At 50.3% G+C, this 551,083-nt stretch overlaps 30 protein-coding genes and 1 long non-coding RNA gene across 83 annotated transcripts; 17 read left to right on the plus strand and 14 right to left on the minus strand.

Annotated features, from left to right (window-relative positions):
* Positions 1-22,004: 22,004 nt before the first annotated feature.
* On the minus strand, positions 22,005-35,905 carry ETV5 (ETS variant transcription factor 5). Its single transcript, XM_074833345.1, has 13 exons — positions 35,770-35,905; positions 35,114-35,250; positions 34,887-34,974; positions 34,692-34,739; positions 34,543-34,593; positions 29,203-29,332; positions 28,836-29,087; positions 26,798-27,057; positions 26,041-26,100; positions 25,465-25,533; positions 24,936-25,105; positions 23,999-24,100; positions 22,005-23,816 (listed from the first exon to the last, which is right to left on the minus strand). The coding sequence occupies exons 2-13, from the start codon at positions 35,156-35,158 to the stop codon at positions 23,595-23,597; spliced, it is 1,497 nt and encodes a 498-aa protein (XP_074689446.1). The 5' UTR covers positions 35,159-35,250; positions 35,770-35,905; the 3' UTR covers positions 22,005-23,594.
* A 946-nt stretch (positions 35,906-36,851) lies between these two features.
* Positions 36,852-76,111, minus strand: LOC141926908 (diacylglycerol kinase gamma-like). Of its 5 annotated transcripts, none has more exons than XM_074833347.1 (27): positions 75,903-76,111; positions 69,378-69,627; positions 67,230-67,306; positions 65,702-65,867; positions 64,640-64,879; positions 63,636-63,806; positions 62,791-62,840; positions 62,133-62,207; positions 61,901-62,020; positions 60,865-60,982; positions 60,600-60,688; positions 60,034-60,171; positions 59,807-59,905; positions 59,550-59,663; positions 59,378-59,451; positions 59,174-59,248; positions 59,000-59,085; positions 58,689-58,778; positions 58,114-58,274; positions 56,581-56,645; positions 55,627-55,717; positions 52,655-52,856; positions 51,005-51,125; positions 50,855-50,915; positions 45,887-50,284; positions 44,794-45,751; positions 36,852-39,605 (listed from the first exon to the last, which is right to left on the minus strand). In XM_074833347.1, the coding sequence occupies exons 2-25, from the start codon at positions 69,442-69,444 to the stop codon at positions 50,186-50,188; spliced, it is 2,649 nt and encodes an 882-aa protein (XP_074689448.1). In that variant the 5' UTR covers positions 69,445-69,627; positions 75,903-76,111; the 3' UTR covers positions 36,852-39,605; positions 44,794-45,751; positions 45,887-50,185. The 5 variants fall into 5 exon arrangements, with proteins under 5 accessions (XP_074689448.1, XP_074689452.1, XP_074689449.1 ...); XM_074833351.1 differs by adding an exon at positions 65,368-65,430 and having other exon boundaries at positions 44,794-50,284; positions 60,034-60,150; XM_074833348.1 differs by having other exon boundaries at positions 44,794-50,284; positions 60,034-60,150.
* A 14,300-nt stretch (positions 76,112-90,411) lies between these two features.
* Positions 90,412-100,599, plus strand: PTTG1IP (PTTG1 interacting protein). Its single transcript, XM_074834509.1, has 7 exons — positions 90,412-90,560; positions 93,594-93,646; positions 94,576-94,684; positions 97,491-97,593; positions 97,694-97,759; positions 98,171-98,217; positions 99,800-100,599. Exons 1-7 carry the CDS (start codon positions 90,482-90,484, stop codon positions 99,841-99,843), a joined length of 501 nt encoding a protein of 166 aa, XP_074690610.1. The 5' UTR covers positions 90,412-90,481; the 3' UTR covers positions 99,844-100,599.
* A 3,630-nt stretch (positions 100,600-104,229) lies between these two features.
* LOC141926909 (small ubiquitin-related modifier 3) lies at positions 104,230-108,670 on the plus strand. Its single transcript, XM_074833352.1, has 4 exons — positions 104,230-104,376; positions 104,776-104,904; positions 106,465-106,536; positions 107,197-108,670. The coding sequence occupies exons 1-4, from the start codon at positions 104,356-104,358 to the stop codon at positions 107,257-107,259; spliced, it is 285 nt and encodes a 94-aa protein (XP_074689453.1). The 5' UTR covers positions 104,230-104,355; the 3' UTR covers positions 107,260-108,670.
* Positions 108,671-109,110: 440 nt separating this feature from the next.
* On the plus strand, positions 109,111-129,610 carry UBE2G2 (ubiquitin conjugating enzyme E2 G2). 2 transcript variants are annotated; one of them, XM_074833353.1, is made up of 6 exons: positions 109,111-109,205; positions 116,622-116,657; positions 116,747-116,792; positions 122,315-122,451; positions 125,527-125,667; positions 127,581-129,610. In XM_074833353.1, exons 1-6 carry the CDS (start codon positions 109,163-109,165, stop codon positions 127,691-127,693), a joined length of 516 nt encoding a protein of 171 aa, XP_074689454.1. In that variant the 5' UTR covers positions 109,111-109,162; the 3' UTR covers positions 127,694-129,610. The 2 variants fall into 2 exon arrangements, with proteins under 2 accessions (XP_074689454.1, XP_074689455.1); XM_074833354.1 differs by having other exon boundaries at positions 122,333-122,451.
* A 10,283-nt stretch (positions 129,611-139,893) lies between these two features.
* TSPEAR (thrombospondin type laminin G domain and EAR repeats) lies at positions 139,894-153,923 on the plus strand. Its single transcript, XM_074833355.1, has 12 exons — positions 139,894-140,245; positions 142,934-143,154; positions 143,241-143,479; positions 143,627-143,717; positions 144,311-144,467; positions 144,879-145,010; positions 146,545-146,777; positions 149,549-149,735; positions 151,441-151,670; positions 151,964-152,151; positions 152,511-152,612; positions 152,900-153,923. Exons 1-12 carry the CDS (start codon positions 140,152-140,154, stop codon positions 153,051-153,053), a joined length of 2,028 nt encoding a protein of 675 aa, XP_074689456.1. The 5' UTR covers positions 139,894-140,151; the 3' UTR covers positions 153,054-153,923.
* Positions 153,924-154,703: 780 nt separating this feature from the next.
* LRRC3 (leucine rich repeat containing 3) lies at positions 154,704-157,779 on the minus strand. Its single transcript, XM_074834510.1, has 2 exons — positions 157,598-157,779; positions 154,704-156,126 (listed from the first exon to the last, which is right to left on the minus strand). The coding sequence occupies exon 2, from the start codon at positions 156,122-156,124 to the stop codon at positions 155,261-155,263; it is 864 nt and encodes a 287-aa protein (XP_074690611.1). The 5' UTR covers positions 156,125-156,126; positions 157,598-157,779; the 3' UTR covers positions 154,704-155,260.
* Positions 157,780-158,423: 644 nt separating this feature from the next.
* On the minus strand, positions 158,424-177,700 carry TRPM2 (transient receptor potential cation channel subfamily M member 2). The gene is made up of 33 exons (XM_074833356.1): positions 177,410-177,700; positions 175,727-175,993; positions 175,296-175,381; positions 174,628-174,796; positions 173,952-174,132; positions 173,398-173,564; positions 172,786-172,966; positions 172,186-172,247; positions 171,759-171,959; positions 171,370-171,472; positions 171,021-171,142; positions 169,470-169,820; positions 168,899-169,036; positions 168,063-168,192; positions 167,669-167,814; positions 167,411-167,523; positions 167,092-167,305; positions 166,400-166,518; positions 165,973-166,105; positions 165,700-165,871; positions 165,063-165,246; positions 164,594-164,775; positions 164,311-164,443; positions 164,105-164,192; positions 163,380-163,467; positions 162,808-162,959; positions 162,221-162,297; positions 162,028-162,129; positions 161,583-161,669; positions 161,277-161,382; positions 160,622-160,723; positions 160,026-160,142; positions 158,424-159,754 (listed from the first exon to the last, which is right to left on the minus strand). The coding sequence occupies exons 2-33, from the start codon at positions 175,919-175,921 to the stop codon at positions 159,629-159,631; spliced, it is 4,527 nt and encodes a 1,508-aa protein (XP_074689457.1). The 5' UTR covers positions 175,922-175,993; positions 177,410-177,700; the 3' UTR covers positions 158,424-159,628.
* A 7,657-nt stretch (positions 177,701-185,357) lies between these two features.
* On the minus strand, positions 185,358-204,952 carry THAP4 (THAP domain containing 4). Of its 5 annotated transcripts, none has more exons than XR_012624246.1 (7): positions 204,292-204,714; positions 202,243-203,399; positions 193,284-193,443; positions 190,293-190,402; positions 188,862-188,965; positions 187,435-188,782; positions 185,358-185,689 (listed from the first exon to the last, which is right to left on the minus strand). XR_012624246.1 is itself a non-coding variant. In XM_074833358.1 (6 exons), the coding sequence occupies exons 1-6, from the start codon at positions 204,932-204,934 to the stop codon at positions 185,570-185,572; spliced, it is 1,755 nt and encodes a 584-aa protein (XP_074689459.1). In that variant the 5' UTR covers positions 204,935-204,952; the 3' UTR covers positions 185,358-185,569. The 5 variants fall into 5 exon arrangements, 3 of the variants coding, with proteins under 3 accessions (XP_074689459.1, XP_074689458.1, XP_074689460.1); XR_012624245.1 differs by having other exon boundaries at positions 185,568-185,689; positions 186,482-188,782; XM_074833358.1 differs by lacking the exons at positions 187,435-188,782; positions 204,292-204,714 and adding an exon at positions 204,831-204,952.
* Positions 204,953-204,967: 15 nt separating this feature from the next.
* ATG4B (autophagy related 4B cysteine peptidase) lies at positions 204,968-227,078 on the plus strand. Its single transcript, XM_074833360.1, has 13 exons — positions 204,968-205,184; positions 211,259-211,357; positions 211,876-211,947; positions 213,962-214,060; positions 214,893-214,994; positions 215,779-215,851; positions 216,896-216,975; positions 220,169-220,365; positions 221,371-221,449; positions 222,152-222,297; positions 222,952-223,008; positions 223,301-223,394; positions 225,258-227,078. Exons 1-13 carry the CDS (start codon positions 204,968-204,970, stop codon positions 225,329-225,331), a joined length of 1,389 nt encoding a protein of 462 aa, XP_074689461.1. The 3' UTR covers positions 225,332-227,078.
* A 1,621-nt stretch (positions 227,079-228,699) lies between these two features.
* Positions 228,700-236,062, minus strand: DTYMK (deoxythymidylate kinase). Of its 4 annotated transcripts, none has more exons than XR_012624248.1 (6): positions 235,439-235,759; positions 234,787-234,895; positions 233,683-233,773; positions 231,422-231,619; positions 230,777-230,919; positions 228,700-229,277 (listed from the first exon to the last, which is right to left on the minus strand). XR_012624248.1 is itself a non-coding variant. In XM_074833363.1 (6 exons), exons 1-6 carry the CDS (start codon positions 236,060-236,062, stop codon positions 229,253-229,255), a joined length of 681 nt encoding a protein of 226 aa, XP_074689464.1. In that variant the 3' UTR covers positions 228,700-229,252. The 4 variants fall into 4 exon arrangements, 3 of the variants coding, with proteins under 3 accessions (XP_074689464.1, XP_074689462.1, XP_074689463.1); XM_074833363.1 differs by lacking the exons at positions 230,777-230,919; positions 235,439-235,759 and adding exons at positions 230,654-230,745; positions 235,897-236,062; XM_074833361.1 differs by lacking the exon at positions 230,777-230,919 and adding an exon at positions 230,654-230,745.
* On the plus strand, positions 235,775-245,607 carry ING5 (inhibitor of growth family member 5). Of its 3 annotated transcripts, XM_074833365.1 has the most exons (9): positions 235,775-235,903; positions 236,368-236,439; positions 237,154-237,320; positions 238,783-238,894; positions 239,874-239,967; positions 240,963-241,098; positions 241,255-241,316; positions 242,220-242,289; positions 244,114-245,607. In XM_074833365.1, exons 1-8 carry the CDS (start codon positions 235,867-235,869, stop codon positions 242,260-242,262), a joined length of 723 nt encoding a protein of 240 aa, XP_074689466.1. In that variant the 5' UTR covers positions 235,775-235,866; the 3' UTR covers positions 242,263-242,289; positions 244,114-245,607. The 3 variants fall into 3 exon arrangements, with proteins under 3 accessions (XP_074689466.1, XP_074689465.1, XP_074689467.1); XM_074833364.1 differs by lacking the exon at positions 244,114-245,607 and having other exon boundaries at positions 242,220-243,714; XM_074833366.1 differs by lacking the exons at positions 235,775-235,903; positions 244,114-245,607 and adding an exon at positions 236,111-236,219 and having other exon boundaries at positions 242,220-243,714.
* Positions 245,608-246,452: 845 nt separating this feature from the next.
* Positions 246,453-257,690, plus strand: D2HGDH (D-2-hydroxyglutarate dehydrogenase). 3 transcript variants are annotated; one of them, XM_074833370.1, is made up of 9 exons: positions 246,453-247,204; positions 247,779-247,836; positions 249,384-249,523; positions 250,506-250,699; positions 251,755-251,923; positions 252,944-253,087; positions 253,515-253,657; positions 254,470-254,635; positions 255,889-257,690. In XM_074833370.1, the coding sequence occupies exons 1-9, from the start codon at positions 246,826-246,828 to the stop codon at positions 256,146-256,148; spliced, it is 1,653 nt and encodes a 550-aa protein (XP_074689471.1). In that variant the 5' UTR covers positions 246,453-246,825; the 3' UTR covers positions 256,149-257,690. The 3 variants fall into 3 exon arrangements, with proteins under 3 accessions (XP_074689471.1, XP_074689472.1, XP_074689473.1); XM_074833371.1 differs by having other exon boundaries at positions 247,131-247,204; positions 247,738-247,836; XM_074833372.1 differs by lacking the exons at positions 246,453-247,204; positions 247,779-247,836 and having other exon boundaries at positions 249,442-249,516.
* A 4,171-nt stretch (positions 257,691-261,861) lies between these two features.
* Positions 261,862-269,242, plus strand: GAL3ST2 (galactose-3-O-sulfotransferase 2). Of its 3 annotated transcripts, none has more exons than XM_074833381.1 (4): positions 261,862-262,907; positions 267,249-267,326; positions 267,750-268,029; positions 268,121-269,242. In XM_074833381.1, the coding sequence occupies exons 1-4, from the start codon at positions 262,882-262,884 to the stop codon at positions 268,979-268,981; spliced, it is 1,245 nt and encodes a 414-aa protein (XP_074689482.1). In that variant the 5' UTR covers positions 261,862-262,881; the 3' UTR covers positions 268,982-269,242. The 3 variants fall into 3 exon arrangements, with proteins under 3 accessions (XP_074689482.1, XP_074689483.1, XP_074689481.1); XM_074833382.1 differs by lacking the exon at positions 261,862-262,907 and adding an exon at positions 262,919-263,262; XM_074833380.1 differs by lacking the exon at positions 261,862-262,907 and adding an exon at positions 263,270-265,549.
* A 180-nt stretch (positions 269,243-269,422) lies between these two features.
* Positions 269,423-274,943, plus strand: NEU4 (neuraminidase 4). The gene is made up of 4 exons (XM_074833367.1): positions 269,423-271,061; positions 271,836-272,067; positions 272,266-272,521; positions 272,928-274,943. Exons 1-4 carry the CDS (start codon positions 270,757-270,759, stop codon positions 273,977-273,979), a joined length of 1,845 nt encoding a protein of 614 aa, XP_074689468.1. The 5' UTR covers positions 269,423-270,756; the 3' UTR covers positions 273,980-274,943.
* A 137-nt stretch (positions 274,944-275,080) lies between these two features.
* On the minus strand, positions 275,081-288,935 carry TM4SF19 (transmembrane 4 L six family member 19). The gene is given in 8 exon segments (XM_074833383.1): positions 275,081-276,119; positions 276,417-276,601; positions 276,992-277,069; positions 277,200-277,383; positions 279,256-279,306; positions 279,308-279,340; positions 279,342-282,996; positions 288,849-288,935. Coding segments are annotated over 7 exon segments (852 nt in total). The 5' UTR covers positions 279,476-282,996; positions 288,849-288,935; the 3' UTR covers positions 275,081-275,932.
* On the minus strand, positions 283,769-314,753 carry UBXN7 (UBX domain protein 7). 5 transcript variants are annotated; one of them, XR_012624250.1, is made up of 12 exons: positions 314,645-314,753; positions 311,330-311,477; positions 309,250-309,317; positions 306,311-306,376; positions 304,586-304,698; positions 298,274-298,420; positions 297,783-297,873; positions 296,524-296,651; positions 295,786-296,179; positions 294,949-295,028; positions 289,484-290,403; positions 283,769-289,017 (listed from the first exon to the last, which is right to left on the minus strand). XR_012624250.1 is itself a non-coding variant. In XM_074833375.1 (11 exons), exons 1-11 carry the CDS (start codon positions 314,715-314,717, stop codon positions 290,242-290,244), a joined length of 1,383 nt encoding a protein of 460 aa, XP_074689476.1. In that variant the 5' UTR covers positions 314,718-314,753; the 3' UTR covers positions 283,769-290,241. The 5 variants fall into 5 exon arrangements, 4 of the variants coding, with proteins under 4 accessions (XP_074689476.1, XP_074689474.1, XP_074689477.1 ...); XM_074833375.1 differs by having other exon boundaries at positions 283,769-290,403; positions 295,786-296,092; XM_074833373.1 differs by having other exon boundaries at positions 283,769-290,403.
* Positions 314,754-318,685: 3,932 nt separating this feature from the next.
* On the minus strand, positions 318,686-331,279 carry RNF168 (ring finger protein 168). Its single transcript, XM_074833368.1, has 7 exons — positions 331,168-331,279; positions 329,321-329,664; positions 328,350-328,426; positions 324,471-324,647; positions 323,650-323,774; positions 323,270-323,354; positions 318,686-321,479 (listed from the first exon to the last, which is right to left on the minus strand). The coding sequence occupies exons 2-7, from the start codon at positions 329,619-329,621 to the stop codon at positions 320,418-320,420; spliced, it is 1,827 nt and encodes a 608-aa protein (XP_074689469.1). The 5' UTR covers positions 329,622-329,664; positions 331,168-331,279; the 3' UTR covers positions 318,686-320,417.
* Positions 331,280-335,978: 4,699 nt separating this feature from the next.
* Positions 335,979-344,551, plus strand: LOC141926923 (uncharacterized). Of its 2 annotated transcripts, none has more exons than XM_074833379.1 (2): positions 335,979-336,605; positions 342,174-344,551. In XM_074833379.1, exon 2 carries the CDS (start codon positions 342,878-342,880, stop codon positions 344,315-344,317), a length of 1,440 nt encoding a protein of 479 aa, XP_074689480.1. In that variant the 5' UTR covers positions 335,979-336,605; positions 342,174-342,877; the 3' UTR covers positions 344,318-344,551. The 2 variants fall into 2 exon arrangements, with proteins under 2 accessions (XP_074689480.1, XP_074689479.1); XM_074833378.1 differs by having other exon boundaries at positions 342,301-344,551.
* Positions 344,546-345,855, minus strand: LOC141926927 (uncharacterized). The gene is made up of 2 exons (XR_012624251.1): positions 345,721-345,855; positions 344,546-344,692 (listed from the first exon to the last, which is right to left on the minus strand). It is a non-coding gene; the product is annotated as an uncharacterized LOC141926927 (long non-coding RNA).
* Positions 345,856-346,507: 652 nt separating this feature from the next.
* On the minus strand, positions 346,508-352,960 carry WDR53 (WD repeat domain 53). 5 transcript variants are annotated; one of them, XM_074833385.1, is made up of 3 exons: positions 352,932-352,960; positions 350,919-351,410; positions 346,508-348,104 (listed from the first exon to the last, which is right to left on the minus strand). In XM_074833385.1, exons 2-3 carry the CDS (start codon positions 351,393-351,395, stop codon positions 347,517-347,519), a joined length of 1,065 nt encoding a protein of 354 aa, XP_074689486.1. In that variant the 5' UTR covers positions 351,396-351,410; positions 352,932-352,960; the 3' UTR covers positions 346,508-347,516. The 5 variants fall into 5 exon arrangements, with proteins under 5 accessions (XP_074689486.1, XP_074689487.1, XP_074689485.1 ...); XM_074833386.1 differs by lacking the exon at positions 352,932-352,960 and adding an exon at positions 352,615-352,678; XM_074833384.1 differs by lacking the exon at positions 352,932-352,960 and adding an exon at positions 351,543-352,592.
* Positions 352,961-353,120: 160 nt separating this feature from the next.
* On the plus strand, positions 353,121-358,576 carry FBXO45 (F-box protein 45). The gene is made up of 3 exons (XM_074833414.1): positions 353,121-353,445; positions 353,655-354,011; positions 355,990-358,576. Exons 1-3 carry the CDS (start codon positions 353,182-353,184, stop codon positions 356,173-356,175), a joined length of 807 nt encoding a protein of 268 aa, XP_074689515.1. The 5' UTR covers positions 353,121-353,181; the 3' UTR covers positions 356,176-358,576.
* Positions 358,577-358,678: 102 nt separating this feature from the next.
* NRROS (negative regulator of reactive oxygen species) lies at positions 358,679-374,466 on the plus strand. 12 transcript variants are annotated; one of them, XM_074833401.1, is made up of 7 exons: positions 358,679-364,945; positions 366,089-366,270; positions 366,378-367,168; positions 367,964-368,099; positions 370,611-370,786; positions 371,360-371,483; positions 371,734-374,466. In XM_074833401.1, exons 6-7 carry the CDS (start codon positions 371,376-371,378, stop codon positions 373,699-373,701), a joined length of 2,076 nt encoding a protein of 691 aa, XP_074689502.1. In that variant the 5' UTR covers positions 358,679-364,945; positions 366,089-366,270; positions 366,378-367,168; positions 367,964-368,099; positions 370,611-370,786; positions 371,360-371,375; the 3' UTR covers positions 373,702-374,466. The 12 variants fall into 12 exon arrangements, with proteins under 12 accessions (XP_074689502.1, XP_074689492.1, XP_074689495.1 ...); XM_074833391.1 differs by lacking the exon at positions 370,611-370,786 and having other exon boundaries at positions 366,378-366,692; positions 366,993-367,168; XM_074833394.1 differs by lacking the exon at positions 370,611-370,786 and having other exon boundaries at positions 366,378-366,463; positions 366,598-367,168.
* Positions 374,467-377,615: 3,149 nt separating this feature from the next.
* On the minus strand, positions 377,616-381,683 carry CEP19 (centrosomal protein 19). Of its 9 annotated transcripts, none has more exons than XM_074833422.1 (4): positions 381,610-381,683; positions 379,580-379,681; positions 378,911-379,109; positions 377,616-378,602 (listed from the first exon to the last, which is right to left on the minus strand). In XM_074833422.1, exons 3-4 carry the CDS (start codon positions 379,038-379,040, stop codon positions 378,241-378,243), a joined length of 492 nt encoding a protein of 163 aa, XP_074689523.1. In that variant the 5' UTR covers positions 379,041-379,109; positions 379,580-379,681; positions 381,610-381,683; the 3' UTR covers positions 377,616-378,240. The 9 variants fall into 9 exon arrangements, with proteins under 9 accessions (XP_074689523.1, XP_074689520.1, XP_074689519.1 ...); XM_074833419.1 differs by having other exon boundaries at positions 379,580-380,917; positions 381,610-381,680; XM_074833418.1 differs by having other exon boundaries at positions 379,580-381,264; positions 381,610-381,647.
* Positions 381,684-381,815: 132 nt separating this feature from the next.
* Positions 381,816-387,466, plus strand: PIGX (phosphatidylinositol glycan anchor biosynthesis class X). Its single transcript, XM_074833416.1, has 6 exons — positions 381,816-382,019; positions 382,653-382,716; positions 383,176-383,317; positions 384,249-384,462; positions 385,715-385,815; positions 386,895-387,466. The coding sequence occupies exons 1-6, from the start codon at positions 381,950-381,952 to the stop codon at positions 387,066-387,068; spliced, it is 765 nt and encodes a 254-aa protein (XP_074689517.1). The 5' UTR covers positions 381,816-381,949; the 3' UTR covers positions 387,069-387,466.
* Positions 387,467-387,598: 132 nt separating this feature from the next.
* LOC141927323 (uncharacterized) lies at positions 387,599-392,298 on the minus strand. Its single transcript, XM_074834490.1, has 3 exons — positions 391,980-392,298; positions 390,676-390,852; positions 387,599-388,280 (listed from the first exon to the last, which is right to left on the minus strand). Exons 1-3 carry the CDS (start codon positions 392,296-392,298, stop codon positions 388,132-388,134), a joined length of 645 nt encoding a protein of 214 aa, XP_074690591.1. The 3' UTR covers positions 387,599-388,131.
* Positions 391,796-439,826, plus strand: PAK2 (p21 (RAC1) activated kinase 2). 7 transcript variants are annotated; one of them, XM_074833406.1, is made up of 17 exons: positions 391,825-391,963; positions 392,364-392,472; positions 401,054-401,120; positions 415,638-415,848; positions 421,545-421,645; positions 422,140-422,290; positions 423,197-423,228; positions 423,587-423,694; positions 424,439-424,571; positions 425,241-425,304; positions 426,092-426,140; positions 428,147-428,259; positions 428,761-428,878; positions 430,778-430,877; positions 433,501-433,697; positions 434,247-434,384; positions 434,908-439,826. In XM_074833406.1, the coding sequence occupies exons 4-17, from the start codon at positions 415,662-415,664 to the stop codon at positions 434,992-434,994; spliced, it is 1,578 nt and encodes a 525-aa protein (XP_074689507.1). In that variant the 5' UTR covers positions 391,825-391,963; positions 392,364-392,472; positions 401,054-401,120; positions 415,638-415,661; the 3' UTR covers positions 434,995-439,826. The 7 variants fall into 7 exon arrangements, with proteins under 7 accessions (XP_074689506.1, XP_074689508.1, XP_074689507.1 ...); XM_074833407.1 differs by lacking the exon at positions 392,364-392,472 and having other exon boundaries at positions 391,817-391,963; XM_074833409.1 differs by lacking the exon at positions 401,054-401,120.
* On the plus strand, positions 439,027-447,608 carry LOC141926934 (aquaporin-12-like). The gene is made up of 4 exons (XM_074833413.1): positions 439,027-439,108; positions 443,841-445,338; positions 445,832-445,948; positions 446,571-447,608. Exons 2-4 carry the CDS (start codon positions 444,732-444,734, stop codon positions 446,750-446,752), a joined length of 906 nt encoding a protein of 301 aa, XP_074689514.1. The 5' UTR covers positions 439,027-439,108; positions 443,841-444,731; the 3' UTR covers positions 446,753-447,608.
* A 34,211-nt stretch (positions 447,609-481,819) lies between these two features.
* Positions 481,820-497,623, plus strand: TF (transferrin). Its single transcript, XM_074833390.1, has 17 exons — positions 481,820-481,959; positions 483,981-484,144; positions 484,353-484,461; positions 485,756-485,947; positions 486,144-486,279; positions 486,714-486,769; positions 488,086-488,255; positions 488,381-488,567; positions 489,621-489,775; positions 490,522-490,615; positions 491,027-491,062; positions 491,748-491,906; positions 492,952-493,096; positions 494,015-494,079; positions 495,351-495,535; positions 496,761-496,947; positions 497,384-497,623. Exons 1-17 carry the CDS (start codon positions 481,917-481,919, stop codon positions 497,419-497,421), a joined length of 2,121 nt encoding a protein of 706 aa, XP_074689491.1. The 5' UTR covers positions 481,820-481,916; the 3' UTR covers positions 497,422-497,623.
* A 4,907-nt stretch (positions 497,624-502,530) lies between these two features.
* SRPRB (SRP receptor subunit beta) lies at positions 502,531-512,804 on the plus strand. The gene is made up of 7 exons (XM_074833415.1): positions 502,531-502,683; positions 502,842-502,936; positions 504,056-504,133; positions 505,887-505,969; positions 506,392-506,528; positions 508,029-508,083; positions 510,412-512,804. The coding sequence occupies exons 1-7, from the start codon at positions 502,572-502,574 to the stop codon at positions 510,626-510,628; spliced, it is 777 nt and encodes a 258-aa protein (XP_074689516.1). The 5' UTR covers positions 502,531-502,571; the 3' UTR covers positions 510,629-512,804.
* Positions 512,805-515,199: 2,395 nt separating this feature from the next.
* On the minus strand, positions 515,200-545,050 carry SLCO2A1 (solute carrier organic anion transporter family member 2A1). Its single transcript, XM_074833404.1, has 14 exons — positions 544,853-545,050; positions 533,317-533,454; positions 531,115-531,277; positions 526,314-526,529; positions 524,127-524,225; positions 522,358-522,491; positions 520,922-521,003; positions 519,626-519,790; positions 519,249-519,438; positions 517,539-517,698; positions 517,010-517,179; positions 516,773-516,837; positions 516,510-516,630; positions 515,200-515,879 (listed from the first exon to the last, which is right to left on the minus strand). Exons 1-14 carry the CDS (start codon positions 544,940-544,942, stop codon positions 515,759-515,761), a joined length of 1,914 nt encoding a protein of 637 aa, XP_074689505.1. The 5' UTR covers positions 544,943-545,050; the 3' UTR covers positions 515,200-515,758.
* Between the last annotated feature and the right edge of the window lie 6,033 nt (positions 545,051-551,083).

The following is a 551,083-nucleotide window of genomic DNA, read 5'->3' on the forward strand; positions in this document are numbered from 1 at the left end:
TTGAAATGTAATACTTGAGGCTATGACTGCTTTTTCAGTAAACCAGTGATATCAGAGGGACTATTAAGGAACATAAAGAGTTAAATGCACCAATTAAGTGGGTTTAACAAAAAGATAATGATAAGCCAAATAAAGCAGCATTGCTGGAAAGGAATGTGTGTGGGTGGGAAGGGGGTTACAAAGGCAGGCAGACAAAGACTCAGTCTGGAAACTGCTGATAATGAAGAGGTGGTGGAGCTGCCCACTAATTCAGACTTCTCTGGCTTTTGCCTGTCTTGGTGCATTTGCTAGTCCCTGCAACGTGTGTACCAGAGCTGAGCAGTGTGCTGCATGTCCTGCACTTCGTGTTAAGCTAGGATGATACTTTTACCCTTCTCACTCCTTAACCACATTGGCACCGGTCTTGCTACCAAAATAAACAGCCATCAGAATTGCACACACCGCCGTGCGTTTGGGAAGCGACAGTTTTGAGCCATATTCAGCCAAGTATTTATGTTGCATTCGGTTATAGCTGTGATATTTCGGCATTTCAGAGTCCTTCCAGAGGTCCTTTACAATCCCAACGGTTCTGTGGCTCTATGATTTTTTCTATTCCTTCCTCTCTTTTGCCCAGTCCTACCTGATGGGAGACATCAGGGTTGGTTGTTTATCACCCCAATAAACATTTTCCTTTCATATGATTGGTGAAGGTCCTAGGAGTGTGTCTAATTTATTTAGCTGTTAAAGAAAAGCAAGAATGTTAAGCACCAAGATTAGTACTATTATGCTTCTTCATATTGAAAGCCTGTCTGTTGTTCCTCTTACAGCATTAAAAACTGAACCCCCCCAAACTAGGCACCTCACCTTTTTTTCCCCAGTGTTTCCAATCATCCGCTTGAGAAAATGGCTTGTAGTGAAAGTTGCCTTCATTTTTTTTTAAGCTGTTTTTTCTCACACTGAACGTTCTCTGTTGAGACATACCTAAGCACAAACTGTCGGGGGGGCTGGGGTGCTGTTGCACACTGTCCCCCATCACCTTCCAGTCCACTGCCCAATTTCCTCCCCTTTTGCTAAAGGGCAGCAGTCACAACAGGGGCAGGGGCAGTGCCAGGAAGCGTGCCTGCCCTTCACCCCCTTAGGCACCAGTTGCTGGGCACATGTAAAACCCAGCCAGGCCCTGGCTGCCTCCTGCCTGGCTGGGGGCACAGAACAGGCTGGGGGCACCGAGGGGAGGGGAGGCTGTGGCAGTGGGGGCCGGGTGGAGGTGCCTAGGGAGTAGCGGGAGGAGGGAGAGAGGGCTGGAGATGGGGAAATGGCATCTTAAATATTTTAGTGGATGTGGAGTATTTTGCAGATGAGAGTGGCCTGTGCGTCGATAGAGCGGGGAATGCCAAGGTCGCAGGGTTGAGCCTGCAGGAACCTGAGCTTCAGCACTCCTTTGTTCACAGATGAACTTGCTCTGGTAAGGATTATCCCACCCTCCCCGGCGCCGTCTTCATTCTGTTTCTTTGTAATAAACCTACATTGAGTCAATGGAAATATTTGCTTTATCACAAAGGTAGGGAACAGAAGAGCCGCCTCGGCCTGGGTATTTCACTGCATTTGAGCAGTGCTTATCGTGTCCTAGACCTGACATTGCTTCAACCACAGCCTTGCTTATACCTCTCCCTTGTCAAACATTTGCAGTAGGTTCACCCTCTTCAAAGCAACTAGAGAAACTGAAGTGGTCTCGGTCTCACAGCAGATGTCACTTGTGTTCCTGCACTGCTTTTTCTCCTGTAAATGGAAAGAAAACAGTCTGTGAAGCCCTTAATTTATCAGACTTGCATCTGTATTATATACCGAAGTATGGAACAATAGCGTCAGGGAGCAACATTGAGGTTTCCTGGAAAACTGCAATACCAAACTTCCTCATTTTCAAATTTGTTGTTTAGACCCCGAGAAAAAGCTCTGCCTATTTTTTTTTTTTTATTCTCTTTTAATATGCAGAGTCTGCAAGTGGGTTTTTTTTGTGCACAATTAAACTGAATATGAAGCAGGTTTCGAGTCCCTTAGATGGCTTTCTGAGAAGATCAAGCCCCTGAGGCATTCCGATGGCTTTGCCAAGAGCCTTCTTGATGCGGCTCTCATCAACGTGTCTCCTTGAATTTCTTTACTGCTGTTGTTTTTTTAAATCTAGTATTTATAATTTTTATAGGCATAAATTTGCCACAGATTAATTATTCTCTTAGGGCAACATGAAAACAATGCATGCTACTAAATTGAAGACAAGAAAACAGTAATTTAATGTACTGCTGGCAGAGTCTATAAATTTCTTCTATGCAAGTGGTTTGACAGATGGAGTTTAAATACTCCCTCAGAAAAGCCTGTAACCTTTTTAACTCTAAACATTTTCACCCACTGGGATTATGAGCCCCTTGCACAGTTAAACAGAGTGATCCTTGGTTGAACTTTACACTGTCACCCAGGACCTGGAAGTGCATTGCACGTTCAAGCAGAGTCTGTGGGAAATAGGGTGGTCCTGGGTCAATCACAGGACATGCAGTCCATGTCCAGGCAAGGTCAGATGAAAAAAAAAAGCTTCCCCTCTCACAGAAGGGAAAAAAAAAATGTTGGGAAGGGAATTTCCAGCTTCTTACAAGCATATTTCAGAGCTTTAGCTCAGAGTAAACTTCATCTCTTTTCCCTGCCCATAGGCCAGCAGACAGCACTAGAGCTTGTCTTCTCCATCACTGCAGGAAGACTTGGTGATACATCTCTACTTCTGTCAAAAACTGAATTGTGAAGCTAAGCTCAGAGAAAAAGGACGGAACAGATCTCATGACCTTCACTCATAATTTTGTTAAGCTCCACGTTTAAGTTAGATAAGGTGTGTTTTCTACCTCCAGAACAACCACATCCCCTGCTGGAACAGGGCGCTGGGCTTGATCTTGAGTCCCTTTCAGTCAACTGAAGGGCAACCGGTTTGGATTTTGGAGGACTACGGGCAATACCAAGGACCTTCATCGTCACTGATCTGATGGGAGCCAAGAGGACCGGCCGCTTGGCAGGATCAGGCCCTGCAGTTGCTCTCTCTGTCCCGCAGCACAAGGCAATCCCTCGCAGTATCTTGCCTGACTTTCGTTAGGCAGGAGCTGGAGGTCCCGCAGCCAGTCCCTGAGATGCAGACCCATTCTCCCGATGCTCTGTGACACTGTCCAGGTTACACAGAGCCACCCAGAAGTTGAACTTGAAGACCTCTCAGCATCACGGCGTCGCCTTTTTACTCCTAACGTGGAGACGTGAGTCAGGGGCTGTGCAGTGGCTGCCACAGGGACAGTTTGTTCCCATTTCCCACCAGAACTGAGTCTGGATTTTCTGGTAATCTAAGAAGGGGATTAAAAAAACCCAAACAAAACCAGCCTTTTATTTTGATCTCCTTGACACTTCAAAAGAGAAATTAAATCGCTGGTAAGCTGCTAGAACATACTTTGCTCTCATTTTCTCAGCTAGAAGATGGCCAGACTGCCCTTTTTAAGCCTGGCAAGCTTCTGCTGGCAAAACCCCTTGCCTGTGCTGTCAGGCTTCCTCCACGCTTGAAGTGTAGGTTTGCTGCCAGAGCTCCTAGGGAAAGGTGTCTGACCCCCATGGCCATCTGACCTAGCAGGTTGTTTTCTCTCCCAGAGAGGGCAGTGCTTTCCAAAATGTGCTATAGCAGATTTGGATGCTATCCTGAACAGCATCATACCCACAACGATGGCCCCATTGCCTGGTATATTTTCCCTTTTATTAGGGCTGACAGTGTGCATTTATACAGGGTGGAAAAGGAGAAAGCATGACGGGTGTTTGAACGGGAACAAACAACCCTAAAAGTGGTGTGTTGTGTTCAAAGCCTCTCCTGCCTCCGAAAGGTTGCTGCCATCAGGGTTTGGGTACGTGCCGTGGCTTCCCGTAGGTATTCACTGGGTTGACACATGCTGTGAGCCTGTAATTTGTGGCTAATGGTAGATTACTTGAAGCTGGGAAAAGATGCTTTGAATAACTGTGCCCTTGGTTTTTATGGCTTAACTGAAGAAGGAGAACAGTACTACTAAAAATACTTAACACGTTCAATATAACATTTTGTCTCTGAGGGAGAGCAATGGATTCACAAAGTTGAGCCAAGGCTGTATGTTATTACAAGCAATAAACCTACTGGAGTCTGTAACTAGCTAGATCTAAATTATGAGACATCCTTCCCAAACCCTGCAGCACATCAGTGGGGAGACTGAAAAAATTGCACAGCAGCTTTGCTTAAATTTAAGCAATTTAATAATAATAATAATAAAAAAGTTAGTAGAATGTCCTGTGTTATTTTGACATTGCATTCACAGCCTTGAGGTTTTCTGTAGGGGTGATGACTGGGCAGAGTGAGGAAGATGTGTGGCATAGCTGAGGGGGATGTCTCACTCCATGTTAAGCACCTTAATTTCTGCTACAATGAGCTGCTGTGAAATAGTTACGTGTCTAGTGCTGTCAAGGCTGTGTAAGGGGAGGTAAAAGTCATGGTAATACTGCTGCTGCAGAGGGTGGGCCAGCGTCCAAGCTGGCCGGGACAGCCTGACCTCCAAGGGGACGGGCTCAGGGCTGGCTGGAGGCTCAGGGAGATGCTCTGTACTAGGTGACATTTTCAAGTCAGGCTCTCTGCAAGCTCCCGAGCTGCGCCGGGGTAAGACACTGTGGTAAGAACATCTGGCAAGAGTGGGCTTGAGCATGCAGTCAGGTGAGGTTCGGCCCTGGGGTGGGAGGGAAGAGTGCTGCCATCCATCGAGAGGGCTCAGCGGGCAACGTCACAGAATCCCAGAATCATCTGGGTTGGAAAAGCCCTTGAAGCTCCTCCAGCCCAACCATGAACCTCACCCTGACCGTTCCCAACTCCACCAGATCCCTCAGCGCTGGGTCAACCCGACTCTTCAACCCCTCCAGGGATGGGGACTCCCCCCCTGCCCTGGGCAGCCCAATCCAACGCCCAACAACCCCTTCTGCAAAGAAATCCTTCCTAAGAGCCAGTCTGACCCTGCCCTGGCGCAGCTTGAGGCCATTCCCTCTTGTCCTGGCGCTGGTTCCTTGGCTCAAGAGACTCATCCCCCCTCTCTGCACCCTCCTTTCAGGGAGTTGCAGAGGGCCATGAGGTCTCCCCTCAGCCTCCTCTTCTCGTCCCCATCCCTCCCTACAGGCAGGCTGGGAGTCTCTCTGTGCTGCACAGGGACTCAGGGTGGCACAAACTTACCCTCTTAGGTTGAAAAATGTTGCATCGGTGTGAGTGAATGCTCAAGTCTAGTTTCTAACAATTTCCAAAGTGGGGGAGAGCTGGGCTGGGATTCATAGTGCCCAGCCTTGAACTTAGCACACTCTTTAAGTCTGCCCTTAGCCTGCCATCAGAGCTGGCAGAAAGGTTGCCCCATTGGTTTTAGGCTTCAGCTCTAGTTTCAGAACTGGAGCTGGAGAATAAGGAGCATACAACCATCCAGGGGATGGGTAAGGGCACAGCTGCTTCCTGAGTGGCTGCTGCTGGGAGAAGGTGGCTTGGCACCCCCCTCGGGGCTTTGGCCCTTTGGACCGTGGCTGCGTCTCATGCCAAAGGGATGTTTATATTCGCTGCCTCCCAGGGCAAACATGGCTCCAGGGCTGAACAGAAACAAAGTCTTGAGGACACCAGCAGCCTGAACTGACAAGGTGCTAAGATTAATTTGCAGTGACTTAAATCAGCCCATTTAGGAGCTCATAAAATGTAAAGCGCTGAAGGAAACCAGCTGTAAGGAGAGCAGCGTGGTCCAGGAGTGTCCCATGGATTCACAATGTACTTTCCAAACCAGTTATCTTGCAAAGATAACTTCTTACTAAGAAGCATTTGTTGACTGCATATATTTATGTCTGCAGACATAAAAATTTCAATCACCCCCTCTTTTGAAGGGAAGAAGAGCAGCTGAGAAAACATTTGCCCTTTTTCAAAGAGCTTTATTTACTTTAGGATCAGAGTGATTCGGCATGGAGGCACCAGTTGGGGCTGGAGGCAACGCTGCGCTTCCCTTGAAGATGGAGTTGAGGATTATATCAAAAGTGGAATTTAATCCTGCTATCTTTCACTTAAAAGATTTAGTGAAGTGCCTCCAATTTACTTCAGCAACTTCTCCAAGGACAGTGATGTCCTCAGGCTTTGAAGGAGTAAAATACTGGGCGGCTTGTCTGGAGGAAACATTTTGAGAGGTAGCTGTGGTCAGCTGGAGGACGGGAAGAGTCTTCCCGTGCTTGCAATCTTTTCCCCAGTCTCCCGGGGAGCTGCGGCTGGCCCCTGGCTCGCGTCTCCGCAGGGCTGCGAGGCAGGGCTCCGCGTGTAGCTGCGGGACTGCCGACACGCCAGCCTGCGGGCACACAGCAGGAGGAGCAGGGCTGCATGCCAGTGCTGTTTTCTGCAGTATTTCCTGGCTTTTGCAGTTACTGGTGATGACTAGCTATGCAGGAAAAGTCACGTTAAAAAGAACACAAAGTGTGTTTACCTTGAACTCTCACGCTGAAATTATTTCACGGTGCCGTGGTTTCTGCATGGCCCACCCTGACCCATTACCACTGGTAGTGCTGAACTGCTCCCATCCCCTGAACAAAACCTGACAGTGAAGGAAGAAAGGAGCAAACAGGATGGTTTAATGTCCTACAACTGAGCTGGAAGAGACCCAACCCTTTGAAGGGGTCCAACGGGACAGCAGGGCTGGCCTCTGCCTTTGCAGGCTGCCTTGCTCCCAGGCTGACTCCATTCTAGAGGGAGGCTCTTCCCCATGGGCTCAGTGCTCAGGGTGCTGGTTTCAGGCCAGGTAGAGGCCTTGGGCAGTGCCAGTGCGCCGGGCTCCTGTGCTGCGGGCAGGCAGCATGCCCCAGCCGCTGCGGTGGCTGGCTGCCCCGCGGATGCCAACAGGGGACAACAGCCTCTAAGCACGGGCCAGCTTTGTCTCCCACCTTATCTGACTTGAAGTTTAACTTACAGAACACAACACTGGCTTTAAACACTTGGGGAAAAGTTACAAATGTCCACTCCAGGCTCTCAGTGCTGGGCTGCGTGGGTCTGTCTGGCTTTGCATGTCCCTTGGGTGACTGGGAGCCCCAGCCTGGGAGGCTGGACCAGGCACGTAGCAAAGCTGCTCAGAGGAGAATGAGAAGATGCTGTTACTTGCTGGTGGCACTGGCAGACAACTGAAAGACAACTGGACCAAAGCTGGCCAAAAAAATCCCAGGAATTTCACAGCAACCAGGGAACAATTTCCAGCAGAGAAACAGTTCTCACCCAACAGTTATGCTGTGTGATGAAGACTAGATGAAGCTGTGGCTGCGGTGAGCTGGTGGCAGGCACAGAGCTGCATGGAGGAGTCAGGGTTCAGCAATGCTGCAGCACATGAGCATGAGCCTTAAAATGCAGGGGAGCATCACACAAGACACCAGTGCAGCAATCCCATACAACAATGAGAGCATGAAACAGCCTCTTGGCTTAATCCTGGCTATAAATGTGGGTTGGCTCTTCCACGCTGATTTACCATCCCTGTCCTCCACAGAAAACCATCTCCCCTGGGTACTTTGAGGGAGCTGCTTGCTCCAGCACCTAGTCCTGTGCAGAAGCGTGGGGCTCACGCGAAGGTGGGACACGGCTGTCTCTGGGTGATGCTGAAAAAACAGCCCTTCTGTCTTCCTCCTGCCCAGCGCCGTGCGCCGGGCTTGCCGAGTGCCTTGAACTTGGAGGCGAGCAAGGACTCTCTGACGAGGGATGGCTACTTTGGGTATAATCACCTGTGCTGTTAAACCAGCAAAATTGGTACTGGGTTTTGAATGTGATGAGACCAAGCAGCCTCTCCCACGATGGGAGGGATTTTTAATCATGTTTTACTTGGCTGACAGCTCCTGAGCGTGGACTTTGCTGGAGCACAAGAGGCTGAGCAGAGCAGGGTTTAACCTGCTCCCTTAAAATGGGCAGGTTTAAAGGGGCAGTGTTACCTGCCTGCCCCTGCCCTAAAAGCCTGGTGTGATAAAGAGCAGCAGCCTCTCCTGGGGAGACTGTGGCAAGACTCCAGTGCCACTTCCCACAGCAGGAGCCAGGGAAGAGCCCGTGTCCATGTCCCTGCAGACCTCTCATGAATGCCACCGTCTCGCCACCATCGCACTGAGGAAGGCAGCGGCATCAGTGTGTGTTGGGGGAGCTCTCAGTCCCCAGCAGAGGTGTATATATACAGCACAGACAAGTGGGATTTACAGTTGCTGGCTTCCTGGCCTTACTTTCCAGGAGCAGCAGCATCAAGAGTGCACAGAAGACTGAGAAAAACAGCTCAAAAACAGTAAAAACTTTTGAAAACGTGCCTGTTCTCCAGGCACTCCTGGGAGAACATAAACAGTGTGGAAAAAGCCCCGACACCTTCCTCTCCTCCTTTAGTAACAGTTCAACCTGCTGAAAATATGTTATTTGACTTAAAAAGCAGTCTGGGAACCTAAACATCACCCTCAGCCGTGCAGGTCCGGTCTCTCGCAGTCAGTCCTAGAGACCACAGGCAGGAAGGCAGGCAGTTGTCTGTCTTGGCCTCCCAGGCAGCAGCAGTGATGCTGAGTAGACCCACCCACAGCAAGATGGTCCGTTTTCTTTTAAAATGTTTGTAATTAAGAGCTCTGGTTCCCTGGTGATGTCCTATAAAAGCCATTAAATAACAGAGACGCCATCGCTGCCCTTGAAAAGCAAAACAAACCATCAAAAAAATTGCGCACCAGAAGGAAGCAGAGTTTGGGCTGCCTTTCCAGGCTCAGTGTGCTGCTTCTGCAGATACAAATATTTATGAGCATGCATTTGTGAATGCAACTGGAGCCGAGTTACCACCTTGATGTTACCTGCACAAACTCAAACCCTCAATTAAATCTGGGGTTTGCGCCCTTCGGACGGCAGCCACCCCACTTTCCCAGCCAACGCGTGCTCAAGAAAGCAAAGCAGATGCAAGAACAGACTCATGTCTGCTTTTGCTAATGCCCCTCAAGCTTTTCTTCCTGCTTTTCTCTGCCACCCCTCAGCCAGCGCAACCTCAGGCCCAGCTGCTGGCACTCCAGCTGTGCCCTCCAGCTCTGCCTCTGCGCGTGCCGGCAGTGGTGTCGCAGCAGCAGACGGCTCTCCTCTGCTTGCCATGAGCAGCCGGGCTGTAGCAAGCCTCCGTGCATAGAGACCATTGGAATTAGGAAAAGGGAATAACAAAATTTAAAATTAACATCCAGTTGCAGTGTGCCTTCAGTAGGTGTGACTCCATGCTGTCCTGAAGAAATGTGTCCAGAACTGCCTGTCTGCTTGCTGCTTACTCTTCCTTAAGTCTCCTGTAAATTTGCCTGGAAAATCCCCGTGGTGGGGCAGCACGGCCAGTCTGCAGCAGAGAAGAGCTTGGGACCCTCTACCCATGACTCTTGCTGTCGGACACCCAGACAGGCTACAAAAACATGCAGCTCTTGCTCCAAAGAAGCTTGATATGACTCATCTCGGTGATTAGATGAGCAAGGGAGAGGAATCCTGAGGGCAGATTTGCTCCTGCTGTGCAGGGTTATGCAAGCTGTAGGAGAGCTGCTCCTCCTGCCTCAGACCCCTCAGTGGCTGCAGTTGGAGAGGAGAGAAGCCACCAGCAGCAAGACCCAGGGCAGCCTTCCCCAAGAAGATGGGCACCTGGCAGTGCAGGCAGAGTCCAGCTGCCTTGAAGGGCCTTGGTGAAGCTCCGTGGTGTGATTCATTTAAAACCAACAGTGCAACCTCAAAGAAACTTTCTCCACAGCAGTTTAGTTCATAAACAAGACACAACTGGCATAGTTTCTTTAATGCGCTTCACCTGTAAAGAACCAAAACCCCGTAATTAAAAGACATAACTTATTTTATTGTCTTTGGCCCTGAGTGGGTTAGAACTTTTCTCAACACACATGATGCAAAGGGAATTTAGGACCCTCAACCCAAAATTAGCAGAGCTTTGAGCCTCAAGGAGCTGTTGATCTTATCAGGCTGGCTCTGCCACTCCTTCTTCACCAGACCTTTCTTCAGATGCACAGACTATTTGAGGCAAAGAAGTGTCTGCAGTGCCTCAAAACTGGCTTTGCTGTGTCACCCCAAGCTGCTATTGCATAAGAATCAACAGGGATGGTCAGCATGGATCAGAGCTGGCAGCAAGATCAGAGCTGCCAGCCCGGACCAGCCACCGCTGGTGGGACTCGGGCCAGGAGCAGCATGTGAATGCCCTGGAGAGTCAACCAGCTCCCAAAGCTTTCAAAGGCTCAGGGACCTCAGGGTGAGGGAAGCAAGCAGGAGGGAAGCACAAGATGATCCCACTGATCAGCTATGGGAACTGCAAGAAAAGGTTGAGAATCTCTGAAATTCTGGAATATTTTTTTTAAGCTCTGCCAGAGTTTTTTCAGTAACAGTTGTGATTGCCTTTGAAGGCCAGATCCAAAGTCCAGTATAAAGGTAAACAAAATTAAAAAATTCATACCACACAATAGAAAGTAAAATACATGCCCATAAAAGTGTGACTACATTCCTGTAGATATGAGATCAGACCAGGAGTTGCAGCTTATTCTTGGACTCGTGTGGCTCCCGTATGTCCTACAGGAAAGCAATCTGCAGGGAATCTTGCTGGTTTTATTTTTCCAGAGACACAATTTATTCAAAAAATAAAACAATAACCCCAAAAATTTGTTTATTAAGTGGAAGGACTTGTTTACAGAGCAGAAGTGGAAGGGCCTGGAGACAGCAGTAACTCCAGTGGAAGAGAGCAACGTCTGGCACAGGGAAGTCTGGGTCTCCTGCCCACAAAGCAGATAAACCTCCCGGCACAGGAGCAGGCAAGCGGCAGCGTGTGCCAGGGAGAGCTGCCACTGGACACCCCCACCCTCCCTGTGTGTGCCCTCAACTTTGAGTCCTTCCAGAAGACCAGCACGGACAAATGCACTCAGCGGCCGTACAAGGGTATTTAAGACAAGGCTTTCCTATTCTGTTCCGTAAGGACCTGCCGCTGGCCGCTCTGGAGATGGGTTCTGAGCTGGGCAGCTCTTTGGCCTGGCCCAGGATGGGAACTGTTGTTTTAATGATCCCTTCTCATCTTGTAATTCATGAAATAGCTTCTGAAGCTATATGGAGAAGATAAGCAAGGATGCTATACAATATTTCTGAGAGCTCCTGAAGGCAATGTGCACTTAGCTCCAAACCTGTGCGTCAGCTGGGTCTCAAAGTTCTTTCACTTGTAGTAACTCATACGAAATCCTTACCCTCATTCAAGGCACCACATCCAGACAGTGGGAGATTCTCCTAGTTTAGGAGCTGAGGAAGAAGACTGCACTGAGATTACTCTCCAAGATTAAGGGAACAGTAGGAGAGAAGCTCCCCTGCTACAGCGCTGCGGAGGCTGTTGGTAGTGCCACAGCCCAGGCAGGGTCTCTAACAGGGAACCTGCCATACGGGTCACACCAAACACTCCTGGGTGGAGAGGCTGCAAGTGGGGGTTAAAACCACCACAGCCCCACCTTGTCAGGACCACAAGCTCTACCCTGCACCGCAGAATCAAATATGGCAAATGTTGACAGGGGCAACAACAGTTTAAGTGGGCTGTTAAGTCTGACCTTGCTTAGGAGAGCAGCTGGCCAGATAAGACACTAGCAATAGGAGGACTCCAGACCCAGGAGCTCATGGACCAAGGCATGCGTCTCTCTGTTCCTACCCCAGGGACAACTGTGGCCAACTCACGGGAGCAGTGGGAAGACACAGAGCTCACTCTGTGCATGTGTCTCCCAGGAAAGCAGAGTAGGGTACCACAAAGGTGATGTGCATGTCACCAACCATCTGCCATCTCAAAGACTCCAACCTCTATTTGTTTGCAATTCCTGCTACACACTGAGTATTTTTTTGCTTTACAAGCTATTTCTGGAAATACCAACCTATCATTTCAGGAGAGGAGACATCGTCTCGTGTCTCTCGGGAGTGGTATTCTGATTTATTGTGACCAGAGGGCTGCTGAGCCAAATGCTCTGGGCAAAGACGTGCACCCACTTCTAGAAACGAGGGGCTTTGGACATGAGGTTGTTAGTGCTGGAAGGGTAATGCTGAACCCACCGATGAGACGTAGGGATGAACCCTTTAGAGCAGTCCAGTAATTTTCCACATCATGTTGGCAACAGCACTAGAGAACAACGATCACATTGCTCCTCCCACAGCACTGCTTTTGCCGCCGCACCGACGGGTCAGGAGGCTGCTGGGCTGCACCCTGGGCACTGGGTGCTGAGGGTGGCCACCTCACTTGTGTCAGATTTGAGGTGGATGAGTCTATGCTTTTGATGCTTGGCTTTGCTGGTGACTGGCTGGATGCATGGAATCAGGTTACAAAAAATGCTGTAGTGCTGCAAAAACCCCCCAGTGCTTAGCCTGGTCTTGTCTCAGAGGAAACGCTATTTTATTTAAACACCTAATCATTCGTAGTACTTAGATAATGAATGCAGGATTAAAAGAAAAGTCTCCATGTCTGGATACACCAGTGCTTTAGGCAACAGGAAAATTATATTTCAAGGTTGGAAGATATAAATGTGCGAAAAGAAGTCCCTTTTTTTGCACAGCTTGTGCTTGTAGCCAGGCTTAGTTATTTATGTTCAGGCTCAAGATATTCCTCAGCTCCTGGGTCTCTTGAGCAGCTGCCTGAGGAGCTCCCTTGGGCAGTCCAGCCTTTCACTGCTGCTGGGGCTGCACTCTGTCCCAAATACTCCCTTTTCTCAATGCCTTATTTACTTTTTTAGCAGCAAGACTGACCTTTTTCATCTGTTGCTTGCTGGAGGCAATAGCAGAACAGATTTAGTTCTTTCCCCTCAAAAACAAAGGCTTTTAGCTGAAATGCTTGACCCCACCCCACCCACCCCAGCCCTTACGCCTGAGTGTTTAGTCACCCATACCATGGCTGATAAATGTTGCATATGAGTAAAAATGACATTACAGTGCTACAACACTGCTGAGTCTGCACAGGTCTCCACTAATGAGGGCGAGGCTTAAGTACACTGATGGGGGCTGGGTGCCTCCATACCCTACTGGCCTGGGCTTACTCCACTACTGCATCGTTATTATTTGCTTATTCAATAATATTTTCGCTTTTTCATCCCATTCCTCTTAACATTTCCATCTCTGCGTCCTTCTGTGGGAAAGGAAGCAGAAGCAACCCTGGAGCTGCTGCTGCTAAATCTGTGCCCAGGACTCCCTCATGTGACAGCAGTTTCTATACGTGTCTCTCATGCAACTGGGATGTGTCTGCTGGAAAGGGCCGACACCGGGTCTCTTGGCCACCGTGACCTGTCCCTGGACTGGGGGTACACCGTATCATCAGCCGCCACCCCAATGGTAAAGGGATAAATGTGCAACAGACCCAAGAAGAGGTTGACCAAGGGGCTTGTCCAGGTGCTGCCACGTGGCAAACTGGGTGAAATTATCTATTACTGAAACGTTCAGAGCTGAAAAGTGGAAAGAATATGTTTCTTATGTGAGCAAAGGTATAATAAACCTGCAAAATCAATGTCTCCTAAAGGCTGACAGCTCAGGTCTGGCACAGAGCATCTCTGCAAGGAATTTGTGCCCTTGGGAAGCTGGAAGCAAGACTGGGGGAGCACAGCAAAGATGCTGTTAAGGAGGAATTTGGGTGCCTGCAGCTGCTGCAGGCTCATCAGGCTCCCGTGGGGGCAAATACCCAAGTTACTCCTCCTGCTTGGCTTTGCCCATACATAAAGGATGTCTCCTCCTAACCATGGCCGCTGGGTTGTAGCAGGGGAGAGGAAGGAGCCGTGCTGGTGGCGCAGGACTGCAGGCACGCAGGGGAGCGTCCGGCCCAGCCCACGAGCTCTGCAGACAGACATCCTGCACCATGGTGAGACTGTCCCGAGGCCAACACGGGATGAACGTCCAGTAAGGCTTCTCCAGCTCGTGGGGTGTTTGAGGGCAGCAGTGCCAGGTGGTCAGGTGGCGGCATCTCCATGACTTTGGGAGGAGAGGGGTTTCTGCCTCTCTCCAGTCACCTGTCTTCCTGACGCTTACAGGTGTTTGATGTTTTGGAGCTGTATCTCCCCAGCAAAAAAAAAAAAAATCTTTAAAAAGTAGCCGCTGTTTAAAAGTTGCAGGAGGGAATTGACAGATGGAGCATGGTTGCTGGAGCTTTGTTTCCTTTGGAAACCAGGCTAAAAATACCCCATTCCTGGCTGACAGCTCTGTCACAACAAGCAGCGCGCAGCGGGAATGCAGGGCATCTCCTCCACAGCCTGTCTTTTGGTTCATCCATGCCACGGAGCACACCAGATTTCAGCTGAAGAATCGCTGATCTTTCAAAGAGTGTTACTGACTGCCATGCTCTGAAACTTGGCTCCTGATTTTTGCACTAAGAAAGTCCAGGTGATGCCACTCTTGGCGGCGATGCCATTCTGGCAGCTTTGGGGTCGCTGTAAGATACGTGTGGTGCCCTCAGACCTCCACTTCTCAGCTCCCTCTGTTGCTTGTCCCATACTACTTTTCACCATGTAACATCCCAGACTTCAAATTATGATCACCTCGCTGATCCTGTCCATTTATGTCTCTTCCACGACAAAGGTATGAATTAATTTTGAAATGCTCAGATACGTGGGCATGCTTTTAGGCTAGTGAGCCTTTGCTGCCTGCAGGGGTGCAGCCTAGGACATGTTTCAACAGTGCTGCAAACAATCGGCAGTTTTAAAGAAAAATGAACTCATCAGGCCAGATCTTGTCAAATCCTCTCACCTGGTGAATGAAATCAATTTACTTTATTGATTTTAAAAAAACCCCAAAACCTGAAGCCAACAAATCTTACTGGAGCCTTACCTGCTCTGATCCAAAAGCTGCTGCCAACACACCTCTGCACTTAGAAGAAGTTGAGCATGGGCTGCCCCATGTGAGAGATGTGCACTTTTAGGTCCTGGAAGGGCTTTGTTGTAGGGAAGGTCTGAGAGCCAAGCGCCCAGCATCCAGGCCAGGGGCTCCATGGCAGGGTTTGGCTGAGGAGTCTCTGCGGAAGGGAGGAAAGAACAAAGAAAGAAAATTCAGGGGTCTGTGCTCTGCAGCTTGCTGTGAGCTGCTTAAAGATGGGTGGAGGTGAACAACAGGCACCTCAGAGATGCTTTTTTTGGGCTATGTCATCTCCAGACTACAAATGGAGATAGGGAACTAAGAGCAGTCGTGGAAAGCAGGTCTAGCTTCACTTGTGTGCTGGACACATGAAACAAGCTTCCAAAAGACCCGTATCTGATTCCTCTCTGGTACTGATTTAAGAAGAAAACCTCATCCATGCTGGGGAGGGGAAGTCCAAAACCTCAAGGTAAGAAACTGAACCCCACATGGCAGTATGATATCTAAATTGTGGCTTGGCTTTTCTCAAGCAGCAAGGGTGCCCCGTTCCCATTGACTCTGCAGACTTGGGACATGAGACATCATCTCAGGGGGAAAAGAAAGTCAGGCTGTATGTAGTACATAACTCTGGTGGCCCTCATAGGTTCAAAAGTTTGGCTGTGATTTTTGTGATGTCTCCCAATAGCTGGTGTGGGTGCAGTGTCGGATGTGAAGATATTGCTGCTCCTTCCTTCCACAGCCTCTCTGCCCTGGTGCCACCAGGGAGTGAGTGATGGATGGAAGAAGCAAGACTGAGTTTGATTTTCTGAATAAAAGGATAAAAGATTTGTTTTGCAGGAGTGCTGGACACAGTGGTAGCTCCCCAAACAAGCGGCTAGCCTGGTACAAAGCACGCCATCACCAAAATGTTACCACACCTACAAGCCTTGAGGACCATTGCATTCCTCAGCCCAACAGCTTCAAGTCCAGTAGCTCACGGAGGCTTTCCCACCACAGACAATGGGACACGTGGAGCTCCTTAGCAGACCCCCCTGATGAACACTCTCTGGGCTTCAAGCCATAAAGACATGCTCCTGGTTGCGCACACAATTAGAGGAATGGAATCAGAGCCAGCTTACAGACATGTGGGGCCTTCACCCTGAAATGGGGTGAAAAGGACTGATCATCCAAAGGGGTGGGAATAATGCAGGAGTTACTCTGTCCAGGCTCTGGCTGGAGGCTGGGTAACAGGCAGGGTGCAGGCAGGTTGAAGCCCAAACAGAGCAGCAAGCTGTTCTCTTGTGTCGTTACATTTAGAGAAGCACCCAGGCTGTGTCTGGCAGAGTGACAAGGCTCCTTCTTTAATGACTCATTTCAGAAGAACAGCTTTGGTAAGCAACAATTTTGCACTTTGCTGTGATTCCAGAGGGTGTGAACTAAAAAAAAAAAAAAAAAAAAAATCAGGAGCATCAATTGAGCCTGACTGAGAACGGAGGCCACATGGCTGCGGGCTCAGCCTTATGCTGCAAGCCAGGAGAGGGACCCAGTGCCACCCATGCGCCACAGGGAAGGCCAACCCATGCAGAAATGGAAGTCCCTGCAGCAAAAGCCAGGTTGGCTCTGCAGCGTGTTGTCAAAGCGGCGGTTAGGATTTCAGTGTGGCTGTGAGGATGTCCTCCTCCCACTCACCTGCTACGTGACTCATCCTGCTGATCTCATTCCGTAGAAGCAGGAGGGTGCTACCGGGCTGGCTGGGCTGAAAGGCAGGGCCACAGCTGCACGAGGAGATGCTGGCCTGAAAAGGTGATGCTGCGAGTGAAAACGTGCAGTGCAAGTTTCATGGTGTTTAGTTGTGAACCTCAGGCCAGGCTGGGAGAAAGCCCGTGTTTGGGGTACCGGGGTGGAGAAGTAGAAGCTTCCCCTGTTTCCAAGCTTCCCTTTCAGGGACAGCATGCTCAGCGAGGGAAAGGCAGCCAGCATGCCTGTGAAACACTACTAATGTCATTTTGTTATCCTGAAGTGCTCAGAGTGAAGCCACAGAGCTTGATCTCATGGGCTTTTAGCACCTCGGCAACAGTGTGAAGTGCACCCCCTGCATGTTGTTGCCTGTGCTTACCTTCCACCTCTACTGGGAACATCCCCAGCATCACCACCTTATGTTCTGATGCTGTAAAAGGCGTCCATACAGTGATCACCGATATCAAAAGAATGGAAGACTGCCATAGGAAGCCCGGGCACTCCAGTTTGTTTTCAAAGACAGACCATTTTCTTTCCCCTTCCACCTTGAAAGCAAACAGTTCTGAGGCCCAAGAGAGTACCGCTAGCCTGCCCACTGCGGTTTTGCTTTCTGCTTGCTCCCTGCATACATTGCTTTTCTTTCTCAGCCTTCTCTGAGCAGCTTAGGAGATGAAGACAAGCTTCGGAAAGGGTAGCTGAGACTTCAGCCTGGGCTGCTGCTGCCCTCTCCTGGGTCCGAGACAGCCAAGAAGCCAAAAGGGGATTTTTTAAAAAGAAATTCCTGCAAGCCTGGGTGCAGGTCACCCTCTGCACATCCTCTTGCAGCCTTGCAGGGGAAGGTGTTGGGACAGCAGGCAGGGAATGGCCTTCAGAGGGTGCCAGGACCAGGGATCCTGCCCAGGCTGGTACCACGTTGGCCTGGCTGTGCCATTTGAAGACCTTCTTTCACTGGATCCCCTCATGACCCCTAGAAAAGTTTATGGCAGGAAGATGGATGGTCAGGTTGGCTAGCCAACAGCTATGCTAGCCCAATATTGTGGGAGCTCAAGCTTTCTGGCCTCAGTTGCTACCCCTTTTCTCCAGGATGGTTTTGTTTATATTAAACTAAAAAGCCTTCAAAATAAGATCATACAGCTGATATTACTTGTATGCCAGACAAGCCCCACCTCTCTCCTCCGGACTCTTGCCCTGACTTCATTGCCAGCTGAAACAAAACCTTCTACTTGCACCTTTTGCTCTGGCTTGCCCACACTGTGGGTGTCACCCACCCAGGACCCAGAGGATGAGCACCCAGCCCGCCAATGCCGGAGGGACCTCGCCCCAGCTTGCTTCTGCTGCAGCGAGGCAAAGGCACCAACCACCACCCCACCTCAGCCCCTGAGAAGCTTCTTGTTGATTGCCTCTCCAAAAAGGGGCCAAGGAATGACGGAGCCTTCCCCATGGCACTGAGAGCATTTAATGCAGCAGTTGGCTAATGGTTTCAAAAGCCACTTAGTGGCTTATGACGGTGTTATTGCCTTGTGAGTGTCTGGAAACTCAGCGCTGGAGGACTCAGCCACTCCGAGGTATTTGTGCAGCCCCTGCTTTCTTTTCAAGGGGAGCACGGGAGAAGGTGGATTCAGTGGTCTCCCTCTACCTACAGCCTGCCCTGGAAGGGGGGGATGTGGAGTGGTTAATCTGGACCCACATATCCCGTGAAAGTCTGCCCGCCTGTAGCCTAAAGCAGAACAAAGCCCCAGGACAAAGGCTGGAGCTGAAGCCCTCCCTGCAGCGTGTGTGCTTCCAGCCTGCAGGTAAAAACACAGCCACAATTTGGATACCAAAGGCCTTTCCAGCTGTGCTACCACGTTGTGCTACAGGGCCACAAAGCACGATGGTGGCCCGGAGCAGAAGATGGCTACCCACGAGGTGGTGCTGGGCTAACGCGAAGGGGGCCACGTGCCCTGCACACCCTGGGAGCCAGCACAGTGCCAGGCGGGTGGATGGGCCTCACCTTTTAATTGCTTGCCAGCCCAAATTTTTGCTTTTTTTTTTTTTTTTTCTTTTGCTGGATGCATATTAAAGTTGGCTTCACACATGCAGCCACTCAAGTCACTCCAGGTATTTAAAAGCCAAATTAACCCACTCATTGAAAAAAATCAAGTGTTTGAAGAGTTAGAGAAGCGAGGCGTTGCTGCGATGTGATCTACCTCCCTGGCTGGGGCAGCCAGCAGCCGCATGCACAAGCCACAAAGCTCAGGCTTGAGGCCACCATGAGGGGCAAAGGGACCTTGGCCAGGGGGGAGCTGCCTCTCGCAAAGCCTCTGGTCTCAGCAGCCACGCCAGGCTTGCTGGTCCTGCCAGCTGCCACAAGAGCAAGCCGCATGGGCAGTAGTTCTTCCCACAAATGCTCTTCCAGTCAGGGATGGAAAACTCCATCATGGGCTATTAAATACGAAGCCCTTGAGCCACAAATCCTGCCCCAGGCGGAAGTGCTAGACTATTTATACACTCCTGTGTAAGAGCCGCTGCAGACCTTTGGCTACCTCGATTGCTTTTTAAATGTTTTCCAGTCCAGCTATATCCTTCTGAGACGGGGAGAGCAGAAATGCACTCGGTGAATTATGGATGCGTAGAGGGCCATAATGATGTTCTCCCTTCTACAGGCTTCTCTTTTCCAAATGATTTTTAACATGTGTCTCTCATTTGAACAGCTTTTGGACTAGCTGGTAAAGCTGAGCTCTTATTCCAGTTAGGGAATAGCTTGGTGCACATTTTAAGACTGTAAAGAGAAGAAAATAGGAAAAACACATTTATCCCCATTCAGTACCAGCTGCCATTTTATTATCTTGTTCACACAGTATCACAGATTGTTGTTCACTCTGAATCACTGATGGTCTTGTTACCACACGACCTGAGTGGGAGGTAGAAGCTGCGATCTGCGGGGTTGGAGAGGCCAATGCCAGCACCAGGATTTTGCGCATCCTGGATGCCTGAATCCTCCCCAAAATGTTGCTTCGTCCTTCCCATCCCCTCTGCTCACTCCTCTTCATCCTTCCCAGCAGCCGGGGGGGAGTGGGAGGTAGGCAGGAGACAGATGGTGTTGGGGTGTGTGAGGAGGGGGCCAAGGTGGTGGGTCCTGGGGATGGAGCAGTGGTGGCCCTGGCTGTTCACTGTCCTGGAGGGACGTGGCAGTGGCCATGGTGGTGCTCCCCGGCCTGGCTCCCCATCCCACTCTGCACCGGCGCGTGGCTGAGGAGGGCTCATCCCTGTGTCCTGGTGCGGCGGTTGAGGGACCAGGAGGTCTGCAGGGAGCAGGGATGCTTTTCCACCTGCTTCATTGCCATCTCCCCAACTCCTGGCAAATGCTAGCCCAGCCTCCGGGCTGCCTGAGGGCAGCTGTCCCCATCCCTGGGGGGCTGCAGGCAGGACATGAAGCAGCGGTGGCTTGTCCCTCGCCCTGGGGAGGGGGTGAGTGGGACTGTGCACCCAAGGCAGCTCCATCCCCTCTTGTGTGCCGCAGAGGTAGGTGGGATGTACAAGCAGGATCAAATGAGGAGCAAATTCTTGATGCCTTGAGTATGTAAAAGCCAGTGTGGTATGAAATCCTCTGGGATTTTTTGCCACACTGATGGGTTGGAATAGAAAAATCACCTTTATTCCTAGCCTCACCCTTTGGCAAGAGTAGTACATGGGATGCTCCTGGGGGCCCCCCAACCCTGCCTGCAGCAGGATTTGCAGGGCCAGTTGGGTTGTGGCGTGACAAGCTGTTTGAGGAAGGCTTTGAAAGGCTTTGCCTTATCTGCTCTTCCTTGCCATCCACAACTGGTCCCACGCACTCACTGTGCTGCCAGGCTAAGGTCCCACCACCCCGGACCATCTGCCTGCCGCCAGCACTGCCGGTGGCCCCGTTTTCCCCTTGCTCCCTCCTGAGCACCAGGACTCAGCCTGCTGAAATCTCCATCGAGATGAGATTACTGGGCACAGTCTGGAGCTCAGATTGCCAGCAAGGTTTTTCACATCCCCTCATTCAGCCTTTTGAAGTCCTAGGCAGGGGACAAAGCTCTGTAGAAGATAAAAATGGGATAGGGGGTGGGGAGGCTGGCATGAGCTATGGGTGTGTGCCCAGGTTGGGGGGAGGTTTCACCGTACCGAGAGCCCTGTGTGGGTGCAGGCAGCACCCAGCCATCCTGCCATGGCCCCAGCTCCACGAGGAGGGCTTGCCCTGCAGCACCTTCCCACCTGAACATGTCCTTGCTGCTGGACAGTCACAGGTTGCCCGCACAGGAGAGCCTACCTGAGCATCAGTTAGAGGCTTGCTTGCCCAAACACCAAGGTCTGGTGCCATGGAGCTCCCTAGGGAGTGTGAGGAGATGTCTTCAGGGGCTGAGCAGCTGATTTAACTCCTGGAAGGCTTCATGCTGGGTGAATTGGTTTTGCTAGGTGTTTGGGACACTGCTTTGCCCTGCTTGGGCTAGGAGACAGCCACTCTTCTCTGCTCAGCCATACTTCAGGCACGAAGGAGGAAGAAGAGCAGCTCAAGGACATATTAGCAACGTGGCTGGTAGCCAGGTATGGATTGAGGTGAGGTGTGGTCTATAAAGAGCATCATGGCACGTAAGGACCTTCCATCTCTCCCCTGCCACACCTAGGGATGGAGTTTGGCCGAGCTGTGAAAACAACCTGCAGGAGAAGGGACGTGTCTCCCACGGCATCACCCCACCACCCTGCACGGGGCTGCGAGCCTGTGGCCACTCCCAGCCCAGCCTGTTTTGATCAACTAAAATAGAGGCCGACACAACTGGGCAGTTCTAGGGTGTTGGAGCTTTTCTCCAGCCTGTCAGGAGAAACACAGACCCATCAACTGAGGCAGGCCCTCATGGAGCAGCCCGTGCTCTCCACCCACCTCCTTCAGCCTTTTGCTGCCCCTGCTGCTCTGTGGGGATTCTCCCCAGCCTAGAAATGGGGCCAGTAAGTGCTGGGGGCCACTGCCAGGAGCTCCTGAAGGGGCTTTCCTCTCTTGCTGGCAACACCGAGAGGTCCTCACCAGCTGACTGATGGCGGAGGGGGTGGGTTTCCAGGGGAGAGCAAAGGGGACAGAAGCAGCAGGACCCACTAGCTGAGAAACCCTCGGGAAGAGGTAACATTAAATTGCACCTCAGCGGGGAGAAGCTGCCCCCATTTCAGACGGCTCCTCTCGCTGGACATGGCTTTGTGAACAAAGAGCAACAGCCCCAGGCTTGGGGAGAGGGCAGGGGGCGGGGAGAGGGCAGCCCTGCCCCAGTGACCTGGACCCATGCCTGGTCCCAGCTCCTACATCCAGACAACACCTGACCCCGCACACCCCAAGCAACAGCCAAGACCCTGGACCACTCCTGCCCCCACAAGCACCTCCAGAGGCTCCCGCCCAGCCCACGGCGCAGGCAAAGCAGGGCCCAGGCAACCGTGGAGGAACAGAAAGCAAGATCCTTTATTGTACACAGTACAGAATGTAATGCAGCTTTGCAGGAGATACATAGCCCTGCTCAAGTAAAGATTATTTCAAATCAGTCCTCAGATTAACCCCTTCTACACTGTAGACCTTGCCCCACCAAGGGAATGGTGAAAACCTTGTCCCCGAGGTGGGGTTCCCGCAAGCGAATGCTCCCCAGGGGTACAGGCCACTGCAGCCACTGTGGGGAGAGCAACCGAGTCTACCCAGAGTTAATCTTCATACTTTCCCGAAAAAGAATGAATCAGTCAAAAAACAACAAAAAAAAAAAAATCCAACCAAAGCTAACTAAGGAAGAGAAAAAATTTCCTATACAGCATTTACAACAAAAACATGTAGCCAGTGGGGGTTGGGGGATAGGCAGGTATGGATATATGAGTGGTGGAGGAGTGTTAGGAGGTGCAGCAGGGAGGGGGGAGCTGGAGGGAAGCGGGGTGGGGGACCCCACTGTCCCTGCCTGCCACAGCCTTACAGCCCAGCTCCGAGGCCATGCCGAGCAGCGGGGGAGCGCAGCAGAGCCGGCACCGGGGTTCAGCCCCAGCTCCCCTGGGAAAGAGGACTCGAGCGGTGAAATGGAGTGGACCAGATACTTCGGCAGCCATCCTGGGGAGCCGCGGGCACCGAGGGCTGCCCCTGCGAGCGTGCCGCCGGGGGGGGGTGGCCCCAGGGGCTCCGGGAACAGCAGCCAGGCTGCAAAAAATAGCTTTGCCTTAAAATACAAAAAATCTACAAAAATCAGTTTAGAAACCCTTTTCTTCTTTTTTTTTTTTTTTTACCTAAAACATCAGAAGAAAAAAAAAAAAAAAAAAAGAGGGAGGGTGAGTGTGTCAGGTTCTCCTCCCTTGAAATGCAACCCTTGGCCCGCAGCCGGAGCTGGGGAGGAGTGAGAGGGGCACAGAGAGGGCCCGGGAGGGGCTGAGAAACCGTTATATCAGGTTATATCACGAGGAGGGGGGGCAGGGAGGGGCAGAAAAAGGCAGAAGGCTCCTCAGGGTTGGGGTAGGATGCTGCGTAATCAGCCCCGGGGTGCTGGCCCAGGGGGCCCCCCCCCGCCCTGCATCCCTCCTCTGTGCAAATCAAAGCCCTTTCCACCACACAAGGCAGCTACGCAGGTCGCGCTCGATGCAAAAGCAGATTGTCGTGACAATTGGCTAGGCAGCCACGCTGGCTCAGGCCAGTCCCGGGGCCGTGCCGCAGCCCTCAGCCCTCGCTGTGCTGATGAGGAACAGGGCCTGGGTCAGAGACCGCATCTTCAGCTCCCAGCACCCCAAAACATCACGCTGAGGCTTGGTGGGAGGCGCTAGCCACGGGCAGTCCTATGCACTAGCCCTTGGACAGTAAGGGTGGGAATTCAGCGGCAACACACAGAGGGCATTTTAGATTCCTCCAATTCGTGTGTGCGCACGCGCGCGGTTTCGTGGTTGGTTTTTTTTTTTTGTTTGTTTTGTTTTTCTCTCCTTACGAACAGCAAAAAAATATTCTTTACAAAACCGTGTTTGCCCAAAGTGGAGGCGCTAGTGCTCGTGGCTCTGCCGGCTGGCCGAGTCAGTAAGCGAAGCCCTCCGCGTAGGGAAGGCTGCCGCAGGGATCCATCTCCAGGAGGTACGCCGGGCTGTCCTCGAAGTGCGTCAGCGGCACCGTCTCCTCCTCGGGCACCGGGCAGTCGGGCTCCGTCTTCAGGAAGGGACGCTGGTTGTCAGGGTAGGCCATGGAGAAGAGGGCGTCGGGGTCACAGACGAACTTATAGACGTACCGCTCGCCAGCCACCTGCGAGGAGGAGGAGGAGGGTATGAGAGGTACCCTGCACCTTCCCCCCGCCCCAGCGAGTAACAAGCACGGCCTGACCAATGCTGGGCCTGGCCCCCCTCCTGCTGCGCCCCCGGTGGGTGACAGTGGGGGACGCTCACACCCTTGACACCCCCCGCCCCGATGGCAGCGGGGTCACTCACCTTCTGCATGATGCCCTTCTCATAGTAGTAGCGCAGGGAGCGGCTGAGCTTGTCGTAGTTCATGGCTGGGCGGTTCTTCTGGATGCCCCAGCGCCGCGCTACCTGGGGGGGAGAGAGGTGGCAGCCGTGAAAGCTCTAGCTGGGGCTTGGACCTGGATCTTCGAAGGAAAATCACAACCGAAATGCAGGGTAGGGGCTCATTTGTGGGGTCGGAGCAGGCAGGGGCGGAAGCAGACCCACAGTCCCGGAGCAGTTCCCCGCCTGCTGTGATAAAAGCTCCAGCTCCAAGTGCCGGCTGCCACAGCACCGCTACCACCAAACCGGGGGCCGAATCAAAAGACGTTTGATTAGGGGAGCCTGCCAAAAAAGCTGCTTCAAAAAACCACAATTTCCATGCACGGCCTAAGAGATATTATGGGTAATTACCCACAATGCGCAGCTCAGCGCTACAGCTGCTTTCAATTACTCCCCAAACAGCTTCTTCCTCTGTGTCACCCTCCTGCAGAGCCACACGGCTCCGGCACGGCACCGCGCCAGCACAGAGCCGCTGCCGGGGACCCAGGGCAAAGGATGGGAGGGAGGGAGCCACGGCCGAGCGGCGGGTCTGGGCAAGGCACGGCACAGAGCCAACGCCGGTGACCACCAGCAGCTCCGGGAGGAGAGCACGTGCCGCGCCGAGAGGCCGCAAAGATTAAAGGCAAATTTCTACGGCTGCTCAGTGCAGACGGGCGGCTGGTTCTTCCCTCTCATCCTCAAAAGCTGCTCGGAGAGTAAAGACACGTGTCTTGTGTCAAGCACAAGCGTGAACCGCTGCGTAGGATCTGACCCCGGCTCCTGCACCCCCGGGCTCACCCCGCAGCGGCTCCTGGGCTGCAGCCCCAGCTCCGGCACAGCGGGCGCTGGGGCAGGACCCCCCCCCCCCCACCCCTCCCCGTACCTCCTCAGGCTCAATCAGCTTGAACTCCATGCCCCGGCCGGTCCAGGCGATGAAGTGGGCATTGGCGGGGTCATCCAGGAGGGTGACCAGGAACTGCCAGAGCTGCAGGGACCCGCGCCGCTGGTAGGGAGGTCCCTCACGGTACAGGGTGGGCTCCTGCTTCACTTTACCTGCCCACACCGAGACACGGCTGGTTAAACACCCCCAGTCCTGCCACCCAACAGGGGACACGCACAGCGACGCTGGCTTGTCCCCGTGCCAGGACCCCCTGTGCAGGATCAGGCCACAGGGTCAGGGAGGGGAGAGGTGCTGGGGACAGCACTGCAGGCAGGCGGGGCACGGGGTGGGTGGCAGGGCCGGGCCACGGCAGTGACGTAGAGCGGCCGCGCGGGAGGAGGCTGGGCAGCTCTCAAGACTGCCATGCCAGCACAGATTGGACTTGAAAGCCGGCTGCTGTGTAGCCCAGCCCCAAATCTCCCTCCGTGAGCCCTGGTCAGCCCCTAGCTCTCCTCTGGGACCTGATTCTTACCCTCCAACCTCTCCGGTACCACGCACGTGTCATCAAAATACAATCGTGTGTCCTTTTCATATGAAAATCCTAGGAGGGAAAAGATCCTCGGTGAGCACAGGGCCCCTCCGCCACCCTGGCCAGACCCCAAAAAACCCCTGGCTTGGCCCAATACAGCATCAAGATCCCGTTCCCCAGCACCGAGAGCAGTCCTGTCCCCAGTTATTTTAGTGGCATCACACCAGCTCACTGGCGGAGCACCACGCAGCTCTGTCTCCCCCGTCACCCCAGGGAGCCGGGGGAACCAAACCCTTTTAAGCAGCTATATCAGGCATGTTATCCCAGATTACACAGCGTGGCACTACTGTGCCCTTGCAGTGCACTCGTGGGGGCTGGCGGCTGCATGGCACAGGACTTATTTTTAGCGGCTGTACGGGTTCTGCTCGCATGTGGGCTCTCGCAGGTGTTTTTGGGGTGCCCGGCAGCTCTGCCGGCCGTGAGGTGCAGCAGGGGGGGTCTGCCTACCCCAAGGAAGAAATGGGATGAGACACACCAGGGATGCCCGGGAGCACGGGAGGGGGCCAGGGATGCACTCACCGTCATGGCTGCTGGGGAAGACGCCCCCCCTCAGGTATGAGGACTGGCAGTTAGGCACTTCTGCGAGGGACATAAAGGTGCCGTTAAGGACATATGCCCCGTGGGTCCCACCGAGCACCTGGCAGCATCTTTCCCCCGGGGCACATCCTGTGGCCCAGCCCAGGCATCTCCCTGCCCTGATGTACCCTGGGCCACTGCACCCACTCCCAGCCCCAACCTCGGGGGAAAACCAGTATGATTTAGGGGGACACACTGGAATGAACACTGGGAGCAAGGCCTAAGTCAGCTCAGGTTTTCACCATGTTATTTGGGCCCCGCAGGAAGGGAGGCATTGCTGCGCCTCCCCTGCCATCTGCTCGGCTGTGCCACCCTCCATCCCGAGGTCAGGGTATTTTTAGGTCCTAAGGCGATTAGAGGATTTTTCCGTGATGCTGGTGGGGTCCAGCAGCCAGAAATCACAGCTGGCCACAGGCCAGGGTGGCAGGGGGACCCGCTGGGTGCCACGGGACACCCCAGCCTGTGGCTATGGCACAGACCACACTGTACGGCCATATCCCCCCGGCTTTAGCAAGGAAAGAGGTGGGGGAGGAAAAAAAAAAAAAATAAGGAAGAAATCATCTACTGCTGCAGGCAGCCTGGCACTGCGGAGCCCCGGCGTGACGCAGCACTCACCACTCAAGGCTGAACCCCACGCCTGCCGTGCTGCCATGGCAGAAATGACCACTGGTGTAACCCACACCCCGCCGACCGCACCCACCTGAGTCGATGCAGTAGTCCCGGGGCTCCTGCTTGATGCCCATGGGGGGCTGGAAGCCATGGCCGGGGGGGCCAGGCAGGCCGGGGCCACTGTGCTCGTAGAGCGGGTCATGGTACTCCTGCTTGAATCCCTGAGGGGGGCGGGGGGTGGTGGGGCCGAGGGGCTCCGACAGCTGCCGGTGGTAGACAGGGCGGCTGTCCCCCGGCACCCCGGGCTGCGGCGGGAAGGGGTGGCAGGGCTCAGACAGCTGCCTCTGAAACCTGGGGGAAGGGAGAGGGCAGCAGCGTTACCAGGGAGCGGCAGGGCCAGCCCTGTGCCACCAGATCCCACCCCAGACCAGGACCCCCATGCAGGCTCAGTGGTGGTTTGGGTGGCATTGTCCCCCATCCACAGCAGGCTGGGACAGCTCCTCAGGAGCATGGCCACCACGAGGGTTTGTCTCCTGGGGGACCCAGTGGGGTGCTGGGGAGCCACATTCCCCTCCAAGCACTGGGGACCCCCCACCAGAGGAGCGGGGTGGCACAGGGGCTGTCGCCACAAAGCACTATGTGCCTTGGGTGACAGCAGCCGTGTGCTGCAGCCCGGGGCTATCTGGGTAGGAGTGGGAAAAGGAACCAAAACAACACCCCACAACAGTTAAAAAACTCCATTAAACCAGTAAAAACTCCCCCTGGGGTGGTGGGGCAGAGCCGCAGGGCCTGGGGGATGCTGCACCCAGGCGGGCGCTTACGCAAAGCCAAATCCACTCCGCAGCTCCAGCCGGCCACTAATCCGCCTGCACAGCTGGGATTAAACCTTGAACTCGGCAGCAGGGAGCACTATTTTCAGCTCCGGGGTGCTGTCACCACCGGCTCGAGCCCCAGCACGGTCTCAGCAGTGGATAAGGGACCATCTCGAGGGGGTGCTGCCGCATCCCCTCGTCCTCCCGCACCTTGAAAGGCGATCTCTGATCTCCGCGCCCGGCTCCTCTTGGCCGGCCGTGTGCCATTTGGCTTTGTAACCGGAGCCCTCCCAGCTGCCGGGCTGGGATTACTCCATTTCCGAGCTGTGTCCCTCTGCCCTTCCTGAGTGAAACCCAAGCCCCACGCTGGCACGGCGCTTCCCGAGGGGTCGTGGCCAGCCCCCCGCATAGCTCGAAGGTCGCCCGGAGCTGAGCCTCGCTTTGCCGGGGAGGGATGCTCGCCCACTGCGGGCACATCTGAAAGGTTTCCGTGGCCCCACTGCGTGGCCTTTGCCAGGTTGTCACATCCAGCCCCATGCCCGAAGGGGACACCCTGCTGCTGGTGACACGGCAGCCGTCACCACAGCAAAGGGCATCCAGGAGGCCACAAACAAAGCTGGAGGTCAACTGTGACCTGCACCATGCGACCTATCAACAGCACAACCTGGGGTGAGGCAGGGGACCAGCAAAGCCTCCGGGGATGCCGAGGTGATGGGGACAAAGCCACAGCTTGAAGAGGGAACAGGCAGCAGGATCTCTCCCTCCACATCCCCAAAATCATGGAGATGCCGTGTTATACACTGGGGAACTAAGGATCGACCCACAGCCTGGAGGTGCTTGGGGGCAGGACGGGGATGCCTGCAGCTCCTCAGCCCCGCAGGGCTCAGCTCGGATGGCAGAGAGCTGCAGCGGGTGGGAGAGGAGAGCAGGAGCCCTGACTCAGCACCATCACCCGCCGCCGCAGGGAGAGATGCAGGCGGCAGCCTCTGCCTCCCTCGCCTCTCCCGATGGGGGAGGCGAAGGGTCTGCCCGGTGTCCCCGGGGCTGGGAGGAGCAGGTCCCCGCTCACAGGGAGCTGTCTCGTGGGGACAAACAGCCACAAGATCCCAGTGGGAAACACCAAGTTTTGCCACACTGGTTTCCACAGGCTCGCAGCATCCAGCCCACGGTCTGCGACCACAAGAGGATGGTCGTCCCTGTTCCCTCCCCACAGCTCGAGGCCACAGATCCATCCCAAGGGAGCCAAGATCCCCAAAAACACCCACAAGATGCCAGCGCTCGCTTGGGCGGGGTGGGGGGGGGGGCGGGAAGCCTTACCTGTGTTCTGTGGGGTATTGGTTTTCAGACATCATCTTTGGCATGTGCATAGGCGGGTGAGGTGGCCTCGGCACGGCGAAGGTCTGCTGCCTCTGCTCCTGCAGCGGGTGCGCGGCCGGGGCCGCCCCATGGGCAGCTGCCTGCACGGGTGGGCCCGGCGGCGGCAGGGCCGATCCCTGGTGCGCGGGGGACACCGGTGTGGTGGGTGGCGTTAATGGCTTGAACCCGGCGGGGGGCTTCCTGTCATAGGCACTGCGGAGGGGAGAGGGGCTGGGGGCTGACGGCCACGCCAATGAGGACACCTCCAAGTCCCCCCACGCTGCGACCCGAGGGGTCTGCAGGCAGCGGCCGCCCCTGCGCTACCTACCAGCAGTTGTAGAGGCACTTGTCCCCGTAGCCGGGGCAGAGAGCCTGCTCGTGGCTGCAGGACGACAGCTCCGAGGAAGGGCTGTGCAGCTCCCGCTTGATCTTTGCTGGAGGTGGGGCATGCAGGACCACTGCAACAAGACAGAGGAGGATACAGGCTCACCGGCGTGGGAGAAGGCGATGGGGGGTGGCACCTCTGGGGAGCATCCCAGGGGTGCTTTTTGCTCGGGAATCAGGTGCTGAATTACCCACCCGGCAACATCAGGCAACTAAACCACGGCAGGATGGTGCCCCAGCAGAGCTCCAGTGTGCCAGTGAACCAAGCTGGGGTGGCAGGGCTGCTGCTGCAGGGGAGGGCAGAGCTCCCAGGGCTGGGACAGCCCCACCGTCCCAGGACACTGCTCATGGAGCGGGAATTGCTCCCCAGGATCCAAGAGGGGGCAGAGCAAGGGCTGAGAGAGGGCAGCAGGCAGCTCGACAACAGCCATGGGTGAGACACACACCTGGGCCGGGCCAAAAGCCGCTCAGCGAGGGGACACGAGCCCTGGCACCGCAGGCAGCGGCTGCCTCCCTGAGCCCTGCGGCAAGGAACAAGGGGGCTTGACAGCCTGGAGCTCTGAGAGCTTGCGAGCAGGACGGTGACCCACTCGCCCTCACAGGGGCACACCCAGCTCCCAATTAGCTGGCCAGAGGGTCAGCAAATGGCCAAAGGGGATCCACCTTCTCCCTGGTCATCCAAGGCAACCCAGTCCTGGGGTCCCCCAATTGTACGAGTTCAAGTAGCAAACATCCCGTTAAACCCAAATCCTTCCCAGCCCTCACAAGCCCACTCGCTATATATAATTTTAAACCAAGTAATATACGCTTAACCTAATTAATTTCTAAAAGCAGGCGCTCTAGGAAAGGGAAAGCGCCTCAGAGATCTTTACCTAAATAGTGCCTGCAGAGGAGAGCCAAGACTAATCGGAAGTGGAGTATTAGCTTCATGTGAAGTCTAAACACAGCCCAGCTACAGTGGAGAGGAGCAAATAGCTCCAGGACAACTGTTCACAGCTTGCCAGGTAATTAGCTGCTCCCCTAATTTGTCAAAACCTTTAAAGAGCTGCTGACTCCCCTCTCTACCCCCCTTTCCCAGAAAGGGCCAGGCACAGCTGGTACCAAGGGCATAAAACCCCCCAAGGAGGATTTGAAACACAAAGCCCAGTGCTGAGCCAGCACAGCCCCCTGCATGTCTTCCACCCGCTCCCAAGCCGGATTTATCCCCGCTCCTCCTTCCCCCCCCCGGTGAGGTTTTGCCACTCTCAGCATTTCTAGCCTTAACGGGGGGCCGGCGTGGCGGCGGCAAAGCCCGGGCGCCCCGCGAGCCGCGGGAAAGCGAAGGGGAGCTGGCTTTGGAAGGGCTCCAGCTGCCTATTGCGGGCATGTTTCTCTCTAACAGGCTCCGTGTTGTTGGAGCGGGTTGTTTTTCCGCCAGCCATACAATGGGGTCTGGTTATTCATTGAGGGAAAAAAAAAAAAAAAAAGTCTCCGAGCGGGCACCACCCTCCATTCACAAACAATTTGGAGCACTCCATTCATGTGGCCCGGGGAAGGGAAAAAAAAAAAAAAAAAAAAAAGAAGAAAAATTTCCCCAGAGCTTAGCGCTGCCATTCAAGAAAAGGGAAACGAGCCTTAAGATCCTAACAGAGACCAGCTGGCCAAGCGCGGACTTTGTGCAACGTTTGGATTCCTTACACAAACACCGCGGGGCCAGCCGGCACTGCTCAGCAAGACACGCTCTGGCCGCCGAGCTCACGGCTGGCCTGCCCGGTGGCAGGAGCCACGGGGGGCACCGGGGCCAGGGGTGCAGCTCTCGGGAGGAAGAAGCTGGTTTTGGGTCCCTGGTAGCGAGCGGGGAAGGCAGCAGGAGGGTGTCCGGGGCAGGAGATGCCCTGCTCCAGCACCCAATGCCTCAAAGGCACGTGGGGCGCGCGAGCGCTTTTAACCTTTCCGGTCCTGCGCTCGGCACTGTAATTAAAAGCTAAAAAAAAAAAAAAAAATACATAAAAATAGGCAGAGGGAGCAGCTCAACTACAGGCAAGGCTGGAGAACACGCCTTGGCACACCCACGCCAGGACCAAGCCACGGGAGTAGCAAGAGCACCCACGGGTGCCCGACAGCCCCTCTCTGGGCAGCTTGAGCCCCCGGGGAGGAAAGGGCCCCAGGGGGGCTGGGCGAGGGGACCAGGCACACGTGCCACCACTGTGCCCGGCCAGCAAGGTGGCACAGCCAGGAGGGCAAGATGGGGGGGGCTCAGGTGAACCCCCTCCCTCAGTGCTGTACCGCCAGCCAAGCTGGAGATGCCTCCAACGTCAACCTTCAGCCAAGAGCTCTCCCGTGGGAAAGGTGACACCCCAAAGCCATTCAGGGCCTTGAATTGCTGGTGAATCCCTTGGTGGGGGACAGGGCAGGTTGTTCCCCACCTCTTAAGAGGCTGAGCCTGTGGAACGCTGGCTTTGCTGGTGGCTCCTGCTGCCCAAGCCATGGGGAAGGCAACCAAACCACCATTTCCAGCCCAGCCACCGGCTGGGGACCTTGGCACCCGCTCAAGCTGTCACCTGGGAGCCGAGCTGCGCGCCAGCCCCTTCATCCCCCTGCGTTACAGGACGCACCCAAGGTCACACCAGGAGAGGAGCCAGAAATAGAAGCCAGACTCCTGCTTTCCTTTGTTTAAACAACCCTTCCTCAGAACCAAACCTCCCGCTTTCATTCTGGTGTGTAAGAAACACCGCTCCGCACCCTGCCCGCGGCTTTGGCCACACGCTGCCCATGCAGGGGGCCACAAGTGCCCTGGGAGCAAAGCCCTGCAAAAGGAAAAGCCTCTCGTGGTGCTTGATCTTCCTGATACGACCCCGTCGCTTCCCACTCGTTTAAACAACCGACTGAGATATAATATTGTACATTATACCCTTCTCCCCAGGACTGTGCTGCCAGCAAACCCGCACCTACGCCTAGCCAGGGATGCAGCGCAATGGCTAGCGTGGTGAGCTCTGTGGAAGTCACCCAGGGCCTCCTTGCCTTCCGGGGAGAATCTGCCGCTTCTCTGGGTAGCTTATAAAGCACCAAATCCGGCCTCTGGCTGCTCAGTCCAGGGCGCCGAGAACAACGCATCCCTTATTCAGAGGAGCCCTGCTTTCCCCGTCCCCACGGCGGGATTTCCTCCCCGGTGCAGCGACCCGCTGCACGTTACAGCACTTTCCTGACAAACCCCAACTTTAAGCCCGCGTCTGCCAGGGACCTTGGCTACAGAATTAGGAACAGCGAGTGGGCAGCAACCGAGCTGTAGGCAGCTGCCGTGCGATGAGGGTTTCTGAGCAAGGCAAGAAGGATGCTGCAGTTCGGAGCATCTCCAAGACTGAACATAGCACACGTGGCCGTGTTCCCCAGGGCAGCAGGTCAGAACACAGCCCGGTTTGTCCCTTTTTGCTGCTGTGCCAGGGAAGTTTGGCCCTGGGAATGCCAGGACCATGGGGCAGGAGATGGAGCTGGTTTGCTCAGGATGAAAGGGAGCAGCAGCCTCCTTGGGGAAAAGGCACAGAGCTACACAACTTCTGGAATCAAGACCAACACATGTCTGCAAACATCCATATGGACTCGGGAAGGATTTATCTTCCCCCAGGCGCTAACAGGCACTGAAGGCCAATGTGACCCCCAGCCCAGGAAAGAAGCACATCCCTGCTAGCAAAAGCTGGGTGCAGGGGGGAGGCTGCACCAGATTCGTCCCTCTCTCTCTTCCTACACCACACACAGTTCCAAACCAGAGTGAAATGAGAAGATGGGGCCAGAAAGCTGTAAGCTAGAGACTCTCTCCTCTTTAAACTCTCTCCAGTGTTGGTAGGGAAGAGCCAGGCTCCCCATCCTCCTCCACCCTGCTCTGAGCACCCCCGACCCCAGCCAGCACAGCCCCTTGCACAGCAGCAAGGGAAACCTTTGCTTTCTCTCTCCAGGAAAATTAAGGAAGGTTATTATAGTAGGGAGTCATGCAGTGAGATCTCCTTTCAAGTGACAAAGTCATTTCAACACTGGGTCTGCAGAGGCCGAGCAGGTCAGGAGAATATTTTAAGAGTCTCGACCAAATGTCTTTTTTTTTTTTTTCTTTTTTCCCCCCTCCTTTCCCTGCATTACCCAGAAAAGTTTGTCTCTTCTCTCCGAGCTCTTCAGGTTACAAGGAAACAAGAGACTGCCAAAAGGCACTGGAAACAGCTTCAGCTCTAAGAGCCACCCTCCCACGCACGCTGCAGTTTCTACCGCTCCAAGCAAGAGCTGCCGGGCTGCGCTAGGATGTCAACAGCCAGTTGCGTTTCTGACTCTGGGCTCGCCTTTTATCTCAGGGGAGACAAGGAAAAAAGCGCATCTGAAACTTGGGCTGTCTGGAACAGTTTAATGGCAAGCTTCCCACTCAGAAGTAATCAAAGAGCAATAATTAACATGCATTTACTGTAGGAGAAGATACCCTGCTGCATGCTGTGACAAAGCTGGAATGAAAAAATCTGTTCGACTGCAGGCTAAATTTGATTTCCTTTAAGTTCTGTGGCTGTCTGGCTCAGCAGCAAAACCCAGTCACCAAAACCAAGCTACTACTTCTGTTTGCCAGGTAACGACTCAAAACATCCTGATCCCCCCCCCCCCGCCCCGGCTTCCCCTCCAACCGAGCCTTCGACGCCAGGAGAGCCAGCGCCCGAGAGTCGTGCAAGCACCACACGCCATTAAGCGGCCCCTGCCCTCGCCGCTAACCCGTTCTGGCAACGAACCACGGCTCCGAACCAACTCTCGCTCTTATGCAATTCAAGAGGGACTGCATTTTCACTGGCCTCCTTTTAAACACGCTTGCTTGCCAGTGATTAATGCTGCTTAAAGCGGCTCAAGTTTCACCGCTCAGGTCCGCTCTTGCCAACAGTGCTGGGCCAGGACTGTAAAAAGCTCCAGAAACTGCAGAGATTGTGGCTAACCAAGGAGCCCAGCACAGGCTCTTGCTTCCACTTGAAAAGGAAAAGGAGCGTTTATAAGCAAATCAACATTACTACGAACAAGCAGTGAGTCTCAGAGGAGCCCAGAGATCAGTCAGAGCTATTTCTATGCGCCTGACTCTGATTTTCCCCATTTACAAAAGACAGGACTTTGCAAGTTTCATCTTGATGAACCCAAACCACACATGCTTTCTCCCAAAAGTCTGTGATTTCATGGTTTCAGCCCCAACAACAACCGCTTTCCCAAAGAAGCGGCTCCAAACACAGCGCGAGGTTTTGCACAGGCACCCAAACAATTCCCCCCCAGAGAATGAAAACCCAGAACAATCACTTACAGTTGTCAGACTGGAAATCTGGGACAAATTGTTCGTCATCAGGGACCTGAGCTAAAAAAACAAACAAAAAAGTGGTTTTATGGCATTTTCAGTCCTCAAAAAGCTCACAGAGAGATTTTACATGGCAAAAGGCGGAGGTGAAAACTTGCCTTCAGCTAGCCAGGCCTCTTGGAGCTGGCTGAGATCCTGGAAGAGCTCTGGAACAGAGTGAAAGACTTATGTGCTCCACAGAAGAATAAAACTGCCATTATTCACAGGATTATTTCTAAACCGACGAGCGCGAGGAGAGCGGTCTTGCGGGGCCGCAACGAGGCCACGGCTGCCTGGGCACCAGCCCTGCCTACCTTCCGAGTCGTGGGCCAGGTCGGTCTCTAAAAACTTCCTTTTCCTATCGGACCCCGGCCGGCCTCGGCCCTCCTCTGCGCAGGACTTCTGCAAGGAGCAGGGTGAGAGCAAGAGCTGCAGTCCCCAAGGTCGGGGGGGTGCTCCCAAGGTCGGGGGGGTGCCCCCAAGGTCGGGGGGGTGCCCAACAGGGAGCAGGGGAAGGGTGGGGGGCACTGGGCAAACTTACCCCGGGGCCCATGAAGGGAACCTGCTGGTCGTAGAAGCCGTCCATGGTGCGGGGGAGGCGGGCAGTGCCCCCGGCCCGCTCAGCATCGACGCCGGCCCGGGAAGGGGGGTCCCGCCCGGGCTCCGGCAGGTGCGCGGCTGGGGGGGTGGAGGGGAGGGAGGAGGTCAGGATCAGGCCCTGGCCCCTGCCGCCCCCGGGGCTGGCTCGCTGCGGGGCCGCCGCGCCTCCCCGGGGAGCCGACCCCGCTTCTGCCGTGGCGGGTCGCAGCCCCCCAGCTCGTGATGTCACCCAATTTCTATAGAAACGGCCGTGACATCACGCGCCGCGGGAGCAGGAGGAGGCAGGCAGGGCCGGCACCGCACACTCCCCTCGCCCGGCCTGGCCCAGCCCGGCCGCCGCCTCCCTCCGCCCCTGCCGGTGCTCGGCGCTGCAGGGCCGGGCCGCGCCGCAGCGGGGCCCGTTCCCACGCCGCCCCGCGCGCCCCATTCATAAACTCCGCCCCCCCCACCCCACCCCCCCCCCGCTCTCCTTCCCTTCCCCCGCGCGCGCGCGCTCGCGCGCGCCCCCCGCCATTCACACCGCGCGGCCCGCGCCATTCATAAACACCGCCCCCGCCCCCCGGGCCGCGCTGCACCCCGCCGCCAGGCCCCGCGTACCCGGCCGGGGCGCCGCGGGCTCAGGCTGGGGCTCGGGCTCGGCCGCAGCGGGACGAGCCGGGAGCGGAGGGGCCGGGGAAGGCGCGGAGGGGCCGGGGAAGGCGCGGCGCCGCTCCGCGCCCGGGCACCGCGCTGCCGCTCTGCGCCGGCCCGCAGCCCCCGAGCCAGCGGCCTCCGCCGCGCCCCGCCCCGCGCCGCTTGTTTACCCTCCGCGCCGGCCAATGGGAAGCCGCCGTCCGGCCGCCCGCGCCGTCTGATTGGCTGCAGCGCCGCTGCGCGCCCGCCCGCGCGCCGCTCCGCCGAGCACCATTGAGGCCGGCTGGGTGGGCGGGGGCGGAGGCAGCCAATGGGAGCGGCTTGATTTGCATGGCTCCGCCCAGAACGTTTTTCATTCATAAAAAAATAGAAGGGGGAAGAGGCGAGCGGGTGGGGCTGGGCAGCGCAGGATTTAAAGGGGCCGCGGCCCTCTCCCAGGAGACACCTGGGGGGCGGGGGGGAGGGTTAACGGGCGGCCTTGGGGGGTTGCTGAGACAGCCCAGCGGCTCGGATCCGGATCCGGAGAGGACCTTGCTCCCTGCACGCCGTGCCCAAGAACCCACCGCACAGCAGGCTCTGCAAGGATGGACCTCGGGCCTCACATGCCGTGGGGCTCCCTCTGCACACGCCATGGGGTCCCCTCTGCCGTTTTGGGAGGCAGTTTCACACCAGCGAGGCATCATCACACGGGTGCCCCTGCGAGCAGGGGGCTAACCCATGCCTGGGTGCTGGCTTTGGCAGCCTTTCCCCTGCAGGCACCAGGTTTGCCTTTGAGAAGGGCTTTTTGGAGGAGGCCATAGGAAAAATAGTTCCCACCTGCAGGGGCTTTGGGGCTGCCCCGGACACGAATCCTCCCGACCGAGTTCGTAGACACAAACCTTTGCAGGACTGCAAAGAGCTCAGAGGATTGGGAATAAGTTTAGGACAAAGCTGTGCTGCTCGGGGCCTGCCAGGCCCCCCACCCCAGCATCACTCTGCCAAGTGCCTCAGTTTCCCCAGCTGTAACTGAAGGTGGTGATGTCACCAAAAGAACTTATCGACACCGATGGGATGTAGATAAGCAGACACTCCTTTACTAACGGCCGGGTGTGCAGGGGAGTCTTCTCACCAACAACACACACCTAACTCGTGTAGCGTGCTGATTACAGAGGATACAGTCATACATATTAATGAAGTTCTCATTCATAAACATGCTAATTCCTGTAATTTATTTTCATATCCCCACCTCTTTCCGGTCATGCACACTTGAGTCCTGAAATGAGTCAGGGGCTGCTTTTGCGACCACCATGACTACTGACTCAAAAGAAAGACCCCCCAGTGTCCCTGACTCAAGGACTTTGGCTCACACTGCAATTTTAACATCCTTCGAGGCCCTTTCACAACACAGCTTTTAAAACACCTGGTCTACAGGGCGATAAATCACTCTTACTAAGCAGCCTAACAATTATACTTTGTTTGACAACATAATTCTCTAGTTAATGATTATTACTGGACTATGCGGCCTATGCAGCCTTGGTCTAGGGCTTTACAAAGGAGTTCATAGCAGCATAACTGATTACATGGTTACACAGTATTTCCATAGTTACTTAAAACAGTACACAATTATTTTTCTAACTATTATAAAACTAATATTCTTACAAAATTCTATTTGATTATTCAATCAAGATCATTTCATATCATAAACCCTAAAATCATCAACTTAAACCAATAACAAATCCATGACAATCAGTAACAACTCCCCACTTTGAAAGTTTTGAAAATCATTTCAATACTTTCACATCAAAATTTATCATGTTTCTGTCTCACCGTATGCTGGTGGTGGAAGTCTGGGGATTTCTCTTATAATCATGCGATTGAATGCAATTTTGCTATTAATTTGTTTCTTTAAGCAAGAAGAAATCAACATTATCATTAGGAAAAGGACCAACAAGATAAATAATGTGCCAATTAGTGACCTTATCCATGAACTCAAATTCCAACCCAGTCCACTAAAAATTTTGCCTATCCAATCTTCTGACATATCTTCTCGGACTTTTTCAGCATCCTCTTTAATTTTTCCTAGTAATTCTAGATCATGTTCCATGTCTTGTGTCACATTTGGGATATGTATGCAGCAGTGATCTACTTTATTTTTAAGGTATCCACGAACTCCACGCTCTTTAAGCAAGAGCATGTCTAGTGCCATTCTATTTTGCAAAGTCATCCTTGAGGTTGCCTGCAATTATAAATTTAATTCCTTGGATCCTTTCCTTGTGTCATTAGCTAGTTTTTCTACTTGTGCAGTTAGTTGATACAACCATTCTTGGTTTCTATACGATGCTATGGGATTCAAAAGGGATTCAAGAGCCCAACCAATTTTTACTCCTGTTGAGGGTTCATTCCACGTGTCATTTATTTCGGATCTTTTAACTCACTCTAATTTTAAATTTTCTAAAGATCCTTTAAATGGAGATTCCTTCCAAATTGGGCACAACGTTGGCATACCTAAAGTAATTTGGTTTACTTTTCCATCCAAGGGTAATTGCGTTGTTCAGGTTCCGTCACTCATTGCCCAAACTAAATGTCCTGGGCTTTGAATTGTAGATCTTCTACAGCTAAATAATGTTCCTTTTCTGGGTATATATGTTTTGGTCAAATTAAGGCTATTTTTAAGACCGTGGCAAAAACACCCATATTTTAAGGCAGCAGCCAAAGGAGGAATTCTTTGAATTATTGGGTCTGCATTACTGCGGTCATAAATCTTTTCACATTTCCACCAAGACACTACATTTTCTTTTTCTCTTAATGTGCTTCCTTTGTCATTTACTGATGGTAAGACTGCAAAAACTTTCCCATCCCAAGTGAAACACCAAGGATTTCTAGCCATATACTGAAACTGAGAAAATATAGACGTATAGAGTCCCACTGCTCTTCCTCCTCTTGCATACTCTGACCGGTTTTGTTACACTTCCATTCCATGATACCTCTGCTCCCATTGTTCCTAACCTGTTCATCATATGAACACCACCCTACAGTCCGATATCTCCCTATCTTTGTGAGATCATCGTTTAACAGTTTCTCACAATCTGCTCTACTGCCTGGCGACTTCCATTGTTTTCTGATGATCTTTGCTTGTTCATACCGTTCAACAACAGGTTTTTGTTCGCAGTGAGTAGTCTCATTTCTGTGTCTTAAATTGGTCAGATTCATGGTTAAGATTCTCCATGGAACAGATTCACCTGCTGCTCTTGGTGTTGGTAAACAAGCAGTAATCTGTGTTACATTCTGCAAATTGGCAAAGCCCTTAAGTAATCCTAACATCAAATTTTCTTCTGGTATTTTCCTTGGGAGGTATATTAACTATTCTGTTTCAATCTGCCTCCTATTCCTTACCTTTGATTCTGACATTTCTTTACAGTTCTCAGTTGCATTTTGTCTTTTGGCTGTTACCTCAGACCAAGATCCCACCAGCATCAGTTTCCAAATTAAAATCAAATGAATAGCAATTCTTAATTGACATATATAGTTAGACGTATTTTAAAGTCAATTTTGAAGTCTCTGGATCTCTGTTAACAACTTTCCATGAACGGGGTGCCTTCTTTGCTCTGGTATAGTGTATCCACGCACCTGATTCTGCAATCTTGATAGCCGTAAATGTGGTCAGCAGTATTTGAAAGGTCCTTTCCAGCGTTCTTGCAAGGGTTCAGAAGTCCGTGTCTTCACGTAGACGTAGTCTCCAGGTTGAAAGTCATGTACTGGATTTTCCAAGGATAGAGGTCTATTCCACACTACTGCATTTTGGATTGCAGTCAGGGTTTTTCCTAAGGAAAGCAGATAATTATACACATCTTGTTTTCCTTTTACATGCATATTTGGATTTGGTTCCAGAGATTCATAAGGTTTTCCATATAGTAATTCATAAGGACTAACTGATGTGCCACTTTTTGGTTGTACCCTGATTCACAACAATGCCAATGGAAGTGCCTGGGGCCATTTTAAATTGGTGTCTTGACATATTTTGCTAATTTGCCTTTTCAGAGTCTGATTCATTCTCTCTACCTTTCCGCTGGATTGTGGCCTCCATGATGTATGTAAATCCCAAGTAATTCCTAAAATTTTACAAACACTTTGTACTATTTCAGCAACAAAGTGTGGGCCTCTATCTGAAGACATTCCAACAGGGACTCCAAATCTCGGGATTATTTCTTGTAGTAACCATTTTACTACTTCCTTTGCCTGAGTGGTACGACAGGGAAAGGCTTCTGGCCATCCTGTAAAGGTATCAACCCCCACCAGAATGTACCGATACCCATTTGGTCTAGGTAACTCTGAAAAGTCTACTTGCCAACAGTCTCCTGGTTCTGTTCCAGATTTGAGTTTACCCATTTGGACCCTTTTCTTTATTACTGGATTATTTTTCAAATGCAGATCACATTTTGCAGTTGCCATTTTAGCTAATCCTAGCATTTTGACTGATACTAACTTGTCTTTTTAGGAAGGTTATTAAGGCCTCTACACCCCAGTGACATTCTTGGTGTTTTGTCTGAATTATCTCTCTCATCAAGAGAGGCGGAACCACCACTTGTCCCTTGGATGTCACCCACCATCCAGCTACATTTTCCTTAGCATTCAGTAATTGCCCTAATTTATCATTTGCTTCTGAATATTTAGGTTTTTCCTTTGGGAGAACTACCGTCTTGGTCGGAATCAGTGCCATTTGTAATGTTATTTCTTTTCCTGCTCTTTTAGCAGCCCTATCTGCTAAATTATTTCCTCCAATTTCTTTTGTATTCCCAACTTGATGTGCTTTACAGTGCATGATTGCCACCTGAGTTGGTTTCTGAACTGCTTGCAATAATTGCACAATTTCATCCTGATGTTTAATATTTGCTCCCTGGGAGGACAATAATCCTCTTTCTTTCCATAAAACTCCATGGACATGTGCTACCCCAAAAACATACTTTGAATCAGTCCAGATATTTACTTTCTTCTTTTCACTTAATTTGAGAGCTCGAGTTAAAGCAATGAGTTCTGCCTTTTGAGCTGAAGTGGTGCTAGATGACGCATTTGCCTCTATGATGGAGGTGTCTGTTGTTCCCACATATCCAGCGTATTAGACTCCCTGTTCCACAAAGCTGCTGCCGTCTGTGTGTAACTCCCAGTCGGAATCTTCCAGTGGTGTGTCCTTCAAATCCTCTCGACTGGAGTACCCATGTTCAATGGTAGTCCTGCTCCAGCTGCCCTTCTTCCTGTGTAGAACTTAAAAAAGACTGCAGGGTTTACCAGGTTAGTTGTTTTTAAAACCACATCATCTTGTTCAGTCAGGACCACCTGGTACTTCGTCATTCTGCTTGGGGATAACCAATGTCTAAACCAGTTATCACCATGTGTGGGACATATATTGTTATTGTTCTTCCCAAAGTCAATTCCTGGGCCTCTTGTATAAGCATCACCGTAGCAGCAACTGCTGGAAGGCAAGTAGGCCATCCTTTACTTACTGTGTCCAACTGTTTGGAAAAGTATCCAACTGGTCTCTTCCATCTTCCCGTTCTCTGGGTCAGCACACCCAGCGCAAGATGTTGTCCTTCATAAACAAACAACTGGTTAAATCTGGAAGTCCCAGGGCAGGTACAGACCTTAGAGCTCATTTTAATTCTTTAAAGGCCTGTTGCTGATGTGGGCCTCATACAAAGGGAAAGTTCTTTTGAGCTTCATACAATGGCTTAGCCATTAGACCGTAATTCATTACCCAAAGGTGACACCACCCAGCCATTCCCAGAAGGGCCCTTAGTTCATGAACATCTTCCAGCCCCGGTATACCACAAATGGCTTCCTTACAGTCTGTTCCCAATTGCCACTGTCCTTCTGAAATCTTAAAGCCCAGATATATTATAGCCTGGCTTGCTGTTTGGGCTTTATTTTTGGATATCTTGTACCCGTTTAGTCCAAGAAAATTTAAAAGTTCTATTGTTACCTTTATGCAGGTGGATCTTTCTTCTGTAGCAATCAGTACGTCAGCCACATATTGCAACAGCAAGTGTCCGGGCTTTGGCTGTGAATCATCCTGTTTCTATACCTCAAGTTCCTTTGCCAGCTGATTTCCAAAAATGGTCAGGCTATTTTTTTTTTTTTAAATCCTTGGGGTAGTCTTGTCCATGTCTGTTGCATTTTTTTTCCTCCCGTTTGTGGATTTTCCTACTCAAAGGCAAACAATTTTCTGCTTCCCTTCTCCAGAGGCATGCAAAAGAAAGCATTCTTTGAATCAAGCACTGTAAACCACTGATGGGTCTTTTAATGCTGTCAACAATATATATGGATTTGCCACTACAAAATAAATGTCCTTAACTATCTGATTCACTGCTCTTAAATCTTGTTACTAACCTATATGCACCCGAAGGTTTCCTAACTGGTAAAACTGGAGTATTATATTTAGATTCACATTCCTCAAGGATTTTATATTCCAAAAGCTTGTCAATCATTTCTTAATACTCCGTCTAATTTCTGGTTTAATTGGGTACTGTTTAATCCTTACTGCTCTTGCACCCTCCTTCAATTCTATTTTCACAGGTTATGCTAATTTTGATTTGCCAGGTTTATCTGTTTCCCATACTATAGGGGTTACTGCTAGATCTACTTGCTGTGGAATTTCTTGTTCTTTTACTCTTTCTTGTATCATCAGGATTTCTCCTGTCTTTGATTCAGGTATTTTTAGGAAGAGTTCCCCTTCCTCAAAAACAATTTGTGCATTTAATTTGGACAAGAAATCCCTTCTTAACAAGGGTATCGGACATTCTGTTACATACAAGAATTTATGTGTAATCATTTTGTTCCCAAATTTTAAATACAGGGCTTGTAGAAATGGCCTGTTTTTTCTTTCCTTGTTGCTTCCCTTATGCGTGCTGTTTTCATTTCCAGTTTCCTTTTACAGGTATTCAATACTGAAAATGTTGCTCCTGTATCTACCAAAACTTTAACCTCTTTTTCTCCCAGCTTGATTACAACCAGAGGTTCAGCTGGGTTCCCCTTCGGTCCCCTTCGTTTGTCCAAAACCATTATTCTTGCTTCCTCTTGCTGCCCACCCGCCTTGTTTGGACAGTCTCGTTTCCAATGCCCTTCTTCTTTACAATATGCACATTGATTTATTCCTAAAGGTGCATTAAGATTTCGGTTTCCAGAATTCACAAATCCTCCTCTTCCAACAGCCCCTTGTCCTCTTCCCCGGCCTCGACCTCTTACTGATGTTCCTGCTATTACAGCCAGCAGTCTATTCTCTCTAATTTTCCTCTCCTCTTTCTCTCGATTGTTATAAACTTTCCATGCCGCCTCCAACATTTTACTTAAATTCCTTGAATCCTCTCCCTCCAGTTTCTGGAGTTTCTTTCTTACATCTGGTGCAGACTGTCTCACAAAAATCAAGGCTAATAGTGTTTGAGCTGCCTCAGTTTCCACTTGCAGGTCAGTATATTTTATAGCAGCTTCTTTCAATCTTCCCAGAAACGCAGCGGGAGATTCATTTTTATCCTGTCTCACCTCGTATAGTTTAGACCAATTCACAGATTTAGGCATGGCATGTTTTAGCCCATATAGAACCCATTTCTGATACCGACTTAATCTTTCTCTATGCTCCACACGATTTGGATCCCACTGCGGATCCCCGGAAGGAAAATTTTGCTCTAAAGTTCCATCAATCGTCCCGCTCATCACTGCCACTTCTGCCTGTGCCTTACCCGTCCTCAATACCATTTGTTTCTCTGTGCCATTCAATAAATTATCCAATATTACTTGTAAATCATTCCAGTCTGGATTCTGTGTTCTAATGATTGTATCTACTATTCTGCCTACTCTCTCAGGATCTTCCCTGTATGTCCCTGCTGCCTGCTTCCAAGCCATCAAATCCATAACTGAAAGAGGCACTTTCACGTACACTGGCCCATCGTTACCAACTCCTTGTCGCAAAGGAGCTATTCCCTGTGCCTGCTGTCTAGTTCTCCTGGATATAGGAGTATGAATGACAACTTCAGCAGGTCCTTCATCCTCATCTTCTCCTCCACTACTTTCTGGCTCCGGTACTTCTACTGCTTGGTCTCTCCCACCTCCATATCCCTGTCTCTGATTTCTCTGTCCTCTTCGTGGAGGGACTATATCTAATTCTGGTCCTTCTTCATCTTCCTTGGGAGCTATATACTTTATGCACCTTTTCCCAATATCACGCGCAGAGCAACATTTCTTTACTTTCTTGTTTTCAGAAGTCAAAGCCATTACCAAATTATCTCTACTAATCAGTTTGCATTCCTTTTGCCAATCAGTTCGTTGTCTCAAATAAAAGAACAAATCTACATATGGGACTTCATTCCATTTCCCTTCCCTTCTACAAAACAACATTAACTGTAATACGGTATTATAACTCAAAGTTCCATTGGTAGGCCACTTTTCCTGATCTTCCAAAATATACAAAGGCCACCAGTAATTACAATACTCTATCATTTGGCTTTTATATAAGTCATCATGTATTTCTTCCCAATGTGTTAACAGACATCCTAATGGGGAACTCTTCAGTACCTTTCCATCAAAAGCCAAATTACCAACACTCTTACTCTCAAACAAATGTGTTAGTTTAGATGTCATTTCAAAATATTTTAAAATTCACACACACACAATCACTCAGTCTTTCACTTCGTTCTCCTCTGGCTGCACCCTCGTGGGGTAACAACTGCGGATCCGAACTCCGCACTCGCTTCGTACTTATTTGTACGTCTCAAACTCACACAAACACCACCAATTTTTTAATATTTTTTTCCCGATTTTTTTTTTAATACCAAAACACAAATACCAATAAAACAGGTTTTTCCAATACCCAAATTTGTCCAACTCTGCAATAGCTTTTGCTTATGTCTTATGGGCAGACACCTCGGCTTCCAAACCAAACAGGTACCCTTTGTCTAACCCTGCACAGCTTTCGCTGCATCTGCCAGGCACAAACCAAACCAAACCAAGTAAGAAGTGTCTTACCAATTCCAGGGGACGTCGCAAAGAGCCTTACGGATCGGGGATCGATGGGTATCCCCGAGAATTCCTCGGTGCCGGCTGGAACCGATCAGGTCCCCGACCCCTCCGGTCTCTTTCAGCGAGGTCCCATCTGGGTCGCCAGAAACTGTCACCAAAACGGGATAAAAGAACTTATCGACACCGATGGGATGTAGATAAGCAGACACTCCTTTATTAACGGCCGGGTGCGCAGGGGAGTTGTCTCACCAACAACGCACACCTAACTCGTGTAACATGCTGATTATAGAGGATACAGTCATACATATTAATGAAGTTCTCATACATAAACATGTCAATTCCTGTAATTCATTTTCATATCCCCACCTCTTTCCGGTCATGCGCACTAAAGCCCTGAAATGAGTCAGGGGCTGCTTTTGCGACCACCACAGACTGTCAACTCTTCAAAAAGACCCCCCAATGTTCTTGACTCAAGGACTTTGGCTCACATTGCAACTTTAACATGCTTCAAGGCTTTCTTATAATATAACTCTTAGTCTATAAGACAATAAATCACTCTTACTAAGCAGCCTAACAATTATACTTTGTTTGACAATATAATTCTCTAGTTAATGATTATTACTGGACTATGCGGCCTATGCAGCCTTGGTCTAGGGCTTTACAAAGGAGTTCATAGCAGCATAACTGATTACATGGTTACACAGTATTTCCATAGTTACTTAAAACAGTACACAATTATTTTTCTAACTATTATAAAACTAATATTCTTATAAAATTCTATTTGATTATTCAATCAAGATGATTTCATATCATAAACCCTAAAATCATCAACTTAAATCAATAACAAATCCATGACAATCAGTGAGACCCGCCGGTGGCCGCTCGTGGAGGACGCAGCACGTTGCACAGGGTGAATGAACTGCGTGGAGGCCTCGCGTGGCAGAGGGAGACTGGGAAATTATTGCTGGAGAAGGGACAAAGGAGGGACAGTGCTCAGTTACATACTGCTCTTCTCAGCGTGGAAGGAGAGGAGCCTTCTGCTTGATCCTGGGAAGATGCCCAGGGGCTAGGAAGCCTGTTGGTACAGGGTTGTCCTCACCATTTTGAAATCCTCAGCCTCAGGTCATGGGCTTGCTGGTGTCCTGGGAGAGCTGCCCAGCATGTCCCTGGGCTGCTGGTGGGCATTTCTCTGTCGATGTTGGGGTACTGATGAGCTTCCAGGGTCCTCCAGGGCCACCACCATCCCCCAGGGAGGACGCTGGTCATGGCAGGTAGCTTGTCTTCCATTGCGTCCTGGGTGAAATGGGGGGGGGGGCTGCCAGCACGTGCCACCCGCTGGGTGCCTGCGGGGGGGAGGGGAGCACACAGAGGGCACAGGGTGTCCTTGCCACCCGGGGACTGCTCCCGAGGGGCTCTGCAGGTGCTGGAGCTCTCACTTCCCCTCAGCACGCAGGCAACCAGGATTAAATCACCGCTGGTAAAATTAGCAGATGACACACGGGCGGGCGGGTGGCAAAACCTGGGCTGGGGAGCAAGGTGCTGGGGACAAGCAGGGTCATTGCAGAGCCAGGCACAACCAGTTACCCAAGGCGGCCGTGGCCCTGCACCAGCCGGGGGGGGCTGCTCAGCACCCCCGGTGCTCTTGCTGGCACAGGGTGAGGCAATTGGGGGCCAAACGCAGCTGTGGGGCAGGCGGGGGGAGGCTACAGGAGTGGCTGGGGAAGAGCCGAAGCCCCTGCAGAGCCACGGCTGGGAGGGAGGATGGCGACCAGCGCCTGCTAAATTTGGAGCCCGCTCAGGGAAAAAAAAAAAACTTAAAAAAAAAACCCCTGCAGGCTCCAAATTTAGCCAGTTGCAGCTCCCACCAAGTGCCGCTCCATCGCGCTGCCGCTGACAACATCCCGTCAGCCCCAGCACCTCCTGTTTGAGTCCCCGAAGGTGGGGACCCTGCGCCTGGCCAGGAATCGGGGAACCCCAGTACACCCCAGGACCAGCCGAGTATTTCATCACCATCTTTATTTGAGGCAAGCCCACAGTAGTCCAGGTGTACACGGCAACACGCGCTACGCTACAGACGCCATTTCCATGCAGGCAACCACGGCTACGCACACAGCAGGAGGACGGGGCCAGCGCTGGGCCGGGGCTCCCAGGGGAATGGGGTTCCCTGGCTCTCAGGGGTCCCCCAGCACGGCACCGGCTCAGGGGGGCACTTGCACACTGGCATCAGCGCCTGGGGCTTGGGGGAGGGGGTGTTTGGGGGGTCCCGCTCCATCCTGTGGCCTCTGGGGGACGAAGGGGGCTGAGCTGGACACCAAGAGGGACGAGGGGGTTTCAGAGCCTCACGTGCCCTCGGCTGCGTGGCGTATTCCTCCCCGGAGCCAGGGACAGCCGGGCAAGCATCCCAGCCCCTGTGTGTCCCCTGCTGGGCTGAAGGCCTCGCCACCTTTGGATTAAGGAGGTCGTTAGCTACCAGGCCCATTGAACCACGGTTTTGGCATGGCGGGAGCGGGCTGAAGCTGCGTCCCCCGGGGGAGATGGCAGGGACCGTCTGACTGATCATCAGAAGGGGATGTCTTACCAGGGCCCAGCACTCTTGGCAGACCAGTGCTGGTGTGCCATCATCCCACTGGCCCAGGGTGGTGGCCCTGAGCTCCCCATGGCTTTAAGCTCAAAGGAACACTCCTTGCCCCCGCTGTGCTGCCAGACCCACGGGTGCAGGCATGGCGTGACACCTGCTTTCTCCCCTCCGGCTCCACCACCACCGATGGCAAACCACAGCAGAGAGACCTGAGTGCTGCTCTTTGCCCGGAACCCAGCAAACCGTGACCAGGTGCAAGGAGCAGGTCTGTGGTGAAAACTGTTGCTCATTCCATGCAGGCACTTTCTAACCACAGCCCTGGGATAAAACCCCGGGTCGAGGCCAAGCAGGCAGGGAAATGGAGCCAAACCCGCTGCTATAAACGCTGCTGACCCCGTGTGTTGTCATCCCACGGATCAAATCCGTCACCCCGCCTGCCAGCAAAGCTCTGGAGATGGTTGAGGTTTTTTTCTTTCACCCTCCCCAAGCGTGGGGGCTGCGAGGCACAGCTGCTGTTGGGGGGGGCTGGGGAAACAGAGGCTGCTAGTCCCCGGGTTTATTTGGCCTAGCTCCCATATGCTTTCACCTGGCTACTCATTAACGGCTGCCCCGGGTGACGAGGAGGAGGAGGGCGGATTTATGCACTGCGGGTGGAGTGTGCCCATGTCCACAGGTCATGGCTCCGGTGAGCTGCGTCGATCTCTGCGCCTGCCGGCTGGGCCGTGCTCGCTCCTGCTCACTTCGTGGCACAGGGCCCCCTCCTCCTGGCTTCTTGGCTGCCTCCGGTGCTTTCCTATCCCTGGGCGTCATGTTGCAGTGAGCTCCTCCCCACCAGCTCGCCCTCGCCCTGCCTAGTGCTGGTGCTGAGGGCAGGAGAAGGAGCTGTGGCAGCCCACCAGAGCCTCCTCCTGCGCCCCGGCTGAGGGGTACTTGTGGGCTGGAGCCCAGGCTGGGGCTCTCCTGGGGCACTGCTGCCTCCTCCCATGTCAGCAGGGCCCTATGGCTGCTGTCAGAAACAGCCTCAAGCTTCAACAGGCGCCTAACAACACTGTCCCTGCCTGGGGAGGGTGATGAACCCTGAAACATAATGATGGCAGCACCCTCTGCACTGCCAGGGTGACGCTATTCAATGGGGACCTGCAGCCTGAGGAGGGACGAGGCGCTGGGCCAGCAGGGAGGACAGGGTGGCCTGTCCCATCGGGGCCTCCCTGCCCTGTGGAGGGGCACAGCGGGGACAAGCAGCGCTTTTCCTATCTGCAGCAACATCCAAGGGGCACGCGTCGCTCCGGGCTTGCTCACAGCAGCACAGGGGCCTCCACCAGATCCAAAGGAGCTGCCTGAGAGTGGGGGCTCATTTGGGAGCCTGGCGTCCCCCCCCCCACAGGGCCACCACAGGGGGCAGTGGGTGCCTGCAGAAGCAACCAGCACCCCTTTCCAAGGGCCAGTCCTGCCAACTTCTGGCTCCTGGGAGTGCCATGAAGTGGGGCACACATCCAGACCACCACCTCCTCCACGCATTCCTCCGTTTTCTGGTCCCCGTCACATCTTGGGGAGAAGCTGCGTCCCTCAGTCTGTCCCCATGCACCTGGTTGGGGACATATGGGTCCGTGGTCCCCCCGGCTGGACTCCAGCGGCCGGTTGGGTGAGGAGACAAGGAGCGGCGGGGTGGCGAGTGGTGGGTGCCCGTGCAGGCGGGGGGCTGGCAGCAGCATCTGCAAAGCTCCTTGGCTTCGGAGTGGGTCAGGGGAGACACGACCATGCGGAAACTGAGGTGTAACAGCTCTTCCTCGCTCCCTGCAGCCATCCAGGAGCATCGGAGACAGCACCGGTTGCCTCCAGGAGAGCATGGGCCTGGCAAAGCACATGAGATGTGTAAAAAAAGTGAGGGGGACACTTCCAAGTGAGAAGTGCTTCTGGATGTTTGTCCCCAGGGTCCCCAGCCCATGGCGCAGGCTGGCAGGCTTTAGGAGAGAGGAAAGTCCATGTGGAAGGAGGTGCCATGGGGGACAGCCCGCAGAGAAGGGATGTGGCGTTCGTGTCCAACCCAGGCTCATAAAAAAAGGTGACCCCCAAGGTCCCCCCAAAGTTTGCTAAATAAATACATAAATATGAACAAGAAGCCCAGAGCCAGGTCGTGGGGCTTTCCCAGGATTGGCAGCTCCTCTCAAATCCATTTTTTTGCCGTTTCCACGTAGAAACAATCTCCTCCCGTCCACCCTGCACTTGTCCCCACGGCCCAGGCACCGTCTGTCCCCAGCCTGTCCCACACCTCACGGCTCCCAGGGCTGGCAGCGAAGACTGTCTTTGCATCTGCTTAAAACCCATTCCAGAAGTGCTAGCCGAAGGCATGGCAGAGACCGTCTCCTCTAGGCTAAGAAAATAAATAACTTCTCCAATGTGCAAGGGTTGGTGGACAGAAAGCCAGTGCAGCAAAACATTGAGTGTCCTTCGAGAGGATTAAAAATAAATAAGTGAAGCTTAGCGTTTTCTTGGGAGCGCGTTCATCTGCAGCTCTGCCAGGGCGGGTGGGGGGTGTTATTTAAATAAAGGGAAAAAAAAAACCAACAGTCCTAGCGCTGCTCTGGTGAACGTGCTCCCCGCGCGTCAGCTTGCCTTCGCCCACCGCTTCCATCCCGGCTGGAGAAGACGCTTGTGGTGGTTGGGAAGGAGCCTCCAAGACCTTCCCAGGACACATGATCCCCACCAGGTTTGAGGGGGTGTGTTCTCTCCCCGCCACAGAGCAGAGATTTGGGAAACCCCCGCAGCGGGCAGGTGTCCGGGACGCCGGGTGTCTCTGGGCCGCGGCTCCTTGCGTGCTGCTTAATCTCGAGTTCGGTTTCTCCTCTTCAGGAAAAAGAAGCTGCTCTTCTGCGGAGGGCCCAGCAGCATCGGCACTTGGCTTTTATGTGTAATTTTGACCTAAAAAGAAGTGAAAAACCCAGCTCAGTAAGGGGTTCCTGGGCTCTCAGCCCTCCCGGGCATGCCCCAGCCCAGGGAGTGAGCCAGGAGCAGCTCAGCACCCAGCGCCAGGGCGAGGAGCCACTGCCACCCCCAAGTCGGGTCGTTAAATGTTTTGCTGCATGGGAGCAACAGCTCCAAAAATCACACCCAGGCAGCGCTGGGACGGGTAGAGGATTTCTCCTGTGGCCAAGCTGCCTGCCACAGGTGAGGGACTGCACTGCAGCCCCCCCCAGAAAGGATGCTGCTGCACCCACCCACCTGGCAAGGGATGAACGTGTCCCTGTCCCCACAGTTCCCATGACTTGCCATGAGTCCAGGGCCAGCATGGGTGCAGACAGAAGTCGCAGGGGGCTGGGCTCTGTGGCCACCCACCAGCCTCCCTCCAACTCCAGAGGCTTTGCCACGCTGCACGGGGAGCTGAGGCTGCCTGCCACGCTGCCAGTCCCTGCCCGCCCCATCCTGCTGTGCTGCCAGGCCCTGCTTGCTCCAGCTGCCCACGGCAGAGCTGTCCCCTCCCCAGGGACTCACAGTGCAGGACGGCTGCATCCAGGGCTCCCCGTCCACCTGCATGGGCAGCAGCTTGGATGTCCTGCAAAACACAAAGAGGGGGGATGCAGGGCAACACAGGCACCAGCTTTCGCTGGCAGTCGGGCGCTCAGCTGGGATGGGGACAAATACCTGATGGTGACAGACGAACACTGGGCCAGTCTCTTCCCAGCACTCTTCAGCCCCGTGTAGATCTGCCCCATCTCCATTGCGCCCTCCAGCCCCACCACCTCCAAGAGGTGGTCACTGAGGTCTGCAAGAGAGAGGGATCTGAGTCGGTCCCCGTGTCCCTGGGGATCCCCTGCCTTCTGCCATCATCCGAAGCATCAGGGCCAGCACACCAGGGCTGCTGGCCACCCTGGAAGGCAGCGGGGCTGGTGGCACTGTGGGGATGTGTCCTGATGTCCCTCATGCTCCAAGATGGGTATTTGCAGAGTTGGGCAATGCTCCTGTCCAAAATCCTTGGTGTAAAAATACTCCTGGTCTGAAACAGCGCCCGGCCCTGCATGGCTGCAGGGTGGCAGCCTGGATCCTCAGCAGCTCTGCAACTGCTTGTCTGCAGTGTTGTACGAAATGGTGGCAGACACTCTCCCTAGGGTGCTCTGGGGCACTGTGGCCCCCCCCTCCAACCCCAGGAGCCGGCATGCACGGCAGAATCCTCACTGGGAGGGCTCTGCTCAAATCCCAGGGCATTGCCCCTTTTCCCAGCTCCTCCTGCTCTGCTGGGCCACCAGCAAAGGCGCCCAACACCGGGGCAACTCGCTCCATCTCTAACTCCCTTCAGGGTCCTTTTTCACCCGTGGTGGAAACCCCCACCGGGAGGAGCCTGCCGAGCCCTGCCATGCCCTCCTGCCCACGGGCAAGAGGGGACGTGCCCAGGGAACTGACCCCGCCACCTCTCACCACCCTTTGGAATTGGCCTTTGCTCTGCCCTGCTCCCTGCTGCCCATTCCCACCGGCTTGCCCAGCCAGGGACAGCCGGTGACAGCCTGGTGACACCGCCATCCTGGCAGCCTCGTGGTAGCGGGGCTGTTTCCCACCCCAGTCCCAGGCTGCCAGAGGTGGTGGGTGGAAAATGCAGGCACCTGGCCTAGAAAACTGGGCTGCTTTCTAACCCACCGCTCTCTGCGGGGGAACCCTGCCAGCACTTTGGGCTGCCTGTGCCCTGCCCGTGCCCGTGGGGATGGCTTTGGTGGCCGCAGCGGTGGGTGCGAGGTGCTGGCCAGGGCACAGCGTGGGTGCTGTGCTGTTCCCAAAAGCCCGCAGCCAGGCTGGCAGTGCTGAGGCGCAGCCTGGGAGGATGCTTATAAAAGCCATCGGTGCCAGCTCTGCAGCTCCGCTGCCGGCTCCTCCTCTGCAGCAGCGGGTGCCCAGCCCCGCAGCGGCTGCCTGCCAGTCCCGCGGGGCGCTGGGGGCTGCCCAGCCTCACGACAGCAGGTGAGGGGTCCTACATGGGCACCCCCTGAGCCATGACCCCCAAAGGGTGAGGGGAGAGGTGGGTGGCAGGGGATGGGAGCCACGTCCTCTCTGGCCACCGTGGCACGGCATAACCAGTCCTGAGAAACGCAGTGCTGGGCCATACACAGGCGGGCGGAGCCACCCTCCTTCACCAGCTTGGACAGACTGTTGTTGGGGGTCACACTGGCACCCCAAAAGCTGACAGCAATCCCTTCAGTGCTGTTGCTCCGGCGCCACGTGCACCGAGACAGAACCAGCGGCCGCCCAGCTCCCTCGCTCTAACCCCACACACCCCACAAATTGCTGCCAGGCCCCGCTGCTCACCCTGCACACAGAACTTGAGCTCCTTGGCGTCGGTGACCACCGTGGCGTGCAGCTTCTCTGGTGCTTTCTTGCCCAGCCGGTTGTAACTGCGCTGCTTCTTGGTCTCACCCCAGAGGTTGGAGCCACCGTACATGCTGGGTATGTTGAGGACGGCGATGCCCTCCAGGGACGCGTTGCTCAGGTCTAGCAGGGTCCCATCGCACTGCCGGGCACGTGGGCAGTGTCAGGCTGTGGGGCTGGGGGGAGTTGGAGCCCAGCAACCGCAGAGCCCGGCCACCTCCTCTCCCCAGCCGCCTGCCGAAGGAGCAGGGCTCCCCGAGCACAGTATGCCGCTGGACAGTCCCCAGAGCAAACCTGCCCCAGGGGGGCACAGGCAGTCCTGGGGCAGCTGGGGCTGGAGGTGCAAACAAATACCCTCTGACTTTCTTTTTCTAGGGCTGACACCCACCCCCTCCCCTTCCTTGTGCTGCTTTCCCCTCTATTTCAATATGAATTTTACTTCACGTCTGGTTTCGAAAACCAAATTCCTGTGAGACACATAAAACCTCGGCCAGGCTCAGTTCCTGCAACCCGAAATAGGATGCAATACCACCTCAGCCCTGGAGCGACCTCCACCCAAGCATCTCCAGCACGTGCTTCCCCACCTCCCCTCGTTCAGATTGACCCCAAAGAATCAGAAAGTTTGGCTGTCCAAAAACTAACAGTTTGTCTTCAAGCACAATTTGGAAACTAGAAATTAGGCTGGAAGGAAATGATAGGAAAGGTGTCAGAGGAAAAAATGTCAGTTTTTGGAGAGAAAACCACAAGGCAGTGCACTTGTGTGTGGCACGGCTTCACTGCGGTACAGCAGGACTGCCCCAGCTGAAAATTTCCTGTAAAAGGTAAAATATCTGTTGCCTGCAGCTTTTCGACAGGACTGGAAGCAGCAGCCATGCAAATGCATTTCTTAACTTTGGGTCTTCTCACTCTCACGCTGCCTGGATGACACTGGATCCCCTTTCTAGATACCCCTGGAGGAAGCAGCCCCTTTCCCATTCAATGGTATTTTCTCTAGAGCATCTGTGGTTTCCTTTCTGCATCTGCTCTCTACCTGCCATGCAAATACCAGCACATTTTTTTTCTTTGCATTTTGGTCATGCAACGGCGTTTCTGCTCCCTCTTGCTTTACCGAGAGGAACGCGAACAGGCTGACGAACCCCCGCTGCTGCTTTGACTCCAGTTGTTTTCCTCTAGCAAAGAGTGAAGGTCTTAAGATTATTTTTAATGCACTGTCGGCAAGCGCTGAGCACGCCCGCCACACGTATGTGGAGCTGGGTGCGCACATGAGCAAGCGTCTCTGTATGTTCAGATCTGTTCTGCCTCCCCTGATGCTCCAAGATCTTATTTTTAGCCTTGCCTTGAAAGCAAAAGGCAGGAATCTTCTGGTTTGGGAATGAAGAGCTGTCTCTCCGAGGCTTGTAAAGGATGTAAATCCTTTCGTTCTCAATACATCTTAATGATATTATGATTTGTAGGAACAGAAAAGACCCTAATGCTGTGAGCAGCGGTACTGAGCGAGACAGCTCCGATTCCTCACAGGATGGACAAAACCTCCCACGCCCGGCCAAAACGAGCGTTGGCCCCGGCCGCAGGCATCTTTCCTGCTGCCCGCAAGGCGGTGGGTACCGACCCGGCCGCGGTGGGATGGGAGCGAGTCAGCTGCCCAGGCTGTGGGATTTCTGGGGATGCTGCCGAAGCCCGTTGCTGCACGGGGGTGTGCGGAGCGGGCAGGACCACAGCTGCCCGCGCCTGCCCACGCACACGCATGCAGGGAGCGATTTCTGCCTGCGTAGCCCTCCGCTGTTAGTGTGCCAGCGAGCTACAATGGGCTCTTTGAGCAGGGGCAGCTGACGGCGCGCTGGCAGCGATGCTGGAAGTAGAAAATTTGCAGCTGGGAAAAAAGCAAATTCATTTCCAGGAGCTGTAGGGGAACGAGTGCCAATTTCCAAAACAAAACTGCCATTTCTCTGCAAGGCTGACAGTTGCCTGGGAGCCTGAGGGAGGACAGGCTGCCGCTTTCAACTTCAAATACTGCAGGATTAACGCTTTCCTGCTGGCATGGCACAGCCGGTGCCGACGCACGCTCGGCGGGCTGCGCACGGAGCCCCTCGCACCTCGCGCCCGCCTCCGGCAGCATCAAACCCCACGGACACGGGCTTTGTCCACCCCAGGACGCTGGTGGCCGGCGGAGGGGGTGAGATGGCTGTGCCTCTGCTCCTGCCCCTTCCCACCAGCTGCTGAGGGCACAGCTACGCCCTTCAGGCTTTGGGAAGAGCCGAAACTCCCCGCCTAGAAACGGGCTTCAAAGTCCCTCTGCCCGCGACTGCGTGACCACATGGTCGGCTCGCAGGGCTCTGCCTGCTCTCTGCCTGCACGCCGCCAGCGACGCTGCGCCCACCGCCTGGTCAGACCCACACCAGCCCTTTGCAGCAAGCGATGTTTTTTTCCCCTCGCCCTTCCAGCCTAAGTTATAAAAGGGTCATTTATCCAGCAATAAGGAGAGGCGGAAGTTTGCAGCAAAGCATGGCCCAAACCCCCCAGCGCGAGCGGAGAAATGACAGCGCTCTTAGCAACCGCGCGCCCTCCTCCCCGCTCTAATTAAAGGCTGTTTCCATGTCATCCAACGAGGGCTGGGAGCAGACGCGGAGTTTACAGAAAGAATATTCCAGGCACGCTCTCAAATACAGCTGGAAAGGGGGAAGAATACAGGGCTATTCTTCTGCCTGCAGCTGGCCGGCTTTGCAGCAAGCGACACGCGGTGGAAGAGCGGGTCCTGCCAGCCACCGCATCCTCCTGCCACCAAAAGGGGCCAAAGCTGCCGCAGCACCCTCTCCCCGGACAGCCAAAAGCCCTGCCTGAGGGACCCAGGGGTGACATCTCCTCAAAAACCTCTGTGCTGCAGCTGGAGCCAGGGACCATCCTGGGAAACCCACCTCCACCTCAACGTAGTCGTGGAGCTTCTTGCAGGTGGCCGCAAAGGTCTCCGACGTCCCGAATTCAAAGTACCACAGCTTGTTCTTCATCCTGGGGGCACACAGATGTGTCAGCATCCCACTCTGAAGCAGCGCCTTGCCCAGCCACCCCCAGCCCAGCCAGGATGGGCCGTCAGAGCCTTTCCAGAGCCATCACAATGGGGACGCAAGCCATCAATGGGGACACAAGCCAACGTGGGGAGGGACTGCTGGCGTCATGGCCCTGGGGAGCTGTGCTGTGGGACAGGGGGTGGCTCTGACACCCTGCGAAGGGCAGGATGCGGGTGCTGGATGGTCCCTCAGCATGGGACAGGGTGTTTCCACCGGCTCTCAGCAGAGCTCAGCGTGGGCCATCATCTCTTGACGGGGCTTCTGGGGATGGATACCCCATGGAGGGGACTTGCCTCACACCCTCCCAGCACCCTGCTAGGAGCCTCTGACCACTGGTCCTCCCCTGCACCAATCGCTGCACCAGGCTTTGAGGAGGAGCTGTAAGCCAAGGGGACCTGAGCCAGATGTTTGGGTCCATTAGGGGATTTTCTAGCAGGTATTTCTGAACATGGGGACAGGGGTTGCAGGCCACGGCTCCTGCTGCCATCACACCATTTCCATGCACCCCAAGCACAGCGGCAGCGAGCTGTGACCTGCTGCTGCCTGCCCTGCCCTCACTGCCTGGCCTGCTCCTGCCGGTCCTGGAATTCAGTGCTAATTATAAAGCATGAATGAACGTAATCGGGTGCGTGGCCAAGTTTGAGCAGTCTGCCACACTGCACGGGGCCCTAGGGAGCACCCCAGGCCCCCACCCCTCCAGCCATGCCTGGTACATCCCCAGCATGTCCCATCGGTGCAGTGTACGGCAATGGTGGGGCATCCCCCCGCACCCAGCTTTTGGGCGGGACCACGGGCAGCCCTTACCTGCTGTTGAATTTCTCGGGGTGCTTTTCTCGCATGACGTGGAAGCGGTGGGCGATGGAGGCGTCCTGCGGGGAGAGGGAGCGCAGAGATGCCGGCGGAGGGAAATAGAAACCCCTCTCTGTGCCCCATGGGTGTGGGCTGGGATATGGGGGCTCAGCTTTTCACCCGCACCGCCGGTCCCTGCGGCACAGGGGCACAGTGCGGGGGCCATGCCGAGGTGACAGAGGCCCCCTCAGCCAGGCTGCTCATGAAGCACTGAACGAGCTTGTTAAGCGAGACATAATTAGTGCATTTGGCTTCCTTCCCTCATCACAGGGGCTCTGCATGGAGGGGATGCTGAGGGAGGGAGAAAGGGCAGGGCAGCGGGGTTCCAGGGACACCCCAGGACCCTGCAACCTGACAGCTGCCCTGGCAGGGTGGCAGCTCTCCTGAAACTCATCACAACCTCTCCTGTGCAGGGTAGGGGGTGTTAAAGCCTCAGAAGGTGTCATCAGATGCCACCTGCAGTGACATCCCCTGGCATTAGCAGGAGCTGATGTGACCCACACCGTGGCGGTACCGCTTGGTCACCCATGGCCCGGGACAAAAATACTGCAAGCCCTCGGGAAGAGAAGTGCTTTCTACTTTGCCATTCCTCCAAAGCCCTGCTGCTCCTGCCTGCAATTGGCCCCAGCGCTGGGGAAAGTCCCTGTGGCACAGGCTGCCGTCCTCCCCGGGCTCTCTAACTGCCCTGGGTTAGGAAAACATGGGGCAACGCAGGTCCAAGCACCAAAGCAGGGCTGTGCTGATGGGTGCCACCTCGGCAAAAGCTTCAGGTGGGGTGTCCAGCAGATCTCAACCTGTCCTTGGGACCTCAAACTTCCCTGAACCTCATTTAAGCTCCTCGCACACTTGCTCTTGCAACATTCCTGGCTGGGAAGAGAGATTCCATGCCTCTTTATGCATTTAAGTGCTGCTTAATTACAATTAAATCAGAAAAAACAACACCAGGAGATGGAGGGAGGTTGGGAACGTGGGCAACGAAGAGCAGGGAGAGTCCCAGCTTGGGAGGCTCAAGCTCAGATGTAGAGTTTCATCAAACACTTAAGACAGGTTTTTATGGTCTCTGAGGAACATCACCAGGAACCAGCCCCTGCTCCTGGGAATTAACTTGGAAGAGGGCTCAGGGTGAGTCTAGGAGGAGACAGGGATGGAAGCCTGGGGGGCTGGTATCCCTCACGTGCACCTGCTGGGCTGGATCACTCCAGCGACTTCACAGCACCACTCCACTGGTGGGAAATGCCCCATGGCATCCACTGATCTGGGTGGGTTTGAGGCTGTGGCTGTGCTGGGGACCCAGGTGACAGATCCCCTGCTCCACTGGTCTCCAGAGCTCTTCCCTCCGCTTTCCCATGGCCGGGGGGGCTCCGGTGGGCATGGCACGGTCTGGGCACCGATCGCTAGCCCTGTGCTGTGCTGCTCTCTCCAGCTAAAAGGCATGTGTGCTGCACTCTGGGCTGCCCTCAGCACCCATCCCCGCCCCGCAGTACTCACCACCCCGATGGAGAAGTAGTTGTTGATGATGGTGGACGGGACAGGGTCTCCGTTGGCCTCTCGGTCGCTGGGAATGACATCTATCTGCCAGCGGTCCAGCAGCACCTCCGTGCTGTGCTCGATGTCTTTCAGGACCTTCATCAGGTTGCCTCCCTCATAGCCTGGAAGGGAAAGAAGGTGGATGTCGGAGGAGGATGAGGGAGGCTGAAGGGGAGTGCAGCCATGGCACGTGTGGTCGGAGGTAGTTGGGTGCTGAGCGCCCAGGGGAGCCTGGGGGTGCTGCTGCAGCACCAGTGAGATGCCCAGCTCATCCCTGCTGTGGTGGCAGAGATTTCAGCTAATGGCATGGCTCTCCCAGATGAAAAAGGTTGTCGGGCAGGACCTGGCTGACGGGTGTTTAGAAGCAGTGGCTGCTTTTTTGGAAGGGATTAGAGGCACCATCAGGAGGCACCAGGGCCAAGACGCAGCCCCGAGCCTCATCCCAAGAGCCCTGGAGCCTTCCCTCCCCCAGGACAGCCACGCTGGATGGTCCCCACGGGCCGGCCATCCCCCAGGTGATGCTTGTCCGGCCTTACCTCCTCCCCAGCGCAGGCACCGGGCCAGGTCATTGCCTGTTCCCAGGGGTAGGACGGCCACCGGCGGGTGCTTCACCAAGTTTGCCTTGTCTGCGATTCAAGGGGAAAGAGAGGTTTGGGGCTGAAAGGGCTCATCCCTGCTCCTCTCCGTGTCCCTCCTCAACTGGCACCCTGGCAGGGGGAGCTGGGGCATGACGCTGTGGGCAGAACCCCTGCCCTGCTCTCGCATGGGGAACATCGGGCACTCGTAGCAGATTGCCAAGGATGCGGGTGGATGATGCTCTGCGGGAGCACGGCTGCTCCTCGCTCACCTATGCAGTCCAGGATCCAGCCCACCGTGCCGTCCCCTCCGCAGGCCAGCACGCGGAAATCCGGAGTGTCCCGAAAGAAGCTCAGCCTGGAGAAAGCCAGGAGAGACAAGGGGTGACATGGGGGAGCAGGGGCCAGCGGCAGGGGCCAGAGGATCGGCCACAGCATCTCCGTACCCTGGCGTGGGCCCGCCGCGGTCCAGGTTGTACACTTGGCGTGGGTTGAGCAGGTAGTGAAATTTCCGGAGGACCCTAAGAAAAGAGAGGAGTGAGGGAGGCCGCGGAGGCGAGTTCCCCTCCAGGAGAGGTGCTGGAGCAACGCGAGGGACCGGCAGCCCCCAACCCCGCGGGGATGCTCTCCATGGGCAGGGCCCCACCTACCGCTCCCCTTGCCTTCCTCCGCTCTTGGGGTTCACAAGCACGAGGAGGGGGTGCGTCCCGGGCCGGGGGCTGATCTGGAGGGCAGAAAGCGTGGCTGCGAATGCCCGGCCGCTGCGGGGCTCGGCACGCGCCCGGGGCAGAGCTTGCTGGCAGCCTGGCCGTGGGAACCTACCTGCAGACCTTGCCCGTCCACCGTGGTGGAGTTGAACTTGAAGCCCTGGTTGTCCTCAGGGCTGGTGCTGGCAGGGGAGTCGCTCTCCGATCTCTGGCAGTGGGACTGCCTGTCCTTTGGGGAACAGAGGTATGGATGCGCCTGCTGCCCCGAGAAGGCGGCGCCAGCAGCCGGGGGTGGCAGATCGGCCGCAGCGATGTCCCGCCGGGTCCCTGCTGCATCCCTGCCGCCCGGCCCCAAGGAGCAGGGGCACTTACCAGGACGACAGGGCAGATGTAGGAAGGCAGCAAGATGTGGTCCCGCAGCGGGCCCCCATCGCACTCCGGCTTGACGTGGGAGGCACATTTGTTGTGGAGCTGGAGGGGCCAGAAGGAAGGGACATTGGGCAGGGGACACCCGGCCATTTGTGAGCCTCTCCCCCAGGGCTGGCTGTGCGGGGAGCACTGCAGGATGCACCCCGGGCCTCCCATTCCCGCGTACTCACGGTGACTTGGCACCAGACACAGTGCAGGCCGGTGATGCCCTGGTAGCACTTGATGCTCTTGTGGCATCTGTCGCACTTGACGGGGGAATTGCCCTCGATCCAGGTGTGCTGCATCACCTGCAAGGCGCGGGGGGGGCACTGCAGGCACAGCATGCACCGACCTGCCAGCATCTCCTCTCCACTAAGGGCTCCCGCCGTGACTGCGGAGGGTGGCTTGTCATGCAGGGGTGCTGACTGATCCAAACCCCTCACCTGGCCACCTTCCCTCCCTGCTGCTTCATGCAGCACACTGGGGACACCTGTTCCCTACCTAAAGCCATGGAAAACCTCAGGGCCAGGGATCCTGTGGGTCCCCAGGGGCTGGAGATGGGGCCCACCCTGCCAGGCTCGGGATGTTGGGAATAGCTGTGAGCTGCTGCCCAGAATCCAAGGGGCAAATCCCAGGGGAAAAAGCCATGGGGGACCAGGACAGGAGACTGAGGGGCCAGCTGCTACTAGTGGTGGTCCCTCAGGGAGAGCTCCACAGGAGACCTAATGGCTCAGAAATGCACCAGCCGCCTACTCACGCTCGTGTTTCTCTTGGATTTCACGTAGGTGCTGATGCAGGAGGCGATATCTTTGGACACACACCTCTCGTGGACGGTGTACTTGCAGACTGGTAGGAGAGAAGAAGGTGCTGAGCATCACTGCCTGGCACAGGCGCTGCCCCCTCCCCGCTCACCCTGCAGCACCCACAGGACTCGGCACCGATGGGGACCAGCCCCCCATTCCTGGGGCACAGGGATGGGGTGGGAGCTGCCAGCCTGGGCATATGGGGGGGCCGGGACTCACAGGAGCAGCAGAGGCCCTGCTTGCGGACCCCCAGCAGCATGGTGCGGCAGAAGTTGCAGTAGGCGGGTTTCTTGAAGTGCTTCAGCCTCCAGGCATGCTGCCCGTCATCCTTCACGTTCTGCAGGGCAGGAGACTGGAGGTGAGGGGGTTACTCCCCGCTGGGGATCCCAGCCCACTCATTCCGCCACTTTTAGCAGCTTTTTGCCCCGTAAAAGCCCCCAGTGCGTCTGTGGGAGTTTGCTCCCAGCAGGACCATGGGCTCCCCTTCTCCCTGGTGTTCCCCCGAGCATCCCTGCTGCCACATCGCCGTGCTCCGCAGGCACGTCTGGCTCCTGGCACTCCTGGCACCGAGCTCCGGCTCCCCACAGCCCTGTGGCACAGCCTAGCCGTGGGGATGCTCTACTGGTCGCCGATGGGAAGGTGACTCTACATCTGGGGCCAGGCACGAGTGCTTTGCAGACACCACTTAAAATTCCCCATTTTCTTGAATCTTCCTGCCAGAAAACCTCCCCCACACCCACTGCCTCTCCATGGGAAGCAAACACCAGAATGGGAGCAAAACCCCAGATTTTCCCTGCAAACTATTACCTGCTGGCCAGGGATGCACCTCAGTGAAATGAAGCCCAAAAGGATGAAAAAACACAGGGAAATAAGGGGGGATTCAAACCACCCCACCTCTGCTCTTTGAAGCTCACCTCAGGAGAGGAGCTGTCATTTTAGGTGCTCATCTTATTTTTTTGATTAAATATTTATTGAACTGGGGTCTGCTACCATGGCAAGGAGCGAGCCCAGCCTGCTTGGGCACAGCAGCTGGCAACAACCGCAGCTCAGAACTGAGCTGGGGGGGGAAGGCTGGTCAGCAGGGTGGGGGTGTCTGCAGGGGCTGGCGGCCGGCAGTGTTGGAGGGGTGCGCAGCTGGTTGCCGTGGGTAGGGTGCCCTCCCGTGGTCCTTGCACACCCTCCACTGCCGCCAGCCCTGGGCTCTCCTCCAGGAGCGGGCAGGGCAGCTGAAGCAGGTCCTGGCACAGGCACTCACCGTCTCCATCCCCAGGAGGACCAGCAAGGGGATGGTGGTCATGCCACCCCGGATCCACTCCTCCAGCGTCACGGTCCCATCATGGTTGTAGTCAATCTCCTCCATCATCGCCTTCAAGATCTGGAGGAGGGAGGAGACACGGTGACACGGCGATGTCACCCAGGAACCGCAGCCACCAGCTCTGGCCCAGAGCCCCCACGGCCCCCCAGCTGCCCCCAGCCCCGGCACTCACGGGCTTCAGCTCGGTGGAATCCCACTCCAGGTACTCGGCCACGTGCACCATCTGGTTGATGATACGATCCAGCTCCTGAGCACAGAAAGACAGTGGTGCCCGGTGCTTAGGGATGGCTTCGGGCACCAAGCGGGGTCGTATCATGTCTGTGTCCTGATACACCCAAGGCTGCGCGGGGCCCCCGCCTGCACAGGGGGCCAGCAACACCCCATTTCTCAGTGCGTGACAAGTGCTGCTTTCTCCTCTGAAAAGCTGCCAGAAAATCTGCAGTGGGTTTTCCCTTGGAAAAACTGCTCTGATAAAACAGATTTTTTATTTGCAACGAGTTTCAAGGGAGATACCCAAAGGACAGAGAGCAAACATCCCGAGTGGGGGGAGTTGTGCACGATTTTTCCTTTTCTGAAACACTGTGACCTGATGTAGAGCTACAATTACTGGTGGGTGGATTTCTTCTAGCTGCTGCTGGATGTTGCAGAGCTGGCATGTGTCCCTCAGCCCCACAGTCCAGCACCACAGAAAACACTGCTGCCTTCCTCCTCCTTTCCCATATATCCCTGGCGAGCTTGGAGTGCCTCACTAGGGAAGGGACACCCCAAAAGGGCCCTGTGGGTCTCCGCCCCTCCCTGCGCAGCTCTTTCTCTCCTGAGGGAAGGCTTACCGAGCTGTCCAGGAGGCCGTTTCCATCAGTATCGTAGAGACGAAACATAACTGGAGGGAGAAGAGAAACCAGCTGCCGGTTAGAGCCCAGCCCTGGACAGCCTGGGCAGCCGGTGCCGGAGCTGCCGGGGCTGTGGGGTGGGAGCTGCATCGCGCCAGCTCAGCCCAGGCGAGACACGGCCCAAGCCTGTACCGGGCTGCAGGGTGCTGGAGCACAGCCACAGCCCCCCTGCTGCCCCTCTGCCAGACACGGGTGCTGGCAGGCAGGAGCAGGGGTGCAATGCTGAGTGGGTTTTCCAAGTGGTTTTAATGTTTTGGCATTAAAAAGTGAGCAGGAGCATCCAGCCCTGCACCCCTCCTGGGATGAACTCCCCAGGCAATTTCTCCAGCCACCGGTCCCCTCTCCACACGGTGTGGAGCGGCTGAGGGAACTGGGGGGGTTTAGTCTGGAGAAGAGGAGGCTGAGGGGAGACCTCATGGCCCTCTACAACTCCCTGAAAGGAGGGTGCAGAGAGGGGGGATGAGTCTCTTGAGCCAAGGAACAAGCGCCAGGCCAAGAGGGAGTGGCCTCAAGCTGCGCCAGGGCAGGGTCAGACTGGCTCTTAGGAAGGATTTCTTTGCAGAAGGGGCTGTTGGGCGTTGGAATGGGCTGCCCAGGGCAGGGGGGGAGTCCCCATCCCTGGAGGGGTTGAAGAGTCGGGTTGACCCAGTGCTGAGGGATCTGGTGGAGTTGGGAACGGTCAGGGTGAGGTTCATGGTTGGACTGGAGGAGCTTCAAGGGCTTTTCCAACCGAAATGATTCTGGGATTCTGTGACCACAGCCCATGACCCCAGAGTCCCACTTACACTCCAGCTTGTCCTCTGCCCGTCCCCTCTCCAGCAGGGACAGGTAACAGACGATGTCCTTCAGGTGAACCACCTGGGCCAGGGGGGTGGGGGGCGGTGGGGGGGCAGCTTTCAGGGAGCTGTGGCTCTTCCTCAGGCTGAAGGGTAACCTCTTCTCCACGCTCCTTGTGCCTGCGGGTGGGGAGAAAAGGATGAAGGCCATGCACAGGGGGACAAGGGGCTGTCCCCAGCCAGGACTTGGGGCTGGCAGCACATGAACTCCAGGTCAGGGCCCCATTCAGTGTGGGGCAAGCAAGGGGTGGAGGATGTAGGGCTGGGGGCCATCACAGGAGCAGGGTCAGGCCCACGAAGGGGACGTGGGGCTGGGGGCCATCGCAGGAGCAGGGTCAGGCACACGAAGGGGACATGGGGCTGGGGGCCATCGCAGGAGCAGGGCTGGGCACTGCCAGTCAGTCCTTGGGGCGCAGAGCCCTGCACCTCTGGCACTGCAGGTGCGGGCAGGATGAGCAGCGGGAGCCCGCAGGGACGTGCCCTGCCAGGAACAAGCACCCAGCCGGAAGGAGCGAGAAGCTCGGTGGGCGGCAGGGTGGCTCACCCGCGTGCCGGGACAGCCCATGCTCACGGCTGCCCGCACCAGAGGCAGCCTTCAGCAGATGGCTGCTGCTCGCAGAGGGGCCGTTGCCAGCGCTCCCCTCGGTGGTGGCTGGCAGGAGCCGGGCTGGAGGCAGCCATGACTCACAGCTCCAATCCCCCCTCGCTAGGAGCTGCTGCCAGGTAATTAAGACGTTGACTGACGGGCACTCTGCGGGGTGGGACCGGCGGCTTAAGTTTGCAAAGTAAAGGTGTCAAGACACCAGGAACCTGCTGAGTTTGGAAGGTCACCACCACCATGCCGGGGACCCAACCAGCTGCACCACCGGGGCAAGGTGCAGCTCCGCAGCTTGGGAAATCGGGGGGGAGCTTGTCACTGCCCATGTCCCCCGTGGAGCCCCAGCCAAGCTCACCTGGTGACTGAGGGCTGAGCAGGGACCCAGAAGAGATCTTTGAAGAGCCTGAGGAGTTGTGAGCAGAAGGGGTGCCAGTGGTGGACTTCTGGGAGGACGACCTGGACCAGCTGGGAGAGGCGTTGGCAATCGATGCTGGGGTGAGGGATGCTGGCTGGGGCTCAGCCGTGTTGCTGTGGCAGCTCTTGGGCTCCGGGGTGTGTCGTCCCAGGGCACTTAGGAGCGTTTTCCCATTGATCCCTGCAAAGTAGACATATGCCTGTGGGCAGTGTGACACTGTGCCCGGCAAGCCCCTTCCTCCAGGAGCCCTGCCTGGGTGCCAGTCACTCTCCTGGGGATCCTCTTTGCTGTCCCCAAAGCAGGCTGGCATCCCAGCCCCACAGCTCTCCGAGGGGCACCATGGGCGGCCCCTCACCCTCCTGCCTGGCCCAGCAGCTCCCAGCAGTGCTCCCCTCCCTGGGTGCTGCCTATCACAGTGCTCGGGACCAGGCGGGGAGGACGTGGTCCCCCACCACTGGCCAGAGCTGCTCCCGAGCCTCGATGCGGCAGCTGAGTGCCCGGGGAGCGGGTGCTCCTTGTTCTTTTGCAGTTTATAGTCCTTTCAACAGATGTCTCCACGCACTGCGAATCCACCCAGGCAGGGGCCAGGGGAGGCAGGAGCTGGGTGCCTGGCACATGTCCCCTGCTCCAGGTGCAGCTGCCTGCTTGGTGGCCGCCCACACCGGTACCTGTGACAGGGGTGCAGGCCACCTCGGTCTGGATGGAGATGCCAGCATCGAGAGACTTGGGCTCTGAACACGCAGAGGAAAAGGAGGAATCAGTGCAACGGTGCCCTGCGGGTCCCCACCATGAGGAAAACCCTCTCCTCCCCAGAGCAGCACAGGGTCCCTGTGACCCTGTCCATCAGCTGGGACAGAGCTGGGCTGTATGCTGGCCCCAATACCACCCACTGTGGGTGCCACCCCCCCAACCTTCATCCCCAAGGGGTGGCATGGGAGTGAGCCCGATGTGCCACTGCGCCTCGGTGCGCCTGGCTGGGTGGCAGGGGCAGGGCTGGCTCACCGAGGGTGTTGAGCTGTGAGATGCCGGGGCTCTGGCGCTGGGTCTCGGGGGAGGCTTGGCATATCTTACGCTTGAAGGAGGTGAAGAGGTGTTTGCAAAGCTCCTCGGGCACGTCTGCCTCCAGGTAGGTCTTCATGAAGAGGCGAAAGCCCTCATAGTCAATGGGCTGAGGAGGGGACAGAAGAGGCTGCCATTGGTGCCCCAGGCACACCGTGGGGGTGCAGAGCTGCTGACGAGGGGGGGTCCATGCCCTGGGCCCTCCTCACTGAGCACATCAGCTGCAGAGCCCTCCACAAAACCACTGGCTTCCCTGATCCCAGCAGTGGGACCTAAGGGGACCCAGAGGTAGGAGGGCCAGAAATCCCCAGTGCCGGCTGGCTGCTGGGGCCCGCACAGCCGAGCCAGGCCAGCAGCATTCAGAGCAGGGGTGGGAGCCTCGGCAGCCAGGGTAGGAGCCAGGGGAGCGGCAGGGAAGGGCAGAGCTGCGGTGGGACTGCACTTGCGGGCAGGGGGGCAGCAGCCAGCTCGCCTGCCTGGGGGGTCTGTGGAGCCCTGCATGGCGGGCAGCTCGCTGGAGGGGCAGGAGGCTCTGATGGAGCCGGGTGCTTGGCTCTTGGCAAATGATTGAGGAACCAAATACAGACCTTCTGGCACAGCCAAAGGCAGCTGGGGGTGTTGGAGGCAGAGGGATGTAACAAGCTGTGCTCTGAAAGCCTCCTGTTCCCCCAGGGCAGGGCACGAAGCAGCGGGACCCTCCAGCCCACCCCCAGACCCTGGGGACCTATCATCCTCCCAATGGCTCCTCGCCTCCCCCTTCCCCGCTGGGCATCCCCATCCCATCGGGACATTGTCTTCCCAACGGCTTTTGTGGCCCCAGCTGGAGTGAGGGTCCTGTGGTGCCCTTGAATAGCTGGGTAGTTTTGTTGCCCCTCCTTGCCATGCTCAGCCCACTGATTTTTTCTCGTTTTGCCTCATTTCTAGTGATTACGGCCTCTGTGAAAAGCTCTGTCCTGCTGGCACACTAATAGGTCTCTCTGAAAGCACCACTTGGAAAAAATAACCCCAGCCTTCCACAAGCGAGAGTGAGAAGGCACAGGGCCTTCCCCTGTCCCCACGCTGGCAACAGCAAAATCGTTTGATTCTGGGGGAAGAGAGAGTAAATCCCTCCTGGCCTCTGCCTAGCAAGGTGATGCTCCAAAACATTCTCAGCAAGGCAGCCTGCAGCCAGCGCGGGACGGCAGCGTGGCCACGGGGCCCTGGCCGCATCGGTGGGATGGGGTGGGATGTCCATGCAGCAAATCCGGGGTGGCCGGAGGGGGACGTGCCTGGGGGCTGGCAAAGATGCTCCCCATCTGTGGGGGCACCTTTCCCAGTCCTGGGAGCACGACGGTGAGGAGAGGTGGGGGGCAGACAGACAGACCTGCCTTCTCCCAGCTGCTTTGAGCTGCCAGAGCTGGGCTGGGGGGGCTGGTGGGGGGCTGGGAGCTGCCAGCAGCACGGGGGGAGACCAGAGGGGACAGGGCCATACCTGTTCGGGGTTGTACCTCGCGAGGACGCCGTCCCCGTGGAACTCCTCCAGGACATCCTTGAGTTTCTTGGTGGAGTCTGAGGAGACAAAGGCATTGCACTGAGCACGGCGCCCCCCTCGCCGTTAGACCACCAACAGGATGGTGGAGACAAGTTTATCTGCTCGATATACAATTTCTGGTTCCTTCCATGCCCAGGAAGGGGCCACCCGTGCCCTGCTTTCTGCCCCCACCTTTGGAGGACAGGGTATATATGTAAAGCTGGCCGGCAGGGACGGGCCTTCTTCCTCCTACCTATATGAAAATAAACGCAGACCCAGAGCGAAGCAGTGGCACTGGGCAAGGAAAGCCCGGACCACCCCCAGTCCTGGTTGCCCCAGGGGTGACACCGAGCACAAAGCCTGGCTGTCCCTGCCCCGGCCCCTCTGCATGGGCTTTGGGGGGCTGCCCCTGTGCTGAGAGCTGGTGCCTGCCAGCACCCCCTCGGCAGTCCGAGCCTTCCCCAGAGCCTGCCCTGGGCTGCCCACCGGCATCTCCAGGAGGTGTCAGGAGGAAGAAATAGAACAGTATTTCTCTGTTATTCTTCCACACAAATAGTAAACGGTCTGTGAGTTTCCCTGGCTGGGCATCCTCAGGGCTGGAGGGACATCGGTCCTTCCAAAATTGAGAAATAAGGGAAAACTGGAAAAAAAAGCTCAAGGGGAAGGAACATTAAGCCCTAACCTGCAGACACATATCTCTGGGCATGTCCATTTAAAAGACGCTCAGACACTCAGCCCTGTGAAATCCTCTGTCTGAGCAGGGGGTTGTGCTGGGTCCTGCTCCCCCCAGCCCTCCGCTGGGACCGGAGCTCGGTGCTGGACCACGGCTGTCCGGGATGCCTGGTGCAGGTCTGGGGGTCGCAGAGCACAACCAGGGGCCAGCATGTGCTCAAGGAGGAGGCTCCTGGCCCCAGGACTGGGGATGAGCTGAGGGAGGACCCCTGAATCCTGCTCCCCAGCCCGGAGCCAGGCCACCCTCCCAGGCAGGAGGCAGCTCCCCGTGCTGGAGCCTTGCTCACCGCACTTTGATTAACGAAACGAAGACGCTGTACGTGTTCCACTCTCAGCATTACAGATGGCATTTTATGGTTTGTGACTCAAGAAAGCAGAGCCTGTTCTCCAGAGAGGCAGGATGAGATGCACTGCGCACACACCTCTGCCTGCAGCCCTGCCTGCCCCTGCCCTGGGATGCCTGGCAGGCAGGCAGGGGACTGGGGGCAGCTTGGCCTGGGCTGTTTGGATTGGGAGGCTGTGCCTCCCCGTGCTATCAGCCTTGACTCCGTTCACCTCACCCCTACGATGCACAGCAGCCCCAAGGACAGACTTGGGGAGCTCATGGGGTTCCCCTTTGCCTCCCAGTCCTCCCGTGTGCAGCCGCAGGAGCCTGCTCACCCCGGGGCCGTGCCACCCCTGCAAAGCAACGCCCCTGAGATTTTACACCCCTTCTTCCTTCATCCCACGGTCACAACTGGGCTTTCCTGCCCACCCTGCCCTGCTCTTAGCACCTCCCCGGGCTGCACCGCTTCTCCATCACCCGCCGCAATGAGCACGCCCTCGCGCCAGCTCTCCAGAAGGCAGGACCTGGTTTCAGACCCCCGGGCTTTGCCCAGGCTCCCTCCCCAGCTTCTCACAGCCCTGGGACCCCACAGCACTACCACCAGGCTCCTCTCCTCGGGCAGGAGCTGCAGGAGAGGGTTACTCTGCAAAAGCACTAAGTAAAATTACCGCAGAGGGTTGGCAACCCAAGGCGAGACGTGGAGCAGCTCCGTGTGTTTATGAAAAGCCAGTCTGCTTTCCTCGCTGGCATTTCGCTTCACTAACGAACGTGGGAGCCGGCCGCCTTCGGAGGGACCGATCCATGCTCACGTGTGCGTCTCCCAAAGCAGGGGGGCTTGTGCTCAGCTCAATCCTCCCATGCACACAGACACAGGGACTCCTCTGCCATCATCATCAGCTGGTGCTGGGGGTCAGGGACCTTCCCAGCCTCCCATCCAAAATCTAGGAAGTCGCCTAGTTCTCCAGGAGACCAAGGACATGTAGGACACCCGGATGGGCACATCCCCCTCTCCCTGTCCCAGGGGGGATGCGGGTGGGGCGCAGGGTACTCACAGTCCGTGTACTGCTGGAGCTGGGCAAACTCGGTGGGGCTGAGCGAGATCCACCCGCCATCACTCATCTTTGGGTGGCAGGCCCCAAAGCGGGGGCCACGAGCCGCTGTGTTCGCCGTGCTGGGCTCGGCACCGCAGTTCCCGGCTGGCCACTTGGTCACATCGGCACCGCGAGGGGTGCGGGGGGCTCACGGCTGGCTGGCATCATTCCACTGAGCCCGTGGGCAGCGAACCCTGGAGCTTTAGAGCACCTAGAGTGGAGATAGAAAGAGGGGGGGGGTCAGCGAGTGGAGACAGAAAGAGGGGGGGGGTCAGCGGTGCCCTGCCCATGGCAGGCAGAGGCCGGCTCCTGCCTGCACAGGCTGCCCTGCTGCGGCTTCTCCCAGGGGGAAGAATTGCCTGCGGTGATGTGGGTCGGTGGGGCTGGCACAGCGGGGGGGTGTGAGGCTGGAAATGGGGTGCAAGAGCACTTTCCCAGCTGGGGAGGGCTCCCCACCACGAACGTGGGGGACCCCTGCTCCAAGCGCCCTGTGAGAATGGAGAGGGGTGCACGTGGGCCGCAGTGGGGGCTGGCAGAAGGGGGGACGAGCACAAGGAGAAACAGGGAGCACCTCGCCGTGTGACCGTCCCCGGGGCTCGGCGTCCCTGGGGGAGCCCCTCTGCCACGGAGCTGGCACCGTGCCACGCGCAACGGCCAGGTGATGTGGCTCGACAGACGCAAGGCAAATGCTGTGGGCAGGGAAAGGAACTTGTCACCTTATTTATCCCCAGCACTTTCCAGGGGAACACAGCATGATAGGAGCAGAAGGAAGGACACAATTAATTAGAGAAGATGCAGCCCCCATGGGCTCGGAGGCAGGGGATCTGAGCGAGTGGAAACTCCCAGGTCGCGCCTCCATCTCCCAAGCTGGTGGTGATTTTTAGCTGGCTCCGCCACTGAAAATCATTGTAAATGAAAATCCACATTCAACATCGGGTGAGAGGGAAAAACCTGTGCCACAGAAGAAGTGTCAGAGGGTCTCCAACCAAGTGCTCCCCCTCCAGCCCATCCATTTGCAGGCTTCAAAACTTAGTAGCTTTTTCGCTTAACTGAACTGGTCACAGGGCAGCATCCCGAAGAGGTGGCTGCTCTTCAAGGAGCAGATGAGAGCAATTTGATCTCAATTTTAGGGTCATCTCCCTACTAAATGTTGGCTTTTTCCACCAGCCTGAGCTGACAGATGGGAGAATGCGGACCACGGGCAAGCTGGAAAGGGCCACACGACTTGGGGCGATGCTCGTGGAGCACCCGCACCCCCTGCAGCTGGCTGGGCTGCCCACGGTGCCTTTCCATTCGTGGGAAAAGGCATTTGATTAAGGCGAGCCGAGTTATTTTTGGGGAGCTGCCGGGTCCCACGTGCCACACTAACTCCAGCCGGCGTCCCTAGGGACATTCACATACGGGGGCAGGCACTTAACCCCTCATCCTCAGGATTTCCCCCCCACAGCCTTCTCCTTCACCCCAGCCACACAGGACAGCCAGGACAGTGACAGTCAGCAAGGAGATGTGAACCACCTTCAGAGGGCTTTTGGGATGCGATCAGGGGAGCATTACTGCTCGCTCCTCAGCAAAACCTATTTTCTTTACTAATGTTATTCTGGCTTTAACTCCAGCTGCTGCAAGTACTCCAGGGCGAGACATGACCCAAGGGCAAAACCCTGTGTTGGCAGAGGAGGGAGCACTACAAACCCCTCCTCGGGGCTATGGGGAGGATGGTGACCCCTGAGTGAGCAGCACAGGGCTGAGCACCCACCTGGATGGCTGCCCAAGGGTTTTCCAGGCATGTGGAGTGACTGCGCATCTGGAGAGAAGCCCACCAAACCCTGGGCACATGTTTGCTGGAGTTAAACGACACAGCTGTGCTTAGTCCTGCTCAGCCCTTTCCTCCCGAGAGCAGCCAGGAGCTGCAACTCAGAGCACACCCCACTTCCCTGCCGGGGAGCTGCTCCATCCCTGGGCCGGGCAGGGATGGCCGGTGGGCAGCAGGTAAATTTTGCTGGGCATGAAGCCGTGTCTTGCCAGGGGTGCTGCTGCCTGAGGATGCTCTCCAAGAGCTGGGCAGATGTTGCTGCCCAGAAAAGCTCCTGCCCCTCTCCCCCACAGCTCTTCTCTCTGCTAGCAGGAGACAGCCCTGGGGTGGGGGGGCACAGCCGCTCGGGCTCCTGTCCTGCTTGGGGCTCTTGTCCTTGGCAGCCCCATCCCACAGCCTGGGGCTTCTTGGCTGCAGCACAACAGCTCTGGGAGTGCAGCGGGGGCTGAGCTAGCAGGGGGTTGGGGATCGCCCCAAGATGCTTCTGCTGCTCCTGCCCGGGGTGGCTGCCCTAGGGCTGGGGGGAATGATGCCATGTGCCCGTACTGCTCTGCCCTTGGGGCACTCCTGTGGGGACAACACACAGCCCCGAGGGAAATGTCACCTCCCCACCCTCGCTAGGGCCCTGCCGGCCCGTGGCAACTTGCCTCCAGCCCACGGCCGTACCAGCTCATCCCGGTGGCTCTTTGTCCCCATGCCACCAACTGGGGACAGGCTGGACACAACAGTTTTAGGGCTAGAAAAAAAACTATGCAACATCTTCCCACACCAGGCATCAGCTTTCTGGGGATCTTCATCTTGGGGAAAGGACAAGCAGGATTATGGTGTTTGCATCTTCCCAGGATGAGGGGTTTGTCCCAGGGTATCTCTGAGCCTGGTCCAGAAGAACTCACTCTGTAAGAAGTCCTCCAGGAGTGCACACAAGCTTTCTGTTTCCTGGAAAATGAGCTGTTTGGTTTGACCAGAACCTTTTTTTTATCCTAAATTTATACAAGGAAAGGCCAAGAAGCCTGCAGAAGAAAAGGCGAAGGGGGAGACCTGGCTGGCTCCAGCTGCCCGAAGGAGTTTGGGTCCATCAAGCCCTCCCACGATGGACGGCAGCAAAACTATCCCTCGCTTCTTTTAACAGCGGTTTGTGGGACGGCACAAAGTGATAGAAGGAAAGCAAAGCAGAGCTAATTGGGCCATCCCAAGGGGCTTTTCCCCAGCAATTGCTGGAATAACAAATGCCACTTCTGGCACGTCAGCCTTGGATTTCAGGAAGGGCAGGAAAAAGCCTCCTTAGGAATCCAGCTGCTGCTCATTTGGCCGCCCTCTGAATTGTCAGCGGCAAATTATGTTCTATTAAATCAAATTTCCCTCTCTCTAAAAATAGCTCCCCTACTAGTGTTACAAATAACACCGGATTACCCTGCTTGAAAGCGCTTACCGGGACGTGGCCCCTCTACCCCTCCTCGCTCTGCGCCCGCCAGCCGTGCACGTGGGCTTTGCCGTTCTGCCGGCACCAGCGGCGCGGCGTGACTCAGGGTGGCTGAAGCAGCCGGGGGAGGATGGAGAGGGGGGAGCTGGGAGGGCTCTGAGCCCTTCCCAAACCCTCCCGGGGGATTAGCCGGTGCCAGGGCCCTCAGGAAGCCCCCGCACAGAGCATCCTGCCAGCCCCAGGGCTGGGTGAGAGAGCTGAGGGCTGGGCGAAGGGTGATGAAGGAGGTGCCGTGGGGAGCATCGCCGGGCGCGGGCAGAGGTGCAGCTCTGTGGGAGCCAGGGCCCGGCCATGTAGGGCCTGAAACACTCACGTCAACAAGGGAGATGCCAGGCTGAAGCTGGCGATGGGCCAGTCCCTGCTGGTGAGCGGGGCCTGGGCAGGCAGCGGCAGGGCCAAGCCATTGGCAACGGGCACGTCTCGATATCCACGAGAAATTGGATATCTCGATACCCACGTCCCCAGTGTCTGGGGCTGGGGGGCTCCCAGGAGCAGCTATAGGAGGGCAGAGAGCTATTTTCCCAGCCCTGCCCCTAAGGCTCCCACCAGTCCCCGGCCACCCAGTGCTGCCAAGGACAAAGGACCCAGCCCTTGGGCTGCTCCCCCAGCACACAGCACAGTGCTGTGGGGCTCGCCACAGGTTGGGGAGGGCTTGTTCCACCAGCCTGTCCTCTCCGTGACCGGAGCTAGTGATGGACACCTCATTCTGCCCAAGCTGGGGCAGGGCAACCACGGGTGGTGGGCCAGCAGCCTCCGGGTGCTGGCAGAAGAGCAGCTGCTCACACAGAGCCTCCAGCCTTTGACTGGCTCCGCAGGGGTGTGCAGGTGGGCTGCAAGTGCGTGTCCTGCCCACAGATTTCTGCTTCCGATGCCCTTTGGGAAGGAGAAACATCGGCTCCTCGAGCTTCAGGAAACGGCACAAGGAGGGAAAGCTCCTGTGGGCATGTGCACAGTGGCACCTGCAGAGGCTGTGGCTCTCCAACAGCCGTGGGGTATGGCACAGCCCAGAGCAGGGCTCTTCCCTGCATCCCCGGCGGGGCCCGCACAGCCACAGTCACACGTAACATCTTTTCCTGGGGCAGAAGCATGGTGGGTCCCTGCAGGAATGGCATTTTCCAGCCTGCCCACCCCATCTTTTGGAAAGATCAGCCTATTTTTGTGTTGGACTGGGGAGAGGCCCCTGAGGCGGTGGGTGGAGTGTAAATCCCTCCTGTCCCACTGCAGCAAACAAACCCCAACCAAGTCACGCTCAAACTATTTTCTGCAATGACAGGAGAACGCACTTTTCTGCATTTTGTCAGCCTGAGAGGACACTTGGGAGCTGCTTTTTCCATTCTCCCTGCCTGTTGCTCTCTACACATTCCCCCAGCCCTTTGCCCACCCACGCAGCGCCAGGCACGCTGCCTGCGTGCCTTCCACCAACTTTGCTTTGGGTGCCGAGCACCCTCACAGCACCAGGACACGTGCTGGCAGGGGTGCCCAGAGCACCTGGGCAGGCAGCTGCCCATGACCCCCCACCTGGGGAGAAGAGGTGCTCCTTCCCACCTGAAGAAGATGCTTTTTGGTGCGTGGTGCTGGCTGCCCGCTCCCCTGCCTTCGGTAGCAGCCCAGCGAATACGGTTGTTGGTGTGCAACCCCAAACCCTGCATGCACACATCTGCCAGGAGCACCTTGCCGGGCCTCTGTGCCCGCTCCTAGCTGCAGGGCATCCTTCCTTGGCAGCTTTTAAGCAAGCAAGCAAGCAGTGTTTCGCTAAGAGATGCTCCTCTCTCCCTGACAGCTGCGTTAGAGCACTGGCAAAGCCGGAGAGAAGAGACACCTGCTGCCACCGTGACCAGCTCTCATGTGGTGGGTGCTCTCTCCCGCACAGCCAGGTAGCAATGCGGGAAGGGGAGGGTGGCCGTGGCTGGCCCTCTGGCCGGGTCGGGCTGTGGACGTACCGACTCTCAACCAGGAGCTGGGGGAGCTCGGCTCAGCCCAGCCACGTGGGGATGAACAGCGGGGACCCGGCACAGCCCCCCTGGAGCTTGCACACCCACCCCCCTCCATCAGCCTGCCTCACACCCTAGGGACACCAACAACTTCCTGACTTACTACTGTTGCCTTTTTAGAGAATAGTTTTGCTGGCTGAGTTCAGAGCAGGCTGGATCTGAGCTAGGGCTCCCCTTGCCACCTCCCCTGCAGGCCCCAGCCAGAGCAGAGTTTGTCTTGTGGAAAAGCCCCTTCCCACTCCAGACGGGGAGGCAGCAGCTGGCCCCGCAGCCTGGGGGCTGGGATCCTCCTCACGCTCCCGGCTCCATCACTCGCACCTACAAACCCAGGGCTTCCCGCTGCCGGCACGGGGAAGCCCCGGCTCTCTCCCCGTGGGAATCCTGCGGCAGCGAGTCCCATGGGTGAACTGCACCTTGCGTGGGACAATGCTGCTTTTCGGTCGCTTTGAAATATCTTCTTCTCCCCTTTCATCCCCCAAAACAACCCGACAAACGAGTTGCAGACAGCCTCTGTCCGCAGGCCAGGCGTGCCGCACACCTCCTCAGTCCTCCTGCCCTCTCAAGCAGACGGCCCTAGTAATTTTTACTTCATGAGAAAGACACTAACGAGCTTTTCTGGCCTGGCAGCGCGGGGGAACGGCTGACTCGGGCTGTTTCTCTGCCCAGCGAAAGGGCGTGCGGTTTTATAGCGCAGCTGAGAACCAACACACGCTGAGACACCAGTGAAGATGGCATAGCCCCCCCGGGTTGCGTTCGAGGCTCGGTGGCAGCCATCTTCTCCACCCTGGGGGACAAGGGGATGCTGCCCTGTCCTTCCCGACCCTTAGGGCAGCTTTTCCCAGGGGCCGATCCCCGCCCCCGGCCACCCGGGCACCCCAACTCCCGCAGCCCGGCGCTGCCCCGCTCCTTCACGCGTGTCCCTGCTCCCTAAGCCCGGCCCAAAGGCCTCGGCAACGGGGTCGGGAGCGGCCCCGGGGGAGCGTCGCGGGCTCCGAGGGCACCGTGCGGGGCGCGGAGGGGCGGCGGGGGGCGAGCACCGCCGAGTCGGTCCCGGCAGGGCAGGAGGTCGCGGGTGGGCGAGCCGCGGTCCCGCGTGGCTCCGGGGGATCTTCCCACGGCTGGAAAGGGGCGAGCCCACGGCGGGTCGCCGGTCCGTCCCCCCTCCCTTGCCTCAGCCCCGCGTCCCCCCACCGCTGTCCCCTTACTTGGAGGCGGCAGCGCGGTGCCATCGGCGGCGGCCAGCGGAGCCCCGGCGGGACGGCGGGGCCGCCCAGGTCGCTCCGGCGGCGGCGGCTCCGGGGCTGCCGGTTACCGGCCTGGCTGGGCAGCCCGGCAGCTCCCCGCTCCCTCGACGAGGCGGAGCCGGGCGGGGGGATGCGGGGGGATGCGAGCGGGCCCAGCCCGCGCCGCGCCGCTCCGCCCGCCTCCGCCGGCACCGGCGGGCGGGCGGCCGGGGGGGAGGAGGAGGAGGAGGAGAAGGAGGAGAAGGAGGAGGAGGAGTTGGAGGGAAGAGCCCGGCGGCCCCGACCGCGCCCCCGCCCCTCCCCGGGCCCGGGGCAGTGCCGGGAAGCGCGGGGGGAGCAGCCGAGCTGTGGGGAGGAGCGGCAGCGCGTGTCCGTGATAAAACTAATTGAGGAGGAATTCCCACCCCTCCATAGCGGCAGGACTTTCCCCATCTCCCACCGTCCCTGCACCGTGCCCCGCAGCCCCGCCGCTCCCCGTCCTCATCCTCATCCCTGTCCCCATCCCCGTCCTGTTCTCTTCCCTGGGGCTTTTTACCCCCCTGCACCTCGGGGTCTCCTGCTTTTGAGTGGTTTCACCCATGGCAAAGGTTGCTCCTTCCTAAGGAACGGAACAAACCACTGAAAACAAACAAAAAAATGCCAAAACAGATAAAAAGCATTTTTATTTTCTTTCCATGACGCGTACGCCTGCCTGCTCGGGGGTGACACTATTTCAGGCATGTCTATTATTTATGTTTCGCTATATTTATATTAATTAGAGATGCCATCTATGTACGTAGTTCTCCAACTTCAAAAAAAGCAGGAGAAGGCAACTGACAGCTGAGACTAAAGTTTCTCGAGAGAAACAGGCAGAGAGGAGCAGAATACACAGCTATAGGTGCACTCTGCGTGCCGGTCCCCATGACATTCCTGCTCTACGTCTAGGATCTCACCAGTCCCAGCCCCACTTTCCCTCCCTCCTTCCTGACAGGGACACCAGAGCGAAGGGTTGGGGCTCCTGGCTGGGATGTGGAGGATGACGGAGTCCCCAGAGTCATGCTAGCTTTAGGAGATGTGGTGGCACTCATGTCATCTGTGCCTGGGCAAGAGAAGCATCCCTTCAGAGCACCCACTGGCCCCTGGTGACAGGCTGTGGCGAAGCACAGAGGATTCTCACCTTGCAGAGCAGTGGAAAGAGGGCCCTGAGCTCCCCCACTCCCATCCATGCTGACCGTCCCCCTCAGGAGATGGAACCCGTGTCAACACACAGCCAAAGCGAGTGGCCTCTCCTCTTCCATAAGATGAGTGTCCCTGCCCTGTCCTCATCCCATCCGATGGCTCTGGATCGCTTGTCCTCCATCCCTGGGATGTCTCTCCGTGGTGAGAGGAGCAGGAGAACAGGGAAGGCTCCTGGCTGGACACATGCTATTGCCTTCACCCTGGTACCCTGGGCTGGTCAGTCAGAGACCCAACCAGAGCTGGTGAAATACCTCCTGCAAAGGCTCAGCTGGCAAACACAGAGTCCTTTTCCCCGAAAGAAACCTTGCACCAGATGAAACCTTGCTCAGCTCAGGGCTGACCCCAGCCCTTGCGGGAGCGATGCACTCAGGATGTGCTATTACCTCCAGCAATGCTCTCTGGCTGGCAGCAGCCTCCCGGGGCTCTCCCGATGTCTGCGAGCTCCCGTAGCTTTGGCCAGGGGTTGGAAGTGGCCCTGCGTGACTGGTGCATGAATATTTTTTTCAGACAGGGAGCCCAGCTCGACCACAAGAAGCCGACGGCCCAGCCGGGATGCGCTACTCCCCCACTCTGCGTTAGGTTTGCTCTGCCAGCCTACTGGTGAAACACTCCCAGCACACCCAGATGAGTGAGTTTCATTCTTTCCTGCATCCAAGTAGGTATTCCTTCCAGGGATTAATTAGTAAATTAAAAATGTAGAAAGACAAAATTATTATGATTAAGCACAAGCCCTGGTGATGATGTCTCTCTCTTGCAGATCTGCATGCTGTGTCCCAGCACATTCCCACCTCTCTTGAAGGCCTGTGGGCAGCAGATTCACCCGCAGAATTGATTCCCTTAATGGGAAAGACACGGGGGTTGGGATTGGGGCAGATGAGAGCTACCTACGGGTGCCTTAAACACTGATCCCCAGGCCTGAAAGCCCTGATCATGAAGCCCGCAGTGCTTTGCACCCACGGGAGAAGGAGGGTCCCTTTGCTGGGGCATCAGCAACCACGACCCAGGGATGCCGGCAGCAGCTGCGAAGCCTCTGTGCGCTGTCTCTGCACACGCTGGAGGTGAAAAACCTGGGTCTGGGGAAGTGGGAAGCAAAATGTGCCAACATGGGGACACTGCTCTGTTTCATAATCTCTCCCCCTGGGGACTCATAACATCTCCCTGGTCCCCATCAGTTCACCAATGCTCTCCCTGCTGTGCCGAGGGCTCCCTGCCGTGGACCAGTGATGACCCACCGTGGCTGCCTGCGCCTCTTCGGCAAAGTGCTCCTGCCAAGCCCTGCGCCTCGAGGCCGGGGCTGGCCGAGCCTCTCTCTCCAGATTAATGCAAGCGATGCACTGAAAGCTGGATTGATTAGAGCCGCAGCCCTGTTTTCTAGCCCTGTCCAAAAAAATCATCACATCTTGCCTGGCAAAAATTGTCCTTCTTAAACCTGAGTCACTTACAATTCCTTGTTCTGATGCTCAATAGTTTCTTTTTTTTTCACTGGTTCCCCCTGGCAGGGCCCAAACCCCAGTGGGGATCAGCAGGCAAAACGGCCGGCAAAGCCTCAGGCAGAAAGCACAGGTCCTGGCAACTTTGGGGGCTGAAATCCCCTCCCTGCCCGTTCCCAAGGAGATGGTTGCTCTGCAGAGCCATCACCCTCCAGGGTGGGCACTGATGGGCAGCCCCCACAGCTCCCGGAGGAGCAGGCAGAGGCACAGAAACAGGGCCAGCCTTATTTTGGGGCCAACCAAAGGGAAGAGGATGCTTTTCTCAAAGCAAAGGAGGGATTAAAAGTGTCTTTTCATCATCTGGGCAGATTTGGGGGATTTTTATCAGCTCTCTTCTTGCTTTAATTCTGGTTAATTTTCTCTTGAAATGCTGACCCAAGGCAACTCTGAGGTTTGCTGCTAACTCAGTTTAGTGCCACTTCCTCTGCCTGGGCTCTGTTACGTAGGGGAGAAAGAATCCCTAGCAATTAGAACTTGATTATTTTACCAAACGTGTGATTACAAATGGGAACCACAGAGCCTGTTAGGGCTCTGAGTAATGAGCACCGCAGTCAAGATACAATTAAAACGAGCCCAGGCTCCCTCAGCCCCAGCTCTTGCTCCAAAGACAAGTGGGCTGCTCAGAAAGCTGTTCACCCGCCCTTCACTCCCCCGCCAGTTATTTCTCAGTGACCAGTGGAAAGATGGTAATTTCAAAGGGAAAAAGAAAAACAAAAAAAACTTGAGAAATTTCCAGGCTGATTTTTTTTTTTTTTTTTTACAGCTTTCATTCGGCTCGGCGGTGGTGCCCTAGGGAGAAGGACGAGCTCTCCTGCTCCCGCCCGCAGGTGGTCGCCAGCGTTATATTAAGTCGCGGTGAGCCTGGGGAGTGGCTGATTAGGCTGGAAATTAGAAAACGCGGCGGGAATGGGATGTCCCCCGAGAGGGACTCGGCCGCAGAGCCAGGAGACACCAGTATGGCCCAACTGGCCCCTTCCCAGCCGCCAGTCATGGTGATGCGGGGTGCCCCGGGGTGTCATGCTGGGGCCCCTGTGCCCAGCGAGCTGTGCCCGCAGCAGGTCAGGACAGCCAGCCCCTTGCTGCTTGGCCGCTTTCATTACTGTGTGTTTTTCCAAACAACTTGGTGTAACCCCAGCGGGCTTTTCCCAGCCTCTTGCCTGGCTTTGCTGCGCATTGGAGGCAGCGGGAAACCAGCATCTCTGCTGCTGGCTGCCAGCTGACTCCATCCCTGCCTCCTGCGCCTGGAGACCACGCTACCCGGCTCTCCCCCAGAGCAGGATTTTTAGGCAGAGTGACATTCTGGAGTGTGAAATGTTTCTGATTTTGGAATCTATGGGGCTGGTGTATCACATGGGGGAGCGTTGGCAGGCGGCAGGCAGGAGCTGCAGCGATGCAGTCAGAGGGAATACACACAGTGGTGCCAGCAGCAGCTCTCAAAGGCTGCACATCTCTTGCCCAAACACGGCTCCTGTGTGGAGCCAGCCTGCTGTCGGGGAAAGATGGTGCGAGTGAGTCAGGGATTTGGGCAAAGCGGTGTTCTCCCCGCAGCTGGAGGAGGACCCCATGCCAAGATAGCGACTGGCAGCACGGAGCCTGCAAGCCACCGGCTCCCTCTGAGCCTGGGAGCTCGGCATGGGCTGGGGAAATCCAGGTGGGAGGGAGCTGGGTGACCGAGAGCCATGCTATCACACAGAATCCCAGAATCATTCAGGTTGGAAAAGACCCTCGGGATCATCGAGTCCAACCCTCAGCCCGACTCTACAAAGTTCTCCCCTACACCACATCCCCCAACAGCTCATCCAAACGACCCTTAAACACACCCAGGGATGGGGACTCCACCCCCTCCCTGGGCAGCCTATTCCACTCTCTGACCACTCTTTCTGGGAAACATTTTTCCCTCATGTCCAGCCTGAACCTCCCCTGTTGCAGTTTAAAGCCGTTCCCTCTTGTTCTGTCACTAATTCCCTGGGAGAAGAGACCAGCACCAACCTCTCTACAACGTCCTTTCAGGGAGCTGCAGAGAGTGATGAGGTCTCCCCTCACCTTCTCCTCCTCACACTGAACAGTCCCAGCTCCTTCAATCTCTCCTCACAGGATTTATTCTCCAGGCCCTTCACCAGCTTCGTTGCCCTCCTCTGCCCTCGCTCCAGCACCTCGAGATCTCTCTCGGATTGAGGTGCCCAAAACTGGACACAACCCTCCAGGTGTGGCCTCACCAGTGCAGAGCACAGGGGGACTGTCACCTCCCTGCTTCTGCTGGTCACACTATTTCTAATCCAAGCCAGGATGCTGTTGGCTTTCTTGGCCACCTGGGCACACTGCTGGCTCATGTTCAGCTGCTTGTCAATTAGAACCCCCAGATCCTTTTCTTCCAAAAGGAAGGACCAAGTCAGAGCACCCATGGGTGCTCTGCTAAACATCAGCCCTGCTCTGTTTCCCCTTGAGTGACCCTGAGCCTGCAGAAGATGATGACCACAGTGACAATGCAATGGCTCAGAAAGGGATGGCATCATAACATCATGGCACTGGACACCGTCAGCAGAGAGCACCAGCAATGGCCACACACCCGAAACACAGGGTGCAATGTCGCACCTTCCCATCCATGTCTCAGCCATGTCGCTCCCCAAAATTACATCTTGGCAGTGTAAATGCAGAGCAAAGACACGAGGAGTGCTTCAGCGAGCCGTGCAGGAGGTGCTCTGCCTGTGTCTGCTAATGTTGGTGTGATAGTGTGTTATTAAAATGTTTAGAAAAGTGTGCTGTAGCCATATCTGTGCTCGCAGTGGTTATTTTAACTCGAGTAAATGGCATAGTGGAAAAATCACCCATTCGACCAAATATATGGAAAAACCCCTTTTGTCTAGAGATACCAGCGTACCATCTGCAACCCCAAGTGACTGATGCTGTGGGTGACGGTTCATTGCACACACCTGGGTGCAGCTGGGTGCCTCCAGCAGGAAAAGGGAGGTGGGAAGAGGAGGGCAGGTGAGGAGCAGGAAGCAAATCTGGGGTGCAGGAGCCCATGCTCCGGCTCCATGCCCTCGGGTCAGGCATGGGAACAGCGGGCTCCTGCCTCCCCTCGGCTCTCGGCTCAGGCTGCTGCCTTGCTCCGAGCACGTGGAGCAGAGCAGAGCAGGGAAGGGAGTCAAAGAGCTGTCAGATGTTGTTAGTGGTGTGACATCTCTTAATAAGGCCCATCTGGTTGGAAGGGAGTGGATCCGGCAGGATTTCTGCAGACCTGATGGTGAATGCTTTTGCCAAGGTTTTACAATCAGCATTAATAAACACGCCGGGGCGGCATTTGGCACTGTGAGCTCAAACTTCCCAGGCTGAGACTGAGAAAAACCAGCAAAAAATTCTCGCTGCGCAGCAGAGCTCCTGGGCAACTCATTCCACCTTCCGGGATGTGCGGATCCCACACAGCCTGCAAACACCCAGCCGGCTGTGGGTCACTTCTGGTGGGGCAACTGGTTCCCCCGCATGCCCCATCTCGCTGGGAGTGTGTGCCCAGATCCTGCATCCTTTATCAAAGGGCTGGCTGGGCTGCCCAGGTTTTCCACCAGCCTTTCATCCACGGAGAGCCACCAGACCTTCATCCGATCTCCATCCGATGCACCACCAGGGACATGGGTGGCTGCGTGGGGTGAAAACCACAGTGTGGAAACCCCTGTCCTCCAGGAAGGGGGAGTGTGGGGAGACTGCGGGGGTCAAACCCGCTGTGACAAACGTGTCTCACCTAAAGGCAGCGTGTGTCACGCAGGCAGCGGGCACTTTTAAAGCAGGATGGCAGTGTATGGAAAGTGTCTGGGAGGGAACAGCTGGACCCGTAGGTGTGTAATAGCAGCAGGAAGATGTCCATGTGATTTAGGGAAATGCCACATTCAGGGATGATGAAAGGGTAGAGCTGAACTGAGTGGCTATCGATGAATCACAAGGCTTTATGGAACACGCTAGCAGGCGTTTAAATTACTCTGTAAAGCTTGGCTCAGTTCCGGCAGACATTTGGGCATTGCAGGAGTGGGCTCTGCCACCCATTCCCAGGCTTCTCCCACCAAAGCCGGGCAAACGGCGCAGGGCAGAGAGGGGAACCGAGCGCTGTGGTGCCTGGGGGGGACCCCCACACACTGCCACCCCCGAGGCAGGGGAAGGGGCCAGCAGTCAGGTGCCTCGGGCTGGAGCACTGAATCAAACCACCTTGAAGGCGCTGATGCTGTGCGTCCCTGGGGATGCTCTTCGTGTTATTGCTGCAGCTGGTCCAGACCGTGTCCCCTCTGTGGCTCCTCTTCCTCAGGGTTGTGTGCTTGGTTGTAGGTCTCTCCCCAAAACCTGCCCCACTGTCCCCCAGGGCTGGTTGGAGCACTTGCTGTGAGTGATAAGAATTGCTTTAAGTATATACTTCCTTAAATCCCTTGAACTCCTGAATTAAAATAAGGATGTGGGATTTAATTTGGAAGCTTTTGAAGCAGATATTTTTGTTATACATCATCATGTATGTCACGAGTCTAAAATATTTGGAAGGGCTGTATAAATAGCCATTTGATCACCTTTTCTCAGCTGGCTCCTGCTTCCCTCTATCTCACAGCTGCCATGGAGCAGAGAAATGCATGTGGCACTCATGAACCTGTGGTTTTACTTTCAGTTACTTTCTGTGTTTCCATGAGAGACGCTGTCACAAGCCTTGTTTCATCCAAAAGAGGAGAGGAGAGGAGAGGAGAGGAGAGGAGAGGAGAGGAGAGGAGAGGAGAGGAGAGGAGAGGAGAGGAGAGGAGAGGAGAGGAGAGGAGAGGAGAGGAGAGGAGAGGAGAGGAGAGGAGAGGAGAGGAGAGGAGAGGAGAGGAGAGGAGAGGAGAGGAGAGGAGAGGAGAGGAGAGGAGAGGAGAGGAGAGGAGAGGAGAGGAGAGGAGAGGAGAGGAGAGGAGAGGAGAGGAGAGGAGAGGAGAGGAGAGGAGAGGAGAGGAGAGGAGAGGAGAGGAGAGGAGAGGAGAGGAGAGGAGAGGAGAGGAGAGGAGAGGAGAGGAGAGGAGAGGAGAGGGAGGACCAGGGCGTGTGAGGATGCTGTTTCCCTGAGCATCACTCAGACACCCGCAGACTGTAAGGACAACGTTGCTGGCACCAAAACACCGTCATGTTACTGCCAACTACACTGTGCTCTGGGCAATTGTTCTGTCAACCACAGCACTCCCGGCATGTGAAAGAGGGGCATTTTCATGACATTTTCAGTGGAGAGAGGGACAAAATAAGCCAGAGGCTGTTTCCCCCCTTGACAGCTGAACCAGCCGGGGAGGCCTGGGGGCATGGTTTGGAGCACCCCACATCTTCCCTCCCATCGCCCTCCTCTCAGGCATCACCCCAGGCCAGCAGCTGGTAGAGATGCCCCAAGGTCTGCACCCCAAAAACACCCACCAGGTGCTGGGGGCTAGGGCAGGGGGCAACTCTGACGATCCCAGGGTTGGTTTTTTTTTTAAAGATACGTCAAGAAGATGTTTCTATTAAAAGACCTTCTGGGTCTAAGATGTGAATCCACAGCTGCAGCCAGCCAGCTTGTCTCGGTTTCAGCTTAAAACTCTCCGCTGCCGGGCTGCCGGGGCCAGTGCTGCAGCCACTGGGAGATGAGAAACATTTGCCATATGCTGAGGGATTACTGTATAAAACTGAGATGCTTGGCTGCATGCCAAGGTACAGGGTTTCCAAATAGAGTCTGAATCCTGGACAGAAAAGTTCCAACTAAATATAGCCATGACAGCCTCGGAGTTAACTTCTTTTTTTTTTTTTTTTTGAGTTCACTTAAAATAGTCTGTTTTGGTTTTTTTTTTGTGCCCTGACAAGGCAGCAGGTAGAGGCATGTTTACAAACAGAGGTACAAACCCAAGGAGATGGCAGGAAAAGGAACTTTGTCCTTCCTCTTTCCCACCCTGGGATGCTCCCAAGGGAGGGAGGGGATGCAGGTGCAGAGCCCCCGGGCTGCCTCCAGCCACTGAGGAGGAACCATGGGAGGCAGCTCTTGCCTCCTATTCCTCATGCTCTGCCCAGAAAAGGGCTATCTGCCTAAAAACCACTGCAGGGAGCCCTAAAAGTTGGGGGGGGGGGTGTGTCATGATAACACGATGGACAAGAGACAAACAAGTGGCCTCATAGAAAGGCTGGCACCCACGGGGACTCGCTCGCACATAGCTCAGCTTTGCCGGGTGGTTCGGCAGAGCCAGTCGTGCTGCCAGGAGCCAGGAGAGATGGGAGGCTGAGAAAAACTCAGCAAGGAGATGGTGCTTTCACTTGGAAAAGGCGATGTGGATTTTCTGGGCTGCCAGCCCTGCTCACACCTTTCTGAAATGTGGGCTGGATTACTCAGCCACAGACCCACTGGCAAATGCAGAAACAAAATCAAAATCGAGCACCGGCACGGAGCAAGGGGCCGGGATTTCAGCTGCACGCCAGCAGAGCCAGCCCTCGGCTTCGGGATGGAGCGGCCCTGGGTGCAGTAAATGAAATACTTTCACCAAATCCCACAGAAAAAGCAACAAAGCCTAAATATCTGGGATGGGAAAGCAGGCGTCGGATGCACTCCTCGGCACAGCGCAGCGCGAGGAAGCGCTGGAGGGAAAGCGGTGCGAACTCATCCTCGGCAACACAGGCAGCATCGCTCCTGCTCACGAGCTGGCCACGGGCACTTGAGGCAGCAGGATGCTGAAAATTCTTTAAAGGTTTGGGGAGAAAACTCCCAGAAAGCCATAAGTCATTGGCTATATAATATCATATATATATATATAATGTAATATATATAATATCATAAAATATTGTTAATAACCTTGATGAGAAAAACGAGGTGAGACAAGCACCTACATGTGCATCAGCTCGCACGTATCTGCAAGAGCTCTCCAACCCCTTTGCACTGCAGGCAGTATTTTATTTAAGGGTCCACAGCTCCTAGGACAGCTGATAGGGCTAAAAATTAAACAGATGACCAAGACAGGCCTTAAATGAGGGCAGCCCTAGAAAACATGGGATGTCTGAGATGGGCAAGTATTGAATAATCAGGAGTTGTCCAAAAGAAACAAACTGGGTTTGTAAATTCTTACAAAAAGGCAGGAAAGAGGCCTGAGGTGTGATCCCACTGCAGCAGAGGAGCTGCTGGGAAGAAGTCTGGTTCTGCAAAATTCATGTTCCTAAACAACAGCTTTGGGGAGGTCGGTGACATGGGGGAGGTACGGCTAATAATAACAAATACTGCCTGAGTTATACCTTACATAGATAAAACCGCTGCTGGAACCAGCTTTCTGAGAGCCCAGAGTAAAGCTTTTGTTTAATTTATGGGGCTCAGGCTATATTTAGCCATCAGATCCTTGGGGTTTTATCACTGCTCTGAGCCAGCAGCTGGAACATTTTAATTGTTTGCTCTGGGTTTGGGTTTTTTTTTTTTTCCAAAGGGAGAAAAAAGAAAGCAGGTGCCGGCGTCTGACCCCACCGGCCTCCCAACACCCTTGGCAGCACCTCATGGGGCAGGGAGGGGAAATGGTCCTTGTGGGGGCTCTCTGCCCTCTTGGGAGACTTTTTGGGGTGGTGCTGGGGAGTTCACAGGGTGAGCTCCTGTCCTCCAGCCCGGTGGGGGCTGCACCCACTGGGACACCACATTCATCCCCAGCCCCTGACAAAAGGCAGTGATCAGCAGGCAAGAGCACAGAGGGGGGACTTCCCCCCCCAGCCGAAGGCACGCCGTGTCTCCCCATCCTCTGGTTGCTACAGTGATTTAAAAATAGCCTGGGCGGTCCAACGAGGCGAGAGCATCCCCTTCTTCCAGGAAAATGAGAAGCACTGCCCCAGGCCTGGGAGCATGCCTGCATTCGTTCGGGGTTTCGTTTGTTAGGAAAGCCCTTTGGTATCTGCCCGGAGTGTGGATGTGAGAGGAGCCATCTGCTCGGGGACAGGCGTTTACACCACCACGCCAGCCCGGGCAGACACGGGCCATCCAGATGCCTCGTCCTCAGCTCCCAGCGCGCTGCCGGCGCCTCCACCCTGCTCAGCCCTGATGATGAATGCAGCCGTCTCTGTTTAGGAAAACACCCGCTCTGCCACGCCGGGATCTCCCACGGCAGCTCAGAAATCCCCCCCTGGCCCGTGGCTGACAAGAGCCAGCGCAGCAGGGTGGCAGTGGGGACAACCGCACGCTGGGGGTCTGCCGGGGTGTCCCTGCTGTGCGGGGCACCTGACACGCTGCCAGCCCCTCTTAGGAGATGTGCCCTGGTGCTGAGCAGAGTGTGGCTGGAGGAGCCTGGGCTGGGGGGTCCATGGGCTGGGGCATCCCACCCAGCACACAGTAGGGGTTTCAGGGGTTTCTGGTCCATCAGCGATGCTCACGACTGCAGGCAGGCACTTTTCCTGGCCCCGAGTGACTGTTGTTGGTGAGTTGATGAGACAGAAAGGAGGCAATTAAAAGCAAAATGGGGCACCTCGGCCATGCACATGCCCCCCGGAGAGGCTGGCTCAGGCTCAGTCGTCTTTGGCCCAGCACCGAGGGTGCTCCAGAACCCCCATCTGCCTGTACTGACTAGAAGGGATGTGGGGTTGGGACTAAAGGGAAAACTTTGAAGAAGGACAAGTGAAAGCAACTGTTTTCAACCTCACTTTTTTTTCCCCCTCTTTTTTTTTTCCTTTTTCTCCCTACAGAGTAAATTTTTTTCATTTGGACCCTGCTGACACAAACAAGCCCAGGTTTTGCACCAAAACGCTGGCAATCACCCCTTTCCATCACTGGCTGGCGTGACGAGCTAATTTTATCCCCCCCAGCTCCCCCCTAGCTCCTGGAGATTGTCCTGTTGCAGCCAGGGAGTGCTAGAAAATAGCACATCGCCCACTCATCCAGCCTCCTTCAAGGGAAATATTTATATTATGCCAAAGAGAGGGTTTCCATGGCAGTGATGACTTTAGCACCGTCGCCTTGGAAACCACTTGAGGCCATCTTGAAGGGTTTGAAATTACCCTTCAGAGACAAATAAGGAGAGGGAGTGGAAAGGCCGGCGGGATTAGAGCAGTGTTTTGGTCTCCCCCGGCTTGCTCTCCAGCACCTTGCCCCCTCTTGCTGCCTGGTTGCCTGCCCACGGGTGCTCACTCCGGGTCCCTGCCTGTGCCGCCGGGATGCTCCATACCCCAAGCGTCGTTTCATGTGTGAACCCAGGAGAAACGACAGAGGCACTTTGAAAACAGAAGTCGTTTGGTGAATGCTTCCTCCAGCCTCCCAAAGCCAGCTGACAGTGGCTATGGTGTCAGGGCATTGCTCAGCAAGTGTGAAAGAGCTGATGCCAGCCCAGGAGGTGGCTTCAGGGAGACTTCCCTGGGCCTGCTAACGCCACAGTGATGCCAGTGCCTGCCCAGCCTTGAGCACCATCTGCTTCCGGAGGAACAAACCCCCAGGTCCCACGGCTTTTCGGCAGCCCCCGAGTCCTCGTTACATGCAAAAAGCCCCGTGTTTCCCCTGAGGAGCTGCCAAAATCTGAACCACCTGCAAGAGGTGGCTGCTGGTGTCAGAGCGCTCGCCTGGGGTGGCAAAATCAAGAGAGGCCCATTCCCTCCTCCACATCACGTGTCTCCCGTGGCTCAGCCCCCACATCCCACAGTTTGGCTGACCTAATGCTATCGGCCGTTTACTCTCCCAGCCTGCAGGAGCTCTGTCACCAGCGGCCAGCCCATCTGGCTCTCAAGGACACCAGGAACACAGAAGGGAGAGCGAAGCTTTCAGAGCAGACGGACGATGAGCTCCACGATGAAGCTGGCGGTGGCAGGGGCAGCCAGCGATGCTGCCTCCTCAAGCTACGGGATCGCTTTCTTCGTGTTTTGTTCTCCATTTTGCTGAAAAACATTGGTTGTCTTTTAATTTAGTTAAGGGCAAGCCAAAATACATTTTCTTCCTTCTCCCCAAGCTGCCTCCACACCAAGGAGTTAGTTATTCGCCAAGCCAGAGCTCTGCCCTCGGCACCCACGCTCAGCTCTGCAGTGCACCTCCTGCCTCCCACCCACAGGCTCCTTCATGCCGCCCCATGCCTGTCCCACAGCCAAAATCACTCAGCCATGAACAACTCAGCCAGCTTGTGTCTCCTCATCCTGCTGCCTGTGCCCGGCTGCCTGCTCCTGCCTGCGCCTCAAGGGGGGCAAGGTGCGTTTCAGGGCCATGAGAGGGATGGGCTGATGGTGCCAGGGAGTGACACCCTCTGGGGATTTGCAGCCATGTGTCTGCCTGAAAAAGCTTGGTCTTATTCTGAATCGGCCTGGCCTGAGCGTGCCTTTACGCTGGAGCCCAGTGCCCACCCAGCTTTGAGGGACGGTGGCTTCAGCCATCGCTGCAGAGCAGGGAAGCAGCGGCCAGTGGGGATACAGCACCCTGTGGTACCCACGGGGGCCCGGGTGCAGGATTGCAGTCCAGGATGGGTGCACCCGTAGGAACAGCAGCTTTGCCCTGCTGCTGCCAAGAAGCCCATGCATGTAGTGATATTCCTACCCCACGGGATCTGGGGTAAAACAGGTCCCAGAGCAGCCCCACACAGGCAGCATCACAACCCTCCTCGCAGTTGACAGTCAGAAATTAATTTCTTTTGGGCTGTCTGCATCGCTGTGCATGAGTCGAGCGGTGTGGAGCTCTTTGGCTCCAGCACAGGAAAGCACTCAGCTGTATTCTTCACCTACAGCATGTGAAAACCCCTGTTTATATCGACGCAGCTTCTCGCATCTTGAACGTTGAACACGTGGGCTTGAGGCCAGCAGGCTTCTTGCTTTGCCCAGGAGGGAGACCCCAGCGCTCTGTGTGTCATAAAAATTTGCACCTATATATTTATTCATGTGCAGAAGGTGTCACAGCCAAATCAGGGCACTCAAATGTGGCTTTACACAGAGTTTTTATGCCCTTCAAGTGTTCAGGTACAACACAACTGGACTAATCACTAACACCCACGCTACCAGCCGCTACCCACGGTAGAACTTTGCAAAGCCACTCTATTTCTGCAGCATTCTTGCCACTTGTCTGTGGATCCAGGCGTCCCTGGAGTCAGTCGTGCTCGAGTTACTCATCTGTGACACCAGGCGATGCTGGGAGGGTTTCAAAGACGTGTCAGAGGAGCCGGGATGCTGGTGTCACCGTGGTTGTCACAGGGATAAAGCTGTCCTTTATCCCTCAGGGACAGCTCTAAGCTTTCCAGAGGCAAAGTCCTTCTTTCCAGGGCTGGGCTGGTTTTGACACTGTTCATATTTAAGTAAAACGAATGAAAAGTCCCCAGTAAAATTCCACTACCTCATCGCATCACAGTGTACCATGTGAGCTAATATAGATATTAACAAAGTTAACGCACTTTTGTGCACTGATGTAGCAGTGAGGGTCGGGGATGCGGGGAGACCTTCGGGGGTCGGTGCGCGCAGGGGGCGGGGGCCGGGTCCCCGTTTCGGGCTGGCACTACCCAAACCCCGAGAGTTTTGCGAGCGGGCAGGTGCCTCCGCAGCCCCCCGCCGCCCTCCCGCGGGGGTCTGGCCCCCTCCTGCGGCCGGGCCCGGGGCTGCGCGGGGGGCGCCGTGTGTGTGTGTGTCCCCCACCGCCCCGGGGGGTTCCGGCAGCCCCGGGATGGGGGGCGGGGGCAGCTCCTCCGGCCCCCGCACCGGCCCGCCTCTGACCCCACGGTTGTTCGTCCTCCTCCTCCTCCTCCGTCAGCCGGTGCTCGGTGCCCGCCGGCTCCGTGCGTTCCGCCGCCCGGGGCCCGCCGGGGAGGGGCCCACCGGGGCCGCCCCCGGCCCGCCCCGCGCTCGGCCCTACTTAGACGACGGCGCCCGCCCCACCGAGCCCCGGCCCCGGCCCGCCCCGCCATGGCCCCGGCGCTCCGGTTCTGCGCCGCCCTGGCCCTGGCGCTGCTGCCCGCCGCCGCCGCGCAGGACGTGGCGGGAGGTAAGCGCGGCCCCGGCCCCGGCTCCGCGGGGGTCCCGTCGCGGCTCCGCGGGTGCCCGTCCCGGCTCCGTGACACCCCCCGGCGCTCCCTTCCGCCGGGCCCGGGGGGGGCTCTGAGTCTTGCGATCGGCTGAGCCCTGCTGGGTGCCCCCCCCCCCCCCCCCAGCCCCGGGGTACAGCGGATGGGGACAGACGTGGGCAGAGCGCCCAAAACTGGGGGCTTTGCAGTTACTTTGGAGCCCGTTTTCGCGGGACGTGTGGTGCGTGAAGCAGCCCGGTGCAGGCTGTCGCCCCGTGGGCTGCGCTCCGGTGTGCGCTGGGCACGGGGTGGCCACTGGCCGGGGTGCTGTGGCCACGCAGGGTGGGCCTGGGCAGGTGCCACCCTTGCTGGGAGCTCTGTGGGGTGCGATCCTGTGCAGCACGGGGCACTAGCATGTCCCCCTGAGGGCTGGAAGATGGGGTGCTGGAAGAGCTGCTGCTGTGATGTGACTGCGTTTAGTGATGCTAATGGCTCGGCTAGGCCTCAGGCAGGAGTTGGGTACCTGTCCTGGCCAGAGGGACTAGCAGGGCAGCCAGGCCCCCACCAGTGGCCCTTCAGAGGAGATCCTCCTTCAGAACAGGGGAGACTGGCCGGAGAGCTTCAGACTAGGAAAAAGATGGGTGCTGTCAGACCTGGGTGGCTGACTGCTTCCACTTGGTGGGTGGAGGATGTAGCATAGTCCCATGGGTGTTGTGCTGGGTAGAGGAAAAGCTCTAGTGGAGTGTGGGGACAGCCCCCTTCAGGGGTGTCCCAAGAAGTTTGCCCACTCTTCTGAGCGAGAGGAGCTGTTCTCCACGGGATGCCCATCCCTCTGATGGCTGCACGGTGGCTCCACTTGGGAGGAGAGGGAGGACCAGCATGAGTTCTGCTGTTTTCCTTCCACCCTGAGCCATTCACTTTCCTTCTTTTGTAGCCAAGTGGCAAAAGCATTATCCAAGCTTCTAGCGCAGCAAGAGCTGCTCTCCCACCCCTGTCCCCGAGGACTGTGGTGCTGCCAGTGCTGTCCTGTGCTGATCCCCTGAGACTGGGCATTTAGACAAAACCCCAATCCTGAAGGGCTGCAAAGATCCCGGGCACAGCCCATTCCCATACAGCTGAAAGAGGGTGGCTTTGACTTAATGGCTCAGAGGATGAACCCCAGCTGGGGGTGCCAGGAGAGGGGACACCTCAGGGGAAAGCAGAGTGTCCGTAGGAAGCCCAGTTAAAACCACAGGCTCTCCTTTTGCCTGCCCATGGCCTCCTGCGGTGCAAGAGGGCTGTTTCTTGACTCCTTGTAAGCAAACAGTCTCAGGGCAGCACAGGCGCTGTGATGCTTTTCCGGCCTCGGTTGGAGAAACAGGGAAGACACAGCTTCCTAGAGTGTTTAAAATCTGCAATCTCGGCCTCTCCAGGCAGTGTGTAAACACCCTTATCTGAGCTATGTTAATAAATTGCCCAGTTGTTTGGAGGGCTGCGCAGAGCATGTGACTGTTGACAGTGGGTCACAGCTGAGGGTTCCTGCCAGCTGGAGAGAGAAAATGCAGCTTTGCTGCTTCTCAGTGTGGAAAACAAGCACCTCTGGGGCTGATTTCTTCCTGATTAAAGTTCTGCAAAGCACTGATCCTTCTTTCGCCAGTTCCTGAGTAGTCAGGCAAATTGGTTTATGATTTTTTTTTTTTTAAAACCACGAACAGGCTGATGCTTAGACTCTTTAGGCAGGGGTGAGGTTTAAATGGCTGATCCTCAAGGGCTGGCAAACCACCCTTGCTGGGGGAACATACCAGTGAAATGGCAGGCGAGTCTCTTGTAGGAAGACTTTCCCAAAGAGGTAGTGCTGCTGCTGGGAGCTGCAGGCAAGCCCAGGAAGGTGCCACCTTGTCCTGTGTTCAGACCTGATATGTTCCCCTGGCTTCGCTGACCAGCATCCCCTGCGGTTGAGGCTGAGGGGAGACCCCATGGCCCTCTACAACTCCCTGAAAGGAGGGTGCAGAGAGGGGGGATGAGTCTCTTGAGCCAAGGAACCAGCGCCAGGACAAGAGGGAGTGGCCTCAAGCTGCGCCAGGGCAGGGTCAGACTGGCTCTTAGGAAGGATTTCTTTGCAGAAGGGGCTGTTGGGTGTTGGAATGGGCTGCCCAGGGCAGGGGGGGAGTCCCCATCCCTGGAGGGGTTGAAGAGTCGGGTTGACCCAGCGCTGAGGGATCTGGTGGAGTTGGAAACTGTCAGTGTTGGATTGATGGTTGGACTGGAGGAGCTTCAAGGTCTTTTCCAACCTAGACAATTCTGTGATTCTGTTCCCGGTGGCACTGGTGCTGAGAGCTGCCCGTGTCTATAGAGCAGGGGTCTTCCTCTGCCAAATGGGGGTGGAAACATGTTTTGAAGGCAGTCACAGATTTCGGCTGCAGCGCTGCTCCCATCACCTGGAGCGTTCCCTGCTGAAGGAGGATTTGGATGAATTGGCTGGGGCAGGGTATGGCCCTCCTGTACCGCCCCCATTGCACAGACCATAGCTGCGTGTCCCCCCTCCTTGTGCTCCTCTGCTTCTGCTTTTCCTGGTAGTAACTTCCTTGTCTGGGGCTTGTTTGCCTGAGCTGCTCCGTCATCCAGCAATACAGGACTGCACCACCTGCTCAGTACTTGTCTTCGTCCTCACAGGGTCCCTCTGGACTGACCCCAGCTCTGTCCCCCAGCTGTCCTGCTGCCTGTCACCCACAGCAGATGTTTGCTCAGGCTTTTAGGGAAATAAGACCGAGGGAGAGGAACTTGCAGCTTGGGGTTATGGGTCAGCGGAGGCAAGGCAGATGACTGCCATTTGCATTTGGGCCTCCCACCGTGACACTGTGTTTCGAAGCCGGCAGCTCTTGCAGCAGCATTAAGCTGCATCGCTGCTGGCCCAGCAGAAGTGACCACCTCCCAGAGTGGGCAAAGCAGTGGGCAGGAGCAGGCTCCAAGGAGCCCAGAGTTTTAAACCACTGTGAAGCTCTTCAAAGTACTGAGGTGTCTTTTCTTTCCTGTAGATTGTCGCCAGTATACGAACAGGAGCTGTGAGGAGTGTCTGAAAAATGTCACCGTAAGTAGCAACAGTAAAACTCCCAACCTCTCATGATGCTTGAAAATGTAGTGTGGGCTTTGCAGGGCTGTTACAGAGCAGTTCCACTCCTGGAAGAGGGGCTGCTCCCCTGCCCTTGTCCTGAGCACGCTGTCGGTGCCACCCACCCATGACGGTGAGAGGGAAAACACCCCTTGGTACTCTGGGAGGAGGTTGCTAGAAACTTCTTGGGTTTTGTTATCTGCTTTTCAAGTTGAGTAATGGAATTACTGATCTCCTCACGGATGGGAAACACTGTTGGGGATGCACATGGTGAAGGAGCTGAGTGGACTGGACTGGCTGGTCAAGCTGCCACCCCGTCGGTCTGTGGGTGCCGTGGCACTGGGTGGGTGGGGGATGTGTACCTGTGTCCTGCCAACCTCTGCTGCCTTATCTCTGATATCAGCAAACTTGAACTTGAGTCAGATCTTGCAGTTGACTTAGCCAGAACCAGTTTGACCAAACCCAACTGAATGCTGGGGTTGGAGGCACCAGGAGAGGAGGGTGCAAAGCTGCTGCAGGTAGCTAGTGAGGGCACACACAAGCCTCTCCTGCTCATCAGCTGTGTTGAGTGGCTGTCTCAAAGGCTTTCTTTTGTTCCAAAAATGCTGCATGGAATAAACACAAAGGATTTGGTGATTACTACTATCATGCAAGCAAGGAGAAGGGTTCTCAGCACCTTTACTTGCTCTAGAAATATGTACTCCCCTTGCCGGCTTTTCCTGGTGCAGGCAAGCCTGATGCAGCCTGTGCTGACCGAATACAGCCATTACTCCCAAGCATCCCACTGCTGCTGGGTGGTCCTTGGGAACAGGCAGCAGTGTCCCTGTTGCTGCGGCTGACAAAGCAGAGTGTGGCTAACTGGCAGTACTGCCGCACACCAGTAATGCTGCCTGGTTCCTGTGTCCCAGTGCCTGTGGTGTGCCAGCAGTGGGAGGTGTGTGGAGTACCCCATCCGAAGAGTCCTCCCCCCCGCCGACCTCTGTGAGCTCCGCTCCGCGCGCTGGGGAGTCTGCTGGGGTAAGTGGATCGTGCTGGGGCCATGACTGCCTTTACTGCTCGCTGCTAAATGGCACCGACTGCCACTCGTGCTAGTGGTGACGGGAGGTTTCCCTTGCTTCCCTTTCTCACTGCTGGTGTAGCAATGACAGGCTGAAGTCAATCAGGGTTCTGCAAACTTCCTGAAGTGTGGGTGAGAAAGCAGAGTCTGAGCAGTCCCTGCCTTCTGGCAAGAAGGACCCGCGGGGCTTTAGCTATTCTAAATACATTCCTCATGCTTTGGTGTGATGGAGGCTTCCAAATGTGGCCAGCGCCTAGGAACAAGAATCAAAGGTGCTTTGCGGGCAGCTGCCTGTGCAACCCTTCCCTGAGCGTGCCCGCCAGCATCTGACTCTTCAGCAGCTCTCTCCTCTGCTCCCCACGCGTGGTTCCTTGCGCTGCTTCTGGTTCTTCGCCTTTAGCAGTATGGCTGCTGTCCCAGGCAGGCTCTTAAAATTCAAGGGGGCTCTTGGATCCAGAAGTGAGATGACTTCTCTGGAGGCTTGTGTGGGCTTCTTCTAGTGCTGAGCGTGCCACAGTCCCTGCTTAGCTCTTACCCACGTGAGAAAATACCCTTTCCCGAAACTAGCTCTGCATCAGCTGTGCTGCAGCTGCCTGCCGGCAGCCAGGTCACCTCCGGGAGCTTTTTCTGGCCAACAGCTGGCTGTTGGCTGCCTTTCCTCCCTGGTGCTCTGTTTCCTGGTGGGTTTCTGGAGGAATTAGTGTCATCTTTAGACCAAGCTTGGTGCATGCTCATGCTCAGACAGGAGCTGTTGGGGGCTGGGGCAGCTAGGAAGCAAGCTGGGGCTTGGTTTTTCTCACCTGTCCCCTTGATGGGGAACTTGGAGTTGAATTGTGGTCGCTTGTCGTCTGTGGTGCTTGAGGCTGGGCTCTCTACTCACAAGAGAGCTAAAACCACTCCCACACCTTGTGGAGGAAGAATCTCCTCTTTGTGAGCACTACAGTATGCTTTTCTGAAACTTGTGTAAGACCTTGAAATACTAGTTTTTATGTGACTAGCTTCACAAAAGGTTTCATTATAGAAGAACGCATTCCTTTGCTTGTAAAACTCGCTTTAAAGGAGATTAGTTCTGTGGGAGATTAGCTCTTAAATGAGTCTGCATTTTTGGTGTGTGTGACTTAAGCCTGTATCATCAGGTGGAGGAGTGCCCGGTGCTCTGCCACAGACCTCTCTGTGGGAAGGGGTGATCTGAACCCCAGGGTCACCCCGAAAGCCAAAGTTTCAAAAGCCCCAATACAGACATGTGCTGGTGGAGAAAAACCCCTGTTGAGCTAAAGAGCCTGTTTGGGTTTGTCTCACCTGCACTGGGCTGACTTCTGGTCCTTGGCTATTGGGCTGTTCCCTACATGACTTGATGGGTCTGTTGCAGTGCAGCCAGCAAAAGCAAGACAGTGCTGTGGACAGTCAGGTCTCCATCTTCCTCAAAGCCTTCCCGGGAACATGGACCTACAGACCTCTGTACTGCTGGAGAGGCTATGTGAGCCCAGCTGTGGGGACAAACACAAGTATCTGCATACTGGTGGCTTGCTGCTTTCTGGTCTCACTGGTGACCTGCTAGGCCATGGCAGCTGTCTGCAGTTGGTATCTGGAACCACATTCCTTGCGTGGTGCTTGACACTGTGGCCTGGGTGGGCATGCAGTATGATTTGACAGTCAGATGGCATGGTTGTTGGCAGCGATGAAGCTCTCCACTGGGAGCAGGAGGCCTTGGAAGTGAGTTCAGTGGTGGAGTCAGCTCAGCGTGGAGTCCCTGTGGCAAGGGGACAGGCAGGCATCTTCTGAAACGCACCACATGCAGCGCACAGACTCACGGTCTGAGCTGCATGGAGAAGAGGGGATCAGAAGTGCTCTGAGCAGGCTGAGGTGCACTAGGATTTCTGTAACTTGGCTGCTCTGTGTGAAGTGGCTCCTAAACAAGTGTTTCCACAGGCCCAAGTCTCTAAACAGTTTGAATCACACTTGGAAGAAACCCCTCTTTGTTGCAAAGGATTTCAGGTGATGCCTAGCTACGTCTGTTTTGGCTGGTGTCTCCACTGCTATTACTGCAGGAGTGGAGTAGGATGACTGTCTCCCGGGGGCCAGGGCTCAAGGCTGCTGCTTCACCACCACATCCCAGTGGGTTTTGCACTGTGTGTGGGCAAGCAGATCCCCCAAACCCTGGGGAGATGTGGTGGGGGGGTGCATGAAGCAGCCCTCTGCCTTCAGCTGCTTCAGCAGCACTGCTGGCCTCAAGCTGATAAATCCCAACAGACAAGAGTCTCACTTTATCTCTCACCCAAGGACTCCAGACACCTCTAAGTGCCCCCAGTCTGCTGTCACCTCATCTCATCTGGCTTCTGAGGCTGGCTCCTGTGGGCAGTAACTCCAGTGCCAGCTGTGGCCTCTCAGTCAGAGGTTGCTCCTCAGCACTGAAGCCTCCAGGTTTTTTTCCCTTGAAGGGTTACTGTTCACCTGGGTTAGTGATTAAGACAGCTTTGCTCCTGTTTCTGCTGGAGGAGTTTGACCTGTGTCTGTTCTTGCCTTTCTGCATAGCCAGTAACTGAGACTATAGTTAGCAGGGACATAGACTCAGTTGGTGTGTACGTGCTGGTGCCAACGCTCGGTATACCTATAGATAATGATGTCCATCTCGCTTTCCCAGGCTATTACACGTATCTCCAGCCCAGTGAGTGAAGCTGCTGGTGACAGTAGCTGTATGCTTGTAAATGTTGTTACTCCAGGCAGCCATGTGTTTGTGTGCTAAATGTGCTTTGTCACATCCTTCAGTGAACTTTGAAGCCCTGATCATCGCGATGTCTGTGGTGGGAGGAACGATCCTTATCATGTTGGGGGTCTGCTGCTGCTGCTGTTGTAAGAAAAAGAGCAAAAAGTAAGTATCAGAGGGGGTTTCTTGGAGTAGCTCACATGTAACCATGTACTGTCGCAGAACTGAGTGCCAAGCACCACTAACGGGCGTTTCTGTCTGTCAGGCCAGACAAGGATGATGAGAGAGAAGCCAGGGAGCGGGAGAAGAGGCGGGTGCGGCAGGAGGAGAGGTGAGGTTACCCCGCAGCCCCTGCTCCCCCATGAGCGAGCCACACTGCAGAAGGATTTGCCTCCTGTCTGTACCATCAAACGCGATGCCAGGAGGTACATGGGGCTCGACACGTGCAGTCAGTGGCTGCTTCAACCCCAGCTCAAACGTAAACCTGATGAGCAACGTCTTTCTGGCGTGACTGGTGGATGCAGCATCACAACAGTGTTGCGTATCTGACTCCCAAGCACTGCTGATGTGTGTGGGCTGTGGTGGTCCCCCAGTGCCTCCAGGAGGTGGGCGGTGGGAGGCTGAGCAAACCTGGCAGCCTGGAGCTCCCTAGGTTGGGAAGAAGCAAGGAGCTGTAGCTGCTCTTGCTTTGTTTTGTATCACCAATCACTGACTCGTGGTTTTTTTTATTTGGTTCTTGCAGGAGAGCAGAGATGAAATCACGGCATGATGAAATCCGAAGAAAATATGGTACAATGCTGATGCAAGCGATTCAAACTAAGCTTTAGATTGAGCAGCCTCAATAGCTGTGTTCCTTGCTATGGTTACAGCTGCAGAGGAGGCCTGGCCAGCAGGGAAAACACAGTCTCCGCTTCCCCTGTCTCAGGGAATTGCTCTCTTGCCCTCTGGGAGCAAGTGTAGAGATGTTTGGGTCATGGCGTGTGACCCCACGCAAGTGCTGCTCCTCTTGGGCAGGGAAGTGGGAGTGCTTAATGCTCCCCAGGACCTGCATCCTCCAAACTCACCATGTGGGAGAAGCTGCTGGGTCTTGATGGGAGGGGAGAAGCAGAAGCTGGTAGACACAGCACCAGCTATAACGCTGCTGCCCTTCAGGGATGGTCCTCCGGCAGCCCTGCAGTCAGCGAGTGGTTGGGGAGGCAGCAGCCCGGGGTGGGGGGCCAGGCGGAAGCACAGAGCAGGCACCACCCCGACCACGGAGCCAGTCCTCTGTGGTGGCAGCGGTTCCCTGGGAGGTGGCTCAGTCCCCGGGTGCTGGGAGCGCACAGCCTGGGGCTGGACTGGCCTTCAGGTGAGTCCTGTGGCCCTAGGGCGGGAGGGGAACAGCAGCCTGGAAGGCAGCGGGGAGCAGCCAGTTGCTCAGAGCTGGCGGAGGGGTCTCTCTGTGCATTGGGGCTGCTGGAGCCTCTCCCGGGGTGGCCATGGAGCAGGGAGCAGTTGGGTTTATGCACACTGAGCATGGTGGTCTCTGGCTTCACACTGAGCATGGTGGTCTCTGGCTTTAGCAGGGGCTGTAGGGAAAGCTGGAGATCTTTCCTCCACCAGCTGGAGATCTTTCCTCCACCTTCAGCCGCTGCCTGCTGCAGGTCCAGGTTGGGCAGCAGATCCAGGGGCCTCTGGCTGGGCTGGCTCCTCTGGGGGATGAAGAGCAGACAAAGCTGTGCCTGAAGGAGCTCTTGCAAGTGCAGATGCTTCTCCTAGCAAGTGGAAGAGCTGTGCTCCAGGACTGTCTCGCTGTGCCAGGGCTCTGTCTTGCTGCAGCCTGACCACAGAGTTTGCAATCTTGTCCTTTCTGGCTGTTCTTCCTCAAAAGTGTTGGGCTGGGGCTGGGAAAGCAGCCAACAAAGTGGCATGGGGGCTTGTCACTGGCCCAGAAGTCAGCCCCATAACTCTGCCTTGCTGTCTCCTAGTCTGTGGATGTAAGAGCGGGGAAGGAAATCTAAGAACAGTTTTGATTTGATTTGAGTCTGGGCTCTCTGCTTCCAAGTCCAGTCCAGCAGAACGGGGGTGCAGAAGGAGTGCTCTGGAAATCGTCAGTCGTGCTGCTTTACCTGGACTTCATGTGGACTGCCTGGGAGAGGAGTTTGCCATCAGGTTGAGCTTCTTAATGGATCTCTCTCCTCTTTTGCAGAGGAGGAGAGTGAAATAGTGCTGACTGCAGGCACAGCTTGAGTTCAGAGCAGGGCTTTTGGAAACTGCAGGACAGGAGGCTGGATGAAGCACCAATGACAGAGTTGTTACCAAGAACTAGATTTCTTGCTTGCTGTGACTGGCAAAGCAGCTGCTGTCTGAATGAATCTATCTTCTCTTCTAGGCCTGTTCAAGGAAGAGAACCCGTATGCAAAATTTGAGAATTAGCATCTCTGGACCTGCCCACCCTGGTGAACAGTGCCTTCCTGCAGTGCTGCAGGACTCCACACTTCCCCTGCCATGAGGAGATCGCTGTGGTGCCACTTCCCACTTCACCTGCCACAGAAGATGAGCCAAATGCTTGATGACACCATTGTCCCCACTCCAGATGCTCAGTTTGCTCCAGAGCTTTGCTCTTGCTCTACTGGTGCAGGAAAACGGTGGTGGCAATACCAGAGGATGACACGTTTCTTCTCACTCACCCCTGGGGTGGTAACACAGGCCAAAGCAATGCAAATAACAGTCCTTGTCCCTGGACAAGGGCAAAGACAACCTTATGTATCTTTCTCACTCCTGCCTCCCCAAATACCCTTCACACACACAGAGCCAGGCTCTTCCGTCCCCTCTTTTCTTTTTCTCTTTTTTTTTTTTTTCTTTTAGTATAAGCAAAAGCCAGCAAGAGTTTCTTGACTCGTTGGCCAGCAGGAGGCCTTGGCTGTTACTCCAGGTGCCTGTACTTGTCCCAGCACAATAGCATTCCTTTCAAAAAGCACATTTCTGGTTATCTTGGGCCTCTAGAATGGAGGTCCCACATGCACGTTCTCACTTGCAACTAATCTGGGGAAATGCCCCAACTCTCCTACCTCTCTGTGCCTTTCTAGAAAACTGGTCTCCTGGGCTTGATGGCCATGGCTGATAGCAATACTGTAGGGGTCAGATGCATTTACAATATGTTGACTATATATTAAACCGATTTGATTACTATCCTAGTCTGAAAGAGTTTAATTCTGCTTCCACACCAGGTACAGGTTGGCAGCAATGGCTGATGGAGTCATCAGCGTTATGGGGCCCTGGCTTGGTAGCTGAGGGAGGCAGAAGCAAGACTGCCTTGAACTCTTGTTGGGCTTCAGAGGAGTCGTCTGTTCATGGAGATGTTCAGTTGTTAGGAAAAGCTGGGTGTTGGAAGTAACACTGCTCTCTAAGAAAGGAGCTGGGTCTTTCTGCAAGAGCTTAGCCTCTGTCCCCTGGCACCCCTGAGAGTCCTTGTCTAAGTGAAGTGACCTGGGAGCTCCTGGCAGCGTTGGGCACAGACTAAACCCTGTGCTGTGCTACCTGCAAAAGAGACCCAGGGGTGGGGAAAGGAGGATGGGAGCTGACTGCTCTTGTGTGGTCCTATACTTGACCAAAACTGGCTTTGCAGTATGAAGGAGCCTTGCGTGCAAGCAACATCTTGATAGTTTTGTCTAAGAAAAGCTGACTGTTGCCTTCTGCCCGGTGGGGTGACTCGCTCTGGTCTGTGGACATTAGCATTTGTGTGGGCTTGCATAAAATGCTCCATTTGCATTGACAGGCTCATGGCCCTTGGACACAAACTGCTCAAGCTGAACTTCAGAAGCTAAACCAGCTGTGAAACCTTGCTGCTGCTGCCTGAGCTGTGTGCTGGCTGCCAGAATCTGACTGGCTTTTGCCAGGATGGTCAGAGATGCAAGACTTGCAGGTGACTTAATCTAGGCTGTCTCTGGCTGCTGCCAGAAGATACTTGGCTTCAGGTGGTAGGAACAAAGTAGGAACAACTCTGCCAGTGCTGAATAAGCACCTGGTCTATAACCTGGGCTCCTGTTAGTGTGAACTAGGCTGCAGTGCTGGCAGGAGAGCTGAAAGAGTAGGGCCAGATTGCCAAGCTCTCATGGGTGCTCTCCCATCTTCTCTCCTGGTCTGTCGGACTGGCTGGGCAGGGGCTGCATCCTGGTGCTGCCAGTCAAGAGCTGTGGGAGGTGGTGACAGCGTCTTTTGTGGCTGTGCGTGGCTGGGAGATGATGCTTTAAAGAAATTCCCAATGCCCTGCGTTTGGACTGTAGCTCCTTGTGCAAACTGCCCTGTGCACATGGAAAATAGAGTGGAGCCCTGTAAGGAGAAGTGAAAATGTTGATAAAGATGCTTGTTGTGCCCTGTGCTTTACTGGGTACGCTGGCCTGGAGGGGCTGTGGCCCTTCTGCCAATCAGAGACCCTGTGGGAGCTTTGTTTAAGAACAAACAATGTATGGGGGCAGCTGGTGCTAAACTGCAAAGCTGTTAGAGCTGCCTTTACCCGTCCTGAGCTGTGATGGGTCCCGGGTCCCATCCTGCCCTGGGCGTTGGGACTGGTATAATTCCTTTGGGCTACTTGGAGCACCTCTACTGGCCCCACTCCCAGCACTAAGGGTTGGAGCCTCCAAAACCATCAGGGGTGGGGAACTCTGTCCTCCACTGCTGAACCAGGGCAGCAGAGGGACCTGCTCCACCTGGGGAAGTGGGTCCCTGCCTGGATGGAGCATAGCTATGCCCTGGGGACATGCAGAGGGCAAAACAAGCTACCAGAGCAGCACCGGTTATTGCAGAGCAGTAGCACTGGGTCCTCTGCTTGCATCCTGGGCTCCAGCATCCCCAGCCTGGGGATGGAGATTCTGCTAATTTTTCTAATGAATCCTGTGAAGGTTGCTGTGTGCAGGTATCATGTGGCTGATGCGCTGCAAAGCTCATCCTTTTGGCTCAGCTTGCCTGTGGCGGGGAGGTGAAGCTGGATCCTTGGGTGGCTGAGATGCCTGTCCAGGTCCAGGAACGTGTCCAATGCTCTGAGAGCTGAGCCTGGCATCTAAAAAGACCCTTTATGAGGATTAATTAGTCCTTTGCGAGGCCACTGCACGGGGAAGGCTGGCCCGCTTGGGGCAGGGGGAGCAGATGGTGATGGGGACAGCATGGCTGAGGGGTGGGACAGCTGCCTCACCACCCACGGGGTGCATGGCTGAGGACAACGGGCACTCAGAGGATGCACAAGGGAACTGGGAAAGAGGGGGTTAACTGGGTGTAACTGGGAGCTTGGCTTTGAGCCACAGGACAGTCACACATAGAGGGGCTGCACAACCTTGCACAAAAAGGCCAAAGCTTGCACTGGGCCAATTCCCAGGGCAGGGCGTGGCCGCCCCTCCATGTAATAGGAAAGGTGGGACAAACAGCCAACACCCCAAGGGGGATGAAATCCCTGGGTAAAGACTGAGCTGTGAGCACGGGCCTCCCGCTCGCAGGTGGAGGGTGACCATGGTGTGGTGGCCCACTGCCACCGCAGCCACTTCCATCCCTGCACATGGTCACGGTGGCAGCAGCAGCTGCAGCGGGGCCCCCGAGGTCCCCGGCACCGGAGACCATCCACTGAGCGTGGGGAGCGCAGCCCCTTCACGCCCCACCACCGTGTCTGGAGCCCGTCCTGGCAGTGGGACAGCGATGGGTGCAGCCAGCTCTGACACCCGCCGAGACCAGCAGAGACCCACCATGGCTGCGGAGGGTCGGGGAGGAAGAGCCGGGCTCAGGGGACCACGTGTGCCACCTCCCCCGGCTCCGCTTCTGAGCGGGGTGGCCGAGCCCCCCGGGGTCCCTCTGAAATAAAAACACGGGGGTGCTGAGAGGGGCCAGGCCTGGCTGCTTCCGTGCTGGTGTGCTCGTTGCTGCAGAACTGGGGGAGTGGGAGGGGTACAGCCCTGGACACTGGGGGAGAGGGAAGGATACGGCCGTGGAACTCGGGGAGAGGGTGGGGTACGGCTCAGGGACTGGTGGAGAGGGAGGAATGTCAGTGTTGGAACTGGAGGAGAGGAGCCATTGCTGGATTCTCCCGTGCTGCTCTGCTCATCGCTGTGGGGATGTGCCCCTGGGGGGGGAAGGGAAAGGGAGAGTCCCCTGGGAATCTTCCAAACAGACCCCTGAAGGGGCCGGTGTCTGCTCTCCTGAAGGCCAGGGCGAGGAAAGAGGCTGAGATGGAGGTTTGGGGGACGCTCTCCCCGCCTCTCCCTCTCCCATACACCCCCGTGCTGCAGAGGCCTGTGATCCTGGGGGGAGGGTCCCCGGGCTGGGGGAGGCAGCCCTGGCACAGCTGCCTGCGCTGCCCGTGGGAGAAGCGACCCCGTATTTAGGGAGTCTCTTCTTCAGGGAAACCCGGAGCCCTTCCCGCTCCTCTCCAGCAGCGCCACCCTCCCGGGCCGCTCAGCACCAGGCCGGGCTGCGCAGGGCCGTGCCGCGAAGCTCCTGGCCAAGGCCCGGATCGGAGACCCCAGCCGGGATGTCGTTTGGGGCTGGCAGGCTTCTGGTCCCCCCCCCGGCACCCTGCCGGTACCCTGCCGGTACCCTGCCGGTACCCTGCCTGCCGCCGCAGAGCCTCCCGCCCCACCCCGGCCGCTCTAGGCGCGGCGGCGCACAGCGCCCCCCTGCGGCTCGGCGGGCCGCCCCCTGCTCTTGGCCCCGCCCCCTCCCGCGCTTCCGCTTCCCGTGACGCACCTTCCCGAGCCGCCAGGGGAGGGGCGCGCGGCGGCTGTCCCCGCCCCCTCACGTGACCGGGCCGGCGCAGCCAATGGGCACGCGGGGCGGCTGGCGCGCGGCGGGGCGGGGCTGAGGCGCGCGCTCTCGCGGGCGGCAGGCAGCGGCGGGAGCTGAGCGTGCGGGCCGCTCCCTCCCCCGGCCCCCCCCTCCCCGTTCCCCCGTCCCGGCCCCGCCGCCATGTCGGAGGAGAAGCCCAAGGTGAGGCGCGGCGGGGCCGGGGCAACCGCGGCATGGCGAGGCCCGGGGAGGGACGGGGTTGCGCGGGGGGGAGAGGCCTCTCCGCCGGGGTTGTGGGGTAGGGCTGCCGGTAGGGCCCCGCCCCGCCCGGCGGCGTGCGGCCGCCAAGATGGCGGAGTGGGCCGGGCCGCGGCGCGGCGGGAGGAGGAGGGAGGCCCTGTGGAGCCTCAGGCCTCCGCTGCCCCGAGGGAGGCCGCCCAGCCCCCGCAGGCCGCAGCGTCCGGCCCGAGCACGACCCCGCCTGGAGGGTGGCAGCGGCGGGGCCGGCACCTCGTCAGGGGACGCGGTGGGGCTCCCCCAGAGCACAGCGTGCCCGGCCGGGCACTGAACCCGCATCTTCCTTCTGTTTTTTTCATCTAGGAAGGCGTGAAAACGGAGAACGATCACATCAACCTGAAAGTGGCGGGGCAGGACGGCTCCGTGGTGCAGTTCAAAATCAAGCGGCACACCCCGCTGAGCAAGCTGATGAAGGCCTACTGCGAGCGGCAGGTAGGCACGGCTCGGCGGGGCTGCTCCCGCCGCTCCCGGCTCGCAGCTGGCCTTGGGATGGTGGAAACTTCGCTGGAACACTGGAAATACCAGTGCTTTGGGGCGCATGTATCTAGGCGTGTGAGAGAGCGAGGACTCGGAATGCTGTCAGCTCTGAAGTGTAAAGAGTTTTCTCTTCAGTTAATGAAAACTGCCTCTTCCTCATCAAGCTCTCCTAGAGCTCTAAAAACGTCCCATGACAGTGTTGCCAAAATTCCTCGAGTTCTGATCCTGGCTCTGAGACCAATTCACTCTGAATTTTTAGCTTCGTAATCCTCTGTTCTGTCATCTCTAAAAACTTTATCAACTTGTGTTTTCTGATTGGAAGATGGCACAAAATAGACTCTCCTATGCTATGACTCTTGTTGCAGGTTTTTTTTTTTCCTCCTCTCTTCATGTGTGTCTCCCATTGCCCGCTGTGCAGTTTGGACCGCTGTATTCTGCAGGTGGCCACTCACTGCTCTGTGTTGGTGGCCGTTCTCAGTGCCACCCTGCGCTAAACAGGAGAGGGATTTCTCCTTGGAGCCCAGCTCCCGAGCATGCAGCCCTCAGTGCCTGTTCTCTGCTGTATTAGGTGGCGCAAAACAGAGGGTGGAGATGCAAATGGCTTTTGGAAGCGGAGTCAGGTTTTGTTTGCAGCATTTCCCCTTGTCTGTAGACCTCTTGAGAGAGGTGCAGGGAGTTTTTGAGCTCATGTGGCTCTGCGTGACTGGAAGTGTGAATCGCACAGGGATTTTGAAGGATTTTGGAGGGCAAAGCAAAGACCTCAATCCCTGAGGCAGGGCATAAAGACTGCCTGGTGTGATTAAATGCTGTCAAAACAGGGATCAGTCCTTAATTCAGCCCGAATTTTAAGGGCAACTTTAACTTGCTAACGTTAGACCCTAGCATTTTTCTAATAAACCTTGTAAGTAAAAATCTACATCAAGTCCTGCAAGTTCTTTTGTCTTCATGGTTCCTTTTTTCATCAGAAGATAAAGAACTAGAACTGGGAGCAGATGCCTGGCATGAGTGAAAACTTGTCTTAACTATGGGTGGTCAGTGCTGATAGCTAGATACACAAAAAAAGTCATTTTTTCAGATTTTTTTTTTTTAAATGTTTTCCTTTGAGTCAACTTAATCTATCGTTACTTCTCTGACTGTGTGAGAAACAATTTCTACTCCTTCCTGACATGTCCTCTGAGGCTTTATAGAATGGTGTATTGATTGCTCTCTACTTAAATTGCCTTTGTAAATTAACTTTTGATATTTGTGCCTCACAGAGCGGGATCAGAACCAGGTGCCAAACCCACACCTGTGGTTCCCTAGAGAGTCCTCGCTGTGACAGCAGGGCAGCGGGACGTTGCTCAAACAGCCCCGCTTCCTCAATTTATATAGCAAGATAGACGTGCTAAGCTTCCTGTCTGATTAAACCTTTCGAGTCTTAATTTTGTTAATATTTATTCTGACAGTAAATCTGTGTTTTGTTTGGATTCTGAAACAAAAGCATGGTTTCTCATATTAATTACTTTAAACTTGCAGGGCTTGTCGATGAGGCAGATTAGATTCAGATTTGACGGACAACCGATTAGCGAAACAGACACACCTGCACAGGTATGGAAAATACTTTTACTGCAAATTGCTATACAAATATTTTGATGTCTGCATGCAGACCAAAGGGATTGGAAATCAAAATGATTCCGAAACGGGGAATTTGTCTAGGGTGGGATTTCCCCCCCCCTCCCCCCCTTGAATGTTTTCACTGCTGGATGTGGGGGGAAATGTGTAGGAGCATCGGTGCTGAACAAGCTGGCACGGGTGTGCTGGTGTGGAAGGGACCCCTGGCAAGTGCTGGCGTTTTCGCCTCTGTCCTACTTCTGCATCGGCTTATTCAGAGCCAGCACTGAAGCTGTAGCTGCCGTCAGCACTGGCAGTGCTGAGGATGTGGGGAATTTCTTGGGCTGGCAAGGCCCGAGGCGAGGAACCGAGGAGATGCTTGGCTGGGGAAATTTGTTGTGGAAGACGTGAAACTGCCGAGTTCGACCTGACTGACAGGCGTGCCTCGGAAAGGCGTTTCGGTGTTGGCAATGCTCTGATCCGAGAGGCGATGGAGTGCCTGCTCTGGAGTGACTGATGGAAAGGGTTTCATGCGTTAATTAAAATGACACCTGGAGTGCGCTATTATTGGTACTGGTTAGGAGTAGAGACCCAAGTGCTTTTGTAACCATGAGGTTGTGTATTTCAAGTCTTGTATTTTCCATATTCCTCTAACAGCTGGAGATGGAAGATGAAGACACCATCGACGTGTTCCAACAGCAGACAGGTGGAGTGTGTTAAGACATGCCGTCCTTCTGAGAAGAGGAGTTTAAGGATCCTCATCACACCTCACTCTCTCATCTGTCCTTGGATTTGCTATTAAATAGTAAACAAATGAACATGCCAATCACACGGGATTCTTCTAAACTTTAGAGGACATTTACCAAAATTGCTTGTTGTCTTTGACGTACTGCGTGTGCAAGTCAAAACAGTATCTGCAGGGATTAATCTGTATCTTAAATTGGGCCAATTTGATTTAAATTCAGATTAAGTAATATGCATTGTCTCTCTGCTGTTATTTTTTATTCTTTTTTTTTTTTTTTCTTTAAACCTGTGGCCTAAATATCCATGTGTTAGGACATGGAAATGTTCATTCCTGGCTCTTGTTGGTCTTGCCCCTCTGTTTAATTCTGATCATGTAAATAATTCAGTATATTTTCATGCCAATTGTGAACATAAAAGTTTCCTTTAAGATATGCCTAAGAGAAGGAAAAGAGATGCTGATTCCAAGTTTTTAGCGTGTGTTACTTCAGAAGCGTTAAGCCTGTGACACAGGGCTGGTACGTGCAGATACAATGCTTAGTATAGAGTTGGAGTTTAAAATATCGCAGATTTACGTGTGCTTTGTCATATTATGATAAAGTCGTCTGAAATATACTTTTTTAATGCAGAAACGAGATTGGTCCTGAATTATTGTCAGAACTGGAGTTAGCAGAGCAGCTGGTCCAAAAACTCGTGATGGAGCGGTGGTATTTTTTTGTTGTGCAGGCTTAGAGAAACCTGTCACTGCAGCTTCAGCCATCTGCTGAGTGCCAGGCAGAACCTGTCACCTTTCTCCCGCTCCCTTTAGTACGTCTCTTTTATTTCTCAGTGGGTACTAAAAGTGTGCGGCCTCAGGTTTCTTTTTAATACTTGCTTTTCGTAGATAAACTTGATAAATGAGGGAAAAAAAGCGCCTTTTAATGTCACCAAGCTGTACGTGCAGAAGAGCTGTCAAAAACCTGGTGAGCGAGGAGATAGACGGGCGTGTGTGTACGTGTGTTCAAAAAAAATAATAATCTGCTCTACTGCCTCCCAAAACTTACTGAATTGTAAATGCATTTGTGTGATGGGTTTGAGCGCCACGCGAAGTGTGGAGTCTCTTCCAGATGAATTTTTACAACGGCCATCTTATTGTCCTTCAGTAGGTTGTCCGCTGCTGCTCCGTGGGATCGTTCTCTTGCCTTTTATATTTACCTGACCCATTTGGCCACGTGTTAGATCATCTCCTGCTTGCTGGAAATCTTGCTGGAAAGGCCCTTGTTTTCTTTTTCATTTTCTTGTATATGGGCTGGGGTGGGACGTCCCGTAGATCTCACTGTTTATTCACCGATTTGTACATTTATTTGTTGTCCTTTACTATTGTATACAGTAAATATAGTTTGGTACTCTGTCTTGTGCCTCACGCTTAATATGGCCGCGCTTCCCTCGCCTTGGCTTCTTCCTGCCCTTCCTGCTGGGGAGGTGGACGCGGCAGCGACGCTTCAGGCATCCACCCTGGAGACTCTTGAGGCAGCAGAAGGACGGGGCCAGGTATAAACCACCGGGCTGTCTGCCCTGGGGCAGCAAAACTCCCCCTCCCTGCGGCATTTTGCCTCACGAGGCAACTTTTCGCACGCTTTCCTCTGTCCTCTGCCGCCGAGCAGCTGCAGTGTCTCCCCGCCTCCCTGCAGCCCGTTTCCTAGAGGGCGGCCGCCAGCCCCGGCTGTTTCCCCCCGCCCCAGAGGTGCTCGGCGCTGCGCACGGCGGCCGCCGCTCTGCGCATGCGCGGCCCCGCCCGGCGCTGGGAGGCCTGGTGGCGGTACCATAGAGGAGGAGGGGCAGAGCGCCGCCTCTGTGCCGTCCTCTCTAGCCGCCCGCCCGGAAGCGGCGGCGGGGCCGCGCCATGGCGGGGACGGCGCTCAAGCGGCTGATGGCCGAGTACAAGCGTGAGTCGGGGGAGCGGCGGGGCCGGGCACTCCTTGGGCTTCCCCTACTCCGCCCCCGCTGCCTCTCCGGACGGAGACCGGAGGGCCGGAGGCCGCGGGCCGGGCAGCGGCGGTGACGGCCGCGGGCCTCCCTGTGCCCCGCCGGCCTCGGTTTCCCAGCCCCCGCCGGCTGCTCCGCTCCGCTCGGCCTGCAGAGACACCCGGGACGGGGGGCTCAGGGGGCACCGGGCGCTTCGAAGTGCAGTTGTGGAAGAGGGGAGTCGTGGCTGCCACGGCTTCCCTCGGCGAGGTGGTTCTCCCTTCGCCCCGGGCCTCGGGGGGAAACCGTCCTGCGCACCGAGCCCGGCTGCCAGCCCCGGCGCTTCGGCGGGGACACCGAGGGGCGGTGTGTGCGCGGTTGACACGTCTGGGAGTCCGTGGCGTGGGGAGCTTAGTCAGAGGGAAGGCCTGTGAATCCAGGGCAAATGGCCAGTTTTTATTTTTTTCCTGGTTAGATTTTCCAGGTGGAACAGAATGCAGCCGCGGAAGCCTGTGTTGCAGAGCTTTGTCACCTCAAAGATAATTAGAGGTGTTTGTCAAGACCTTGGCGGAAGCGCGGTGGTTAGTAACGGCATTTAAACTCGAGTTTAGTCATCCGCAACGCAGACTTTGTTTAAAAATCTGCGTGAGATGTGACTTGCAGGGGGTGGCAAGCGGTGCTCTTCTCTGGCCCCGCCGTAGGGAGCAGGGACCTGCTGCAGGCTGGGTCTCTCTGGGGCATCCCTCTTCTCCTGGAGTCGGTGAGCTGCTCCCTGGTGAGCTTGCGAGGTGTCCAAAGGTGCCTTTTTTTAGCAACTTTTTGTTTGTTTGTTTACCTAGCCACTTTTGGTCTCTGATGTTCTGGCTTTTATTTAAGGCAAGGAAGTAGAATGGAGAAAAAAAAGAAGTGTTTGCTAGGGGAAGGATGGCATTAGACTGTAAGAACTGGCCTCCTGCTCCAGTGATGGTCATTTACAAAGCTCCTGAGCTTGTCCAGGGATGAGTTGTTGTTTCTCACTTAACCATCATTTAGTGAAAGACTCCAGCCTATAGAAAATAAGAGTATTTATAGACACATGTTTCCTGCCAATACCGTGTTTATTCTCAGGCTGCTCTGCAGAGCACAGGTCTCTAAGCTGAACCATCACGCAGGTGTTTGTGAGGGTCAGGGCTGCCCCCCCCCACTGCTCAGGCTTCTGCCGGTAGCTGCTTGGGGCAGTGAGCAAGCCCGCCGGTGCGGTTGTGCGGGTAACGCTTGTGCTGGCAGCGTGTCCTAGAAATCTGCATTTTTCTGTTGTAATCCAGAAGCACTGACCCGAAAGACATCTACAAAAAGACTCTGCTTTTATCTGTTTTCTTGCATAAATCCCCTTAGTCCCAAAAAGCGTTTTTGATCCTTTGTTGTTGAGAAGCTCTGAAATCTTGTTAGAATGTCTTGGATGAATAAATTCTGTAGGAAAAACTGATATTAAATAGCATCGAAAAGAATTTGACTTAATGCTACAGGCAGATATTACGTGAATCTTCTCCACATGGTTTCCCAGGGTAGCACTTAATATGAACTGAAATAACATCTTGTTTGTGATCCTCCTTTATAAATACTTTCCCAACTCTAATAAAACATAGTGTTGTAAGACACGAATGTAGTCTGCAATGACGGAGTGTACAGTGCTTTGACTTCTGGAGACCTGAATTACAGAAGCAGAGTAAGCCAAACCTTTTGGTTTCTGTGGCCGCCGGGATTGTGCTGCGCATTTCCAGGGTTGCTTCTCTCCTTTGATGGGTACTCTCATCAAACTTTGCTGCAAACCCCAGAATCGAGCCTGTAGGATAACCCTTCCCTAGGGTTTCACGAACGACTGGGCAGTTGTAGCTCTTCAGAAGCTGTTTTGCCCTGTAGAAATTTTCAGCAAAAGTTATTCTGAAAAATAATAATAGTTCCAGTTTTAGGTAGCTCTGCTGCCTCTTTCTGCAGGAAGTCCTGTCAGGGCACAGGGCTGTAGTCTCATGTTCAGCTTTGTGTGATCTTTCAGCTCCCTCCTGACAATGCATGTTTCTGATGTATGTTCCCAGTGCTGGCGTAAGCACTGCGTGGCCCTGGGTGGATGGGGATGGGGAGACAACTTTAAATGACCCCTTCCTCCTGGCTGCCCGCCTTGGATGAAACGTTGTATATATCTATGTGTATATTTGTGCGCACAATTTCTTTAATTTACCTCCTCCTTCTATCTTTAGTTACTTCTAGTTGTGACAGCGATGTTTGACAGTCGCTGCCTTGCTGGTGGGTGTGTTTTGTTTACCAGACTTCTAATTCTTTCCTTACTTGATTTTTTTTTTAGTTTTGGTCTTTGATTTTTCTCTCTGTATGTCTGTGTTTAAATCTTTAAATAAAGGTTTATTGTTACCTTATGTGAAAAATGCTTGACGTTGTGAGGAGTTTCTACCTGTTGGAACCCAAGTACATTATTCCATTTTGGGAGAGGCTGGGAAATGGCACTGTTTTCCCTTCCTTGTGGAGAAGGAAGGGAAGGTGACTGTGGATAGCCAGATGAGATGGATTTATTTTTTGTCCTCTTTTAGGTCTTTGTTTGCAGGTTTGGAGTGTCAAGACTTTTTGCTGTCTTATATTTATTGAAGTATTTTTCTACTCTGCCAGAACTAATTTAGATAAAGCTTTCAAAAAAAATCAGATACGAAAAAGGGCATAATTTCTGTTAGAGCATATGTTTGTTGTTAATTCTAGATTTAGAATAGTATTAAAGCCTGAAATTAGTCACTCAATAGCAGCTTAGGTTTATGAGAGTTAAGAGATGGAAACCTTCCTTTTGTATATTTGTTTCCTGGCTGCATGATCTTGAAGATGTCTTGTTGCTGAACTTTTTAAATCTAAAATGGGCTACTTTGAAAGTATTAAGTCAAATCTGTAGAGATGCAAGAATTGTAGGGCCAAGTTGTATGCACTGTATTTCCTTTCTGGTACAAACAGGCAATAGAGCAGTGGATTGTAATGCCAACGGGTATCATTGGGAGTGCTGTCGGGTTAAAAATATGAGATTTACATTAATTCTGAGATTTCAGAATTTGCAGAAAAAAATACACCTTTGTTGCACGGAAAAGAATCTGGCTGTGCTTCCTGTCCATGGAGAGAGTTTGTGTGAAGCTGGAGGAAAACTCCCACTGCGGTGGTGTGGGTTGTGATGAGCTGCTTTCTCCGGGGGGGGGGGGAAAGAAAGAGATGCATGTTTGTGGTAGGCCTCTGCAGCTGTCCCTGTTAAACCCATGTTGAAAAATGCGCTTTCCTAAACATAACACTTAGGAAATATCTCAGACACACACTGTGCCGTGTGTCCGCGTGAGTTCAAACTGCCTTATGCCAATCAGGTGCTCCATCAGAGAAGAGAGAAGAAAATGGAATTTCAGGCAGAGTAGAAAGAAGATTCTGGTTTCAAGCATCTCAGTCCAGATGCTGTCAGATACTGAAGTATGTGCCCTTAATATTTCCTGAGTCTTGTGCATTTAATCACCTTGGAGATATGCTAAATTGATACAGTTTTTAGAAAGCATACTGATGAACTTCTCACTTAAGAATGCGATCAGTCTTTTTATTAACTGCTTTAAAAAGAAGGTGTTTTTTTAGTCCTTCTCCTTTTGGCCAAGGTGTAAATTGGTCTGTAATGACTCCATAATGAGCAGTGAAATGCAAAGGGAGGCATTGATTGTGTGTGCACCCAAATCTGCCCCAAGTTCCTAACAGAAGTATTGCGCTTCACTGGGGTTAGCTCTGTTTCGTTCAGTCTCAGCTTACAAGCAAAGCTTTAAAGTAAGGCTTAGCTATGGTGCTAGACGCTGGGACTTCACTGCGTTTTGATTTGGAAGCAAATCCCCTGACTGTGTGCAGCGAAGCCATCCTGCAAACCAAACAGGATGCCTCGTGGAGGATGGGAAGTTGAGAACTGCTCCAGATGCTTTCCAGTGCTGAAGAGACATTTCTCTGAATCGGGTGATGGGCTGCCCCCAACACACATGCCTGAGTAGAGAGCTCCTCACAACCCCCCAGACCCTGGGGCACCCCGAAGTTGGTTGTGGTGATGTATAGGGTGACCTGGTGCCTATACATCACCACAACCTTCCCTTCCAGCAGCAGCTGCCAGCCTCAGCTTCTCCTCGTGACTCTGCCATGCCTTTGTTTTCCACAGAGACTTTTCTTGACCTTCCCTTTTACCTCTTTCAAAACAGATTCCTTTTCTGGCTTTCTGTTTTATCCTTTTTCCACACCAACTACTTGTCCTTCCACCTCTTGGAATCCCTGATTAGGACATGTTGCTCATGCATTTGTTCCTTATAGGAGCCCTGTGGGCTTGCTTGACCATAGGGTACTCCGTGGACACGTCGGGAGGCTGCTTTATCCCACAGCCTCTGCTGGTGGCAGCTCTGGTAGTTAGCACCACGTAAAATACCAGCGCAGGAAGGTGGCCTGGCTCTGCTTGCCCCAAAGAGGTTGCCTACCCACTGGCAGCGGGGGCAAGTCCGGATGCTCTGCAGAACAGGGGCTGCGCTCCAGTACAGGCGTGGGGTCCCACAGCCCCAGGTGAAGGTGATGGAGCTGTGGTGCCAGCACGGCAGGAGAGCCCCTCTGCATCTGACTGCTCTGCTCCCACCTCGGTTGTCCCACGGATCCCAAGGTTCCACTGCTCAAAGGTTTTTTTTCCTGGGCCCACAATCACCAGTCAGCCATGGGCTGCTGCATTGAGGGCTCCTGCAAAGTCTCGGTGCTGATTTAGCCCCTCGGAGAAAGGAGATCGAGGGAGGTGGCTGTGAATTTGTGCAAGCTGTAGCTTCAGGGTCCATGTTTTGCCCACCAGCGCCTCGCGTTGGATGCTGTCCATGCTCAGCGCGGGCAGAGGGCTCAGCTCCTTGCTGTCGCTGGTGCGTGCAGGAACAGAAACTGCGCATCAGTGTTTGAGGCCGCCAGGTGATGGTGGCTGGGGCGTGCGCTGGCACGCTGCTGTCGTGGGTGACAGGCGAGAGGACGGCATGGCGTGGCACTTGCAGAGGGGGAGAACTCTCCTTGGGAAAGCTTTAAACCGTGCATGTTTAAAGCGGGGGGATGTCTTGCAGGCCAGGAGGCCAAACTCAGTCTAGCAGAAGTTATCCCTGGCTGGATGCCGTGGAGAGCAGAGGGTGGGCTCTTTCATCTGCTGCTGCGTCCTGCCATGCGATTAGCTCGGGAGAACAGCCACGGAGGGACAGGATGGCAGAGGAGAGTGGGGTAGGAGGCTGTTTGGCCTAGCTGACTTGTCAAAGTCGTTCTGCGGTGAAGGGTTAAAACATGCTCTGATCATGTGCTTTTTACTGCTCGCTTAAAAATAATTGGAAAAAAATCCCCCCTGACACTCCATTAAAGTGACCCTGTTTTGGAGGCTCTGGTAAGACTGAAGCATCTGCTGCTATGTCTGCTACTGGCAATTCCTGCAGTGTAGCTCCTGAAAGCTGTGCTCCCGATTTCCCTTTGAATGGCTCTAGAGAAATCACAGGGTAGGATGTGGCCATGCACGTGGAAAAGGGGGGTCTCCTTCCTCAGTGACCAGGTGTAGTAGCAGCCACTTAAAATCAAAGCTCGTGTGCCCCTGCACTGCCCAGTTACCACTTTGCCTGATCCTTAAGGATGGAAACCTCTTTCGCCTATCTCTGAGGGGAGAGCTGAGCAAGGTGAAGGGGAGAATTGAACCTCCATCCTCGCAAAGACAGGGTTTAGCTCTTGCTTCCCGTTGCCCTGGTTGTCCTTGCAGGTGGGGAGCTGCACAGCACACCTCTGCGTGGCTGTCCGCTGCAGGGGACACGCCGATGCTGCCCCCAGGCAGTCACAAAGGCTGCAGGGCTTCTCAAAGGAAGTCATGGAAAATAACAGAGGGATTTTCTTCCTAGAGAGCACCACAAGATGGAGCAAAATGATTCCAAGAGCTCCTGGGTTTGACATCTCCCTCTTTCTGTCTAAAAACATCAACAAGAAAAGCTCTTTAGAGACCCACTATCAAGCTGGAAAAACCTGCTTCTTAACGTCAGGACATTGTGGGAAACCATAACGCTGAGTTTCAGTCTGCTGCTGTGCTTTTGAACTTCAATCAGAGAGGTCTGTGCCAAAGTTAATGGCAATCTGAGTGAACAGAACAGCTTTGTTATCTTTCCTCTTGGAGTATCTCAGCGTGTTTTTTAATCCAGCAGAAACTAAGACAAAAATCCATGTGCTGTTTTATGCAGTTTTCTCACATTTTTCACATATAGCCTAGCAGAAATTAGGTCAAGTGTCTCATTTTTTGGTTTTTGACTTCCCACGTTCCCCAGTTCTGCATTCCTGCTTGTCTTGTGCCACTAGTAGTCCGTGGGCCATTGGTTAGGCAACAGTGCTTCTAGATAAGCAGCTCACAGCCCTTACTTAAGTTGGCCTAATTACTGTCACCTCCTCTGGTCTGACACCTTCAGAGCGTCATCTCCGGCTGCCCCGTGTCTTGCTCGGAGCTGCGGGGCTGGTGTTCAGCCCCCCAGGGTTCACTGGTTGCCCCTGCACGGCTAAACTTTGCCTTGCCAGCTGCTACCACCCTGCAGGACTTCGGAAACTCAGTCATTGCACTAGATAGTAGAAAAACTGGTTATTTTTTTATCAGCGCACAGAGTGCTGGGCTTCTGCAGGCTTGAAACGCGGTACTGATGCTGAGGGTTATTGTACAAATTGGGAATTGTACCAGTTTCCTACAGGAAGTGAGGGTTGATGGATCCAAATTTGCCATGTGCAGGCACGGCTGCTTTATCGCCGCTTCTTTTTTTACTCGCATTTTCCAGGCTGCACAGGGGGAGTTGGATTGAATTCGAGGAACAGAGCTGCTCGTCAAATCTCTCTTGCTTCTGCTTCTCCAGTTTTTTGCGTCGTTTTGGGTTTTGTATTGAGATGCTGTCAAGCAGGAATTGGTGCAGAGAGGTTATGGGAATACAACCCGTTTTCAGGCTGTTGAGTTTGTACCTGCAGATACCACCGTGCTCCAAGAGGAGAGTGTTTCCCATGCTTTGTGGAGTTTTTTTTTGTTCCTTCTCAGTTTTAAATTGTTGCCTCTGGGAAGACTAGTTTTGGGAGCCTGGAAAAGCACAAAATGCCAAATAATCTTGTCTAGAAAACTGTCTTGCATGAAGAAGTTCAATTGTCAGTGGTGAGATACTGGGCCTTCTGGATGTGGAATTTTGCCTAGTAAAGCGTGGCCAGAAGATTCCTCCCATGGTGTTCTCAAGCTTTTCTCCAAGCTCATTTGCTGGTGGGGCCTCTGTGCTAAGCTGTGGCCACCCAAACGTTAGCCGAGATGCTTGGGCTTGCAGGTCACGTTAACTTGCCTTGTATTTTTCTTTTTACAGAGCTGACCCTGAACCCACCAGAAGGGATCGTAGCAGGTGAGGAGCCGAACGGGGTTTGTGTACTGTGAAGTTGTAGCCTTGTGTTCAGGTAGTGCTGAGCATTGTTTTGTTTTTTTTCTTAACAGGTCCCATGAATGAAGAGAACTTCTTTGAATGGGAAGCTCTGATTATGTAAGTTAATACTAATATCTGAAATCAGCACTTGCACACTATGATTAGCTTCTAGGAGAACAAGAATGTAAAAAACCAATATCAATTCTGCATAAGAACCTACCTTTGGCTGGGAACTTCTTTTCTGACCTAAACAGGGAATGATATTTGAAATTTAAACAGTGTGACAGAGGCAGTGTTGGGGCTTAAGTGAACATTTGTTGTACAGGTGTCATTATAATAATCAACACTCAGCATATGTAACTTGCAAATTTGACAGGAATCCACATTTGGGCTCCCTTGGATATATGTTGTATATACAAACACTGTAGGAAACAATGAATTGCTTGTGGATCACACAGACCTCTTTGGAACATTACTCAGCTGCAAATACAGGACAGGTTTTTCTCATGTTTTATGTGGAGCGAAATGCACAGATTATTGGTGATAGGAGAAAAAAAAAAAGGCAATGTGTAAAATTAGTTTACTTACTATTTCATTTTTTTCCAGAAAACTGGATTTATCTGAGAGAATATTCAAATTACAAAAAAAAAATAATCTTTTGAAATTCTTTGCACTTCATGAGTTGGCTGGTGTTGTAAAGGCATTGGGTGCAGTGCTTCCGTGTGAAAAGCTCTTCTGTTGGTGAATAGCTCTGAGCGTGACCTGTTGTGTTTTGGGGAGTGACAAAGACTTCTTTACAAAGCTGTGTCCTCTCCCTTCCACTTCTGAACTGATGGGTCCAGTTGTTTGTAGCAAAACTTGCCATGAAAAGACAAAATCTTCTTGCCCAGCATCTTACAAGTCATCTTCTCTCTTGCTTGTACTCTTACTTATGCTGTACCCTTCTTTGGGAACTTTGGGTGTATGGAATAACTGGTGATTTTTACAAAATAAAGTTCTAAAATGGTAGGGGAGAGAAAAAGAGACCTTTGTCACTCGGGTCTGACAATTTACACAAATGCTACAGAATTAACAGATGAAGAAGCTCCAAACTGCTAAGTCTGTCTTGAAGCGGATGGTCTGTTGTTAGGGTAGATCCAGGCTCCGTATTTCAAGATTCCTTTAGTAAGAGTTGGTGATTTCCTTTCCTTCAGCCGGGGCCAGGGGTTCTGGGAGGACACGAGGGCAGCAGGCAGCGGCCGTGGCCCCGCTTGCAGCGTGCCTGCTGTGCTCTTGGCAGGTTCTCACTGCAACCACCGGTGCTGACTTACGAGATTCTGAACTAGCATGGGTGGCAGAATTTTCCCAGCTCGGTTTGCTTGGAGTGTGTTGTCTAGGGATGAAAAACGAGATTTCTTGGGATCAGGCACGCAACCAATACAAAAGCATCCCGAGCTGTAGCACGTCACCTATTCCACACAAGCTGTCTGCGTGGGTGATCCTACTTTATGGCAAGAGTGAGCCTCCGAGTTATTTTAGGCCTTGGTAAGTGGAGATCTGGATTACCACTGCTTGTTTGCTGATTGATATGAAGAGTTGGCAAATGCCTCTGCTTATGTGCAGCAATTTATCCTGTGATAAACAGGTTGTACCTCCTAGTAGCTCAGTCCCCTGAAAATAAACACTTAGCATGGAAATAGGTAATTTGTTGCCTGACACCAAAGATTTTGGCTTGCGCTGTCTTACACTTTCTGCAAGTGGGATAGTCACCACTTTTCTGAAACATGCATTTTGTAACGTACCAAATTTCAGCCCAGACAGCCGTGTGTTACGTGGAGTGTAGAAATCCCAGAGGATTTAGTGCACTTCTTGAAGTCTTGAAGGAAATTCCTGCCTATCGGTACTTTGTCGTAGCAGAGATTTTGTGGTTGAGCAGAGCTTTCATGGGGGAGAAGTACTTTTGGATTTGATTGATTACCTAGAAAATAGTTTTTCTGATGTTTCCCATAACAAATTCTTAAACAACAGAGGAGCCGCTTGCAGACTTGAAAGCCCTTGAAAGTGCTGAGTGTTGAGCTTCAGGTCTTTGTCAGCGCAAAATGAGAGGCGGAGGTGCTTTAATTTTGGTTTCTGTATTGTGTGTGTGTGTCATAATAAAATTATATTTTAAGATCTGCTAAATTCTGAAGCTGTGGTACAATAGAAACATGTTTACCCTAAACGTGTTTGGTTACTTTCATCTCTTTAGAAAACTCTATTAGTAGAAGTATTTGTGCACGTTTGGAAAGCAAGCTAAATGACTTGTTTATATTTGTCTCTGATAATCTTCTTGAATGTTTTGTAATCTCAAATGTGCTGTGTGAGATTATGGGAATGAAAAGTGCAGGTGAGGAAATTAAAGTTGGCTTCAAATTTTTAGACAGATGACGTGAAAAGGTAAGTAAGCAGTGTAATAATGAAGAAGAGAATAGAATACTTTTTTTTTTTTCCCCCCTTCATCCAGTTTATATGAAGCTAGAGCACATGTAATGGCAAATAAATACAAAAAGTGAGACCTAAGAGAGAAAAGACATCACCTATTTATCAATTCAGAGGTGGGCTGGGTAATGTTACACGTAAGAGCTTGGCTCACAGGTAAAATAATAGTGTAATAGTGGTAATAATTTGTATTTCTGGTGTTCTTGCCTGCAGCAGCTGGATAAATATTAAACATATAGATGTTAAGGTTGTATTGACATGGCTGAATGGTAGAACAGTTCTTATGCTCCCGAGTGAGTGTCATGGATCCAGACCTGAAAATATAACGTGGTAATCTTTCTGAACAGTGGAGCTTTGGAGCCTGATGTAAAATGCACCCTTTTGATGAGACATCAAACAGTAGCTGAATTAGAGCATTTATGAAAGCCAAGTTTTTGCAACAGAGTGACTTATTTGTGATGATAAATAGCCCCAGCACGTTAAGAGAGTTTACCATAATGCCGGTCAATCCCTTAGCGCTGCGTGAGGTCCAGTGGGCTGCGTTGTGTTGTGCAAGTTCATGGATTTATGTTTCAAGACCAAGTTTTGCCCTCTTTGGTTGGCATATGCAAGTGTGTGTTGCTATTAAAGTTTATCCCCAAAAGACACAAAACCACATAATTGTTAAGAACTAAAGATTGCTTGAAAACTAAACAGCATAAATTGAAGTCAACTTATCAAAAACCTGTCTAGAAAGGTAATTAAATCTGTAATTAGGCTTAGGACTTTTGTTTACCGTGGAATTCCCCTTTACAGCATCTGATGACTGTAGGTTTTTGTCTTTTTCCACCATCTTTTTCCAAATAAAAAGCCATTTACAAATGTATGTGAAGCTCTGATTATAGAATTGTCCTTGTCAATGCGTTTTTCCCTCCTATTTTAGCAGGTACCCACCATCCTTTTCTTTCCCTTGCCTAAGTAACAGCCAGCTCATGGAGTGCAGCGTTTCTTATTTTCATGCTATGTCTTACGTCAACAGGGTTGTTCATAACATCTCTCTCACAACTAAGCAGTCTGGTTGTCTAGCAAGTCATTTAACGCCGTATAATGGCCAGAGGAGAACTGATGCCCGCTCCCCAATGCTTTAGGGAAGGCTGTAGAGTAACATCATGTGCGGAAAAAGATGCAGAGACTGTCTGCTTTGCAGGCTGTGAAGAGTATTAGATGGAGCAGGTTTAAGACGAGGTATTTCCTGGAGTTCTGTGCCTGAAGCCTGTGCCTTCTGTGTGCTCACAGGTAGTGATGGCCAGCACTTTGTCTTCCCTGGGGTATGGGAACTGCTTAAGGCAGCTGGCCCGTTGGCTTGATGCTCTTTGCTCAGTGGGACGGGTGTCAGCGCTGGTCTGGGTGTTTCTTGGAGGAACCCTAGATAGTCTGGATGACTCTAACAAGCTTAGCAGCTCGGACGAGATCATAGCATAAAGCACAGAGGCTTTGAATAGGATATACTTTGCAATCATCACCTGCTCTGCAAAGATTTCAAAAGAAGCTGTGCTCTTTACCTCTCTGGCCCTGCCGATGTCCTTTTTTGAACTGAAAGTGATGCTGTCAGGTTTAAATGTTGCAGCCTCCTGAGTGTTTTGTAGTTGCGAATGCTGTCTTGGATTAACTTTAATAATTTCTTTGAAGTTGATCCTGGCAGCACTGAATGGCTACGACATAAGCATTTTGCTCACATAATACAGGGCCTAAAATGGAGCATGTAGGGTTAACGTATTTGACAGAAGAGCCCTTAAGGCAGTGTGTTTGCTCTCAAAACAGAACATAAGACACCCACCAGCTTTTCAATGCATGTATGTACATATTCTTAGAAGTTCAACAATAAGCCTTTAAAATGCAGCTGGAATTAAAATGTTCATGAAAAAATGCGTTCAGTTTACTCTCAGATGTGAATTGAATCCCGACTAAATTTAGGGAAAAGGCCAGAAAGGGAACAAAATGGTTGAGATGGTTTAGCTTTCGTTCTTGAAGTATGTTGCTGCGTTTCTCTAATTCTACCTGCCAGTGTCAATATTCAGGTTTAAATCACTTAGTTCTTGTGTTTATCTACCAGCCAAGTCTTTTGAATTCCAAAGTTAAGAGAGTGAGCCTCCTAGGGCTTTAGGTTTTGCTGGTCTCAGTTTTCTTTTTCTGTAGGTTACCAATTTCAGCTTTAACTTTTAGGAGTCCTTGAACTTTTGTGTTCTTTCCGGCTTGGAGAATGTGGATTGGGAGGAGGAGGCGTGAACATGAACCTTATTTCCCGGGCAGTATAGCCCTTGTTTGAAGAGCTTTTTACTAAATACATGAGGTTTCCTTGGCTAAGATTTTCAGTGATGAAGCTTGTTTCATGGTCTTTCCAATCAAGGGAGATCATGTTTGTGTTATAACTTCCAGATGGTTCATCAAGTTTGAATAAATCATGTCTAATAAACTTTTTTGCTCACCTTCCAAAAATGTTTTATGTAGGGAGAGTAAAATAGTTGTCTTTATATTCTCGACGTGATTGCACTTTGAACTAGATGATGAACACAATGAGGAAATGTTTCTACAAGAATCCTGATGAAGCCATTTGTTTTCCTTGTGCACTTGAGGGGAATGCAAACTAAGTAACTTAAGTCTGCAAAGAAACATTGTTGTCCTACATCTAGCAATTATGGTCCCTGAGCTGTGTTTTTATTTTTACAAAACACTGCCGTGTTTTTTGCATCAGATAGTGATAAGTGTTTATGTGTGGTTATGCTCGATACTGGCAGTTTGACTCTCCATAGGTTTTATCAATTATTTTTGAGCTACAGCATTTGACATCTCTGTCTTGTGCAGCATAACAGTATCTTCAAAGGCACAGGAGTCCCACACCTGCTTCTGCTTTCTCTTGACGTGCAGACGCTCAAATCCTGGAACATGCCTTGGAGCCAGATACTCCAATTATATCCAGACACACCCTGCTAATTAAACAGTGTTGTGACCTTCCTAGTAATTTAGTGTGCAAGCTTTGATTTCCCCCTTCCCTCCCAAACCCCGTATTTGGATTTAAGTTTATGAGGTGTGGGGTGAGAGTGCGTTAACTCTTTGTTTTCTGGAGATGGTATAACCCAAACCTCAAAATGTCTCATTAGACAAGAAATCGGGTGAAAGAACTGTTTTAAAACTCTGGTGAATAGCTTTTTATCTGTTCCTAGGGGTCCTGAAGACACCTGTTTCGAGTACGGGGTTTTCCCTGCTATTCTGAGCTTTCCACTCGACTACCCGTTAAGTCCTCCGAAGATGAGGTTCACCTGCGAGATGTTCCATCCAAACAGTGAGTCTGATGCAGCAGGACGTACAGGGGAGGGGGTTACTTGTGCGCCATAAACCCAGACTTTTGCAGCAGGAGAGCTGGCATCCTTACCAAGGGTGGTTCTCTCCCTTGCCAACCCTGAGCGTGCAGCAGGAGTGTTCAGCTGTCCAGCAATTTTGCTCTGTCTTAGCGTCACTTTATCACGTTATTCCTCATATACCTTTTGGTCATAAACAGTCCAATAAAGAGTCCAACAATTTTCCTGCCTTTCACATCATTCCAGGAATACTTGTAACTAGTGTATAAATAGTTTAAAGATAAATCTTCCGTACGTGATGTGTCATTTAGTGAATTAATACAGACACTTTCCAGTCTTACTCTGTGGCTTGTATTTAAGTAGTTTATTGTTATTTTAATGAGTGAAAATTTGTTCATTTTCACCAAAGTGTGGATACAGCTTTTTAGACAGCATGGCTTTTTCCCCATTAAGACACAGGTTTAGTAATATTTCTGACATGACCTTTCTGAAATACAGAGTGCTCTGTCCAAGCTGACACATTTGCAGGCATTAATATTAAGGCTTTGATGGCCTTTTCTCTGCAAATTCTGATGTTTAAGATATTATTTTAAGACTTTTCAGTGGAGGTAACTGAAGTAACAAGTACAGCTAACAGGTTTGAGCCTTGGACAGGTAAAAACCTTAAAGCACTCTTTTGCAGCCTGGAGCATTACTTTCTGGCATTCTTTGTAAAACTGTTGCTTATGACATCTGCTAAATCAACATGGATTGTGCAAACATTGTTTATCACCACCCAGATTTGATGGGCTGGATCTGTATTCTAGGCTATTAGGTCTCTGCCACTTGAGAGCAATAAAAGGAAAATGCTGTCCTCCTGCCTAGTGTTTCCTCCCCAGCTGATGTTCCTGTGTTGCATAACACAAATCTTAATCTCAGCTGGGAGTTGATTTATTTCATCCTATTCCAAGGAATTTTGCAATTTATTGACGTTCTTCTGTTCTTCCCTTCTCAAAGCACCACTGATGCAGATTCTTGCCCATTTAATCCACATCTTTCTGTTCTCCTATGGAAGACACACCTGCATGTCACAGCGTAGAACTGTGTGGACATGCCCAAGGCAGTGTAGCATCACCTCTGAAGCTCTGGTGTCTGCAGCAATGCAGCGTTTGGCACCTGGAAGCTGTGTGGCCGCGTTGGCACCTTGCTCCAGCTGAACTAATTCACCCAAACTTCTTGCCAGGACTGGTCTCCGTGAGCAAATCCATGTCCGCGCAATACTCTGCAGATCCAATTGTGGCCTTGTCTTGAGGTTCACTGCTCACAGCTGCTTTGCATGCAGCGTAGCCAGGAGGAGTGGGGTGCAGAGAAGCACAAACTGCCTGACTCTCATGTGTTACAGAGTGGCCCTACACGTAGTCACTTCCTCCGTGGGGTTAACAAACATCCTGGATGGTCAGGTCAGCCCTTTAAAGTCCTGTGACTCTGGGTCATGTTAATCTGAAGTTGAGATCACCTAAACTAAACACTTCAATCTTCTCAGGTGGGATTGTGATGGTCTGGTTGTACCCAGAAAGGCTGTAGAAATGGTGGCTGTGCTATGCTTTTTTTGTTCCTTAAGCGCTTACTCCTCCACCTGTGAAGAGTTGAAAGGAAAGTGTTTAAAAAGTCTGCTGTGTTCCCTTATCTTTGAGTTTGTGTAATGTACAGGGCAAATTGGGACACCACAGAACTATCTTTTAAAATAACATGACATTCATGGACAGTCTGGCAAAGATAACTTCAAAGAAGCAACTAATGCCAAGTCTTGGATTAGTACTTAGTGACAAAGCAGGAAGATGCATACTACACCTTCCTGGAATCAGCCTTTGCTGTCTTGACAATGCTGCTCTGTGGTCCAGCTGTTTGAAATGAGGCACTGCATAAAAACACTAGAATAACTTACAAGTGAAATACCTTCTACTGGTGTGCTCCTAACTTGCAAGGAGAAGTGCTGGTTCAGCACACGCTGTTTTCATCTCTTCCAGCTATGGCTAGACCAGCTCCAGTCCCAGCCTGGGGCTGCAGGGGGGGATGGAAATAAAAGTCTGCCAAAGCACTTACGTGTTGTAGGCTTGTGCAGACATTAGCTAGGTGAATGGAAGGAACTGGAAATGAGCACAACTCCTTCCAGCGGTCATTCCCTATTTTTGTTTTGTCTTGTTTTCCTGGCAATGGCACGGGTTTGGTCACTGGAGGAATAGAAGCACTGAAAGTACCGGCCTAAAGTTGTCGTTCCTTAGGGGGCTGCGAAATTAGGCCATGTTGCTAAAGCAGTGTTTCAAACTCCGTTCTCTTTGTGTTGCCTCCTCAACCTTTCTTTGGCCTCCTTTTCAAGTCAAGTGGAGTCACACGTCTGTGAAGATGGCTTGTAGTGTTGCAGATGCTTTGCTTACACTAAAGGTGGGAGGGGAAGATGTCTGTATCCTTAATGGATAGGTTACCTTATTTCTATGTGCTTTAATGCAGCTGAGCTTTAAGCAGAATTTTAAAAAGTAGTGTGAACTCTTCTAGTTGTACTTCAGTAATATTTAAAATAAGATCAATTATACTGTTTATAACATACCACTTTTCCCTCCTGGCTGCAGCAGAGCAAGTTTGCTTAATTCTTTTTATGGTCACAGTCCAGTGGAAGACTCCAACGTACGTTCAGTGCTGTGTGACTGTTACCCTTCGATTTAAGTAGGACTGGTTACCTACCTGGAGCTGTGTCTACGCATAAATACTTGCCTTGTTCCACCAGGCTGCATCTCTTACCTTTTCCATAGAGCCTGTCACTGGTTATTAAACAACACGAGTGCTCCCAGCAGGCTTCTGTTGGGGAAGGATAACCCAAGTTTCTTATGTTTGCTTAAAGGAAATTTTTGGTAGATTTTTGTCTTTCAGATTTTATGTGCTCTTGCCTTTGGAAGAGGAAATTTAAAACTGGGTTTAGCTTCAGTCCTACAAAGGCCAAGTCCAAACATTGATCTGTGCTAAAGATCTGGAGAGCCCAAGTGCTTCCACTGAGTAACAATCAATCCCCTGTACTTCTTGTGCAGTTTACCCAGATGGGAGAGTTTGCATCTCTATTCTTCACGCTCCTGGGGATGATCCCATGGGATATGAGAGCAGCGCTGAGCGGTGGAGTCCCGTGCAGAGTGTGGAAAAGATCCTCCTGTCGGTTGTTAGCATGCTGGCAGGTAAGGACTGCTGTTTTGTTAACAGTACCTTAGATAGCAGTTACTGAGTTAGCTAGAGCTGCTTCCTGCTGTTTGGCTTATTAGTGAGCAAGGGACATTAAAAGCTGCTCAGCAGCAATCACAGTTCTTAAAGCCCTAGTATTTATTTATTAGTAAACCAGTTCTCTGAAAATAATTGAAAAAAATAAGACTGAATTAGTAAACAGGTGTTTCCAGCTTTGCAAGCGACTGCACTGCTTTCCTTCCAGGTCAGCAGCACCGAGCAGATGGTGATGGTCAGGTGGGTCCAGAGGCTCAGCAGGTTCCCTGCTCCTGCACAAAACCTGGGCTCTGTCTTTGTATTTGCTATGATGTCTGTTCAGCTCTTGAAGGTCTTAAAGCTATTGATTACAGCCTGTGTTGGATTTGGCTTTAGCAGCTGAAGGGTTATGAGCCAGATGTAACCAGTATGATAAACTGGAGTCCATGGCCTCTGTGATTCGCAAGCCAGCACCCTCCATTTCTGTTTGTTATTTGCCAGCCTGGGTCTGTACCCCTTTCTGCCATCTCTGGTTCAGAGGAAGGCTTCCTGAGAAGAGAGGTGGGGTGAAAAAAGTGGCCTTTGAAATGGCTTTTCTGAAATCCAGCAGGGGCTGTGGATCAGCTCTGTCACATCCAGCTCCCTGAAAGATGGGTCCTTTTCCACGTAGTGGACAGAGCCACTGAACTGCCTGAAAAGGGCAGAGCCGTGTCCCTTAGAATTGATTTTGAATGATAAAAGATTTTAGACGGTTTAGAGGGGTTAGAAGCAACAAAGCTGATCAAAGAGCAAGCAACAGATTCTTACATGGGACCGTTTTAGCTTCAGAATAGTAACCTACTGTTGGGAAGCTGTGCAGACACACAGCACCTCGCTGGGCTCCCCGTGGCCTCCAAGAACTTGGTTTGTGATGCAGCCTTACCTAGACTGGTTAACGTGGGAGTCACCTGGTCTCTCTTGTTCTCTGCCTGTGCGTCCTGTTTTCCCATGACTTTTGGAGGAATTAGTCTAACTCATCAGTTGGTCAGCTCCTTCCAGGCTGCTGGCAAACAGTCTGGCTCTGGCTCTGCAGACAGTGTAAGCCCAAGCTTACCAAACTGGGTGACCTACACATCTACTGGCTTTTAAGGGCAGACCATCAGCATTGTGTCAAGAAAGACATGAGCCCAAGATGTCTGCCATGAACTGGGCTGGGGTGGATTTGCACTAGTGTGTGAAGCAAAATGGGTAAAGTACATTCTGTTTTAGTGACTTGTGTAATCCCCTGACAGTTGTCCCCCTGTGTGCTGACCACGAACCTGATAAATCCCATGTTTCAAGTGTTGGAGTCATAGGGGCTTAATGTACTTTGTAAAGTGCTCTAAAATCCTCGGATGAAAGATGTTGCAGAAATGAAAGCATTCTATGGGTTTTCTTGGTTTGTTTTGTTGTTTTTTAATAGAACAAGCCATCCCAAAGAGTGACAGAGCCTGTTTGGGTGGCCTGGTCGGGGGAGGGCTTTGTGTCTGTGAAGCCGCAGAACCAGAGCAAACATTTTGCGGGGAGCAGTGTGCAGTTTTAAAAACCCTTGATGGCGCTGGTGGTGCCGCATTGTGTTGTTCCATGTGCATGCTGGGGCTCCACTGCTGAGAGCATAAACAAAAGAAAGTCTTGCTTTTCTGCCACTTGTTTCTTACCTAAACTCGTCCTTGCCGTGATATTCTCTTGTGATCAGTTAATTCGGAACTGTTTGGGAGTCCAGGAGCTTTTCTTTAGTGGTGTTTCTGTAGTCCCAAGTGGGGGAAGTGTGCCAAAGCCACGAGGAAGTGGCAGTACAGAGGCATTATCGAAAGAGCGAGAGGGTCTTGCTCCATTGCCTGCCTGCCCACCTACCTTTCAGTCTTTCTCGTTTCAGAGCCAAATGACGAAAGCGGAGCCAATGTAGACGCCTCCAAGATGTGGCGGGAAGACAGAGAACAATTTAACAAAATTGCCAAGCAGATTGTGCAGAAGTCGCTTGGACTTTAAGCTCACAAAGAGACTGAAGTGTTTTGTATTTCTCTCCACCTGAAAACGAGCAGTGCTCAGTGCTGGTACCAAAAAGGAAAACTTTGCAAAACTAGTTCTTCTTATCATTTGTTATTTATTTACCATCTCTTTTCTTCTTCCACTGCTCCAGAGAAGCCTCTAGTTCACTCACTAAATTGTGTGGAAAAGGGATTTAAAACTAGGGAAAAATATGGAGACAATGCTGTTTCAAAGGCTGCTTCTTGCTACCTCACTTCATGGTATGGAAAGCTTGGAGACTTTGCAATCAGCAGCCCACCTTCACCAATCTGTTGTTTGAGAACAGAGCTGATGCGGATCACCTGCTGGAAGAATTACTTGTATGTTTTTATAGGTAGCATTGCATCTGGAGCACCAGTAGACAGGAAATAATCTATCAGTTTTATGATACTCGCTAAGTTAAGGACAACATTTGCAGACAGAACTGAAGAGTATCGTTAGCAGGAGAGGCTATAAAATAAGGTTATAGTCAGGATGTGTTAGCAAAGAAAGCGATTGTGCAGCACGTAACTTTATGATAAGATCTGGGGAGTTGTTGCCAGTGACTGGCTGGGGGTCTAGAATGGGCTGCTGTTCCCATGTAACACTGTGAGTTTGTGTTGAGCCTTTGAGTCAGTGTTTGCTTGGAAGAAATCCCACGAGCTGCTTTATTACTCTTTGGAGACAATTGTAAATTTTACATTCAATTAGAGACGCAAGATGTAAAGACCGGATTCTTAAACGCTTTGGTAAGGTTCACCATGGGCAAGGTAGTTCGTTGGCAGCCTGAAAATCCAGTGAGGATGTGTCTGCTCCTCTGGGCGTGTAAAATATCTCTGCAATAATGTCAGCTCCTCTTCTGTTGACATTTGGGTGTGCAGAGGATTAGGCACTGCTGGCCTTTGCCGTTACAGCCCAGCTCACCCGTTTTTCAGGTGAACGAGCAAAGAGGGACGTGACGAATTTTGTAAAATTAACTGTAACACTTCTTTATGCTGACTGCTTTCGTGTATTTGAATATAAGTCAGAGAAGATGCTGGCTGTTTTTCTAGAGGATGGTATGACACATGTTTAGAACTGCAGAGTATTGTAGCCGATTGCTGGTGTGGAGGGTGCGGGAAATACCAGCTGTAACAATCAGTTTGCAAAACTCCTTAGGGGCCACTGGTGACCTTTGTGCTTTGCAAGCAAATCTCTTGTGTAGGTCCAAATCTTCTCCAATTTACCACAAGCAATAACATGCCCATTGATAGCACATGGAATCAAATTTTGTTGGCAGCTTTACGGGCTAAATTTGAGAAGGGCTTTTTATTTTTCTGTGAAAAGCGTGTGACGTGGAAGGAGTCGCACCTTGGGGAAAGCTTTACGGGGGTGATTGTGTGCATGCGCGTGTGTACCACTCGTCAGTATTTATGTCTTGCTGTCTGTGCTGCATATTCACGTGCTGCAGATCGCAGTGTGCCATCGTTCTGCACCTCCGAAGAATTTGTATTGCTACAACTTGCTAATTTTACCTCCTTGTAGAAGTAATCTTGCCTTGGTCTAAGGGTGGGAGGGGGACCTGACATAGTTTGGGAGCAGAGATGATGAAATAGTGTTGTACCTAACTAGTATTTCAAGGCGTACAGGAAAATGTAGCACTTCTACGCAAGCTGGGAGCATTTTTTTTGAACTGTAGTAGATGGAGCATTGCTCCTGGGAGTACTGCAGCCACTTTTGGAAACAACGCTGGAGAGCTGTGAGCACCACATAGCAAACAATGGATTCAGCAGACATGGCAAAAGTGGGCTTTTTTTTAAGTGCGGAGTATTTTATTCATGTGTGCTCACTCGTTATCTTTATTTTATGGTGGATCTAGTCTGTATACTGAAAATAAAGTGATTATATTTTCTCCTTTCATAGATGTATGCAAATGTATTGAAGTGGGTGTTTTTATATGGGTAACCAACTGGTCAAGAGAGTCCAATTCTGACTTCTCCAAAGGAGTGGAAGGGTTTATTCTACTGCAGTTAAAACACAAGGGATGATTTAGAGGAGTGGAAGAGTTGATACAGTTGCTTGGGCTTTCCAGGCAAGTGTCTTGTCTCTAATGATAGCAATGACTTGGTAATTCAAAGAAAACTATAAAAATCTGACAGCTGGCAGATGTGATGCAGTTTACTTCTTACAAAGGTCTTGTTATATCCATGTATCTGGCCTAGGATATGTTGTTATGGCAACAGGTGAATTCTGAGTTTTAATATGTCATTCAAAATCTGCTGATACTAGCTCTTGGATTTGAGAAGGATAGTTAGATGTCTTAATTCCTACGGAGAATTTCCATAGTCCCCAAATCTCTGTTGCTTAGAAATAAAGTAATTTCTTTTTAAGTGACTGACGTGCAGCAGGCTTGTGAACTCGGGTGTTTTAAGCCACCCATTGAACATACCAAGCAGTCTTGCAGGTGCCAAAGCGTAAGCAGAAGTCCGCCTCAGAGGACTAAAGCTTGCCTTGTGGAGGTGAGAGGTCTAACACCTGCTCTTTGCTTAGCTGAAACGGGCAGAGAGCATTTGTGTTCATTGAAAGGCATAAACACGGCGCTGCAGTTGGCGTGTTAGATTCCCGGTTTGTTTTACGTGCAGGAAAGAAATAAAAGCTCATCACCATCATTCCGTAACAAACTGAATCCCTGCGCACAGCACAAGGGCTGGTCTCGCACAGCTCCACGCTCGTGTGGAGGCTCCCGATAGGGTTTCACCATGCAGGCAGCTTATTGCAACTGAGAGTTAAAACTTGTAAAGCTGCTGTGTCTGTCCTGTGGTAGACTTCCCTGAAAGGCTTAGTCCTCTCCCTTCGTGAAAGAACACTTGTGTTGGCAGCGTGTGTAACACTGGTCAGTAGCAGTGTTCTTCTGAGCAGTTGCCTTTTTTCAGTCTGAAACAGTTACTGTAAAACATGTTCCTTGGGGAGTGTCGGAGCTCTACAGGTGTTACACATGCAGGTAAAATATTAAAGATTAAAGAAACGCCTTTCTCTGGATTATATTTGCTTTAGGCTTTTATATTAAAAAAACCCAAACAAAACCCTTCACAAAGATGTAGAAATGCAAGCAATGTCCTCTTTAAAGCCTTTGTGTATACATACATACATCCACACACGCACGCTTTTTTTTTCCTTGGCAAATGGGGCTGTGTCAGAACACACACAGTGGGATGCGAGACATTCATTAATTGTGTTTTGTGTGCCTGTGTGCATGCAAGCGGTTCTTTGAAAGTGCGGGCTGCTGGGCGAGAGGCCTTGGAGCCACATGAAACAGCTGCACCTTCGGGGCAGAACCAGCCCCAGGCTGCTTTCCAGCTTTTTTTTTTTTTTTTGACTGGAGCTGTATGATGAATGGAAGGTGGTGTGCTGCCTTCGAGCTGAAAGGGTGAAAGCTCTGCGTCTCTGGAAGATCCTTGCTTTCCTCCTGAAGTTGTGTCTTGGTGAGGGTGCTGTATGTTTTACCCCTAGGAGAACTGAAAGGAAAAACACCCCCTCTGCCAGCACAGACCTGAAATGTCTGTCCCCAGTGCCAGCTGTGCTGCTCATACTGGGGTTGTCTTGGATGTGGGATGAGCGCAGCAGTTGAGGCAGCTCCAAAAAGGGGCTTGAAGCAGCAGCTTCCCCTGCCCCTGTGCGAGGTGCCTGGGCAAGAAGCAGCACTGGTTACCTGCCCCCATGTTCCTTTTCTCTCAGATTTCCCTGACTCGGTGGAAGAATAAAATCACTCTGCACTTCAGCAAGCTCAGGGGCTGGGAGGAGTGTGAGGTGGGGGACTCTGAGGGTCCTGCTGCCAGCCACTGGGATGGTTGGGGTGGCACAGGGAAGGGGAAGGTGCCGGAATCTGGAGAATTCCTCTAGCTCTGAGGGGCTGGTTGGGATGAGCTGCCCTCCCCACGTGCTGCCTGAACTGCAAGGTGGCCGAGCCCTGGGGCCAGCCCCAGAGAGGGCTCCCGGTGTCACCTCTCGCGCAGCCGGGTCCCGCCTGATGTCGTGTGCACCAAAGCATGGTCGGGGTCACGCAGGCAGTGTGCAGGGCTCCCTGGTGCTGCAGGGATGAAACCAAACGCTGGGGAGGGAGTTGCTCAAGCCACTTAACGCTTGGTGGTCCTGCGTAATGTGCTCGGTGCTCAGGGACATTGGTGGCAGCAGGGACATTGGTGCTTTCCAGCCCTGGTGATCTTCCTGCCCATCCCAGCCCTGATCCTTGCAGATCCCAGCACTGCCTCAGCTGCCGGCCCTTCTCCTGGGGTGGGTGGTGTCAGAGCCAAAGGAGAACCAGCCAGGTGGCTTTTGAAAGCGGCTCGCACCCCCTGAGATGGGACTTAGCAGCAGTTAAGATTATGGGGTATGTTAATATATAATTAATGGTAATGATACGGACGGTGGGTTATTACAGAGTAGCTGCTGGTGTTAGCAGCGTGTGCGTGAGCGCTTGGGGAGCGATTTGCAAGTGGGTCTGTCTAGTCATGTCGCTGTCGTTCCTGAAGGGCGTGAGGGGGGATGAGCCGAGTCCTGGACCGAGTCCCCTTCCTCCATGCATGGGGCACCAGCCAGCCCCAGCTTGCCAGGGCAGGGCTCTCCAGGGGCACTTGGATGCGTTTAATGGGGGATGCAGGCAGGGGTCAGGTCTGTGCAGTGGAGGGAGAGGCTGTGACTCTGCGCTGCTGTCAGCTCTGGAAGGAGCTGGGTCACCCTGGCCAGAGGGGCTGTGGGAGGTGGCCAGGAGGGTGGGTGCCCTGGGGCAGGGCTTGTGGGGCTGCGGAGCAAAGGTGAGCCCAGCCGCCCCTCCGGGGACTGCGGGGTGATGGGGGAGGTGGGTTCAAAGCAGCAGGGATGCAGGATGCAACATGCCGGGGGGTGGGGAGTATCCACACGCTTGGATGCTGGGCCCAGCACGGGGAGGCTCTCCGCCCACAGCCGGCTTGGGAGTTTTGCCCCAAAACAGTTTTTCCCACACCAAAACAAATTTGGCAAATTGAACCCAAATTGGGGCTGGCACGATGGTGTTAGGTGAATCAGGGTTTCGTTGCTGAGTCTGCCTGGGACGGGTTCGCGCAGGCCCCTCTCCCGGTGTGCTGCTTCACCAGGATCCTTGTCTTCCTCTGCCGCTCCGGTCAACGTGTCGGTCCCTCTGAGCTTGGTCACCAGCAGCCATCAGGTGCTGGGGGGTTCTCGCTTTGTGGGGCAGGTGTGTTTGAAGGGCAAGAGAGATGCCCACATCTCTGAGCTGATCCCCAGGGCTTTATGTCTTGCATGGCTTCCCCTCGCCACTCATCCCTCTGGGAGGTAGGAACGGTGGAGCGTGGGGCAGTGACCGAGTCGGGGGAGTTTGCTCTGATGCAGTGGCAGAAGCCTCTGGGATTGGAGATCCTTTTGGTTGGTGTCCGTGGGCTTGCTGCAGGGGTGGCTCGGGAGGGGCCTCGCTCAGCCAGAGCTTGGCTTTGCTCACCAGTTCTTGTGATGGAGGAGGGATGCCAGAAGGGCAGGCTGGAGGGCAAGTGTTTCCAAGTCCACTTTGCCCGGAGAGGCAATTAAAAGTTGAGTTTTGTCCTTGGCCAGATCCTGCTTTGACAGAAGATCTTCTGCCTTGGAGCCTAGGCATGGCCTTGGTGGGAGTGCTTGTGTTTGAGGACCTTATTAAGGTCTTAGGGCTCTATATGAAGCTTGGTTTTATGAAAACATCAGTATTGTTGCTGAAGCAGCTTGTACAAACTGTCCCCATGCAGCCTCGCTTTTAGGATTTGATGCTCTTGAGCATCTGCCCTTTTAACACCCAGTCAGTAACCAGGGGGCATCTGATTTATTTTACCAGTTAATTACAATCCCAGTCAAATGAGACTTGTGTTAGGTTGAATTCCTTCTCAGGTGTTTGATACCTTCTTCTGTGGGACCCGTGGAGACCCATCAAGGTCTTTTCCAACCTAGATGATTCTGTGATTCTGTGATCAGCCCAGGGTGATGCCACATGCTGAGCACCCCAGCAGTGGGACCCCAGCCCTGTCTCCTGCAGCAGCCCCTGCTGCCACCCTCGCCTGTCCCCTCCTGGCTCTAATCCCTCCCCGCTCCTGCGAAGTACAATTAGGAGCAGCCTGGAGGTGGTTTCTGAAAGCCTGGACTTCAAAAGGCAGCGATGGCTGGGTGCTGCGGCGCTGGGCTGGGCCGAGGTGGGCTGTAATTAGAGCCCTGCTCAGGGGGCAGTCGGGGGGATGCTCGTCCTGCTTGCGTGGGATCCTGCTGTGAGAGGCCCCGCTGCCAGCAAAGGCTGCTCTCCGCACCGCGTGGACTGTGTGGGACCGGTGAAGGGGAGGGCGAGCCGGCTTCCCTGGGACAGCCTGCTCCATTCTTCTTCCCTACCACTATGAGCCGTGGACCGGGATCGCCCCTTCCCTGCAGCCGGCCTCGCACCTTGGTGGGTTATGAGAAGATGGATGTCTGTGCCTGAGCGTCTTGGGGCTGCCCAAAGTGCAGGGGGACAGCAGAGTGGGACGGGAGCTGCGGTGCGTGGGGTAACCTTGCCCGTCTCTCTCCGTGCTAGTGGGGACCAGGCCCTGATGGCTGGGTGGTAGGCGCCTGGGGACGGGGGCTGTGTCCCTGCCGGCGTCTGCACAGCTGCGAGTGCAGCGGGGCTGTGGTGCCGCAGCCGGAGTGGCTGGGCAGCAGCACCATGCTGGAGGAACTGGCCTGAAGAAAGTCTTGGAAAACAATAGCAATTGTTCTCTGCCTTTGTTCCCTTCCCTCCCCGGATGTCGGAGGAGATGGAGCCGCGCTCGGCTGCCGGCGGGTGGGCAGAGCGAGTGTGGCTGCCTGTGCTCTCGCCTTGGCACCCGGGGATCTCGCCTCACGCGCCGCCCGCACTGCCGCCCGCCGCCCTCCCGGTCCCGCCGGCTCCTCCAGAGCCTGAATCATCGCTAATATAATTATAAAAGCTCTACATTGTCATATGGGCGAGCAATAAAATTGGCCTGTGATTCTCTTTGTCATGGGGCAAGAGGTTTTCATATGGCTGCAGAGCAAAGCGGTGCTAAAGCTGCTTTTCTTTGCTGCAGGGCTCTCAGCCTGCCCGCGTTCCGGGCAGCAAAGCCTGGCAGGAAGGAGGGCCTGGCCCCAGCCCTGAGTGCAGGCAGGAGGTTTGCTGCCTGCGCTGGGAGAGCTCTGGCTGGCAGAGGGGCTTGTGATGCCCACACCTTCCCCTAATGCCCCAGGCGCTCCAAGGTGGGCTTCAGCTGGGAGAGAAGGTGCTGGCTGGGCCCTAGCCGGGCAGCCATGGGATAATTTCTGGTCCAGGCAGTGCTGTGCATCCCCTTTTATATCCCTGCCAGTCCTTGATGGGCCCAGGCATGTGGGGGCAAGTCCCCAGGCTTCCCTGCTGTGGCTTTTTCTTCCATTTACCACCATCCGCCTGCTGCGAGCTGGAGCATGCGGTCACTGCCCGGATCAAGGGGCTACAAGGCAAAGGCAGAGGGTTTCCCACAAGGCTGCCAAGGGAGATTTCTCTCCGCTTGGGGAGCAGCTGTCCCCGTCCCAGAGCCAGCCCCGGCGCTCAGGCATTACCCCAAGGCAGCCTGCACTTAATGTGGCACTTGGCACAGGGTTTGCTCGGCCAAGCTTACAGTTCCCCACGGAGAGCCCTCAGGTTTGCATATTCAGCCTGGTGAACTGCTGCTCCTGATGGAGGAAGACTTAGATGTTTGCAAAACCCTTCCCTTTCTCCCTTCTCCACTTGCAAGCACCTGCGCTGCAAACCCCTGGGGTTTTCAGGCAAGTGCTGTCACTGAAGAAGCACATAACTGGGAGCAGGCTGGGATGGGCATGGATGCCCCGGGGGCTTTCCAGCAGTAAGCGTGAAATGGGAACATCACCTCCTTCCTCTTAGGAGCCCTGTTTATTCCCTGTTTATTCCCTTTTAGCTGAGCTCAAAGTCAAGCAGGGCTTTCACGTTGCAGATGGAGCAGGGAGTCCAGGCGGAGCTCCTGGGTCTCCTCCAACGCTGCCAAGTGACATGTTAACCCCCCTGCTACTCTTTGGCCTCTGTGTAGACCTCCAGAAAATACCAGGAGCACCATTTCCATAGTTTGCATGCTCGTGGTTGCTTGGCTTTGATGCATTCCATCCATATGGAGCCGCCTTGCTGGAAAGTGGTGATTGCAGAGAAAGGTTTGGGGTCCTGTGGCTGTGAGGAGGTGGCTCGGCCTCTTGCAAGAGGTTTGAGCGCACTGCTGGGAGGTGGCAAAAAGAAAACAACACATTGTCACTGAGGGACAGGCAGCAGTAAAGGGCTGTTTGTCACGTGCAGGGGAGAAGTAAGGGGAGATGCGGCTGCTGGGCACTGCCTGGCCCCGTCCCAAGCAGCTCTGGTGCAGAAGCGCAGTCTTAAAGCCTGTCTTTTTGCTCCTGTCTTTTTGCTCCTACTGGCGAAAGTTAAGTGACTGCTTTTTTGGAGCCCTTTCAAAGCCTGCCAGCTCAGCTGCCATGTGTCCTCCAAATGCAGGACAGGATGCTTGGCTCAATCCCAGCTGCCTGGGAAGGGACCTGGGCTGCAGGTTTCCAGCCCTGCCTGCTGCCTGTGGCCCTGCCGGGACGGCGGCTCCCGGCTGCCTCGTTCCGCGGGGCTGTGGGGCTGGCAGCGCCGGGCAGGTGTGTGGGTTTGCACACAGGCAGGCACCGAGGGCTCTGGGATCCAAGCGACGCTGGTGGTTCACCGCCGCCCGGCAGGGATTGCTCCCCAAGGCAGCTCCGCTCTGGGAAGCTGGCAGCAGGACTTGCAGCGTTGGGGCGGCTTTGTGCTTTTTTTGGTGGCTTTCCTAAAAACGGTGCCTTTTGCAATCCTTCGACAAAACTTTTCCTGGCAGAACCTCTCCAAAACTTCTGTGAATTAAGTTTTTGAAAGGCGATGGGGCTAAAGACATTTACGGTTCTCGTACAAGGCTGACAGGGTTCCTGGTGCGGAGATTTCTTGCTGGGACTCCAGTTTATGTCGGTGAGCTGGACTCAGGGAGCTTATGTTGCTCCAGGAAACACGAGGAAGAATTTCAGCCTAGGAGAAAGGGCAGAGGTGGCAAGGGAGAAGCCTCGGAAGCATCTGAGGATGGAGACCCCATCCCTCTTCATCCCACCATCCCAGGGAAGGTATCGTTCCCTGCGTCCAGCCTGAACTGCAATCTGGGGAACTGCGATCTGGAGCATTGCTCTGAGCTCAACATTCCCCCATCCCCTTCGTGACTGACCCCAAAGGGCTGATCCTGACCCTGTAGCTCCCACAGGCGAGACCAGCACCGTGTGCTTACTGCTCGCCTCCAGCTCCATCCCTGTGTGTGTGTGTGGCCACCCCTGCGTGGTGGCCGGCCAGGCTCGGGCAGGGGGATGGTCACAGTGCTGCCTGTGGCCACTGGAGCCTGGCCTGGGGACACCCACGAGATAGTGCTGCATTTTTCTGTGCATTATGTATCGGGTCCCTCAAAGCTTTGCCACGACTGGTGCCTGTATGCACGCTGTGTTTCAAGGGAGAAAGCTCTCGCAGATGTCAGGAATAGAGACTGAAATGAATAGGGCATAACAAGTCCTAAAACATGACTTTGTGTCTGCAAATAATAAGGAATGAGTTACAGTCTTGGAAGAGCAGGAACCCTGTGTGCAGGGTCCAGCCTGTCCCTGGCGTTGATTAGGTGCCCTCCTCACACTGACCATGGAAGCTCTGCCTGAAATATTGTCTACAGATGGGTTTCTCAACCTTTTCTAACCCAGAGATGGCCAAACCTTTTTGGTGGAAATCCAAAGATCATTTTGTTCGGAGCCGCCACATGGTTTTATTTACGACCCATGCGAATTAGGCAAACGTCTTGCTGTTTGTCTCTTTTATTTCATCCTTTTGCGCTTGCTTGTGCACATAGGAATGTGCATGTGTGTGCTTAGGAACAATTTTGCAGACCGCTTCCTACTGTCGTTGGGACACGGAGCAGGTCCTGGACCCAACGTGACAGTGGTCAGCGATGGGCCCCTCCCCTTGTTTCACATCACAGACCCTGGGCAGGTCGTCCTGGGGAGGGAGAAAAGCGCCGGGGACTGCCCAAGCCACTGCACCATCCTGTGCCATGCCAGCGTCCCCAGCCCAAGGATGGAGAAATCCTTGAGGACCATCAACATCCCTGTCCTCACGGGGATCTCATTCATGAACAGCATGTGGCTGAAAAGCAGCCCAAGCCCACAGTGCTCCACCTGGCATGTCCTCCGTGCCTCATCGACAGGGGCTTCATTTCTTCCTACCTGGAAGTCCCCAGATCCCCCCGATCTGGAGGGGACACCCGCGGCTGTGTCCTTGGGTCTGGAGATGTCCCCACCGACTGGCTTTTTGGCTGAGGAAGCGCTCAAAAGCGGCTGCATCCCCTTTGGAAAAAACAGTTGCTCCAGCATCCCCGGCAGGACTTTTCCTCCCTCCCTGTGAGGAGTCGCACGGGCTGCCCGGACCCTCGCAGAGCCGAGGCTGGGTCTCGGCAGGAGACTTCCCAAAATCCGTCTGCTTGTGCGAGTCCCCTGCTCAGGGCAGTGCTGCCAGCTCCCAAAGCCATGCTTAACTTGACACATGTGTGCGGCCCTGGGAAATGGAGTGGCTCTGATTCTCATTTGTGCCGCCTTACCCCGCGCCAACCTGCCGGGAGGCAGGGCCTTGCCAAGCAGCCGCATTCCGCTCCGCGCCGGCCTCCCTTCCAACACACCAACATCTCTGCCCGACCCGCCTGGGATACCGGGCCCCTCTCCTGCCAGCAGACGTGGTGGCGTGAGGTCCTGGTGAGATGGCTGCTCCCGGTGCTGGCGGGCATCCCCGAGGCCGTGGGGAGCAGCACGAGTCAGGCGAGATGGGGAGGTTCACACCTTCTGCATCCGTTGCGGCCGCTGCTGGTGGCTGCTGGTTGGGACCCCCGGGTTTGGGCAGTGGCCGTGCTGGTGGGCACCATCCCCAGTGCGGGAATGAAGGATGGGGAGCCAGCAGTGCCTCACCTCCACGCCTCTCTCCGGAGAGAGATTAAGCTCCGCTTAAGCTCTGCTTCAGTGTGATCCCGGTAGAGCCCTAATTCGGGGGATGCCCAGCGAGAGGCTTTGCGGGGAGGGGGAGCTCTGCACAGCCCTACTTAGCACAGAGCATCCCCAGACGCACGCAGCCACCCTCCAAGCTTCAGGGGCTGTTTGAGGCAGAGTCACCGATGGCGTTTGGGTGTCTCCAGGCTCCGGTAGCAGCTCCTCTCAGGATTTGGGACTAAGGTGCAGGGTGCTCTGCTCCACCACAGGGCTGCACCCCATGGGCTGCACCCTCCCAGTCCCGGTGCGGTGGGTTTTGGGCTGGCAAGGGATGTGGACAGGCTGGCAGTGAGGCACATCCGTGGGTCCGGCTCTGTCTGTTCCTTGCTGACAAAACCCCCAGTTTGCGACACAATTTTTTGGCGTTTCGTCCTGGCCATCCGCTTTCTATTCTAGCGCTCGCCTTGTGGGGAAGGCTTTGGGGACGGGGGGGGTGGGAGCCCGTTTCAATTGTTTGGGGAATGGAAGTAACTCGTTTTGTGGCTGGAGAAACCCAGCGGAGCTTGCTGCGTGCAGGGAGTTTTTCCACTGCTGTCTCTCCCGTTTGAACAACGTAACCTCGAGGGTTTCCGAACCGATGCTGGGCACGTCCTCACAACAGGGCCGGGTCTGGTGGCTGGCCTTTGGACTGGAGCCTTGCCCAAGGCACTGACTGTGCATCACCTGCCCAAGGCTGTTTTCGGAGAGAAATATGCTCCTTGTGGGCTCTGGCTTTTTTTTGGGCAGGGTGGAATGGACTGGAGGGGGCAGAGGATCTCTCTCCAGTACAGGCTGGGACTGTGCTGCCGAAAGCCCAAGGCTTTTAGGGGCAGGAAGGTTCCCAACTTGGTCTCTCTAGGCAGGGATGAATCTCCCACCTACTCCCACGTGACCCTGGAAAAATGAATCACCAAAAATGAAAGGAAGCAAAGAAAAAAAATTTTAAAGAATTATTAAAAAATCCCTCCCCAAAGCCGCCTTCCAGAGGGTTGGGCAAAAGATAAAAGCTCTCCAAGGATCTGGGACTCCTCCTCTCCCACCACCGACTTCTCATTTAAATGTCTGCGTGCAGGCTGCAGCCGGCACTGCCTCTACGGCTGCCCCAGGGGAGCCCCCACCGACCCCCCGCCTGCCATCCCTGCCGTGCCCCCGGCGTCGATGCCCATGCAAGGGGACGGCAGAGCCAGGGCTTAGCACCCCAGAAGCAAGGAAGCAGCAGCCTGGTGTGGCACGTCCCTGAGGAGTTGGTCCCACCGGCAGACTATGCGAGAGCCCCCGGGGGGGGCTGAGCCGAGCAGCACCTGCCTGGGCACCGAGGAGTGGACGGCAGGGGGGTCCCAGTGGATGGACCCCCCGAGGCCAGCCCCCCGATGTCGGCTCCGCTGCTGCTCTGGGTCATCCTCTTCCACTGGGCCACCAGCGGGGGCTTCATCCGGGGGGGCAGGACGTGGCAGCACTGCACAGGTAGGAGCAAAGGCTGGTGGGTGGGCTGCGCCGGGAGGGAGGCATCAAAGCAGGCGTTGGCCGTGCCAGGAACCACGCTGGGACCCGGGTGCTCCCACAGATGGGATGTTCCCCGCGCTGCCGGGGCAGACCCCAGAAAACATGCTCTGTTTTGGGGGGCATGTGGCCGCCGCGGAGTGCCCCACGTGGGTCAACCCAGCCCCGGGGTTGCGGTGCCCAGGTGCCAGCGGACCAGGCCTCAGGGTGGGAGCGTGGCGCGATGCCTCGGGTGCTGGAACTGCCAGCACCCTGCCTGCGCCCGTGGGCAGAGCTTGGTGGGGTCAGCCCAGCGCCCGCAGCCCCCCGGTGTGGCACAGGACCAGGGAGCAGCCAGCCCTTCTCAGTGCCGTGGGGAGAGCTGTGTGCCTGTCCCTGCAGCACAAGCATCGTCCCAAGGTCTGCCGGCCCTGGGGACCAACATGTGGGGAGAGGAAGGGCTGGAGGAGAAGTAGAGGAGAGCCATGAAGTCCCTCTGGAAAGTCCCTCCCACCCTGGACTTTCTGGGGCTCCCCGCGCTCTGCCAGACACAACCTACGCCCTCCTGGCAGCAAAACCTCCGGGAAAGTTTCCGTCCCGCCACCCCCAGCCGAGGAGCTGGCAGCTCCGATGGCTTTTCCTGCAGGGAAGCGCTGAGAGCAGCCTGAGCCAAAGAGGGTCCCCATCCCCTGGCTCTGCCTTCCCGTCACTGTCTCTGTGCCGTGTGGCTCCTGCGTGAACAGTGAAGCTTCAGCCCAAGTTTTGGGGCCACTTGGGCCCAGGCTCTGTGTGTTTGGGTCTTGTCTTGGATTGATGGCAACTGTATTTACATTTTATTCCAGTCCGGCTGGCAGTGAGAAGGAAAGCTGGGAGAGATTGGAGAGTTTCTGCCCGCCACCTCCTCCCCCAGGTGCTCCGGTCTCTCCAGGGTTGTCCCCGCTGTCCCTAAGCAGCCTCAGCCTGAGGGGTCCCTGGGGTGCCGAGGCCCCAGCATCAGCACATTTAACCGCCCCCCACGTTCCTCCTGCCAGCGCCTGGTCCCAGCTCCTGGTGCAGCTCCTGGCACTGTCCGACCTGGGCTGGAACACCCCGGCCGCTCTCCCAGCCGTTAACTGCCGGCTCCGCTCTCATCGTTAGCAGCCAGTGATGCGGGAGGCAGACTGGGATGCACATCTTCGGGTTTAGGGATTTGGTTTTGGTTTTAGGACTTGATCCCTTCCCAGCCCACAGCCTCGGGCACAGCCTGCGGACCTGGCTAAGCTGTCCCCTGGCTCATCCCAGCCTCCCCCAGGGAAGTTGGGGGCTCCTAAACCCCTCTGCATATCCAAGCCTGAATTCATCTTGTGCTTTTTGCTGAGAAAAATAGGAACTGATCATTCCCCCAGTCATGCATTTCTGAAATAAGTCACTGCAGTTAAACCTCCCCCACCAGGGCTTTGCTTTAGGAGCAGCTTAAACCAGCAGAGGGGCAGGCAGGGGGGATGCAGAGGTGGCAGGGTGGGAAGGACCTCGCCAGTCTCCCTGCTCCGGGCTGGATGGAGCCACACGAACAGATTCCTCCTTGCTCTGCCCGTCTGGCTGGCGAGGCGGGGCCCGGGGGGAAATGCTTCCCCTCTCCAGCTGGTTTGGATTCAGACACATGCCCGTCCAGCCTTGCTCACAGCTCCCTCCCTCCTAGCTCTCCTGCTGTGCCCCAGCAGCCGAGATTTATTAGTACAAATAGGAGCTAAAAGCCCGGTCTCACTGGGGATGGGACAGAGTCAGGGATATTTTAGTCTAGCCAAGTGCTGCTTCACCCTCTGGGCATCATCATCGAGCCCCTTTGCTACAGATGACACAATCCTGCCAGGGAAGCATTCAAAAATAAAACCTGCGCGGGTGCTGAGGCGGGGAAGGTCGGGGAAGCACCCACCGTGGGCACAGCCCTTCCCGTGGCTGCAGCACGGGGCTTTGCGAGGCGTTGGACTGACGGCGACCCTGGCACTGTTACGTGGAGACGACTGCGGTGTGGGTGCACAGTGCTGTTCTTCACCTGGGCGATGCCCTGGGGCTGGGCACGTTGTTTTCTTCTCTGGGGAGAGGATAATTATTTAATGAGCAGTTTTGGTGCCTGCCAGGGGAGTACGTGCGTGTGTGCAATTAGGGTTGGGTTGGGAGAGCCGGGACCAGGACTAGAGGGGGGAGTGCTGTGTCCCACCACCCTGGGGACAGGGACAGGCGGCCACCCCACGAGCAAGCCTGTGGGTGCCGGGTCCCTGCTTGATCTCCTGGCTCTGGTTGCTGCTGCTGGTGGATCCTGAGGAAACCGGTGGCAGCCTGGGGCTGCCCAGCCAGCAGGTCCCAGCGCCAGGGTCAGCGTTCGGAGCTGCATCCATGGGATGGTTCGTGCAGGTGAGCCTGCGCGCTTGGTGTTCCCGCTGTGGGGATGGAGGTGTCAGCCTTGATGCCTGCAGGACAAACCTTCCCTGTGTCCCCGAAGCTGGGCACAGACCCGGGAAGGGGACAGCAGGCTGTGGGCCCCGCCGCTGCCGTTGGAGCACTCTGGCAGCGCTGGCTGCCTTGAGCAATCCGGGTGACAGAGCACCACACTGCAAGGTGGGGACCCCATCCCACAGCGGGACAGGGTGGGATGGCTGCCGCCGTCGTGACGTGCTCCGCCGTCTCTCGGCACAGACCTGCGCCCGCTGGACATCCTCTCGGAGGTGGTCCCCACCGGCGGGCTGGCCCGTGGCATGAGGGTGTTTCAAGTAGAGGGGGTGCGTGGTTTCCAGCTCGCCGCCTCGCGGCCCCGCGCCCTGGGCTTCCCCGCCTCCCGGCTCTTCATCCACTGCGACCGCTTCCCCGAGGAGTTCTCCATCATCGTCACCCTGAGGGTCCTCAGTGTCCCCGCCAAGGTAAGCGCTGCCGGCCGGGCACGGAGCCAGCACAGCCCAGCCCTGCGGCTTGCAGCGTGCAGATTTGAGTCCATGCCCTCCCGCAGAGAAACGAGTATGTCTTCACGCTGATGGCGGAGGAGAGTCCCAGTGTGCTGGTGGGGCTGCGCTACGCCCCTGACAAGCTCCACTTCCTCTTCTGGAGCCAGGAGCGTGCCGGCGGCTGGCAGACCCGCGTCACCTTCCCCAACGTCTCCCTCTCTGACAACCAGTGGCACACGCTCATCCTGGCTGTCTCTGGCCAATCCTTCTCCCTGACGGTGGACTGCAGCATCCCCAAGGACGTGTAGGTTGGGGACGGTGGTGGGGGGCTCAGGAGGGCTGCGTCGGGGTGCCAGTTCCCTGGCAGGGCACTGCTGCTCCACCAGCATCTCCTCCAGCCAGCAGCAGGTGCCATGAAATTGTCCCCTGCCTCTTCTCTGCCTGTCTGCAGGGTGGTGGAGACGCCGTTTCCAGCCTCTCTGTCGGTGAAGAGAGCCAGCTTCTACCTAGGCAACAGGAGGAGAAGGAAAGGCGTGTTCACGGTAGGTGAACACCGGTGTGGGGCTGCCTTGGGGTGCTTGTGTCTGGCCCTGGGGTGAGCTGCAGCCCCCTCTCAGCCCCCGACGCTGTCAGGGCTTGGGCCATGGTGCGGGCAGTGGAGGTGGCCGGGGCTCCCGCTGCCGGGCTTGGTCCCTGTCTGGCTGTGGGCATGCAAGGGGCAGTGCTGGCCACTGGCACTTTGTGGGGCAAATGTGGTTTTAAGAGGATGTTGCCAGAGGCGCAGTGACAGAAAGACAGTTGGTGGGACAGCCTCATTGATAAAAAAATTAGGGCAGTGCCTAATCCTGACCGGTAGTGAAAAGCAGAGGTGGTGAAAGCTGCCTGCAGCTAACGAGCCCCTTGCCAATGCTCCCTTTGTACCAGCTGTTAAATTGCCTGGGATAGAGATTTTGGCAGGCTGGGCACGTAACGAGGATCTGGTAAATGTGCGTGAATCCTGTGGAGGCTTCCACGGCCCAGGAGGGAGGGCAATGCGCAGGAGTCAGGAGGGAAATCCAGGGCATGAATCACCTGCGGTTTCCATTTCTTGGTCTTGCTGGACTTGCTCTCCATCCTGCTGCTCCCGATTTCCCAGGGCTTGCTGAGACAGCTCGTCCTGCTGCCAGGAGCCGATGCCACCCCTCGGATATGCACCGCCATGAACTTTAAAGTAGCAACGCTCTCTGTCCCCACTGTCCTCCAGGATCTCCCCATGAAGCCAGCAAGCAACGAAGTGCTAAAATACCCCTACGGTCAGTAACTCCCTGCGCCGGGGGCTTGCTTGGCCACCTTCTGCGTTTGTTGAGGAAGGTTCTTTGCATGGGGTGGGCACAGAGCAGAAGTGAGGGGAAGAGGGTGTCCCCAGCACCCTCTGTTTCTCAACATGTGTGTGGGGTGGGATCCCTGTCTGAAACCCCCTTGGAGAGCCGGGGTGCCTCTGCCCGGGTCCCTTGGCAGCGCTGGGCTCATGCCAGTAGCCCCACGGGTGGCCAACCCCTGGGGTGACTTCCCAGCTCAGGGCTGGGATGCCGTTTCCTCTGTTCCCTCGTACCCATCATCAGGATGGGACCGGGACGTCCAACTGTCCATGGGCACGGGGATGAGCCTCACTGCTCCTCCATCGTGTGCGCTGAGGCACCTGCCTTGCTCCTCTCTGTGCCCAGAGACTGACACAAAGGTGACCCTGGGGTCCCGTCCACCCTGCACCAGGCAGGAGAAGGCGCAGTTCTGGTTCAATGCCTCCCGGCGAGGGCTGTACCTCTGCAACGGCAGCACCTGGATTTCCATGCTGGAAGGTACTGGTGTGCAATGTGCTCTCAGGGACGGAGGGAGGCTCTTGCAGCAGAGGAGGAGCAGGGATTTGCCCTTGACAGCACTTTGGGGTGGGAACAGTGGAATGAGGGGGCTGGGGTGTTCCCCTGCCTCTCCACTGCTTGGCCAGGCTTTGCTTTGCTCTCGGTGCCCACATCGACACTGCCAGTGCAGCTCTGGGTTCAGGTGGCCTCTGTGCCAGCTCCCTGCTCGCTCACACAGTGCCCCTGTTGCCCACCTTATCCATGTTGCCCATCCCTCCTGGGGCTTCTCTGGTCAGGAACAAGTTCCCGGTCTGTCTGAGTGGGACAGCTCACCCCACGGAGAGCTGTGCCTTGGGTGCTGGGGTGCTCTCTGCTGTGGAGTCCCAAAGGTGCAGGTGCTCCTGATGCCAAAGCGCTTGTGGGGCGGATGAGAAGGAGCAGAAAGACTCATCAGCTGCCAGAGATACCAGAGGGAGCAATGGGAGGGTGACGGAGGCAGAACCCTGTGTTGTCCCAACTCTGGTGGCCTTCACACAGAAAATAGCAGGGCAACATTGGAGCAACAAGGTGGCAAAGCAAGGAGAGCCTGGAGGGATGGACATTATTCGATAATGAAATGGATTTCGCCCACTGACAGTCTCCCACTCGCTCCAGGCAGTCTGCCCAGGATCCCTGGTGAGGACGTGGAGTATGGGGCATGCCTGCAACCAAGCCATCCTTCCCCCCTCTCCTGGGGTTTTTCTTATGCTGGTGCTCATGTGGTGGGTTTGGATGAGCCGTTTGCTCCCCACAGAAGCTGGCAGTGGCTGGACTCCCCATCCTTCCCTACGTGTGGAAGTCATCAGGATTGGCACAGTGTCCTTGTTTTGCCAAGGAAACATCATGCTGGGACCTTGCTGACCTGCGCCCCTTGGTGCCACCAACACTGGCCCTTCTAGTAGCCCTTCCCCTGCCGTTTGTCCCTTCCAGTGCCCACCTGTTTGCTGTTGGGACTGCTCTTAGCGTTTCTGTTCTAATTTCTGGCATTAACTCTGTCTAAGTCTTCTCTAACTTCTTCCAGAGCTCATGCTGACTCCAGCCAGAGAAAACATCTGGTGCGGGGCTGCTGCAGGTGGGTGTGGGTTAACCCGGCTGGTCTCAGCAGCCCAGACCCTTTCGCTGTAGGTCTGTTCCTCTCCTCCTCATGCGCTTCAGGATACTTACATCACTTTGTAAGAAGCAATCAAAATCCATTGGCATGTCGTTCTTCCCCCCTCCCAGAGGAGACTGCCTGGCAGAGCGTTTTGCAGCCCTGCGCTCCACCAGAGAACAGGCAGGGCTGGATGGGGCTGGACGTGATGGAGTCAGGCCTTTTACCACCCTCTCAGGTTTTGGTCCTTCACCACCAGCAACACCAGGACCTTCATTTTCCCCCCGTAAAGCTCCATACAGCAGCAAGCGCCACCGAGCCAGCTCTGCTGTGCAACATGGGGCACCTCTCCAGGCAAGGTCATCTGGTTTTAACCTCACCCCTCTTTTTTTTGTGGTCTCCTAGTCAAACAGAGGCTGGACTACGTGGAGGAGTACCAGAACCTGGCGACCAACTCGGAGACAATGGGTGTTGAGGTCTTCACCATCCCAAAGGTGGGACTGTTTGCAGCCACTGCCAACCGGTACACCCCGCCAGGATCAGCCATCTACAAGTGGACTGATGGGAAGTTTGTGCCCTACCAGAACATCCCCACCTACCAAGCTCAGTCCTGGAAGTATTTCACCATAGGAAAGAAGGTAAGTCTGCCTGGAAGGCTATTTCTGTGCCTTCATATTTCAGTGTATTGAACTGCAATTGCCCAACACTGGCTTCACCTCTGAAGCCCTGAGTCTCAGCCATGGTTTAGGAGGTGAATCTTTCTCTCTCCTGTCTTTGATGGGGTCACACTGGTACATATATCCAGCTGGTAAGGGTCTGTCCTAGGGACTGCCAGCTGATCTGTGGGCTGCCCTCTGAGTTTTACTATTTTTGCCGAGACACAACTACATCAACCCAGGCCATTTTCAGCAACTGATGTTAGCAGCATAGGTAATTGCATGTCCAGAGTCTCAGATCTCTTCCCTGGCGACCTCCAGGCTGTCTGCGAGGTCATTCTCCAAAGCCAGCTGTTGGAGCTGAATCCACCCCCATGCGCTGGGGTTCTTTTCTAGCAGGCTCTGCCTGTTCCTGCCTCAGATGTAGTGAGTGCCACGGTCAAAATGACCTTCGTGCATTGTGCAGAGCTGCAGTGAAGCCTAGTCTGGGTGTGCTTACCCTGATGAAAAGGCTGACCCCCCTGGGAAGCAGGGTTTGCTGCAGTTCCCATCTGGCACCGTGAAGCAAGGCAGCTGTCACCCCAGGCAGTGGCTGTGGCATTTGTCTTGGAGATACACAGCTCCTAACGTGGGAGCACAGAGAGCAAAGCCCTCCCTGAGCTCTGACTGTGGCAGGTGTCCTGCCATGCATAAGGTCCACTCTGGTCTCAGAGATATACCTGTGGTCTTGGAGAGCCATCGGAGCCTGTAGCTCCCTCCTGAGATGCACCAAGTCCAGCCTTGTGCATTTTTAAGCCTTATTGCTTTTAAATCATTCCAGGACTTTGGAACCAGAGTATCTGCCTGGTTCCTCTCACTGGGGAGCTACTCAGAACTTTGTGAGGAGCCCCGGGCAAGCCGAACAAACATCTGCTGAGAGCCGGCTCTATGCAGAGCTCCCAGAAGAGTTGGGATCATGCCCCTGCCCCTGGCCATGACCTGTTCTGGCTTTGTCACCAGACCCCATGCAGGGTGGCTGCAGGGCTCCCCCATCACGAGCCACGTGCTCCAGGGTACAAACAGGAGCCCTCCTGTTTGGATACAAATGGGCCACGTCCGCCGTTGCCTGCCTGGTGGTGGTGTCCTGCAGAAAACCTGGTCAAGCCCTGAAAATGCAGCTGTGTTGCAAAGCTGGCTTTGGGCTGGGAACACGCCTGCCAGACCCAGTGCTGCACTTGCCCTGCAAAGCCCCAGCTGCACCCTCACGGGCAGGAGACAGGAACATCCTCGGCTGGGTTTATCTGCTGATGGGAACCACCTTGAGACTCCCCAGTGTTAGTCTGGACCCACGACACCCCCTTGCAGTGACATCTGTGTGGGCAGAGAAGACCACCAGGCTGGGGGGTCCTGACTCCCCGTGGTTCCTACACAGCGAAACACCCATGTTGGTGCTCACCAAGGTGCACACACTCTGAGTTTGCCCTCAGGTTGTCACGGAGAAGAATTTCCTCAGACTTACTAGGCAGGATGACCTCTCTCCTGCACAGCTTGGGGCAGGTTTTCTAGTTGGGGCTAGCCTTCGTGCTTCAGAACAGCTGGGGACAGAGGCCCTGTGTGCAGCTGCTCATGTTTCTGCATGGAGATGATGACCAGATAGGTGTTGCACCAGCAGCGGTATGGATCTCTCCAGTTAGCCCAGATTCCTCGCACACGTTGCAGGTGGGATACACCTCTGTAGGTGTCCACACCTCGTTACCGCACCAGGACTGCTCTGCCAGGATGGGGTGAAGAGCCCCAGTGGGCAGTGTCGGGGTCTCCTGGTGGCCTCTGGCCATGGAGAACAAGGGACCGCAGGCTCCTGAGTCGTGGGGTTGGCTCCAGGCCTTTCTCATCCCTCTGAAGCTGTTACTGAAGATGCCCTGAAAGGACTCCCTGGGCTGGGGCTCGCAGGAAGAGCTGCCCAGCACTGAGGGTGCACCTTCCCAGGAGCAACGTGTGGGCCCAACACAGGCCTCCACTGAGGATGGAGGGTCTCTGTCCTTGGGGGTGGCTGAGCCTTGGCTGGACAAAGTCCCAGGCTGGTGCTGGCAGGGTCCTGCACTGGGCAGGAGGTGGGAGACCGCCCCTACTGACTGTTTTCTGCTTGTGGGCCGTGTCTCTGTGCTGCTTTGTGGCCCAAACGGGGGGATAACCTCTGCCACTCCATAGCAAACGCACAGAGTAGTGAAGCCAGCACGCCACACCGCACACTTCCACGAGCTCGGATGTGCTCCCTGCCTTGTGCAAGGCCATCCCTGCCGCTGCACGCTTGTCCTCGATGCTCACAGCGGGTTTTTCTTGGTCTAGAAAATGTTTTGTCTCAGGTAATCATTATCATCGTTATGATATCTGTGATTTTTTTTCTGAATAACCTTTCCTCATGGGGAAGGTTTGGTAGCTGAGACCCCGCTCCCTCCCCAGCCAGTTTGGCAGCACAGCCGTGCTCTCATCCCTGAGGCTGGCGGGGCGCGGGTGGCTGCAGCACCTGCCCTGGCTCTGTGGGCAGTGGGCACTGCTGCTGCCATGCACAAAGACCCCCATGTCCCACTTTGGGGTGTACTGTGCTGCTTGGAGGCTGCTCAGGGACCACTGCCTGCCAGGGCTGTCTTGCCCCACACCAGCCACCTCGGTCCCTGGCCTCGCATCCCCCACCTGTCCCATCTTCACCCTGCCCATGCTTGTCTGCACCATGTTGAGAGGAGAAAACCAAGATGTCCTGGCTTGTTATTTTTCAGATCTTCCTAGCAGTGGCTAATTTTGAGCAGAATGACAGGGGTCAGGAGTTCTCTGTAATATACAAGTGGAGCCGCAGGAAAGAGAAATTCATCACGTACCAGAGGATCACCACGCACAGCGCTAGGGACTGGGAGGCATTTGTCATTGAGGGAGAGACTTTCCTCGCAGTGGTCAACCACAGAGAAGGTACCCAGCCCTTATATTCCCTACATCCCGGCTCAGACGGGGCAGGCTGCCCTGCGGTGATGCTGGGGACCACGGCGCCCTGCCGCAGGCACCCTGCTCAAGAGCATCCTCCCGTTGCCGTGGAAACACTGCAGCTCCCTGCGCATCCTCTGCTGGAGTGCAGGGCAAAGCCGGGGAGTCAGTGCACACAGCTTGGGGTGCCGTGTCCCTCAGGAAGCCTGAACCCTCGCAGGCCCTCTCATTTTAGGAGAGAAAAGCACTCGGGGAAGTGGCTGACATGTCCCCCCCTGTGGGGGACAAGGAGTGGGGATGGTGTCTTTGCTGAATCTCTGCTTCTTTTAATTTGTTTCCCCAATGCTACCTAACATGGCAGGGTGGTGAGAGCAGCTGCATGGGTTTGCAGGGGCTGAGCCTTTTGAGAAGCCAAAGCTTTGGCCTTGTGGGCACACAGGAGACTGAGGGAAGCTGAGCAGGAGCCTGCTGACGTCCCTCTCTCCCTCCCTGGGCACCCTGCAGACATGATCCAGCCTCATCCCCCTCCCAGGCCATGAGTTGTTCTGGGCTGGGGCGTGCACCCCTCAGCACGGGGGATGAACAGGTCGATACCACAGCCCTGGCTCTCCAGGATGCTCCCACCTGGGTTCAGATGCTGCGCTGGTGGGCTTCTTCCCTGCCATCAGGGCTGGCTCCTGGGCCATCAGCTCCTCTGGCACCAGGCTTAAAGCTGGTGGCAAGTTGCTTGGCCACCCTGTTCTCCCTGCAGCCCTTCTTGCCAAAGCCTCTTCCACTTCCACCCGTTAACACATGGTCCTGCTGCTGCTCAGCCACCAGAAACACCAGTGGGGCCAAGCCAAGTACAGCAGCACTTAGTGAGTGGGGTGGGAAGGGGCTGGTGGTGCTCCCCTCCTGCTAGATGAAGCTACCTCCTTATTAGAAGAACATCTCTGGCTGGAGGGGTCATCCCAGGCTGAAGGTGCAGGAAGGTTTTTAGCTTTAAACCCAGCTGGGTCCCACACAGACATGAGGTCGAGATGCTTGAACCGAGCCTAGGAGCTGGATGGGGTACGTGCTTTGGTGCTGGTGGGCTGAGCCCGAGTGCACGGGGCAGGCTGCAGGCTGTGGCATCCCCTTCCTCTTTCTGGAGTTCATGCCATCATTGGGGATCGTCGGCACATGGAAATTCCTGGCCAGCTCCAGCGCTCAGGAGCCGAGCACGGGGACGTAGCAAAGGAGTGCTAGAAAACATCAGTGCGGTGCCGGTCCAGCTGTGGCCCCCTCCCAGCTCTGCAAGCTTTTGTGCAAAGGGTGATGGCAGCCCCTGATGTCAGTAGCTCGGGGACACAGCTGGGACTGGCCCCACTATGCATAGCTTCCCTGTGGGACAGCCAGCAGGGCTTGGCCACCCTGGGACGCTGGCATGGTGCCTCTGGTGTGCTGCTTGTGTGGGGGCACAGCACCCTCCTGTCCCTTCTCTGCCAGGGGCTGCCATGGAGCTGCCACAGCGCTTGGGAACAAGCTGACAGCGTGTTTGATGGGGGTGGAGGCTCTAAAGTCTCTCTGGCTACTTCTTGAGGAGCAACCAGTCACTAGCAAACAGCCTTGCAACCTGCTGGCAAATATTTGTGTAGCCAAACCTGTTTCTGGGTTTTGCCAGGTATTCCTTTTCCTCACGGAGCACATCTGTCTGTCTGTCTGTCTCCCCCAGGGAATAACCACAACATAGACAGCGTCATATACAGGTGGAACCCCAGGACAGGGTTGTTTGAAACCAACCAGACCATCCCTACCTCTGGAGCCTATGACTGGGAGTTTTTCACCATCGGGCCGTATTCCTTCCTGGCTGTGGCTAACACGTTCAATGGCACATCCACTAAGATCTACTCGCACATCTATATCTGGCTCAGTGGCTCTTTCCAGCTCTTCCAGTCTATCCTGGTAAGGCTTGGCCACTGATTAAACTCTAGTCCTCAGTCCCCCCTCTGGGTTTAGACAAGCCAGAGAATAATTACAGAGACAGATGCTCTTCAGTCCTCTGTAAAGGTAGCGATAGTTTCCCCCTGATTCTCCCACAGGGATTGATGCAGCAAAAATTATTTATCCCTTGGAGGGTTTTAGGAGTGGGTAACTTCCCCGCTGCACCTCCAGCAGGTCCCCCCACACCTCGCAGTATCCATGGCTTGCAAAGGCTTATCCACATCCAGCTTCTCATGTGGCTTCCTTCCTCACAGACATTCGGTGCTGCTGACTGGGAGGTCTTTCGTATCGGGGACAGAGTCTTCCTGGCTGTTGCAAACAGCCACAGCTATGACAGTGGGATGCCAGCACCTTCTAACTTCTACGCCATCAACTCCTCCATCTATGAGCTCAACATCACTGCTCAGATGTTTGTCAAATTCCAGGATGTCCTCACCTACAGGTACCTGTGCAAAGAGTCAGGGTGCTCCCCTCAGTCCACATCCTTCCCCTGCGCAACCCAGAGGTCTCCCATAGGGCTCATGCAGGCTTGAATGCTGCCAGGGACCGAGACTGGCAGGGTGGGCAATGGGTGACAGGTCCTTGGCACTAAATCCCAGTGGGAGCTAGGAGAAGACCCTGAATTCAGGAACAAGGGTGGATTTCCTTTCAGGAACAGTCTGGGAAGAGCAGGGTTCTCTGTGCATCATGAGGGTGGCAGAGATTGGGGTGGGGTGGCCTCAGCCCTGTGGATGCACAGCGCCTTCCTCAGCTGGCCATGGAGAGGCTACCTCACGTGCCCCTCTGCTTCTTCATCCCCAGTGCCCTGGACTGGGAGTTCTTCTCGGTGGGAGATGACTCTTTTCTGGTGGTAGCAAACTCCTTTGATGGCTTCACCTTCTCCGTTAACAGTATTATCTACAGGTACTGCTGTGGGATGACATCAGGGCTGGGGGGGGGTTGGAGGGTTCTTCCCAGCAGGAACGACCCTGCCGGGAGCCCAGCGTGGGTACATCTGCCCAGGGAAGACAGACAGGACTACTCCTTGTTTCTGGAGAGGTTTCCGGGCAGGAATGAGAAGCCCCAGTGAGGGACATCCCACCCTGAACCACAGCGGGGAGCTGGGAGATGCCAGCCCTACGGCTTGGCTTTCCTGCCTCCTTTCAGGTGCCCAGCTTGTGCCCCAAGAGCTAACTGCCCTCCCTGTGCAGGTGGCAAGGCTATGAAGGCTTCGTAGCGGCTCACCACCTCCCCACTGTCGGCTGTAGAGACTGGGAGGCATTTCACACCGCTGAGGGCTCCTACCTCCTCTACTCCAGTGCCAAAGAGCCACTTTCCAAGGTGCTCAAGCTGAAAACCACCTGAAGTGGCTGAGACACGCTCAGCTCATCGCCAGGATCAGGGCAAGCTGGGCATCGAGGTGAAGATGGATCACAGCGCCCAGGGATGGCCACAGCATCAGCCCTGCAGCTGGCTGGCTGCGTGCTCCGCAGGAGCGGGAGGAGGAGGAAGGGAGCTTCAGGGCTCTCTGCAGCCTTGTCCAGGGGCTGGCAAAGGGGCTGCAACCCTGCTTTGGTGCTGTTTCTCCTGGGAAAGGTCTCCTGCCGTGTTCCAGCACCACGTCCTACCCAAGGTGCCTGGTGCCCAGGCACTTCCCTGGGCTCGCCAGGACCCTGGCGCTTGGCAGCCCCCAGCCAGGACGGACCCATTGGTTGTGGCCAGAGCTTGTGCAAAGCCAGGGAAGAAAGAGACCGAGGAAGAGGCAGAGGGAGGAAATGGCATGTGAGACATTGGGGAAAAAGGTGGCTTGGGGCTTGGCCCTGGCTGCCCAGTGCCTGGGGCTGCGATGCTGCTGAGGACCCATCTGGTCCAACATTGCACACCATGTTTCGTGTCCATCTTTGGTGGCCTCACCACCCCATCCCACTGCTGCGGGTGCCTGCCCACCCTCCTGCTCTGCCATGGCCGGCTTTGATCGTCCTCGCCGAGTGACCTGTGTATATTGAACAAATCCCTAGATGTGTACAAGGACCGCCGCTGGTCCTTGCACCCCTTCGCATGAGGTTAGCGACTCCCGAGCAAACCTGCTGTGCACTGGGACCAATCCAGCTACCGTGGGCACGGGAAAGACTCCAAACTGCTCCAGGTGAAACTGTGGCCTCTTCTTTTCCTCGCCTTTGTCTGGGGGACTCTTTTGCTTAACCAGAGCTCTAATAAAGTGTGCACCCAGCCTTCATCCCACGTGCAAGCTGTGGGTATCCGGGCAGCTCTGCCTTTGGCAAAGGCTTCCCTCCACTCAACAAGCCACCCTTGACCGAGACAGAGCCATGTCCATGGCCATAGGTGGCCCACAAGGATGAGGTGGCCCTGAGCACAGCAGCATGCTGGGGTGAGGGTGCCCCTCTGCCTCCCCCCCCACCTGGGACCCTCTGCCTCTCCTGACTGGCCCAGAGCATTGCTCAGCCTTCCCTGGCCCTGGGGTTCCTGTGGGGCTGAGCCACCCACCCTTGTGCTGTGGACCTCGCAGGAGGTGCCAGCCCCCCCAAGAAGGGGCTGGAGGGGTCACAGCCTCAGCCACCCCAGGGTCCAGGCCCAGGAGAGCTGCTACAGGCAGCCCCCGCAGACCCTTCCTCCCCCAGCCCAGCCGTGGCTGCAGCTGGCTCTGCCAGGAAGCACCATTTCTTGCTTGTGAAACAAGGCAGAACTTGATTTGTTTCCATCGTGCTGAGCCACGAGAAGCGTCTCTAATTCGGCCCCAAGGAAGGGTGAGATAAGGCGAGATGTACCAGACAAGATGCAGAGGCACCATTCGGCCAGCTGGCCCCTGCTCAAGGCAGGCTGGGGTGAGGGTAGAGGGGACGTAATCTAATGGGAATCAAGCTGGTACATTGAATTTAGGCTTGTCTGCTTTAGGAGAGATTGAATTAGGACAAGCGCAACCCCCTCGAGCACCACTGCCCTCCCCCGATGCCCAGCTCCCGGTGCAGCACAAACCCTGAGGGCTTTTCCTATGTGTGGGGCTTTATTGAGAAATCAAGGGTTTGGGAGATCACCCCCGGGTTGCTGGCAGCAGGCAGAGGCTGCCGGGACGCTGTGCGCGGGCTGGGGCAGATGTTCTGCTCTCTGCAAGGCCGGTCCCTCACTGGAGCCAGGATGGGGTGACCCCACTGCACAGAGTGACCCATCCTCAGGCTCTGGGGACCTCTTGGCCCTACAAAAGCCCCCACCCTCATCTGTATCCCCCCAGGGGCTTGTTCTCTCCAAACTCTATGGACCCTGAGCACGTGGCTGGGGCTGCTGTCCCTGCGAGCCCAGCTCTGGCAGGGGAAAAGGGGTCTGCGTGGCAGGGGCTCCTCCCTGGGAACCTGGGATCCATCGACAAATCTGCGTGGGGTGTCCCCGGCATCCCTCCCCCATGTCATTTGCTCACGCTCGGTCCAGCATCTCTGGGGAGGGGCAAAATCACTGGCACTTCTTTGCAGGACTGTAGCAAACACTGGAAAATACCACAGAGAAGCTTTGAAGCCCACCAGGCTGCAAAGAAGCTGGGAACAGGGCTCCCCAATCCTGGGCTACAGGGCAGTGCTGGTGGTTTCTGCATGGCCCTGGGTGCTCGGCAGTGACTTCAGGTAATCCACGTGCTTGCAGGTGTCCTCTCGATTGTGCCGGACATAGCAGATCACGTAGACGATGACCATGGCAAACCAGCCGAACATGGTGATGAACATGGCCACGTCCGTGGTCCTCTGACGCACGCTGCAGAAGTTGACGCCGGCATCCAGGACCTGGAGCAGCGGCTTGCCCACATACTCCTGGCGCGGGGCCGTGTGGCAGGTGATGTCCTGGACGGAGTCGGGGTCCAGCCGCGCCTCCCACAGCACCTCCTGCAAGGCACACTCGCAGTGCCAGGGGTTGTTGGCCAGCCGGAGCTTGGCGTTGAGCGCCAGCAAGGCCTCCTTGGGGATGCTGCGGATGCGGTTGCTGGAGAGGTCAAGGGTACGCAGCCCGGCAGCCACCCCCTTGAAAGCCGCCCTGTCGATCTTCTCGATGGCGTTCCTGGAGAGATCAAGTTCCTCCAGGTGGGAGAGGTGCCTGAAGGCATTGCTGGGGATCCTGGTGATGCTGTTAGCGTCCAGCTTGAGGAACACTGCGTCTCTGGGGATGTCCTTGGGGATCTCCTCCAAGTGCCGGGAGCTGCAGAGGACAGCCTTCGCCCCCGCCCGCTCCGTGCACTGGCAGCTCGGGGGGCAGGAGCTGCCCCAGGGGACGCACAGCAGGAGGCAAAAGAAAGCCTGGGCGATGCTGGCTGCTGGCGTGGTCGTGAGGGTCATCTTGCACCCGGCCAGCTCGGCATGGCTGCTGGTGATCCCCCGGAGGCCACAGCAGCTCCCAGGCAGCAGGGCGGCTCCTCTGCGCTCCTGCAAAGGCTCTCCCATGGCTGGAGGAAAGCGGTGGGGAGGGGGGGGGCATAGGACACAACGTTATTTCCTGGAACGCTGCTTACACCTCATGTAATGTGCCCTGGCAAAGCGGTGAGAGACTGGGCTCAGGAGCCCGGAAAACAAGGGCAGAATGATACTGGCTACCATGTTTTCCAGGGCAGCTTAATTTAGTTTAAGATTAATCATACCTGGACATAAAGCTGCAGAGATTAAAACCCCTACTCACCTCCCCCCCCCGGCCCCCATCTCGGCACAGACCACCCAGGCAGACAAAGGGTGATGTCAGATGGGGGTGTCGAGACGGGCACGGCCCGGGAGCCTCTGCCCCAGCCTGCTGCCAATTTCCACGTGGGATGCGGTGATTTGCTGCCGGAGAGCAGCAGCAGTAAATTCCTATCTCACCAACCCCGAGTGTTAAAAAAAAATGATGAGTCAGACTCCCTGGATCATCAGACTGGCTTAATCACCACCAGGTTTTTAAATAACAAGATGTGGAGTTCTTTTGCTTTCCCCATCAGGTCCATGAGCTGGTACAAGTCACGTTTCCAAGGGTTTTGCCAAAGCAGGCGTTTGGAGGTGACTTCGTTTTCTGAAGTAAACAAAGAGTATGGTTGCACAGCCTGACTCCGGGAGCTGGAGCCACTGACTGTCACAGTGAAGGGGGTGATCTGGGAACCCCAAGGGCCACCCCAGCCCTGCTGGGGATAAGGCAGGAGGTGAAGCAGGGTGGGTCTTCTTTCCTCCGGCCTTTGGTGCAACTCACACCTCTCCTGCTGCCTTGGTCAGGCTGGGGGGAAGAGATCCCCATGGAGGGGAAAGTTGGGGGGTGGGATCCTGGCAGACCCAGGGAGCCTTTCACCTGGGAATAAAATTATCCGTGGTGATCTCAGCTGGGCACCGAGCTGTTATCCCTCAGCATCCTTCTGAGAATGAAATCCCCCTGGTAACAGCATCCTTTAAGTACCAGCATCTCTCAGGTCTGAGCCTCCACAGGGCACCCTCCGGGGGATGCTCATACCTGAGGGCTGCTGCCAGCGGACCTGCCCGTGGCCCTGCCCAGGGCTGTGGGACTGCGCGGCGGGTTCTTCCAGGGCAGGTGAAGTCCCACTGCCCGGGAATCCCTCTGGCCTCCAAATACCACCGGGGTCTGCCAGCCCAGTCTCTCCGGGGGAAGCGAGGATGCACTTTGCGATGCCGGTTCCCACCGCCTGCCCGAGCCTGCTCCCGTCCCTGGGAGGGCTCCGAGGGGCCGCAGCCGCCCCCGTCCCGCCTCCCCAGCCGGACCCCGGCGTGTGTGCGGGGGGGTGATGCCCTGCCCCGACCTGCGCTCATGCCCCGGGGGCCGGGGCAGCCGGACCCTCCCGGCCCAGGGGCTTGGGGAACCGGGGCCCCGCCGGGCTCCGCGCAGTGGAACCACCCCCCACCCCTCCCCGCCGCTCCCCGGTGCCGGGGGGGGGGGTCCCTTACCGGCTCGCCCGGGGGCGGCTCCGCTCCGATTCCGCTTCGGTTCCGGCTCCGGTGCGCGGCGGCTCGGCCACGATCGGGCTCCGGCGCGGCCCCGGCGGCGGCAGCGGACGAAGCGCCGGCCCCACCTGTTGCTGCGGCTGCTCTGGCCGGGGCCCCGGGACGGACGGTCCCCGGGACGGGCGGTCCCCGGACGGGCGGTCCCCGCCGCGGCGGCCCCGGGCGCTGCAGGGGCGGGGCAGGGCGGGGGGCGGTGCAGGGGGGGATTGGGGGTGCCCTGTGGCAGCGCGGGGGGGGCGGGCAAGGAGAGCGCGGGCCCGGGGCGGTGGGAACATCCAACAGCTCTGCCCCGGGGCTGTAATACAGCCCTTTAGTGCTGTAATTGAGTGACGGCTAATTAGGTCTCAGCAATTCTCCTGAATTGCGGTTGGGGGCTGCGGGTCTCGAAGCTTTATCAGCCGCTTTATCGCCTCTTCCCTCCCCGGCCATGCCCCGGGCCTGGCCCCCCCTGCGCTGGCTCTCGGCGGAGCATGGGGGGGAGGGGGGGGGGGACCACGAGGAGACGTGTCTGGAGGCCAGGAGCCACGGGAGAAGGTGCCGTTGCCACCGCCTTGGCACGCAACGTGCCTTCCAGCAGCTCCTCACGCTGACTCCAAACGTGTCAAGTCATCTCTGCAGCCACGCTGGGGGGGGCAGTCTGCAAGCAAAGTGAGTTTGTGCGACAAGACTGGGGGTGGGAACGCTCCAACTGGGCTCATGTTGGACGTTCTCTCCAAGCATGGCCTCCAGGAATGGCCCCTGGTTAAACAGCTGTAACAGACCACCAGCCTTTAGTTATTTAATACACAGTTTATTGAGCTGGGTTGACTAAATTGCCAGTCTGACACACACACACACCCCCCCCCGCCTTGCCAAGCCCCAGTGAAACTGCAGCTGTACTGTGGTGGCCGCCAGCGTGGGAAGAACAGCCCTGGCTGGCCAGTGAGAGAGTGGGGGAACTGCAATCCCTCCCTGAGCAGTCCCAGGCATAATAAGCCACCATGGGGTTGTTCTGGGCTATGGAGAAGTGTATCCACTGTGCCTTGTTGTCCCCACGGCAGGCAATGAAAAAGCTGAGTGAAGGACCCCTTAAGAGCAGAGATGTCTGGGATGGGCACACTGCTGTCCTCTTTCCTGTCCCTCCCTGCCCAAGGGACCACGGAGCATGGAGCACCTCGGTCCTGGCAAGCTGCCCCTTCCCATCCACGTGCACGAGGGGATGTGAGCAGGCAGGTGACGTTTAGCTGGTGCCTTGGCTCAGGCAGAGGGAAGGAGTTCAGCCTACAAGATGGTGCTACAGCGTACGCACACACGCAGGATCACACAGCGGTACGGGACAGGGCGGGTGGACCTGTGCGGAGCTATGGAACCGTAGGTATATAAGTGCTCACACCTTCAGAAGTGCTGGCTCACAGCTCAGGACCATGTTGTTGGGTCTGAGGCCACCAGAGACATGGGGACAGCTGCCACGGGAGTGACCTGCAGGGCAGTCAGGGCCTTTAGGTGCAAAAGACCCCAAGCCTTCTCCAGGAGCTGTGGCAGTGAGGCTGCCAGGACTCGGAGCAGGAGCAGGGGAGCAGAGGTGCCTGGTGGATATCCTGGGTGGAGGGGGAGCTGAGGCTGGCAAGTCCCCGGTGCCCACACCAAAGCAAAGAGCCAGTGGGCGCCGAGAGACCTTGCAGGAGCAGCCCTGTGGCTCTGCTTGGCCCAAGCCCTGGGCTAGTGCTGTGGCTGATGTGGAAGCACCATGACACCAGCTGGGGCTGAGCCTGGTGGCTCGGGTGACCGGGATGCTGTGTAGGCACTGCCCAGGCAGCCCCTGCCCCAAGCTAGTGACGAGGGGATAGTTTTCCTCCCAGAGACCTGTACTGTTCATTCACGGAGGCAACCAAAGTACCTAGTCTCCGTGGTCTCACAGGTGAGCTGGGGTAGAGTTGCAGGTCCCAACCAGAACTTAGTCTGGGGCAGCAGGAGCCCTGTCCTGCGCTTGAGGACTCAGTAGTAGGTGCCGAGGAGGGTTGAGACCTTGTGCAGGAGGTCCTTGTGGTTGGCATGCAGGGGGATCCTCTTGTCCAGCACCTGCCAGCGGATGCACAGCTCCGGGTCGCAGCCCTGAAGGAACTGGGAGGGGACCAGAGACATCACGTACGTGCTGCCAGCAAGGGGCTGTGCCAGCCATGCCCAACAGCACCTCTAGTCCCCATAGTCCCCAACCTCCTGCCCTTTCTTTTTGGAGCCCCTCTTGCAGTGCCACCCCATGTTCATCCCCATGTTCTTCCTTCACTGCATGCAGCTGGAGAAGCCCACTCCTGATGAGGGCAAGATCTGGGTCTGGAGATGTGGCTCCCCTGACCTGTGCCCGCTGAGAACTGCAGAGGCGAGAGACCCGTACCGAATTCAGCCGCTTCATCTCCACATCGTTCTGATTGTCGAAGTGCACGCTGACGGCGACTGTCTCGACCCAGGCATTATCAGTGTTGCGGGGGTCATCAAGGTACCCCTTGTGTATCTGTGCACGGTGAGGGAGGGCCATGTTAGCAGAGCCCTCACCACCTCTCTGAGGGTACTGAGAGGCCACGGGGGCAGTGAGGCATCTCCCCACAGCTCCTCTGCCCCACTGGAGACCCTGTTCCCACTGCGGCTGGAGCCATGGAGAGCGATCGCAGCAGGCACAGACACCAGTGTGTGCAGCCCACCCCTGGGGTCCCCGGGCTGCCTCTCAGACCCCTGCACAGTGTGAGGCTCTTAACAGCGTGTCTCCACCTCCCTCAGCTATTCCTCCCTGGTGGGAGCAGAGCCCAGAGGGTGATGCACCCTGCCCCAGTACCCTGGGGACACCCCTGTGCCCCCATGCCACCATGAAGTCCACACGTCTCCGTGCTGTGGTGATGTCCCCGTGTGCCTGTACGGCCATGATGCCTGTGTGCCCTTGTACTGGGGTGATGCCTGCATGCCCCCATACCGCTGGGACACCCGCGTGCCCCCCACCTCAGTGCCTTGTTTCAGCAAGGTCTGGAACTGGGGCCAGAACTCCCGGCGCAGGATCCACTTGAGCTTCAGTGGCAGTGTCTCGCCTGGCTCCAGTGACCCCTGTGCCAAAGCAGTTGTCAGCCGTGGGGCCTGCCATCAGCCCAGCCCAGCCCCACACTTCCACCCGCTTGGCCATTGGGCAGTTGCCACTACTGCAGAAGATGTCACAAGCTCTGGTGGGGGGGAAGCAAGCAGCGGTGGTGTCTCCCTCCCTCCTTCTCCTGCCAGAAGTCCTCAGCTGTGCCCAAGCAGGTGTCTGTGTTCACCTGATTCAACACCTGGATGTCCCCGTCAAAGGACGCTATGCCAACAGCTTAACGTGCTCACATGGAGAACATGTGAGAACTGAAGCTGTGGAGAAGGAGGAGGAGGAGGGAGAAGCAGGAGACAGTGGGTCAGGGTGGGTGGGGGTATGTACCGGGACCACCACTCGCCCAGCACTCCTGGCAGCACAGCCCTGCACGCAGATGCTCTGCGGGAGGGGCAGAGACACGTCCTCCAACAAGGCTGTGACACCCATCTGTGTTTCTCCCTTTTCTGCGGGGCATCCAGCCGCCAGCGGGTCCCCAGCTCTCCAGACCCTCTGTACCAGCTGGTTTCCACCAACTCTTACCCCGGGCAGAGCCCAGACATCCGACAGCGGGTACTGGGCCACTAGGACTTCCAGCATCTTCTTCAGGCTCTTCCTTATGATGGACCCATCCAAATTCCTCCTCCAGCTGTGAGAAAGGCCCCTGTTATGCTGCAGCCGGACGCAGTTCGCCCCTGCCCAGCACACTGGCATGGGTTCCCACGTTGAATGGGCAGCAGTGGGTTTTGACAGGTCCCCGTCTCTCTGAGATGGCTTCATGCCCCCTTTTTCATTCCACCTCCCCGCCCCGCCCTGGAACAGGACACCTCTCTGGCCCCACACGCTCACCGGGTCACGACGGGGTGCAGGGCATGGTTGGGCCCAAAGCAGTGCAGCCTCCCGCGGCCTCGCAGCCCCGTCCTGCCCATGGGGTTCCTGTCAGGGAGAGAACGAGGGGGCTGGGATGGCGCCAGGGTCCCTCTGTGCACCCCTTCACACTGATCAAAGCCTTATACACTGCCCCAAATTTCCCACTGTTGTCCGAAAAGAGGATTCGTGATATCACCACCACTGCACTGCACCACTTCTGGGGTGCTGGGTTTTTTTTTTAGGGGGGACACAGCCCTGAGGACTATGTGTGCCATTATCCCTGCCCCACCACGAGCCACAGGGAAGTGGGAAGGGGCTGGATGCACCCAGGCCCCCCTGGATTCTCCATCTCCCCAGTGCTTTGCCTACAGCCGACCCCCCAGCTCCCACCTCACCCCTCTGCCCCCACGGCGGATGCACTCACAGTGGCAGCCCGTCCTGCACCGTGTAGAGTCCGTGGAAGCTCTGCCGGTCAATCAGCCCGTCCATGGTGTTATAGTTGATCTTCAGGAGAGACTCCAAGGAGCTGGGGGACAGGAGGCAGCCCGGCAGGGAGGGCTGGCTGTGCCACCTGGGGGAAGGGGCAGAGGAGCAGGGAGCCACAGGGGGACACTCACGGGCTGAATGGGTCCTGCACGGCCATGTCCTTGTGGTCAGCCGAGTAGGCAGGAGGGTCGTAGAGCGGGAAGTCCACCTGCAGAGCACATGGCCATGTCAGGCAGGTGGGGACTGGGACCCCCAGGGACACTTTCTGCCCCAGGCCCTCCCTTCACCCAGCTTGTGGCAACACTCGCAGAGGCACATAGGGCTCCAGGCCCTGCCTGGGGGCTGAGCTCAGGGTCTCAGCTGGAGGGTTGGTATCTCTCACTCATGCCCCCATGGAAGCCAATGCCAGATCCTGAGCCAGCCCGGATTCAGGAAATGCAGAGATGGGTGTTTGTTCCCTCTATCTCCTAACTGAGCATCCCTAGGCATCCCTAGCACTACAGATCCCAGCAGGAACAATACCTGCTCGCCCCTCTTTGTCCCTGGATGGGCCTTGGAGCAGCTGCTCCAGGAAGCCACTTGTTCCAGGGCTGGGAAAACCAGGACCTCCCAAGTGTGACACAGGCATGATGATGGCTCTCTTCCTCTTCCTACTGCCATCAGGATCAGCCCTGTGGCCCTCCCTCCCAGCCCCACTGCCCAGGGTCGCAGCTCCTACCTCCCAGGGCACCTTCTCATCCGGCACAGGGAAGCGGAGGGTGTGAGATCCTGGGTACAGGAGGCTTCGGGCAAGCACGTGGTATGGGGGCTGGCTCTCCTCAGGTTTCCCCTCCAGGTCAACCTCCTTCATCTCCAAGGCTTTGCTGGAGCCTGCGAGGCAGACACAGACAGCAAGGCCCCGCAAAGCAGGGTGCTGAGTCCAGTGCTGCCAACTGTCACTCTGCTGAGGGGGCTGGCTGGGTCTTTCCATGGGGATACTGATGTCCCCTGGGGACCTGGTCCCCAGCATCCCTTCTGGCAGGCCCCGGAGGAACCGCCCTGGGGATGCTGCAGTGGAAAGCCCCAGCCATGGGCTCCAGGGAGAGCTCTGGTGCGGAGGGAGGGGAATGGCTGCAGGAGGGGCTGGATGGCCTCACAGAGCCCCCAGACCTCCTTGAGCCAAAGGAGTCTCTGCCTCTGCGTCACTGCTTAACAGAGGGGTGTGAGGGGCTGCTCAGCCCTGGTCCACAGCGGGAGCCAGCGCAGGGGTCCGGGTTTCCCTGTGCTGGGGTGGAGGTGGGCTCTGCTTACCCACAGGTGGAACGTCCTCGCCTGAGCCGAAGCCATTGTCCTGTAGCACCTGCATTATCCACCTCAGGGCCTGGGCATTCTGATGCACCTGCATGGGACAGGAGAGGGTCAGCTCCCCCCAGACCCAAGCTGTCCCCCCAGGCTCCCCTGCTCGAGTGCTGCAGGATGCGGCCCTGGAAGGAGGCACTGCTGCCCTTGGCTCCTGGCTGCTCATCCCCCATCACAACAACCCTTGCCGTGCCCTGGTGCTCAGCTTGGAAAACCAACCTCAGGGAAACATTTTTTCAAAGCAGGCAGAAATGGAAGTGGAAACAGCAGCCGTGCTGCGGCCATCTCAGAGAGGAGATACCAGGGCCTGGTCTGGCTCCCTGAGCACCCCATTACGTGTGCAGGGTGTGGAGCAGCTTCACAGGGACGGGCTGGAGAGTCCCCCATCTCCAGAAGGTCTGGAGGGTCTGGCCAAAGACAAAAGCTGGGGTGCTTGGGGTGACCAGTGGAGGCATAGGCTCATCCCACCACTTCCCACCTTCATCCTGTTCACTTTGGAGTTAAACAGAATGTTTTCCATAAACTTCTTCCTCCTGGATGCTATTGTTTCGGCAAGGAAACTCAAACTGGTTTAAGGGGGATTGATTCAGAGGGTCTTTCTCTTGTGCTCTGGTTCAGTTGACTCAGCCCCTGGAAAAACCCACCTTTCTTAGGTAGTTGCTCAGATTTTGCCTCACCTGGTCTTCCAGAGAGGCCAGTTTCTGCTCCACCATCCCTGTCCTCTTCACCCGGTCCAAGTCCAGTAGCTCTACCAGTACATCAACCCTGGAGGGACAGTGCAGAGACGAACACCCTCAGCAGCCACCTCTGCACTGATCCCAACTCTTCCCTGCTCAGGACACCAGAGAACAGAAGGATGTCCCTGTCCCAGGAGTGCTGGTACCTCTGTGCAATGTCTCGGATCTTCTGCTCTGTGTTCTGCTTCTCCTGGTACTGTTGGTGCTGCAGGTAGTTCTCTTTCAGGTACATCTCCCAAGAGAGGAGGGCAGCTTCTTCATTCTTCTCCAACTTCTTTTCTGCCAGAGGAAGGGGACAGCAGAGCTGTCAGATCCCTGGGCACCCCAAACCCCGGTACCACAGCCCAGATGTCAAGCCTTGTGCCCCAGTGCACGGTGCCATGCCCCGTGGAGGGGGAAAAGGGCAGGGGGGGAGATGCTGGTCCTCACTGAGCTGCTTGTGGCATGTGGCTGGCCTGCGGAGCAAGCCTCGCCGGACCAGGATCTGCAGGTGGTTGAGGAGGATGAAGGGTGGAGGCGCGGGCGGGCGGCCGTGGTACTCCTCGATCAGGTCGTGCCGCTGGAACTTCCAGATCTGGTCTGTGTGCTCCTGGACCTGCTGGAAGGTGTAGCTGGGGCAGAGCCCAGGCGTCAGCCGTGCCGTGGGGATGAGGGAGCACATCATGTCTGTATGGTGCTCCAGCTTCTACCCATCTCCCTGATCAGCCCTGGTCTGCACCTGCTACTTCCACCATATCTATAACTCCCCCAAAGCACCCCTGTGCTCTGGTCAGCATGTACCCCAGGACCCTCCCTGTGCTTTCTCAGCATGTGGTGCCTGGTGCCCTGGCCATGGCCAAGCCTGCAAGCAAAGCCAGCTCAATTCACTGTCAGGACCCTGGAGCCAGGCCAAACTCACTTGAACATGGCGATGAGGAGGTTGAGGAGGAGGATGTTGGTGAAGAGCAGGTACAGGCACAGTAAGATGACCGTCAGCCACTCTGGGAAGATGGGTTTCTTGTTGTCCTCATTTGTCTCTGGACACTTGGGCTTGTAGGGGTCGGTCCCATTGGGGCTGCACTGGTCAATGTTGAAGTTGACCCCTGCAAAAGAGCATGGCACACCTCGCAGTGTCTCGGAGTATGGTGTGCTCTCTGAAAGTGGCCAGCATCAAGGGACCTTAGCACCAGGGAGGGACTTGACCTTCATCTGCGTCATCCCACGTGCTCTGCTCACTGCCACCAGCTTTGCAGCTGTGGCACCGCGCTGGATTGACTCATGCTCCTGTGCCTTTGCTACTGCGCTCTCTTGACCACTTGGGCAGGTGCAGTCCCTGGGTTTGCATTGGTGGCAACACTCCCAACGTGCCAGAGCAGGGCCCCATCCCCACACCCTGTCATTGCTCCCTCCTGGTCTTACGTTGTGCTTGGAGAGGAGCCCCGTGCAGGACTTCCACGGCCCAACATGGCAGGAGCAAGGCAGACAGCGGCGTGAGCTTGGTACCCCTCAGCCTTGTCACAGCCGCCCTGCTCGTGACACAGACTGGTGTCCCTTACCGTCGATGTAGGAGGGAATCTGCCCAAAGATGGTCAGGTAGGAGTGGTAGACCACGCCACGGAAAAGCCACTCTACACGTTCCTCGTTGTGGATCAGGATGGCCTGCTTGGCAACCCCAAAGGACACCACCCACACTGCTAGCAGGAAGAGGAAGAAGAAGACATCCTTCATCTGTAAAGACAGAGAGGAAGCAAAATTGTATCCTGGAGCAAACCCCACTCCAGGATAGGATAACATGGGTGGCACATCCATCCCATGGCTGATCATCTCACCATGCGCTTCACAATGATGATCTTGGGCCCCAGCGTTTTACTGACAGTGAAAATATGCATCAGACGCAGGCAGAAAATGATAAAAGCCAGTGAGAGTATGATGCGCCCGGGATATAAAGTTGACGGGATCAGCCTGGGCACAGAAAAGAGGAAAGGAAACATCTCAGTGCCGCCAGTGTGGGTTTTTTTCTGATCTCACAGCATTTCATTTCTGCAATCTCAGTGAGCTTCCCCAGAGTGCTGGGTGAAAGTTGCGGCCTGAAAAACATTATCGCCTAAAAGCAGCTGAAAGCAGAGGCACATTGGTCAGAATGAATCACGTGACCACAACAATCTTTGTTGGCCTTTGGAAGAAGAAATTGCAATTAAAAAACCCGCACAATTCTCACACTAGTTTTGTAGCCTACAGCTGTGGCTTGAGCCTCACCTGCAAGACAGCCCTGTGATAAAGACTAGGATGGCGCAGATATCCAACTTATTCCAGAAGTCCTTGAAGTACAGGGAAGCCATTTTCACAACCCCAAACCCATCTGGATCATGCAACAGCTGTAGGGAAGAGAAGAGGGGCTGGTGTTTCAGTGAAAATGTTGTAAGATACTCATGTGCCTTGTAGAGGGGAGGGACCACACAGACCTGCTGGGCTTCACTGGACCCTCTTTCTTACCTGAGGTTAACCTGAGCCTACAGAGTTTTCTACGGGGGCATGGAAGGAGCATGGGGAGAGATACCTGAGACATGGGGCTGTTTAGTCTGGTAAAGAAAGGCACTGAGCTGTCGAAGCAAAAGCTGAAAAAAATCAAACGTCAAGCAAAGCCTGGAAATGCTTCTGGGAATAAATGCCCAAGGAAGGAAGTGGTCCCTCCATCTCCTGATGTTTTCAGCTCAAAACAGTGTGTCTTTCTGCAAGTACCCAGGGCCAGGCCAGACGCAGCCACGGAGATTCTCGGGCCTCAGAGGTGGGGGGATCTGGCAGTCCCTTGTGCGGGAACCTCTCCCAATGGATGGTGTCATGAGAAGCAGCATGGCACCGTGAGTTATGCAGGACCTTCCAGGAGCACCCAGAGGGGTGTCTCTCCCTCCTCTCACCTCCTCCTCGCCTCTGCTTTGCCCGCCCCGTACCTGGCGGATCTCCTCGCACACCAGGGAGAAGAGCCAGAAGTAGATGAGGTACTCCCGCCACGACGGCAATGGCTGGAAGTCAACCATCAGGACGTAGGCAAAGAGCAGGAGGAAGGTGAAGTAAGAGAGGATGTTCATGAGGAAGATGACGACAGGTGCCGTGAAGAAGGCTCGGAGGCGTGTCATGCAGCCCATGGGCTGCAGCCTCTTCTCCCTGTGGGGAGCAGGGGTGGAAGCGGGGCTCGGCTGCCCAGGGAGATGCCACAGCAGCTTCTCCCAGCCTGCCTTGGTGTACACATGCCCCAGTTGAAAGAAGTACCTGAAGGTGATGAGGCTGGTGTAGAGAAGTGGGAAGAACAGCATGCACACAATCACCCGCCAGAGCCCATTGTCCACGCACATCTTCCCCCACCAGACTTTGGTTAGAAAGGCCTGTAATGAGGGAGGAAGAGGAGAAGGCCACCCCGTCAGAGCAGGACTGCAGGGCAGAGTCCCACTGCTGCCAACAAGGAACCCTGGATCTGGGTCAGGGGACACCTGGGTGCTTTCCCTCCAAGCACCACTGCTGGGAACCCACCTGGACACCCCCATGGGACACAAAATTCATGTTCTTGGCCTCCAATGCCAACTGCAGACAGGTTGTCTTCCCCCAGGCCTCGGACACACGGGTGAGGAGCTTCTGGGCTCTCTCTTCATCCTTGCGGTAGCAGTCTGTGAACACGCCTGGCCAGACAGGTTCCAGGGAGACAAGGCTGAACTCCAGGGCCAGGCTGGTGCTTAGCAAGGTGCCCACAAAGTCACCCTTTGCAGCAGGATCTGGGCGTTGCATCACACAGTGGCACCCTCTGTGCTCCCACCACCCCCGGACACAGCCCTTACGGCACCATGACCCCCATTTGGCACCACCCAGCCCACCCATCACCCTGTCGGGTGCGAGAGCAGTTCTGGGTTGCTGGTCCCCTCCTGCTCACCGATTGCCTTTTGCTCGTACTGCTCAGCCAGGGCCAGCATCTCATCAGTGGTGTCAGTGTCTTCCTCCTCCTTGGCGAGCTCCTTCAGGATTTTGCTGCAGGCCAGTGCGGCTGCCATGCAGTCCTGGCTCTGGAGCAGAAGAGGCCAGAGAGAGGGCGGGGATGTGCGCCTTATCCTGCAAGTCCTGGCAGTCCTGCTGCGCCCTCCACGGCTCCCACGGGAGGGAAGGAGGGTGTCCTGAGCAGACTGCTGCTCAGGAGGGACAGCTTGCTGTGATGAGGGCTGAGCTGCGCTCCCCTCTGGGTGCAGGAGCAGTAGGTAACCCCCTGCCACAGGGAATCCGGGGACAACCCTGCTCCTCTTGTGGGAAGCCTCATGTGACGGGATGGTGTGACTCCACGGCTCTGCACGGCGTGGTCACCATGCCGCCAGCCGCACTGCCTCTGGCCCTGGGGATGCTGTTTATGGGTGGAAGCCTTCTCCACCACAGCTGCCATGCCCCTGTGTCCTGCCTGCGCTGTGCTGAGCCCTCTCTCAGCCTTTGCAAGGAAGAGCACGCTTCTGGCCCAGCACATCACCTCTGCCCGCAGCGTACGTCTTGGCTGGGAAGGGAGGGATCTGCCATCATGGCGTGTGTCTGGGGATGAGCATCAAGTGTCCACAGGCTCACTAGCTGGCTCCCATTTGACTGGGGGTCAGGCTCAGGCGCTGCCATGGGCCAGCTCGCCTGCTGGCCCAAATGCCAGCAGGTACAATCATCTTTCCTCTTGAGGCTGGGGGGGTTTGGCTCCATCTGAGCCTCTCAGCAGGGATCGATAGCTCTGGGCTGTGATACCTGGGCCCAGATGATTTCTGCCAGCTCCTTGCGGTTCTGGACCACAGCCCAGATAAGCAGGTCGCGGACCGGGTCCATGGTGAAGGTGACTCGGCCAGCTGAGCGCTTGTAGAGGGACCGGAGACTTGACCCCTGAACCTGCAAGGTGTGCGATGGTCAGACCTGTTCCCCTGCCAAGAGGCTGCAGAGAGCAGACAGCCCCTCAGCCCAAAGCCACCCCCAAACCCTGGGTGCCTGCCTCTGCCACCCATGGAAGGGCCTTTGCTGCAGATAGCGGGATGGCCAAGACTGAACTCATCCTGGAAATGTGACTTTTTCTAGGGCCAGGATCATGTGGGGATGTGCCCATCCTGCCTGGTGCACCCAGCCCACTAGAATCAGGGTGTAGGAGGGTGGGAGTCACACCTTGAATGTGGGGCAGATGACTTGGGCAGGACTTTATGGGACTTCAAGTGGGATTCCTGAGCAGGCAAGAGAACAGAGACCCAGCTGCAACCTCCAAGAGAGTTTCCTGAGCCGGCATCCCCCTCCCTAATGCAACTCTACAACCATGTAACCTGGAGATGCGTACATTCAGCTTGATGTGCGGGACGGGGATGGAGAGCCGGGGCCGCTCCGTGTGCTTGGGCTTGGGGTAGAGAGGCTGTGTGGAGCAGCCCAGGAGCTCCCGCAGCACCTGGGAGACATGGTGCAGTTGTACTCTTGGCATTTTGGAGCCAGCTGCGTGCTCTCTCTCCTCCAGCAGGACCTTCTGCAGCTTGCTGTGGAACAGGCAGGATGGGGCCATGTTGTCGTAGAGGTAAACCAGGGTGTCCCAGGTGACAAACTCCTTGAGACGCACTCCCTGCTCCAGGAACAGCTTCACAAACTCTGGCTTGTTGGAGATCAGGGCGGCTGCCATCACAGGGTGGAGATCTGTGGGCTGGCAGGCCAGAGGCAGAGGTGAGGGTCTCCCCCAGAGACACACTTCTAGATTAGTATGCCCTCTCCTCTGCTCCCTTGGCTGCTGAGTGGAGGGAGGGGGTAGGGTAGAGCGTAGACCCTCTTTCCCCCGCTCACGAGGGTGCACCATACAGATGAGCAGGACCTCACAGGCTTGTACTCTGTACACAACTCTTCAGCTGAAGGATCATGGTGCTGCCATCTGGATCTCAGCCATGGGGAGACTGGCTGCTCCCAATGGTCACCCAGTTCAGCCTTTGTGGGGTTTTCCTTTCCAAGGCAACCTTTACAAGTGTTCAGAAGTGAAAACAAAGCCCATGGGTAAGGGGGTATATGTCTGCCCTGGCAGGAAGGTACCTGTTGACCTTCTGCCACAGGTTGGTTTCAGCCTCAGCTTTTCATACCAGCCACATCAGTCCAGGGCTAGAGCACCTTATAAAAGCCCTGGCCTGCATCGGCTAATCTGAGAGCCTGCCTCATCAAAGGTGTAGATCTTGTATAAGCTGTGCATTTTCACACCATCAAAAATTTCCTCTTTGGGATCCTGGTTCCCACCAGCCCTTCCCAGTCCCACAAAAGACATGTGAGCTGGGGCAACCCAAACTGTTGAATGAAATAGGAAAATCCCTTTCAAGTCCCACAGCCCCATCAGAAAGGACACATAACCCTGCTCAGCTTTGACTTCTCAGCATGGGATGGCAGAGCTGGGTTGTGGTGCTCTCTGCCCCACTCTGTAGTAAAGTTTGAGCAGGGAAGCGCCAGGCTGGGAGAGATGAGTTTAGAGACAAGTTGCATCTGACAACATGGCATGAGCAGTGACCACAGGGCAGAGCTGGCAAAAGGTATTTTTGGCTCTAGGTTGGGGAATTGTCTTTAAAAGACTCTGGTTTTGAACAAAATACCAGTTGCCTTTGTAAACAACGGTAAGCCAAATAGGAACTTTACAAGCAATGAATTGCAGGGTGTGCTCAGCTCTGCTTTGGGTGTTTGAGAGCACTTTTGAAAAGCAGGACAGATTGCTCCCGGCAATGTGGTGGGAGTTTAGAGTCCAAAAGAAATGGTCTCGAAAACTCTCCCTAGGCACAGACGAGATGAAACGTACCCTCAGTGTCCATAGTCCTCAGGTGGGACCCAACAAGCTGTAAGCCTAACCAGATAAGCAGCACAGGTACTGCCTTACCTTCCACTCGTGGTCATCCGTGAAGATCTCACTCCGAGCAATGTCCACCCTGTTCCAGGCCACAGCTAACTTCAGCTGGTGGTCCCAGTTCTCATGTCCAAAGTGGTCCTGGTTTCGGGATGCTGCATGCAAAGTACATGTGTTAGAATAGAAGATAATTTACTGAGTGAGAAGATACGACCTGGAAGCCCCCTTGGAGGTCTGGCCCTTTGGGAGAAACATCTCTCCCTGATCAGCTCAGCACCATAAGATTTGGGGATCCCTTAAGTCAAGCAGCTGCAGGAAGCGACTTGTGACCCCCATCCCATCCACCTCTACCCATCCCCCTGAACAGTTCCCCACCCCTCACCTTTGAACAGGGCCTGGAGGATGGCCACATCCACGTCCTGCTGGCCATATTTGCCCTCTCTGAAAATGGTCAGGAGTTGCCGGCTTCGGACTATATCTTGGATCTACAAGGAGAGCCACAGACAAGCAGTCAGCAGCAGCATCTCGTCCCTGCTGTTTCTCACAACGCCGTCTGCCCAAAGGGAGCAGGCAGTGGAGGAGCAGAGCTCAAGCCCTTGGAGTGCCCACCAGGACAATGCAGAGCATGGCTGGGCAGAGATGGATCGTCAGCGGAAGATGAGCCTTAAACTTCACGCTGGTAGCCTTGCTGCTCATGGGCAAGGACCCCTGGGGACCCCTTTCGTCTCCACATGCTCAGCGAGAGGAACTGTCTGCCTGCAAGAGGCTCACCTTCTTGGTCCACTCCACCAGCTTTCCCTCAGTGAAGAGCTCATAGGTGTCATGGAAGAACACACTCAGCTTCTTCCGGATCAAGGCAATGGTTATCTTGGGCACAGGCAGACTGGCCACCTGTGCAATGACATCGGCCACACGCCCAGACCCTTCCACGATCACACAGGGTGTCCCGTTAGTGATGGCGTTGTAGATGGTCTGCAACAGAGCAGAGAGGCCGGTCCTAATCCCACCCAGAGGCCAGCGGTCCCTCTCTGAGCCCGAGATCCCCACCGCTGCTCTGCAGCACTCCCATCCAGCCGCGTTTCAGTGTGGCACCACACTCACACCGACACTGGCGAGCAGCAACCTGGGCAAGGACTTGCCCCCTCCCACCACCCCCACCTCTCAGCTCTGCCAGGAGCGGGCACAAGTGCTTCCTTACATCGAGTGTCCCGGGGCCTCCTTCCAGCACCACGCACACAATGGGGATCTTGATGGCGACACCTGTGGGGAAGCAGAGCCCAGGGTCACCTCCCTGTGGGGCAGCCCCTGCCCCACGCAGCTGAATGCTGTCCCCTCCAAGTGGCGGGGTGTGAAAGGCAAGGTGGGAGCACTGCCCCTGACATGCCAGGCTCCAAGAGAGAGGGGAGATGGTCTCCTGGCAGTCCTGCTGCTGGAGCATGTGTGTGCATATATTAGAACAGATCATTTGCGCAGTGAGAAGATACCACCTGGAAGCCCCCTTGGAAGCCTGGGCCTTTAGGAGAAATGACTATCCTTGATCAGCTCAGCATCACAAGGTTTGGGGACGCCCTTTGGTGAGCCCATAAGTCAAGCAGCTGGCAGAGAAAGGCTCTTTGATTTGTGTCACTGAGGAACCAGGTTCCACATTTATCATGACAATCCTCTCAAACTCCTTGCCAGGATGCTCCAGGGAAGCCACAGCCTCCCATCTCACTGGAGGCCAGCATGGTCACCCCTTACCAATGGATCCCACCCTGTGCCCTCACCTGCCTCAGGCCTGGCTATGTGTTGCCATTACCTCCTTTCACCTTGGTCTGCTCCGAGATGAACTTCTCCAGGCTGGTCCTCAGTGGGATTTCCACCCCATACCTCCCATGGGTCCCATCGTCCACCAGGATGAAGTGGGAGTGGTTGCTGTCCAGGCATGACAGGCTGCCTTGGTTCTCCTCATCCAGTATGTACTCAGCTGGAAAGCCACCCTGCAAGGTGCAGGAGGAGAGACTCTGGCAAAAGAGTGGCAGGGCTGCAGAGGAGCAGCAGATGCCCAAAGCAACCGGCACGTGGGACAGGAACAGGCTAGCACCTGGGGACAGTCTGGCCAAACAGCCATCGCTGCCTGCCCTGCAGTCCTCATGTCAGCCTTGCCCCAGCCTCCTCCTGCCCTCACACCCACAAGGCTCCTCCCAGGAGAAGTGCAGCACCTACGCAAGACACTGGGTGGGATAGAGGGGCTTCGCAGCAAACGTCAGCCCGGGACCATGACTCTTTCTGGTGCAGCTGGGTTCTACCAGGGCTGCCAGGCACAGGCACGTCTTGAAGCACCTGTTCCCACCACGGTCCTTGGCAGAACTTCCCCGGCAGTCCAGGCATAGGCAAAGCAAACGCATCTCCAACTCTCCATGGGGCTCACCATGGGGCAGATGAGGCTCTCCCGGTTGTATACGGTCCCCCAGGTGGCTATGCCAATGGTGACAATCTCGCCCTCCTTGTGGCTGCAGCTCAGGATGAAATCTCGCACTGCCTCTCCCACCTGCTTCATCACACCAGCATGGGACCCTCCCGTGATGATCCAGGCCCCTGTGGGTCAGAGAGGGGCTTGGGAAGGGGGAGGCTCTGCTCACAGTGATCTCCTAGCACTCCCCTTGATGTCTGCAGGAACACCTGTCCTCAGAGATGCTCCATCCCCCAGAAGATGTCCTCCCTGACCACTACATCAAGCCCTGGCAGCACAGGAGATGCCTTCTCCAGCACAGTGTTGCATCTCTTGGTCCAGCTCCCTGTGAGCCTGCCTGCAGCGGCTGAGCAAGAACAGTCCATCCTTGGTGGTGGTAGTCTAGACAGGGACTACAGGCCTCCTGGGCCAGCTCTACGTCTCCACGGCAGCCCAACTCCCTGAACCTGGCACTGCCAGATGACAGCCCCCTCTCCCACTGCAATGGCAGGGAGACCCTCTGCAGCTCTTACCAGTGGTCTGGGCCACTTTGACTAGACCTTGCCGGAAGATGTTCTTCAGCCTTGGCTTCATGATGAAGTTTTTGGCTCCCCCGGTGACTGAGATGAGCAGATTGGGTGCATCGAGGCCCCAGTGCTGTGTCATGAGGTGGTAGATGACCCGTGGAGGGGTATCCGAAGACACACGCACATACTGCAAAAAAAGGGAGCATACACGTGTTTTGGGTGAAAACAACAGGGTTGGGGTAACAGGACACCTCCGACACAATTTATCCTGTCCCAGCAAAGAGCCAGGGGCTTCCCACACCATTTCCCTGCAGACTCTTGTTGCTGCTGCCCCAGGTCTTTGTGCATGACCTTGTTCCCATTTGCTTCCCTGGGACTGAACATTCCTGAGGTGAACCTAAGGACGAGGACAGGGAACAGCCACTCCTTGAAGCATGGGCCTCACAGCAGGAAGGTCACTCTTGTGGTTTCAGAAAGGGACTAGGTACAGGGCTGGGAGAGAGAAGGGATCAGGGGATCCTGTCCCACCCTGCTTCCTTTGCTTGGGTCAGTGTTGTCTTTGGGGCATTTCCACACTTTTCTAACCTCCTCTCATTCAGAAGGGAAATATTCAAATTTCATCTGCCATGGCAAGACCTGAACACTGTCTCCCCGTGCACCACAGATGGGAAAAACAGATCACCTTCCCCATCTTCTGTCCCAGGCCCGTGAAGTGGATATCACCGAAGGCATCTGTTGGCATTTCCTGGATGTGCCTGCTGGGGTCCCATTCCTTCCCCAGGAAGATGGGAGGTTTGGCAGCATCTTCCAGGTGCTGTTCCCTGAGATAGCCGCACTCACACACAATCCTCCTGAAACACGCACCACAAACTTTGCTGAACACAATCTAGACCAAAAAGCAAAGCCCAGCTGGCCCACCTGCCTCGGCCCAGGCAGGAGGTGTTGGTGTTCTCATGAAGAACACCACAGGCACCGGCATCTCCCACCCAGCTCGTCCTCCAGCTCAGAACTTGTGCAGAAACAAAGGCATTATTTGAGGGGAAAATTAGCAAAGATTGGTATTTCCTCCTGCGGAGGCTTAGGATAGAAATATTAAGGTTGGTGTGGATGAAGTACGGATGAAAATGGCTGCATGCAAAAGCATTGGCAAGGTTCCTCACTGGGACACGGGATATCAGTCATGTGGTGACACACAGCAGGGTGAAGAACCAGTCAAAAAGGAATTTGTGAATACCCTTGACACCAGCTCCCCTCTCAGAAAGGTGGGATTTTCTGGTGCTGTAGCTTTGGCACCAAACACCCCTTCTGATTTCCTGGCAGGGAAGAGGAATGAGGCACTGTCTGACTTACCCAGAATCTGACGTCTGGGAGCTTTCAACAAAGTAGGTGCACTCTTTCTTCTGGATGTTTTCAGGAATCCATGAGATGAGATTTTCCTGAGGGAGCAGGAAAAAGCAGCAAGGGGTCAGGGTTTCTGCAAAGGGCCAGAAGTTATGCCAGGAGCCAGACACCCTGGTGCTTGGAGCACATCTGGGTGCTTCTGATGTGAAGGAAGAAAGCTCCATAGCTATCTGCAAGGACAAAGCCAGTGCACTCTAAGGAGAGGTGATATGGATGCTGGACATATATCTATCTCAGATATTTGGGTTTTTTTCTGCCTGTCCCTAAAACTAAAGTGATCTGTTATTAGTGCTCCTGTTAATGAGTCACCAGATAACTCATTAACACTCTTTGGTCGAGTGTGACCAACCACCCCTCCTTCCAGCACCTCCTGAACTTGCCTTTTCGTTGCTGCCGGTGGGGAAATGTGCCTTCCGCCTGCTCTTTGAGACACTGCTACTGCTCTGGTGGAGGTTGGGGACCACCTCGAAGTCACTCATTGTCCTGGGGTGCGTGGCAGGGTTGTCTCCTCTCTCAGGGCACACCTTGTTCAGCTCGGAGGGGAGCACCTTGGTGCGCCGGCCACGCACGGCCATGGCTGCTGTGTCTTGCCCTGCTTGACCTCCTCTCTCCTGTCCTTAGGCTGGGAGGTCTTGAATATCTTCATCCTGAGTGCAGCAGAGAAGAAGAAGAAGGATACCCATGGACTTGAAGCACTGGGGTGTCCTGCCCATCATTCCCCGGGTGGAGAGACATCCCATGAAACCTGCCAAACCCTTGCCATGGTCCTGACACAGGGGCCACGCAGGTGGTGAACCAGCCTCAACATGCACCGCGCTGCCCTAGGCAGCCTGTCAGCCTCCAAAAATTTACCCCGCCACGCTCTGCCTGCCAGCACAGCTGCTGGCCTGCCTGCCCCACTGCTGGCCATCCACCAGCCCGCAGCTCTCCTCACTTGCTCTCCGCTGCAGGCAGCCGGGCTATTTCTGGCAGCAGGGAGAGCAGAAACCAGGTCTCTTGTGTGAGCAGCCCGAGAATGGCTCTGCATGGGAAATCTGTACCAACACGCTGGCTGCAGAGACAGGGCCCTCCTCCGTAAGGGGGGGGATTGTGCCCCCTGCAAAAGTCCCCTGAGAGCCCGGAGCTAAAACCAAGATGCACACAGACATGCTGCACAGCAGGGGCTGCAAAACTCCTGAGCCCCCCGAGAATGCTCACAGCCCCTGCCACTGAGGTCCTGAACTGCTGAGACTGGAGAGCTGCTGGAGCAAGGATGGAAAAGGTCCTGGGTGTCTCTGCAGCCCAAAAGGGAATGGTGTCATCTCAGGGGAGCTGTGATTAGGTACTGGAGGAAGTACAGCACTCAGGTAAGGCACTGGCGAAGCTGTGGGGCCGGTGTTTAAGGAGGATTTTGGCTGCCTTTCTGCAAGCCAAACTCTGTATCACACCCAAGGGTAGGGAGCCCTTAGGGGGGACAAGGAGTAGTGGAGCAAAATCATGGCTACCACTGTATTTTCTTCACATCTCTTTCCCCCAGGGTCAGCACTGCTGCAGGCAGGGAGCGGCGAGAACAAGCCTTTTTGCCAGCCTCCCTCCCCGGCTCCCTCCGGGACGTAGGCAGCCCCACCGACCTTAGGAGACAGACTTTGGCAGACTGTCTCTCTGCATCAGCACAACCCACAGCAGATCTAATTGCTTGGGAAAGAGCTGTCTAAATAAGGTCAAACACACCCTTAATTCTTGTTCCTGACCCCCCAGCTGGGTTTGGGGCATGGCCACAAGCAGTTTATAAACCCGTGCGGGAAGGGCTCTGACACCGGCTCCTCCATGGGCACAACTGTGCTGATAAAACACCCAGCATACCTGTCCTTAAGGGCTCTGGGGTCAAGGGCAGAGCCTCTCCCACAGCACGCTGCCTGCCCCCCCCCGGGCCTGGCAGCCTGCCCCACCGCAGGCAGCATGGGCCCCCTCACCCCGGGCTGCCCAGGGTGATCACAGCACCCGTCGGGACGGGGGTGCAAAGCCCTGAGTGCTGCCTGTGAGCCATGCCCACCCCCCTGCCCCTCCGGCCAGGCTGCCTGTACCTGGCCCACAGCATCCTCCGGCAGCATCACCAGCTCCGCTGCTCCGTGCCTGTCACAGGGATTCAGTCCCACGTCCCTCTCCTCCGGTGGGTCATTTTCTCACTGGAGACGCAGATGATGAGTGGAGAATAGAGCAGAGCTGCCTGCAGAGAGGAGGAGATGGCAGGACAGCTGGCAGTCACCCAGCAAATCAGGCTGTGGAAGCGGTCCCTGCCGAGAAGCCGCAGCGCCCAGGCAAGCTCTGAGTTTGCTCGAGCAGCTGAGTCACGCTCCCCGCTGCCTGCAGCAGCAATTTTCCACCAGCAGCCTCCAAGCGTGGAGCCTCCCGCTGCCCCATGCAGGGCGAGGTGCCGGTGCCCGAGCCCCTCTCGGCAGATGTCACGAGCAGGGGCTGCTCGGGGGGCGGCAGGGCACTGGCACACGGATGCTGCCGGAAAGGAGCGGCAACCTGGGCACACTGATGGAGGCTTGGGTGCATCGCAGGCTTGGCAAGGGTGATGGAAAATCCCTCCCCAAACTATCAGTTTCAATCAGTCTTTATACTATGAAAGTGTATTAACTTTATTTATATATATATATTTTAAATATATCTATATTAGCTATACACTGTGATGTGATGAGGTAGTGGAATTTTACTGGGGACTTTTCATTCGTTTTACTTAAATATGAACAGTATCAAAACCAGCCCAGCCCTGGAAAGAAGGACTTTGCCTCTGGAAAGCTTAGAGCTGTCCCTGAGGGATAAAGGACAGCTTTATCCCTGTGACAACCACGGTGACACCAGCATCCCGGCTCCTCTGACACGTCTTTGAAACCCTCCCAGCATCGCCTGGTGTCACAGATGAGTAACTCGAGCACGACTGACTCCAGGGACGCCTGGATCCACAGACAAGTGGCAAGAATGCTGCAGAAATAGAGTGGCTTTGCAAAGTTCTACCGTGGGTAGCGGCTGGTAGCGTGGGTGTTAGTGATTAGTCCAGTTGTGTTGTACCTGAACACTTGAAGGGCATAAAAACTCTGTGTAAAGTCATATTTGGGTGCCCTGATTGGCTGGGACATTTCACGTGCATGAATAAATATTTACTCCTGTGATTCCATGCTTTGCATCCCAGCCTCTCGCCTCGGTCAGCACGGACGAGGTGCGAATCTTCTTAACACGAGCCCTGGGTGAGGAACCTCACTGTCACACCACAGGCACCTTTCACCTCCCCGTTTCAGACACTCTCCTTCTCCCGTTACGCTCCGTGCCCTAAATGAACTGGCTCCTCCACTGGATTTGCAGCCACTTAACTTGCATTTGCCGCAAAATTCACTTAACAAAACCAGCATTCATCTTCCTCAGGAAATGTGCTGAGCAGCAAAGCCAGGCCAGGAGGGCAGCCAAGGCAGCAGATGCTGCAGCAACAAGCCAGTTGGCCAACTGTGGCTCAGCAACAGGTACACTCAGCAGCCCAGGGGGCTGGGGCTTGGAGCGAGCCGAGGGTCCGGCGATCTCTGATGGCTCTTGTTGGAGAAGACTGTAAAATATAATGGGGCAGTGCTGGGAGACAGCTGGGAAGAGAGATGTGGCTGTTTCTGGAAGAGAAGGATCTGGGGGTTCTCATTGACAAGCAGCTGAACATGAGCCAGCAGTGTGCCCAGGTGGCCAAGAAAGCCAACGGCATCCTGGCTTGGATTAGAAATAGTGTGACCAGCAGAAGCAGGGAGGTGACAGTCCCCCTGTGCTCTGCACTGGTGAGGCCACACCTGGAGGGTTGTGTCCAGTTTTGGGCACCTCAATCTGAGAGAGATCTCGAGGTGCTGGAGCGAGGGCAGAGGAGGGCAACGAGGCTGGGGAAGGGCCTGGAGAATAAATCCTGTGAGGAGAGATTGAAGGAGCTGGGACTGTTCAGTGTGAGGAGGAGAAGGTGAGGGGAGACCTCATCACTCTCTGCAGCTCCCTGAAAGGACGTTGTAGAGAGGTTGGTGCTGGTCTCTGCTCACAGGTGATTAGTGACAGAACAAGAGGGAACGGCTTTAAACTGCAACAGGGGAGGTTCAGGCTGGACATGAGGAAAAAATGTTTCCCAGAAAGAGTGGTCAGAGAGTGGAATAGGCTGCCCAGGGAGGGGGTGGAGTCCCCATCCCTGGGTGTGTTTAAGGGCCGTTTGGATGAGCTGTGGGGGGATGTGGGGTAGGGGAGAACTTTGTAGAGTCGGGCTGAGGGTTGGACTCGATGATCCCGAGGGTCTTTTCCAACCTGAATGATTCTGGGATTCTGTGATTCTGAAATGCAGACACGTCCTTCAGGTGTGGGGCTGAAGCCCTGAGCCCTACTTCATGTTGCGATGGGCTCAGGTGCTAGGGCAATGCATTAAACAAACAAGTAGGGTCCAAAGGAAAAGGCGGTGGTGCGATCACGTCCTTGAGCTCGCTTTCCAGCCAAAGCATGTGAGTTAGCATGGGGCATCTATGCAATGAGTTCTTCTGGTTTTCTTGAACAAGAGCAAACAGCTGAGACATTTCGCTGGGAGAACAGATGTGACTAATAAGGCAGTAAATAAAATCCATGTGCAATGCTTTACAGTTCAGTTGTAATTAACTCTGCACTGCCAAAAGAACTGAAGCCAGAACTGCACATTAATTACACATTAATGTGAACGTTCATCCGCTCTCAGTTGGCTAGCTCTCTGGAGACCAGGGCTTTTATTTCACTTTTGCATATGCCAAAACCACCATGGCCTGGTGGGACCCGCATGGAGCCAGCATGCTGGGGTGGTTCCCGCTGCTTCTCCTAAAAGCCCAGCAAGGCTGAAAGCAAATCCTGGCAAATTAACATCCCTGTGTGACAGCGGGAGGAAGGAGGTAAGAGCATGAAGGACTCTGGCTGCTCTCCCCTGCCTGTGCCCACACACACGTCCCCAGGTCAAATTCAGCCAGATTGATGTTTGTGGACCAGAATGCTTTTTGCTGCCAAAGAGCAGCAAACGTCCTGCCAGCACCATGGAGCCTCCACTGGGATCAGCCCCTTGCTTCGGGTCTCTCCCAGAGGTGACCCCGGCTCTGTGGGAGCCCCCTCTCCTGCCGAGGCTCAGTCCTCCCATCGCGGTGCTACCCTGGTGTGGCCACTGCTGCTGCGGGTTCCAGAGCCTGTCCCGTGCTGGCGAGGAGGAACCTCACTGCAGAGTGGGGAGGATGCTGTCCTCCTCGGGTGGGAAAGCGTTCCAGTGGCCTGGCAAGGGACAACACTTCCCCCCAGGGGAAGGGTGTCCCTCCTGCGTCTTCCCCCCACACCCCAAAGGCATCGTTTGGGCCCGTTTCTTCAAGAAGTTCCCGTGAAGGATATGCCTCCTTCCAAGGGCCTTTCCTGAAGCGATGCCTCTCGCCCAGTGGAGACAGGGGCCAGAACTGGCTGGGAGGGAGGGAGCATCTGTGCTGGAGGCACCGCGGCCACCAGCCATTCCCTGGGCAGGGCCAGGGGCACATCCCCACAGGGCTGAGCAAACAGGCGTGGAAGAAACCAGGTATGGCCCCTCTCAGCAACCCCAGTGCCGGCCCTGGAAATGGAAATTGGCAGCTTGGCTCCAAGCCTCATCCTGCTCCTTTGGCCACTGGAGAATGGCCCCGTTCTCTGCCAAGGCTGGTCACGGCACCTGTCCCCGCCCATGGCCAGGCCCGGCTTTGGGGACAGCGGGAGGGTTTTGCACTGGCACAGAGGGCAGGTACCGACAGCGGGGAATCTTCAGCAGAGGGACCCGCCGCACCGCTGCCCGGACATCTGTTACGATATTCAGCCACGTTTGTGTTCCTTCACTCCACCACCATCCATTATATATGGCCAGGATGGATTAGTGGGGCTCGGTTACACGTGAGAAATTCCATCAAAGGGCTGGAATAGAATCAAGAAGCAGCAGATCAAAGCCTTTAAACACCGATCGCCTGGTGAGGATCCGTTACAGATTCAGCCTCTTAATCCCTCCCCAGCCTCGGCACAGGCTGGCGGCTGGCATAGAGCAGCTCTCGTGGGGGGATGAGCTGACGCCACGCTGCCGCACAGCCGCAGCGCCAGAGCGGTCAGGGGTGGATTTTACCGAAAGCCCTGCAAGGGTTGGATCTTCCTCTAAGTACCAGAAAGCCGCTGGCAAACGTCCTCCCTCCTGCTGCCCTGGAGTGCCAGGGAAGGACAGAAAGGGCCACCTGGATGCCTGGTGTGGCCCGGGGCCTCTGGCTAGAGGATGCTGCTCAGAGGGAGCCTTTGGGAAGTACCAAAGAGCCACCTCCAGCTTGCCAGAGTTTCCCAATCTAAATCTCTGTGAGATTTTCATCTTTGCATCCATCCCCGGGGCCCAGAAGGCACTGAGAGGCTGCGGTCTCCCCTCGCTGGGGCAGACGCGGCCCCCAAAACTCTCCACACCGATGTTTGTGTCTGTTCACTGGGAAGCAAAGTCTGGCGAGGCGGCAGGCAGGTGTGGGCAGCAGCTCAGCCCCAACGCCGGGAGCTCCCCGGCCACCCGGTGCGTGGGAGGGGATGGAGTGGGGCGGCAGCGAGGGCCTGGCACTCTTCGGGGCAGGCTGCCACTTGCCACTGCGCAGCTCTTGGGGACACCCCGGAGCGGGAAGGGCTCTGGGTTTCCCTGAAGAAGAGACTCCCTAAATACGAGGAACGTCGTGGCTGGGGCTGCTTCTCCCATGGGCAGCGCAGGCAGCTGCCCTTCAGCAGGCAGCTGGGAGAGGAGAGGAGAGGAGAGGAGAGGAGAGGAGAGGAGAGGAGAGGAGAGGAGAGGAGAGGAGAGGAGAGGAGAGGAGAGGAGAGGAGAGGAGAGGAGAGGAGAGGAGAGGAGAGGAGAGGAGAGGAGAGGAGAGGAGAGGAGAGGAGAGGAGAGGAGAGGAGAGGAGAGGAGAGGAGAGGAGAGGAGAGGAGAGGAGAGGAGAGGAGAGGAGAGGAGAGGAGAGGAGAGGAGAGGAGAGGAGAGGGGAGGGGAGGAGAGGGGAGGGGAGGGGAGGGGAGGGGAGGGGAGGGGAGGGGAGGGGAGGGGAGGGGAGGGGAGGGGAGGGGAGGAGGAGTGAAGTCTCCCCAAACCTCCATCTCAGCCTCTTTCCTCGCCCTGGCCTTCAGGAGAGCAGACACCGGCCCCTTGGGGGGTCTGTTTGGAAGATTCCCAGGGGACTCTCCCTTTCCCTTCCCCTCCCAGGGGCACATCCCCACAGCGATGAGCAGAGCAGCACGGGAGAATCCAGCAATGGCCCCTCTCCTCCAGTTCCAACACTGACATTCCTCCCTCTCCACCAGTCCCTGAGCCGTACCCCACCCTCTCCCCGAGTTCCATGGCCGTATCCTTCCCTCTCCCCCAGTGTCCAGGGCTGTACCCCTCCCACTCCCCCAGTTCTGCAGCAACGAGCACACCAGCACGGAAGCAGCCAGGCCTGGCCCCTCTCAGCACCCCCGTGTTTTTATTTCAGAGGGACCCCGGGGGGCTCGGCCACCCCGCTCAGAAGCGGAGCCGGGGGAGGTGGCACACGTGGTCCCCTGAGCCCGGCTCTTCCTCCCGGACCCTCCGCAGCCATGATGGGTCTCTGCTGGTCTCTGGGTGGCCGCCCAGCACTGGACGCAGGCATGGGAGAACACACGCCAGCATGGGTCCACACCAGCAGGGTGTTTGAGGGGGACCCAAGCAGATGGGGCAGGTACGCCTCAGCCAGCAGCTCCTGGCAGCCCATGCCTGGATGCCTTCAGTGCTGCTGGGACTTAGTGTCCTTCCAGCTGCTGGCAGGACTTGATGGGTGCTGCTGGACATCATGGGGTGACAGTGACTCTCTGGTGACATCCCAGGGCTCTCGTAGGCACACCCAGGAGCCCCCCCCAGCCTCAGAGACAGACCCCGTGATGCAAAGCCCAGCTGGCAGCATGCTTCACACCTCTGCGTTTGCTCAAGCCCCTTTCAGTCGGTCCCTGTTGCTGGTTGTTGTGGTGCATCTCCTTTGCACCCTCCCTTCAGATATTTATATATATGGAGAAGATCCCCTGAGCCTTCTCTTCTCCAGGCTGAACAGTGCCATGCCTCTCTCAAGGGCACACTGTGCCCCATCATCCCGATCACTACTGAAGAGGATCAGACCCAGTACTGATCCCTGACCACTAACAACCAGCCTCCATCTAGGCTTCACGCCACTGGCCAACACCCTCTACTTCAAGACTTAGAGCAGAAACATTCAAAATCACTTCTTCACAGATCAGCAACTATTTGCAAAGTTCTGCCTGCTGAAAGGGAATGAAAAGGCTCAAACAAATGAATTTCTGACAATTATTAAGACTAAACTGTGATGTGATGTATGAAAGCTTTGCTTGTGTTTTGCTTCATTTCTTTCTCAAGGACTCCTGACTCCTCAACTGTTTCCTGAGGTCCCTTTGTCTGTTTAGGTCAGATGGAAACGCTCGTCAGGCTCCCTACGGAAATCACTGAGAGCAGAGTCAAGGCCTTCAGTGGGCACTTGGGCAACTCCTAGAATGAGATAAGGGGGCTCGAACAAAGAGACACAGAGACCCTGTTATAGGGAGGATGATTCTGCTGATTTAGGAAGGAGGAACCTGGATGTTACTTCACAGGACACGCTCTGGAAAGAGGGTCACTAGCGAACACTGTGAAGAAGACTGCTTACTTCTTCCCTCAACCACCAAAGACCCTCACCCTATTTCCACTACGCGTGCTCAGACTATGTAAATGAATTCCAGGAACTCATTATCATGAGACAGCCCTTCCCAGGAAATCTAATGAATATGTATGATTTGTGTGTGTGTAACTGATGTCCCTTGCTGGTTCTTGGGAGCCCTTATGGTGGAGAATCCCCAGGGCGACCCCAGCGCTGCTGATAAAGAATTCCTGCTTAACAGTAAAAACTTTGTCAATTGCTTTGTTTCACTTCCCCCAAAGCCTTCTGATATCTCCAGAACCATGAGAAGTTTCTGTGCTATCATTTATTGCCCCCATTTAGCATTTTCAACATCAAATACAGGAGCTCAGAAATATAACACAGGATCTGTTGACTTGCCGCCTCCTCCACTTTCCTGAAAAATACCATTGTAGCCGTACATGCTGAAACCACCTATCTGAATTATTTCGTGCTCCCTGCAAATACACTGAGGACGCCACCACGAAGCTCAGGGAGCTGCCAGAGCAGACATCTCCAAAACCACAAAGGTTTTAAATCCCTTTGGCTGAGGTGGGTCTTGGGCCCCAAAGAGAGCTACAGGCACAAACCAGACCCATCGTGCCCTCATAGTTTCTGCACAACAGTTGGGAAGCTTGTGAGAAAGAAATGTCACTGCCAAGGCCTTCCTAGAGCTGCACAACGACCACAGAAAGCCCTTGGTGACCATTGATGGAGAAACGCAGCCAGAACCACCTCTCCTACCTCTGCTGTAGACCAGCAGTGCTAGACCTTTGCCTCCCTCTGCTGAGGGACTCAAGGACAGATTTCACGAAGGTCAAAGGCTGCATCACGACTCCCAAGTTAGAAAAAAGAACTGCTGAGATCAATCCCCACTGTTTGCAGTTTCTCTCGCTGCCCGTTGGCTCACAGCTGTCACCCAAACTCTTGTGATATTCTGCACTGAATAAGCAAGGTCTGGTCCTGACCTCCAGGACTGCCCTGTACTTTCAAGTCAGCAGGACAGCACCATCAGGACCAGGTCCTGCAACAGTTGTCTCTGCCCACAGCAAGGTGTAGGTGCTCCCCCTGAATATTTAAGCCAAGTTTCATTAGGCAGGAGCTGGAGTTCTCAGGGTCTGTCCCTGCAGTGCAAATCCATTCCTGATCCTGCTGCTCCTGTGACGTTATTCAGACTGCAGAGAAGGGCCCAGGAGGTTGGATCTGCAACCTGACACTTACTAATGAACATGCACCAAAAAGCCCTCTGTAACCACTGCCAGAGCAGTGCAAGACTCTGCAATCACGCCCAAAGACACAGCCATAAAAATAAAAGCTTTTTATTTTTTTTTTTAATATACCATTACAGAAACATCTGAGTAACATTCTCAAGAGGACGGGCAGCTCTGCGGCCCTGGGGGCAAGCGCAGGCAGCCAGCTCCGGGGTCTGCCATGCCGTGCTCCCGAGCTGCTGCTGCTCTCGGTGCATGATACCCCGCTCCTCGCCCTCGGCGGGGAGGCCCAGCCCTCCTGGCGTCAGGGCGTCACCTTTTTGTAGGTGATGTGGAGGTGTTGAGTCATGGGCTGCGTAGTGGTTGCCATTGAGACAGTTTGTTCGAGTTTCCCATCGGAATTGAGCCTGAATTTTCTGGTAATCTAAAAAGGGGGTAAGAAAAGAAGTAACAGTCAAGCAAACAGCATTCACAGGCTGATATCCTTACCTGTGCTTCTACCTTCCCTTTGCCATCCTGGTGTTTTGCTGTCAATGCACTACAGATGGACGGAGATGCTCACTACAGCTATGTTAGTAAACAAGGAGTTTTGTCTCCTAAAGCAGGCAGCCCTTTCCAAAATACCAGCTCCAAGTCCCAAAACCATTATCCACAGAGCAATGCCGTGTCCTGACACTACTACTGACATCACCTCAGCACAGACAGGCCAACATCCCTCCACCAGAAGAGTGGCTGCCTCTTGGCAGCTTAGGGAGATGCTCTGCGCTGATAATGTCCCCAAGGCAGCCTTCAGAACCACTCAGGCTCTCTGCAGGCCACCACATCGTGCCAGAGTAAGGCGTTGCTCGTGTTACGTGGGGAGACTGGAGCCTGCCGAGCCTCAGCTTGCGCCTGCAGCCAGGCGGGTGTTCAGCTCCAGGGCAGGAGGGAAGGGCAGTGCTGTCCACTGAGAGGGCTCAGCAGCTGACATTGTCCCTGTCTCTCCACCTGGGCAGGCTGCAAGTCTGTCTGTGCTGCACCAAACCTCCACAGAGGCAATCTGGGGTTGCCCTGTGGAGCTGGACCACTTAGGACCCACGTAAGCAGGTGCCTGAACCCGGGCTTCAGCAGCTTCCAAAGTGGAGGAGGGAGCTGCTGAGCGTCCGCAGTGCTCAGCACAGGTTGTAGGTCTGCTCCTAGGTGTCGCGCTGAAATAAAGGAGAGAAGCGGGACCAGCCTTTATGAACTTCAGCTCCTGTTCCACAAGAACACGCTGGAGGGTGTCACTGGCCCAGCAGGAGAACAGCCACATAACCACGTGGATGACACCTGGGCACGGCAGCGCCCCGAGCGAGTGCGGCTGTAAGGAGGCAGCTTGGCGCGGACCCCGCGCACCCAACACGTCGGCCCTTCGCGTGCTTTCAGCACAGATTCTCTCCACGTCATCCGGAAGAGCTGCTCATACTGCCTGGGGGCCACCCGCTGCTTCCAGTGCTGAACGCCATCCCAGGAGTGAACAGAAACAAAGCCCTGGGGACAGCAGGATAACCTGCAAGTATGATTAATGTGCAGTCACTTAAACCAGCCCCACTTAGAAATTCCTAAAATGCAGAGGCTGTTGTGAATGCATTCGTTTCCAATTAAGGTCACTGAAGGGCATGTCCACGAGCTATCACCAGTCTGCGTGCTCCGAGGCAGTGTCCTCTGTTAACACATCCGTTCCTACGCCCGCAGTGTGCCCTTGGTGCCAACATCCAACACATCCCCCTTCCAGGAGGTTCTTCCCAGCGGAGAGCAAAGCTACGCGGGGCTGTGGAGGATGTGCTGCTGTTCTGACATTCACGGGGCAACAGCAGGAACGGGGTCATACGCAAATTATGTTTTGATTAATATTTGCTGATCAGATAGGACGGGAACAGGTCTTCCTGCCTGAATTATGGCTCGGCCAAGCCACAGCCATCCCACTGTTTCACTTTCCCCCTGGAATGTGACTTTACGGTGAAGCTTTCTCAAAATAAGCAACTAAAGCAGCAACACACGTGCCCTTCTCACAATACTTGTGGTCTCTTCGTTTCCATGGGCAATTAGTGCTGTTCTTGGTGAAGAAGAAAACGCACTGGGAGCTGGTTACCTGCCACACCCTCTCATTCCACATCTTCCTTCACCAGCAAGGGCCTCCCAGATACTCACTGTGACCAGTACGTGGGCCTGAACTGCCCTCAGGTGCCAGGTGAGCACAGACCTTCAGCTCAGGAGGTTTCCTCTTCCAGCCTTCAGCCAAAGCCAGACTTGGAGCCCTCAGCCAGTAAGACATTCGCTGGATTCTGTTGCTCCCCCCTCTGCTCCTGCCAGTCTATCTGTTCACATTTCAGGCAGTGACTCTTGAGAGGGCAGCCCATTTTATTTAAATGTTTGTAATTAAGAGCTCTGCTGCCTCGGTGATAACCATAGTATTTAACAGCTTTATTTCTCCTGCTATAGAAAGGAGGCAATACAGCTCTTCTGGGAAAGGAGAAACCCAACAACTTAAAACTTGCATCTGAAGGCAGGGGAGTTAGGACCAGCCTTTCCAGAGTTAGGACACTGTTTGTGTAGGCACATGCAATTTTTGGCATGTCAGTGAATTTCGGAAGCACATTTATTACACCAGCTGCATCTGCACAAACTTGCGCTCTCAGTTATCTACGGGCTGGCTTTAGAGTGAGTTGCAAAATTAAGCCTTAAAGTCCAGAATAAGACAATAGTGTATTTGCTGCAATCAAAGTAGTGTCTTCTCTCCCAAGAGCCACACCTCACTTGTCACCCTTCAACAACTGCAGTTAGTCACTTGGTTCACATGATATCAGAGAAAACAAAACAGATGCAAGAACCTACTCTTTGTGAGAGCTTGTTCAACTTTCCTGTCTTTCTCTGCTGCTAGTCAGCCAAGACAACTTCATATGTGACAGCCAGGCTTCCAGAGTGACCTCAGTATGCCCCACTGACTCCAGCATCTTACTCACACCTGGCTGTACCCACAACAAACCTAACGCTACACACACACAAAAAAAAAGTCAAAACCAAGAAGCAGTCAGCCAAGACTGGAGCTGACAGCAAGTGCCAGCCATGCCAAGCAGCCAGAGATGGGAAGAGAGCGCACAGCAACTTGTGAATGCACTGAAAAGCAAGCGAGATGTGCAAAGACAAGGTGGAGCTCCAGTGAAAGGCAGGCAGCCCTAAAATATCCTGATGAGGTCCAATACTGGATGTAACTTATGTGTGCGTCCTCATACTGTAATTAAACCAGGAAGCCAGCATTAAGTAACACCGCTGCCATAAGAGGGTATTTAGACAAGACTTTCCTATTCTCTTCCCTAAGGACCTGCTACTGGCCACTGCTGGAGACAGGATTCTGGGTTGGCTGGTCTGATTCGGTGCGTCAGTTCTTATCTTAACGATCCCTCTGGATCTTGTAATGTACAAAATATCTTCTGAAGGCTGTTACAGAAAGGATAATCCAGGATGCCATGCAATATTTCCAAGAACTCTTGATGGCAATCTGTAATTAAAGCATGCTAATTAACCTATCCTCTCAACTAGACACCTTCTGCGGCTAGCAATGCTATGTGTGCACTCACCTGCTCTACGTGGGGCTTCTTGGCAAAGGAGATCCTGGCTATGGAGTGAGAAGCTATAGACAGCTCTTGTCCATTCACCTCCCCTTCCTCCACCTCCACCAGCCCTAGTGAGAAGCAAGGTCATATATATTATTAGGCTACAAAGGTTACTTAACAATGTCACAATTATTAGGCTACGTAATAGACCACTATTCTCCCTAAAGAATGATTTTATTTGACCCAGCACACACAACTGCAAATCCATACAACCTCTGACATGTAATGCTGCTTTGAAAAATCCAGCCAGACTTACTCATACCCTGTGGGATGAGTATCATGCTGCAACTGGCCGTTTTCCCTTCAGCACCTGCTCCGGTGTTTTAGATGGAAATTTAAGCATCAACTGGGTTTAAACACTCTTTCACTTACAATTTAGATGTGGTTCTCTCTCTCATTCAGTCCCTGTAAGGTGTGTAATGAGTACCAAGACACCACATCCAGACAGTGGGAGATTCTCCTAGTTTAGGAGCTGAGGAAGAAGACTGCACTGAGATTACTCTCCAAGATTAAGGGAACAGTAGGAGAGAAGCTCCCCTGCTACAGCGCTGCGGAGGCTGTTGGTAGTGCCACAGCCCGGGCAGGGTCTCTAACAGGGAACCTGCCATACGGGTCACACCAAACACTCCTGGGTGGAGAGGCTGCAAGTGGGGGTTAAAACCACCACAGCCCCACCTTGTCAGGACCACAAGCTCTACCCTGCACCGCAGAATCAAATATGGCAGATGTTGACAGGGGCAACAACAGTTTAAGTGGGCTGTTAAGTCTGACCTTGCTTAGGAGAGCAGCTGGCCAGATAAGACACTAGCAATAGGAGGACTCCAGACCCAGGAGCTCATGAACCAAGGCATGCGTCTCTCTGTTCCTACCCCAGGGACAACTGTGGCCAACTCACGGGAGCAGTGGGAATGCTCTTATCTGTACATGTTCCCCCTGCCTCCCCACAAAAAAAGACCAGGATGCTATGAAGGCATCGAGAACGTGACTGGCCACTCATCACCTGTCATCATTAAGACTCAGAATGCAATTGCAGTCACAGAGGCAGGCGTTCTTTTGGTTTACAAAGCTAAATCTGCAAATACCAACTGATCATTTAAGGAAAGGACACTGCTCAAGTCTCCTGCATGAGCAGTATTTTGACTTGCAGTCCTTTCCTGTCACAGAAAGCTAGAAAGCCACACTGTCTGGGAAAAGCCACATAGCCAGTCCTAGAAACTCAGTGCTTTTGACATAAGCTCATTTATTAATTTGTTTTCACTGTGCCTTCAGTGAACCCACAGTGAAAATAAATTAAAGGAAACTGTGAGATGTGCAATCATTTTCTGGAAAAGCGATGAAATGGCACAGCAGGGTAAGAAGCTCTTCTCTTCCCCAGTGTGGATATCAGCTGTGTACCTGTGTTCTGGGCACTGATGAAGGCCACCTTATTAGTGTCAGGTTTGAGGCGGATGAATCCACATTCTCGGTGCATGGGCTTCCTGGTGTCTGGATGGAAGGCGTTGAACCTGAGGGGAATACAAAAGCTGCTGTTTGTTCCACTGAAAATACAGCGTTTGACCTGGTTTCCTCTCAGAGGAAACAGTATTTTACTTAGCCACATGATTGCCTGCAGTATTCTTTGAAGAGTAAAAGACTGACAACGCTTCACAGTCAGGAGATGTAAGTGTGTAAAAATATGGTTACTTTACAGGCACAGCTATTTTTTAGAGCTGGAGTTAGTTATTTAAGTTCAAGCTTCAGATTTGTCAGAGCTCCTGGATCTTTCTAAGAGCTAGCTCAAACTCTCTCAGGAAGTCAGACATTTCACTGATGCTGAAGCCATACTCTGTCTCAAATACTTCTTCTTCTCAAATAAATATCTGGAATTACAATATCATCTTTATTTAGCTTTTAAACCTGGCAGGCTAGTGTTTTTTGCAAATTACTTGCTGCAGGCAGTTACAGAGCAGACTTATTTCTCCCACTACCCCCTTCAGAAAGAAAAAAATTTCAGCTCAGATTCCTATTTGTTCTTCATGAGGCCTCAAAGTTGTATGCTTGGTCACCCATAATGTGATTATATATCACACATGTTCATATACTGTATTAGTACTACAGCATTCCTGAGTCTATACAGGTAACTGAATTAAACAGCAGCTTAAACACAATAGCAAGCTGGGTATCTATATAATGTAGTGGACTATCCTATTGGTGTTTCTTTAGTCTAGACTAACTTGCTTCTTTTCATACTGTTTTTCATAGAATTTCCCACTCTGCATCCTTCTACAGGAAAGGAGACAAGAGACAACCTCAGAGCTGCTGCTGCTAAATCTGCACCCAGAACTCCCTCACGCGACAGCAGTTTCCACACATGCCTCTGCTGTGCAACTGGGATGTGTCTGCTGGAAACAGCCAACACCAGTCACCTTGGCCATCATGACCTGTCCTGGGACTGGGGATATACTGCATCGTCAGCGGCCACCCCAACAGTAACAGGACAAGTGTGCAGGAAGAGCTTGACCAAGGGGCTTGTCTAGGCACTGGCACGTGGCAAGCTGGAGCAGTTATTTATTAAAGCACTGAGAGCAGAAAAGTCCAGAGCAAGTGTTTCCTATGTGAAGGAAAATATAATGAATCACGCAGAGTCAACATTTCCTAGAAGACCAGCAGCACAAGGTGTAGCACGTGGCACCCCTACACAGTGTACCAGAAACCCCTGGGCTTCGAAGAACTGGAGACAAGGAAGGGGGAGCACAGCCAAGGCATGCAGCTAGGGAGGAGCCTGGGTGCCTTGCAGCTGCTTCTGGCTCTGCAATGTCCCCTAGGTACAAATACACAAATTACTCCTCCTGCTTGGCTTTGTTTCTATATAAAGGATGTCTCCTTTTAACCACGATTATTGGAAGAACCAGGAATGACTTCTATCAACGGTGCAGGGCTGCACCCCTAAGGACTGTCCTAGCAATCTCAGCAGCTAGTGAAGCGGGGTACCCTATGGACTCATGCCTCATGGTGGGATTATCTAGAATCAGAGGAGGAATGAACTTAAATCAGCCCTTTTGCAGTGCTTGGAGTATTCAAGAGACACACAAACTGTTCTCTAACAGTCAAGTGGCACTGCTGCCTATTTTCCTGATGCTTCCCAGAGCTCAACAGCTCCAAGGTGTCTATCTCTTTGGCACAAAAGGGGGGGGGGGGGGAAAAAAAAAAAAGCGACTCAAATCAGCAACTGTTCAAAAGTTGGAGAGGGAGGTGTAGACAGAGCATGATTGCCAGAGGTTTGTTTCTTTTGGAAGCTGGACTAAAAATGTCACATGCTGAGCTGGCAGCTCTGTCACAGTGAACAGGCATGCCAGGAACACAGGGCATCTTTCACACAGCATTGGCACCTTGTAATTATTCTTTTCTCTGGTTTTCAAAGCAACCAACTTTCCAACTCACCCCTCCCAAATGAGTACTGGAGCAGCACTGAACAGTTAGCTAACATGTCACTTCTTTTCCTCCAGATTTCTTTTAATTATTCTTAGAACAATTACTTGCAGCCAAAGCAGTTAAGCTATCTGCCTTCTAATCCACATAGTTTGTTAAATACTAATTTTTCCTCAGATTTTTACGATGGTGAAGGCTGAGGACCACGGTTTAAAATGGACAAACTTGGCAGCCATGTCATACATAGCTCTTTCATTTATTGTATCTGTAAGTGGGAGTTTCACAAAGCAGAATGATAACAGTTGTAATGCTATTACCTGAAGATTCATTTCTAACTAGACAGCTACCGCCAGCAAGAAGAACAGTGGATTTTTTCTGGCCATGAGGACAGTACATCTTTTGGCTAACGTATGCACCCAGTGCACATCACATTAAAGTGGAAGGATCACCAGTCTTTCAAAGGCAGGTAAGGAATTTGCACAAATGGCAATGTCCATGCTGGGGCCATTTTTGGTACCTTAAGTTCCTCTCACTATTTTAACTTACAGTCACATTCACAGCACCCTGAGTTACTTCTCACTATGTAACCCACAAGACTGATGGGGCACAAGAACAGTACACTGCACCATGGCCACAGTCCTGGTCCTGTACGTGTGTGCTTCTGCACAAGTTCACAGGTGTGTGAACTCACTTTTGAAAAGCTCTGTAGAAGCGCACTGTACCCCTGGGCTAGTGAATCTTCAGTGATTGCAGGTGTGCAGCTCTGGGTATGTTGCAACAGCACGCCAATTAATCACAAGTTTTAAAGGAAAACGAAAGGCAGAGCATGCAGTCACGTATCATTACGTCGTCTTATTTGGTAGGTGAAAACTTGTTTACTTTGCCACTGGAAAAGAAACACAACCAACGAATCTCACTGAAGCCATGCCTGCTCTGATCCAAAAGCTGCTGCCAACATAGATAAACCCCTAGACTTACGAGAAGTTGAGCATGGGCTGCCCCACATGAGAGATGTGCACTTCTTCCAGGTACTGGAAGGGCTTCATTGTAGGGAAGGTGCCATCTCCTGGCGGGTCAGACAGCCAGGTGCCCAGCATCCAGGACAGGGGCTCCATCACAGGATTCAGCTGGGGAGTCTCTGTGGAGGAAGAAGAAAGAATGAAGAAAGAAAATTCAGGGATCTGTGATCTGCAGCTTGCTGTGAGCTGCTTACAGCTGGGTGGAGGCGAACACAAAACACCTCAGAAATGGTCCAGTGCAGCAGCAATGCTTTTCTCTAGAGCAGCATCAATGCCAAGGTGCAAGGGTAGACAGGGAACAACAGTCACAGAAAATAGGTCTGTTTTCAAACCTGCTCTTGGCCTTACATAGAGCACTCTTCCACGTGGTCCATTTCTGACTTCTCTCTGTAACTTGATCTGAAGAGAAATCCCCCTCCCATCTACATGCAAGGAAGAACACTGAAATCTCAGCATAAAGAATTACCACTAAATGATAATTAACTCTCTAATGCTCTGGCCTGCTTTTTCCTCAAGCACTCTGTACATATCGTTCCTGTTTATCTCAGAGACAAAGGAAACGAGTCCTCACCTCAGAGGAACATCAGGCTGCATACATATTCAAGATCAAAGTCTGGCTGTAATTTTTTTGAAGATGTTAACAATGACCCACACTTGTACAAAGAGACAGGGATCATTCAGAAGTTGTTCTGTTTAGGCGCTGGACTAAGGCTAAATGAACCATTTTAAGAAGACTAGGGTGCCTGCAAGCTAAAGCATGAATGGAAGAGAAAGCAACTTCTCTTTGTCACTGCATTTATTAAGAAGCAACCAAGGTCTGTTTCACAAAGTTAAAACTTCTTTAAGGAATAATTTTAGAAGAGCTTTAATAAACAACAGTTTTGCACTTTGCTGTGATTTCAAAGGGTGTGACCTGAAAGAAAAAATATATCAGAGAAATGGAGGCAGACAATTTAAAGCTATGTGAACAGCAAAGCAGATCCGTTCCTAAGGTGTAAGCCAGGAAAACAATAGGGCACCCATGTGATCTCAGGAAAGACCAATACCAACAGAAGTGAGGGGCCCACTACTCTAGGTTAGCTATGTTATGACTGAAGTATACTTAAAGCATGTCCTTCTCCCACTCACATGATAAATGACTCATACTGGCAGGGTGGGAGTTGAAGGGGGTTGTTTTCCACACCTAGTGATATTGCCTAATACAAGAACAAGCTACCTGTCCGGCTGGTCTGAGAGGCATGGACTCAGCTGCAGGGAGAAATTATGACCTAAAAAGGCGATGCTGTGGGTAAAAATTTGCTTGATCAGTCTGAGTTTCACTGTGCTCCGTCCCAAACGTCAGGGTAAAAACAATGGGGGAGGAGGAAGAACGGAGAGTCCACACCTGGAATGCCAAAGGAGAGGGAACAGAAACTTTCCCAGGTAGAAGAGAATTATCACTTTAGTTATTTATTCTCCTACTGATAGCAGGTTTAGAAAGCCAGCTGGCACATCAGCAAGATGCTGCTAATTACTCTTCTTTATCCTGAAGTATTTTGCAAGTGAAGTAACATGAGAAAACAGGAGAGCTCACTATGAAATAGGTGATAAAAACCCATGGCATCAGAGCCAGCCTTCGCACAGACCATCCTGCCAGCCTGTGCATTCACCACCAGCTTACCAAGTGTAAGGAGTTCCTACAATCCATACAGTGGTGTTAGTGTACCAGGCAGCACTTCACTGTACTTACCTTCCACCTGTACTGCGAGCAACCAAAACAACAGATTATTTTCTGGTGCAAAGACCTTTACACAGTGATGACCGATAATATAAGTCCAAAATTATTGCTACAAGAAACCCCAAACTTCTACACTGCTTCTTAGGAACAGTTTCCCTTTCGATGTTCATGTTGAGAGAATGCAGTTTTGCGAGCAAGGAGAGTATCGCTACCCCACCCAATTGGTATTTGCCTTTCACTTGCTACTGCAGACACTGCATTTCTTTACAAGCTTTTTGCAGACTCAAACTCCCAGCGCGGAAGGGAAGAGCAAAGCTCTGGAAAGGCTGGAAGAGACTGCAGCCTGGGCTGCTGCTGCCCTCTCCTGGGTCAGGAGGTGGCAACAAAGCCTAGAGAGGGATGCTTTCCGTCACAGACTTCTTGTAATAGAGTACTTCATTTTCTTCTGCTTACCAACCTTGCAGCATTTCAGGAAAAAGCACCAAAACGATACATGAAATAAATGGCTTTAGACATTTCCACTCTTTAGACTCTGTCATAAACCAAGAGAATCATTTCCAGCACCCACAGCTTGACCCCCCATCCAGCCTCGGTGGAGGTGCTTGACCACGCAAGCTAGTCTCACTTCCAAAGAGTGAAAAGTGAAGATGTAACTGTATATCCTGAAGTCTACACCATCTGGGCAAACAACATGCCCAAGCGACCATTACTACTCTTCCAAATTACCTGGATGGCAGTGAAGCCAACATGAGTTTTTTAGTTTTTATGTCACTTGGGAAAGCAGAGAGCAACAGAAGCGCTGGTAGGAATAAGGACCAGAGACTCAGTGAAGTGCAGAAGAGCAAACACATCTTGATCACGTCCTGTACAGTGTTCTTCTTACCTTCGGTACTGATCTCTGACTAGTGGACTAAGTCCTTTTTTCTCCCTGGCAGCTTTCTGTGCCAGAGGGTTGAGCTGAGAGTGCAAAAGCAAGAGTGGGGGAGGCAGACAGGATGGAGGCTGAATGAGTCCATCAGAAGAATAAAAGTGGTGATTTGAAAAGAACTTTGCTTCTTATGTTGTGGTTGGGGTGGGTAGCAATGAAAAGCAGAATTTAAAAAGGAAAATATTTTTGTCTGCTGAAATGTTTTGTTTTAAGCAAAAGGTTTATAGATGCTGTCACTGTCAAGAGGAATTTCACTGACAAAGGAGCGTGTACTTCCCTTTTTAAAGTTCTAAACTCTTGGTGCATCACTTTTACAAACAACTCACTACTATGGCTTAAAAAGTAAGTGTGTGACAATTTCAAGAATACTAACCATGTCTGAGAACTTGCAGTGCAAGAGACACTGACCACCCTTCCGCATGTTTAAAACTTCAGAATCAGATGGGGTCCTCTTAATACTGGTTCTCTTGCATCCATATGCAGAGTTTCTCTTTTATCTAATAAGAGGAAAGCTCACACTACAGCCTCCTTCTTAACAAGGACATTCCTGGAGTCACCTTTCCCTACCAGATGATAGGGACCCAGCACCTCTGAGACCTCCAGCTCCTCTATGAAATGACTGAAATCAGCCACAACACTCACAAGTTGCAACAGCTTGGAAGACAAAAAACACAGGCACATAAGCAACCTGATCACCTAGATCTCTTTCTTCAGGAAGCCACTCAGGCCAAAACTGCCATGCCCAGGTTCCGGGCACACGAGTCAGCTCCATTTCACCATCTGACCCTACTTGATCCCTCTGAACTCGCAGATAGACTGTTTCCACATCTTTCCCATTCACAGAGGGTTTAGAAGTCAAATCCCTCCCCGTGCTGTAACAAGGTCAGCCCTGTAACTGGCTGTCCACGCTTTGTAGCAGGAGAAAGAGTGCTCTCCCTGCCATGAGACAAACCAGACAAAGCGGCTGGACAACCCCCTCGGGCCATGTCTACACAGGCTTCAGCCAGCACGGCTCTCAAGTGGGATGCCTGGCACAGAAAGCTACACCGGAACAAATTCCTACTCAGCTTTATCAGCACAACTGCGGAGTGAGCAGCCATCTGGTTGCTAACAAGGCAGCTAACCTATTTCCCCTAAGCTGGGGAATACTTGCTGCAGGAAACTTAAAAAAAAAAAAACAAAACCCACAACAAAACCACAAACCCCAACAAAAAAAAAACAAAAAATCAAAATCCCAAACAAAATATAAACCAACTCACACAGAACCTTCTCAGTCTCCAAAGTGCAGGGTCTACAGCAACAGCTGGGCTGCCTCCTGCAGTCCTTTCTTCAGCTGAGTCGCTTACTGGATTTAAATCATCATCATCATCAAGGTTCCAGTTCATTTTCTTTCATCTGTCATACTCTTTCCATATTTAAGTACAGAAGGGGCCTTTGTACTCTGCTGCCCTTCCCTGAGTGTTCCACCTCTTTATGCACTTTGCTGATGCTCCCCTCAGTAAACCAGTACAGCATCCTTAGCATTGACATGCTCTAGCTCCATTTCTGCTCTAAAAGCTGGGAATGTGGTTATATTCACCAATTTTCACCTTACAGCCTTAGTAATTAATTTCATGGCCAAGCCCCAATGTGTTCTGTTTCTAACCTCTGTGGTAAAATGCCCCAGTGCCTGTAGTCGCTGTCAGAGTTCTCCTGCGTTACAAAATACAGAGAAAACATTTTTAAAATTATACACTGTTATGAGAAACCTGAACATCCTACCTGAGTTTATCTCAGTATGTTTTACTTTCTCCCGAGTTTTCCTTAGTTTGCATTTTCATCGCTTCCTAGTTGCAAGCTGGTTTTTTGTTGTGAGTCATTGCCAACTCACTGCAGAACTAAATGCTTAATGCACAAGCTGTATAGGCTATTAGAAAAAAAAAAAAAAAACAACACACAACTAGAAAAGACAAGACCATTCCACTGAAAAAAAAAGACAACAGCAGAGCTAAAGGTCTTGTTTCCCCCCTTTCAACCGCCTTTCTCTCTCTCCAAGGGGGCAGTGAAAGAGCCATGTCCCTGCTCAGCCAAGGCCCAAACCTGCTGCGTACCAGGTCGGTGCCTGCTCGAGCACGAGGCAGCCCAGCACCCACCCGTGCAGGGCAGCGCCTGCTCAGGCCATAGGTGCCGTGAAGTCTCACCCAGCCTCTCTCGTGATGCCTTCTGCCACAGATTCAGCCCTGCTCTTAACCTATGCACACATATTCTCACCCTTATCTCACTCTTAGCTTACTTTATAGCTCCCTTGTTCTTTCTAACACCCACTTTATTGACCAGCCTTGTACCCTGGCCGTTCCCATCCCAGACAAGGCAGAAAAAAAAATAAAATAATCACCTGCCATCTTGGAATAAAAGCATTTTTCTTCCAAAATCTAGCTCCAAGTTAACATGCAGCTCCCAGGTTAGCAGTGCCTGCCCTGGTAGAGCCCATTCCACTGACAGCACATCTCTGTGATCCATTGTAAGTGTTTCATTTTCAAGCTAAACTGGACAGGGACCTGTTGCTGTTCAAGTCCTGCTCAGACAGATGAAAGTACAGCATCTCGCATCCTTGCACAACCCCACTTCTCTTCTCACTGCCACTGAGGAACACGATTTTGCTGTTTGTTTTCTGCAACATGAGTGAAAACCTGTTGCCACCTTGATGGGAAACACCACCTCAGGCCCCACAGACCAGGCATCAGGATTCCATCTCTGCACAAAACCACACATTTAATGTTCGAGTCCTTCTGCTTGTCCCCAAAGTTCACCAACTATACTTCATTCACATGTAAAAAGTATTATAAATAACCTCATTTCTATGCTGGCTTTGTACAAATATTTAAGGACAAACCTAAGCTGGAAGGAAATATGATTTCCTGCAGATTCCTAGCAAAATTCTAACCATTTTTCACACGGCCTCACTTTGCAGTCTTCTGCCTTCAATGTGACCTTCGTGAAAGCAGACATGCAGTGTGGAAGAGGCTCCACATATGCTCAAATGGCTGAATTCTAACAGCTTTACCTCTCTGATAAATACAGACACTTCAATCCCATGGAATCATACCTGCGTTTGCTCCACTGCCAGCCATAGTTTGCAGAGTTATTTTTCTACTGCTTGGTCTAGTTCTCTAACCACCTTTGCTCACCAGCAAGTGTTTTGCGCAGGGCTGGTAAGATGGCTATATGGGAAGTGATCTCATCATTAGGTAAGACAGTTATCCCAGTGCCTGCTGGGAGATGTAGTTTTACAAAAAGGACCAAAATTGAGCATGTTAAGACGACCTGATCTTGTGAAAGGAGCATCTCAGATCTCCTGTCTGTGCTAGCACTGGGGGAGTACGATACAGCAGAGCTGCGAAACCTTCAATTAGAACAAGACGGTCAGATAGGACTTGTGTATCAGAGGACAGTGCTGTTAGAATAGTCTCCCCTTCACCCGGACAGTGGATCCACATTTGCTCGCTGGCTCTCCCTAACTTCTCCCAGTGCATGCTGTTGTTCAGAAGATGCATCTAACCTCATTCTGCCTGGTGCACTGTGCCTAACCACGCTCCTCGGCTGGAAGTATTCCTCAAACTTTGGTCCATGGATCTCAGAAGTGGCCCACGAAACAGAAGGAAATATTTTCCTGCTACACAAGCAAGCAAATTCAAAGTTTAGATGGAAAAGGTCATTGTGGCAGCTGTGCAGGAAACAGCGCAGGGCTTCTGCTAAAACCAGTTAGTCAATCCCCCTGTTAAGACAGGCTGGGAAACACCGCTTGAGCGCATTGTGACAGTTCGAGCACGCTGTGAGCCAAACTCATCCAGACTGAGTCACCAATCCTCAAGTGTGGCTGGCAGGGACTGCGTGTGCAGCAGTTCTGCAGAAACCTGCTCTTTCCAGCCGGTTGTAGTTTGGATACAGGCAGCAGATATTTCCTTGTCTCACTGGAGGAAAATACCAGTTTAGAACTAGTATCAAAATGAAGGTCTGCTTCAAGGGCGCGGGCCTAAAGCTCATTTTTCTGCCTGTGATTTTGTGGAAGCGGCTGAACGTCAGGCAGCAGCAAAGAGAGGTCCTGCAGCCCGTGGAGTTGGGATGCAGACATGTAACAGCCTGCACTGTCAGTCCAGTCAGTCACTTTACTCACACTCCCCATCCCCACCACACTGCCTTTAGAAGAAAAAAATATGCAGGCTCAGGTTCACAGCTAATAACATCACCTCAACCACACATCAAATGATTTAGGACAACTGAAATGTAGCTACTAACAAAGACTACAATTATTATTAACTTAATATGTTACCTAACTGTATTCTTATTAATACCAAAAAGCCTTTCTTGAATTCAGTAAAACTTAGTGTCTAGGCATAAACCGGACTCTGCCCAGCAGCAGCACTTAATCAGGTATTTTGACTGCACACAAAAAATAATGCAAGGCAGAAGAACACCAAGATTAAGCTAAAAAAAAAAAAAAACCAAACCAGCCAGCTACCAACAAACCCTTTAAAAAAGTCACCAGCCAAAGGCTTCCACAAGAACTTCCCATCGCACCAAGCTACAATCACCAAAATGGTTCATTTTCACATATTGATGTCCACTTCTGTTGGTAAGGCAGCAGAACACGTAATGAGTTGGTCAATTCATTAAAAAAAATTACATTGGAATACGTAATTCTTATGTTCTTATAGAAGAGATTCTTAATATATAATTCTCACATTCTCAAAGACGTATGTGTAAGAACATACATCTCAGGAAAGACGAAGAAATATCCATAGTGCTTACTAGAACAAAGAAAAACTTACTTCAGGACGCTCTTTTTGCAATTAGTGTCTCATTGAAGGTATTCCAAAGCTAGACACCCTTTTTCCATATATATATATATATATATAAAAGTGACAATTACAGAACCCTAAAATTGTACTATTTTCTTTAGTTTGACACTGAAGCAAAACAAAAATACAGACCAGAAGGTACAAATAAGACTATGTTGATTTCCCACAGGGGAAAAAGATTCTTCTCCCCCCTCTACCCAAAACAAAGTGTGAGTTTTCCCATACTCTGGAAAATTAAAAACATGTTGGAAAAGTACTGTTAGGTATCAACCTTCAAGAATTTTGTCAGGGTTTATTTTCTTGCACTTGAGTGAGGAAGCAGGCCATGCTATAATAGTGTGGAGAATGGGTCTGCCTATGCCAGTATCACGTTTCTGACCACGTCCATGGCTTTAGAAGCAGCCATGAGGTTTCTTCTCCTAAAGAATACGCAAGAATTACCACAGGGGATATCTAGCATCCATGGGTGACTTCCGCTTCAAGAAAGCCCCAAGTCACGCATCCTTCACAAGGCAACCCAACATCTTCTCAGCAGCCACACAAACATCAAACACCATTAGATGCTCCTAAACTCTTCCCCCAAATTGTATCTTGCAACTAGAGTCATTGTGCAGAAGTTTTATCAGCTGTATATTAAAGCACTTTTTCTTGCAAGAGAAAGGGCTATGGCCTGATTCATCTTCTCCACAACCTTTTTACACGACCTCGTCTCTCGCTGAGTTTCCCTACATTTTCAGATGTCTCAATTTATTATTTTTTTTAATTGACAGAGAAGTCATTCTCCATCTCTTCCCACTTTATTATCCATTTCCTGACTTCTTCTGCCTTCCGAGGGAGGAAATGATCAAACCAAACACAGACATTCAGTCACGAAAAGTGATCTCACTGTGTATCATGACATCATCATATTTGATAACTACCACCTCACTTAGATTTTATATATCCCGAGTACTGAATGCAGCATATGAAATCTAAGACCAGAAGTACTTCTTACATCACTGGAGAAGACTACAACAGCTTTCCCAGATACCTGCTGCCCATGACAGCTCATTAACACACACAAAAAATTTACAGGCACATTCCAAAGGAAGGCAAATCCTAAGAGGTGTTATTGAGTCACAAAGAAGTTAAAATAATCCAGGGAAGAAAAAAAAAAAAATCATCAAGACTGTGCAACACCACAACCTAACTTCCCATTCCACACCAGGAATCATCTCGGAAACTTTTGGGTCATAAGAAGTAGCTCGTGTACACAAAAACCTAATTCTTTCACCTCTATCTGTTGGTATAACACAAGCTACTACTTCTCCTTCCAAAAAAGTACCTTTCTCTTATCTTTTTCCATCACATCTTTACAACCTCTAACTTAAACAGCCTCTTATTGCTAAGAAAATGGTGAATTCTGCCTCAGCGCAAAGCCACTGGGAATACTGACCACAGTCCTGGGATAGCAGGCTGTTCAAGTAAGGGAAACTGATCCTCTTCAGCTCATCTAGCTTCTCCTTCAGCTTCCTGACTTGACTGTCAGAGCGACTGATCCTCTGCCTCAAAAGTTTCAACTCCCCGTTCTTCTTTTCCACCTGCTCACGCAAGCAGCACACCTGACTTTTGCTTTGCCTGGAGGAGAAACAGTACGAGTGGAGGGAGTCGATGAGCTTGCACGCTCCCGAGGCCGACATGATGACCTCGTTGATTGACATGGGGTTGGCATCTGTGTCACCCTTCCGCCCCACCACAGCCTCAGCGGCGGGCTGAGGGGTAAGGTCTGCTGGGGATGCTGACAAACCCTGGGAAGGTTTCTGAGGGGTTGCAGTGAGGGATGAAGTAGGGGAGCCTTCCGCTACAGCCTTATCGTGTCCTGTAAGATGGCTGCTGCAGCTTGGCTCCACGTCTCTCTTTGGCCTTTTCCTTTCTAGCTGCTCTTTTGGGAAAGACGGCCTCTCTCTGGCATGCTTCGAGGAAAAGCTGTAAGAATGAAGGGAGCCGATGAACTTGCAGGCACCAGGGGCAGGAGGCGTGAAGTCATCGACCGACACACCACTTCTGTCTGCTACCCAGCTCCCCGTCCAGGTGGCTTTAGGACAGTCCTCTACAGAAGACCTCTCAGGCTTTTTCTGCGGTCCAGGCTTTGCAACCAAATTATCACCTAACGTCCTTCTCCGAGGGCCGTCCAGCTGGCTGTGGAGGTTCTCTTCCTCCTCAGACATTGATCCAATTTCGGCTTGCAAAGTCGCCTCCTCCATCTCTTTCGTCCCTTGCATCACCATGAAGTCCTGGCCAGAAGACGAGGTCCTCTGAACTACCTCACAGCCTCCTTCCCTTGGGTCTTCTCCATCCTGCAGCGGCACTTGGCTTGCTATTTTTCTTCTGCTTCTGACATAATCCAGGTTGTCGTGTTTTTTTTCTACAAGCTGGAAAATAGTAGGGACAGCAGTGGGCTTCAGCAACCGGTGCTGGTCTTCCAACCGCTTCGAAAAACTGTCTTTGGTGAAATGCTCACTGCAAAGAAATGAATACTTCGTGGGAGTCCAGTTGTCTCTCTGAACAGCTTTTAGCCACTGAATCAGACGCTTTGAATCCTTCAGAGGGAATCTAAAAAGAAAAAACAAAAAGACAAAAGCCATGAAAAAAATCAGTTGCATTTTGGAAATGAGAAGGGTTGGTGCTCTTAGGTTTAGGAAATTCTGGTGAAAGCTGTGTTTTAACAGGTTACGCTCATTTGAGGATTATGTCACTTTGGGCCAAAACACTTGCTATTTGTTCCCTCCGTTAACAGCTCCACAAAGAGCACAGAACTAAAAAGCGTCGTTTCCCTTTTCATCAGCAAGCGACCCATTATTCGGCTGCTCATCTACCCTATGACGAACGCAGCAGCCTGTCCGCAAGCAACGAGGATGCAACAAACAGCAAAACACCCCAGCTCGGTCAACACATCGTCCACTCGCTGCCTCCATAACCCTGTTGATGTTTACACCGGGTATATTTAAGAAGGTGTAAAAGTGCCTGGGTTGGAAAAAAGACCCCGAGGAATTGAACGAGGTGCCTTTTCCAAAGGGGCTCGCATCAGTCACCTGAGATAACCACCTTCCCTTAGGGACTCACCTATGGCAGCATCCCCAGCGAGGCCTCTGCGGCGGGGGGACAGGCCGAGGCGGGGCGGGTGTGGGGACAGACACACGGACAGGCCGAGGCGGGAGCCTGGGGCCCAGGCCCTGCGGCGGCGCGGGGGAACTCCCCGCTGCCAAGCCGATTGCGGGAGGCGTGAAGGACCCTGGAGCCGGTCCCCGCACTGACGGAAACAAAGGGCGGCTGCTGCCGCTCGGGGCCCGGAGGTGCCGGGGAGGGACGGGCAGGCACGGCGGGGGACGCCGCCGCCCCCAGCCCGGCGGCCAGGCCGGAACGGAGCCGAGGGATGAGGGAGGCCGCGGCACCTGCGGAGGGCCGGGGGCGGCGGGGCTGAGGCGGGCCGGGCGGCCGCCCTTACCTGTGGAAGGAGACGGCGCCCCGGTGCGCCTTCCCCTGCCGGTTGGAGCAGTTGGCGGCGGCGCAGCAGATCACCATCTCCGGCCGCCGCCGCCGCCGGCCGGGCCCGCCCCGGCCCCCGCCCGCCGGCCCGGGCCGCCGCAGCCGTACAGCAAGATGGCGGAGCCAGGTCACCCCGGCCACCCCTCCGCCGTTGGGGAAGGGGTTTCTGTACGGCATCGCCGTCAACCAAGATGGCGGCCGCCACACGGCCGCCGCCATTTTGGCCGAGGCGCCGCCGTACGGCGCCGATGCTGTGCGGCGGGTGGGGAAGGAGAGGGCATGGCTCCCAGCGCCGCTCGCTTGCCTCCTCGGCGCTGCGGCGCTCCCGCCTCCCGACGAGCCGATCGGTCCGCGGCAGCCGAGCTGTCAAAGGCGTCTCTGAGAGGGGCGGCCGCGGGGGGGGAGGGTGTCACCCTGCCGGGGGCAGAGAGGCGGGGCTCGGCCAGCTCCGTACAACACGATGGCCGCGCCCGTATGTCGGAACTTCCCCGAGCGTACGTGTTACGGGCCGCTCCCACCGACGTCGTGCGAGACAAGAGGAGCCCTGACTCGCCGCCACGCCGCCTTCTCCAGCCCCGGCTCCGGTCCTGGTCTAGCACCATTCCCGTCTCCGCGTTGCCTCTCTGTACGGCAAAATGTCAGCCCCCAGTGCGCGGAGGAAGGCGCGCGGCGCACCGGTCCGTGATGAGCGCCGCCGACAGCCAATCGCCGCCGAGGCCGGCGGCGACCGGCGCTCCCATTGGGCGAGCGCCGCGCTCGCGCCAGCAGCCGCGCAGGGCTGCGCCGGGGCGTATGTGTCGGTGGGGACGGCAGCGGCCGCAGCCCTCGGCGGGGCCGCCGCCATGGACGCAGGTGGGTGGCGGCGGCGGTGGCGGCCCCTTCCCGCACCGCGGCGGGGGGTGGGCGGCTGCTTTGCCGCTCAGGAGCCCGTGGCCTGGCCCGGCGGCCGCTTGAGGCCTGTGGCTTCCCGGGGCGGCTTAGGCCCGGGTGGCCCGGCCTGGCCCGGAGCGGCGCGGCCTGGCCCGGCGCTCTGAGGTGCGGAGATGTCACCGCTCCCCGGCCCGGTTGCCGCCCCAGGGCACGGCTCTGGAACCGGGGTCCCCACCCCTGTGGGGGCCCTGCCCTGCGGGGTGCGGGAGACGGTGGTGGCTCGGGGCGGCCCAGCGATGGCTCCGTTACCGCCGGTGTCGGCCGCTGCAGGCCAGAGCCGAGGGGGAGCCCCCTCGGTAGGGAGGTGAATCCCCCCTCCTGCCCTTCCCAGCCCGCCTTTTGCCGTCGTTCTTAAAAATCACGGAGCTCTCCCGCGGTGTGGCCTGAACGGGGTTGCCTGGGAAGCGAACCAGAGGGCGAGAGCTGTGGCAGGGCAGGTAGCCCTGTGCTCCGCTCTGCTCCAGAGGCGCTGCGGCCGCCTTCTGCCGCGTCGAGGCGTGAGGCGACTCGACCGCTCATCCCGGCCCCTCATCGCCTTTACTGAGAGTGCCGGCAAAGCTGTTTGCAGTAGAGACTTTGTTTTCATACAAGGGGAGGAAAAAAAGACGAGTGTTGGTGCTTGGGTTGGGACTCACTTCCTTCTAGCCTTCGTGTAGTAACAGCTTTCATCCGCCCTCTGCAGAGATAAGTGTTGTTCCATAATAATGAACATTTTCTTGTGTCGCGTGGGCTCCTCCTTCATGTTGGGCAAGCGTGAGTATGGGGAGGGAATCCTTAGCTCTCGTCCCTCCGGACTGCTGTCTTGACTTGGTTTTGTCCTTGGTGCAGGCGCTGCTGTTGTCAGTGTAGTCCAGCCGATAGTGTCCCCACTTCCTGCCTGGCACGTCCTCGCACATCGCTGCATCCAGTCTCTCGCGTCTGAGAACAAAATGCATTCCAGCAAATGAACTTACACAACTTGAGTCGGGAGATATGTTTGTTTTTCCTCTATGTAAGCTTTAGAAGGCTTATCAAGGGAAGGAAAACCTTGCTGTGATAGACAGTAGGGCTGGCTCTCCTCTGTGCAAAGAGGAGGTGGGTCACTGGTCTCTGGAGCGATGAGAGCTCAAGCCCCTTCACATCCAGCCCTGCCCCCGAGACAGTCAGTCGGGTACCTGATGGCTTTGAGCTGTTTGCTCTGGGCCTCCCAAGAAAGTGCCGCTCTCCAGTTGACTGACTTTCCTCCCTGGCTGTGTCTTAACTCCTCGTTGTTGCTTAGATAAGTGAGATTTGTCCTGTTGAAAAAGCTTAGGAGAAAGAAAAGACTTAATCTTTCTTCTGCAAAGCCAGAAGTCAGGGTTCAGGCTGATCGGTTATCTGTTTTCTAGGCCTTTTTCAGCAATGAGCTTTCCAATGAATTTACCTTCTCGACTCTCTTGAAATATTCTGCATCCAATAGTGTTCCTCCACTCCGCTCTGCCTTGGGTGATGTACCTTTATCAGCTGAGGGAGATGATCATCTACTCCATTTCTGATTCTTTTGTGGCAGTGTTAATGGGAGGCTGAAGGACTCAGGGAAGGTGTCTCTAAGCTGTTGCGGGTGCTGCCTGAGGGCTGTTACAGTGTAGGAGAGAGAGGCCTCTCTAGAGGCTGGGGGAAGCCCAGGAAGCAATTTGGGAAGGGAGGTATTGCAAAGCCTCATTTTCCTTCAGTGTAATGCTTGCCATCTCTGCTTCAATATTTTGTATAAAAGGTTTTTTGACAAAACGTCTAAGCTGTGCTGACAAAGTGTAACCAAGATGATTGATGCTGAAGTGAACATCAGCTGTTTTGCTGTGTAAACCACAGGGAAAATCACTTGCCACGTTTCTATTTGAGTCATCAAAGATTTGACTTGTTGTTATTTGTTTCCCAAAGTTGATAGAAAAACAAATAGCTTTGACTTTCGTAAAGCAGATGAAGTTAGTGGCTGTCAAGGACTTGATACTTGCCATAAACATGTATCTTGCCTTCAGCACGTTTTCAAACTGACATCACCAGGCAGGGTCTGCTCCCCAGTGCCTGGCTGTGCTTCAGGGTTTGTTTATGTGGGAGCTTATGACAAGTTGGGATAACGTTTTTAGCTTGGCTTTTTCATTGTGCAGCACAAGAATATAAGAAGGGAGGCAAGATTTCACCCTCTACCCTAATTCTATGTATGGAGACAGTTTTTCTTGGTCTATGTCAAGATGATACGTAGCTTTTCAATAACCTTGCACATACTCCAGTTTAGTAAACTGATGTTGAAAGTCGCTGATACTGCAGGCACGTGCTGGGTGTGTCAAGGGCTGGTTCCTTGTGCTTCATACAAGGCAGGCTTTTGTGATGTGGCCTGTTACCTTGTAACTGAGTAGATCTAACCACGTGCCCAAAAGTGGAAAAGAACTCAAGTGTTCAGGCTTAATGCTTGTATTTAATGCGGTTTTAGTTTGAATGCCTTTACCTAGGCTGTTTAATATGGGTGTTTTCTGTAGCGGCGTGTACAAATCTTTGCCTTTTCTGTTGGGCTTTCTAGAGAGGGTGTGGGATGAGAAGGTTTTCTGGGACACTACTGCAGACCCCGTGGAAGGTGTGCCTGTGGGGCAGAGATCCAGCCAACCTCACATCATTCACAGCATGCCCGAGCTTCCTGGAAAGCAAGGCTGCCTTTCTGAAGGCGTGCTTTGCAGGCCTGAAGCTCTTGGCTTTTTAACTATAAATCCACTGTGCACTGAAAGAAGTTGAGCAATTGTATTTGATTGCACTTGGATTTTCTGCAGAGGCTGCTGCTCTACTGTTCTGGATGCTCAGAGGTCGGTATTTAAAATAGACTGAGGGCTTCTTGAAGGTGAAGTTTTGGAGCGCTGCCCGAGAAATTTGCTGATCTCACCCGACTTCTGCAGCTCTGAAACGAGCATCTTCAGATAGGATTTCTACTCGGTGAATTTCTGGTTTTATTTATTTTCAGACCCGTTGCCTCTAACTATAAGAGGGAGAGAATGGCTCCTGTGCAAACTGTGACACTCTTTGTACCCCTTGCCTGAATTGTTTGAGTCCCACTGGCTCGTATTTAGCTCATCTGGGCAATAGCATAATGGATGTAATTTTGAAAAAGTGCCAGAGCACATGAAGGTAGATGTTTGTAAAGGAAACACTTAGTGGCTTCAAGCCTTGTGGGGAGTTTACTGCTCCCGTTATAACGTCATTGATACTAACTGGGAGCAATCACTTGAATTTCCTCCCTGTGAGGGTGAAACCTTAACTCCTGCATTTAGCAGCTGTGCCTTTTCAGATGGTGGCAAGTATTTTCTTCCAAAAAACCAACATGCTCACTAATGTCTGACCACATCTTTCAGATGCACAGCTCGACACACCGGACCTTTGCACAGAGCCCAGATGTTGGGCATTCAGCTGAAGGACTGCAAGTCTGGGACTGTTCTGCCACATGTTCAGTGTCATGGCACTTGCAGTTTGCAATTTTGTGTTCCCTGAATACACAACTGGTCCAGCAGGCAGCCTGGGGATCCCTTCTGCCCACTGACCCCTTCCTCTCCTAGCTTTGATTGAAGGGGAAAGACTCCAGCAGCCCATTTCCAGCAGATCCTTGCCGTGAAGCTGCCAGTTGCAAATCCTGTGCTTGCTAAGGACCTGGTGCCCTGCAAAATGTGTTGCCACAGAGGATGTGACATTTGAGAACGTGAGGAAATAGTGCTAGGAAGGAGAAAGTGGGATGGTGGGTAGCTTGATAGATTCTGTGTAGCATCCTTGTTTCAGTCCTTTTATTTAAGCTATTTGAGACTCTTCTGACAGAGAGCTGGATTCACAGCAAGCTTGAGAAAATAAACCACAAAATATTCCTTGGAGCTTTAAAACGTATCTGAGAAGTTCAGTTTTTATATTAAGATCGTATCTGGTAACACACTGAATTCTAAAAAAACCTAATGACTACCCTCCCTTTGAGCTCTCAGAATAAACTTGTAATGTCTCATCCCAAAGGGAAACTTCTGAAAATTAAGGGAGAAAGTAGAAAGTGATGCACACTTGAAAACATCTGCAGAAGTCACATCACTTCCTTCCCTGGAAAGAAATCTCCAACACTGAACAAGAAAGGGGGCAAAGCAAGCCAAGCTATTAAGTGAAGATAGGCACAGAAGCATGGACTGCTGGGGATGTGTAAAGTTTGGCTAGTATATGGTAAAGAAATTCTTAATTTCCCTGCTAAAGTTTGTTAGAGGAGAAGACTGCATTAATTTGCCGGAACTTTTCTGTGCAAGCAGAGTTGCTTTGCTTACCTTGCTGTTGAGAAGCTGCATCACAGGATGGGAATGGGAGCCTGTGGCCTGTACTGTCCTAAATGTGCCTGAAAAAAGGCTTTTGACCAATTCACACAAGGAACGCGCTTTAAATCTTTTGGGCTAAGGTTAGGGCCAGAGTCTAATTCAAAATTTAATTTAGGAGCCTGTTTTACATCTCTGTTGCCAGGGATCCTGCTTAAACAGTAGTTGGTCTTAGTGATGGTGTCTTGCTGCTGTTACTTAAGTATTTTCTTTGACATTTGGAATTGGAATTTCAGGTCAAAGAGGCTGGGGCTAGAACACTGATGAGGTACCTACAGGAGGCTCGAATGTCTCGTGTAGCTTGTTTGCCCAAGCACAACGTGGAGTGTCCTAGACGTCTGGAAGGAGGGGGAGCAGAACCTTGTGGTGACTTTCTGGAGCTATCGTTGATGCAAATCAGCCAAGTTGTTATTTACTGGTGTACCAGATGATGCTTTGAAAAGCTAAGCAGGGAATGATTGGGAGAAAAGCTCATCTACAAATGTCTTCTACTTGTGAGAAGGGTGAGGTCTGCTGTGTAGGCAGCACTGAAGAAAAGCAGAAGGGAAGCAAAAAGCAAGGTGTGCACTACAGAGGGTGGTGGCTTTCAGAGAAGCAGGGCTGAGGTGGTGGTTTAGTCCATTGCTCTGTATTAAACTCATGTCATGTTACTGCAGATTTTATTGCATTTGCTGCGAGAGATATTTTCAATAGCCATTTTAACAGCTACAGAGCAGGCTGGTGAGTTCTGCTTTAAATTTTATATAGGTGGTTTGTTAAAGATTTGACACCTACAAAATTAGACGGTTCATTTCCAGCGTTCCCAGACCACTTTAAAGTGCTTTATTTCCAAATACAGACCTAGTGAAGCACAGTTCATCCAACACTCCTCTTTTTCCCCTCCTCGTTGCCTGTGCCTTTTGCACGAAAGCGTAAGCTGCCCTGATCCGAGGGCAGCCTGTGCTGCTGAGTTTTCTGTAGGGGTCATGCAAGAGGGTGGATATCTAGGCACTGATGGATGCCATGCTGTGAAGGAGTTTGTCTGTCTCCTGTGAATGAGTACATCTGTGCACAGCTCTGCGTTCCTCAGATTTTAGTGTGGTATCTGTAAAGGCAGTGCTGCTCCTCAAGCTGCAGGCTGGTTTCAGTGCAGGTGATGACTTCTGCTGGATTCGTTGCCTCTTGAGGAGGGACTGACTTGCAGAGCAAGTTCCCATCTTAATGTAATCTGTGCTTTTTGTGTCACACCACCACAAATTATATTATCTGAAAGAAGGATTTTAATCACTTTGCTCACTTGGAAAGAGGACCTCGATATTGTTGCTGGTGACATGCATGATGGTGCTTGTTCTGCTAAACAGACTGCAGCTGCCAGCTGAAGTCCTAGATGTTTTCTTGACTGTCTTCTGCACCAGGCAGAACCTGGAGCTGACCTAACCTGGAAATCCCTCTGCTTTTCTGCTTGTGGAGCGGCCAGGAGCGAGCCAGGGCTGCATCAGCTCTCTGTGCCTTCTGGAGTTGGTAGTTGCAGGGGCAGCCGTACCGTTTCTTGCCAGCCAGAGCCAGGTGCTCTGGGTGTGTAAGTTACTGGGCCACAGCAGCTCTGATTCTGTAGTTTTGTGTGATTTTTAAAACACAAGGAAAAGCTATGAAAGGTATGTAATTTCTTCTTTCTCTTCCTAGCTACTCTTACCTATGACACTCTCAGGTTCGAATATGAAGACTTCCCTGAGACCAAAGAACCCGTTTGGATCCTTGGCCGGAAATACAGTGTTTTCACAGGTATTTTGCGTGCATGATGCAACACTCCAGAGGACTTTGTTAGTGTTGCACTTTGCTTTCTGAGCAGCAAGGTGACTGCAGACCTTATAAGCACACTGCAGAGTCTGTTTGCTGTCAAAGCACGCAGACCATAACTGCCATGCTGCTGGCTGGCTGGCGATCTCTGCAGACTCTGGAATGTTTTTGTGCAGAAAGTTACCATACAGTAGTTATTGGGACTTGTGTCGTGAGGCCAGGATGGTTAAAGCAAAGGGATAGCTCAGGGGAAAGGCAAGAACACTGTTTACTGCTTCATAATTTGCCTATGGCCATAGTGTCTTTGGGTTGACTGCAGCTATTTTGGGGGAAAAAGAAAGTTTCTTCTGCACAGCGGCACTGTCCTGTTCCTCAGCCACATTTTGCCTTTCTGGTCATGCAGACTCTCTGAGGAGCAGAACACTGTTGTCGCTAGGGATGGTGAGTGGGAGATGGATTTAGCTGTGTTTGGTGCTACCCTCATGATGCTGAAAATTTTTCAGAGAAAGAAGAGATCCTGTTGGATGTGACCTCCCGGCTTTGGTTCACCTACAGAAAGAACTTCCCTGCTATTGGTACGTGCTGTGGACGAGTCTAAGTACCTCCCAGAAATGATGATAATCCGGTTATCTCTACCTGATAAAACAAGCATAACATTAATGCACTCCCATTTATAAGAATCTGAAATGCACTTCATTTAATTGATAGGATAGACTTTCTGTTTATCTGATAATGAGAATTCCTCATCCCCTTTGGTATGAGAGATAACTGATGTTAAAAAGGACACAAGAATGAGTTTGGGAAGCCTACCTAGAAACATCCTTTCTTTGAGCAACATGGTGTAACGTGAGTAAGTCTAACACAAAATATTGTTTAATGATGGTCTTAGGCTTGAAGTGGATTAAAACGATGAAAGCTAGAGATACGATACAGAAATTATCGCCTTTGTGCATCTGCTCTAGACTATGTGTTTTTAAGTGCCTGAAGTGACTGTTACACACAGGAACTGTAGTAATATGGGGACCATTTCCCAGTGAACTCGAAGGTGGATGTCTTTATTCCTTAAGATATTCTGCACAGTCTCTGCTGTGGTTTGATTTTATGTACTGGGTGGAAGGTATATCAAGACCTGAGAGCAGGTAAATGGGATTCCAAGCCCCATCTGTGCCCCCACTGTCAACATCATCCCCAACGATCAATGGGGAAAATGGCTCAGGTTTGGAAAAGAGACTTCTTGGTAACTGGTCCTTCTGGCTTGTTCTGTTCTTTCCCTACTGGGAAACACTTTGCCTAACAAGCTATGAGACGTCTTTGATGCAGTTTAATCCCTTTAAATTCACGTTTGTGAGCCATAGTTAAACATGCGTTTGCAAATGAAGGGTTAACGTGTTTAACTGTGGCTCACAAACACCACTGGGGTTTCTATATGAGTTATTATAGGGCGGGGAGGTGAAAAGAAATCCCATTTTCTGAGTCATTTCCCATTTACAGTAATGATACGATTTGCATGTCTTACAGTAGATCTTTTCCTTTTTCAGTCTTTTTTTCTCCCAGTCACCCCTTTTATTGTTGACTGCTTCTCTGTGCTTGCCCTTCAGAGGGTAAGGAGAATGTCTTCTGCTAGTTTTGTAAAGCATTATCAACTTTGGATGTTGTGTATGTTATTAATTGCTGGCAAAATTATAGAAGATAACTGCTGACTGTCCAGAAGTTGATTGAATAAAGTCCTCTTGGGTGATTTTTCTCTCCCTGTGCTTTTTCCTGCAAAGCAGTTGCATAGGAGCAAAAAAAGAAAGCAGCGTTACAAAGAAACTACTTCTAGCAGCTGTGCTAAGGCGCAGCTGACTGCATGCTTGTAAGACAGCTCACTTGCTGTGGTCACACTAAACATTTTATCTATGAAACTTGTAATAATAGCCAGAGCTTCAGCAGAGGAGCAGCAGCTTCCTTTTGAAGTTCTGTCAGGGAAGTGCTTCCAGCCTTGAGGCCTTTGTCTCAGACTTTCCAGCGTGAGCTAATACCCAGCTTATTCTCCGATATTATGTAGGATGTGGTTTTCTTGTTGCTCGGGTGGGGGGTTTTTTTGGCCTATGTTGTTCACTTTGGAATTTCATCCAGTCATAGCTGCTTATGATGTAGGAATTCCTTAGGACTGGTTTGTTTTGCATGATGAATTGTCTTCTCAAGATGAGGACTACAAGAAGTCGCCTGTAACGAGCACCTCTGTGTAGAAATGTGTCTCTGAATTGGGCTGGGAGTCTGCAACTAGGTTCAAGTGCTGTTGTGTTCCTGAGAAATTCAGCTCTCTTTCTAATTTGAGTTGTTTGGATTTGCCTTTGAAGTTTTTTTCCCCTTTCAGTTAGTGTTAAAGGGTTTTGTTTGTTTGTTTTTAAGGGATTCCATGAAGTTACTCACTGATAACTACACTTTTGTTTCTCAGCCATGGGTACGTGAGCTAAGGTCCTTATTTCCTGTCTGATTTCTTGGGTGAACCTGCTATCTGTGCAGACTTACAGTGCTTTCGTTTCTTCTCCCTCTTGTCACTGTTTTACTGTTCATTACATATTTATTTTCTGTCCTCATTTACAGGAGGAACTGGTCCCACATCTGATACTGGCTGGGGCTGTATGCTGCGGTGTGGCCAGATGATATTTGCTCAGGCCTTGGTCTGCAGGCATTTGGGAAGAGGTAAACCCACGCAAAGCCCATACTGAGTTCCAGGGCCATGTGCTTCCACAAGTGCAGTACTTGTAAGGGCAGCAGGTAACAAGGGCACAGCTAGGAATTTCTGATGGCTCTGTAACTTTTCTTTTAGTCTTCTCAAGTTCAGGGCTGTTGAGAGAACGGTCTACTGGAAACCGTCCAACAGGTTTTTCCCTGCTGTCTACAACTCTACATATAGTTGTACAAGCCTTAAAGCAGAGCCCCGTAATGCATGAGTTAAATCCACTGAAGCCAAGCATGTACTAGATTTTTCATATAGCTGAAGTTTGAAACAACTTAGTAGGTTGATGCTTGTTTATAGTTCAGTTTTGTCACAAAGTCCTCACTTAATTAGTGTAGTCTCCTCTCCCCGTTCTTGTGCTTGACTCATGCTTGGTCTGTAAGCAGCTATACCAGAACATTTTTTTTTGACACTTGTTGATGGCCTTTGAATTTTTGGGGGATGATTTTTGTAGTGAGGTCACCTGTTTTTTCCCGGAATATGTAGCTCACGCCTGTCAATGAGAAATTATAATCCTGTTTCCCATCTGTGGGTTAGAGGTACAATTTGTGTTTTCTGGTATTTTTTTATTTGATTTTCTGTGGGTGATAGTCCTTTATCTTAGCTGTGAGAATGCTTACTTTTCTTTTAAAATTAATCCTTTAGTGTTGGGAATGCCTTGGATGCCTAGTAATAAGATAGCAACATGAAAATCAGGTCAGCTGATTGGTGCACAGGGGAGAGAATTGTAGCTTTCAGCCTCTAGTTGCTAATAAATATCATGTTTTGTTTCCTATATCCCCTTGTCTGTCTTAGACTGGAGGTGGATAAAAGGGAAGAGGCAGATGGATAATTACTTCAATGTTCTTAATGCCTTCATTGACAAAAAAGACAGCTACTACTCCATTCACCAGATAGGTAAGAGTCTGGATGCTGAAGAGTGTGGAGATACTCAGTCTGTGTTTCCCATGAGTGCAGAACATCACTCTGTTCTTTTACTAGCTTAGCCAAAAAAACCCCAACGAGTGGGTCAGGTACCCATACATGATATTATGCTGCCTGTTTTCTGATGTCATGTAAAACTGCCACTCTTTATTGTGGGTTATGATGGATTTTTCTTCTTGTCTCCATTAAGGCTGTCAGGTTTGCCTAATGCTTTATTATTAGTGTTATATTCAGCATCACTTTCCGTATCCTAGTTAAGGTGAGAGGAACACGTGTGGTTGTTGTTCTCACTAGGACCTTGTCATATGAGAATGTTGTTGAGCAAAGAAATTCTCAGAAGTAGCAAGTGGACTAAGGAAGGATCTCACTTTGATATAAATTTCCCTGGCAAATAAAAGAGAAGCAGCCTGTTCCAGTTTTTCCTATAGGGTGTTAAGGCACCTATAGCTTCAGCGAACAGAACTTCAGACTACAGAGGTGGTCTGGTAATCAAAACTCCAAGAAAAATTTCTTTGGTAACACTGCCTTTTGAACTTTTGTGTTATTGCATGCTGGGGAAAGGATTTGCTTTACAGTCCTTCAGAATGTGCTTCCCTCTCCCATCTACACTAAGATATCCCATGAAAGGGTAGATTCTGCTGACTCAAAAACATTCCCAAGTGAGATTTCTTCCCTATTAAATACAAACTGTTTAGGAAGGGACGCAGTGTAGGTGGAATTATTTGCTAAATTATTTTGGTTTTTTCTTGTGATGCAGCCCAGATGGGAGTTGGAGAGGGAAAATCCATAGGTCAGTGGTATGGACCAAACACAGTCGCACAGGTGCTCAAGTAAGTGCTACGTTTTCCCTTTATATCTTTTGAACCACACAGTGGGGTCATTTGGGTTGTAGTACCTCCTAGCACAGGTTTCTGCCCATGGACTGAAGTGCAACTGTATGTTTTAATACTGTTAGCAGGCAACCTGCTTGACCTTATCGACCTGCTCGGGCAGGAACTTGAAGGGAGCCCTTCTGTTGTTTAGATGCTGGCAGGATGTGAGAGAAAACAGATTTCAGGACAACCCCCAAAAACCTCTCTTCACATCCCACAAGCAGTGTGCTTGCCACTAGAACAGAGTGCAGTACTCTGCAGCAGACCAGAAGCAACTGTCAGAGTAGATGATTGTTGCCATCGTTTGGATCTCTGCTAGCCTCTGAGTTGCCTCTGCTGACCTGACAACAGTGTCATCATTATCAAAAAGCTGCCAGTGAGCCATCACTAATGCATTAGCAGAGGAAAGCATTAATATTTGCTGCCTGGGTTCCATGGTGACAGGCAGAGGATCAGAGCGGTGCTGGAGCATGGACTGCCTTTAACTGGGACACACTGTATTTTGAGAAACATTCTCTCTCCTGTCACCCTTCTTCCCTCGCTTTGATTAGATGAGCAGGTAGCTCCCTGGAGTAGCCAGGATTGCCTACAAGCAGCTTTCCTGGGTCAGACCATATGCTGAATTAGCCCAGGATCTGGTATAGGTGATCAGGAGATAAGTACAGAAAGTAAAAGTAATTTTTTTAATTTGTTACTATTTTTTTTATTCTGTCTCACTTTCTAGTAACCAGCAGTTATTGGATTTGAGTTGGAGGTTGTGTCAGCTCTGTTGTACTTAGTAGCTGCTGAGGGACAAATTCCCAAGTGTGGTCCCATTTGTTTATTCTTCCAGCCATAATAACCAGTGACAAGGAAGTATACAACTCTAATACATGTAAAGAGCATGCTTTACAGCATCATTGATGAAAGCCAATCTCTTCTAATCCAGTTACTCCTCTCTGATACACCAGCATCTTTGTCTTGTACTTGCTTACTTTTTTTTTTTTTTTAATTTTCCTATAGAAAACTTGCAACTTTTGATACATGGAGTTCACTGGCAGTACATATAGCCATGGACAACACAGTAGTGATGGAAGAAATCCGTAAGTATCACATGGAGGAGGAATGTGGTACATCCTCCAGCAGCAAGGAGCCAGAAAAAACCTGAAGAGCATATAGTAGTACAACACAACAAGCATGATGTAAATGTTCTGTCTTAAAGCTGTGGCCAAGCATGCTAAAACCAGATGAGAATTGCTGTTCCAGGGCAAGGAAGCCCCTTGTTTGACTTTTGCTTCACGTGATAAAGCCTCTGACTTGGCACTGTGGCCTCTGGATCTGGAGAGAAGGTCTGCTGACCTTCAGATAATAGGTGGGAGCTGCTTGGAAGGTAGTGTCAAACTTGTTTATGGCCACAGGTAGTGAGCAGTAAATGACTGCTTCCTCTCTCGTATAATGGAGTAGGAGTGTCTCTGCTATTAGGCAGAGTAAGAAAACTAGAACAGATTGCTGAAGAGGAAAAGGAACAAAATTGGTGAGGATGGGGGAGGAGAAGAAGGGAATCCATCTCTGGAGTGGATCTCTCATCATTTAAGGAGTGTTCACTGCTTGTTTTAGGGTTTCTTTTGTTTTTCCTCGGTGCATCCTGACAACAGGCTGGCTCTGGAGGCTGAGCAGCTGTGCAACGTTGTTCATCCCCAGCATGCTCGCTCAGGCCATGGTGCCACAGTAACCAAAGCTGAATGCCTGCACTGCTGGTTGCTGCAGTCCTGCATAGGCCTGGCCACACAAGCCTTCCCCTTGCTTGCTTTAGACTAACTCGTGAGGCAGCGAGCTTACACAGCACAAAACCATGCAATGTTTTCTGCCAGCCTGGTGTTCTGAAACAGCATGTAGAACGGTCCAGTGAGCACTGAAGCTGGTGCAGGGCTACAGGTGAGATTGTGGCAGGCATCATTTTAGCTGGCTTCGGCTGCCACGGAGCCAAAATCAATTAACAGGCCTAGAGCGCAGGACAGTCACTTTACAAAGTCACATCTTGTCAGGTAGTCTCAGCTGAGTGGCCAAGAAACAAAGGATCTGATTGAGAAGTGCCTGTCTAACCGTAGGTACACGTAGTCCTGTGAAGGCATGTGCTAATGGCCTTGGCTTAAACAAGGGCCAGCATGAACACAGAAATTGAATTTATCTTTCATCTTTAGCCTGAAAACATTATTTCTAGAACTGAAGCATGCTGGCTGTGAGGCTTGGGTGTGCTGCAGGCTCTTGTCTGTGTGCCACTGACTGTTCAGCACTGACACTGCTTCAAGTAACGTGTCCATACAGCTTGTAAAGTGGAGGGGGTGTTTGTTTATTTTCCTCAAATGTAAATCATAATGTACATGTTCAGGGCCTGAGAATCACTGTATCAGTGGGTCTGATGTGTTGAATGTCTGTAGGTATGTGTTATATATCTTGTGCCCCAAACATCTGTCGATAGTGAAGCATTCAGAAGTTAATGCTGTTTCATACATTCGGTCACTAATACTGTTCAGCCTAAAGTTCATAGGAAATGCCTTTTGCTACAGCAGTGAAGAAACATCCATCTTTATCCCTTTTGAGTCAGTCTGTTGTGTCAGATTAGTTGGGCATTGGAGAATCCTGTGCATCAGTAAGGTGCTGAGAAACCAAGCCAGTAAAGCTAGTACCTGACAGCAGCAGCCACAGCAGGAGAGATGTGTCAAATCTGTTGGAATATGTTTGCAGTAAATGGTTTGGATCCAGCTGGGAAGCTTTCGGCAGGTTCCGCTGCGCTGTGGCACCATAACACTGCAAAGCCTGCCAAAGAAGCAAGGTGAATTTGGTCTGTGCCAAGCTCCCTATTGCTTAAACTTAGGTTAAATACGTTCATATCACAGCGCAGGATTGCCAGTTGATTTGCCTGATGAGGAAACCTGCAGTGACACCCCACTCAGCAACAGCCCTGGCTTGGCAGCTGATTGCAGATCATCAGAACAGGCAGGTGACCACAACAAACCCCACCCCACCCCCCGCCATGGTCTTTACTGTTTTTAACAGGATAAGTCACTGCGAATAACGACTTTCCATTTTCTCAGGACCTCCAGTAACTATGCTATGTCTGTGCATGAGAGACACACACATACACCTTTTCCCTCCTTGAGGGACAGTATAGGGAGCAACTGCAAACTCTTCAGTGCACGTTGTCTCTCATACTGAGGCTTTAGATCAGAGCCCTATTTCTTCTAACCTTGGGTGTAACATTCTCAGTGTTCAGCTGGGTTTGAAGCTTTGAAGTGAGCAAACATCCTGCTGAAATGGCTGGTGATGAAGGTGTTTGTTTACACTGTGTCCTACCTGCTAGAGTGTCCTGGCATTCAGCTTAGGTCTGGAATAAGTTAAATGAACCTCTGGCATTTTGTCTAATTGCCTTGGCTTCCTGATTAAAGTGCTCTGGGTTTCTTTGGGGGTTGGGTTTTTTTCTCCACACGCTCAGCAAGTAATGAAATTGGCTGGTGAGACAGGTAGGCTTGGAGATGTTTCTGGGCCAGAATTTACATAACCTGGTTGCATTACAGCCTGGCTGTATGTTTGTCAAGCCTGTAGAATGAGAATGCATAGTGCTTATGTCATGCTTACACCCTGAGGAGTTTTACTGCCCCATATTTTACAGGCAAAGCTCGTGCTGGAAGTGCAGTGTTTAATGATCATCTGCTTTAGGTCTCTAAAGCAGCTTCTGAAAGATCCCACAATAAAGTTTGTGAAGGCTCTAGTGAACTTCAGGAAAATTACAACTACTCTAGAGAGACACCATGGGTGAATATTTCCTGTGTTAAGCCATAACACTTTCCTAGTTCAGTCTTCATATCCTCCATGGACTCCTCTGGAGTTGAACACTCCTGGTTTTTCTCTTTGTGCCTACACACTTTCTGAATTCAGGACTCTTGCCTGACCTCCTAATCAACTCGTTCAACTTTTTTGGCACAGGGTGTTGCTTAGCTGTTTACCTTCTGGAAGAATTTGCATTTTAACGGCCCACCAGATGGTGGCTGTGAGTACAGCATGCTTTGGCGTAATCTTGATGTAAGCTTAGATGAAATGCTGAGCCCTACCAGAAGCCCTGCAGGGAGTACGTACATCACATGATCCCAGCACTGGACCCCTTTAAGCTTTTCTTTTTATTAAGCGCTGTAGGCTTTTAGTAAATAGCACTTGTGGATCAGAGCTTGAATAGAATTACTCAAGGCCTGGAAACAGAGGTTATTTCTGATGCTTTCTGCTCATGTTCCCTTTCTGTAGGGCGGTTGTGCCAGTCCAACTTCCCGTGTGCTGGAGCTGCAGCATGCCCTGCTGTGGAGTCAGACGTACTCTATAACGGGTACCCAGAGGAAGCGGGGGTTAGAGATAGGCTCTCACTGTGGAAACCATTGGTGCTGCTGATACCTCTCCGCCTTGGGCTCACAGAGATCAATGAAGCCTATATTGAAACACTAAAGGTAGGGGATCTGGAGCTGAATTCCTGGTGTTCTGATGCTTAAGGACCCTGTTGTGAATTAAGTAATTTCTGGAATTTGCTTTCGGGGCAAAAATACTCAGAAGTAACTATCCTATTTGCAAAAGGAAAATATATTTAAAGACAATCCTTGTCAGAGTTCAGGACATGCGTTCTTGCAGGCTATAGTCAGGAAAATGTGGGGGTTTTGGGGAGTTGGGGCTTTTTGGGTTGGTTTCTTTTTTGAGGATCTTACTTCACAACTTAATCTCAGTCCCTCTTTGCGTTTAGATGGTACCAACCTGCTGAAGCATTTGTTCAGCACTGCTGTACTGTGTTTGGTGGCAACCTGAGCATTAATGAATGTAGTGTTGCAAACTCCCTGTGGCTCTGAGGCTGGAGCTCATACTGCAGACTGAGGCTAGAAGCTGGCAGACAGTTGCAGGTTGGAGTACTGGGAGGCTGCAGAATTTAGGGTGTGCAGAGTACATGCACAAGACAGGGTGCACATTGTCTTGTCCTCATGCTAGCAAGCTCTGAGCTGCACAGGTAAGAGCGCTCCAAATTCACGTGAGGTTACTTGCCCTTAACTCAGTAGATGGTGCCTGGATACTGCAGCTGAATAAGGAACTTAAACTGTTTCCTCCCCAGAGCACTATTGCACCCTGATGACAGTTCCGGGGGATCTTGCCACTGTCTGCAGCAGAGCCAGGACTTGCCCCAACTGGGTCCTGGAGTAGTGCTGCTTCTTCCATTTGGTCCACCTGTGTGTTCCTGTCAGCAGTTAAAAGTGTTTTTGAGCTGCTTCTGTGTTCCTTGAAGGCCCTGTGTTGCAGCCTTCAGCCTTCCTGATGGAGCTTCTCTCCAGAAGTGGCTGTTTCTGCTGCTAGAGTTGCTGATTTTCAGTGTCCCCATCTTTCTTTCCCACTGCATTTTTGGATGTTTGCCTTTGTTGCCACCTGCTGTCTCACTGTCTGTCAGCTGTGTGTTTTCTGTATTGCTTTTCCAGCACTGCTTCATGATGCCCCAGTCCCTGGGAGTGATCGGAGGGAAACCAAACAGTGCTCACTACTTCATTGGCTATGTAGGTGAGTGCCCAGAGTACCGCAGAGACTTTCCAAGCATCTACCCCCAGCTAAAAAATGCTTGAGCAGTAGAGCTCTCCTGCTTGGTCTGTCATGCATGCTGCAGGGTGGTTCTTTCCTGCTGGAACTGTGGAAGGCTGCTGTGGACTGAACCTCTTTGCAAAGACCTGAGTGATGTAGCTTTGAGCAGTGGCCATAGTACAGGCTGTAAACTTCCACGGTGTAATGCTAAATGCTGTCTGTAAAGAGATGTGCATAGAGACTTCTTCCTACATCCCAAGCTGACCCTCCCTTTGGGGGCTTGGCTGGATTTAACTGTCCTTTAGTTGTCCCCTTCCTGAAACCCTACAAACTGTTGTCCTTTTACTCTCCTTCTTCCCTCTGATTTTCTCTCTGCCTGAGACCTCAAGCTGGTTGTGCTTTGGATTTCTGCGGCCTACCTGAGCTTACACAGGACCCTGGAAGGCATGTGCAGGAACAGTATCCAAATAGTGCCTGTGCCTTGATCCCAGGGTGTCGCTGCGGAGTGGCCCCTGTGGTTCTGCTGGCAGCTGGCTCTTTGCCTGGATGAGAAGCGTTTGGGCAAGTGGCTGAAAGCGAGTTGTCCCTAGTTGGGTTCCTTTGTGGGGTTACGAGAGCTGGCTCTGTCATCGCTCTTCCTTGGCATGGTTCCTCCTGTTGATGTCTCCTTGCCTGTCTGTCCAGGTGAGGAACTCATTTACCTGGATCCCCACACCACGCAGCCTGCAGTGGAGCCCAATGACAGCAGCTGTCTCCCCGACGAAAGCTTCCACTGCCAGCACCCTCCCTGCAGGATGAGCATTGCCGAGCTCGACCCCTCCATTGCGGTGGTGCGTTCCTGCTGCTTGTTTCCCATCACCCCAAGGAGCAGTGTGGTGGTCCCTCTGTTTTGCAGCTGTCCCTTTCCCCAGGGAACTGGCAAAGGCAGCGGTGATGGGTTGGGTACTCCACAGGCTTGCTGTGCTCTGGGCACCTGCTGCCGTGGGTTCCAGTAATGCTGGTAAAGAAGCTCCTTACGCAGGAAGCGGTTTGGTACAGGGCAATTAAAATGCATGGCAATTAAATGCCATTCCTCGTGGGGCAGCATCCTTCTCTCAGGTTTAGTTTGGGCTTTGATTCCTGCTGTTTGGTGGGTAGATCTGAATCCATTCCTGAAGCCGTATTATGATTCAGTGTGGCTTGTTTTCTGTTGAACCCAAGATGCCTGCCCTTTTATTCCATGCGGGTTATTTCTGCTCAGTTTTCCTTCTGCAGTAAAGCAGAACATTACATTGATGATTCCAGCACTTGGATAGTCTGGTCACATCAAGCATATGGGGGGTGTTCAGTTTAACAGGACAGTGTAAGCCACAGTTTTAAAGCAAGGCAGTTAGGTGGTGTAACTGCTTGCAGTCCTGGTCGTGTTGCTTGGCATTAATACAAGGCCTTAAGACTGAAATGGTCAATCTACAATATATAAAGATAATTTCTTTTTTTTTTTCCAGGGGTTTTTCTGCAACACAGAGGAGGACTTTAGCGATTGGTGCCAGCAAATCAAAAAGGTTTGTGTTTATATCACTGGAAAGGAATATAGGGTATTGTCTAGTTTCCAGACCGCTGCACAGAGACCATGTTCTCTGCAGCATGATCCCTTTTTCAAGCACATGAAAACAGTTTATTAAACTAGCAAAAAGGGCATAGCTCTTGAATTCTATTGATGATGCGAGTCAAAGATTTGAGAAACACTTTTTTCAGCTGCAGGGAAGTCCCAACAGATCGTTATTACCCCTTAAAGACCCAGCGCACCGTGAGTACAGAGTTGTTGGTTCTCATGGCTCCTCTCTTGCTCCGCAGCTGTCCCTGGTAAGAGGAGCGCTGCCAATGTTCGAACTGGTCGAACGCCAGCCGTCACATTTCTCCAACCCCGATGTCCTGAATCTCACACCAGGTGAGGTCATGCAGGGAGGTAGAGCCAAGGGTGAGCTGGTCCCTTTGGTTTTCCAGAAATTGTGTGGAATTGCACGGTGACTTCTGGTACGTTCCTGTTCTGCCTGGAGTTTGATCTGGAGCTCTTAGGTCAATTGATCTAGTCCTTTGGCTTTCAACTAGTGGTTCGCAAGTGTCTCAAGACAATTTTGAGAATGAGTCTGTGAATGATGATGATGACTGAGGGGAGGAAAAAACAAGTTCATGGGCTATCACAGCAGTGTGAATCTGTGATTTGTAAAGGATGCTTGAAGGAATCAAAAGGGTCCATTGAAAAGGCTGAAAAGTCAGTTTCTAGGTAATGAAAATGGTCAAAGACAGGGGTGGTCAAACTTAGTTCCAGTGTAAGGCACTCCTTCCCTGTGCATGTGCCTCTACCAATGCAAAAAGGAACAAGTGCTGGGCAGTATCTTGGCTGTCAGGCTCTGCTTACCGTGTTAATAGCGTGCACAAACATTGCAGGAGGTAAAGGGCCATTGACAGTGTCTGCCAAGAGGAGTGAGTATACGTGGACAAACCTACCCTGTCACCAGGCATTGGGCTGTGTCCTGTCACTTGCATCCTGCACCCTGTGCTTCCTTGCTCTCTCTCTCCCTTAGCATGAACTTTCAAAGCCTTCCTTATCTCACTGTCCTTCTCTGTAAGAATGCTTGATTCCCTTTAAACTGTCAATTGATCCTCGCCTGTATTAAATTGTCCCTAATTGCTGCCTTTCTTCCTCCTAAAAATGTTTTTGTAATGGGCTTCTTGTTCTTTTCCCTCTTCCCTATCTTGTAGAGTTCCCATCAGCTAATGGCTACTCTGTGTCTTAGTCCTACACCTCACTAGGAGGAGTAACTGTACTTTCACGACTGTCCAGCCCCTTATTTTTCTCAGCTGGTTGGGTTCTCTATGTTACTTAAGTGAAAGGGGCCACTCCTCTGAGGAGCACCTCTGGAAGTTGTACTGCCAGCACTCATGGGCACTGCAGTTTGATCAAAAACAGTGACACTAAGCATTTGCACACTCTACACTGTGGGGTTAAAGCTTGTCACAAAATATTCAAGGTGGCTCTGCAGCTTTGCACTTCTCTGTCCCCAGCCATCATTTATTGCAGTTTAGCTTTTGGCTGGCTGGTCTGCCAAGTCCAGCGACTGCTTTTTTGCAGACTGAGTCTCTCCTTTACTTCTCCAGTTTGCCCATATGTTCTCACCTGAATTTCCCCTATGGTAAAGTTGCTTTGCCTTTAGGTATGTGCTCCCTGCTTACCACAGAGTTGGAAGGGTGGACAGGAGGGATCAAGACCATTACCTTTCCTCACAAAATGGACTGTACTAATTGCTTTTGGGAGAGCACATGTTGTGTGATTACATTCCCCAGTAGTTGATCAAAGGCAACTATAGCATTAAACAAGTCTTTAGTACATGGGGGGGGGAAAAAAAATGTTCCCATATCACTTAATTGGGCCAGAAATCTTCATGGATATTAGTCCAGACCTGGCAAGTTTTCCTATTTTGAGCCTCTTGAGGCAGAACGGTCTCCTACAGAGCTGCTGCACAGGAAGGTTGTACAAAACAGTCACAGCACAGTTGCACACTGCACCAGGGCTGTGAAACGTGGCACCATATAATTCTCTCTGCACACCATATAATTCTCTCCAGTGCCTTTTCCATGCTACTGACATGTTCTCATCCCTCCTCAGAGCCTTCCTTCAGGTATGTCACTGAGTCTCTTGGAACATGCAGGCACTTGACTCTCAAATTCTGCTGCCTTCCCACTGCTGGTCTCACTGACGCTGAGCAGTCAGTGCGTCCCACGGAGGTAGCACTTTCTTTTTCTCTTGCAGACTCCTCTGATGCTGACAGATTGGAACGGTTCTTTGACTCGGAAGATGAAGACTTCGAAATTCTGTCCCTTTGAAAACAAATAGGAAAACTGACTCTGCAAATTTGTGTTATGTGTGGGGAGAAGGGGGGGGAGGGAAGCTCCTTCGAGAGCCTGGGGCTACCGGTTTTCATAGGCGCTTGCTGCCATCCCCGCCTCTTGTCCATCCTGGCATTCTGTGCAGCCTCTGAGCGGAGCGTGCATTGTCTGCATTGGGATGAAGAACCGAGTGGGTGTTAGAGCCTTACTGGCTGGAGTCAGAATTTCTCGGCAGAAGACAGTTGCTGGAAGTGGATGCAGTGGTGCTTAGGAGTTCAAAGCCTATCTGTTACATCAGCAGGTCAGCTGGCCTTCTGGGGGAGGCACAGAAATCGTTAGAGCGCTCAATCCTTCCATGGGGACTCCCCTCTGAAGCTTAAATAGAGCCGCCATCGTTTAGCAGGTGAAACGTACAGTTAATTCCTTTAGCAGCTTCTCTTCTCACTGGCCAACTTGGACTGCAGCTCACAACGCAAATGAACAGCAGACATGTCCCCAGAGGACAGCTGTGAAGCCCCGGGAGTGCAGGTGGCCGGGCTTCCTACAGTACAACTCCTGCTCATGCTTTGCAGTACACAGCGCTTCCTCGCAGGTGTAGTACTCCTCTCCTGCTCACATCCTATGAAAAGGAAGTTGAGGGAACTTACAAGTGACTGATAATTCAATAAGCGAAAGGCTGTCTGGGAAAGCGCGGAGCAGGCGCGTGCTGGTGGGGAGGAACATCTCAATCTTGGTTAAAATAAGAGCAGAATGGAAGAACAGAAAATGCGTGTTCTTGCTTGGTGAGTCTATAAAGCATTGTGCTTCTACAATGGATTATCTTCAGGAAATCTGCTTCGAGCAGAGAACTGGATTCTATAGTCCTGAGGGGGGAAGTAGTCCACAGCTGGGAGAGGCGAGACAGGACAACTGAGATCTGCCAGTCTGCCTGTGCCCCAGCATGCTGGCATGGCGTCTAGGGAATTAATCTTGTCGGTACCAAAAATGTGAGCTGGAAAATTCCTTGAGGTATCCTTGGTGGGTTGTTCAGCAGTTCCTCCAACGACTCCTGTTAGACATTCCCTTTCCAAAACAGAAGAGGTGCCTGAAGGCCGAGTAGGCTTCCTCGCTGCGTCGGTACCTTTCCCTTGTGTGTCCTGCCAGCTCCCCGTCCCTTGCAGAGTATGCGCAAAGGTACTGTAGGAGCTAACCTGGAGAAACCCATTTCATGTAAACATCCCAAAGAGGGCAGTAAGGATCAGAACCTCTTGAGAAGGTCCACTTATACTGGAAATTTTAGCTACTTTAAGATGATAGCTCTGCCTGGGGCCCTTCTCCACACAGAATTCAGAGAAAGGTAAACCGTGGAGGAGAGCTGTCTTAATGCAAACTGCAACAGAAGTTGCTGAAGTAGTCTCCTTCAGGCATGCTGCAGATTGCAAACCTGTTTACAAGGCTTTCATTTGTACATTTAGGATTGGAACCTGTCAGTTGATGCTTTTGTGCCCAAAGGGTGGTGACAGCTGCCTAGAAATGACCCATTTCCCCCATGGCTGACCTACTGATGCTCTAACTGTCCCTGTGCTATCCAAAAGCAGAGGTTTGAACTGGGAACCACAATGCTTCTGTCACAAAATTATTATTTGCTGCTTTCTGCCTGCTTCTCTTCTCTCTTGTAGTTAGGGGAAGAGGCAGCAGAGGAAGTGGGGCTGTGCTCCATTCATCTGCTTTCAATTTGTATCTGAATAAACAGATCTAAAATCTTTGCCTGTCCTAATATCCTTCACATCAATTGAAGGTGGTGGCGGGTGGTATCTAGTAACGCTGCAGCACGGTTGGGAATGCTGTCAGAGTGACTGCAGTTTTTACCCTCTTAGGGCAACGAAGGCAGATGGAAGCAAAAGTTGAACTGTGCAGCAGTGACTTTATCTTCCTTTTGGTGTATCTGACAGAACAGGCTGGCTGCTTGGGTCTGCCAGAGGGTGAGCACCTGCAGACGTGTTGGCAGAAAAGGAAAAAACACTTCCATAGCAATTCTGCTACCTGAATTTTAAGCAGCACAGCATCTCTCTGCTTCTAAAACAACACAAGCCCTTCTGTCACAGGACATGCTTTTTTGGTGAGTCTCTATGTGTGCTTTTGAGGTAGAGGGGAAAGAGCCAGGCAGAAGCTCAAAAGTTTTTGCATTGGTAGGTGGAAAGTGAAACTTGTTTCTTTACTGTTTATTTAACTGATAGCTTTTTGTAGCATCAGTTTCCAGCTAGCCTTTGAAGCACCAGCTCTGCAGTAGTAAATGTTACAGAAGTAAGCGTAGTCAATTCAATAATCATTTTTCCTGCAACAGCAGGACACAGTGCTTGAGCAGGAAAGCTGTTGCCATTGGCAGCCCTTTTGTTGAGAGCTAGTCACTCAGGATGCATCTCCCTCTTGATTTGTACACAAGAAGAGTTACTACTTGTTTCATGTTCGTGCTTTTATGGTTAAGGACAGCTCAGCCAGACAAGATTTTACCTGAGTGTTAATGCAGCCCAAATAACAGAGCTAAGCTCAGCTTTATTAGATCTTTAACAGGTGTCTCTGGCTTTAGTCAGAAGCTTAAAGCTAATATGAATTATATTACTTCTCTGTGTGTGATCTTCTTCCAGTGTTGCTGGAAGGGCCTGATTCAGCGTTACAGGTGCTCACCTCCTTCACAAGGAGTGTTTCTGCTACCAGGTGCTGTGCAGCTGTAGAGAGAAGGCAGCGGTTTTTCTATTTCAGCAGATGCTTGCGTTAGTAATTTTGTTTTAAACATTTATCTTCCTCTCCCTGCTAGTGGATCAGTTCAATCTGCCTCTCTCAGAGTTAGAGCAGGATTCAGTCTCTGTATGGCCAGTCCAGTCCACACTGCTAGAAGGCGAGTTAACTGTCCAGCAGATAGAGATGTTAACTCTCCTGGTCATTACTTGATTTAACATTCCAATTTATTGTAGTTTGGTGGTCATGATGATAACTTAGAACTCATAGCTAATCTGGTCTGGCAGCCTGTGCCAGGCTGTTTAAATTGCACTGAGGTCTGTGTAGCAGTCACAGGTGACTGCTCCTCTGATCTTGGCTGCAGGAGTAATTTGACCAGTCTAAAATAATTTATGTGCCACTCACCCTCCAAACTAGCCTTGCTATGAGCTAATAGATCTATTTCAGACTCGTACCTGCTCATACCAGTTCAGTTTCTGTATTGTTGTTACTGAACCTGAGGACCAGACTTGAATTCATCCCTCCCCTCATTCCACAGCTCTAGCAAACTCCTCTCCCTGGATTTAGTGCCTGAACCACACCACCATATATCCTTCTGGGAGATAAATGATCATACTGAAAAAAAAAAAAAAAATCCCCTGCACAAAATGTTTAAAAGAATAATTTATTAGCAAGCCCTCTACAAACTGGTTTCAGCATAGGGGATGCATTTCCTAGAGAGGCAGAAGAAGCAGAAACATGGCAGTTCCCTGAAACTGGGAAGGGTGTTGCCTGCCTGTTGCTGCTGTCTGTGTCCAGGGGCAGCCCTGGGTTTCATACCCACATCTGTGCTACAGGACTGGTGCTAGAACAAGAGCTCCTGCTCAAAGCAGGGAGGTTTTTATAAAGAATTTGTTACATGCTCATCGCATGTTCATTTATAAAATACAGAAGGGACTATGCAGGATGGAGGGGAGGACCAGATAAAAATCACAAGGGCATCAACACCATGCTGGACCCAGAATACATGCCATCAAAGCTGTGGTTACTGGAAGGTGATGTAGGGGAGTCATCCAAGCGAGGAAGATCCAAGAGGTGTTTTCTCCCTTAGGTCTAAAAGAATAACCTGTATGAAGTTTTATTTCCAGAGTTCTCCCAAAGGTTTATTCTGAACCTCCTGCATGGTTTCCTCTGCAATGGACTTGATTTCTCTGTGCAAGTCTTCTATGCTCTTTGAAGCATCCATTGTCTGTTTCCAAGACAAAAAATACAGAAATGTGTTCCTCAATTAACACCACCAAATGAGAAAAACCTTGTTGTTATCTCTGCTTCCCTCTTTACTCAACATTGTTACTATTCATGAGCAGTGAAATGAGCTAATTACACCTCCTCTGCCCTGCTTCTGGAGTGGAATTGGAAAAACCTATTTTATGTAGGAATAGACATTTAAGAAGTAGATGTGGGGCTGGATGAAGGGAAACAAACTGCTGCTGCGGCATGTTGCTTGTTGACAAGTATTTGGGGCATGTAACATAAAGGCAGGTAAACGTTCTTCATCCTGTACTGCCATCTCCCAGAAACATCAGTCCTTCAAAATAAACTCCACCCACAATGGTAGGAACCTCTAAAAATCCATCATATGATGTTCCAGTTTCAGATTTTTTTAAATAGTGCAAGCTGAGGTGGTAGAGCTATACAAAGCTGTGTTCCTCAGGCTGATGTTTAAAGAACAGCAGCATCGCCTCCTTGGGGTTGAGGGCATGACCAAGGCGAGGAAAGGATTTGGTGAGAAGATGTAGAGAGGTGCAGCTTTATCAGAGTGATCTATACAATACTGGCCCACACAACATTGCTTGCTGAGAACGAGCAGGCTGTGAGGATATGCAATAAATAGACTTCACGATTAAATGGTAGCCTTTTCATTTCACAGCACAGCCAGCACCCCACCTTTGTGCTCACACAATATCCTCAAGCAGCTTGCTGATCTCTATTTATTTGGGTAACCAATGGTACTGAGCTGCACTCCAGGCCTTGGACTAAACACTTCTCTGGCAATGTTTGATGTCTGTTATTCTATCTGATACTGAGGGGCAAAGAAACAGGAATGCTAACTACACTTTTAATGTGTACTGAAACTAGATTTTCATCATCATTTCAGAGACACCTCTTCATCATCTATTCTGATATTTATCTGTTTGACAGTTGTGTGCTTTGGGATATTTTAAACAGATGTGTTCCTTTAAGTGAAAACTCCTTTCAAGCAATGGATAGGAAACAAAAGAAATAACAGAAGACATGTAATAAGAGATGTGTGGTCCACTGCTGGAATCTCTGGAAAAATCAGTTTACAGACTATACACAAGTTCCATATTGTCTCATATGACAGCGTGCTTATTTTTGTTTAATGAATTATTTTGGGTTTTGTGCTATGCTACGTGCTTTCTGTCAGCTTATTTTTCCAGTCTTTGTGACGTAGGGAAGGTAATTTGCTAGCATAACATTTACTGGAATAAAAGTCCTAGTTTGGTGATTGTTATACATTTAGGTCCTTCAGGTTCCAATAGTACACAAAAACTCCTAGAGAATCATGTTTACCTGAAACAGGCAGTGAAGAATTACTTTTACCTTACAGTCTGCTCATTTGGAAAATCTGTGTACATCTCCAGCTTCTGGTGACTAGTATCCATAACCTGTGTCCTCCTGTGTCTGCATGAAAGCTACAGAATAAACAGAAGATGCTGCCCATACCTCATGATCGAGCACTGACAGGGTGATGGAGATGGTAAAAAGGATGCCCCCACCAGAAAACCTCAGCCTAGATGATCTACACCCAGGATAAATGGGGAACGCTTCCTCTTCTGGGATAAGGCTGTGCAGTCCTCTGCAAACAGCTCCAAGGGATGAACAAGAAGGAAAAGCGATGCAGCAGCGTGGAACAAAAAAGATCATGTATTTAGAGAGACTTCTGGTAGCATTAAGACAGCAAATGCTGATGGAAACTGGTCCTGTGAGAAGGAAGGTGTCGGAGGGATTCCAGAATCCTTGGCAGGTGCTGCAGGACGCCAAGGAAACAGGCAGGGAAGAGCATAGGTGCGTCCCACTGCTTTTTACCCAGGTTTGTCAGTTTGTCTTTTAAGAAAGAGAATGATTTCCAGAAAGCTCTTTTGGAAAACAAATCAACCAAATGTCTTCCCTCTACCCCAACAGGGCCCCATAGGGTGACCTGGAGCAGGGAATTGCCCTCTCTGCCATAGAGTGGAGTGGCCATGGCTGGTCCCCAGTGTGTCCCCCCAACCAGGAGCAGGAAGGAGGGACGATGGGCACAATTCGGGAGCTCTCACAAGAGATCCCCACGCTCATCTGTGACAGGCCCCTTTAGGGTTATTTCCTCACCTTCCAGTTTAATGTCTTGTCCTTCATCAGATGAGAGAAGGACTGCAGAACCTTCTCTTGGAAGGAGCTGTTCTCATAACGTTCATTTCCAAAGTTTCCTCGTTCCGCTGCTTCTTCCGGGCTTAAATGAAGAAACAGAATCACATCGGGCTTTGGGAGTCCAACGTCAGGCTGTTTGCACCAGTCCAGGCAGAAGTTCTGTCCCAAACAAAGACAACCAAGTTTGAGGTGAAAGAAAGGAATGTGAAGAAGGGAAAGAATCAGGTTATTGGGAGAGGGGGGGTAGGAAAGGAGCAGCCAGAGAAGAGAAGAAATGCAGCTTGAAACACTAAGCACAGGCTACAAACTGAAAAGGCTTATCACGTGGGAATTCAGTCCTGGTAATTTTGGGGGGCCAGGTTTTACTACGTGCTGTGCACCCCTCATGCTCATTTAAGTTGGACAGAGCTAAAGATTTTAACATTTTCTGCAGAGCTAAATACCAAGTCATATTTTGAGCCTCCATACAGCTGTTATCAGTCCAAAACATCATACAGTTTTAGTGTGAATCTTCTGCGAGCCCATGGAGGCTCCTTTTCAGAAAAATGCCCACCCTATTCAGGAATTTCAGCCCAGACACAAAGCTTTCCAACTCTTGGATCTTGTTGTCAGATTTGAAGGCTTCCATCAGGGCACACGGATCCATGATGTTGTGGAGAGACCGCTGAGTCCGCTTACTGCTCATCCACACGGGCACCAGCGATGACCAGGGTGATCTTAAATGTATCAAGAGTGACTGCGGGCTCTGGAGGGGAGGGTGCAGCACATGGGGACCCAGAATCAACTCAGTGCTTCAAGGAAGCGGGGAAGGGCTTGGACAGGAATGAGTGTAGGTCAACTCTCAGCTGCACAGCTGGTGTTGCAGCTTCTGTGACCACAGGACACTCTGAGGATCGGTGGCTACTGAGCAGGAATGGGATGCATCTGATGAAGTGGGACAAGAGTGTCTGTGCAAACAGGCTGGCTAAGCTTTAAATGTCAGGGGAATGTTTGCAATCTGTAGAGAGCTGAAGGTGGGAGGCCAGGAAGAAATGTCTGGGGGATGATACGGTAATGGAAGCTCCCCTGAAAGCAGCAAAACTGGGGCAGAGTAAGACGGGCGATGTTGGGGTGGGGCCTGGTACAGACTGCCTGGTTAGAGAGGAAGTTGATGAACATTCTTTAGGCAGCTGGAAGAAGGATCACAACTGCAGGTCCGGGTACTCATGGAGGATCTCAACCACCTCCCTATCTGCTGGGCACAAGCAATCCAGGTTTCTGGAGTGTGCTGAAGAAATTCTTGACACGGTGATTGATAAGCCCGTGAGGGGAGGTGACAAGAAAGAACTGGTCAAAGATGTGAAGGTCAAGGGCAGCCCTGGCTGCAGAGAACACAAGACAGTGGTTTAAAATCTGGAGAGGAGTCAACAAGACAAACAGAATTGCCAGCATGGACTTCAGGAGGGCAGATTTATTAGGGACCCCTTAGCAGGATGCCCAGGGAAACTCATGTGGAAGGCAAAGAGACACAGGAGAGCTGGCTGATCTTCCAGGACAGCCTCCTCAGAGCACAGCTCGGGAGGATCTTATAGGTGTGTAGAATGACCCAAAGGAAGGCTGAGAGAGCTGACTTGTCTTGAAAGCAGACAAAAACAGGCCAAAAGGCACAAGTGGGAATGTGAGAAATTCAGGAATGAAGAAAATAATGTTTACTATGAAGGTGAGCAAACACTGAAAGAAAAGCCCAGAAAGCTTGTGGATTTACATCCCTGGAGATACTCAAACCTTGGCTGGATGTGGCCCCAAGCAGCCTGCTTGACATTGGACCTACTCTTGAGCAGGAGGCTGGGCTTTGTGACTTCCACAGGTCCCTTCCAACATGCACCATTCTTTTATTCTTTGCAAATTTATGGGCCAGCAGCCAGGGCAAGTGCGGAGAATCTCAAATAAACTCGCAAAATCATTCTCCAGAGTCAAAAAGGCCGGCTTCCCCACAGCCAGCAGTCTGTCCAGATTTATAAAAAGTAACCAAATGAGTTTCTCTGCTCTTTCTGGGGAAGTGGTAGACCTAGGCAAACCGACCACGTCAATACCTGAGCGGGAACTTCCACCCCTCCATTTCAATTCTCATTTCCCCAGAGCAGGAGCCTGGGCCATGCATGCCAACCTCTGTATCAGGCCTCTAACTGGAGCTGCCTTCCCAAATGCAGAGAGGGGCAGGGGCTGCCGTAGTTCTCACTCACCTCTTTGGCGCTTGTGAAGGCCACTCCAGAGAAGGCGTATCTGTCAACCACAAGTGTGATCCCTTGATGTAGTTTCTCTTTCATCAATGGTCTGAAAACCATGTGGGAGAAAAAAAAAAATAAAATTACACTCCTTTATAGCAATACAAATGAAAGGAGTTCATCTAAGATGGCTCATGAGGTCAGTGATTCTCTATTGTTACAGTGATCGTTAGCAGTGTCAGGGTTATCTGCGACGCTGATCGCAGATAAATAGCTATTTGTATTCTGTCCTCTAACAGACATGAAACAAATATCCTTTCAAGACTCCAAAGTTCAGGGTGCCCCAGTGCCTATCCCTGCTCTAGGCAGCTCCATGGCTTACAGGCAAGATCACAGATGAACTATAATCAGACATGAACAGCTTAGTCCTCTTCCTTTTTTAAGCAGTGCAGCAGATTTGTGATACGCTCTGCCTCAGTCAGAGAAAAGCATTCTTTATTCATTACAATGACATTTCTTACTACAGCTCACTCATCTGCCTTATGCTTTCCTAGTTTGCTGGGCACCACCACTACAGCAGAATTGGCAAAGCTTTTTTATTAAAATTAAAACATTTTGCAATATAGATTTCCAGGTAAAAACAACAGCTGACACTGATTTCCCTAGCTCCACACACGAAGACTCAGGGGCCAAAAGCAAGGACAGCCACTTATGGCTGAATGCAGCCTTTGGCTAGAGGGCAAGTTTGGACACGATTCCTTAACCACTCTGTCACTCACACGGATTTCCTTGCAAAGCAAGGTCTCTTCATTCAGGAAAGAAAGTAAACTCGCAGTCTAGGCTGGTACAGTCTCAGCTCCCCAATTCTTGAATCCAGTACAGCACAGGGATTGGAAATATCGTACCTATGATTTAAAAAACCCAAAAAACACCCCAAACCATGGGATTTGATCTAAGATTAAATCCAAAACTGTGAGAGTCCTTGAGACATTGCTTCCAGGCATGTTTCCCTTGCTAAACAGGCTCGTACTCTCGTACCTACTGTATTCACTGCAAGCTAAAACCCGGGAGGATTCAACGCCATGTGTTTTTCTTTTACAACTTAACAAACATTATCTTTACACGTGTTCCCAGCGGTTAGCGGAGAAGAGCAGGTGAATGGTGTGGTCCTCCAGGTTCTTCTCCTTCACCAGGTAGGAGCCGATCAGACGCCCAATCTCCGTTGTTCTCTCTGTACGAAAAAAGGGGAAAAGGAACAAATGCTGCCCCAAGCTGTTCTTGCCAAAGGGGTGTCTGTCCTGGGGGGGGGTGGGGGGCATGTCAGTGTGTCTGTCACGGGTGGGAGGTTGGTCTGTCCAGGGCTGGGGTCTATCTGCCTGTCACGGTTGGGATGAGGTCAGTCTGCCCCTGGTGGGAGGAGGTCGGTCTGTCCAGGGCTGGGGTTTATCCGTCTGTCACGGGCAGGAGGAATTTGGTCTATCTGAGGGGGGGGTGTCCGTCTGTCACGGGTGGGAGGAGGCCGGGCCATGAGAGGATGGGTGCCAATCTGTCACGGGTGAGAAGAGGTCGGTCCGTCCGGGGATGGGGGTCTATCCGCCTGTCACGGGCTAGGAGGAGGTCGGTCTGTCCGAGGGTGGGGGTGAGGGGCCGGGTGTGCCACGAGAGCCCTCGAATGGCGCTCCCGCCCCCGGGGGCACACCGGGCGCCGCGGCCCCGGCCTAGCGGGACTCCCTCCCCCCTCCCCGTTTCCTCCGGGTGTCGGCAGGTCCCGTACCCGGGAAGCGGAGGAGGTCGGCGCGGTGGCCGTCGGCCCGCAGCGCCTCCACCAGCCGGCGGCCCTGCGTGCTCTTCCCGGCGCGGTCCACCCCCTCCAGCACGATCAGCGCCCCGCGCCGGCCCGCCATCGCGCGCGCTGCCGCCGCCCCGCCCCTTCCGCCACTGCCCGGCCAATCCCGGCGAGCGCCCCCGGGCCGCTCTAGGCGTCGGAAGGGCACAGAGGCGCCGAGGTCCTCCCGGGAGGCGGGAAGGGAGGCCCCGCCCCCTCCCGCCCCGCCCCTCATGAATATGCAACAGGAGCGTCCCCGGTGGCCAATGGGCGCCGAGAGGACTATGAATATGGGATGAGGCCGGGGCCACGGCCCTCGTCATGCGGGCCCGGCAGGCGGCGGGAAGCGGCGGCGGCGGCGGGGCGCGGGCCGCAAGATGGCGACCGCCATGTACCTGGAGCACTACCTGGACAGTGAGCGCGGGGCGCGGCTCCGGCGGGGAAGGCGGGGGGGCGGCGGAGCCGGGGGGGGGGAGCGGCGGCGGCCGGGCCGGGGGCGGCGGCGGCGGCGGCGCGGGAATTAGAACTGCGCCACGGGCTGGGTGGAGGGGGGGCGGTGCCGTGCTGCGTCATCAGCCGCCGCTGCCGCTTGCGTCATCGCTGCGCGCCGAGGAGAGAAGGGCTGCGAGGCAATGGCCGGCTGCGAGGCGATGGCCGGCTGCGAGGTCACGGTCGGCTGTGCCGGTCCCGCCGCTCCGTTCCTCGGCGTTGGGCGCACCTCTCCGCCCGGGTACGTTTAGCTGCCCCCGTGAGACGGTGCGGCGTGCGGCTCTGCCGAGGCGGCTCGGTGTTCCCTGTCAAAGGAGGGGTGGGTGCTGTGAGGAGGACAGGCCTGTGTAAACAGGTACATGAGGTATTTCTTGGCCTCTGTGTTCCAGGTATCGAAAACCTGCCCTGCGAGCTGCAAAGGAACTTCCAGCTGATGCGGGAGTTGGATCAGAGAACAGAAGGTGTGTTCAGGTATTTCAATAAGCACAGTCTGGTAGAGAGCCTCGACCTGAAGGATGGGAAGAGTCCTGTGGAAATTGCTGTAGAGGCCGTGTCTCCCTTCTACCACTTGTCCTTTTCTCGACCTGAGTGCTGTGCAGCGTTTGTTTCCTTTCTGTGAGGGCTACAGCTCACGAAACTAGATTTTTTTTTTCAGCAGTCGCGTGTGAATTTGTAGCTGTGTGATTTCTGTACCCGATGGCACCCTGGATGGCCTTAGTTGCACATACTTCCACATCTACTGAGTTGTAGATTGCTGTGTGTCTTGCGAGACCAATTTTTTTTTTCTTTTCTTTTGAGGTTTGTGTTGGAATCTGGTTGCACATTAATGATTTTCAGTTTGTACCATCAGAACAGGAAACAGCTGTGCAGCAAATACAGTCTTCTGTGTGTGGGAAGAGAGGTTGAAGTTTGTGTACCCATGAGTTCAGTTTGTGATCTTAACTGTGAGACCCTCCTCTGAATTAACTGTAAAACACTTGAGAAATCAGAATCACACTGCAAGTGTTGAAGAGTAAATACCTTTAACTTTTTTTTAAGAAAGGTAAATACGTTAAGGAATCAGGGCAAGTCCAAAAACTGTCAGGAGAGGTCTTCTAAATACCATGAAAAGGTAGAAGGAAAAAATACTTGCTTTGCCAGAGAGCTTTCTCACATGTATATACTTTGCTTTTCAGATAAGAAAGCAGAAATTGACAGTCTTGCAGCGGAATACATTGAATCAGTGAAGAACATGTTACCCGAGGAGCGAGTGGAACACCTGAAGAAAATCCAAAGTGCCTACAGCAAATGTAAAGAGTACAGCGATGATAAAGTGCAGCTGGCCATGCAGACGTACGAGATGGTGAGGATCACTACCAGGGAGCCTTGTGTAAAAATGGTCGTGCTCTGGAATGGGGCGGCTGGTGGATGTGGAAGACGCTTCCACAGTGTTCATTTTCCCTGACATATTTATGGTTTTGCTTAAATATCTTACTGAAACAAATTACTAGTCCTCAAGCTTATTTTTCTTACTCTTGCCATCCCCCAAAAGCCTCCTCTTGTGTTACCAGGTTTTGTGTCAAGCAGACTTCTCTTATGGTGAAGAGTTAAATGAGTTTAGCCCACTTGGAGATTGCTTGATTGGTTGTACCTGTCTGCTGTGTAACAATACCAGCTAATTTACCCTTCTCCCTGGCAGCTCCCCTGTCACACGATAATTTATTTAGGGCTGGTCTTAGCTGTAAGCAACATTTTTTTTTAAGTCAACTTCAATACTATATTGTGGAGGAATGGAAGAAAACCTGCTCAATTACCTTGGTTTCCAAGTGACAGAAGAAAGCAGCCCTGTCAGCGCCACCATTCTGGTTGTATATTGGACTCCAGACTTTCCTGGATGGATGTGGTGGGAAAAGTCTCATTTCTTAAGATGCAGCTTACCACTTTTTTCTTCTTCTGCCCCTACACCTGCGTCTGTTTAGCTGTCCCTTGAATAATTCTTATCTCTGTATTTTATAGCCCAGATAAAACTTGAGCGAGGGGAATCCTTTTGGCTGTGCTTAGTGTGTTTTGTCCAGTTTCTAGAGATGCTTTGGGTTCTGCTACCTCTGCAGCTGCAGTACGTTTTATTGGCATCAAATACTGCAGAAAAGGAAATTATTTCACAGGAACTGAAAAGTGGCCTAGATAACTAGGTAACTACTTTGAGAACTAGCTACTGCAGCAACACAGTTTGGTGAGGGGTGGCTTAAAATACCTTTGCTATGTCTCTGTTCTGTCAGCCACATTATTGCAACCAGGGTAGTACAATGTACTTACTTATTGTGTATTGACTTGATATTCGAGATAGTCAACAGAAGACTGTACTTATTACTAAATTTCTTCGAATAGAGTGCTAGTAGAATACCAGAAAAAACAGTTACCTGCTCAACACATTCCATGGACAATAGTTGAATAATGTATTTTGAAAATTGCAGGGAGAAAACAATTATTTTTAATATCTCTCGTTGTCTTCTTTTGTTCTGCAAACCATTAGCCTGAGTTGCTTTGACTCTCCTTTATACCAACTCCTTTTTCCTTCCTTTCTCCTTGTCTGTAGAGGGATTGGGTCCTCTTGCTTTTGCCTGTTTTCTTTTTCTCTCCGCCTTAATTCCCTTTGTGTGTACCATTTCCCTTTTTCCCGTTTGGTACCCCTTTTGTGCCTTGCTCTGAAGTAGTGTACTCCTGTTCATGCTGATAAGAGCCAAGTTATTAGACCTTCCTGTGTTCGTTGGGGGATTTATTTTTTTTTTTTTTAAATTCAGTTTGTGGTTTCCTCTTCTGTGCAGGTGGATAAGCATATCCGCCGGCTGGATGCAGACTTGGCACGATTTGAAGCAGATCTGAAAGATAAACTGGAAGGCAGTGACTTTGAAAACCCTGGATCTCGAAGCCTGAAAAGTGTGTAAATTTTATACAGTTGACAGCCTTTCCAGCACTAACCATATCTAACCAGAAAGGCTAAGATACAAAGCAGTCTGTTAATTCTGGAGGAAGAAAAGTAGAACAATATGGTGTACTTCTCTACTTGTTTTTAATGCTCTTCAAATATTTACAGTGCTCTGGTGGGCAATAAACAGGTGAATCTAATGCTGGGATCTAACTTACTGCCTCTGCTGGCCAGATCATCCTGAGGTGGCCCACAGTTACTGGTTGTAAGGAGGCTACTGGCTGAGGGGGAACTAACTGTGACAAAACCGAACTGATGTTCTTACAGCTCTTGAGTGTAACAGTCTTAGTTTTAGGCTTGATCTGGTACTGAGTAAGTTCTCAGCTCTTCTTGAGTAGAATAGATTTGCCTATTTTCCTCCTTTTACCAGAATTTGAATACTAATCAAACTGAGAACAGCAGGAAAATTTAGGAGTTAAAGGAAGGTACCAGTTTCTGTAATGTGTACCAGAGGTCTCGTATGATTACAGTGAAATTTGAGCATGGTTAACAGCAGCCCAGCTTTATGCCTTTGAACTATGAAATAAGGGGTAAGATCAGGTGTGTGGAGATAAATGTTATGTTAGTTACTGAGTAACCGGTTAACGGGCTGAGTGGTTAAAATATACTGAGATTTAAAAAAAAAAGAATATTACAACATGTCTAATTAAATACGATGCCATTTATATTTTGTGCAACAATATGGGCTAACACTGTATTGTAGTGATTTAATTGCCAAAACTGTGAACGCAAGAGTTTGGTGCCCAGTTGTACTGCTTGCCAGTTTGGTGCGTTTGTGGCATAAAAATGTATTTCAGAAGCAGTATTCATGTTCAGTTACGTATGAAATAGCGTTTTCAAAACAATAAATGCATCAAAAGTTAAACGTGGAGATGTTTCTGGTATTGGAGTATAGGTTGAAATGATGGTATTTGTATTTTTCCTTTATAGAGGGACGAAGTCAGAAAGACAAAAGAGGCTCTCGCGGCCGAGGCAGGCGAACATCTGAAGAAGATACACCAAAGAAAAAGAAACTCAAAGGAGGGTAAGGCATACCCAGTCACAGCTCTGGTGACTTTGGCTTGACACTTCATGAATTTTCCGCAAGCTCATGTTACCCTATTTGTGACTCCTGTCTGGATGGTGAGTGGTGTTAGAGTGTTCTGCTCTCAGTCCATTTCGTTAGTGTCCTGCTTAGGACAAGTCAGATTTGTTAATTAACTCCTTGGTTGGCATGTGGAAGCTCAGCATGCTTGGAATGCCCTCGGACTGGAAGGACAAGATCTGCCTCTCTGTTGCTGTTGGCAAGCTGGGAGGAAATAGCTGTGATTTTTGTCATGCAGCTATTTTTAACGGTTGCTTCTGGTCTTGATTGTAAAAAGTAACACTTGCTCATCAGGACAAAAACTGATGTTGTATTGTTGTTCTAGAGATCTTGGACAATTGGGGGGGGGTGTTTTCAAAGAATGGTGTCCTAAATCTTGAATAATGTGATACAGTTTTGTGAAGCAAGGAAGAAAGCGTGTCTGCTCCCTGGGATATGACTCGTACTAAAGGGGCTCTGATAATTCTGATATTTTCAGTTGGCTAAATGGAGGGGCAGAAAACTAAAAATGGTTTCCATTGACCATTACTGACATGTCAACTTAATACATTCCTGTCAGAGCAAGAGGGTTCTCTCGTACCTGACAACAAGAAAAGTATGTGTATTAAAATAGGTTGGGGGGAAAAAATCAGATTCTTCTGTCCACAGGCAGAAGTGATCTGTACATTATTTTTGTTCCTGTGGTCGTGGCATCTACAAATTGTTCTCTTAGTCCTTTATAGTCAACCTCATGTTTTGTGTTTGATCAAACCTACCTTATCGTTTTAATCATTGGATAATATGTGATAATGTAATCTAAACTCTATAGCAAGGTCCCTGTATTTTAGGGAAGATACTGTTAAAAACCAATTTTCCCAAGTGGGATTTAGATCCTGGAAAAATGGTGTTGCCTGCAACTGAAAAGTGTTTTGTCCTCAATCTGTCCTTGTCCACAGATCTGAGTTTGCTGATACCATCCTGTCGGTGCATCCGTCGGATGTCCTGGACATGCCAGTGGACCCCAACGAGCCTACCTACTGCTTGTGTCACCAGGTGTCCTACGGAGAAATGATTGGCTGTGACAACCCAGATGTAAGCACTGGAGATTATTTATTTTCAGATGTTCACTATATCACAACACTGAAATCTGAGGGTGGGGTACTTGCTGTTTTAGATTATACAAAATGAAAGTAACACTTGTGAGACACAAAGCATCTCCTCTGTGGGTTTTTCCTTTCTGTTTTGCAGTGCCCAATTGAATGGTTCCACTTTGCTTGTGTGGACCTCACCACCAAACCAAAAGGGAAATGGTAAGTATGACAACATACAGCGCTTTGATTTTTATCAGGCTACAATCTGCCTGAAAAATAATCACAATAACAATTAAAACTCCACTGTGACCCTTCCTGACAGAGGAGTTTTGCTCTTGTCAGCAAAGGGTTTGCATCCTCCATGGTTTGGGATTGTGTTTGTGTGAAGGTAGAAGGTACAAGGGGAACCTTCTTCCTAAAGTCTACTTCCACATGAGTCTTAGATTGTGGTGGGAGCAAAACAAGGACCCGGGCATATGTAAAATTGCATTATAATTGCATTTGATCTGAGCCTCTGTAAATGTATTCATCTCGGGCCTGCTGTATTGTGTGGTTGTGGCTGTGGTTAAAACTGAGCAGAGATGTATTTATTTTTTTCACTTCTGGAAGCAAAATTTGAGGACTGCTCTAGCTTTTGCTTATGTATGTGCTCATCTTGAAAAGAATTATAGGCTTGTTCTGTTTAATGGACAGCTCTCATCTAGTAGGATGCTTATCAGAAACGGGCTTAAGTGAAAGTGAACTGCAGTCATTGGAGGGAGAGGAAGGAAGGAATTGGGGGAACGCAGCTTTTTTCTTTTGCCTGTAGAGGAAGCTCGTGTGACAAACTTGAAGAAGTTACTTGGAGTAACTTCTAGGTGAATAAAATAATATGAATAACAGCTGTGAGTGGTTGATGAGCCCTGGAAGCCTTCTAGTGCTGTCACTTCTGCTCACCCAGATTGGTACAGTTTCTTTTCTATTTGCCCAGGCTTCCTGCGTGTCATGAGAATTGTTGCAGTTACTTAAATTGGCTGCTTTTAAACCACCCTCCCACCCACTCGTTCCCAAATAATAAAAAGAGTTCTTGGGCTATGTGTTGTTAATTTCAGGAACTGATTACTGCCTCTTTTTCCCCTGTAGGTTTTGTCCTCGTTGTGTTCAGGAAAGAAAGAAAAAGAAGTAAGGAGTGGAGGGGAATACATCCTCTGAGGCAAGAAGAATTTAATATATTCCTTCCTTCGTGTTGCAATATTATCTTTGATTTTATTTTTATTTTTTTTTAAACTACCCTCCTTCTTTTTCTGGTATGATATTTAATTGTCCAGTGGCCAGTTGTAATTCCTGTTCTTTCATAAGAAAATGGCTGTGGGAGGGAGGGAATTTGCCACGGGGATTTTATTTATGTTACACTTGCACAGCACTGAAATTGGTGTTACTATGAAGTGCTAGGGCAGCCAGTAGCTGTGTAGTCTCTGCTAGTTTATAGGAATCTGTGAAACCATGTAAGGCATTGCAGGAGAATGAAATACCTGTATCTTCAGCATGGTGCATTGCCATCATGGAAACAGTTTAGGCCTAGAGCTTGGTGTGAGGGAGGAGAAGGAATGTGCTCCGGTGTAGCCTGCATGAAAGAAGTAGGCTCCATTGTTTAGGTGTGAAGTCCATTTGTTGTGCAGTTTTGTAGTAGGGAAAGGAACAGGGAAACTGGGTAACTGTTTCCAGGGTTGGCTTCCTCAAAGCCAAGTACTGTGCTTAGTTTTGGCAGGGGTGGAAGAGAGGTAAGATCCAAACCTTCTCTTTTGGGGAGTTTCTTCTGTCTGCCTTTGCACTGCCTTTATTTTACTTGATCTAGCCTCCCATTCACATGAACCTTAACAGAAGCAAACCATTTGGCTTTTCACCTGCTAGGAAAGGTTTGTCTTTTTGGGATAAAACCTTTAAATAGCAAAGGAATTGTCCAGCAGTGTTTCTTAGTGACAGTAATATTGAGAGAGGGCGTTACCTTTCCTGGCTGTTCCCATTTCTCTCAAGATCCTTTAAGTACATTACTGTGAAGATGAAACCTACAGTATTCTTACAGAGATAGAAGGTCTGATTTATTCATAAAATAAGATGAAGGCCTCATTTTTGTTACTTGTGTTTGCCTGGGTTGCACCTGGGTAAATCAGGCAAACAAGCTTTAGGGGAGCGTTCCCTGAGGACGGTGTGTACATTCCCATGTTGCTGTGGGAAAGCATAAAGGAGGCCACTGGGTAGTTTGGTGGGGGGATTTGAATAGCATTTGCTGTGAAGCACTGCTATTGAAGGCCATTCATCAGGAATGTTTTAAAATTACTTAGTGTCTTTTTTTAAGGGGGGGGGGGGCACATTTGCATGTTCTTGACTTCTTTAAGCTGCCTTTCGGATTATGAATGTGAATCCTTGCTGTCGTCACGGTGTCAGTTGCAGCAAGGGAAGAACCAGGAGTAGGAAAATAAAAGTCTTTTTTCCTTCCTCTGAGTTACAGTGGATGCAGAAGTTGAGGGAAGAGCAGGGATAACTCTTGTCCTCACATACATCCCCTGTATTATGGGGCTTACCTGCCTACAATAAAAGGTGTCGTGGGGAAAGGTGGTTCTGCTGGTGGAGGGGGGGGGGGGGGGGGGGAAAAAAGCCGTCCCAAACGAAAACCCCCTGCAGCAGTAGGCACCAGGGTTCATGAACTTTGCTGGCTGTGATCCCTGATGGGTGTTGATGGCAGCTCTGTGCAGGGCTGTGTACTACTTTGCATACCATTGTGCCGAGCTCTTGGTATAGACTGCTGGAAAGGCATTAAGAAACTTCCAGATAAGCTTTTGTTCTGCTGTAAAAGCAATCTGAATGAACAATACAGAAGAAAAAAACCACTTCTAGTCAGATTTTGGCACCTGTTTCCAAAAGAAAAAAGTTTTTTCCCTGTAATACTAACCCTCTTACTTGTGTTTTGTAATGAAAGAAAGTAGAACACAGCTCTTGCCAATTTTCCTTCCCTCCTTTGCTCTGTTGGGCTTTGTAGATGCTGCAGGTATGTCAAGACTGACATGGAAGAAACCTCTTGATACTGAGACAGCTTTTCTGTGAACATTTTGATTTATTGCATCTGCTATGGGAAAAAAAAAAAACAAAAAAACCAAACAAACCCATCTCCGGGGTCCTGTCATTTAAACTGTGATGTTGCACGTGTCTTCGCTCCGTTGCATCACTCCGCACGTTGTGTATGAAATTGCTGCAGTTACGTTTACAAGATGACGCACGTTTGTCATTGTTGCCGTTATAATAGCACCCGCAAAGCAGGCAGACAAACTAAATGCGGAGGGAAGGAGGAGAAAAAGCACAGTCATGCAATCCTGAACTTAGAAATACAGTCAGCCCTCTTTTTTTTTTTTTTTTTTTTTATTTCTGCCTCTTTTTTTTTTGAGAGCAGATTTATTCGTGATACCTCATGAGCCAGCCTGTAATTCAGTAACCAGGGAGTGAGACCTGTACCTCATTGACCTGCTACACTGGATTAACGTAGGGGCGTTACTGCGTCCTGAAGACTAGTGACTAGTGTTGATGCCGTTCCAGGTTTTATTTTCCCCTTCCATTCAATGGTATCATATACAACTTTTTTTTTTTTTTTTTTCCCCTAAGGCTTTATTAGTAGTGGTATCACCATACGTTAAGCATGTGATTTGAAACAATCTCAGAATTCCACTGCGCCTCCCTGGAGGTCGTGCTGGAAACGTGCCCGTACAGAAGTACGGCAGCTACGGATGAGTTGAGCACCCTCAGCTCAGAAAACATGGTCAGGTAGGACAACAAAATTGTTAGCAAGTGCTTGTCGGGGCTCAGAAGAACAGATGTTTTCCATTTTAACCAGCAAAGCAAAAAGAAAAATAAGCTCTAGAAGCTGGCATCAGCCCTCAAAAGGAAAGATAGCTCGCTAGGAATTGTGAACAGTGTGAGGTACAAAATACTCTTCTTTACGACATAACATCTCTCATGTCAGGATATCTGATACCAGCAATAAACTGTCCCACTGGGAACATACCAGCACGGGGGCTTTGGCAGGCTCAGGAGCGTCTCTTGGCCGCATACACCTGCCTTTAGAGATTTTTTTAAAACTCCTTTATAGACAGAAATACCAGTAGCCTTCATTTTTGCTTATGAAAGGATTTAAATCTTTCTCCTGACTTTTGAATGTACAGTGTTAAATATACTTTTCTGGAGTGAACAAGACTGTGATACACGTAAAGGAATGTTCCACTAAGATTGTCAAAGCACCCGAATACCCTGCGGGGTTCAGCTTTATTGCAGTGTCCAAACTGGAGGTGAAACGACTTTAACCCCATTGTTCTATTTTTTAAAGGAATTAGATCTATGTTCCCTTTGTAAATGGAAGAGAATATAAATCTTTTTATTAAGAAAAAAAAAAGGAATGTAAAGTAAAAATGTATATCTGTATTTTTGGATCATGTTATAGATAATGGATATATTGTTATAAATAAAGTATTTTTGGGAACAAAGACGTACAAGAGTGTGTTGCAGCAGCCCGGGAGAGCTTGTGCGGGCGATGAGGGGGGGCTGCACCGTGGGGGTCTGTGCCTCGCGGAGCAGGGGGGCCGTGCCCGAGGACACGGAGGGGGGGCACTTGAGGACACGGGAGCGTGGGGACTGTGGCCCTGAGCCCTGCGAGGACACGGGGCGGGGGGGGGACACCGTGTCCATGAGCCCTGCAAGGACATGGGGGGGGGGGACAGTGTCCGTGAGCCCTGTGAGGAGATTGGGGGGGGGGGGGGGGGGGGTTGTTCGTGAGCCCTGCGAGGACACGGAGGGGGGACGTGTCTGTGAGCCCTGCGAGCACACGGGGGGGACACACACGTGTCTGTGAGTCCTGCGAGGACACAGGGGGTGGGGGGGGTGTCTGTGAGTCCTGTGAGCACACGGTGGGGGGACCGTACCCGTGAGTCCTGCGAGGACACGGAATGGGGGGGAACGTGTCCGTGAGCCCTGCGAGGACACGGGGAGGGGGGGGGGCGTGTCCGTGAGCCCTCGAGGACACGGAGGGGGGGGACACACCGTGTGCGTGAGCCCTGCGAGGACACGGCGGGGGGACCATACCCGTGAGCCCCGCGAGGACACGGGAGGGGGGGAGGGGACACCGTGTCCGTGAGCCCTGCGAGCACAGGGGGCGCGGCTGCCCGGCGCGGAACCGGGACCCACGCGGCGCCGCTGTCCCGCGGGGGGGCGCTGGGGGGTGGTGGCGGCCTCCCGCCGGCAGGTGGCGCTGCCGCCCGCCCTCGCTGCGCGCACGCGCCCTTGTGCGGCGGCGGCGGCGGCCCGCGGCCTGCCCGCGTCAGGGGGGGGGGGGGCCCGACCGCGGCGGCGCCTCCCAGCCGCCATTGCTGCCTGCGGCAGGACAGGCCTGAAGCTGCCAGCCCCAGAAGCAGGGGCGGGCGGGTCGGGTTTGCCCCCATCCCCCCCGCCCCGAGGGGTGCGTGAGGCTGCCGTGTCCCGGCTGGGGTTTGGCGGGCGGTTGGTCTGAGGCTCTACGCGATGGGTGTCCCCCCACCCCCGGGGTGTCGCCTGGGCGGGTGGTTGTCACGCTGATAGGGGCCTGTTTCCAACTCCTCGCGGGCTGGGAGAGTTGCCTGAGCCGCTTCTGCCGGGAGAGGAAACCCCCAGAGCCCGGGCGGCAGCGAGGGGGGCTCGCCCGTGAGCTAGGCCTCTGCTTTTCAGGGTGATCATGAGGATTTCCTCTGCCGGCCCCCACCGCTCTGTGTGGAGTCGCTGGGCTCAGCTAAGATGGCTGACGGGCTTCCACACGAGGACCTTGGCACCACAGGGCGTGACTTCTGCCCCGGGGGTGCTTCAGCAGAGGAAACCACCAGGGATGCCCACGAGTGTGGTTTCCAGGCCGTGGGGCGGGAGAGCGCTCCACGCAGCCTCCTCCAGCTCCCAGGAGGTCATGCTGACTAGTGAGCGGTACAGAGTGCGGCGGCTGCCCTTCTCCCGGGTGTGTGACAGTGATGTGGCTTTCTTTGAGCGCATGATGCCAGGTAGAGTCATCACAAATCCGGAGGAATTGAAACCGTTTAATGTGGACTGGCTTAAATCAGTCCGAGGTATGTGAAGTTGTTTATTTTTTGATTTTGGTAAAACCTCCTCTCTGCCTCTGCTAATGTACCAGAATTAAAAAGTCTGCCAAAGGAAATCTCATATTTATTTATAGCAGACCATGTCTTTTCAGAACAAAATTAGTTTTTCTCATAGTGAATAACTCCTTTGAGAATTACCTAATCTTTCAGGTAATCTTTCAGGCTTTCACTTAAAAATCTAAGCCCTGTTAACTTACTAATTTTTTTCCTGAAACAAATTGATTCAGTTAAGAGTTTTGGCTGAACCTCACAAAACAAGTAGTGTGAATTTTCTGTTGCGTTTGCCAAAGTTTTCATGATAATATAAAACGTTTCCCGTTGCCCTCACTGGCAACCAAGTCTACATATTACATGTAAAAGTTTTTACAGTGCTTTAAGGGAAAGCCTGCTATCGGAGATGTTCGTTTTAGAAGTGGTTAAAATGCCTCTGCCTCACAGTGAGGGAACATTGTTGTTTCAGACATCCTGCTTTACCACCTTTTTCTTTCTGACCTCTGTAGAGCCCACAACTTGCCTTGAGAGTCCCTTGCTTTCATTGCAGGCTGTAGCAAGCTGATGTTGAAGCCACAGACAACAGCAGAGGTGTCTCAGATTCTCAGGTAACGTGCACCTTTTCTGCTGGGGTTTGTGGTGAGGAAACTCAGGTTTGGTCAGGAAGGATCCAGCAGGTGAAGGGAACTTCTGGAGGTTCAGATACTCAATGCTCAAGCATTGGAATTGCTGAAGCTGTTTTCTTCTTGACTGTGGGTCTTATGGCTGAGCTCTGGTGACTTCAGCTCTCTCTTCTGTTCTTTATATCCCCACTGCCCTTGGGCTGCCCACTGTTTCCTGACGTACCTTTTGTTTCAGAGACTCTGCATGCTGTTGCCAGTCTGGGGGTATGCATGTACTGGTGGGTAGGCAGTGTCACTGTAAAAACCTACAGGGTCCTGATTAGGAATGTTTTCACTTAGAAAGCTGGAAGTTTTCAATGGAGAAAGGGACTTCAGCCTGTGCCTTGTATTTCCCAGGCCCAGTGCTCTCTTTGGCTCTCTGCTTTTCTGGGGTGATGGTGTCATGTCAGTATCAGGCAGAAACAAAGGCTGAACTTTCATTTGTTTTGCAAAATAAAATTAATCTTTCCTGGCCAGATGTCCTTGCAAAGGCTAAGTGGGCAGCAGCAGGCTTCTCAAATCAATGTTGATGGCAAGAGTGCTTAGTGTGGAGGAGAGAAACAGAGGCAGGGAGAGCTAAGCAAGTGGATTCAGTATTGATGATGTTTCTACTCTATGAAATTGTCCAAATTAGACATTGTACCAGTGCTCAGGAGGAGCAGTGGTGTTGAAGGATTCAGGAAGGTCTGTCTGAAAAGGTAAAGAAGGTTAGGCCAGAATCAGGCACTTTGAGGAGCTAATGTTTTGTCCACTAAATCAGTAAGAACCCTTCCCTGGTTTGCTGGTGTGAGCACAGCTCCAGTTGGGTGTCAGTATGCAGGATCGACTGCTGCTTCTTTGGCTGAAGAGCTAAAAGCTGCACGAACCTGCTCCCAGCTCTGTTAAAATAGATACATAGAGCCCAGTAAAGTCAGGGCTTCTGAAGTAACTGCTGGTGCAGTGTGGCTTTGTGCCATCCGTTGTGCAAGAACTTCTGTGAGTTTGGCGAGGATGTGATGGGTGGTGCCTTGCTGGGGTGTGGCAGGCTGGAAGGTGAAGCAGCTGAGGCATAGATGCACTTGCTTCATTGCCTACAGGGCAGTAATTTCTCGAGGGGAGGAGGAGGGCAGTTATGTCTTACACCGCTGCTGGAGGCCATCTACCAGAGCCCACTGAGGAAGCCAAGTTGTTAACAGAGACTGCTACATAAATAGCTTACGTATAAATAGAGCGAGCAGTGATTTCCAGGCAGGTGTGGCGTGGCAGATCTGTAGATATGCACGGGGGTAACCCCAAGTGTTCCTTCCTTTGCTCAGTGCTGGGGTGAGTTCAGTAAGGAGTTGTGCTTTCTCACTTTCACAGTTTGTATCGATTTAATCTGCAGGCTAAATGCTGCTTAATTTTAAGCTGAGCACTGTCACAACAGTAGGCATTCATGTAGAGGTGAAACTCTTCTGATAGACTGGATTATGGCCTTAAAATGCATAAGACTTCAGCAACCTTTTTCCTTCCAGGTACTGCTATGAGAGGAACTTGGCAGTGAACCCACAGGGGGGAAACACAGGCCTTGTTGGGGGCAGCGTTCCTGTCTTTGATGAGATCATTCTCTCCACTGTTCTCATGAACCAGATCATCAGCTTTGACAAGGTGTCTGGTAAATATCGTAGAGATGTGAGGCACAGACATCAGCCCCAGGCCCTAAACTAGGAACTGATAACTGCAGGATCAGCAAGGTTCAGCCCAGCAGCATTGTAAGGGGTGTCAGAGGTTGCTTCATCCAGGCTCCTGCTGCTGATGTCATCCTTAGGTTATAATGGTAGCAGGTATAAAAATACATTTGGTGGCAGAAGGAGGAAGAAAGAGAGAAGAGAAACATGGACATCCTATTATCTGTTCATAAATTAAATGAGAAACCCAGCAGGTGGAGCAGAATGACAGTGTTAAAGAAGGCACCTGGTAACTGTTGTAGCAGAGGGATGGGGAAAACTTACACATTGCTTCAATTTGGAGAGTTAGGAATCAGGCTGGTTTGAGTATTTCAGTTCTTAAAACAGAGAGAACAACAGGGAGAGATATACTTAATGTCATCGTATCATTGTAGAGAGGTTGGTGCTGGTCTCTGCTCGCAGGTGATTAGTGACAGAACAAGAGGGAACGGCTTTAAACTGCAACAGGGGAGGTTCAGACTGGACATGAGGAAAAAATGTTTCCCAGAAAGAGTGGTCAGAGAGTGGAATAGGCTGCCCAGGGAGGGGGTGGAGTCCCCATCCCTGGGTGTGTTTAAGGGTCGTTTGGATGAGATGTTGGGGGATGTGGGGTAGGGGAGAACTTTGTAGAGTCGGGCTGAGGGTTGGACTCGATGATCCCAAGGGTCTTTTCCAACCTGAATGATTCTGTGATCGTGTTTTGCCAGTCTGGAGCTGTGTATGGTGAGATATTAAGGCAACAGCAAAGCTCCCCTAGGCTTGAGGAGGGGTAGGACAATGCCCTGTAGCATGCAGACTTTTTGTGCTTTTAAACTGAATCCCAGAAAGTTTTGGAGGAAGAGGTGGTTGCATCTGCTTGTATTTATCCTGCCTCTTGAGGAAGCACCTTCTCCTTAGGCATCAGCTTGTAGCAGGACGTTTATGTTTCAGGAATCCTTGTGTGCCAAGCTGGCTGCGTCTTGGAGAAACTCAACGAGTACTTGGAGGAGCAGGGGTTTATCATGCCGCTTGACTTGGGAGCGAAAGGTAGCTGTCACATCGGTGGCAATGTGGCCACCAATGCTGGAGGCTTACGGCTCTTGAGATACGGCTCTCTGCGAGGGACGGTGCTAGGCCTGGAAGTGGTAAGGCGAGTACATGGCAGTTCTCTTCTGTGTTTAAACCTTTGCTTCTTACCTTTCCCGCTGTTCTAGCCCTTAGCTATCCCTTGAGCAGGCTTCCACTCTTAACTTTTCCTTGCATGGCTCTTTTGAGAAGGGTCAACAAGTGTCTTCATGTGTACAGCATCTGTTATTGCTACTGCAGTTTCCAGCTTTCACCTCTTCCTTACTGACAGAAGTGATATTAGGTGGTTTTCTAATCCAGAGAAGGTAGGGAGAGATTTGGTGATCCCAAGTTTGGTTGGTTCCTCTGTGGAGTGGTGGGTCTCTGGAACGCTCTGCTAAATCGATCCTACAGCACTCTCTTCTAGTGGCTGCTCACTCGACTTTTGATAGAGCCATCTGCTTTGAGTTTGTTTGGCTGCTGGCTTTCTCCTAGAGTCTTTGCTGTTCCTCAGGCTGCTTCTGTCCCACAGGCCTGCACCTCTGTGTGTAAAGACTGGGATTAGTGGGTCTAAAAGATTTTGGGGCTTGGGAGCCAAGAGGTTGTAGGAAATAAATTGGGTAGGTAACAAAAGCCTGGTTTAGTTTTATTGTGTAGGCCCAGAAAGGAGAGCTTTTCTCTCTCAGGTTAGTCCCTCTAGTGTCAAAACAGCCTTTAATAACATGACTTAGAGCCATTCAGCCTTGATTTAAGGCTCAAGTGGTGGAGGCCTTCATTCTGGTGAGCTGTGTTCACTGTTTCAAATAGTGTTCCTTGTGTCTGTTGAATAATGGGAGCTAGGGCTGCAAAGAATGTCTGATCTTCTCCACCACTGATAAGAAAAGCAGTGCGAAGTCGATCTGCTTGTCCTGCTGGAATGTGTGCAGTCACTGTAAAAAAAAAAAAAGCAGAAAGGTTTGAGGGAAGACAGGTAGGATGTAGAGGGGAGGAAGAGCTGGGAATGGAGGAACAGTGACGAGACTGTGGGAGCGGACTGCAGCTGGTGTCCAGTGCTCAAGGCTAGTGGCAGGTTTTCATCAGCTTATGACAGCAGAGTTCTACATGGTGCTTTGACTGGGTCTTCGTATTCCCACAGGTGCTGGGTGATGGCTCAGCTCTGGACTGCTTGGCATCTCTGCGCAAAGATAACACTGGCTATGATTTGAAACAACTTTTCATCGGATCCGAGGGAACCTTGGGAGTTGTCACTGCTGTCTCCATACTCTGTCCTCAGAAACCTAAGGCTGTGAATCTGGCATTCCTAGGTAGGAGCTGATATTAATAATTTCACACCTAAATTCAGAGTCTGGGAAGGGAATAGGAATGGAGAGATGAAAGTATGGTCAGCCTGCTGAGCTCGACCACCAGCATCATCTTATTCCTGAGAAATAGTATGGTGCTGTATGTTAAAATACCCATGCAGTTACTTTATATCTGTGGTGTAAATGTGTAAAATATATGCAAGTGTGGGTTGCTCTGCAAGGGACAGGGACCAGGAGCTTAGCAGGATGAAGAGGCAGACAGGACACTGTCCACTGATGAGGGCCTGGTCTGACAGTACCTGAGCGAGGGGAGCAGGGCAGGTCTGGTGGCACCAGGCAGAGGCAGCTGCAATCCAGCGGTCACCAGGTTGAGTCCATGGTGACAAGGCAAGAATGGGCAGTCAAGTCTGCAGGTCAGGGTCTGGATCAGCAGGGTCCATGGTCAGGCACAGCTGCTTAAAAGCTGCTTCTGAGGGAGCCTCAGCAGGGGTGCTGAGAGCTGTGCAAACAGCAGTTTGTGGGGAGCCTTCACTGAGGTTTTTTTCTCAAAAACCTCCAAGGCCAGCAGGGGCTTCTCAGGCAGCTTGCTCATATCAGCTGTGGCCTTGAGAGCAGAGAGCTAAGCTCCTAGGAGGGGATGAGTAGGCTCCAAGCACTGATGGACTATGTGCACTGGACCCCAGAATGTGCCTGGACTCTCACAATAGCCTTTAAATTTCTCTTGGGTTGCCTTCTTGCTGGTGCTGAGAACTGAGGGTGGGACAGATGTTTTGGTATGAACTGTCTTAGATTGTTCAAGAGGTCCTTGCCACAGCAGACTAGTTGTTATATCCTCCTTCTGTTCTGCTCTGAAACCTTTCCCGTTACAGGACCTCCTGATCTAAACCCATGCAGGGTAGCAGTTTGCATTTTCTGGAGATGGTAAAGATGACTTGAAGCCTGATAGACTGTTTAAAACTTTTTACAAGGTTTTGAGGTGCTGGTTTTTTTTGTTCCTGATTCCTCTCTGTGTCCTGTCTGAAGGGTGTCAGAGTTTTGCCAAGGTTCTGGAAACATTTACAACCTGCAGAGCCATGCTGGGAGAGATCCTGTCTGCCTATGAGTTCATGGATGAGAAGTGCATGGAATTGGTTGAGAGACATCTCAAACTGTCCAGCCCAGTGACAGGTACCAGTGTCATTCATGCAGTAGAAAAAGGCATTGTACTGCTCGGGGGATTTTTAGCCTAGTTTTATATATATATATATATGTCAATGAGCATGTGGGCACCCCTCATAATTTTTCTACCGAGTATTCAATTCCAAACACGTTTGGTGGAAGTCTTTAAAGATAAGACTTTTTACTTCTACTTGTTCCCACCAAACTGCTAATTTTCTGAAAAGGGGTAGCTGGGTACAGGATAGAGCATGTAAGTGAAGTGTCCTACAGATAAAAGATTGCCACTTGAGCTGTCCTTCCACCTGGTACCAGAGAATCTGTGCAGTAGAGCGACCTCATGGAATGTGCCAAGCTTGGGAAAAGCTTCACAACCTGTGCTAAATTCCTGTGCTTTTACCCCAGAGCATCTGCTTATTCTGTTCTCCCTCACTTTCAGGCAGCCCTTTTTATGTTTTAATTGAAACTTCGGGCTCCAACTCAACCCATGATGAAGAAAAGTTGAACAACTTCCTAGAACGGGCCATGACTTCTGGTTTGGTCACTGATGGAACTGTGGCAACAGATGATAAGAAAATAAAGGCAAGTCGTTGTTGCCTCTTGCACAAATGTCTTTGACATGATTCTCTACTTGGATTTGTATTTTTATTAGGGAAGTGTTCAGACTGATGTTTTGTATAAACGTCCCTGAGTGATCTGGTAGTTTATTTGACATACTGAGTAAGAATGCTAAGAGAAAATACTTACCACTGCTGACTCTTCCCAGAAGGCCTGCGTATTTGGGGTTTCAGTGGATGCTTCCCCTTTCGAAAAGATAATAAGGAATTACATCTTTTAGATGCTGGGGTAGGACCCAAACTGCCTGAAAACTACCAAAACCAGAAGCTGAGTTGTCAGCGAGGTCAGGAGTGAGCAAAGCCCTGGAGGCTGACGTGACAGTGTGTTAGAACCAGAGACTGTGGTCCCAGGGAACTAGACGGACACGTAGTGTCTCAGTGAGAAAGACTGATTTGTGTCTGCCCAGTGAACTTTTATGGCTTTTACGCTGACCCGTGTTTCTTCCAGCCCCTGTTCCCACACTGACTCTTGCAGTTCCGTAGAGGAGGCGCATCCTCATTTCTTGGGAAACCCAAAACAGCTTTGAGAGAAAATGCCCATGCCTGTGTTCTTTCTATCTGGGGTGCTGTCAAGCTTGAAGAGTTGGTGTATTACTTTGCTTTCTTAGTAGCGTTGTGCAGTATTATTACTAGCTTCCAAGAGGCAGAGGATGTCGAGGGAAATGAGAAGTTGATATTACACGCAAAGAATCAAGGTTTTTTTTCCCTCCATGCTACAAGCATGGAACCCAAGAGGCACTTGGTTTATTTGGATTTCTTTGATCTTTGGTTCATCAGGCACTGTGGAGCCTGCGGGAGAGAATCACGGAGGCCCTCACTCACGATGGCTATGTCTACAAATACGACATCTCTCTCCCTGTGGGAAAGCTGTATGATCTCGTGACTGACACAAGGGCTCGGCTGGGCCGGAGTGCCAAAAACGTGGTGGGCTACGGCCACTTGGGTAAGTGTGGATGCTGGGAAAGGAGGCGACTGCTCTTCTGTGCTCCCGGTTTTGCTGCGCAACTTCCTAGTGGCTTTAAAGGCTGTTTTTAGATCAGTGAGAGGCATAGACTAAATAGCCGGGAGGTATCAGAAGAGGAGGATGCCTAAGGATCTTCATGTTTGAATTTCATTGCTTTCAGACTGTATTCCATATATCAATGGCAGGTTGCTAGCCAGCCAGCCACTGAACTGGTCATTCGTATCTTCTTGCTCTGTACTTTCTGTTTGAGTATGAAGGTTGTTTAATTGGACCATGAATTTGATTAATGTACTTAGACACATGTGGTAGATAAACACTTTCTTGTCCAAAGTGATTAGTCATGTTGGAAATCAATTTTGTGTGAGCCATTAACCCTCCAAGAGACAGTGATGAAGCACAGAAAGGCTGGTACATTTGTCAGAATACTTTGAAACTAATTTGATTTTACAAGCAGGTAAATTAGTAGCTTAGCAGAGCTGTTCTGATTAAAAAAAAAAACAGGGAAAGTCCAGAGAACAGGACTTTCTTAAGCAGGCTTGATTTGAGATGATTTGAAAGACAAGTCTGCATAACAGAGGCTGCCTCTGGTAGCTCTTGGTATCGAGATTTAAACTGTGTACTGTGAGGGTTTGCTGGGATGCAGGCAGAGGTTCCAGAGTGAGAATGAGTAAGTTGTGTTTATCTTTGTTTTGTCTTCTGAATAGCCAGCAACTACATGCTTAATCAGATACTATCATATGCCAAGTAGCAAAAGGAGAAAATGTTCTGCTTTCTTTGTTTCTGTTGACGCAGTGCCAAAGTGCATTTAGAACGTTGCACAAACATAATAGGGAGAGAGAAAGTGATGGAGGGCCATATTAAAATCTAATGATCATTATGAAATGCCATTGGGGAAGTCTATGGCATGTCATCTCAGTAGTGGGACAATAATTAATGCAGCACAGTTGTTTGAATTTTAAAATCACAACAGTGGGAATTTGAAAGTAGCTTAACTCAGAACACTCTCTCAAATACTGTACTGAAAGCATGGAAAAACAAAGATCCTATTTGAATTATTTGTGCATGGAGAGGCTGGTGTTTGTAGAAGGACAGTGAACTTGTCCTTTCTCGCACATTTTAGAGACTAACAAAGGCGCCGTTGTTTGAGTATGTGGAGGAGGCAGTAGTGAGTCTCCATTGCAGGGCCACTGAAGTTTTTCTTACAGACTCACCTCTGCAATGTTTTCTTGCAGGAGATGGAAACTTGCACTTGAACATCACGGCGGAGTCCTATAGCCATTCACTGCTGGATGCCATCGAGCCGTTTGTGTACGAGTGGACCGCAAGATACAACGGCAGTATCAGTGCAGAGCACGGACTGGGCTTCAAGAAGAAGCAGTTCATTCAGTACAGCAAAGCCAGTGAGGCAGTCTTTCTAATGCAGCGTTTCAAAGCCATGTTAGACCCCAAAGGCATCCTCAATCCCTACAAGATGCTGCCCTCCGGTTCCTGAGAGCAGCGCACACTCAGAACGAGCAGATCCCATCACGCGAGGATGGCGTCTCTAGCTCGGTTACTGCACTTTAGCCATAAACAAACTGATGGATCAAGCAAGCATGTGGAATGCTCCTTGGTTTATTTCTTTAGTATGATGGAACAAGTAAAGGAACATGGTTCCTCTTCTCAGGGGTGCCTGCTCTTTCTGAAGAAACACTCAGTACTGGTTTTGACAGTGCGAGTTTCCTATTTAATCTGAGCCTGAAAGCAAGCACGCAGATATTATGTGTGGATATTCCAGCTCTCTTTCCCCTTAGTTTGCTCTGATTTTTTTTTTAGTGAAGTGACACCAGCCAGAGGAGGCATTTTTGCACCTGGGGTGTGCAAGTGAAACATCAGAGGCACAAAAGAACCCGTTGATGCTACACCACCATCTCCAAGTGAAAACGTTGCTCTTCCTCACTTGTTTTCATCTGATATGCTTGTCCGAAAGCGCATGGCAGCATCAAGTCATGGCCTCTTTAGTGATGCTGCCTGCAGGCTCTCCCTGTGGGCATCAGTGTTGTCCCACAGCATGCAGGTACAGGTTTGCAGTCCTGGAAGGACAGGCCCGAGAAGAGAGGGTTCCCAGAGACCCAACTCCTGGGCAGTATCAACTGGGGAGGAAAAGCCAGCTGCCAGGCTGAGGGAAGGGACATCTGTCTGGCAGGGTCAGGCATTATTTCCTGCTTCCTTGTCTTCCAGTCTGTCCTTGACAGCAAGTCATCATTTGCTCTTGCAGAGGGTGAGAGCTGTTACCTTAATGATTTACAGAGATATGTAAAATCTATATCCCTGCCAACCAGCAAACTGGATTAGGCTGTGTGCAGATGACAGTGATGTTAAAATCACCCAGAGCTTTTTCCGCACTGTGCATGTGCAAAAGGCATTTCTGGGCATACCAGTACTAATTTATTTTCCTGAGGTGCCCCCTTACCCTGGCAAGGGGTGGTTCTGAGGCTCCCTGGCCAGTGGGCAGGCTGGTACCTGCATCCAGCGCCCTGCTCGAGTTGGTGAGGCCACAGAACGGTTCAGGCAGATGTTACCCAAAAGCAGCTTGGAAGATCTGGCAATAGTCAGGAAAATAAAAGAGTAGGAAAATAAAATCAGCTTGTCTGGCATTCAGGAGGATCCCTGATTGCAAAAGATGCATTAAAAAAATAGGCTTACTCAAGCAGGAGGGTGAGAGAAAGAAGATGATGGTGTAGGAAAGTATCAGAAGTCAGTGCAAGACCTAACAGAAGCTTATTTTTAAAGTAGGCTGATTTTAGTCATGTTCATTCTCTGATCACTTCTGCATGCCCTCTAACAGGCATGTGTCACCTGTGCTGCATGTCCAGGGACACTTGTAGGAGGATAAGGAATGTTTGGACACGTCTTTTATACCTCTTAGGAATCACTGATCATTACGGAAGGATCCTTTTGACTCGGGATCTTGCCTGATCCTCCACAAATCCCAGGCAGTGTCTCTGTGCCTCAGTTTGAGTATTTTTTTATTAAAGATTTTAGTAAGGCTTTTGATACTGTCCCTCACAACATCCTTCTGGACAAGTTGTCCAGCTGTGTGCTGAGCAGGTTCATGGTGTGCTGGGTGAAAAACTGGCTGAAGGGCAGAGCTCAAAGGGTTGTGGTGAACAGGGCTACATCTGGCCGGTGACTGGTCACCAGCAGCATGCCTCAGGGCCCAGTGCTGTTCAGTGTTTTTATCAGTGATCTGGGTGCAGGAGTTGAATGCTCCGTTAGCAGTTTTGCTCACGATACCAACTGGGAGGTGCTGTTGACTCTCTGGAGGGACAAGAGGCCTTGCAGAGGGATCTAGACAGGCCGGAGCATCGGGCAATCAATGGTGTGAAATTTAACACGTCCACATGCTGGATTCTGCGCCTGGGACAGAGTGACACTGGGCACAAGGATAAAACGGGAGAGGAGCTGGAGAGCAGCCCTGCAGAGGGGGTCTGGGGGTGCTGGTCGGCAGCAGCTCAGCAGGAGCCAGCAGCGTGCCCTGGCCCCCAGAGCACAAACCGCCTCCCGGGGTGCGTCCGGCACAGCACGGCCACCGGCCAGGAGAGGGGATGGTCCCGCTCGGGTCAGCGCCGGTGCGGCCTCTCCTCGAGCGCTGGGGGCAGCGCTGGGCCCCACCGTTTCAGGAGGATGTGAAGGTCCTTGGATGCACCCAGAGGAGGGCGACCGAGCTGGTGAAGGGCTGGAAGGCCTGTCCTCTGCGGAGTGGCTGAGGACGCTGGGTCTGCCTAGTCTGGGGAAAAGGAGGCTGAGGGGTGACCTCATGGCTCTGCAGCTTCCTGAGGAGGGGACGTGGAGAGGGAGGTGCTGAGCTCTTCCTCCCTGGCATCCAGGGACAGGATGTGTAGGAATGGCTCAAAGCTGCGCCAGGGGAGGTTCAGACTGGGCATTAGGAAGCATTTCTTTACTGAGAGGGTGGTCAAACACTGCAACAGGCTTCCTAGAGAGGTGGTCAGTGCCCCAGGCCTGTCAGTGTTTAAGAGGCGTTTGACTTGGTCCTAATAATATGCTTTAACTTTTGGTCAGCCCTGGAGTGGACAGGTATCAGTTGGGCTAGATGATTGTTGTAGGCCCCCTCCAACCGGACTGTTCTATTCTAAGATAGGGTTTTTTGTTGTTTTGTTTTTTGGGGTTTTTTTTCCTACAGTCTGTCTCTGTTTTGAGATGACAGGAGAGATTGGCATTTACAGTTTGGTGTACAAAGCCACATTGTCCTGCTTCTGTTATCAGAGGGCAGGCCAAGCCATCTGCTAGTGAGTCATCTTCTGGTGTAGGCAGTGTTTGCTAGTCACATCCATATTTGCCAATACATGTCACTCTCTTAACCTAGGCTCTGTCGTGTCCAGGTGAAGCAGATGGTTGGGAAAAGCCCAGGGGGTTGCCAGAGGTAAATCACGTCACTAACCTGACCGCAAGAGGTAAATCACGTCAGTAACCTGACCGCCTTCTGCAACAAAATACCATTTTGTGTCGACGTGGGGAGAGCAGTGGATGTTGATTGCCTGGATGTCAGCAAAGCGTCCCACGCTCCTTCCCACAGCCTCCTCCTGGACAAGCTGGCAAGGCGCAGCCCGAGTGGGGGGTCTGCAAGATGGGCTGGAACCCAGCTCACCGGCTGTGCTCGGAGGGTGGTGATCAGTGGGGTTTACTCGGGTCTCCTGGTTTGGGAGGCCTCACCAGACTCTGTGAGACTAGGAAAGGTGTTTGCTTTACCCACTAGCTGTCTTCTCCATTAGCTGCTTTGCAGTGATTTCTGCTCTTCCAGTGTGCAGTGAAACAGATGTTCCATCCAGAGCCTTTTTCTTGGAAGAAAATCATTTTACAGAGTCTTTTTTTCTTCTGTTTTTAACCAGAACACTGTCTCTACAGGGCTGCAAGCTGTTGAATTGCATTAAGGCTTACGCTCAGCACCGTGTTGCAACACCCTTCACAATACAATTCTAAGGTCACAACTCTCAACTGGGCCACACAGATGCTTTTAACAGAAATACCTCTATAATGCAATCTCCAATGCCAGTATCTAGGCCCGCCCTCCGGTCTCTTCCCTTCAACTCTTTCTCTCTGGTATGGGTGCACTCCCCACCCCTCCCTTCATTTCTCAGGACTGCTCAGGGAGGAGCTGATCAAAGCAGAGTGAACGATGCCATCATTAGCAAAGAGAAGACAGACTGTGAAACGCAGTCAGCCTGTGCTGCTTGTGTATCAGGTGATGCAAAAATATGGAAAGTCCATGATGTTGTTAGAGAAGAAACGTACAGGATTTGCTTTCTGCCAAGTTAAGCTGATGCAGCTCGTTCTTTCCGGATCAGGCTGTTTATATTCTCTGCCTTTTTCCTACGCCATTCTTTCTCTTTTTTTCCCCCAAACCACTGACCGTAATTGTTTAAAATACAGGCTTTACACGTGAATGGTTCTTTTTGGGAAGCGGAACTTTCCATACTGCTTTTTTTCAACTACATATGGAGAGAGTGCTAGGGAGGGAGTCAGGGCTGACAGACAACCTAGTGCTGTGGCCAGGGAAATTCCGGCACAGCTACCTTTAGCCATCTTCTTTACACATGAAGATCCTTAAGCTCAATGTAAGTTTACCGTTCCAGCTAAACAATAGAGCACTTACCCTGAGGGAATAGAAGGGAGGAGTTATCATAGTGTTATTTTACAGTATTTTTCCTAGACCTTAAACACCAGTATTATCCTTCTCTTCCATGTTCTCAATGATGCTTTCAAATATAGGTTCACTGTTGTATATAGGAGGGAGAGCCAGGGTGGGTACCTATATGTGTGGGGGGGTATTTTTGTAAAGCAGCACGGTGGTCGGAATTTCTTGTCTGAAATTCTATTTTTTTCTAGGACAGATGTAAATATTAGAATGATGTGGGTGTGGATGCTCGATGCTTTGAGGCAGTGGTTTTCTGGCACAGTGAGGAAGCATTTGACTCTTTGTACTGGTTTTGGCTGGGATAGAGTTAATTTTCATCATCGTAGCTGGTGTGAAGCTGTGTTTTGGATCTGTGACCGGTGTTGATAGCACAGGGATGTTGTAGCTGTTGCTGAGCAGTGCTTGCACAGCATCAAGGTCTTTTCTGCTTCTCACCCTGCCCCACCAGTTGTGCAAGGGGTTGTGCAAGAAGCTGGGAGGGGACGCAGCTGGGACAACTGCCCCCAACTGACCTAAGGGATATCCCATAGCATAGGACGTGCTCAGCCATAAAAGCTGGGGAGAGAAGGTGGAAGGGGGCGGTTCAGAGTTGCAGCGTCTGTCTTCCCAAGTCACCGTGGTGTGTGATGGAGCCCTGCTTTACTGGGGATGGCTGAACGCCTGCCTGCAGTGGGAAGTACCGGATGGATTCCTTTCGCTTTGCTTGGGCGCACAGCTTTTGCTTTACCTGTTAAACTGCTTTTATCTCAACCTGCAAATTTTTGCACTTACACCCTTTCGATTCTCCTCCCCGTCCTGCTGCTGGGGGGTGAGCGAGTGGCTGCGTGGGGCTGAGCTGCCCACGAGGGCTGCCCCACAACACTCCCCTAAGCAAGCAGGCGTGTGAAGCGGAGGCAGTGTGGAGCTATTAATTCAGCATCCTGCCCCAGCTAACTAATTCTGCATCAGCTGCCTTACCTTCACTGCTTCCAGTCTCAGAGCAGCCCAGCCCCACGTGAAGCCAACTATTTCTGCACAGCACCGTGTTTTTCTGCGTAACCAAACCTGACAATTCATGTACAACACCCCAGGAGAGATCAATGAATCAATTGTAAAAGTGTAAAAAATGGCCTTTTGTGATTTGTGGGCTCTACCAGCTCCTGAGCAAGGAATTGCACAGCTGACGTCTATAATGTAACAGGAGAAAGAAGTCTATTGAACGTGACCCCCCCTGCCAGCAGCAGCTGACACTGTGCCAAGAGTAACCCTAGAAATTCTTCGTTAAACAGCACATTGGCTCATGTTCTGCCAAGAAACTCAAGGAAAGCAACCCTATACCTTGCTAATCTCTGAATCTTGATAAGCACTGGAGTTGGGGCTGGCCTGAGGAAGGTGTGATTTAAAAACAAATGCTGTCTGTTTGGACACTCTGAAGACATAGCAGTGCAGGTGAAGGATGCCGGAATGCTGAGGACTGGGCTCTTGGTGTGGCACCATGGGTGGGGAGGGAAGGGGGACTATGTCAGGAGGTGCCTGGGAAGTAGCACAGCCATAAAAGACCAAAAGCAACAGCTTAATCCCCTGTTCCAGGCTGGGAGATGTGGGTAAACTTTTTGTTGCCAAAATGAGGAGAGCACTGACTTCATCCCCGGCGTGGGGAGTGGGGAGATTACCCCACCTCCAGATTTGCAGGACAAATCCTGCTCTCCTGGGGCAATTTGCAACCATCAAACCCAGTTTGTGAATTGCTAATGTACAGCAGCCTTGGTGGAATCTCAAATTCCTGCGTAATGCAAGTTGTAATAATTGTTACTAACACCAGAAAGTCACTTTGTGGACAAGTAGTAAAATAACACCCGTAGGGGCAGGAGCTGTCTCCACAGCAAAGCCTCTAAGCTCTTAATCTCCAGCTGCAATATTTGCATTTTTACTGGGGAAGAGTTTGAAGTCTAAATGTTTTAAGGGGGATTTCTGGTAGGTGAACACTGTTCCTGTATTTCCTGTTGCCAAATGTGTCTGACAGAGAATTATAGTCCTAAACCACTGAGCAAGAAGAGGAAGGGAATGGCAGGCACTGGCCAGGGCACCAAGCAGTGGCGGTGGGCAGGGAAGGGGCACGGAACGAGCGCTGTGACAGTGTGCAGGGTGACAAAGGGGGTGATGCTGCCCTGCTCCAGCCCCCCGCCACCCTGCCTGGGTCCTGCTATGACTCCCCCCACACCTCCCAGGATGAAGGGGGGGGGTCCCCACGAAGGGGGTCCCTACTAAACCCTTACTTCCCTGCAAAACCTCATCTCCCGAGGCAGCTCTTTGTACCTGTGTTAATGTCATGCCATACCAGCGCTTTTCATGGCTTATTAATTAACTTCCCCCCACCCCTGGGAACACTTAGCCACTCCCTTTGTCCTCACCTGTCCCAGCCATTTATAGCAGCGATGGGATGCTAGAAATAGAGACGTGTACGCTAAGAGCCGCAGGAGCCCGTGGACAAAAGGAGTATTGGAGTCGATTTGCAAAGGAGGTATTTTCTAGCTTGCAGCAGTGAGGCAGCATGAAAAGCCCTGGGTGCGCTTTAAGGTAAGGGGAGAGGGAGGTGAATGCTATGGGTGCAGAATTAAAACACGGTTTGTAGAAAGGTCTGGCTCAGGTAATCCCTCTAAGTTGTTAACAACCTATGGAGTTAGTTACAGTTTGCTCTAGGGTCGAGATTAATTTCGCCGTGAATGTTTCTTTCCTGTATTCCAGGTCTTTTAATTTGAAAGAACCTTGTTAGCTTGACACAGAGATCTGTTATTTTCGGCTTAAGCCAAATGAACAAGAAGGTTGTCTCAAGCCTTAAAGCATCCGTAGTGGCATCTCCAAATTCGACCTGAGAGGTAGTTTTTCCGTGTTTTCTTCCTGGCTGGGAGATGGCACGGCGCGGGTCAGAAAGGTGAGTCAAACCTCTGGTGCCAGCCCTGCTGACAGCTCCGCAAGTTTTTTGGCTTCTTAGAAGGATTTTGTGTCTTAGCAATCAGCTCCCAAGTGTTTCCTCAGAGGGCTCCCAGGCTGGTTGCGTGGCTATCATGCTTAGGTAACTTGTGCGCGAGATTCAAATTGTGGCTTTGTCTCTTTGAACTTTGCTTTGCACAAGACTAAAGGGGCAAAAAAGTAGATGGTGGCTGTGATCGTGCCCTGCAACTCTCAGCTATGTCGGGCCTCACACATCCTTCCTTGTCGTGGGCAGAAAAAAGAAATCGTTGCAGGCATGATCTCATATTGTGCCATACCCTCCGTGCTCCCATCGATACGCCGTGGTTACGAAATCCCTCTGCTGATGGCTGTAGCTGTTCGTATAAAAGATCAGCTCTGTCTTCCCTAACGCCACGTACCTGCCCTTCAGCCTGCGTGTGTGAGAGAGTCAACAGTAAAACATCTCTCAGGCCTGTGGGACTTGACTTTCTCGAAGGGATTAAAGGATGGGCGATATTTTAGCCAACGTTGAATATGACATCTATTGGCCCAACACATACAGATTTAGAAGTGGCTTGGTCAGAGACTCGCAGTCTTGTGACAAAAGGGGGGGGTGTGGCACTAAGGGAACACTCTTTAAGAGCAGTGCTGGCTCTCACAGAGGTGTGCAGGGGCGGTGGGTGCTGAATGAGTGGTGAAACCCCCCGTGCAGGTTTGCAGGACATGCTGACGCTGGTGACAGCCCCTGCGAGTGCAGCTGCGGGTGGCCAAGCTCCGGGGGCTGATGGGGATGGGACTCCCTGCAGTGACTGGGGACAGGACTCAGCTGCACGAGTGCACCGACCAGTGCCCTGCGTACCTGAAACCCTCTCCTCTCACCCTGGGCTCTGTTTTCCTGCACTCCTCCCCGGGGGTCACCTCGATCCCTGCCCTTGGCCCTTTCCCTGAATGCCTCCAGTGCTCGCCTTCGCTGGGCTGAGGTGCAGTGGGGTGGAGGTGGCTGCAGTCTCCTCCCTGTCCCCACTCCCCACTCACTCCCGGAGCTGGAACCTTTCCATTCACACATCCCCAGGTAGGGGAACAAGCACCACGCCACAAGATACCATTGTTTGACACCCTCAGGACAAGCCCATCATTTCCGCGTGGGGACTGGTGCCTCCATGGCCTACGTGCCAAAAGAATCGGTCACTCTTGCTCCTTAAAACTGGCCATTCCAGGAAGCTGCCGTGGTTTTGGCAAGCCCAACGTAGGCTGGGCTGCCACTGCTTGTGGTGACAGCGTGGACATTGCTCGGCTGCAGGTTGCTGTTGTCTTCAGGACAGTGACACAAGAAGCAGGGTGAGATCTGCACGGCCCCTCGGGGCTTGCTGGTGGCACTTGGGTGCCCGTAACTTGCCCACAGGGCATGTTTGGTGCTGCAATACCAGTCCCTTGAGCTGCACCAGCAACACTTTGAGGTTTCACATGCCTAGATAATCCGGACTCTTATCCCTCCCCATGTCTCTATGTGAAAAAGCCAGCTGTTGCTTGGGGCTTTCAAAGCACGTCCAGACAAAACGGATCTGCTGGGAGCATCCAGTTGTGCTGGAGGTGGGCTCGGTGTGCTGCATGTGTTTGCAGATTTGGAGTCAGGACAGCACTATGTAATCTCTTATTAAAGTAAACGACTATTAAAATATAATGGATGCCTTGAGGTGATAAGATGTAGAGGTCTACAGAGCCTGTCTTCTTGCAGCAGAAGGGACTGTTAATCCTTCTGGAGCATATTGTGATCCTGATCTATCTTCAGGGTTGTTGAAGGTGTATGCTGATTTATTTGCCCCACAACACATCAATCTGGGTAGCCGTTGTGGGGACACCACCCAAACAAACACGCGGACCGTTATTGCACGTGTTAAAGTCCACAGAAAAGGTGCAGAAGAAGGACATTGCCAGATGGGCTTAGGCGAGACCTCCAGGCAGGCAGGATGACATGTTTTGGAAAACCATCGCACCAACGTTGGCTTCAGTTTAAATGAAAGACCAAAAAATAGGCAGGGGCTGCATTTGACAGATGTGAGCCTGCTCTCTGCCTGTGGGCCCATCTGCATTTCTTCTCCTGTCTCATCTCTACTTACATAGAGCGATTGAAGAGAAGGGGATTGTCTCACCCCCATCCCCCTAACAGCCCTGGGACCAAAAAATTAAATATTGATGAAAGACTGCCTGCAGCAATGTCTTGAAACTCTTCATGCATGCAGAAACTGTGCTGCAAATTCCTGTCAGAGGTTGGTACCAGCTGTGCCTGAGGGTCTTCCCTGGCTTTGGGAAGGGCTCTTCTGCCTGAGAATTTCCCACTTGGGCTGGGGTGCCCTTGGACAAGGAAAGCACTCTCGTGCAAAGCAAAGCTTGAAGCAAAAGTGGTTTCCGGCAGGTTTGCGTGGTGAGCGAAGTCAAATGCTTTTCTGCAGTGCCATCACGATGTTGCGACATCGCCGCTTGTCTCCGCTCTTCCACTGTGTTTACATTCAGTTTGTGGCTCCCCGCTCAGAGCTAGTGCAGCTGGCTACGGTGGCTGATTTATCTGCAGCTCTCCATGTTCTGTTGGGCTTTTCTCCCACCCTCTCTCCAGTGTTCCACGGCCGGATCCAGGCTGTCACAGCCCAGCTTATACTGTGGCCAGTCAGTGGGAGGCTGTAGACCGGGCCAGATAAAGCTGGTGGTTGCACTCTTGTAAGGCCAACTGGAAGGAGCAATTCAGTGTCTTTCACATGGTACAAGCTGGAGGCTATGGAAGCCACCACCCTGTGTAGCAGGACCATGTGTGAGGACGCCCTGGCCAGAAGGGCGGTAGAAAGGACCACCAGGTCCAGCCCACAGCAAGTCACATACCCCCATTGACCCTCAAACTGGGCAGGCTTGGCGCCTGCCTTGTTCGTTTGGGAGAGTGGGAACTACGAGTGTGACCATCCCATGCTGTAAATGGGACTATATCTTCTCAAAACAACTTAAAGCCCAAGCCAGATCTGCTGCATTTTAGAAATGGTGGCTGGAAACATAGAATTCACACCAAGTTAAAAAAGCTTTTAGGATCGGAGAAGCCAGGTCAAGCTTGGTGATGAAAAGTTTGTTTTTGGTGGGCATCAAACCTTCCTCTACGTGTCCCAGCTGGAATGTACTGACATGGTGGTTGCATAATTAGTGCTGGGAAAGACTCACCCCTCATCATTACCCAGGTAAAGCGGGAGTCGATGAAGTGCTTGGTCCAAAGGGTTGCCTCTCAGCTCAGGCAGTTTAAAGTCTGGCCAAAGTGAGGAGATCTGTTGAAAGGATGAGGCTGAGCATGAAAGCTGACCTGGGAGGAGAAACTGTCACAGCAGGGAAGCAGTCCTCTTGTTTGAAAGCAGGGGGTAATTAGTCCATTACAGGTGCTGTTGGGTTATTAATCGGTTTTCTGTATTGAAAAAAATCTCAGTTACATTGAAAAAAAAAAAAAATCAGTTTAGTGTTCCTTTGAGATCCCCATCTTCTGGAGTGATATGATTACAGCAGCCACTCAGATTTCTTACCAGGGGAATCCTTATACCCCTACAAAGGGCTCATTTTCTAGTGAATAGACTAGAAGTTTGAATAGTGAATAAGATCTAAAGCCACAGAAACCAAAAGAAAAGCAAAACAAAAGGCATCAGAGCAGAGTGGGAGGCTGTCGGAAGATTTAGGCTCTGCCCGAAGTAGACTGTGTCTAGACAGAGGCTGAAGTTCAGGAGAGTGGTAGTGAAAGTGGAATTTCTCACTGTTCTGCCTCTGAGCTGCTGATGGAGCTGGGGGAGCCAAAGGTACCTCGCACCAATGAGACATAAAATTGTGCTCCCGGTGATAAAAATTCCCAAGGGCAATACGCAGAGTTTGGTGGTTCACGTTCAGGAAGGACCATCAGATAAAAATCCACTGAAACTCCTCTTTCTTTCTTTCTTTCTTTGTTTCCAGGCAATGTCTCATTTTCAGCCTTTGCCTGGGACTCATCTTCCTGTCAGGATTCTTCCATATGAAGAATAAAAAGTACATGTAAGTGAAGCAGAAACAAGGTTGCATGACTTTGTCTGCCCAGGGCAGCAAGGATCTGACCTGTGACACTTGATTTAACTCTCACGAGGTTTTGGCTAATACTGGCAGGGCATCAGCCCAAAGTTAGGTCCACATTTGGGCAGGCAAGGGATCAAATTAACCAAAGTGCAGCTCTTTGGGTCAAAATAAGCCATATGGAAAAAGAAAAGGGGATTGATCTGAAGCCTTTGGGTAAGTGAGGACCTGGAGAAGCAGAAAACTGACCTGTACATCTGAAGGATGGGGCTTGTTTGAGTTGGTGCCTTGCACCAGATGCAGGTGTGGTATCAGAAGGAGAACTTGCTCAGGTTTGGCTTTGCCAGGTCTCAGAGATGAGGTACAGCACTGGAGAGGCTTTTCTTCCCATCCCTTGCCTTCCTGCAGAATCTCGAAGAGCTCCAAGGTGCTGCTGATGCCTTCCATGCCTTGCCATGCCAAGACTAACGTCATGTTCCTCAAGACTCACAAGACGGCCAGCAGCACTGTCCTGAACATCATGTTCAGGTTCGTGGAGAGGTACAACCTCACTGTCGCCCTCCCAGCTGACCAGCTCGTCCACCTGGGCTACCCAAAGACCTTCCTGGCCCGCTTTGTGGAGGAATTTCAAGCCATAGGACAAAACTACAACATCATGTGCAACCACCTGCGGTTTAACCCCTCAGAGGTAAGAAAGAGCCGTGACACCTGTGGAGAAACCTGGTTGAATAAGCAGTGCCTCCAAACTAACAGCCTCTCTTCTTCCTCCCTGCAAATAGGTGCAAAAGGTGATGGCAGAAAACACCTTCTACTTCTCCATCCTGAGGAACCCCATTCCTCTGCTGGAGTCTTCCTACATCTACTACAAGGACACTGTTCCTGCCTTCAGGATCTCCGAGAATGTGAATGAGTACCTGGCATCACCACTGGAGTATTACTATCCAGAGAATTACAAGCAAAATATCTACGCCAGGAATATCATGTGGTTTGACTTTGGCTATGACAACAACGCAGTGCCCAACGAAAGGTACATCCAGGCGGTCTTGAAGGATATTGAAAAGAACTTCCATCTGATCTTGATAGCAGACTACTTTGATGAATCCATGATCCTCTTGAAGCACACTTTGTGCTGGGATCTGGATGACGTGATTTACTTTAAGCTCAATTCCAGAAGCCAGGACACCATCCAGACCTTGACTCCAGAAAGCAAGGAGCGGATAAAAACGTGGTGCTCACTGGACTGGAAACTCTACCTGCACTTCAACCAGAGCTTCTGGAGCAGGATTGAGGAGACCATAGGACTCACGTTGCTGGAGAAGGAGGTGAATCACCTGCGAATGAGACAGAAGGAGCTCATGGAGACCTGTCTCTCGGACCAGGAGGCAGTGGGAAAGGATTACATCAAGGACAAAGCTTTCCTGCCTTTCCAGTCAGGGTCTGCAAATATCCTTGGGTACAACCTCAGAGAAGACTTAGACAACAGGACTCTGAGAATCTGCCAGAAGATGGTTATGCCAGAGCTCCAGTACACATCCTACCTTTACAGTCTCCAACACCCGCACAAGAAGAGGAAGCGGTTAGGCTTGCCCTCGCTGTGGAACAGTTCCCAGGAGAAGATGCAGCTCTCAACTCCCAACTAGGACACGCGACAACCTGCTGCGATTTCCCACCACTGTGCATCACCCTACGTCTGGCACGTGACTGGCCCACAGGATTCTTGCGTATGAGGGGGAGGCGGGGGGGGGAACTTTGTTTGGGGCCACCAAGCTGGCGGTGGGTCCCTTTTTGGGGACCTTGAGCCAAACGCTCTGGCTGTCCCCCTGCTGCTGCCGAGCGCTGGGCAGGCTTTCAGCTGGCTTCAACATTCCTGCCTCTTAATCATTAATCACGGGCTTAATCATTTTGTTTGCATTTGACTTTATTTAATAGCCATCATTATGTCCAGGATGGACACAGCTCACTAGAGCAGGTCCTGATTTTCGGTGTTTAGGGGGAAAAAAGGGGAGGGGAGGGAAACAAGGAGGAGAGCATGACAAGGGGACGCAGAGCTTGAAGGTGTAGGAGAGACGTTGGGTCTTCCATCCAGCAGCATCCGTGCTCAGCGACATCCAGCCACCATGCAATGCCAGGGCTGCTTTTCAGTTGGGAGTCCCGAGCACTGTACCCAAAGCCGGGTGGGCTGGTTGGCATCCTTCCCCTCCTGGCACATGAGATGTACCTCTCGTGTGTCGTAAGATGAGGGGGGCCCTCTGCACCACTTGGGAGAGCTTGGCGCTCTCCTGGGAGGGCCCGTTTTGTGGTTTCACCCCTCTCTCTTGGGCGAGGGTCCCTGGGCATGGACGGTCCCTTGGGCTCAGCACCCCTGAAACCCTTTATCAGCAGAGGCTTCGCTGGGCGCCTCCCGTGCTGTGTTGGCCAAACTCTCCAACACTGATTAGGAGAGGGACAGAGGGAGGCACGGCCTTTGCTTGTTTAGGGCATGACCTCGTTATTGAAGGAGGTAATTAAACGTGCCTGGGATGTCTTTGCTCGTTAGCCAGCTCCCTGTTGCCATGCTGGTGCTGAGAAGGTTCGTCAGAAGGACGGCAGCACCAAGCCCAATGGCTTCGTCAGTGCCGTTAATGATTGCCCAGCACACCTGCCATCACCGATGGTGCAATATTTCAGAGCTTGGCCAGCCTCTCCGCTCGCTCGCGCTGATCAGGGCGGCAGCAGGGACCGGGGTGGCGCGATGGGTTGATGGATCCAGGGTTGCTTGGCTCGCAGCGTCGCCTCGGCGGTGAAGCTCAGCCCCGGGAGCAGGAGAGATGCTGTCGGAGGGGAGCAGGGTGAGAAGCAGAGCTGGGCTTTTCCTCCACTGTGTTTAAACCTGGCAGGTAGCCGGGGAAGCCGGCTGAGGCAAGGGTTAACCTCCTCCTGCGCTGCAACCTGCTCCTCTGCAACCCATGTGATGTACAACAGGAGCAACACCAGATTAACAGCACCTTCACAGTTTTCTGCTCCAGCAACCCCAGCTAAAATTAACCCGGCTTAGGAGGCATTTGTAACTGGTGGAGGTGGAGGAGATGGCGGGTGCACGTGTTCAGCCTGGGCAATCCCTGGGGGCCTTTCCCAGCCCTTTCTGCAGCCTGAGCCTGAGCTTTCACCTTGGAGCTTCTGATCTGTGACGTGCCATGTGAATTTTGCTGAGCCCCTTTAGCTAAGCTGATGCTGGAATATAGGCATCAAAATTATCACTTAACAGCTGACCTGCGTGCGGATGGGGGTCGTGGGACCCTCTGGACCACAGCCCCCCAGTCTGGGGAGCTCGCAGCTGGGGTGGACCATGGTGAATGTGGGTTGCAGCACCTGGGCAGGGAGGTCTGGCCTCTCCCAGGGAAACTGAGGCAGGAGATGCAAACACCCCCCACCACCCATGGCTCCCTTTTCATCCCTGCTCAGGGGTTCTGAACAAGGTGGCTCGGCAGCCGCGGGGCCCCCGGCTCTGCCCGGGCTGATAACGGTGCCTTTGTGCCGCCCGGCTGCCGCTGCTGACTCAGGGCTTTTTCCCGGCCACCGCCACTGCGGGAGCCCCGTGACCCATCGGTGGGGGGACCCTGCAAGGGGAGGGTGGCAGCGAAGCAGTGAGGCGACTGCAGAAAGCCAGCGGCTGCGGGAGCCGGCGGTACCCCGCGGTGAGGGCGAGGGACGGAGGGGACACCCCCAGCCGAGCAGGACCCGGTGAGTGCCTTCGCTTTCTCCGTGGGGTGTTCAATCAGCAAAAAGTCATAATTAAAACACGGGTGAAAGTCGCCCTCGGCTGCACCCCAGAGCAGGACACCCATCTCTTCCTGCGGGGATAACCTGGGACATGTAACCCGGGGACAGCTGATGGCAGCGGCTCCTGCTGTCCCCAAAGGCCCTTGGGGACCGCTCGCACCCCACTGCCACAGGGACACCCTGGCCGGGGACCCCGTGATGCGTGTTGTGCACCCCGGGGTTCCCCCACAGGGGAGGAGGAAACAAGGAGCCGGCTGTGTGTGCTGTGCTGGAGGCACCAGAAATGCAGGACAAAAACTCCCTGAGCCCCTCGCGAAGAGCCCGGGTCCGGTCGCGGGGTCTTGGCTGTGCGGAGACGGGCCCTGTCCCCCCAACACACCCGCTTGACGATGGGAGTGGGGAACCGCAGGTCTCACTCTGCTCTTTGCTGACTGGTCTCGATTTATCAGAACCCCCTTTTGAAGAGCATCTTGAAGATCAACTTAATTTTATTTTGGGGTAGCCCAGCTCAGCCTCTTCAGTGTTACCCAAAATCCCGTCCCACCTTTGAGCAGCAGTGACTTGCCACCGCGGCAGCACATGTTCAGCCCCCAACCCTGCCCATAGCGACCTGCCCTCCAGCCTGTGCTCCTGGGGGGTTCCCCAAACCCACCAAATTAAACCCCAAACCCCTCCAAGGACAACACAGCTCTCACCCTCAGCTGGTTCCCCCACCCACCTTCATCACCCACCCAGGGTGGGGCTGCATCTTTCTGCCGTAGACACCATGGGCTCCCGGCACTTCCCCGCCCGCACCGTGCTCTTCGAGAAGGAGTCCAACGGCGTCACGTACCGCGTGCCCGCCCTGCTCTACCTGCCCTGCGTGGCCAAGCTGCTGGCCTTCGCGGAGGAGCGGCTGAGCGCCGACGATGCCCACGCCAACCTGCTGGTGCTGCGCCGTGGCACCATCTACGGGAGCTACGTGGAGGTGGGACGGGGGAGACACCCGAGGCTGGGGTAGAGGGGGGACACGCTGTGCCTGGGACATGAGGACGGCCAGGGAGGGGGGGGGTTGTCCTTCGCTGCTTGTGCGTGGCACAGCCGAGCTCCTGGAGGGGAAGGGAGGCTGGGTTGGGTGGAGTGGAGTGGTCCTCACCCTCTCCATCCTCTCTTCCTCCCCGGGTAGTGGGAGGACATGCGCGTGCTGGAGACAGCGACGCTGCAGCACCACCGGTCGATGAACCCCTGCCCACTCTACGATGAGTTCACCGGCACGCTCTTCCTTTTCTTCATCACGGTGCTGGGCAGGACGCCTGAAGCCTACCAGATCGTCACTGGCCAAAATGTCACCCGCCTCTGTTGTGTCACCAGTGCCGACCAGGGCCTGAGCTGGAGCACAGCCACAGACCTGACGCAGCAGGTCATTGGTGGGGCCATCAAAGGTAGCCCACCGGAGAGGGGCGAGGAGGGCGGGGGAGGACAGCCAGCAAGAGGGCAACCATGGGTTTTGGGCTCCTGGATCCACCCATGATGTGGCTGGAGGTGGCCTCAGGGTAGGGAGCCCACAAGCATCAAAGAGGTGGGGTGGAAGAGGACCTCAAGCAGAGGGGTGAGGGGATGGAGGGAGTATCTGTGTAGCTTGCACAGGGGGAGAGAAGCTGGAGAGGCCCCATAGCTATGGGTAGGACCATGCATGAGGACCACCAGGCTGCACTGGGCTCCGCATCCCACCACCGTGCTTGGCTAGGCTGGGGTGGGGGGGGATGCGCTGGAGACCCTTCCACATTGGGCATGTCAGGGGCACCATGGAGGCCACTCTTCACCCCTCTCCCATCTCCGCTCCCCCAGACTGGGCAACGTTTGCTCTGGGCCCCGGGCACGGGATCCAGCTGCGGTCTGGCCGGCTGCTGGTGCCTGCCTACAGCTACCACATCGACTGCAAGGAGTGCTTCGGGCAGCTCTGCAAGACCACCCCGCACTCCTTCGCCTTCTACAGCGATGACCACGGCCGGGGTTGGCGCTTCGGGGAGTTCATCCCCAACCTGCAGACGGGCGAGTGCCAGCTGGTCTCGGTGGACGAGGAGGACGGCTCCAACGTCCTCTACTGCAACGCCCGCAGTCCCCTGGGCTTCAGGGTCCAGGCGCTCAGCACAGATGATGGGGCCGTCTTCCACGGGGGGCAGCTGGTCCAGCGGCTGGTCGAGCCCCCCCATGGCTGTCACGGCAGTGTCATTGGCTTCCCCGCACCTTTCGTCTATGTCCCCGCCACTCCCCAGGACCCCGTGATGCCCCTCCAGGGCTCAGCTCACCGGCTGCTCCCTGGGATGCTCCCAGGGTTTCGGTACCTGCCCGCTCGACAGGCAGCGGGTGATGAGCTGCCCACCCTGGCCACCAGCAGCCACCAGCAGTCAGCCCAGCCTGAGGAGGGCTGTCCAACCCCAGGGCATCACGGCCATGCCCGTGGCATCACCTCAGTCCAAGGGGACCCTGTGGCAACTCCTAGCCCTGCTGCCTTCTTCCAAGCGCCGACATGGGTCCTCTACTCCCACCCCACCAGCTCCATGTCACGGGTCAACATGGGGGTTCACCTGAGCACCTTCCCCAGGGATGTAGAGAGCTGGACTGAGCCCTGGGTCATCTACGAGGGCCCAAGTGCTTACTCGGACCTGGCTTACATGGAGCTGCCCTACAACGAGGCCTCCATCTCTGGTGGCCCAGCCATCGCTTTCGCCTGCCTCTATGAGAACGGGACACAGTCACCCTACGAGCAGATCTCCTTCAGCATGTTCACACTGCACGATGTGCTCCAGAACATCCCCCTGACAGCCACTGCTTCCCGGCGGGATGGTGGCCCCCCGCGTCGCAGGAAGTGGGGGCGAAGGAGCTGCCTCGTCTCCTAGTGCCCCCCCCCCCCCAGGTCAGCCCCCCACCCTTTGCCCCCCAGTGCCAGACCCCCGGGCACCAATCCAGAGACCAGCACGTCGGGATGCTCCCAGGCCGGGGTCCTGCCACCGGCCAGCATGGCCACATCACACAGAAGGCACGCGCTACCGTCCCAAAACTGGGTTTTATCTCATTTTCATTGTAATTTTTTTAATTATATAGTTAGTTGGGCATGGAGTCTTGTACCACCAGCCCAACCCCATCCTCCTTTCCAACCACATGAGCCACCCCATGGGTGGCAACACAGCGATGTGGGGAGGAGGCAGCCAGGGGCACATCATGTCACCTGCGTGTGCCAGGTGCTGGGTCGGGGACTCGTGATGCTCCAGCTGGTACCACCCTGCTCTGAGGGTTTTCCTCCTAGGGTCATAATTATTTATGTTCCTTTTTTTAATTGCTTCTTTTTAATGATCCCGTTCAAGCCAATTCCTCTTTTTCTCAGCAGCCTCTCAGAAATCGCTGTGCTGGTTTTGGCTGGGATAGAGTTAATTTTCCTCATAATAGCTGGTAGGGGGCTATGGTTTGGATTTGTGCCGAAAACAAGCGTTAATAACCCAGGGATGTTTTAGTTACTGCTGAGCAGTGCTTACACAGAGTCAAGGCCTTTTCTGCCTCTCACCTCACCCCACCAGTGAGAGGCTGGGGGTGCACAAGGAGTTGGGAGGGGACAGAGCTGGGACCCCAACTGACCAAAGGGATATTCCAGACCATATGACATCATGCTCAGCAATAAAAACAGGGGGGAGGCTGGCTGGGATGCACTGCTCAGGGACTGGCTGGGCGTCGGTCGGTTGGTGGTGAGCAATTGTTTTCATTTGCATCACTTGTCTTTCTCGGGTTTTATTTCTCTCTGTTATTTTCTGTTTCATTACAATTGATTTATTTTATTTTATTTCAATTATTAAATTGTCCTTATCTCAACCCACGAGTTTTCTCACTTTTACCCTTCCAATTCTCTTCCCCCATCCAGCTGTGTGGTGCTTCGTTGCTGGCTGATTACTTTTTTTATTAAGCTACCATGGACACGGTGACTTTCCTCTGAACCTTATCAGTTCTGGGGCAAACATCCTCCCCCCACAAGCAGGTTCAGGGTCTGTACCCACACCCGGTCCCTGTAAAGTTTTAGGGAAGGAGGGCACGGGGGTGGGGGATGCACTGAAGCCGGTGACACCCCCTGTGAGGGGGTGGTGGGATGGGGTCCTGGGGTGGTGGGGATGAGCGGCTGCTCCCAACACTTGCTGCACACACACGTGTGTGTGTATGGGTGAACTTTGCGGGGGCTGCACCTCAATTCCAGCACTGTGTCCCCCAGCACGACTCCATCCAAGTCCCCCAGCCCCAGCTGGAGCCCAGCTGGGCTCCTCCACTCTCCTTCACCTCTCCTGCCCCAGGCAGGAGACAAACACCAGCACAAACTGCCCTAAATATAGATTGATTAAAGAAAATAAGTTAGTGTTCCAGCTCTTCTCTCTACTAATACCATCGTGTCACATTTTGCACTCGGGCAGGTGGTGGCTGATGAGGAGGGGTTGGGGAAGCCACTGGGCTTGTGCTGGGATGCCAGGAGCCAGGTCCTCACCTCCATTGCTCTCTGGGCTGGTTTCCAACCCCAGATAGCTGCCAGCCCCAAGGAGCTCCAGGGAGGAAGAAGAGGTATCACCCAGGTGGAGGCCAGAGGCTGCATCGAGGCAGCCCTTTGCACGCTAACCCCACGCACGTTGCTTTGACATCTCATGTGGGCTGGGGTGTCTGTCTGCCACGGGGCTTTCTGTCCATCTTGCACGAGGGTCTTGCACTGGGCTGGTACCACAGTTCCTGCCATATCCCCACCATGGCATGTGCCACTGGCCAAGGGACACCCGGGGATGATACCGCCTCCAAGTCCAGCCTCCTGGCACCATCACAGGTTCCTACTTGCCCTCGCAATAGCCACAGAGGCACCCAAGGCAGCCGTTGAGGACCTGGAGGGAGGCCAGCACCATCTCGGCAGCGCTGATGAGCAGCAGGAGGAAGAAGAGGATGCTGTTCCAAACCACAACGCCCTTCGGCTCCAGGCAGATGCTCCAGATGCGACGATCAAACAGGTAGTTCTCTGCCCTGCACAACGGGGAGAGGAGGAGATGCAAGATGCTGCCCCGTGGCAGGTCAGGAATTGCATTGCTTTCCATCATGGAGTTGTGCCCCAGACTCCCTGTCCTTCATCCTGAGGATGAGCTGGGTCAGCAGGGTGATGGGGATGGGAGCATGACATACAGAAAGCCGTGGAAGGTGAAGACCTCTTGAACTACTGGGGTCTTGCGTCACCACCAGTAAGCCCACCCACCACAAATAACACCAACTTAATTAGCAATAAGCTGATGAGGCAGCACCAGCAACTCGACCCCACTGCCTCACCTGGCGTCAGGCTCCTGGTCACTGGCGTCCCGGAAGGGGTAACCCCAGAGGGTGCCTTGCCCATGGCCATGCTTGGAGGCGTTGTAGAAGCAGAGGGGTCCATCGGTCAAACCCAACCCAGAGAAGACGAAGCAGGCGGCAGCGCCCAGGACCGCCAGCTTGGAGAGCACGGCGGAGATGAAAGCCTGTGGGCAGCGCCCGGGGAGGGCGGTGGGGGGACACCAGAAGTCAGAGAAGCTCCAAAACGTGGCTGCATGTTAATCAGCAGAGTTTGGTAAGGGGGCAAAACTCCCCTCCCCTTCACCACAAGGGCCTCCAGCCTCAGAGAGCCAAAGCTGAGGATGGAGCTGTCACTGGGTTGTTTTGAGCTGGGCAGAAGTGGGCAGGGAGCTGCCCCGCAGGGCCTGGTGGGGCAGAGCCCACACCAGCATGCACGGGAAGCCCTGTCCTCTGGGGAGGTGACACCATGCAGCGTCCCACCTGGGAGAGAGGGCACCCTGCCACGACTCACCCACCACATCCCACCACCCGCCGCTTGCGAGTGCTTTGGCACGGGGGCCCCGGTGCTGCCTTACGTTGTGACGGGTGCCGCAGTCAGAGCAGCCAGTGCATCGCCACCCCACTGCCGTGACGTGGGTCGCTGCCAGCAGCACCTGCGGGAAGGAAAAAGGGGCTGGGGATGAAAGGGAGCCACCCACTCCATCCCTTCATCCCTGCTTCCATGCCTTCATCCCTGCTCCACAGGCACGCGAGGAAGGACGCGGCACAAACCGCGGTACTCACCACGATGCCGCCTCCCCAGACCCCCGGCAGGACCTTGGCGTGTTTGCTGATGTGCCCCTCCACCAGGTACTTCCACGTCCCGCCGGGGAAGAGGAGGAGGATGTTGGCTGCCATGGAGAGTGTGCCCAGCGCCAGCAGGCAGGGACCCACGATCCGGCTGCACTTCCCCACACACATGGCCACTCTGCACAGGGATGGGGAGGAAGAGGAGAGGAAAGGGCTGCCTTCGGCCCCATGATGCCCCACAGCTCCCCCACCCTGAGCCCATCTCACAGCTGTGGGTGGACAAGAGTTTGCTAGTTGATGCTTTTGTGTCCCAGCCTACCCCACTGGCACTGCCCTTACTCAAGAGTGACTTCCAATGGAAATCCTATTTTCCCCACACCATCTAATTAATTAAATATTAAAAATAACTCCATGTTAATACCAGTATACTGCTGCCAAACAGTTTTCTTGAGGTTGAGCTTTTTTATCATAGAAGGAGAAGCCTAACTTTAGACCTGCTAATATTTGCCAAACGGGCAAGAGAGTTTAAGACAACAGCAGGTCCCGCACTCAGCCTTGAAACCTGTGCAAGCCACAGGGTCGGCTCCTCCAAAGCGTTACTGGAGGAAGGAGACCAACCTCCACGGCTTGGTTTGACTTTGAGTGCTTACAACGAGCAGGAGGGAGCCAGGAAAGGGGCGAAATCCTTAGACAAGGACTTATGAAAGCACATCAGTCTCCAATCTAATCCAACAGCAACTCCATCCCCATCACACACTAGTCCTATATATATATATATATATATATGCTGAAACAAATTCAAGTTATTTAAGAAAAGGTTCTGACATGTCCTCAGACAAGCCATCCAGATCCACTGGCATTTTATTAAGTTATCAATTCACCTAGGAAGTGCCTGCCCATCTCCAGGTGATACCCTGTCAAAAATTAGCTCTCCCTTTTCTGTACCTGCAAGATGGGGGATGCCCATCGGTCACTCTGGGACCACCAAAAACAACCTGTTTTGCTGTTGTCCTGGCTTCCCAGGTTTCTTCTACCCTGTGTTCATTTTTGCTTTAGGTTGGTTTTATGAGTTTTTCCCTTTCCCGGTGGCTTCCAACCTGTTTTGCACAAGCTTCCTGCATCGAGCTGCTTCTCACGCTGGCTAATTTATTTCAGGCTTGCTCTGGTTTTGCAGAAGCAGAAGTGAAGAGGCACCACATGGTTATTTCCATGGGAAGAGGTGCCTCAGCCCGCCTCGTGCACAGTGTCAGCGATGGGGAGGAGCAGCTCAGGCTGCACATCCAGCCCCTGCACAGCCCGAGAGGCCGGGGGGCACCAGCCCAAGGGGGTTTTGCATTGCTGTGACCTGCTAGAGACCAGCCACCAGGCTGCTGGGGGCCAGGGAGGGCTGAATGTGGAGGAACAAGGCTGCAAAACCTTTCTTCATGGAGAGGACACAAGACAAGAAACCCAAGGTAGACCATCAGCTCTACCTTATCCTGGGGCTTCACTCCCCCTCTGCTTTCTATCCTCCCTGCCTTTGTCAGAAGGAATTTAGGGCCTCTCGCCCCCACTGTGTTCCAGGGATTGTGCACGGTTGTCCCCCCAGAGCCATGAGCATTCAGTGCTGAGTCCCACCTCCCCAATTTGGAGGATCTTTCAGGAGAGCTCTTGCTCCTCTGGAGCTCAGAGTGTGGGCTGCTCTCATCAGCCAGAGGCTTTTGTGGTCTTCTGCCTGTCTCCCCTTCACCTCTCCAAGGACTCTCCTGCCCCTCCAGCACTGCCCTCTCCCTGTGGAAGGCAGGAGGTCTCCTTCCCGCTTCTCCACAGCTTACTGTCCCCTCAATGCTCTCCTTGAGCAAGAAGCAAGCTTGAATTAGCTGCCGCCTTCTACCTCAGCCATTCAGACAAACTCCTCTGTAAGGGGAGGTAAAGCAAAAGTGCAGCTTAACTAGTCCCTGTTAGGACACTCAAAAGAAAGATTCCCTTCCTGCCGGCATGTCCCCATGGCCAAAAGCAAGGGGTTTTAAGCAAATCCGAGGGAACCTGTCATCCCGCCTTTCTGCCTTACCTGGAAGCGATGCCACGTGGAGCCAGCAGCGTCCGCTCCTCGGATGAGCCGTCCTGGAGGCATCACCCATGGGTGACTATTTATGATGTGCTCCACGTCTTCCTCCTTTGCCCCGAGGTCCACCCACCACATCCTTTCCTCTCCCACACAACTGACAGCTCAAAAGGAAGAATGACTGTCCTGTCTGACTGAGCCTGCCTCTGCCGCCATTGCGGCTCATCCAGCTGCTCGACTGTGCCCCCTTTCACTGGCAGAAGCCACGAGCCCACCAAAACGTTCACAACTTCAGATTTTAAGGCTTCTACCACGTCTGCCCTAAATACCTTGACTATTGCCCAAGTAGCAAACACCATTTCTCCTGGAACAACCCGCGATGACTGTGTAGGGAGAACGTTTTCTTGTCTCCTCTGTGGCCCACTCCAAATGTCACCATGAGTCCACATCCTCTACCAAGGGCTTCTTCCACCATGTTTCACCTTATTTCCCTCATTGTGCGAGAGCTTTTTGTGTGAATGCTGAACAGTTCAGGTTTGCCTCTTCTCATTTTTACCCGCAGGGGGGAGCACACTAATATTTTAGTAAAAGCTTCTAAATAAATATACTCGTGTCTCAGCTGGTTCCCATCTCCTGACCTTTGCTTCCTTGCAGACAGCTCAGCTTTTCCTCCATTGTTGAGTATACCCCCATTACATATATATCTTACACCTTGGTGATAACTTTGAGAGAGAAAGGTTATTTTTGGATATCTTAATTATTGCAAGTCATCAGACACCAGCATTTCAAAGTCCTATCTAGGGTGTCCATGACTGGCAGACAGCGTGCAGTGGGGAAGCTCCTCTTCTGTCCCCAGAGAGGTCTCATAGTAGCAGATCCAAGATGGGAACAGGACTGGAAGAACATGACCTCTGTGAACAGGAGACAGGAAAGCCGTAGGACCAAAAAAAATGCCAAAAACAGGCAGTTTTTCTGGCAGAGGAGTTGCAAGGCAGCACAAGCAAAGAGGAGAATTGCTCATGGGCTGTGCAAGCAAAAGGAAGAATCCTCTCAAAGAAGAATTTGGAGAAGGTTCATATTCCTCGTGCATTCGTCATGAGGACCTGAGGCACATCAGCTGCCTGGAACACGGGCTTCCTCGTCTGCAACAGCCACAGGAGACGAAGCGTAAGTGCAGATATCTTACAGCCCTGATACAGTCTTGCTCCAATACAGTAAATTAAAAAAAGCAACTAGAGTGTCACCTTTTGTTTTAAAACCCAACTTGCTCTGCCTAGGGTAGCACACAGGAGTAGCATTTGCCAATACATTTCAAAGTGGCTTCTCCTGCTGTCAAATCCATGAGTACGGGACTGCTGAGAATATAAAACCTGCTCCAATTACAGCGTGCCACTGTTTGTTGGAAGAAACAGAAAATGGAGTTGGAGCCCTTGAGTGCCACATAGAAAAAGATGAACAGGTGAGGCTGGGTTACATTAGCCAGTTCTGTTTTCCTAGGAAAAATATGCTGAGAGGAACAGATTGTGTGAATAATGATAGCTCCTCTGAAAGGAAAATCAGTTTGCAACAGCACGTAAATCCCCGTTTTATTCTTAAATAAGACAAACTGGTCTCTGAAAAACACAGCAGCAACAGCGAAACACGTAGGACAGCAGACTGTTGAGAATAATCCAATTTTTCCTTCCTTTTTTTTTTTTTTTCTTCACTTAGAGAGGAAGCATTTTTCACTCTGCTGGAAAAATTGTGTTGCAACTTCATCTTGTGCCCTTTTCTACGTCACAGCAATCTGAGCTTCCTACGTTGCCACACACATGATCTGGTCAATCACCTCCCACAGAAAAATCCCATGCCATTCAGGATGAAGCATCACCCACTTCGGCCCAAGTCCGTCATAGAAGAAGAAGAAGAATAAAAGGCTAATTTTAGCCCTGCGCACCTTCCCGAGCACCATGAGTGGCTGCACGCCTCCCTTTCTCACACGACAACTTAGTTAAGAAAGTGCCAGCACAGCAATTACAGGCAAGTAACATTCTGCTGAGTTACCCAGCCACGGCGCTGCCAAACGTGGTCCCACGCAAAGCGATTCTGGCTCAGCAAGGTGCTCCTGCTGACTCCTTCTCTGACACCAGATCGCAGCTGGAGACCCTGGACGCATTTATCCGAGTTGTTTTGTGTCGCTTTATCCCGTCACAGAGGGCTCTGCCTCTCCAGTCCGTGGTCTGCAGGTCACATTCAGCAACAGCTCTGAACTTTAAGGTCAGTGAGCTTTTTCTAACCACTGTGTCCCCACTCTTAACCATGCTCCCCTCCTCTTTGCTTCCCCAAACTCTTCTGGGGCTGTGGAAATTGCACGACAGGTCAGGTTTCAAAAGCAGTTTGGCTTCAAGGAGCATCGAAGAGGCTGAGTCGAGTTTGAATCAGTGAGGTTGAACCATTCTGTGCCAAACCAACCTCCCCCTCGGTCCAGTCCAGAGGATGCTCAGCGCCATTCAGTGGTCTCTCGCTCTCCTCTCCATAGCATCTGCAAATCTATTTCTGCCTCTAGCCAAGACTTCTCCAAACTCAGGTGTGGGCACGTTTGCTGCCAACAGTGATCCCCCCTTAGACAAGCCCCACACAGAGTTTGTGGCTAGAACTCAGACTGAAGAAATACCAACACAATCCTGCTAGACAATAGGGCATTTGCTTTAGTTTCCTTATGAATTTCACCTGATTTAACACATCACAGAATCCCAGAATCATCTCGGTGGGAAAAGCCCTTGAAGCTCCTCCAGTCCAACCATGAACCTCACCCTGACCGTTCCCAACTCCACCAGATCCCTCAGCACTGGGTCAACCCGACTCTTCAACCCCTCCAGGGATGGGGACTCCCCCCCTGCCCTGGGCAGCCCATTCCAACGCCCAACAACCCCTTCTGCAAAGAAATCCTTCCTAAGAGCCAGTCTAAACCTTCCCCGACGCAACGTGAAGCCAGATGAGATAAACCAACCCAGTTAAAAGTTGGAAGGAGTCTGCAGAAAGGAAGAATAAATAAATTAAAAACAAGAGGCATATTGAGTTTATCCTGTAGTTCCTTGACCTGCAGACTGTGATGAAAAAGTGTTTCTTACTCACTCGGAAGGGGAAATACTTTCCTAAGCAGCATGAAGAGATCAGGCTGTTTTCCAGTCTTGAGAGGTGCACAAGCAAGCCTTCCTCACAGAAACTGGGGTTGTCCAGTTAACATAGTGACAAGGAGAGGTGCACGTGCCAAAAACTAAAGAGAGCCACTTCCAGGATACCCCTGGAAAGGTGGCCAGAGCAACAGCCTTCTCCTGGGGTCCTCCAGGTCAGTGCCCCCCAGACCTTGGGCAACCTCCCTTGAGAAAGCTTTGGGGTTGGGTAAGCCAAGCCAAGGGCATTTGCTCTCCTCTCCAAGGCCTGCTGGAAATGAGTCAACGATGAACACTGGTTGAAGGTTTTAGCATGACTGTTGGCACAGTCAGCCACCCTACTCCATAACTTTTTGGAGAGTTGAAACAGCGCAAGACTGGGGCAGTGGCTGCAGTTACTGTTTAAGGGGAGACCTACCGACAGTCAGGAACACGAGGACGACCCGAGATCAGTTTCTTAAGCCTTTGTTTCCCCACTCAGTACTTGTCCAGAAGGGACTCTGCTCATCGACATTTCATGTGAGGCCATTACAGGAACGTCCCAAGGAGCCCAAAAGGCAATTGCAGAAGTTAAGAGGCTCCGTCTTGACAACACCTGTATGAGGACATTGACAGTTCAGAATAGAAAGCCACATCTCTGCTTTTCCATTAGAAGGATGGAAAATTCTAGCCCTACCTCTTTTTATTCATTTTCATATGGGTATTTTTTCTATCAAGGTGCCAAAAGGTTGTCTCGCTTCAAGACTTTGTAACCTCTAGAATGGGCTGAAGCTTTCCTGGGATATGCAAGCAGCTCACTAATCAACAATTCCTTATCAGCAGGAACTGGATGTTTTCTACTGAAGTCAATGACTCGAGTTTATTATTTATTTATTATTATTGTATTTATTATTAGACACCATATTGCAAACAGGCTTCAAATTTAGGTAAGCCCTGTCCTTGCTGGCTGGGCAGACTCAGAGCTGTTATCTGAAATGACACACATTTGGACTTCTTCAGCTGAGCTGCAGCTTCTGCTACTTATTTTGTAAAGAGAGTCAATGCCAACAAAAGCTGCTACAGCCAGGATAGGAAAATCATAAACTTCCTGGAGGTTCAACAGAAGCTGTGGCACCTGGACCTATTCTGCCAATTCACAGACCAGGAGGCAAAGGAAAAAGAAAAGCACACAGTCTGACAATTTTACTAAAAAGTCAGATACACACAGATAGAGAATTTGGCTTGATTTTCTTTCCTTCCCTTCTACTCCAATGACCTTAGGGAAAAACTCAGAAACTCTCTATATAATGCAGAGACAGACTTTCATCAGAACTAAAACCACAAAAGAAAAAACAACCCAAACCCAAAAACCAAGAGATGAAGAAAGCTACTGAAAACAGTTTGTTTTATTTCCAGGATCAAATATTACAATAGGACATTTACATATATTTATAAAAAAATGCAGCAGTTGTGTATATAGATCAGAGGTTTCCTTGAGTTTGGTCCCTCCCAGCACGGTGAGCTGAAAACTTCCAAATGAATCCTCTCCCTCCTCCCACACGAAGTCGCCATCACTGAAGAAGAAAGCGACTACCATAAAAACCAACAGGCAAAATCGTAATTTTGAAACTGTAAGTTCACCAATTAGAGGAAACAGCTTTATTCTTAAAAGTCATCTATCCTATAGTCTGGTGTCTCTGATGAGGCACCATGTCTCTGAGCTGAGTTTTACCCAGATGTTCTTCATATAAATCTGTTCTATAAAATAGCACCTCGTCCCCCTGCTCCATGTACTTTTACTATCTATCCTTCTACACCTTAACGTCCCAGCACCATTTAACGATCAGTTACAAACTTACTTTTCTCCGTACTGCAGACACACACAGTAATTAAAGACAGCGACCAAATCCCAAACTTCTGCAATCACTCATAATACACCCATGTAAAACAACCGACGATAAAACCGAGGCAAGTTGAGGCACTGATGTTAAGTGCCGCGTTCTCCGATTAAAAACACGTGTGTGTGCCTGTGTGTGTATATACATATGGCTATATTTATTGGGAGTGGACAGACACTAAGCACCTCATGGACAAGAGGAGACTGGAGTAAAAGTCATCACAGAAAGGGTATCCATTAACCTCACTGGTTCAGGAGCAGATAGCAGAGTATAACCAAACTGCAGCAAGATCTTGGGCTCGGACAGAGAAAACCTTGGCAAGACTGGCTGCAGAACATCAACCAACAGACCTCAGTTGTCAGAAGAGTTCTATCAACTCCAAACATGCAACTGCAGGGTATTTCCAATAATGTAGATGGCCGATATAGGGCTCAAAACATGACTGCTGGTTTGCCTTTAAAACAGTAGCTGTTCCATTTATAGAAAATAATTTGTTAAAATAAATAAATAGAAAAGGGTGGGGGAGAACAGAGGCTGCATTCACATCTATTACAACAGCTAGACAAGGCACACCCAGTCTTTATGGGACAGGCTTTGCACTTCACCCACCAAAAGCACATGTCTGCTACCCCTTCTCCTCTTGGAATACAGTACTACCTATTTTTTACTAGTTTGACTAAAAAGGGATTAAACAAGAAGAAAGTAGTGACATTTACTAAAAACTAAGAAGGGATAAAGAGTGATAAGTTCCTGAAATGACATGTATCTTCCCACTCACACAGACATTCCCACACAGGTGATCTGTTTCTTCATGTGATTTAGAAAAAAACCACCACAAACAACATTTTATGCATCTCTGCATGACGAAATGCAGCCCAAGCGATGCCTCGCCCCCAAAAGAAAACTGCTTTTAGTTTAGCCCTTGCTCCTCTTCAAGCCCTGTGAATGAGCTCGGTTGCTCTGGCAACAACAGACTCAAAAAGCCAGGATTCAGCATCCCAGCTCCTCCCAGAAGAGAGAAGTGCGTTCTCAGACCTGGCTGTCTAGCTGCCTGAACAAGCTGCAAACTGCACGTCGTGCCCTCTGCTACGGGGCAGCTGTGTTCAATGACATCCTGCACGGAGACCAGACTTTTAATTTTTGAGGATGCTGGCTTTTCTTTCTAGTTCTTTGAAGAAACGTTTCCACTTAGCCATCAAGAACTCAAGTATACTTAATGAAAAAGTTTTCAATAGTTCAAAGGTGTATCAAACAGCAAAGCAGACAATTACATGGAAGTTTGCTAGACAGTGTATTTGAGAATCAGGCCCTTTAGCAGTGAGGTTTATTAAAACACGTACTAAAACCAGTTGCCGGTTTCTGCAAGGGTACAAACCATAGCACCAGTAAAGGTGGAAGCTGGTATAAGCTGGTGCAGATGAGCGTACAAATTCAGTAGTCTTTAAAAAAAATGCATCTGTGAAAGTAGTGGACCACGTGAAACACAAGCTGTTTGCAGCAGCGAACAACAGACGTGCTTTACAGACGAGAGGTGTTATTCTCCCGTAACAGCACGGCAGCAGATCTAGCAAGCTCTGGAAAGTATGCTGATGCAAAATTGCTGTTTAAATCTACTTGGGAACAATGGTACCTTTGGGTGCCTTTTTATAGACAACTATATTTTACAAGGCACATACATGCACATTCTTTTAATACTGATGTTGTCAACTTCGCTGATTTATCAAGAAGGGCAACATACTTCAGTCCACGAACATCAGAAATGTAAAAATCACAGACCTTAATTCAAAGCCTAACGAAAGTACACCCAGAAATGTTCGGCACAGCCTTTATCTGCCCTCTTTATGTCAGCAGGGAATGCTGCGAGGTTGAAGTTGGTCAATAGACTTAAGAGCATGTATCATCGGTAAGACTCAAAATCCTTCTCTGGGCCTCTGAAGGATCACAAGAAGGACCCAAGAGTAAATGTGTCAACAGCAGCTGGCAGGGAAAGCCAGCATTCATTTTGCCTTCTGTTTCTGAATACTGCTTATGACTGTGACTGTTAACTGCAATTAGACATTAAATGTCAAAACAAAGCACTGTCAGATGAAGAGCACATGCAAAGGAAACTTCTCCACAAGCAGAAGCTACAGCTTGAAACATTCTGGCTTTGTTTAGTTCTCTACCCAGAAAGACTTCCACTGTCTACATGCACTTCTGCGCCTCCAAACTCATGGCAGTCCTTGCAACACAACACGCAAATTATGGCCAAGCAACACCCATAGGAAGCCACAAACCACAGCCTTTGAAGCATTTTTTTTTTCTTTGTCCTTCATATTTCAACAACTTATTTTGAAATCTGATTTAAGGCATTTTTTTCCAATCTTGTCAAAAGCAATTTGAACTTCAGATTTAACATCTAAAGCAAATGTGATAAAGGCTCTTTAAAATTAGAGCCCAACTAGCTTACACCGTCACTGCTACAAGCTGTTGCAGGCATCACTTGGTTAATGCTTTCAGCCACGTTCCTCCAAACTCCAAAGGGCTTCAACATGAATGAAGATCTGAAGAGGCTGTATCCTGGTTGGAGCTGTTCCTTAACAGCTTTCAGTCACCACAGCACAGCTGACTGACACATGTGCTGCAGCACTGTTTTCATTTGGGCTGGGAAGAAGGGGGAAAGAGGGGAGAGGAACGAAGCGAGAGAAGAGCCACATGCAGGGACGCTTATTTCTTTAACAAGTTTTTTCTCTGCCTCCTGCTCATAGACCAAAGCAAAAGAAAACCGAAATTAAAAACACATCGTGCCAGAGAAACGAACCAAAACAGACAGGCTCATAATTTCTTGGAACACAACAAACTACTAGGAACTGCGAGATGGAATAAAAATTCCATTTTCAATGTAAAACCTCAATTTCACATTCTTCTTTTGCTGCTAGGTTACAAAAAGATCAGTATTTTTCTAAATGAAACCTCAAGAAAGAAAAAGTTAGGTGAGAGCATAAGCATTCCTGGTTGCACTACACCAGCAGGCAAAACCATGTTTGAGAAGCATGTTTCTTGATGGTTTAAAAATAAGCTTGCAGCAGCCAAGTGCAACGTTTGCTTCCTCACGAGAGAGGTGACTGAGCTGCTCTTGGCATAAGAAAAGCAACGAAAGGCTAACCTAGGGCTCCCAGTTTTGTTTTGGATAGCAAGATGATGAGTGTAAGGTTACTCCTTTCCTTAGAGCTGAGCAGAGAAGAAAGGAAGGAGCTGCCAGCTGCCCGGCAGCTCACAGGCAGAGCTCTGCAAGAGTGGGTAGGAAAGGAAGGTTCACAGCGTGGGACACACAGTGCACAATCTCTCCAGCAGCAGGACTGATGGAAACAGTTCATGCTCTTGCCTGCAATGCAGTTTCCCCTCTTCTCCGCTGCTGATACACCGAGTTATTTTATATCAGATTGCTTCAAGGTATCACAGCCTAGCCCCACAGACATTAGTACAACCAGGGAGGGGCAGGGGGAAAGAGAAGATACCAATAAAACAGACCTGGGGCTGAAAGGGCAGAATCAATTTTCTACGTTTAACTTCACTGTTAGAAAACTTGATGCAGAACAATGTTCCCAGAGCGGATACAAACCCAAGCCTGTCCAAAATGAGTTGGCTCTCCACCAGCAAAAGCAGCCAGCCAGGAACAACTCCGAAGGGGAATCAGTGGAACCACAAAGGCTCTTTGCCTTACGCTAGCAGGAACAGGCAGAAGAGCAGGAAAGATCCACACGCTCCCATCCCAGCCCGCCTGTGGGACACAAAAGGACCATCTACATGCACGTTGGGTACTGCGTCCTGATGGTCACCTGCCTTAATTTTCCTGTGGCCAACCACAGGAGAGGTAATGAGTTTCAAGGCAACAAACATCCAAGTGAGTTATTTCAACTAGACAGCTGAAGCTACTTAGGGAAGCATCAGACCCACACGGAAAGGATTTCCTTCTGTCCCACTCTCGCATACGTCCGAGTCCGAGTTATGAATTTGGATATCCTAGAAATACCACTGCTGCAAACACCAACATCTCCCCCTCTTCTGCTGGCCTTGCAATTCACTTTCCAATGCTGGGAAGCAGCCTCCATGGCAGGGTCTCTTTATAAACCAAAAATGACATCTGATGTCACATCAACCATTGATCAGGAAACTGTAATCAGATTTGGCTTTCCTGATACTGCATCTCGCAGTAGAATGAAAAACAGTTTTTGTGTAGAAGGGAAATCAGTTTATACAATTGTATGACTACATGTAAAACCTCAATTATGAGCAGAAGACAGCTGTGAGCCAATATTATCATGGGGAATGCAAGACATTTTCTGTGATTTCCTACAGATTTAAAGACTCCAAAGTCTGCACGCTAGTATGAAATTACAGGCAAAATATCTTGAAAAGTTTTAGTCTATGGTAAATTTCTGACCACTAAAGTCTTTTTCTTTAAACGAGTATAATCTGACAGTTGCAGAAAAAGTTAGCAGTTATGGTAGGTCTCACACACCTTTTTCCTCACTGATGAAGAGCAGGCTAAACTGAGTTCTTAGTGTAAATACACAAATTTGACACCTACCTTGCGGATGGCTGTGTTAGTCAACTTTTATCCCACTCTTACACCTACTGTAGCACCAACTGATCAACAGCTCAAAGTCTAGAGAAGACACTGGAAAAATAGGGCACTCTGCACGGCCCAGTGTACACACAGGGTATGTTTGCATGGCTTCTGGTGCCAGCTTCCAGAGCTGAAAAGAAAGTATAAATAAAGTGGTAGCTTTTTATAGAAGCCTTCCAGATTTAGAGGTAAGTGATGGTAGATGAACATGAAAATAGAATAAGAAGCAGCCTAGAGAATTCAAGCCACCAGGCTGTGAAGTCTTTTATAAAGCATTAATTCACATGCCACAGTTTGACAAGGCTATGTATGTTTTTAATTCATGAAAGAAAACTGCCTAAGACTTGCTCTCCTGCTCAGTTGCAGCCAGTGCTCTAAAACCCCTGCAAAGCTAGTCACACTCCTGGGGAAAACAAAACAAAACACCATGAAAAAAAAAGCCAACTAACTGTCAAGTTTTTATGACAGGTGTTTTCCAGAGAGTCCAAGATCTTTACAGTATCCTGCCACCTTCTATAATCATTTGCAAAATCCTGAGAGCAAGTACAAAGGAAACACCTGGGGGATGTTGGGAAGATAAAAAATGGAAACCTCACCTACTTCTACCAAGGAGTCAGTTCTGTTGCACCGCTGGACACGCAGCTTTCCCACCAGGTCAAGCAGTCAATCCCATTTATAGTATAGTTGGGTTTTTTATTTTGGTTGGTTGGGGTTTTCACTATGTCCACTGGCAGTATTTAAAGCAGCAGGAAGACATGCATGCAATCTAGAAGCCTTTAAATTAGATGGGGGCCGAGTATCTCACCACAGCTCAAGCCAATTTCTTCCCAAAAAACAAGTTTTTGCAGAGCACTAGATAAGTGAACCCTCGAGAAAGCTGTAAGGTTAATGGAGCCCTTTCGTGTAGAGAATCAAAACAGAGGAAAGACTGTACTGAAGATTACACTCTCTCCTTACAGACAGATGACTCAGTGCCTTATCACACACTATCTTCAAAAATAAATTAAACAAAACAGATTTAAGAATAGCAGCGAGAAGGGTACGTGTATTATGGCCACTCCAAGCCCCAGCATACTGGATACACAGATCATCGTTTTATTTTATTCCATGGAAACAAAGGAAAGATGTTCTTCCCAATGCTCTCCGCAAGGCCCGAGCTGAGGAAGAAAATAAAACTCTGAACACTCTCATTTGGTCACTAGAGCAGGAGAAGGGAAGAAGAGAGAGAAGGGCCAGCCAGCTGCCTGCCTGATTTCCGCACTGCAATCCTATGACCCTCAACTGCGTATTTAATGAGTTGGGGTCCCAGGCAAAGAGGAGAGGGGAGGAAGGCTGGGAGAACTCAGCCACGGTGCTAATTCCTTTCCTGCACAAAGACAGTCTCTTGAGGACACAGGCCTGCCTCCTGTAATGTGATCTCATAGTCCAGGTGGGAGAGTTTCCTTCGAGGGAAGTTGGTGAGAAGTTCGAAGCGTTCATTAGGGTATCCTTTTGACTGGACGTGTTTCACAAGAGCCTGGAGAGAAAGAAAGGCAAAGAAGTGTCACAGAATTCAAAACAACACAAAAGAATGTAAAAAAAAAAAAATAAATCCTGTTTTCCTTTAAAAAAAAGGAAGCTTATAATCACAGGCAAACAAAATTTTGCATGTATCATAAACCGTCTTTTACTTTAATATCTAATTTGGCCTACACGTGGTATGAATAACCATAAAAACTAATTACCAAGTGATCCCTTACCTAACTGATTCTTTAAACAGAAGGAAGACATATATAACAGTACATTAATTCAAGCAAGCTGAATTCCACATCACACATTCAAGTCACGGTAAAATAAGATTTGCAAAAAAAAAAAATAAATCCTTAAGTGCTCCAAAACAGAAGCCCCTCACTTGTTTATCAGGAATTACCCTTACACTAAACCTAAAAGCCACCAAAGAAGCATTTTTGTGAGATAGCATTAACAAAAATAAATGCAGTATTTTCACTATTTTTTTTTTTTTTGCTGCCTTTGAGAAGCATGAGGTTTTGGGGTTGTTTTGGTTTTTAAGGTTCTTGTCAATTCATCGACTTCTCTGCCTGCAACAGCAATCGGGCAGGATACAGAGGGCATTGGGATGAAGGGGCATCAGCCCCACAACCCAACAAGCAGACATATCAGGAAGAGCTGATGTGCATGCTACGATGAGAGAGATTTCCCAAGTTCATCAGGGAACACAACAGATGAGAGCATAAAGTATGAATAAACAGGGACAGAGAAAATGGAGATTGGCAGCAAGGTAGGGGATACTGCACCAGAGCAAGACACAGGCAGAATGAAAAGTCGTAGCCTTTTAAAGAGGGGAAAAAAGACAATTAGTATGTAATAAAACAGAAAGTATGAAAAAATAAGGGGGTCCCAACAATACTGTTCACATAGTTGTGGTGGGCAACTTATGCCAGTAAATTAAGTATAAGAAGGTAAGCTAGCAGTATTAAGCTTCTACTGAAACTAACTATTCCACGAGCTTCCCCTCACTCTCTAGCTGCCACTCCGGGACCACAGTGACTCGGCACACAGAAAAAAGTGGTTGCAAACAAGCACTCGGCAGTTATTGCCACAGCTCACAGGCAATGGGCCTGAGAGATCACTTGGGTGTCTGTTCATTTTGGTGTTTGTGTTCTGGTAGGAAAGCTGTTGGTCATTCGGTGCTGACATGACACAGGATATGGTCTCCTCCCACAACAGCCCGCAGCACTCTTCTAATGTTTCAGGGGCAGCAATGCCGATGGAACACGAGGTCATGGAGCTGCAGGAACAGGCCAGCTTGTTCTGCTGCATCAGGGAAGATGAGCAGGAGATCAGTAGGATGCTTGGCACCAACACTGCAAGGGCAAGAACTGAGACCTTGTGGTGCAGACACAGTGGGATGACCAGAAACAAGACATGAACAGCAACGTGCAAGATAAGGCACCCTGGAGACCTACGGCCGCAAAACAGTAGCTCTCCTCATATTTGGGGGGTGGGGAATCAGTTGAAAAAGCTATATAAAGTCTTGGCAATAAATGGGGAAGACAAACAAGTTCCACTGGAAGACACAACTGGACCCACTGGTCCTACTCAGCAGGTCAAAACCAGCAGGGAGAAGCAGCGCATGCTGGTGGAGGGGACTGAGGCACCCAATTGCTGAACTAACTCTGAGTCTTGGAAGCCTAGAGCCAAGATCCAGGATGTCTCGAACAGATTGTCAAAACTCATCAAGAAAGCTCAACACATGTCTGCAGTGCACCCCTGCAGCAGCACCAGGAAACCTGAACTGCCTCAACAAGAGTACTGCCAGAAGATCAAGGGATGAGATTACGCCACTCTGCTGGGCCACACCTGGAACACCGTGTTCAGTTTTGTGTCTCCACATTCAAGAGGGACAAGGAAAAACTGGAGAGGATCAAGAGCAGGGCCATCAAAATGACTAAAGTATAGGACATGCCTTGGTACATGAATAAAAGTTGAAGGACTTAGATTTGTTCAGCCTAGAAAGGAAAAGGCTTGGTGGGAATATCACCACAGTGTTCCAATATAAAGAAAATAAAGGCATTTCTTTCTCAAAGATGCACGGCGTCAAGAGAAAACACACACAAGTCGCTCCAGGGGAAAATTCATCTGAATATAAGGAAGGAATTCTTTACCATGAGAGAAATTAGACTTTGGAGTAAGTTGCCCAGAGAAGTGCTGGAATGTCCCTGGCTGGAAGTATTCTAGACTCAGCTTGAGAGGGCCCTGGATAACCTCATGTACAGCCCTGCTTTCCACAGAGGGTTAGACTAGATCATCTCCAGGGATCCTTTTCAACCTGGACTTTTCCAAGATTTGATGACTGCAGAACAGCCAGGGAAGTAAGTACCTGCATGGAGATTTCTTCTGATTCCATCAAAATCCACACACAAACCTTTGGTATGAGGAGACTGTCGCCCCAACCTCCTCTTTTACCTGGACTGTTCTCCAACAATCTGCAGATTACAATCCCTGTGTCTGATGAGGAATGCAAGTAAGTGGGTTTGACTTCCTTTTCAGGCAACAAGGATGATCAAAATTCCTTTTACACTGTATTTAAAAATTCAAGTTTACTGAATTTTACTGCCCACATCTCCCCCCCGTCCCATTTAAAGGCCAGCCTTTCCTGCACACCTTACAACACTTGGTAAACAAAAGTTATTCAGGTAACCAGTCAGTGGTGAGATGAAGGGCTGAGCTGTTGACCAGAGTGAAGTCAGCTTAATCGCACACAATGAGCAACTGCTCCTATAAAAAAAAGCAGTAATATTGGAAGCATAAGCATATCCTGGAGATAACAGTGTGTAAAGAAGCCACTCTTGACTGATAACAATGCAATGATTTAAAAAAAAGTTTTAAAAAACAGCCAGTGTTGGTGGGAGAGCAACATCATATCACCAGTTAAAACTTCTGAAGTGCAATTGTCTCCTTAAACAATCTCTTTTTATAGTTCTGGAGAGCTTTAAAATGGAAGCAACTAAGGGCTGAAAAAAAATCAGCATGGAAACGATGCTCACAAAGAAACACCTGAGACTCAATCTTGATCTGACTGAAATGGCTTTAAAAGATCACATGGCATGAACACAAAGGCTGCCTGTCCAGCTCTGCAATAAAAAGATATCTTTACCCACAAACCTTGACTCACCTAAACTCCTCTGCTGACTGTAGAACAGGTGGCAGCAAAGGAAACCACATGCTGAGATTAACTTCCTTTAACTACCACAATCCATAAAATGAGTCAAACCACAAATCAGAATTACCAGGAATATATTAGTATTACACCTACGTACCACCTAAATAAATTAGTTAAGTATTCAAAAGTGCTACACGTTTAATAATACACACACCTTTATTTAACAGACTGCTTTCAAAAAGCAGTTAAGATATAAAAGAGTACTTGGAAAAAGATTATACACCAATGACTGCTATGAAAAAGCAAGAATGAAGGTCTGAAAGTAAAGCTGGTTCCTACAGTAAGAATGATGCTCTGCCAGTGTTCCTCAGTCTTTTTATTTCAGCTCCTGAACTCCACATGTGGCACTGCAGGCAGTCTACATCCTACCCACTTACGCTTGGTTTTGAGGGAGTTGACAGTATAACAAAAGCAACTTTCTTTTCCTTTTATTTTCAAGCAAAAGAGCTAAGGATGAGAATAAGAGCTTGAGACACCGTACATGTCTAGAGTGCCGCAGACTAAGTTATAGTTTCATTTTCTGTAAGAGATGTCACACTTTTCTCCTAAATCTGCACAAGATCCTTCTGAAGAGGTGTGCTTTTGCCTTCCCTAAGACTTCAAGGAAGAGCTTTTAGGTTGATTATACTAAAACAACCTTCACTGGCCACTGTGTCATGAAAACTCACAGCTACCAGGAATACAGTGACCTCTTTACACGTTGTTTCCAGATAAGCATCTGCAAAATTTTGATGGAAATGCCATCCACATTGGCTTCTGCAAGGTAAACAAGCTCAAAGCACAGTTGAGATGCACACCTGAAGCACAGTAATTAAACAATATTGTAATAAATTTGTTCTGGGAGAACTTCCTCCAAAGTATGCTCTGTCATCCACATTCAGAAAGGAGTGTGGAAGTACAATGAGAGATGGAGAACAAGAATGAAGTTTTGCCTTTGATTTTACTGTTGTCTGACCATGGGTAATGACTGAACTCTTCCATTTAGAAAAAAAAAAAACCCACAAATGAGTGAGCAGAGAGTACTTTATGATAACTTAATGATGAATGCAAAAGCCATTTAGAGTCATTTTAGAAAGGAAACTAACAGTTTTGGGAGTAAGACAGACACTGGAGTGTACACCCAACCCAAGCAGCAATGGAAACACACAGAGCCAGCAGAGTCTGTTGATCAGAAGAGAGGAATGACACAGAAGAAACACAACAGAATGACAGTGTAAGCACTCCCTGGATATACCACTTTCACTAGATCCAATTTTAATAGTGCCACTAGTAAAAAAAAAAATTGTCCAGTTTCAGCTCTCCTGTACTCAAACAAGGATTCCAGTTAACTCCACTTACCAGAAGTTTAGCTTGTTCAGGCAGTGAAATTTGTTCCCTCTTTCCATCTGGATACCTTAGCATCAGCTGTGCCTTTGGTCCTAGCATAAAGGAAGTTACTACAAGTTAACAAACAACAACGCAGCTGAACTGAGCTCTTCTGTAGATTTTAGGTGCCATGCTTTACTGCACAGCATAGCAGGGTTAGGGACTGGAGACAAATACAAGGTTCCAGTCTATGAAGATATACTTCTACCACACGTGTTTAAAATACACACATCAAACCCAGGAGTCTGTCAAGAGTTTATAGTAGTGACTGAAACCGGTCAGCGTTCCCAGAGAGAAGCACACTGTGCTACCTCTGCCTTTGAGGCCACCTCACTCTGCTGCATCCCAGCTCAGGCACCGCGGGGAGGAAACAGAGACTCCAGGGGCTCGCTTGTATTAACCAAAGTTGCATTACCAAAACTCAGTCCAGGCCATGGAGGCAGCCAAGCTAACTGAGCACAAGGTGGGGCTGGTGTTATTCTGCTTCTCTCTACCATACCGGTAGAAGCTCTGTCATATGCACGTGCATTACACCAATACACACTTAATTCCTGGGCAAGGTCTCAAACTAAGAAACTCGAGCTCAGTGACTAACATGATTCTGCGGTTTGGGGCATCACTATGCCAAAGTGGTGCTGCTGGCAAGGTGAATTGCCCAAAAGTCTGGTGTCACGGAGGGAGTAAGACAGAAGAAAAGATTTAGCTTTTCAAAACAAGGGATGAAACCATGCTTGGCAGCATATAAAGATTTTCAGGAAAGAAAAAAAAACAAAACACAGGTCACTAAAAAAAGCCAACGTGGCAACTCACCATTCACATCTAGGCCCTGAAACGTACTTTCAGGCTTGTCAGCTGACTCCTCCACTATCCCTGCATCAATGCAGGGCAGTACTCTGTGATTTGATGTTGTCCCAGGCTCAGTCCTTGCAGGAGGCTCAGCCTGAGGCCTCCGGCTCTCCTCTTTTTTATACCCCAAGTCCTTGTGCGGAGACTTCCTCAACTTGGCAGGATTTTCCGATTCTTCCTCCTCCTCAGATCCGCAAACCGAAATAAACTCTTCGCTTCCAGAAAAAAGCTCCGACTCTGACTCCTCATCTGACCGACTCTCCTGCTTGGCCTGTGAGGAATCAAAATGCGTCTCCTGTAACGAGGCTCTGATAGCAGCTTCCAACTGGCTGTCCTCACTGGCATCAATGAGACTCTCCTGTTGAATACACACATAACACAAATACATAAAAATTGCTTTTAAATACGTACTGAAAATCAAGAGGACATCAGTCTTCCTGACAGTTTTCTCTTTGGAACAAGCAGCACGGAAAGCTAGTCATGCCATGACTTCTAAATCCAAAACAAATGCTGAAAACACAAACTGCGCAAGACGTTATCATGGGAGAAGGCATTCCCTGGCGCACCATATTTTTGCATGCTCTTGCACTAACTCATTAAGTCTGTTTATACTACTGAATGGGAAATCAGTATAGCTGGATAAAAACAGGCTAGCATGTTCTTTCAGGTTTCTCCAGTCCTCTGAGAGGGCCTCATACTTACTGAACGAGAGCATTTTTGGGGAGGGCTGGTAGAATGGCCATCCAGCTGTCCATGCTCACTCAGGAACCCAGTCACTTGGTCTAAGAAAGAAGTCACATCTAGCTGGTGCCACTCCACTAGTTTCTGGCCTAAGGACAAAAGGCGTCGTGAAACAATTTGAAATGATTTCAGCGAAAGATTGCAGCTTAGGGGCCAAACACACCAACTCACTGCTGCGCGTACACTCTTCAAAAGGTCACGTTTGTGGAAACTGCAGCTTCCTATAGGCTACCACTTGATAACTATGAAGCTGCCTCTTTCCACTCCCTTGAAAAGATTTCAGTTGTGGAGAGACATAAATACAGACCCTGTTTATTTCCATTCTTTTATCTATAGGAACGTGTGCACAGAATGGTGAATTAGGCTTCAAAATTAAAAAAAGCCAAACCACTAAGTTTATGAAGAAGCATTTCTACATTCTTGTCTGCTTTGATTCTACACCTTGGCAAACAGCATTTGTTTCCATAAGTAAAGTGCTAAGAAGAGTATCCTAACTTCGGTTTCAACATTAAAAAGAGGTTTTGGGTGGTTTAAGTCAAATAGCAAGAAATCTCAGCTCTGATTACAGACACTGTTAATACAGTCCTGAGAAGCAGGAGACCAGACCATTAATATAGTTGCATTATACGATGATAAAAGAAGAAAGGATGTTTGGATACAAAAGAAAAAGTAACAATTTTGAAAGAGCTGGAGGGCGAGGTAGAAGTTTGATTGTTCAGGTAAAAAAAACAAGTGAACAAACAAACAAAAACCCCAAAGCCAAAATGGTATTTCAAAATTAAGATGCAATTTAGTAAATCATTGCTGAGCCTCACAAAGCTACTGTGCAAGAAGCAGGAAGCAGATTCATGTAATGCTTACAAATATTGTAGTTTATTCATCACATGATTTCAGAGGACACTTAAATTAATTTCAGAGTTTTACCACCAGGTGGTACTATTTTCACTTTATAAGCAAAGTACTCGCTAAACTGTATCAAGTACGATAACTAAATACACATAATTTCAGCAAGCCCTGGGAGTTTTATTCCCTTCGTTCCTCCAGCACGTGCTATTTCACTGCTTCAGGGACAACAAGGTCTCTCAGAGAGCAAAACAATGTAACTGAGAGTCCTCAGCTGAATGCAACACGTCCTGTGATAGATGGTATTCTAGCCTACCACTGCCAGCCCTTCTCACGGGATATATACACTGCAGGTAACCAACTGTCACTTATCTTACCTGTCCTGGGATCCAGGATGGAGACATAAGGGAAGTCTGCTAATTTATAAAACTGTATGTACCTCTGTCCTTCCTCACTGTCATGATATACCTACAAAATACCACGTTGGAAGCAAATTACTGGGTGGAGAGGGAACGCAAACAAACTGTACCTTGAAAATGTACAAAGTTTTTCCTCTATTTTACAGTATATGCTACAAATGGTATGTACAGTTCTCAGCAATTCTGACAGACTGAAAATACGCCTCTAACCCTTCATGTATCAGAAGCTACGCAGTAACATCCTGAATGCACAAGGCAGTTTATGCACCCAAATGCATATCCATGAACTACATCTACATCCGTAACTACATCTCTGAACTACTGCATCTTTTCTGCAAGTTCTCCAAGAGAACTGCAACAGTGCCGTTTTATTCAAAGTAGTCCATTTTTTTCACTGCCCCACCTACCAGGACACCACGTTACCCGCAAGGCCCCACTAAATTTCTCACCTGCCAAAAAATGAAATGTTCCCGGATTATGTTCTTGACGGCCTCATTGCTCCAGACGTCGCGGTTGAGACACTGACAGGCAAAATCTTGCACATTCTGAATGTTTATCATGAGCCATTTGTTCTGCATCTGACCACACTCCTTGGCCTGTAAGCAGAGAGAAAAGCTTCGTTAGCCAAAACTGAAGAGCCAGACATAACCAATGCCAGCAATGATCAGTGATGGCTTCTAACACTGTCAAGATTTTTCACCAAAACCCCTTCACAGTGAGAAAGATGGACAGTGCTAGTGAAAAGGCATCCACAAAACAGAAGGCAGGGCTGAAAGACCTGCTTTAAATGAGACTGGTTGAATTACAGAATCACACTGATGAACAGAGCTGCTGGATTTCAACAAGCCAAGCACAGACTGGGAAAAGCAACTTGGGAGGGGGGGGGGGAACGACACGGGGACGCTGAATAAAGTATTTGTTCAGGAAATAGTGTGGTCAGTCACACTGATCTGACAACAGAGGAAAGACCTGCTCATTCTAAAGATAAACCTGTGGATCATCTTCTATTTAAGTAGGTTGCAAAATGGACAGAGGACTTGCATTAATTCAACAGGACCCCCTCTCTGCGTGTTTTCTTTTTTTCTCTCCAAGGTTTGAGTTACTCTATTACTGTGCAACTGCCGAATTAGGCATCCTTTTTTGATGCTCCTTATCCAGACTGCAAGTGGGGAGGAAGACAGGAAGGCGCAGGAAGAAATCTTACTGGTTTGAGTCACAAAGCTGGCACTGTCTGATTGCTTGGTTGCAAGTTAATGGTAGGAGTTTGATCAAGAATGTAATTCTGATCGCTGAACTGTCATACCTGTTGAAAAAAAGAGGGCTATATCAACAGCAGGAATGCTCTTACCGCCTGGAAAGACTGGAACTAGCATATGAACTCCCTTTCCTTTTAAAAAAGAAAAAAGTATTTATTTATTTATAAATGTGTTCACCATCCTGCTGGTAATGCACTTAACAGCAAACTCAAGGAATTAGGATGTTATGCAAGATTTTGCTGTTTTGGGCAGTATTTTGTTCCCCAAACCAAAGTTTTTACTTTTAAAACAAATTTTAGCCAGTGCACTTTCAAGTAGTCAGCCTATCCAATGTGTGATAGACAAACACATGAACCCCACACACTCAGCTTCACAAAGTGAAGAATCTCAGCCTACAAAATTAATCTGCATGGCCAAGTGACCTGCGGAGCCAATTTTTATTTTACTCAAAGGAAAAAAAAAAATATGAATGTAGAAGCATGGAATAGTCCTCCTGTTCTTGCAAGGGACCTCATGCTAACTACTTACCACTAGTATTACAGTGTTAGAATCCAGTATTTGGTCACCAAGAGAGAAAAGTGGGGCAGGTGACACCTAAGTAACTGGCAAGAGTCTTAAAATATAGTCATTATGCTTTTATTTAAAAGACTTGTTTTGAGCTGTGGATTTTGAGAACTAATTCTAGGAAATCAGTTTAAGACAAGGCCTAGAGGTACTGCCCAAGTATAAAAGGAACAAAAATCCTTATGTTATGTGAGTCAATTAGATTGCCTTAGTCTTGTGTTTTAATGTAATCCATATTGGATTAAAAGAACAAACTCAAAAATATATAACTAGAGAGCTGGAAAGTGTCTCTCACTCTTCTCCACTTACTTTCTATATTTTTCAATATTAGTGAAAACCTGGCTCTACCTCTCCTCTCTCCAGCTAAGGTCCTTCCACTAAGGATGCAAAGCAGGAAATTCCACACTGAACATTTGCAAAGATGAGTTTTCACCTGTAGAGCAGGTATAGCTTTCCAAACTACTTTTAACTTCCTTCTGAAAACAACAGGCTTCACATTTAACATTTAAAAGGACACAGTTAAATTGCTACCATCTCACACACACACAACTCTGCTCTTACACAGCTACCGGGTTTTTTCTGAAGGGGTGGAGGTACATGGAAGGAGAAGAGTGGGGGGGGGGTGGGGAAGAAACGCTGCAGGTTTGGAGATTATATCGGTGGGTCATTTTGGTAAGTGACAAAAGAACAAGGAAATGCTGGCTTGCATATCCCAAAAGCTATGTCTGATGGCTCTTGATCCACTGTTTCCAACATCAACTGCCCCCCATTTCTCCCCCTCCGTAGAGGTATAAGGCACTTAAAGAGCAACAGATAGAGTAAGTACAGAACAACCACTGTTTGCAAGCATCTCCGAGCTTTCATCAGCCAGGAGAGTGGGAAATTTTAAAGACAGAGGTAATAAATCTCAGATACAATGGACCAGATGCAAAAACCAAACCAAACCAATCTGTCCTAAGTTCACCTTCACCCCTTCTACCCATTCACATTTTTCATCACTACGACAAATTACAGCAACAAACCAGCAATCTGGTTAGACAATATGTGAAAGAAGTCTTGTTTACACTCAGTAGCGGATCTCGCTGGATAACCTCTACTCTCACATTACTAAAAATAACATCTTTTCCTCTCATTTGACTTTTCTGAACCACATATGGTTTATAAATGTTGTGGTCATTCTTCCTTGCTCAGCTTTGTTGAAATGCACTGCTCCTTTAAGTCAGCAGAGAGAAACAAGGAAGTGGAGTCAGCATCTTGTGACCTTCTGGACATCTGCTAATCAAGCCTGATTCAGTTTGGAAGATAACAGGTGACAAAATTGGAGCATGAGATTATGTAACAAGAAACACCCTCTCAGCAGCACTTACACTTCTTGCCTGGACCAGGGCATACAACCTTTCATCAACCAGCCATTCCTACCCCAAACATGCATCTTCAGGCTATGCTTATGCAAAGATAATTGCACCATTTGGGTACAATGACTAGTTTAGCTTCCAAACTATTGTTGCTTGCTATGTACAAAGAAAAAAAAAAAATCAGTATCAGCTGTAAAGCAGGAAACAGCTAGAAAAGGTTGAACTTGTAAAATGAGGAAACTTCATATAGACAGACTTGAAACTGCAACATTACATACAATCACTTCACGGAAGTATTGAAATCCTAATGAGTGTTAAGCACCACAACTATCTCCTCCCTAAACAAGAAATGCAAACTAAGTCAATTTGGTGTGTACCCACCACAAATTAAATCATATCTGGCATCATATGCACGAAGAGATGAACACCTGCAATTTCTGAAAGCAGTCTTTGAGATAAGAACAAAAGCATGCTGTTCTTTACAAAGCACGTTTGGTGTGCAATTTATTTTTTTATTATACTCCAGTGATTTATTCCTAGCAGATTCTACATTAAGCAGATAACTCTGAAGCTTAATACACATTAAAGCTCAATATTACATTCAGGAAACGACAGTTACAAATCCCTTGTGCAATCTTAACTGACAACAGCCTAATCGTATAACCACACAACACTACTCAAATACTGACTTTTTAGTGACACTGTGTATTTAAGCTCTGACAGTTTCTCTGAAATTTTCTAGTAGGAAGAAAAAGGCAGTTCAGCTCAACACCTTGCTGGCCCACCAGTTGTTTGCCTCTGGTTTATATAGCCCCATTCCACCAGTCATTAGGTAACTAACATCTCATATTCAAAAAGCCTGCAGGATTAAAAGAAAGTATTTTACAGATTTTCTGTATCAAATCTTTTTCACCACACTTCTGTGGTGTAATTTAGTTAATCACACACTTCACTTTACAGGTATAGTGATCCTAAGTTGTTCTGTATGTAAAGCACACTGCTTTTTCACAGATAGCAAGTTCAAAAAAAAAAATCAGTGTCACTCAACACTTGAAAATTTCTCTTCAAGGACAATTAATTCTCATCTACTCATAAAAGCTAGTATTACTGAGTTGAAATGAAATGGCAACTTTTTGCACCTTACTGATAACAAAGTTTCTTTGTAATTGAAGAAAAATTAGGTTTCTTAGGGAAAACCAAAGATAACTAAATCTACTTACTATCAAAATCAACCTTAGTACCCAAAGAGGAGCAACAAACAATGAACCACAAAGATACATGAAAACCTTAGTAAGACCAGATCCCATCATTCTTGCTAAGTTTGAATAAAGTCATAAATCCTAAATGATTCTATGATAAAATGTACATGGCACAACACCAGCAGAATGTTCTTGCACACCCCTCCAGAGGTTAGAATACACCACACACTAATAATAATAATAATAAAACCCCACTTGATTAACACTAAACTACAAGAGTGTCAGAATGACAGTATTTAGTCTTTGGTACTTTGGAATGTGGTAAACATCTCTGATTTATTATACAGTTTATATATGTTTATCTAAGCCTAGAGAGAAGGAAGAAGCTAACAGCAGCTCGCTAGATATTAATTTTGAGAGACTCTGGTCGCTGGATTCACAGGAGGCCTGACACTGTCCCAGGCTGAAGCAGTACAGCAGTCTACAGTCATAAAAGGTAAAATGGAAGGGGTAATGGTCAACAAATTGAGAAGCTGAAGATTTTTATTGCAATGAAGTTGAGAAGCATCAGTTTGAAATGAAGGGTATCCCAGGGGACAAGGAACTGTACAAGAACACAGAAAGGTGAATACCAAGACCAGAAAGCGTACATGTCTAAGTTCAAGTTACTGTAAAGAACAGGACAAGGTGTGTATATACAAACCTTCCCCCCCCCCCCCCCTTTTTTTTTTTTAAACTTACAAGACTGAGTAAGAATGCAGAGACTTTAGGACAATCAAATCTATCAACCAGTTATTTCATGCTCTACTTTTGGCTGTGGCGGATGCCACAATCAACACTGCTGAAGTCCTGATACGTTTTCAGCAAGACACGAGGAAAGACTAGCACACATCTCACATCCCACAGCAGAGGTCAGAGGGCACTCGCCAACTCTGTATGTGCCAGTCTGGAGCAGCACTGGCTGTTTTCATGTGAATTCCCTTCACTGTTGCCTTTAACCACACATTCCCTGGGTTCACAAACAGCCCTGAACCACAGGCCCAGTAGGTATCATCACCTGCAGGACCTGACACACCCTTGTTTGAGGTAAACCCTGGACCATGTACCACAAGGCTGGGATGTCTCAGCACCAGCTACTTCAGTCTGCTCATCTGCTTCCATCACACCAAATTACTTGCTGAGGCAGACACAGCTATTCTCTGCCAGCATCCTTTCAAACCTGGAATTTTGTTACAAGATTAAACATATGGAGGGCACTGTCAGAATACAGGAATTAGTGACAAGACAACTGATCCCTGGTGATTTGGGAAGCATAAAAGGAGAGATGAGGCCAACAGGATGAGAACTGGGGACTCAGTAGAGGCACACAGCATTTCTCAAAAAATTCTCCAGCAGTGTTCTAGTATTTGTGCATGGCAGTAGAGGCAAATGTGAAAAGAATGTAAATAATACTTTTGTTCAGCTCATACAGTCAGGTCTCCAGCACTGTATGCAGCATCTGTATTGCACCATTTAATCCTTAGTTTGCATTCTCATGAAATCATCAAATATAAAATCATCATCAATCTCAGCTACTTCAAGATGACCAGGTGGAAGTTCAGTAGTAACTGCAACTTCTGAAGAATATCTAGAAATTATGGACTCAAAAAATAAAAATCTATACCAATTTGCATATTCTCCAATCATTAGTTAAGTCACTGATTCATATAATAACAACTTATGACTAGATCCACACATGCCTACACAGAGAGGAAAGGTGAGACCTGAAACTATTTAAATCTAACAGTCCCCTTCTCAGGCAGACAATCTCTTGGATACTTTTTCCATCACTACCAGATGCAAAAGACAGCCACTGTGATTTTATACAAGAGCAAGACCGCTACTGAAGATAAAGCTGTGCCTCTGTGACAAAGCCACACTCAAATACTTCTACTAGCTCAGGTATCAGAAACCACTTAGCTGTGTTAACATAACTCCGCCTGAGCCTCTTAGCAGGGCTGTGCTGCAAACTACGTTGCCCCTTGCAAAGTACTTGCTCACCTGTCAAAAGCAATCTTACTTCAGCTTTTTCTGTATCGTGCTCTGCAAAGATACTTCAAGGGATGCAATTTTTCCACTTTGACCAGCTTCCCTTACCCACTAAAGTCTTTCACCGAGTGTGATTTGCCACACTGACATTTAAACATAAACAATGTGGTCTACCATCATTACTTAAGTCCTTCAATAAATCATCAACATTTCCATATGCGGTCCATCAAATATTTATCACTATACAGTTTTTTTAACTTTCTAATCATCCGACAACGGATCCATACATGCCTAACACAAGGCTTGCACACTGTATACAGTCATCGCATAAGGAACTGCACCAAAATTTTAAAACTTACCGTTTCAAAGCTGCCTTTGTGCATCAGATCAATGGGAGGCCTGAAGAGGTCTGCTAGAGTAGTGAGTTTCTTATCTACTGCCCCTCCATTTCGTAGCTCCTGTTCCTGTCGAACTGCACAGCCCCAAGAGGAAAGGAAGCTGAATTAGACAAAATACTCACATGATGGATTTATTACTGGCTATACACAAAACTTTGGCACTAGAGTCATAAGGTTACACCACACTGAACAAGATTAGCTGCTGTGTTAGGTAAGAACTCCGCTTGCCCCAGCTTTCTCAAGCACTGGGCATTTATTTCACCTTAAAAAAAAAAAAATCTTAACAAATGCGAATATCAGCAGAGGGGGTCATATGCCCACATTTGAGAACAAATGAGAAAAAAAAAAAAAAGCTGTGACTTGTCCCTAGTGATGCTTTTAAAAGGGGAAACTGACCTAGATTGTAGCATCATAACTTGTACTTGGAATATTTCTATTCCAGTGTTACTACATCTTGACCGTAAGGCAATCCCACAGGAAAGAAAAAAAAAAAAACCAGACTTAGTTTACATGGAGAAATATCTTTGGATGTTTATATTAAATATCTAGTCTTCCCACAATCGGCTCTAGATACCACTGTCTCTTCCAGGTAAACGCGTTTTCAGCCCTGTTTATCCCCAAGTACCACACTTTGAGCTTGTTTCTTTTAGTGGTATCAATTCCATTCAAAATAATACAGAACACGTTTCCTATATAGACATGACCATACACAGTAAAGGTAAATCACAGCAATTGCTCACCTAAAAATGCAGCGACACAATGTATTTTATGGAACAGAGTCAGCTGAAATGAGCAATAACTATCCCGCAACCAAAAACTTTCAGGAGCTTTAGTATTTGATGAGTTCATTATTACTGGAAAACCCTGACCTAACCTGTCAGGGGAACTAAAGTAATTATGAATACTTATTTTCAGTTTGGCATCCAAGAGCACCTAACTACCTGGGAACCTGCTCCATGGTTAGATCTCTTGAACACTCCAGCAACGTCAGCGACAACAACTGCACAACAGCTGTAACTCAGCTGTGAAATACCTGGTGTTCTGCTGTCAAAGAATCATATTCTATGAAATTTAATGGCTTAAATAACAGCCAGTGCTTTGTCATTTGAAGATTCTGCATATCAACAGGTAAGACAGTGGTAAACAGCGATTAAATTCATGAGAACCTTGTGTGCAGCCAAGGAAGAAGCCTCAGGGCTGCTCAAATCTAATTCAAGTGCCAGAATGACCGCTGGCTAGCCAAGAAAGGTTCAGTGGATTAACTTAATTCCTATATGGGTGTTAGATTCTTTCCCTTTTTCAATTCCTTCTAGAGCAGAAAAAGTATTTTGTTGACAGAATATACTGTCTGCAGGTTTTATTTATGTAACACAGGCAAGTGTTTGGACCAGCACCCTACCTGCTTCATATTCCATTACTCAGGACTCCCCCTCCAGCCACCCCAGAACAATAAACTAACAACCTTAACTGTGCCACAAACATGGAAGAGACATGTCAGCAAACAGTACTGACACTACAACAATGAACAGCACAATAATGTTAATAAAAAACCCTTTTGCTATACTGTAGGCAATTTAAAAACCATTCAACAACTGAAAGCTGTCCTACCTTACAACAGAAACTATTTTTCAATCTTGCATTAAAAAAAAAATAGAACCTCTAGCTTACTGATCTGTAGACACTTACTGGTTTCCGTTTGAAAATCCCGAAAGCCATCAAATATCGAGCGCGCAGGTCTGCGTCTTTTGGGAGCTAAAAAAAAATTATTTCAAGAATTATTTCAAAAGTATACAATCAAAATAATTACATATTAGTACCTTCCATCACATGTGTGGGAAAACAGAATAGGAACCCAAAGCACGAATGACGTGGGAAGGGCTGGAGGAGGATGGGAGGATAGAAATAGGTAGTTTGTAAGACCCATTTCCTAACACATCCTCCCTCCAGCAAATTTTACCCCAGCAACCAAACACGTATCAATAATACACAAAAGTTTAACGTTAGCCCTTCCTGATGGGTTCACCAAGGCTCATCGGTACGTAGTGGCAGCGCTGTCACAGCATCAACATGTCACAATTCCAGTCAAGGTTTTTACCAAAGTAGATTAAAAACTTCAAAAGATTAAATCCTTCCAATGGAAGAGTGTGGCTGTTTCCATTGGATCCAGTATCACTATCTGCAAGGAAACCTTCAGAATAGATTATTTGCAGCTGGACAGAGACAGCAGCCCAGGCAGATAACTGAAAGAGTACCTAAAAGTACCACTGAAGTCCTGTGGTACAGCACAACCACCATACTTGCAATGCAAAACAGAACTAGAACTGCCTGCCACAACTTATTCTAACTATTCAACTGCATTACTATTAACTGAAAACAGAACAATTTTAAGATAGAACTTTCAAAGTCTAAGTGTTACAAGACATAATAAATAAACAATAAACAAATTAAACAGAGTAAGATAAACACAACGTATACTCACGGGAAACCTGTAGTAAAAAAATCCATTCATTTACTGTGAGAAAGCACGACCTACACACAGGTCATAAAGCAAGTACCTCCAAAACTTGATTTTAGAGACCCTTACTGGTTTTGCACCCATAGTGTGTGCAGCATCTTTCACCTTGTGCCACGCCAAGGGCATAAAGTATGGTACACAGTTCCAGTTCCTTGCATTCTTCTCATACAGAGCATGAAGGATAGAATCAGTGTGTCCCAGACAGACAATCATGGAAAAATAAAGTCGGCCTGGATGAGGAACGTGCTTGTGAATAACGCCTAACTCCAGTAAGTAACATCTCTTTCACCTCTAAATGCTGAGGCAGAAGCACAACCCACTAAAGCCAACTTCAGAGCAACTTTAACTGCAGCTAAGAATAGCAACTGAAGCACCACTTCAGCAAAAGCACCATTTCCCTGCCAGGCCTAGCTACAGCCTGGCAGCGCTGGTGAAGATGTTCACAGCAGTCCAGGCAGATGTTTTTCTGATATCCTTTGTACTGCAAGAGGGGATCCATGTACCTGGCAGAGCACAAATAGACAGGGTCATCACTTCAACTGGAAGAAAACCTAAGCTCATACGACCACCTCAATATGACACTGTTAAAAACAGAAACCGGAACGCCCCCCGCTTTGAGGTTAGAGCTGAGAAGACCCAAGTAAGGTTTCGGCTTGCTTGTCAGGCTGCTTCATGTTCTCGACAGAAGGGGCACTAGTGAGCACGTTAGCACTGGTTGGGCCAGACAGTGCCAGGAGGCTGTCACTGCTCCACAGATCACCTCAGCTGGGTGGCCAGTGACAGCGAGTCTGAGATCAGTGTGTGACAGGTGGGTAGAACAGGACCAAGCATTAGGGTCAGCCAGTCTTAATCCCGCACTTCTTAGATTCTCGAACCCACAGGAGTCTACAGACCTCTGACAAATACTCCGTTGGGCCACAGGAACAAGTGCACTGTCTTCAGAGAGCCCTCAGCAGGGCACCTTCCTCTGGAACCACATCTCGGCTTGTGCACCCTGACTAAAGACTTCTCTGATGTTAAAAAAAAAAGGATCAAGAGAAAACCAGTTCCAGAGTAAACATGGAGCCTGGCCTTCTCCTTTCTAGCAAAGGAACTAAACAATAGAAAAGAGCATCTCCTATGGGTATGAGGCCACTTTAAAGATGAGCACCTGCATGCTCTTCCCTGATAAAAAGGGTAAGACTCTCAATCCACTTGACATGGCAAAAGCCATACAGGCAGCCAGAAATGACATGGTCAACATGAGAGGAACAGAGCCTCACAAGACTAGAGGACGTAAGCGTAAAAAGAGAGTGCCTTAGATCTCCCTACAGACATGGACACTATACAAAAGGAGAGGATAATGCACCAGGTAATCCAGTCCTGCTACAGAAGTTCCAGCCCTGTGCTGCTGTAAAAGAACCACTACAGCAGAGGTTTGAGATTGAGGTTTTGAGATTCAGAACACTAGCGTATTACATGAGCACTGAACAGTGTTTTAGATAAGCACCCAGAAGAAAACAGCATTTCTAACACCTGCTTCCTTAGAGCAAAAGAACGTTTCAAAAGCAGAAGTGATAAACAGCTTCAGAAAACAAACAAGAAAACTAGCTGCATGGTGCAGTTTAAAGAGCAAATTAAATTCCTAAATAAGAAATAGAGAAAACAGTGAGTAATCACACAGTTCAGCCCTTTCTGATCTATCATCTCCCTGAGAAGCATGCATTTGTCCTCTTCATTTTCACTCGTCAGTCAAGACTCAATCTTTTATCCCACCACCCTGAACACTTTCACAGCAGTATCTCATGGTTCTGAACCCTCAGAATGCAGATGTATACTTATGATAGCTAATTGGCTGTTGCCTCACAAAGTCTCATGAAACAGGAGTTAGCAAATTAGTACCACTGGGAACGTAGCATCTCTAACGTGCGAGGTTTTCAATAACACTGGTGTTATTTCCAACTATGCAATCATGTTACGTGGCTGCAGAGTTGCAGCAGAGAAAAAAAAAAACCAAGAATAAAAACACATACAATGCTTTCTTCATATTCAGCAAGTTCTGTTTTTCTTTTGTCACTTAGCTCATCTCAAGGTAAAGAAAACAAAAACCAAAATAAGAACACAAGCCTACCTCCAAACAAGGGCTCAGGCTCTACTAAAATTTCCTGTTTTTGAGGAATTGGAGCTCGTACTTCATCCCTATCACAGGGGAAGAAAAAAAAAAATAAAAATCAGACAGATGACAATATTCCAAGTACTATATAAACCACATTGCATTGTGCTCCAAAGGCTCCTGCAACTTGAACCAGCTAAGCATGCTGCTGTACCATTGCACAGAATCCAGAGATTTGGGGTCAAAAGGGACCTCAAGAGACCACCTATTCCCACTCATGGCACTGATGCAGGACTTGGTACACTCTGCATTAAGATCTGGCATGGATGACCTTTGAAAGTCTTGACAGAAGATTACACAAATCCCTGGGTGACTTGATCCCAGGCTTTGCCAATCTCTTATTTAAACATTTTTTTCTTCGTTAGTAACTTTCTTAGAACTCGGAAAAGTTTCTTAAAACTTAGCAAAGTCTACTAATTAATCCACTTGCCACCCTCCTCCCCTGATTATCTAGAGAGAATCCTAGAGAGACAAAAAATACCACCTTCCCTATTACAAGCCTTCTTCTGTTGGAAGACTTTTTGCTTCCACTTGAAACTCACAGCCCTCTCTTTTCCAGAGGAAGGAAAACGTCCATTTCCCCCCATTTCTGAAGCAATTCTCTGCTTACATAGCTGGGCTCCCTCACATATCACCAGCTTAGTTACAGTCGCAGACTGCTAGATATTCTGAAATTATGACCAGGAGAAGAAAGGAAATCACAAGAGCTCTGACACAGTATCACTTACTCAGTGTGGTCACCTGGCCCACGGATCTACGCGAAGGAAGGCATGGGCTCACCCAAGGAAATCCACTGCTATAACCTGCCTATGAACTACTCCTGAAGTGCCCTCTTCCCTCAGCCTCTTCAAAGTTGTAAAGTGTGCAGTTTGTGGCTCTTGGCCATGCAGGTTTCAAAAAGTAACTCATAATGGCAGCAAGACGCACTAACCTTGCTATTAACCTCCACATCTTTGATTGCTGTTGTGAAGCTAGTTATTCTCCATTTTGCATTTGCATATTTATTGTTCTCTCTTCCTAGAAGTAACACTAAGCTGACCAGCACCTGGAGGGTGTCAAGTATAAAAAAGAAAGTATTCCAATAAAAACTTGAATCTTAAGTCACTGATGTGCCAGAAGTTGTCTAGAAATAAGAACTCTAACACCTATACAGAAATACAGAGTTTTAACTTCATTACCTGTCAAAGGTTCAAGCAGGAAGGCACTTGACATCAACTACAAAGGTTAGTACTAAAAGAATTGTATGAATTTATACATGTGCTTCAGAAGTATGAATGGCAAGAATTTTCTTTAAAATTTAGTTGTCTTTTTCCTGAAGTGGAAGATTTTCATAAAGATGAAAGCATGGCTAGGTTTAATTTAGAATGTTTAATGAATGTGACTTACACCAATTAGCTACCACTCAAAATATTCCATTTATCCCAAGCAGACACATTAACAGGCAGCACTGAAAGACTTTCTGTCACGCTCAAGTGGAACAACTCTTCCCTTTATTGGCATCTAATGCGTAAGACACTGATGCAGATTTTGTAGTTGCTTATTCCTCTGCATACTAGTGTACACAATCTAGTCTTTCCAGTGCCAAATCTGGTTACACTTAAAATAACACTGTAAAACCCTTACAAATGGGACTTAAGGTCACTACATGTGTAGGAACCAAAACAATAGAACTCTCTAACTGCCAAATTAACATAGAGCAAGATTGCTGGAGCAGTTTAAAAGAATCTCCTACTACCGGACCCCCACTTTAATGTCTTGAGTTGTCTGCAGAAAGTGGTATGTATGAGCTACAGAAAACTTCTGAAGTACATGCAAGAGAGACTAACTTGTGTTGGTCTACATACCAACTATGTAATGAGAACTTATTTACCCAGAACAATACTGGAGCAATCCATTTAACAAGATCATCAAAGCAGCATGAATTACAGTGACCTGATAGCAGGTTAGAAGTGACAATTACCTTATTTGTTCTGCCTTGCACTATTAAATTCTTAAGACAGACTACTCGTTTGTACAGACATGTTCATCGGGTACCTACTCAGTGTGCGGTTGAACAGCAGACACCCCTGCAGAACTGGTGCTAGGCTCCTCTGCTATGCCTCCACCATCCAGAAACATGGTGACAGCCATCTCCAGGTTATTGTTGCATGCTTCAAGCATATGCTTTCCCACACTTTCACTGGCACCTGTAATGCCAAAAAAAAAAAAAAATTAAAGCATTTGGATTGGAAGTGCTAGAACAGCTGACTGGCAAGCTTTCTCTCTCAAAGCATTAATAATTAGAAAGAACAGTTTATTATCTCTGAAGGACAACTATGAAACGACACAAACATACATATCTCACCAGGAAAGGGAATGTCTGCATATAGGACAGCCAGACTTCTTCCTTCCATCAAGGGAAAACTTAGAGGAAGCCACCTGAGGGGCTTTAGCATGGTTTTTCTTTTATTCTAGAGGTCAGACCTTTACCTGGTACAATTTTATTTTCCAAACACTAGCAGGCATACACAAAAAAAGAAAACCTTACTTAACATTTTAATAGGGAGAATACTAAATCTTAGAGATGGAAGAAAAGATACCCCATTTTACCAACTGCGCTAAGAGGCAAAAACAAACCAGCAGAAGCTCAGTTCACGTAAGAGGAGAGAAAAAAAGCCAAGAGGGAGAAAATAGTACACATCTACACAGTTATTTGCATAATGACTAAAATTTATTAAAATCTCTCCTAAGCACAACTAAATCCGGTGTTATTCTTGCTGCTCAGGATGAAACAGGAGTTCTCAGCATCATTGCAACTCTTGTCATCAGAGGGTCAGCCTCTACCTCCCAACTTCTCCTCAAAAAATATACCATCAACAGAAGCACCCTCATCAATGGAAACTCTCCTACACCGGACCCTTCAAATGTCTTACTACAGCATCTGTCCCTATAGGTGGTGGGCTGCCAAGGAGTTTATTTTCATATGGGAAGGGCTGGTAGAGAGGAAGAGTGGCAAAATGCGGCTGAACCAGTTTGGAAGTAGCTTTTGGATCTGTAGTAATACTAGGTTCACTGCAAGTCACCAAAATGAAGAAAACACTGTCCCCAGCATCATAGTCACAGATAACTTAAGTTTGGGCAAAACACATTTGGACGTTTCTCAGATTTTCTGGGAAAGGCTCAAGAAGCTCTAGTTTGAACAGAGAATACACTTTGAAACTGTTGAGATATATCAGTTCTAAATGACCTGCATCACTACATTAAATCATGGAGAAAAGATAAATTGATTGAGGGAACTGGTTTTCCAAAAAAACCAACCTGCCATGACAAGCGTACTTTGATGGCAGTCAGCTGTATTTTAAGACCTTAACTGAGATGAAAAAAGTGGAAAATAAATCTCAAAAAGTGATGCAAGCCGCGAGAGCATCAAGTTTGCCAAAGAGCACTTCGTTTGAGGAATGCATTTTCAGCTTATTTCAATGTCAACTGTAGCAATTAAACAATACCTGTACAGTTTGGAATACACGTACCACACTACAACCTCACTGAACAGTCATGCCAAGACATTCATTTAGAAGAACTCGAAGAAATATTATATTCAACCCTCTGAAGATACCAACACAGAAAGTGCTTGTACTGATTCTTCATTTTTCTCCACCACTCCTAAGGAAACTGCCATCGTATGAATGTTTTCAGTGCTTGTGCTGGCAAACAGAAAATACTAAATACTTGCTAAGTCTCAAAGCAAATTTCAGAGAGATCCCATCATTTCACCGGTAAAGATACCCAGGAGCTACACTCTCTTAGCAATACTTTTCTGGGTGAGAGCACTAAAGTAAAACACAATTCTGCCATCTGGGTAAGAGAACTACATCAAGGGCTATTTCTCCTCATTCCTCACTATCACCTACGCTAGAATCAAACTGTTGGTACAGTATTCATTCAGCCTTTTCCCTACAGACAGGAATGATCTCGTACACTTACAACTGAAAGTTGAAAGCTGCTAACACAAACCACTAAGGGTGTGTGCGCTTCTGAGCACCTGTCAAATCACACCAGTATTGGCAAGACAAGCTCCGCAACAACACTTTTCGACATAACCTTAAATTCTGCTAAAATGGAAAAACAAAACTTCAAAGCTCTACTTTAATAGTGGGTGGGTGAAGCTCAGCAGGTTCTTTTTTTTTTCCGTGTGAAAGCGTAAGGGGGGTACTCTTATGTTTATCCGTGTAAGCACAAAAAGCTGTCAGGAAGAGCAAACTAGGATGGCTCCACCTGTTCTAGTTTGTTTTTTAGCAAACATCTCAGGCACCACTGAAAAGAAAACACAAGGCACACACGGGCATGTACTATAATGAAAATGTATTTGCTCTAGGTTGTTTTCATTTTGAGGGTTTATTCTAAAAGGCTTCTTTAAGGAGAACTGAGTGATCAATAATTTCCCAGTGTACCCTACTGGCATGTTCACGGTCCTGAACACCCTCGCCATCCCTGGGCAGGATTTGAGTGCATCCAAGCCCGAGTACAGGGATGCAACCTGAAACCGAGCTGGTTAGAATAAACGAAATTAAAAGCAGCTTCACTTTTATCGACTAAAAATCCAAAGTTGTTTTATTAAACACTCCTTCAGTATTTGATATGTAATGCCAGAAGCGGGGGGGAACTATAGTGAAGCAGATTAAACTCAAAGTGGGTCAAGCGCTCAAAGTACAGAAGCTAAAGCAGGAAACTTCAATTTAAAAGCGACTTGCTATCTGCATTAGCAAACTAAATTCTTAGTAAGTCGACCGTACTTTTTCCTTTTTTAAACGCGGAATCGGGGTTCAGCTCCAGTCTCCCTCCCGGCCGTCAGCTTTCTTTGCAGGAGCAGTACGGGGTTCCCGGGGCGGAGCGGAGCGCCGGGAGGGAGCACCCGCACCCCCGAGAAGCTCGGCCGACCGGGGACAACGAGCGGCGTCTCCAAGCCGCCGCTAAAAACGAGGCGGCCCCCACGACGTACAGGGCGGAGGCACCCCGGGTGCCCGGCGCGGGCCTCGGGCACCACCCGCCGCGGCGGGCCGGGCCCCGGAGCGCGCCCACTGACAGGCCCGGCCGTCGCCAGCGCCTCTCGCCTCGAGCGAGGCCGCGGCAGCGGCGGGATGGCCCTCCCGGGAGACCGGAGGGAGCGTGCCCGGGGCCGCCCGCCGGCGCCGCTCCGCCTCGTCCCGCGCAGCGCCTCACACCGCGGCCCGCTCCTCCCGCTCGGCCTCCCGCCCCCCGGGGCGGCCGCCCCCTGCCGCGGCGGCGGTGGCCGGATGGGAGCCGCCCGTTAAGCACGCAGCGGCGGCGGCGGCCTCGGCCGAGCTCGGCGGACCCCGGCTTCCGTGTGCCTCACCCGTGATGGCGGTGAACTGCTGGATTAACCCCTTCAGCGCCGAGGAGGCCGCAGAGCCCCCGTGCGCCGCCATCTTGCCGCCGCCGCACAACAACACGCACGCCGCCGGCCCGCGCGCTCTGCGCAGGCGCGGCGCCCGCCCGCGCCCTTCCTCTGCCCGCCGCCGGGGAGGCGCCTCTGCACGCCGCCGCGGGCGAGGCGGGGCGGGAGTTGCCGTGGCAACGCGGCCAGCCCCGCCCCGTCGCCTCAGCGGCCCGGAGAGGCGGGAGTTGCCGTGGCAACGCGGCCCGCCCCGCCGCCTCAGCGCCCTCCGCGGCTTTTCAAACACTATCGCGGCTGGGAAGCCTTTCCCCCGGCATCTCAGACCCTCCGCCTCCGTTTATGGCAGCACTCGAGGAGCAGAGGCCTTAGCGGCGATGCTGAAACACTTGCAATGCGAGGCCAGAGCTTCCACGCAGACTGACCTCGTCACGGCAAAGCAAGGGCTCTGGCAGGCCTCGGCCCTCGCGCGGAAGCGTGTTCAGGGGCCCCAGGTGCTGCAAGGGAGGAGGTAGGGCCTGAGGCCTGGAGAATAAATCTTATGAGGTGCGATTGAAGGAGCTGGGGCTGTTTAGTGTGAGGAGGAGAAGGCTGAGGGGAGACCTCATCACTTTCTACAGCTCCCTGAAAGGACGTTGTAGAGAGGTTGGTGCTGGTCTCTTCTCACAGGGAATTAGTGACAGAACAAGAGGGAACGGCTTTAAACTGCAACAGGGGAGGTTCAGACTGGACATGAGGAAAAAATGTTGCCCAGAAAGAGTGGTCAGAGAGTGGAATAGGCTGCCCAGGGAGGGGGTGGAGTCACCATCCCTGGGTGTGTTTAAGGGCCGTTTGGATGAGCTGTTGGGGGATGTGGGGTAGGGGAGAACTTTGTAGAGTTGGGCTGAGGGTTGGACTCGATGATCCCGAGGGTCTTTTCCAACCTGAATGATTCTGTGATTCTGTGAGGTAGCCAGGAAACAGTGTGGCTGCTCCTGTCAAGGGAGCCCATTACAGGGCATCCCTTGCTATCAGAATACTTTCACTGTCAGTTCTTCAAAGTCAGAAGAGAAAAACCCTCAACAAGCACGCTGGTTTTGATCCCTGCAGAAAATGCACCCGAAGAAAAGGAACATTTTACTACTTTCAGTTGCTTCAGAACATAGCACGGCATGTGGCTGGCTTGCTGCCAACATTGTCAGCAGGCTGGAGTGCTGCAGAGCGCTTTGTCATTAACAAGAGTCAATCAAAGTGAGTACCACAGAAAGCAGAGGTTTCCTTAGAAGTCTAAGAATTTAAAAACTTGCTGCCATGAGAACAGGTAAATCTGTTCCCTCTCCTGCACCCCTCCCTACCTCCCATGCCCACACCAGCTCTGGCTCTCAGGGAAGCAACCAAGCCTGTCAAAGTATTTGTTTTTTTGGTACTTGCTTTTTTTTCCCAGCAGTTGGATAAGCTGAACTCATTCACAAAGGGGACAAATAAACCGCTAGAGTTAGCTGAAGGCAGAAGGTGAGCTCACCCTTTTGAGCAGCAGTGAACCGTTACATGAGCTCAGGCAGCCCAAGTACACACTCTTGCTTCACAAACACCATTAAACCAGTCAAAGCTGATTTCACCTGCTTAAAAATTCCCAGATCATGGCAATGGAAACAGGGTGTTGGTGCAACCAAAATCCACTCAGCAGCGGCCAAATTCCACCCTCTAACAAGAAAAATCTAAAAGGACGGGCCAAAGAGGTGCCTGGTAAGGATTATTTGCCACGCATGCAGCGAGGAATGTGATCATCTTTGGGACCTGAGGGCTTGCAGTACCCCACCTCGGATGAGGCTGCTGGTATAGATATGTTATAGGTTTTGCATATTTTGCAGTTAAGGTTGGGGTTTAGGTAACGATTGACTTTTTAGTCTTTTTTCTCAGTTCTGCTTAAAAAAAAAAAGGATTCTTAAATGAGGTCATTCTTACACTTGAGGACAAAATCCAGCAAGTTGGAAAAACACAAATAACCCCCAAATACTTTAACATACCCTCCAATATATACACACACCAAAATACACTTCTGTACTATTTAGACCTTTGAAATGGCTAATTTCTGTAATTTTTGTATTTATTTTCAATGGAATCACAGCAGCAGGATTTGCTATTGATGGTGTGGGAATACAGCGGAAGATTGGCAAGAACTGTAAACACACTTGAGTGACTTGCAGCTGGGTTGTCAAAAAACACATATATCACACTAATTGTTGTTTAGCTCTGTGCTCGACGGGTAGAATGTCTGCGTTCAGATAACACAGGCCTGTGAGAGACTCAGAGGCACCTTATCCAACATCCTTGAGATTCCTGTCTTGCTGTGGGAAAGATCAAAGCACAGCGGAAAACCGCGCCCGCAAAAATACAAGTGAAAGCAGCAGGTACAAGATCTTTTCTTTCTCCTCTTTCTGGTAGAAAGCACCAAGCTCTGTTGTTTCTGTGTCCCTGCTTGCGTGCCTCTGCCCAGGTGCTGCTGCGGAGACCCCCCAGGTTGTAGGGTAACGAGAATAAATTTACTCTTTGCATTTCATCCATGGTTTTGTGGTTGTTCCTGTGCCGGCTCACAAAGATGGCAAGGAAGTAAGTCTGTGGAATAAGATGCAAAAAGCTCCCCCTTCCCACCGTCAAACCTCTAACTGGGATTAGTTTAGTGCATTTCATAAACCTTAAGTGGAAGAGACACATCATTGACACATTGAAAGGGAAAAGAAAGAATCCACAGAACAGCTTGTGGAGGAAATGGGAATTGAGCTGACGTTAAATGCAGTAATGCCATATACTGGGACACAGCTTCATGTGCAGCTCAGCTACTTCCACAAGGTGCGTTGCTGCCTGGAAGGGAAATTCTCCCTTGCCCTCTCCCCCCTTGATGCTTCCCCTAGCCCTTTAACATCTGGAATTAGATTGTGGGGAGTCCCTGAATGCCACAGCTGGCACAAGTGAAGGCGCCCTGTTGTTGGCAGGGAGCTGTTGGGGCAGCTCACTGCATGTTGTTGAGGTGTACTCAGCTAGACTGCGTGATCCTGCTGACTCAGTGAGCTCTCACATGTTTTTTAAACAAAATGCCTCCTACCTTACGACTAATGTTATTTAGTGTCAGGGACAGAGCTAGCCCCAGAACAATGACAGCAGTAGATTAAGTTTAACCCTGATGAAGATCAAAGCTGTTATGTGATAGACATTTCATTTCTAGCTTCATTCTGTTCAGCTCTTTAGCGCTTACCTGGCTATTCACCTGTATGATCACACAGGCTTCCCTTTCTTTCTTTTTCACCAAGTATCTCTCAAACATTAGGACCTGGCCGTAAGAGCCACTCCAAAGCCAGCACTGCTGTACTGGAGTATAATGATGGTTAATCTGGGAAAAATGCAGCAATTAAGCAGAGTCAGAATTTGTAGTACATGCAAGATTATTTCTTACATATGAATGGCCAGCAGTTCGAAACACCTGAGATTCAGCCTCTTTCAGTGCTAGACATTAAAGGCAGTGACTGAGAAGAGGGCAGACATTCAAAACCCTTCGAGAGGCACAGCGGGACCGTCAAAGTGTGTCAAACTGCAGAGACAGTTGCATCAGGCACAAACTTCAGGGTTTTGGCTGCAGGGGTGACCTGTGTGGGAAGAGGCCAGGAACTGCCCCGCACCACTCCAAACCATTTCCAGCCTGCTCTGAAATTCTAACCCGTTACACCAAAATGGCAATAAATCAGAGGAGCCTGTGGTGCCTCTGCTCAGACATACTTGAGAACGGGCAGCAGTCGTCTGGAGACGTGATCTGGGAAGGAGAAGCTCCATGCCACAGCAGGGACCATCTTTTGAACAAGTTAAAAATAAGACAGCAGACTTCAGAAATTGATTGTAAAATAAGGCTGAACAGACTTCAAAAATAAACTCTTCCTCTTCATCTGTTTTGAAAATGGAGAGTTTACTTCTTAGGTGCTTATCATGACTGGAAAGGCCGAGTGTCACCAGCATGAAAACAGTCAATATCTCTGCCTTAAAGATCACTTTAATTAATGAAGGATTATATTTGACTGCATGGGGAAGACAAAACAACCCGAACAAAGGTAAGGATTAAACAGAAACAGATCTATATTGAAGGAAGGCTTCCAGCACAACAGTTAGGCAGCAAGAGGAAAAGTGAATGATTTGCAACTGGTCACCTGTTGTAACTTTCTCAAAAAGCATCTTATAACAGATCATTTATTTATGAGAAACCCAGCATTACTAGAGACATGCAGGCAAAGGAAAAAAAAACAATTCACATTTTTGGCTTGGTGTGCTGCTCATGCTTTCGCTAAAATTTGAGGGTTTGTTTTGTTTATTAAAACATCAGAGGATACTGCTTTGAAGTATTTTGTTACAGATTTCCCAGAACTGAGTTAACGTCTAAATCATCAATGAGGTTCAAAAAAAGTACACATTTAAAACATTTGCTAACTTTGGTGACTATCACACATGCTTCAGCAATGTAGATTGGTGCTTTGCTCTCTTTTGAACACGTACAGTGGAAAAGTATCTCCTTACAAGCAAAGAAAGGCCAAAAGATTGTTTCATAACAGCAACGGATAAAACAATCCAGCAAGAGTAATTCCTCTGCTGAGCAGCAGCTGGTTAATTCTTCATCAGCCTCAACTTTCTACAGGCCTCAGCTTCCCCACACGTCTAAATTGTAATTCTTCTGCATGGTGTTAGTTTTAAAACCAACTGGAAGACAGTATTTGATAGTCCCTCTAAAAGGGGGGGAACAGTTACAGCCAGGCATGGTAGTTATGTGAATCTTTAATTATAGTTACATCATGACTGACAACTCCAGTATTCAGTTGCTTTTCCCCCTTTTGGTTTAACTTTCTCCATCGTAACTGCCTTATGGACTAACTATTCTTTTAACACTATGTGTTTTTAATCAGACTCAAACCAATTTGAGTACGAAAATTAAATAGCGCTAAATAAGGCAATATTATCGTACGAGAATGAAGTTGCAGATCACTAGCAATAAGAAAACAAAAGTATCTTTTTCCTAACAACAGTGAGAGTCAGATCTGCAGAAGTGACCTCTATGAACAGAGGTAAATACAAGCCCACAACCACTTATACTGTTGGCACCTAGGAAAGATCCTTGGCTTTGGCAGTGGGAGAACAACCTGTTTTCTTCCTCTTTGTCTAAGAAGGGGTTAGTATACAAGAGGGAGAGAGAAAGCATGTCTGCAAGACTGGTTATCTACGTATACTGGTAACTGTCGTGTGAACAATGCAATTCAACAAATAGCCTAAATCCCAGTAACAGGCTTCAATTCAACAGAACAGTGGTTGTGCCGAGTGAAGCTTCAACCTTGCAGTTGGCAGGCAACTGGAAATACAGACTTATTTTTTGTTTCCCCCACAGACTGTGCATCCTTTCTGTAAAAGGCTCCAAATTATCATTCTAAGATATGACCATCAGTTATTTTTGGTTTTAAACACTAACAGTATTCACATTCAAAATTACGTAAATGCAAGTGGTAGAAAATAAGCTGCAGTCAAGAAAAGACCAATTAAAATTTTTTGAAGTCTGGGGGTGTACGCTATTAAAACTTCTCAGAATACACAACACTTCATGGTTTGAAGTGATCCCCCTCAAAACCAACAATTTTAGAACTGTTTACAGGAAGCTTTGCCTAACACAAGAGAAAGCATTACCATGGTTTTAATTCTCACTCCACCACATTTCTGTGGTTATGTAGATCTACTCCGCAACAGAGCTTTTAAACATCTGAAGGATCGTCTTTTGCTTATTCTTAGGTAGTGAACAAATATCATTTGCATCACTGGTATTAACCACACAATTCAAAACTTTTCCTCCCTTGATGCTGGGTGATTTCACTCGGACTCTGGTAGGGGACTGCCAGTTTTCATTGCAAGAACCTTTCCGAGTCTTGCGGTGATTTGTTTCAGCCTGTTTTTTTGGTACCTTTGAGTCTTTTGCCATCTTAGAACTTCCCTTTCTAGCAGGAGAGTCTTTCACAGGCGGAGGTGGTTTGGTGCGAAGAAGGTACTCATCTGGAGAGCCCTTTTGTCGATTAAGGGTCCTCTCCTCCTTGTCGATCTGTTTTTGTAGCTGCAGAGCCAGAAGCCTGTCCTGCTCCTCTTGCATACGCCTTTCATAGAGCTCCTGCTCAAAGGCTTCCTGCATTTGCAAGTTAAAATAATTTATCTGCTCTCCTTGGTCCTTTAAACTTTCTGAAAAAGTTCTTCTCCTCTTATCAAGCACGCACAAGTCAACCACTGCTGCAGGTGGTGGCTCCAGCAACTTTCTTTTTGGAGTCGCCTTGGTGTCCTGCAGTCTCTCTGGTTTCTCTTCATCTGAGTGTCTAGCCGCCCTCATGAGATCACATATTACACTTCTGCTGTCAGACATCACAGAATTTGTTGCTGACTGAAAGAGGGTAGAAGTTTCAGCAGAGTTTTCAAGGTTTATGCTTTCTACATGCATTAAACTGTCACTGTCTGACTCAATTCCATCCCCTTCGCCTTTGGATCTACGAAGAACTGTTCCAGACCCTTCCCCTTTCGTGACTCCATCTGGAACTTCATCTCCTAGACAATTTGGTCCCGGTGATTTTTCCTGTTTGACAGTGGTGGTTTCTCCTGAAGGCGAGGCACTGAAATAGTTCATGCACGATTCCAAAAACGAATCTTTAGCATTGGAATCTTTAATCACACTGGTCAGCTGCGGAGACAGCGTTGGCATTTCCTCTTGGTCATCTTGCCATGCAGAACTGCTGCCACTTTCATTGCTATTGGTCTCCTGAAGAAAAGAGGGAGACCACTAGTAAAGTGTATTTATCAAAAGCCAATGGGTATGAATAAAACACAAATCCACTTCTCAGAGCTGCGCAGCTCATAACTACTCTGGGATATCAACTTGGATTCTTCACTTTAAAAAAATAGATAATTGTTTAATAATAAGGAAAATATTTAAACAACCTACAGAAGCCTAGCTAAAGGACTGAAAACACAACTGCAGCATTCTCCTCTTATCAATGACTCAAATCAACTGTTCAAGCCTGCTCATCTTTTGAAGCCTAACAGGAAAGATAAGATAGACAGACAGACATATGGAATGATGAAAACTGGAGTGCAACCCCCTCCAGTGAGCTCCAGAACCATCAGTTTAGGTGTTGTACTGGGTTTATGTGGCAAGGTTTTGGTAGCGGGGGGGCTACAGGGGTGGCTTCTGTGAGAAGCTGCCAGAAGCTATGTCTGATAGAGCCAACGCCAGCCGGCTCCACGCTGGACCCACCGCCAAGGCCGAGCCCACCAGCGACGGTGGTAGCACCTCTGTGATAACATCTTTAAGAAAGGGGAAAAAAAACTGTGGGAGACCAATTGCAGCCAGAGAGAGGAGTGAGAATATGTGAGAGCAACAACTCTGCAGACACCAAGGATAGTGAAGAAGGAGCGGGAGGAGGTGCTCCAGGTGCTGGAGCAGAGATTCTCCTGCAGCTGGTGGTCAAGACCATGGTGAGGCAGCTGTGCCCTGCACCCATGGAAGGTAACGGGGGAGCAGATGCCCACCTGCAGCCTGGAGAGGACCCCGTGCCGGAGCAGGGGGATGCCTGAAGGAGGCTGTGACCCTGTGGGAAGCCTGTGCAGGAGCATGCTCCTGGCAGGAGCTGTGGGCCCGTGGAGAGAGCAGCCCATGCTGGAGCAGGTTCCCTGGCAGGACTTGTGACCCCATGGGGAACCCCACGCTGGAGCAGCCTGTGCCTGAAGGGCTGCACCTGTGGGAGGGACCCACGCTGGAGCAGTTCGTGAGGAACTGCAGCCCTGTGGGAAGGACTCACGTGGGAGAAGTTTGTGGAGAACTGTCTCTTGTGGGAGGGAACCCACGCTGGAGCAGGAGAAGAGTGTGAGGAGTCCTCCCTCTGAGGAGGAAGGAGTGGTAGAAACAACGGTAGACCACAACCCCCATCCCCTGCCCCCTGCGCTGCTGCAGGAGGGAGAGAAATCAGTAGTAAAGTTAAGCCTGGGAAGAAGGGAGGGGTAGGGGGAAGGTGTTTTAAGATTTGTTTTATTTCTCATTACCATACTCTGATTCATTGGCAATAAATTAAGTTACTTCTCCCAAGCAGAGTCTGTTTTGCCCGTGACAGTAATTAGTGAGTGATCTCTCTCTGTTCATATCTCCACCCACAAGCCTTTCATTGTATTTTCTCTCCCCTGTCCAGCTGAAGGAGGGGGAGTGATAAACCAGCTTTGGTGGGCACCTGGCATCCAGCAGAGTCAACCCACCACAGTTTTATACACCACCGGCTGCAAGGCAGAGCTCGCTGAAGACATTCAGGTAAGGTGCTTGTAAGGCTGCACAAGGTAACTATTGAAATAAGCCATAGGTGTGTGTCTGCAGACTGTCAAGCATGGTTTCTTCCCTTCCCACTTTGGGGAATCGTGAATACTAAAGGTGGTTCAAAACCAGCAAGATAAACTGCCCAGCGCTGATGTGCAAGAGGATACAGGATTGCCAATCCTATAGGCAAGGTGAAAATAACCCGTAATTACTAACACTGACATTTATAACAAAATAATTCTAGTTACCACAAAGCCAGAGTCACTCCTGCTTCTTTCTGTTCTAGAGAATGATGCTGATCCCAGTGTATGGTGAAGCTTTGGAGACAGATACCTTAAAAGGAAAAAAAGAAGGTATACATTTTAAAACTTTTTTTTCTTGAATTGTCAGTCCTTTGCATGAATCAAGATGTTCAGGTTCATTCTGACAAACAAAAACAAGACAAGGGTGAGTGTTTCCCTTCTCCTCCCTATCCTGTGAGGAGATGTTTTAACATTCAACAGGTTACATTTGCCCCAGATTATCCAGGGAAATTGGACTACAGGATTCCAAGGAAACAAATGGAGCAGAGGGACACTACACCAAGAAACAGACCAATACTTAAAGAAGAAAAACTTGAATTACTTACTTCTGAATGTCTCCAGAGTTACTTGGTTTGGTCTTCGTCTTGCACAAATTAGATGGGGATGTTTCAGATGAGAGACTGCCTGCTGGTGAAGGACTGCTGAGCATATGTCCTTTGGAGCCATCGTTCTTTGAAGATGAGTAAAAACAGCATTATATAAAACAAAGCACAACACAAACTGGACAAAACCCAGGGAACTACTTTGTTTCTGTTGCAAAACTAGTTGCTTTTGTCCAAAGAATTCTAGAACTGCAAGCAATGGATAGTTATGGAATAATAAACATTACATGTTCTGTACACTTTCCTGTATCTGGCATTAAGGGATAAGTGGTTTTGCTCAAGTAAGTGCACAGGTTTCATCATTAGGACGATTATCAGGTAGCAAAAACCAATCAATCAAAACCCCAAAACAAATTAACAAAACAAACAAACCTCAAAACTTAAGGTAAACTTTCTTCGTACATTCCTTTTTTTCAGTACAGGTTACAGACATCAATTTCTTCCAAAGAAGTATTTTTAAAATCATGGGGAAAAGGAATTATTCAGAAGAAAAACAACGTTTTGCAATGTTTCACAATGAAAACATCCAGCACACATTTCAAGTGCATGTTACACAGGTAGAACTGTTCGGGTATTTCACCCTCCTGCCAGTTCTTCAAAAATTAATGGTCAATCAAGGATCTAAAGTACTGGGGGCTGACAACAGCTTCCAACTACAATTAAAATAAATTTAAATTATCCAAAATTTTAACTTTTGCTCTGAAAAGTCTAAGTTGCTTGCACTATACCAACATTTTCTACTGTCCCCCTTGATCCTAACTCACCAGACTGTTACTCAGCTGCCATGCCAACTCTTCATCTTGCTTCAGCTGTTCCTCCATCTCCCTCCGTCTCTCTTCCGCCAATCTGTGTTCCTCCTCCTCTTCCGCTAGCAGCCGTTGGATGTATTCCTCACTTGCCTTGTTCTCCTCTTGTTCATGTGCTCGCCTTTCTGCCTCCACCTAAAAAGGATTTTTTTAAAATGCATCTGGTTACTACTGTAGAACCACACTTTGTGCCAGAACCTCTCAGCTGATGCTCCTTAAATGTGAATGATCCGCTATTCACAAAGACACTCCGCACACTTCACAGCCAGTATTTAATTACATGAGTCTCCAAAGATGTAAGAATCAAACTGATACTGTGTGTAGAGTTGTCAGTTTGATAACCTTTTGGTTTCTGTAAGACTATACCATTAACCTCGCTTGCCTGAAAGGTTAAATTCCATTACTTACCTTTTCAAAATGTTAGTAACAAAAACTAAGATCTTCAAGCACACGGATCTACAAACTCAGATTAAGATTCTTTATAAGGCTGGATGCCAGCTAGACCACAGCGTTTGCTCAACCTGCTTATATATCATCATAATCCCAATATTAGCGCAAGATGCCAGAAGACAGCACATCTCTCTTCCAGAAGAGTCCTTCTGCTCTCCTGAAACACAAAAAACCCAAAGCGGCAGACCAAGAACTTTCAATCTGCCTTCCTTACAGCAGACATCTGCTCTTGATAAATCAGTTATCACTAACTCCACAAGGACAGCAAAGTACTTCAAGAATTAATAAAGCTTTCTTAATCGGGTAACGGAATTTGGAAATTTGCTTTAGAGAAGAGCATCAAGCTGTAATACGCCATCAGCTGTGTTAAGTCTGAGTTTGCTTCAAATCACGTATTGATGTCTTATGATTGGCACCAGACACAATTACTTTTTTCACTGCTTTTGGGCACCATCTCCATTAAGCATCGATATTACTGCTGCCAATCCATCTTATCCCTTAACTGCCATGAAAGAGAATCCCACAGTCCCCTCCTTCCTGTAGTTCCCCTGCTCCTGTAACTGCCAGCAACAGGGCAGTCAGGGAAAGGAGCATTCCGATGCCATTTCCAGCTATAATTCTTACTACTGCCATGTCTGAATTGGCAGAAGGATCCTTAAATAGGCAAACACTAAGATTTCCTAAAAATCTTTTCTGATTTTCAAATGATCACAGATAACACGGGGAGCAAGCAAATAAGAAAGAAAATGCTGTATGTTCATCACTGAAGTTCATCTAATTGTGGTCTGTTACTTAAGGAGGGAAATCAAGAAGGCAAGTACAAGACCAAACAGTCCAAAATTTTTATATTTGCTAGTCCAAAATACTTTATGTGCATCTGAGGACCTATAAAAACCATTTTAGTATGTGTGGGCAGGGGTGCAGATAGTGAAAGGGTGACACTCTAACCCCGAAAGGACTCTTCTGCAGGGTTCTGGGAAATACAAGGTACTGGCTAACAGAGGCCTGTCTGGGCATTCAGCTGTGTCGGTACCTCTGTGTACCTAGAATTTCCTAGAATTTCTGGCTCGCTGGGCCTATGACTCCTCAGACCATCAGGGAAGGGATACAACATATAGATGGGCTTGTGACCGAGGGGTGGACTTAACCATGGACACTACTGCACAGGTAATCCATGAATGTGAGACGTGTGCTGTGATCAAGCAAGACAAACAGTTAAAGCCCCTTTGGTACGGAGGGCAAGGGTTAAAATATAGATATGGGGAGGCCTGGCAGATCGATTATATCACACTCCCACAAACTCAGTGCTATGTGCTCACAATGATGGAAGCAGCCACTGGCTGGAAATGTATGCCGTGCCCCATGCCACCACCCAGAACACTATTCTGGGCCTTGAAAAGCAAATCTTGTGGTGGCATGGTACTCCAGAAAGGATTGAGTCAGATAATGGGACTCATTTCCAAAATAATCTCATAAACACTTGGGCCAAAGAACATGGCATTGAGTGGGTATATCACATCCCCTGTCATGCACCAGCCTCTGGGAAAATTGAGCAGTACAATGGGCTGCTAAAAACACTGAGAGCAATGGGGGGTGGAACTTCCAATCACTGGGACGTACATTTAGCAAAAGCCACCTGGTTAGTCAACACTAGAGGATCTGCCAACCAGGCTGGCCCTGCTCAGTCAAACCTTCTACGTACTGGAGATGGGGATAAAGCCCCCGTAGTGCACATTAAAAATACGCTGGGGAAGACAGTCTGGGTTACTCCTGCCTCGGGTAAAGGTAAACCCATGCGTGGGCTTACTTTTGCCCAGGGACCTGGGTGCACTTAGTGGGTAATGCAGAAGGACAGGGAAGTCCCATGTGTGCCTCAAGGGGATTTGATTTGGGGTGAAAATAGCCAATGAATTGAACTGTACGATATTAATTGCCAAATAACCCTGTTACTGCGTATCGTCATTGCTATAGTTGCTATATATTATACTAATGGCATCACATTAAGAATCACCCAGGTTAATGAAAAATGAACTTTAATGGTTGGACTAGATGATCTTCAAGGTCTTTTCCAACCTTGATGATTCTGTGATTCTGTGATGAAGTCAGGACTAGTTTCAGCAACTGGCACCCAGCAACTTCCTCCAGATCAACATCTTCAACCCGCAGACCACAAAAGCATGGACTGTGCCACCAGCTACAAGCTCCAAATGTAGCAGAGACTACACACCACCCTACTACTGCGTCCAGCGTCACCCACTCCACCAACTGAGCCAACTCTGCATCACCCCTCCTGCTTTGAAAGACTCATCATGACAGGTAGAACCCAAAGTTATGGACCAAATGAATTCACTATATATCCTGGAGGGATGGCCCATTGACTAAGGGAATGGTATCTCTGTGTATATATCAAATCCAGGAAGAGTGATGGTGATTAATTAGAATGTATTGGAAAACAGGGAACCTGAGCATAACCTAAATGGTATGGAATGACGGGTGGATACTCCAAAAAGGACTGTCGTGGTTTAAAACTGGCCAGCAGCTAAACACCGTAAAGCTGCTCGTTCATCCTGGGGGGATGGGAGAGGGAATTGAAGGGGTAAAGGTAAGGAGACTCATAGGTTGAGATAAAACAATTTAACACTGAAATAAAGTAAAATTAAAATAATAATAGTAATATTAGAAAATACAAACAAGTGATGCACAATGCGATTGCTCACCACCCACCGACTGATGCCCACCCTGCTCCCAGGCAGTGATCCCAGAGGGGTGAGAATCCCGAAACCACAATCCTGAAAGCAACAGCGAGCTTCCTGGTCAACCCTCATCTCTATACTGAGCACGATGTTGTATGAGATGGAATATTCCATTGGCCAGGCTGGGTCTGTTGCTCTGGCCATGCTCCCTCCCAGCTTCTTGTGTACCTGCTCACAGGCAGGACATGGCAACTTGGAAAGTCCTTAATTTCTTAGCAACAATTAAAAACCTCATTTTTTTCATACCAAATCCCATACTGAATTCAACACACACCCCTAGCTACTAAGAAGAAAAAATTATCCCAGCTGAAACTAGGATGCCTGCAAAGCACACCTACTCACAGGGACAAGAAGACAGCATATGTTACTGGACGCCTGGGGGGGTGAAGTAGAAGGTATAGATCAACCAGCACAAGACAACTTGAAAAATGTCACCTCATGTCAAACACAAAGAAGTCTCTCCCCTTCCATAAGGGATACAAACTTAATTCATGCTTCAGGAATGACCAGGGTGTTCTTGCAGCAGCAATGCCTTTTATGTATCTCTCTTTGTCATTAAGTAACATTACAGCTGGTTGTGGTAAAATAACTAGATACAAAGCATCGATACTTTTCAATATATTTTCAGACTTACCTTGCTAATCTCTGCTTCATATTCCTGCCTCAGTTCCCCAGGCTTGCTCAGCTGGTGTTGCGGATGGGGGACACAGACTAATTGAGAGGAAGGGGAGAAAAAAAAAAAAAGTGAGGAACAAAGCAAGATCAGGAGAGTCAACAACAAAAGATTTTAACAGAAGTTGACTTCCATACCCTGTCATGGGAATGATTTGACTTAAATCAAGTGCTGTGAAGAAAATCACTTTGTGTTACAAACAAAATAAAAAAGCACAGAGTGGCCAGAACAGTCAGTGTTTTCCAAGCACTGTATATATGGCAAATACGTACGCTGACCATAACTTACATCTTTTGCTTTTTGTGATTACAAAGAGTTCATAGTACTGCAAGTGGAACAAGGTGTCATAGAGCCAACCTACCAATTAGCCTCCCCTAAGGGAGCTTACAGCATAATAAACCCCAAAATCCTTCTTCAAAGAGTTAACCAGATTTCACTTCTTTTCTCTGACACCACAATTTTAGGCTCAGAGACTCTTGCACAGACTGACGCCCTGGCGTTTCTAACCTAACTAATGAACAGCATCTAAGAGTTGAAAAACTTTTAACCACTTCACTTACTTGACAGTGATAAACACACACACACGCAAATACTCCACTGAGAGATTTTACAGCTGAAGTTGTATCGGTGATGAGTTCCTGCCTTCGCAAGGCTAGGCAGCCATACAGCAATGCTCTGGGCAAGGTGCAGGAACCAACACCCACGTCAGTGATCAGGCAACATAACCTACCCTCTGTACTAAAAAAGAGAAAAGGCACAGACGGCCATTTCTCTGCCTTGCAAGAGCCCTTCACAGGAGGGCTCTGGCACTGTGTTTCCTAGCAGTAACAGCCTGTTTACGCAGAGTTTCTTATTTCACAACATCCAAAGTCCACCAACAGCTTTACTTTGGTAAAGCAGAAACATCCCGGGACAAATGACATTTTACTTACTTTCCTCTTCCAAATCCTGTCCGTTAATCCTGCGCTCACACTCCTTTGGGTAGTTCTTCTGAATCTTCTCCCAGAGTTCCCAGTTGATAAGAGTATTTCTGCGGGCGTTGTATCGTGCCCAGGAAGAGACTCGACGCCGACAAAAAGGGCAACAGAGACTGGCCTTCTCAACTGTCAGCTGGAAGCAAGAATTACAGAGGGTATGGTTGCAAGGCAGCGTCACAGGCTCCACAAAGATCTCCATGCAAATTTGGCAGAGGCAGTCAGACAAGGAGAGCGGAGCCTCCAATTTCTTCGACATATTGACTCGAAGTAGAGGAACAAGACTAGCACAACATCAGTACCTGAAAGCAGAAAGAAACATGTATTTTACTTCCTGTAATGACTATAAAAGAAAATAGAAAATGTTCAGTTTTACAGCTACTTTATGAAAATATTAGTGGATTTAAGAAGTTTGCTTAAGTGGTTACTTTTGCTCACGATCCAGGAGATTCTTGACTTTCAGAGGAAGACACAGGTCTTTCCAGAAGTCATAGAGCAACTGTAGCAGGTTTTCCTATCACACTTTCCTGTGAGCTGTATCAGGTGCTTTGGGGCTAACAAGGAGGTGGTAAGGAAAGGAGAGAAAGGTGAGAGTTCTTCCAGCGTGTACTATTAGTGATAAGCTATGCTCACATTTGGTGGATACACCACCAGTTACCTTAACCTTCCATTCAGTCAATTTTTCAGTATATGCACAACCTCCAAAAGCTGCTTCTGGTACAGACTTGCTTCCAGCATGTTCTGAAGGTGAAATACAACATCCCTATGCATCAGAGGAGAGGAGGTTCTTCCTCGTTCATTTACTTAAGCTGGAATCTGCTGGGTTTGTGTGTGGCAGGGTTTTGGTAGCCGGGGAGGGGGTTGCAGCAGTGGCCCCTGTGAGAAGCTTCTCGAAGCTCCCCCAGCTCCAAGTGGGACCCACCTCTGGCCAAAGCCAAGCCAATCAGCGATGGTGGTAGTGCCTCAGTGATAACATATTTAAGGGGAATCTGGGAGGAGGAGTGGGAGTTGTGAAGGAGATACCTACGCAAACACTGAGGTCAGTGAGAGAAATGAGGAGGAGGAAGGGGGGAGGTCTGCTGGAGCAGAGACCCCCCTGCAGCCTGTGTGAGAGGACAGGCTGTGCCCTGCACCCGTGGAGGTCACCGGGGGAGCAGATGCCACCTGCAGCCTGTGGAGGACCCCACACCGGAGCAGGGGGCTGCGCCCAAAGGAGGTTGGGAAGAAACCCCTGCTGTTGTAGTTTGGTGCTGGGAGAACTGCAACACACGGGAGGGACCCACGCTGGAGCAACTCAGGAAGAGTTTGCAACCCATGGGAAGGACTGACGTCAGAGAAAGTTCTCCGTGAGAGAGACCCTACACTGGAGCAGGGGAAGAATGTGAGGAGTCCTGCCCGTGAGGAAGGAGCAGCAGGACTGACCGCACCCCCCCACCCCCTACCTGCCTTGAGGAGGTAATCAGGAGCAAAGCTGAGCCCAGCAAGAAGGGAGGTGTGGGGGGAAGGTGTTTTTAAGATGTTGTAATGCTTTTCACTGTCCTACTCCCTTAAGTGTTGTTGTTGGATGTGTCTGAATTAGTGATGTTCTTTTTCTTCCCCTAACGAGTCTGTCTTTTGCCATGAGTCATCCCTCTCTGTCCTTATCTCGATTCCCAAGTTTTTTTGTTGTATTTTTCTCCTTCCCATTCCTGAGGCAGAAGGATCGAGTGAGCAGGTGTGGGGCACTCAGTTGCCCTCTGGGCTCAAACCACGACACGGGACTAAACAGTCAAAATACTTTTCATTAATATAAGCAAAGAACTAACCAATACGTGCAACACTTCAGCATCTTCTTCTACGACTTAAAATGGTGGGCATCATCCAGCCTTTCTATCACCAACACTCCTCACAGGATTTTTCCACTTGGCCCAGAAAGACTGTAGAACAGAAAATAAAAAGACACGTACAGCAAAATGGATAAAAATACTGTTAAGCTACAGGGATTTAAGAAAGTTCTTAAAAACAGCCAGCTTCACAGAGGCAAGAGGCCCTTCTGAGAGAAGGGCTGCAGTATCAGTCACACAGGAACTCGACATGGAGACAAACAGACTTTAAGTTGGGTTTTATTGTTTCTGCTCTCCCTTTGTGGATCAAACAAACCGTTTAATTTTTTAAAAAAGCATGCTAGATAACACGGAAACACCCCGTTTTACAGGTCGTTTGTTAAAAAGACCCAATAAGTCCATGTAGATGTTCCGGGCCGATTTCAATTTGTAGACAGAAACATTCCCGCGTACCGAGCCCCCAAGGAGCGGGCAGCCCCACACACACCGCCGGCGGGAAGATGCCGGGCCCCGCTCCCGGCAGCCCCCCCCCCGACCCCCTCCCACAGCCCCGCTCCCCCCGAGCAAGGAGTCAGCACCCACCGAGCTGCAGCTCCGCGGCGGGGCCGGCGGCCCTCAGCCCCGGCGGCAGGCAAGGCCGCGGCCTCCCGTCATGGCCGCCGCCGTCGCGCTGCCCGCCCGCCGCCCGCTCCGCCCCGCCCCGTCCCTCGCTGAGGGGACTCTCCCGCCGCCCGGCCTCTCGCTCCTCCTCTTCCTCCGAGCTGAGCCTGCCGGGAGACACAGAGCGGGGGGCCCTCAGGCGGAGCAGCCGAACAGGGCGAGCCCGCCCCGGGGTAGCGGCCTTCCTCCGCCTCACCCGCGCTGCGCTTCCATCCGTTCGTCTCCTCGCGGTGCCGCGGTTTCGTTGTCCGAACAAATATTTCGGCCGTAAATAGTTACCGAGGGATCTCGCTGAAAGGCAGCCTGGCTACAGCCTGTTTTCCCGCGTGTGCGGAAAGCAAGAGCCGCTCCAGAAACTCTCGGGCAGAAGATGGAAAGACTAAATATGTGCATTAACAAAGCTCAGCCTGGGTGCTAAAAATGTGACTCTTCCGGCCTTATTGAATCGGAGAAAGTTAATCAGAGTGTTAATGAGTTGGATTTTTTTTCCCTTCACTTACCGTGGGACAGTTAGGCCAACAGCCTTGATGTCCCCGCTGTCTCAGAAGCAGCATGGCTGTTTTTAAACCACGTAAATATTTCACAGCCTGTGTGGTTGGTTTTGTTTTTTAAAGAAACAACTATCAAAGGGACCCTACTTTCTCCTCATATTGCCCGTTTCTGCTGTAAATAGCAGCCCTGGCTGGGAAAGGTTAAGTGCGTCAGTGTGGGTTGTGCACCAGTGTCACCAGTGTCCCTCCCTGTGCTCACCTCTCCTCTGGCGCCCACGGCCACGGGGCATCCTGGCGCATCTCCTTCTCCAGCATCCCGGCCTGCAGCTCAAACTTCTGCGCCAGTTTCTGCAAGCTTGAGTCCAGGTCTGCGAACTGAGCCTCCACGGCGCGCAGCTTGGTTTCTACTCTGAGGGATGGGAAACAAGGGCGTTTCGTAAGGGCTTGGGCATCGACCGGGGGCGCTTGCTGCCTTGGCAGACGCACTGTGAACAGCTCCAGACCCCCTTCTGAGGCTCCTCCCAAGCTGCGTGAGAACACACACCACTAGACATCAAGGTTTTTTTGACATGACCCTGGTTTTTTTGGCCCTTCCCTGGTGCAGAGATCTTTAGATACACCTGTAGCTCTCAACCATTTGCATTAACATTCGTGGTGCAGCTTTTTCTCTAATACTTTACAGGGTGATTTGTGCTTTCACTTGTAGTGTCATGATCTTTTGAACTGTTTTCATTTGACATTGAGCAGAACTTCTCATTCTTCCTCAGATTAAAAATGATACAAATAATAAACAAGCCCCCTGCAATGTTTCTCTTCTCCTGTCAGCTCGTCCCGCTCTGGTTTTCCCTTTTATATGACTGTCCTTCCACAGAACAACTGTGTGTGATAAGAAGACCTTAGTGAAAACAGCAATAAGAAAGCTGCTTCATAGCTGGTATTTATTAGCTGCTTTTTCATTAGTTAGTATCTGTTGTGTTTTTCCTTATTTAAAAAAAAAAAAAAAAAGGTGCATCTTTGTACTCCCTTAAATTGTAATCCTAAAGGTGGGGTTTTGGGTTTGAGCTACTCCACTTTTGCTTAAGAAAACTGCCCAGTTTAAAAGAACTTACTGTGTTTAGGGACAAAGTATGAGGGAATGCAAGTATTTATGCTTTGTACCCATTTGCCTCTTTACTGGAGGAGTAGGGTACGCTGGGCTTCTCTCCTTCCAGGGGTGGTTTTTGTAAAGACAGTTTTCTTTAAGTTTGCCTCAGCTGATTTACATCGAGGTGTGTTCTGGAGAATCCTGAGGATCTCAAAGCTATCAAAGTATGAATAATTCAAATTTGCTTCCTAAATACCAAACAAATACCTCGGTACTATGTACTTGACAAGTGATTTACTAGGAGAGCATCAGCGACTCCTCATAGACTTTGTAATTTTTCTTTGCATTTTACTGGCAGAACGTCAGGCTGTATCAGTTAAACAAAAACTATGCCACGGTTAAAATTGATTACAGGCAAGACCCTACATTTTTTCCTTTAGCCCCTCTCTTCTTCCCCAGTTTGCTCTACTGCTTCTGTTACTGTTACTGTATTGTTCTAATGTTTAGGGAATTGGATTCTGAACTGTGATCTACCTGTGTTAAAACACTATTAAGGTCTTTACCTTGTTTGTTGTGGCCCTGGTTCGTTTATCTTTGGCTGAACTTTTTTGGAAGGACAAAATACACAGGTGGGGGATGACATTAAAAAAAAAAACCCACACCCACAAAACCCCACCTGCAAACAAACAAAGGTTAGCTTCAGATTGTATGAACAGCAGGTTAAATAACTGACCAATAGTTTTCCCTTCTTTCTTGCACGCTCCACAGCATTTTAAAGCCTGCTGTTTTAAGAGATGGACCAAAAATGCCACTGCTTCACTAACTGTAGCTCCCCCCTCTACCTGCCTTCCTCTTCTCCTGCTTTGGGTTCTGTCTGCAGCTGATCTGAATGAGAAGAAAACAAAAAGGCATCAACAGTGGCATATTTTTCCAAGTCTCCCTGACTTAATTCGTTAGCCGTCTGGCAGCTTGGGCAGATCCTTGTCTAACAATTTTTGGTTGTTTCCTGAGGCTGGGAGACTTCCTTTGCGATCTTGTGAAAGCTGCTTACATCCTGATCTTACTTTGGGAGGACTTCTCTTGCTTCAGCAAGATTTTTATTTCTCAGAGTCTCCTGCTGGGTCACAGCAGAGATTTTGAAACTGAGCACAGTTCTTACTGAGTGTTGGATTTCAACAAATAACCCCTCATGCTGCAACATCATTCCTGGACTTTTGTCAGGGGTTCACCCATTTAAACGTGTGCATGCTTGCCAAGAGAATTTTAGGACTAAAATAGAACTTTAATTGGAGAACTGAACTTGTGTGATACAGAAATGCAGATCAGAATTGGAAGAGTTGGTATGTCGTAACGGGATCGAGAGTGTCAGCACAAAGAAAGCAGGTGTATATATAAGCTGAGGTGAGGTGGGTCAATATTTGCTGTGCCTAAGTTTCACATCCACTTCCTATCTATAGCTGCACAGGCAGAGAATCTAACAGGATAATACCGTGTGATAGCACAGAAACTCCAATAAGGAGAGTTTTAGGAATAACAGGGTGCAAGCACTCTTTGAGAGGGAGGGGGGAATTGTCACAACATGAGTGGATTCTTCGAGGTTTGCTGGGTGGGTAATGAGTGCTGTCCTGGGGGAGATACTTGCCTGTGAATTGCTCTCAGATTTGCAGTTTTTTACAAAGGTAAATAAGCTTCCTAATGGCCCATTCTTGCGAGCTTTCTCCTCTACAAATAGTAGATCAAAGATCATTAATGCTACTGTCAGTGCTGTAGTTGTATTTCAGCAGCCTTTAGTCCAGTGCTTTAGAATTTCACCAGATTTGTCTTTCTAGCACTTTTTTGATATAAGGTATATTGCCCATCTGTAAATTACTTGTGTATTTTTAAGCATTTGTAGCAAACATTTCAGCGTTTGCTGATTCTGGTTCTAAAAATGTGCGGTTACACCATGGTAGGACCGATCTCCGTAACTAATCTCCAGCTTTTCGTAAATTCTGATAGAATCAGTGCTGCTGCCTCTTGATCCGAGTTCTGAATGAAACGAGGAAGAATGGATTAAACCTCGTGCTTTCATTTCAATCACCACCTCTAAACACTTTTTCCTTTAATGTAAGTGAAGTTACCGTTGAGTCGGTGACCTCTAATGTCCGTCTAGTGTAAGCACAAACCACATCCCCACTCTTTACCAGGAAGCTTTTAAAGGTCTTCTCTTCTTGTTAGCGTACAGAACATACTTGGGAGGTTTGCAGTAAAAGCTCCAGCACTCCCACTTTTCTGCGAGTGTGCTTGTTTGCGTAACCTTATTGCCGCTGTTCAGGCATTTACAGAAAATGACATTTTTCATTACTTCAGAGCTGTCGCATTGGTTTTGTTTTCCAGGCCAACGCAGAGCCCCACGCTTCTCCACAGCTCTTCCTGTCCGCTCACTTCATGGTACCAGTTAGACACATACTTCTTCAATCAGATTCCCACAGACTTAACTTTCACTTTTTCTTTCAGGAGTGGTTCCCGTGTTTGTTCCTCTCTCTGGTCAGGTTTCTAGTATCATTTTTTGCGGGTACTGTTGCATGAATCAGAGTCATAAAAGCCATTGGTGAACAATGTTGGTGTGGAATGGCTGGAAAACAACGGACGTATCATGAGCGATCCAGACCGAGGGGCCTCACTGTAACAGCAAGCTGCAGCTGTGTTCAAGGACATAAACAAGGCCGAGACGGCCTGAGAAACTACATTTCTGGCCAAGAGATAAAGAAATTGGAATGTCAAAAACAGGGGGTCTGCCTGGGGGGAGAGCAGCGCGTGGACACCACACCGGGACCAATCATAGGGGGCAGAAGGGCACGTGAACAAGTAGCTTTAGCCTATTAGCAATAAGATAGCGGCGCGTGAAGTTTGAGATAGAGTATAAATTGCTGTGTAGCCTTTAATAAAGTGGCATCGACTCGATCACATTGATCGTCTCAGTTGTGTCCGAAACTTCTGCGTCAGCAACTGGCGCCTGGCCAGGGACCTGCAAGAGCCTCATCGAAGATACGCGGGACTCAAACCCTGGGGAATCGGGACCCTCCCGTCGGTGCTCGCCCGAGCAAGAGAAGACGGTCCGGAGGGGGCAGAAGCAGCCGTAGCAGGCGCTGTCCCGGCGCCTGGGAAGACGCGCGCGCAATCGTCGGGAATCTCGCCCTGATCAGGTGAGCGGCTGGGGAGGAGATGGGGTCCGCGCTAAGCAAAGAAGAAGCGGCAGTGGTTAAGCTCCTCCAACATATACTCTGTAAGACAGGATTATTTTATGATGAGGGGAACCTGAGGAGGGTGCTGTTGTGGGCTCGGCAGCGCGAACTAATCCCCTCAGTGAGCGCAGCCCTTGAATTAACTACTTGGGGAAAGATCGGCGCGGCACTGTGGGACGACATTAGCTCAGGCTCTAAAGACAGTAGGAAACTCTCCACCGTGTGGAGATTGGTCCTAGACGCTCTGACAGAACTGAAAGCAGAACGGCAGACCCCCGCCTCCTGGTCAGCAGAGGCAGAACGCGCTGGCGCTCAGGATTCCGCCACTGCTGGGACGCTCGCGGGATCCCTGTTCCCCAAGGCGGCTCCTAAAAGGAGGGACGGGGACGCTGCACGCGCAGCACCCGTGCGGCAGGGAAGTCAAGAGCAAAAATCAACAGATTTACTACAGCTTGACTCCCCCCCCCTCAAGCCCAAAAGATCAATCACCGGAGCGCACGGCCCCGCCCCGCTCCCACCGCCCCCCGCCCGACCCCGCGCCCGCCGCCTCCTCCTTAGAGGACGGCGCCGACCCAGCCCTGCCCCCGTCCTCGCCCCCGACACCCCGGTCGGTGCAGGAACAATCTCGTTATGGTTTACAAGATCAACACCTGCAAGACCTAACGAGAAAATTAGAGCAACTTGAAATGCGAATGCAGCAAGCGGCTCAGCCCATTCCTACGGCACCGCCGCCTCCCCCTCTTCCTATTAACCCCTTCTTCTGCCACACGGGGGGGGGTGGTCAGAGGGAAACGGGGGCTCTCGGGTCGCTGCCAGCGTCGGCTCAAATGGGAGGGGGGGCACCGGGACGCGCGGGTGGTAACGGTAATCCAGCACACCGATGGCGGGGAGTTACTCGGGATGCAATAATAGAGGGGCAGTTTAACGAGCTGGGACCAATGGTGTTTCTGGTACTAGTAACCCCACACGGCAAGGAGTGGGAGGCCTGAGATTGGAAAATGATCAAGGAGGCCAAATTAGCCGTAACACAATATGGGTTGAAATCACCATATACCAATTCAGTAATTCAGCAGATTTTTACAGCACATTTATTGACTCCCTATGACGTGCACATGATTGTACAAACCTTACTAACAGCTTCCCAACAATTGCAATTTTTCCAACGTTGGCAAGTGGCCTGCGAGGCTGCGGCAGCCGCACCCCGTCAGCGAGGAGACCCTCTATATGGGGTGCAAGCTCAAATGCTGATGGGCGCAGGCCCTTTTGCTAGCCCGGACTGGCAAGTAGGATTTCAACTGGAAGTGTTACGGTTAACCCAAGAATTGGCCCTAAAAACCATTCTAGCTGTACATGATGAAAAAGCGGCGCCAGCATTTACAGGAGTGAGACAGGGGCCCACGGAGCCCTACCCAAAATTCGTTGACAGATTACATGCTGGTATTAACAGCAATCCTGATTTAAGTGATGAAATGAAAGTTAAATTCCTTGATATGCTTGCTTATGATAGTGCTAACAAGAAAACTAAGAAAGCCTTAAGCCTCCCACTGCGAGAATCTACGGCAGGTCAGCTGCTGGAGGCAGCAGAGCGAATGCTTGATCAGGAGAAAGCTGCCTCCGTGGCTGCTGCGGTAGGAGCTGCAGTAACATCAGTTGTCAGAGGCAAACACATCAAAGGCAAGCGAGATAAGAAGTGCTTTAACTGTGGGCAACTGGGTCATTTTAAAGCAGAATGTAATGCTCATGTGTGTCGGAAGAGAGGAAACGGGAGGCAGAGCGCGCCCCGCCCTCGTGCGACGACACAAGTCCAGGGTGCTTGGACCGCTGCTCCGCGGCCACCTCTGGAAGCGCAGGGATGGACGTGACAACAGCAGTAGCTGTTACTCTTACAGATACTACAATATATCTGGTTGATTCTAATCTGGTGGGGCCTCTGGGACATGGTTTAAGTGCCTTATTAATTGGACGTTCTTTGGCATCTACAAGAGGTATTTTTGTCATCCCAGGCCTTATTGATGCTGACGTTGAGGGAACAATTAAAATCATGGTATATACACTTACTCCCCCCCTTGACTATCATGGAGGGATCGAAAATTGCTCAGCTAATTCCATTTGAATCAAAAGTGCCTAATGCAGAACAAAGGAGGAGGGGTGAAAAAGGCTTTGGGTCCATCGGACAACCAGATGTTTTGTTAGCCATGGACATTAGTCGGGGGAAGCCAGAGGAGCAGATGGAAATGAGACACCCTAATGGACAGACGAGTAAATTAATGAATGCTCATTGATACTGGAGCAGATGTCACGATCGTACCCCTTTATCTGTGACCTAGACAGTGGCCTTTAGTGCCAGCGAATACAGGAGTAGGGATCGGAGGATCTCAAGGCACATCCATCAGCAGAGATACAATAGCATTTATGTTTCCAGATGGCAAGGTAGTAACCACAGGTCCCTGTGTGATGGCACTGGTGGGGAGAGATCTGCTCAGTCAGGTGGGAGCTCGATTGATTACTTCGCCTTTTTAGGCACGGCCACGGTAAAGCAGCCAATCCTAAAATTAACTTGGAGAACTGATGATCCCATATGGATCGACCAGTGGCCGCTGAAACTGGATCAGCTGCAAATTATTAATGATTTGGTACAGGAACAGCTAGATGCTGGACATATCCTGCCTTCAACTAGTCCATGGAACACTCCGATTTTTACAATTCAGAAAAAAATCTGGGAAATGGCGTCTGTTACATGATTTTAGAGCAATTAATGCTGTTATGTGTGACATGGGCACCTTACAACCTGGTTTGCCTTCCCCGGTAATGTTGCCTGAAGGCTGGGATCTGGTGGTTATCGATCTAAAAGACTGCTTCTTTACAATCGCCTTACATCCAGAGGATGCTGAAAAGTTTGCCTTTACAGTGCCATCGATTAATAAGGCCGAACCAGCAAAGAGGTACCATTGGGTGGTGCTACCACAAGGGATGAAAAATTCACCCACGATCTGTCAGTCCTTTGTCGCGTGGGCTCTGGAACCCATCTGGAAACAGTATCCTCATTTACTCATTTATCATTACATGGATGATATCTTAGTGGCAGGAAAACAATTGGACTGTGAGACAATATTGCCTCAGCTAACATGCAGTCTCAGGGAGAGGGGATTAGAGATAGCACCAGAGAAAATTCAGAAACAGGGACCATGGCTGTATCTGGGCTGGATTATTACAAATGCAATGATCCGTCCTCAAAAGGTTAAAATCAACACAAAAATAGAAACATTGTCTGATGTGCAGAGATGAATTGGGGATATCCAGTGGGTTCGTAATATCTGTGGAATTACGAAGGATGATCTGAAACCTTTGATGCCACTCCTGGGGATGTCTGTAGTAGCTCAGGAGCGCCATCAACTGGATGAGGATCAACAGCAAGCTTTACAAGTAATTAGCAATAAAATCATGACCACTTATACTCACAGGCGACTGGATGATCTTCAAGGTCCTTTCCAACCTAGTTGATTCTGTGATTCTGTGATGATAAAGCTCTTTCCTTTTTGTTAGTTAACTCTGGGGGTGAATGTGAACACCCATTAGGGCGTATTATTCAGTTGAGTGAAACAAAACCAAATTTACGAATTTTAGAATGGATTTTTCTCCCTTTCCAGCCCAGAAACACAGTTGTTACATGGCCTCAATTATTTTCACAGCTTGTCGTAAAAGGGAGGCAGCGAATTTTAGACATCTCAGGCATCGAACCAGAAGTCATCTACATACCTGTATCTCAGTTCTATTTAATTGGTTATTATCTGCTTCAACTGCCTTTCAAACAGCAATTGCTGATTTCTTAGGTACTATCACCAATAGTTATCCATCGGATAAGCTTTTGTCACTATCATGCCATCAGCGGTTTGTACATTCACCCTTGCGATCAGAGGTTCCAGTAGAAGGGATAACTGTCTTCACTGATGCTGGACGAAAATCTCGAAGGGCTGCAGTCATCTGGAAGGAAGGGGACACCTGGGAACATCAAATACTCCCTGGAGTGCCTGGTGACTCTTTACAGACTTTAGAACTTCGAGCTGTTATTTGGACATTTCAACGCTGGTCTCAAGAACCTCTCAATATAGTGTCAGACTCATTGTATGTTGTAGGTACAGTACAACGTCTGGAAAACAGCATGGTGAAACCTGTGCGAAATCCTGTATTACGTACTTTGTTGTTACAATTGCTGACTCTTTTGAACCAACATCAGAATGAATATTTTATTATGCATATTCGCAGTCATCAGCAATGTGGAGGCCTTGTGCTGGGAAACGCCCGGGCCGATCAGCTTGTCGCTCCAGCCTGGACGGGCCCTGCCGTCAACACCTTTGAACAGGTCAGGCTGTCACAGAATCATCTAGGTTGGAAAGGACCCTGAAGATCATCTAGTCCAACCGTTAACCGAGCACTGACAGTTCCCAACTACACCAGATCCCTCAGTGCTATGTCAACCCTACTCTTAAACACCTCCAGGGATGGGGACTCCCCCCCTGCCCTGGGCAGCCCATTCCAACACCTAACAACCCGTTCTGTAAAGAAATACTTCCTAATATCTAGTCTAAACCTTCCCTGGCGCAACTTGAGGCCATTCCCTCTTGTCTTATCACTCATTACTTGGTTCAAGAGACTCATCCCCAGCTCTCAGCACCCTCCTTTCAGGGAGTTGTAGAGGGCGATGAGTTCTCCCCTCAGCCTCCTCTTCTCCAAACTAAACAACCCCAGTTCCACAGAATCACAGGATCATCTAGGTTGGAAAGGACCTTGAAGATCATCTAGTCCAACCTGTCACACGAGTTTTTTCACCAGTCGGCAAAAATGTTAGCCAGAGAATTTCACATTCCTGTGGCTGATGCTAGAGGAATTGTGCAATCCTGTCCCGACTGCCAGAAGGTAGGAGTCGGCCTTGGCTTGGGGGTGAACCCTCGAGGACTCCAACCTCTACAACTTTGGCAGATGGATGTGACTCATATCCCAGAATTTGGCAGGCTTAAATATGTGCATGTCTCTAGTGATACCTTTTCTCTAGCACTCTGGGCAACAGCACAAACAGGAGAAACAGCACGGCATGTCATTAAACATATGCACTGGGTGTGCCTGCACAGATCAAAACTGATAATGGTCCGGCCTACACTTCTTGAAAATTTACTCATTTTTGTCAACTCTGGGGTATACGTCACATCACAGGAATACCGCATTCCCCCACGGGACAAGCCATCGTGGGAAGAGCGCATCAAACCTTGAAAGCGCTTCTGCAAAAACAAAAAGGGGGAGAAGTCTTGGCTGCTGCAGAGCGACTTGCAAAAGCGGTGTATGTGTTAAATTATTTACGGTTCACAGGTGATAGAGATGAACCACCAGTAATAATACATAGTTTGGGTTTGAAATCTGGTATAAACCAATGTGACAATAATGTTTTTGTTCAATACAGGGCTGTCGTTACAGGAGAATGGAGAGGACCTGCAGAACTAAGAATGACCGGTCGGGGATATGCTTGTGTTGTTACAGATACCGGCGTCAGATGGGTACCGAGCCGATGGGTGCGGCCCTGGAAAGGGGAAGTCAGGAAGAACGACGCAGAGCACTAGGCTCACTCACAGGTCCTAGGCAGGGGTTTATGCTTGTGTCTCTACAGGTAACAATTCGTCTACGTAGGCCCCTGCGAACTGGACGAAGCACCCTGTGTTTTGAGGCACTTCAGAGACGCCAACATCGACTGAACTCGGTTCTGACCTCGTTGCTGACAGCGCTACATCCAGCAAACAGAGAAGCCTTTTGTCTTTTACCGGGCTTGCAGTCATTTTGCACAGCTGTTCGAATACAACCGCTTATCACAGATCAGACAGAGGGACACGACATAGCTTGTAGGGGGCTTGGTTTGATTTGCCGACCCTCGGTTTTAATTAATCTTATACTGAAGCAAGTTGGTTGTCTGACTTGGTAGACTAGCCAACATATCAGCAATCTGCTTTTAATACAGAAAGGCAGGCTTAGTTCTTAGAAAGCAGCAGTAGTTTTTTTAAAGTTTTAGGCTTAATTGAAAAACCTTGGATAAAGGGTTTTAGCAGAAATTAGCTCTGAAGCCTTGTAGACGCTTGGCTTTGCAGTGTGTTAATTAGAACCATAAGATAGTAGATAAGAGTTGTGGTGTTGGGAAAAAACGGTCCTCGAAGCTGGCAGGTGTACCAGGACACCTGAGAAAGGGAGGTGAAATGATGGCTACACGTCAAACGTGGGTCACGTTTGTTTTGACTTGGTTCGTATTAGGCAATGAAGGGATTTATGACATCGAACCCAGAGCAAACATTTGGGTAACGTGGGCAAACACATCTGGGACAAAGGATTTCTGTTTGAGTCTGCAAGAAGCAGATGATCCTTTTAGAACCTGTTTAATTGGCATTCCGTTGCGGGAAAATGAAACCGATTTTGAAGGATATTGGAAAAAACAGAGAGTGAACTTGATTGGCAGACAAGCTGATGATAGTTGTTTCATTTCCAATTGGCCTTCCATGCGTAACGCAGCTTGGCAAAAGACAGTCATTGAGAATCTAAATCAGTTAACTTCTTTACCCTTGCAAGAACTGGATTTGTTGGCCAGTGTTACACCTGTTGAGTATGTTGATGTTACCGGGATGCAGAACTGCCATAATGTGGTTCCCCAGCTGCAGCCAGTGAACGGCACAGGAGTGGTTTGGTTCGGTGACCCATGGCATATTTGGTTGGCGCAGAATGGACGCCAAGATTTGTTTGTAGGCTATCAAAATGTGACAGGGCATTCTCCTTGGAATAATTTGAGAACAGGAGGATTCTCCGTAGAAACCACAGGGGGCTTTAAACTTCCACCCGGAGTGTTTCTGATTTGTGGGGATAGAGCGTGGCCTGGTATCCCTATACGACCTGTCGGTGGCCCTTGCTACCTTGGGCGACTGACATTGTTTGCTCCCCACATGAGAGATTTGCTAAATCCCAGTCAGAGTCAGGGGCGGAGCTCACGCAGATCTATTCGAAACTTTGATGAAACATGCAACGATGAAGTACAGCTGCCATCGCTAGCCACAATTATAGTCACATCCTTTTTCCTCCCAGGAGGAACAGCTGCCGTAAATGCAAAAAATATACAGCGATTGGCTTGTTGGGGTGAGAAACAATCTAATTTGACTTCGCAAATGATAAGCGCGTTACTCACTGATGTTGATAGTGTTAGCCATGCTACTTTACAAAATCGAGCGGCTATAGATTTTTTATTATTGGCACACGGACACAGATGTAAAGACTTCGAAGGGATGTGTTGCTTTAATTTATCTGACCACTCGCAGAGCATACACCAGCAATTAGCAAAACTGCGTGAGAATACGAGACATATTACTGAAGGACATGACCCCTTTTCCGATTGGCTCACTAGACTCGGGATGGGGGGCTGGTTGCAGACCTTGGTCAAAGGAGTATTGATAGTGCTAGTAGTTTTATTAATTTTGATGTTGCTTCTTCCCTGTCTGTTTCAGTGTTTGCGATGGATGTTGAATAGTCTAATTGAACAAAGGTTTAGGAAAGGAGAAGTCTGGATCGCTCAAAAACAGAAAGGGGGATTTGTGGAATGGCTGGAAAACAATGGACATATCATGAGCGATCCAGACCGAGGGGCCTCACTGTAACAGCAAGCTGCAGCTGTGTTCAAGGACATAAACAAGGCCGAGACGGCCTGAGAAACTACATTTCTGGCCAAGAGATAAAGAAATTGGAATGTCAAAAACAGGGGGTCTACCTGGGGGGAGAGCAGCGCGTGGACACCACACCGGGACCAATCATAGGGGGCAGAAGGGCACGTGAACAAGTAGCTTTAGCCTGTTAGCAATAAGATAGCGGCGCGTGAAGTTTGAGATAGAGTATAAATTGCTGTGTAGCCTTTAATAAAGTGGCATCAACTCGATCACATTGATCGTCTCAGTTGTGTCCGAAACTTCTGCGTCAGCATGTTGGTATCTTGACCAGAGGAGCAGTTTCTTACCAAGTCTATCAGCTGGTGTTAGCTATAAACATTAATGTCATAAGCAGAAATACAGCTGTGATACTCTCAAGAGACAGTGATCATTTTTACTGTAGGTAAGCCAGAGTTCTGTGTACGACACCTAAACTGACTTACAGATTTCTTGCTTGATACTATTTGCACAGAGCCTTTCAAGGTAGTATATGAAAATCCCTATGTGAAATTCCACCGAGAGGGTACACTGCCTCGCCTGTCTCTAACTGTGGAGAATTTCAGACCCTTTTTCACCTCTTTTTCCTGAAGAGCCGTGCTCATGGCTTATATTTGATCCCACAATTGTTTGCCCAGCTGGTTAGACACCATCTACCAGCGACTGTGCTGTCGCACTGCAGCTGAACACGTGGACCGGTGCCAGCAGGGGCAGCTTAGGCCAGATTATTTTACATGAAGCTGATGAACCTGTCAGCCAAGCATTCCTCTTCCTGAGTACAGGCTTTGAAAATGGAGAGTGAATCAGCGTCACCTACGTCCCAATTCCTCAGTGACAGTGATTTTTTTCCTTTAAACTTACAAGAAAGTTCTGTTGTTTGGGGTTTTTTTTGTTAATGATAACCACTTACTTCCTATCTTTGAACCCTCCAGACTCTGAGGCATTTACCCAACTTCAGAAATTCATCCCAAATCTCCCATTTACAACAGTAGTGCAGCACGAACCCAAATTTCCCGTTACTCATAATGGCCCGGCCATACCTCGTGCAGCTCCAGCCCTTCGCCGACGGAGCGATTGCACAAATCCTGCGGCAAACAGCCGGGACGAGCAGTTTGCAGGCTGGCCAGGACGGCCTTCACCACAGGGCGCAGCTCGTGGCTCTATCCCCCTTCCCTCCCCAGCGAAGATCGCTCATGAACTACTCCCTTCCCATACACACACAATGTCTATGTACATCCTATTACCCATGAAAATTCCCAAGGGAGCACAGGCGGCCTTGTCTCCTCTCCCCTGCCCCAGTCCTCGACACCCCCGGTCGTCCCCTGGCCCTCGGCGCAGTGCTAGCACAACCCTTTAATCACCTGTTTAACGTCTCGTTCAGGACGCGCAGAGAGATGCTGGCTTTAGCCATCTTCCTGGCGAACACGAAGAGAAGAAATAAAAGCTGGAGTGGGCTTGATCCTTTCTCCTGGAGCAGGCAGCAACAGGGACAGGGGATCTGACTCCTGTGGGAGGTTGTTTGTACCGGGGCTTTTTATAGACTGTGTATCCAAATAGACACAGACACATGCCCATGAACGTATCACACGCTGAACTACACATCTGGGCCGCTTCCTCTGACCCACTGATCCTGCCTGTCCTCGTACGTAAATTAATTCAGAGGTGACACGAAAGGGGGTACCTACACTATTCTGTTTTTTTGCTGTGTTTTGGCTTCATCTTGCTGTAGCACCCACCAGTTTGTGTCTTGGGTCAAAGTCTCCTGCTGTTAAAGGCTGTACAAGCAGATTGCCTTCTTTTTTTTAAAAAAAGAAAAAGGTATGATGGTGAAATCAGATTTGGAAGAGAATGAGTTGTGCTTGGTTACAGGGAGCTGCTTTGGGCAAAACCAAGGCAGTTAGAATCTCTCCCATAAAGGATGGGCAGCCAGCACAACTGGCTAATGATTTTCAGGAGCTGGGTATCCAAGAAAAGAGCTGAACATTCTTCCATCAAAAAGAAAAAACAAAGGTAGCTAGATAATGTGCATCTGGTAACAGCCCAGCTGGTAAAACAAGAGAGCACAAACCCCACATCAGTGAAGCAGGCCTTCAGCCAGTACCAGGCATTCAGTTTTGTGAAAGATCAAGGACAACCTGAGAAAAAAAAGCCTTTTTTCTTATCATTATTTGCCCATTCCATGGGAAATCCAGCACAAACCGAACATGTCAAGAGCTGCAGCATTCCCACTTAGTTACATTCTCTCCACCTTCAACTTGCAAATGAAGAGATGTTTCTAGCAAGCCAAGTTCTGCTCGTTGTGTTTCTAAAGCTTTGGGAAGACAGTGGAAGGATTTGGGTAAGGAGAAGCCGTGCACTCGGCCCTTCGTGTTCCCCCGCTCATGGGGTACGTGATACACTTCTTGACACAATTTTGTGTAAGTTTGGCAATATTAGAGTGAGTATAAGCAGAAGGGAGCAGTGAGAGAAAGCATTTATTAAGACAAGTGTAATAGTTATTTTTCCCTGGGATAAACAACTGAATGCATAAGACAGCTGACCCCTTGGACAGACAATTTTCCCTTGCTCCTTCATTTACTGCAGCATGAAAAAATCCAATTGGCAATGACAGTTAAACTAATTTGATTACTCATTAGTTGATGCTTCTCTAGTCTTACATGCAGCTGCTGACGAACTAATGAAAAATATATTTCCACTAGGGCCAATTCAAGCTAACTGTGACACAGTTTCATGGGGAGAGTACTGTAAAGCACTGCAACAGTTCAAAATGCAAGCAGCTCATGAGATCTCTGTTACTGCTCTGCATCCTCATCTAGCTCTGTGGGTGTCCCCGTTAGTGTGAATTTCTTCCTCCAACCTTAATTATGTCAGCACAGTCATGAACTAATATTACCCCTAAACACATTGAAACCCGTTTCACTTAAGTTCCAGAAGCAAACTGCCAACCCTGCAAGAAACAGCTGCAGTGAATACCAACAGCCCCCAAAAACCAGAGTGTGAGGCCAGTTACATCATGAGTACTTGCGTGAGTACACAGCAAATCCCTTCCCCTTCCGAAGGACGCAGCAGGTTTCACTGTTCAGTTCAGTCAGCAGACTCATTTCAAACGCTCTGAGAAGTGGTTTTCCCCCACAAATTTGTTTAAACATCTCAGTGTTTAAGGTTCTGGCAATGAATACACAGATACAGAACTACTCTGATCAGCGACTAATACTCTCTTGGAGCCTTTGATCTCTGCGCACGAGATCCAGTTCACCTTCTCTCCGTGCTCAATGGTCAGCTTTGGTAAAACCGTAGCAAGTTCATTTGAAGCCACTTTGCTGAGCTTTCCATCTTTTCTGGTGGAAGCGGGTGCTTGGGCCTTCCTTCTCTGCAGAGATTTTGCTGGACTTTTCTGCTGCTTTCCAACGTCACTGCTGACATCCCAGAGCAAGACTTTCCCGTCATTTCCTCCAGTCAACAACCAGTACGCTTCTGGCATAAAGAGGACCTGCGATACCCCCAAGCTGTGACCTTGAAACTCCAGCTCACATTCAAACTTGACACCGGTGACTCTGAATATTCTGACTTTACCGTCTTGAGCTCCGCAGCCAAAGACGTTGCCGCACGATGCGACAGACAGGGAATGTGCAAGTGGCGGGTTAAAGAACTGGCCAGCTGACTCTGCACTGTGTTCCTCCATTTCACACTCCTGCAGGTTTGTGGTCCACAAGGGGCGAGCTTTCTGCAGGTTCCACAGCATAACCTTGAAAAAAAGTATGAATTAATAATTTGTCCATTTTACATAAAATCAGTTCTTTCACTAACAGTAAAAAAAAACTCAAGCACCCTTCTTGCTCTAGCAAAGGCTGTGTGTGAGTGGAAGAGATGCAAGATGTGTTGTGAGGAGCAGTTGACCTTCAGCTAAGTACAGCAGATCTTTACAGCATGCTTTCCAAACCCTCATACTGCCCTACTCAGCAGTCAATGACTCAGACCTTTAGACCACAAAATGGATGAAAAAGCTGTTCTAAATGATTTTCCATTCATCTCGGCAGTAGTAATGATGATATACTGCACATCAATTATTTAAAAGGAGAGACACAGAAACGCTGGCAGTAAATAGAGATCATTATCATTCTGAATTTTTAGTTCTGTCTCTGCTACATACTTGTCCTAAAATAACCACTTCCATGAATGTGTTTGAAAAATGGAGCAGCAAAAGGCCAACAGTAGTTCAGTCCCTCATTTTTAAACAGACATACATGTACTTTTTTGCTTTATGTCCAACGAGTAGATCTGGTTTGTGCTATTACCATACCGAGGTAGGGTGCACTTTTCCTGATGAGCTGGGGGGAGGTTGTGCTTTTAGACTTGCTTTTAAAATGCCACCCCACCTCCAAGCCCGTCATGAAGCAATAACTGTGCCTTTCAAATGAACCTCGCGTCTCTCATACAGCAATTCAAATACTATAGATTTATACTGCACCAGTTAAAAATAATTCAATACTTTTGTAGGATCTGAATTGATGATGAGCATTTTCAAGGCCAACAGATATGAAAGCACAAGTCAGTCTAATGCAGTACTGGTGTGCTGTTTGCTTTTTTAATCAAAGCTTTGTTATTAATAAAAATATTCCTCCACTAGTAATCTCCAGCAGAAAGTGCAGGAGTCTTTAAATCTGGGCCACAAAAGAGCTGTCACACTGGCTCTGCGTTTCTGGAATCCAAATCACACTAAGACATCAAAATATGCTGTTTCCTGTCACTTTTCTGTTTTAGCTGTTGCTGCTACCTTAAAACTACTTTGCTACCGATGAAAAGGAACACTTTCCATGACGACTGTGCAGGGCAGAATAAATCAGAAAGGCTGGGTCCTAATACTTAAAGCAAATAGTCCTGTTTTCATCACAGACAGCACTGCCACAGCTTTACGAATTCATCAAGTGCTAACAAGTTTTCTGCAAACTAAGTATTTTCTGCCCTCATGGCATTTTCCCTGCTTCCATGGAAGTTCTGAAAAAACTCCAGCAACCTACATTTCAGTGCTCATCAGCTACGGCTTCACTGAGGGGTTGACATGCGAGCCCAGAACATGTTTTGATGCTCGTAGAGATGTGTAACTTGTCCAAAGACATGCTGCAGCACAGCATTTCAGAGTATTGCAGCTCAGCTTCTGTTTGTGAAGGGATGTGTCTTAAAGCCAGCCTTGATGTGGAAAGAGGCTCTTTTCATTGTACAAAAACACACTAACAAATCCCTACTATTTTGGGATACTGACTTTCACCTAAGAACCAAGTTGCTGAGCTACAGTAAACAATGCTAACACTAAAAAGTCACAAAAAATAACCAGTTCACTCACACAGAAGTGGTATATAAATGCTTACAATTTTGATAAAATGTTTCCAGCCATAAGCTAGTGGAGTCCCTGCATTTTGGGGACCTGAACTAAGCCAAGGTGCTGAGCATTTATTCTTCTCAGACTGACACTTTGGTACCTCTGAAAAGAAGTTTCTCACAGCACTTCATTTAAAATCCTACAGTCATCTTTTAGTCAACCTAAGAAAAAAAAAAATTTGGAAAATTTCTGAAAATGTGGCAAAGTCTAAACCTGGCAGACTTCCATCAATCAGCCCCCATTTGGATATATATACTTACAGAATGTATACGACCCATAGCTTTAATATGGAAAAATACTGCTTATATATGTATTTCTTCTAATGGGTGTTAGACACACTTCAAGTTTAAGAACATAGGGTGAAACTGCACAATGCTGTCAAAGCTAACTTCACCCTAATACCGCTAGAACCACGGAAACTTTTGTAGAAGTGATAGTTTTAATCTTGGGCTAAACCAGGAACGTAGTCAGATCTCAATCACTGGAAGGAAATTACTGAAAAACATCTGTTCTGGGTGGCCACCTTTGGCAACGTAACTCAGGACTCCATTAACTCCTAGCACCGTTTTTCTCAGAGTGCTTCCACAAGTGGCATGCGAAGGACAAAGTTTCCTCTTGATGAGGATAGAGAAGTGTAAAAGGCAAAGAACATTTAATGCTTCCAAGAGGTTAATCAGAACAAAGGATAACATTATAAAAATTACTTGTCCTTACACTGATACATACCACTTGGGAAGATATTTACCTACCTGTACTAAAGTATGCTTGCTAGCGTCCTGTCTGCTTCAAGCACTTTGCTTTTTCCTAACTACCATCTGCATTTTGTCTGCAGCCATAACTTATCGCTAGGGACAGCTGCTGGTTTTGCTCAGTCTAACAGGGAGCTCCTGTGGCACGAGCGTGCTTTGCACCATATTCTGATTTCCCCCCACCCTGCTCACGTTTAGATTGTAAATATTAAGGAATATAAAAACTGGGAGAGAAAGTGCTGAGTAGATAGTGGCACAAACAGCCTCGACACTTAGTTTCTTGCCAAAACTGCTTTAGAATAGTTAAGGAGCTTTCTGGTGACCGCAGGCTGAAGTCTTTCACCTCTTGGTGAAAGCCTGTTGGCGCCTCGCTACACAGGTGGGTAGTTGCTGTTTCGCTTCTCCAATAACCATCTACTTGTATGCAAATCACCTGCATGTCCAGTCCACAGGAAACAAGGCTTTGAGGCCTCTGAGGTCGAAAGACAACAGAGGAGCAGATGTTTGAGTGTCTTAAGGACCGGCTGACTTTCTTGTTTTCCAAGTCCATAACCTTTATCGCCCCCGAGTCATCTGCCGCAGCCAAGAAACTGTCAGTCTCATTCACAGAGAGGCAGTTGATCTCCTCCTCGTTCACGTGGAAGCGTTCGACGGGCTCCTTGAGCGATCGGACATCCAGCAAACTGATAGTTTCTCCGTGGGAGACGTACAGTCTGGTGGGACGGCAGGGAGAGAACACCACAGAGGTCACGTCGTCCGCCTTCGGGAGCTGGAGCTGTCCTGCCGGAGTGCCTCCCCCATCCCAGAGCGTGAGCTCGCCTCTCTCCGCGCCTGAAGCCACCAGCCCTTCCGTGTTTACGTTCAAGCACAGTATAGAGGACGAATGTCCACCGATCCATTTGAGTGCCATGTTTCAGGGACGCCTCTGAAACAAACAAAAAACCCGTAAATGAGGTGTTAGTCTCATTACAGCAGAAAGCTTATCGACTCAACAAGATCATCCCGTCGACTGTAACGCAAACTACACACAACTCTAGTGTGCAATTAAAACAGGCACCTCTACAGATCAGTAGCTGTGGCTCAAACAGCACGAACATCAGCCCCAACAGCGTGGAACGGCAGCGGTGCTAGCACATGAACCTGCCCACACGGAGCAGATCTGCTGCTCTGACACGGCTGCCTGGGTGAGAGCTGCTTCCTCAGCGCATAAGGACACAGCATGCCCGACACAACAGGGGCACGGTCCTGATGGGAGGCACTGGGAAGGAGCAAGGGGAAGACGGCAAACTGGTAAAGTTCATCTGCAGAGAAGCCCCATTGTTCCAGTCTGGGGGAGAGCACATGCAGATATCGGTCTTTCATCCAGCTGCCGAGGTGCCCAACATCAATTTGTAAAGCAGTCTGACAACACCTGGAGCAAGAAACTTGTGCTGGTGAGAATGGGATAAACCAATTAATGCTGAAAGTGATTGCCTTAATTACAGTCTAAAAGCATACATTTGTGTGAAAAAATTTTAAACTATTGTGCATGTGTACTCTGTGTTCCCAAAGTGAAGGTAATTTTCTTGTCACTGGGTAACACTAAAGCACAAACGGATAAAGAACAGCATCTTTTTAAGAGAAGCATTACTAGATTAAAGCAGGTAGTTATGAGGTTTGCAACACATTTAATTGGGCCTCAAAGCACGCCCATCGAGCTTACCATGCTCTGGGCCCTTTCCTTGGTGTGACTGCACACAGCAGCCCGTGACTGGACTGTTTAGGGGACCAAATCAGCAGAAAATCAAGTGGGGGGAAAAAAACCGAGCAACACAAAAGCATACCAAGTTCTGGAGAGACTAGCACGCTGTGGGGGAAAAGGACAGCTAACACCAGGGCGCAGAGGGCAACACGGGGTTTGTGGGACGGAGCTATGGCTGTCCCAGCAGCAGCTTCTGTGATGCCTTAACGTCTACAGTTTTACTGCGTTATTGGGCAATAAAGGTTTTGGGTTTTTTTACCATGTTTTGCATGTGATCTTTGTTGAGCCTGGTCTAAAGAGCAGGTAGAATTCATTTAACCCACCAGGAAAATTGAAAATTTCAGTCTTGTCGATTAAATAAAATTACAGAAAGCACCAGATACCTTACCCACAACCCGGGTCGCAAACTGGCGGCCAGCCGCTTGCCCGCCCTTCGGCAAACTTTTTCCCGGCCGTCCCCTCCCGCCCCGCAGCCCCTCGCGCCGGTAGGCCCGACTCCCGACTTTCAGGAAGCACAACCACGCCGGCACCGGGGAACGCGGCTCCCCGGGGCAGCTGAGGCAGCTCTGAGGGCTGTCCCAGCGCGGGGAGCCCCTCGCCCGTGCCCGGCGGAGGAACGGTGGGGGGGGGGAGCCGGGGGGGTGAAGCCGAGCCCGCCCCGCCCCGCCTCCGCCGGGCCCCTCAGCGCCGCGCGCGCCGCCTCACCTCAGCGCCGCCGGCCGCTCCCGCGCAGCGCCGCGCCCTCTGCGCATGCGCGGTGGGCGGGGCGGGCCGCCCGCGGCTGTGATGGCGGCGCCGGGCGCGCGCGCCCCCTCGCCGTGAGGGCCTTGGGCGGGCGGGCCGGGAGCGCGCTCGGCCCGGGGCCCGCCGCCGCCACCGGCCAGGGAAGGGGCAACGCGGCCCCCGTGTCCCGGCCCGCCGCTCCGCGGGGCGCTGGGGGACGGGGAGGGAGGCGATGGCGGCGGGCCCCGGCGGCGGCAGCGGGGGAGCGGCGGCCGGAGGGCCGGGCTGGCGGTTACCGGGGCGGGTGCTGGAGCTGGTTTTCTCCTACCTGGAGCTGCGGGAGCTGAGGAGCTGCGCGCTGGTCTGTAAGCTGTGGCACCGCGTCCTGCACGGCGACGAGAACAGCGAGGTGTGGCGCAGCTTGGCGGCCCGCTGCCTGGCGGAGGAGGCCCTGCGCACTGACATCCTCTGCAACGTGCCCACCTACAAGGGCAAGGTGAGCCCGGGACCCCCCCCTACCCCCCCAGCCTCTCCGCAGTCCCCTCAGGGACACCCCTCCCCGGACTCTCAGTAGCCCCCCCCAGGCGCTCGGGGACACCCCCCCTAGGCGCTAGGCCCACCCGCTGTTGGAAACCAGCGGGGAGAGGAGCCTGAAAAACATGACAGGCTTTATCTCCCCCTGCCCTCCCTCTTCTCCTCCCTTAGGTCCGTGCCTTCCACCACGCCTTCAGCACCAACGACTGCTCGCGGAACGTCTACATCAAGAAGAACGGCTTCACGCTGCACCGCAACCCCATCGCCCAGAGCACGGACGGGGCGCGGACCAAGATCGGCTTCAGCGAGGGCCGGCACGCCTGGGAGGTGTGGTGGGAGGGCCCGCTGGGCACCGTGGCTGTCATCGGCATCGCCACGAAGCGGGCGGCCATGCAGTGCCAGGGTTACGTGGCCCTGCTGGGGAGTGACGACCAGAGTTGGGGCTGGAACCTGGTGGACAATAACTTGCTGCATAATGGAGAGGTGAACGGCAGTTTCCCCCAGTGCAATAATGCACCCAAATACCAGGTGAGCGGGGCTTGGGACGAGCTGGAAGCTCCACCTTGTCTGATGTGTCTGGCTGGCCAGAACTGTCTGTTGAATTGGTCCTAAATGCCCGCTTAAGGGTCTCTCTGCCTTCGTTGCAGAAGGCAAATGATTCCCCCTTGTGAGGCCTTTCCCCTTCATTTACTGCTTCCCTAGGCTACACCTCTGTGTGGTGTTCAGTGCACCTGACCCTCAGTTGGTTTTGTTCTTTTATCTCAAATACTGAGCGTGAAGCACGTACTGTGGGTGTCTGTTTAGACACCGTGTTTCTTTTTGAAATAAAAGCTGGAAAGACTGTTGTAGCCTTCTGAAGCAATGACTTGCCCCACAGCAAGGTGAATGTCTGTGGTATTTTACCCCTTTGTTGTATAGCAGTGTGAGCAGAGGTTAGTGCTTAGGTAAGAGTCTTCCTGCAAAAACCTGCAGCAGTGCTGAGTGCTGCTTGTTTGCTGCTGGCAGCATTCCCATAGGTGACATCCCTGGGCTGGATGCGATGTCCAGATAATTCCAGGTTATTAAAGAGCAAGTGCCATTCCACTGTTCTGTACCTGTAGAAGTATTTATCTTTGGTCTTCTGGCTGCTCGCACAACTGTATTTTGACTGCTGGGTTTCCTCGTGTCACAACTTAAGCTGTATGCATTATCATTTCCATCTCACAACGCTGGCGTTTTGCATGAGTATTGGCTTACATTTCAGTTAGGGGTGAAGATCTGTGTAGTAACTTGTATCTGATATTCCTAAATTTCATGTAAAAGTTCACCGCTAAGCACTTAACTCTGAAAGTTATACCTGCCATTTTTGGCACTAATACCTAAAATTAGTGTAATTAAAGAGATTTATGTCTCTTTCCTTTTGCATGTTCTCTAGCATGCATTGGGTCAGCTTTGTGCTGTCCTTGCCTAGGCCTTTCTGCAGCAACAGGCTGAGGGAAGGTTTCGAAGCTCAGAGTTCCCAGCTCGTCTGGGGCCTCAAGGGTGAACGTAATCGCTGCTCTCTCAGTAAAAGTTGGTGAGAGCTCAGACTGGTGAATCTTGGGAGTATTTTGTGTTTATGAAAACCTGTATAGTGATCTGCTCATAGAAAACATACTTAAAGGAAACACACGTTTGTTGGTGTTGGTTAGAAGAAAAATGTGTTGGCTGGAAGAAATTCCTAGCATTGGGGCTGGCTGGTGAAGAATCAGAAGTTTGTGTGACATCCTGCTGTGCTTGCTGCTGGCGTCTGGGACTTCTATTTATGTCTAAAATGATGTGTACTAGATAAAAGCAGGGAGCACCGTGCGTGCCTAGATCCGAGTCTCTTGCTGTGTTCGGTGTTGGCTTCACTCACCTGTGTACGTGTGTGTGTGTGTGTGTGTGTGTATTAGGTTTTTCACACTTAATTTGCCTAAGCTTTGCACTGGAATTTCCTTCTGCCTTGGTGAGGGGATACCTCTGTCAGCGACAGCACCTGCATAGTAGTGTATTCTGGTATATTTTGTACATGGCACTTACCTGTCTAAAACAAGTTAATTGTCCTTATAGTTGCCCCTTGCAGAGCAATTACTGCTCAGCGATAGCGACAGCTAAATACAGAGTTCAGGTAACTCGGAGGACATTACAAAGTTTCCAGAACTCTGCAGTATTCCGAAGCATGTGGCTTGTAGTATGATCGCTCTTGGTGTTCTCGCGAGGTTCATATGAGCAGGGTTACGCTTATTATCATGTAGGTGGGTGGATACAGGCTGCCCACTGGAATCGGGCAGCAGAGGTGCTCAGGATCCTAGTGCAGGGAAGCAAAATTGAGAAATTCCTGTCATACAAGTAATGCAGTTATGAGAAATGGGAAAACCTTGCTTTAAAATAACCTGCTGCGTTATACGTGGGCTATGCTTTATTTTTGTGTTGTCATTTGAATATGCTGACTCTTTCTGTGTAATTTTTTTTTTTTTTTATTTCCCCCTCCTGTCTCTGTTTCCAGATAGGTGAAAGGATTCGAGTTATCCTGGACATGGAAGACAAAACATTAGCGTTTGAGAGGGGCTATGAGTTCTTGGGAGTTGCCTTCAGAGGACTGCCAAAAGTTTGCCTGTATCCAGCAGTGTCTGCTGTCTATGGTAACACAGAAGTGACTTTGGTCTACCTGGGAAAACCTCTGGATGGATGATGTGGATTGTTTCGTTGGGACATCGAAATGTGGATGATTGGGAGGAGAAATCTGCATGTTGGTTAGAGGGAAACGTGTATTAGAGGAAAAAGAAAAGAGTGTGGGTGTGTGTCCAAGAACCATCGAGGGAATCACACGGAGTTTTGAAACGGAGGACCAGCCATACTTCAGGAATTGTGTTACATTTCCTCTTTCTACCAGGCCAGAAAAATCCTCAGGGTTGCAGTTGGTTGAGTGGGAAGCTGACACATGCATGTTGCAACAGATTTCATTGCTAAGATGGCAGTGTGTGACCTCAAATATTTAAGAAAGGATTTGATACAAAACTGCTTGAGGAAATTAACCTGAGATTTGTAAGTAGCGTGTTTTGTGAAAGACTCCCATTTCAAAACTGCTTGTTCCTTCCCTTCCCTCCTTTGGGCCAACGTGGGTACCAGAGGAGAGCGAGTCTGGTTGGGTTTTATTTACAATTTTTAACATACTGAGAAGCGTGGTCTGTCTGGACTGCCCTTCTCTAGTATAATGATACAAAACGTGCAGCTATTTTTCAGTGTATTTTAAGGGTTGTATATATAGAACACGTTGAAAAGAGCAGTTAAAGGAAAGGGTTTGCTTTATTCTAACTGGGACATAATTTCTTAAAGGGAAAAAAAAAACCCACTACGTGGCATCAGAAAATATACCTCAGACAGGTATATAACATTCATGTAAGTGTACTTCTGTTGCGTTGTAAAGCATTTTGGGATGCTCTTGTGGAGTACGGTGCTACGTTGGGTCATTTTCTGTGAAAGTTTCCATAGCTTTAGCAACAGTTTTCTTCTCTGTAGGAAACACAAAATGTTTTCCCCACAAGTTCCCTTTCACCATGATTTGCAGTCCCCTTTAGGAAAGGAAGCCGCAACACAGCAGTGAGCTTATCTTCCTTTCGACATCAAAAACGCTGACTTTTAAAAGCATTCTTACGCTTTCTAATCACTGTGGCGAAATGTTTCAAAATAATGAGGAAGGAGCATTCAGTTTCTGAATCTAGACCTTGTTTTCAGCTTAAATGGCTTTATAAGGCTTTAAGACTTGGCTGAGCCTTTCTTTCATGAAATAAAATCCCCCGATACCCAAGTATTCACCTGCCTGTTTTCAGTCAGGATGAGTAAAACTCTCACCACCCCTTTGATGGGGGTTCTGGATCAGGTTCAATGTTTGGGCTTTTCACTTGCACTGGTTTTCTAAAAACCATGTACAAACCCCTCTGGTGTGTTGGTGTGCTGGCATGGGCAGGCTGGGGTGGCTGTGAAGCTGAGGGGTGTGGTAAGGAGGGACTTTCTGGTGAAACCGCTTTCCTCTGAGGGTGAAAGGTCTGTAGGGAGCCCCAGAAGGGCTTCTTTTAATAGGGCATTAAAATCTGCAAGCCCCGCGGCTAGCTCTTGACTTTTGTTTCTTGTTGGTTGGTGTTTCCCAGAGCTGTCTGAACTATTTCAGAGTCGGGCATGCTTTTCAGAGAGGGAGGAGGAAATGTTTATACAACCTCTTTTTGCTTTATTTGTGCTAGAGAATGTGAATTGCTTAATATTGGACACTGGCAGTGCTCTGAGCACAGAAGAGAGGGGAATTCCTCTTGGGCTGTTGCTTGGTTCCCCCCCCAGTTACTCGAGTAATGTGAGGAGAGCAGTGCACGCAGGGGAGTGAGGCTCCTAGTCTGCTGCTGACGAGCTATCTCTGGAGTGCTTTTTACCTAGTAGATAACCAAGTTCTGCACTGAAACGGAGTATGTATGTCATTACCATTTAAAAGGCTTTTGAAGTATTTATTTGTTCTGTGTGTTTTTTTATTGCTTAAAGGCAATATCAAGGTCTGTTCCTCTTGGCTGCGTGAAAGAAACAAAATAGGCAGTGAGAAACGAAGATGTTTTAAGTGGTGCTGAGAACAACTGAATAAATTATGTGGGATGGGCATACGAGTACCTTTTGGAAAAATCTGTTACAAGCATTGATTGTACTAGACTGTAAAGTATGTATCTGCATAGCAGAACCGTGGGGCGTGAAGTAGGGAAAAAAGGAAACGGAACTGTCCAATTTCAGAAAATAAAGTTGTCCCTGAGATGAATGTATTCTCAGTGCAGTCCTGAAAGACGTGACCTCTGCGCTTGTTCATGAATCCAATTAGATGCAAGTAAACCCTGAGAACTTCTGAGGAGTTTTAATCACAAAATAAGATTAATTTCCATTCTTCAGACTGCGTCTTACTCTATAAATAATTTCCCTCTAAATTAGAAATGCTGAAAGTTGAACATTCCTCAAGGGTGGGTTTGGGGGGGGACTCACTTATGTAAGATTATAACTTATTCCTGGAGACCAATGCTGGCTGTACAAAATATTAAAATAAACTGCTATAATTCAGAAGGTTATATTGGTGTGGATTGTTGTAATGACATCTGTGGTGTGGTGATAGGAAAAATGGAGTCGCTGTTTGGTGCACCAAGAAGATGGAGGTGTTGGGACTGTGTGATTTGCTGCGTGACTGCTCGGAAAGAGAAAATCTGATGAGTGGTTAACGAGGACTTGAAACCTCAGTGGTCCAGTAGCCGTGCTTGGGAAATGGTGTCCTCTGAAACAGGGATGCTCGTGCCTGGCAGTGTGGGAAAAGGCTTTCCTGACTGCTGGAGGCCTCTTGATTCGAGTTGAGGTGTTGTGCTCACTGCTGCGGCTGCCCTGCTCCTTCCCAGCTCAGCTTCTCTGATTCTTTAGCTTTCCGTATGGAAGTTCAATATTTCACGGTGCTTTTAGGAAGAAGTAGATGATGTTAGGAGGAAGTAGGAGACTGTGTTATGGTGGTGAGCTCCGAGGCACTTTCCAAACTCTCCGCATCAAGAATTTGCTTTTAAGCGGTGAACTTCTGGCGAGCATCTCTGGGAGCTTCTTCAGGAGCGAAGAGGTTTGATGCTGGCTCTCCAGAAATGTAGAATCGCTTTTTCTAGCCTGAGATCCTTCAGAGCCAACTAAACAGCTGTTGGAAGTATTTTCCCTACCCTACCCCTGGTGATTTAAGTGCTTTGGTCAGGAGGAACCTCAACTGTTCATAGCTTCCATAACAGAAATCAATCAGATTCACAGGTCTTCAGAATCCTGCAGGACATCCAGAATTTTTTGATAAGTGAGCATTTTGTCTATCGTTTGAATAAAACTCGGAATTTCTTGTGGTTTAAGCGTGCTGGGAAATCTCTTGGGAGCTTAACAGTTGGTCATCTGGTCTGGTCTTGTCTCTACGTCTGAGGAAGCAAAGAGCTCGGTGTGGCCGTTTGTTTCAGGGCAGTCTGTTCTTGGCTTTGGTGGTGGCTTGTGTTGGCCTGAAGTCAGTTACGTGGCTTCTTTCTCTGTAAGAGGACAGAGACATTGCTGGAATGAACTAATAAATACAGATGGCATGGGAAACTTGCCCTGGTGAGGATATTTTCTCAAATGTTTTTTTCCCACTTAAGATGCAGTGGCGAGTACATTTCTGTGAGTCTTGTGTGTGCCTTCTACTAGCAAACGCCATTTGGTTTTGTTACTTTTGGCCGTGTTTCAGGTGACAAAACTAGCCAGGAGCAGATGGCCTTGATCCTGTGGGCTGAACTTCTGCTGCCTTGGATGTAGCTGGATTCTTCTCTGCCTGCCTCTAAATCCGATGGCAAGCTGGAACATATTAGCTTTTCTCACCGCTTACCAATGATCTACATTTTTAAATTTCCTTAACACATGGGTGTGTTTTCCAGATGGCTGCCTCTATGTTTTTCCTCTTCCATTTTCACTGGGATGATGACAGCAGCGATAAATTAAAATAATGCTCTGCTTGATAATAGTTTGGTTGTACAAAACTTATTTTCTTTAAGTGTTGGAGAGGTGACCAGCCTTCAGTGATTCCTGAACCTGTATATTTCAGTACTGGTATTTCAGTTCTAGCTAAATCTTCACATGTTATAAATATCTCTGGACGCTGGCAGGAACACAGATATAAGTGCTAATGTGCTGCCATTCTCTGCAACAGTGCTGGTTCTTGCACAATACAGATAATTTGGTGAAATCTGTAGCCAGAAAACAGCATTATTGAAATCTGCTCTAGGATCCTTTCTACATGTACAAAACACATTTTTGAATGGTTAGGAGTGGGACATGTTTGATTTCAGTGATAGTAGTCCACACTGAGGCATAATTCAGTTGAAAAGGAAATTAATTAAGTGGTCAATGAATACAGAAAGCTTTTCCTGCAGCGATGCTGAACCTGCTAATTTATAAGCAGCTTTTTTCACGCTGCTGTATGATGCTGTACATGTTATGTGGCTTCCAAATGAATTCTCGCACCTCCCCACAAGAGGGCAAAGTTAACAGTGCTGTGGGAACCCAGACTTTGAATTGCCGAAGCATTGTGCAAAATAAAATGTTTAATGTGGAACCTTCTCCTTTAGCATTTGCTTCCTGTCCTCTTAAAAAACGAAACAAAAACCCCTCAACGAACAGCTGATCGTTGAGAAGTGGATAACGGACATAAATCTCTTTAAATATATTTATTCATTTGAACCCTTGCTCCTGAAATTAGGCTGAACAAATCTTTGCAGTTCAGAAAATTACTTGCAGTGGCAGCAAACTGAGCTGAGACTCCAAGATCACCTTAAAAGATAGAAAGGGATTTGAGAGGCTTAAACAAAAATGGCACTGTTGCCGTTCAAGCTTTAGTTTTTCCCAGACTTGTTTTTCTTCCTCTCGGGCGTTTATGACCGGGAAATAGTGATATCATCAAAAGATTATTTAAAAAAAAAAATAATTCCATTGCAGTGGGGAAAAAAAACCCCCAAAATTGTTGAAAAGGGATTTTAAAATCAAACTATTGTATGTTACAAGTGTTGTTCATTGTTCTGCAATTTTACCAGCTCAAGAACCAAGGGTGTCTCTTCCCTTCCATGCCTGCACTTGCAGATTTGTTGTGAGCTAGCTGGAGTTGTTTCATGTTTACTTGATTTATTTTGGTTTTTTAATCCATGTTGTTCTACTTACGTTAAAAGCTATATATTTACCTGCAGGCAATGTTTGAATGGGGAAAAGTATGAAGATATAACCTTGCCTGTTCTTGTCTTTTGTGTAGCATCTGATCTTGTGAGCTCCCTGTTTCTGCAGCTAAACCTTCGGTAATTTTATCCAGAAACAGCAGGAGCATCGCTGTGTCAGTGAGTGACCATCCCAACCTTTCTATGTCTACAGTGTTTGAATACTCAGGGTGGGCACTGTGTCCCTAAATATTTCACTGTGTGTTTTGCAAAGTGATTTTTAAAATGATATTGTCCTTTCTTGAACTTCTGATTTCAGGCCGTGAGCGTGCTCTTGTTTGCAGAGTGCAGCCTGCAGATGTTTAGAGGCACGCTCCGAAGCCAGGGACAGCTGTGGAAATGGCAGTTTTACAACAGCGTGTAGGCTACAGCTACAAACACCATTCTCCTGCAAACATTCAAGCTCGGCCATGTCCCTGCAGCAAGGCGTGCTTGCATCCTTTGTTCTGTTGTCTTTGTTTAAAGCAGTCTGTCAGCTTCAGTTTGCAGCAGGTGAGTTGGAAATCGAGGCAAGACAAAACCTGATCAATACAGGAAGCACAGACCTATTTTCAACCCAAGTAGGTGCATGTGCAGTGTGTGTGGACCTTCCCTCGACTCTCTGTAGCTCAGTGCATTAAATCTGAGAGTGAGTCAGGTACGGGCTGTTCTCCACCCCCCAAACCTCCAGGGTACCCGACTGCAGGTGACAAACTGCTGGTTGCAGCTTCAGCTGCAAGAAAGACTTTAGTGATTGGAGACTGAAAGCCTGTAAGTAAGTTATTAAACCAAGGTTATGAAGTTATTTTGTTTCCTATGCTTGGGAGAAGTAAACAGTATCCGATTGCTTTAAACAGTAATTTAAGAGAGTACATTCCACCAACTTCAATATGTGAGTTAATAAAGCGCTGGACAAGCCTGCCAGTAAGGAAATGGATGTTGACCAAAATGCTTATTGTTTGATATTCCAAATACTGCAGTGGTTAAAGCTTTTCAGCCTCTGTTTGCCACTTCCAAATCACCTTTTGGGTTTTTTTGTTGGCTTTTTTTTTCCGGTTTGGTTGGTTTTTTTGGTGCTCAGGTGACAGAGAACATTTTCTCATGCCGGATCCCATCTGACGTTGGGCACCTGAGCCCTTCTGCAAGGTCTTGTGCAACAGCAGAGCTCGAGGGTAGGATCTCATGCTTTGTAAATGGCCACGAGATTTTATCTTGGCTTTAGCATGTGATTTTTGTCTTTGTACTAGGTCGAATTATTTTCGTGGAAAAATAATTTACACATGCAGAACTGGAGCAGAGTTGAAATAAACATTAGTGGGACTCAGGAGAGTGTGCAGTATGTAAGTAAGTTGGTTTTGGGTGTCAACCTGTGACCCAGTGATCCTGCCCCACCGTGCTGTGCATCTCTGGCACGTGGCTTCTCTTTCCTGGCAGACTGTTAGCTGCTCTTCTCAGAAGAAGAATGGAGTGCAGGAGCAGATGATCTACTTTATTAATTGATGCATCTGTTTGAGCTTCCTCTCCCCTTGCAATTCTGTGTGTGCTGGGTTTGTGTGGTGGGGTTTTTGGTAGTGGGGGAGGGGGATTACAGGGGTGGCCCCTGTGAGAAGCTTCTCAAAGCTTCTCCAGCTCCAAGTCAGACCCATCTCTGGCCAAGGCCAGGCCAATTAGCGATGGTGGCTGTGCCCCTGCAATAACGTATTTAAGAAGGGGAACCTGAGAGAGGGTTTGGGAAGTGGATTTTGAGGACGGGTTATGAGAAGGACACCTCTGTGAACACCGAGGTCAGTGGAAGGAAGGAGGAGGAAGAGGGGGAGATCTGCTGGAGCAGAGAGCCCCCCTGTATCCTGTGGTGAGAGGGCAGAGCCACCCCCCTTGCCTCCTGTGGAGGTCACCGGAGGAGCAGAGACTCGCCTGAGGCCTGTGGAGGACCCCCGGGACTCTGAGCGGAGAAGCTGCCCTCGCTGTTGCAGCTCTGCGCTGGGAGGAATGCAGCATGTGGCGGTGACCCACGCCAGAGCATCTCGAGAAGAATGTGTCCCACCACAGCGGAGAAAAGTTTGTGGTGGACTGTGTCCCACGAGAGGGGTGCCCCGTGGAGCAGGGGGGGAATGCAGAGAGTGATCACCCCCCTCCTTGGAGGAAGAAGCAGCAGGACTGACTGCACCCCCCATCCCCTGTGCTGCTGGGGGAGGAGGTAGCGATATGGGGAACAAAACTGAGCCCGGGAAGAAGGGAGGAGGAGGGGAGGTGTTTTAAGATATGGTAACGCTTCTCACTGTCCCATTCTGCTTGTTAAGTGCCATTATCGTTAGTGTTTTGAATTAAAGTGACATCTTTTTTCTTCCCCTAACCAGCCTGCCTTTTGCCTGTAACTGTTAGTGGGTGACCCACCCCTCCCCTGCCCTTATCTCCATTCCTGAGCCTTTTTTGATTAATTTTTCTCCTTCCCAGCACTGGGGGACGGGAGGGGTAAGTGAATGACTGTGGGGTGCTCAGTTTCCCTCTGGACTCAAACCAGGACACTCTGTTAATTGAGGTCTCAGATTGAAAGGTAAAAGCCTGCTTTGAGTCTCTCCCAGATACAATTGTGGGGATGAGGTTTCAGATACAACATTGATGTCACTTTCATGTTAGAGTTTATTTTAAAAAGACACAGAAACTTATATACTGGCATTTTTTTTTTTTTTTCTGTTTTCTTAAGCGAGAGCAAGGAATATGCCCTAACTGCAAGAGGACACTCCAGTCCTGAAACCCTGCAGACTGGCTCTTCTCTGTCACTTGTCCCACAAGTATCAGGTTAGAAAGGAGGGATGCTGAGCCCCATGGCTGAAAACCTGGGAAAGGAAGACTTTGGAGTGTGAATGTTCTGGTTTGCTTCCAGCCCTGATTGCAATCCACCTTGCTTGTGAGATAAGGGACGTTGGCCCTCCTGGCCAGAGGAGAAAGCTGGGTGGGATACGCGTAGCCCTATAAGGAGCTGAGATAGTTTCACTTCCCTTCGCATTAATGACAGAATTACTCACTTCTCTTAAGCAAAACGGCAGCAGGAAGAAAGTACGTGTGACTACAGATGGGAGTAGTTTTTCTTGCCACAATTTGCATTGCTGAATGATGTCATGGCAGTGATTTGTCCATACCTTCTCCTTCTGGTGACTTGGAGCCTCCAGTCCTGACAGTTTTACCCTAAAAACTTTGGTGAATGTGCTGGAGTAGATGGATCAGGGGGTTTTTATTGCTTTTAATGGTTTCTTTTATTGTACAGTACAAAAATAAAGGCAATTTATCCACATCTGGCAACCCTGTGGGAAAAAGTTGGGCAACGCTTTCAGGTCTAGGTGCCAGCAAAGACCAAACTGCAGATGTAAGCAACCTGGTCGTGGGGCCTTCCAGCTCTTGAGGAGATCTAGGAGGAAACTTCTGTTGTCTTCTCTGGCTTCGGGCACTTGCTTCTCCTGCAGGTGCATTGCAAGAAGTTCTCTAGAGCATCTGGACTTGCAGTGGCGTCTGTCTCAGCCCATGATCAAGTGGATGCACTCGGCTTGGAGTTGCTACAGAAATACAAAGCTCTGCTCCGGCAACATCTGATGTGCCCTGCTGTGCGCTCTGCTCCGAAGATCTAGTGATCTGGATGCTGCACTGCTCTCCGAGGAGGAGGTTCGCTTTGGCGTGGTGGTGGATCCCTCGTGCAGACCTCAAACCCCCAGCCTGGGAAAGGTGGGTGGGTGCAGGCTACGCGAGGCGGCAGGAGCCTGGCCGCAGGGTGGGCTCGGCCGCGCGTGCGGGCAGGCAGAGGGGGAAATGAGATCACTTCTGCGGCTCTCCCTTCTGCAGCCCGCTTCCTCCTCGTTTGCATCTCGCACACTGTCAGATGGGGGAGAAGGAAGAGGGGCGACTGCAGGGATGGAGCTGCCTGTGCCAGACCTGCCTGCGGGTGGGGAACTGGGGTGCAGCCTTGCCCCCCCGGCACAGGGGTCCAGGAAGTGGCTGTGGCCAAGCCACTGACCAGCTCCCCTCGTCCCTTCCCACATGGCGCTGCGCTCTCAGAAATATGGTTTTGCTTTCTACTAAGACCTATTTCTGCCTTTCTTCTGAGCCCTGTAGAGGATACTTGTGCCTTTTCTTTTGGAGACTAAAGGGTCAAATTTTCCTCTATGAAAATTGCTGCTATGGAGCTCCTGGTTGGTGTCTATGTCCTTGATGAAATGGCATCCAAGCCCAAAGGTGTCATTTTCCCAATTGTTCATGCTGGAAGCTCACCTAGGTCCTTGTGGACTTGTCAGTCTGGTGGGGTTATTTCCTTCCCTCTCTTCCCTGAGCTTGCACAGCCCTGATGGTTGCTGACACCTGCAGACAGCACATCGCTGCGAAGACAAGCAAAGAACCCCTGCGCTGTGCTCAGAACAACCCACAATTAATTCTGGGTTCAAAGAAGTTGTCTTCTTTGAGCGCCCTCTTTCCATCAGAAAACCTGGCAAGAGCTAGGAGACTCCTGACAGCTGAAAATGGGGGAGCAAAGATGAGCCTGGTTGTAGATAAGTGGGCAATCTCATAGAGCGAGAGCGTGCCAGGAGCGCGGGCTGGAGAGGGAGCAGGAGGGGGTGGTGGAGTCGGCGCAGGGAAGGATGCTCTTGCTACGGGGGGTTCCCAGGCACACGAGCCGCTGTGAAACCAGAGCCTGAAGCTGTAGTTTGGTGACTAATGTCAGTGCTAGCACATGCGTTTCCTTGGAAGGAGACTGAGTGGCTAGGTAAACAAGCAAGCAGGTGGTTTGGCTACAGCTGGGGTGCGGGGCGGGGGGAAAAGGAAGATTTTAAAGCTGATTATAAATTGCTGATTTTTGTCTCTTGGTTTCCCCAGCAAGAAATAAGCTGTAGGGAAGCTGTGCTTCTTGCAGAGCTCCAGTTCAGCTGCAGCGCTGGGGCTGTAGAGATGCCTGTACTTGTGTACGTGGATGCATCCGTGCCATCCTGGGCTGGGACGTGTCCTTCGCTATTCCCTGGGGATAAACTGGGTGGATTCTCATCAAGAAATTCAGTCAGGTGAACTTTGAGAGCTATAGTTTAAAGTCCAGCTGTCCAGCTGGCCATTTTAGCTTTTCCCTTTTGGCCGTGTAATGAATTATCTGTTTTCCTTTTTATGTTCATAGCTCCCCTTAAATTAAAGGTAACTACTACAACCAGCAGCTTCTGAGATACAATAGACCTTAAGCTTCCCCTGTTTTATCCAGACCAGGTGATTAAATTAACTAACTTCACTTGTGTCTTCTTGATGTGTTTGCGCTGCCTGTACACACTCCAGCCAAGCAGCAAATGAAAATTTGAGGTGGGTTTTAAAGATAAAGTTTGGATTTTCTTTAATTTTCAAAGTCATCCCTGACCACAGTGCCTGCGAATGAATGGCTGGAGGGAGATGCTGGTCTTCATCCTGTGACTGCTCCTCCCTTTCTGATGAAGTCCAACAGGTGAGATGCTGCTGCGACAGAGTTGGTCCCTTGAGCCTACCTGATATTTTCTGTAATGCTGTTCGCAGTTTCCCATGAGCCTGGAGATCACGATGTTTCTGTAGGTATTTATCTAAGCCTTCCCAGGCTCGTTTCCCAGAGCAGCTGGTTCTTCTCCCTGTCTCTTTTTCCCTTTGCAGGGGTGCTCTCTGGATCCTCTCCTTGTCGGGCAAAATGCTGGACACCGAGCAGAGCCGGAGGCTCTCTGGGGCTGCTTTGTGCCATCATCCCTTGCAGAACGACTTGTTTAATTCTCTCCAGGTCTCCATTGCAGTGGGAGTAGAGGAAGCCCACAGAGAAACATTTCTGTTTCACTTTGCCCCAACTCACCCGAGGCTTTGGTCCTGCTGGTCTGTGAACCGTGAGTGACCTTTCTCTTGGTGCTTCCACTCTAGAAGAAATCACGTTTCCTGCAGGAAAACAAGGGGCATGCAAAGGTGCCACGATGGGGTTGCTGTTTTCTGTTGCAGTTTCTCCTTTCCTGTGGGATCCTGTGCTGGGTGCAGCAGTCCAGGGGCGACCTGGCGGCTGCCCTCTTGTCGCAACTTTTCTCTTAGTTTGTGTTTGACAATTTGAGGGTTGTTGAGGGGAAAGAGATGGTTTGGAGGGAAGAGGAGGTGGGAGGAATGGAGGAAGCTCCCTAGGGGTAAAACCGTATGGGAATTCCTGGTCCTCTCCTACAGCTGCAGGAATTGCAGCTGCATGTGTAGACGTGGCTGAATCTTCAATTTAATCCACCTGTGCCTTTGAGCCGGACTGGAGCTTCATGAAGAGCTGATCAGACCAGTAGCTCTCAGCAGCTCAATCCCTATTACCATGCTGATATTAAAAAATAAATAAAACCCCCTCAAAGCACACATCCAGCCTTTACTGGAGGGCTGGGTGGGGGCATAATGCTGCTTGAGAGGAAGAGGAGGGGAGCAAGCAGCAGCTTCAGGATGTTTTCAAAACCATCCGGCTCCAGGATGTGGGAAAAGTGTGAAAAGCGAGGCTGCTGCCAGCTGCCCCAGCACAGACCTGGCGGCCACTCTGTGGGGAGCTGCCGTCGGATGCGGCTGCTTTCTGGGGAGGACAGGGTAGGCAAAATGCAGTTGGGTGGTGCGGGGGGCTCTCCCATCCCACGGTGCCCTGTCAGCAAGCACCTCCGCTGTTGGGTAAGGGGGTTATGCTGGCTGGGCTTCGGTCAGCTAAAGCGATGGGCTGGGGATGAAGAACGTTGTTTTCTTTCCCAGCTCCTCCCAGGCTGCAGGGGGGGAAACTGGTTTGACCCTTGGGGCATCACCTTGTTTGGTGGCACCACACGAAGGAATCTCATCGGAAGGTCTCCCAGGAGCCTCCAGATCACCCAGGAGTGGAGTATTGCCACAGGTGAGGACGCTCAAGTTTTACAGCTTCAGGACTTCCCAGCCTTGGGGTGAATCTCTGCCAAGTCCTGTGTCTCCAAGCATCAGGTTTTGGTGCGGGTCAGGCTTGTGGCAGGGTTTTGGGGATGAGGAGTGGGTTTGTAATCGTCAGCCGGTCTCAGCCCTTCGTGTGACCTTGAGCAATGCCATGGGAATTTTGCCCTGCTGCGGCGCTTTTGCCATCTGCTCCAGTTCACTTGGATGAGGAGTGCTTCTCTCTTCTCCTTCTTGACTCTTACACTTCAAACTTCCTTGAAAATGGAGGAAATGAAACCACAGGCAGCCTTCTTCATGAGTGACATGGGAGAGCTCAGTGACCTTCCAGAGAAGAAATGAAATTTAGGGTGAAGGCAGAAAAAAAATATCTCCCCAGTCATTTGTGCTGGCTGCAGGAGTTTGGGGGCCACTTAGGCAGGTGGGGGTGACCCAGGCTGCGACGTCCCTTGATGGGGTGCTTGGTGTGCCGCAATAACACGGTTCCTCTCCAGACTGCTGCAGAAGGTTCTATTGGTGCGGGTGCCTGGGACGTGCAGCGTTGATGATGTAGGGTAGTACCTACTGATCCCACCAGGCAGGGTCCTGTTGCAGGGCTGAATCCTTTCTTCATCGCTCTGAACCCTTTCCCAGCTAGTTAAACCCATGCAAACCATTTTCCCCCTCAGTGGCTGGATTTGTTGGGGATTTGGGGGTGCATGAGGACGCTGGCAGAGGGGAGACATGGGGTGGGAAGGGACATGGAGAGCAGAGGTAGGTGGGGGTGAAGAGGAAGGGGGCCTCCCTGTTCATACTGCCTTGGAAATGTGGATTTTTTTTTCTCTCTCTCTCTCTGCCTTGGCAGTTGTGGCAAAAGCCATTTATGCTGACTTTTGCATAGGGATTGGTACCTGGGAGGTCCCTGGATCCAGGTGGGTCCGACTTGCACCCTGGGTGCTGGGTTTGCTGAAATCCCAAGCAACCCCAGGAGACCCAAAGGTCTGCGGGTGGTAGGATCTGAGCATCCCAGATCTCACCTAGACAACACGAGGGGCTGTACACTGGCGTCCCAGAGCGGGGACTCAACGTCTTGGGAACACGTTCGACCAAGGGGCTTGGAATGCAGCGGGAAATAACAGCACCACCTTCTTCCCCTGTGGAAAATGCGTCCCCTGGCTCCTGTTGAAGCCCCTGTGCTGGGTGCTGGAGGCAAGCAGGGGACTAGAGGGACACCATGGGCAGAGGTGCTGTGGAGGGGAGCACTGCCCAGCCAGTGGCTTTTCTCCAGCTCTGGCAGGGTTTGTAGCGTGGCTCCGAAGGCAAGAAACCCCTGCAGGGCACTGGCACTGCTGCCCAAAACCCTTGCAGGGGTTTTGCTGCTGGAGCTGTGCAGAGGATTCACGGTGCAAGGGTTGTCCCCGGTGCTGGCTTGTATTCGGGAGCAGCGGGAGAGCCAAGAGCTGTGTGACCCTTGGCAGGGGCCGGTTCCCCCTGGCATCCCCCTCCCTGCCTGCCCAGCCCCGTGGTTCCTCCTTGCTGTTTGCGAGTGCATGACCCGGGTTGTAAGTGCTGAGATCAGTAAGCGAAGTGCCTGGCCGCGCTCTCTGCCTCCATGTGACTGCAGTTTCCGTTAGCTCCTTCCGCAAAGGCTATATTAGTGCTAAGTGAGAAAACGGGTGGGAGAGAAACCCAGCGGGTCACACCGACCCTTGGCCCCAAGAACCCCCCCGAGTGCAGCCGGAGGGGCCGCTGGCTGCAGGATGAGTTGTGGCAAACCCCGCACGCCGCCCCACGTGGTGAGTAACTGCCCCCCAATACCTTTGCTGGGGGAAAACCCTGCTGGGTGGTTTTGGGGAGCCCCCTCCCTTGCCAGCTTGAAGATCCGTGGTGGCCGTGTGATGCTAATGCCCACGCTTGCGAGAGCCGTGGGCTTCATGGGCGGGGGCAGGGGTGCACCCTGGGTGCTCCCAGAGATCTTACATGTGGTCTTCTCTGTGGGGTGCAGGCAGGGGTTTCCTGCCAGTGCTGCTGCCTGCTCTCCCTGCCAGGCAGGCGCCATCCCTGCAGCCCCAGGGAGGGTAGAGGTGCTTCTGATGTTGGGGGAGGCCAATGCTTGGCGACAAAGAAAGGTTGAAGGAAAGTGTGAGCTTCTGCAGAGGGGTTCAGGGGCTGAAGGCGAGCTGGAGCCAAAGCCCCTGGTTTTTGGGTGCAGTGAGGACACAGCAGGGTCCCTCTCCTGCCACCGTGCCTGGGTGCAAGGCGCTGCTGGAGACTGAGGGCTTGGGAGGGTGTAAGCTGCTGTGCATCAGCTCCAGCCTGGGGAAGGGGGGGCTTCCTCTCCATCCCCACCAGATTAGTAAATGCTGCTTTGATAAGACGCCAGCTTCACACTTGTGGCTCTCCCAAGGAAGGAGGCAACCCAGGACTTGTTCCCCTCTCCCTCTGCACTGCAAGGCTCTGGCTACCTGAGCTGCCAGAAATAACCCCCCATTTCTTCTTCAAGCACTGGCAGTTATGAAAACGCTGCTTGCTGAGCCCTCGCCGAGACTTTGCTGCTCATTTGCCTGAGGTTCAGCTTTTCCCCAGATGCAAATGCCGTCAGCTCCGGTTCCACTAAGTCAGTAACAGGGCACCTCGCGCTGGAGAGCCTTCGCTTCCCCGGGATGACCTGCGGCGGGGGTGGGTGCTGGAGGGGACTAGGTGGTGGCTGGGTTGGTGTCCCCCCAGGGAAGCATTTGGTGCTGGAGAGGGGGAACACGAGCCCTGGCTGGGGGGGGAAGCCTCTGCTCGGGTGTTCACAGCTCAATGGCGTTGGCGAGCAGCTGTGCAGCGACGACGGTGCCTTTCCCATGTGCGCTGCCCTGTGTGGGGACTGGGCTGCCACCCCCCTGTCCCTTCTCTTCTCCTGCCCTCCATGCTCTCCTTGGTGGTACCCCCGCAAGGGCTCCTGCTGGGGCGGGTGGGCTTGGTGCTGGGGGTCTTTGCCATTTCTCCATGGGCAACTTGTGGTGGCCCAGGTCTCATGGAGCATTGTGGCCACGGCTATAGCATGTTGGGAGCCTATTGCCTCTGGGTGGTCCTGGGGGCAATGACGGGAGCTGTGCGCCTGCCTGCAGGCAGCAGCCACGGGCAGGAGGCCAGCCGTGCACAGGGATCGCCACTGCCGTGACGGGCTCCCTGGGAAAAGCTGGACCTTTCGGGATGAGTGGTCTGCAGCTTTTGACTTCCTCACCTCTGTCTCCACCTCTGCAGGAGTGCCACCGCTGAGATGGAGGCCCTGCTCCCTGGTCTCTCCCTGCTTCTGGTCCTCCTGGCAGTGGGATGGGGAAGCGGGGCGGTCGCAGCCTGGGCAACACCTCCTGGCAGCTGTGAGCTCGTAAGTCTTCTCTTGCAAACCCTCACCCTTCTGACTGCTTGGTCCTGCCCTGCAAAGCCTAGGTGCCTCAGCATCTCCAGACCTTCCCCCTCCCAACTATTGGCTTAGCTTAAGGGGTGGACTAGGTCCTGAGGCTCTAACTGTAGAGCCACCTCCTCCGTCCTCACTCTGCTCCCCAAACTTCTCCTGCTTCGTCTCACCCCGTCTCCTGCCCCTCAGAGCAGCATTACGTACCCACTTCTTGCTTTAGGTGCAGCGCACCACAGACTGCACTGGGAGATGGCTGAGCTCCATCCCAGCAAATCTTCAAGGTGATACCGAGGAGCTGTTGCTTGATGACAACACTATCCATGTTCTGGGCAATGCTTCCCTGCTCTCGTACCACCAGCTGCGGCGTCTCAGCTTGACCAAGAACCGCCTGGAGCTCATCGAGCCTGGTGCTTTCCTCAGAAGCCAAGGCCTCCACATGCTCTCCCTGGCAGACAACCTCCTCTTCACCAACTACTCGCTGACAGCAGCTGCTCTTTCTGCTCTGCCAGCCTTGAGAACGCTGGATCTATCTGGAAACCGCCTCACTGAGGACATGGTATCGGTTTTGGTCTGGAACCTGTCTTCCTTGGAGTCCTTGTCTGTGGCCAGGAACCTCATCATGAGGCTGGACTCATCCGTCTTCATGAACCTGACACAGCTGTTGGAGCTGAACCTGGAGAAGAACTACATCTTTGAGATTGAACAAGCTTTTGAAGGGCTGCAGAGGCTGCAGAAGCTCAATGTAGCTTACAACTACCTCCCATGCGTAGTGGAGTTCGGCCTGACCCAGCTCAGGGTGCTCAATGTCAGCAACAATGTCATAGAGTGGTTTCTGGCCCTGGAAAGTGATGACCTCTTTGAGCTGGAGGTGCTGGACTTGTCCCACAACCGCCTCCTCTTCTTCCCCGTGTTACCCCGGCAGAGCAAGCTGCACTCCTTGCTGCTGAAGGACAACGAGATGAGCTTCTACCAGCGCCTACCCAACGGCACATCCCTGGCTGATGTCACGGTGCAGTTCCTGCTCATCGATGGCAACTCCACCAATGTCACGACGGTCAGCCTCTGGGATGAGATCTGTCACAGCAACCTCTCCTCCCTGCGCCTCCTGGACATGAGCCAGAACCAGGTCTGGTACCTGCCAGAGGGCTTCCTGGCCCAGATGCCCTCCCTGACCCACCTGAAGCTCAACCAGAACTGCCTGGAGACATTTCACCTGTCGGAGGGGGACCCCTTAGCCCTGTTGACAGAGCTGGACCTCAGCCAGAACCAGCTGGCGGAGCTGGGGGCGGAGGTGGGGACTGGGGACATCCTGCCCAACCTGCAACTCTTCAACCTCAGCACCAACAGGCTGCGGGTGCTTCCTCCTGGGGTTTTCACCTACACCAGGAAGATCACTACCGTGGACCTCAGCCGCAACCGCGTTGACCTCTGTCCCCAGCCAGCTGCTGCAGGTGAGGCGGAGGGTCCCCCCTGTGTGGACATCAGGGGCATCAAGACCTTGACTCATCTCTCCTTGGCTGGCTGCGGTCTGCGGGGACTGGGTGGTCACCCCTTCCAGGGGACATCGCTGATGCATTTGGACCTCTCTGACAACCATCAGGCTCTGTCCAGGGACCTGGGGTGGCTGCAGGACCTTGCTCTGACGCTGCAGGTGTTGTCTCTGAGGAACACCAACCTCTCCTCCATCGTGGTGGACTTCTCTGCCTTTAACAGCCTCGTGCGCTTGGACCTTTCGGGGAATTCCTTGACTGTCTTCCCCACCTCGCTGGGCATCCTGAAACTGCGCAGCCTGGACCTGCGGGACAACTGCCTCCCGGCTCTGCCGCCGGACATCACGCGGACCCCGCTGGGGAGGAGCCTGCGGGAGGTCTACCTCAGCCGAAACCCCTACAACTGCTGCACGCTGGGCTGGTGGGACTCCCTGCAGCAGGTTGAGGGGTTGCAGGTCCCTGACGGGCAGGAGGTGACGTGCAGCTACGCCTCCCGAACACTGAGCCCCAGGGCGCTGCCTGAGCCCGTCCTGCGGAGCTGCCGCTGGCAGACGGCCGACCTGGCGCTTCTCTACCTGGTGTTGGCTCTGCCCACCTGCCTGACGCTCCTCGTGGCCGTCGCCATCGTCTTCCTCACGTTCAAGCAAAAGCTGCTGAAAATGGTGAAAAGCCGGTGCGGGGTGTCCAGCCCTTACTGATGGCTGAGGAGGAGGAGGAGGAAGGGCTCGGGGACAGTGAATGAGAGCGGGTTGGCAGGATTACAGGCAGTAACCCCTCTGAGGTGGGTGAGATGGAATGAGGTGGTGAAACTTGATGGATGGAGGACCAGGGGGTGCTGGGAGAGCTGCTGTTCCTGCTACAGATACCCCAGGGTACCCGAAGGGTGTGGGGCTGTGTCTGGTGATGGAGCTTGGGGCTGTGCTGGGTGTCCTCAAGGGAGACATCCCTCAAAAGGGACATCTCTAGCAGAAACCTTCACTGCTGTTGGCGAGAGCTGAGTGGACACACCACCAAACACCTCTTGCCTGAAGGGGCACAGACTGTTTCCTCCAGCACTGTTTTTCCCCTCTTTCAGGCAGTTCCTTTTATTTATTCACCCCCATACCAAACTTTCTGCTGCAAAACATCCTCCAGTCCTGCAGCCAGCCTCCATGAAGTGTCCCAGCCTGGAGTGAGCATCACCCGGGGGCTGCAGAGAAGGGTCTCCGTGGTCACAGCTTCCCACGCTGGTCTTGCTGGCACTGGCAAACTCGCAGGCAGCCCTGGGTGTGCACCCGTGTGTGTGTGTGTGTGTGTTCACCAGTAAGACAGGTGTTGTCAGCAGGGCTGAAAGACACGTTTTGGGGTGTTGTTGCTTGGTTAAGTCACGATCCCGATTAGAAAAAGCTCATTAAAAATAGCCCAAGCTGCAACAATGTAAAATATTGATTGAAAAACAGGAGAATAAATTATATCACCGGTAATATTTTATTGTTGATTTTTTTTTTTTTTTTCTCCAGCAACTGCTGGATTAAATGGATGCAAAGGAGATAAGAGAAAGCCTTCCTTCTTGTTGCATAAGCCCCGCTCTCGTGGGCTGTTGGTTCCACCAGCATGGGGGCGGTTTCCTCCACCCAGCCCTGGTCACAGCACGTACTGACTCTCCCGTACCAGCAGCACGCTACCTGGGGAAGTGCTGCGTTGTTCCTCAGAGGGTTACTGTGGGTGGAAATGAGAAGTGATGGTGGCTTGTGCTCACTCAAAAGCCCTGCTGAGAACCAGAGTGGCTTTATTCCCGTGGCCCCATCGGGATTTTTTCAGTGAAACGTGTGTCCGAGTTTAACAGGAACAGGGGGTGTGGGGAAACGAGCAGCGGTGCTGTTGTGGGCACGTGGGGGCTTGTCCTTGCCTGGACTCGGATGAGCTCAGCGGGGTGATGTGGGGTGTGCTACGAGCTCGAGCCCCCCCAGCCAGCCCCAGTGTCGCTCTACCTTACACTGGAGTTGTCCTGGGAGGTGGTGGAGGGAGATGCGTGAAGCTGGGAGCGATGCTGGGGCAGGCAGGAGGAGCCATGGCAGGGATCAGGGCAGGATCCTCCCTGGCACAAGTGTGGGGACAAGGATTGGGGCTGTTGGTGAGCTGATGGCTGTGTCAGCCTGGAAAAAACGGCGTAGGTCAGACCAGCCAGCAGCACCGCTGGGGCCGAGCACTGACGAGGCTCTGGATACCCAACTGTCAAATCTGCCTCAGAAAATGGTTGCTTTCTGGCCCTATTTTAGACCGAAATAGCCAAAATGAAATCAGGCCCTAGCTGGGGGAATCCCTCAACCTGTTTCAGCCGTTCTTTTGCCCGTAAGCTGCATGCCCGAGGGACAACAGTGACCTATAAATACGTCCTTGCGCTGTCCTCCGTCGGGTCTGTGCCAGCACCAGGTACTGCAGCTGTGTTTCGGTGAGCAGGGTGCCCCCGTGAGCACCCCTCTCCCTGGGGCCGTTTCCCCCTGCATCGGGTTCCAGGTCCGGCCTCGGAACGTGGGTACATGCGCTTCCTCCACCGCTGCGGCTGCTGCTGCTTCTCCTTTTGGTGGGGGGATGTGGGGTGCAGCCGTGGGTGCGCACAGAGGTGGGAACTCGGGTGTCTGGCACTGCCTGGGGTGTGGATAAAAAGCGGGTGTTTGTGCTTATATTGAGCCTAAGTGGGGGACACTCAACACTCCTCCGTCATGGGAGGTGTTAGCGGCTTTGCCCAAGAACAGGGCCACGGCAAGTGGAAAGCCAAGGCTCCCCTGGTGCTGGGACGTGCAAGGGGTGTCAGGGCAACAAGACCAGCTCCTGCTTTTAGCGTAGTTGATGTCTTTACGAAGCTGCTGTGCATCATCTTTGCAAGGTCATGGTGAGCAGGGGAGGTCCTCAGGGACTGGAGAAAGGCAAATGTCGTACCCATCTTCAGTAACAGCCAAAAGGACATCCTGGGGAGCAACAAGACAGTCACCCTCATGTTGGGAAAACTATGAACTATGCTTTGTTGGGGCACATTTCTAGAAGAAAAGGGTGGCTGGGAGCAGTCAGTGTGGACTGACCGAGGGTAAGTCATGCCGAACCAAAGCGCTTGCCTCTCGTGATGAAATGGATGGATTCGTAGGCAGGAGGAGAAGCAGTGGGTACCATCTACCTCAACTTCAGCAAGACTTTCAATACCGTGTCCCACAACGTTCTTGCATCCAAGTGAGGATGTCGTGGTCTGGGTGGGTGGGCAACCAGGTGGGTGAAAATCTGTTGGATGATCAAGCAGAGAGGGCAGCAGGTAATAGGATGTGTGCTAACAGGAAGCTGGTGAGAAGGGCAGGGCTCTGCCCTGGGGTCTGTCCTGTCTGATGGCTGTCTGTGTTCTGGAGGAGGCCGTGGAGTGTCTTTGTGTTGGGTTCACAGATGAGCCCCAGTTGGGAGGACCTGTCAGGTAGGGCCACCAGGCTGGGCTGGAGGAATGGGGCAGCAGGAACCTCCCCATGCAGGGAGGTGATGACCCCCCCCCCGCCCCCCCGAGCTCAGCACTCGTTAGACCTGGCGTAGGCCTCATGCGGTGAGGACGGCTGTGCCTGGGGAGGGGGGTGCTGGCTGTGGAGCAGAGGTCCCGTGGATCCTCTCCCACCCAAGTCGGGGAGCTCTATATGCTGTTATGTTGCAATTTTTAACTGGAAACAGAGCAAGGCCCGTGCCAGAGATCTACACACCCCTTCCGTTCCTGGGATTGCTGAGTCAGGCTTTATTTTTTAATTTTCAGCAAGTGAGTCACTGGCTTCCATTTCTCTTCTGAACTGAAGACTCCCCTGGACAAACGTAAGCTCGCTCATCTTCTCCAGTGATGACAAAGCACGGTGGTTTAATTGACACTTGTTTCAGGTTTTTGTCAGAACTGACTCCATCATTTCAGTGTGTGGGAGGAGAGCTCTTCCAAACCCCAGCTTCTGCGCTGTGATATGATGTTTCATTGACAAAAGTGACATGTTTTAATTCATTTGTGGTTGCAAGAAGGGAGACAGGAACTAAACTAGTCTTGGAAGCAATTTACAACTCCTTAATTACCTCAGGCATCGGTTGGTTTGAGGCCACTCAGCCCAGGATGAAGGCACTCACAACCCTCACAGCCACCGGGTTCAGAAAGCCAAAACCTGGGAAGCTTTTGGAGTTGCATAATTTTCTAAAGAATCCCAAACTTAGTCCTCCAGTTCTTACAAGAGAGCAGGATTTGGCTAGTACAAACCAGCCATGGTAGACAGCAGGATTAAACTTCAGTGAGATAAGTAAAATACTCGTTTGCAGTAACAAACTTCTCGGTGACCATCAAAACATTCCGTGCAGGGCCTTTTGCTGTAGCTTTACGTGTCACGTCAGGTTCTCCCCTAGCATGATTTTGAGTGAGCTGGGAACTGCAGTCTGATGAGGCAGCAGGGGTAAAGGTTTTGTTTTACCCTAAAACCAGCCCCAGGCTTTGTGACCTTCTGCCACAATACTTTTTTTTTCAGATAGTTCAAGCACATTTTCCCAGAACTGAGCGCTTACTGAGAAAGCATCATCTAGTAGTATAAAGAAGCAAAACGCCTCACTTACTTTTGAAAAGACAGTGATTTCAAACTGATTTTCAAGACTAATTTATCTTCTAGATATTCCATTTCTTAAAGATATGGATTTATATTTGTGTAAGCTGAAACTGGAGATTTAAGCGTCGCTCGGGAAACATGAGTAATATTCTCAATGCAGTGTTGATTTATCCAGAAAGAGTAATATATATTTAACATTCCAGCAAGTAATAATAAATACCATACTTATGCAATAAAGCTTTAACGTTGCTTTCAAGACATAAATATTTAAAACTTCTTTTTCAGACAAAGCTGAATAGAAATCACAGCAAGGCAAGCTGGTGAGGTTTTCAGCCAGAGCTGACTGAAATGTAAACAAACAAAAGATTAAATAATTTTAAATTATTTTAGGCACTCGTACATAGGAAAAAAACTAAAAACACTCAGTAAGTTCAGCTGCCCAATTTCCATTTCATCAAGTCTGGCTTCTTAAACAAAGTTCACTTAAATGTGGAACTGCCGTAGCACCTCAGGCCGTGGGTTCTCTGATGTAGCTGATGTAACGTGCATCAGTTGCATGAGCTGAAAAATGTGGTAGAATACGTACGCTGGCATCATTCCCTCTGTCAGAACGGTGAGATTTGTCTCTGAACTGCTCATCCAATACATCTTTGTGTGGAATCAGATTTCTTCTCCTGACTCCACGTCCCAGCCACAGGACTCCAGCTGCTCATCCTGTGGAAACTCAACCTCAATGTCATAGATGAAATCTGGGTCGTCCCTCTTCTTCCTGTTCTTTTCGAAGAGCTCGTCCATGATGCTCTTCCTTTTGGCTAGTTCCTTGTCATCTAGTTTGTTCATATCCTCTTCTGGGTCAATGGTCTCTTCCTCCTGAAACTTTTCCAAGCTCTCGGCCAGGCTCTCTCCTCTCAGATGACCTTTCAGCAAACTGTACAGCTTCTGCAGCTGACGCAGTGAGACTCCTTCTAGGTAAGCCTTGTGCCGAGGGTTATTCTTCAGCTGCTCAGCGGCCATGCTGCAGTCTAAAGAGAGAGCCACCATGAAGACTTAGAGCTGCAAGCAAATCTCTTCTCATAAACAGACTCTCTTCTCCAAACCCTTACAAGTGAGACCTCCAGACTTAGCAGAGCCACTACTCAGGTTAAGATGTAGCCTCAGGCTCCTCAGGGGAGAAATGTTACCCTAAAACCACCCCTCCATGCACTCCAACCCCTCGGGCATGCTGGTAAGAAGCTACCCAGCAGTTACTAGAAGTGCTGCTACCAGCTAGCTGTTCCTCTCCCTGCGTCCAAAGGGCACTTGGGGAACGCTACAAGTAAAGCCACCGCACCTGAGAACTTGGAGAAATTTCTGACAGGCATGATGCGCTGGCGAGTCTTATCCTCGCTGTCGTCTTTGTAGATGAGGATAATGGATGGAGGCTGGAAGCAGACGCCGCACTTCTTTGCAACATAAGTCATTACAGCTCTTGCTGCTGGCTGAAGCGTGGGCACCTTTATCAGAGATGTCCTCAGCAACAGCAAAGCTCACTGAAAAACAGGAAAAGAAAAAAGAGAAAGAAGGTGTGTCTCCTGGCACTGTTCTTTTTATCAGGGTTAGAGCGACCCAAGTTCAGTAAAAACACTCAGCCAGGGTCTAAATCTCCCCAATTTCAGTGGAAGCTGAACGCGTCCTGACATGCTCTGCGAGCTGGGTGCCAGGGCCCACAGCAACTCCCAACTGCTGGTTTACATCTTTGTAAACACATTTTTGTTTATACCTTTCTTTACACTCGGCCAGGATTACATATCACACACAAGTTAATTTTTTGGTCTACCAGCTAAGTAAAGTACTACACAGTCAAATGATACCTAAAAGATGTGGGGTTTTTAATGTTTATTCCTTTTTTTAAGTGAAAAATGTCATAAAATAATAAATCAATGTATTACAGTTTCTTCACAAACAACATTTATGGCAATATTATACCCATTGCTCCCCATTCCAGCCAGGAATTGCTTACCTACCAAACCACCAGGCTTTTAACTTTGTATTGCCTGATAGTTCATATCTTCATGACGAATCCAATTTTTCAGTAAAGATGCAATTTTTGCTGTAAGGTTATCTGAGCATATTTGAAAAAAATGCAGACAAAATTAAAATTCGAAAAGTCTTGGAACGCCACTGAAAGAGTTTCCATAAAATTAAATCTGAACGTTGCAAGAGATGCAACAAAGACAGAATTCTATTATACATACTTGTCTGTTATACATATTTGCTTTGAAAAGACAAAATTTGATTGATACGGTTCAAATATCCTTTATTTGTCTCTGTCACAAAGCTGGAGATATCATACTCCTTATTTCATATGGTAAGGGAGAAGCTTGCATCCAACATGCTGACATATGTAACACTGGAATTCCCCTTTTTTTAAAAAAAGATTTTAAGAGGAAAGGTACCTAGTCAGTTTTTGTAAAGCTTTCTTACAGTTTCAGAGTGACCTGATCTAGCACCATATCTGTAACCGATGACAGATGGGACGAGGAGGGAGAAGTAAACTCCTTACTAGGTGATAGTGAAAATAGTAACTCTTTTTAAAGAGAGGAGATGGTGTTCAACTGTTTACTTCTCAAACTAAAATACACCATCAATGAAAATGAAAAGCTGAGAATTTACAAGTGACAAATGGAAATGCTTTTTACACAGCACACTACCACCAGTAGAGCTTAAGCTATAAAACGTTCATGAAGGGTGAAGAATGTCTTAAGACTTGAAAATGCCGAGCTGCTGCGTGTGTGTGTGGAGGAACCAGGAATTTTTGCCTTACTTAAAAGGTGGAGAAAGGGGGTGAGTGGGAACGAAGCACTGACTGACCCACTAAACATATGGCTTTATTTATATGGATAGCAGGAACATACTGTATGAACTAGAATCTCATTTTAAAGTAAGGACTACTAAACTCTTAAGTACCAGCGTGTCCGTCAGCTACTACATGAATTGAGGTTAGGAAGTTAATCTGTAACTGCCCTTTTTATTCTTCTCTAAAGCATTTTGTCTTGCAACAGGAGAGAGGGAACATCAGTCTGACTGGCAGCAAGAGCTTCTCTTTTTATGCCTTACCGCATTTGTCCGGACTCAAAATGCTCTTGAGAACTCCTCAGCATCAGCCCTGCCCTGGGCTTTGTCCCCTTTTCGAGTCAGATGAAATATTAGAGGAGACTTAAAGATCCAAATCTGCTGCAGATCCTCTTTTCCAGCGTAGTGTACAACACTGAACGCATGTGTTATTTTTTATTTTGGTTTTAAATAAGTGAAAATTTGCCAACGGGAAGGTTATCTCCTCCTCGAACTACCCTACAGACTGAGATAAGGCAAAGTAAGAAACGATACCCAAAAAAATAATGTATGTCTCCAAATCAAGAAAAATTGCATTAATCTTCAAAAGCTACTTCGAAGTTGAGTTAAAAAGCCTTCCTTTTTTGTTAAAAACTACATAGGAAAGAGTTCAAATTTGCAGTAATGTTCTCAATACTGAAAATTAACTACAGTTGCTCTACCTTTTGCTTTTAAATAGTTCTGAGTTGGGCAGAAAAGCGTAAGTCTCTCCACAGCGACTTTCACTATCTTAAACTGAGAAACGATGTTTCAAACTGAGCTGAAATGACTTTCTGAAGAGTCGTTGACAACCACAAGAGCCAGCCTCCGTCTCTGTAAGGGCAAATAAACCCTTAGGTGAGAAATACAGACATGAGGAGTCATTCCGATCTGCGTGAAAGAGGGGAAAGAGGTTTCATATCATCAAGTAATGCAAGCAGAGGCCTTCACTACCAGGCATGAAAAGCTGGTTTCAGTAGCTCTGAAACACAAATAGGTGTGGGGGGTTTTGCCCTGCCAAGTTCTGTGCTACAGCAGAACTATTTTTGCCGTTAAAAAGCCGCTTTTCTCTCGGTTGTTTCCGCCCGGTCGTGCGGGGTCGAAGCCTAAACGTTGAGAGTGGAAGGAAGTGGGGTATGATCGGGTTCGTCCTTCCCTCCTCTCGCCCCTTCTCCTTACCTCTGGCGCCGGCGGGACCGAGCAGGAAAGCGCCTCAGCGGCGGCCCGGGCCCGGCCAGCTCCCTGCGCGGTTGCCATGGCTACGGCCGCGCCGCCGCGCCCTTGCGCCGAAGGCCCCCTCCGGGCTGCCCACGCTAACGCCTGTGGGCCGCGGCGGCGGCTGGCCGGGCACTGCCTCTGCGGACCCGCGCACCGGTTGGGGACAGCGGCGACGCTGAAGCGCCGAGGCAGCGTTTAGCGGCGGGTCCGGCGGCGGCGCGGAGCGAGGGGCGGATAGGCGCCGCGGGGTCAGGCGGGCCTCCTGGGCGCCCGGACCGGGGCCGTGCGGAGTGGGCCCGCCATGGCGGGCGGGCGGCGGCGGGGTGAGGCGCTGCTCCGCGCCGGGCTGGCCGCGCTCCTCTGCGTCCTCCGTAAGTGCCGGCCCGGCCTGGTGGAGGGGTCGGGGGAAAGCGGACCCGCGGGCAGCTCCCTGCGCTTCCCGCTGCTGCGGGACCGGGGCTGGGTGAAGGCGGCCAGGCGGCCCCGGGCCTGGGCGGAGGAGGTGAGGGCCTTCCCCCTCGCTTAGAGCTCGGCCGAGCCGAGGCTCCGGGCGGTGCTGGGTGATGACAAACGGCCGGGCTGTGTGTCAGGAAACATCGGGGCGGGGCAAACGGCCTCCGCGAGTGGCCGTACTGCGGCCACCGCGCCTCCGCGGCTGCTTAATCCAGCACCGGGGCTCGCGTTGTACTGACACCAGCCGGTCCGAGCCGCGTCGTTCGGGCTTTTATCTTGTAAATATTTATTTACACGAGTGTGGAGCGGTGTGCGCCTGCTCGTTTGTAGGGCTGGGTTCTGGGTTTGGGAAGCAGGGCTCAGTCAGTGACCTAAGAAACCTCTTCTGCTGTTGATCTCAGTGCGATGCTGCTTCCCTTCTGCTGTGAGAGGTTTTGCAGATGATGTCTTCACAGGTTATACGACTCTGCTTGTTAAAGTTGTCTGCCCGTGTGTGGTAATTACGTGTGCTATTCTGTAAACACTGTTACTCGTTTGTTCTGTTATCTCAGATGTGCAGGCTGCTTGTCAGGATGCCACTGTCACGCAGGAGCTTCTGAAAGAGGGGTTTCACAGGTGAGCTGTCACCCTGGCGCCGCATCAGAATAATGCGCCGGGTAATTTTACGTGTGAAGAAGCTTCTCTTCTAATTCGTGCACAGTTGTATCAGCTCACTGAGCCGTGATCTGTAGGCATGGCTAGGCACTAGGAATGTATTAGCACGATCAAGTAATTAACAATTACAAGCTATAATGTAGGAGGAGCAAGAGGTCCCTTTCTAAGATCTAGGTGGAGGCCGTTGGTGTTCTGAGAAGTTAGCAAAGAAGTGAAACTTCATTTTGATCATGGATGTCGAGTTAGGATGAACTACATCATCTTAAGCAGAGAAGGACACCATGGCTTGGCAGAGAACTGCTTTCTGAGTTTGTCACACAGAGCACACAAGAGCTGCGTCTCATCTCTGTGTGTTTGGGAGCATGTCTCTATCTTTTGAAGTGTGGGTAGAAAGATTTTGCTTCTGTTGCTTGTTTGAAGGGACCTGCTGGTGAAGGTAGAACTTGGTGTAGTGGGGGAGGATGCAGGAGGATGCGCAGTGGCAGCCAGAACTCGTCTTCCACCAGGAATCTACGTGGATCCCTACGAGCTGGCATCGCTGCAGCGACACAATTTAACCAAGGTAACAACCCCAAAGCTAAGACATCTGGCAGTTAGTCAGATAAGGACGAGTATGCTCAGGAAGTTGTAATCTCTGGTCGTTATCTGACTCGATAATCAAGCTGATTAATTCCTTTCCCTGGAAGGAGATGTTGCACAGTAGCATCTTCGAGACATCTCATTGCATCTCTCAGCTTGATCAGCGTTGCTGGGTGCAGGGCGTTTTGTGTCGTGTGCTGCTGATATTTCTACACACAGACATGTGTTCCAGGGAGGCCCTGCTACTCTGCTCGACCCCAGATGAGCAGCTATGGTAAAAGCTGTTTGCATTGAGAAGGTGGAAGGTTAACCCCCATAAAGGAGGTGGTGGTGAGCTCTAAGTAGCGTGCTGCACATTCGGACTGAGTTGTTTCAGGGGGTTGTTTTTATCACAGCTTTCTGTGTTGCTTTCCAGTCTTTGCTTCGCATTCTGGGTAGAGAGACGTGCTAAGGCTGTGGTTTTAAAGTAATCTCCTTAGGTAATTAATTGAGTTAAAACGTGGATGCAAAGACTCTGGGCAACTTCTGCTGTTGGGATGCTTGGGATGGCCGTGCTTATACATGTCATTAAGCTAATGCCTCTTAGGTTTGGCTGTAGGCATGGTTGCACTGTAAACTTTTCACACGTAAGAATCACTCACTGTAGAGGGACTTAAAAAGTTATTTTGGAACAGCTTAAGGACAGAATTTCCGACTTGATCTTCCTGACCACAAAATCAGGCGCAATGTTAGACGACAAAATGAGAAAAATAGTTTTTCCTTCTGATGCTGCAGTAGGTTACTGCAGCAGACAGTGGCCTCTTCAATCCCAGAATCATGCACAAAACGTTCATACATTATTTTTTTTTTCCCCCACATCCCTCCCTTGTGTTGATTCTGATCGCAACCACATCTGTATCTTTCTCCACTTGCAGGTGGTGTTAATTCCTGATGTTGTTGATGTGGAGGCTCCTGAGTACTTGGCCACAGATCATCTTGTTCTCCTGTACATGGAACCCGACCCTCAGTGCTCTCGCTGTTTTAGAGCTGCTTTGCCAGTGCACGGGCGGTACCACCGGCCAGCAGAAGAGAGTGAGGAAGCGTTGGTTGTTCTGAAGAGCCCGGAAGTACTGGTCTGCTGCTGTGACAGTGAGAGTCTCATTACCTGCTCTTTTGGGGAGAGAGGAATAACTGTGGGCAATCCGGAGCTTGGAATCTGGTTCTGTGTTTCTCTTCCGGAGATGGAGCTCTGAGCAGTCATGTGAAGATAGTGGCCCTGATAAAGACCACATTGTCTTCCTCTTTGAATGCTGCTGCTGCCTGACCAAAGGCAGATTAATTGTCAACAGACTTCTTGGTGTTGCGCTGCTGCTGTTGTACCCTTGTGCTGTAGCGGGCTGTTTGGGCTCTTTTGCCTGAAAGCGTTGGCAGTTGGTCAGTTTGTCACAATCCCGGCAGGCCCTGGCTTGTTAAAGGTCAGCTGCTCAGACTGCTTTCCACAGCGTTTCTCTTGGCAGCTGAAGCCGTGCAGGGTGTATTTAATATTCACTATCACGTATTTAGAGTAATCAAAGTGTTCTGATGGTTTCTAACATTCTGCATTCCCTACATATAAGGGGGGACCGTAGAAAACTGTGTGCCTGAAGGTTAGAATGGTTGGAGTCTCAGACAACCATGAAACAAGAACCTGATATCCATTGTCAATGAATATTTCAAATTGCATGAACAATGAAATCCTACATTTTTGCTACAAATCGTAATTACTTTCACAAAATTATTCTTGCTAGCTGCCAAGTCAAATGTGCTAATGATTCTCAGCTCCTTTATCTTCACTTGTGCATTATTTGAGCAGTGATTTTCTGGGATAGACTTAGGGGCAGAGGAGACTGCCTGGTCAATTAAAAAAGGGGTGTGAATTCTTCCCATTTTTCTGCCATATTTACTACTTATGAGCAGGAAAACATTTATTATTTATATGCAAGCTTTTAAAGCATCAGAGGGGAGTTCTTGCATGTGCCAACAGGAGGCCAACATGAAGAAATGGAAGAATGACTTCTTTGTTTTGGGGGAAATTATAACTGTATGGCTAAAGTTGAGGCCCATGATGAATTCTTTGCCCTGTTAAGGACAGAAGGGCCAAGATACCACACAGGTGAGAGTCTTTCTTGGGTACCTACTGTATCAGGAAGGGAAGAGTTGCAAAGTTCATGGAAAGGACTGCCTGGCACCCCTGGGACTGTGCAGATTAGCTGGCACATTTCTGTCAGTGCTGTTTCACCTATTGGCTTTCAGGGATCCTGTTAAGTTGCTGTGGAGGAAAGATACCTCATTTGAAAAATTCTTGCTGGCGATATTGTTTCACCCCGTGTGGATCTTGCTGATGCATTAATGTCTCCCGTAGATCGCCTCTCAACAGAGTGTTGGAAACCTGCTGAAGTGGAAGCTCCCTGTTCGGGCAAAACCGGCGGTGCCTGTCAGTGGTACAGCGTAACACACAAACCTGTGAGTTCTCAGTGCTGGTGGGAATTCGTGGTTCTCATTTAACAATTGCTGCCTTTTTTCTGTGATTAGCAGCTTCCATAGCACAGGAGTTAATCAGTAAAAGACTAGTTGTGTGATTCCTCTTTAGGGAGGCTCCCTTCTTCCTTTCTGAGCAGCTTTTAGTGGGTGTTATCCTGCCCTTCTGGTGTGCTTGTAGTCACTCTGTGCTCTTCTAGTCCTTTATGGCAGCTGCTCTCCTCCCCATTTTTAAATAGTTTTCTTGGAATTCTAGGATATAATTGGCAGTGGTCAAATTAAGAAAGGTCTTTGCAAAATAGGTGCTTCAGAGCAGTAACGAGGTGGAAAACTACTTTATGATCTATCTAAAGGAGGGGTAACACCCTGAAGATTGAAGAGATAGCATCTTAAAAAAAGGCCATTTCTGTTTGTTTGGTTGTTATCTGATTGGCTAAGTGTCTAGGAAGAGGTAAAGTTTCTTTATTCTGTGTTCAAAACCAAGGAAAGTTGGATCTTTAGTGTGGTCAACAACTTGCCTTTGATACTTGAAAGGGTCGCAGTAGCGTAGAGATTCAGAAATAAGACTGATTTGTTTCATAACAAATCTGTTGTTTTTGTAACACATGTGCCTTCCTATATTTAAGATACCTGCAGACATCTGGGGTATCTGCAGCTCTTGTCCGGAAACATTTTGGAGCTTTCTGCATCACAGAGAAACCAAGTAGTTTTTTGGAGAAAGCTGGCTTCTCAGTGATCCCAGAAATGCTCGTTCTGAGAGCTTCTCTCTTCCATGCTGTGTTACATACATGTCCTCAATGGCAAGCCTGTTGTAAGAACAAAGATACGAAGGATAGAAATGGCTACCATTTAAAATGGTAGCAGTTACATTTACTGAGCTTTGTACTGTGGGAGCGGCTGGTGCTCCATTTGCTGTGATGTCCATCTTGGTTTCGATTTCGAATCCCAGAGGAAGCCTTAGCAAAGGGCTAATTAAACAGTGGTCTGGTTACTAACCCTTTAAGTTGCGGTCAAAAAGAAATAGCTTGTTAAATGCGTGTAATCCATTTATTTTTTCTTTGTAGGTGTATGAGGAATTGATTCTACAGGTTCCAGTGGGGCTCAGGCAACACAGTTTGTTAGTGTGTGTCGTGACTCTTCTTGCCACGGTGCTCTGTTCCAGTCTGATTCTTGCAGCTGTATGCAAATATGGACACTTCTCCCTGGTGACCTGCTCAGAACAAAGAAATACGGAATGACTGACCTTCATCCAGCAAAACCAACTGAATACTGCTTCAGCTTCCTAAATGAATCCTATTCTGCTGTTATTTGTATCTTGTTAATGTGCGAGGGTCCCATAACGGGTAGTAGTTCCCTTGGCCTAATTCTTACAGACACCTTTCACACACCATAAGGCTGTTTTAGTGTGCTGTCAATAGACAAAGCAGGTGGAGGGGAGGAATAACGCTGCAAAAAACTGGCAGGACTGCCGCGGTCTCGGTGCTGATTCCCTCCCCCTGGCCCAGAGCCTGCTTCGGCTACAGTGTTGTGTCTTCCAGAAGTGTTTGTATTTCTTTAATTTAAACCAACGTGCTCAGGGATTGGTTATTAAGGGTATGAAAAATGTTATCCAGCCATTAAAATTTCTGAATTTTAAGCTTGTTGTCCAGGTGGGTTACATATGAATTTGTGAAGAGACATTCTGTGCTTACCTGGGACAGGACAAGGCTTATCTCTCCCATCTAATCTCTTCCATTCTAATCCCTCCCATTCTAATAACTGGGAGAGATTGGCTGTTCTTTGTCAAATTAGACCTGAAAGTGTTTAGAAAATTTGAAAGAAATTTCACCCTATTATTTCAGAAGTGGAAAGAATAACCCTTGGAAGGTGGAAGCTGGTGAAAAGATATTAACTAGAAGCAAATATTTAGGAGACTTGCATTCAGCCATCAAAACAGCTGATAAATACAAGGAAATGGAGAGGAAATTACTTCATGGAAAACCTGAATTGCTCTGGATTGACCAAAGTGCTCTGTTGCTGTTTCTAATTGTCAGTAGGTGGCATTGTGAGTTTACGGTAACTCCTGGGAACTGTTGGTGGAGAAAATAGATTTTATTCCCTATAAGCTGAGAGCTAGTGAAAGCAGGTGATTGGGGGAGTGCGTGTGCGAGGGGGATCAATGAAAACTCTGGTTTTCAAATTTTGTCCTCCTTCTGAGGGCTCTGTGTGCAGCTGAGACTTCTCATCAGCAGAATCGTCCTTTCATCACTGTCCAGCTGTAGCTTCAGGATCCGTTGGGCATCTTTCTGCTTCTGCTGGAATTCAATAGAGAGCTCGTCTTGTGACTTCGCCCACGACAGGTTGGTGAGTGCTCTGACACTGGGCTCTTGTTTTCCCTTCACTGCTGAATGATGACGGCTGCGCCAGTACTTCATCTGCTACCTCAGAGGAGTCATGCCCTGCATCTGCATCTGCTTGGGGGAAGGGAGAAATTAAAGAGAACAATTGCAGAGAGATTTGGCGGCCTGTTTAACCACAGCAGGGCTGTGGACCAGTATTGTAACGCTTGTCTCTGAGAGGGATTCTTAATTCCCAGAGTTGACTTTGCTCTTGTGCTCTCTCTCTTGCGCAGGTAAGTAATTATCTGTTGCAGTCTGACCCTTGGAATGTCAATGTCCCAGATTGCCACTCAGCTCTGGCAGATCTTTATCACCTGAAAGCTCACAGGTTTTTTTAACATCGGAGAACACCAGTTGAAAATCACAGGTTGAATTCCTTAGCTAAAGCAAGCTGCTCGATATCATAGCCTAGTGAAGGGAAATGGTGGTGTTGTTTGGACAAACGAAAAATACGGCAAGTGGCAAAAATAGACAAGTGGATGATTTGGAAATCTGTACGAGTGAGGATGTGGGAATGGAAACCCACATTAGTGGTAAGATGCTGTAAGAGAAACTGAGGCAGGAAGGGCTTGAATTACAGGGGGCTTAGTGCTGTCAATAATGAAATAATTGACTTCGGGACAGTTTGAATGTGCACCTCTCACTTTGGTTGGCGCGTGGCTCACTAAGTGTATCTAAAATTCATCAAGATCACACTGATAAGCTTTTCAGCTGCACTTGAGTAATACTGATTCTGAGTAATGTAAAATATGAGAGAAATCGCAGAACTTCTCAATGGATGGTTTTTGTTATGGCAAATAGCAAACATTTGCTGCTTTTAAATCCATAGCATTTGTATTATAAATATGGTAGACAAGGGTTTTTTTTAAAAAATTGTTAATACGTCTAATAACTATTAAGTACAAAGGAATTTGCCAGTTAAACTTTCTCACCCGTACCAGAAACTACTGTCATTAAGTAAGCCCTGCATTTAGCATGCCCTGATGGTGTGCCAGATGCAGGAGGGTGCAGGTGCCAGCCCTACAGGGATCACTGGCAGATATGGAGGATGAGCCATAAGGCAGTCATTTCCTTGGGGAAAAATTCTGGCAGCTTTGGAGACAGAAATGAGGTGGCTATGAGCTCTTAGCAAGAGACGAGATACAAGGGATGGACACAAACATATCCATCGTTAGTGTCTGTAAGGACTGAATTGGAGCAATAAAAGGGGGAGGAGCTAGGGTGTTAAAGGCCTTGTTAGGAGTTAAGACTTTCTGAATCATGAATGGGTATAACAAAACTAAACCAAATCAAAACCCTCCCACATTTTTTAAAAAGGTGTGCCTGAGAAGGGAGACAGAAGACTGGGAGGGGGTAAGGATTTTGAGAAAATTTGGAGCAGGAGCACATGTCGTACGAGGAGCGGCTGAGGGAACTGGGGGGGTTTAGTCTGGAGAAGAGGAGGCTGAGGGGAGACCTCATGGCCCTCTACAACTCCCTGAAAGGAGGGTGCAGAGAGGGGGGATGAGTCTCTTTAACCAAGTAATAAGTGATAGGACAAGAGGGAATGGCATCAAGTTGCACCAGGGAAGGTTTAGACATTATTAGGAAGTATTTCTTTGCAGAAGGGGTTGTTGGGCATTGGAATGGGCTGCCCAGGGCAGGGGGGGAGTCCCCATCCCTGGAGGGGTTGAAGAGTCGGGTTGACCCAGCGCTGAGGGATCTGGTGGAGTTGGGAACGGTCAGGGTGAGGTTCATGGTTGGACTAGATGATCTTCAAGGTCCTTTCCAACCTAGGTGATTCTGTGATTCTGGGTTTAGGGGTACAAGGCTGAAGCATCGAGGAGAAGTAAGATTACCTTATAGGGAAGGAAAATAGAGCTGAGGGAGGTGTGAAATTCAGAAACCTGTGTGGTTTCTTGAGAGGTACATGCAGAGATGAATTAGCAAAAGCTTAATCCTGGGAGGATCGAGTGCAGAGTTGAGTCAGAATGGGAAAGTAACAAAGCAATGTGCAAAGAGAAGCGAAGCTGATGGCCTTGCCCGCAGAAGGAAGCAGATCAGAGCAGGCCACAGCAGGGTCACTGGAGTACTGTTCTGAAATAAGGCAGGTCTGTAGGGGCAAGTTTTCTGTGACCATTGGCTCTGCAGTGATTCTGTGAAGAGCAAGAGAGAAGAGAGCCGGCAAGTGTTGGCTGAAAACAATAGAAGCTGGAAAGTCTGATTTGCACTCTTTGCACCTGGACCCCTATGGAAGTTCGAGGCCTTAGTGGAAGCCTGCTACTTTCCCCCAAGACCTTTATGAAGAGGAGCTGCCTGATGCATGTTCTTCTCCTTCTGAAAGACAAATCGGATGCTGCTTCAAGCCTGGACTGACAGAGGAGGTAAGGCCCAGGCTGCAGGGCAGGTAGATGCTTGGGGAACTCATCTGGAAGATTAAGTGTATCATCACAGGAGTTTTGGGGGAAGAAGTCTTGAGGGTACATACACTGCTTTCTTAGCTGTGTAACCGCTGCACTTCTTGGATCCTGGGCATCTGAGTGGTGGCTTTGGTCACTGATGGTAGGAAGTGGCAACATGGAAAGCTGCTGTGTCCTGCTGCTGCAGCTAACGCACGCTGCTGTCACCGGTAATGCCGAACCCTGAGCCGTGGGGACTTCGGGACCTGAGAAGTTGGTGGGAGAAGGGTTAATTTGTTGTCAGCTGTGTTGATACAAAAATGAGCCCCTTCCAGTACCTTCAGGGCAAGAGGAAGAGCGAGCATAGCACAGAGGAGGCACATCAAGGATGAGCACCGTGGTGCTCTCAGACACCCTTCCCAACCTCCTGGTCAGAGTGGGCCGGCTGCCACCAGCCCTGTCACCTCAGGGAGCCGGGGCAGGCCTCGAGGAGACACTGCAGCACGGCATGAAGCCACTGAGCTGTGTCCAACTGGTTTTCCTCGTGAAATGAAGCACTGAGGAAGTAACCTCACATTTAAATGCCTGAAGATGGAAGCGAGGCGTGAAGAAAGAGCCAGATTAGAAGCAGTCTGCATCTGGCTTTTATAAGAGTCGGGTTGACCCAGCGCTGAGGGATCTGGTGGAGTTGGGAACGGTCAGGGTGAGGTTCATGGGTGGACTGGAGGAGCTTCAAGGGCTTTTCCAACCGAGATGATTCTGGGATTGTGTTTTAATAGGGCGGTAAGCTTTTGCCCCTACAGCTGGCTATACCCCACCGCCCTAGAAAAAAAACCATGTTCCGTATATGAAGCTTCGATGACCTGAAAACAGCACCGCTGTGCCTTGGGCGTGAGGATGAGGGGGCTAAGGAGGCCCTGAGCCGCGGTGCCCCGTGCCTCTCCTCCTCCCGTCCCAGCCGGGGCCCTACCCGGCCCTCAGGGGTGGGGCTGGGACGGTGATTCCCCGGCGCGGGCACTGCCCCGAGGCCCCTCAGGCCCCGGCCCGGGCCCGCTGCGACGCACCGGCCCCGCGCTGCCCTCAGCGACGCGAGGGCCGGGCCGGGCCGGGCCGCGCCTCCCATGAGCCCCCGCGCGCGGCCGCCATTTCCTGCGCGGGCGCGGTGCCCGCCGGGAGTTGGAGTCGCGTGGGCGGCGCCCCGCCCCCGCCCGCCCTCGCGGGCTGTGGCCACGCGCGGCGGTTCCGCTTCCCCCTCCGGCTCCTGCCGCCGCCGCCTCGGTGGGTCCCGCCGCCGCCGCCATTGCCGAGGCGCCGTGTGGCGGCCGCGCCCCGCTCAGCCCGTCCGTCCCCCGAGGCGGCAGGCGCCGCCCCAGCCCGGTGAGTCCGCTCCCACCTGCCGGCCGCGCCTTCCGTCCTTTGTGGAGTCCGCCGGGCCGGGCCTGCGGCGGGCAGCGAGCTCGGGGCGGCGGCTCCCTCCACACCCCCCCTCCCCTCCTTCCCCTCACGGCGCTTCCGGCAGCGCGGCCCCGCTGTCCCTGTGGCGTCAGGCACCGAGTGCTGCCGGCCCGGCCGGGCCGAGGGCGCCTCGCCTGGTCCGGCTTCGGGAGGGCGGTGGTGCGGGACCGGAGCTCGGCCCCGGCTTCCTGCGGGCCTCGGTGGGCCCCGCCTCGGCCCCCCCCCGCCCCCGGGAGTCCCCCCCACGGAGGGGACATCGCCGCCCTGGGGGTCTCTTAAGCCTTGGGAAACTGGTTAAAACCTCATTAATCTCGGGGGGAAGACATCGCTGTGGATATTGCTGTTCTAAATCCTCACGGAAAAAAATCTTTAAATACCGAAGCGGAGCGCAGAGCCCTCCCCGTCCCACGCCGCGAGTGCAGGCGATGCAGGTATTGCGGCAGGTTGTTCAATGCATCCGTTGGCTTTGCAGCCGCTGTGATGCCTGGATTGCGTTCGCCCGCGTCTTTCCAGTGCCAGTTAAAAACTGTTGCTCTTTGTGCACCTCACCTGCTTGTTCTTTCTTCTCCCTGTGTTTTCCGCTTTATTTTTGTTACCGCTTTTTGTATTTATTCTGTAAAAGCCACGCAGGACAGTTTAGTTGTTTAATGGTAAGCTGTTCAGGGAGAATAAAGTTGGTTTTAGCCTGGTACATGTGAGCAAGTGCCTAAAGGTTTGTTCATTGCTTTCAAGGAGCAGTGTGGCACTTCGCCTGCGCTGCCTTACGGTGAGCGAAGACAATCCAGATATTGCAGCATTTTAATAATCATTATTTTGGAGGTCTTGCAGTAATAGCAATGTTAGGTGCAATTCAAACACGGCGTATTGTGGGGGGTTTTATCTTCTTATTTCTGTCTTTCTCTTTTTTTTTTTTTTTGTTTTTTTTTGGTGTCTTTTATACTTGAAAAAGTGGGCCTGCTCTTGTGAAAGTCTAGCATGTACTTTCCAGTATGGAGTGTCCTCACAAGGTGAGCCCTGGATTGGCACCTCCCTAAAAAGCTGGGGACTAGCTACTACGTGATTTAGTTTCTTCGTTTAGGAGACAGAAGTAATTTAACTTACAGAGATATCGTGGAGGAAGGAAGGTTAAGAAATGTCCATGTGTAACCAAATGAGCTGTTCCAGTTTTATGTTACCAGAGAACTTGACAAATCAGTCACTTCATTATTACAGACTGAAATAGAAGCAACATAGAAATGTAAAAACACAAAAGCTCTGAGTTTTTGAGTAGTATCTTTAAGATAATAGGGGCACTTTAAAAAAAATTCACTGAGTAATGTTTTAGAGGAAGGAAAACCTTACTTTAAAGTTCACTGGTTGGATATTTTCAGTTCTTGAGGTCAGAACAAAAAGGCTTGAGAAAGACAACATGCAAGAAGACCTGAGTTACTTTAATTTGTATGTGGAATTTGACTCGGTGTCGTGCAGACACAGTTGTTAAAACAAAAATGTTGGTCTGTTAAATGGGGAATAATGCCTCTATCTATATATCTTGCACTTTTTAGCACGGTGCACTGTGTTTTGGTGCATCTGAGGCATGTACTCTCTGAGCTGCTGTACGGCAGCTTGTCAGAGGGTGATTTACTGGGATGAAATTTGTACCGAGTTACAATTTGGACGTTTGGCCAACTGGGGGAGTTTCTTTCCAGAGGCACCTGCTCCTGTTCCCGCTCTGGGATGGATGCTGGAGTGGATGGGTGAATGCTTTGACCATGTATGGCAGGTCTAATCTTGTGCTTATTTTAAAATGTATCCCTTTAAAAACTTATGCATGCTGGTGTTGTTTAAGTCAGCCTTTTGGTTAGGGTTAAAAGAGAAAATTATTCAAGCACCTTTGGTTTCTAAATAGCTTTAAGTGTTAAGGGTATTGATGCTGCAGATTCTGTTCTTGTGATGGTATGAAAAGCCCTAGGGATCCGAATCTAGGTCTGTTTATTTTATTAATAAGAGATGCTTCTGTTTCAGAGTTCTTGTATCAGTCTTGGGTTTGGTGGTTTGTTTTTTGTTGCGTGGGTTTTCTTGGTTTTTTGGGTTTTTTTACCTTTTCTCTGTTTTCTGCATTAGGAGGTTTCTGAGGCACTGAGAGCTTCCCTGCAAGTTTTGCGCCAGTATATTCTTGTTTCCTGCAACGTGCACATTTATTGACATGTCTGTGTGGCAACCACAACAAAGAAAAAGCTGTTTGTTCTGAAAACAACCCCTAGCTAAAGAGATGCTGTTCTAGACAGCTGGGCTGAGTGATAACACCAGGGAGAGATGCAAGTCCTGGGGTCAGAAACTGGGACACAGACAGAAAGCTTTGAGAGTGAGTTGATTCACCAAAGTGTCCAGGAGGAGAAGGTAGCAGAGACAGGGTGATGGGGACAGCAACGGGAAGGAGAGGTCTTCAGCAACCACGGACCATGTATTAGCATGCATTGTATTTCTGCTGGCAGTTGGGAGAGGCAGCTGAGTTGCCAAAAGGCGGCAACTGTGGAGCTTTCCCTTCTTTTTCTAGAAATGTAGTTGCTATGATCACTTCTGCTCTGTCTTGTCAAAGCAGAGGTGCTCTCTCGGACTAGGAGAGAGATTCAGAAAGGCTGCAGCAAGCTCAATTTTTAGTTTTCCAAGGAGGTACCTCCTTCCTAAATTGAAATCAGACTGTCTGACCCAAAACTTTGAGGGAGCTTTGCAATTGTACAATGTCTTGGAGAGGTTTCTGTACCTGCTGTGGTAGTAACAGTAACTGAGCGTAACTTTTCAGTTTAACATTGTAAATGCTGAGGTTACCATTTGCCCTCTGAAGTGCAGTGCTGCTGAAGATAACTAATCACTCCGAGCATGTGGGTGCCAGGCCGAGCTACCAGGTTGGCTCTCGGAAATGATAGAGCAGCGCTTGGCCAATGCTGGATTGATTCTGCACCTCAGCAAGGTCAGTTTGACCAGGGAAGCACAAGGGAGGAGACTGCACCTCCTGAGAGCTTTCAGTATTTGCAGCACTTTGTTAGACAAAAATCAGTGTTTTCTCCAGCCTTCTGGCATAGCGAGGCCATAGTGCAAGAGGGGACACTCTGGACTCTCTGTGATGAAGTGAGGGCAGCCGTGCTTGTTCAGGGGAACGGTTTTGAAGGCAGAACCAGTTTTGAAGGCAGTTTCCTTTTAGCAAGGAAACGCTGCAGCATTCCCTGAAGGCCTTAAGGATGCTTATTGTGCTTTGCTGTTTGGAATTAGAGTGTCTTGAGGTTGCTATCTTGTAAGATTTTTAGAAAGCTCTTATTTGTATTTAAATGCATGTGGCAAGAGGTAGCAGACGTTTTCAGGTGAGAATAAGAGATCTCGTAGTGACCGACCTAACTGGGGCCCAGACTGCGAGGTGCAGATTGAGCTTACTGTTTGTATTCAAGCCTTACTTCACTGTTCAGGGTTTATGAGATCTCGGAGCGTGATTTCACATAAATTTGTGCCTTACTTTAACTGGAAAATACACACTTTAGTGCTTGTATTTTGACTGGTGTAGTGGACAGTGTCAGTCACCGAGAGCTGCAAATGCTGGTTTTGGTTCCAATTCTGTATCTGACTTGCCAGTTTTTTAAGTCAATCATTCTTTCTGTTTTCTCAGCTTCCTTCTGTTTTCTCAGTTGGGAAGGGGGATTAATCAGGCTTTGAAAATGTCTCACCTGGCAGGCAGGCAGAGATGTAAACATTAGGAACATGCCTTAAAATTGACAGGAGTTTAATTTTTGCTGTTTAGATAAATTTTGGGTGATTAGACACACTATCTGTGAATTCCTTATGCTTTCAAAAGGCTGAGGTTACAGTATATGGAAATGCTTCACAAATCGGTGAGGCTTCTTTTTTCTTTTTTCTTCAGGCGAAACAAGTGCATTTTGAAATTCTCAAACTGATGGTTTGAGAATTAAAAAGTGTTGATCTGCTTGAGGTAGGGAGGCTCTGCAGAGGGATCTGGACAGGGTGGAGCGATGGGCAAAGGCCAGCTGTAGGAGTTTCAATAAGGCCAAATGCCGGGTTCTGCCATTGGGCCACAACAACCCCCAGCAGCGCTACAGGCTTGGGGAGGAGTGGCTGGAGAGCTGCCAGTCAGAGAGGGACCTGGGGGGGGATTGATAATGAGCCAGCAGTGTGCCCAGGTGGCCAAGAAGGCCAATGGCATCCTGGCTTGTATCAGCACCAGTGTGGCCAGCAGGGACAGGGAAGGGATCTCACCCCTGTGCTCGGCACTGGTGAGGCCCCCCCCCAATGAGTGGGTTCAGTTTTGGGCCCCTCACTCCAAAAAGGCCATTGAATGACTCGAGTGTGTCCAGAGAAGGGCAACGGAGCTGGTGCAGGGTCTGGAGCACAGGTCTGATGGGGAGCGGCTGAGGGAACTGGGGGGGTTTAGTCTGGAGAAGAGGAGGCTGAGGGGAGACCTCATGGCCCTCTACAACTCCCTGACAGGAGGGTGCAGAGAGGGGGGATGAGTCTCTTGAGCCAAGGAACCAGCGCCAGGACAAGAGGGAATGGCCTCAAGCTGCGCCAGGGCAGGGTCAGACTGGCTCTTAGGAAGGATTTCTTTGCAGAAGGGGTTGTTGGGCGTTGGAATGGGCTGCCCAGGGCAGGGGGGGAGTCCCCATCCCTGGAGGGGTTGAAGAGTTGGGTTGACCCAGCACTGAGGGATCTGGTGGAGTTGGGAACGGTCAGGGTGAGGTTCATGGTTGGACTGGAGGAGCTTCAAGGGCTTTTCCAACCGAGATGATTCTGTGATGTATCTAACTTCTGTTAATGAATTTCAAAATCCTTTTAAAAAGCTTCGCTTCAGCTGCTCGTGCTGTACTGGTGCTTAGAACTGCTTTAATGAACACACCTTACTAGGGAAATATAGTAGTTTTAAGACTTCTAGAAAGTATTGTGTGCTTTGTATAATAGATAGGTTGTTTTTTCCCAGAAAGAACTAAGCCCAGCATTGGTGTTGGTGTAGCTCTGGCAATGACAAGTTTTCCCAAAGTTGAATGCTTAAACAGCGTGAGTTTGCTAATGAAATACTGGATGTTGTCCTGGAAGATATGTGGTTACCTGTTGTCAACAACTGTATTATATTTGAATCTTTGGTCAGGGCTGTTCTCTCTGCCAATTAGCCAAAATTGCTTCCTATCTTTAAAGGAGTTATTTTGATAAGACAGGTTTAATTCTTTCTAATTCTGTAGTTTCATTTCAAAGAAAAGCACTGTAGGAAGGAACCAACATGTTAGGGCAACGGCAAGTGTGATTTAAAAGGGGTGTACCATGTTAAGAAAGGGATTTAACATAATGTGAACCAGAATGAGGGCAGCTGGAAGGTGTATTAAGGAATGGAAATACACTAAAAAGTCTTTCCAATTCAAATTCTACTTTTTTTCCCTGAAGTTTTCTGCTTCCTGTTTAGGTGCTGGTGTTGGATGTTTGACTCAGTGTGTACCCACAGGAGTTTGTAACTGTCAGCATACACAGGCTTTACCATAGCTTCTTTAATGAGTGAAGTTAGAGTTTTATCCAATAACATGAGGTTTATTTTAGAAAGAAATGTAATACTTTCTACTCTTAATTTGTATTTGTTCTTCATTTATGATTATTCTAGAACTGTTTTAACTAATAGAGGTATCTCTTGGACAAGAGCGAGAAAAGGCTGTTTCTGGAAGATGATTTTTAAATTCACCTTTGAACGTTTTAAGCCCTTTCCTCTTGAAAAGGCCTCTGATAAAGTGAGAACCTGAGGAATGAAACTGAAAATACCTTTTCCTTAAGCCTGTCTACTGCAGAAGGCCCTCTTTTAAAGGGGTCTTCTGGGGATTTGGGCTTCAGACAGAAGCTGGCTGGGCAGTTTCTTGTGGAAATAGTTCATTGGAAGGGGCTGAACTGAAAGTATGCTCCAGCTTGTGTATTATCTGCTTTAGGGTGTAAAAAAATAATAATTGTTTAATAAGTTACGTTAATGTTTTAAAGTGAGCAACTTTTAAAATTCTGAAACATTACTGAAAATGTAAAAGGAGAAGAAACATAAGAGTCTTTCAGTTTTTTCTTCTCTTCTAAACTGTTTGACCAATCAGGAATTCATAAGACAAGGACTTGAACATCTTTTTGCCAGGATTCAGCATATCAGAATCAAGGAAAAACAATTTCTGGCCCAATTCCAGGTGCTGCTGAAAAGGGGCTCTTTGCAATTTAGGAGGTCATGGAAAGGATCTCAGGTCACATCAGTCCGACAGCCCGGCGGCTGCCTAAAAGGCCAGCAGCAAACACTTCCTGAAGGTGCTGGAGGAGAAAGGACCAAGGGGTGAGAACAGTCATCCACACAGAGTCCCAGCTACGTGTCCGTAAGCTCTTTTTGACCGATTCACATGGAAACGTTGCTCTAAATGCACAGTTTTCCCACTGCTGTGTTGGAGTGCTGCGAGCGTGCAGAGAGATGCTTCCTAGTTTAACAGCAGCTACTTGGTGGCATAAAAAGATGTGATTTTAGTTTTGCAGCTCATGTAGTTTGGGAATACAGAACATAGCAATGGGGTTAGTGGTCAGCTCAGGCAGCTCAAAACATTAGGATCTTAGCTGAGTCATCTTCGGAACCTGGCTGACTTCCTACATGATCTTGGATGGCTGGTACCGTGTTTGCTTGCTTTGGGCCAACACGTTGATTGCAGTTTATGAAATACCTGATGTTTTATACCAGTGTTAAATAAGCAGAGTGCTTGAGATTTTTTACCAGGACATTAAGTCCACCTGCTGCGACCAATTTAGACCAGAAATACACCACTGTAAGGGTGCTGCTTGATTTTACACCTCGGTAAATATGGGAACCAGCTGTTTGGGTTGGAGGGGGAAAGGAGAGGGTCTTGCTCTCCCCTGGCCCCAAAACTGTTCCTACCTGCTCTGATGAGCTAGCACTGTGGCATCCCTGAGTCTGCCCTGATCTGCGTCAGGGAACTATACTGATGGAAAAGGAATCACTGATGTTAAACTTGGCTTGAAAATTTTGCTCGGTGATCTGACACTAACGGCCTAGTTTGTAATAGCTGGAGAGTTGTGTGTCTGGCTTTCTGCTCCTTCTGCCTTTTTCATGTGTATTTCTGAAGGAATGTTACTTCAGATCAGACAAAATGAACAAATGGGTGATTATTTGTAGATCTCATCACAAAATACTAGCATAATTTTCTATGGCATAGAAAATAGGTTTCTAATGTTGTTAAATGATTTATTACTTTGAAAGAGGCCCTTTTTTCCCTATGTATGAAATGCTAGCTGTCACTATTACAGAAATGAATTACGTGAAATGTTTGATTTTCAGAGTTGGGACTTTATCACCAAGTGTGAAATACTTAGTAAAATCTTTTCTGCTTGTCTCCTTGCTTTTTCCACTCAAGGGTGCAAGTGAAGTCCAGGATTTTCAAAGCTAGCAACAAGTACTGTTAATGTTAATCTGGTGCTAACATGCTAAGGCTCTACTAATGTCCAAGTTTACAAAGTAAGTCTTTGGTAAAGAGGGCCTTGACTGCCACAGTCAGGAAATTCATGCACGTACCTCCTCCTGATTTTTGTCCCTGGCATATTGCAAAGTATATGGCAGAGCGGTGGGATGAGGACTGTTCAGCAGTAACCAAAGCACGTGTTGGTACTGCTGGTGATTCGTTGCTTTTGTGAATGCTACTACTTCTTTCCAGCCCTTTTCTTTTTTTTTTTTTTAAGAGGGGATTGGTGTTGAGATTTTTCAGATGTAGTTTTTTTTTCCAGGTAGCTGTTGGGAATGGAAAATAAAAAGTCAGAATAGTTCAGTACAGCTGGTTTGGATGCTTTCTTTACAAGCAGGGCTGTGTGTTCTAGTGTGTGGTTCTGATGTCTTTTATTTTCTTATTTATTAATAATTATTCCATTGTAAAATATTTTACTTCTGAAAGGCATAATTCTCATTCTCCTTGGCTTGTTGTTGGAAAGTCTTACAGTGTTTTTGCAGCACAAGTGAATGTACTCATGCTTGGTAAAACTGGATTGAGTATTACTAGTGGAAGAAGTTAAGACACCTGGTAAAACTATATGATAGCACATCCACTGTAGTAAAGTTTTAGTGTCTTAGAAAAAGTAAATTAGAAAGAAGCATTGGGGAATAAACTAAAAGAATGAAGGATAAGTGGAAATACCAAGAAGAAACTACTTTAAATTTGGTTTAATTCACGGTAGTGATGATTTTATTACTCCAGAAAACCAAAATTTTTATTAACACTAACAGAACTGAAATTTTTTTTTTTCATTCCCTCATTGCTGTTAAGAGATACTTGTCAGACACGTGGTTGGTGCTGACTTTTATCTTGTAACACTTTAAGCATGACTTGTTGGGGATCCTCCTTGCCCTGGTATTGAAAATCTTTGGAAGCTAGTCTTTGGCAGTACTTTTCCACCAGGTCTTACTTGGCTAAGTGACTGGTGATGGCTGTACTTCACTTCCTTAGCCCTTCCAAAGCCCACGGGCCAAAGTGAGATGCCAGCTTTCTAAATTTAAAACCGCATCTTAACTGGAGAAATCTCTTTGTTTCAAGGATCTTGGTCAAGATTGAAAATAGATTTATCTCTTTCTCCATGTCTCTCTGATTAACTAGAGCGATTGTGTTTCCTATGCTGCTGAAAGAGCTTTCTCTTCCTAACCCTTAATAATTTTGTCGTTTTGTCAAATAACTTGTCAGTAATCCTCAACATTTGGGGTCTTAATTGTCCCCTTCTCTTGTTTATGTGTTCGTTTTCCTAAACAAGGTACAGGTATCATCAGTGCTTTCTTTTTGCCTCATACACACCAGGTCAACGGTGGATGATGGGCCATTTTGCAGTCAGCAGTGTAGTGACAGACTGGTGGAAAGCGGCTGCTCAAACTGATATTTTGTGTGCGCTTTCTTTGTTGCCAAGTTTAATGGAGATATTTATCTCTATTTTACTCTATTAAAATGGCTTACTGAAATTTGCTTCCTGTTTTCTTAACAGAATTGAAAGGACCTGAGAAAATTTTCCCTTAGATGACAAGCTTTTGGAAAGTTGACCACTTCTAAAGGTAGTATATTAGGGTTAACTTTTTCCATAGTTACAATAAGTTTTGAGAGGAGATTTTTTTTTAATTAAAAAAAAAGTGTGTTTGAATTTCATAATCACAGAATTTGTAACTCTTTCATGCTCATTTGTTGCAACAAAAATGTTTTATGCCCTCATTTGTATGTTCAGACTCACTGGTAGCAGCTAATAGTATTGTAAATAAAAGACTTGGAAGGCATAAAATTCTTGTGCTGGGTCAGGCTGTTGGATGTGTCTTGCCAAAGATGCTGACTGCAGTCTCTTCTTGATGGATATCGGCTTCAGTGTAAGGACTCTCTTAAATGGCTTTTTGGAGCTGGGATGTGGCCCAGGACTTGCTTCAGCTGTTGTCTGCAGTGCCCTGTTTTTGTAGTACCTCCAGATGAAGGAGAAGATTATCAGAGTCCTCCCTGATAGATCCTTCACCTTCCTGTGATTTAGGGCTCAGCTAGTGCTGAAGATTAAGGTAATGCTACAATGCAAGTCTTCAATTCTTGTGTCGATGGCACAGCATGAGTGATGTCTTTCTTCTGTTTTTTCTTAGATTATTACCATGCATCCCTTGCAATGGAATTAGAGCCCCTCAAATAAGTGGGGTATCTCTTATTTCTATTAGAGTAAGTAGTTTTAATTTTTTTATTGAGGTGGTATGCATGTATGTGAAGACCTTGTGGACGGAAGCCTCCATTTCATGGATGAGTTCTTATGTTTTGTAGATGGTAGACAAGGTCTGTTTTATGTGAGTTCAGTCTCATCCTTACAGACATCTTCAGATGCTTTGTAATTCCACAACTGTTACTGGAGGCGAGATAATAATGTAGAACTAGGTTTGAGAACTGCATCCTTTTTGTATATAAATGCCTGAGTGTCACAATTATGCGTTTGCTGAAGCTTTACTCTTGCTCTGAAATCTTCCCATTCTGCCCATAAGAATTTCACTCATTCTTTATTGAACGGGTACATAGTTATAACATGGTGGAGCTGGAAGGGCTACTTAAGTTTAAACTTCTCCGTGTGCTGCAGTACTGCAGCATCCTTGCCTAGAGAGCCCAGGCCTTACGGTTTATCTGTAAATGCTGATAGATAAAACACCCTAAGGAAACACTTTGAATAATAAGTTCACTAGGTTCACATTTACAGTTGCTTAACATCTTGCACAAACTGTTAGGCAACCTGATAGATAGATACCCAAAGACAACCTGTCACCAACGATAGAGACCTTTCGCACGGTGTTTGCTCTCTTCTGTATGCTTCTGTGTTAAATTCCTGTTGTAATTTGTACAATTATTTAAGTAGGTTTTTAAAGGCTTTTGCAGCTTTCTAAGTTCAATATTATCTTTTGTCAACTTTTAAAATATTATTTTAATTTGACAGCTTCCTTTGGAAGCTCTTCTGCTTCACAGGGTGCTGGTTATCCTGCGTTGTAATTTTCACAGCCCTTTTGTCTGTTCACTTGGTAACTGTTCTTCATTTCGTATTTTTATTTTTTTAAAAGTATTTCATTCTTGAGCTGCAAAATCAATTTTTGTGATCCTGGTGCTGCAGCATCCAATATAAACAGTCATAGATGGCTAGATATAATTTGTGCCTAGTTCTCCATCAGTAAAGCAGGGATAAAATAGTAACTTCTGTGAAGTACGCTAACATAAAATGGTAGGATGTATTACATCACTTTAAACATTTGATAAATTTGTTTGACTACTCCCAGTTGGTGTTTAAACCATTGTGCATTTATTTATATATGTGTATGATAAAAATATCCTAAACATATACTTGATTTGTGAACTGTAAGAAGCATATGTAGCAGTAATAATACACAGAAGTAGTTGGGGTTTATCTTTTTTCTTTTTCTGCTTACTGGCCTCTGTAGTTTTCTTGTAGGCTTGGCAAAAATTATTTTCCACATCAGCATATGAGGAAAAAAGATGTGTTGTTTTTGAACTATGATACAATTTTAAGGTTTTTTTGACTGATCTTTCAATATATTTTGATTTGTAGCTTGTGCACCGGTTCTAGCTGGTTTGGATTAGTTTCTTCAGCATTTTAGATAAAAACCTGTTTATGAGTGAGAAGAGTGAGAGAAGTAGTTTTACTAGGAATGACTTAAAGAAGGAAATGTAGAAAATTAGTTTAACAACTCATTCTGGCAGCCAGTTTTTTGAATTCAAATTGTTCTTTCCAGCTTCCAAATGAGTGCTTTGGCTCTCTGAAAGACATACAAGAACAATTGCCCAAATTTCAGGGAATTGCTGCATTAAACTTTACATTAATATGCTGCTTGTATGTGTGCAAGTAATTTTAAAGTAGAAAACTTACAACAGCATGCAAGACAAACCAGGGCAGAGTCACAAAGAGAGTACTGGAGTGTGAACACAGGTGAATGATTCACAGAGCCAGTTTGCCTTGCTCACTTTTCCCCGTGTTGTTCTAGGTATTATGGTTTGCTGTTTCTCTGGTGGTGAACGCAGGTCTTCATGTCCAAAAGTTTTGGATGTAGCTACCTTTGAAATTCATGTTGATTTGAGTTGTGACAGCTGCAGTTTGTGCTTTTTGTACTGTTTATTGCTGTTTGAAATAATGGAGGACTGTCTGTGATGTGCAATGATCGCAGTATGACCCATCAATAGTTTTACCTCTCCTAATAGAGTTAAATATGCCAGGAAAAAATAGGCTAATCACTTGTCTCTTTGTATAAAATTTGTAAAGCTTTAAACTTCAGCACTATAATGAAGTTCTCTCAATGACAATCTTGAAGTGCTCATACAAACTATGTGCGGGCAGTAGTAGTGTTAGTGAGGTTTTGTTGCTGAGCTCTGGGGAGTACTTCACTAAGATCTGATGCCATCCTACAGTCCTGAGCTGCTGTTGGTAGAGAAATATTGGAGTGACCCTTCCTGAGTGTGTTGCTTTCTCATTTATTTTTTTTTCTTGTTTTGTTTTAATAAATTGACAGTCTCACTCCTAAACTCATAGGACACCCTGCATCCTCATCGAGATCTATGGCTGGCTATGCCTCTTCGCAGGGAAACTAATTTGGTGTTGTCCCCTGTTCTCAGTTTTCTTCCAAGTAACTGCATCACTAAACACTGTTTTGTACTTTTCCTGTTACCAAAAGCGGCCCGGCTGTGGTGGAGGGTTTTCAGTTTTGCTGATGTGGGCAGGACCCTGGTTTGGGGCATAAGTGCCAGACCTTGGCAAAACCATTAGTGGCAGCAGTGCTATCTGCAGCCTTGGGCGTGACTGCACTGATTTATGTTTATAGGTTATTCTTGCAACAGTGAAGTGTGGAAGCTATGTGTTTCTAGGAGGGCTTAAGGCTTGCACAGTTTGTGCATACTAGCCAAGAACAGCTTTCCCAGCTAGTGGCAGGTGAACTTGCCTGGTGCAGAAGTGGGATGCTGCAGGGAACTCTTCTCATGTAGGAGTCAGCGTTTGAAGAAGTCATTGTACTTGTCTGTCATGGCACAAATGCAGTGTAATTCTCCCAGGAGAAATGATGTCGTAATTTTCTGTGTGGTACTACTAGAATATGCCTAGGAAATGAGTTATGTCCACCCGAGCTATCTCTGTGTTATGGTGTAGTGTTTTGGGTTTTTTTTTTTAAAGACCTGTTGCCATGCTCAAGTGCTTTTTGCATTCACAGATTCTGCATTTGATTTCTTGTAGACTTTGCTCTTTCTGGCTGACTTTATGTTCATGAAGGAGTAAGCACCTTGAGCTTGAGTCTGTTCACGTTCAGGTTTTGGCAAACCATTCCAAGTGGTTGTGATCATCTGAGCAGCAGTGCACTGTACTGGTGTCCACTGGTGAGCACCATGGCTGGGAAAACTGACTTGAAAGAGGCAGAATTTCCCATTGTGTCATTCTGTGCCAGGCTGGCACTGTTTCACAACGCTGTAAGAAGAGTCAAGGGTTTGACCCCCAGGGCTGCTGAGCTGAGCTGAAGTTACCACTATCCGGTAGTGGTAACTGCAGTTGAAGCAAGCCTTGGCCAGCCACTAGAGAGAAAGAGCTCTATTCTGAGTGCGTATGAAAAAGATAGCTTTTTCTGGAGGGAGTGACTTTTCTCTTCTTTCCCCTTTGTCTTTTCCCTTATTATTCCTTTTTTCTGTGGCTGACATTTGACAGCTCTAGGGAGTGACGGATCCTTTAGTCTTGGATTCTTTCTCTTTTTTTTTGTCATCGCAGTACACACTGCATGTTTCTTCTTCTTTTTCCAGTTAGCCCTGGACCTGTAATTTGAATGGGTAATGGCCTTATCATACCTTTGCCCTATAATATTTCCAGTGGTTAAAAAATGCCTTTGCTTTCTATTAGAGTTACTGGTGATCTCTTTGCACAACAGCAGTAGCCTGACATTTTTAGAGCTATGTCATTGCTCTATTGAGTGGTGATTGTCTAGGTTAAACAGCTGTGAATGCTGTTAAAAATATAGAAGTGCACCAAGCTGTATAGGTAGCTCATGCAGGGTAGCCTTTATTCAAATAACTTTTGCTCTGGAATGTGTGTTCCCTCCCTGCCTGTAAATGCCAGGTTTAATTAAGAGAGAATCTCAATGATGAGATTCAGACTTCATTTTTTTTTTTTCTTCTTGTAAACTTTCCCTACTTGCCCTTTTCCCTATTCTCCTTTGATCTCTAGAAAACCTCAGCTCATGAAAATAAAGGCTGAAAAGTGTCTTCTAGTTAGTGAAATATGAGTAAGCACCAACACCTTGAATCATGGATTTGCATGGGATGTGCACGCTGCAGGCTGTCTTGTCTGTCTTCAGTTGACTCAGGTTTTTAAGTAGGTAGACAGGGGTAAGTAATTTCCTTGTTGAGGGTTGAATAGGCTTTTTCAAACACCTTTGAGTACATGTTATCATTATGCAGCATTGCACAATGGTTCGTTGAAGGAAAACTGTGGCTGTGGGCTGTATAAAATAAAACGTGGCCTGAATTCAGCTGGTAGGCGGTAACTACCCAGCCCCGCGGCTGAGGGTGGAAATGGGTCCTTCTTGATTTAATTCCTCCTCCATCTCACTCTGGGACCTGCAAGGGCTGCCTCCCGGAGCAAGGTGGGAACGGGCATCCACGGCTGTCAGCTTAGCCTTCAGGCTCATTTCTGTGCGCTGCTGTCATCAGCTGGCAATAATGACGTCGGAGCCTCGCTGAGTGAGTTTTCCTGCCAAACTTAGGGGAAATGGGAAATAAAGGCAGTTGGGAAATCAATTCTGAGGCCCGTCTGGTACTGTCACTTGTGGTGTTTGAGCTGTTTCAGAGGTGATAAAGCAGAGAAGAGGTTTCTAGTTCACCGGTGGTAAAATACACCACCACAGTTCAATAGCCAAATTTATATTATGAAGCAGAAGTGATGATGCAGGTGGGAATTGATTGCTGTGCATGGTTTAAAGGGAGATGTATCACAAGACTCGCAGGTGGCTGCTGTATGCAGTGAAGTCAAGTATCATTAATTTGCTTAAATCTTCTATGCACTAATGGGCTTTTACCAGGACTGTTACACATCTTGTCTCTAGTCCGTGCCTCTTCAGATTTTTTTCCTGTTGATATCTTTTTCAGTCACAAAACATAGCTGATAATTAAGAAATTATCCCCTCCTCCCAAATTCATGAAGTCAGAAAAGGAAAATTTGGGAGAAAACTTTGTCCTTACCAAGGTTTCTGCTATTGCAGTTTCATTTATTTTTTTGCTATATATACAGACTTTGTGAATCTACTCTGTCAGTTTGGAAGGCTGCCAGGATCTTAGAAGTGTCATCTGCTTCCCTTTATCAATGATTATATGAAAGTTGTACTTTATTGTCCCTGCACTGAGGGGTGAGGATGATTTAGGTGTAAGTGTTGCGTGGTGAAGAAGTACTAGCTGAGATACGCTTGTTTGTGTCAGCTGTCTAGGGCATGAGGTGGTGATGTCTACCACTGGTTGCTTCTTAGAAGATTGGGATCTGTTTTTATTTCGAAAATTACATTTTCACAGACTGGTTGCTCATTTTCAGTGCACGGCTTTGCACATTTGCTAAGTGCCTTAAGGAGTAAATAGTTGAATTGCTTTAGGTTGTAATGTACTTTGGCAATGGGTTTGAAGAGTATTTTTATTTAGGAAGTCTTAGTAACCCTTTCAAATACCCCATGAATAGTATATTTATTTTCTGTAACTTGGTTTATGGTAAGCACATCTCATTACAGTTTTGGAGAGATTATTCCTTGTTCTGAACAAAAGATAGTTTCTGCTTTTTTTCCTTCCTTTTTTCCCCAACTCTCTTCTTCACTTGGCAATTAAATGGCAGTTATTTTTCTCTGTGCTATGTTTTCCCTTCTATTTGTGTGACTCAGCAAAAATCACAAGGAAATCGAGGGTCGGAAAAAGACAAATTGGAAAGAATTTAGCTGTGTACGTTATATGTGTCATCCAGTCTGATTTTGCAAAAGATTGAGGTTCTCCTACACTATTGTTAGAGTGGGAGTATTATGTGCTGCCTGTGCCACGTGTAGTAGTAAAGGGAAGTGAGCAAGAAAGGACCTGTGCATAAACTTCGTGGTTGTAGCCTTTCTGGTTGAAGGAGGCAAATTGCTGCTTGTGGCTGTTAGTCTTGAAAAAAAAAAAGACACTGGCAATTTATTGGCTCCATTAGTGGGCTGGCCTTGCTGAGCAGTCAGTTTGGCTAATGTGTGTCCCTTTGTAAATCTTAATGAAAAATTTATGTTTGACAGGCTCGGGTATTTTTTATTTCTGTTTTTTAGCTGTTTTCTCAACTGCATTATTTGAAGGGGGTATCTTGCTTCTTTGTGCTTGTAAATTAGGGAGATCTGTGCTTGTTCGGAGTATCTTAGGTTAGTCTAGTTTCCTCTCCCCTTGCCGTGAAGGAAAGTTAAATAAAAATAACTGTTAGTTTTCGCAGGTATGTGGTTTGGCATTGACCAAACGCTTTTATCTGAGACCCCCTAAAGCTGGAAAGAGATGTTTCAGCAAGTCCCGTGGAGATGGGTGCCTGCCTTTTAGAGGTGGGAAGGCTTGGAGAGCTGCGTGTTGCGTTACAGCATCTGCATGTGTTTTTAATAACCGTAGGTGGAACAGATTATCCTGCTGGCTCTTACTGGTCATTATCAAGGTTACTCTTGTTCTTGCTTTTGCATAAGTCCTCTTTTGGCAGGCAGAAGATCTGTGACTGCGTTTGCCAAGTCTGCGAGAAAGTGATTCTTTGTCTGCCGCTGCTGTTTTTTTGCACAACTTCTCTGAGTTGAAATGAAGAGATAAGTATTTTCAGTCTCTGAAGGTAGTCTCATACTGTTCCAGAAAACTCCTTTTTGGATCTGATTAAATAAACCTCATGGATCCAAATGCTTCAAGTTGGAAAGCAAAACATCCAAAAAAGATTTGTTTTGCTTTTCGTGGAGAAGACAGCCTGAGATTTGCTGGTTCTATGAATTTTTCTGCAGCAGTGAAATAATTTCAAGTTGATGAGCTGCTGAACTAACATGCTGTTAGAGATGGGGCAGGAAGTGAGCAGTGGCTAGGTAGCACCATCTGAATAAAAACTTGTCAGAAAGCAGCTTTCAACTAATCCCTGGGAGGAAGTGAGCTATAATCAGTACTAAGTGAGCTAATCACAGGAAATCTATTGCTCAACAGGAGCCTTTAAAAAAAAAAAAAAAAAAAAAGGCGGGGGGGGGGGGGGGTGGGGGTGGCAGGGGAAAAACGGGAAAAGAAAAATACCCATGCAGTCATTCTGCTTTTGGACTCTGAAATCTGTTAGGTCCAAGAAAATGGAATATCTGATGAAATGAGCAGACCTCTGATCTCCACTTAAAAACTGCACAATGTGTGTATCTGTTTGCCCTCTTTTCCAGAATAATGAAGCATCAAGTATCATCTCCTCCAGTGAGGTGTTTTTTCAGGTAATAAAAGGTGGTGATATGGGGAGGCTGAGGATAAGCTAGCTATCAAACCACTGGAGGCTTGGGGTCAATGTACTGGGAATGAATCTCCAGACATTTTCAACGAGGATTTTTTTTTTATAATATAAACCAAGAGTGGGGCATGACTACCTTAAATCTATCGTGTTACATGGGTCTTTCCTTGGAGCATCACACACTAGCTCTTTTATTGTATTGTTTTTAATTACTCTGCGCTTCTTTTCACTTGACATCTGCCTTGGAGATTTGTTTGCACGACATCTATTTTGCTATTTTCCTCTGCTCTGGACCTGGCTGTCCCGGATGCCGCTCTTTGTGCGTGACAAATGTTACCAGTAGTACCCTATAAGGCTCTACAGGAAGACAGCAAGTGACAGCCGCTGCCGTGCAGATTGCTGTAAGGGTAACTCTCTTTTGTCAACCCTCATGCCCTCTGCTAGAGCTGGGACAGGGAAACGCACTTACCGTCAGGGCTTTTTTCACTTTTGAGCTGTTCTCTTTTCTTCTTCCATTCCTTCTGTTGGACAACAAATGGTTTTGCTGTGTTGCTTTCAAGCCCGGTGCCTGCTGCCGGTGACCACGGCCCCAGATGTTCTGCAGTTCTCTTTGCAGGAGTTCAGATGATGTCCCAATAAGGTCCTGCAGCTGTAGTGGCACATCAAGGATTATGATTTCAAAAGCAAAGTGGTTATGTTTCTTAATGCATTGTTAGCCTGAAATCCGTTACTTCTGCTTTTTGGTCAGCCCTGCAAAATACACTTAAATTTGATGTTTGTGTTGCTCCTGTGTTACATTGCAAATAGTTAGTTGAGTAAGTTTTACCTGCAATCCACAGAACAGAGTTCAGTTTGCAGCTCTCTGAGCCTCTTCTCAGGATATGTACGTACAGAAGATTTGATTTATTTCACTGATTTAGTTCTGGCTCCTCAGAGATCTGTTGCTTAGGTGACAGTGTAAAGCCAGGATACTGTGTGTCAGGAGTAGGAATTTCTGTGCGTGTTATCAAACAGCTCTGAGCTTGATGTATTTTGTTTGTGTGTTGTTTGTTGTTTTTTTTTTTTCCCCAAGCAGTAGTCCGATTTACTTTTACATCAAATCCCAGGCAGTGAAATACAGATGCAGTCTAGACTCCTCAAATACATTAATTTCAACATTTTAAGACGACAAATTCAACTCATTATGATATCAGAACTTCCGACACCAGCTGTTTCATTTGACACATGGTACCATCTTTCTACCCCTGCTTTCAGTCTTACAGTATTAACACTGTAAGACTGATGTGTATGGATTCATAAAGCATATTTAAAACTGAATCTGCTCAAGTGCTCCAGGAAAAATGTGACTATGCACTATAGCAGATAGGATAATGATTGTCTTCAATTTAATTTTATTTCCTTTTAGTCATTCTGCAAACAAGTTCGAGAGGAAAAATGTTTGTCCTTTTTTAGAAGTCAGAGGAGCTAAACAGCAGCCCCGTGGTGGAGAGGACCCTCCGTGGTAGAGCCTGCAGCCCAACGAGCACGTTGCTTCAGCTGGGACGGGAGTGCATGTCAGCCTTGGTACCGATCACGAGGGAGGCCAAGGGAGCCAGGACCGGCACAAGAGCTGTACTTAGGAAGTTCTTCAGGAAGCAGCCCAGCTTTATGCTCACACAAGGGGGAATTGAGGGAGAAAAAAAAAAAAAAAAAACCAGCAACAAAAAACCCAAGTCAAAGCCAGAGCATTCAGACTAATGTACTGCAGCAGTGTGTGTTTAACATCTTTCTGAAAATGCTGCCCAATTCTCACTTTCTAGCTTTTACTCACTGTCAGGGTTATGTTTCTGGGTGTTTTCCCACCAGTGCCAGTGACAAGAACTGCTGTCTCTCTTATGTGACCTGGGTATACCATAGATTATTGGGCCTTTTTCTTGCCCAAAAGGAAGGAGGAAAGTGAGCAGCAGAACTGACTCCTGGAACGTTGTTGTAAAAATGAAACTGAACACACGTGCAAATTGGTCACTGCAGGTCTTTTCAGGGGCTGGGAGGAAGAGTGTGAATTAAACAAGGAGCTTCCCTGTGCTTGTCTTGCCTCAGCTTCACCAGGCAAAGTGGAAGGAGGAGAGTTACACTTTGAGGAACTTGGCTTCATTCAGATCTCCCACTGTTAGTGGTGAGTGATTTAGGACAGCACAGACCCTGGCTGCCTGCTTGACACTGCCTCTGCAGCAGAGGAGAGAGCGTGTTTGCTCTTCAGCTGCTGCAGTTCATGTTACGATGGTGTCTAAGGCTGCTGATGATGAAGAGAGTACTTCCATTTTTTTGCTGCCCCAGTGCAGGGCAAGAAACCTTTGTCACAAGTAGGGGACAGCTATTGGGAGCAGTGTCATATACTGGAGATGAGGACTGAGAATCGGAGCCTTGTGGTCACCAGCACTGGTACCTGTATGTTTTGTGGGGTAAGCAGCAGAACTGTTGGGGAGAAAAGCTTTTAGCTCTTTTTGTATCTTTTTTGTTTGTGCGAGTGTAATGGGTTGTAGCACTGTCCTGTGGTGGGAATGAATCTGTCTGAAGTCTGTAGTTACGTATTGTTAGCAGCTTCACAGCTTGTCTCTGTGGTTCATTCCATTGCTTTCTAGTTCTTGTAATTGAATGTAGTGTGACTAGTGATTGTGGGGGAGCTGATGATGTGCTTGAATACGTTATTATTACTGGTATTATCTTCGCTGGCAAAGATTAAAGTGAATCTCTTTCCCCTGATTACATCCTCTTCCATATATTACCTTTGCTGCTTCTGTCATCTTTCCTCCAGATTTAGCATACTTTTATGAGGCTGCTCAACCTTAAGTTAAGCATTTTAGTAAATGTCTCAACCAAGCTAAAAAAACCCCACCATTAATTGTGTTGTCTGATTCTGTCAGAGAAATATGAACCTGACATCCCCTCTGCCAGTATACAGACTCCTGGCAGGCACTGGAAGAAATGAAAATTCCTTTGGTCCTTGCAATTCCCTGCATGAGCCATGATTCAGCAAGGGAGCCACGTGGGGGATGGTGCAAGAGTGATTACGCATAGCTGCTGTGAAATGAACAGGCTCCTTTTCCTCTTCGGGGAGTGAGAGAGCAGAAAAGGATCTTCAGGGTGTATTTGCACTCCCTTTTTTATTTTCTTCTTTTTTTAATCCTTCCTCCAGTCTTGGCCCATAATGCCAAACCTCCGCAGCAATTTCAAAAGTACTTCCTGATGCGGTGGAAACTTTCCCTGCATAATGAAGACAGGGTAAGGGTAAAGGAGACAGGAACTGCTCTTTTCTTCTGCGCTCTGCTGTCAGAAGGAGACTAGCTGTTTGGATTTGAACCTGAACCTGACTGATTTTTAACTTCCAATGATGACTGAAGGCTCAGACTTCTGTTTCCTGAAGTGATCGGTTGTGAGTGGAGCTGTTGTAATTTATTTAAACTATGAGTTCAAAGCTGCTGAGCACTGAAATGGTCCTTTGTGCAAAATAGTTTTGGATCTAGCACTTTATTTTAACAATGGTTTTTGAAACAGCCACTCAGAAATTATACTAGTTTGTGTTATTAAATAAATGACATCTCTTTAAGTTTTTCCTACAAGCTGAGGTTTTACTAAACCGCAGGTGTAATGAGCATGAAGGATTTTGTTTAACTGCAGATGCTGGACCTTGTCCCTCAGATGGGAAGCCGATGCCTGAGCTCTTTCTGCCACTCCTGTCAGCTCTACTAGCCCCGCAGCTTGCCCTCCTGCAGCTCATTTTCGTCCTGTAGAGCTGCTGGGCTCTACTTGGAGTGAGGTCAAGGATCTTTCCGAACACTTTGAAAACCAAATGGCTGATCAGAGCTGCAGCTCTGCGGGTTCTCACAGATTATGCCAGCTTCCTGAAGCACCTGATTTTCTTATGGAATAGATGAGTTTTGGATTTCCATATACTTGTTGCTTAACAGTTTCTTCTCTTGAGCACGCAAGGTGTGAAGGAATAATTTGTTTCAGATCAAGAAGCAATACTATGTGATGATCTGACTTGGGCTGCTTGTGTCACTGAAAATGAAGAATTTTTGCTATAGTGAGAATGTTAGTTTAAAAATATGTATACAGAAGTGCGGTAAATGTTTTAAATTTGCAGCCTGAATACCACATTACAGCATGGTTAATTTGGTGACTGGGCTTTCCAAGGGAGCGTGGGGGGAATTAGTATGAGCTTGGAGGGCCAAGTCTGTTCTTGTCCAGTTTCAGATGCAGGTTAGGTGTTTATCCTTACATCCTGCTCTTGCTAATATCAGGCAGCTCAACTGCACAGATGGAGGAAATAATAAGGTTTATTTTAGAAAAATAGAAGAGGCTACTCATGATGTTGCTTTTCTTCATGTAGTATATAATTTTGGTGTTAAAGTTATGTGATATGCTTATTTACCTACTACGATTTATTTAGCTGTCTGACTGTATTCCTTTGTTCAAAAGGAGGAGTGCTTTCTTTTAAATGTCTATTCCCATGTGGATAGCTAAGGACCCTATATCCTACTCCTTTCTGAGATTTGATTAGCATAAGGGAAATGGATTATGGTCCCTCTACTGCCATCACTCCCAGCCCAACTTCAGCAGGACTCTTGAATACCATATATCTGATTTGGTGGCTCAGACCAGAAATTTGTACATCTCAAATTGGTAGCACACGCTTTGTGCAAACAATATGTATTGTTAGGGAACGTTTGGAATTAAAATTCCTGTGGGTAGGCTGCTCAGACCTGCTGTTAGGTTGCAGGGTTCTTAATCTTTTCCCCATATTGCAGTGTAGGTGCTGGAAAATACAGAAGATCCTGTAGATAACTTACAACATCTGAAAGAGCAGTCAGTAAGTGAATTTGGAAGACTGTTGGAGGATGGGAATGGCAGTCTGATTCACAGCTGCATCCCTGCAGACATGTTCAAGTGTTGCAGGTCTATTTATCGCTCCATCATCAGGCAAAGGGCTTGAAGGCAGGTTTGTCTAGGTGGGTGTTGCACAGCTTTGACTGCTGTTCCCCATCAGTCTTTAAATAGATGGGGCAACCCGCACATGTCCAGTTTTTACTTGCACTGTCAGAACTTTGGTTTGTGCTGCTTGTGCCTCTGGAGGTATTTGTATGGAAATTACATGCTTTCATGGGCATTTATGGTGATAATTAATTTTAATCTCTCTTCAGCTTCATGACATAAAACAGTGTGCTCTTGTACTGCTTGAATTTGGGCTGCTAGCCTGATTTGTTTTTCTTTGTTGGGATTTGACTGTATTCACCCACCCAGTGAAATGATAGGGAATGGCAGTCCACATGTTGTTAGTTCTGCTGCGAAGACACACATCAAGTGATCACATGTGCAAGATGCACGTGTTGTGCCAAGATGTTGTAGAGCACAATATTTGTACTTTGGAAATAAGGTGTGATAATTGAGAGTGGATTGCACTGTCTTGCCCTGACTCTTTTGAATGACGCTGATAATGATTAATCAAGTGGAGTGGCTGGGACTGAGTCATGCTTTGGGGCTATGATGGGCAGCTCTAGGCCATTCATTTCGTGAGAGGAGGAGGAGGAGGTCAGCTCGGGGGAGATGTGTTAGCTCCTGTTCCAAAGAGGTAGCTTATCATTTGAGCATCGAAGGAATGAGGGGCATATTTGTTATTCAGCTGTCATTGAGAGGTAATTTCTGTAAGTCTTTTTGTGCTATTTGCTCTGTAGCAGAGAGGCTCCTTGTTTCTTGGTGATCAGAGAAAAGTCTCCAGGATATTACGGGGAGGGAGGCCTCTGCCAGTGCAGATTTTCTTGAATGTGGAATGTGTCATGTAGATGCTTTATTGTGCTGTGGTTTTAGCTTTAGCAGCTATTTGTTCATGATCTCGCTCATGTTTTTGTTAAGAACTCGAAGAGGTTTGTGGTGATATTATTTATTCGTTTTACAAATGGAGAAAGTGTGGCACAAAGTGGTGAAGCGATGCAAGTCCTCATTCCAAAGTGAAATGGATCCAGTGGACCTTAGTCCCGTGTTCTTTAATGTAGGCTGCCTAATTTGGGTAGAGATATTCTTAATACGACCTGATGTGGACAGTGTGCTGAATTATGACTTATAAAAAGCTATTCTTTTCTCCCCAAGATCTTGTCTGACAAATGGCAAGAAGGAAAGCACCTAAGGCTTTTAAAGGTGTTTGACACTAAAGCATGAAGCTCTTTGGGCTAAAAGGTGTTGTACTTACACCCTTCCGTGTACTATCCTTTTCACGTACGCAAACTCTCTGTGAACAGATAATGAACCAGATCTGTGAATTGGCCGACGTTATAACTGACTTCTTTTTGACTGGGTTAGTTTCATCACTGGAAAAGTTTGTCAGTCCGTCCCACAAATGCTGCTGTTGGCACAAATGAATGGGTGTCCCAGAAGTGGGCGTAAGGAAGGGATCTGCTTCCTTTGGCGGGCCGTCAGTGTCTGCCAATGCGGTGCTAGCCAAGCTCCTCAGAGTTGAATTCTCACCTCCTTTCCCTGTTGATCAACAGAAGAAATGCTGTATTTATGTATTCTATGCTCTCTTCCTATGTTAAAACAAATATTTCTGTTTCAGTGCTCTCACTAGCTATTGAGAACCATGTCTGACAACGGAGAACTGGAAGACAAACCACCAGCTCCTCCCGTCCGGATGAGCAGTGCTATCTTCAGTTCAGGGGGCAAAGACCAGTTGTCTGCCAACCACAGCTTGAAACCCCTGCCCTCTGTACCAGAAGAGAGAAAACCTAGGAATAAAATTATCTCCATATTCTCTGGCACGGAAAAAGGTAAAATGCCTCTCTCTTCCAAGGTTACTACTTGTATTCCTTTACTCTTCTTGTAAGTTTTGGTAGCACTTTAAACATTTGAGTCCAGTCTGCCCAAGTGTAGGGGATTTTGGAGGAAGTGTTGGAAGTTGGAGATGGGTGTTCAGTGAGCTGAAGTGTTCTTTCTGTTTGCACTAGGATGTTTGAAGATGAAATGCTAAGTAAGAAAAATTAAATGGCTCACTGAGGAAAACCACTACCTATTGCTTCTCATGTTCGCTGCCCAGTTTAAAGCAATGCATTTCCAAACAACCCTAATAAATGTTTATGATTGCTGGGTATCATATTACTTACCATTTTGCTATGCTAAATGCAGATTTCTGGTTTAAACTGAGCATCCAGCTGTTTCTTCATTTATGTGGTACCTGGAGGAGAAAAAAAGGTGGTAAAGAAATAGTGAGGAGGGTGCAGTGTGCATGAAGGAGAATTGAGAAAAATTAAGTTCTGTCTGTGTAACTGCACTGTTAGGATTAATTAATAGTGGGGGAAAAATCTGGATTGCTGTAAACGAGGATTATTTCTGAAAAAAAATGGCTGTAATAAAACTAGACTGTATTTGTGCTTTGTTTCTGTCATCTTTTTTTTATGATGAATATATGTACAATACTGGAGCCCTGATCCTGGTTCTTCAGGATGTCTGTATCCATGTACAACAAAATGGTGCATAGAAAAAAAAAAATCTTTTAACATCTGGTACGGTAAAACTGTGCAGGGAATTATAAGCCTGACCTGAAACTGCTATGCATCTTATAAATCTCTACCAGTTAGCATTTTTGTGATTACTGTTGAGATGCATGAGGGGAAGGAAGACCCTGCTGCTCTTCATGTCTTCTAGTTCTTCTCTTGGCTTCCTGCGCCTCGTTGCTGATGTGCTGGGCAGGACTGGTTCAGTCATGCTGACACAGGTTTGACTGTTTCAAGAGACTTTGCTCCTCTGGTTATTTATTCGCTTGGCTAAGTATTTTCCCCAGGGCTGGTTTTTACTCTTGCTCAGCTGTGTGAGCGGTCCCTCTGCAGCCGTGCCTTATCCTGGAGACAAACGCTAGCAGCAGGTTTCCCTGTATTCGGAAGATCTGGCTTGCCATGGTCTGGCAGAGTTTCTGCTCTCAACAGCAGGCGTGCTTTCCTCTTCGGAGGGATGGAAGGATTTGGCCAGCGTAGCTTTGGGAAGCACAATAGTTATTTCACAAGGTCAGTTATTGTGAAATAACTGTCCATGGCTGGATCACAGCAATAGAAGTGGTGGTCTTTTTTACTGGCATGGGTAAGCCTTAAAGAGGTAAGTCTGGAAGGATAACGTGAGAAGCCACTACAGGTTGGTGGGTGGGTGAGAGAGACTCCAGGCCTCTGAGGCTGGTGAAGGTGGTGAATCTGGGTGCTCTCAGCTAGGTTTAGTGTCACAGGTCTGCAGCACGTTCTAGCTTAGCCCTTCAATACTGCAGAAACGGATGTTTTACCATTATATCATTGGTCACGGGAGGAAATGCCTAGAAACTGTTGTGATGAGTGCTGCAAGAAAATCTTGTGGAAGGATCAAGTCTATCCATGTTCAGACTAGGAGAAGGATTTAGGAGCTGGGATGGCACTTGTCGTGCTGTTGCGTCGATTGTTCATCAGAGTATTCATAGCCCTTTTTTACAGACAGGGATATAATGATGTAGAACATAAACGTGAAAGGTTTTCCTTGCTCTGAATTAGTGACACTGTGTAAGACTAGCTTGTGCTGTGAAATAAATTATGAATGCAAGTGGGTGGAGCACAGCTGGAGAGCTTGTGATGTTTTATAGTGCCTTTACTTCTCCCTGGACGTTTCCTCTTTTCATCTTGATGGTGGGTTTGTTCGTTGCTGAAATGGCCGGGGAGGTGGTTGAAGACTTCTCTAAACTTGTATTGGCTCATCTGAAAGGGCTTTGGAGTTCCATTACTTAAACTTACTCAGATCACTCTGTAAATACTGATGTGTACCAAATTTACTGGTTTAGCATGTGTCTGTACACCTACTGATGTTTAGTGATGCAAACTAAAAATGGAAGAAATAGTTTCTGCTGAGAAAAGTGCATTTTAGAGAAAATGGTGTCAGTTTGTCTTCTAGATGTTAAAAAGTATTTAAAGTAATGTCCTTCTGAAAAAAAGTGGAAGGTTTTACTGCATGGTTAGGAAGAATGACAATTGAATTACTTAGCTTAAAGAAGCTATCTGAAAGTTGCATCTTTTTAATTTGGAAAAAACTTGTTGATTGGGTGACCTGCAGCAAGGATAATGTAAACAACCAAAGAAGTGTTTTCGGCCCTCAAGACTGCAAAACTGGCTGTCAAATGTAAGAATATAAACGGACACAGTGACTTTCTGGCACTGAAACAATAGTCAGATGTTAGTTGTTTTGTTCATTAGCATGGCTGAAGCGCACTGTCACCAGAAATGCCCATTTAAATATCATCTTTTTTTTTTTTTTTTTCTTTCTAAAATTCTGTTGCTGGGAAGCTTTACAGAAATACTAAGTTCATGCTTGGATTTTAAAAATATATTGGGACTATATGCAAAATAATCTGTTGATGTGGGGTAGAAATTTTTTCACGGGAAAAATTTTTCCAACCAGTGCGAAAGTTACTACAAAAATGGTAAATTCTCCTTTTCAGAAAACGAATGCCTGGATACCTTACCAGGAGATGTACAAGGCTACTGCAGACAGACCTGTTACTGGATAACATTGTTTGGCTTTGTTCTGCAGATCTCTGTATGATTTTGCAAGGTTCCTCCTGGCCAGCTTCTTCATCTCTATAGCCACAGCTCTGCCCCCCCCCGCCCTGGTCCTCTTTCGGGTGGTTTCTCTAGCATAGGCACTGGCGCTGGGGAGGTGGTATGCTTTGGGGGACTCACTACAGATGGTGAGGTTTAGCAAATGCAGAGTTTCTGCCCCAAGTCTGAGCTAGTTCTGTGCTGAAATAATCATAAGAATTTAAAGGGATTATTTAATAACGTAGTTATGGAGGTTTTTTCCCTCTAGTTCTGTTGTTTAGGATAAATGAAGTGATAGTCATCTTTTTACTAGAGTACTTAATTACCATGAATTTCCTTGGCTAGACTTCTGAAGTCAAATGAACCTGTGTATGTTTTTGGAAAGCTTTAAAATAGTCCCCTAAAACAAGAAATGTTTGTCTTTGAGCAGAACTTATTAAAGGAGGTGCTGTGGGACATTGCCCAGGACCCAGGATCATGCATGTGACATGCTCAAGACCTCTGGCTCAGGGCAGATTTCAGTGTGGTTTCAGTCGTGGCTCAGTAACTCAGTGTGCCAAGTGGAGTCACCTATCTACTACGACCAGGCTCTTGAGAAACATCTGTGTTTCTTGCCTTGTGTACAGAGGTTGGCTGGTGGGAAGCGAGGGATGCTTGATGCTGGGTTTGCGATGCAGGAGGGGGTGTGAAGTACCTTGGGTGACGCCTTGCTGAGTGCCTCTGCCTTCATTTGGGGAAGGGAAGAGTCCAATTGTATTTGAGGCGCTTTCTTAATCAGACAGAGCAGTTCTCCCACTCACCGAATCCTTCTGAAGGACCTCCATCTTCCTCCTCCCGGGAAGAGGGGGACTATATGCTGCTGTCTGCAGGGCCAAGGGGCCACATCTTAGATTCATGTGCTGTTTGAAACTAGCGTTGACCTTTAATAAAGGGATTCCCATTTAAATACAGAACTGTTGCAAACATAATCAGAGGTTGAAACGCAGCATGGCCTCACAGTGGCCTTGTTTGCAGAGCCTCGAGTATGTCCTGCCAACACATGACTCACAGGACTTGCCTCTTGACTGAAGCTTGCTGCTTGCGTTTGAAGTGCTGCTCTGATCTGCTGTTCCTGTGGACAGAGGAGTGATTTTTAGTCTCCTTGCCTAGCCTACTAATAAGATCTGTGTATTTTTGGAAGGAGTAGGTTTATTTGTGCAGCACATGCTGGAGGGTTTGAGCACCAGCTCCTGTTCCCTACATGTCAAATGCTCCCAGACAGGAACCTTCCTGAGGAATAGAACTTTTTTTTTTTTTTTCTTCCCCTCCCTTGCTTTCACATAAACAACTGCAAGCGATTGGGAAGAAACAGTACTTTCCTTAAAGGTTTTCACATAAGCAAGTTTCTCCTGTCTTGTGACTGAACAATGTTAAGGAGAACATTTGACAGTCCGTTTGCTTTTTGGCTCTGATCTGTGCAGCCATATTAAAGATATCCTGTTTATAATAGCCGTGTCTTTCCACTGCATTGTTCAGTTGGAGGCAGCCCACATGGCTTTTCGTTTGCAAGTATTGTCCTCAGCTCCCCGTCCTTCCTTTCCCGACAGTGTGAGGGGATTTCAGGCAGATTCTCTGGCTCTGAGCAGCACAATCTATGCTCGACCATGTTCAGTAGCTTTTTACCATGTAGTAACAAAGAGGGTGCTGTTTTAGCTGCTCTTTTTCTGTGCTGAAACTACATGACTTTTAAGGTGAATTTAAAAACAAAGCAAAAACTTTCTTTTTGATATACAAACATAAAATGGTAATCAAGTTAGATTGCAAAATGGTGTGCTGCTTTCCTTTGTGTTTATGAGCACTATGGCATTCTTGCCGGCTTCATGCACGCTATAATAAATGCAGCTGATTCAGCTATATGCTCTGCGAGCCCACAGGCGTTCCCAGGATTACACAGGCAGTTTTCTTGGTGTCAGGTTAGACACGCTCTACAGCTCAGTGCCAAGCAGTGCCTTTCAGCAGAGGACCATGAGATCAGGCCTTAAGCATCATCTTTCAACCTGGAAATCAAACGGCAAGTACACTCGTCTGCTCTGGCAGGGAAAGAAGCAGGGCTCAGGCTTTTTTTGCAACAACAAGAAAACATGTTCCTGAAAGCTTCCAACTTAACTCCAAACCTTTTCTGAGTAAAGGGAACAGAATGGTGTATTTTATATTTAGAGTTAACTACAAATTGTGTTCCATTTTTATTTATTTTCTCTTTGTCAGAAAAAATAACAATCCCAAGCCCCAGGCATTATAAAATATCCTATAAATTTAATTGAATCTAGGTTGGATTGTGCACATGGTCTTTCTCATTATCTGTTCCTGCTTCTGGTACTTATTATGCTTGCTTTTTTTCCCCCCTTTTAATTTAAATTAGGTAATTGCTCTGAGGCTATAAACTCTTATCTTCATCACAGGAAGTCCTAGTTTACATTAATTACCTTGAATTGAAGCAGTGAGGCAACTGAGTTTTAACTGTCTTTAGGGTGAACTTGAGGTTGAACTGAAGTTGTCTTCAGTGTTGTTCTTAATCTATATTAAAATGTCCTTTTTTGCATTGTAAACGTTTCATATGTTTGGATTTCATATGCTCAAAAATTGCTCCTTGCACTCTGCTCTTAATCGCTTATTTGCTTGCTACTATGAAGAAAATTAACTCTATCCCAGCCAAAATCAGCACACCACAGTATAAATGATTTGAATGGAACAAGTTGCTGATTCTTAACATGAAGTCTATACCAACTTGAAAAGATCAAATCACTGTGCTGCATGTGTAAACACCTCCATCCAGTAACAGAATAATGGTTACATTCATCCTAACTGTTGTAATGCTTGGCTTGATTATGGGGACAATAGGATTTTAAATCTTTGCTCAGTAGATCTTTGAATGTCTTTTTCAGGAAGCAAGAAGAAGGAAAAGGAAAGGCCAGAAATCTCCCCACCATCAGATTTTGAGCATACCATCCATGTTGGCTTTGATGCTGTTACTGGAGAGTTCACTGTAAGTATACCTGCCTTGGAGTTGCTCAGAAAACAGCCGTGGGTCAGTGCTGTGATGAAGCCATTGCGATGTTTCAGAATAAATTGTGAGTTAGTCTTCGTATTTATCAAAGTACTGTGTATTTGTACAGCATGCAGAGTAATGAGACTGTGACCTCTTAGTACTTCTGCAGTGTAAATGTCAGATCTGATGCTTTGTGTCACCTGGGAGAGCCTTCCCTGAGAAACCCTCTTCAGTTTACTTTCATTAGTGGGTACCACTGGTTCTGTTGAGTGCTTTTGTACTCCCATTCCTCACATCTGGTTTAACACACCTTAAAAGAGGTGGTGTCATGTTGGCACGGTGATTTGTGTTGTGTCACCTGTGGCATCCTACTCGTTCATGTGTTTAAAGCTTGTGCGTGTTATGCTTGTTATAGAGAAAAGAAATTTGTTCTGCTTTTTAAAAATCTTTAAAATACTAGAACGGTGCTTAAAATAGCCTATTTTTTTCAGGGAATGCCAGAGCAATGGGCTCGGTTGCTTCAGACCTCAAATATCACAAAGCTAGAACAGAAGAAAAACCCCCAGGCGGTACTAGATGTGCTGAAATTCTATGACTCTAAAGACACAGCAAAACAGAAGTATCTGAGTTTTTCTGCTCCAGGTGAGATCCAAGTGTGTGCAAGACATTGAAGAGGAGTTGGGTATTTGGAACACAGTCTTCCTCTCTTTCAGAATAATAAATTGGATTCAAATGCTGAAAGAGCAAGCTACTTTTCAATGAGGAGCAAATATTTGAAGATGGATTTAAAACTTACTGGAAACTGGCGTTGTCCAGTTAATTTCCTGTTTTAAGTAGAGAGGGGAAGAAATGGAACTGGATAATTCAAAATAGCAGCCAAAATTAACTTTAGTGGGCTGTGTTTATGAATCTGGGGCTCTGAGACTGTGATTAATTGGTTTCGTGCTGGAGACCTTGCTCCTCCTGTCTGTGGCTGAAACAGCTATCTGGGAACTTGATGTCACCATGTGGTGACATGAAAGATGTAAAATAAGTTGTGGCTCCTAGATTGGGAGCTCTGTAGGGGGGCTGAGAGAATGACCGTCCTACAAACAGATGCAGTTTTACCTCGTTTTCTTCCAAATGACTTCTGAAAATAGCTTAGTAATAAGGCTTTGTAATACTCTCATCCTTGATTCAAGATACCGCTGAGGGAACAGAAATAGCCATTTGATCCTGATTTCACATCTCAGTAAGACAGAACCCATAAGCGTGATAAGCTGTGCTCAATTTGGAAAACTGGGGGGGGGGGGGGGGGGTACTCAAGTGAGGTGAAGAGCAAGTTGGGAAGGGAGTGGGTTTGCTGGCCCTTACGGCAGGATTTTAGAAACTTCCTTCTGCATGGTCTTACAGTGCAATACTGGTTTCTCTCATTTATGACCATGAAATTTTGCGTTCTGAGAGATGAAAAAAAAAGTCTCCAAAGCGATCTGTGTTCTTTACTCTGTAAAGTCCACTTTTTATTACTTTTCTGATGATTTTATGTATTCTGCTATTTGTCCTATTTAGAAAAAGATGGTTTCCCTTCAGGAACACCAACGGTGAGTGTGTTTACTATTCTTTGTATATTCTTAGGTGCATAGAAATTCAGGTCTTCTGTATTTGTTATGTACTGAATATTGCAGTATGAAACAAAATGAGATTATTTTTTTTGTGGAATAAAAATATACATTGTGGGATCAACGGAGCGTATTTCACTGGAACAATAGTATTTGAGTCTCGTAATAAAATGTAATAGGGCACTTAAACCACTCAACCTATCCTTTTCTTTTGACATCAGTAAGAATTCTTTTATCTTCATGTGGGAAAAAAAAAAAAAAGGCATGTCTTTAACACCGTGGGGGAGACAATTTTGTTTATTTTGTTTTTTTTTTTTTTTAAACTTTGGTAAAAATGTAGACCAATGCCAAAGGTTCAGAACCATCAACAGCTGTGGCAGATGATGATGAGGATGATGAAGAAGCTCCTCCTCCTGTTATTGCTCCACGGCCAGATCACACAAAATCGGTGAGTAGCTATAAAACTTCCAGTGCAGTCCTGCATTTCTCACTATTGCAGAATAATAATTGTTAATAATGTCCCAGGGATCCACTTACTCCAGCTTATTGTTTTGACTATGGTAGGTGTACATTGTTTAGGTCTGTTGACCACTTATTCTGCTCCAGGAGTGCAAATGTGAATTGTGTTTATTTGTCAAGTGATACTGCTTTACAATTCTCCACTCTGGGTATGCAGACATATAAAATGTGACAGGTTTACAGTCTGAAATTTCTAGAGTAGCTGCATATGTCTCAGGAAGAAATTAAATAAAGATCCAAGAAAACCCCCTAAATTGGGGGAAACTGGGAGATTTCTGAGAGTCTCACACTCATTCATGGCAAAGCATGAATCTTTTTCCTTTAAATCTTAGTAGTAGTTGATCTCGCTATTAAACAGTGATTTCTGTTCTGTAACCTAGCGTGGGTTATAAAGAATAAGCAGGTAGAAAACCTACAAAACGTCTGTCTGTGGAAGTTAGAATTAATTTCCTAGCACCCACTCTGTTCAGGAGGTGCCTGGGTCTCTCTTTCAGAGGTCAGTAAAGTTTCCAGCATCTTGACTTATTGGACTTTAATGTTTCTCAGGTCTAATTTCTGCCTTCAACTTGTTATGTAAAATGGTGCTTAGGGATCTTTGAAGAACTGTGATTGTTTTCAACTGAAGGTCAATGATTACAAAGAAAATGCTCAGGTAAATGGTCTCTCTTAACAGATTTATACACGGTCTGTAATTGACCCCATCCCTGCACCAGCCAGTGACACTTCTGTTGACAGTGTGACGAAATCAGGTGATAAGCAGAAAAAGAAGACCAAAATGTCAGATGAAGAGATCATGGAAAAACTACGTAGGTGTTTTTTATTTCAGATAAACAAAGGCTTTAGGATTGGGGGAGGAATATTAAGTTTTTGCCCTCATCCTTATTTTTCTATAAGGGTTGTGTGAGTGCTGTGCTTGAATGGTTTTGTGTCATACAGTAACTGAGAGAGCTGCATTCAGAAGTGTTGCTGATTTATATGTTTCAGAGCCCTACTGAGTAAAAAAAAATTTTAGAACAGTTTTTTTGGATTGAAGTTCAGTTGTGATAATGTGATCTGCATGTAGAATACAACCATAATAACACAAAATAGTTTCTGCTGTTGCTTGTTCCATAATCGAAGATAATTTTTTACCATATTAATGTTCCTGTGCTTAAGTCGAGAACTGACTAGTTTCTGGACTAGGCTAAGCTAATGAATTTGTCATAACCTCATAGTGGGTTTTGCTGCACAGAAGACTATCATTAAATTGAGATATTAAGGAAAATAGCATGATCTGTCTCGTTAAGAGTATAACCTAACATAATGATTGTCTGAAGCTGGGCCATTTGCAACTGGAACTGAATAAGGAAGCTTTGGCTGTTCATGCATCAGCTTTTACTACTTAAGCTGACCCACTCTTGGCCAGGCCAGCCCTACTAAAGGGGGACAGCGGGATTGACTACTTTTGGGTTTGGTTGTTTTTTTTTTTTTTTTAGGCACTATTGTGAGCATAGGAGATCCCAAGAAAAAATACACCAGATATGAAAAAATCGGGCAGGGGTAAGTGTTCCCAGTGAGCCAGCGTTAAAAGTGGTGTACTGTTCTCTGTGTGATACTATCCTGTAGCTGCCACTTACTGAAGCAGGCAGAAATGTTGGCTGTATTAAGCAGTGATAAACAGATGGTGAAAGCTTTACACAGTGGTGGAAACTTTGAATTGTGTCTTTTAATGCAAAAGCATAGCTCTGTGACTTCTTTGTGGGTGTATCTAGTCCTCTCCCGTTAAGATGCGTTCATCCATTTTGTGATATGACTGCTGAATAGCGTGAGGACAAGTCAGAAAGCTTTCTCTGTGCTAAGCTAACAATACTGCCTTGACTAAGTTATTCTTCTAGTGGTCCTCTGAATCCTTCTGAGAAAAAAGTATAGGCGAGTTCTACCTTTTCTAGCTTTGATTATATATATGCCTAACTCCTACTGTATACTTTCCAAGTAGGTGTCTGTGTGTTTGTGGGCAGGCTTCCCCTGGGGGAAAATGAAAAGTAATATCTACTACAGAAAGGGCTGCCCAGCTTATCTGATCGTAGGGACCAGAGCAAGTTCTAGGTGCTTAGACGTCCCGAATGCAGGAGGCATGGCTGGTGTCAGCAGAGAGCGTATTTGCAATTAGTTTGTTCTGTGTGAACTGGCTGGCATTTCTATGATACCACTTTTAATAGCCTTCTTTTTTTGATACAGCTCTTGCAACATCAAAAGCTGACACAATTTTGTGTTTGTGATTTATCTGTTCATGTGCGTGTTTTGTTACACAGAGAGATGCAACTGGCTGTAATGTTTTCCTTCACAGGGCTTCAGGTACAGTTTTCACAGCTATTGATGTGGCAACGGGGCAGGAGGTAAGATTTCTGTGTTCATTGCAATGGAAATACTTTTTCTGTATAAATGTTCTTCTGTAGGTGCCTGAAATGATTTTACTAGATTTCCTTCTGTGGCTCCCATCTCTATCACCTCTCAGAAGAATGTCTGCCATAGTTATTTGTAACAGTGTGTGCCTTGTTCTGTAGTAATCAGATGATGAAAGCTAAAAATAGAGTTTTGTCTTTCCAGTGAAAAGCAGAGGGAGTGAGGTGTTTCAAAAATGGGTTTTGAAAACAGATATCCTTCAAGAATTGCAGGCAATTGTCCTGCATTTTCAGATATAAAATTTTGTTTAGTCTTTGCACGCTTGTTCTTTAGTCCCATCTCAGTAGAGGTGAGAGATGCTCCTATCTTATGGAAAGAGCTTGCCCTGTGTTGTTCTTTGCTGTAGTTAGAATGCCTTTTCCACATCCTGCTCTTTGCTTTTACTGCTTGGTGTCTCCAAAGCCACTTGGTGAAATTGATGACATCAGCAATACTCTGCACGCTTGTCATCCAATGGTCATCTCTGGTTCCTGGGACTAAAATTTTAGGAATTATTTGCTTCTCTTTAAATTGGGATTTCCTTCATTTTCCTTTAAATATCCGCAAGTAGCCATTCCTTAGATCACTGATAAGTAATTGCCCTTTCAACAGTAACCACATTTACCAGTACTCTAATGGAGCACCAGATCTTGATGAAATGCAAGCCTTTCAATCATCTCGATATGTTGTCTCTTAATTTGCTTTCTACATCCTGCAGTACTTCATGTCCTCTGACTGAGTGCAGGGTAAATTTTGTAGTCTGGTTCCTTAGACCTACCCTGCATCTTGTCAGGCAGGTGGGCTAACAGTAGACTGCTTGCAGTCTCCATGCATTAAATGGATGCAGTGCTTTGGCTTCCTCAGTGCTTAATGTCTGAGGGCAGAACTGGGTCTGTTAAGTGATAAGAAGAGGGCTAAAGAGGATTCTGTTGCTGTTCTCTACACTCTAATGGGAAGGTGAAGAGAATATGGGGCTAGACTCCTCTTACAGCTACACAATGACAGGACAAGAGGTAACAGACAAAAGTTGCCGTAAGGGAAACTCTGGTTAGATAGTTGAAATATTTTTCCCCTCACAGTCAGGATGATCAAACATGGGACAGGAGCCCAGAGAAGTTGTGGAATATCTGCTCATTGAGATCTCCATTCAAAACAGTTGCACAAGACCCTTGGTGACTTGCTTCATGTTGGCTGTATTTTAAGCAAGGGGTTGGACATGATGACCTCCAGAAGTCCCCTCCAGTCTTAGTTATTTTGTGATTCTGTGCCACAAGTTCTCTTCTTTTCATGCCCTTGGCAATATAATTTCTACAAGATTATATTGGTTCTTGTGTTTGGTTTTGGACTCATGGGTAGGTTATCTTGTAAAACTCCAAACTGTCTCCTCAAAGTGTTGTAGCTAACAACTGGGACAATTCTCCATTTTAAAGTCTGGAATTCTTGTCCTGGTTAGCTTATTTCTTGGGACAACATAGGTCTTTATCTTTCCTTCTCTCTCTGGGATACTTCATTGGCTTAACTGAGAGGAATTCATCTGCCTTCCAGCATTCCTTGCACTCCAGCACCTAATTTGATCAAAATATAGAAAAATGAATTGCCTTGCCTTGCATTGGAAGGCTTCTGTTTTCTCTCTTAGTTGTTATACAAGTCTCTTCTGCTTTAGGCCTGTTGATGTGCAATGAGGCAAGTATCTTTTCATCTCTTGAATGTTTCCTTTGCTGTCTGTTCTGGCCTTTGTTATTGTTTGTGGATTTTTTTCAGGTGCAAGAGGATGATGTTGGCTATGGGTGCAAGTTGTATGCTCATCAAGTTGCATTCTTTTAACTTGCCAGCTGCAAGCTGTGCTAAACTCCTTTAATCCTGTTACAGAATTTCTTCTAACTTTGCAGTATATTAAGAATGACCAAGAGGTTTTGATACTCAGGTTTGAGTGATTGCTGTTTTATTTTGTCCTTTTCAGGTTGCTATTAAACAGATAAACCTGCAGAAACAGCCCAAGAAAGAGTTGATTATTAATGAGATCTTGGTAATGAAAGAGCTAAAGAACCCCAACATAGTCAACTTCCTGGACAGGTAAATGCAGACAGCTGGCTGATTCCTTCATCCCCAAGGGTTTCAGGAGGTTATAACTTGATATAATTACACAGACCCAGATGTCCTGCACCTCAGGGTCTTATAAGCAAATGTGACTGTATTTAGACTGTCATCTTAACCAATGACTTTTTTTTTTTTTTTAATGGGGAATGGTCTGGATGATTCAGTAAGAAGGCTTCTTCTGGCATGAATGCAGTGCTACATGTAGTTGGGGGTCAGTGGTGAACAAGAGCAAAGCTTGAGCAACACTTGTGTTGTGCATGAGATACGTAGGGCATTCTTCTGCCCATTTAGGTAGTAAGAAGCGCGCAGCTTTTATTGTCAGCATTTACATTTCAGGCTACCTTCCAGAGATTAACTTTCTTTACTGTTTGTCTTGAAGTGCTTATGAATCATTTCATTGACCAGCTCTTATCAGTCATTTTTCAGTTCTCGATCTCTTGATGGCAAAAGGGCGTGCTTTTTGTTTTCTGTTTGTAGTTACCTTGTAGGAGATGAATTGTTTGTGGTGATGGAGTATCTAGCTGGAGGCTCACTAACAGATGTGGTCACAGAAACATGTATGGATGAAGCACAGATTGCTGCTGTTTGCAGAGAGGTGAGTATTATAGTTTATGGGTAGAGGAATGAAGGTGCACTCTACTCCCCTAGATTTTATGGTACACTTAGGTTAGGACTAATTGCAACAATCCCTGTTGGAGTTGTTGAGTTAGGAAGAATGAATACTGAGAAGGAAGAATGGATACTGAGAGGAGAAATCAATATTAAATTTACAGAAAGTAACGAAATGAGTTTAACTCATAAAATTTGGGGTTAGCAACTTCTATGGCAGTTTTTTTGCTGGGTGTTTGGGAATGTTAGGTGGAGCAAATGAAGATTTTAGTTTTGGTACCTGGGTTGCCTTGTCTTGCTGACAGTATTAACAGAAAGGTGATAATAATGTGGACTGGAGTTCAAGGAGGAGCAACAAAGAAGTTTAACAACTAGAAAGAGTGTCTTTTTTACTTTGACTAATGAAGAATATTCAAAGGCACCAAAAAGAAAACTGAATATTCATATACAGGTAATGTAGAAAGTAGAGAAGTGAACACATTTAAAAAAAAAAAAAAGAGCAAAAAGCCTGAAAGCTTTGGAGTGTTTTCCGGAAGGAAGAAGGGGAACTGTGTTTGCTTAGAGTGTAAAAGTGGATCTCACTAAACAGGAATACTTAAGAAACGTACTAAAATAAGGATGAACTTGATGCAGACTATCCCTTTCTCATTTTAGTAGTTTTTATCGTGTATGAAATAGAGTTCTGTGACATTTAAGCTTTCTGTCTGGATTTCTCAGAATAATAATTCTCCAGAAGATTGTAGTTGAAATAATTTTAAGATCGCAGTAAGATTTCAAATGGAAGAGTTAAAAGTAGCTGATGTCACAACTTAACAGTGGTTTCTGCCCTGAGTCAGAGTGCTGGCATCCAGCTCAGGCTTGATTTATTATGGCAGAAGGAGAAGTAATTGTATTATCTGCTGTGCAGGAGAAACTTAGGCTTTTAAAAACCCCATTTGACTACATCAACATGACATCTGCTTTTGATGACTCACCCAAAGGGAGGGGATGTAGAGCAAACTTGTACATTAACGTGTGTGGACAGGTAATGGTTTCCAGAGAAACTGGAGCTGGAAGCAGAGAACTGAAAGTAACTATTTACTGTAACAGTAATTAACTTTTCTGAGGAAAGAGTCTAATATTTAACTATTGTACTTCATCAAAACTCTGCTGCCCAGTATGTTAGATACACTTCATTCTGCAAATCAGTGCCACTTTGCTAAACACAAAAAACTCACTGGGGACTACATCCATGCCAAGTTGCAAATGATAAATGTTCCGCTTATGTTAAGAAAAAAATCTTACAATTTTTTTTGGCCTTTTATTGTCAAATAGCGAGGTGTTGGTTTTTATTGTGGTTTTTTTTCATTGTGTTGTTTTTCATTGTGTTTTAGGCGGAAACTTAGCGTGAAAGGTTTTAATCTAAAAACAATGCAAAAACAGTATTAGCGACTTCCATAGTGAAGATGTTTTACAGCCTTCACTGTAGGAGACGTTGCATGCGTGTTGAGAATGAAGTCTCACCAACTCCTCCTGGTGAGACTTCAGGCTAAAAAGCTCTCACTTAATCCTTTATGGTTCCTCTGTAGAATTTGTGGGATGTACCAAAATTAACATCTGGGATTTTTGAGAGCATCTTGAGGGATGATGGATGATAAGGAGTTTAATTTATGGGTTTGTTAAGATAGAGAAACTCCATGGATAAATGATTTTTGACCTCATGATATCTGGAGAGTATTTTTTAGCACAAGAGCTTCCTCTGCTGGTTATTTTAAATAAAACCCGTGACATTTTTGCACTCAGCACTGGCTGAGGGTGTAAGCATTGCTTTTGAGTTTGTGTTCACATACACAAATCGTGTTTCCATATGCTGATTTTTTTTTTTTTTTTTTCCCCTCCCATCCAGTGCTTGCAAGCTCTTGAGTTCCTACATGCCAACCAGGTCATCCACAGAGACATTAAGAGTGACAACGTACTGTTAGGAATGGATGGATCAGTTAAACTAAGTGAGTACCAGGCAATTGTTTCAATGTTCTGTTTTTTCCTTTCCCAGTAAACTTTGACTTGGAGAGTGTAAATCAGTAGAAGGAGAGTTGTCAGGGAAAATTGAGGTGAATTCTTATCGACTACGAGTAATAGAAATTCATTCTGTGTTATAAAATGTATAACTCGTGGGTAGCAGGTATTGGAATTCTGAGGGCCCTAAAACTAAGGCTGTGAACATGTTAGGCCGGAAGGACGTTGAAGCAAATCTGTTGCCACATGAATACGTTGGTAAATGTGAAGTAACTGGCACCATACTGTGAAGCAAAGATGTGAATGATTACAAGAGAAACGTTGCAGCTAACTGCAGTGGCTTTGTTAGTCTCTTCAGGTTGTCATGACTTGCTTTTAATGTTTTGCCCTTTTCATTAGAAGGTCACTAACAAGAAAATTGGACGTTATTAACCATTTATATTGCAGTCTATTCTTATGCTGTGCCTGTACTGGGTGTCCTTTTCTTGGACTGAAAGTGTAACACACTTTCGTTAATATAATCATGAAATGACAAAAGAAACTACTTGCTTTTCAGGTAATTGTTATGCATGCATGGACTTGTGTACAGTAAGTCAGTTTCTGGTGTGTGTAAACGTGTGTGACAATAAAAAAAATGTGAAACCACTTGAAGAAGCTGTCAGGACTCTAGAGAGGTGCATAATCTGACTTTTTGGTATGTAGGAATGTGCAAAGCATAAAACAACAAAAGAGTTAAGGGATGCTGTTTTTCCAGTTGGGTAGGAATTTGAAATGTCATGAAAGTGTATCTTAGCAATATTCCTTAGTCTAGATGGTTTGCAGTCTCATAATGTTTATGAGATGGAGTGTGAAGAAAGATTATGAGCAATCTGATTTGCTTACCAGCATTGTTGGATGCACTGCTTGCTTGTATAGGTGGTTTTATTTTTCTAGAAGATGTGATGTGTTTTTGCACAAACTGTGTGGATTCAGAGGCTGAGATAAGTGAATAGGTGCAGCAGAGGATGTGGCTGAGAAGAGTTAGCTGGAGAAGGCTCAAAAATGTAAGAGGTGTCAAAGCAAAGCAGTGGCAAAAGGACAGGGTTAGCAGCCTGTGTAAGGAAGCCTCGGCCCCAGGAGATTGGGGGAAGGTAAGGAGGAAGAGACAGGAGAAAACACAAGTCACCTGTAAAAATATCCGACATGAAGGGGAGGTATTATAATCACAGTTGAGGCTAGCTCTTCTTTGGCTGCGTGATTGTAGAGCTAGCAGTTGTTTAGGGTGAAGGGTGGAAGAAGTTGCACCTTCTTTTTAAGCTCTTCCCCTTCTCTGGGGGAGTCTGGCTTCTGGGAGACTGGTGACAGGAGAAGTAAGAGATACCAGTCTCCCTGTCACCACTGCATACCTACACACACTACGGTTGGTGAAACTGGCTTCTCCATCTGGCCTGTCTTTTTTCTCCTTGCTGGTGGCACGAAGGCCTTGTTGGTAGGTCAGGAGACATACACTGCTGCTGCTTCTCTGGTGTGTTTGTTGAAATAAACTGTGCTTTGAGTTGAGTATGACACCTTGGTAAAGGCCAAGAAGTGCTAGAGAGGAGCTCAGCGACTCCTATAGGTTTGATTTGGTTTGTTTTTGGTTTTTTAAGGCAGCATTTTGACAATCAGGGTGGGGGTAGTTCTTTGTTAAATTGTCCTCTTGGTACAACTTAGCACTTTCTTGACTGTGGCTCTTTTGTTAGCACTGCTTGGCATAACACTTTCAAAATCGACTCGAAATTTTAAATTCTCTCTCTCTCTCTCTCTCCCTTTCTCTCTCTCTCTCTCTCAAACTTAGTGTCAATGATAAGGTAATATCTGTCTCCTGCCTTAACTGTGTTCTTATTGATGCTTTACATGCCTGGGAAGTGGGAGTGCTGCAGCTGGATAAAGTAACATGATGGAACATGCATTGCTGCTGCACCTGAAGGCTATAGGAATAGGTGACTTTTCTCGTTTTCTTGAGTGTGGTTGTTCTCTTTGGTAGTTACCTTGTGGAAAGGTTTGTTTGTCCAGGTTCCTCCTGCTGAGTGGGGTAGCACTTCACTTATCTGAAGCCTTGTTTCCATGTCTCTGTCGGCTGTAGTACCTGTATTTGATGGCCAAATTGCTGTGAAATGTTGAACTCGATAGCTGCACAAATAAAACTTGTTTAGCAGGGCTGAAGCCATGGTTTGTGGATTTGTTTTTCCTAGTTCAGGCTGTGTAACGTACCATGCGCAGAACACTTGCTTTCTGTGTTCTTCTTGATTACTTTTTTGGCTGTCTAGGATTCTTGAAGGAAGGACTGGGCAAAATACCATTCTTCTACAGGGTAGTACTTGTGTCCCTTTTCCAGAGGACAAAAAACCTTATCTTCATTCCATGGAATTCTGCCCTGCTTAAACACCTTCAGGTTTTGTATCTATCTTGCACGTTGGATTTTGTAATATGGAGAATGTAGTGGGGGGTTAAAAAAAGAAACACCCCCCCGCCCCAAGCCCCTCTCAAGTGTAGAGGAGTAAAATATATGTGTAGTAATAGAGAAGTCTTCTAGGAAGCTCGCTTACTTGGAGTGCACCGATTTTAACTTTTTAAAATTCTGTTATCCTACAGCCGACTTTGGTTTCTGTGCTCAGATCACTCCAGAGCAGAGCAAGCGCAGCACTATGGTTGGGACTCCTTACTGGATGGCTCCTGAAGTGGTCACGCGGAAAGCGTACGGCCCTAAAGTGGATATCTGGTCTCTGGGTATCATGGCCATTGAGATGGTGGAAGGAGAACCCCCATACCTCAACGAAAACCCCCTGAGGGTAAGAAGCCCAGCTGCGGTTAGAACTGCGGGTGTTTACCATGTGAATGTTTTCAGTAATTGTTCATTAATAATATTAAAAAGAAAATGAAACAAAAAAAACCTACAAGCATCAGCAGTGCAAGAAAATTCCTCCAGCAGGAAGACAGCTGTCTTGAATTTGCAGTCAACCCTACCCTGAATTTTTCTGTTAAGGAGTTGAGTACCTGCTTGTAACTAAAACATTGGACTTTGAACTCAGTCTTCTGTGATACTTTAGGGAAAAGTAAATCCAGTAGGTTATGAAAAATGCTGCTTGTGTCAGAATCAGATATTTTCTTTGCCTAGGTAAGTATCTGTTGCCAAAAGATTCTGAACGTTATTTTGCTACTAGCAAGAATATGTCATGACTGCCTGTAATTGTGGCATTTTCGTAGGTTTTCATCTCATCAGGGAGAGGAAAATTAGGCTGCAGAGCCCTTTCTCATCTAGACTAAAGGATTGCTGCTAGGCAGGTCAGTTTGGCATCTTAAAGATGTGGTTTGGTTATACAATATTCCTCATTTTACAGGCTTTATATTTGATAGCAACTAACGGCACACCAGAGCTGCAGAACCCTGAGAAACTGTCCCCGATATTCCGAGATTTCTTGAACCGATGTTTGGAGATGGATGTAGAGAAAAGAGGATCAGCCAAAGAATTGCTACAGGTAAGAGTCAGCTTCTCACGACCTGAGATACAGAAGCCACAAGTAAGGTCAGCCTGTGATAAACCCCACTGTAAAGTGGCATCCTCTTTTTTGTGTTTTCCTCTGAGGACTCTAGTAAAGAGCAGTTGGTAGGAACTACAGGTCATCAAAGACTGGTAGTATGTACTCTGAAGTCTTTCCATCAGTAATCTGTGCCTTCATTCTGGTAATGCTAAAGCATCCAGCAATTTAGGGATTTACTGTAATAGAGCCACTGAAGTGAGCAGAATGGGACTGAGAGAAGATGTTTGAGCTCTTTGTAGTGAATTATTGGAAAAGGAAAGGCCTAGGCTCTTTTGGGACGAGGAGGAATGATTATCAGGCATGAGGTGCTCTGGATCTGTCCCTTCAGGAGCTGAGCATTGATAGCATTTGCATCGCATTTCATGTCTTGGAATGAAAAGAGCTGTGTAGATATATGGCTTTTACTGGCTTTTTAAACTGAGTCTTTCACTAATTTACTGTGTTTCTCTCTTTCTGGCAGCATCCCTTCTTGAAACTGGCCAAACCTCTGTCTAGCTTGACGCCACTGATCTTGGCAGCCAAAGAAGCAATGAAGAGTAACCGCTAACATTACTGCCACAGCCTTCATCCTTTTTTTTTTTTTGTTTGTTTGTATTTTACAAATCTTTATAATATATGAAATTGTTACACTTCTGGGGGGAGGGAAGGGATTTTGTGGGGGGGAAAACGTCTGCAAAAGGGAAGAAACTCTCATCCAGAAGACACCCAAAATAAATTGTGGTGACTCTAGTGATCCCTGTCTGGGGTCCAGAAGGAATTGAGGACTGAATTACTGCCCTTTTTTTTTTTTTTTTTTTTTTTATTTCACACAGCCCAGAAATGCCACTTACTCTGCCCAGGGTTTTAAAGGGTTTTTAACGACTTCGCTGTAACAGCTCCCATTCATTGTACCCTTCTGGGTACTTTCAATACTTGAATGACAGATTCAAGCTTTCAGAGAGCAGTACTAATTTTACCTGCTGATCTCTTTCACTCTCCTCTTCCTCCCCTCTACCTGTTTACTTTCAAATCGCTGTAGTAAGCTCCCACATAACTAGATTTACAGCAGGTGTGACAAATGTGAAGGTACATTTTGCCCCTCATTTCTTTTATGGATTAGCTGTCACTGTACTGTAGAATTGACAACTCATCTACTTAAGAAATCATAATGTACTGAGATGTTTTTCACTTTTTAAGATGAATATGGAGAGAGGGGGAAGAGAAGTATTCAGCTGTTTCTCATATGCCTGTGCTCTGTGGACTTTTAATCAAAGATGTGGCCTCTTTATAGAAACTTAATGATGGGTCAAGTCTTTGGATGTTGGTTTATGGATATGTAGGTAGGGGTCAGATACTTTATTTATGATCAAATGATCAGCTATAGTCAGGGCAAGAAAAAAATTCCAGCTGTCTTCCTGTCTGCTCTTTTTTTCCCATTAGACTTGCTGGCCAGAAGCTTGAGGGATAATGTGCTTGGTGTGGTGGGTGGTTCAAAACCATGTATTGTATCTGTGCTCTGACTTGGGCTTTGGAAGTTATGCTGGTGCCTTTGACTTTTTTATTTTACATTTCCCTTCTTTGTATCAAATACATTTTTGTATATGTTGTAATTTTTTTTTTCCCCAAGCAAATAATGCATCAACCTATGGAGTTGTCAGAGTTTTAAGTATTAGAGCTATTTTTTTCCAATTTTGTATATGCTCCATTTGTACTAATGAAATCAGAAGAAGAAATAATCAGATCTGAGGACACTGAAGATACAGGATTTTTAAAATATAATTCAAACAGAAGATTATGAACACCTGGAAATGCCAAAGCGCTGTTCTGAGAAGATGAAAGCTGAGGGGAGAACAGTGCCATCAGACGTTCATGGGGCTTATTTGACCGGCTAGTTTGAGACTGAGAAGACGTGGTGTGTCACACTCATCCTTTCTCACTATAGACGTTGTACCAGCTAGAATGGCTGAATTCAAACATTCAATGCAAGAAAAAGTGCCTCCCTCTGAAGGACAGCGAGCAACTTGAGTGGTTGAGTTCTTGGGGTGTTACCAGGGGCAAGCATAGAAGGGCCGGTGCCCCTGGCTGCTTCTAGCGCTACAGTCTATGCATTTCAGCTTCCCCAACAGTTTAACGAAGAGCCAACTGTAGTAACAATGTGCCAAATGATTCTGTGAAAGAACAACCATTACTTCAGTGGGATTTTATTGCATTCCCAGTGGGGCAGGACCTGGGACAGATAGGCTTACGGCTGGGTATGGACAGAGGACCCCAGATAAAAATTTTTTGCACAATTTTACAAACAGAAGCTGGCAGAAGGTAGAAGTAATTTTCAGATAATTTCAGTATTTGTATAGCGATAGAAATAACTACATTTTGGGGACTGGTAGCCAAGGTATGACAAAACCAACTTCCAGCTGGGAGCGGCTGGCCAGAAGAGCGGAGGCTATTTGTGTTGATGATGGAGGGGAAGTGGGGCCAGGGTCTCGCAGCATCTGCTGCTGTGACTCACGAGCTTTCAGGAATTGGTGTGGTACCAACAAGATGCCTTGTTGTGCAGGGCACTGCAGTATGGCAGTTCAGCTCGCGTTCTGCTCTTGTGTGGCAGTGAAAATTACGTCAGGTAACTCCCATCACAGGAGTAAATCCCTCTAGCTAGAGCGTAAGAATAGTTGTGGTTTTAAATTCAAGCAAGGGTCTCATTCCAGGCAAGGAAATCTAGATGCATTTCCCAGGCATTGCGAGCCATGGACGCTGTAAACACTGTCCCTGATTTGAGAGTGTCTGGCTCCCAGATCAAATGAAATAGCGAGGAGGCTTGGCTGAGAAGGCAACCCTGGCCTACCAATGATTCCCTCTTTGTCCGTTGCTGGCAATGGACTTTGTGAAACTTCTTGTGCCAGAGTTAAACGGGGAGCTTTTCTTTCTTTTTTCTTTTTTTTCTTTCTTTTTTTCTTATGGCACAATTTAGACAGTAAGATAACTTGTGATAAATTTAGATTTTTTTAAAAGAGAAAACCATGAAATCATAAGTAATTTTAACTTATTACTTCACTTTTATTGATGAATGAGAATGATATAAAACATGTTACAAAATTTGTCCGATTTAGTCTACTTAGGAGATGATTTCCAAACTTTCAGCCATCTTAGCACACAAAACTTGGCCCAATCCAAAACATATCTCAGCACTTGCTGTGTGACCTGGAAAGGTGTTTACCTCTGAGGTTGAGAAGTGTCCACATCTCCCCTTCCCCACGCAGCAGCCTTAATTGTTATGTAGTTGGGTTTCTCACCCTCCGCTGCCAGAAATCGGGGTCAGAGATGGAGCTGACAGAAGAGGAGAGCCATGAGAAGGTTGCTGTGCTGTGCTTTTGTGTCTTAGTGGGTCGGGCATCGCTTTTCTGACGATGTCAGCTGGATGTATCCGCAAGATTAAAAAATGCAAGCAGTGGGGTTTTTTTCCCTGATGGGAGTAGATTAGCATCCTTCAAACTTGCTGCAGGGCTGTTCAACTCTGCTGTGTCACCAGGGCAGGCGGAGACCGGCCAGAGTTCAAGCAGATGGTGATAAGGGAAGGTGCTGGGGCTCCCGTATGTCTCGCTTGCTCTCGGGTGCCAGCACAGGATCCTGAGTCAGGATCAAATATACATGTGACACGTATTGAAGTGTAGCATATGGTGGCGTGGTTAGTTGGGTATATGGAGCTGGGCAGCTTATGGCTGAGATGCAAGTGTGCAGGGAATGTGTGGCTCCTGGCATTTTCTTGTTACCGTAGAATAAACCAGACCTCATTAAAAGCAACCGTGGCACTGGGAATGTGCACTTTGACCTGCCTTAGATGTTAATGAGACTAATTGTAGGCTTCCCCCCACCCCAGCTCTCTGGTGCAGGGAGGTGCAAAGGTGTGGCTAGAGCAGGTGGGAGAGGCTGGGTCCCTTTGTTGGAGGGGATGGTGGGTGGGCTGGGGAGGGAGTGAGGAGGTTGTTAAGGGTCTCTCCATCTGGAGTTGAATAAATAAATGTCTCTGGTCCATTTTTCCCTCTGTTCTCACGCTGTCAATGGAAATGGAAGTAGGTGCAAGCTTTCTTTTTATTTTTTTAACTGTCTTCAGATTTTAATGTTGCCTTTTGTGTAATTTAATCCCATTATGTTATTTAATTGTTACTGCAATATTAACTACTGTATTTGTTGACTTTGTTTAATAACTGTTCTTTCAGGGCTAGAAATAAACTTTTAAAAAACATCTGGGTTTTTTTACCCCTCTTCCCCATCATGAGTTTATACTTCCTAAGACGAGAGTAGCTGAAAAGAATCCATGTTTAGATGTCTTAATGAGGTTAACAGAATGTATTTGTTTGTAATTAAGCTTCTTATGATTGCTTTAATTATGATGGAAATAATTTTATGCTATACTAGCCTGTCCTGTTTCTTTTAAAATTTTATTCCTCATCAGTGTCTGTACCAACCTCGTGATAACTGCAAGATTTCTTTGCTGCCACGCGCTGCTGGCAGATGGTTATGCCTCCCTCAAAATGCTCCAGATCGCTGACGGGAGAAAAGCAGCTCTGAAACACCCTTTTCACCCACCGTGGAAGAGAGATCCCTTGCTGCTCTTGTGAAGGGAGCAAAGCAAAGACCAGCCTAGTTCATCACAGTCGCATCTTGCACCATCCCTTCGCTGTAAGGTAGCCTTTCAGTAGTGACTGGGGTGGGACTGATGGGCCAGTAAACTGCGATGATGGCAATAGGATGATGTTCCTGTAACTATTCTGAACAAGACTGCTTTCTTGTTTCGTGACTATCACCCAGTATCCCGCATATAAACGCAGGGAATGAGCTGTCCTGGTGCCTGCTTGAAAGACATGGCTCTTGGTTCTGCACCATCCCTGCGTTTGGCTGGCTGAGCCGAGCGGGGTGAGGAAAGCTGGGTGCCAACAGCTCACCGAGGACGTGGGATGAGATCGATGGTGCCTGTCGGTAGGCTGTGGAGACTTGCTCGTGTTTTTCATCGAAACTACAAAAAATGCTGTGATGTGTTGGCGTGGCAGTCTAGCTAAAGAAAAGGACATCTAAACAAATTTACTTTGGGGTTGAAACTGGTTCAGTTGAAATCCAGATGAAATTTGTCTCAGTTGTGAATGTCAAAGACTCATTGTGTCGTGTGTTTCCCATGTGTTATTGGGAAATCGTCTCTTCCCCTTTCTTGCATGTTGTACAAGCTTTGCTCATACCACTGACAAAGGGAAATGAAGAAACCACTCATCTTCAGAAGCCTTTTCAACCAGACATGAGAATGTTGTTTTGCACAAAGCACTGTCTCTTCAGGTTAATTTGTTGTAGTATCTTTGTCTTTATATATAATTGACCCTTTATGCATTTAAACTGATGTTCTCTAACTCTGCATTTCAGTGATTTTGCATTTAATTTATGGGGAAAAAGGTTGATAAGAGGAGGGAGAAGGTGCTTAGTGGAACTTGCTAATTATCTGGGTATTGGTGCTGCTTGAAAGACGGCAGGGTTTTGGCTGAATGGGGTTTGCACAAGTTGAAGGTTGCTAGTGCTTGCTTGATAAATCCTATTAAGTCTTGCGTGAACTTGCATATACCTGGCCTAGACTAAAACCAAGAGCAGCCCCATTGGTTTGGATCGGTTTATTCAAGATTGGGTTCTTAAAACTTTGTTCTTCAAGATAGTAAAGTTGGGGCAATGATTCTTCCCTTTCAGGGCTGCTGATTGTTTGCAGTGAGTCTTCCGCCAAGCTGAGCACAATTATTTGGACTGTGCCAGCAACATGATGGTTAAAACCAGGATGACTGAAAACTGAAAAGGATCTTAATTTCTAATTAGCATTTTCACCACGGTGCCTGAAGAAAAGCGTTGGGTTTCGGTGGGATTCGTGTGGCTCGTGCGAGCACAGTATTTGTCTGCAAGTGCCTGCTCCCAGGGATTTGTACAGCTGCACTTTTTCCTATTTTTATAACTTGCATTTTGCTCTGAAGATTGTTTTTAATAAAAACAGTCATCCTCAGTCATGTGAGAAAAGTACGTGAAACTGTGCTGTGCTCAGCTAAATTCTTGATGTTGCTCTCCAGATGTGTGGAGGAAGCAGGTTTTTCCAAGAGCTTTTTTTCCCTGCTTTGAACTCCAGCCTAAGGAAGGATTTTTTTTTTTTTTTTTCTTGAGGCGGGAAAAATACCAACAAGTGAGAACAATGAATTTCTGACTATAATTTCTCTACCTGCAGTCTGTTATGAGGGAGGAGGGCAGTGCCGATGCAGCTTCTCACGCTGTCATTCCCTTATTGTAACGATGATTCTGTTTTTTCCTGTTCTTGTCTGCTAGCCAGTGTCTGCAGGGGGAGTCGCTTCCAGCACATCATAACTTCGTTTCAAATCCCGTTTACCTACTGACTGATTATTGAAACAGCGTGTAGGGACTGATGATTTTTCTTTCTAATGGGATTTGCTCACTGGGAGGTTAATGATTGCTCATTCTCTTTAGCATGCTGAACGGCTGCTGACTTCTGCTTTGGAGAAGATATATTGAGTCAGTAGAGAGGAGGCTGGGACTGGAATAGCAGACAGTATGTCTCAATGTGCAGATACATCTCCAGGCACGGCCTCCCGTTTCTGGTGTTTTCTGAAGGGCTTGTGAATAATGAATCTGGCTTGCTATAACTGTGGATCAGTGGAGGAAATGCTGATGTGACTCGGGGCATGTCCACGGGCTGTTCTGGAGGGGAACAGAATACCCTTCCTGGGGACAGACATCTCCCTCGAATTCAAGGTTTCTAGAGCCAAGGACGATCCATCTTTGTTATTTTTTCCTCCCAGCAAATGCTTTTTCTAAGGATTCAGGTCTTTTCACGAAGCACAACTAACTTGTAAGTGTCTTTGAGCCCTTTTCATCTGGCTGCCTGTGGGAGGAAACCTGCTGCTGGGTTTCTGCTGCCTTTGTTGCAGCAGCTGATAACAGGTGGCTGCTCTTGGAAAGCTCTTATCCACCCCCCTGCCCAGTAAAACTCTCCTTAAATAACCTTACAACTGCATTCAGCTGTAGTTATTGCTGCTTTGTGGGTGAAAATACCGGGGCGGGGGGGGGGAGGGGGAGTCAGAGTTGTTCTGTCCAGCTTTTGTTACCCTTTAGTGTTTTTGGAGAGTGTTTATTTTACTTAACAGTGGAAATGCCCCCTTGTTCCCATCCCATGGCTAAAATCCCCTTGTTTAAAATATCTGCCTTTTAAGCTGCTGTAGTTCTTGACAGCACTGAAAGCAGATTTGCTTTAGAAAAGACACTGATGTTCCAGCCACAGAAATGTGGTTTTCAGTGGGAGTATCTGAATTTTTAGACGGTCTTGTTTCTCAAAGAGCAGCTGTGCAAAGCTATGTGGACTCCTGAAGGGGTTTTGCCTTTGTAGTGGCCTGAAGATGTGCTCTAGTACAGAGCTTGCAGCGTGCCCCCTTCTGCTGTCAGCAGTAAAGCAAGATAGGAAACGAGCTGATTGCGTATCTGGCCTCGTTAAATCCCATAATTATCCTCATAAGCAACAGCTTCCAGCTCCTCTCTACAGCGTGGGTTAAGTGTCTCACAATTGCAGGATGTGCCATGGGCATAATTACAGGCAATGGACGGGAAATAGTTTTTAAAGACTTCTGAACACTTATTTCCTAAGGCTCAGCTTGGAAACGCTTGAAAAGAAGGCAAAAATCAGTTCTCGTGGGAAGGAAGAGATGCTGGGATTTTTTTTTCCGGTTTTACCATGGATGTCACAATGCTTTCCATGTCACAGCTGTGTTTGGAGGAAGGGGACTAGAATGCACTTGCTTCTTAGGCAGTAGTGCATGGCAGCTTTCTCTTGTAAGAGTAGCTAGAAATATTAGTGCAGGGGACATGTGCTCTGCTCAGTGGCTGAGATGCTCCCCAGAGGGGAGCTGTCAGAAAGCTCTTCTCTGCTCTAGCAAAACCCTCTCTTGAAACCAAGGTTCAAATGCTCATAGAAGGGGTTGGGACGTGGCATGGGAAGATCTGTGACATTCCTCTGTGCAAACTGCCCATCTATCTCCTGTGTCCCATGAGCCAGAGGGTCTCTTCCATGGACTTGGTTTTGGCTGGTCGCTGGGTCTTTGTAAGGTTTTGTTTCTAAAGATAAAGCTTTATTAAGTAGTTTCTCTACTTTTGAGGAACACAAAAGTAGGGGAGGGAGAAAGAACCATTGGATGATGTTAAATGTTTTTGTGGTCTGTTCTGTAGTGATGAGTAGCTTCATCTGACGAGCATTTTCATGCTACCAGAGGTGAATTTTCAAGAGGCCAAAAATATTAATTCTATGAGTCTCCTAAAACATGTTTCATCTTCCTTTATTCGGGCAAGGTCGTTTGCTCATTTGAGGTGAAAGATTCATGCTCATCCTGTCTCCTGGAGAGAGAAATGGGTTAAAAATGGGAAAATTATGAGATGTTTTGAGGCAGGCCAACCAAAACCAGGGCAGTTCTGGTGGGAGGGAGAGGAGGGCTTGGACGATGGGCTGTTTGCAGCGTGGTCCCTCTCCTTGGAATCTTCCCAAGGTCTCCAAAGCAAGTGCTGTGTGCGGTGATCACTGGGGACCTTCCCAAAACCACCCTCGGGTGGGCACTTGGTGATGGAAACAACTGTGGAAATGAAGATGAGGGGAGGGAGAGTGTTGCAGGAGGAGGTGCTGAGGCTGGCCGTGACCTTCACAAACATCTTCAGAATGCCCTACCAAAATGTGTTTCTTTTCTGCTGCAACAAGGTCTATAAGGGAGGGAGGCCGAGCAGCTCTGACACCTTTGAAGCCTACGCTCCTGGTTTTCATGGGTTGGTCTGTGTTTCCGTAGGCAGCTTGAACTGTATTAAGTGCCCCATCCCCAGCTCAAGCGTGCCTCAAACCTGCATCTCCTAGTAATTTCTCTTATAAATGACTAGGGGAGGAAATAAAATGGCATTAGTAAAAGCTGTTGGCTCCTCGCATGCAGTGGGACAGTGAGAGGAGCCTCGTTACCTGCTAGTGCTGCCTGCGCAAGGGTGCAGGAGCAGGCTTTGGCCTGGGCATGGTGTACCCAGCGTGGTGGTCCCGATGCCCAGCAGCTGTTTCACGGTATGTCCCACCGCTTGTTCCCATGACAGTAGAGCGTGCCCCGGGCACGTTTATCCCTGCAGCATGCCGGTGATGAAGGAGATGCAATTCTGACTGTAGGGATGGGAAACGTGGGCTCAGGTTTGGTGTAATCTCTGTTGCAGAGCAGGGAGGTGACCCAGAAGACCCTTAATGAAACGTTTATGCTCTGTTAACCACGAGTGACTGATAATGTGACATTATTCACCCCATCCCACCCCTCCTGCCATGGCCTGTGTCGCTCCTGCACGTTCCATCACTCACCATCCCTTTTCTTCCCACAGATCCTGGCAGTGGGAGTCCGGGGTTCCCCAGTGACCTGGTGGGAGCTTGTGCTGAGGACGCAACCACTCAAGTCATGCAAGAAGCAAACATGACATATATTGTCACCTGTGATTGCTGTCGACTTCATTCAAAGGTCTAACCCAAATGTGTTTAGATGGTGTGGGTTTCAGAGGTCAGGTAATGACACCATGAGGTGGTTTTGGTGGAGCCGGGGAAGATCTTGTCCCTGATATGTGTGTTACCAGCAGGAGGAGTTGAAATGTCACTTGTCACTAAAATGCCACCTGCAGGCCAATGGCATGTGCGATTAGTGCCACCACCACCAAACGAGGTGAGGTCTTAAGACATGGATAGGAAGCAGTAAGCGAGCTGGGCTTTCAAATTGGCTACAGATGGATTTTACTGTTGCTTAGAGTGGCTCTGCCCTGGAGAAATGTGACCCCCTTACATGGATTGCTGGCTTTCTAAGAGTCCCCTCGCATCCCAGGCTTTGGGATTGGGGCAGTAGGTGGCGTTTTATGGTGCCAAGCAGAAACAAAATGAAGGCGTTTGCTCCTTCTGGAAGACCTGAGCAGCTCTGGGGAGCTGCTGCAAGCTCTCAGATATGAATGCTGGGGGTTGGAGGCTCAGCAACCATGCGGCAGAGATAACGCTGGCACCTGTGTGCTGGGACGAACAACTTGGCTGATCCAGCTGCGGGTGAGCCCATCAGCTCCCTGTGGCAGCAGGAATTGCTCTGCAAAGGAGAAGGCAGCACGTGTGGCGTTTCCCAAGCCTGTCGGGCTGCGCCACGTTTGCTTACATGCAGCTTTATAAAGAGCAGGTGCAGAAGCTTTCTCTGCTCCTTCCCACGGTTTGGTTCGGTCTCTCTTCTCTGTGTAGCCTTGGCTATGGCTGGCCTGAATGTCTCCATTGCTTTTTTTTTCCTGGTTGTTGGGGTATGCCAGGCACTCAGGCAGCTTTCCAAGAGGCTTTTGTCTCCTGGAGCATACGGCTGCCTTGCCAGAGAACTTGCTGGCTCGTTACAGTTGTGCATGAGCTGCCTTGAGCTGAGAATGCTGATGGAGATCGGCCCGTGGGGTGGTGGCTTTGGCCCAGATGTGGTCCTGACTCTGCTCTTCCTCCTTTTCGCGGTTCACGGCGCCTCTTTTGATGGAGCATCCGCCAACCCGACCATCTCTGTCCAGGAGTTCCTGCTCCTTGAGTCCAGCCTCGCAGCAACTGCTGCCAAGCTGCTGGCGCAGGGTGCGGGCATGGGCATGGGCTGGGCTCTCACCAAGCTCTACTGGTCATGGGAGCTGACAGACTTCCACTTCATCCAGAACCTGATAGCATCGGAGTGCAGCTCCTCCATCCACACGGCTCTGTACCATGCTGCCTTTGTGGAAGGCACCTGCTCTTTCTTTTTCCACCTTGTCCTTCTCAAGCTGTGCCAGACTCACCCGATGTACCAGGTCCCTGCCCTGGCAGCAACTGTCACCTTCCTGACCTACACAGGTGAGCAACACCTGCCTTTCTTTTTCTAAGTAAATTAGAAAAATGCCTAATTTGTGGGGGAGGAATGGTCCCTTTTTCATCTTCCAAGATGAGAGAGATAATGATTACCAAGATGTTTATTTTCTACTTATTTTGAGGAATATTTATTTTGGGATGAATACTGCAGTTTAGGATATATGCAGCAGCTGAAATGTCAGCACACCAGAAGCCATAGCTTGCCCCAAAACTGGGAGCACTTTCTTTAAACGTCCCCTAACGCAACCCCTCAGTCCCACACTGAGCGTTTCTGCTTCCCACAAAGCTCAGGGCGACAAGTCTGGGATTTCCCCGTGTGCTGCTGTGACACAGTCCTGGAGATGCAGCTGCTGGAGCTGGGCAGCAGCAGAGATGCTCCCGGCAGGCAGGAGAGGTCATGAGTCTTCTGGCCCAGCTCTTTGTTGGTTTTTCAAAGGATGCAAGCGAGACTGATGGTCATGCTTCTCTTCCCACGCAGCCGGACCATTCACAGGGGCCTTCTTCAACCCTGCCCTGGCCACAGCCACCACCTTCCACTGCTCGGGGAGCACCTTTTGGGACTACATCCAGGTTTACTGGCTGGGGCCCCTCGCAGGTGATATCTGCCCGGGAGGTACTGGGGGGCAGGGGCTGGGATGGGGGGCAATGGGCAAGGCAGAAAGGCTGGGCGTAACACAAACCGCTCCTGGCAAACACTTGAACTTGGGTCTTGCCAGTGGCAAGTGTCCTCTTCTGTCCCGCTTCCCTGTCACATGAGTCATCTCTTTATAGAAATTGGATTGAAAATTGGATATCATAGGACATAGGCAAAACTCTCCCTGAGGCTAAAGTCTGGGGAAAATTGAAGCAAAGATGGTTTAAAGCAACCATCGGCTGAACTATGGTGTTGAGGTTGTCCACAGCTTCAGGATGACCATGGGGAGCTGGACACATGCTGCCTCGAACGCAGAGAGTGGGGACAGAAGACTGGTGGTGTGGTTTACGGCCCTTTTGGGTCAAAACAACCCTTGCTTATTACATTAAGGACACAATGGTTAAATTATCCTTAAAGTAATATAGCAAGGTTCTTCCAGCTGTTAGTGGGGACTTCAGTGGTGCTGAGCTACTTTTTGGTCGTGATGAAGGTTGTGGCAAGGACCTGAAAATCACTGCTCAGCCGTGGGGTGGGTGGAGATGCTTGATGCAGCACACGGAAGGGGTCCATGCTCTCATTTCAGGGATGCTCGCTGCACTCGTGCTGTACCAAGGCAACATCCCACGACTCTTCCAGAAAAACCTCCTTTACAGCCAGAAGAGCAAATACAAGATACCCAAGGCAAGGGTGGCGGCTCATGTGGAGGGTGACGAACGGTGGCGGAAGAGGAAAGGGGAGAAGAGCAACTCTGAGCCTTGTGCCTGAGCCACAGATGGGGACCAAGGAGGCCCCTGCAGCCCCTCTCCTGGGAGTGGGTTTCCTGGTACGGAGGATTTTCCTGCTTAACCCACCCAGCATTCATCCTGCCTGTTTGGTCCCTACCGCAGGGTGAGATATTTTTTTTTTAAACATTGCAAGCAGGCCTTGCAGGATGTCTGAATCCCTGAGCTCCTTTGGGAATAGCTTTGAAAGTCTCCTGGGAGAGCCCGAAATGTTTCAAGCCTGCATCACTGGGTCAGTGGGGGGAAAAAAACTAACACTTTTGCATAAATTGCTGGTCGTCTTATATTGCCAGGAAGCTTACAGAAAGTCAGGACCATTATGTGGGGAGGCTTGAGCAACTCCCAGGTTATTGCATCGTTCAACACTTGAAATAGTTTGACTGGGTCTCTTGCAGCCATAAAAGCAAAGCATAAACCAGTAACTGCCTTGGAAACTTGGGGTGAGGAGGAAGCAGGGTTTGACCTTTCGGGTTACTAAATGGATATTGGTCAAAAATTGGTGTTCTTTGAGTTAAACTGAGGTCGTTGAATTGCACGGGCTGAACCTGGCAGTTCTCTGAGAGGAAATAAAAATGCTCCAGGGAAAGGGAGTTCACTGGCCACAGAAGACCCTGCTGCTCTGTGAATGTGGTGGTTAGCCTGGGTTTTGTGTTCTGTGAGGCATCAAGAAACACTGCACAAAGTGTTTGTGGTTAAAAAACGAGACCCAGGCAGCTGGTACGCAGCTGGTGTGGGTGAGGAAGTGCATCCCAGGGCTCCTCTATGTGTCTACATGAAATATTCCTAAAGATAAAATTACGGTTTGTGGAAATAATAATAAAAATAAATGTTGTGATCGGCATTTGGGTGAGTGATATCATTCCTGTGAGCTCTGTGGGGGGACAGCAGCCCATCTGAAAATGGGAGACACCATGGAGATGTCCAAACTGACGCTGCCCTGCCTGCTGCTTGCTCTGGAAGGGGGATAATCTGGGTGGAAACACCTGCTAGGTAAATGGGGCTCCCCCCAGGCAATGTCAGGGCATTCCATGGGTGCTGCAAACCAGGGATCTCTCCATGGGGAAGAGCAGGGGCTGGGGCAATCCCATGTGCAGCATCCCTGGAGCAGGGCCACTGGTCGTGCCTGTGTACTGTGTCCAGATGTGTCCCCCACCCCTGCTTAAAACAGCCGGTTCCTGCATTTTGCAGAAAATAGTCAATTTTGCAGGACTTCTTGGGGTGGAAAATTCCTGAGCTGAATCTATTCCTGATGCACCATGGCTTTTCAGAGCAATCCAGGGAGTGTGCTCCAGAGCAGTTCGTGCAGGTGGGCAGGGGCTGATGCGCTGCTCTGGTTGTAAAAGTGTCCCTGCCCTGGGTCACCTTGGCAGGAGCTTGAGCAGGAAGCTCTGCTCCTATTTACTGAGTTGCAAAGCGAATAAGGAAGTGGCGCCTGATTCAAATCCAGAGTGAAGGTGTCAGATGCAGGTTTGGCATCTGGACAGGCTGTGCCCCATGTCAGGTGCCAGCCCTGCTCCTCCCTGCACCCCCTCCCCATGCTGTGTGGGTTTTTGGGGGATGACCCTGGCCGTGCTGCCCGTGGGCTGCCCATCTCCCTTGCACCCATGCGGGATTGCCCTCTGGGGTGAACCAGAGACTGCCCAGGAACCCAGAGGGGAGCCAGACCTCTGCAAACCACGAGACCACACCGTGTTCCAGCAGGAGAGATGAGGGAAAGGACCAACGCAGCAATATGTGGACATGCCTCAGAGATGAAACTTTATAGAACAAAAAAACACCCCAAAAACCATGAAGCAAATGCCTCAAAAACAATGCCCCCGCATCACACCCGGCCAGATGCTTGGCACTGCCCGATCCCTTCTGGGGAAGGGCAGTGGGAACACAGTCTGGCTTTTATCCTGGTTAAACTGTGAGCAGGAGATGGGGCACCTTTGGGTGGAAACCAAAACCTTTAAGGCTCTTGTGGCTGGCCAAGGGAGAGCCTGGGATGCTCAGATCCCCCCCAGCAATTTTTTCTGAACCTCTCTTGGTTTGGAAATTGTGCTGAAAATCATCACACCCGGCCAGATGCTTGGCACTGCCCGATCCCTTCTGGGGAAGGGCAGTGGGAACACAGTCTGGCTTTTATCCTGGTTAAACTGTGAGCAGGAGATGGGGCACCTTTGGGTGGAAACCAAAACCTTTAAGGCTCTTGTGGCTGGCCAAGGGAGAGCCTGGGATGCTCAGATCCCCCCCAGCAATTTTTTCTGAACCTCTCTTGGTTTGGAAATTGTGCTGAAAATCCTGAGATGGGGCCTCTGTTTATCCAAACTGATTTGCTGGCTCTGCTTTTGATTTGAGGATAAGTGTAGGATGTGAAAAATAAGTTTGACGAGCCCACCACAACCCATTCTTGCGGTTTTTTTCACCAGGCAGAGTGTAGAATATTCCTACAGCCGCTCCAAGAGGCGGGTTGGGATGTCTGGCTGCGGAGATGCTCACGAGATGTCTCCCAGACGTGTGGGTATTTAACTTGCAGTCTGACACCGTGGTGTTGGCGTCAGTTCTGGGGTAGGATGCTGATCCTATAAGTGCAGTGTATGAGTGCAGCATCCGATGGCAACGTGTAACCACAGAGTCAGGGCAAAAAAAGGCTGATTTTTTTTATTTTTAATTTTTTTTTCCCCAGGACACTTTCAGATGTTTGAGGTCTTGGGCTGTTGGGGAGATCGTCTACTGGGCAGACTGATGTAATTAAGGGGAATGTAATAGGAGTGATGGTGAATGTTGTTATTTTTAATTAAGAGGCTGCTTTTCCCGCACTGTAGCATTAAGGCATAGTGGAGGAGAGCCGCAGCTGGACAGACAGACTTGTTTCCAAGATGTAAATCAAGCTCTGGAGCTCTGATTTACAGCTTGGCCCCGTGCTGTTGTGGTCTCCGGCACAGGGCCGAGGACTTGGGCTGCCCTCCTGGTTCTGCTCCTCACTGCTGGAGTTGGTGCTGTGCAGCGCAAAGCCCTGGATTGCCTCCTCCAAGGCTTCACCTGCCAGTCAGGGGTTTTGCCCCGTTGCAGCCCATTCTGTTCCGCAGCAACGGCAGCGTGTAGCACCCAAGAGCTTGTGCACAGTCCTGCACGGACAGAGGTGGCCAGGGGCTCCCACGGGCAGCAGCGTCCCAACCTGCCTGCCCCCCTGCCCCGGGGCAGAAGCAGCCCCCTGAGCCCAGGAGGCAAGCGTCTGGCTGTCCTCAGAAAAGGCAGCTGGAGAACGATGTCTGGAGGGGACAAGGAAGCTCAGTTTTGGGTGCCCTCCAGCCTGTGCCGCAGGGCATTGCCTTGCCGAGAGGGAGTGGGCTGGCGGGGTCGGGGGGGCTTCTGGGGAAACTGCTTCTTGTACAGAGTGCTGCTGTACTGCAGCTCCGGGGTGACCAGCCGCCGGCACACGTGCTCTGTCTCCTTATCCAAGCCCTGCTTGAGGTTGTAGCCCAAGATCTTTGCGTTGCCATGCTGCAGTGGCCGCAGGGAAGAGTCCTTGATGTCCTTCGGGGACACGCTGCCCATCCCTTGCAGGCAGGTCCTTGCCAGCTCTGCCTGCCTCTGCCGAAGTGCCTTTACTTCCCGCTGCATACGTTCCCTGCCAATGTCTCGGTCGATCCTTTCCCAGAAGGTCCTGTTGAAGTGGGTGTAGATTTCCCAGTCTAGCCTGTTCCAGTCCTTTATCTTCTCCACCATGGTGTCCGAGAGGGGGGACTTAGTGCTGCTGTCCCTGATGTTGAGTGGAAAGGAGACGACGCTGTCCAGGTCCCAGCACAGCATCTCCTTCAGCAGCACCATGGACTCATCAAAGTACTCAGAGATGAGAAGCAAGTCAAAGGACACCTCGATGGCTTTCAGCATGAGTTGCACCCGCTCGGCTGAGACCTCTCCATTTGGGTTGAAGCCAAAGTCGAATGTCATGAGGTTCCTGGCATAGTGGCTGTCACCTTTTGTGGCATTGTAGTAGTGGTATGGTTGACTGAGGAACTCCTCCAGGCTGTGAACGTGGGAGAAAGCTGATGTACCCTTGTAGTACATGAAGGAGGACTCCATGAGCTGCACAGGGTTCCTCAGGATGGAGAAGTAGACAGCTGAGCTGGACACCACTTTCTGCACCTGAGGAGAAAAAGGAGGTTTTAAAGTTGGAGTAGGGAGAAGGGACCTACTCGCTCACAATCACGTGCTCTGCTGGAAAGCAGAAAAGCTCTTGGGTTGGAGATGGTGGGTGCTGGGAAGGGTTTCAGGGTACAGCTCATCAAAGGAGCATTTGTGTCAGCTGTGGGAAGCTGCAGAAGAGGTACACGGGGACAGCAGTGAGCAAAGCTCCCTGCTACATGCTGCCACAGCTGGGTGGCCTGTCCTATCTCCTTGCCTTTCCCCAGATCTGCATGTCCTCACGTGGCATCCAGAAGGGTGGATGCTGGGCACAGCTGACCTTGAGGCGTTCTCCTCTTGCAGCTGGTACCCTCTGGGCCTGTCCAGGGAGCAAGACATCTCCAAGGGCCCACCAGACAAGAACGAGATCATAGTTGCTGACTGCTACAGATGCTGTCCTCTGGCTTGTCTCAGGTCACAGCACAATGCTTCATCAAACCTGTTTACAGAAGCTCTCAGGAGATGCCCATAACATGCAAGGTACCTGGGGGAAATCCTGTCTCTCTTTAGCTTTATCCCTGTAGAATTTACATGCTCTACAAGTGTCCCACCTTGCTTCTCACAAGCCCCTCTCTCCCCTCCCTGTTCGCCTCTTCCAAGGCATCGCGGCTTTGCCCATACCTCTGGCTGCAGGAATCGCATGTGGTGGCAGAGGATGTTGAACTGCTGAGGGCTCCTGGGGGAGAAGCCCTGCACGAACCTCGCCAGGAAGTGGTGTGGATAGAAGAGCTGGTTGCCGCCCCCGATGGGGAAGGCAAAGGTGAGGTTGTGTGTCTCACCGAAGCGGAAGAGGATGTTCATGACGGTGCTGCTGGCGCTCTTGTGGACTTTCAGGAAAACAATGTCAGTCTTGGGCTCACATGTTTCCCCTCGAGAGGAGACCCCTCTGGGCTGCTGGCCTTCTCCAAGTGTCACCTTCCCAATCTTAGAGACTTCTGTCCAGATTGGGAAAAATCTCCCCTCCGGGTCTGTCTTGTAAAAGTCCTCTGCCTGTGGAGGTTGAGCTGAATTTGACACAGTGCGTTTAAACGAGCTGCCCCACTGATGGTGGGGGGAACCCACGGCTTGAGGCTGAGACTGGCTCTGTTCCACCACCTGCATTGTTCCTGCTGGTGCCATTCTCCTGTGTTCCTCTATGGTCATGCGGTTTGCAAAGATTAGGAACTTGCTGGTGACAGCATCAGCATCTCCTAAAACTGTGGAGATCCTCCCAGGAAGACTTGGAGAAAGACCCTCTCTGGATGCTTTTCTCAGGACAGGAAGATGGGATTTCAGCCTCGTGGCTTTCACCCTCTTGCTGCTCTCCACAGGCTGCCCTGACCAGTGCACCTCTTGGCTGCCTGGGCTACCTTCCAGTGGGGTGTCCTGGCTGAAGTACAGATGCATCTGAAAAATGTCCTGTGCCCTCTCAGTTGAAGTGGGGTCTGGTGTGGATTTCCTCTGCCAGTGTGGGGAATTGTCCTCCCACAGCGGGTTGGGGGTCTGGAGGGCATAGCCGAGCCGCTTCTGTCCACGGTCCATGGGCTGCTGCAGGGCACGCTCCAGCTCACACCGGCAGTTTCTGTAACAAGGAGGACACAAGGCTCAGCTGCAGAGGATGGAAGGAGTGTGCAAAGAGGGCAACTCCTCTGCAGCCCAACGAAAACCCCCTGCAGACACCCCAAAGTGCGTTCCCCCATCTTTCTTGGGGTGGAAGGTATTGCTGGTGGGTGTAGGACTTGACCACTGCCCTGGGAGGTCAATGCAGGTGCAAGAAGAGAAGGACAGGTCAGCAGTGATGTGTTAATGCCCCTGTCCTGCAGGAGCATGGTGGGCTGGTGGAAAGGGGCAAAGCAAGAGGAGGAAAGGAGAGAGAAGAGCAGGTGGCCTGGAGAAGCTGGTGGGAAGTTTGCAGATGACCTTAGATTGGGAGGACTGGGAGGATGCTTAAGGGCTGTAGGATTTTGAGGCCAGCCAGGACAAAGCCCAGAGCAGCCTGGTCTGGACCTAGAGCAGCTCAGCTCCGGCCAGGGCATAGGGGTTGGACGTGAGAGCCCCAGAGAGGCCCTCTCCCACCTGGATTTTCCTCTCTGTCTAAAGAAGACACTGTTGGGTAGCTTTCAGGAGGGTGGTTTTGAGCCCATCTCAGTGGTCAGTGAAAGGCTGAAGGGTGAGATGCAGGTTTGCAGTCTTGCTTGGGACCTACTTAGGAGGTTGCAGCTTCTCCATGACTTGAAGTGTAACCAAGAGGAGGATGAGGAGGCTGAAGAAGACCCAGAGCCGACCTGGCTGGCACCTGTATATTGCTTTCAACTTCCTGCAAGAAAGCAGACATTTCAGACCGTTAATAGATAGATAGAAGAAATGTGTGTGTGAGGTGGGGGAAAGACACCTTGAGAATTTTTAAAAATTATTTTTTTTTTTAAGGTAAGGTCACGTTTTCATGGGTGAAAGAGGTGCAGAGGCAGCGATAACCAATGAACCTCAGAGGCTGTGCTCAAGAAGTGTAGCCTAGTGGAAATTTCCAGCTGGAACACAAATATCGCACTGAAAGGTAAACAGTGATAACTGCGAAGTCCCTTGGCTGCTCAGGGACACCGGCACGGCCTGAGCTCCCGCTTCGGCAGCAGGAACGGGCACTGCTCGCCTTTTCCCTGTGCTGCCTGGTCTAGAAATATCGGGACACTATCTTTAAAAACAAAGATAATAAAACTTTGTTTTCCCTGCTCTCCCCTTCTCTCAATGCCCACTGTTGGAGGTGATTGCCGCCTGCACAGGCTCCAGCTGTGGTTGCAGATGTGACGCTACTGTGGGGGCATCAGTTGTGCCTCTCTGGTGCGTGACCCGGCTCTTACTCAGTCTGGTTTTAGCCAGGTCTGCAACAGTACTGTGATTTCTTCAAGTCATCAGCACTACGTTATGGGGGTTTGGGTTGTGTGTGGGAACATTCAGTCCATGAAAAACATTGTCATGAGACTTTTACTGTCTGTAGGGCTTGCTGAAAACCCTGGTGGAGCTTGATCATAGTCTTAATCTTAGTCTTAATCTTATGCAGGGCAGTCAGGGGACTAAGCTTCCTGGAAAAAAAGAATCAGTTTGCATTTAATTTCTGCTGGTTTCTACCCAGAGAATCTATTGTTGCCTAACAGGATACAATTTGTACTGAGACTCTGGTTAATCCTCTGTTGTGGGCTCCTCCTTGGGTGGGAGTCCAGCCTGCAAGCCCCAGATGTCTGCTCTCCCCTTCTCAGAGGGAGGGAGCAGGCTGCTTTTCTGAGCATGAAATGGAGGGATCTAAATTGGAGGAATGAATGAAAGGAGAAATTTGGGCAGAGTCTGTTTGGAAGCCACGTTCCAACAGCTAATCTGTGTTCATCGATGTTGCGTGCTTCCTTCAGCAGTCAGTTTTGGACCAAGAGGCCTGGGACTGCACAGACCTGCTTGTCCTGGAGCTTCTTCATCTCCGTGGTGTTTTATCTCCTACTCCAGGCAGTCTTTTGACACACGGGAGAAGCACTAGCTTGATGAGCTAGCAATGACGCAAGCATGGGCTGTCTGAAGTGATCACATGCCTCCCATTGGTACTGGTCAGGAATTTGGGTTTGCTATTGAAAAAATGGATTTGTTCCAGAAAAATCGTCACCTGTTACGACTAACTGTAGTTTGCTTATTACAGCACTACTTCCAGTGGTTGCACATCAGTTTGGACACTCAGGGGTACGGTTCTGCCCTGCTCTCAATAATGTCACTTACTGAGTTGAAATGTTAAGCTCCTCCTGGGAGATTCTCATTGTCTAAAGTACTTGGGACTGTAAAGGATGGGAGGTCTTAAGTCATGAAGATGCTACTGAGGATTCAAAAGGCATGTAATTACTAGCACGGTGAACAAGCTAGTCAGCAGCAGCACAGGATCCCCAAAACCCAATGGCAGCCGGGAAGTATCCGTGCTCATGTTCCACTTGAGGAGCAGACTGCCAAGCTCAGATGAGGGACAGATGGCTGGCGAACACGTGCATGGCTCGCTGCCCGGCCGTGCAAGCAGCACAAGGAGAGCCTCGTGCTGTCAAAGATAAATGGGTATGACAAGCAATGGATCAGAAAAATGCCAAATGCTGAAACAGTGCTTAAAATGCCAAGATGTTAAAGGGAGAGGGTTGAAGCAGAGACTCGGGGCTGCCTCAGAGCTGCTGCAAGGCAAGACTTCTTGAAATACCGCTGTGTGGAAGATCACTGATGGCCAGAGAGACCAAAGAGGAAGCAGGCAGTGAAGGAGGAGTTGCTCCAGGATGAAGAGATGCTGCTGGACAGATCTTGTTGGAGATCCAACCCTCCCATCACTCAAGGCACAGCTGATGGTAAGTTTGTCTGCCTGACCAGCCTGAGAAAAGCCTCAGGAAATGAAGGAAGAGCTAACTAACTGTGATATTTAGCGATATACCCAAAGTCTCTCTCTGGGGAGACCTGCAGGAGCACCCAGTAGCAAAGGCAGAATGATGCAATGCTTCCCCAGCAAGCGGTGCTGAGGTAGGCAGCACCCTCTGCTACTCCAGTATCGCTGTTTTGTGCAGATGTAATTCTGGACTTGCTTCCACAGAGGTCCCTGCTCAGTACTAAACTTTCAACCCATAGAGAGTCTGTGAAAGATCCAGCTCCTTTTGCTGCTAGCCTGCTGCCTCTTTTAAGATGGCCGTTGTGTTGGTTGAGACCACACAACACTTTGCTGGCTGCGTGGGTCTGATCAGGCTAGCATAAAGTCAGAACCATTCCTCCAGGCTGGGTCTGGTGGGACACACGTGCATCAAGGAGAGTGTGCTGAGAAAAGGACACCAGTGTCAGCACTTAAGTTTGTGCTGAAGATGCCATGAAGTTGCCCTGAAGGCAGCAAATCCAGGATAAAATGGCACGTGTAGCATGAGAAGCCTTTGTCTTGGGGGCTGGAGCAGCTGGATTTGTTGCTGGACAATGAGCCTTCAAAAGGCTCAGCTGCTTTCCATGGGTTCAGAGCCTTCTCTCAGTTTAACATGCCAGGATGAGATCATGGGCGTGGGTGTCTTGGGTCAGAGTTAAATACTTGAGATCACAGCCCCAGGAAGATGTCCAAGATGCACTTGGAGCTGGTGGGAGTCAACGCTGCCCTGTAGGGTGGGTCGGGCTGCGAGAGCAATCTGCAGAATTTTTGGAAATGCCTCCGGCCGCAGGCAGCCTAGAGCTGAAGAGCCCCCGTAGATCAGAGCCTGTGCACTGTCACCTCCAAAAGTGACAAAGCGGGGTGCAAGGATGGATGCAGCACCCCAAAGATGCCTTTGGCTGCGAGGGCTCAGAGAAAGCCACAGCAGCTGAATCCTACGCTGGCTCAATGGATCTAATCAAACCTCAATCTGTTGGTCATTTATTTGCAAGCGATGATGCCCCCAGCCATGTCTCACTGCCTGCTCCTGCCAGGGGAGGGGATGCCTGCGGTGCTGCGTGGAAGCAGGTGCTGCTTGATTGCAACGGTACCACAGATTTCCCCTCCATTTTTCTCCCTCTGCTTGAAGTAGAGGGGATAACCTGCTTCCCTCTGACCTGTGCCCCTTCCCTGTCCAAAACAAAAATAAATTCACGGGTTGGGATGGGTCTGTGGTTGGCTGGCACTTTCTGAGCCATGCGGGATCTCAGCTGACTGCTGGGTGCCGCGGGAGGTGCCAAGGCTGGGTTCACCTGGCAGGTAGGTGGCAGAAAATGACTTTGTTGTTTTGCTGTGGCTAGATACGCTCCAGGCAGTGAGCGATGTTTCACGGGGAATTAAGGTATATGATATGTACACCAGCGATAGCCCACCTCCTCTAACCAGTGATTGGAGCCATTTTCTTCACTTGCTTCACAATAAATGAAAAAATGGGGACAACAGTCTGCAGGACGCTCAGGAGAAGATAAGGTAGCACAGTGAGGGCACAGCCTGCCTGTATTGGTGTCCAACCTACCCATAAAAGAGCTGGTTTAGGAAAGTCCCCGAGCACTGCAGCCTGGTGTGCAGCAGCAGGGTGTGCAACGCCCCAGATGCTGCAGGCACGTGTGGAAAGGTTGTCCTGCCCCAAAACGCTCCCCCCCAGCAAAAGGGCGCTGCTGCGAAGTCAAGCCTTGCCCTTCTCTGCTCCTTGTCCATCCTCTCCAAAATAGAGGCTGCGGAAGAGCGCATATGACCCTCGATCCATTCACAGGGTTGGCCACGTAAAAGACTTGCACAGACATGTTTCTGCTCCACAGGTGAGCGTGCAGAGCTGAGAGTGGTGAGTCCTTGCCCGGGATGAGGCAGGAGGGATCAGCATCCTACTTGCCCTGACAAGGTCTTTGCCATTCTTCTTTCTTTGCAGTCTCAGGCCTTACAAAAGATGTTATTTTCCTGCCTAGCATGCAGGGGAGCAGTGCTGCCCTGGGAGCTTCACTGGAAGAGAAAGCCCCATGGATCCAGACCTCCCCACATTTCTGCGGAGCAGAAGTGCTCCTTTGCCCATTCCCATTCCCACTTCAATCTCCAACCATTCCTCAACACAGAGGGTCCTACAACGACATGACCTCTGGCTAGGATGGAAACAGAATTTTACTTAAGGAAATAGTATTCTACTTAAATAAATAATCAAAAAAAATCACTTACGCGACCAAATACCTTCTGAATTTCAGCATGGTGAGCTGGAGCTTTGGCTGGGGAGCGGGTGGTTATCGTCAGACTGGGATGGGAGAATGGAAAGCAAACATGCGGAGCCTGGCTTGTGTGTCTGCAGCTGGTGGCCCCTCCCTGGCGGGGGGGTGCCCACAGCAGACCTTCCCACCAGTGCCCTGCTCTCCAACTCCTGCCCAGGGGAGGGACCAGCCTCCGTGCCCTCGAGTGGCACATTTACGCGGCCACAGCTTTGAGGGCTACTGGCAGCAAGCTGCCTTCTGCAAACCGCTGCCACGTCATGCAGAGCGGCGGGCAGGCTGTCCGGGCGCTTGTGGACACTACGGGGGGTGGCTTTGCCACCTGCGTCTGCATCCCTGACTTGCTCCTTGGTTTCACCCATGACTGTTGATGTTCCTCTTTGACCCCTTGTGTCCTCCTGTTTTGCTCTTTGTGGTTGTTCCTTCTTTTCCCTTCTCGTGTCCTTGAGGACAGAGATGGTTCAGTCAGGAGTGCTTAGCTCTTGATAATCCCTGTGTTGATACAGTCTTTAGGTCTGTGCTGCTGAGACCCTGTGCGGGATGGGTCACACCTGCATGGAGCTAGTCCTCGCCAGCACAGCCCGGCTCCATCCACCCTGGACTGGCGTTACAGTAAATCCCAGCTCCCTCCTTTCCTTCCCCTTGTCTTACTCACTGCTCCAGGCACAGTGTTAAACCACCTGTGGCTCCAGGCACCGCTTAACATGTTGATGTCATGTATTTGCCATCTTCAGACTGGCCTCCCACATTTCCCCAAGCCAGCAAAGTCCTCAACCACCCACTCTGGGACTGTGCTGTTCCAGGATGAGCAGCAACAGGACAGCCCTGCTAGGAAGCCAACTGTTTTCCAGTACCAGTAAAAAAATGGTCACTGAGTCTGCTTCTTGCTGGCCGATGGACAATGTAAGTCAACTCAAAGGAGGACTGGGAGGCTGCCCTCCATGATGGAGGTCCACAGCTTGTCCTTTGACCAGGGTTTCTTCCCTCTTCAGTAGCTTTTACTCCACATCCTTCCCCTTCGAAACTCATCCCAGCATCCTTCACAGAATCAGCAAAACACAGCCATGGCTTTGTGTGACCAGGGGCCCTAAGCCCAGGTAGTGGGACCACACGCTTCTCATATTTGGGCACCAGGCACCTGGGGTGATGGTGGAGGATGTGTGGCTGTGATGTGTTCCATGAAGACTGTTGGCTCAGGCTGGGCAACACCCATTCTGCAGGACCAGGCTCACCGCATGCTTCTTGGCACCGGTGAAGAGGACCCTGGCGATGCATGCTTTCCCTTCATATGTGCCCATGGGTCTCAGGAAATGTGTACGAGGCAGATAAGTCATTTCCAGCCCAGACCTTGGCTTTCTCAAGGGGCTAAAGGGCACAGCTTCCTCCCTCCCTGCTCACAGGCAGGGGGGCAGCTGTTCCCCTCACCCTGGCACCGGCAGGCACTGCCTCTCCCTCCTCACCTCATTGAAACCACAAGTTTGCTGTGGGGCTGTCGCGTTCTCCACCCATCCTGCGCTCCGGCTATCTACCCAGGCTGGCAGCTTATCTGGGAGTCTGGGGCTGGGTGAGAGCCATGGGCTAGTTTGCTGTTTGCAGGGATCAAACCCCTTTCCGCTGTTGGGACTGAGGGTTGGTGCTTCGCCCCTCTCCTTCCCTCTGCACAGCTGTGCCCCATGCAATCTGAGATGGATAAGCCTGCTTGGGGGGCCACGGTGATGTGGGGTAGGTGGCTGGGGGGTCTGCGAGCATCCCCAGGCAGGACCTTGGGAGACATTCTATTACTGCAGGGCATGGGACGCACTTGCCTGGGAGCATCCAGAGGCCCATCAACGTGAGGGTGCCCAGACTGGCTTGATCCTGCTCTTTTTGGTAGTTTCCTCTTGCTGGATTGCCACTTGGATTTGCAACTGCTCAGCGCACTTGTTTCCCTAAGGACGAGCCTATCTGAACATGGGGACCTCACGGGAGGCCCAGTTTTGGTATGTAACCCTGGTCGGGATTGCCTGTATTCCTGTTTATTGCCTGGCAGCCTCTTTCTTGGGCATGACTCGACAAATCTGTGGAAGAGAAACGCAAAAGGCAAAGTTGTCGTCTCCTGCTTGGGCCTGGTGATGTGAAGCACAGCATATGCTGTCATCTGCCTGAATGCTTCTTGCGTTGGAGGCCACATCTGCAAGACCTCGGCAGATCTCTTGGGCTGCTTCTGTTACCTTTCAGCTGCATCCCAGCGAGGCTGTTTCCGACCATGACATGGATGGAATGGGGCCCTACTTGTGGACCAGTGTCCTGAGGGCCTGAGTGGAGATGACAGTCCTCTGAGATTACACCCAGTGGCCTCTTCTCTCCCACAGATGCTGGAGCAGGGGGTCAGGATACAGGCAGGCAAATGTGTCTTTTGCAGCTGCGTCTTTTGAGAAACTAAAGGTGCCCTCATAGGAGGGATTGGGCTCTGTCTCTGCTCACCAGGCAGCCAGGTCCTGCTGGGGTGACCTAATGGGCTCATAACTTTCGTGTACGTGTGAGACTGTCCTGGTAGTGCAGAACTGCCCCAGGTGCCTGCTGCTGAGTAGGGTCCTCCTAGGTGGAGTGCTCATTCACTGCCTGGGGATGGACTGATCTCAGCAGAAGGCAGATGAGGACACCCAAATAGCAGAAGCCTCTAGTCCCTTCCTATCCCATGCACTTATACTCCCACCCCTGCTTACGATAACGAGCAAGAAGACCTCAGCTTGCCTCAAGACACCCAGGACCTTGCCGCTCTCATGCAATGGCTTTCCTGCTTGGCCTGACCATGGCCTGGAGGGCCTGCTGGTGGGTTTTTCCCAGGGTTGGGGGGCAAGCTGCACCTGCACCTGGAAATCAAGCATCTCTGGTCCCTCTGCAAGTCTGCACCTGGGTTGAGGTGAATATGTGGGAAGGTGACCACCTCTCCGGTGAGGAGGAGAGGAGTCCCGTGACCCAGGTTTCCAACCTTGAGGGATGGACCAATTGCTGGAGCAATGGGTGGTGCGAGGGAGAGCACAGGGGTTTGCAATGGCTTGAGCCTCGCTGTAACATCAACTAGCTGTCTGCCTCCCTTCACCTATGTCTTATTTCTTTTCCTGCTGGGTGGGGACTACTCCAGCATAAAAATAACACAGCAGAAAGCTGTATGGGGGTTTTTGTTTGGTCTTGCTAAAGGCAGATAGGTTTGCCACCAACAACACTCCTTTCTGAGCCTCAAAATGTGAACAGCTGCCTTCAGGCAGGTGACATGACAGATCTCCTTACAAAGGTGAGGAGCCAGCAAGGGCTTTCCAGGCAGGAGCAGTGAAGCTTTCCTCTCCTGTGAGAGCTGGGATGTCGAGACAGTGCTGCAAAAGCGAGGAGCAGGAGAAAGGCCACTGCTGCTCTCCGGGACAGTTTTCCTTGGCTAACGAGGAGGGGATGGATGTCCTTGCATGTGTTGGCAAGAGGGAGGCAGCTGTAGCCTGGAGGTTGCAGGCAGCCAGGGAGGTGTCTTTGTGGAGAGCAGAGACTGGGGTCCTGGGGCAGATGAGGAAACTGTTTCTGGGGCTTTGCCAGAAGGGGTTGGGGCAACCTCTGGAGATCTCCCTTATCAGGGAATGGAGAGTGATGGAGCTCCTGCTGAAAATGTCTCCTTACTTTACAGTCAAAGCAGAACATCTGCAAAATCAATGAAAACCTTTTTGTGTCTAAAAGAAGCAGTCAGTGCTCCTTAAATTCCTGGAGAAGCCGTTAGCTGGAGGGGGAAAACCAGAGTGCTACAGAAAAAACATACCCAGGGTTAAAGTTCTCCTGGGAAGGGCCAGGAGTTAAAAAACCTACTGATCTCATCTTAGAGGAGCCTGGAATACCACTTGGCAGTGCTGTGATGGTGGGACAGACCTCCAAAGAAGCCCAGCTGGTGAGAGGGGCTGAGGACCCCTCCCACAAGGAAGGGCTGGTGGCACTGGCTGCATCTGCGGTGGGTGTCCTGGTCCCCAAAGCCACAGCCACCTGCTTGAGACTGCCGTCCCTTTGCCTCGTGCAGGCAGCTAGACTTGGAGGACCTGGAGGAAGGTTGTTCCTACTGGGATAAGTCAGGGAAGGCACATCCATTGTTGGACTGGTTCCCATTCCTCACTGAGGATGACCACGAGGTCCTGTTTCCTACCATCAGTCCCCACTGTGCCTGTGCTGCCCGTGCCAAGTGCCCAGGCCCCACTGGCCCGTCTCTCATCGCACGCTGAGAGCATCCCATCAGGAAACCCCTAAACTCCCTTCTGCCTCTCAGTTCAGCTCCTTCGTCCTAAGGTTTCCAGTTGCTGCCTCCTCCCATCCTGCACGAAATGGCTGAGCTGCGGCTGAGGCTGGGGATCTGCCTTTTACAGGCACAAAAATACAACCTGAGCTGGTGCATAAACCTATACTTTCAAGCAGTGCCACAATTTGTTGTCTTGATCCTGGCAAGAGAGAGGAGCATGGCCAAGTCCTGCACGCTGCCGAGGCTGGCAGGGCTGTCCCTGCTCATATTGGTTCATCATTTTTTTCCCCTCATCTTTATTTCTGCCCACACGTGGTCGGTTTGGCCATGTCATTTGTACCCTGTCAGCCTGGAGCTTGCTGGATCTCAGAGGGGCTGAAAAGACAAGAAGTCTCTGTGTGTATCCCCAGCAGCAAGTCAGCCCCAGATGCAGTGGTGAAATAGGTGTCTGGGACATCCCGATTTCCTAGCTCTGCAGTCCTTCTCGCCAAACCCCTGATGGAGAGAAACTTCAGAGAGGGACAGGCTTGACCCCCACCCCCAGCAAACTCTTTGTGCAGCTTTTCTGTTTGCTTTTCAGACCAGTTTCCAGACAGACTTATTCACGAAACGACCCATGATAATTTCTAGATGACTTTCTCCGGGGAATCCAGCACACCGTGTTATCAGCAATGTGCAAGTTTGCTTTCTGAGTCGTTTTGAAATCTATCACACACTGGGCCCCCCTTTCCGCTGCTGGCATCCGTCAGTCCATTAGCGCCTGCCTAAATTGATATTTAGTTAATTTTACATTTCGCAGAGCGAGTGAGGCATGCCGATTTAATGAGTTCCTACTAACTTCAACAGCTCTCCTGGGACACTGAAGTCAGCCCGCTCTGCGGTGACATGGCCATCGATACCAGCTCCCTCTGAAAGGATGCTCAGGGCCAACAGGAGCAAACACATCAGGCTGAGAAGTTGGGAACAAAACGCAGAGAGAGCTGAGCGCGGGACCGGTGCTGACGTGTGTGGCTGCTGGGCTGTGTGGGATCCCCACCAGGTGGGGACTTTGTCCCAGAGGGGCCGAGACAGAGACCGTGCCAGCACCAGGAAGAGCTTTTCTTGGGCGTGAAGGCTGAAGAACAGCTGGATGTGCTCGGGTTTAGGTGAGAAGTGCATCTTTGCTTCTGGCTGTATGCTTTTCGGCTTGCATTGGGACTTTGGCCTTAACCACACACTTACTTGTTCTTTAATCTTGGTCACCTTATCAGAAGCCTTTGAACAACCAAATACATCTCCACTCACCTTGGGAACAGGCTTTGCCATTTCTTTTCAGTTGGTTTTGCTTCCTTGCCAGAGACCTCCGAGAGATTAGAGTGATCCCTCACAAACCAGGGCTTTGTTTTGAAGCCTCTGAAGTCTGCGGCTCTGGCAGCACCCGGGTGCTGAAAGACCTGTATATTTTAGGGTGGCTTCAGCATTCAGACCAGATCCCTTCAGGGCCTTGTAAGACCCAGGATCTTCTGAACAATTCCTGTCATCTTCTCCAAAGAATCCAGGTTACACGTTCCTGGGAGGACTTGCTGGTCTGTCTGTAGGTGTCTGGAAGCAGAGTGGGTGTCCCAACATCAAGGTGCCATGTGCTCTCCTCCGCAGAATGGAGAGAGGCAGCTCCTGGGGGTGAATTGCATGTGTTTTACTTTGCTCCTACTGCCTCTTGTCCTGTCACTGGACACCACTGAGAACCTGACTCCCTCCTTCATTCCCTCCATTTATACACATCTGTGAGGTCCCCCTGAACCTACTATTCTCTAGGCTGAACAGCTCCAGCTCTCTCAGTCTCTCCTCATATGAAAGATGCTTTAGATCCTTCATTGTCCTTCTAGCCTTGCATTGGACTGGTTCCAGCAAGTGCATCTCTCTCTTGCACTGGGAAGTCCAGAGCTGGGCCCAGCACTGCAGATGTGGCCTCACCAGCGCTGAGCAGAGTGGGAAAGGAGGATGCTGCCAGGTTTGGGAAGCTGTGTGTGACCTGGGGATGGCAAAAGATGGCTTTAATACTCTCCATGGCCAGCAGGAGCCCTGTGCAGCTGTGTCTGACCTGGAGGAGCAGGTAAGTGCTGGGTTCAGCCCTGGCTCTGCCTCAGCCAGTGCCTGGTGCCCGTAACAAAGTAGTGGAAATGGTTTTCAGATGAAGCCTGGCTAGAAAAGCTGTGTTGACTGAGGGAAACCAGGTGGAGCAGGCGTTTACAGAGCAAATGCCTTTTGAAACAAATCAGCGGGCAAACAGGGTGGGGACCTCATGGTCTGATGCCACTTCCTATTTATGGAAAGCGTGACAGGGTGCCCTGATAAATGTCGATGCCTCATCTGGAAAAAAAACCCAAAACAAAATGGAGTGAAATCTAGCAGATATTTTACAGTTTCTGTGAAAGCTACAGCACTGACATGTGAGTACTAAACAGTTGCCCTGAGGTGGAGATGTGAGAACTACCCTGGTCTCACCTCTCACTGAGGGGTATTCCCTGGGTTATGGGGGGGAGCTGAGGGTTGTCATCTGAAGATGATGGGCTGCTCTACCAGATCTCCAAGGGGAGTAGCCCTTACATACCTGCCCTGCTGACTGAGATGTCTTCACAGGGTCATGCCACAACTAATGCCCTGCCTTCTGCCTCTGACAAGAAGATCAGAAGAAGGAAAACACTGGCAGTGATGAAAGGAGAGATACTGCAGAGCGTCCCTGTGAGCACCCTGCAAGGAAGGCATCACAGGAGGGTGTGTGCTGTTTGATATTCATTTAACAGCCTTTTGTCTGAGATCTCTTAAAACACTGGTTCAGTTCATATTAGGGACACCTGTATCCATGATGAAATGTAATTACTGCGTGGGTCACGGTCAGCTAGTTTTGGAGGAGGTGTCCACAGTTAAATCAGATCTTTCCATCTTGTCTTCATGTCTGAGAGGTGGGACATGAGAGTTTGCTCTGCTCTCTCCCAGCCCAGTCAAGCGAGCCCCAGTTCAGTAAGAGGAAGGAGTGGGTTTGCAATTGTATTTTCCTCCAGATCATGGCAGCAGAGCTGCCTCCTTCTCATATACTGAGAGTGTTAGTCCTCGTGTGTCAGATCTGTTGGGAATTTGATCATGGAGTCCCACCAGCAAGGAGGAGAACTAGAGGACTAGCGCTAGTGTCCTTGAAGGACTTGGAGAAGAAAGAGTACCCACAAGGGAAAGGGAAAAATCCGTGGTTATGTAGAAGGATGAGCTTGAAAACAACTATCCAGAGATCTGGGAGTTTCAAGTAGGGTGGAGGACCTCATGTCAAAGGCAAAGGAAAGATGGAAAACATCAGGAGATGTCCTTGGACATGGCCAGCACCACTCCATGCTGTCAGCAATGTACATGCAGTCATATTTTGGCTCTTCTGCACCAATTTCCATGCAGCAGATGCTGTATCTGGCTCCTCCATTCATACCCAACCACAGCTGGATGCTACAGAGAACCATCATCCTTCTCTGCACAAGGATCTCAGACTCTGGGAGCTTCCTGCGAGTGTTAAATCTTTGCTTCCCCCAGGGAGGAGAGACTGGCCAGCCTTGATAGCTGTCCCCTACAAAAACTGCAGTGCCCATGTCAATACCACAGCTCTTCTAGGTGAGGAAAGGATTAAAACCTCAGGACTTTTTACTGCTTATCCCTGCAGGGGTCATCAAAGCAGCGTGGAAATCACAGGTAGCTGCCCAGAGACCAGGCACAATAAAGTATTTCCTGATCAGAGCTGATTTTTGTAGGAAAAAAAAAACCCTGAGATTTGCATTTTCTATCCCTGGTTGCAATGGAAGAATCTGTTGACATGTCCAAAATGTTTTCAGGACAAGGAAAATAATTTGCAGGCCTTGGAAGCCTGCAAAGGAGCTGAAGAAGTTCACAGGAAGCCTCACTTTACCTCTCTGCTTTTCCACCAGCGTGTGCTGCTCTGGCCTGGCTCCTTTGCCCCCAACCTCTTCACCCCAAAAAGGAAGGACTTTTGAAGTCAGATCCTCACAGAAAGGCATTCAGGTCTGAGCTGTGCTGGTCCCACCAGCGTCTTGGTCTGATCCCTGGAGCTTCCATGAGAGAGTGTGTGATACCTTCGACTATGAATGAAAAGCTGATGCTCTGTTCCTACAACCTACTCCGTTGCACTCGTAATATAAACAAAAAGTAGAGGTCTGCCACTTCTCCCTTTGGCCAGGAGGACTCTAGACTTGAAGCTTTGCTACAAGGGGAGTTGCTCCTTTTGTGAGACCCAGTGCCTGCTGATGGATCTATTTATTTATTTATTTTTGCTGCTTTCGCGTGTGATGGTGTTGCTTTGTGGGGTGGGTGGGTTCATGACTCAAGGTGTAAATGGGGTCTTTGCTTAGAGCAACAGCTGTAGGCCAGGCTCCTGCTGGGGCTCCCAAGCTCTCTGCTCGGTTCTGATGCAGCTCAGCTGGCATCGAGGCTGTAGACAAACAACATTTCCATCACTTCTCACCTTCAGGACAGTTGACACAGAAGGTATCCGGGAAGCCCTGGATATTGGCCAAGTCACTGTCATCTTCTCCAAGACAAGCAAAGCCCCACTGTACAATACTGTCTGAGTTTTATGCTTGATTACCGTGTACAACTGCAACAATTAACCTCATTAATTCGGATGTCAGTGTCCTCTGAGAAGCCGTGGGCAAGTCGTGGAGGGAGTGTGAACCTTCATCCTTCGCAGCTGAACCGTGGACACCTGCCTGCAAGCTCCTGCAGGCACTGAAGCAGAGGTGGAGGCGCACAATGCGGCATTGTAATGTCCCTGTTGCTAAGGTCAGGGTGGGAGGCAGGTCTCGGCATTGCTGGTGGGGAGCTGCACCCCACACAGAGCCAGCTCTGGCCATTGTGTTTGAGCAAGAGCTGTGCAAACAGCACTACGTGCCGGGCCAAGGCTGCCGTTGCCATTTCTTGTTGGCAGCGGTGGGTCGGAGGTTCAGAGGGACAGATTCGGGTCCAGAGTCTATGTGTGAGGAGAGCTGTGACTCAACAGAGACACGATAGAGTCTGGGGACTGAGAGCACTGTGCTGTGGTCTCAAGAGCCAGCGTGGGTGCTTCATGTAGACCTGGGGGGCAGGAGGACAAGAGATTGAGGTGGATGCAGCAGCCCTGGGGAAGTGGTGAGGAAGAGAAGCGCAATCAAAAATTTGTGTCCAGTTTTGGGCGCCTCAATACGAGAGGGATATCGAGGTGCTGGAGTGAGTGCAGAGGAGGGCAACGAAGATGGTGAAGGGCCAGGAGAATAAATCCTATGAGGAGAGATTGAGGGAGCTGGGACTGTTTAGTGTGAGGAGGAGAAGGCTGAGGGGAGACCTCATCACTCTCTGCAGCTCCCTGAAAGGACGTTGTAGAGAGGTTGGTGCTGGTCTCTGCTCCCAGGGAATTAGTGACAGAACAAGAGGGAACGGCTTTAAACTGCAACAGGGGAGGTTCAGACTGGACATGAGGAAAAAATGTTTCCCAGAAAGAGTGGTCAGAGAGTGGAATAGGCTGCCCAGGGAGGGGGTGGAGTCACCATCCCTGGGTGTGTTTAAGGGCCGTTTGGATGAGCTGTGGGGGGATGTGGGGTAGGGGAGAACTTTGTAGAGTCGGGCTGAGGGTTGGACTCGATGATCCCGAGGGTCTTTTCCAACCTGAATGATTCTGTGATTCTATGATTCTAATCAGCTCGTTTCCTTCCTGCACACTTGAGCACAGGCACTCTGTCCCTGCACCATCTCCTTGGCTGCCTTCATTCCTTCCTCCTTCCCTGACACCTCTCATGTCCTTTCTCATCTTGCTCCTGGGTCTGGAGCGCTCGGTCTCTTCCCGTGGGGTCTGAGGTTGGTCCCAGATGGAGCAAGTGCACAGTTGCTGCATAAATGTGGTCCTACAGAAAGCCAAGGATCTGAAGAAGGTGGGGATGGAGTCCTTTGTGTGCTGTGGGTTTGAACATGGGTGTTTTACCATGTCCCTGTGGTGGGCTCTCCTGCATCCAGCAGAGCAAGGGCACTCCTGGTTGTACCTCTGAAGACTGATGATGGTCGTTCAATGAAGGGAATGGGGTGCACTTTGGCTACATGTGAAGGTACGCTCCCCCGACATGCAGCAGTTGCATAAGTGGTCCAAACACCAGTTCTTTGCAGATGTTAAAACATCCCCTCCTCCAAAAATCCTGGCCGAAGCTGCAGCAGCAGGGGCTGGGGTAGGTGTGTTTGCTGAGCAAGCAGCCACTGTTTGCACAGAGGGGATTCATTAGGCTACAGTTTAGTTGAACTTTGTTCCAGGGATCACATATTGCAACTTGTGCCCCCCTCACCTCCATTGCTTGGCTTTGGATACCTTTCTCTGCTGTGGGCCAAGGGAATGACCTTCCTCTGGTCCATTTATTTCTGTCTTTGTTGCTTTATGGTTCTTCCTCATTCTTATCCTCTGTATCGTCTGCAATATGCTGACCTAGGGAAGCTGGCAGGACACCTTGGAGGGGCTCCTGTCCCACCAGACATGAAGCTGAGTAGGGTCCATGCATACTTTGGTGTCTTTTCCTGGGATGCTGTAAAGAGGTGAGATCTGATACTTCAGAAAACAACTAATTCTCTGCAAGACAAGGCTGAGGGAAATGCAGATGCCATGTAATGCTGATCAAAGCAAGAATTGTGCAGGCGTAGGGGTACATATTGCCACTATTGATGCCAATCGTGCAGCTGGTTGGGCTCTAGACATCTTTCCCCTGTCAGAGAGAATGTGGAAGGTAGCCCAGGGAAGACATCCAGTGAGGCTCAGCAGTTCAACCAGCTGGGAAGCAGGGAAGAATGGAATAGAAACTGCTGCAAACAGTCCAGTGGGACATCACATCCCAGGAGGAACCTTCCCCTCTTGACATCTGTTGACCCCATCTTTGAAAAGACAATTTCTGTATAAGGAGAATGCAGGTCCAGGGTGGGAAGAAGTTAAGTGATGAGGAACTGAGCCCCAGGAGAGAGAGACTAGATCACTTCAGGCTGTTTGGCATTGAAAGGAGAAAAGGGGGAAGCCAAAGACTTCTATGTCTCATAGCTTAAAATGGCCTAGGACAAATTACAGATATGAGGTCAGATCACAAGGAATGGAAGAGCTCTGCTGGTGTCTGGGTAGCTGCAGTGGTTTCCAGCAGCCTTGGAGAGACTGAATACCATCTCTGGAGGGTGGTCTGTGTGCTCCCATGTGTGGTAGCTCCAGGGAGGGGTTGACATGATGCTCCTCCACAACAGCCGCTCTGGCCCAGGGAATGGATATTAGCGGTCAGAGACCTTTGGGCCACTGTCCTTCCGTTGGTGCAGGATGTGTCTCTTTCCAGATGTTCCTCAGCCAGTCTGGGAGCATTATTTTCTTTTGAACAGACCAACAAAAGGAGATAGTGCATAGGGCCTGTCTCCATCTTTACATTGCTCCTTAACCTTAGCTAATCTTACAGATCATCTTATAGATCTCCCCTGCTTTCCCTTTCATGATCTGAGTAAAAGATGCATGAACATGAGAGTTCGACAACTGAGAACTGGGTAAGGGCTGAGTTAAACGAAAAAAAAGAAAAGTGGGGTCTTGCCTCAAACTGGGAACCCATCTTACCATGTGTTAGAGCTCAAAAAGCAGTCCCGGGTCAAGCTGTATGAGCAGAAAGAGCTGCTGCTCCTGGAGAGGAGGGTTATGTCTTGTGCTCAAGATGCTGGAGTTTGCTTCTTGGCTCAACGCCCTGATGCTGAAGATCGCAGATGCAGGAAAGTGAGTTTAGCAGACTCAGCACCCTGCTGAAAACCTTCAGGAGATGATTATGTCCAAGGTTTGAGTTGGGATACTGCTCCCTGTCTTGTCCCCTTAAGCCAAGACCCTGTGTGCTAGCAGTGCATGAGGTGGGACAGGAGCTGGCCACAGCCCTGAGCTCTCCATCAAGGTGCCCCAGCTGGGGCAATGTCCTTGCCACAGGAGTCTGGCCACAGCACATCCTCTGTATTTCCCTCCCCTACCTCTCCACCCCCGCCTCTTTTATTTTTAAGCGGTCACCTGTGACCAGAAGAAATTGCACTGTGACTGCTGGATAAATGAGCAACCTGTACTTTGGCATTTGTGAATACAGTAGATTTAGCCTTGAACTGCTCCAGGTGCCTATGTCTCTCCTTAAAATCAGGACAGCTTGACTTACAGTCAGTTAATCCTTTAATTCAGCTTTGACTGCTGAAGGTGGGAACAACCTCCCCTAGTCACCAGGCAAGTGGGTGTCCTGTCTGAGCCACCATGTGTGTCCTCTACCATGTCCACAGCATACTTCGTGCTACCTATGCTATAGTGGGGTGAATTGGCCTCTGAAGATGTCTATCCCCTCGGATGATAGAGGCAGCCCCAATTTAACTTTCAGAGGGCTAAAACAGAGTGAGATGGTCCCTTCTTTTGGCTTCTCCAATTTTTTAAGTCCTCTGTCACAGACAGAGCCTGCAAGTGTTACTAATATGCCAATGAGTAAAAAGCTGACTGGTCTTCTGGTGTAAAACGCTCCCCTGAGAAGCTATTTGCTGCTGTGCTCTTAAAATCTGTGCTAGCATCCCTTGTGGTAGACAAGAAAGGAGACACAGCTTGGTATGTCCAGCTTCCCTGGAGCCTGCCATCATTACACAAGTCTGATGTCCTTGACTAAAGGCCAGCCTGGTCTTTTCACGGGGATTTCCCACCTCAAGGGGAATGTGCGAGAGAAACAAATATCTTGTTTGTAATAGGATCTCCATAAAGCTTTTCCTGATGTTTGTTCATGTTATTTCTCCATGGCATGTTTATAGAGGACGGTGTTGATGTCAGCCTGGGGCTGTGGGACTCCTTCGAGAGCCAGCACTCAGTAGAAATGTTTGGTTCGAGGGGAAAATCTTTACTGCTGCATACAAAAAATAATCACCCAGGGTAAATCGGGCTGTAAATGGATTGAAATGTGGGATCAAAGCTCTACAAGAGAGTCAGAGTCTTGTTTTCCATTCCCTGGTCTAACCAGCTTTTTGTTCTCTCCTATGTGCCATGGTACTGCCAGGGCTGACTGCCCCTGAAGAGATGGGGAGCCCAGCGTGATGGCACAGCTGGGTGGGCAGGGGACTTGTTGTTCACTGTCTCCATGCAAGGTGAGCTGGATGGGCCTTGGCATAGCAGCTGGGGCCAGCTGAGAGTCCAGATCCCCATGGAAGCTGGTGGTGATGAGGCAGGTCTGGGGACAGTAGCAGGGTCGTACACAGCCCAAGAGACCACCAGGCAGGTCCAAGGTCTGGCTGGGAAGTCCGTCTGTGGGTTGGGGTCTGGACCAACAGGGCCATGTCCAGGCAGGGGCAGAGCTGTGGTGGAGTTGGGGACCAGTGCTCCTCCAGCATTGCTCGGGCAGGAACTGATGGGCTGAGCATGAATGGGCTCCTGGAAGCTTGTCACTGGAGGCCACCAGTGAGGCTGAAAATGAGGGCGAATGGGGTTGTAAGAGCTGGTGATGCCTTTTGGGAAGGGGTGTCTCTTGCAGCACTGCACATCTGGCCAGTGTTTCTCCAAGGCTTGTTCTCTCATTCTGCCCTTGGCACGTGGTCATGGTGCACTCTGGCCGTGGTGTCCGTCCCGGTTTTGCGTGGCAGGAGTGGCAGGGCTTTCTGCCTGTGGTGGACATCACTGGCAGATGCAGGTGATGGGTGAAGGGCGTTGGTGATCAGAGAGATGCGTGTTGGAGGGCAAAACAGGTGGATGGGAGAGCAACAGGTCTCAGCTCGGGTCTTGCAAGGCTATGGACACAGCTGTGCTGTGACCCTCAGTCACTACCAGTGACCAGACTCCCCAAAAGGAGTTTGTTTTTCTTTTCCACTGCGATTTTTCGGGAGCTGTTTCTCCCCAGACAACACCCTTTCTTTATAACATAACTGATCATTACACCTACAGAGCACAGCCACGTTCCCCCACCTTATGCAACTTTTAGCAAAGCATCTGAAGCAAGATATTTTTCTGGTTCCTTCCTTATTCTTGCACCAGTTTTCAGGAGCTGTTAGGGCCACGTCACACTTCAGGTGAGCTTTGCCATCGTTTTCCCCGGTGCTGAGGCACCTGCGTGAGCAGACCATGTGGGCAAGGAGCCAATGGATGATGCTGTGGGGGCTCTGGGAGAGGGCTGCTGTGTCCTGCTGAGCACCCCACCCCAGAGCTCCCTTTGCAGGACCAGCCCCAGCCAGACATGTGCCCTGAAGCCCCCAAATCTCTGCCTAGGATTTCTGCTCCTTTATCCCTGCAGCTGGAAATGCCAAGAGGATTAAAATGCCATAGGAGTCTAAAAGCCCTCAGGATGGGGTTTGAAATCTGCTCAGCTTGGCCTTTTGCTCCCCCCTCTCTGCTCCTCCCAGAGCTCTTAATAGTCCCAAGACTTATTTTTTTCCACATTGCAAAACAGCAATTACTGGAAAGGACAAGGTGGTTTGAGAGCCAGGGTCCAGCAGTGCCTTCGGGGCTGTGCCAGCCCTGGGCTACCAGGGAGTGGAGTGGTGAAGATGGGAGGAGCCGTTCCCCTCGGATTTTATCTTGATGAGAACATCTTGATCAATGACCAGGAAACAAATTCCTCTGCCACTTGAGAGGGAGAGGGGGAACTGAAAGGTCAAGCCTGGTCCTCAAAGATCCTGTGGGCAGGGGAGGTGTTTCGCTGATGGTATAGTGGTCACCAACACTGGCAGGGACGAGATGCCCTCTCAGGTCCTGGGTCCAGTATTTAGTCATAGGTGTTGTACTTAGCTATCGACCTCCAAAGGGTGAGATGTTTGCACGGCTCGTGACTGCTGAATCGCCAGATCTGTGTTTGAAAAATCTCAAGAGCAGAAGGAAAATTAATTTAATTAGAGTTCAAAGGATATTCAATAAAGACTAAGCCTTGCTGTTATTCTGAAGCCTGATTTCCATTAATTCCCTTTAATGCTGCTTTAAAATTACAAAGTAGAAGGGAATGCTGGCCAACAGATTTTTTTTGCTGGTTTCAAAACAATTGCTATTAATCATCGAGGAAACATATTGGTCATAAGAGTGTTTAAATGGGAAGGTAGCTTCAACCAGGACGCACGTAACAGTGTGTAGTTGCGGTGACAGTTTAAAAATTAGCTATTGTGAGGCTTCACATATGGACAGGAGCTTGGTATTAATGATTACCGTGAATCAACTAACTGGAAAGGGGTTGAACAGAAAGTGGTAGAGTTCAGCTTGACCCACTGGTGAGCTGACCCTTTTCCTGTTCATTTAATGCCCAAATCTCATTTCTGGCCAGAGCAGCTATCCAACAGCTGAACACAATGCTTGGGTGCAGCAGCAGGTGGCCATGCCAGCCCAGCTGGGTTGCCCATGGGCTGCAGAGGACAGTAAGAGGTTCAGTCCCTGCTTCCTGGGCCAGATCCAGCAGCGAGAGCTGCTCCAGCAGCCAGCCAGTGCTGCCAGTGCTGCCAGGCCTGGGGCTCATGCTGCTGTCTCTGCTCTGCAAAGCTGGTTCACAAGTCTCCCCTTCTTGGTGTTTCTCCTTGCTTTCTTCTTTTGTGTCCTTTTGGCTGCTGGTCTCTTCTGCTTGCTCCCACCAGCAGCTCTGTGCCCACAGCTCCTGCAAAGTCACTCTTGGTCCACCTGAATCACCAGCATCCCTCTGCAGCACGTGCAGGGCTCTCCCTGAGCAAGGCTGGCTGCATCTGCCAGGAGCTTTCTTCTGCCTGCTTCAGTGATGTCCCCCTGCTCCTTTGGCAGCCAGAGATGTAGGACCCAGCTGGATGTCTTGTGGTGGTGGGGTGGGGTGGCTGTGGCTAACCTCCAGGTTCACCTCGTGCTTCTCCATTCTTGCTCCCCTCTCACCACGGGGTCTTCTTGACCAGCTCCGCCACCATCTCACCTCTGTCCCCATCCTGGTGACCTGGGCTCTGTGACCACAGGGGAATGTCCCCACTCACACCCCTACTCCCTTTTCCCTGGATGTGTGCACGGGGGCTCATGTGAACCACAGCTCCCTCCCCCCCTGGAAATAAGCCACCCTTTCTCCTGTTCTCACCCAAACATATCCTCTGGGATGGTCCAGCATCTTGTTGTGGGTACGTGCTTCTGTGGAAACTGTCTGGCATGTCCCACAGACCTGGACACGACCATTCTGTGGACAGAAGAGTTGTGCAACTACCTGGTGCGTGCCCTGGCACAGGATCTAGGGGTCCTGTGGGAGAGGAGCCGAGGGTGCTGTGGCCATGCAGGGCAGCTGGCACTCCTGCCCTTCCTTTCCTGGTTATCAGCGTTTACTGGTTTGTTCCCACAGATCCTTGGAAAATACACGGGAAGCATGGGTGAATGTTAGTGGGCTCCAGACACTCTATTTGCAAGTGTGTCTTCAGCAGGAATGATTAACCCACCGTGTTTTTCTTCCTTCCCTTCCAAAAGCCCTTCAAGAACATCACAGCTCCCAAGGTTGCACAGAGTTGCTGGTAATCCTGTTAACCTTTGGGTTAATTAGGCAAACTGGAACCCTTCATTAGCAGGAATGGCACTAATTGCATACCCAAGAGGGTGAGTTTTGCATGGACCGCTGACTGGCAGAGCAGAAACCACTGCTGACTTCAGCAAGGGGGGTGGGGAGTTAGTGGTGGCTTGCTTGAGCGGGGAGGTCAAGAAAACCTGTTTCCTCATCGATGCTGGACCAGTTGGTGTTTGCTGGAGGCGGGGATGTGCACGGAGAGGATGCGGGGCAGTGGCACTGTCCTGCAGAGCTGCTGTGCAAGGCAGGAAGGGTCGAACTGCTGGTACCTGGCTGTCGAGCTGACATTTGTTTCCAACCTAAAAATGCAAACATGTAATGGCATGACATGGTAAGCAGCTCTGGACAAGAGGCTACAGTCTGCAGCTGGGCTTAGTGCTCTGAGCCGGGTAGAGCGGCTTAAAATTGACAGAGAGCTCTTTGTTTGCTGTGTGCGGTTTCGAAATTAAGCAACACTTAGAAGCAAATATTGGTTCAAACAACATCAGCTCCCACTCTCCAGTGGCCAGTTCAGCTCATCCTAGGTAGAAAACAGCATATTGCAACACAGTCAAAACCTGACACCAAGCGTTTCTCCTAACCAGCAGGGAAACTGGTTTGTGGCATTTCCTGAAAAATAAACTAACCACAATGACTCTCGAGTTGGAGCACAGCCTCAAAATTGACCTGTAGGTCCAAACAGGGTCTGAAAGCATGTTTCTGAAAAGACTGCCACAGCTCTCCAAGTATCTGTCAGGCCTTGGGAGCCAACGGGGAATGCCACTCTGGTCCCAGTCCGCCATTGGCCATGGCCACGCTCGCAGAGCTGGCACTCCCACAGTGCAGCTTACAGCTGCTGAAAGCCCCATGCTGACCTGGGCTCCAGGGGACGAGTGAGTCACTCTTCCGGGAGAGACCCAGCATCGGGCAGGAGGGCTGGGATTTCCCCCGGATGCTTACACTGACCAGGTAAGCCGGCCCTGCAGAAGTCTCCTAACTTCTCCCTGCCCCTCCTGGGTACATGAACATTGAATTGCAGACCGCTGTGGGTTGGAAGGGACCTTTAAAGACCATCTAGTCCACCCCTTATGCCATGGGCAGGAACATCTTTCAGTAGGTCAGGTTGCTCAAAGCCCCATCCAACCTGACCTTGAAAACTTCAAACGATGGGGCATCCACAACTTCTCTGGGCAACCTCTTCCAGTGTCTCACCACCCCCACTGTAAAAAATTTCTTCCTTATATCCAATCTAAATCTACCCTCTTTCAGTTTAAAACCATTGCCCCTAGCCCTGTCACTACAGGCGCTGGTAAAAGGTCTCTCTCCATCTTTTCCATTATCCCCTTTTATGTTTTGAAAGGCCACAGGAGTCTTCTCCAGGCTGAACAAGCTCAACTCTCTCAGCCTCTCTCCATAGCAGAGGTGTTCCAGCCCTCTGACCATCTTTGTGGCCTTCCTCTGGACCAGCTGTAACAGGTCCATGTCTGCCTTCTACTGGGGACCCCAGAGCTGGACTCTGCAGGTGGGGCCTCACCAAAGTGGAGCAGAATCACCTCCCTTGACCTGCTGGCCACGCTGCTTTGGATGCAGCCCAGGATACGCTTGGTTTTCTGGGCTGCAATTGCACAGTGCCAGCTCATGTCCAATTTGTCACCCACCAGATTCCCAAGTCCTTCTCTGCAGGGCTGCTCTCCATCCATTCACCACCCAGCATCATCATCTCCCACTCCCTGAGATGAGGACCGTTGCCAGTCTCAGTCTCGTGTCCCACCCTGGGCTATCGACGGAGGAGCAGGGAAGATGGTCTGGGAAAATGGGTTCCCATCAGGCTGCTCTTCTTGCCTTCACCTGCTGCGACGTGACTTGTGGGACCAGGACAGGACAAGAACTTGAGCCCAGCTTTTACAGCTGACCACGCTGACGTCCTTGTTGTGGGCAGGCTCCAGTCTTCTCCAAGCCACAAACTAGAAATTCCCATTTCTAAAAGGAAACAAGAAAACTATAGACAAACCCAAAGTCCTGGTGAGTGCATCCTGCCCTCTGCCCTCAGCCCATCCCACCTCAAGGCTCAATTCATACCTTTACTTTTTCTTCCATTTTCAGTGGTTTTGCTCCTTATTAACTCAATCTGAGCTGGGTTTTCATCACACAGCTGTCAGCCTGGTGGCCCCTGGGAACAGCAACATCAGCTCCAAAGGCCTCCACTGCTGGATAGGATCACCTCTACTGAAATAACTGCTCCAAAGAGTCGGGCGAGATGCCTGTGTTGGTGTGGTGCCTTGATCACAGCTTCCCCACATGCACACACCAGCAGAGCTCGGCTCCATCCTCCATTCAGCTGTGTCGGCTCTAGGATGAGCTCTGCCGTGGGGTGTAGCCAGCACCGTGATAAAGCCCAGCTCTCACCCAGACAGTCATGCCAGCGCTAACTTTATCCCTGCCCAATTACAACAAATGTCCTTCCCTTAGGACACAACCAAAACTCCAGTCCAGCCTCATCCCAACCACAAACCACAGCGTGGTTTGCAGTAATAAGGGAGATGCAGAAATAAGCAGTATTATTTTATCTTCAATTTTACTTAGCGTGGTGCCAAGCCCTGTTCTTTCCTTGGGGTTCACATGTGTTTATGCATCACCAGTGACCCGTGGTTGGTCAGAGGGTGTGCCAATTTGTATTTCTTCACTATTTGTGTAATTTTTAGCAGCATCCTCTTTCTGAAAACAGAACAGCCAGAATCATAATTTTGCAATACAACGAACTTGAGATGTGTAATAATAATTCAGCTCATTTCACAAAGATGTACACTATAGAAGGCTTGATGCTTTCTGGATAACAAGGACAAAGTCTGAGAGGCATTGGCTTAGCTCTGTCCTTTCTGGTAAAGCTGCTCCTGCTTGCATGAACTAGAGCATTGACCTCTTACCTTGAAAGCCAACAAGAATTTCCATCATTATTAAGAACGCTGTTCAGTCTCAGTTTAGTCAGCCAGATACATGCATTTCAGCATGGAAGGAGCTCTCTTCTTGCACAAAGCTCTGCACCCAGGCAGTGAGGTATGGATCTAACCAGAACTTGTAGAAGCATGTGTGTGTATTTAGTGAGAGAGAGGACCCCCTGTGTGAATAGGTGTGTATTTTCTAACACAGATTTTGGAAAAGCAGCTGTCTGATAGACGTTCAGGGAAAGAAGTTGGCTGCACCAAGAAGTTTGTCCCTCCTAGACTCCAAAAGGAAGGCATTTTTCAGCTGGAGGCCACCCAGAATACTTTGCCTTTTCCACTCAAGGCTTCCCTTGGTGGGATGTACTCCTCAGAAAGGAGCATCTTGGAGGCCTGTTGGGTCCTTTGGAGATCAAGGTCTCAGCCTTCAAGCCCAGGTGGCCTAAAGGGCACATCACTAATCTGCCGTGCTTCTGCAATTGGGTACCTCCAAGACAATCTGTGTGTTGGAAGAGTTTCTTCTCCCAGAGCTGCCCTGTGGCAGGCTGGAGCAGTGGATCTTGGCCACAAGGAGGCAAAGCTGCTGAAGGAGCAGACACAAGGTGGGCACACACCAGGAGGCAAATGGAAATCCATCGTGGACAAAGGTAGGATTTGATAGCATCAAAAGGAGGTATAGAAACTGTTCTGTGTGTGGCTGATGACTTTCCAGATGAGTAGAGGCTGGACATCTGGAAATCCAGGAGGTTACTGGTAATGACTGGAGGACAAGAGGTAAGCAGTAAAAATCTATTGCAATCCAAGCCTTTTCCTTCACCTCTGGATTTGCTTTAATGCCATCTGGGAGGGCAAGGGAAAGAGGTGTGTAGTGAAAACCACCCATCACATCACCACATCACAGCCATCCCCTTGGCAGATACAGAGAGTGCATTGGGGATGAAGGTGCAATTTGAGAGGGGAGTGAGGAGCAGTGGGTGGTCCATGTAAAAAAGGCTGGGGACCATGTGCAGAAGATAGTGTGGTCTCTTCCAGCAACTGCTCTTCTGCTTCTTGAATAGATTCTTTATGTTTTTCAAACTTTCTTCTGCATCTTTCCCCTTCATCTGTCACGTGGCAAAAATACCTTTATCTCCTCTGGATAGTGCTGTAATTACTTAGTTTGTGGAGTCAAGATGTCCAAATATTTTCACTATTATTTTTCACAGAATCATAGAATGGTTTGGGTTGGAAGGGACCTTAAAGACCATCCAGTTCCAACCCCCCTGCCCTGGGCAGGGACATCTTCCACTAGCCCAGGTTGCCCAAGCCCCGTCCAACCTGGCCTTGAACCCTTCCAGGGAGGGGGCAGCCACAGCTTCAGAGCCTCACCACCCTCATCATGAAGAATTTCTTCCTGATATCTAATCTAAATCTGCCCTCTTTCAGTTTAAAACCATTACCCCTTGTCCTATCCCCACAATCCCTGATCAAGAGTCCCTCCCCTCTTTCCTGTAGCCCCTTTAAGTACTGGGAGGCCGCTATAAGGTCTCCCCGGAGCCTTCTCTCCTCCAGCTGAACACCCCCAACTCTCTCAGCCTGTCCTCACAGGGGAGGTGCTCCAGCCTCTGATCATCTTTGTGGTCTGGACCTGCTCAAGCAGGTCCGTGTCCTTCTGATGTTGGTGCCCCCAGAGCTGGACACAGCACTGCAGGGGGGGTGTCAGAAGAGCAGAGCAGAGGAGGAGAATCCCCCCCCTCGCCCTGCTGCCCACACTGCTCCGGATGCAGCGCAGGACACGGTTGGCTTTCTGGGCTGTGAGCGCACATTGCTGGCTCACAGTCAGTTTTTCATCCACTAATACCCCCAAGTCCCTCTCCTTGGGGCTGCTCTCCATCCACTCCTCGCCCAGCCTGGATTTGTGCTTGGGATTGTCCTGACCCATGTGCAGGACCTTGCACTTGGCCTTGTTGAACTCCATGAGGTTTGCACAGGCCCACCTCTCCAGCCTGTCGAGGTCCCTCTGGATGGCACGTCCCTTCCCTCCAGTGTGTCGGCCACACCACACAGCTTGGTGTTGGTGTTGTCAGAAAACTTGCTGAGGGTGCCTCGATCCCACTGTCCATGTGACCCACAAAGATGTTAAACAGCGCCGGTCCCAACACCGACCCCTGAGGACACCACTCGTCACTGCTCTCCACTTGGACATCGAGCTGTTGACCACAGCTCTTTGAGTGCGACCATACAGCCAATTCCTTACCCACCGTCACATCCATGTCTCTCCAATTTAGAGACAAGGATGTCATGAGGGACAGTGTCAAATGCTTTGCACAAGTCCAGGCAGATGATGTCAGTTGTTCTTCCCTTATCCATCAGTGCTGTAACCCCATTGTAGAAGGCCACCAAATTAATCAGGCATGATTTTCCCTCAGTGAAGCCATGTTGGCTGTCACCAATCACCTCCTTATATTCCATGTGCCATAGCACAGTTTCCAGGAGGATCCGCTCCATGATCTTGCTGGGCACAGAGGTAAGACTGACTGGCCTGTGGTTCCCCGGGTCTGCCTTTTTTCTGTTTTAAAATGGGGTTGTTTCCCCTTTTCCAGTCAGTGGGAGCTTCACCAGACTGCCACAGCTTCTCAAATATGATGGATAGTGGCTTAGCCACTTCACCCGCCAGTTCCCTCAGGACCTGTGGATGCTCAGATATCTTTGATTTTTCAGTGGCACTGCAATGTCTAGGCTTTCTTGGGATATCTGTTAGAAGAGGCATTTTGGAACAAATCAACAAAAAAGTTATGGAAGAACTGTGTGGGACAGCCTCCTGGGAGCTCTTGTGCTTCCTTCCCATGGATGGGGGCACTGCTAAAGCTACTCTGAGCGAGGCAAGGATTGGTGAGACACACGGGGAGCTGGGGATGGATTTCAGGGGCATATACATGTCTCAGTGGAGGAAGACCTTGGAGGGCCACAGCTTGTGGAGTAAACAGAGATGGAAGATCTTTTAAAAAGGAAGGAAGGCTTGTGGTGGGAGCGAGTACCCCCCAGTTGCGGTGTGTTTGGAGATGCTCTGGACAGAAGTGCTGCTCTTCTGGGAAAGCAGGGGATGAACGGATGAGAAATAGGAACTAGCCATGCTGAAGTAACTGCTAAAGATGATGCTGAAATAACCAGCATGGCCACGAGTGCCTCTCGCTCAGCCTGTAGGGAGCTCCAGCAACCAGAGTCACAGGTAGGGCAGGCTCATGGTGCCACAGTGGAGGTGGTCATTGCCTGAAGGTCTCCAGGCCCCCTCCATGGGTCATTTTGTAGAGCCATATCCCTGACCTGACACTGGGCTTCCTCTTGCACTGAAGACACTATGGCCACCACCACCCACCTGCAGGTTACTTTGCCCTGAGCCTTCTGGGAAGAGGGAGAAGAGTTAACCCAGTGTGCTTCTAGCCAACCTCAGCCAGGAGCCTGCTGTGGGCAAGCCCATGGCATTGCTGTGTGGAGGGTGCAGGTTGTGGGAGAGGAAGGATGTGTGCAGGGGATCCAGAAGATCACAAAGAGGGGCTGGTGCTCCTGAGAGCAAGCCTGGGAGCTGGACCTCACCACTGGGCTTCCTACAGCACTCCTGTAGCTTGTGTCGGGTGGATGTGGTGGCTGGACCAGCCCTAGCAGCAGTCTAGGGTAGTTGTCAGGGCTTGTGGGCTAGCTGATGTGGTCCAGGGACTCTCATTTAGTGTGCATGTGCCAAAGTCAGCCCAAAGCTGGTCTTGTAGCCTGCAGCAAAGATGAGGACATTGAGCCTGGGACAGCATCATGAAGGCAGACCTTCATAAATCTAGCCATGCCCCACTGCTCCTGGCTGCAGGGAGATAGATCAGGAATAATACAACTGGATGGAGAGGTTTTGCAGAGGAAGGGGAAGGAGGGTAACTGCTAATCTTAACATTTCTTCCTAGGTTCATCCCAAGAATTTAACAAAGGTGCAGAGTGATGTTTCCTTCTGGCTGTAGGGAATTTATTGAGCTGTCTGGTCACTGCCATTGATTTTCTTTGTCTGTGCAAGAAGCTTGCCAGATCACGTGTAAGGAAGATTTACTGCTTTTTGACCCCATTGCCAGGAGAGCACAAGGGAGCGGGCAGACATTTAGGGTGCTGCAAGCCAAAGGGCGATGGGCACAACAGCAGCAGTTTACTGGCAAACATGCAAAACTCAGGGCTGAATCCAGCAGGGACTTTCTGAGATTAGGCTGGGCAAGGCAGGGGGTGGCTAGCACAAAGAAAATAGCCCCTCCTGTGGCGTTTCAGCCCGCAGGGGAATTCAAATGTCACAACTTGGGAATTTTCCATCTGAAGCCCCTTGTAAAATGAAAAGGAACTTGCCCTGCTCTGACTCCTGCCTGCGGAGGAGTTCAGTGCCAAAGTGAAAGGCTTCCTAAAAATGGGCTGATCCAGGGAGGGGGGCGATTTAAGAGCTATTGAGAAACAAGGAAGGACAAACAGGGTTAGGTCATTGCTTCTGCAAACACAGCCAGGGCTGTTCCTCTATAAAAGGGGGAGAAAGCAGCTCCAGAGCCATCACAGACTTGGAGGGGACAGTCTGTGACCAAGGCTGCTACACCCCCTCCTCAGCACCTGACTCCCCACTCAAGTATGAAACTCGTACTCTCTACTGTGCTGTCCTTCGGGATAGTGGGTAAGTGTTTGCTGAAAGCATTTCTTGGGGAAAGGAAGAGCCAAAACCTCCCAGGACTGCAGGTTTTCCCCCTAGACAAGGCTGTTTTAGAGCTGCAGCACGTGCCAGACCCAGGCAGCTGTTAAGTAAAAGCCAGGACATGAAGCGATGCTTGCTTTGGCAGCTGTGGCTCTCTGTCAACAAGGGTGGTATTTTGAGTATTAATGACAGCAGCTTTTTCTTTGAGGCAGCCCATGGAGGCTGGAGGGAGGTCTGCAGCTCCCCACAGCAAGCTGCTGAGCACCCACCTGGCAAGGAGGAGGGATGCTCAGCACCCACTGCCGGGGAGGGCACTGCTCAGGAGAGGCACCGTGCTCCTGCTGCTGTGGGGAGAAGGGAAAAATCACCCTCCGACCAACTGCTGTGCCAGGAGAGGAGCAGGGGTTCAGCCAGGGGGGGAGAAACTAGACCAAGACCTGCCTGCATGTGTGTTGGGTTAAACCTGAAGACAGGGACGATAAAATAGAGCTTAAATAACAAAAGACTTCACATACTCCTCCCTCTGCTCCTGCGCTGCTCTGTCCGGCTGCTGCGGCTGCTCTTTGCTTGGGATTCTGTGTACTTTATGCCTAAATCGTGCCACTGCAGAGCTGGCTCTGGTTGAAATGATTATTTCTATCCTCTCTCTCTGCTCACAGCTTTGGCAGGCAATGGGCAGGAAGCCATGGCAAGGAGACTGCTGCCATCTACACCTAACCTGGGGATGGCTGCCTGGAAAGGGAAAGAGGGGTCAGCTTCTTGGAGTAGTCAGTGGGTTTATTCTGATCCTCTATAAAGTGTGGTGGTGATTAACGTCCTCTGGTGGGAAGTGCTCCCTGTGCCACTGGCATTGGAAAGTCCTCGAGCACCTTCGCCGAGTACTAGCACACAATGATGTCTTATTAATGGTGAAGAGTCCTTCCTCTTCCCGTGCACAGAAGGTGCCAAGAGGTTACCCAAAAGCCCTGCGGCAGAAGCCATGGCACTTGGGGTCTCATTGCCTTTCCAGTGTTCACCAGTGCAGCCAGGCTGACTCCCTCAGGATGTCCCCATCCAGCCTTTGCCCAGGGCAGGATGGCTGGCAGCACTCCATTAAGGTGACCATGGCTTTGTGCAGTCAGGACTTGAAAAACGTAGATAATGGCAGTAGGAATTAAGGCTAAGGATTCTCCCTGTGGCCAAATTCAGCACCTCCACGGGCTCAAAAATCAAGTAAGAGAGAATATTTCAGAGGTGAATGAGAAAATGGAAATGACACAGGTTAATCTGGAGATGTTTGAATGAAATGTGCCATCAAGGGTTTGGAGGGAGTGAGCTGTGTCTCTTGGTCTGTGCAATCCTGCCAGGAAGGGGCAGAGTTAAGGTGAAGTGAAAGTTAAGGTGAAGTAAAGCACATTCTTTAACTGCAACTTTCCAGCATTTCTGGTGTTTAGGCTGCTGAAGGAGGCATGAGTCTTTGTCCACCTGAGGTCTTTGCTTTGCTCTGGTCTCCCAGAGCAGCCAGTCAGCTGCATTTACTGGTTGGGGGACTCTTAGAAGAGAGGATTGTGGCAGTGGTATGGCATCTCTGTTACTGGGTGTAGTGGAGGAGGTGAGATATAAAGAGACAGTTAAATATATCAGATCATCTAGCCACCAAGGAGGTCACGTGTGGCAACGTGCTGAACGTAGTCTGGCCAGGTCAGAGCTGCTCTCCCTCTGGGGTTATTTGCACAGAAGTGGGTGTTGCTGTGAGCTCGGTCTGCTTGAATCACGATGCTGTGCGGGACATCCATTACCCAGGAACAGGAATGATCCTCCCAGATGTTCCTGAAGGTGCACGTCAGGCAAGAAAGAAACTGCCTTCCTGCATGACTTAGGAGATGTGCAAGGGAGATCCTGCACTCGGCCATCACCCGAGGCCAGGACTGCAGGGCACCAGAGATCATGTATTCAGAGTTTTTTCTCTCCATGTAGTGCCTTTCTACCTCTCTGAGACGATTTATTTCTGGTTCTTTCTGCAGCTCTGTGTTTTGCTGCTCCCCCCAAGCCAAGCATCAGATGGTGCACAATATCCATCCCAGAAGAGAACAAATGCAACACTCTAAGAGACCTCATGCAACAAGAGAGTGTTGCATTGAGTTGCCTGCAGAAAGCAACGTACCTTGACTGCATAAAAGCCATTTCGGTGAGTGGGCAGCAAATATCTGTGATGGGCACTGAGGATGTTGCAGCAGCCTGGAGGAGGTTGGGGTTTCCTTTGAGTCACTGGTTGTTACCTGTGATCCCCATGTAGAGAAGGGCTCACCCACAAGGAACCAGGAGAGACTCCAGGAAAGCATTTCCCTCATGCTCCCTGCTCTCTGTTTACTGACCTAAATCTTTTTTTTGTTTAGAATAATGAAGCAGATGCCATTAGCTTGGACGGTGGTCAAGTTTTTGAGGCAGGCCTTGCCCCCTACAAGCTGAAGCCCATTGCTGCTGAGGTCCATGAACAAAGTGAAGGTACATTTTTATGCAATAGTTTTAAGTCAGGTGGTGGTAACAGACTGATAGTGCAAAGGCCATCCTTCCCATGCAGAGCTCCCACGTTATTTCTGTTGGGTGTCCAAGATATTGCTGCTGGCTGCCAGATCCCAGAGGAGAAGGGGTGGGGGGCAGTTAAACCAAAATGTGAATCATCACCCATGGCCATAGAGAAAGGGGCAGAGCCAGTGCCCCATTTCTGACATCAGCGACAATGAAAGTCATTGATCCTGTGATGATGCAATGGCCATGGAAGGAGAGCACCATGAGCAGAAATCATGGTCCTCCTGAAGCATGGCATAAAAACTGTGCTGGTCCCAGAGATCTTCTTCTTTCAGTGACCTTGAACTACATGGGTAAAACACTAGGCTAGATAGCACAGATAACCTGTGTATCTTCCTGCACAGTTATCAAGACCAAAAAAAAGATTGAAAAGGCAACAGCATTGTCATTAGTGGTTGCGGAGGAATGCGCATTTGAGATGACTGAGGCAAGAGGTGCAGGCAATGCACAGAAAAAGAAGAGCAGCATACAAAATTGCTCTGCAGAAACCCCTTCTGATAAGTTAGCTCTGTTGCTCCATCCCTATTCACTTTCTGTACCATCCTTCGTGTTGCCTGTCTTTCCCCCGGGAGCTGAACAGATGCTATTTCCCCATTTTTGTCTGTCTCGCCTCATGCAGTTCCACCATGTCCAAAGCTCCCAATCTCTTTTGACCTCTGCCCTTGAGTTCAGCCTCTTTGTACACAATATTCAGGATCAAAACAACACCGCAGAGTCATTCTCAACGCAGTAGCTAAGAAAATGCAGATATTAAATGGCAGGCTGTGGTCTCTACCACCCCTAAAACTCAGTCATTTTATTCATACATAGTAGGTGATGGACTAGGTTTAATTTTAAAGACTAAATGTGGAATTTCAGTCTCACAAGGCCTACGTGTATGCTTCAGTGGGCAACGACATTTGAGAAAAGACTTGCCAAAAAGACTTGTTGAAGCATCCTTACAAAACTATGGGCATGTCTGATGACTGTCCAAGTGCCAAAGTATTTTGCATGTGGTAGTATTTTTGGGTCACTTATCATTACAAGTTGTAATAAACAGCTTTGGTTCGATATTGTCAGTGTAGCTCATCCCTAAGAAAATGGGAAGACCATGAGTGTTCAAGCAACGTTGCTAATTATTTGGAAGTGCAACACTTTATTCTCTAGCAGGATTTGAAAAGTTCCTGAGTCCTGCTTTTTCATTGCTTTCCTGATTTTTCCCTCACTGCAGGCTCCACAACCAGCTACTATGCTGTGGCCGTCGTGAAGAAAGGAACAGGCTTCACAATAAATGACTTGCAGGGCAAGACCTCCTGCCACACGGGCCTGGGCAGGTCCGCTGGTTGGAACATCCCGATTGGGACACTCCTCCGCCGGGGAGACATCAAGTGGGATGGCAAAGAGTCAGCCTCCATCGAGCAAGGTAAGGTGGGAAATGTGAGATAAATGGGTTGATGTTAATCCAGGGACGGGAGTACGGCAGAAGTGATGAAACCTGCAGAGTTCCAGGGGTGGCTCGCAGACCAGTTGAGACACTGACATTCTTTGCCCATCCCCTCCCTTCCAGGTCATTGTAAAAGTGATTTTTAGACTAACTGTTGCTTATTTCTCATCCATAGCCGTGGCCAATTTTTTCTCTGCCAGCTGCGTGCCTGGTGCCACCACTGAACAAAAACTGTGCCGTCAGTGCAAGGCAGACTCCAAAGGCAAATGCTCCCGCACAGGACCTTATTCTGGATATTCTGGAGCTTTTCAGTGAGTGAAAGTTATTTTTCCTTTGTGGAAATATGCTAGCCCTGACACATACAAGTTTTTATTATACCAGGTAGGGTTGCATTGTAATCAGGGGTCCTGAGGTGACTGAATTTACAGAACAACTGGGAGTGCTGGTAATTAAAGATCCAATTAGTAATAATTGGCAGGCAGCTAGCGGGAGATGAGAGCCACCTGGGTGGTATGGTTTTGCACAGACTTAAGAATACCCAGCATTAATGTTGTGCTAAATCTAACCGGGCTTCTTGAGCATTATTTCTCTGCCATTACATTTTCTTCCCTGCAAGCATAGCTTTTTCTGGAGAAGACCACTGCTCTACAGTTGCAATTTGTGCCAAAGTAATTTGCTGAAACAGGAGATAGGGAGCCACAATGCCTGTTTTTTTTAACGTCTCTTCTGTTCTTCCCACCTGCAGATGTCTGAAAGACGGAAAAGGAGACGTGGCTTTTGTGAAACACACAACTGTTCAAGGTAGGCCTGCAAGGTCACCTGGTTCTCTCCTTTCAAGTCCAACCTCTCGCTGCCACTCCATCCTACAATTAGTCCACACTGTGCAGGCTTTATTCTTCTCCAGGTTTGCCCTAAACCTCTTCTCATTTCATCTCTAGAAACATGTTTTGCACACTGTGGACTGACTCATCCTTGTTATTGAGAAATATGATTATGGCGGGGCCCACTATTTCTTCTTTGAGGTTCTCCTTTGAAGAAGGAAAACCTGCTTGATTTAAGTTCAGTGGCATTATTGATGGTGCCATATCACAAACCCAGACGTAATGATATCAGAGCAAACACAGGGTGAGTAATTGTGTAGGTAATTATGCTCACCCATCCCTCTGGGAGGGATTTTGGAGGGAATTCAGCCCACAGTAGGAGTTTACTAACTCTGCACTTCTCAGACATGGAAGATGGCCTGGCACGCCCAGGATCTGCAAGTGACCTTAATGGAGGGCCACCAAGATGGTCACGTGCAGGGACATTTGTCCTGTGAGAAGATACTCAACAGGGTGGGCTTGATCAACCTGGAGAAGAGATGTCTTTGCAGGGACCTCAAGAGCAGCCTGCTTGTACCTACAAGGAGGCTAGCAAGAAGGTGGATCCAAGATCTTTATGGAGGTGGACAGTGGAAAGATCAGAAACAATAATCATAAACTGAAACAAGAGTGGTTTGGACCAGATACAAGGGGAAATTTTTTCCACTTGAGGACAGTCACTAGTGGCACAGGTTGCCCAGGACAGCTGTGCACTCTCCATCCCTGAAGGTTTTCAAGATCCACCTGGAGCAACCTGGTCTGCCCCTGCTTTGACCAGGGGATTGGACCAGAGATCTTTGTAGGTCCCTTCCTACCTGAGTTCTGTAACCCTGTGATCTCAGTCCTAGGGTCTGTTTTCAGCCTTGACACAGGCTACCTACTGGCCTTCACAGACCATGTGCAGCTCCTGACCTGTTCAATCCATTTGTATGGTGTTCATAAATGTATTTGTGTCCATTTGTACGTGTCTGGATGTCTAGGCAGTACTGCCACGTAGATCCTTTTACTGTAGGGTTAGTTATGACAGAGGCAGACATAATCTCTCTTTCACAGGCACACGTATTCTCCTTTCTGCATCGCCTTCGTATGACCACAGTGATCACACTACCATTGCAAAGGGGGTGCGTGCAATCTGTCTTCTGCAAAGAATTCTCCCCCAAGCTTCAGCAGAAATAAATTCATTACAAAGCTGCCCCAGACTGGCTTTTTTTGTCTATTTTTGTGATGGTACAACTCATGGTTCCTCCCTTCCTCCAGAAAACGCCCCAGAGGAGAAGGACAAGTATGAGCTTCTGTGTCTGGATGGCAACCGTCAGCCTGTGGACAACTACAAAGACTGTCACTGGGCCAAGGTGCCTGCTCATGCCGTCATGGCTCGAGATGATAGCAAGATTGATGACATCTGGAGCTTTCTCTCAAAAGCACAGGTATTGTCAAGCTCTCCTTTCCTTCCCCTAGCATCCCTTCTTCTGTCCTCTGGCTTTGCTTGCTCTCTCCAGCCTTCCAAGAGCTTTGGTATAGTCATTTGCTGATTATTTTTTCCTCATGGCAGGAAAAATTTGGTGTGGGCACAACCAGCAGCTTCCACCTCTTTGGGCCACCTGGCAAGAAGGAGACAGGCCTCAAAGACTTGCTTTTCAAAGACTCTGCTATACTGCTGAAGCGTATCCCATCACTGATGGATTCCCAGCTCTACCTGGGTTTTGAGTATTACAGTGCCATCCAGAGCCTTCAGAAAGGTAGGCAGGACCTGAAACAGTAATGTGTCAGCGTGAGCTGCGTTGAAGAGATGGGATCAGCAAATACATCTGGGCAAAAGGAACATGATTTTTTCAAACACAGACAGTATTATCTGCAAAATATTTCCTGTGAAAGGTATTAGCATTAAAATCACACAATCTTCACAAAATGCATTTACATCAACAAAAGGAATTTGTTGATTCCAAAGTCAAAATAACATTATCACCTCGCCGACAAAGGTGGAAAATTTACACAGACTCCACCTCTTGTCTCTTCACCATGACTACAACAACAAAAATTGCCCACAGTTATTCAGCCGGTGGTAGAGTTTGGGCATGGTCAAAACTGCTGTTTAGGAAAGCCATTTCTGGGATGTAAGAGGAAGGAACATCTGGGGACACCAGGTCCAGTATTGGCCACTTGAGGGCAACAGTGTCCTTTATGTCCATCTAGACTCATCAAGCATTTACTGATGTCCTAGCTGGCTTTATGAGAGTCAAACACCCCACAAATGACCTTCAAAACCCACTTAAAATGTGTAGTTGCTCAGATATCTCTGTGGTAGGCTCAGCTGCGATGCCATTTATGGCAGGGGGTGCATGGACTTCATGTAGCATCAAAACAGATTCAAATTCACAGAATCATAACCAGGTTGTATTTTTCCAGCTTGGTCTCGTCTTAGTCTCATGGTTGTCTGGGCTGTGACGTCTGGAGAAACGTGGAATATGTTATAGGCAGCAATACCAAGTACTATTAACGCATGGTGGGTTAGTGGTTGCAATGTTTTAGCTAACACAAATCTGTGTGAATGGCTTGTGTTATGCAGATATCCTTTCTGACCTGTAAGTTGATTTTTGAGCATCCTTCAGCTTAAGAATCATCCCTTCTATTCACACCAGCCCAGGGCTTATTAAACAAGAATGCCTTGCACTGGACAGCAGCAGGCTGGTTTCGTGGCTGAACCCCACACACCCAGGAATTAGCCTGTTTGTAGCTTTTTTGTTCAGCAGAGCTCTAGGCTTATTCTTGTTTTTCCTCTGCCGGTTCTACAGATCAGTTGAACCCCAACCGCAGAGAAAACAAGACACGGTGGTGTGCAGTAAGCAAGAATGAGAAGAGCAAGTGTGACCTCTGGAGTGTGGCGAGCAACGGGGAGGTGGAGTGCACCGTGGCAGAATCCACCGAGAAGTGCATTATTAAGATCATGGTATGGCTTTTTGTTCTTTTCTTTTCCCGGTGAATGTCTCAGATGGAGAGGGGTGTTGCTTCTTTCAGCCCGGGAATAGATGGGGTGGAGGGAGTGTAGATTTTAAGATAAAATATTGGGAGCTTTGCGAGAAATACCAGTGGACTGAAACCAACCTCATCACGGGGAAAAGACTTGACTACTTTTTCACTGATCAACATTTTCCAAAAAATTTTATTGGACAGTGTTCTTTTATGAGGTTTCCTAAGTAAAAATCAATTTTCTGGCGTGAAGTAACTTTTTATTTGGAAAAGGAAGTCAAAATACAAATTTTGCAAAATGCAGAGCAAAACAGTTGCCTGCTTAGAAGAGGAGTGATTCCATAGCGTAGGGAATCCAGAGGATGTTAGTGGCAGTTCAGAGGGTTGGGTCAGTACTGTGAAGACAGCACAAAACACAAATTTGAAAGAACAGGTGAGATAAGGAACTCTGTTGGGCAGGGAAGTAGGCGAGGAGAGACACACGCCTAAACCTGCGAGGAGAGCTGCTGCTGGAGGTGGGTACAAGCACACAGGAACGATAATTTCAAAAGTTCCTCTGCATCAGCAAGACCTCCTCTATCCATATGCTAAGGGATGGCCTCTCATGTCCCCTTAGCCCCAAGCTCTTCTCCCTTCCATCAAGTGCTTCTTTTACAATCTGATTTCTGAAAAGTGCTGTCTGGGGACCTACAGCGTCGTTTCACCACTGCGCCATTTTCATTGCAGAAAGGTGAAGCAGATGCTATCAGCTTAGATGGAGGGTTTGTCTACACTGCTGGCGTGTGTGGCTTGGTGCCAGTGATGGGAGAAAACTATGAAGGTAAGCATCATCCTGGGCTGCCCCTCTGGGTCCAGGTGGTGGGGAACGGGCTGGTGCAGAAGCACTGGTTTTATTTTAAAGTCTAAAAATCAGACTCCGTGCTGTGTCCTGCAGAAAACACACGGTGCTCTGAGGCAACTCTGCTCACTGCTGCGTGTCTCATCTTTCCATGAAGGTGGAACAGCCCTGGGAGAGTGGGCATCAACAGTCAGGAATACAACAATCTCCAGCTCCTCTCTTCTTCGTTTTAATCATGATGTCCCTGTGCTATAGCACCAGCCTCAGTAAAACCAGTTGTTTTAGCTCCGAGCAGCAGATGGAGGCTGTGCTTTGTTCTGTTGATGAGTGAGCTCAATCCTCTTTTGGATTTGCATCTTTTATCTAATATCATCTTCTTTTTCTCTCCCTCAGAAAATGATCAGTGCAGCAAAGAAGAAGGAGAACCAGGTAATTACTGCCAACAGAGGGACAGACAACAGTCCTGATGGATATAAGTAGAAAAATATGTCATGGGTGGAGAATAAAATGGCCAGTCTCCACACAAAGAGCCACTGTGTCTAAGGTGGATATTAAAAATTCAGGAGACAAATTTAGTAGTCGGATGGGAAGTCTGGGTCTGCAAGCACATATCAAGGCAGAGCATACAGTAGCGGCAGAGATTTGTGCTTAGGTGCTGCTATCTGGGGCACAGTCACACCATAGTGGTGCCAGGGCTGCAAACAGGAAAAGAGGGTCTGGGTTGTAGCCTTAGGAAATTGTTCTTTATAGAAATGGGAAGAGGGAGAGGAGGGAAGGGTTTTGCCCTTTGCTAAAGAAGGAGTAAGAAATCAGAAGGGGATAAGAAATCATCATGTATATCTTGCTTTGGCCTTCTCACATACCTAAGTGTCAGAGTTTGGGGGGGCGGGGAAATGTCAGGGATAATAATTTCCCAGGAGCATGGTGGCAGTAGAGGCATCACATCTGCAGGCTCTTCCGTTGTCGCTGCTTGGCAAATCATTTATAAGTGCAAAGTATTTCTCCTATGCTGTTCACAGACGCCCTTTCCCAAGCGGAGCCAACGCTCTCCTAAGGGAGCACGGTGGGATCCTCGGGTCAGCCCTTAATTCTCCTCTATTTTATCTTCTGAAAGCGTCCTACTTTGCTGTGGCTGTTGTGAAGAAATCTAACAGCGATATCACATGGAACAATCTGCAGGGCAAGAAGTCGTGCCACACCGCTGTCGGGAGAACTGCTGGCTGGAACATCCCCATGGGCTTGATTCACAATAGAACAGGGAACTGCAATTTTGGTGAGTCGAGTTCTGCATCCATTTCTACGAGCTGGGAATCTGCTTGCAAAGCTGTTTTCCCCTCCTTCATCTGATCTTCAAAGTTTCTTGTGCCTCAAAGATTCCCACCTGGAGGTGGGAAACGGAGAAGAGGTTATTTAAGGTTTCACTGAGCAAAGTTTTAGGCTGTTGGTGACTGTTTCAGCGTAAGATGCGGCATGCCAGCTGCTTGAGGGGGAGGGTGTTTCTTTCTTTTCACATCTCACCCCTTCCCTTTGCAGCAGCCCAAAAGGTATTCCCAAAAAGGGAATACAGGCTGCCCCAGGTATAGGGGGCCTGGTGCTTGTGCAGGGCGTGAAGTGGGGGTAACAGATGGGTTTATGAATCTCAGGAGGGAGGGGAAGGGCTGAGAATAGGGGACAGAGGCTGGTCTTCATTCAAGAAACTTTGATAAGGGGGTAAAAGTCTGCATTGGCTGTGGGACTTCAGAGATTGTTCAGAAGATCAACTTCTACATCCAACTTTCAATTGGTGAGGATTACGGTCCAACAAAAATAATTTGGAAATATCATCGACCAAGGCAAATTAAGCATATAATTATTATAAGGAAATCTCTAACCGCAAGAAGATACTAGTGTTAGTAATTTTTAGACTCAGCCTCTCCATCCTCCTGCCTGCCTTTCCTTCCCCAGAACTCTGTCCCTTCTTTCCCCAGAGCTCTGGCATTGCTGCCAAATGCAACTCTGCTGACCCATAAAGGCTGTGGAGGTTTGGGCTGGCTCTGTGTGAGCTGGGAAGGGTTTGCAGCAAAATCATTCTTCTTTGTATGCCAAGACAGTGCCTATTGCAACTGAGCCGTAGGCCCCACTTTGTTATCAATAATAACAAGACACAAGTTTCATAGTGAAAAGTGGATGCATGCCATTTGCTGTCCACTGAATCGTGCTCCTTCTCACAGACTGCTTCCAGTTCCCAGTGACCGCTAATACAAATTCACCATATTATTAAAAGAAAACCTAACTTTTCAGTGCAGGAAAAGTGATTTTTTTCCTATTCCTGCTTTCAGATGAATACTTCAGCAAGGGCTGTGCTCCCGGGTCTCCTCCTAACTCCCGCCTCTGCCAACTTTGCAAGGGCTCAGGGGACATCTCAAAGGACAAGTGCGTCGCCAACAGCCGTGAGAGGTACTATGGATATACTGGAGCTTTCAGGTAGGTGATGGAAACACTCAGGCTGCTCTCAAGAACCCTGGGGCTAATCGCGGAGGTAGATCACATACAGAGTACAGCCTCGTGTTGATGCTGATTTGCTGATCTTCTGTTTTTCTCCATTACACTGCTGAAGGAGTGTGTCTGTGTATGTCTGTAATGTTATACATATACATATGTTATACATATTTTCTTTATGCAGCTTCCTGTAAAACGATGTAAAATGTTCCCATTCTGTAAAACTAATGTTCTGGTGCCTCCAGGCAAACTTGGAGAGACACAAGTGTATTGGCCAGACCTCCTCAAATAGCAGCAATGCTACACTTCTAACACAAATAAGGAGGGTTAAAAGATGGGGACCCACAAGCAATGCTGCCACTAGACACCCCCTGTTAAAAATGCTGCTTGCCTTAGTTAAAATGAGCCGTCCTCTAAGAAGTGCAGAGACCAGACGTCAGCCCCAATGCCATCTCTGTACCCACCCAGTATCAGCTCAAGACTAAGTAATTCATATTGGGCATGAATTTAAAAAGAGAATGAATCTTGTTTCATTTACACCTAATAGCAAAGAGACCCTCCTTCAGGTTTTGCAGTCCTTTTGGTGTAAGTTACTGTTTGTACAAAGGTATTGACATGTGCAGGCAGGTATTGCAGAAAGCAAAATGAATTCTGAACCTGGCCAAACTGCTTCTTTCCAGCAGTAAAATAAATTGGCTATTTACCATGTGAGAAGGATGCGAGTTTTTTTCAAGAATGTGTTAAAAGACTCTGTTTCAGATATCCTTAAAATATTCATGGCGGGGGTCCTACACCTGGCTGTGAGATTAATTTTACAAAATAAGACATAGGTCAGATTCAAATCTGTGGGAAAGGGCCAGGATTCAAGCACCCACATCACTTGCCTTTCTTTGTACTTCCCAGGTGTCTGATCGAGCAGGGGGATGTGGCCTTTATTAAGCATTCGATTGTCCAGGAAAATGTTGATGGTACGTATTGATTGCCAGCCGGCTAAACATGAGCCAGCAGTGTGCCCAGGTGGCCAAGAAGGCCAATGGCATCCTGGCTTGTATCAGCACCAGCGTGGCCAGCAGGGACAGGGAAGGGATCTTGCCCCTGTACTCGGCACTGGTGAGGCCACCCCTCAATGAGTGGGTTCAGTTTTGGGCCCCTCCCTCCAAAAAGGCCATTGAATGACTCGAGCGTGTCCAGAGAAGGGCAACGGAGCTGGTGCAGGGTCTGGAGCACAGGTCTGATGGGGAGCGGCTGAGGGAACTGGGGGGGTTTAGTCTGGAGAAGAGGAGGCTGAGGGGAGACCTCATGGCCCTCTACAACTCCCTGAAAGGAGGGTGCAGAGAGGGGGGATGAGTCTCTTTAACCAAGTAATGAGTGATAAGACAAGAGGGAATGGCCTCAAGCTGCGCCAGGGCAGGGTCAGACTGGCTCTTAGGAAGTATTTCTTTGCAGAAGGGGTTGTTGGGCGTTGGAATGGGCTGCCCAGGGCAGGGGGGGAGTCCCCATCCCTGGAGGGGTTGAAGAGTCGGGTTGACCCAGCGCTGAGGGATCTGGTGTAGCTGAGAACTGTCAATGTTAGGCTAATGGTTGGACTAGATGATCTTCAAGGTCTTTTCCAACCTAGACGATTCTGTCATTCTGTGATTCTGTAGTTATTGTGTTACACAGGTCTTGGCGGGGCTGCCTTCCCCTCTCTGCATTATTTTTGTTCCCAGTGCAGAAGGTAATAGCAAGCTTTACCTGTTCATCCTGTCAATCTCACCCCTCCCACGGGAGAGGCAGAATTCAAGCATCAGCACGTGCTATCTGCCCAGGGGGGCTCTTCCCTGACATTTCTGCAGAGACACTTCCCCGCTAACTACCATTTCATTTCAGCTGCACGATTATTCAGGTGGTCCCTTAACCACAGACTCCTGCCTCAACACCTTTGCGCAGCACTCTAGCTCCCCGTTTGCCTGAAAATTAAAAGTTCAGTTCACATTTCTCAAAGCAGCGGCTGAAGTTTTCCAGGCGTTTGGGAAAAAATGCAAGGAAGGAGATGTAACTAAATTCCCCAGCCTGCTCTGAGAGTCTGACTCATCCCACTGACTTCTCAGAGTTTTACTTACAGCCTCCTTTGCACATGCCAAGGCTCCAAGTGCCAGTGCACATGCAGGCAGGTACAAATGCCTTGCTTAGATGTTGTGAGGCTGATGTTCTTCTGCTGTACAAGATCTCTGAATCTCCAAACCAATTATCTTTAAAGGCAAAAATAAAGAAGACTGGGCCAAAAATCTGAAAATGGACCAATTTGAGTTGCTGTGCACTGATGGGCGACGGGCAAATGTCATGGATTACCTGAGATGCCACTTGGCCAAAGTTCCTACCCATGCTGTGATCGCACGACCTGAGAAAGCAAAAAAAGTCCGTGAGCTGCTGGAGAAACAAGAGGTTAGTAGTACTGACAGTGGAAGAAATGTTCTGGGGTTGTTTTTATGTGGGATGTTTGCAATTTTAGAGTAATGACCCTAGAATCATAGAATGGTTTGCGTTGGAAGGGACCTTAAAGACCGTCCAGTCCCAATCCCCTGCCACGGGCAGGGACACCTTCCACTCGCCCAGGTTGCCCAAAGCCCCGTCCAACCTGGCCTTGAACCCTTCCAGGGAGGGGGCAGCCACAGCTTCTCTGGGCAACCTGTGCCAGTCTCTCACCACCCTCACAGGGAAGAATTTCTTCCTGATATCTAATCTAAATCTGCCCTCTTTCAGTTTAAAACCATTACCCCTTGTCCTATCCCCACACTCCCCGATCAAGAGTCCCTCCCCCCTTTCCTGTAGCCCCTTTAAGTACTGGGAGGCCGCTATAAGGTCTCCCTGGAGCCTTCTCTTCTCCAGCTGAACACCCCCAACTCTCTCAGCCTGTCCTCACAGGGGAGGCGATGCTTTGAGTTTCCTCAAGTCAGTGCAACGCGGAAGATTTTAAGTTACCGACATGCGGTGACAGCCTTGTCCCTTAGCGTCCCCCTTCCTCCATCCCTTCCAATCTGCTCTTTTTCCTCTTCCACCTTAGCAAATACACCTTTAGGTAACAGCTGAGCCATAGTGGTGGCTATTGTCACGCTACACTTGTGTGACATGAGATTATCCCCTCTTTCTCAGGCTATGCTCTTGCAGGTGTGTTTCAGAAACTCCTCTGGGGTGTCTGGTCTCTAACCCAGCTGGGTCAGGCACAGCCCCAGGAAGACAGCAGCCTCCCTGCACACACACAGTCTTACATCTGCTGGTGTAAACGTAACCAGGTTAAACCAGCTCTGATTTTACACTGAAAACGTTAATATTTGCTCCACCGTCAGGGTCTGCTGAGAGGCACTTGGGAATTCAGCTCCTTTTGCTTTCAACTCATGGCTAAGACGTAGGACCTGCTGGCAGCATCTGCCGATGGGTTCTGCATGTAGTGACACATCAAAATGGAAAAAAAAAATGTTTTGACATTTGTGCCACAACTGTGCCTACACAGCACATGGTCAGAAGGTTCAATCCTAAATCTCTGGAGCTTGGCTGGGGGCTCCCCAGGATGATGGTGAAGAACTAAGACTAAGAGCTAGGCTTGTACTAGCTGAATCCCACCCGCTTTCTACTTTTTACATACACTTACCTCTTCGTGCCTTTATTTCAGAAACTGTTTGGAACGAAAGGAGTTGAGAAAGACAAGTTCAAGATGTTTGAGTCTGAAACCAAGGACCTTCTGTTTAAAGACTTGACCAAGTGTCTGGTCAAACTCCGCAGTGGAATAACGTACAAGGAATTCCTCGGAGAGGAGTACTATGCTTCAGTGGCTAGCCTCAATACCTGCAATCCATCAGGTAACTGTAACGGCCCCAGAAAGAAGTCCACAAATTGCAGTTTTTAGCCTCATAGGCATGGACAGTCCTCTGTAGCTGTCCATTTAATTTTTCAAAGCAAAATAAGGATAGCTGATGAAGATGCCAGTATACTTTTCTCAGAGTTCCTTGGATGAACTAAGAACAGTCTTGAAGTCTGCTGCTCTGGCATCAACAGGAATCAAAGATTTTTGCTCACCTTTAGAAAACATGCACTTTGAGAAATGGTAAAAAGACACCCCCTGCCCCATCCCATCAGTGTGTGTTCAGTGCGATGTGTGGTTAATGCTCATTTTTTTGTGGCACACTGAATATATTTTCCACGTGATGACGTTGTTGGCGTGGCTGGGTGTGTGCTGGTGGGATGGGAGTGTTTAAAGGCAGGATCTGAACTTTTCCCTGTCCTTTCCCTCTTCAGATCTCCTCCAGGTGTGCACCTTCCTTGAGGACAAGTAGCGAGCCGGGGAGGACCCTTGCTGGAAGGGGAGGAAGCTTCAAGCCGTGACTCCTCTCATGCCCTCAGCACTGGACACCGACACACAGAGGGCCCTCTGCCTTCACTGCTTTCTCTGCCCTTCCTCATCACTCTGAAAGTGGCTGTTTGAGACTTTACCATTCTCTGATGCCATCACAGCAAGAAATAAAATCTCAAATCTAAGCAGGTGTCCTGAGATTTTTCAAAAAGAGTCCTTAAGCCCATTCCTTGCTCAGCACCTCTCGGGGTAGGGCAGTGCCAGATACCAACATGGCTATTATCACTTAAGGGTACTGCTGCCCATTAGAGAAATTTGTTTCAACATATGCCAAAGCAAAATGGATTAAATATGCCCTAGAGTCTAATTAACAGATGTTTTGTAATCTCTGTGCTTTTGCTTCACCGAGGTTATCCCATTATCTCCCAGGCAGATGACAGCTGCCCAGTGTGGTTGGGACACAAGAAGAGGGAGAGTGTTTATGTCGGGGAAGCTGAAGGGAAGAGAAGGAAAAAAAACCAAAATAAACCAAAAAAATACAGCTGTTGTAAGATGGAAGGTGTGAATAGAAATCACTCCATCTGATATCTCAGCCATCTGGATCTGAGTCACTTCCACCAGGCAGTACTCTTAAAACACATAAGTGTAGCAATGGGGAGAGTCTAGGCTTAAGACTTCCTTTCTGAAAAAAATCTAGGACGGACTTAGAAACATGTAGGTTTTGGTAGTTTGTGCGACATGCTGCTGACCTGAAAACAAACATGTAGGTGGGCAGCTTTGTTGTCCCTCAAACAGGGTTTGTTATCCTGTGTGCAAAAGCCAATCTTACACACAGAGCCTAGATACCAATTTACTCCATAGTTGTGCAAAGAAGGGTGCTAGGTGGTAATTCCACAAAGCCAGCACACCACATGGTAAAACTTTAAGGTATTTATACACTTCAGACTACACAAATACACATTTACTGTAATGACCATTGGTTAGTTTCTTATCACTTTATCCCTCATTGGTTAACATTCCTTGTCTCGATTTAAAGTTACAGTGTGTTTTAGTTTTTCTGCACAAGCTCAGAGGGTGAGGGGTTTTATTTAGGCGGGGTCTTCAGAGCAGGGAGCGTGATTTTTACTATTACAACGAGGATAGTTCCTCCAAAGGGCACTGTAATCTCTAATTAAGCTGATTTATGGTATACAATTTTAACGAGCTCCCATATTTCACAGAATCACAGAATCATCTAGGTTGGAAGGGACCTTGAAGATCATCTAGTCCAACCGTTAACCTAGTACTACACCAGATCCCTCAGCGCTATGTCGACCCAACTCTTCAACACCTCCAGGGATGGGGACTCCACCACTGCCCTGGGCAGCCCATTCCAACACCTGACTACCCGTTCTGTAAAGAAATACTTCCTAATATCTAGTCTAAATCTGCCCTGGCGCAACTTGAGGCCATTCCCTCTTTGTCCTATCGCTTGTTACTTGGTTAAAGAGGCTCATCCCCAGCTCTCTGCACCCTCCTTTCAGGGAGTTGTAGAGGGCCATGAGGTCTCCCCTCAGCCTCCTCTTCTCCAAACTAAACCCCCCCAGTTCCCTCAGCTGCTCCTCATACGACATGTGCTCCAGACCCTGCACCAGCTCTGTTGCCCTTCTCTGGACACAGGATCTTCTTCAAGGACAGTAGCTCCTGATTAGAAGTTCCTCACTAAATCATTGCTGACAGCTTAAAGAACAGCCTGGCCTAACTTGATACATCCTATATGTCCTTGTACTTCATGAGAAACATTTGTACGGGCTACAGCCTGGCTCTGATCCATGGTGAAAATAAACAAGCAAGACAAAAAAGTCTGCTGAGGTTCTCTGCTTCAGAGCTACAGAGTCTGGGGTAATCCAGCAGGTCCCAACCCTGTTGTCAAAGCAGGCATGGAAGAGCTGCTGAGGGCAAAAAGATGCTGAGAGCTTCTGGCTTTGAGGGAATTAATATTTTGATGGGCTCACAGTGATGCTTTTTCGATGCATATGGGATATGTTGTGAGAAGACCGCTAGCCTGACTGATGATCACCTTGGAAGACAGAAATGTAGAGTGTGACAGGAAGCAATGAAATTTAGTTCCTCACATTTATGTAGGATGACATATACTGGAGAGATGGCTTTTTTAACCTGTTCTTTAAAACTGGCAAAGAAAGAGATACAGGAAAGAGATACAGTGCCTCTAAGAGCCTGCTTCTACAACTAACTATGGCTACAGTCTGAAAACTTTCCCCAAGAAAAGCTGCATCATCACTACTCCATATCAGGTGTAACCCCTTGTCCCATAAGTAGAAGGCATGGAAAAAAGCAACCTGACTAGAGGATCACAGAGTAACTCAAGTGGGAAGGGACCTCCAGGAGTCTCCAGTTCAGCCTCCTGATCAAAGAAAGGGGTCAACTGGGTTGCTCAGGGCTTGACCCAGCCAGGCACTGAGAACCTTCAAGGATGGTGACTCCACAACCTCCTTGGGCAACCTGTCCCACTACTTGACAGCCCTCAAAGGGAGGGCTCTTTGTGACACTTCCCCAAGGATGATGTACCTTAAGCACATGGTTCTCCCACTCTGCAGGGTCCAGGGTGCTCTCAGTTCTTCCTAGAAAGCAAGAGGAAGCAAAACCTCTCGCTGCTATTTAAGTTCACACTAAAGATGAGACAAGTGATCTCTGCGGTCGGACCTTCCAAAAGCCATTAGGCTAGAAAGGGCCTACAAGCACCTACATCAAAGCCCTTGTGAGGCCAAAGACATAGGAGGGATCCCAGGGGCATTTGTCAGAGCCACTGGTTCAAGTTGGGGAAGGACACACTGACCGCAGCTGAGCCCCACTGCTGGACTGCAACACACATTTTCTCCTTAACGGCCCGCGGCTTTCCACCCATCTGCAGCCCTTCTCCCAGGCTACTGCCAAGGACGGCTGCTGCAAACCTGGCCTGGCCTGGGGACTTGGTCCTCCAAAGCGCAGGGCTGCACCCCTCCAGGAGCACCAGGTCTGTCCCTGCCCCAAACACATTCTGGCCAGGACATGGGGGTGACTCCAAGACCTGCTGTCCAAGGGGACATCAATGGCCCCATCCATCCCCTGGGCCAAACTGCTGCCGGGGGACGGCTGCCCCCAGCCTCAGTGCTGGCTCTGGAAGGGCAAAAAGGGCAGAAGTTTCTCTCATACCCACTCTGAACCTCTCTTATTTCCGTGTATTCCCATTGCTCCTCATCCTGCACCACAGTGAAACGCCTGGCTCTGTCCTCCTGATGCACTGTACAAATGTGGCCATCTCTTCTCCAGGCTCAACAAGTCCTGGTCCCTCAGCCTCACCCCACAGGGTGAGTCTCCAGTCCCTTGAACACCTTGGTGGCTCTCTTTTGAGCTCTGAAAAGGAATGAAAAGGCTCAAACAAATGAATTTCTGACAATTATTAAGACTAAACTGTGATGTGATGTATGAAAGCTTTGCTTGTGTTTTGCTTCATTTCTTTCTCAAGGACTCCTGACTCCTCAACTGTTTCCTGAGGTCCCTTTGTCTGTTTAGGTCAGATGGAAACGCTCGTCAGGCTCCCTACGGAAATCACTGAGAGCAGAGTCAAGGCCTTCAGTGGGCACTTGGGCAACTCCTAGAATGAGATAAGGGGGCTCGAACAAAGAGACACAGAGACCCTGTTATAGGGAGGATGATTCTGCTGATTTAGGAAGGAGGAACCTGGACGTTACTTCACAGGACACGCTCTGGAAAGAGGGTCACTAGCGAACACTGTGAAGAAGACTGCTTACTTCTTCCCTCAACCACCAAAGACCCTCACCCTATTTCCACTACGCATGTTCAGACTATGTAAATGAATTCCAGGAACTCATTATCATGAGACACCCCTTCCCAGGAAATCTAATGAATATGTATGATTTGTGTGTGTGTAACTGATGTCCCTTGCTGGTTCTGGGGAGCCCTTATGGTGGAGAATCCCCAGGGTGACCCCAGCGCTGCTGATAAAGAATTCCTGTTGAATGGTTGTATTGGATTCTGACTGTTGAGTTACAGAATCATCTCGGTTGGAAAAGCCCTCGAAGCTCCTCCAGTCCAACCATGAACCTCACCCTGACCGTTCCCAACTCCACCAGATCCCTCAGCGCTGGGTCAACCCGACTCTTCAACCCCTCCAGGGATGGGGACTCCCCCCCTGCCCTGGGCAGCCCATTCCAACGCCCAACAACCCCTTCTGCAAAGAAATCCTTCCTAAGAGCCAGTCTGACCCTGCCCTGGCGCAGCTTGAGGCCATTCCCTCTTGGCCTGGCGCTGGTTCCTTGGCTCAAGAGACTCATCCCCCCTCTCTGCACCCTCCTTTCAGGTAGTTGTAGAGGGTGATGAGGTCTCCCCTCAGCCTCCTCTTCTCCAGACTGAACCCCCCCAGTTCCCTCAGCCGCTCCCCATCAGACCTGTGCTCCAGACCCTGCACCAGCTCCGTTGCCCTTCTCTGGACACGCTCAACTCATTCAATGGCCTTTTTGGAGTGAGGGGCCCAAAACTGAACCCACTCATCAAGGGGCGGCCTCACCAGTGCTGAGTACAGGGGTAAGATCCCTTCCCTGTCCCTGCTGGCCACGCTGGTGCTGATACAAGCCAGGATGCCATTGGCCTTCTTGGCCACCTGGGCACACTGCTGGCTCATGTTCAGCCGGCTGGCAATCAACCCCCCCAGGTCCCTCTCTGACTGTTGAACCGATTTCTTTGTTTCAGCTCGCTATCGTTCACAGATGTCTTGCTTGATTCGGAGGGCCCAAAACCAGCCGCAGCACCTAGACGTGGCCAAACACCTCAAGGCATCTCAAACCAAGGGCCCGGTGCTGAGCTGGGAAGGATCAATCCCCTCCTGGACCTCCAGGGCTCTCAGGCCCCTGCAGCCACCCGCGGCCGTGCACTGACCCCGCCCGGGCGGCCAAGGCCGGCGCTCCCCCACCCCGGGCCCGTCCTCCCCGCCCTCAGCACCGCGGGGCACGGCCCCGAACTACAACTCCCATGAGCCCCCGCGCGCCCCCGGCAGCCCTTGCGCGCACCGCCCGCCCTTCCCGGCAGGCCGCGGGGCCGGAAGCGGGGTGCGGTGACGTGTGCGCGCGGGCAGCCATGGCGGGCAGGTTGGAGCCGCACCTGGAGGCGCTGCGGCGGGAGCTGCGGGCGCCCGACCCCGCCGTGCTCTCCGTCCTCCTGGCGCTGCTCGCCGTCGCCATCACGCTCCGTGAGTCGCGGCCCCGTGGAGAAACCCCCGCCCCGGCTTCCCCCACCCCCGGTCGCGCCCTGGGGCCTGCCGGGGAGCAGCGGCCCGCAGGCCGCTCTCGCTGAGGGGGCGCCGGTGCGGCCCGCGGCGGGCTCAGCGCTCCCTCCTCTCTCCCGCAGTGATCTGGAGGTTCGTGCAGGGCAGGAGGAGCAGCCGGCAGGCCGTGCTGCTGCTGGGCCTCTGCGACGCGGGGAAGACGCTGCTCTTCGCCAGGGTGAGCGGGGAGCCGCGGCCGGGCGGGGTGGGGGGCGGCTCGTAGCGGCGGCGAAAGTGATACGGAGAAATGATTACTTGTTTTAAGACTTATTTACTTATAGAAAACTGCTTAGCAACTTATTTCCTAACTTATAGCAAGTTATAGTATTACTTATAGTATTTTTTAATATTGCTAAGAATCCTGCTTGCCCAGACTGTTCTGTGGAATTTTACCAAGGACTGCTGTGTTCATCAAAACAAAGCAGTTTACTGTGAAAATCTACCAAGAAGTGCAGTGTTCAGCAAAATATCATGTTTTTGTCCTTGAGGAACAGGTGTGCTCTAACTAGTTGGACCTCAGTAATGAGTAAAGATAGCCATATACAGATTGTAGAAGTTTCATTGGTTCCCTTAAATAAGACAGGATGAGTAAACTGGCTGAAAAATATTTTTTGTTATTCAAGAAATTGGCTAAGAGAATCTGTGCATGCTCCGAGGGAAAAACAAGGTGAGAAAGACTATGAGCCTTCCTCCTGAAGACACCCCCCAGGAGGCAATGCAGAGGTGCAAAGAGAACATAAACTGCTGACACCAGCCTCTAGAGCTAACCCAGCCTCACTCATGCATGTGGATATTTGTGTTATGTAATCAATAAATATGTATATCCAGACTCGATAAGTTTTTGGTAAAAAGTGCTGTTGGTGTGCAAGCTTTGTGGAGAAATCCCCTTGCACCCCGGCCAGAGTAAAACATACCTGCTTTATAACTCTATTTCGAGTTGTAGAGTCTTTTTTCCACGAATCAAAAGGAGCCCCAGGCCGGGAGCTGCCCAGCTCCAGCCACCTGGCCTCCTCTCGTACGGAGGGGAAGGTGCTCTGAAGGATTTGCAGGCACACTCTCTCCCTTCTTGTTTTAGCAATGTGGAGATTCAGTATGTAAATAGATTTTTTTTTTCTTAATGAGTGTTTTTTAAATTCTTTGGGGAAAAAAAACCCTGAAATTGTTTCATGCGTGTAAATTGAAATCAGATAGCTGAAGTCTGTTCCCTCTTAAGGATCATTTCAGTTTCTGAGTGGGTGAAAAACAATGCCAGTGTTCCTCCAGCCTCCTTTTTCTGAAAATGACTTTTTTTCCACAGCTGTTGACAGGCAAATACCGTGATACCCAGACTTCGATAACTGACAGCTCTGCAGTTTACAGAGTCAGCAACGACAAGGTGAGCGGGCAGGTTTTTGGCTGTAACTTGTGCGTGGTTCCTGCAGCCAGCTGGTGCCTTTGTTTTTCTGCTCCCTGTGCTAAACCTGGCTTCACGCTTTTTGTGCTGCTCAGCCTTCCCAGCTTGGAATCAGTCCCACTTTGGCCTGAGTGTAGGATAGGATTATTTTAGGCAATACACGCTGAGAAAGTAGGAAAATACGAGGAGGTCTTAGTGACTCGTCATGTCCGCAGGTTCTTTTTTCTTTGCTTGTCAAAGTGTGAAACCTGTTTGACTGAAAGCTACGTGTCTGTATCACGTTTTGAAAGGCAGGTAGCATGTGGAATTTTTTTTCTACAGAAGAGGAAAAGGAGCTGCTTTTACAAGCAGAGTAAAACACACGGCACTGTGAGGACAGTGGCGTGGTTCAGAGCAGGAGGGAGATTTGTGAGGGAACGTGGTTGTCTTGTGTTTGGTTTATTTGCTTGACAGTAATTTCTGTGTGTCCCAAGAAGACCTGAATTTAAAAGCTTTAGCAGGCTTAAAAAGAGTCTTCATATGGTCTCAAAAAGGGTTATGGTTACTTTCAGGTCCTGGGCTGCCACAGACTTAGTTATTTTCAGTTGATGGCGATCTCTTTAGTTTCAGAAAACTTTTCTTTCTCGTGCTAGGTGCACACGTGGCAGTGAAAGCAGCAAGCTGGCAGCACGTTACATGCTGGTGAATTGTAAAAGTAGAGGATTTTTTGTGGCTTCTCTATAGCAATCTTCAGTAACAGTGGTGATGATAAGAGGTTAAAAACTTAGTAAAGGGAAGTGCAGGGCTTTTTTTTTTGTATGTCTGTAAGATTGAGCAGACAGGAGGTATTTGGAGGAGGAGAGGCAATGGAATGCCACAGTGCAGACTGTTGCTTTTTTTAAATTGTAGACAAGGTTTCTGTTAAAATCCAAGACCAATGAGTAGATAGGGTCTTGTGTAGTGTTCTGTCCCCTCTTGAGAGCAGTGACCATTATCTTGAGAACGGTGACGTGGCCCTACTTGACCACTTCTCCGTCAGGAGCTTGTGAGAGGCATTCGTGCTCTTCCATGTCACTGCTTTCTCTGGCTAGCAACCTGTAGAAAGGGAAAGGTTTGTAGCTTTCAATTAAAAAAGTCTCATGTAAGGGCATTTTTATGTTATTCCCAGCAGAGTTATGTGTACTGAGGTAGACGACTTGCAGTTGGGTGGGTTCTGTGTGTGAACAGATAACTTGATTCAGGGACTGTAGGATTAGTGTTCAGTACCAGGAGTTTGCAGGACAGGAGTTGATGGTTTTGCTGTGCAGAGATCTACCTGCTATCAGGGACAGGTAAATCTGCTGGTGTGCTGAGAGGGGTGACTGGTGAGGCTTTGTCACTCGCACTGTGCGTGTGGTAGCTGTAGCAGGGGCACTGTGGATGAGAAACAGACTGAACGTTCCCTTTTGTCTGCGGTCATGCTCTGTTCTCTCAGCTCTGGTGGGTGGTTTGCTGGTGTTGGTGCCCTCCTTACTGAGCCCTGGCCATGAACGTTGTTCCTCAGTGTTTCTTTTGCCTGTCAGAATTGTTTGGGCTGGTGGAGAGACTGCACCTCGGGGAGGGTTACGTGCTTCTGCCCGCTATGGGGATTCACTTGCCCGCTGCTGCCTCAACACCAGGCTAACTGGAATCCACTATCAAACTGGTTTTCCCTGGTCTGTGATCACAGTTACCCCTAGATTAGGTGTTGCTGAAACCTTCTTGCTTCTGTTCCCAGAGCGCTAACGTGACCTTAATCGACCTTCCGGGCCATGAGAGTTTGCGGCTTCAGTTCTTGGAGAGGTTCAAGGCTGCAGCCAGGTAACTTGGAAGTCGTTGGCAGGGGAGGAGGGGGCAGGTGATGTTTTGGATGGGGATGATGGTGCTGAGGATGCTGTGAGCTGGGCTGGATTCACTCTCTGTGGTGGGTGGGGTGGGGTAGTGGGGGTTAGTTATTGTTCTGCTTTCCCTCTTACCTGTGCTTATAGTGCATCAGGAGGCAAAGCAACTGCAGTGGACATGGTTAGGGAATGTGGTATATCTGTGGGGCAGCAAGGGAAAGATTTCCTGCTGGGGCTGAACGCTGGGGCAGATACATGGGGTGTATTTCAGCCAGTGCATGCTCTTGGGTTGTATGAGATCCGATGTGGAAGCGAATGTGTTAGCCCACGCTGGAATACTTGCAGGGGAAGGTGGTTGCAGAGCCTCAGGTCCAGCATGTGTTTTTCCCTCTTTTCCTCTAGAGCCATCGTGTTTGTGGTGGACAGCGTGGCCTTCCAGCGGGAGGTAAAGGATGTGGCAGAGTTCCTGTACCAGGTCCTGGTCGATAGCACTGTGCTCAAAAACGCACCCGCACTGCTGATCGCTTGCAATAAGCAAGGTATTGTGTGCTGCCTCGTGGGCTGGACATCGAATTCAGTTCTTGAGTGACAGGGCTTCATGCCAGGGATGTTGAATTTCTTAGGAGTTGGGATTTCAGCAAAACAGAGGCTGGAACTTAGTTTTAAACTTTGACTACTCAGCAGGAACATTTCTAGCAGCTACCAGAAGAATTTTTAGGTCAGGTATGTCTAATAGTTTTGCAGAGAAGCACCACTTGGGAGAGCTACAGCTTTTTAGATAGGCTTAAGTAAGGCAGGTGGCTGTCTGCTTGTGCAGAAATGTCTTCCTGAATCTGAAGTCAGCAGAAAATAGAATCACAGAATCATCTAGGTTGGAAGGGACCTTGAAGATCATCTAGTCCAACTGTTAACCCAGCACTGACAGATCCCAACTACACCAGATCCCTCAGCGCTGGGTCCACCCATCTCTTGAACACCTCCAGGGATGGGGACTCCACCACCTCCCTGGGCAGCCCATTCCAACGTCTAACTACCCCTTCTGGAAAGAAATACTTCCTAATATCCAGTCTAAACCTTTCCTGGCGCAACCTGAGGCCATTACCTCTTGTCCTATCACTTATTACTTGATTAAAGAGACTCATCCCCCCTCTCTGCACCCTCCTTTCAGGGAGTTGTAGAGGGCCATGAGGTCTCCCCTCAGCCTCCTCTTCTCCAGACTAAACCCCCCCAGTTCCCTCAGCCGCTCCCCATCAGACCTGTGCTCCAGACCCTGCACCAGCTCCGTTGCCCTTCTCTGGACACGCTCGAGTCATTCAATGGCCTTTTTGGAGGGAGGGGCCCAAAACTGAACACAGTAATCGAGGTGTGGCCTCACCAGTGCCAAGTACAGGGGCAAGATCACTTCAGGATCAACTTGAGCATAATGAACTATCTGTACACACTTGGTAGCTCGAGTGTTAAAATCAGACAGCTGTTCAGCTGCCAGAATTATATATTTTCTCTTCATTGGACTAGCAGGAACATCCAGTTACTGGAAAGGACTAGATTTTCAGATCCCTACAACTTTTACAGGGAAGGTGTGGATCCCTGTATAACAGTCTGAAGCTTTTGGGCAGTGTTGGATTTGGTTTTCTTAGTACTTTTCAGGCACTACTTGAGGAGCTGCCTGAGGCCTTCGTGCCTCCACGTGCCCTAGGTTAAAAATCGCTGTGTTGAGCTCTGTAATGCCAGGATGGGTGAGAGTGCTGGGCCTTGTGGGTGGGACATCAAACCCCATCCTCTGTTTGAAGCAACTTACTGTCCAGCAAGAAGAAATTAATTCTGTACGTTCTGTGAGACTTTTGGGTTGTTGCCACTTATGCCTGCAAACCCAAAGCTCCAGCATCCGTTACCCTAGTGCAGACAGAGCCGTCTTTGTTCGGTAACTCTTACGACTGCACAGTATGAGCAGCCCTTACTGTACCTTTAGAAGGAAGAACCAGGTTCTGAATTCTGACACAAAACCAAAGATCTGATTTCCTTTTCCTTTCTCTCTCTAGATGTCACAATGGCAAAATCAGCAAAACTTATTCAACATCAGCTGGAGAAAGAGCTGTAAGTATGACATTGGATCTTAAACCCTCTGAGCTGCTCTCCTTTCTGTATCTTACTTCAGTGCTCAGTGAGCTCCCCTGAGCCACATCTAAGTTCATTGTAGAAGAACTGTCTGTTTTATCTGTGTAGGTGTAACCAGGATGAGAGAAGATTGCTCCTTGCTAAAGCACGCAAAAAAGCAGTAGACGCAGTGTATTGCCTCCTTGAAGCTGTGGGCTGGAGAAACAACTCCTAGTCCTTTCCTAAAAGCTGCCATCCCTAGGCTAAGCAATCCCTCCCATGGCCCAGGGTGCTGTCCTCTCAGGTACAGGCAGGGTTGGCTTCCAAGTGCCAGACATCCTGTGAGTGGTGTGAAGATCTTGGTAGCTCTGCTCGTTGTACTGGCACAGGTTCTTTTTGCAGGGCTGCTCTGATGCAAAAAGGCTTGGCAAGCAAAGCTTGAGAGCTGGGGAGAGAGCATCTAGTTTTCCAGTCTGCTGACAGGCGTTGTGGTGGCTCTGTTTTCCCCCCTAGGAAGGATGTTAACCTGGGAAGATAAATGATGTGTGTTCTGTTGCTAATTTAAAGTTGTAAGAGAAAGTGGAAGGAGGAGAAAGTGGCTTGTAGTGTGCTATGTTGTAAGCTGCTGGCTGAATGAGCTGCAGTGTCAGTGGCTGGCAAGTCCATCTGGGGAGGGGGCAAGTTGAAGATTATTTTTTTTAAGCTATATTTCATCTCTGTGCATGAAGATTCTGCTTGTGAGTCCTGTTCTTGTAGTTGGGTCAAATCTGCTCTGGGAGAGACCTGTGCAGCTCTTGTGCCGTGGTGAACTTCACCACCAGCATCTAGCAGAGATTTTTCCTTCCCCCTACGCACTCAGAACTGTGTATTTTGCCTTCCTGTCGCCTGTGGGTTCTGTTTGCTGGTTTGCAGTTAGTGGCCAGGCAGTCCTGGGGGTAGGAGGAGGAGTGTAGCTCTTTGCTCTCCAGACAAATCCATGTTTGTGGGATATGGCCATCTTGTTGCCACACGGTGAACTTGGCAGTGTTAGGTTTACCGCTGGGCTCGATGGTCTTAAGGATCTTTTCCAACCCAAGGGATTCTGTGATTCTATAATCTCTTTGGCCAGTAGACGGCAGCAGGGTTATTTGTGCTGGTGCCTCTTCCAGGCTGAATACCCGACCTTCCCATTTTTAAGGGAGGAATTAGTTGCCACATATTCATGCTCTCCAGGAAAATGAGTGTTCCGTGGTTCTGATGTTGAGCATTTGCCAGCTACCTGTTTGTAGAAGTTGGATTTCTAGGTAGGTTATATATATACATGCCCTGTTAGGCAGACTGCTGCCATCCTCCTCCCTGCACTGCCGTACCTGGATGTCCTTGTGTGGAGAACCCAGGGAAGCATCTGCTCTCTTATACCTGAACGCAAACCTCTGAGCAGTGTTGTTCTTTCCCTGTGTCCCATTAATTTAGCTCCCTCCTGTGAATAAGGAGTAGCTGGGGTTGACTGAGAGCAGGCACTCTATCCCTGAAAGAGATGCAGCACTCCATCCGTGAGGCTCTCTGAGGCAGTCAGTGACCCGGGCGAGATTGCTCTTTGCATCTGTGCCTGGTGCAGCCCCTTGACTTCTTGTGCTTTTTGGGACCTCAGAGGCAGTCAGATTGCAGCGCCTCTGTGTCTGTCGTGCTGCTGCTTCTCTCTGTGCTGCCTCTGCCTTGGATGCCTGGTGAGCATATGTGAGGAGATCCACACGTGTCAGGGAGTTGAGATGCTGCAGCGAGCAGAAGGGCAGCAGCAGAAGTGACGTTGCAGCCAGGTGCTGGGGCAGGCATTGCTCATGGGAGCTGCGGGGAGACTCGACCCCCCCTCTCAGTCCCCAGAGGTATTTGGCACACTCAGGTGGCAGCGGGGTGAGCCCCTGCGTGATCCCTGCTATCACGGGTGCCTCTCTCTTCCCAGTTAACCTGTTAAAACTAGTGCAAATCCTGAGCCCTGTGGGCTAAACCATGTGTAATTCCTGGTGTCTGCCAGGGGGATATTGGGGAAATTCAGAAGAAGACATCATCGCCTGAATTTCTGTTGTTTATTACAAAACCAAACCTGTTTACGCACCCTCTCCTTGAGTGGTTCTCTGTCTCTCTTGCACCTCTCTGCAGTTGTGCCTTCCTGCGGATGTTCAGAAGTGGCTAAAGTGCCTGCCCCTCACAGGGCAGAGGCATGGGACCTTCTATCCTTAGTGTAGCTGGCATCCTGCTGACAGAGCCGGGTCCAAAACATCTCGGCAGCCATGGTGTAAGTAACGTGCCCCTGGTTCACAGTTCTTGACCCTTTCCCTTCTCTGTCTGCAGCAACACCTTACGAGTGACCCGCTCTGCAGCCCCCACCAGTCTGGATGGCTCAGCCACCGGCGGTCCTGCCCAGCTGGGGAAGAAGGGCAAGGATTTCGACTTCTCCCAGCTACCCATGAAAGTGGAATTCGTGGAGTGCAGTGCTCGGGGCAGCAAGGGAGAGGAGGGAGATGCGGATTTTGAGGGCCTCGAGAAGTGGCTGGCCAAGATTGCCTGAACAGAGAAGGGCAGGGCTGGAGGGAGACACTTGGGGAGGCTGGGGGGGCAGGACACTTGGGGACTGAAAGGAAAAGGATTGCCTGAAGCACTCAAATCTCATCTTGCTGTAGAAAGAAAAAAGCTGGAAATCAACATTGTGGTATCTTCCTCTGCTGCTCATGGGCTTGGGAGCAACATGACACAATTGCTGCTGTGATTTCCTCTGACTGTCTCTTCACACTGCAGCATTTTTTCCCTCTTCCTTTGTATTCCTCTGGGGTGCTGACCCTCTGAGCTTCTGTGTTTCCTTCATCTTTAGGCTTTTCATTTGGCGGTTGCCAAGCAAGTTAGGAAGGAGTGCACTGCCAGGTGAGTTGTAGAGATTGGAGTCTGCGTGTTGTCTTCTGCCTTGGTTTAGCATTGCAGCCCTGTTGCCTCTGGGAGCTACTGATCACCTCCTGATTTGGACTTCCTTCCCCAGCCTCTCGCTGCTTGGCAGCACCACGTCCATCACCTGTGCTGCCCTGACAAAGTGCACAGACTCTCTCAATAGTTGAGGAGATTAGAAAAGCTGTTTTCCTCTGTGTCTCCTACCTTCCCGTTCTTCCAAACTGGTGCAGTCCCATTTCTGTGGGACTGGAGTGGTCTTTTAAATGCCAAAACCAGGCTGGCTGCTTTGTGTGTGCGCTGCCTGTGTCCAGCTGCAGTGTTCCTGTCTTTAGGTGATTTCCACTGTTGGACAGTTCTTGGGAGTTTTTCTTTAACTGAAGGCTGTACCCTGAAAACTTGTTTCACTCTGCTGCTCCTTCCCATACTTGAGGCTCTTCTCCCACAGACATGTAAGCACAGTGCAAGTGGCAGAGTTATAGTAGTCTTAGCTTGAAACTATGAGGTGGGCACAGTTTTAGATTCATACCTACATTCCGTGTGAGAATCTGGTATGACAGGCGTTTGCTGTGCATTCCCCTGCCTGTCTCCCGCTCCAGTGACTGCAGTAAGATCGGGTTTTTTTGTGTGTAATTAGTCAGCAGTTGTGGTAAAGTGAGAGGGAAAGTCAAGGAGCTGCTAGCACATTAGTGTGAATCCTCCTCCTGAGGAAGATGCTCAATGAAGACAGGAAGGAAATGTGAGATTTTCCCAGTTCTCTCTCATTTGTCTGTGGTGTTTAAAGCCAAAGTAGCTGCTGTGTGCAGGGAAGGTTGATGGAATACCTGTCCTGTTGCTGTCTCAGTGGCTCAGGAGGCTGCTCGGAGGCTTGGCGCGTTGGAGGGCTCTGATTCAGCACGCTTCGGAACTGGCCGAGGGACGTTTGCTCTCCTCCTTCCCTGTGTTGGTCTCTCTACTCTCTACTTCCCTGTGTAGATCTCTCTACAGGGAGATCTTGGCCAGCAGCTTTGGTGTTGGTCAGGTGGGAGACAAGACCCTGGTGCTGCACTGGGCGTTCAGCTTCCCCTTCCTGAACAGCCTTAAAACACAGTTGCCCTGCCCAGCAGCCACAGACAGCTTCGTGCTCTGATGGGGTGTCACTTCTGAGCAGCACCTACGTGAGGAGGATTGCTCTCCACGCTGTGCATTGCGAGGTCCTCTGGCATTGAAATTTTGCCTTTGTTTTTGTTGCTTCCCCTTTTGTTTTAGGGTAGGACGGAGTAGCTGGCTCCTGATAGACCCTTTTTGTCCTTTGCAGGCTCCTCTCCTCTGGTTTGATGCTTCATGTTGTGTTCTTTTCCTTTCTGTCTGGGGCATTCTCTGCCTCCCTGTAGCGTTGCCAAGTGTTAGTAGCATTGGGAAGAGCAAGAGCACCCTTCCTCCAGGACCTGTGCTCGTGGTGGAGCTGGGCCTTGCATTTCTTGCCATGTGAACCTAGTGGCTCTTCTACTATCCGTGCAGGAGGTGGGGAGGGTTATATTTATGAAGTGTGTTATATTCTACTATTTCCTGCAGACAGATTATTGTTGGAACATGTTTGTCATGCTTTTGAACTCTAGCTGGAGCTCCTTCCTAGGCCGCTTGCTTTGACTCTGTATTGCTGACATGAGAATATTGCTGTTTCTTTGGGTGGTTATCCTGCTTGCAAAGACCTGTCTCCTTGAAAAGCAGAGGCCAAGCACCAGCCTCTGCTGGGATAAGGGGGGAAGGTAGCTTGAAGCCATAGTTGGTTTTAAGTTATTCTTATAATAAAATGTTTTTTGCTTAAATGTTCGTTCTCAAGTCTTGCTTTAATCTGTCCGTATTGGCCCTTTCTCATGAATTTGGTCTTTGCTTCTGCTCAACATGATGCTGGAGATCAACCTTCCTGCTTGGTGGCCAGGTCTGTCTTGTCAAAAAACAACGTCTTCTCCACACACAGGGCTCTTGGTGTTGGTGGTTTTTTTTTTTTTTTTTTTGGGTGCATATTTACTCCTTAGTCTGAATGTTAGAGACTTGATAATCACGTAGCAAAAATCCCAAACCACCAACCAAAAAATGGAACAAAAAAGGCATTTTGTTCAAATGCACGGGAAGACTCAAGCCCAGCGCTGCTCGTGCTGGAGGACGGAGCGTCCGCTGGGCTGTTGCAGAGCTGCCTGTGTTTTTTGGGCCGTGCTCTGTGACTTGCCTGTTAAATTTTTGGGGCTGGTTTCCCCCAGTAGCTGAGGGAAAAGGGCAGAACTGGAAACTGAATGTTGTTTTCTTTTTTTTTTTTTTTCCCCCCAGTCAGCTTTGTGCTTTGTTTTTATGTATAAACCTCGCTCCCAGCCTGTGGCTTTGTGCTGGTGGGACAAGTCGCTCCTCAGGCTGCGGTCTGGCAGCCAGTGTGTTTAGATGTCTGTGGCAAGGCAGCAGGATGTGATAAACTCAGTCCCTTCTGCTCCAGCTGCCTGACCCAGAGTCAGTCACCCTGCTGCATTTACACATCTGCAGGGATTGAGGCTTTCAGTGCATCTTAAAGTTCTTTTGATCAATGTTTTTTTGCTATGGATTGTGCTTTGCCTGCAGCTTGCTCCCCTGCAAAGGAAGGGTGCTTTCAGAGGGGATCAACAAGCAGGGTGAGATCCAGGATAGCAGAAACCACATGAAAACAGAGGAGAGATTGCTGAAAGGCAAAGAAAAGCAAAAATAATCTGATGCCTGAACATTTGACATCCCAGTGGTGGTGGTTTCCAAGGGTCACAGTTGCAAACACCTGGTTTTGGGAGCTTTCCTGTGCATAGAGCCCTCAGCCAGCCCCAGTCACCTTGACACCTTTGGGGCTTCTGTGTTGGCCCGTTTGGGCCACCTCATATGCTTTTGCTGGCCAGCACCTCCTGGGGCTTGCCCAGCCTGATGTTACCCCTGATGGGCTGAAGGTGAAAGCAGAGATAAGGAAGGTTATGGGAGTGTTAAGGGAAAACCTGCCAGGTGGAGGGGAAGAGGAAGAACACGGACAGACCTTGTTTTCATAAAGACTTGCTGATGCAGAGCAAAGCCAAGTCAGCTCCCCTCCTGTCCTCTACTCTCCTTTTACTCCCTCGGTGAGCATGGCTGCAGCAGGGCTGTTGGCCAGGAGCATAGTGAAAAGAAAAGTCATGCCTTGCGCTGCACAGCGATGGTGTAAGGACCACAGAGGCTGAATAAATTGACCCTCCTGTCCCCCCATCCCATCCAGGTCATCTCAAATCTTAGTTTGTGATGCTGCCTGGGAGGGGATACAGCCACAATGTACAGGAGGAGGAAGGTGTGGTGGCCATGACTGGCCCCCACTCCTTGCCCACTGGGCCCAGGAGCCCCATCTCAGCTCAGCCTTGGCCCTTCAGTCCCTCCCTGAGCTCGCCAGCTCAGCAACAGCCCTGCCTGGCCATGGACCTTGCAGATCCTGAGCCACCTGCTGACTCTCCAGCACCCTTTGCCATCTCAGCCCCGGGGATGGTGTTGCTAATCCCAACCAGCAGCACCTGCCTTGCTCCTCCTCGGGGGGCAAATGTGGTGGGAGCTGTGGAAGAGTTGGGACCTCAGAGCTGGTTCATTCACATCAAGCTCTTTTTGCTCTTGGCTTCACCTCTTGGCTTCACCTCTTGGCAGCATTGGCTCAGCAAGACGGGTGCTGTGTCCTTTGTGCAGCACCAGGCTCTTCAGCTAAGCTCATGAAGCAATTCCTGTGATACCTACTGGTCAAGCAGCGCTCCTGTGTCACCCGCTACAGGTGACAGCAGCCCAGCGGCTGGTGCACCTCCTGCTCCTACCAGCCGACATCTCTCTCCCCAGGCTGGTGGGCTGCCTTCATCCTGCCAGAGAGGACAGGGCCGAGGTAGCACCGTGGGGCAGGAGGCCGCGGAGCTGCTGCACTCCCTTCAGCGATGCCACAGGCAGGGATGTGTCCTGCACGATCCTGCCTACTGCCCCTGCCTGCAGTCCTCTGCCTGCACTCCAGTGCCCACTCTACCTTATCTGCGCCATGCCTGCGGACCACCACCTCCAACCCGCTGACTACAACCCCCTGTGCCTTGCCTGTAGCTCTGCAGGTTCCAGCCCCTGCCTGCACCCGCCCAGCCCAGGCCATTCCTGCACAGCCTTGCCCTGTCTGTGGGGACAGCTGTTGGGGTGGGGGGGGGGGAAGAGCACCAAAGCACCACAGTTGGAAAAGTGACCTTTATTTAAAAAAAAAACAGCAACAAACCCTGACCCGTTCTGCAATAAACCCCTAGTGGTAACTTTTCACAACACGTGTGAAGTGTCCATGCTGGCCGATGCGAGGTGGGGCGCAGGCGGTGGGGACGCAGGGTAGCCCCGCAGTGTTGGCAGCCATTGCCCCTGCTCCTGTCCCAGCTGGGAGGGCATTACCCAGCCGGAAACGTCACGTTGGAGAGGGGACCGTCGCCCACAGCAGGCACGTCTCTGGGTGTATGGGATGGGGCTGCGCTCATCAGCCCCCATCTGCCTCCTGCTCCAGCTGCGGAGGGGCTTCCCCCTCTGCCAAAGCCGTGGGCAAGGCCCAGCTGGAGATCCTGGCAGACCCCAGTCCCAGGAGAGGGCTGGCATGAAGCATCCCTCGCTGGGAGCACAGCCATGGGCTGCAGGAGCAGAGCTCAGAGGCGCTAAGGTGAAGTCTCTCCCTTAGGAGGAAAAACAAACCCAAAAAAGACAAAGTACTGGCAGTGGGTAATGGGAGGTGTGGAGTCAGTCCTCGGGTGGGCTACACCAGCCCTGCTGCCTTCTCCTGCACGTTGTACTCCTTGCTCCTCTTCACCTTCCAGCTGATGAGGGCGAGGAGGATGGTGCCGACCACCTTATAGCCCACCTGCAGCCCCAGGTATCTGTTGGGAGAAGAGCAGGAAGATGCCGTGGCTGGAGGTGCACCAGGCTGAGCTGGGAGCCTTCGCCATGGTTATCCTCGACGGAGGGATTTAGGGACAGATGGCCGCACCTCGATGAGTGGGTTCAGTTTTGGGCCCCTCACTACAAAAAGGCCATTGAATGACTCGAGCATGTCCAGAGAAGGGCAACGGAGCTGGTGCAGGGTCTGGAGCACAGGTCTGATGGGGAGCGGCTGAGGGAACTGGGGGGGTTTAGTCTGGAGAAGAGGAGGCTGAGGGGAGACCTCATGGCCCTCTACAACTCCCTGAAAGGAGGGTGCAGAGAGGGGGGATGAGTCTCTTGAGCCAAGGAACCAGCGCCAGGCCAAGAGGGAATGGCCTCAAGCTGCGCCAGGGCAGGGTCAGACTGGCTCTTAGGAAGGATTTCTTTGCAGAAGGGGCTGTTGGGCGTTGGAATGGGCTGCCCAGGGCAGGGGGGGAGTCCCCATCCCTGGAGGGGTTGAAGAGTCGGGTTGACCCAGCGCTGAGGGATCTGGTGGAGTTGGGAACAGTCAGGGTGAGGTTCATGGTTGGACTGGAGGAGCTTCAAGGGCTTGTCCAACCGAGAAGATTCTGTGATGGCAGGGGTACCTGTTCCGGAGGAAGTCGTTGTTGTAGTAGGCACAGAACTGGCGCTGGGTGCACTGCTTCTGCCAGTAGATGCAGGAGGAGTCGATGAGCGCACCGAACATGGCCGGAGCCGGCAGCCAGGCTTTGGAGTAGAGAGGATGGAGTCAAGCTGCCTGCCCCGCCTGCATGCTGTCCCCAAGGAGGTTCAACACCTCCCGGGGCTCGAGCAAGACCCTGAGCACCCTGCTACCTTCTCCCAGCCTCGTTAGGAGATGGACACTCACCCAGCAGCCTCATTAGTAAGAACTGGACACCAATGGCAAACGACTTTTCATCCTGGTTCACCACTCTGCAGGGGAGAAGCCACGGGAGGTCAGAGCTGCTGGTAGTGTCTCTGCGTTTGGCCAAGCATCTTGGCCTGGTCTCACGTTTAAGGCCCCGTTGACCCCAGCATGGGGAACCCATCACATCATGAGTCCCCCCCCCAGTGCCTTGTGACCGGCCCCCTGCCCATTGCTCACCGTAAAACCATCATGTAGAGGGGGTTGTGGGACAGGCAGGCTACCAGGGCAGCAAAGGAGATAAGCAATATGGTAGGAAGGAGCATGTGGGAGCAGCTGAGCGGACAGGGGCCTGCCTTGGCAGAGGACAGCCCGTTCCCAGCAGGGATCAGGGAACAGTTCTTGTAGGTCTGTTGGAAACATTTGGAAAAAAACAAATGTAAAATTCCCAAAGCCAAGAGTAGGTTTTTTTAGTGACACACCAGACCACATCACTTTGCAGAAGACTGACGAGAGTGTCAGCTCCAATTTTAAGGCACGGCCGTGGCATCCTGCAATGGGCTGTGCCACTGTTCCCATTTCTCCGAGCACACTCCCAGGGCATTACAGCAATTCTCTGTTGCACCTGCTCAGGACTTCAGCATCTCTGGTGGACCTCCCCTCATCAAAAAGGCTCTACCATGCTATTGCATTTGTCAAGTTCCTACAGCATCGCTGCAGCCTCCACCATCACCAGCAAGGTGCTCTGCAAACCACTCGTTTTACTCACCACTTGTTTGGGAGTGGAAGAATTAGTGGTGCTGTTTGTGCAGCCAGCGAAGCAGGGGGAGATGTACTCCACGTTGTTTTCTCCGCACACCGGGTGAAAGATGTGCTCAGAGCAGTGGCACCCACTCGGTGTCTTAACCTGCTGCTGGGAACTCAATGTACTGCCAAAAAGGAGGAGAAAAAAAAGTTTTAAAAAATTAAGAAATAGGACAGGAGGAAGAAAAATCCCTCATATTAGTTAGCCAGTTTCCCCACTCCTGTTTGTGCTGGGACACTGCCAGCAGCAGGCTGGCCTTGTGCCAGACCCTGATCCCCTGCAGGTACCTCTGCAAGTGTACAGTGAACTTAGCAGTAATTATGTTATGTCTGCAAACAAGTACTCACACACTTACTTTTTTCGCCCCCCCCAGCTGAAAACTAATCAGCCAAATGCCTGGAGAAATGTATCTGGGCTCCATCCAGAACTGCACAAACAGATGTGCGAACAGCCCCAGCTGGAAACACCATTCAGACAGAAACTGGAAGCGGGCTCGTTTCCAAACAAGCCTGACGACAGCATGAAAGTCAGGAGGACAGACCAAATTATCTGTCCTGTCTTGCCTCACTACCTAAGGGAGTTCATCTGCCGGAGCGGCACAGTCCATCTGCTGCGGGAAGACAGCACCAGGGACCTGCCCTTGGGCATGGTGGGATGGGGCAGAGCTCATGTTCACCCACCCACGTAGCCCACTGCTACCTGGGGATGCTAGCAAAAGGCATTTATGCACTGCTGCCATTGCATGGGGGTAGGTTTCCAAAATAATATAAGGCAACAGCCTCCTTTTCCACGTAGGTGCCTCCGGCAGCTCCCATCAGCAGAGCTTAAGGAGACTGGTGTGTCGCAGAGGAGCCAACCTGATGCTGGCGGCAAGAGGTGAATGCTGTGAGGCCAAGGTGCCTCCCAAAATGTACCACTTCCAGCACCTGATCTTGGGCTGAGGGGTCTCCTCTCACTCTGAAAGCCTGAGGTGCCAGTGCCTCAGTGAGTCGACTTCCAAACGCTCCTGAATCTGCAGTGCAGGTCTCAGAGCAAAGTATAAACATGTCGCCCACACATGAATTTGCAGAGTGCTGTTGCTTTCTTTCACCATATTTAAGTGGCTTTTAAGTGGGAGAAGTGCATGGACTGCCCTGTCCCTCATCTCTCCACTGTACCCCTGGGACAGGAGGCCCATTGCTGGCAAAGGGAGATGTTTGTATGACAGCCCCTTGCTGGCAGTGCATTGGGAAATGAGCACGATGCACTTGACAGCGAGCCTGGGGTGGAGTCTGAATGTTGTTTTTATCTTTAAAACTCACGGGAAGAGCCAAAAGTTTCCACCCAGGTGAGGAGAAAGGGGATGTTCAGCTGGAATGAAGGGAGAATGCGAGGTGCCCATGTGTGGGGTTGGTGTGGACAGAGGCACTAATACTACTAATTCCCTGCTAGAAATGCAGAATGAAAAATATACCCTGCTTGTTTGGTACAGAAAAATCAGGAGTAAATGCCATCCCAAGCTTTCTGTGCTGTATAACACTTAGATCTCCTCCAGGCAGTGGGATCAAGGAGCAAGCAGGAGCGTGGTGATGTCTACTGCCTCTTGCTCTCCACCTGCACATATCCACCTCATGGATAATCAGGTCAAGAGCTGGAGGAACAAGGAGCTGGAAGCAACTCAAGTGCCTGCGTTACCTGGGGGGGTAGATCCCATCGATGTGCCCTGTGGAGCAGCCCATGAAGAAAATGGGCAGGCAGAGGAGGATGGAGAAAACGAGCACCACCACAGCAAACCGGGGGATGGCCCGGAGGGAGAAGACAAAGCGTTTCATGATGATTCCTCCTAAAAGCATCCCCAGTGCTGCTGCTGGCAGGTTGACAGCTCCTGCAGAGGAACGAAGACATTAGCTGGGGGTCCTGCCCGCCAAGCACCCCTCTGTGGGCAGGGGGTGGAGGTGGTGGCTTTGTGGACCTCGTGGTGGTTGGGAGAACCCACAGAACCCACTGGTACCCAAGACAGGCCAAAATGGATATTTTTCACCCTGTGGCTGCTGCTGCTCAGCTGTGCTCACCTATGAGAAAGTTGGCATAGGAAGAGGAGGCACCATACTGCTTCTCCAGGAACTTGTTGAGGAATGTGGCCAGACCCGCAATGACTGAGGAGAAGCTACACTGAGCCAGCACCAGGAGGATGAAGAGGGGGTTGAGGAGCAGCCTGAGGAAGATCTTTGGGAAACCTGCAGGGAAACGGCAGGAAAAATGTATTTTAGCCATGTGATGGTCACATCAGCAATTCATACTGTGAAAAAAACCCCACCCTTCGACTGTTCCCAGTGAGTTAATACAGGGAATGTCTAAGGCCATGGGAAAATGGAAGGGGAGACACCCTAATTTGGCTGGGCAGCTGTCAGGACCATGGCCAAAGTGCCCTGAGAAGCAAGGTGGAGGGCCAGCTCTGCCTGCCACCCTCTCTCCCACGCTTTCCAAACTCAGAAGCCTCTGGAGCACTTAGCAACCCCGATGCATTTGTTTTTCTGGAGCAGGGCCTATACCCTCAGGTGGTGCGAACAGACAAAGCTGCGGGGGTTTTGGCAGAGCCCCGCTGGCTGTGCACAGGCAGGGTCTGGCTCCTGCAGCTGATGAACACAGTGTATTTTCCTGGTGGGATATCATGTTCCCCTGCCCTTTCAGCAGAGGCAGACTGACTCCAGGCTCCTCAGGAGCAGCTCTGTTTATTTGGTCTCTAATTAGCTTTCCCCTTCCAGCAAAGCCCAGTGAGATAGAGAAGAGGGAGCTGACAGCTCCAGGATATGACTGCGGTGGATGGAGAGGGAAGGAGGGAGGGGCTTTAGCTGGAAAGAAGTCATCATGGAGCTAAAAAAAGTCATTAAAGTGGTCTCTCTCATCAGTGACATCCCTGCTCAAGCCCGTTTCAGCTACACACAAACAAACCAGCACAAGCTGCAGTGCAGTGACCTTCTAAAAGCGGCGCCTCATGGCGCCGGCAGCCCCAGGGTCTCTCCAGGAGCTGTGGGTTAAACCACCCAGATAGCGTTTCCCAGCATGCTTATGCCATTTTAAGATCTTCAAACCAATTTCCAGAAACAATCCAGACCCCACAGACCTCAGCACCACTGTCTTACAGCAAGAGGTAGGCTGTGGCTATCCTCCCGTGGTCCTTAGGGAAGGGCGTGCTACAGCCCTTGAGGTGCCTGAGCTGGCCCTGGCATCTCCACGCAGCGTGGTGGAGACACTCGAAGGCTCCCAGCAAGCATCCTCAGCTTGAAAATACTGGCGTGGTGGTCTCCACCCACCCAGCATGGCCTGGCGCCCCCGATCACCCTCGCCTTTAAGTGTCAGTCCTTTACTTTTTATAAACTCCAGCAGGGAGGTTTCTTCAGCCACCCCCTTCTCCATCTTCCTGAGCATGCCAGCCTCCGCGTTCGGGTCCTGGGGAGGGAGAGAAGAGCAGCCTGCGGTGAGAGGGGAGAACTCATGCGTGGCTGGCACCATCCTGGCTCCCAGCGAGGCTCAGGAGGAGCAGGGTCTGTCCCAGGTGCCTTTGAGCCCCAGCCAAGCCTGACAGTTTTCCTGCCCATTACAGCAAATGGGCAACTTATCTCAAAAATCACTGCTGCCCTTGAGCAGAGCTGCAAGACAAAAGCTTGTCAGAATCCCAGAATCATTCAGGTTGGAAAAGACCCTCGGGATCATCGAGTCCAACCCTCAGCCCGACTCTACAAAGTTCTCCCCTACACCACATCCCCCAACAGCTCATCCAAACGGCCCTTAAACACATCCAGGGATGGTGACTCCACCCCCTCCCTGGGCAGCCTATTCCACTCTCTGACCTGCTTGGAGAGGCTTTAAGAACTTGGAAAGCTTCCCTGTCCTGAACCCTGACAAGATACTTCTTTTTTAATTTTGCAAAAAGTATGAAAATGAAAGTGGGAGACAGGTCAGCTCAAGTCTGGTGCGTCCTCTAGCTATAATCATGAAATATTTTGGGTCTGATTTTGACTTTTAAAAGAATTGATGATTAAAGAATTTCAAAACAAAACTACCTTTGAAACTAAAACAATAGGTCTTGGCTTTGAAAATACTGAAACATTTTGATAGTTTTGCATCTTTTAAATTTTGTTTTAATGGGAGACTTGTCTCTTTTCTGATTTTTTTTCCCAAAGGAAAAGCCCATCTATCAAACCCTGCTGTCCAGCTTTATCCCAGTGCTGCTGCCATGCATGTCACACCGGGGATGCTCAGTTCCGAGCAGAGGCTGTCACTGATGATGATGCTGCTGGCATCAGGGGAGTGTCACCCTGCAGAGGCTGTTGCAGTGGGGAGTTAAGATACAGCCATCACCAGCAGAACCGGGTCAGACACCCCAGGAGGGTCAAGTCTCCATGGACAGACCCCAACCAAGGAAGACTGCATGAAGGAACTCAGGGAGCCACCCAGCCATCACCCTGCCCCAGGGAAGGTGCAGGTCTACCCAAAACCTTGCCTACAGATGCTGTCGATGCAGCTAGTGGGAAGGGCATGAGGTCTGGTTTGGGTCTGTTGAGCTGTGGTGGTTCTGGCTTTCAAGCTAATAGTGAGGAACTAAAGGGTCTGGTCCTTCACATGTTAGAGGCATGGAGCTTGTTTGGAAGACTTTTCACTTTTGAGAAGTTGTAACCACATCTGAGAAGGGTTTCTGGGCTCCCTTCCTCCCTCCCACCCCTCTCCTCCTGGGACAGGTATGCCCTGCCTGAGCACAGCCCTGGCACTGAGATGTTCTGGCCCTCCAGAGATGAGGTCTCACCTCTCCTTTCAGCATGTACCGAGGGAAGAAGAAATAAGGAATGGACGTGAGCACCAAGCAGCCTGAGGAGATCAGCAGTCCCAGCCACCAGGCTCCAATCCACTGCTGGTCCCTCGGCGTCAGGGCCACTGCAGCTGCAAGACACAAGGACCCATCATAAGAGCTCTGCTAAGGGTGAAAGGCGCAAATGTCCACGCAAATATGGACCGGTGGAACACAAAGGGTCCATGTGGGCACAGTCCAAGGGTCTCTCCACTGGCATGGAAGAGAAAAATGAATGGAGGTGGGAGCTCTGACCAGTGTTGGTAGCAAGACTGGCTCTGGTTGTGTTTGACCTCCTTCCCCCTGGCCAGGATCCTGCACTGCCACTTCCCATCCAAAGTGTGCCGAGCCTCCCAAATGACTGTAGGATGGATTTAGTCAGCTTCCAAGTATGCTGATGGCACAGGTTCAACCCTTCCCCGCCGAGCCAGCCAGCAAGGCGGTGATTATGGGGGCCCGACTCCATCCTCCTCTGCCTGGGGCATGCAGTGGGTTTGGACCACACTGCCTGGCAGGGATGCCGAGCTGAGACAGGGACTGGGAAAGGGCACAGCAGCTTTCCTGGAAAAAACTGCCCTCCCATTGTTCCAGGCTTGGTCACTCTCTGTTTGCAGAGACCAAGGGAAGGACCCGTGCCGGCAGAAGAGCGCTGTTAATGAGCCTCGTTTCCGAGTGGATGCAACTCTGGGCGCCTTCTCCGGAAAAAGGAGGAGAAGGTGAGAGCCACTCCGTCTCCAGCACAGACATCCTTTGGCTGGGCCAAGCGATGCTCATGGGAGGTTGACAGATTGCTTGGCTTGGCATGGGGACCTCATCTTCCCACTGCGGGGACGTTGCGGCGGGGAAAAGAACCAGCAGCAGTTTCCAGGTGGGAGCCCCGTGCCAGGGTGTGGCAGGCGAGGAGCCTGCGCCCCACCAAAACAATCGCCCCGCTTCCCCAAACAGGACCACTCCACTCCAGAGCTCGGACGTCATCACGGAGCGACCAGGCAGAGGCTGCTAAATCTGTCTGCCACTGCAGGGAGCAAGCCAAGGCTTTCTGCCGTTTCCTGTCCCAGGTTCATTTATTATTCTTATCAGGCACCAGACAAAAATGTCAGGCGAGCTCTGATCTCTCTAAGGAAACACAGGAAAAGCCACATTAATGATGGCGCTGGGGAGAATTCTTTAGTGATTAAGTTACCAGAAATAATAAGCACGCTCCGCAGATAAAGAAAATAAGCCCTGCGGTGGCGTTGGCTTGGTCCCTCTCTCTGCAGATGCTGGTGAAGGGTGGCGGGGAGCAGGATGAGTAGACTCAAGTCTTCCCATGCACCCACAGGGCAGCGGCTGCCTTGTTGTTGTCTTCTCCATCCCTGGATGCTTCAGATGTCCCTGCTCCTCTCCACGACCGTGCTGGAGTAGTGTGATACTTCCTCAGCGTGGTGGTAGTGGGCAGACCCCAGCAATGACCACCAGCGCTTCAGTGCAGCACCATGAGTAGGACATCGAAATGTCTGTACCTCAGGGCTCTGCTTCAGTGGTGGCTTCACAACCATCTGTAGCTTTACTCACGGGGAGAAGGAGGGGAGGAGTGTGCTGGGGGTGCTATTCCAGGTCAGGTCCTGCCAGCGGAGCGGGTTTTGTGGGTCATGGGACTGGTGGCTTCTGCCACCAGGCATCTCAGAGTGACCTTCTGACTCACAGAAGGCTTTTAGGAGGACCACGGCTACTTGAGAAGTACTCACCAGTGTCAACTCGTCCAATATCCACGAAGAGCCGCAGCACCATGGATCCCAGCAGGTATCCAAAAGCAGGGCCAAACACGGCGATGGCAAAGAGGATGGCTGGAAAAGGGAGCAGAGAGAGGCAGCGTGAGCAGGCAATGGCAGCTTCAATGCAGATAGGGCTTTTGCCTTCCCATGTGAGGCAGGAATGGTATTACAACATGCTGAAGAGAAAAACCATCTTTTATCAAGCGGCAGATGATGAGAAGATCCTCATCGCTCAGATACTGAATGTGGTGTTTATTTAACAGGATTAGGAGGAGGGCAGGCAGCTGTCTGCAGAAAAAGTTCCTCTGTTCTGCTGCAGCCAAGGCTTTGCCAATACACTAAAAGCTGTCAGCCACACCACGAATATCCATGATTCACTGTGACGAAGGGGGGGAACCCCAGAAAGCAGCAGGATGGTGGCATCCTGGGCTCTCACAGGTGACGGAGACCTTAATCTCCTACAGGAAGACAAGGGAACAAAGCCATCTCAGTCCTTAGATCCCAGCAAAAACATTTGGAGCAAACTTCAGGGGCGGTGAGGGATGCTGAGAACAAAAAGGCCAGCGGATCCACCCTCGGTTCAGCTGAACTACCCTGTTCAAAAAAAAGATAACTTGGACCTAACCCATAAGGTCAAAATGTTTCCTTTTGACTTCTTTGGAATGAAAGGATTCAGGTTTCCTCCCTGAAATAAACTCTTTGCACAGCTTTCTTAAGATGTTCAAAAGGAGACAGTTTGCTTGAACTGCATTGACCGTTTCTGTGCATTTTGCTGGTCTGGAGCCTTTCAGCATACTGGGTATGAAAGCCCCTGATCGCACTGCTATGCCTCAGCTCTGGACCTATTTTAAAAGCAGGGTTTTTTTCCAATTAGGCAAGGCAGTGCTTTTGTTTCTACAACATAAACATATTGAAGGGCAGGGTCTTTAGAGGAGGAGTATTTAACCTTGTACACAGACAGTAGAGTTCCCTTTCATAGGAAGATGCTGAAACCTAAAACAAAACACGACTCAAAGGGCAACGGTATTTACATTGTATTGAGGCAATCCAGACTCACAGTAGCCATACCCCCCTACACGGACATTCCCACGGCCCTAAAGTGATCACCTATATTATAAAGAACAGGTCAGTCCCATTTTCCTTCATCTTCAGGACCTGCAGGTTTGGGAATCCAAAGGGCACTCAGAGGTCCTGGGAACAGTGACCCCACGCCGCAGGGGGAAGACAACGGTGTTCTGTCCCTCCTTCTGCCAGCCCAGACTTGAGCTGAGAGAAGCAAGTACTACACACAGAGGAGACTTTCCACAGAGCTAAGAGCTCCTGCGTCACCTAAGAGGTGCTGCAGCAGCCCTTCCCAGCAGGAGCCTGGAGCAAAGCACACCTGGGTGGGTCTGGAGACCCTGCCAAGAACTCCAGTGCTTGTCCAAAGCTTGTCCTTGGGAGTCTAATTCTGAAGGTTTTCCTTCTCCTTTAGTACTTACCTTATTTTGGAACATCCGCTTTTGACTTCTAAATCACTCTGACGCCTTTGGCTGCTTTCAAGACATTGTTGGGCACCAGGAGGAATTGGGTTTTTAAATAACTTATGGGCTGAGCTCAAAGCTCACGTAGGCAGGCCAGCACCAGATGGGCTTTGCCATTCACAGGGGAAAAAATGCAGTTTAACATGGAAGTCAGCACCTATCTCTTTGCAATCAAGAAGCCCACCTGAGCCTGGGAACCCCCACGGGGCAGGGACCAATTCCATGGCAAAAAATGTCGATTTTGAACCCTTGATGCAGAACCTCCGTTAATTGGCTCCTGCAGGCTGTCATACCTCTGGTTAAAGAGCAGGAGAGGGCCTCGGAGAAGGTTTCCTTACTACTCTTTCCCCCATGGATGGCACAAGTTCTCACAGATGCAAGGGAGAAGCTCCAGCTCATCCATCTCATCTCCTTGCCCTGATTGTTTGGCTTCCTAACACTCACACCATAAATCTAACCTTACAGAGAACAGCTGATTACCAAGGGGACAGCCCTGCCTTTATTGGGGGAGGATCTCATCTGAGTCCCACCGACTGCTCAACCCGTCTCCACGGGTTCCTCTTCAGATGAGCACCTCTACATCTCACCTCTAAGGTCTGGAGGAAACAAAAGGATATACAGCAACAGTCCCACTTACCGACGTACAGCGGGGAATTGTTTGCTTCTGCAAAGTCGTCTACGTAGGATATCCCGAAGGGCTGGATGGGAACTGTCCCGATTCCAGCCAGCAGCTGGGCAATGACCATCATTGCCCATATGCTGCTGGCCTCCTTCTGGGGATCGTGGGTGGTGTTTGGGCACACAAACTTATTCTCTGCATAGCACAGTTCAGCCTGGACCTGGCTTTTGTTACCTGAAAGGGAGAAGAATGAGTATTACAACACTGGGCACGTCCCCTGCCTCCTCCCACCCTAAATCCCTAAATACAGGGAATCTCACAGATTTGATGAGTGGGCACACGCTGCTGGATTTTGGACGGATTGCTCATTTTATTTAGCAGTTCTTATAAGCTTTCCCTTCCCTTGGGGTGTTATACCGAGGTCAGTGTAGCAAACAATGAGGTTGTGATTTTTATCGAACTTTTAAAGACAGGCTGATGAGAGAAGATGGAAGCAAATTAATTTCTCCTACCAAGGGTCAGCCCTGCAGCCCGCTCCAGGGAGCTGCATTGGAGCTGTCAGCAGAGGATAAAAAACTCTCCATCAAAGCTGCAGCAACACTGGACCCCGCCAACTGACAAAAGCCTTCGGACAAGTGGTGTCAAAGCCAGTGGAAAAGCCTAAATATTCATGGATAGAAAAACCTGGTTTTCTTGCAAAATGAAGGCGTTACACAGCAAATAGAGTAAGTCCTGGTCTTTCAGTGCTAGCTCTTCCCACTCTGGCTTTTTCCTTTTTTAAAATTTGGAATTAGTTCAGTATTCCTATCACATCTCTCTCATTAATGTAGTAACTGTGGATTTTCTACACTTCTGAACAAACAGACACAAAACAAAACCAAATATTTGTCAAGTGATTAGGGGTTTTCATTGGTGTAGTGTGGCAGCAGATTCCTAACAGTAGGTCACCACAAAAATCCTCATGTAAGTCCATTCAAAGCCGTGTTGTCTAAACGGTCCACACTGCCAGACAGAAGGAGCCTCCTTTTCTAAACAAGATTTTACCACAGCAGAAGTGAGAGTCACAGAAGCCTCTCACGCCAGATTGCATGCTGTGGAGCGAGGCTGCTCTTGGTTTAATGAGGGTAAACCCAATCCATGGCTGGCTTTTTGTTATCAGTGGTCTTTGCTCCCTTGTGGTATCCAGGCAGGAACAGGGAGCAATGCTCTCTGGGTCAACCTGGCTGCCCTGGGCAGGACACCTCGGCCCTGAATCTCTGTTGCCCTCATCACTCAGGAACAGCCCACCTCCTTCCAAAGCAAGGACCCTACTTCTTCATACTGTCCAGACACTGGGAGATCTTCACCCTGCTCAAGATTGCCATGCAAACTCCAACCAGGACTGGAGCATCTTTGTGGCCTGTAAACACCAGGCCAAGACACACACAGGCAGGGAGCAGGATGATACTTCCTCCTTTGACTTGTTTCCTTCACAGTAAGAGCAGCCCCTGTCCCAAATCCTGACCAGTTCATAGCCTGACGCATGAATTTAAGCTGCCATAAAACCTGACATCCAATGCCTGATCCACTCTCCAAACCAGCCAACTCAAAAAACATGGAGGCATTCAAGGCTGCACAGGGAGGCACCTGTGAGCCAGCAGAGAGCTGGTCTTCCTATTTCTGCGTGAGTGCTGGCACACTCTCAGCCCCATGCTGGGCCATCACGTTTCATGGGATCTGGGCTTGCAGATCAGCCGTGGCGGTGCCAGATTTCCCAGAGCTGATGTGGGAGAGCAAAGCCAGAGGATCTCTAACCCTTTGGTGGGAGCAGAGATTGTCAGGTACCTGTGAGCAGCTCTGTCCTCTCTGTGCTTTGCTCCTTGTCTGGAGTTTGCATCGTGTTGAGCTGCGGCAAAGTCAGGACCTAAATAAAGGGAGCAACTTGCCTAAAACCACCCAGCAGCTCCCCGGCACAGCCAAGGCTCCCTGAGCTCAGAGGACTGGGCTAGGACGCAGTGCATGGCGCTCAAAGCCTTTCCAAGAGAAAGCATCTTCTAACCAGAGGTGGAAGGCTCTCCCTGGCCGGCACTGCTGCGGCCACTGCCACCTGCCCCGGTAGCATGGGCATTGGGGCAGCAACTTGGTACAGACCCGAGGTGACTGAGGGCTTTCAGAGGTGGCAAACCCCTAAGGATCACTGGCATCCTGAGGATTTAGGGGCTAAAGTCACTTTGGGAAGACCAAAGCCAGCCTTGTGGCATGCGACGCAGGCTCTTCTGCGTATCGCATTCTGCACAGAAACTGAAGCTGTTGTACACACTAGCTTGTTCCCAAAGCCTGCCCAGTTAAACCAGTAGCCCTCTTTAGTATGGATCGTAAGGCTTACCGGCTAGAGTAGAACAGGCCCTGGGGACAGGAGATCTTAACTCTGCTCTATCACCCACATACTGCTCAGCAGCAGGGAGACGACCTCACTTCTAATGCTGCAATTCCTCTGTGACTCCAGTAAAGATAATACTACTTTCCTTTCCAAAATGCTTTGGGCTATAGGTGAACCGTCAGCCGCATTTGCGTTCAGCCTGCGCTCTCAGCAGGGCTGCAGGAAAACCCGTTTTCTCCCTTGTGCTGCCACAACTCTCAACTGCCTGCAGTGAGACCACCAAGAGCAACGTCTCTTGTCACACGCAAAAACCAGGAGAAAGGAGGTCAAAGCCTAGCTGGTGCAACAGGGCATATGCACACATCAAGACTGCACTTTCAAGACTTATCAGTCAGATGAACTGCTTTGCCCCTAGAGCATGTGGCATTGACCTACAGTGCCACAGAATTAACTTCTTGAGCAGATAAGGGCCGTCCAAACGAGACTGATAGGGCAAGAACTGTTCTCATATGAATTCAGCTCAGCAATCAGAAAACCACAAAGCCTCAGCAACAAGATACTGTAGAGCCTTTGAGCCCCCTCAGGAAATGCACCAGTGCCCCAAAAAAGCCAGAAGTGAAGTGATTTGTCCACAATTGCACAGGGCATCAGCAGCAGAACCAGCATCTCCTGCATCCCAGGGCTTCTGCCCCAAATCTGCTGCCTCAGCAGCAGCGCTCTCTGCTCACAGTTGGTTTCACACTCTGTCCCTGGCTGGCTTTTTGGATAGCTAAATGACATGTCATCGTTAATAACAATGCTGTCATCACCAGGCAGAGATGCAGTTTTAGAGCTGCAGCTGAGGCTCTTCTGATGCCACAGAAAGCAAAACTATTGCCAGGATGCTCAGGAGCAGGTTGGAGGGACACATACCACCCGAGCAGAAAGCAGGGACACGGCGTGCCTAGAGATCTGAAGAGACATGGGTGGCACAGCCAGGAGAGAAGCATATTTAAAATAACATTTTAAGCTAGTTAAACAATTAGTTTTCAAGTATAGTTTTCTCAGCCTCGTCCTAGAGAAACTGATGCCCTGATGAAGTTTGCTGACTAAACTGAGGGGGGGAGTGGACACTCCGGAAGGGAGAGCCACACTGCAGGAAGACCTGGATAGGCTGGGTGAGTGAGCTAACAAGAACCTTATGAAGGTCACCAAGGACAAGTGTAAGGTCTTGCACCTGGGAAAACATAATCCAGGAGTGCAGCACAGGCTGGGATCTACCAGATCTGTGGAAAGCGACCTCAGGGTGCTGGTGGACAACAAGCTCAACATGAGTGAACAACGTGCTGCTGTGGCAAAGCAAGCCGATGGGGTGCTGGGCTGCATCAACAAGGGCATCACCAGCAGAGATAAAGAAGGCATTATCCCACTCTACTCAGTGCTTCTCAGGCCACACCTGGAATTCTGTGCTCAGTTTTGGTCCCTGCTATACAAAAAAGATGTGGACAGGCTGGAGAGGGTCCAGAGTAGGGCCCCAAAGATGATCAAAGGCCTGGGCAGCCTGCCATGTGAGGAAAGGCTGAGAGAATTGAGTTTGTTCAGCCTTGAGAAGAGAAGGCTCAGGGGAGACCTCGTCACCCTGTTCCAGTATTTAAAGGGTGGTTACAAAGAAGATGGAGACTCCCTTTTTACCAGAAGTCATATGGAAAGTACGAGGGGTAATGGGTACAAGTTACTCCTAGGGACATTCCAATTGGACATGAGGAAATTTTTTCACAATGAGAACAATCAGCCACTGGAATAATCTCCCCAGGGAAGTGGTGGATTCCCCAACATTGGACACTTAAGATTAGCTGGACAGGGGCCGGGCCATCTTGTCTAGACCGTGCTTTTTCCAAGAAAGGTTGGACCAGATGATCCCTGAGGTCCCTTCCAACCTAGGATTCTATGATATTTTATAGTATCTACATAGAAGGATATGCTCTCTCACTGAATGCAAATACAAATATTCCTGGGTTGGCATGTCCGTGTGGGAGGATGGGTCTCAGCCCTACAGCAAGCTCCTTGGGCACTGCTGGGAGGGAGAGGTGTCTTGGCAGCTTGGGGAGGAGGTCCTGCCTGCTGAACTTGAAACACAAACTGCTCCCTCTGGAGGCCTTCAGGAGCTTCTGTGGGGAATTTAGGTACTTCACCATGACCACACTTGGCACCTGAAACCACAGCTGGAATGACATGCTCGGAAGAGGAAGAAGGGATCCCACATGTAATTACTGTGTTCAAAAAGGGTTGCAAGGCTATACTGAAGTCAGGCTTAAAATAGCAAATTCTGCCTTAAGTCTTCCCCTCCAAACACTGTGTTAAAATTGTGTGTGTGCTGGACACAACCCCTCTTTTGGGGTAGGCACGGGTAACCCAGCTCGGAGCAACTGGAGATGGATTTGTGCTGGGACAGCTCATGGTGATAAGGGTGGAGGCACTTACCAGTGCTAAGCGTGGTGTATTCATAGGGGTCCGATAGGAAGTGGGGCAGGGTCACCAGGAAGGCTCCCAGCGCCAGCAGCAGCCCCCCCAGGCCGATCACCCGCGGGCGGTGAACTCGGCTGCCGAAGTAGCTGACAAAGATGATGAGGACCACATTGCCGATCTGGAAAGCGCACAGCGAAACGGGGAGAACGTTAGAAGATGTCACGGAGGAAGTCAAGACCCTATGACCCCATGACTGTGTCCAGGTGGGTGGAGAGCTCTCTTATCAGGTGGTGTTTGACCCCCACAAGAGCAGGAACGGGACAGCCCTTCACCCTGCATATTCACAGCAGGTCACTGCTCCCTGGTCATCAAAAGCCAACAGGCTGACTCCTTGGCTTCTGTCACCCGTGTGCAACCCTTGCTGTCATGGATGACTTCACCAGCTCCCTGTGATCTGGCTGGGGCTTTTTTCAGCACCCACACCTGCTCCCCACCTCATAGGGTGTTGCATAAACTAACGATTCCCCCAAACACAGAAAGAAGTGAAGTGTATTGCCTCCATTCCCATGACTCTAAACAGACACGAGCCCAGCTACGAAGTCCAGTTCATTGCAGATGTCTGTGGCTCTGGATATTTGCAACTGCAGATATGATCAGCTAAAAAGATATGAAAACATGGAGCTTACTCAGGCAAGAGGATGAACACCATAAAATTGCCATTACACGGGCTTTGTCAGCTTAGGACAAGCTAAACATTATTTTAACCTTGGCATGTGTGGCTAAGAATACTTTTTATTTATGTTTACATGGGCTCTCTTTTTCGTCTCTTTGTGGTTTTTGTTCTTGGAATTGCTGCAGCCATCAATGCAAAAAGATTGTGGTCCTGGACAGGCAGGGCAGCTCACACAGAGCTGGAGTAAAGCACAGAAATTTCTCTCATAAAGCAAAGAAATAAAAACATAACTGTTGTCTGCAAGCTGTTATTCTTTAACAGCATGGCATATATCCTATTCCAATCCTTTTTCCTTTATATTCTTGCAGTAGCAGACTGCTCTACCTGATGTTTGCTTTGATATTACTTCTCCAGGCATTAATTCTCATAAGTTCTCTAGTGGATAAGGAGTACACCAGTTACAGCTCTGATGCTGTAATAATTAAGCCCTCTGTAGGGTTTATTATAATTACACCAGTTCATCAGTACCAATGTTACAACTGTCCATACTGGGTCTCTCTCTTTGTGTGGTTTGGACCTAGTCACAATCAGTGGGAAGTCCTTCACTGGTCTCAATAGGCTTTGAACCTGTCTTTTTAACCCCAGATGTAGGTGTTGATTGAGGTAAGACCTGGGCATCTACTTCCCCAAGGACCCAGTAGGATCCCTAGTGCTCTTGGTGAGGAATCCCGTATGCGAGAAGACCAGCTCCGTGCAAGATGGGCTGCCACCGAGTGATTCTTTGTGCCATCAAAAGAAAGTCTGCCAGCAGGTCTTTTCCTAGCTGGCCTTGAAGAGCTACCAGAAAGAATACAATTAATGACAAAGTGAACTAGAAAACTTATTCCAGAGGAGTAAGTGACTAGAAAGTGTTTGTGAGAAAATCCTCAGCCAACTCAGCAATATGCCAGTGAAAGTCGGTCCTTTGCCACAGGGCCATCAGAATCTGGGAGCACTAGAGAAAAGGGCTAGAGACTGCTTGCCAGGGTCTCCTTTTAGAGAAAGCTTGGAATGATTCAAGCCAGGACCATTCCTAAAGCCAATAAGAAACCTATGAAAACAGATACTTTTACTGGGAAGTGCTCACAGAGCTGTAGTTGTGTGGATACTACTCATAATAAAATGCTCTTATTCACAAAAGCTGTAAGAACTGTGATCAATGAAGAAGAATCACACTGCATGGTTTCTGTCTCCCAGTCGTGTCTCTGCTGGTGATGTGTGGCATTCCAGGGTGCAGTGGTCTTCTCTGAAGCAACCTGCTTTATGCTGCTCCCCTCCAAGGCCACATCCTCACCACAAAACCCTACATTCAACCTCCTGGCATGTGGTACAGCAGAAGTGAAGTGTGAAGGGGCGTCCAAGGGCACAGTAGCAGCTGCTTCACCCAGCACACGTAGACACGGCTGAGGAAGCACTGGGTGTGAACAACCCTAAGACCCTGGGAAAGTCCCTGCTGCTTTCTGGCCACTCCTCAGGGCCCCCGCACAAGCTTCTCGCCCAGTTACCTCGTGCAAGCTGGAGATGAAACCTGAAGAGAGACTGGAGAGCCCAAAGCGCTTCTCAATGGTGGTAAGGCTGCTCTTGAAGTTGGCGCTGTAGAGGAGCTGGGAGAGCTGGAGAAGTCCGTGGCACAGCACAAACACCTGCGGGCAAAAAAAATGCCATCCCAGTTAGTACCCAGTTAGTGCCCTGCTGATGTGTAACTGCTGGTGACCGTGTCCCACGCGAGGGATTTGAGAGTCATACGCACGTGAACTCAAGCTGGCCAACACAGCTGCACCTCTGATGTGCAACAGATCTACCGAAGGGCTTAGTCCTGGATCTTAGCTTTGCAAAATGAGCAATGCAGTGTTCAGAAAAGAGGGCAAGGAGCTCTGTTTTTATCTTTCCACTGCTTTACCATCATTAATATTCATTGGTATTTACACAGCGGCAACCCTTGTGCCACCCTCCAGAGCAACCCTCCAAGCCGAGGAGGACTAAGCATAACTGAGACAGGCTTGACTTTGCATAGACTCGGTGGGTGCTCCTGAGACCACGTTAGAGCCAACCCTGCAGCTGCCGTGCTGCAGCTGAGAGGGAACCATTCTGGTTTAGACTACCTGAGATCCAGTATTTCCAGTCGGCCCCTTGGATTCACTCGGCTGTAAAGCCAATTAACAGAAGGGGTGTTGCAAAAGGGCTTTAAAAGCCCCGGAGGGAAAGAATGAAATATGCACAACGTGGTCTCACTACTGGAAGACCTCTGTAGTATTCTAAAAACAGTATCTTTCCCTTGAGCCAGGCTGTGAGCCGAGCCAGAAACCAAGCTGAACGGAGGCAGAGCTTGCATGGAGCAGAAGAGGGAATGCAGAGTTATGGGGCAGGGCAGAAGCATGGTTGAAAGAGCCCGGGTGGCCTGGGAGAGGAAAGCACTCTCAGCCAGGGATGCAAGAGGCACCTCACAAGTGTCTTTTGATCTATATTTAGTCAGAACAGTTTTCCTTTATTTTTCTTGGAATGGAATATTTCCGCACAGTGCCAAAAGTATTTTAAAATAATTTTTTTTAAAAAAAAGGGGGGGGGGGAAAGGTCTTTTTATTTAAATTCACAGGAAATCAAATATTTGCTGAATACCGGAAGCATGTCCCACAAAGATAACGGCGGGAAGCCTGAGATGATGAATGGGGGATCAAAGGTACTGCAGGGCTGACAAATTCCTTATGTCCTTGGCTAGGAAAGCAGCAATACTCATTATGAGTATTTATTTGAAATGGTAGCGCCCAGAAGCCCTGACCCATTGTGTGAAAAAGAAAAAAAAAAAAAACCAACAAACCAAAAAAAACAACAGAAAAAGAGCAAAATTGTCCACACGATATGGAGGATGCAAATGCCACAGGTGGGCGGAATGGCTTTTTGGTGAGAAAAGGAGGGATGCAGAGCCACATCCAGCAACTGCAAGAGATTTTGGGTAGAATAAAATGGCTTCTTGGGAAGCTTCTCCTGCGAGGGAGGATGGCAGCAGCCAGAAGACACAGCTGGGTATCTAAAAGCATAAGAGATGGGAGAGATGCTAACAGACAGGAGGAGAGAAGAGGACTGAGATGAAGAGGAAGGAGAAAATGGAGTCTTGGCAGTGTGAGGGCTGGCAACAACCTGGAGACCACAGAAAAGTAGAAGGAGAAAGGCAAACACCAAAAAAGAGGGAAGAAAGGTCACAGGGATAAGCTGCCCTCATGAACTCCCCAGCCACATCTTGGAGGGGTGTCTGAGGCCGGCTAGCATCAGGCAGGCATCTGCCACCATGGTAGCCAAGCGGGAGAGGACAAAGTCCCAGGCTAGAACTTTGTCCCGACAAAAAGCCACAGAGCAATGACGTGGGGTGTAACGTGGGAAACTCTCTCAGACAGGGCCAAAGTGGAGTGAAACATCTGAAAGTAAACTCTTGAAGCACAATGACCTCTACACCCTCTGGCTATCAACTCCTACGTTCAAAAACCCATCCCAGCACATGGTCCTGTGGGTGAAAGCTGGATCCACCACGTTCACCTTCCCCAATCCTGACCCGGGATCACCATGTAATGAGTCCAGCCGGGCTGGTCTCAAGCAGAGAGGTGACTCCAGTGAGGATGAAATATGGAGAGGGGATCTTGTTGCCAGAGAACATTAATTTTTGTTCCTGCAGCTCTGGCCAGACCCTATTGAAGTAATTTGAATAAGGAAGCTCTGGCTAAACAGAGGAGGGCTGGGACTGCCTGAGATGCAGAGCAGCTGGAGGGAGAGCTCTCCTGGCGCGAGGCGTTAGCTGGAGAAGCAAAGCTGTTTACCAATGGGGAGGGAAGAGGGTGGATCACCGAGGCTGATTTTAGCGCAGCAAATGTCAGCCTAATCCCAGGGCAGATGGGGAGATGAGAAGTGTTGGGGGAGAGAGGATGCAGGTGGGGAGGGAAGATGAGGAGGAGACTCCCCACAGTGCTGGGGTTGGCAGGGGATGGGGAGAAGGTAGAGGCATGGAAGGACCGTGGGGAACAAGCACTGGCTGTGCTTCGCGAGAGGATGGAGGGCAGGAGATGAGAGGGTCAAGCTGTGGTCAGAGAGGGCAGGCAGGGAAAGGCAGAGCTGGCAGGAGGTGGCCTGAGATGGGTTTATGCATTGGTGATAACCTGGGGACAGACAAAACGGGGCTGTGGGTCCCAAGATGCCTGGGAGCAAGCTGGGGCTGCCTGCTGTGAGAGGAGGCAACGTGGGAGAAATGCAGCTGGAGAGTATGGACACGGGGAGAGACTTTGGGGTGCGACTGCTCCCCCCATGCCCTCAAGTCCTTCTAATCCGGCTCCTGTGAGCAGGGTTAGCAGGAACGGCAGAAGAGCAGGAGGGATGCTCGGGGGACCCAATCCTGCCCCGTGCTGCTGCTGGCACCAAGACCCCACATCAGCCGCAGCCCTTGGATGCAGAGAGCCCAGAGGATGGGAGGGGAAGGGCAGAGGAGACTTTTTTTTGCTTGGGAAAAAGCTGCCACCCAAAACAGTTTGAGCAAAGCAAAACAGCCTTTGCTCTAGGACTTGTGCAGCTGGAGCTCAGCTTTTCCAGACACACTTCAGAGGTGAGAGTTGTACCCGATTTAAGACCTCCCCTGCATTCAGCAGACTCAGTTCTAATTAAAATAACAACAGCCCAAACCTTGAAGGCTCTCTGAGTGCAAATAGCTGGGAGAAGGGCTTACTTGTAGGGCTCCCCAAAAGGAGCCCATGCACTACCTGACCTCCTTGGCACTGGCCGAGACGCTCTGGCCAGGAAGAGCAGACCACTGAGGATGGTGGAGATGAAGGACACCATTCTCCCATGTATCCACACAGGTCTCTCCCATCACCATTTCTATCCCCACATTTTCATGCTGACCACCCACAACCTGCTGGTCCATGGAAACCAGCACCGACCTGGTCCCTTCCAGCTGCAGAGAGCACCAGATGTGCTGCACTGGCCCCATGCACCGGCCGAGCAACCCCAGGAGGGGACAGAGCCGCTATCATCCATCTTCCATAACACTTAAGGAAGAAGGGGTTTTTAAAGAAGAGCCAAGCTCATCTAGAGGGAGGTTTTGCTGACGCAAAACCAACACAACAGCAGCAAAGGCATGGTGGGAGGTTAAGGAGTCGGGGACACTCCCACAAATATGAAGTGCTGACCCTCCAGAGCAGGCAAGCAGCAATTGCAGGCAGCCAGGGAGCAGTGCAGAGAGGCCAAAGGCGTGCACCCACATGCCCCCGCACACACACATACAAAATCCCCTCTTAATCATCCCCACATTTCTTTCAGAGTGCTTGAGCGATCCTGACTCCAGGCTGTTTATACAAGACACTTGACTCCTTTCCAAGATGCACTTTATTTAAAAGGGAAGCAAGCGCCTGGGGGAAGGTCCCTCACTGACATACTGCTCCCCCCCACCCAGTCCGTGGGGACTAGCACCTCCCAGAGCAATGCTTTTTTGTAAGGAAGAGAAACTCACCCTGTTGCAGGGAAGAGAGGGGCCTGGTTCCTCTGTGGTCTGGACAACACGTCTCAGGCTCAAAGCAGAGACCTGGCAGTTCGGTCAATCCCAACCCAAACCTCCTTCAGAGGAGACGTGTTCAACAAATATGTGACCCAGAGGGCTGGTGAGCCTGAGGGTGTGGGCAGGCAGCCCCCAGCCATGAGGATGTGACACCAAGATGTCCCCGTGGGTGCCAGGTATGGCCCCGGTGGCTGGTGCACTCCTGGGAGATGTCCGAGATGGCCAATCAGTCCTTGCAGCCACCTCAGAAGAGCCACTTGCGTCTTTTCCGCTTCCCTGATGCTCACCGGGAATAAAATAAGGCTCTGGGAGGAGAAAGGGGGTCTCCCAGCCTTGTGCTGAACCCATAAAGCAGACAAGGATGAGGAAGCCAGAGCCAGAGGGTAAACAATCCTTGAGGTGGGTGTTCTTGGGGTCAGCAGCTTTTGGGCTCAGGGGGAGATTGCTGCTCCCGGGGCTGGCTGCGTGCACTGGGAGCAGGCACTGCAGGCAGGCAGCAGGAGCTTGCACTACCCCCTGTCACATACTGGGTCTGCTAAGCTGCATTCCCTTACCTCGTGTCTCTCTTTCCATATTGCTAGTCTAAGATAATGCACTGTCACTGCCCTTAACAGGCACACCGAGACTGGACCTTGGGAAAGCCTATTACGAAAGGTGGGCTGTTTCATAAGAGGTTTGGGGGTCAGGCTGGGGGAGGTCACCAAGGAAGCCAATAAAATGCCTGGCAAGTTAGGTTAAACAAGAAAATATCCCCAAAGTAATAAGAACATTCCCAAAATTATAGTAGTCGGGGCAAAGACAGGCTGTTTATTTTAGAGCTTGTATGTGATCAACGCTCACTACGCTCAGAGATTCTCCTGCAGTAGGATGGGTGAGATCACTCAGTCCAAAGAAATGCATCAGCTGAAAATGGAAAGTATACAGACACGCATGGGGAAATATGTCCCTCCTTGGCATTTCTTTCTTTTTTCTACATGCAGCTGTCTAGATTTATAGAATGAAAAGCACCATGAAAGATTTAAAAAAAAAAAAAAAAAAAAGCAACAACATTTCCATAGAAGGAACTAAATACCTTGCCAGAACATGTCCCTTAGCACAAAACCACTGAGCTTGGAGCATGGTCCAATGGCAGAAGTTGGCTCCTAAGTTTTATTTCTACTGTAAAAAATAAACTACTAAAAAAATTAAAATGGTTAGAGATTGTCAGAAGCACACGACTGCCCAGGTTGTTGGTTGCAATGATGACTGTCTACTGCCAAGTAATCTATGCTTTACAAGCCCCAGTTGTCAAGTGCAGAGACAATGTTTGCTCTTTTTGCAGCGAATGTACACACGGGATTTCCCTGCCCCATATCCCAGCGCCCTTGCAAGGTCCGCGCAAGCCCTGCCGTGCTCAGTTGCTGCAGAGGGAGCATTCCAGGGGACATAAAACCAGCCTTAACCTGAAGGTGCACGTTGCAAATGTCCGAAGGAGGATTTTGGCTGCTGAGACCAGACCCCCAGCACCTGAGGCGTGAGGGTTTGTTACTTCCCAAGCTGCCGCTGAGAAAATACTTCTGCCTGCAAAATATGATGCACGTCACTAAGCAGCCTTCATTCTTCCTGCAACCAGACCAAGCGCACAGGTAGGTTGTGTGGTTGGGTCTTTGCTCTTTCTTTTTTTTTTCTGAACATCTCTTTTCTTTATGGTGCCTCAGGACCTGACCATGATTTCCTTGAAGGTAGCTTCAGCTTGGCCTCATTTTCCCTGACCCACAAGCGTATGTAAACACTCCTCTCGCTCGCACGCCCGCAGCCCTGGCCATGCTTCGTGCTCCCTATCAGCGACACTCCTCTCTCATTTTGCTCATGATAATCTTATCTACGCTGACCACTCCTTGGTTGTGTTTGGGCGCTGAACTACCTCGCCCCTCATAAAATTATCTTGCTTCACGTCTCCTAGACCTTGATCCCACTAAACTTTCCAACCCGTTTTGCTGTCTGGCTCTTCCCCATCTTTTTCCTTATCCTGCTGCTGGTGTTGCTGGTGAAGGCCAGGCGGTTCTTCCCTTTTGAAACCTGATCCCACCAAAACCAGACATAAACACAGCGTTGGATCTATCTAAACCAAGCCTTTGTTTTCTGATGCCAGCACCATCACCATGAACGCTGGAAGACTCCAGCTGGAAGTCACAGCGGGTCCTTCTCCCCATGCCACCCAGCTTGTCCTAAGGACTCTGCTTGCTGCTTTGCTACAAACACTCATCCAACTTGCTATCTCTCCTTGCAGTGTCCAGTATTGGAATATCATTTGATTTTCTTGTTTAAACCAATGGCCCTAATAAACAATGACTTTCCGCTCTTGGTGCTTCCTTCTCCAAACCCACAGCCATGTATACAGACCAATGACTTCAGACCAATGACTTCATGAATCTCCTATTCTTGCTAACAGCTAAATAAAACAATTCATGACCTTTTCCCATGGGATATGAGAGTACAACTGTTACATCTCCAGGCTTCTGAAATACACTCCTCTCAGTAAATTTCTTTAGTCCCTTTAAAGGAAGGGACAAAGAACTTGCCCTGCTGCTGTTGGGACCTCAGATCCGAAGGCAAGGCTCCAGTTTCTTCTACAGAAGGCACCCTGCCTCCCCAGGGAGGGGAGAGCTCCCTGCTCATGGCCATTGCACCCTTATCACACTCTGAGAGCCCACAGTCGCCTCCTGACCTTGCTGTCCCCTCTCCTACACTCTTCCATACCATCCTTCTCCCCACCCCAATAGAGTACCCAATTTAAATCTGTCCCTAAGGCTTTTAAATCTTCCCCTGAGCTCCCTCCAGCTGACGTAAGTGACAATAACTCTCTGCTATCCTGCGTCCTTCTCCATGCCAGGCAGTCCACAGAGTAAAAGCCTCCCCCTGCCTGCGCTCCCAGCCATTTCACACTGCTCCCCTGTGCTCTCCAGCTAACAAGCTTCCAGCTGAAACCAGTCCAACTCAGCTAAGTAACAAGAGATTTATAAAGCTCTCCTCCTTGTCATCTTTCCGGGGATCCTGAATAAGCAATTAGCTATCAATTAAAATAGCACAAAGCCACGAAAGAGGCAATAAAGGTGAAGAAGCCAAAACATCTGAGGCCCTGCCTTTGAAATAATCCTTTTTCAGTGGGTGTCTGGAAGGCCAAGACAGGCATAGACACGATGACTGAAGCCAACGGTTAGGACTGTGGACCAGGGGACGTCAACAGGGTCCATGGCCATGCATGGGTATCAAAAAGACTAACCAGCCACTTCTCCTCCACCTTTCAAACCTGTTTTGTTCCTTTAGGCTGGGAGGTCCTCAGTGTCCCCAGTGCCACCGGGTGCTGGCATCCGCCTGCGGGTTGGCTTCATCCCGCATTTGCCAAGCAGCACAGCTGCAACCCCCCAAAATCCCAGTGCCAGTCTGTGCAACCCTGGAAGCTCTGGTGAACTTCAAAGTAAGGGGCTGTCCTTGCTTATCATCACCCATCTCCACCACCACTGTGGAATTACCAAGGTGCTTCAGGCTTCTCATAGGGGATGGTGCTCAGCAGCAACCTCCCAGCCCCAAAATCTGAAGGCCTTTTGCGTTCTGCTTTCTCTCCTCAAGGTGATTCAAGACAAACAGCCACCTTCTAGAAGGCTTCAAGCAACCCTGCCACTTCTGAGAGGGACTCAGAAACACAAGCACAACGACCAGGTTTATTCCAGCTACGAGATATGGTGCAGACTGCAAACACACTGTCGGCTGAGCCAGGCGGTGCCCTTAAATATCAGCATAGACAGAGCGTTGGTGCTGTTTGGTGTAATTGCAATATTAGCTACAGTCATTAATACCCACGTATTGCAGGGAGTAACTTCCACAGCAGCAACAAGGAACTGTCACCAACCACGTTCCCGTAGGGTACAGAGATCAGCTGTAAACGCCTGCTGTGTCAGAGCATGGATATGAGCCAGCGGCCACATCCACAGGGCATCACCTCCCCGAGCACCTGCTTCTGCACTGCTCCTCCCACACCCCCAGCAGCGCCTCCATACCACCCATCCCTGGGGCTGCTGGCCCCATCCTGCTCCTCAAATACCTGCAGAACCATTAAAACTGCTGCTTTCCACCAGGACCTTCCCCTCTCTGACGCCCATAGCGTGAGACATCACGATGCCCATCCCTGGCACCATCATGCTCTCCACTTTGAACATCAGCAGTAACGGGGCCGGTGCCACCCCCCCCTCACCCAAAGAGCGATGGGAACTGGTGCAGGGAAGCAGTGGTCCCCATCGCAGGGAACATGGAGGAGCGAGATGGTTGGCACAGAAAAATATTTTGTTATTTTTGGCCCCAGCCCTGCAAAAGGCGCTCTGAAAATGATCCTGGCATGTGAGCTTTGTGGATTAAATATAAGCTTCATGATTAAGACTTGGAGCCTGCTACAACTAGGGGATTTTGTTGTGTTGGAAATACTGTCCCTGTCAGAAACTGCCATCATTTATACGAGGACGCTGTGTCTAATTAATTTAAACCCCTTTATAGTACCTGTCTCTGTGTGGGACGATGCCAGCAGCTTCCCACACAATTAGGTGCTGGATGAAGACTTTATATAACATGTTATTTGCAGCACCAATGCCTTCTCATACAAACAAGAGCTATAAAGCTATATAAACAGATGTTTACTGTACACCTTGCCCTCTGACAACCCATTCACAACAAAACAACTTCCCAAACCTGGAAATTCAGTTGCGACACTCATTTTCTACTGATTTTGGGGGCTGGGAGGATTGACAACTGCGCACAGGCTAGTGCTTTCCAACTGGAAGCAGATATTTTAATGTACGTGTATATTTAACACAAATCTCACAGCACAGGAAGAGTGAACAGGTCGGGAAAGGGTGGGGGAGGTCATTGCCTGTCAATTTATATATATTTGCTCTTAAATGCAAGAACTTTTCATCAAGGGATGGGCGTCCTACCTCCCCACCACCCCAGATGGTACCTATTATCCATCTGATGCCAACAAGCGTGTTTTGACAGAGCTCAAACTGTTCCTTAATGTGCTTGCAAAGTGCCAGTATTGGGCTGTGCTAAATTGAGGGATGGTTCCCCTTGATTTAGCAAAAACCTGTTGACTTTTTAAAAACTAAAGCGCTCCTTTTCAGGAGCTGGTTTTCCCTTAGGGCAGCTGTATTTGCACCAGCCAGGGTGGGCGGGAGGGGGGGTCTCTGGTGGCATCTCCTGCTCCTGGGGTCACTCTGTGCGTGGTCCCACACATGGTTGCCACACTGGGTGCTGCAGCACCCCCTCTCCCTCCAAAATCACCTCCTAGGATCCTCCAGATGGGCTTAGGGGTGGGTGCCTGGCAGGTCTGGGGAGCTCCAGGCTCCTTGCTCATTTTGAAATTAAGACTTGAGCCCTCCAGCTGGCACCAGCCGCTGAGCGATTCGAGCTGGAGCTGATGGGGCAGGCAGGCAGCCAGGCACCTCCTGGCACAGCCAGAGCTCCTGCCGCCGGCAGACTGACACCCCCATGTCATCTGCCCTCAGCCACGTGCCCTGAGGAGGTCCCCCCCACAGCCCCTGAGCGTGGGGGTGCTGAGGACCCAGCTGTGGCACGCACGGCCCACATCCTGCTGCTGCCTATGGGATGCAGAAATCAATTAACATTTGTTGGGGCTTTTTTTTTTTTTTTAACCCTAAAGTTTTACATCCTGAAAAGGCATCGAGTTTGTCAATGTTTCTTCAGTTCCAGGACATTTTTGCAAGCGTGCAGCTAAAGAGAACTGTATATATTTCCAGGAAAGAGCATGAACTGCAAGAAGTGTTCTGGTTTTGGGTGACGTTATCCTGAGCCACGGTCATTACTGAAGTAGCCCAGAGCGGGTTAGGGCCACATTTTGCACCTCCACCAGAGGAGAGGTCAGCTCACCAGTCCCCTCCAGAGGCATGTCAGAGTAGCCTAGTGGCAGCCCTAAATTACCCAGGGTAATTTCAAGCTTTTCCTTCTGGCGCTCACAGCCAAAAAGGGCCATCAAGTCACAGGCTGGAATAGCCCAGCCTAGGCAGTGGGGACCTTCAGGGATGTAGGGCTGGAAGACATCATCTGGGATGATGCCTCCAGCCCTGGGAGCCCCCACCACATCACCTGCTAGCCCCAGCAAGCCCAAAGCTTTGCTGCTCGCCCCATCACGCTGCTCAGGAGAGCAGCCTGTTTGGAACAGCCCCAGGGCATCCCACGGCAGCCCCACGGCACCCTGACAGAGATGCTGGGGCCAGCGCGGTGAGCGAGGTGCTCAGAAACCAACGTTTGCTCCCCCGAAACCAACAGCAAGCAAGCACAGCCCAGAGAGGAGCAGGCAGTACCAACTTTCATGCAAGGTGAGGAAAGACGGGTGGCAAAAAAAGCCCAAGCCCATACTGGACCACGACGCCCTACCCATGGCTGCACACTCCTGAAAACACAATTCACTGGGAAGCACCGACAAATCCTTCCTTGCAAATACACATCCAGTAACTCCAGCGGGAAATCACACCCCAGCCCTGGGCATGGCCAGCAGCATCAGCACAAGGGGGGTCCTGCCAGCTGGCAGCCCCTCTCCTGAACCCGAAGCTGCTCTGCCCATGGGCAGGTGCTGCTGGGAGCTACCGTTCCCCAAAACTGCACCCGCTGCTTCGGATGCCGATGTGTGGAGGCGCTGCCAAGTGAGGCATGAAAATCCCCCCCACCCAGGGAAATCCTGGCCAACACAGGCGGATGTCCTGGGGACAGGAACCAGCACATGCAGCAGCCTCAGTGCCCATTCAGAAATGGGCCAAAACGTGCCGCATGGGGAAAAAAAGAGGGTGAGGGGTGGTGTAAAACCATGATGGTCAACAGGGCTTAAAATGCGAGAGGTGGACAGAGTGGCTGGTGTTTTCTCACACAGGCAGCGAGCTCAAAGAGTCTGAAACTCAGGCAGGGACCAGCTTTAAGATGACAGCTCTCACCTTACTAATAGGGGCAGGTGAGTAACTGGGCAGCCACCACCAGAAAACCCACTTCAACCTGCTGTGATTTTGCTTCTGTCACTCAAAATGCCCTGCTCACCAAGGTTTTTTAAAGAAAGTCAGTGTTATTATAGGGCAGTGTTTTCTTTTCACACCAGGATGTGGTTAATCATTCCCTAAGCAGCAGCACACCGTGTACCGGACGCCGTGGGTAAGCCCTGCAGCCCACGGAGAGCTGCCCACGCCGCTTCCACGGGGCGTAACACCCATGTGCCACGCAGGGTACCACTCCAAAACCCATGGAGGCCCCCGGCCCTTCCCACACGCCGGGCGGGACGGACCTCAGCGACGTGATCCAGGACTGCCCGAGGAGTTGACTTTCAAATTCTGCATCCTAGCAAACACCTTTCATGTTATCAGCGGTTTGTACTGGGGATGTGGGGATCTGTGGGATGGGTTGGGGTCCCTCTCCACGCAAGCATCCTCCTCCCTCCCCGCCAGGGAAGCGGCGCATCCCTGCCAGGCACTGCTCCTTACCTTAATGTTGCAGAAGATACTCGGGGAGCAGGTGCCGGATCTTTTGGGGACGTCAACTTGGGATTTGCCGGCTTCGGGGTGGACTCCCATCGTGGGGGCTTCCCGGGGAGCCCCAAATAGCTGGGCTGTGAGTGGGCTCCCGTCCCTCTCTGGCCTGTCCCACTGCCGGCAGCCCGCACAGTCTGTGCCGAAAACCCTCCAAGCCTGCGAGTGAGCCAGGCAGCGTGAGCGCAAAGTTTTTATAAGTCTGCTCTCGGTAGCGATGATGAAACCCTTTCTCCTCCCTCTTTTGCTTTGTCCGCCGAGGGAACTTTAAAGTCGCAGGAAGCTCACACCAGCGCGCAGGGAGCAGGTGGGAGCGAAGGCTCGCTGAGTCCCAGCCAGTTTGGGGACTGGGAATGCAGCGGGGCAGCGATGCTTGCCCACCTGTGGGGGACACCCAGCACCCCAACCCGCTGCTTGCCCCTGCAGCAGCTCTCCTCTGCTGTGCTCACGTCCAAGGCTGCAGGACAAGGCACCGGCAGCACAGCCTTCCTTCAGGGAAAGCAACGGGGGGTTTAATTCAAGTCCCCCTGAATGGATGAGAGGAAGGGGAGGCACCTTTCAGCAAACCAAGATTTGGCTCCCAGGTGGTGGGTGGGGGGAAATTGGGCGGCCAGATGGAGAAATCCCTCCCTGGGTTAAGGGGTTACGGAGAAGAAAAAAAAAAACAACAACTTCTCCTGCTTTTCTTTCATGGAAAAAACTGCATTTGTGAAGCTCCTAAGCACTGTTTTTTCACTAACACCTCTCTGGGGCTTTGTTTATGCAAAGCGCTGATTTATTTTCCAGGCTCTTCACAGGGAGGAGGGAGAAGGGCAGCTCAATCCCAGCTGAGTGGAAGCCAGCTTCAAGTATTTTGTCAAAATGATTGCTTTTCCCTGCATAAAGCAGGGCAGGGAGAGAGATGGGGGGACCCCGTGGGAAGTGGTGGAACCTGTCTTGGGGTGCCCTGAGCCTGGAGAAACCAAATCCCAGCTCCCTGAATGGTTTACCCCATGGGAGGGCTGGTGGGTCCCCACATATGCATCCTGGTATGATGCCAAGGAGCTGAGCCCCAACTCCGTGGGCACCCACTGACACCCTCACCCTGCCCAGGCACCCGCCATGGCCGCTCGCCACGAGAGGGTGCATTGTACCCGTGGGAGAGGCTCCTTGGGCACTCCCTGCCTCTTACCTCACCCAAACTGACCTCCAAGAGGACCCCCAGGTCAGGGGGGTCCAGCACCAGTCTGACCAGGCATAGGGCTTGAAAGCGGTGTGAAAATTAGCATTGCTAAGATAAAAAGCTGATTTTGGCTGTCAGCTTCCCAACTTCTAACCCTGTCCCAGGAGCACTGCTTTCAGGGACAGGTAGGTATCACTAGCCTACGGGTGGCAAAAAAAGCATCCTGTTTTCCCATCTCTCTTTTTCCACTTCCATCCCCAAATTTGCTAGATCTGGGGTCAGGATGCAACGTGAAGAGACCCTTTTCCCTGGCCAGAGTTCAACAAGCCCTTTTATCCACCACTCAGTGGCAAGACACAGAGTTTCAAGCCTTACTGATAGAAAAACTCAAGCAAGCCAACAACTCCCCTGCTTATGTCCCATCCTCCCCATGAGCCTGACGTGCCGCTGAGCTCATTTTTCAGGCAATGCCTAACCCGCTCGTTAACGGCCCTGTCTTTACAGTTTATTCTGCAGAGACCCGTGACGCTCACTTTGTTATAACAACCACCTCTACGCAGCAGCTGTTTTGGCCCCTAACTTCAGCTTTTCCACACAGATTTGTCTCCATGCAGCAAAACGTACCGGGGAAGAGGCACAATGCCCAACAAGCCTGGGCCCTGCCTGGCAGTGGGCGGAAATGCCTGTGCCCTGATGCCACATCCCATGGATGGGGTTGGAAACCCCATGCTGGTGGGGTTAATAACCCCTACAAGGGGAAGAAAAAGGCTGTGGTGAGTCAAAAGGGAATGGGGGCTCTCTGTATGCAGAGTAAACACCTCCCTGGGCTGGAAGTCGCTGCCCCACAGGGATGCAGGTCCTTGGTGGGAACCGACCCCACGTCCTGGCTGGCCAAGGAAGGGACACAGGCTGGGGCAGCCTCTGATGTGCTCTGAACCAAAGGATCTGGGTCCCCAGGCAGCACAGTGCTCCCTAGGTCCAACCACCTCCCAGCAAGCCCCTGTTAGATTTTGGACATGGAGGGATGCCCCAGTGGGGCTGATTTTCTGGAAGGCAGGAAGAAATCATGCTGGCAACACGCATTGCCATTGTATTTCTCAATCTGCAGCTCTTGCAATAGGTAAGGCAAGAAAACACCTGCTTCACACCCAGCTGAGAGCCACTTAAAGAGCTGGGGAGTTCCCTGCAGGGCTGCACTATGCCATGTAATGCCTTGGTCTACTCTCCCATCAATAAGCTCCCAGTGAACTTTTTTCCCAAGCAAGGAACATTGTCCAAGCTTTGGCAGCTTATCTAGCTGTAGTAAATAATACAATAAAAGCTGACAAATCTAAATTTAAAAGTCCAGTCGTGGTGGTTCCAGTTATTAGAGACAGGCACAATTTAAGGATGCATCCAGTACCTGGTGTGCTGCAGCAGCTCCATGAGGTTCCCCACGGCCAGCGCAGGTGCTTTGTCTTGCAGCAGAAGCAAAGGGCTATCCTGAGCAGGCTCTGTCCGCCCAGACGGGACCATCAGAGAGCACTACTGACATCTCCCAAGCTTTTATTCTGCTGGAAGAGAAATTGTCAGCCCTGAGACACAAATTCAGCTCTAGCTTCCTTACACTGACATCGCTTTTGAATTACAGACCTCAGACAACAGATTGTGCAACAAAAATAACAAAATTAGATGCACACGAGAAAATAGGACTGTTGCCTCTTTTTGAGGATTCTCTGCTGCATTTTCATTCCCACAGGGTTACAGCCTTGGCAAGGAATGGTTCGGCCTGCAGACGAGCGCACAGGAGGAAAGTGATTTACAGCGGCGCTGACAAGGGGAGGAGAGTTTACTTTCAAATTCTTCTCATCGTGCTTTGTTAGGGCGATACGGTTGATGTTAAGTGCCTGCTAGGAAAGATCACACATTGACAGGGTTTGGTTCGTTTTACATGGCTCCTGGGGCTGTATTTCTTTCTCAGCCTTTGAAATGAGTACCTCCTACAGCAGTCATGCTCCCCTGGCCAAGACGTCGGTTGGAAGGAGAAGACCTCGCTGCTGCTAACCGAGCAGGAACCAGCTACTTCAAGCAGCAAAGCTGAATCAGGCCTGCAGCTCTCCATGTACACCACCAGTTCATTCTCCATCCCACCACCTCCCCTCATCCAAAACAAGCTATCAATCGCCACCTGCCCACCAGGCATGTTTCCCATGGGCAGACCAAACCTGCACTGCTGCAGCTATGCAGGAACTGAGCAGGTCCCTCTTCATGACCAGGGGATGCTCACCGTGTTTGCAGAACATCAGAACCCTCAAAAGCCACTTTTCTTCTGCTGGGGAGGAGATTGGGTCAAACGCTTTCAACATGACCACAGCTCTTCTCTTTCCCCTCATCATCCTCCTCACTTCTTTCTACCAAGCAGTGGGTTGGTGGGTGAGGACACGACCAGCCCTGCTTTACCACCTGGTTTCAATCTGGCAGGGACTGAAGCATCTGTTTTCCTCCACAGTATCCCCAACCTGTTCTTCTCAATGATTATTTGCCTGTCGGGTTTTAAAAGGCAATGCATACCCACCAACAATGAATCAGAATATCTCAAGCTGGAAGGGACCCGTAAGACCCACTGGGACCTAAGTGGGAAGATCTTCCTGGACCCTGGGAAGACTTGTTGCTAGATGAAGAGACACTGCATCCCAACATGGAAGATGATTTCCTGCTGTGCTACACGTGCATAGTAGGACAGTCCCTGCTATGTTTGAAGCTGGACCAGCAGATCCTTCTTAAAGGAAGGTGTTTCTTTCTCAGCAGCCTCCTTATCAGTGACTTAGGGCTGAGACTCAGACTTTTGCAGTCAGTATTTCATTTCATACAGACTTGCTTGAAGCATCACCCATGATCTGGAGCCAGAAAGCCCCAGCCCCAAGGGAACGATGGGCCAAGGAACTCATTTTCCTATCTTGGAGCTGACAAAATGTGAACTGTGTGGTCAGACATTCCGAGGAACCTGGTTCCTGCTAGGTCAGAAGTTATTTCCCCATATCCAAAGGTGTGGATCCAGATGACTCAGCTGACTTCCAAACTCTTTGGTGGTTGCCCATAGCAAGCCTGCATGTATCCTGGGAAATCCTCTGTCATTGGATAAAACTAGAAGCTGGAGAAGGGACTGGACCTCAGAACCCCCTGGCTCAGCAGAAGAAGGGAGTGAGAAGTGAGCCAAGTGAATTTTTGGTCTTTTCAGACATAGCAACAATGAAGATCCCACCACAGATATCAGCCGTGGGAGAAGATGTGAGGATGGACAGATACTTTGAGAGACACATTAAGTTGGGAAGATAGTGGAAGGTTCTGCAAGAGGGAAAGGAAGAAACAAAACCAGGATCAGAGCCCTACATACAGCTCATAAAATGAGCATGACCTGGAGGTTATTGCCAGAGATGTGCTGGTTCTCCTGTTTTGTGGGTGGTGTTGTTGCAAGCAGAATTAGGAAGGGAGCAAAAGGTGACCCCTGTATTTACTCGGAAACCTCACACAGCTTAGAACAAACTTTCTGGAGCCACGTGACCCCTAATTTACTTGCTGTACACCAGTACCAGGATAGCACAAGCCTCTGTGGAAGCAAACACAAAGCCCGCAGGGCTCCTGGAGGGTTTCAGACTTGCAAGTACAAACGTTGCTCTGGGAATGCGGATTAAAAAACAACTCCCCCTGCATTACCAGAGCCAGTCCCTGGGACTGCAGACCAGCACGCCAAACCCACCCTCTGGAAACTCCATTTGTTCTCCAGGGCCAGTGGTGTGGCACAGCGTGGGACGAGGACCAAAGGGGATGGGGCAGGCAGCATGCACCAGTGGCTCCTGCCAATGCCTGTGGTTGCAATGGAAATTACAGACCGTGACAGGCTGGGTTTAATTTAACAGCAACATATATTTGATCTGGAGCAGAAATACTGGTCAGAGGGAGGTACACTGCCATACCTGAAGAACAGGCTTGGCTGGCTCACAGCCCCACCGGCTCCTGGGGATGGAGAATGAGGGGAAGGTGGTTTACTGGCACCCACGAAGCTGGTCCAGCCCTCGGGGAGGGTGGTCCCCACAGTGGAGAGGCACGTACAGAGGAACTTTTGGGACAAGTAACAGCCGAGCCCCAGAGCGGTGACGTGACACTGCTTTTACTCTCCAGCCGAGGCCACCATCAGCCCTGCAGCCACGCCCAGAGATTAGGAGTGAGGTCAAGTGGGATGGGAGAGGAGGTAATTTATACTGAAGATGATGGCAGAGGTGCGTGTCGGCATTAAACCATCCCTCCCATGGTTGACTGCCCACAACCAGCTAACCTGAAGCAGAGGACGTTTGTCTGCACTGGTGACTAATAAATACGTTAAGCAACTCTCATGCACTCCATCCCATATGCAAACCCAGTCAATGAGACCTCCTGCAGGACAGTGGCAGGAGAAAGGTGCATTCTAGAGGAATAAATGGGAAGGCAAGCTTTGCAGGGCTGCAGTTGCACCGTGAGGGTGATTGCAGAGCCTGGCAACTAAGAGGCTATGATTGTGGCAGGCTGAGTCTTTAAGAAGAGCAGAGAGGAAAGCAGAAAGCTCCTCCACTTTTAAATAGTTCTGTAAGTGAACAGGGGAGTGGAGGAAGCACTTTTAAATGAGCTCTGGTGTGCTTTATGTCACATCTCTTAAAACAGAAAAGGCAGAGGAAAAGAAAGTGGCTGTTTAAGTAAGCCTTGTTTATAATTAGGCCACTTGAGTCCACCAGTTGAACACCTGCCATAATATACCAAAGGCTCTTCAGTTAAACTGGAGATGACCTGATGTGTGGATTATTTTGGTGGGTCCCCCTGGACCAGCCCACTCTCCTTTCTCTGTAACCCCTTCTTCATCTCTCCTTTCTCTGAAACAGCTTTTGGAGATGCCATACCCCCAGGTATCACGTCTGGGGCCTTTTGCTCAGCACATTCCAGAGAAGAAACTGATGGTTGGTAAAAGGAGGAGGTGGGAGATTGGAATTAAGATTATTTATTCCACACCCTCCCCA

This window comes from Strix aluco, chromosome 9 (assembly GCF_031877795.1).
Source record: "Strix aluco isolate bStrAlu1 chromosome 9, bStrAlu1.hap1, whole genome shotgun sequence".
Classification (NCBI taxonomy): domain Eukaryota; kingdom Metazoa; phylum Chordata; class Aves; order Strigiformes; family Strigidae; genus Strix; species Strix aluco.

Coding starts and splice junctions, on each gene's coding strand:
- SLCO2A1 (XM_074833404.1), bottom strand. CDS start 544,942: ATGGGAGTCCACCCCGAAGCCGGCAAATCCCAAGTTGACGTCCCCAAA. Junction 533,455..544,852: donor GTATCTTCTGCAACATTAAG/GTAAGGAGCAGT, acceptor TTTTGCCCGCAG/GTGTTTGTGCTGTGCCACGG. Junction 517,699..519,248: donor GATGGGATCTACCCCCCCAG/GTAACGCAGGCA, acceptor CCTTTTTGGCAG/TACATTGAGTTCCCAGCAGC.
- FBXO45 (XM_074833414.1), top strand. CDS start 353,182: ATGGCGGCGGGCCCCGGCGGCGGCAGCGGGGGAGCGGCGGCCGGAGGG. Junction 353,446..353,654: donor TGCCCACCTACAAGGGCAAG/GTGAGCCCGGGA, acceptor CTCCTCCCTTAG/GTCCGTGCCTTCCACCACGC. Junction 354,012..355,989: donor ATAATGCACCCAAATACCAG/GTGAGCGGGGCT, acceptor CTCTGTTTCCAG/ATAGGTGAAAGGATTCGAGT.
- LOC141926934 (XM_074833413.1), top strand. CDS start 444,732: ATGGCTGGCCTGAATGTCTCCATTGCTTTTTTTTTCCTGGTTGTTGGG. Junction 445,339..445,831: donor CACCTTCCTGACCTACACAG/GTGAGCAACACC, acceptor CTTCCCACGCAG/CCGGACCATTCACAGGGGCC. Junction 445,949..446,570: donor CTGGCTGGGGCCCCTCGCAG/GTGATATCTGCC, acceptor CTCTCATTTCAG/GGATGCTCGCTGCACTCGTG.
- RNF168 (XM_074833368.1), bottom strand. CDS start 329,621: ATGTCGAAGAAATTGGAGGCTCCGCTCTCCTTGTCTGACTGCCTCTGC. Junction 328,427..329,320: donor ACAGGATTTGGAAGAGGAAA/GTAAGTAAAATG, acceptor CCTCTCAATTAG/TCTGTGTCCCCCATCCGCAA. Junction 321,480..323,269: donor GGAGTGACTCTGGCTTTGTG/GTAACTAGAATT, acceptor TCTTTTCTTCAG/GAGACCAATAGCAATGAAAG.
- ETV5 (XM_074833345.1), bottom strand. CDS start 35,158: ATGGACGGCTTCTACGACCAGCAGGTTCCCTTCATGGGCCCCGGG. Junction 34,975..35,113: donor TTCCCTTCATGGGCCCCGGG/GTAAGTTTGCCC, acceptor TGCTCCTTGCAG/AAGTCCTGCGCAGAGGAGGG. Junction 24,101..24,935: donor AGCTGATTGAGCCTGAGGAG/GTACGGGGAGGG, acceptor TCTCCCCCCCAG/GTAGCGCGGCGCTGGGGCAT.
- DTYMK (XM_074833361.1), bottom strand. CDS start 235,724: ATGAGGGGCGGGGCGGGAGGGGGCGGGGCCTCCCTTCCCGCCTCCCGG. Junction 233,774..234,786: donor GCTAACCGCTGGGAACACGT/GTAAAGATAATG, acceptor CATGGTTTTCAG/ACCATTGATGAAAGAGAAAC. Junction 231,620..233,682: donor CCTTCACAAGCGCCAAAGAG/GTGAGTGAGAAC, acceptor TGTTTGGGACAG/AACTTCTGCCTGGACTGGTG.
- LRRC3 (XM_074834510.1), bottom strand. CDS start 156,124: ATGGGAGAGCCTTTGCAGGAGCGCAGAGGAGCCGCCCTGCTGCCTGGG.
- NRROS (XM_074833401.1), top strand. CDS start 371,376: ATGGAGGCCCTGCTCCCTGGTCTCTCCCTGCTTCTGGTCCTCCTGGCA. Junction 371,484..371,733: donor CTCCTGGCAGCTGTGAGCTC/GTAAGTCTTCTC, acceptor TTCTTGCTTTAG/GTGCAGCGCACCACAGACTG.
- PTTG1IP (XM_074834509.1), top strand. CDS start 90,482: ATGGCCCCGGCGCTCCGGTTCTGCGCCGCCCTGGCCCTGGCGCTGCTG. Junction 93,647..94,575: donor AGTGTCTGAAAAATGTCACC/GTAAGTAGCAAC, acceptor CCTGTGTCCCAG/TGCCTGTGGTGTGCCAGCAG. Junction 94,685..97,490: donor GCGCTGGGGAGTCTGCTGGG/GTAAGTGGATCG, acceptor CACATCCTTCAG/TGAACTTTGAAGCCCTGATC.
- LOC141926908 (XM_074833351.1), bottom strand. CDS start 69,444: ATGAGTGATGGCGGGTGGATCTCGCTCAGCCCCACCGAGTTTGCCCAG. Junction 65,868..67,229: donor CGAGGTACAACCCCGAACAG/GTATGGCCCTGT, acceptor TCCCCTCCTCAG/CCCATTGACTATGAGGGCTT. Junction 55,718..56,580: donor CCCGAGAAATTCAACAGCAG/GTAAGGGCTGCC, acceptor GTGTGCCCCCAG/GATGAAGAACAAGCTGTGGT.
- TRPM2 (XM_074833356.1), bottom strand. CDS start 175,921: ATGGCCGTGCGTGGCCGGCGCACCAAGGTGCTCCCCTCCGAGCTGAAC. Junction 166,106..166,399: donor ATCACAGGGCTGTCTTGCAG/GTGAGGCTCAAG, acceptor TTCTGTGCCCAG/GCTGATCCCGTCAACTTTAT. Junction 162,298..162,807: donor ATGAGAAGGTGCCCTGGGAG/GTAGGAGCTGCG, acceptor TGTGCTCTGCAG/GTGGACTTCCCGCTCTACGA.
- LOC141926909 (XM_074833352.1), top strand. CDS start 104,356: ATGTCGGAGGAGAAGCCCAAG. Junction 104,377..104,775: donor TGTCGGAGGAGAAGCCCAAG/GTGAGGCGCGGC, acceptor TTTTTCATCTAG/GAAGGCGTGAAAACGGAGAA. Junction 104,905..106,464: donor AGGCCTACTGCGAGCGGCAG/GTAGGCACGGCT, acceptor TTAAACTTGCAG/GGCTTGTCGATGAGGCAGAT.
- THAP4 (XM_074833357.1), bottom strand. CDS start 204,551: ATGGCGGCGGCCGTGTGGCGGCCGCCATCTTGGTTGACGGCGATGCCG. Junction 188,966..190,292: donor CATCAGTGCCCAGAACACAG/GTACACAGCTGA, acceptor GCTTCTCACTAG/GGCTGGTGGAGGTGGAGGAA. Junction 185,690..188,861: donor AGAAGCCCCACGTAGAGCAG/GTGAGTGCACAC, acceptor CCCCCTTTTTAG/ATTACCAGAAAATTCAGGCT.
- NEU4 (XM_074833367.1), top strand. CDS start 270,757: ATGGCTCCCTTTTCATCCCTGCTCAGGGGTTCTGAACAAGGTGGCTCG. Junction 272,068..272,265: donor TCTACGGGAGCTACGTGGAG/GTGGGACGGGGG, acceptor CTCCCCGGGTAG/TGGGAGGACATGCGCGTGCT. Junction 272,522..272,927: donor CATTGGTGGGGCCATCAAAG/GTAGCCCACCGG, acceptor CCGCTCCCCCAG/ACTGGGCAACGTTTGCTCTG.
- CEP19 (XM_074833422.1), bottom strand. CDS start 379,040: ATGACTTATGTTGCAAAGAAGTGCGGCGTCTGCTTCCAGCCTCCATCC. Junction 378,603..378,910: donor AAATTTCTCCAAGTTCTCAG/GTGCGGTGGCTT, acceptor CTCTCTCTTTAG/ACTGCAGCATGGCCGCTGAG.
- LOC141927323 (XM_074834490.1), bottom strand. CDS start 392,298: ATGTCCCCTCCGTGGGGGGGACTCCCGGGGGCGGGGGGGGGCCGAGGC. Junction 390,853..391,979: donor ACGGAAGGCGCGGCCGGCAG/GTGGGAGCGGAC, acceptor CCAACTTCTCAG/GTCCCGAAGTCCCCACGGCT. Junction 388,281..390,675: donor TACACAGCTAAGAAAGCAGT/GTATGTACCCTC, acceptor TCCCCCAAGCAG/ATGCAGATGCAGGGCATGAC.
- GAL3ST2 (XM_074833380.1), top strand. CDS start 265,476: ATGAAAGACTGCCTGCAGCAATGTCTTGAAACTCTTCATGCATGCAGA. Junction 267,327..267,749: donor ATGAAGAATAAAAAGTACAT/GTAAGTGAAGCA, acceptor GCCTTCCTGCAG/AATCTCGAAGAGCTCCAAGG. Junction 268,030..268,120: donor TGCGGTTTAACCCCTCAGAG/GTAAGAAAGAGC, acceptor CCCTGCAAATAG/GTGCAAAAGGTGATGGCAGA.
- SRPRB (XM_074833415.1), top strand. CDS start 502,572: ATGGCGGGCAGGTTGGAGCCGCACCTGGAGGCGCTGCGGCGGGAGCTG. Junction 502,684..502,841: donor CGCCGTCGCCATCACGCTCC/GTGAGTCGCGGC, acceptor TCTCTCCCGCAG/TGATCTGGAGGTTCGTGCAG. Junction 505,970..506,391: donor AGGTTCAAGGCTGCAGCCAG/GTAACTTGGAAG, acceptor CTTTTCCTCTAG/AGCCATCGTGTTTGTGGTGG.
- TSPEAR (XM_074833355.1), top strand. CDS start 140,152: ATGTCGGCTCCGCTGCTGCTCTGGGTCATCCTCTTCCACTGGGCCACC. Junction 140,246..142,933: donor GACGTGGCAGCACTGCACAG/GTAGGAGCAAAG, acceptor CTCTCGGCACAG/ACCTGCGCCCGCTGGACATC. Junction 143,155..143,240: donor TCCTCAGTGTCCCCGCCAAG/GTAAGCGCTGCC, acceptor GCCCTCCCGCAG/AGAAACGAGTATGTCTTCAC.
- UBXN7 (XM_074833373.1), bottom strand. CDS start 314,717: ATGGCGGCGCACGGGGGCTCTGCGGCCTCCTCGGCGCTGAAGGGGTTA. Junction 306,377..309,249: donor GCCTGAGCCCTTGTTTGGAG/GTAGGCTTGTGT, acceptor ATTTTTTTTTAG/CTCCCAAAAGACGCAGACCT. Junction 296,180..296,523: donor CCCAAAAATGCTCTCGTTCA/GTAAGTATGAGG, acceptor TGTATTCAACAG/GAGAGTCTCATTGATGCCAG.
- ING5 (XM_074833365.1), top strand. CDS start 235,867: ATGGCGACCGCCATGTACCTGGAGCACTACCTGGACA. Junction 239,968..240,962: donor AAAAAGAAACTCAAAGGAGG/GTAAGGCATACC, acceptor CCTTGTCCACAG/ATCTGAGTTTGCTGATACCA. Junction 241,099..241,254: donor TTGGCTGTGACAACCCAGAT/GTAAGCACTGGA, acceptor TCTGTTTTGCAG/TGCCCAATTGAATGGTTCCA.
- PAK2 (XM_074833405.1), top strand. CDS start 415,662: ATGTCTGACAACGGAGAACTGGAAGACAAACCACCAGCTCCTCCCGTC. Junction 423,695..424,438: donor GGCCAGATCACACAAAATCG/GTGAGTAGCTAT, acceptor CTCTCTTAACAG/ATTTATACACGGTCTGTAAT. Junction 433,698..434,246: donor TCAACGAAAACCCCCTGAGG/GTAAGAAGCCCA, acceptor CTCATTTTACAG/GCTTTATATTTGATAGCAAC.
- PIGX (XM_074833416.1), top strand. CDS start 381,950: ATGGCGGGCGGGCGGCGGCGGGGTGAGGCGCTGCTCCGCGCCGGGCTG. Junction 383,318..384,248: donor AGCGACACAATTTAACCAAG/GTAACAACCCCA, acceptor CTCCACTTGCAG/GTGGTGTTAATTCCTGATGT. Junction 384,463..385,714: donor ACTGGTCTGCTGCTGTGACA/GTGAGAGTCTCA, acceptor TGTCTCCCGTAG/ATCGCCTCTCAACAGAGTGT.
- ATG4B (XM_074833360.1), top strand. CDS start 204,968: ATGTCAGCCCCCAGTGCGCGGAGGAAGGCGCGCGGCGCACCGGTCCGT. Junction 211,948..213,961: donor AAAGAACTTCCCTGCTATTG/GTACGTGCTGTG, acceptor CCTCATTTACAG/GAGGAACTGGTCCCACATCT. Junction 221,450..222,151: donor CTACTTCATTGGCTATGTAG/GTGAGTGCCCAG, acceptor CTGTCTGTCCAG/GTGAGGAACTCATTTACCTG.
- TF (XM_074833390.1), top strand. CDS start 481,917: ATGAAACTCGTACTCTCTACTGTGCTGTCCTTCGGGATAGTGG. Junction 481,960..483,980: donor GCTGTCCTTCGGGATAGTGG/GTAAGTGTTTGC, acceptor TTCTTTCTGCAG/CTCTGTGTTTTGCTGCTCCC. Junction 491,907..492,951: donor AACAGGGAACTGCAATTTTG/GTGAGTCGAGTT, acceptor TCCTGCTTTCAG/ATGAATACTTCAGCAAGGGC.
- UBE2G2 (XM_074833353.1), top strand. CDS start 109,163: ATGGCGGGGACGGCGCTCAAGCGGCTGATGGCCGAGTACAAGC. Junction 109,206..116,621: donor GCTGATGGCCGAGTACAAGC/GTGAGTCGGGGG, acceptor TTCTTTTTACAG/AGCTGACCCTGAACCCACCA. Junction 116,793..122,314: donor GAATGGGAAGCTCTGATTAT/GTAAGTTAATAC, acceptor TCTGGTGAATAG/CTTTTTATCTGTTCCTAGGG.
- LOC141926923 (XM_074833379.1), top strand. CDS start 342,878: ATGATGGCTACACGTCAAACGTGGGTCACGTTTGTTTTGACTTGGTTC.
- D2HGDH (XM_074833370.1), top strand. CDS start 246,826: ATGAGGATTTCCTCTGCCGGCCCCCACCGCTCTGTGTGGAGTCGCTGG. Junction 247,837..249,383: donor GAGGTGTCTCAGATTCTCAG/GTAACGTGCACC, acceptor TTTTCCTTCCAG/GTACTGCTATGAGAGGAACT. Junction 250,700..251,754: donor CGGTGCTAGGCCTGGAAGTG/GTAAGGCGAGTA, acceptor GTATTCCCACAG/GTGCTGGGTGATGGCTCAGC.
- WDR53 (XM_074833385.1), bottom strand. CDS start 351,395: ATGGCACTCAAATGGATCGGTGGACATTCGTCCTCTATACTGTGCTTG. Junction 348,105..350,918: donor CCTGTGGACTGGACATGCAG/GTGATTTGCATA, acceptor CTTTTTTTCAAG/GTTATGCTGTGGAACCTGCA.